This window comes from Ammospiza caudacuta, chromosome 3 (genome assembly GCF_027887145.1).
Source record: "Ammospiza caudacuta isolate bAmmCau1 chromosome 3, bAmmCau1.pri, whole genome shotgun sequence".
Classification (NCBI taxonomy): Eukaryota; Metazoa; Chordata; class Aves; order Passeriformes; family Passerellidae; genus Ammospiza; species Ammospiza caudacuta.
Window position 1 is genome coordinate 52,266,897 of NC_080595.1, and position 576,716 is coordinate 52,843,612.

At 38.7% G+C, this 576,716-nt stretch overlaps 3 protein-coding genes and 1 non-coding gene across 5 annotated transcripts; 1 reads left to right on the forward strand and 3 right to left on the reverse strand.

The window, feature by feature from the left end:
- Positions 1 to 112,272: 112,272 nt before the first annotated feature.
- UTRN (utrophin) lies at positions 112,273 to 454,253 on the reverse strand. The gene is made up of 76 exons (XM_058801643.1): positions 454,081 to 454,253; positions 453,037 to 453,194; positions 396,838 to 396,899; positions 381,609 to 381,701; positions 380,083 to 380,160; positions 378,266 to 378,358; positions 377,229 to 377,401; positions 373,785 to 373,900; positions 372,614 to 372,777; positions 371,810 to 372,010; positions 370,634 to 370,815; positions 369,780 to 369,930; positions 368,251 to 368,370; positions 367,451 to 367,552; positions 364,500 to 364,607; positions 364,153 to 364,332; positions 362,706 to 362,872; positions 360,297 to 360,420; positions 358,463 to 358,550; positions 356,422 to 356,657; positions 355,996 to 356,176; positions 353,213 to 353,358; positions 350,499 to 350,711; positions 345,866 to 345,979; positions 344,906 to 345,061; positions 343,856 to 344,026; positions 341,454 to 341,633; positions 339,736 to 339,870; positions 339,097 to 339,246; positions 337,531 to 337,692; positions 337,067 to 337,195; positions 336,472 to 336,645; positions 335,742 to 335,897; positions 334,237 to 334,407; positions 332,193 to 332,372; positions 330,460 to 330,588; positions 330,172 to 330,342; positions 329,490 to 329,639; positions 328,207 to 328,344; positions 327,170 to 327,322; positions 320,595 to 320,786; positions 318,618 to 318,790; positions 314,452 to 314,602; positions 312,963 to 313,138; positions 311,952 to 312,087; positions 310,796 to 310,945; positions 309,552 to 309,636; positions 307,803 to 308,008; positions 306,557 to 306,674; positions 303,188 to 303,393; positions 301,557 to 301,711; positions 296,043 to 296,232; positions 229,410 to 229,582; positions 223,901 to 224,057; positions 200,337 to 200,466; positions 190,127 to 190,395; positions 187,902 to 188,048; positions 186,450 to 186,528; positions 181,488 to 181,548; positions 171,221 to 171,282; positions 170,115 to 170,189; positions 164,034 to 164,235; positions 156,713 to 156,798; positions 149,860 to 150,017; positions 147,387 to 147,553; positions 144,879 to 144,990; positions 139,247 to 139,383; positions 137,586 to 137,624; positions 137,275 to 137,340; positions 133,808 to 133,873; positions 126,244 to 126,402; positions 125,628 to 125,871; positions 119,237 to 119,345; positions 117,720 to 117,806; positions 115,067 to 115,089; positions 112,273 to 114,405 (listed from the first exon to the last, which is right to left on the reverse strand). Exons 2-76 carry the CDS (start codon positions 453,113 to 453,115, stop codon positions 114,397 to 114,399), a joined length of 10,431 nt encoding a protein of 3,476 aa, XP_058657626.1. The 5' UTR covers positions 453,116 to 453,194; positions 454,081 to 454,253; the 3' UTR covers positions 112,273 to 114,396.
- Positions 454,254 to 477,983: 23,730 nt separating this feature from the next.
- TRNAL-UAA (transfer RNA leucine (anticodon UAA)) lies at positions 477,984 to 478,066 on the reverse strand. Its single transcript has one exon. It is a non-coding gene; the product is annotated as a tRNA-Leu (tRNA).
- Positions 478,067 to 481,841: 3,775 nt separating this feature from the next.
- Positions 481,842 to 494,611, reverse strand: STX11 (syntaxin 11). Of its 2 annotated transcripts, none has more exons than XM_058802354.1 (3): positions 494,524 to 494,611; positions 486,641 to 486,839; positions 481,842 to 484,790 (listed from the first exon to the last, which is right to left on the reverse strand). In XM_058802354.1, the coding sequence occupies exon 3, from the start codon at positions 484,783 to 484,785 to the stop codon at positions 483,919 to 483,921; it is 867 nt and encodes a 288-aa protein (XP_058658337.1). In that variant the 5' UTR covers positions 484,786 to 484,790; positions 486,641 to 486,839; positions 494,524 to 494,611; the 3' UTR covers positions 481,842 to 483,918. The 2 variants fall into 2 exon arrangements, with proteins under 2 accessions (XP_058658337.1, XP_058658336.1); XM_058802353.1 differs by lacking the exon at positions 494,524 to 494,611 and adding an exon at positions 486,957 to 487,047.
- Positions 494,612 to 513,709: 19,098 nt separating this feature from the next.
- On the forward strand, positions 513,710 to 514,902 carry SF3B5 (splicing factor 3b subunit 5). Its single transcript, XM_058802416.1, has one exon. The coding sequence runs from the start codon at positions 513,788 to 513,790 to the stop codon at positions 514,046 to 514,048; it is 261 nt and encodes an 86-aa protein (XP_058658399.1). The 5' UTR covers positions 513,710 to 513,787; the 3' UTR covers positions 514,049 to 514,902.
- The last annotated feature ends 61,814 nt before the right edge of the window (positions 514,903 to 576,716 follow it).

Here is a 576,716-nt window from a genome sequence, read left to right on the forward strand (position 1 = left end):
CCGCAGACAACACAGTCCAGGAGCAGGAATGTGGAGGAGTGAGTGCAGTGTCTGAAAACAAACTGCTGCTTCTTCTCTCCCCCCTTCACTCTCTGGAACACTCTTAAAGTGCAAAACTTACTATCCAGCATAAACAGAACAGATGATTGGGGATACAAGCATCATATACCAACCCAGAACAATAAGCAGCCGTGAAAACAAGGTGAAGAGTTGCTTAATGCTGCTGCAGTGCTTGAAGTGGAAATGGTAATCCAAACTTTTTCCCTTTCAGCTGTATTGTTTGCACTTCCTGTTACAAACTGCCAATCATGAATGAGTTGGGGTTTTATTATTCCATGGAAATAATGAACAGTGGAAGCATTCCCTATCTTAAAATAACTCTTTTTATCATTCAAGATCATCAGCTCCAATAAGAATCAAATAATCTGTCTGATTGTCAAATTCTGCCACCTTCCATGCTGCCTCTCTTTATCAGAAGCTTTTCTTACCCCATAAAAACCTCTTTAAATCTAGCAAACAACAAATGTTAAATATTTTATGGGGTTTCCATAATAAAAAATATTCTTCATCTGCCTTAAAATTGTTTTTTAAGGGCTCATAATCAATCAGACTCAGGTAGCTGTGAGCTCAGAGACTGCCATCAATGGCAGAACACCTTATATATGTACTGGTTTCATAATAGACCTCTAAATAAATTTAAAAATGCAGTAAGTTGTTTAAATATTCACACCTGTCCCCTACAAACAAGATTCAATATATTTAATTTGAAGGGATAGTGAAATTTATAAACTCCACCCCAACGTCAAGCAACAGGCCATTACCATGTCCTCCTAAAGTAATGTTTGCAGCTCCATGCTATGATTCTGCAAAATGTATTAGCCAGATGTAAGTTAATTATTGGCTTGGAGAAAATTTATAATGTGCTATAAAGCTTTGCATGAATTGTTGCTTGGAGAAGTGAAAAATGAAAGAAAAAAGAAAGAGATAGAATAAGCAAAATGTTCAGCCTTGGGCATTGAATTTACATTTATGAGATTCTCTACGATTTACTGCTCCAGCTTGTTTTCCTAGAAATGCCTTGGGTTTGTTTCAGATAAAATACACTATAATGCTTACAACATTAATTTGTTTAAGGTCCCCCTTGCTCTGTGAGTATTCAAGTACAAAAGTGAGTGCCCCACAGCAAAACTCAAGTCATAGAGGCTTAGATACATCCCAAGGCAGCTAGAAAACCCATATGTGTACAATCCCTTATCCATCCTCATTCATCAAAATCTGCCCTAAGTCCCCATCATAACCAGAAATGCCTGGTTTTCTCACAGTATCTGGATTTCTAGTCAGGCTTTCAGCCCTGGACACTCTGCTGGAGAGGCCACGTGGTTCCCTGGGTGGTGGCTCAGGAGCAAAAAGTTCTGGGTAACATTGATCATTTATTCCTGGTTTTTGGGCACCTCTGATGTCAGTAATTGGGTGTTAATAAGACTGCTTATAAATCTGAAGTAAAGGTAATGAATCAGTAGCTGACTGAAACTGAGATCTCCTGCCTGCCAACACAACAGTCCTTCCCATCTTTCACCACTTCAGTATTCCCTGGCAATTAGGAGCTGCTGGTGAGTGTTGGCTCCTGTGGACCATATTAGTGTGATAAAAGGGAATAATTCCACTATTCCTGCGCTATTATTAGCTTCAGAGGTCCTGTCTGCTTGGCTCAGTGCCAACTCGTGACCCATAAGAGGCTGCAGCGAGGTGTATTTGGCCTTCTAGAGCAGAGAAGGTCAGAGTCCGGCTAGCTGAGGTTAAGGCCGACACCCAGCTGCAGAACCTGCCAGCGCCCCTCGGCGTCGTAAGGCCTCGGCCTGTGCTGGTTGCGGACTGGATCGCTGCTAAACGACGAGAAGGAAGGAGCTGGACATTCACTGGGGGCAAACTTGGTTTATTGGAAAGCCCACGGTGTACCAGCGAATGACCCAGAACAAAGGGTGCTTAGGGGTTATAAAGGGAAGGAGTGGACCCGGGAGGGGTTTACAGAAGACCAATAGGGGGAGAAGAGGGGATGAACTTAATACAAACGACATAGTGGAGAGCCCAATAGGTACCAGGTATGGGAGGGGCCCCGGGACCACAGCCAACCACAACCCCCAAAGAGGAGAAGCTTCTGGAATACTAGGTGGAGTGGGGGGTGATTGACTTGGCCCAGGGAGGAGAAAAAGCATACATATTAGGGAAAAAAGGGGAGGAAGAATTATATAATCTAACAGATTGACAATAGAACTGGCAGGTCTGTGGCGGGAAAACTGAGGACGGCAAACCATTTTACACAAAATGGGGGGGAGCAGATACATAAAATGGGGGAGGAATTAAATGAACTTAACGAACACACTACAACATCAGGCAGAAATTTTCAATGTAATTTCCTGTCATCCATATGCTCTCTCTTCAGAATGAGAAGAAATGGAACAGATTAAGCAGTGATATGTGTAGAAAAGATGAATAAATAAAATGAAAAAGGCATTGTCAGAAAAAGTTACATAGATGTTCTAAGTTGACAGGAAAGCACTGACTTAGAGAATTACTGCAAAGCATTCTATAAACAAATATCAAAGAAACAAGAATTGTTCACATTTTCATAATATTTTAAATTTTAAAGGCAGTGGAGATTTTTTTAAAGAGAGTAGAAACTCCAAATGGCAAATAGAAAAAAATTAATCAGCAAAGATAAGCAATAATTTCCATAACATTCCCATCAACTTCACTGAGTTACACTTTTGGTACAACTTGTTTTTGACCAGCTCTCATAAATATACATGAAAACTGGGTTTAGAACTTTAAAAAATATTTGTATAAACAGGAAAAAAAAGTATTTTATTCAAGTGAATGGAGAGGGACAAGCTAGTTTTAGAAACCAGCGCGTGAGCACAGAGAAATGAAATGGGAAGCACTTTGAAAAAGGATGACAGAGATTATTAGAAGTTGGATAACTCTCTTCTGAGACAGCTATTTCAAAAAGACCTTAAAGTGACAAAGCATTACTGATATTCCCAAAAGATTTTTTTCCTGTGACTAGTACTTATAAACAGTGAACTGATGTTGCTACAGTAAAATCATAAGGAGAACAATGTTGAAAGTGGTATCATGGGAACTATATACGTAAATCCTGTTGTTTGCTTATAGGATTTGTGAACAGAAGTCCCCATACACTGCATTACAGGTGGAGCTCTGAGAGGATTAAAACAGGCCAAATTTTTCTTTTTTCAAACCTTTTTATTTTTATTGCTTTTCTTCCTTGGCAGTATTCTGGAGGACACCATCTCCACAGCTAGAGGGAGCTGGATCGTAACAGGGTCCCTGTCAGCTGCAGTTTGTAGATTGCAGGAAATTAGAGAGTTTTTCTGGAGCTCTGTTGATTCAATAAAGAAAAAGAGAAGGATCCATGGCTATCAATTACCAAGTTAAAAAGGATAATCTAAAACAAGGTGAAACCAGCACGAGAAAAGGAATTTATTTGGAAATCCACCTGAGTCCTTGGTGGAGCAAAGCTGTCCGCCCTCCTCTGGAGCACAGTGACAGAAGGAGGAAGGAAGGGATGTGAAAAGCAGTCCTTCTAACAAATGCCCCAGCACCAAGTGGGTGCAGATGGGTAGGGATGGCTTCAGCCACACCTGATTGCAAAAATATGCCTGTTCACAGCCTTGCAAAAAAATACAAACCACTGGGTAGTTATTTAGCAAGACTTCAGTGACCTATCTGGTTTTAAAGAAAATATAACACATCCATTATTAGGCCTGAGTGCTTACAACATTTGAAAAATGTTTTATAAATCAAGAGTTGGGGGAGAAGGTAGAATTGGCCCATCTGCCAAAGGCCAGTGCAAAGTCAACATACCATTTACTCTCTCAAAATGAGTTTAAGAGACCCCTACAGTTCCATGCTGGCCTTTCCCAAAAAGATGACCTCAAGAGCATTCAAATGGAAAATAATCACCTTAAAAATAAATACTCTGACAGAGGAAAAGGAGAGGTTTCTTGATGGGGTGAAATATATAAAACTCCCAGCTCATATTACAGAAATAAATGTCTGCAGAGAGTTAGAAAGAGAGGCAGCATATTTTTGTGACACCACATCCAGGAAATTGAACCACATTAGCTTGAAAGAGATGCTATATTCTAAGCAGAAAGAGCCCTGTATATTTTAAAACATAAGGCAATCTAAACATCATAAACTCCTTTGAAATGTAATTTAATATTTCTTCAGTAATTCCAGGGGAAATAAAAGATTTATTTTAAATTCTCTTTCTAGATACCATCTAGCTGTTTCCATGATAGTTACTTAAAGGGGAAAGAGGAAGAAATAAGGCTGGAATGCTTCTGAGCAGTTTTTATTCTTGAATGCAGCCCAGCCTTTGGGCGATTTGCCCTTGCTCTTGTCCTCATGTATTTATTTCCATGAAAGAAAAACATCATTGCTCCATACCAGAAACATCTTTTATCAATTTAGCATCTCTATAAAGGACTGTTTCACAAGGCATCAGGTTGACAAAGGATCCCACACAGCAGAAACCAATCAAGGCTACGAAATGCAGCAGAAGCAGATAAGTTGTTTTAATTGCTTGGGGTTAAATGCTAATGCTCTATCTTCATTATTGTCTTTTCATGTATATATACATATATAAATATGTATACATATTTCAGGAAGCTTTTTATGTTAGACCTACAGCTTGAAAGGGGCGTTGAGTGTGTTTGGCAGATTCTTCATCTGCATAGTGTCATCTATTTAATTAGTCATATTTGAAGGATGATTTTTGGTTTTAGTCTGTTTTTATTGACTGTATTTTCAAATAATTATCATGGGCGCATCTCTAAAGTTTTTATAGAAATATAGAAATGCATCAAGCATATAAATTATAGATCTTTCACTTGATTCCAAACAGTAACACATTACCCACCAGGGTCTTGTCTTTTTTAGAACTTATGAGAAAGCTGATAGGAAACTAACTTTCCAGAAAGCTATCAAAGTACAGATGCACAAGTGAGCAGCACTGTGATGTGGTTCTACACAAGGATACACTTCTAGGCTCTGACACAGACTCACAACCCCTTGCTATGCCGTGGAGCCATCACAGCATTTAACTGCATAAAATAGCAGAAGAGGGAAAACAGTGAGAAAGAAACCAGAGTTTCAGAGCCAAGCTGTAGCTGCATTAATGTTTGCTAGCAATAGAAAATATGGAGAGCTGAAAACCTTTGAAGTAATTTCTAAATGGTGTCAAGACATTTAAAACTGGCCTGGAGACCTAATACTAGTCCAGTCAACAGCTTTCAAGATATCAAGATTCCACACTTACAAAATTATTGTGAACGAGTTACAAGAATAAACACTTGCAGGACAAAATTAAATATTTAAATTATACCTGTAAGATGACCTCCTTTTATCTCAAGTTTGCAACTTCTACATAGCTTAAATATTTGGGTGTCTGCATTCTCTTTTTTTCTCTATTTATTTTGCTAGTAATACAAAAGAAAGGAAAATAAAAGATGAAGATAAATTCTAGAATGCATGATAAATATAATGATAAATATCATAATATTAATTCCAATTTAGAAGCTACTGGTTTTGCTGTTATGAACAGCACTGACCTCGTACCTGACAAGACTATGCAGAGCCACAATACAAAAATTATAAAGCAGTCCATGAGCCTTGTTAGATATAATAGCTGAAACAAAATTGAAACCCACAAACATCTATTTGAAATTTATCCAAACATTTTTATCTTTGACATGATCACTGGCCATGTAATTAATAAAAGCTTTATTTTTTATTTTGGATATTGCTTAGTGCCTTCCTGATCAGAAAACCATAAGAACAGTCCTTTTCACACAGTATTTTCACACATTATTTTTTTTTTCAGTCTGGCAGCTAATAGAAATCTGAAAGTGGAAAATATAAAGAAGTCAGTATTATCTGTCTTCTTGATATATATATATATATATCACTTAAAGCTATGGTGGCACAGCTGCTTTTAGGCCACTCATAGCTTTAAAAGAAAAGGAGTGGCAAATGCCAAGAAGTGTTTGCCATGGCTGGTTGACAACACCAGGGCCCAGCGTTCCATGATTTGCTGCCAATATCCTAGGGAGGCAAAGCTCCTCTTTCCACTCCCTGACTCAGCAAGTGCATATTACTTTCAGAAATAGGAGAGACAAGAGTCCGTAGGTCTGATGGAGCAAATATATAAATAGAAGAAAAGTCACCTTGAAAAAGTCAGTGGAAGAGCTCATGTTCTTATAGCAAAACAAGCTGCTGACAATTTGTTTTAAAATACATCATGCTTAAAGTATGGTCTTGTGGATAATGCTTCACTACTTGAAATAAAAGTCAGTACAAGACAGTTTAAGGACAGCAGCCATTGTCAGCATGGGATGCAGGCAGTGTTACTGCACACAGAACTTAGAAGAAACAAGAGGCTTGTTTATGAGACCATTTTCTGAAAGACTTGCCATGTTGAACCATCACAGATGCAACTCCAGCTCTTGTGGCTAAACAGAGGTATCTCCCACTTGAAATTTTCAAAAACAGTGCAAAAGTGAAATATGATTTGGAGTTCAAATATTCTTATAAAAGAAAAAATCCAGACAGGAGGTCCACTCCCAAAACAATCCTTATCTTTTGTGATGAGGGGAAGGGTTCAGCAGATGAGTCGAAGGGGTACTCCCTTCCCTCAACAAACTGCCAAGCATAGGCAGCAGGTGATCCTCCATGACTTTTTATATCTACACTGTCAGAGAAGCACTCCTGAAGTCACTCTTACAAAACATCCCCTTTGTAGTCTTTCTTTTCTCCAAGGTGTTTAATCTGTTTACTTTGTCCCAAGCTGCAACATCATCTGCCATTACATTTGGGAAACTACTCCATGGTCTTATGGGTCTCATCTTCAGGCATCTAGCCATTCGTACTATGGCAGTAGTGCAAACATTCAATAGTAAATTGCCATCAGATTTGAGATTAGGAAAGACAACAGCTTATGGTTCTATCCATTTAATAATAATAGTGTTTACCTCAATAATCCCCTCACACAGCAACAGAAGATGGAGCCCTCAGAGAAAGATTGTCTTCATTAAGCTCTCTGTAAATGTTCCAGCAATATACAAAATTACAGATACAGTCTTTCTATTTAATTTCACCTTGGAAAACAATTTAAGCATGCACAGATGCATTTACAGGTGGCTAAATATCCCTGGGCACAGGATGAGAATGTAGAATCTGAGCACACCTCAAAACCACCTGGATTTGAGCCACTCAGTGGTAGAGCTGCTTTATTGTGAAATGAAACCCTCACTCACACAGTGATGACTTCTTCCAGGTGCAGCATGTCTGAGCATGTCTCACACTTTTGCAGGTGACATTGCAGCCCAGCACCCTGTGCTCAAAATAGACAACCTGATGTACTGTGCCTGCTCCAGTTCATTCCTCTCTCACTTTGGGATTGAAGCCATTCCCGGGAGACAGATGATCTGTGAAGTCTAACACATTTGTAAAGTGTGGACTTCTCTCAGCAGAGCTTAGACTTGAATCATTAGATGCTATCAGCTGTCTCCTAGGGCTGCTCCTGCATTTCAACAAGCAGAGCTTCAGCTGCAACCCCGAAGGTGCATGAGGTAAAATTCTGAGGAAGGCCTCTTTCAAAAAAGGGTGAAGTTTGACCTTGATGATAACTCTCATCCAGCTGGAACATTATCAGGTTGCAGTTTGGATGGCACAGGACCACTCTCTTCACTCATATTTTGTTCTCACCCAGCTGACAGTGACACTAATTCCAAGAGAATTGTTGTAAGATGTAACTATTAATACACTGTATATTGAAATACTGGTTTGCATCCAAGAGCAGCTTTTGACTCTCTTTGACAGGCACATCCTGGCATGTATTGCTATACTACAAGAGATACGGTCTGCAAATATTAATACATGCACATTTTCTTATCAATAAAAGCTAACACAAATTAAGCTAAATAAAAACACTGACTTCCCAGTGAGGCAGAGAGGTCATTATTAATTAGAGTATGCAAATTAATATTAGCCCTAAATTATGCAGAAATTTGCCCTTTAATATTTGAATGAATTAAAAATTAATTATACAAATGTACTACATAAAATAAGGTCATTCTTTCGAAAGAAGAAAAGAGGAAAACTTTCCTGTTTAAAAAAATCATACAAACCATTTGTTGTATACAAGGTAACTACTTTGCTTTCATTTGTTGCACAGACAAACTGAGAAGGTTTTCTTGCAGAAATATCAATTACCGTTTTATTTGGTGACATCTTATTTAGCAACACCTGGTATGCAGCATGCAGGAAGTAAGCATCTTATTTATAAAAAATCAGACTCCATGTCACAATACTGATGTAGGAGGTATAAAAGGGATCATCATTTGACATGCAGCATCCCCCATCCTTCCATTTATAGGAGACCTGAGACTGGCAAAAGGCAAGAGAATCATTCAGGGTAAGAGGGGAGATAATGATAGAGGTGAAGTTTGGATTTAAGAGCTACTGTTTAGTGATCTATTCCTATTTTTTTTCCCACACAATAAATAATGTAAATAACTAAATTCTGAAACTACTTCTTTTTTCCTTTTTTTTTTTTAATGGGTACATATGTTAAATCCTTGAACACTGGAGATTTAAAGTAATGAAGAAAGTTTTTCTAAGAGACATTCTTGCCGAAAGAGGTAGAATTTTATTTAAAAGTTCCTTCCTCTAGGAGACACTCTTCAAATTCTTTTTATTAACTCAACATTTTTGTCCTTATATGAGTAAGTAATGTATTAAAATAAACTCTTTATCTTCTTACAGTTCCTCATAGAGTTTCCTGCCTTTCCAGTTCAATATTTACAGATTTCTTAATTTGCATGAGAGTAGGCATTACCAGTGGAATGGCCTGGAGAAAGAGTTATGATGGAGAGGGCCTACTTGCCTACCTCCACACTTGCTAAAAATGTGGTCCTGACCTTGCTTCAAGGGCCAGTCTTAAATGTTAGAAACAGATTTGCTGAATTAATAGGATACTTTGACTTTGTTAATAATCTTCCTTAGGTAAGCTCCCCTAAAGGACAAGTCACTTGCCCTAAATCATGGCCTGGACCATATGTGCAGGGACCTTCTGCTGCATGTTCTTCTCAGAGTGAGCACTCTATATGAAGATTATATATTCAACCAATAGTTAAAAATGGCAGATTTATTTTTGTACCCAAGCTAAGGGTGCCAATATCTAATTATGTCTGATTTTGATGGAGAGGTACTCAATAAAATGTATTAAGAGATAACTTCTGAGAATGCCAAGTGCAGAACTATTCAAAGCCTGTGCTGATGTTGCAACACAGAATGATGTGATAGCAGAATGAGTCCAAGCCAAGTCTGTAGAGGGAGTACTGTGAGCAAACCACAGGAAACTGAAATCACACCATATTCATAGGATGTGCTAGCTGTTAAATAAAGGCATCGTACCCAACAGCTCCCATCTGGACATCTGAATCCTAGGCATAAAAGGTTCAAATTGCACATATTCACCTAGAATTGTCATCGAGTTTGTCTTCAATAAAAATAACCAATAGTTTGAAATAAGAAGACTTTAGTCTACAGCTGTCTTTAAGACTTCTTACGTTTGAAAAAATAGCTGTGTTCTTTTCTATTTTCTCTACCAGTCAGTTTGCTTTTCTCTTTCCTACTTCTTCCAACTCATGCCTTCTTTGGTTCACTTCCCTGAACATTTCCTTCATCAATGTTGCTCCTTCTTGTCTTCTTGCACTTAAAGGGATGATGTTGTAGAGACTTTATTGGTTATCCCTTTCCCCACAGCATTCCCTTTAGGCTGCTTTTGTTTTTCTTCCTCCTCTGTAAATAGGGCAGAAACAAACTAGAAGTATTCCTAGTAGCCATGTGTGGGTTTCTAGATACTTCTTTGCATTCCAGAGCTAAGATGTAGCTGGAAGCACTAACTAAAGAGCCATCTGACCCTGTAGGTTATCAAAACCTTAGACAATAAAATCTTAAAAACAAAACTAATGATGTGCCATGGATGTATGACAATAATTAAAAGCAGTATGAATAGGAAAAAAAAATCACTGTTCCTTGTTTCTTCTGAATTCTATACCAGTGTGACTCTAATTGAGACAGCCAAAACTGTTCTGTCCCTAGGTATTCCTCTATCTCACAGCTAATTTAAGGAGCTGGGTGAATGTGGGTTCCAGCTCCTCTTCCTGGTTTAGTTGCCAACGCTTTTTGTTGCAGCTTGTTGACTTTCTTGCCTGGTGTGTTTAAACCCAGGCAAAGCAGAGATGCTTCATGCACAGGAAGGGGAAACCACAGAAAATCTGGAGCAGCCCAGGTGCTACTGTGTCCTGCATTCCCTGAGAAGGGGAGGCAGTGTTTATCAGCTGTAATTGCTCAGAATGTGGGGGAAATGGTCTCAGCCCCCAGAGCTGGGGTTCCTTTTGTCCAGGTGCTGGATCTCAGTCCCCTACAAACACCTCACAGAGCTGCTCTGGTGCAGTAATGGTTCTGTTATCTTCTGCACTTTTGTGCAGATCTAGTTTCTTTTAATGTCTTACAAATTAGTTAATTCAAATGCAATTGCCACATCTCTCCAGAGTATTGAATTATCCTAATAAGAAAATATTCTTGTTTTTATAGTGCTTTATTCAGGATATAAACTAGAAATTCAAATCTTCCTCCTGACTTGATTTATTTATCAGTGAGGTCATTTTAGTCATTGCAAATTTTATACTGTAAGCTATAATAATATTTTAACCTCTTTTAAAGCTTCCCAATGAACTAGAATTCGTCTGTAAGGACAAAACTACAAAAGGAAGTGCAGATTACAGTGGTGGTTTCTAGTAACCATAAAAAGTTTCAGCTGGAATCAGTGTGAAATCAACTACAGGGCTGTAAAAAAAGAAGTACTTTGGTGCAAGAGCATATTGATTTCCCATAGTATTTAGTAATGTATATTGATATCAAATAATGAAATTCATGCTTGTAACAAGAGTCTACTTCCTAGATATATTCAGAAAGATGATTCTAAAGAGAGAAATAATGATAACTGAGTACTAAGGTGGAAAAATGTCATACTTCTATTTGATGTTTTTTAAAATTCCTTTAATGAATATTTTACTAATGTATTCAATTTGACAAAAATTCAAAACTAATTATGGCAAAGATATCAGAATGCAAAAACAAAGAACAAACAAACTAATCCTATAGATATATTCAGGACTAAGCACCAAAATAATTTCATTAACTTCCAGTTCTATGATTCTGGTTCTCTTATGGGAGATGTTAAGATTCATTTTCAGCAGATCTTTCTGAGATAAATACCCAAGAACATGAATTGGTTACAAACCATAACCTGTTGCTCCTTACTAACTGAACAAACCCATCTCCTTATGGTACAAAAACTTCTCCTTCACCCCAACTTAGCAATTCTCATTTCAATCTCTGAGGTTTTTTTGTCTGAATAACAGATTTTTTCATCAAACATCTCAAAATGCATATTTTGCCACAATACCTGCTGAGGTTACTTTTCTTTTCCAGGTCAAAGTAGTTCCTCATATTTTTATGACAAGAAATAAACCAAATGAAGTTTTAAAAGCTCTAAGGTCTGTAGAAAAAAATGTGCAGGTCCTTAGGACAAGCTTCCCTGGAAATCTGAAATTTGTGAGAGCTGACTTGTGGCATGCACTAATAATATGTGTGGAGACTTTGGCACACAGGAACACATGGATTGGTCTGAGTGTCATGGAGCAAAAGATCACAAGGCCACTTTTGTCAGAGAAAGGTGCTGACAAGAAGGCTGTATTCATTAGTCCTTCCCAGAGGCTTTGTAAAACGTGGGATGTCTCCTTGCTGAGCTTCATTCATGCATGAAACTGAAATCCTATTTCCAAATCTCCGTGTGCGATGGCAGTCCTAGTTACTTCTGCTATATTTTTGCTCCCTATAAACAGAGGACTTTATGCATATCAGGTCAAAGTAGAACTTTAAATATTCATCTCTGATTATTTTGTTCATTTCTGACATTCCAGCTGGCTATGGCAAACCTCATTGGTAGAGGCAGAAGAAAACAGCAAACAAAGCTATGTATAATATTTTCCTCTGAAAAATACAACCAACATTATATGTGGGAACAGTTATTTATGCTAGTCAAAAAGAGCAAAGGGACAATAGCCATTTTATTCTTGACTCTCACAGACACCCTAAATTCATTCACAAACAACACACACAAGATGAATGAGGCTCAGACATCAAAGCATGCAAATTAATGACAATTAATGCCCACATTATTTTCCAAATAGGTTGATAAACCTGTCTGTCTGCCAGGCATAAGTACTGAAGTTTGCTTGCTGTATATATGCTGCCATTGGGAGCTTGGGTATACAGAATTTGAGAAATAGAGAAAATAAATCACGAATTTATGACACAAACTCATAGTGCATACCCTACATAAACACGACTGCTGCAGTGTCACTGGAAGGCTGCTATTGCAGTTGATATTAAGCAGGATTCAGAATGTAAAGATATGAAATTCATCAATGCATGGCCATGAGAAACTACTGTAGAGTGAAGCCATTTGAATGCCTAGTAAGAAAAGAAGGTTGTAACAGTAAACACAATAAGACTTCTAATATTCTTTTCCATAAACTAACCTCCAGGCTTTTACCAGCAATAATGAATTAGACATCCAGATAAGGTCTCAGATAGATAAGGTATCAAATCAGAGTGGGGTAACAAGGCACAGGCTGTTTTAAACCTTCTTCCTTCATTAACAGTGAAGGTATTTGCATTTTCATGCTGTGTACCACAACTTCTGTTGCCTGAAAAATAACTGTGATTTCAATTTACAAAACAGTGACTTTAATTTACAAACTACCCTAATTTCACAGAGTTCTAGCTCTCCTTTGCTTATTATGTCTAAACCTTCAACTCTACTAATCTATTTGGAAAAGCCTTGCAATAAATGTTTGCTCCACGACTTCCTTCATTGTAGTCCTCAGGTACCACTTGACCAAAACCCAATTGGGAATGAGTGAAAAGAATAGGGGAAGGAAAATGACAGAAGACACTAATTGCTATATCAGTGCTAAGAAACATTAGCTCACTTGTATTCCCCACCCTCAACAGACAGTTTTGGAGACTGATAGCATAATTTTCCTAAAATAAGATTGAAGATATGGAAAATCAGCATTCTTTGAATCACAAAGGACACAACAGTATCCAGGATCTTGCCAGAAATTCTAATGCTGTGGTTTCACAAGAAAACTCTAAAGCTGCTCTGTAATGTGAGTCTAAGGAAACAAAAATATCTTCAATTATGGCTGAAACTGGGCTGTGACAGAAGTCATAGCTGTGACTACCAAGAAGTATTACAGGGAGGATGCTGCACTAAAGGGTGCCCACTGTCCACAAGCTCAAGGTGCAGAGTGGCATTTACCCACAGACAAGCTTACATGTAAAATGAGATCTGATTACTGTGTTTCTAAAGTCTGTCAGTCTGTATACTATAGGTGGGAAGTGTTTCACTCACTCCTTGTACAGGAGTGTTAGGAGTGTGCCAGACCTTGATTTGCAGGAATAATCCGAAGAATAAGTCAATACTGATATCACAGTTAGTCTTTGGCCTTGCACATGAAAAAGCCTCAACAGAAACAAATCCCAGAACAAAACAATGTGCTGATAGTTTTAAGGTGGGAGTGCCTAGGAATTATTATCCATGACCTGGAATTTCTTAGTTCTGCTTGTGGGCAGTCAATGTGTCAGAATAATCTCGATGAAGATGTTCTTGTATTCTCTTCACCTTACCTGTACACTTCATTGTTAGTCACACTTTCCTGTTCAGCCTTGCCTTAAGCAGAAAGGAATTTGTGTCTCTGTTTGAGTTTGTACCATCTCTAGCAGAGATATTGTATCAAACATCAGCTTTGGTTCACTGGCTGAATTTTTAGGAGGCAATTTCTTCTTCTCCTACAACTACAACTGCAGTTTCAGATTAGCCACAGCTCTAAACCTCCCCTCCAGTGAGTCTGGGAACAACCAGACAGGTCAGTTTGGAAAGAAACCTTAATCCATTCTTTGTTCAACGGGAAGGAAACCAAAGTCTGCATACCAAAGCTTTATTTCAGAAGACCAAACATCAGCAGTTTTACAGTGATCTTTAATTTCCCATTTGGTTCAAGGGAAAAAAAAAATACTATCCAAAACAATTATTGCCCAGAACAAAGCTCTCAAAGGGCTTTCCATCTCCGAAACAGACTTGCTAATGTTCCATTCTCAGTGGTCTGTCCTCCTTTTCTTTATGACTTTCCTGCACACTCATTTTCAATTAAATTAAACCTTCCTACTTATTTTTTTTTTTTACTGTCATTTTGTATGAGAAATACCAGGACAAATTTTTTAAGAGATTCTGAAAGCCTTTCTCTTCATCTGAGTCACCATTCTTCATGGGGCACCCTGAGCTGAATTCTCAGGAGCTGGCTGCAGGCATCCAGGCTCCCTCCCCTCCTTCCTGAGTTATAAACTGTGTTAATCCAGCTTTGCAGTACTTGTGGTGCTTCTGGTTACAGGTATCTCAGGCCTTTCCCAGTCCTTTAATTCTGTTTGCAGAAGACTGGCCTAGACCTTGCAGAGTACAGCAAAGTGTCAGGGAAATCTAACATATTTATAGCCAAGCTCCCATGTTGCTTATAGTGCCTCAGCAAATATTTCATTGTTTACTGCTTTAAGGCCCACTGGTACATTTAAAATGGGCAGCTGAAGCAATGAAGACTGATTTCCCACAGCTTCATCCCTTCCTTAAATTTGCTGGTACCCTCTAGCAGTGAAGGCACAATGGGATCCCACGGTCTGTATTTTTCTCTCGTTGCATGAAATTTGTAAAAAGGGGTTATTGTTAGACAGCTGCTGCACAAATTTGGGTACAACCGGCTAATGGGTTTATAAGTTTGGGGGTAGAGGTTTGGTATATAGATGGATAGCATGATACAGATTTCATCTCCTTAGAACAGAGATTAAAACAGTTCTCTGGTACTTCAGATTTCCATCCTAGGGCAACCAAAGAGTAAAGAAGCTAAGCTGTAACCCAGTATGCCATTCAGTGCCAGAGATGGAATACGGTAAAAGAAAATATCCCAGGCTGAAAAAAAAATAAATAGACAGGACCAGGCCACACTTGCTAAGAGACTATGTCAATGTTTAACACTGAGGATGAATCATAAGTTGTAAACTGCTTACTGTCAACAGATGAAGCTGGGAAATTGGGTGCTCAGTGGAGCACAGCAGGACCTCTGTAATCAGAGTGCATAATCTAAAACACATCGCTGCAAAGTGGGGAGGGGGAAGTGACTAACCCAAGGAGATGGACGTTGTTCATTTCAGCTGTCAGGATGAGTAAGTAAAGATAAAATAAGCTTTTAGATTCACAACAAGCTCTTTCAATTTCCTGACTAAAGGAAGCAGCATTTGTTACCTGGATCCTGCCTTTTCAGGGTCTTGCCTCACTTCCACTTGCATGAGCAGGCTAAAAAGGAATTTCAAAAGCTTCAGGCAATTTTGTATATCTTTTATAAGCATCGCCCATCAATATTTTTCAGAGAAAAGCTGAAGGGTCCTTACCTTGCTCCTTGATTAAACATTTACTGACTGCTAATTTGGTAATGCATAACTGCTATAAATGATTGCTTGCAATGCAGTGGAGAGATGGGTCTGAAATGTCTGCCTATTCCTGTAGCCTTCACATCCTGTATGCTCATACAGGATTATTAATCTTTGTCAGGAAGGTCAGGAAGCATCAAATAGTGATTAATGGTAAGTTGCAGGGGTTTCTGATAACTGAGCTCCAGGGATTGTGGTTGAAACCTGTTAGATGGCTATTAATACCTCCTTTGCCCTTCCTGTAATTCGCTGTGACTACAGATGACTGTTGAAGAATTGCTGGCTTTTCATCTTGCAAGGACACTCACCACCCATCTCTCTCCTCAACAGGGTCAACATTTGTAGACCTTTTGTATTGCCAGTTAGGCACTAATGAGAGAGCATCAATGGATCAGGGACACCTGCATCCATATTTCTTTCCCTGTCCACAGTTCACCATGGTAGGCACTGCCCTCTGAAACCAGCTCACAAATAGCAGGCAGGAGCATGTAAAAGTAAGATAAAATATTCTGTGTCAAAGGAGTACAAAAAGAACAAAGACTGTTACTTACTGAAATCTGGGCAGGAAGTTTTTCTGTGCTCAGATAATTTTAATCACATTGTTAGAGACTTCATCCAAGGCTGCCTACTTGGGAAAAAAAATAAAAAGCCAACAAAAACCATGCAAAAAATACCCCTAAAACCTCACCAAAACCCCCCTCTTTTAAACACTAAGCTTAGAGAATATGCATCCTGCTAAAATGTATAACACTATGTCAAAACAGAGTCAGGAAAAGTCTGGCAGGAAAACTTTCAGAACCCCAGTGTGGATGCTCATCTTGCTAGGATAGGAAGGAAACAAAAACATATTTTCTGTCTTTGAGAAATGTTCCCAGTGCTTCTGAACCCTTGCTCTTTACACTAGAGCACTGACTCTCTGCTGCTTCCAAACCACGGGTAGAGTTTCAGGGTAGGAATGCATGGCAAGGTCAATTAATCTCTCTCTCCTCTCTGGTCAGAATGTCCATGCTAGGAGGAGAGAATTTGTTCCACACACCCAACACAGGTTGTGTTGGATGTGTGGAACAAATTCTCCAAAATACAGTCGGGGAGAGATAGTGGCTAGACATAAGGAGATACCTAGCATGGATATTTGAAGATGCTTCAGTGTCTAATCTGTCCATTATGGTGTAATTTAAGTACAGAAGTGCCTTAAAATTCTTTCACTGCTATGTCATTATTCAGATACCTAAATATATTCTAAAATTTAGTTCTGACAGGCTACTTGAAAAAAAGACCTTTCAGCTATGTGTTTATATGATTGTTCCTCTAGTTAATTAGTCTCTATTCCCACAGTAAATTGAAATCATAAATTCATAGTGCAAGCAAAAGTGTGTGCTTGCATAATCCATAATGGTATCCAATTTTGAAATAGGAAATGCAGAGAAGCAAGTGTATGGAAATCTAAATATTTGAAAATTGCTATTTTTTTTTAGGATGCCTCTTCCTGTGTCCTCTAAACTGTGTCATGAATGCTGTCCTTGAAAACCACTGTATCTTCACATAAATAGTTCTTACAGAAGGATGCTGTAAGCAGTATCAAATTAGCTGCCATAGAATTTGGCCACTTAATGCTTCTGCTGTCAATGTCACACCCCATGCTGAGTCACTGTGAAGTGATTGAGCTGATATAAGCAAATGCATTGACTAAGTCATTCATTTACATCTTGCTGCCATGAGTCTAAGAAACTGCTAAGTGTATTAAATAATCAATCCACTCAGCAGCTGATGATGCAGAAGTAGAAATGAAGTACTACTAGGTTTTTATTATTGCTGTCAGAGAGGCTCTTTGGATGCTCTGAATGTGTGCAAAAGGATAACAATTCAACAAATATAGCTCACATTTAGAAAAGTCTGAATGACTTTTGAAAGAAAAGACATAATAATACTAAGAAACTGAAGAGATAATAACATATGGTTGTTTGTTAGGGGATACAGCATTCTATGAGTCCACTGTACAGATTTGAAAGGTGTGGACTACAGTATGTGTCTGGCTATTTAATGCTTAATGCATTAATGATACAGAATTTTCTGTAGGTTACAAATTATTCACTGACAGGGATATATGGACAGCATCACTCTGTATTATTTTTTACAGTCATGTCATTATGCAATATACATAATTCTAAAATGTCAAAAAAAAAAATCATTAGTTAGGGAGAAGGCTCGCCAGAGAGCTGCTACAGACCAAAGCAATAAAAATAATTTCATGTCCATGGAGCTTTGTTATATTCATATTTCAATTCTGTGACTCTTGTAAACTTCACCAGAGGTAAGAACATTGAGATCATAAATGCTAGTTACAGCCACCATCATTTAACTTTTATGTTAGTTTTACTTGTCTGGTGTAGGGCTTAGGTCAATGTCACATCCAGAATTATTCTCTGTGTTAATTCTGAACTGGACCTTATAAAAGCAAAGACAAAAATGTTTTGGGAATAACAATGCAATGTGTCTGATTTTCTGTCTACTCATATCCAGTGGGCCAAATTGTGAAGATTCATTATCGTGCCTCTGGTCCACTTACACACAGACATAGACAGTTATATAAAAAAATAAAGAATATACACCCAGTCTCCTCTGGACTGTGGGCCTTATTATCACACACTGACATCAAAACTTGACTTTACAGAGGTCACAGCAAAACTCCCAATGATGAAAAATGGCACAGGTTTCACTTCTAGAGCTTTACTCTGCTTTCTCCTCTTTCATGGTAAGAAGGAGTGCAATGAGAAGCCCACTCTGAAAAAGTTTTAAAGGTTGGGCTGATATTTTGCTTTGGAGTAGTATTTATGAACTGAACATTATCATAAACAGCCTGGTTAGAAGGAAAATTTATTGCTATACAGAGAGGTGATAAATAATACCAGAAAACAAAGCAAAAAAATTTCTCAAGTATTTAATATAATTGCTTTTATTTGTGAGAAAATGAGTCCATTCTCTTTAAAGTGTGTCATTTGGAAGTAGCAGCAACACTCCTGTTTCTAATGAAGTGTAGGTGGTGGAATGGAAACATCTGCAAAACAGCACTTCTACAGTAAATGTAAAGGGATTGCCAAAGACATGAATATTTGATCCTATGATCTAAACAAGAGAAATATCAAAACAAGAGTATTACTGAGACTTGCATAAAGGCTAAAAATAACTTGATACAGGAAATATAAAAAACATCTAGTTCAGAAGGAATTGAAAAATAAATCATACCACTTTAGGAAGGCCTATAAAAAAGAGAAGCAAACAATTAGAAATGTAAGAGGACATAAAAGAAAGCAAATGAGGTGAAAACATAGGTCATAATTTTAAAAATAGAAGGAAATCAGAACAAATGATTAATCAAATTAAACTGAGTGGCAAACACCATAATAAAAGCATACCAAGAGAAGGAGAAGGACTGTTTAGGGCACTACAGCATGAACAGCTCAGCAGGGATGGTCTAGAGAGGTGGTCTTTACTGTAGCTATGTTCCTGTACTAGATTTGTTTACAAAAATAGTTTCACAAAATGCTTTCATAGAGGACAAGGAAAAAAATCATTCTTCACACAGTATTAGCTTCTCCTGTGTTTGGATGCTATATATTGATGAAAGACATACAAAACATGTATCAGTATTTGTTATTTTTCAAGACAGACAGCTACTACATGGTATTCTCACTGCCATAGGGTATCCCATGGCATTCATCTCAAAGGGTAGAATGACCTGGCCTCACAAATGTGAAAGTTTAAAAAGCAGCGCATGTATTGCAAATGAGACAAGATAAAGGTCAACAGAGTAATTTCCTTAACAAAGTTACTTACTCTGGAAGAAAGTTCAAGATCTTTTTTTCAGCATTGCACTAATCAAGGAGAATTAGAACTTTCATGAAATCTCCTTTTCCCCTTGGTTAAAAACACCAACATAAATACAGCGAAATTTGTCCGATAAGAATTAAGATTTCCAAGCAACAACCATTCATCCCCATTACATTAAATCCCCAGCTGCCAGAAGGTGCTTTTTTGTACCATAGATAGCTCCCATTGCTCTCAAATTGCTTTACTGCACTGCTTTAGTCTGTTGATTCACTACAGATTTAAAGGTAATGAGTCTGGCACTGTCCAAAGCACCTCGTGATACTTCCTCATACTCAGCTAAACACAATTAGGCTGGAGAAATCCAGTGCCATTGAGTTCTCATGGTGATTAGTGGCAGCCTGAAAGAGTCAAGAATGAAAAGAGAGCCTCAAAGGGGGTCTTTGCTAAGCCAAATAGGTGGTTGCAAAGAATTAGCTCCTTATTGCAAGTCAAAATTCAACCATACTAAAAGCCTGCTTAAAGCACAGTTGCTGAGAAAGCTTCCCACAAGAATGCCACAAAGAATTGACCAAAACTCACCTGTCATAGGAAATAGATGATAAGGAATAGAGAAAGGGAGGAAAAACAAATGCTAAGGAGAACATAATAGATTGTGAATGCAAAGAAAAATTTTAGAATTATAGTTTAACATATAGTTATGTGACTATATAAATAAACTATAAATAGTTTCTAAATGTAGTTTATCATATATTTAAAATTTAAGTTTGCTTGAGTTGGCTTTACTATTGCCAATGGTACTGCTGCTCTCCTATTGCCTGTTATTGCCTGGGACCCTGATTTGTTGCCTCTGTTGATTTTGGCTGTCGGTTCCCAGAGTTTGATTGATTATTGTGAGCAGTGAGAGAATTCTCTGGTGAAAAACTGCCACATCCTAGAATTTATCAAAACAAATAATTGGTAGGAATGTGAATTTCCACTTTCTGTGTACAGTGTAGGAATCTAAAATGAATATGAAACCTAGCTTTATGGGCTGTTTCTTTAAACTGGGTCAAGGAAAGATTATGGTTACATCATTCAGTTTGCTGCACAGTTGAGCAGCTGAGGAACTTTCCCATTTATTTGATAATTTTATGGACTATGGAAATCTCAACATCAGGCCGTGCTTACTGTCAGAGCCTCCAGGACTTCAGAATGGAGATTATACTGCACTGATGTCACTTGTGGGCTGAATATAAACACTATAAGTGTAGACATAAGGGGGATAGTTACATAAAATTAATAGCAAAAAAATGTCTTTGTACTCCCTGAAGCAAGCAACAAAAGTGTCTTTGTGTGTGCAGTTCTACACAGATTGCTGTTGCCAGCCAATTGGGCTATGACCTAGAACTTAACCAACTATAAAATCAAAAATAAACTACAAAGAGAGCAACTCTTCACACTGATGGTAAGTGCTCAGAGGCTAGATCATAAAAAGAATAAAGTTTTCAGTTTAACGTAATAGAATTATCTCACTATCTCATCATTTCTGATTTTGTTAATACAGACAAAATGAAGGACTGTAAAAAAATTCAATCTGCTTTTATCTAAAGCCTTTATACCATGAACAATCCAAGAACAGCAGGGTTTGTGAATTCTGGAGCAAGACTGATAAAGATCTGTTTTAATGGTAAAATCACAGCTGCATTGCCTTCATGAGCACAGCAGGTTTACAAGGTGGATCTGAGTACATAGTTAGTTTTTATATGCCAGTGTGATGGGATATGAGAAGCTGTTGTAGGTCTGTCCTTTCCAATTACTGAGTTTATCTGCTTATGTTTGAGCTCAGACTTTTATTATAAGCACCATAAAAGGTGGGGCTCAGCCCTGGAAACTGCATAATTTCTCTGCTATTACACCTGATGATCAAGTACTGCCTAGCACATTCCCTGCATTTATGTCAGCTTTTTCTTCATTTTGCTGCTAATCTCTAGTTGAGAGCTTACACAGCCAGGGAGCAGTGTCATACTGCTCGTCCTTTGAAATTCATCTTTTGTTGTTCCTTACAGCCGTGCAAAATGGATCTCACGGAACTGTTCAGAGCAAGATGATATTTAAAGCTCCTTTTCTGCACAAGAGGAGATGACCCCACTGACAGCTAACTTCCAACAGAAGGTTCCTAATCCTGAATTGCTATCCCAGTGAGATATTAAAGGAAATATGGGGGCAATGGGTATCAGATGCATAACATTCTGAGGAATGTTAAACCCCTAGTAGAGCAAGGTTAAATCCAGAAAAGCCACTTACAACTCTGTGTCTTGCAGACAGAGTTACTCTTTGGGGCTACCTGTGACTGCCTGCTCATAAATTTGGAAATCACAGCCAAGAGATGCTAAGCACTTCCCTAATATTCACTCTCAGTGAGAGCTGGCATCAGGCTTTTTGGAGCCTATCCCTGGGTTAAAGTAAGAAGCCTTCCCTTTTTTTCTCCAACTCTACTGTGACTTGCACAACTACATAACAGTCCCAGGGACGCCCATCAAGCCCTGATTGCTCACCCCTAAAACCAACTCTGCAACCAGCCACTATTGCTTGTCTGGCTGTCTCTTTTAAGAACCTAGGGTAGAGAAAGGTGCTCTTGTTCATTGTGATAGAGCTTAAAGAAAAAAAATTCCAACAGCTTTTGTATTACCAAAATGTTTTGCTCTTTGCAGAAAGCCCTGAGCAGCATACCAACAAAAGCATGACCTTCCTGCACAAATAATGACATATGGAAAGGCAGCCGTTCTGCAGGGCAGTGGGAACTGTAGGTTATGAGTGATGAAAATCTTCAAGGGCACTTTGCTTGAAATGGTGCTGTGTTTTCTCTGCCCTAGTGCAGACACACCACTTATCACTCTAATTGAATCAGTGACTTATTCTTATAGACAAACACATGCATTGGCATTCCTGGAAGGCTGTGGAAGATGCAGGGATAAAGACAAGTAGGTCCTCACTGTCTGGAGCACTATGTCAGTGACATTTCATGTACGTGTGGTGCTAACACCCATGCTATGGTAGCACTCTGAGACAAAGTGACATTCTTATGTATCTAGATGTGTTACCTCCCACATGAAAGGACCTTTTTCTTCTTTATGGGACATAACTTCAGCATGTACAATAATGCTTTTCTCATTGGGCTCAGAGACCCATAGCAATTCCCAAAACCTGAACATCTGATCACCATTGTTCTGGTTTTCCTTTATAATTTTTATGGTTTTTACAGTTTTGCATAAATGGCCTGCATATCTCAATGTCTCAGTTCATTACAATGACCGAGGGACAATTCCCTTTTAGTTTAGGATACCTGAAACTCACCATGCAGAATGGCTCAAACTTCAGCAGGAAAAGAGCCTGGTGCCCACCCTCTGCCAGCACATCCAGCTAGGACAGCGCTTGGTCATTCAGCCCCTTCTGGGCTGAGAAAAACTCGACTCCTACTTCCCCCTCTAGAAGTATTAAGGTATTTTCAATGATGACTAGGTGCAGAACACCAGAATTCAATCTTCTTTTAGGTCCCTAAGTGCCAGGATGGGAAAAAGTTCAACCATACTTTCTCACTGGTAAGCAGCTCAGTTTGTCACCAGCTGTGTCTCTGCCAAGAGGCACCCAGTGCTCTGCAGCTGCATACAACATTCCTGTGTGGAAAGCTGAGTGCCTGACCTGTCTGCTCAAGATCAGCACACAGGGACACATTGTTAGGTAGCGCAGCATTTTGTGTCAGTGCCTAAACAGGAGACTGGCCATAGCCACTCTGCTCTTCCCCGCTAAAATGATAATTTATTGGTAACTCAGTATCTCACTTGGACTATATGTATTTTGGGGTTCTGAGTTTTGAAAATTTGAGGCCGACGGCACTCTGAATATTAAATGACTTAAATATGAGCTATGTATATAGAACACAGTGGTTTATTTCGGATCCTAATCAGTCTGGTGTGGGGGCTTATTTTTTGTAGATGGCCTGCAGTCATCTAAAATCCATCCAGACATGCTGCTCAGTGAATTCTGTTGGTAGAATACTGGCAGCAAATGAAACTCCGAGACATGGGTGAGGCCAACTCATACTAAAAATGTGAGAAATATTAGAGGACTTTTACTCATCCATTTTTCACTGGGGATGTGAGTGTTTGGCACAAAATATTATAAAATATTATATTTGGCCCTGTGATTGATGCTCATATCTCTGCTACTGAAGTCCAAATTATGGAATTACTTTTGTCATCTTGGAGCACCCTCTGAAGATAACCTGAAATGGAAAAACTCAGGAACTAGCTCTTCTCCAGAAGCAAAACAACTATAAGTAGTTGTGCAGAAACAGACTCACTTTAATCCCAGAAATAAAAAAGGAACAGAGCTGCTAGGAGAGAAAGAGACATGTTGTGAAACAAATATTCTCGTCTCCAGTCCAGCTGGGAGGAATTCCCGGTGCATTTTACCAACAGAATACTTATAGTGAAAATAAATAAAGCAATCTATGTATGTTTGAGATACAGATAAGATTAATTTTAAAAACCCAAGCAACAAATCACCAAACAACCCAATGCCCAGAAACTCATATCCCAATCCAATCAGTAAGAGTCAAAAAATCAGCTTCAGAAAATAACCCTTCTTGGATCATCGCGTGTGTGTGTGTGTGCGTGTGTACTTCAGGGTCAGATGTTAGTAGCAAAGGAAAGCAGATTATTCAGGCTGAGAAAGAAAACTCTAATAAAAAACACAACCATCAGTTCTGTGCTACTTATGACATCTCTGGGGTTTGCTTGGTTTTTAAATTTTATTTTATATTATCTGGACAAATATATTTAGAAAAAAAAATGTCTACAGTGAAAATCTGTTTAACTTCATAACCATAGATCCTTTAGAGTTTTCTTTTTTTTTTTTTACACAGAATAAAACCTGACGTGGAATGGAGGAGTGAAAGGATGTCTGTTTGTAAGAAAAATAAAGTAAATGAGTAAAATTACAAACAAGTGGAAAAAAAGATTTATTTCCACATGAATGAAAAGTCTCACTGGGCTAAGATGAAAAATATTCAATTTTAATTTATAAAAACTTCTCCATGCAAAGAATGATAAGTTGCAAGTGCTACTTCTTGTATAAGGCTTGGTGATTTTAAACCATTATTTTTTGGCAGTCACCCTAATCTGATTTTCCAATGCATTGTTTCCCTCTCAGCCCATTATCATTTATTACAGACACATATAAACCCAGCTATTTTTATAGCAGTGTTTTTATTAGTCCATTTCAATTATGTTGTTTGTTTTGCAGACTGTAATGACTTTAATCCTCATTTAAATACATAAAAATGCATTATCCAACAGCTAATTATTAGAATATGTGGGAAATTATGATTAATTACCCCCCATAAAAGCCATTTGTCTCATGCAGATATCTATTGTGTATCTACTAAGTATTTTAAAGATAGTGAAGAAAAAGCTTTATGAGAGAATAAGGATAATGCAAATGAGAATTCCTCATCATTGCAGCTTTGACACCATAATTAGTTCACTTTCCTCCCAAAAAGATGATGAGAGGGGCACGTGGGAAAAACATGTTATCTAAGTAACAATGACTAATAAAAAGGATAATGAAATAGTGACAGCTTTTTCTAATTCAGAGAGAAAAAAAGTCCTGCTGCTGCACTCCTAGCACCAGGACTCCAATATTTTTCACTTGCATGTAATCAGAATGTGACTAATGCAAAAAGAGTTTTCATTATAATTCTATAGCAAATTTTCATAAATTGCCACCAACTGCTTTCAGACTGGATTTGTACCACTATACCATAAAATTGCACTATAAAAAATTTCAGAACTATGTTTGAAATAATTAGATGTGGGAAAACTTGGAATTCTAACAGGAATATTTTCCTTTTCTTTCATCCCCAAAAGTCACATTTATTTTTCTAGCATCTAAAATACCACCAAAGAAATGAAAAGGAGATTGCCTTCACAGATTAGCAAAATCTTTTGTAAGTCAAACAAATATTTCAGTAGTAATTTCAGTGTGTTTTTATACCTGAAAACAAGGGAAGCCCTTAGGTTTGCCAATCCAGAGTGAGGAAATGGAAAAGCTACACTTGTTCACCCAGAAGTAGTTAAACACTTAAAAAGCACACCAAGACACGTGTCAGAGCCTTGTTCCCAGACATTTTTCTGTTTCATTTTGAAAAAATATTTCTAATGAGCAACAAGCAAGGTATGGCAAAGCAGTCAAAATATTTGGAATGCAAACTCTTATAATTGTGTTTATAAGTTAACTGGCAAGAAAATATTCTGGGCTTAGCTCTGTGTATAAACCCTACTATTCCTGCTTGAAATTTGAAATTGCTAACAAATATTTACCCCTGTAAAAACCTGAATTATAACATCTTTCCACAGTGGGGAAATTCCAGCAAGCCCTTCTATGAAAAAATAGCATGCTTACTTGTATCAAAGCTTGTACCATGGGGCCAACACATGTATCTCAGATTCACTCTAAATGCTTTTGTTTCTGTTGGATATCATCACATCTGTGGGAACTGATCTACTCCTGAACCTAGAGACTGTAGGGAGAGAATGAAAATAGCATCTCTCTACACTATGCTGTTGCTCTTAAGTAAAACCATGGATCACAGGTAAGATGGAGAGGGAATTGAAATCCTTCTACAGCAAAGCAAAAAATTATTTTAAGGCCTGAATTTTATCCTTTATTCCACCCCTCCCAAAATATACTTTTTCTGGGTAAATTTTCCTGGATGCTCTGTAGGTCTTGTCTGTCTAGACAGCCCAGATACTAACTAGCCACAAAAGGATCCTTTCTTCTCTACTCATCCCTGTGTATGTTCCTTTTTCACCCTCCTGGCCTCAGCTCTCTAGAAGGGCAAGAGGGGATGCTCCTGCCTCCACAGGCAGGTGCTTTCAGAAACTCCCTGCCAACTACAGCAGGACTGCTTTGCATTGAATTTGTTGTGTCCTTTGAGAGACACTTAAAATGAGATGGAAGATTCACCTGAAGACCTCCCAGGAGTTTCAGAATTGGTTTGGGGATACAGTCAATCACCCAAGTTTATAAAGCAGCTTGCTGATGGAGCAGGCTGAGTGCTTTGGAGACATGGCTGCAGGGCTTTGAGTTATTTCTCATGCCATTACCTACAAAGCAGCTACAGAGTTTTTATTCAATTCTCTCCAACAAGACTGAAACATCCTTCATTTTCAGGTGAGTTGTGGCAAAGTTGCAAATATTTGAGTAATACATAATGAGCTAAAGAAGAAAAGAATTATGGCAAATTAAGGACCAATATGAAAGACAAGGGAATTCTACTGCTTTACCCACCACATCATATTCTATTCTTCAGCAGATCATGAAGAGAAGTTTTATTTAAACTCATTTAGCTATATGTCACACCTGCATCACTTATTCTTTGGGGTTTATGTAATAGTCCTACAGTTATTTTTTTAATCTACAGTCAGACACTATGTAATTACATTACAGGGTTAAATGTGTCTGTCACTTAGAAGGTCAATAATTAACATTAACATTACTGTGGAAGAACACACCTGGAGACACAGAGAATGGAGCATCAAATTCAAAGGCTTTAGGTTGTAATTTGCACGTTTTTAACAATGTAAATCCATTAACAACACAAATCTTTACTTTGAAAGGGGGAAAGTTTTAAGATCACTATGATGATCTGCAAGCATTTAAGTGAACCCTAAACCAGAAGATTTCTAGGTACAGTTCATTTAGGACTCCCAATATTCTTAAAAATAGGTTGTACCTGCCAATGTACTGTCTAAGTTACCATTCTCAGTGCTATCTCAGAAACAGATGCCACAATTAGTCAGGCTGTAATCCTGACAAGAAAAAAAGCTTCAGATCCCTGAAAAGCGTTGGCGTTTTTCCTGCTGTTCTATGAGGGCGTGGGTTTTTCATCAAAGACCACTGTAGACCTCTTACACTACCAATTCAAGCTCTATCACAGATTTTATAGAGCTAGCACTTCTGTGCAAAGAGGTGAATATTGCATTAAAGGTGTTTACGCACAGCCGTTGTATGGTTGATTTTCTGGTCAGATTTAATTAACCTATGCTTGTCTCATCCACTTCTAAAAGAATGCTATCAATGCAAATGTCATTAGTGCTACTAGCACTAATATTCTTTCCAACTTAGAAATATAAATAATTATACAAATACACCTCTAAGTAAGCCCCTAAAACCAAAATATTAATATTGTCCCCATAAGTCTTTGTCCACAGTACACTTATATCTGGAAATTTATTAGTACTACTACTGTTCACTCAGCTGTATCCCTGTCAAGTAAATAGTAGTAGTATAGAAAATTTTCTGGTCAGTTTCAAAAAATAATTTCAAATAAGTAATATTCAAAAGCAAGCTGAGAGCAAACTAGCACACACGGATTGAACATGCTGGAATGACTTCCATCCCTCCTCCCTTCCATCCCTCTGTGTCTACTCCCAGTTTCTATTCTTACAGCCAGGAGAGCTGTGTGGGACAGAAGGTGATTCTGGAATCATTACAGCATTTTTCTCAGTATTACCAAGCCCTCCAAGCCTCATCCAAAGGCATTTTCATATGTCAGGGTGCAGACAGCATTGGTACAGAACCTGCATCTTGTATGGTGCAGCTTCCAGAAGGTCGGGTTGGACAGCTTGAAATTGTCACATTTTCAGATGTTCTTGTTTAATCCAGCTGTTTCCAGGAGATGACACCTGTGCTCATGCTAAATTTTAAAAAATGTTCAGTCCAGTAAATTAAGATATTCATGTAATGAACACTGAGAAGGGAGATAAGAATAAAGGAAGATCAACTGTTTCAAAGTCATCCTTGAGGCAGAGACATTAAAGAAAAAATATCAAGTATGCTTAACTTACCTGCTCAAGTGAGAGAGAGTCATGCACACTGTACTCTGATGAAAAAAAATCATGTCATGATTGCAGGTACCTGAAGTAAAGACACAAATTGTAGGAGGAATCTAAGGGTATCTAAGTATCTAAGTATCTTAAATGTGAGATAACTGCATGATTGAGTCAGGATATTGAATAAGTGATGATGATAATAATGATAAGTGCACAAACACACAAGAAGAAATCACAAGTGTATCCTGAGAGGAAGAAAGAGGCAGCAGTGCTCAACCTATGAAAAATTTCAATAATGCCAAAACAATTTGAGCTTTTTCCCAGCACATGCAAGGTTTACATTGCAAACTTATTTGGTTATATACTGGAGGACTGGGGAAAAAAGTGTTATTTGTAAAAATTCCTTGGTTGGCCTAACAGGCTAGAATAACACTACAACAAACAAACCAACCAACCACTTCCCCCTCCCAGACCCCAAGGCAACAGCTGTGGGCACCAGACATGAAAATAACAAGAGATAAAAGCTAACAATAGATCAGCTACAAGTTCAGACTGCCTAGAATAGAACTCCCTGGCTCAGAGTGCTTCATGCCAGAGCTTCAGAGAGAGGAGAAAAGCCATTCTGCAGCACTCTGCAGAGCAAACCTCCACCACAGCAGTGAGATTTGGCTCTTTCATGGACAGACAAAGCTAAACTGTAAGCAAATAAACCAGGCAATATTTCACACCCCTCGGGGGTCATAAACCCAAAATTAAGATATAAACACTGTCTGAAAAGGCTGGGATATAGAAGACAGATCTAGCAAAAGTGCAGGAGCTGAATGCAAAAGAGCAAGAAACAGAGCATAGAGAAACATGCAAAACAGTATGCTTTAGACTTTCCACAGTATGCTTTAGACTTTCCACAGCTTCATTTCAAGTGGTATTTCTTTCTCCCTACCCTTCTTGCATCAGGTTGGAGGAGCAGAAGGCCATCAAAGGGACAGGATTTTCATTTCCACCCCACTGTCATAGAGTTCTGTTTCTTAGGAGACAAAAACAATCTCCATGAGGGATTTTCCCATGCATGAAATGGGTTTGAAAACCAATAGTATCACAAGAGTAGCTGTTTAGAAGACTCTGTCCCCCTAATGAGATCTTCCTATGTTATCACACTTTTATTTCTTTGCAGCCTCAAGTAGTAAAATATAGGAAATGACATGTATATATAATCCCTATATATTTTTCTAGTATTATTCATACTGTTCAAGGTACTCTTACTCACTCCACACATCTTGGCAAAATATGCTGGAATATACAAATAGTCATCTTTTACTGCTTGGTTATGACCATTAGCCAAATGCATTAGGCAGGTTACCTGAAGTAATTTTCTTTCACTGCTGCATTATTAAAAGCAAAGAGTGTTATATTGAGTGATAAAATTAGTTTAGGAGCATAACTTCACCCAGATAAGAATTTTGCAAAGCTCTAAAGAGCCTAGACTCCTATATTTTTAGTGATACATTTAATTTATCACTCTTCATGCTTCATGAACAACCAGTATTGCCTTCAGAGTCCTTCTGAGAAACAACATCCCATGAGCAGTAAAACAGTAAAATGCATTGCATCTCCCCCTGGGCTCTGGTTGGGAAGCAGATTGCTTGCATCAGAATTATTTCAGAGATATTATACTTTCCACTCATGTACATGCAACGTTATTCACATGAACTACCTGAAAACAACTTTTCTTTGGTGACATTTTTCTCTGGTATCATGGGCAGAAGAATATAAATTTATGCAGGAATAAAATGAATGCAGCTCATTTACATCATTAAATTGGGGTTGGTGGATTACATTTTGTGTTCACTTGAAAAAGTATTACTAGACATATTACAAATTTTCCACACACTAATGGTGATAATCTTCAAAAGGTGTTTTTTTTTTTAATCAAGAAATATTTCTAAAGGAAGCTATTGGCATTTACATTGACAAAGCAATGTTTAAATTATTAATAGGGCGATATTTTAAAGAAAATTTTAAGGATGTTTTTAATAAGGGAATTATAGTTCTAAAGAAGACTAATCTTAGTTCTTTGAAAACTATTTAGATGTTAATTTAAAATGCTGGTTTGTCTGTTTTGGGACAAGATTAACATATTTGAAGTGTCGATTTACAATACTTTAGGCACAAATCAAAATAAAATATTGTCATACTGTATTCAACTAAACCCAAATCTTCATCAGGTAATTGCTGTTAAAAAAGTTGAAAAAGTTAGACAATCCTTTCTAAAAAGAGAAAGGCAATGTTCAAGAAGTTATGCAGGAAAAGATGACTGCTGTTAATTCTTAGACAGAATTTTCAGACAGAAACCTGTTTTGACGTGACATCTGGTGGAATAGTTTCTAATTAGAAGAAGTCCAAGTGAATGTCAGAGTCAACTTATTATTTCATCAGCCAATTAGGGGAACCAGTGATTTCACCAAGATTACAAAATCAATGAAGGGGGAGTGCAAACATTTTGATTTAAAGTGTTTCTAACATTAATTGAAGGGCACATTTGTCACTGGCTCTGTATTGTTAAGCAGCCCTTTGTGGCTCCCTTCTCTCTCTGTATCTGCAGAGTCCAGCCCCAGTTGGGCTTCTCTGAATGAACAGGCACCAGAGGCTCTCTGCTACTCACAGTCTTCCTGTCCTCCTTGGCATTAACTACATATGCTAAACTACAGGGTTTTTCTTGCCAGATGTTCACCTAGCACAACAAAAGAGAAATAGAGTGATATTTTTTCTGAGCTGAAAATTGAGAGAAAGAAAAATTAACAAGACCACCTTTTGCCTTGAATGTCCACAATAGTGAGCACGCCAAGAAGAAGACCACACAGAAAGAAGTCAGAAGCCATATCTTATTTAGGACCAAGACTGCTGTTTTGCAGCACTGCTACAAGGCTCAATGCAGCTTTATTTGCCCATGGTTAATTCTCTGTGCACAAGCAAATCCTCTGATGTGTTGAACTCTCAGTCCTCAGATACAAGTTCCCCATCTCCCTTCTCTATCATCTTCTGATTCCTTGAATACTAGCACTCCTTATTACAATAAATCAAGTTGCTGAAGCAGGAACTCAGATGGCAACAACACACCTTCTATTAGCTTTAGAGTCCAGCAACTTAAAATGCGCATCCCAGATGTCCCAGACAAGCATCTCTCTAACCTCTCACTGCCCTTAGCCCCCCTGCTCCTGTGACAGCATGCAGTGACACAATTCCTGTGGGTTAGGTCAGTGCTATATATAGAGGCTTCACCAGCATGCCAAGACTTGAGCTTATGTCCAGGCTCCTCAGAGGTGGGTCCAGCCATCATGTGACCTTTTCTCCCAATGTTCCAATAGCAGCTCCCAGCTCTCAGCAGAATGTTCATAGCTACCCACAGCTGGTACATGTGCAGCAGGGCTGAGACACAACCAGCCCCTGTGTTCATCTATTTTGATACACTGGAATGGTCATGATCCCTTGGGAGTGTTAATGCCTGAAAATATAACAGCATGCTGTGAATGTCAAGCCCATGTCCCACAAACTCCCTTATGCCAGTTCTGAGTCTTGTGACTCAAATCCACTCACAATTCAGAAGAGCATGTAATATCATGACTTTTAAATTATGTAGATAGTCAGTTTTAAAAATGCCTGTAATTTCTTTTGAATAAGGCCAGAAGTTTGGGCACTTATCTAGGACTTTACCAAATTTCTCCAAGGGTAGGCATACCTTCTGCTTTGACTCATTTGACTTGTTAATTTCCAGGATTTTCCAGATATTCATTTTCACTTACAATGTGAGCTTTATTCTCATCTAGTTTTGATATTATGAATTCAAAATAAACTCACAGAAGCAAAGTTTGAGTTAGGGACAAAGACCATAAAATAGAGAAATAGAAATTAAACTGGAAAAATAGATCACTAAAAAGTAAAAAATACAGCTGTGAAATTCTATCATACATTGTCAGTTAAAAACAATTTTTATTTAAACTACTTTTATTTCCCATTAATAGAAGTGTTTTCTTTGTCAACAGCCTAGTATTGGGGATAGCATCCAGACAGCAAAAGCATTTCTTCCTGTTGGAAAAGCAAGTGCAGCCCTAGAGAGCATCACGAGCCTGCAACAGCTAGAGAGTGCACATGGATAAATGAGCTTTGCCACGTCATTGTGACAAGCCTTAGTGGACACCTGCATTCACCACCCTTTCTGTGAGGATTTCAGAAGCCAGTGCAAAATCCAAGCTGTTATTGTGATGCTACAATTGGTACTGAATGGCACATGAGGGCCTGGTGGGATCCTCTGTACTACCCCAGGTCTGCTGTGCCATGCATGCAAAGTTTAGGTGATGTTGCCAGGCTAACATCATTAAGAGACCAGACAAAAAAAAGAAAACCAAACCAAAACCAAAAAAAACCCACAAAAATCAAACAAAACAAAACCAAAACCCAAACAAACAAACAAAAAACCCACCACAAACAGACCAAAAAAAAAAAAAACCAAAACCAAAAAACCCATCCATCTACTAGGAGCTGACTTGTGTACCTTTTGCATGTGCAAAGGATAAATGGACACCTGGAGCTGCTTCTCTCTTCACTGATGAGACCTCTTAAGTACACTATGACAGCTTGGACCTCTAAGTTACACTGAATTAGCATCCACATCATACAGGTGGGTAAATATTCTAATTTCTGTTTACATGTTGACTCCACATGAATGAGTCTAAGCAAAAATCTTATTAACCTGAGTGATAAAAATGATAACGTTTTCAATGTGAAGAACAAATATTTGTTGACAGAGGAGACGTTTTCTAATTTCACAAAATGTGTGTTCCCATCTCCCTGTTGCAAAACTTCCTATCCACTCAAGAAAACAGAAGGATACCATGACAAGGAGCAAGACCTCCACCTTTGGCTTATGAACAAATGGCAAATGCAGACACAGACATTTTTCCAGATGGATGCCAGAGGTAGAATTTTACTGATGCATTCCTCATGACTGCCCCAACATTGACTGAAGGCTCAGAGAGCAGGCACTCATTTAAAGTACAGACAGACTTTTAAAGTGGATTCTAAACTCTGCCCTTTCATAATCATTCAGTTTATTTTCTAAAATGTCTATAGAGCCCATGATAAGGGACTCAATTTAAACCTGGTGCCATTATTTTTTTGCTACTGCAGTACATATTAGAACCTCCATCATTGCCATTGGCAAGTTTTTATTGCTTTTTTTTCTTATTAAAAAGAAGATAGAACTGTGAATGATTTTAAGCAAATCCTTTTTATTGGTAAGACTTCTTACATGTCAAATAATAAAATGCTTAGGTACCCCCTACTGAAGAGAGGAAAACTGTAACAAAGTTAATTTTATTGGCTCACACTTGGCTGCATCATCACATAGACTGGATTTCAGTCTACACCCGAGGGACCCCTGGGGCTTCATGAACTTCTTTCACAAGAACCATATGGTTTCTGCACATCATTCCATAAATCTAATGGAAATATATTGACAGCTGTAAATTAAATCGCATTGCATTAGACAGTGTTGCAAAAGCAGTAGTTTAAAGCCTCAAATGATTGTAATCAATGATCCTAACACTGAACACTGAGTACAACCCAGTTTGCTCTCTGTGGGGATGATTGCTGCACAAGTCACTTTGTATTTTTCCAACAAAACAATCAATATTGACACAGTTTAATGAAAATTAAGGGAGTGGATGCATCTGTCATTTGCCTCTTTTCCACGAATGAATGCCTTGTGATTCTGGGCTGGGCTGGTATGGTCTTCTGCCTAAGATATAACACAATAAATTTTAAAATATGGTTGAATTCAAGGAAGAGCAAACCAGGTTATCATCACCAGAGTACTGAGCACTAATGAATAAAAATTGTGGTATACACAGAAAAGCCTTCACATCACTCTCCAGTATTCACCATCTTTTTAGTATTTTTACAGCTCTACTGGTACTTTTTTCATTTTGGTTTTGCTCAGAAAAAGCACAAAACAAATTTTAAATAAGAATTTGTTTTTTTGCATCGATGCTCAACTCTCAGTAAAGTAAGAAAGTAAAACATTTAAATATTTTTGCAGCTCTGTATATAATTTTCAGTGTATTTTCATAGCTTGCCACTGTCTTATTTCACTGAGCTTAAGGCCAGAAAGGGTCTTATGTCTAGTATTGCTTCTTATGGACCACTAAATTTCATCCATTTCTTTCTCCATTGAACCTGTCACTGTCTTTAAGTGTGTATTTTATGTATTTCAGAAAGGCAATTACTGTTGATTTTAAGACATAAAAGAGACAATCCAGCAGAGGTTTTTTTCTAATTCTTAAGTATCTTCACCATTAAGTTATGGTGAAGATGCTTAAGAATTTTCTCCTCCCTTAATTTCTGAACAGGAGCCAAGGAGCAGCTCTTAGCTATTATGTTTCTTTATAGACACTAAAGAACCTTTTGATACTCAGTGTCCACTTAATCAAATTACTTTGGCTTTATTGATAAGATAAGCAAATTCCCATGGTCCAGTCCTTTCTTTCTCCTGCCTTAGTCCTCCACACACCCTCCCCAGGACTGCAAAGCCAGCACAGGCAACCAGACCAACTACTCTGGTCACCTTCTGTCCCTCAGCTGCTTTCTCTTTTCTGCCTGCATGGTATTGATGCATCTGAGTGGTGAATTAGTCTAAAATACCCTGGTCCAAAAGAAAGAAAAGAATCAAGGGAGGAAACAATGCAGATCTGGAAAGGGCAGGCTTGCCCTTTTCAGGCAGCACTCTGGTTTATGCCAGCTTCATGTGCTTGTGCAGTGGTGAGATAAAGCACTCTGTTCAGCTCATCAGTCTTTTTTTTTTTTTTTCAAATTTCTCATCTCAGGTATTTCAAAATCACTCTTCAAGTACAGACTCAGGAGGTCAAGGTCACCTAAGAGTATCAATCCTGCTGATGGCACTTGCCAAAGCAAAACCACCTGCCAACTGGTATTCATTGTTCTCATACTCATTACTCTCCTCTTTTCATGGCCACAGTTCTCATTCACCTTTTCCACAGTACTGGACAAGGACTCAGGTGGAACAGCTTTCACATTATAATGTTTAAATAGTTTCCAAGGTTATTTGTCTTCCAAGATACAGTTCCCTCCAGCAACAGCATCCTAAATTACTTAGAAAACATGAGCACATCTCCTATAAAGTGAGATGTATGTTCATAATTCTCATATAGCATGATTTCATATGTGTGTCCATGTATAAAGATTAGCCCGACTTCCACAGATGTTGTGTAATGCAATTGACAAAGGGAATAGTTTCTTGCCTGGACATATATTTTTTGAAATATTTCATCTTCCTTTTAATAATTTTCATATGCAGAAATGGAAAATTAAATGTTAGGAAAATTAAATGCTTAATGTTAGAAAGCTAGATTTCTTTTGTGGAGAAATCATTGCACCACATGTGAATTTGAAAAATATTTCTTTGCCCTCACATTTTATTCCTTCTCTCCTTTTTGAAAGCTATTTCTCATGCATTTGAATGATGAATTTTCCCTACTGCACGTGGAAAGCAATCTGCAGGTAATATTTTCACATCAAATATCCATACCATCCTTGAAACTATACATACTGCATTTTTAGAAATGCAAAGTACAACTTTTCTGGACAGACTAGGAAAGAAAATGCCAAGAAGTTTCATGCCTATGGACCAGCACAGCACTGCCACAACAGCCAGGGTGGAGGTAAAGGGCAGTGTCTCCTGCCTTTTCAGCTATATCAGGCATTCAAACACACTGATGGAGCAACCAAAACGACTGCTTTGTGCTCCACTCCCACAGAGAATGAAAGGAAACAAAAAGAGCAATGTCATCACATAAGAAATAACAACTGTTCCTCTTTTAATGAATCTTGAAATACCATTAAATCAAGGTAATTATAGACCTCTAGAGTTTATGATTTGGCTTTTTAATGGGTTTGTGTTTCGTTTCTTCCCCACACTACCCTATAACAAGTGAAATTTCTTAATAATCTATCTTATTAATTATTATTCAGGTTTATAGGACTCCTAAGTAGACATCAGCTGATTAAAAGCTCTTCTGGTGGTCTTAATTGTTATACATGGAAAATTTTTAAAAAGCAAACTTTTGCCTAAAGGTTATGTAAGAAAACCTAGTATGAGTCACTGAAAGTAGCATTTTTATGGGAGTTTGCAGTGATTTTGCAAGTCTTACAATAAAGCTCAGAGAGGCAATCAAGTGTTATGCATGATTTACATGAAAAGTTGATGTCTGTTGGTGCTACCTGCAACCATATTTAAAAAAAAAAATAACACAAATGAACTCAGGATAGGAAAAGTTTCATTAAAAGACCAAGGTTGTCTGAGCAAAAGGAAAATGCTGCCGTGAAGCTGGTAAGAACAGAACTGTTCCTCCTATTGCACCTTGCTCAGCTGTCCCCAGCAAGAGAATTGGCTTTTCTTGGAAGTGGCATCAGAACCATCTTACCATTCCGTCCAACTAAGAACACCCCTTTTGTACACAGGAGTAGAAACTGCTTCTTCTTGATAAGAAAAATCTTTCCCTCTTCAGGCTACAAGGAAACTTTATCAGTACGGGATTTAAGACAAAAAGCAGATGAAAAGCACTGGTACAACTATGTGAGGATATCATACTGCTTCCTATTGAAGTAATAAAACAGGATTTGTAGAGAGAAAGTATCTTTTCTTTAGGCAAATTGAAAATAAGCAGGAAAAAAGACAGATAAGAATGAGACATTTCTTATCTAAAGAGTTTATTACACTCTAAAGAGTTTATTATCTAATGCCTCTGCAAATTTGCCTTGTTTCTTTTTTTCCTCCAAAATCCTCCAACATCCCATCCACATGGAAGCAAATTCCACAGAGCCTCAAAATCAATGATGAAATCTTGAAGTGATACACTAAAGTCTCTCATAGTAACTGCTGTCAACACCAAACTTTTTCAGGGATTAACAGTTTGAGGCTCATTGGTTTCAGAATAGAGGGGTGGATGAATGTTCTGTTGTGGTACAAAGACTTCCCAAAGCTTTACCATATTCTGTAAACATAGTTTCACATTGCTCCTTCTCATATAATGACAGGAGACAGAGAAAAAAGAAATCAGGTTCAGTTGTTTTCTTATGGATGATAGCGTTAATTTGAAATTAGGAAACAATTTTCATAAAAGAGAGTTATATACTAAATGGAGCAAATAATGACTAGCCCTAAGAGTGGAAATGTATCTATGCAGAGTAGGTAGGGCTTGCTGTCTCTGTTAACCACCACTACATGAAAGCAAACTCCTGCAATACTTTCAGTGTAGCCATGCAGTTTCAAAACAATGTGCATAAAAAAAGATTACTTTTATGTGAAGCAACCCTGCCGGTCTCCCAGAGTGCAGATACATCAGTAATGTGCCTTGCCTCCTGGCATGCTCAGCAGTTTGCAGCCTGGGATAGAAGTTACCGCATTCTCACACAACTCTGCTCATTTGGGACATGAAGCAAGACATGCAATTAACTTCCAGGAGAAGGATTTTCAACTGAAGATTAATTACTGGGAGTACTGCAGTCCACTCTTCCAATTGCTATTAGGCATTAGGAATGTTCTGAACATATAAGAATGTTAGACCAACAATGTCTTTTCAATGGAAGTTTTATACTTGAATGTCTTTGACTTGGATTATCTGGATAATTCTGCAAACATTTTACATATAATAGGTTTTATACACATAATCCCAGACTAGTGTGATATATACATGCATCTCAGGCTATAGGTTTCTTTTTAAGAAAATCATTGTATCAAAATATCCAATCAAATGTCATTTCAGCACCTCATGAATTATGCATTTCTCAGTTCCATAGGTAGATACACACAAAAATACTAGAATTAGGCCAGTCAAGGGAGAGATTGTCCCACTCTATAGTAGGAGTCCTAGTAAAATATCTGTAATTGTATTCGAATATCTGTATGTAGGCCTTGCCCTGATAAGCCCCAGTTTTTTTTGATGGGCTGCAGCTGTGATGTCCTTAATTGGGCTGCAGTTGTGGCTAATGAGGATAACAGTGATAAAAGGGGGTGGGTTTGGCCAGTCAGGGAGAGCCTGGAAGGAGCCCTGATTGAGAAGGAGTCTGTGCTGTGAAAAACTGCCCTCAAGAAATATCACCCAGAAGATATGGGACTCTAGAAATAGGATATCAACAAAATTAATACAACACCACTCTGCTGTGCAATGCTGTGAGTTCCACAATGTAAGAAAGATATAAAGCCATTAGAGAGTGTCCAAAGGAGGTCAGTGAAAATCAGGAAGGGGTGGAGGTGATGCCACATGAGGAGCTGTTGAGGTTATTTGGTCTGTTCAGTCTGGAGGAGACTGAGGTGAGGCCTCATCAAAGTCTGCAACTTCCTTGTGAGGGGAGGAGCTGGGGCAGGTACAGATTTCTTCCCTTTGGTAACCAGTGACAGGACCTGAGGGAATGGCCTGAAGTTGTGTCAGGGAGGCTGGATATCAGGAAAAGATTCTTCACCCAGAGGATGCTTGGGCAGTGGAACAGGCTCCCCAGGTCACAGCACCAGCCCAACAGAGCTCAAGGAGAGTTTGGAAAATGCTCCCAGACATTGGGGCTACCCTGTGCAGGTCCAGGAGTTGGACTTCGATGATCCTGATGGATCTGAACCTTCTAGCTCAAAATATTCTGTAATTCTATGATTCTAAAGTGTTTTTGACACAACACATCTCTCCTCATACAATTCTTTTTTTTTTCAAAGCCACCTTGAACTACTGGGAGATCAACAGCCCACCTGTAGAAAGAAGTTATGGTTGCATAGATGAAAATAAAATTGTGTCAATTAGAAAGCTCTGAAACGGAATATGAAAGTTATCAGTCATCTAAAATGTATCCAAAGTTTGTCAACTAGTCTGTAATTCTGTAATCACAATTTATAAGGTAAGAAAATAAACTTTGCATATTACAAAAGAGCGAAAGAGAATGAAAAGGTATTAACTGCAAAATAACAATGAATCAGCTGGAGGAAGTAATTATTCACCTTTCACAAAGATGACTTTACAGAGCTACTAGGTGTGTGGTACAAGTAAACACAGAATTGCTGAATTTTGTTTCAATGACTGCTTGTGCCCTCTGCTTTTGCTTTCTGCTGTTTTCAGTACAAGACGTCAAAATCCGTGGGAGCTGTCCCATTAGCACAGCCTATACACTATGAAGCAACAGGAAGCAAATTATTGCCATAAAATCAAATAAGAATGGAAAGCAACAGCTAAAAGCCAGCTAAAAGGGAGGCTCTGTGGGACACTGTGTTGCACTGAACATTACAATACATACTCTGAAAGCATTGGACTTTTTCAGCAGCACTTGTGATACCAAGTGCTCTTTTCAGGTGAATTATTTTATATGATAAGAAATGCTCTAATAACTTGTGTGCTTAAACAAGGTTAGAAGCATGACCTGCTGTGTGCATACACCTGGATAATGTCACTGACAGAGACAGATGTGGATAAAACTCTGCCAAAAGTTATCCTGAAGAAACTGGGACACACAGGAAATTTTTGATAAGGAGAATTATTTCAGAGAAAAAGAATATATATGCTATAATGCAAATAACACATGAATTTCTATCCTTCCACAGACTTGGATAGGGTTAGTAACCTGTACCCAAGCATTTCAGTCAGTTATTGGCATTACATGGTGCTAGCTGATGCCAGGGGACGGATGTTGTAACTGAAGAGTTTGAGTTTCTCAGTTACACAGGTAAAGCCCAAAATTCAGGGACTGAAATCAGAATTGAACTCCTCTGTCCCACACATATACACTATTGTAGTTCTAAGTACCAGTTCATGTATGACTTCCTTAACACTTTGTTCAGCAGTGTAACAATTCTGTATTTACTTGCTAACAACCTGTGATTTCAGAAGACTGTGCCTGCTGTTTTTCATGCTTGCAGTATTTCCATTGTTACTGTAATCATGTTTTTAGTTGCTATCAAAACTTTTGCTAGTGGAAATTATCTCTTCACTAAAGTATGTGCTTTATCCACTTGCCCTCCTTGCAAGTGCCAAATATACATAAATTGTTGGGCCAACATACATAAATTCAAATCTTAAAAAAAGAAAAACAAGGAGCTATCACAAACAAGTTTTCCTAAAAGCCAGGGACAGAAGCTGAAAGAAAGAAAAGTGCCACGCTTCTCACTTCTCTCTGCTCCCTTGCAAAGCTTTTCTCTAGAACCTAACCTAGCACAGAGCAGCTTGAGTTTGTGGCTTGATAAAAACTTGCTGTACCCATTTCAGCTGCAGGCACTGCAGCCCACCCAGCAGAACTCCACAGCTCCCTTTGGGCAGTAACATCCTGGCACATGGTCTTGGTACTAGGGCACAGAGGTTTGCAAATGGGAATGGATAAAAAGATGAATTCTAAGGCATTCAGCAGTAAACAGTGAATTGGTAGGTTAAGGAAGTTATGTAAATGGACTTTGGATGTAATTTCAGATTTTTATGCAGGATGAACCTAAAAGTGACACAGGTTTTTAAAAATTACAATTTCTTAAGTTGTTTTGAAAGTGGCCTTAATGGGGATTTCCCATGGTTACTTCTTCCCCTTCATGATACATTAAAAAAAAAATCCTAGCCAAACACAAACAAACAAAAACTCAGTCAATCTGAAGACCAGTCATTTTCCAGAAAAATAAAAATCTTTCAGTATAAAGGACCCCATTTGTAGACATTCCTTTCAACACCAGGCAGGGATCTGTCTGCAGATTGTGGAATACACATAAGGAAAAAGACATTGTGGAACATTCACAGTTTCACCAATTGTTCTTCATTAGTAGATTTTTCCCCCCTCTTCATATCAATCAAAAGCAGACTGGGATGTTTGAAGGGCCTGTCAGGACTCGTTTGGCTAGAGGTGGGCTGGAGTTTTCCAAAATCTAAAGATTAAATATTGAAATAACATCCCAGCTGTCTTCAATCTTGCAGGATGTTGATACAGATAAACAGTGTGACAAAGTGAGAAATGAGGTCAAGACAGACACAGTTCCTGCCAGCAGGATTGCAGTCTGCTTACAGTAGGATGCCTAAACAGAGGGAAGTTAGAAATAACATAATCAGTTGCTTATCACACCTAGGAACCAGTGTAAGTCTGATAGGACTACTGTCAGAATTCCTATGCTTGGGGAATTCAACAGCAGTTTTGTCCCTATGAATGATTACTGTAAAAAATTATTCGAACAGCTCTTCACTCTCACTTGGCTTTGATGTGATAAACCACAGTCTGAATATGAGCAGGGATTAGATTTCAAATAAAACCAAAATGAAGACAAAAAGCTGACACATTGGGAAGAGGCAGTTTCCAATAACCAAGACCTGGGCAAAAGAGACACCCTTTGCTGCTGCTGCATTCCCTCAGCTCCCTGCAAACGTCTGACAAGAAACAAATAGACACCTCTGGGTGGCCTCACCAGAAAACACAGTGTGGAATCAATATATCATGAGTTAGACACAACTGCTAGAATGAGAAAGTTTCCTGACAAGATCCATTTCTTTTCAGCAGACCCTGGGTCCCTGAGGTAGCCAGGAGCTATGGGGAGGCTGTGGCAGTCATGCTAAACCACATTTCTTTTCCTCTGTTATAGCCTGATTCCCTGGGTTGCTGGAGCATGTCCCACTGAGGGGTAGGAGCAAAACTTGCAATTGGATTCTGTATTTGGCAGGTTGCCAAGGCAGAGACCCATAGGGAACCTTGCTTTCTGAGAGATATTCAAATACTCTTGAATTTTCCTTTTTCTCCATCCCCTTATGGTATTTGAGAACATCAATGTTCTACAGGATTAGTACTGGTAATCTTACCTCAAGTCTTATCAGGTTTTTACAAGACCTACTGGGATTTTAAAGGTGTCACTTTTTGTTCCAAAGGTAACTTAATCTTTGACATATTTAGATGGTAAAAATAATTAATTATTTTTAATACCTATGGATAAATGGATAAATCCCATTTAGTCACAAGCAGACCTTTCTTTTTTTCTTTTTTCTTTTTTCTTTTTTAATTTTCACAAGCATTTAAAGTGATATGTGATTAACCAGTGACCAAAGTTATAATATACCATGGACCCTCTGCAAATAAATAGAAATTCTTTGCCTTAAGTTCTAAAAATGTCTGGATTTTTATTTGAATCAGATTGCAAGGAGACAGATAGGGTCCAGTGGGACCTATAATTTGTCAAATATATGCAATAAATGCTGTCTCTTACAGAAATAGCCTTTTAACACAAAAACATACATCACAGAAAAGCTCAGAGATGAAGCTTCCCAGCAAACGTCTTTGACCTTAGACCCTGATCTACAAAGGTACTGCTGCTGTGGACAAAAGCTAATGCCCAAGGGATGCCCCAGGAGTGGCCACTTCAGCAGGAGGATAAGAAAAGGCACTAGAGGAGGGCTGTACCCTTTAGAGAAGCTCTGCCATCAGCACGGTGACAATGACGTGCCCGCAGTCTGATATGACTCCTCACACTCACACAGGGGGCAATGCCAGCAGAGAAGAGCACACTCAGCTTCTTTCTGCCAGCCCACCACTATGGTGGGTCACTCTGCAGCCTCTGACAAGAGTTGTTTGGTAGCTTGTTTGCAAAATGAAGGAAAACTTCTGCTCATTTGTTCACCTGCCTTGTCTGCTGTTTCTGAAGGCAACACCCCTGAGCAGTCTCCAGGTAACACACAGAGGAGATGGCTTGTTCTCTTTATTGTTCTTCCCCTTTTTCTCTGACCACTGTCATCTTGCTACATTATTTCTAGTTTCTAGGGTTTGAGTTCTTCCTCACTGCTCCATTTCTTACCTTTCCCCAAATAAACTGGGTTCTATTTCATGCTCCCATTAAACCACTGGATATGCTTAGCATAGACATAGTCAGCCACAGACATAGCTGAATTTCTTCAAGGCAAGAAAGATTAATTCTAGCCTCAAGGACTTTGTATTTATAAGTGTAAACTTTAGTGAAAGCACTAATTCAAATAAGGCCTGATTATTTTATTTCCATGGTTTGGATAAATTTCTGATCTAAAGAAAAGACACCGAAGCACACACAGTATTCCTTTTTATCATCAACTATCATTGTGATCTAGCTCTTCTTTATGGAGTTGGGTTTTTTTGGAGTTTTGGCCTTTTGTCTTTGCTTGCTTTTTTACAGTGAGAAATCATGCCCATCAATTCACTAGTGTAGTCAAGACTAAATGGCACTGGAGAGCAAAATCACTGGCTTTTGTTGACAGTCTATTTAAAAAAGAAACCTCCTGTCAGGTAAGCTATATTCAGACAAGTGGGAGTGCTCCAGTTCTGTTGCTGCAATGTTGAGTACAACTATATTAACTATCCTGTATTTCCCTTGGTTGAATTATCTACAGGAATATTTACCACATTTCTCAGGCCCAGGAAGAGTTGGGATGCTGTGGACATTGTCATACCTCTTCTTTCTCTGGATTCACCACTTTAGATAGTAAATAAATGGAACTGCAAGCGACAGGGATTGCTGTTGGGGACCATCAGACAAGCATAAAACATGAACTGAGGTTCAGTAAGTAGTAATGACATGAACAAAAAAACCCAAAAAAAAAAAAAAAAAAAAAACCACAATAAACTGCCCCCCCCCCCCCCCCCCCCTAAATGTTAGAAGAATATTCAGCTTGCAAAACCAGAAGGAGGAAGTTTAGGAGTTAAGCTAGGCTATGCAGGACTCTTCATCCCTTGTGCATTTGCACTCTGATGTAGCTTTAATTAAATTACCATATTTTATTGTTTCCTGTCTCATTCAATGAGCAAGGAGTTAGTCTGTACATATCATTGCTATTCATAGTATAGCCTCTGGACTTATTCTCCATACATCAGTTAAGTCTAGACTGACTAGAGAAATTATTAATTTCAGTATGGACACCTTTTACAGTTTAAACAGGCTGTTTAAAATGCATCACAATCACAGATAAATATTATGTTTGTGAGAGTAGGCATCATATCTATTCTACAGGTAGGTAAAGGAGCCATAAAGAAATTGACACTAATTCTATTTAATATTAATCCATTCAAATTATTCTATCTACTTGTATCAGAAAATTTATTTCTAATTCTACATAGCTTGCAAATTTTTTTTAAATTAAAAACCACTTAGCAATGCATTTCTTGTACACATTTTTCCAGACTGAAAATTGTGAGAAAAAAACAGAACTGTTATCACATTGCATCATACTGACACCTGTGTATGTCATCAGCAAGGTAGGACACATCAGATCTCCTGCACAGACCTGTGTCTCTGCACCTGGCAGAGTATCTGACATGAACAGCAAGTTATCTTTCTCTGCTTGGGCCAGCATCAGGGGAGACTGGCAAACTTCATCATCAGGGCCTTCCACATGAAACTGTCTGAAGTGCTTTATAAATATGGATGAGTTTCTCTTGTGAAATTAGGCAGTGTGAGTCACCCCATTCCTTAGCCAAGTAACTGAAATGCAGAGACATGGATTTTAAACTCCCCAAATTATTGGAAGTGCCCTTTAAGTTTGCAAGCCCAGCCTTAATCTTCCAGAGCACTTAACTTTTTCTTTCTTTTTTTTTGTTTTTTCCATTCTTTCTTGGTATGAAATGTACTCACACTGAAGTCAGCTGTCAGCATGTTCACTTGATCTGCTCTCAGAAATGCCCCTTAGGGCACTTGAAAAATTGGGGGGTACCTCACCAGAAACCACTTATGCCATTGATGTCACACACAATGTTCATGGCCAAGGACATGAAAGAGACCAGTTCTGTGATGTGACATTTGGCATCTTTGGTCATGAAAAGTATCTTATTTTCTACAAAGATATGCCTCTGTCATAGACATTTGTTCCACCTCTACATCAACCACTGACAATAGGAATCTCCCCCGGATGCTCTATGAATAGTTTTAAATTTTTAGTCTGGGTGCACTTCTGCCCTTCAGAACATTAATTTCATTGGACACAAACTGGGGGAGGAGTGCCTCTGTATCAGCACCCACTGTCTACTTTGTACTGTCTTCCTTTGAAAAGATAAAAATGTGCCACAGCCAGAAATGTGCCACAGGATATTGCAGTCAGGTGCCCTGCCTGGACAAGAGGATCCCTCCCTCTCAGACCAGGCAGGGACAGCATTAGCCCTTTAGTTAGGAGGTTATGGAAGTTATGGAGGTAATGAGAAGCTACAGCCTCCAATCTCCTCACAAAGATTTTAGGGTACCTGATGTTAAGCTCCAGCAAGCTGCTGCATCTCATCCTTGTGAAACTAGAGCAGGGTTGCACAGAAGTGAGCAGAAGTGGCCAAGCCTGGGCCTACTGTGAAACAACAGGGCTGCTGGAAACAAGAGTAGAAACAACCATGAAGAGGAGACTGTGTTGGCTCATTCCTAAAGAATTTCCTCCAACAGCCAGTGTAGATTGGGTGAAGCTCCTGAAACCTTTCAGGGGAAGAGAGGTAAATGGCACATTTGCATAGCATAGAGACACAATTTGATTCTTCAATACACTGATAGGGGGGTTATTACATATATCTAGCATTACAGGAATTTTTATCTAATAATTTTAAACTTATTTCTTCATGTGGTTTCTGTTGCTGATTCTCACTTGGATATCATTAAATGGTGAAAGCTGACAGAAGTTGCTGTCACACATTAGCTGTCACACAGGGTCTCTAAAAGGGACCCCTTTGTAGCTTTGAAGATCATCAAAGAGGATGAATGCCATGAACATATAAGCATCATGTTACAACCTTCATGGCCAAGTCAGAGTCTTCTCAGGGATTTAATTCCAATAGGGCTGGTGAGAGCACTCTGGCTCCTGACATCTCCCAAAGGTCTCTCTGATGGCTTCTGGCTTCTGTTCCCAGATATAGTCTCCTTGCTAGCAGGAATAAGCTGTCCTGAAGGTCAATATTTCTTCTTTCAGTCAACCCCCCACCCTGAATGTCAGCATTTAGTCTAGAGATATCTTCATATAGAAATATCTCCCATTTTGCTTTTGACAAAGGCTTGAGTTCATTACAGGATGAATTACCAGTTTGGTGTGATCTTTTACTTTGAAAACATACTAATACCTTTCCTATGACTTTCAAGTTCTGACTTTGAAAGGATGCAAGATGATCTTCACAATATTTTAAAAAGAACAGTGACAAAGAAAGGTTGAAAGTCCTCTTTGAGAATTAATTATATATTTTAAATAAATCATATTAGAGATGAAAGACTTTCTTAATGCACATATTTGAGGTAAAATTCTCACTCCTTTTAAGCACCAATTGAGTAAAAGGACTTATTGGAAAATGGACAGAACAAAAGGAAAAGATAGAAAATTTAATATTAGTGATATTTTGAGATCTTTTAGGAAAAAATCATGTAATATACTTAACAAAGTTACAGAGAAATACTATCTTTCCATATATAAGCTTGAATAATACAATGAAACAAAATAATTAATTGAAATAAGTTGATAAAAATGAAACTAATTATTCTAACTAGATTCTAATCTAATCACACCTTCTAATAATAAACTCATGAAAAAATGAGTCGACTCAGCCTAATCAGAGAAAGTAAATGCATACTCAACTTATTCCCTTGATCAGTCAACATTCATCATAGCTCTTTATGCTCATCTCTGCACTCAACAGCAGCAATAAAAAATAAGAAAAAAAACAGCAGCAAAAATAAGCACCCATCTCACCCAGAACTGTTTTTTAATAGCCCAGTGCCTGAAGAAATTGGCTGAAGCACTACTAAAGGATTGCATTTTTATTTTTATTTGAAAAGAGACTGACAGGCTGATGTAGCCTCACACATTGATGGTTTGTCCTGGAATGTGATGGGTTATGTGCTGCAGAAGGTTAGACAGCCTGCATAAGCAGGGAAGCACTGGAATATGAACAGCACTGAAAGTTTAACCTTACTGAATATTTGCTGTTTTGCTGTCTCAAGAGACCTGCCTGAATTACATCTGGACAGTTTAATCTTTTTACTTTTTTTTTCAGTTTCACAGAACCCTGGTTAGACCATATCCTTATGGTAACCATTTAGGGCATTTTTTATTTATTAGCAACAGAGTTGGGACCCTCTTTGCTACTATTTTGCCCAGTTACAGTTCTTCGGCTGGGTTTTTATTGACTAAGACAGGACTTTCTGTATGTGTGAATACTGATTTGGGAACTTGTTGAAGTGAGGGGGAGAACGACCATCCTATAATGCATCGAACTCCAACTTTATTGATCGATCCGTCACTTTAAATAACAGTGTTAATTAACTTCATGCATATTCCAAAATACAGCTTTATGATAGGCTAACAGAGAAAACTCTAACCACTCCTTTTGTTTTACAATACCGTTGATTGTTTACATCAAACAAAATCAGTGTTCTCACTGTGATACGAACGGTTCTCAAAACTTCCATAACTGTTCCCAGGGTGCCATCTTTTCCCAGAGAGGATGTTACCTTTGTTATGGGAAGACTGCCTGAGAACTTTATTGCTTATACAAGGATGCCTGAGAGAGACTAATTGTTTATAGAAGTCAGGCTGGAAACTGCTTTGAAACTGCTTCACAGCTACCTGTTACTTTTCTCTCAGCTGCATGGCTTCGTGGCCTTTTTCTTTAAGCCATACTTGAACTAAACTCCCGACATTTCCCCCGTCTTTTTCTTTAAAAGAAAGGAGGTTAGTTTGCCACATTTGCTCTATCATCCTACTAACCATCTTTTGGATACAGCTACAGAAACAAGGTAATATAAGTAAAAGCAATAAGAGTACTCCTAATATCCCTATAGCATATGTTATAAGGTTTCTTAGCCAGGGTCCCAATCCGAAACTTTTAAGCCACCCATCAATACCTAATCCTTCTTCTTCCTTAAGCTTATTAAGTCCTAGCCGTAGCTCTTTTATCTTAGCATGAATAGATACAGAATGATCAGATAAATTCATGCAACACATTCCTTCAAACTCTTCACACCCATGGCCTTGAGCTAATAATAAGAAATCTATAGCAGCTCTATTTTGTAAATCAGTGTGGTTAACACTTTGTACATCTGAAGTTAACATATCTAATATCTGTGAAGTTTTATTTAGTTCACCCTTAGCCCAACACCCTATTTGTTTTGCTAGAGTCAATGCTTTGCTTGCAGCACCCCAGGGTAGGAAAGCTGAAACCATCACTTGTTTAAATTTACTCCAGAACCACGGATCTCCTATTTGACTACAGTCCAAGTCATGTAAGCTACGCTTTTGCCTGCTTACCTGATGACTTAATTGCATCAGCACAGATATATTAGGGTGAAATAGTGATAACTTGCCTAAATAACAAGGTCCACCCTGAGGTTGAGCAGGTATACCATTCCAGGCTCTATCTCCGCATATTAGAAATATTCCTGTAGGTAATTTCTTAGGTGTCATGATGCTAGAGCCTTTACAATGGTTGTAGAGTTGTTTAGACACTATGTTTGGCTTTAGAGCTGAATCCAGAGTAGCCCATGTTTGTTTATATGGATTCATCTTTTGAGGATTAGAATAATCAAAGCTAAACCATCCACTGTTGGAAGTGCTGGCCATGCTAGCATTTGCACTTCCAAAAAGCTCCAACTCCTCAGGTGGAGAATGCAAAGGAGTATTAAGTGATTGAATTAACAGACATTGTTGGTAGCCATCACTCTGACTGGCAGTATACCCTTTCTGTGCAGGCAATTTAATATTTACCATACTGTGCATACATAAGGCACGGTTATTAATAAAACTGCAGAATTCTTGAGGAGACCATACTGGCAATGCTGAGACAAAGCGACGACTGATTAATCTGTCTAGCAAGCGTTATTCATACATTATCTCTAGGTTGATTAAACTGTATTACCCTTAATTCTTCAGCTACTACTACACCTAGCAATATAACAAAAGTAAACCTCATTTTTCTGTTTTTACTTTGACCTTTTTTTTTTCTTATCAGTTTTTAACCTTTAACCCTTTTCAAAATACACTGTACCTCCCACCGATAATAAGCCAAGATTTTCTGCTCATGTGTCTCATAAAGATCTAAAGCTGAGGCAGTGTTTAGTCCTGATTCGTTCCGTAGAGCCCACTCCCAATTATGTTCCCAGTTATGTCTATGATTACAGGTATCACACCATAAACGAAAAAGTGACAACTGATCCACCCAAAAGGTCCTGTCACAACCCCCACAACACAGTGCCACCCAAGCAGCACAATTTGGGCTGTGACATTCAAGGCAGTTCTCTTTTGCCGGTCCTTTTATATGGAAAGATGATAATGATTCAATAATGTCAATCAGTTCCCCGGTCGTCCGGCAACAGTGTTTTATCCCAAAGGGTTAAAACCACCCTCAGCTGAGCTACAATGTCCGGCCTTATCAGGCATTGCACGGTAGGTGGTAATTGGACTAAGAAAAGAAAGCTGTTAGCTGTTTTCATTCATATGAACCTGGAGAGGAGGTGAATGGTAAGTCTGAAAACGATCCTTTCTGTCCTTGAGATTTTCACATCCACCTCTTCCCTGGGTTTCTCAAAAATGTTCAAAATCAGTTTTATAGTCTGTAATCCTTTAGTCATTTGGCTGAAATGGCATCAGCTGGGCGATTCTCAGTCCTTTGTTGATTTGGAGTGGTGAGAAAGTAGTATGCACTTGAAGCACTTAAAATACTTAACTTAGCAGACTTATTTTCAAATTAATAGAACTTAACTGGCTTCAAAATTCTATGGGCTAACTGTGCTACACTCTTTGCAACATAAGAATAGGCAATTCTAATAACTAAATAGTATTTTCAGCTAGCAAGGTTTCTCTGATGTTCACAACAACACTTTGAACACGAGTCATAAAACAAACACCTATTGTAAAAGCATAAATCTATCTAACATCACTTAAACTTAATAGCACTTATACTTAAAATACTTAAACTTAAAATATTTAAACTTAATAGAACTTAACATTACTTAAACTTATCTTTACTTAAACTTAATAGAATTTTAAATCAACAGAACTTACATGTAAAATCTCTTAATTCTAACAAAACTATAACAAAATCTAACTGATTTTAGACTTATTTGTAAATAATGTAAGATCAAACTTAACAGAATCTAACTTATCTTAAACCTAATATGATTTAACCTTAACAGACCTCGAAACTTAACAGCAAATAAACTTAACAAACTTAACCTTAATAGTATTTAGCATTTAATTTAACTTAAACTACTTAATAACAGATAAAACTTACTATAGACATAAAATATAGCATTTACTATAACTTACTTACAGGCCTGATTCTAAAATATTAAGCTAAAATAACTTTGTTCACGTGTTTGCTATAGCATTTCTATATCAAAAAGCACACTCACAACATCTCACTCATACAATCAGTCTAACATATCTTAACATTTTTAAACTTTTCAAAATATAATTCTAGAGTCTGATGTTCCACTGACTGAGCCATCCGGGCTTCTGATGTTAAAGTCTCTGCCAATACAGGTGATTTCAAGACAGCATACCAATGCCGAGCCAAACCGGCCGAAATTTGACCCATGCATACAGTACGCTGATTCCTGTTTCACAGTCTCTGCCAGGAAAAACAAAAGTTCCTTTAACTTTCCTTGTTTACCATCACTTGTTTCTTAATTTCAACAGGGATCTTTTCCTTTTGTTGACAAAAGTTACATCCATTAGGCTGTTAGGTCTTAAACTGAAGCTTTTGCCGGCTGTGGGGGGAGGGAGAAACGCTCCCGCTGCAAAAAGCGCTCCAGTCCCGCGGTGCGTGTGACGGAGCGGGCGAAAACTCCCCCCCCTGCGCTGGATTCTTTGTTTACTCGCCGGCAGGCTGACTCTGCTGCAGGCACCGCTGCACCCGTGGCTGCTCCCCCCGCGGCGGCTTCGCTCTCTCCCCGCGGCGGCTTCGTGTGGTGTCGGGTTGGAGACAGAAGAAGGTGCCGATGCTGCAGCGATGACTTCTCTTGGTGCCTGGTCGTCCGAGCGGCATTTTTGGGCCCATATTATTTGATTTGCAAATGCAGCTGACGCTTGGTGAGGTGCAAGAGCAGCTAATACCTGACTCTGAGAGGACTTTGCCTGTTCTTGCAAGCCTATTCCTGACGTTGATTTCTGTTTGATCGCATCTACCACAAAAGCCTGCTGTCCCGTAGATATGAGGGCCATCTTCTCTAATGCCTCTTCTATAGTCCAATTAGTACCTAGGGTGTTAAGTACTCTCCTATTAGTAGAATTACAATTTCGGAGAGCACACTCCCTGAGCAATACTCCCCTAAGATATTTTGGCACCTCAGCTCTTTCAATTTCTGCAGCAACCTTGTCAATAAAAGAGCTAAATGATTCCTCTCTGCCGTGCTTGATTCCTATATATATAGGTCTCTCTTCTGGTTCCTTTACCCTTTCCATCGCGAGTCTGACTAACCTTATTGCCTCCCGGCACTTCTCTTGACCTATTAAGGCTTGTGCCTCAGGACGAAAGAAAGGTCCCAGACCCATAAGCTCACTAACAGTGACGCCATGGAGAGGGTCACCCTGCTGCCTTTGTACTGCCACGCACTCGCTAACGAGCGCTTGCCAATGAGCATTAAACAGCAATTGTTGATGTTGGGTAAAGATTAATTTAACTATGCCACGACAATCATTAATAAGAAGAATACTGGTGTCAAAAATATAGTCGAGCATTTGCTTGGCTGGTTCACTTTTAAAGCCAAACTGGCTAACAGTAGCTCGCAACTGAGATAACATCTTCCAATCTAAAGCACTAATTGTCGCTTGCATACCTCCGCCAGCCTGGGGGGTGAAAATAACCGGACAAGCCAGTTCGCTCGCTAAGCTTATCAACTCCTGGTCTCCCTTCTCCATTGCATCTTTGGCAAGAGCTGCCCACGCATCCCGTCTTTCCCGTGCAATCATCACCGCTCGATCGTTTTCCAACCCAGGGCTCTGATTACTTTTCGGGAACGGGACACACGTTTGTGGCCCTGGCTGCTGCGATGCAAGCAATACGGGAGACTCAGAAGTGCTATGCGTAGCCTGCGGCGAAGCGGGCAATAAAGCACCCTGCGGAGCACCCTGCGGAGCTTGGCTCGTCAGGGGGGGCTGGCTCGTTAAAGGAGGCGGTAGAAACGGCGCGGAGGGTAGTAAAGCGCCCTGCGGAGCTGGGCTCGGAGCCCGGCATGTAGCCGGACTCACAGGCCGGCTCAGAACCTGGCTCAGAGCCTGGCTTGAAACCTGGCTCGGAACCTGGCCCGGAACCTGGCTCGCTGCCGAGGGAGGAGGCGAGGTCGGTAATGAAACCGTCCTCATTGCAGGGCCAGGAGGAGTCCCCGACTCTTTATCAAACTCCCTCTCTTGATCGTATTCTTTATTACGATCGTGAGCGGCAGTAGCCTGATAGGCAGCCCTCTTTTCCGCCTGAAACTGCAACAGTTCGTTGTTAATAACCCGCCATAATTTACCCATTTTCCTAGCAGTTTTATCATCGTCTAACGTAGCCTGCCATAATATATCACCAAATTTACGCCACTCCGACAACTCGTGAACCGTGTGGGGATTCACAAAGACTCCCCTTTCCAGACCATAAGCCAAAAGACCTTGCAATTCTTTCTGTAAGTCTATACCCTTAATTTGCCTTTTTTGCAAAAATGTAATAAAAAGTTCATATGCGGCTTGTCTTTCCATACCTCTTTTTAAGTGCGCACTTTCACCTAGCAGCGTATTCCAAGACTTCTATGCCGCACGTATCAGCTGGCCCATCTGATTATGGTCGCCAGGGCACGGCGCGTATCGGCGGTTTTCTTTTTTCCTCCGCTTTAATTTCGCGCTTATTGCCGCTCCCGCTGCTTCGGAGCCTGAACCATTCCTCACTTATCCTTTGGTGTTCGCAATCCCCGTGATGGCCGCGATCGTCGTGGTGTCCGCTATCACGTCCGGGTGTCACCAATTTGTTGAAGTGAGGGGGAGAACGACCATCCTATAATGCATCGAACTCCAACTTTATTGATCGATCCGTCACTTTAAATAACAGTGTTAATTAACTTCATGCATATTCCAAAATACAGCTTTATGATAGGCTAACAGAGAAAACTCTAACCACTCCTTTTGTTTTACAATACCGTTGATTGTTTACATCAAACAAAATCAGTGTTCTCACTGTGATACGAACGGTTCCCAAAACTTCCATAACTGTTCCCAGGGTGCCATCTTTTCCCAGAGAGGATGTTACCTTTGTTATGGGAAGACTGCCTGAGAACTTTATTGCTTATACAAGGATGCCTGAGAGAGACTAATTGTTTATAGAAGTCAGGCTGGAAACTGCTTTGAAACTGCTTCACAGCTACCTGTTACTTTTCTCTCAGCTGCATGGCTTCGTGGCCTTTTTCTTTAAGCCATACTTGAACTAAACTCCCGACAGGAACTCAGAAATTTTATCCCACTTACAAGCAAACGATATTCCCAAAAGTGCAACCTGACTGCGAAGTTTTCCATACCTTCAGAGAAAATATTTTTTTTGAAACTTTTATTTTCTTCACGTTTGTGCTTCTTGCAGGAAGACCTGCTGCTGTAGACCTTGAAGGCTCACTCAGCAGAGCAGACCTCGGGAAATCTGGCAGAGGTCTTTGGTTGTGTCTCCACCAGAGTTTCTCAAAGCTGTGATGTTTACAAAACATTTCTGTTTCAACAGACTGTAGGATTTCCCTGTAGCTCTGGAAAGCTTCCAGCTTCCTTTGATATGGATTCCATTTTGCTGGATGGAAACCCTTGGCTTGATCCCAAGAAGTTCATGCACTTACTAGTCTGAATTCAATTCAGGTCTTTAAACTAAAAATATTTCTTTCTCAAGTTTTATTGGACTGGGCCCCTCATCCTGTTATAATACGAGGCAGTGGAATTGATCCTTGTCAATTTTACAACAAGTGCACAAAAATCTGGGGAATGATATGCGCAAGCTACCTGGAAGCTTGTGTTACAATGATCAGGGTCATTTTCTTCTCTTCTCTCCCCTTCCCAGCATCATTACCATTAGGACTTGGTTTTGGCTGAGAGGCAAAGGAGTCTTTTAGACCATTTCCTTCCTTTCCTCAGGCCTTCTGCTGATTTTTTCTGCAACACTCTCCCTTAGAAATAAAAAATTTTTTTTTTCCTTTTAATTAGAACATACCGACAACGGTTAGCTTCAGTTCTTGCCAGGCATCAGTCTGATGATTTGTACTGGCAATTTATCATCTGAGTCACTTGCCAGCAGGGACAAGAGTCCCTGAAACTAACCTCTCCACATCAGGCTGAATTTCATTACATTATTTTTCCAGTAAAGACTTGCTTCTTAAGAGGAGAAGAAAAGGTTATAAATAGGTTAGACACATCTCAAGCCCTTGGGGGTCATTGTCACAAACTTAGTTATTTCTTTAATCCTGCCTAGCAAATAGCATTTATCATTCTTCACATTCTGCATATTTTAACTGAGTACCTGACTTCAAAATTATTTAATCACATTTTATCACCATGAGCATTAATATCACTCCTAATTAACTACAAAATAACTGAAATATTCTCACTCTAAAACCTTGGGAAGTCTTAGTGGAAAATTTTCTTTAGCACACAATATTTCTAAATTTTCTAGGTCTGAAAAACTGGCCTAGAAGACTCAGATGAAAAGATTTTTTCATAAAAATTTTATTCTTCCTTCTCAAACAGAAATAGCTACTTTCCTGATGCTCACTTGTTTGTGTCCTATGTTCTCAGCAGGTATAAAGAATTCTGCAGAAAGAAAATAACTAGAAAGGACAAAAAAATTGATACAGTTTTCCAAATGTCTTAGAGCCCTGGCTTGGTATTCAGTCAGACCGGGTGGATGACAATACAAGCACATTCTTGCTTGCAGAGGTAAGTAAACAAGAGGCAGCTCTCTCTTAATTTAGTAAGTTAGCTATTGAACAGAGGGGCCAAGATCTTCCACTCAGATGGAAATATCCCAGAGAACTGAAGCAGGGATATGGTACAGCTTTCTACAGAGACAACATAAAATAGGCAACCTGCACTTGTGCTTTTGCTTTCTTATGTCATATCAGGGAAGTATCAACAAAATAGGAATGACAAAATATATGATCAAAAGCCTGGACTGTTGTCCTCTGTACAGGTCTAGCCTGCATCCTCAAAGCCTTCATTTATGGAGTGAGTTGTCTCCTCACTATATTTTTCTCAAGAGGGATCGCTCATGTTTTTAAGGTGAGGTTACGCTATTTCCTTGGAAAATGTAATCTGAAGTCACTTTTATGGAATAAAAGCTGCCATGAAGACTTACTGTTTCCTACAACTCTTCTCATTCAAAGGAAACCCCCCCCCCCCCAAAATGTAAATTTTGAAACTAATGGAATTTTCATATTAGTCCTAACACAACTTAGAAACTCATATACAGCTTCTATCATGCATAGCATTATAATATTCTCAGAATTATCTGCAGAGAGTGAAATAGAAAATTACACACATTTTCACCTGTAGGCACTGTTGAAGATTAAATCCATTTAATTTCTTTATCATTAATTTCCTGTCGCTGTTGTGCACACAATTGCTCACAGCTGCTGAGGACCACAGCTCGATGCCAGCAGGGTCAGCTGGCCTGTGGCACATCCTCACGTCACACAGCCTTGGGTGTCTGCCATGCAGATACTGAAGTACCTGAGGCTCATGTTAAAATCACTTCTGTGATTTTTTTATTCACTGATAAAAGAGTATTTTTATCACTTAAATCCTCTTTGGCTGTGTAAATCATATGTGCTAAATTCTTCAATTTCTTAAAGCAACTGTCCCATTTAAGACAATGTCTGCTTTGGTATGATAAGCTTTTAAATTTGTATAACTACTCAGTGATTAATTATTACTATAGAATTAGGTAGTCTTTTATTGTGTTTGGTAAACATCAACAGCCTGATGTAAAATGAAACTGTAGCATCTGTGTGTTGCAACAGATAGCTCTGCAAAAAAGCAAATTTTTTTTCATATGCAACTGTGGGACACTGACATGACCAGCAAGTGTCCCATTATGCTACTGTCATGCAGTATATTTTTTCTGCATGTCTAAAGCAATCTGGAAGTACATTTACTTAGCTCTAGACTATGACTGTCTCCTTCATCACAGAGAAGTTCACAATGCTGTTGGTCCCCTGCTCTTGGCAACATCACATTATTGTACTGACATGATGTGAGAGATCAAACCTTTCCAAAACCTGCTTGCAGTGACACAGAGCTGAAGGTATCTGCAGGTAGTGTCCTGAAAAGAGCAGCTACAACAAAAATATCCACCATGGGAGCACTTAACTTCAGAAACTAGAGCTAGGTAAGGCTGAAAAAGCTGGTTAGAAGAACATTAAGAAGCAGTAGTCAAATTGGAAAAATGCTCCCAGGACATTTAGTTTTATGTTGTCTTTCACAATATATATCTTACAACTATTAAAAAAGACCACAATGGAAAGGATGCCATTCCCCTGTTCTTCAACATCAGTATGTTTAAATAGAGGAATCAGTGAGACTTAGGAAAGAAAAAGTAGCATCTGAACAGGGAAAGCTGAAAGTAAGTTACATGTTCCACAGTTTGACTGATGGATATGTTTTGAATCTGGAAAAAGGAAAACAAAATGCAATTGTCAGTGGTCTACCAAAATGATGATGGGGTGATAGATGACCAGTTTTTAGAAAAAGTAAGGTAAATTGACAGCAATGGAGAGAGGGAAAATGGCTTGCAGCTGTGCTAACATCTGGGGTTTTTTACCCAAAGTCTGAGGAAATGAAAATCTATGATTGCTAAACTAATTGCTGTGCATGGTGTATCGTTTCAGTTAACCTCGGAGCTGAAAGGATGGAATGTGCCACATTTGACAATTTTTAAAGAGGGGGCTCAGAAGGAATCCACGAATTACAGACCAGTAAATTTGAGGATGCAGATGGGCGAAATGACAGCAGGCAAAGCTGAGAAGGGCAGCAGTGGACACAGGCACACCCCCTGTAAAGAAGAAAGACTCTCATACAGTGAAGAGAGATGCCTGCCCATCTATGCCAGCTCTCTCTCTGTGCATGATTATGTTATTTTTTCATATCCCATTCTAGGTCTTAGTGTTGGTAAAATTCATCTGCTTCTGGTTCTCAATTGTAACTAATGTCATTCATATTTTGACAGTTTTGATGGGCTATTCATGTTTCCTCTATTCCCTCTAGGTGTAAATGACACAGATCCAATGATAAAATCATTTTCGCTCCAAGAGGAAATAAATACATTCTCTTGCACCCAAGAGACCACAGCTGCATGTTTTTCATTCTAATAATTAAAAGATTTTCTATGTTCTTCAGCCAAGGAAAAAAACTATTCTTTCTGAGCTTAAAGTGCTCCAACTAGCTAATTTAGGAACATTTGTCTTCTACAGCATTTTCAGTTGCCCTCAGAGAGCAGCTGGAAAATAATAGTTTAGATACATTAGAGAGATGTAGTACTTAGGGGAATACAATCACACATTTTCTTTAGGCAGAAAAAAAACCTGGAAGTAATTTAAAATTATTTTTTTAGTATGTATCAAATTCTTCTGAAAGTGAAATCCTGTCTTCAACTGAAAAAAAAACAAAAACAAAAAAGAAATTTGAGAAGATTTTTTTAAATTTAAAATTTCAGATTACCAGTCTTCTGACACAAGAATTTCACAGAAGGTTTTTTTTCTTCTAAAGAAAAGTGCTTTGTCTTGAAATTGTTGAGTATTTTAATTATGTTTGGAATTTTACTATGTTTTTCTTCCATCTATTTAGTGAAAATATTAACATCTTCATAAATAAAATTTACATGGAGATTTTCTGAGTCACTTCCCACTTGTTTTTCACATCTATTATTACTGTCATCTCAACAGTAAAATAAAAATAAAAAGCTTATTTTTTATAATGCTTACGTAAGTATGTTTTGCACTGCTGGCACTTAATTCTTTATTCAGTTGATGAATAGTAGAAGAGTATTGCTATCTCTGTGAATGTTGAAATGAAAAGATTTTGAAAAGCCAAACAGGTGGTGAGATACTGTAACTTCTTCACTTCGAGTTTGTCTAAATATCCCAAGACTTGTTTTATTCTCTGTACAATAAATTAGCATGATTTACTTATAACTTCAAGAAAACAGAATCTCACAACACAGCATTTCTATTCATAGTGTACAGGATGTATGTACCAAAACTGCTAGAGACAGTGAAATCAATGTGGGAAAGGAATAGAATGAAAAAAAATTAAAAAATATGTATATAATCTGCATGTATCCTACAGAACTCTTGCACTGCCAGTCTGAATTGTTTGGAATGGTAAGAGAGCTGCCTTTGTAATCCTGTTCTGTGCCTTAGTCCTGTGCCTTAGCTTGGTGATCTTGGCCGTTTGCACTGACACAGAAGTCTACTGTGAAGGAAAAAATGGGGACGCAGCTTCCCTGAGTTCATTTTTATTATGCCACAGATACTGAGGAGTGTCGCAGCCATCTTTTCATAAAAATCCTTTCTTTAGGATTTTCCCTTCTGGGAAGCTGAGGCCCAGAAAAAGAATGTAAACAATAATTGTCTGCTGCTGTGGAATGCAAGAGGTGCACCTGTGATTGGTCTCCTGTGGATGTTTGGATTTACTGACCACTCACGGCAGAGCTGCTCTCACTCTCTGCTGAGAGACAGACCTTTGTTATTAATTCTTTTCTATTCTTAGCTTAGCTAGCCTTCTGAGAACTTTCCTTCTATTCTTTTTTGTATAGTTATAATGTAGTACATATACAATAAAATAATAAATCAAGCCTTCTGATCATGAGGTCAGCATTCTCGTCTCTCTTCACCTGAAAACCATTGTGACCACCATCACAGAGTTTCTCAGTCTAACTGAAGAAACAGTGCTTATATTCCAAAATGAGAGAAATTGCAGGTTCTTTGTTTTGAAAATATCTTCCAGTCTAGCAAAAGAAGGGAAGCTTACCACAAATTACCGCATGGAATTAAATTCATCTGCTACAGAAGGAGAGAGCATTTAGCAACACCTTCTGAGGTTTGAGGAAATGACAAGCGGTATCATTTAATATGAAGTTGTAGCAGCAGGAAAAATTATATAGAATCAGTAATGTACCAAATTAAGTACATCAAATTAAATGTGACCTCTCATCACACAATCAACTCAGATTTCCTAATTAATGATGAGAATATTGAAGAAGTCTTAGGGTGCAGTTAGAAAATGACATTTTATGCATCAGTAAATGCAATCCTTCTGCAAGGACAGGAACAAATCAGTTCTGTGTACCAGACCCCAGCCAGAGAGCACCTCTGCTCCTGAAACCATGATGAGGCCAAAGGGCTGCAACCATGCAGCTAAGAGAGAGCAGAATGGTTTTCAAGCACTGAAACACTGTGAGATAGTGGAAAAATTAATAATCATAATAAACTGAAAGAAAGATTGATCTGGCTTGCAAAGCATAAGCATATATGGCAGTGTGTGTACTTCACTGAAACCAAGTAGAGGCATCAAGGATAAAGTCCAGTGATTTGTCTCAGTGGAAAAGATAAATGTTATATAAGCAACATAGACTGTAAAACTGAAGGAAGGATTGGCACATCTTTTGGAGACAAGCTAAATAGGCCTCTACTCAGGGGCTGAATGATCAATAAATGCCTTTCCTGTGTGATTCTACTTGCATCTTATTGAGCCTTCAAAAATTGTTTTTGCAAAATCTTTCTCAAAGACATCATGGGATGCAACCTCTTTTATAAGAAGAGTTTCTGTAAGGCAAATGCACCCGACAATACTTCCTATTAGTTCTCAAACAGCTTTCATTCTGAGTACTTCACCTCTATATGAACACAGTGTGCTCATTTGTAAATGATGAAGGAAATTCTTGTTTCAGAATGTTTCCTACCAATCTTTCCTAGGTAAAAATTATCAGAGAGGTTTCAAATCAATTAAAAAGCAGCCTCAATGTATTCTGTTTTAAAATGTCCCCAGGGACTTTTTCAGTCACAGCTTTTAACACTAGTTGCCCTGCTCTGTCCGCTTCTCTGTAATTCTCTCTTTTTAATAAACATCTTCGTTATCAAAATTGGCTTAGCCTGAAAAAATGCAAGTTTTCCTTGGGGACCAAGGAGGATTTTTCTGGAGAGTATAAAGCACATTGCCTAAACTGTTTCAGAGCTACAGATCATTAAAAATAAATTATTCATTTTGAATATTTTAGAAGCCATTGCTATAAAGATTAGAGGTAGCTATCTGGCTTGCTAGAACTTGGAAATCAGCACTAAAAAAGAGAACTAGAAATAACTGAAAGCAAATGAAGACTTGTTTATAGTTCATGAAGATTACTTGGACACACATAAGTTAACATGCCATTTGCATAACATGTTAGTAAGTATTTTGTATGGGGTATTTTTATTCATGTTTTGAGAGTTTTCCTTGGTTTGTTTTAAGAGAAAAAAAAAAGGGAAAAAGCACCAGGATTTAATTTTTGGCATATTTGAGCAAAAATCTATTTTTCCTGGTGAAGTCAATTAATGAGACAGAATGGGAGGAAAGCATTTTCACTTCAAAAGTGACCCTCCATCACTGTTTCATGGCACTCAGGGTCATAACTAACTCGTGAAAATAACAGAAATATTCACACCAGTCATAAACCTTCCCTTGGTCATTTCCTGCCCGTGCCTGCCCACTTGGGTAAGTTCCCAAAAAGCTAATGGCATCTCTCTCCGAATTATTTTGGAGAAATGAATTGACTCAGTGCTCCTTGGGATAGTTTTAATGAGCGAGCATCACCTACTGGAAAGAATTTGAGAAACGCACAAAAAAAAAGTCATCGCTGCCTCCTTCATCTTTGTCTCAATCATGGAATGGGCGAGAGCATGTCAGGAGTTTGCAGAGGCGCTGGTCCTGCAGACATCTCAGCCTCCCACAGCCTGACCCTACAGCTGGGACTGGGCAGGCAGCTGGGGGAAACACACCTTGCCTGCCCATGTATGCTGGAGCAGACACAAGAAGGAAAATGTTAGCTTGGTTCGCAACTGGACTGTTTTACAAGGATGCAAGTCTTGTCAGAAAAATACAAAGAGAGGTAGAGAGACAAATAAGGGATCAAAATTCTTCCCTACTTTCTTGCCTGCCCTTGGATGGAAATAAAATGCAAAAAGTCTACTTTGCTCCTTTGCACATTTGAAGATAATAACCAAGCTGCAAATGGTGAGCTGAATGGCAAAACTTCTGACCTTCTAGCCCTTTTTTCTACAGTCTTACATAAGCTCACTGCCTTTGAACAGTTTGTGGTGAGAAGGCTCCAGCCTTGGGCCTTTAAACACACTAATGATAGCACCCCAGAAATGAAAATACTTATTTCCCAGTTCAACTGAACTTCAGGGGCTCTATTACTATTACTTTTCTTCAAAGAATACACTGGCAATGTATAAATCAGAATTTTGCTGACTACTTTTCTTGTGCAAACCTTCTTTCTCATTGAGAAAACAAACACAAAAGATAGATTTGAAGGCCATTTTCTAGTTTTTGAGGCACAAAGTGATGCTTTGACTCATGGTCTATGTAGAATTAAAAGTCACAGACTCTAAATCACAGCAGTGGTCCTCAGGAGAGCCATGTAAGCTTGTGCTCTGATATGAACGAAGAACCAGAGTTCCTTACTTCAGAAAATGTAGCCAGCTAGACTGATAGGACAAGTTTCCTCACTACCCATGGAAGGAAGGATCATTTTCTGGTAATTGTGGGATGTAAGACCCTCAAAAACACCTGTTGACAGCTAGAAGACGGACACAGCTGCCCAGCTCTGCCTCATTCTCTCCCTACCTGCACTCATAACAAGACTTCAGATATTCAGCTTTGTGACACTACTGTTGGGCATCTCTATCATGGAAAAAAAAAGGCACTAATGCTCCCAGAGTTCTTATTAGCTTGGCTTTATCCATCAAAGGAACCCCTTTTAAGCTTATGCCAAATTTGCTGGTATAGCTTTTTTTTTTCTTTTCCTCTCCACCCAATGCTCTCCTCCTCTTAGACTAAACAATGAGTGAGCAATATGAAAAAGGTGGCCCTAGCACACTTTGTTTCCAATATGATATTGTTTCCCTATGTGAGTTTTCTTTTTCTAAATTGGAAAGTTTGACAATGCAAGAGACCATCATCTGGATGTATGTTTTTTCCCACAAAATTTGAGTTTGATAAGCTTACTTGAGGTCAAAAGGGCAAAGGAGAAATTCAGGTGCAGTTGTATAACAGCTGCATGTAGAAACCTGAATATATAAATTGGGAAATGCATAGTTGTAAAAAACGCAGTACAAAACCTGATAATGGGCAAAATATTTCTGCAAGTTTATGCCTTTCTAGCTGTAAGCATCCGTTTTACTTTATGGAAGAGAATCTTCAGTTTGCACTACAGCTCTAGTGATTAGTAGAAAATTGTTATTTCACATGCCACTTGTTATTAATGATTATAGTATTTGTTTAATGACTAGTCTATTTTTTCCCATGTTCCCATGACAGCAATTATCACATTGTTTTAGGTATTGTGATTAAGGATGGTAATTTTAAAGGGTGTCATTTACTACTGATTACTATATTGTGTCCCATGAATAGCTATACTTCATTATGGTGTGCACTATTGTGGCAAAAAAGAAGAAAAGAGAGCCTTGCCTTAGTCTTGGTGAAGGGGAAGGAAATGAAATGTTAACATGAAAGAAAGCTTCTGTGTAAACACACAATTGCTTGCTTGGAATACAGCACTCTCAGATGGTCACTGTGTAGCAAAGATAAAGACAAACAGAAGAGAGTGTGGAATTATGTGTCTTCATAAAAATTTTCCTTTAATCCTTGAAAATTATTCAAATCCTAACAGAATGCCAGTTGCTAAAGTCACCTACCTACAGAAGTGACTAGGGTAATATATGTTTATTTAGATAAAACAATACAGGCAATACTGCTTGATGACAGTGAACTGTTACTGCCTTGTGTGAGGCATCTGAGTTACTCTTATATGTGAAATTTTTTCTATTTCCTATCATAAAGTACATAACATCCTAGGCTAACAAGAACTACATTGCTTTATACCCGGTTATACTATATAGGCTATGTTACAGATGGCTACATTGTGTACTCCATTGTCCTAAAACATGAATTACAAAAGTTGAGAGGTTTCTGAAACAGCTGTTTCCCTCATACAACACAGTCTCCTTAGCAAAAAGATTTCTGCCAGTCACGCATGCAGAATCAACAGTCTCCTTAGCAAAAAGATTTCTGCCAGTCATGCATGCAGAATTTTTTGTCATTGTATTTACCCCAGCAGTGAATAAGAAAGAAGGAGCAAACTTGCAACCTTGTCACCTTTCTCTCTTCCAGCTGTATATTGGAACAGTAAAAAAAACCTCAAAATATTATGGATATCCTACAGCCTTGGGGAACAGCATAGTGACCCTTTTTGTTCAAGTAGTGGAACAATCACAACAGTAATGACAAACTTCCTTTGTTATTATTACTGGAGCACTTTCTTTGTTGACAGACTGGAGCTGTCTGCCATAAAAATGTCACCTGATCTAGCAAGGCACCCATTATCTCAGGACATTTTGCACATATAACTTTCAGCAAATTGCTTCAGCACTGGAGCAAAATGAAAAAAATAACTTGGATCTTAGTGCTTTCCAAAAAAATTTCAAAATCATTCTTTTCACCAAGCCAAATCCTTCAAGCTGATGAGCTGTTGGCTAAAAATGTCTAAGATGAAAGATCAAATTACAGTGAAGATCACAGACTAAGTTGCTAGATCTTTTGGAACATTAAGAGGTAGGGAAGAAATACAATGAAGAGTAAAATAGGGCCAAAAATTTTATGTTTTGCTCTTCCTTTTCAGACTCGTACAGCTCTTTGACATGCAGTTGTGTATGTGGCTGCCTGCTACCTCCACGTTATGAAATATTGTGTCTCCCCAAAAGGCCCTTCAGCAGGCAAAACTCCTAACTTCCATGTAGAGACAGCAAGAGGTCATGTCACTTGAGGGCCTTTGAAAATAAAACTACCACAAACATCTGACTTGCTCAGTATTAGAATTAAACAAACATCGTGTGGATGGGAACATAGGAACCACCTATTTTTTGCTATTTCAATTTCAAGACAGACATAAAATCAGATGGATTCCCATAATCACCAGAACATAACATCAGGGCAACCTGGCAATGAGAAGAGAATCAGACTTGCTCCTTTCTTAAACATTTTCCCCTTCAAGTTTCCCACCATGCATTTCAGGCATTTATCACTGAAGAGAAATTACGGAGAAGGACAAAGTCTCAGAGAAGAAAGGCAGAAAAATATAAGAGATTAAGTAGCTTGAAAAGCATGGCTGAAGGAAAAGGGTGAATCATAAGCCCAAAATTCCATACTTGCTCTGCGAGGTACTGCCAAACACTTTGACATACAGGCAGCTACTACTGCCAAACTATTCTATAGAAATTCCTTTTCCTAATGCAATTGTGGGATGGGATATTTATCCACATCTCAATAAAGTCTGTAGAGTACAGTTATGGTGTGTATACAGGATATATATGGAGGTTATATTTTTGGTACTAGAACATTCTAACAAGAGGTCTTGATCAGGCCAGCAATATAACTTTTAAAAGTTGACCAAATTAGACAACTACTGCCAAGCTATGTGCTTTAGTTTAGGATTTTATTTGCTTGATATTTTTCATGGAAAACTGAGATTACTGAATCAGGGCTTTTGCGCTTTTCTCTTCTTTTGCAGAAAAACATCTGGTTCCTAATGACTAAAGCTTAGCAAATGGAAATGGCTGGGCACTTTAGATGGCATTTTTTCAAGAATAGGACACTAAAATTCATCTTCATGTTCAAGCTCCCCTTACAATTCACAGAGATGTAGGGCTTAGCTCAGATGCCTAAATGTGGACCTCTAGTACTCTTTGAGTTACATTGTGATATCCAAAACTCCAGAGTTGCACATATGAATAGAGTTAATGGAGTTTAGCAAGAAATTCATGTTTCTCTAAAGCTCAGAACTAAATCTGAGGCTAGCTGCTTGAACAAAGACACACAAAGTGCCATTTCAGAAGACCCAGGTCACCCCTCCCAGCCTTCATTAAGCTTTGCAGAGGGACTCTGGTCTTCCCTGGTTCATACATCATATCTATGTGACTGTCTTGGAAACTCTAGGATAACTCAAAAAGTTCACAGCACCTCTGTCAGGGCAACTATCTTGAGTGCAAGATCTCCATTGACTACAGCAGGAGCATAGATAAGTCCCTTGCATGTAGACCCCCAAATAATAGAGAACTTTTTTAGGCATCATAGTCACAAACAGATTCCCATCCTTTGAAGATGTGAGTAGAAAACTCCTTAACTCACATAAGTCCAAGGCTCCTCAAGCATAATGCTGGTGGTGTGGTCACACTTGTCCGAATTTGGTTTCCTCTTTTTCCTCTTGCCTTGTTATCTGGAACACAAAATAGTTGGTAAGCAGTGGTGGTGTTCTCAGCACTATTTTTCAGTTAAGCTCAAAAGTGGTTTTGGGCTTTTTTTGCTGACTTACCCAAACTGTATATATAAAGAAATAACAATATTATTCACCTGGTGTCTCTCTCTGTCTCAGCCTTTGCATGATTTCTGGAATAGCTTAACTGATGTATGTCTTGGTTTCTTTTGTTTTGTTTTTGGGGTGATTTTTTTGTTTTGGTTCATTTTTTTTGTTGGTATTTTTGCTAATGAATAAAAAATTGTGAGAATCCTAGGGTTTACTCTTCTGCAGTAACCAAATCTGTCCTTAGAAGACCTATCAGCATCCAGAAAACAGCCATTTGTGTCCAAGCAACAGCCTCAACCATTCTGCTCTTTGCCCTCTTCCTCTAAATGACTGGAAATGTTCAAACAATGACAAATAGGAAGCTTGTAAATCCCTGAAAAAGGTTGGCACTGTCGAGGATGAAGCTCACAGAGTGAAGGTCACAGAACATATGACACTAAAAGTACCTCAGGCAATAATTCTGGCTCCCACAGAGCTAACATCAACCATGGCATTAACGAGACAGCTGCAAAAAAACCTCTTATATCCAGCAACCAACGATAACACAAATACCTAAGGACAGGTGGTGAGAGCCTATTTTCTATGATGGCTGTTTGCAGAGGCTTTAGTACCCCACACACCCTTACCCAGTGCCTGTTACTGCTGCTCTCTTCAGTGAAGATCTACCTGACCTGCAAGTTTCAGTAAAAGTTCATGTCTCTTACACTATTCAGATGAAATATCAAGTTTCCTTTGTGGATTTTTCACCCTTCCTGGTTATTTTTTTTTTCTTGAATAATAGGGAAACAAGATTTTAAAATGATTCTTTACAAATGACTCTTCTAATCTTACAGTCATCAAGCCCATCCATCTCAATCCAATTCGAATTTTAATTTAGGATGGTTTGGAACTGTTAAGCAGCTGCTCACTTTTATTTGATGTTGCACTAAACATTCCAGGAGCACACAGACTAGGGTTTAGCAGATGGAGCACTGTTAGGCACACGATGGTACAAGAGCATGTCTGGTACCTCGGATAATCACAGGATAGCCGTGCTCTAAGCCAGTTGGTCAGCTGGCCTCCTACCCACTGCAGGAGAACACAACGTTGCTAGCAAGTGTTCAGCTTCTTCCTACAAACCCTTTTTTCCCTCTTCATCATTTTCATTCTTTGTATTTCTCCTGTTTCTCTCAGGATGAAATTACTTTCATGCCAGCTTCATTTCAAAAATCTTGAGTTCTCCTCCTTCCATATCACATATTCAGGGAAAGGAAAAAATATCTAGTAGCAGAGTTATCATTTGAGCAAACTTCTTCTTGCACAAACTAAAAATGGGGAAGTAAAGTAGAGGGCTTAACTTTGGAAATCCATCAATGGAACTGAACCCATTAAGAAACAGGGTTAGAACTAGCACAATTCATGCCATGCATCTAAACATTTTTCTGTATTTCCATACATGAAGAGTGGCAAGTCCCAAGGAATTTAATGGTGTGTACTATAAATGGCTTCCATTAGTTGTTTTTCCCTTCAGGTTGTGCTAAATGCCTTTACTAACAAAAGATTAGAGTTATAGCATTTTTTACAGTTCAGATAAGGGCTGTAGCTAATTAACATGTCGTCTTAGTAATATTTTTCATTTGTTTGTTTATTTTATTTCGAGGTTTCAGTCAAATTATGGAAAAGAAAAAGCATCATATATAATGTTTGTAAAACTGTTAAAATAAACATTTGATGAATGACTTACCCATACTACCCAATGGATGCCTAGAAATAAAATCATGTGCAGAATGAAAAATGCTACATGAGCTATTTGCTAACTGAAAAAAAAGGAATTCTGCCAGCCCCAGATGTTAGAAGATAATAACATTTAATTTGGCATTGATGAGACATACTTCATTTAAAATACTCCTATTTATAGAAATGGGGTGACTTATCATAGAATCATAGAGTATCTATTTTCAAATACAGAGCACATTAATATTCTTGTCTCTATCACTGTGCTATTTTTTAGAATTTAAATAATTTGGTATAATCTGACCATCAAGACTATTCTTGCAATTCACCAGTGTGTCATTCTCCTTTTTGGGCTTCTAAAAAAAATCAAATACTTGCAGGTACTTTTTCTCAGGAGAGACTTATTTTCTAATTTAAAAAATAAATCTCCCCAACATTACCTTCTCTATCTTTCTGTAGCCACTACAAGACTTAAAAAGAATTTGTTCATAAAGCCTAATATTTAACCAGAGGATAGCTTTTTCCCAACAAATTCCTTCCTTTCCTGAACAGCATAGTACTTTAAAGTCTTTGGTTTAATTACATAGATCCTCAAGCTGGTTTTCCATCATACAGTGTATCCTAACCATTAGATAAGAATTGCACGAAAAAAAAATCTTTCAAAAGAAATAGAAGCAAAGGAAAAGAAGAAGCTGTTTCTCAAAAAGTAATTTGTCAATTGATACAAGAAAGGAATCATAATATAAAAATGTTTGTAATAACCTGAAAACCTACTGAAAAATATCTGTTCTTTCTCCTCCAGAATATCCCAAGTAAAAGCAAATTTTCATTTGGGCTAATGATGCCAAATCAACTCTGAATTCTGTGCTTGCAGCAATGCTCTTCTGACATATAAAACAGATGAGGCTTGTAGGGAGAAGTGATGGGAAGGATCTCTTATGGAAACTGAGAGAATAACTTGGGAAGTTGGACAAGGTTTTTATCACTCAGAAAGCACATGAAGAGGAAAGGAGATTTTACCTACCTTGACAGAGGCTGCCTTTGCCTTCCATAATGTGTCATTTTCCTGATATTCTCTTGGTGATTTTCCACTCAGCTTGAGCACTACAGACAATTAAATCCAGAAACTGTTAGACTTCAAAAAAAGTTTTTCAGATTCTTAATTTTTACTAGTTGGAGCTGGTTCAAGGAAGTACATCACTATAGCAGTATGAAAAAATTTCTGAGTTAATTAATGTACCTTTAATTAATACACAGGGACACAAAGGGAAAGAGGAAAGCTATAAATACTGAAATGTCACATCATGTTATCTTTAAGTGACTAAACAAGACATGTGAAGGAATAAACGTCTTTTTAAGTCATGTTACTGAGTTGTCTCCTGGGGTCTGTCACAAAAGGGCGCTGCTTACTTCAAGAAATCCTGTGGCTAAGAAATCAAACTGAATTCTGGATTCCAGCATACAGAAATATTTGTACCACAAGTAGATCAAAAAATGTCAACGGGCAAAACCACCAACAGCAGAATAAATTAGAACAAACAACAAAAACTAGGTGGTAATTCACTTTACAATCACTTTCTCTCTAGCAGAGAACTGCTTCAGGAGTTACTTCCTGTATCAAATCATAAATCACTTTTGATTTATACTGCCTGCTCAGCCTTTTCAATTCCTGGCTTCTTTCCATTCTCTAAAGGATCCAGGAACATCCAAAGCTTTTCAGAAAATACCAAAGGCCATCCTATGTGCAGTTGTTGTAAGAGCAGTTTGGTGAAATTTTCATATATGTTTAATATTCTTATATATCCCTCGCCCTTTTGTTAGCATTGTTGCAAGTACAGGAAGTAAGGGATTGTGCACAATGTAGCTCTTTGTTTTGCTTTCCTTCGAATCATTTTTGACCCATCGCCTGAAGAATTACAGCACCGTAATGTAACACGTCCCTGTCTAAGAAGATCTGGTTCAGTCACGCAGAAAACCCTCACCTCCACTGACTTGGCCTACTGGTGCATCACCAGTTCAACTTTTACTGCTTACAACCAGAATCAGGAGGTCTCATAAGCAAAACACTGCCCTTGCATGAGGCTTATCCTTTAGCTTTATGCTTGATCCTGTAGTGTGAACAATCACCCAAGTCACAGCCCCACCTTGCACAACGCAGTCAACATATGACACCCATTGTATTTTCCAGCCATCATTCCACTCACATTGGTCTGGAGGTATTGAATGAATTAAAAAAGACTTCAGCTTTATTAAGGGAAAATCTTAATAGTCACTTATTCACTTAATAGCTGAGATTATGCAATCAATGTCTTGAACCCATACAACTGTTTAAAATTTAGTAGGCAAGAGGTTTATCTAAAATTGGGAGTCAGATCCAATTTAAAAACAGCACAATACTTCTCTTTGAAACAGAAAACTCTTCAGCTTGAGCATTGAATGTAGCCTAGGAGTTATCAAGGAATAATGAATTTTTACTTACATCCAATTTCCCTAAGAAGATACTAATAACACAAAGTCGGTAAAATCTCTACCCACAGAATTTTGGGAAGTTGCTTGCTGCTGTGCATAAGCAGTGTAAGAAGTGGCCCTCCTGAACTGGTAAATTTACAAGTGTGGATGTTTTTGCAAAAATGAAAGACAGTGGAGAATGAGAGCCTTGTATATCTCCAAGGCCATGAGATACCACAGCTTCATAATTCTTGTTCTGATATGCAATTGTAACAAAGCAACTTTTCTCATCACATCTCAGCAAGCACAGAAAAGGAATCTCCTCAGAAACTTTTCTTTCAGACTGTTCTTTCAGAAATATCTCTCAACTGGGGACATATTTCTTGAGTTTTTTCTTCATTAGGCTGCTCTTACCTGCATTTTCAGTTGGCATTTTCAGCTGACTGTGTAGAATGAATATGTTACTTTTAAGAAAGATGTTTTCATCTTTACTTCATGAACAAATTATTCTCAATAAAATGTCTTTACAGTTTTGCCATTAGATAGTTCCATTCAGTTTCTGCAAGATCATTCAAGCTCCACGGCTTTAGTTTAAAAAGGCTGACATAAAAATGAATATCAAGATTTTTAAATAACTTTTCCATTAAGGACTCTAGATTTTCCTCTTTTCAAGAAATGACCTTAGCTGGGAAGCATCCCACTGCAGAAACTGCCCCATCACATCTGGAGTAGGCAGCAACCACTTAAGAGTGATGCCTTACAAAACTTCTTCATCTTAGGCAAAATCTAATCTACTGCTTCTCAAAGCCCATGAGAGAAATCCAACTACGCAGGCTGGATTTTTGACCAGCTCTACTTGGGTATTCCTCTTCTTCCCACTAGGAAGCTTGAAAGCAGAGAGAAGAGCAAACACGAGGGATGGCCAAGGACTTCAGTCAATAGTAACAATGAAAGAGCATGAATCATGCCTGTTTAGCAGGTTCATATAAATTTTTTGCTGTTGGCTTGGAACTCTTCTCCATTAAATAATTTACTTATAAGGAAAAAAAGGGTGGAGAAATATAGTTGACTTATGAGGCATTAGTAAGAGTTCATTCGTAGGCAATGGGTGATGATGCTCAACAGTGCCATCCTAAAAATAAATCTATAGGGAAGTAGCCTTCATTACAATTTGAAGACACATTTGTAAATAAATGTTAGTCTTTGAATTCCCTCAAATTCTTCTTGAGTTATTGAGTCTAGTGCCAGTTCCTATCTTTCCTTTCTAATGCCCGCAGAAGTAAATAAAGTTCAGTTTAAAGAATGTAGGATCTGAAGAAAGTTATAATTAGAAGATGTGTGAAGCAGTTTTAAAATGACCTTTCCATGTCAGGCACTACTAATAGAAACTGCTAGCAGTAATTTAAAGCAATGGTGAAGAATGTGCTGTAACTGGTGGACAGAGTCAGCTCCAGTTTTTCACTATCCCTTCTGCAGTCCCACCAGCAGATGCAGAGGCAGCTGTGTCCCTGAGGAAAGTGAAATTCACTGTCTGGGCCATTCACTGCTGCCCCAATGGAAGATGTTGGAGCCAATCATAACATGAAGCAATCCCAGGGTGCCTCCAACTGACCAAAGGTTGGATCAAGAATCTGGGAGCAAGAATACGACTTACAGCACTTTGTTCTCGGTTGCACTGCATGATGAGAAAATTTACCTCAGATTCACTCATGGGTTTGGTGTTAACATAATCAGGTAATCAAAGTTCTATCAATTGAAAGGAGGAAATGACATTTACATTCAGGAACTCTGTTTTATCTACCTCTGCACACAAATAACTGCAAGTTAAAAATATGAGAAAAATACCAAAAGAAATATCATTTTTCAGCAAAAACATGTTCCTTATTGCTGAGTGACTGATTGATTTTTTTTTTCCCCCGCAGCATAATACAATTATTGGAAATTACAAAGCAATAACAAAGACTCTCTCAGCATAAAACGGTTAGAGGATAAGAAATCAAAGTCAGGAAAAGAATAACTCCTTGAGGCATAGATCATCTGTTTTGTTGTAGAATGTTCTAACTACATTAACTTCATTGTAAACCTGAAACTTCTTATTGCAAATAAGGCCGGATGTGAGTTTCCCAGAACTTAGGTGAATTCAGAGCATTGGCAAAGAAATTTAAAGAATAAAAAAGGATTTGAGAAGAGAGAAATTCCACAATTCTACTAAGAAATTATCTTCCAGTTTCTATTATCTATTTTCCATGGTCATTTTTCACAGTAGAGCACAAATACTGTCGTGATAGGCAGCACCTGAATCCCTGGGCAGACATCCTTGGGTGGTTTCTGCTGTGATCCTCTCTTCTACCAAGCAGCTACTGTTTAATTCAGTACTGCCCTGCATTTCAATGGCCATTTATGTCTGCCTGGAAAGTACTGAAAAAACCATGAGGGAATGAATGCAGGATTATCATTTGGCAATGATTTGCCTACATTTGTGTCTAATGTAGCTCATGGAGGAGAGAGAAGAAAGGGACTGTGGCAGTGCTCTGTTAGTTTTTGGATGCTGCTACTGCTGCAACCCTGGACTTTACAGAAATGAAGATGACCATGCAAACCACATTGAACACTGAACATAAGTCAAGAACCATAAAATACAAGGAATTAAATTATCTGTTAGGAAATATTGAGATGTTAAATTAGTCAGATTGGAATACAGTTTCTGTGTTTGAAATACCTGTCTGTTGATGTTCAGGCTTACTGCCTTTGGCAAGAGCACTAACAAAAAATACAAGTATACTTAGCTGCAAAATGAATGTTCCTGTAGGTTTGGGGTTTTGTTTTTACCCAGTAAACTGTTATATTTGCCTTCAGTCATTAACAATCCAGACATAACAAACTGCTGTTTGTAAAGTGCCTGAAAAAGCTCACCATTATCAGCATGCATGATATTAGCAATCCTTTTGATGCCATTTCTCATTTTGTCTTCAATTTTACTGAGTAAAAAAAGCCACATCAATAAGGCAGCCATGAAGAAGGAAGGGGTGAGGCAGTGAAAAAGCAAAGGAGCGAGTGAACAAAAAAAGGCAGATACTGGGGAAGTAGATCTCAGCTTTTTGAATTGCAACAGTTTATTTGCACTTGCTTTCACACACAGATGCAAAATTTATGTTGCAGAAGGAATGAGCAAAAACACCATAAAGAAAAGACAACATTGGATTGTAATCCATTAAAAAGTTGTTCTTGGCTGAGTTTCAAACAGACCTTTTGCAAAGATATTAAGCTTAGTAGCTCCTAAGAGCTTAAAAAAAAAAAATCACCCTAATCAATGAGATGTTGTTCAGACATTTCAGCCAAAGCTGAAAAATTTAATTGCCTAAACTTCTTCACTTTAGGTAATCTCAAAGAGCACTCAGCCATTCTTAATGCCATTTTTAAGCAAAAGTGTGATCAGTGCAGCATGCTTTGGGCACAGGTCTGTTTGCACACCTTGCCCATCACTCCCTGTGAAAAACACACGGGTGTCCCTTGCCCTCATGATGCCTTTTTGTCTGGCAGCTCTGCATGTCTCCAGCTTTAATTCGTTCTTCAGAACTTAGGACTTTGAATCACTAGAGTAATTCAAGGTATTGTCAAGGAGCTGTTTCAATCCATTGATAAAAAACAAGTGAGATAGCAGTTTCGAAGCTCTCACACTCCTGTGAGAGCTCTGCCTTCCTACTGGAGCCTGCTCTGGTTGGAGCTGCCAACCCTGCACTGCTGCAGATCAGAGGTGCACGTTATCAGAGTATTTTACATTCAATACTTAATCTACTTAGCCTATACTTTTAACTCCCTTAATGCATCACACAAAGTCCTCCTGTGAGAATATTAGAAGCTTTCATTTCCACCAGCTCTTCTTTACTGATTCTTTGGGTTAAAGGCAACTAAAGAAACTAACAACAGGCTCTGTATGAGAGTATACAAACTCACAGGCATTGCTTTAATTAAATAAAAGGCAGAATAGCAGCTTATCTTTTCTACACAACACAATCAGTGTTTTAACTGTGCAAGCAGGAGTTCACATTAGCATATGCTCCAGTAAGTGGCCCTGTTACCAATTCAACTAAAACAATAGTAGCAGCCAAAGTTAACACAGGTTTTCACCTTTCAGTAATGTTTTCAATACCTCAGGATTTACTCTGGACAAGCTTATTCCCCAAGCAGTGGAGCATACTGTTCTTTTTATAAAATTCAGACCACATTCTGCAGTCATTTCAAAAGATAATTTTCATTTACTTCTCTTATGTTTTACAAATATATATGTGTAAATTGTATATTCCTAACAACTTATAGACCCTGACACTGCTCAGACCAGCCTGGTTTGTTTTGTAGACTGCACTGACAATTAGGAAGTTTTTGCAGGCTACACTGAGAATCTGGAAAATTATACAGAGGGTTTCAAAAAATGTAAATGCCAAAGCATGTTTCATAGCTATCCAGGAGGTTCTGCCAGTTGTGGTTGTGCATCATTAGTTTTGTATTGGATGTTCCTTTGATGCTGTTTTTCAGGCATACATATTCAAGGAGTTACATATCTGAAAGGCTCTGCTGGGCAAAATGCTTTCTCATAACCATTGATCCAAAACAGCCCCAGAGACAAACCTGTCTTTGCTCTCTTTTAGACTCCTGACCTGACTCCAGAAACACCCTCAAAGAGATTCACTCCTTACAGACCTGGATAAGATTGTCCAAATCTCCAGAAGAAACTGATTGCATAAGGGTTGAAATTAATGCTCTGTTAAGGGCTCAAGCCTTGAATAGAATCCTGAGTTTCTTTTCAGGATTTTAAGTAGCAATTTATCAGCACAAGTTTGCTTTAATCTTCTAATCATTCAAGAAAGCATTTCCTGTCATTCCTATGTATCATTATTGGCTTTTGTTTCCTGACAGCTTATTTTTACAGCTTCCCGTCTCAGATTGTCTTCCACAGAGAAGAAGGTTCTAAACAAGCTCCTGGGATCTGCATTCATGGCACTGAAGCGACAGCAATACGTTCTCTGAAATTGATAGTTGCCAGTTGCAAGCCTCTCTCAAGCTCATCCTCTAACAGAAAAATGAAGTTATCAGAAAATATAATCTTTGAACTCATCAGTCATTGTGTTAAGAGTTCTCTTTTATTGCACTCATAATGTTATCAGTTTTATTCAAAACAAACATTTACATGTATTCATGCACAGAAGTGAATGTGTTTCTGAAAGAAGTATAAAGGAGGCTGGAAGTTTTTGCACTTTCTTCTTTTTATACTTAACATAGGATGGAATGTTTACCAAATAAATACTCTATAAATAATTCAAAATTAGAATTAGTGTCAAGAGATACAGAGTTGAATAACGCATAAAAAGGGGATTTATTTCCAGATTACTCTGACACTGACCCTCAGTGGAGTTGCTAAAAATCAGAATACTGCAATCTTTGGAAAAGTTGGAATAGGATAGTCTGTATTTTAACAGATTGTGTCTTTCTACTTGGTTAACCCAAATTAATCTGCCCTTCATTAGCAGATTCTAATTTAGCATAAATGCTTAATATGGGAAACCTAAAAAACTCTCACTTTTTTGGTTTTGGGTTTAGATCACAGTTAGAAATACTTACGTGTAAGAGAACTGAGACATGATAAAGCTGAAAAGCAAACTGTATATGGGAGATGAGACACTGACTTCTCCCAAGACTCAACCCATTTGTTTGTAAAAGTGAAAGGGAGGATGTGTTGCATTTTCCCATTTTGGAGATAGTATTTGTAGGTAATGACATTCCAGTGAGCTGAACCACAGAAAATGTAGATGCTAACATGTTTGTAGCACACTACTGTGAGTGACATATGCAGAGGCAATCTTCATGCCCTACTCACCTTCTTTTTGATAGGATCAGGCCCCTCACTGCTCTCAAAACTCCTCTTTTTCACTTGAAAATAACTAGCAAAGTTGCAAAAGGAAGAAGAAAAAAATCTATAGACCTCTAAAATAGAACAGGCCAGGGAACCATCAGAGCCCCTCTGCTGGCTGTTTAATATTTCTCTCATAGAGGAGATAAGGTTTGGAGCTTATCAACCCAGGGATAACTTTAAAGACTTTCCCTTCTTTGATCTTAACAAGAACCCATTTATGCTTCTGTGCATCAGCAGTACATTTCCTGGAAGGTCCATAGCTACTGTCCTTGGAGGAGTGACTGATGTTTAAAATCCAAAGTTCATCTTCATTGCTAAGTGTCACTGCAGCAAATACCCTGAACTTATGGAAACACTGCTTGGATACATCAATTGGTTGCTGGAGGTATGTTATAATACTGATTTGTAATTCAGAACAGAAATGTTTCCAGCACTGTGTGGTAACAACAGCATCAGTAGACCTCAAAACAGTAGGGAGTTTTTCTCATCAGCTGCACAAGTTTGAATCATTACCTTGTAGAGCAGGTCTGAAGTTTGAACTGAGAAGTTATCTGAAGATACACTGCAAAAGGTATGCTCAGCCACCAGCATGCTCGGGTTTTTTTAATCTATTTATCTTTATATGGCGTAAAACAATGAATAAAGTGAACATCCAAAGAATAGAAAAAGAAAAAAATACCAGGCAAAAAACCTGTAGTGGGTGGGAGGGGGGAGAAAACCCCAAAATAACCAAAATCAAACACATCCCAGATTTAGCAGTTTCTCAGAAGAATTTTTAAGGGAAATGGGTATGTGCCTGAGAAGGCATAGAACTGTCCTCTCATAAATATATCTACAATGATGATCTCTCTTTCAGAGGAGCAAAAAGGAATTTTTGCTAAAAACAACTGTGCCATGTAGGTTATCATGATTTCTTGACTTCAATGCAGTGATTTGCAACAGTGACAAATTGATTCCAGACAGGAGACACGCATGGTTATTGTGCCCTAAGGTTGTTACAAGAACTCAAGTTAATTATAAAAGAATTTGAGCTTAACTGATAGTAAAGCATTCCAAATGTCATGTGAAATACTTGTGGATAAATTTGTTCATCTGATAACTGGGTCCTACCAGCGTAACTAAGGGCAAATTCTCCAGCACTATCTCCAAAAGAGCACTACCTTTGAATTAACTTAGAGCATTAATTATTGCTATTCATTTCTTCTTAAATAAGTATGTTACTTCTTGTTATAAGCTGACTATACTTTCTCAGTTTTGAACCTAATAAAAATAACATATAAATGAAACCTGCTCTAATCATGATCTACCAGATAGCTGACAGACATGAAATTAAGAGAGCAGGGCAATGATTTCACAGTTTCCAACAGATCCCACTATTGGTTAAGTATGTTGTGAACTTTAATGAGTATTGAATTTCTCCCAGTTTTCTAGAGTGCATTTTGCGATGTTGTCCTTTCACTGTGGAAGTTAGACTAAAAACCAAAAAGCCAAGGGGCTAGGAAACACTTCAAACTAGTTTAGCAAACCAAGTTTTGGAAATGTCTTGCACTGTTCCCTTGGCAATTATCCTTTCCAGATGAGCTAATACGTAACATGTCTTGGTCTGACATGTTTTTAGTTGATTTTTCATCAGAAGAGCTCTACTGAGAGAACTTATTCAATATTACTACAAGTGAGATAAGACTTAGTGGACCTTAGTCAACCACCAAGAGCAGCAAGATGTCTGCAATTGGATTGCAGCTAAATCATTTTCATAATGGATTTTATTAATTGAATAATTTTCATGCCTAAGCAGGATTTAACTAGGGTCATATCATCCAATATCATCCATTATTAACTAGGGTCAGCTATCATCCAATTTAGCAATCACCAACCAATTTTGAAGTGCAGTATTTCACAGAATCATGCAACCATGGATTGGTTTGCATTGGAAGGGATATTCCCATCTAGTTCCAACCCCTTGTGATGGGCAGGGACACCTTCCACTAACCAAGTTGTTCAAAGGCCCATGCAACCTGGGCTGGAACACACCTGGGGATGTGGCACCCATGAGTGCTCTGATCCAGAGCCTCACAATAAAAAATTTCTTCCTAATATCTAATCTAAACCAGCACTCTTTCTGTTTAAAGCCATTGCCCCTTTTCCTATCTCTGCATGCCTTTGTGTTTCCTGTATTTTAAGTGACAGACTTTAGATGAAAGAATTCATCTAAAAGAATGAAGAATTCATTCTTTTAGAATTCATCTAAAAGAAAAGCGGCTTATTAATTTTGTTTGAATGACAAAGATAATCTCCCAGTCTCTTTTTTTCCACCCCAGACAAAGGTTATAGTTACAATATTTATATATATTGACATTGAGTACCTACCCATATGTTTTGTGTTCTCTGGAAAGTAATCATTCATATAAAACTTTTATATATTTGCTCAGCATAAACAAAAATCTCCCACTGTAGCTGAGACGTACATTTTCATTCTCAGCAGAAGTATCACAGGCTTTACTAGCTTATACTGTGAGCACTAGACTCTCCAAAATAATGGGTCATTAGGTAACTTTTCTGTTGTTCTGTTGGTGGGATTGGTTGGAAGTCTTTGAAATATATTATGCTTTCTCTAGCAACTATTTATCTTTTCAGAGCTGCCAGACTCCGGCTTTCATCAGATAAACACATATCCCAAAATATTTCACAATTAAGGTAAATACATATCCCAAAATATTTTACAGTTAAGGTAGTTTCTAATTAATTTTTTTACCTGAAGATCTGGAAAAACAACTTATCAGACATTCTTTGACTTGTTTTTATTGTAGTATCACACAAAACTGCCTTTGTGTAGAAGGCAAAGCCTTCCTAAAGGCCTCTGAGAATCTTCTGACATGGTCCAGCAGAGGAGTAATCAGAGGGCTGAAAGTGATTAAAGAGATAAGCCTAGGTAAAGAGAAAGAAAGGTTCTTGAGAGTCATTTTTGCTTGTCTGAAAGGGAAAAGACCTAACAAACACAAATTAGCGCTAAGTGACACAGTAGTAAGAAAACCTGGCCACACTGTGAGGAGTGCAATTAAATGTCTGAGTATGCTCCAAGATTATACCTTGCCAATTATCATTCAAGCTGATAATACACAGAACTCCTGCTCACCAGAGGTCCCATTCACCTCAATATCTTATTTTCCTTATCTCTAGGCCAAGAAGGACAAAGATTTCCAAAAACATACATGCTAACAAGGTCACAGAACAATCAGTGACAAGGGGGATAATCATTAACTTGCAAAATTGGATTTGAAGAAGAAAGGAGCTGAAATTACTGTAGAAAGGCAAATCCTTCTGTATCACCTCTTCTGTTTCATTCATTGAAAACCAGAAATTAAGTTTTTCAATTTCTTTAGTACAATCAGATTTTAAAAATTCTTGCAGTAATCACCCAGGTTATGAGGACAAGACAATTCTGTACCTGTCTGAGAAAGTAAAAGATCAGAAAGTCTACAAGTAAACATTATCCTACAATGATTTGCTGCTTAACCTGGATATCCAGTAAAATAAACTAATCTAAAATTTGTGTATTTTATAATGCAAAAAGTCGGGAAAAAATACTGCAGATAAAGTGAATAAAACAGATTGTTTAGTCCTTCATAATTCAGTATATTAATCTGACAAGAAAACATTCCTATTGCTTTAAGAACTAAGGCATACTTATTCTGAAGATGTATAAAGCATTTCCATAATGATTTTGTGTGTATGTATTTATATCCAACTATATCTTTTAAACTACTTGGGGTGTTTCAATAATTCTTAGAGGAAGAAAAAAAAAGTCAAAAAAGAAAAGTCCTTGAGTTGAATGTAACCAGAAATACACAATAGTGGACCAGACTGTAGGTATCTACATTAAATACCCCTTCTCGACCAGACAAGTCAGGTTGAGAAGGGGTATTTAATGTAGATATCAGGAAAGAGGTCTCTGCTGCAAGCATATATTGAACTGTTTTTTTTTAAAGGATGTCCTTCTGAAAGAAAAGACCTGATTGGGTGTTAGCCTTGTTAATGAGCATGTGGTTAGAAAGCCACACAGAAAACAACCAAGAATCATTTGGCCCTTTCCACAGTCAGAAAGTCAGTTCAAGCAGAATGAGCAGTAACTTGAATGTATTTTCCCCAATCACAGTAGCATAGAAAAAATATAGTTCTGACAGTCAAATACTTTGTGTTTTCAAATGCATTTCCTCTTGTTTGTTTGGAGGTGTGCACATGTGTAAAATACAAAAGCAGTTGCCAAGAGAATCATGCTATGACTTGTTCTGCTGAGCTGCAGAACGATCCTAAGGTCAGCCACCAGGGCGAGCAGAGCTGAGCTTCTCATGGGTGGATTGGTAAGAAACCACTGTCAGTCTCACAGGTAAAACTGCCTTCTCAGTGACTTTAAGGAACAGCAATTCAATTGCCTGAGGACATTAGTATGGAGGACATAATAAATATGAAGGTGTAAGAACAGTGATTTCCTCCTTTAGCTTTAGAATTCAGGTTTAAGCCAGCTGAAGTCCAACTCCAAGTTCTACCCAAGGCTAAGATGAATGGCAAGCAAGTGCTAAGAACGAACCAGCACCATGCGATATGGATGCCTCAAGAGGTCTTTGCACAGTCATATTGACCACAGTGTCCAATACAAAAGACAACGCTCAATTTTTTTGACAGCTTCAGATCCAGGTTATTAATAGTGAGACCCAACTGATAAGAACATTCATAGGAAAGGTTAAAGACAAAGCTTAGGGAAAAGGAAGATTTCCATGAAAGGAGTAGCAGAACACTAACAATCACTCATGGATAAAACAGACAAAACTATATTCAACAGCCAAATGACCATAATCAAGTTCAAAATCAAAGATTCACCTGCATCTATTATTTAATATTTTCAAACGTGCAGTAGAGAAAGCATATGATGCAGATGACAAAGATAAATGTTGATGACATGGCTATTTCATTTATGTTTTAGTACAGAGTCATGAAGAGTTTACTTCAGAGAAAAAGTTAGACAAGAAGAGTTTTTCCATTTCTAAGAATGGAAACACAAGGTAGCTGCTGTAATTTTAAATGCTGAGCTTGCTTAGAATTCTCTATGCCTCTCCAATTTCTAATATTAAATAGAATATTTATAATATTAAATAAAAATCTTCTGCCTTCTAAATCAATTGTTATAAGGCTTATTTTTCCATCACACACAAAGAATATAAATCATATAAATTTCCATTGAAATTTTTTATTAAGTCATTACAGATATAAAAAGATAATAACCCCAGTTCTATGGCCTTCTCATTCACAGATTTGTATTGTTCCCACAATTCTTACTGCATTAGGGAACAATATAAGATCTTTCCTGTAATTAAATTATCCAGTGGATAATTTAACATTCCTAGATCTCTGCACATTTTCTTATTGGATACTTTTTCATTTATTAAATAAAATAACATTATAGTAGGAACTAATAGACTTATGACCCACAATTATATTAAATATTTGGCAGATATACTTTTTATAATTTTTTGCATATTTATATGTCTTATATTTTAAAAAAATGCTAAGGAATATAGCTCATTTTTGGTAGGTATTCTGAAGACATTCTTTGAAGTAAAAAGATACATTGAATATTCATTTGGTAGTACACAGGCCTTTTAAAAATGTTATATTAAAATCTTGACAAAGTTAGTAAAATATCTTAAAATAAATCTTTTTCTTACTTGGAATTTAACTTCCAGACAGGTCATCTTAATAGATCAAAAATATAAATTAATATTTATAATCACTTGCTTTGGCCTATAAAATTCATACAGCTTTGCAACACAAATCTTTCTGAAACAAAGAGGTTCAAATATGAAATTGTAGGTTTAAAAATGAAGTAATTATAATTAGTTTTAAACTCCTATCACCTAGATGTGCCTTTTTTCCTCAGAAATAAAGGAAGCTATGCTTCAGAAAGAGTTGCAAGAGAATGCCCTGTGCAAAAAGCTGTTGAGTTGGTAACACCCATGTTTCAACAACAGCGCCCTCTCCAACCTGCCAGGTAACCTGACACAGATTTTCAGAGCATTTATGAAACCTGATAAAGTAGGAAAAAGTATCAAAGCCTCAAGAGGGTTTCATTTTCATATTTTCCAGGACACTGTAATAAGGCCAGAGTATACTTTATATGCTGCATAAAGGAACTTCTACTGCACTGTTTTGTCTCTACAAGGTTTAGGGTTGATCTCCATGTTTAACTTTCTTCTCCCGTCTTTCCTCCATTAACACAGGAGAGTGAGTTTTCATTTACAAACAGAACTATTTTATAGAGAGACAGTCATACAATATTAGACTCTCATATCTCTAGCACTGATAACTGTGGCAGATCCCAACATTTCTAGCACATAAATGTAAATACAGGAATAAACTTTGGAGTTATTAATAACAAATCTCTGTGAAAGTTTGTGTTTGTTTCAAAGATTGGGAGTAATATCATAACTCAAAGGAAGCTGGCATCTCAACAAAACATAATCCAACACCTGAGCAATACATAATTCTGGAAAAAGAAGCATTTGACAATGTAATGAAATTGATACAACCAGAACAAACAAGGTTGTCCTCATAGCACTTCCATAGGGAAATAGAAATCCTAAAAGACTTTTAACCAATGTTTCTACAACACTTCTCCTTTCTCGGCTTTTGCAAATCTTAGATAATAGAGAAATTTCAAAAGCATCCTGAGCAGTAGGAGGTTCTTTATCCTTAGCCACAATTGTGACTTCTGCAGGCAATTTTAAGCTGGGCAATTTGAGAAATATATGAAAAATTACATAGAATGGAAAGGTCAAGAAATAATTTGCCACCCGGCAAAACACAAGAGTGAAGAGGAAAGGAAGTTGATCTAATTAACTAGATAAACCATTCAGGAGGGAACATCATAGACAAGCATCTCCTCTAAGTTTACACAACAACAGAAAAATAAGGTGAAGAAGAAGGAAGGAGAAGGAGCAGCAAATGGAAAATACATAATATATACAAGAGATAATTCATTTGGGATTTCAAATACTGTTAGAGAGGCTTGATCCTGCATAGTACTGTGTGAGAGGGCATCAAGATGCATGACTTTAATTATTTTTCCTGTTTTATTCCTATCCATGGATTGTGTCTGTTCTGCTTGTCAGGGTCCTGAGGATGCTGCCAGCCCCCACAGGTCTGGCCCAGCTTCCCTGGGGGCCCCGCAAGCTCTGCCCCGCGCCCAGCAGGAAGGGGATGGTGGCCTGTGCTGGGGTCACCTCAGCTGGCCTGCCCTACTCCAGCAGCTGGCCCTCGCCACGCCCTGGTACCTGCCTGCCCTCAGACCTGGGCCTCAGACAGGGACACAAGTCAGGCCCAGTGCAGCCGAGCAGTGCTGCAGCCCAGCTCTGCTCCCATCAGTGGAGTTCTACCTTTGGGCGCCAAAGATCTAGGGTTTAATATTCCATATATACCCGAGAGAAGGTGATGTTCACAGAGCTGGGTGCACCATCCCTGCACCCCAAAACCAGCTGCCACTTCCACACTGCTTTTGGGAGCTCCTTATGAGTTCATACAAGCAGGACACTTCAATTTTGGTACATATTTCTGTTGCAGACTAGTCATAGCTTTCCTAGAAAGGTGAAAACAAGTCTAGAGAAATAGAATATCACTGTCAACATATGCACACTGGATCAAACATATGCAGGATCAGAAATGTGTCTCTGACTGAATGGCTTCCCACCCAGAGGGCTGCAAAGCATGCAATGTATCAATAAGTTTCCTGACACCTTAAAATTGAAACACCTAGACTTCCCTCCTAGTTTTTTTTTTTTTTTTTTTTCCTTTTTTCTTTTTATTTCCTCAAGTTATGATATGATAATTAGGATTTTTTGGCCTCAAAGCCCATGACTAAATCTCTTTCATTTTAATGACATTATTGGAGCTCTTCAATCATAGGGTTAAGCCTCTCCTCTAGCCCAAGGCATCTCATAATTACCTTCACAGAATGGCAATCAGAACATTCATAAAACATCAAACATTCAAATGTTGCAGTATTGAAATGTTGCAGGACTCAAATCTCTACAAAAATATCTCAATACAATATATATTCCTAAGTGAGGTCTCTCCTGGGACCTACAAGCTAACACTGCACTCCCTGAGAATCAGCACAACCCAGGGCAGCTCTGATTTGTCCCAAGATGTTAAAGAGATCACGTAATTCCATCACAGTTACAGGGAGGACTGTGCAAATGAAGGCTTTTCAAATGAATGTGATATTGAGGCCATTATGTTCTGACTATTAAGGCAATGTTGGAATTTTTTTAAAGCTGGCATATAAATGAAACAGGCACATTTTGCTGTGCTTTCATTAAACCAGAAAAAGCACAAGAGCAAAACCAAATAGTTTTTATGTTTCACTTTGAGATGCAGGACTCTTTAGAATATAGGATTTAGACCCCTAGAATCCCATCTTTTTTAAATTCTGAAGTCTATTGCTACTGAAAGATTTGTCAAAACAGATTTGGACAGAAGATTTTTTGCAACAAGAAACTGTGTCTTCCTGAAACTTACTTTATAAAAAATCCTGACTAGCTCTACACGACCTACATATGCACAGAGTAGCAAATATGCCTAAAATATAACAGTGAGGTCCTGCCCTTAGGTATGCAGGTATCTGTGGAAAAATGATAAAAAAACTCCATATCACTCAGGGGCAGCATGTCTTTGAAATTACGTGTACAAGTTTTAGGATCAAGAGAAAAGCATCCTAGTCTCTCCTTACTCTTCTGGATGATGATGAGACAATCACTTCCCACATTTAAAATAAGGACAATAATTGCACCTCTTTGCAAACAGCTGCAAGATCTATTACTACAACACACAATATTTGACATAGGTATTAAGTATTAATTAATATTTGACTTAAGTAAGAGCACTTTACTCCAGATACACATCTCCAGAAACCGCAGTTCACACTGGGAATACTTAGAAATACTTTAAAAAGTTGTCAGCACAGGTTGTGGGACAATGGGCAGCTCTGAAGACCTTAGGCCTCCCAGGGGTTTTATAAGAGACACAGAAGGGGGGGTCAGTTTGCTCTTACCTGACACTCAGAGTGAGGTGGAATTTGCAGCATCTTACACATAGACATGGACTGCGTTTGTAGGTTACATTTTGCTGTGTCTGGTGGGCGGAACCGGGTTGGAGTCTCCCTTAATAAAATCTGTGACACTATCACTGTCAGAGATGACACAGACAGATCAGAAGGCTAATTCCCTTTATTAAGAAACTCATTCCTTTTTATGCTCTAGTTTGCTACAGGTGGACCTAATGAGTCCTTTAATGAAAACACCATCACCATTGGCTAATTAAGAAACCACCCTTTGGTAAACTGTTTCCATAACACATTCCACACGTCCACAAACACCAGGTGCAGCCATTTAAGATAAGAAGTGGTTGTAATTCTTTTCTCTGAGCTTCTCACAGCCTTTCCCAGAATGATGCCTGGGAAAGTTGTCTGTTCTCTCTGTGACCAGAGAGCTGCCACCACATCCCACCTCTTAAAGGTGATCAGCACAACACAGGGATAGGGTGAGTACAGCCCAGAAAACAGCACCGGGAGTCGGGATTGACTTGGAAGTTGCTGCTTCTGACATGGTTCCTGGAAGGCTGTTGTCATCTTATTGCAGGGGTTGCTACTGTTGTCTCCTTATCCTCTGCTGGGTGTCTGTGAGACAGCAGCCAGCTGGGGGAGAAGGCCCTGATGGAGTGTCCAGCACCTTGGCAGGGGAGAACACGTTACCTGGAGAAGAGCAGCTCTCTCCAGAGACTCCCAGCAAACGTAGCTGGGCTCCAGCTTGTGGCTGTGCAAAGACAGCTCTTGGCCACTGCTCCTCTGCAAAGCAGCTAGAAAAGAACCATGGTCTCTGTAGGGCCCATAATTGTCCATTTCTGACAGTGCATTAAGGCAGACAGCTGTGTAGTGTTTTGGACTCTCTCTCTAAGTTTGGGTGCCATGTTCCCTAAGTACTTCAAGGCTGCTTGCTGTAGTAGACAGCTTACAAGCTCTTGGTGCAGTCTACACGTCCTTTATTCCCTCTGTCTATACTGAGTTTAGCACAGGTACCTGTCTCAAGACATTTGCTAAAACTGGATTTCTGAGTCATGCCACATAGCTGCCCTTGTGTTGCTGATCCTTCTTGGACTTTGTTCAGATAAAACAGAGGGAAAACATGATGTTATAGTCCATGGAGAGGGCATTGGCCTCATCAGAGCCAGTAACTCTCTGTACACACATCTCATCTCTTACAGCATCCTGCTGAACACAGCACCAACCTAAGCCAAGCAGGACCCACTTTCTGAGGCAGAGTGACAGCTGGGACATTGTGTGGGACACAGGAGACCTACTTGGACACCTTTGAAGGACGGGGAAGATCAGGGCACTGTCAGACCTGGCAGAAGTTGAATCTATAATGTGTTCATGTTCTGGACCCCGGCATGCCTTACGTGCTGCTGCTCACTGAGATTTCTGTGATGAAGAAGCACCTCCTCATCACAAGGCTAGAACCCAGACACGGATCAGTGTGTCAGCAGCACAGCATGGGATGATCCAACAAGCCCACCAGCACACAGCTGCTCAGCCATGGGGGTCTCTACCAGCACGAGGGCTGCTGTGAGAGGGGACAGCACCTACAGCTGCCTCTCTGGCAGAACCTGCAGAGAGGAGACTGTGCTGAGATTCCAATGGAAGAGAAGAGAAGAGAAGAGAAGAGAAGAGAAGAGAAGAGAAGAGAAGAGAAGAGAAGAGAAGAGAAGAGAAGAGAAGAGAAGAGAAGAGAAGAGAAGAGAAGAGAAGAGAAGAGAAGAGAAGAGAAGAGAAGAGAAGAGGTCTTAGTGATCTTTGAAGCCTAATTTTGGAAAGATCTTCATGGCTTCTCTGAGCTCATCTCAACTATTAGGAAGCTTATTTCAAGAAAAGAGCCCTGGGGGCTGTAAAGCAGATGTTCACATTTCCTGTTGTTTTTAAAAAATAAACTTTTGTCATTTAATGCCACTGATTGGATCAGATGGAGGATTTATTACCCCCACTTTGAATATAGTTCTAATGTCAAAGGACTCTTGGTTTCCATGAAAAACAGTCAGGTGGTAGACTGAGAATTAAGTGCTGGGAATTGGAGTAGAAAAAGAATATTTAAAATCATCCGGGTTTTCACAGATAAACAAACCCCATTTATTGCAAAAGAATTCTTTCTAACAGTAGCAAAGGAATTTTCATTCATAAACAAGTTCACAGGATCACTCTTTCAACATCTGCATAGGTCAGTCTAGTGCTTGCTTTGAATTCCTTGGGGCAGTTTTAATTTTCAATGCAGAATCATTACCACACCAGCCATGCAGTGGAGGACTGAATCCTGTATATTGAGCAGAATCAGCTAAACTGGAGGAGGAGTTTTTCCATTGATTTTTAGAATCTGAGGGTAAGCTGTGCAATGAAATGACTTTTACTTTATTTTTCTCTTGCAATGTGGCTGCTCCCTTGGCTTCAGTAATTAAATTGCTGGAGAAACTCTAATTGCAAATTTAAAATTAACTAGATGAAAATTGTGGCAGCATAAAAGTGAGTAGCTCATAATTTCAGTTATACCTGTTTGGTAATAAATATTAATGAGTTTTCAGCTTGGAAGAGACAAAAGCCTGTAGAACTGTGTTTTTTTCACTTACTAGGAAATGCTGGTTCTGCAGCACCACAGAGTTTTGTAAAACCAAAACATCATGCAGATTCATGGCTTCTATGGTGGGAGAGTATTTTATATAGATTCTATTTTTTTTATGTGAGGATAGTTTTACATATTTGGGCACTAATTTTTTGAGAGAAAAAGCCTTAAACCATTCCTATTACAGACAATGGAAAGACCCCAATCTGGCTCCTGTAGACCCAGCAGAGTGCAAGCACTGGCAGAGACCTGACCTTAAGAGAAATGGCAAAGTCCCACCTGATGAAATGAAGATCACTCCTGAGCCATCCAGGAATGCTTCTGTTGGAGGAGTGTTGGTTCACCAAGGCAACTGACTGTATACTCTCTCTTTTGACATTTAATATAATTTTTTTTCCAGTTCCAATCCCAGGAAAGCCATTAAGAGGCAATTCCTGGGCACCATAAGAAATATAAATTGCTGGGTAGCTTTATGTCCCTCACCATTAGCAAGGCTCACTCTGGTTTTGCATGAGCTAAGACAGATTGGAAAAACACCTTTAGAGGGAAGAAATCATGCCCGTGAAAAACATGTCCCAGTGGCACCAGGACTAGCTTGTGCAAGCTTTCCCACCTGTAGATTAAAGCAGGTAGTCTGTCCTCATTTCTTCTCTCCATTTGCTATTCTTATTTGTGAACAATGTGGCTTCTGGGCTCTGTGAAATACCAAAGTGAAATCAGGTTCATCTCAGTCAAAGTGACACAGGAATCTTGTCACACAAACAAACAACAGTAGCCTGGGGTATCACACATATTTGTCACCAAAAAAAAAAAAAAAAAACAACAAACAAAAAACCAAAACCCTGAAATGGAAAGCAGAATTAACTTTTTTTTTTTAATGAAGACTGTTGTTTCACCCATTCACCCACAAAAAAAATAGTACCCTGAAAATGCTAGCAATTGTTAACAAAATATTTTCCAATAATTTAGTGTAAAAATTATGACTCTCATAACCCATGGAATTAATCTTGCAGAAATTAAACATTTCTACTTTTTGATTCAAAATAGTTTTAATTTTTTTTGAGATAATATCCCCAAAGCTTGTCCGTGATGATTTTTGCTTGGTAAAATTAGATGAACAGACTTATGATCAAAATTGCTTATGCATCTTTATTCAATTTGGATCTGGAATGCTACAGAAAAATAATCTTTTAACAATTTAGTTATTTTTTAAATTATGCCCTTTAATACAGAATCATATAAAATTTTTCTTTTTTAATAGTTCCACAAATTTCACTTAAGAATTGTTTTAGTAAGGAAATCCATTCTCATTTTATCTGAGTTGTTATAGGTGGAGATTTCTAAAGGTAAGTAGGTCATTTTGAATTAAGAGGGTCTCTGGGAACAGTTCATGTATCAGTAGGGCCCAGTAGGGAAGGTGGCATCACAGGTGTGCACCTCTTACTTGTGTTTGCAATCACACTAGCTGCCTTTCATCCCCCGTGTACCATTATGATGTTCCATTAAGGAACCTCTCTGCAACACAGCCGGGCAGAATCCTTACTGGGCCAAGGCTACTTGTGAGAAAGGTGCACACCTGTGTTTATGCATTGTACAATAAATAATGAGTTCAGTTTTCACGGAATCTTGCAGCTCAGTTATGGTGATCAGGCCTTCATGAACTGATAAGTATGCTCAACAGAGCTGCATGGTGACCTTTGTATAATAGCCAATAAAATGCAATCATACACTGCTTTTTACATGTGGCTGGTGGAGTGTGACTAGCAGTGGCAATCCCTGAGTGGGTCACCATGCTTCTTCCCACTTCCCTGTTTTCCTCATCTCACTCCCACACTACCTACTGTTCTTATGGCAAGAACTCGCCATGCAGTCCTTTCAGACTCCTGAGGTTCTTCCTCTGTTTTTAAATTACTCTGAATGGCAGCTTCTCCCTCCCAACCCTGTGGACTGGGCTGGCTACAGATGCCCTGCAGGCACTAAAAGTATTTTGTTACCCGCAGCAGTAACAGCCAGGAGGCAGAGGACAGCAAGAAAACTCAGTGCTGACCTGCTGAAAACCTCAGCCAGAACATGTCCCTCACTGCACAGGTCAGGGTGGAGCAACAAGGGTGCTTGTCCTGCATGAGGGCATGAAAAATAAATGGCTATAAACAATAAATGCTAGGAAACAATAAATAGCCAGGGACCACTGGAGGCAAAGTGAGCAGGGCTGCATGGAGGGGGCCAATTTACACCTTTCATTCAGTGTCTTTGTCATAGTTACTGAAACTTTTTCATTGTATTTTTCACTTATACATCAGCTTAAGGGATGCAGGTATAATTATCTGTGGGCAGTTTGACATGTGCCTTGCCAGCTTACATAGGAACTCTGTGAAGGAAAAGGAAGAGAGAACAAATTTTTCTCATGGTTATTAGCCACTGCACCCATCTACTCTCTTACCTCATTTCTATGCCAGTTTTCTCCCTAAAGATACAATTAATTGATTCATCTCTAATAAATCCACAAGGTGACCTGTAGCTATAGGACAACTAATTTACCTGAGAATGAAGGCTATCTGAAAAATAAGGTTCCTAATCAGAAACTGGGGACAAGATGAAAACTGAAAAAGAAAAATTAACATACTTGGGGCAACAGGAGCTTACAGTTAAAGTTCTATGTGCTATAAATAGCCACTTGTTTGGAAAGTTTCTTTTAAATTTGACTAACAAAGCCCAACTGTGTTGAAAGTATGTTGACCTATTTGCTGCAGCTTTGGTTCACATAGTAAGTCCCATGATGAGTTTCAGTCTTCAGGCTAAGCACTTTCTCATTTATTGTCTCTTGTTCTACCACCTGGACTTCCACATTCACAAGTACGTGACATGCAAATAATTAATGACAGTTTAAGTATTCAGAAGCCACTTGCTGCACCTACTATCCTGTACAAGGTCATAAAAAATGTCTGAAAATAATTAATTGTGTATTTTGGTAATAAAGAAAGTAAGAATTGCACTTTGGGATCCGAAGTCTCAGGTTTTTTATCCTGAGTTTTGAGCCTGGGAAGGTGTCTTCCTAGCAAATGGAAGCTGCAATACTCAATCTGAAGATTTAAGGGCTATATTGAAAAAAAAAAATCTCACTATAGGTGGCATTATGGTTACAGACCTAACTGCAGTTCTTCTGTCACAAGGTCTGAGCTGCAAGCACTGCCATGGAAGACAGCACAGTAACTGCATGGAAAAAGGCTCCTCTCCCCTGCTACAGGGGAAAAGGAGCGCTATTTTAAAGGTAGCAAAAAAACTTGTGAATGATTTTAAGGCAAGTACAGCTCCAGTCTCCCAGGAAAAGCACCATGTGTTTTGTCAGTGACTTGCTGGAGCAGGGTGAACAACCAGGAGTCCAGCAGAGCAGAGGCTCAGTGTCCTGCATCCTGCACTATGAAGTGTCCTGTATCTTGCACAAGGAATTGTCAGCTCTCACCAGGAGGGGTGCAGGGGGTGCTTTCAGGTGAGTGTCAGGATGGGCTTTATTCCTTCCTGCACTGCCTGGGGCCATTACAAGTATCAGTCACTGAAGTTACCATCTCACCTGCCTTTAGGGAGCCACCAGCCCTCCTTGCAGCCTGACATAGCCACTAGTACGACAAAAAGCATGAGGTGCTTGGCCACAAGCAAAGAGGGAATGTTGGCTTCTAGGGCGAAGGAGATCAGATCTCTGGTGCCAGGCTCACAGCGGTACTCATCCATGAGCCAGGCAGCCCAGCAAGGCTTCAGCCACGTGTGTCTCCACTACATCTGCTCTGCTGGGCTGCTTGGGCACCCATTATGCCCCCCACACCAGCTGCCATGTGCTCCTTCCCTGCATCCATGTGCTCCTTCCCTGGATGCCATGTGCTCCTTCCCTGCATCCATGTGCTCCTTCCCTGGATGCCATGTACTCCTTCCCTTCATCCATGTGCTCCTTCCCTTCATCCATGTGCTCCTTCCCTGCATCCATGTGCTCCTTCCCTGGATGCCATGCACTCCTTCCCTGGATGCCATGTACTCCTTCCCTTCATCCATGTGCTCCTTCCCTGCACCCATGTACTCCTTCCCAGGATGCCTACCCATGTCCCCAGGAGCCAATCCACCCAGGACACATTCGTGAGTTCTGCTGCAAAACCCACACACTCCAAAGGCTGCTGTGGCGTGACACGCAGCACAGAAATGCCTAAATGGCTTTGAGCATCTGGCATTTAGGTGATAGTGCAAGTGAGAATGTGACTTAATTTGGAAGAAAAATCAGAGGGATCAAGTAGAAAATTATTGACGTACAAAGACTTATTACTGCTAGTTATGAAACATTCATGAAAAAAGACTTAAACATCAATGTGTCAAGCTTTTCTGCTAATCTAGGACACACCATTAGGATTTGCTGTAAACAGCTGTCAGCTTTTCCATCAACCATTTTCCTTTGCAATTATTGGTAGCACATCCATGATCAAATATTAACACCCCAGACACCAGGACAAAATTAAAGGTCAGTTATAACTGGATAGGAATTTTCCTACAGTCTTCCAAAAAAGGAAACCAAGAGGCAGTATGTGCCCAGAATCAACAGGGGGGCTCGTTAAAATAGTTGAGATTCCCTAAAACCCCATGTTAATGATTTCTTAATTAACAGTCAGCAGCTTCATATTGCTATCATATTACGCTCACCAGAGGCCCCATTAGAAAAAAGCAAAATCCAAAATTATTCAATATGTTGAGGAGTGAACTAGAAAAGACAGAAAGAGGAGTCTAAAAAAGTCTCCATCTGTCCTGCAGAAAAGCTTCCTTCAGCAAAGAAACAGGAGAAAAAAAAAAAACAAACTTCTTCCTTCCATAACCTTTGGTGGCAAACATTGGTTTTGTCTAGGATAAATTAACAGTAAATCATTACAGGTAATTTAGATCAACTGCTAACAGCATCAGTTCAAATGACTTTTTAAACTCACCTGAAATTTCTCCACTTGTACTCTGAATCTGAATTCCCCAGCATGTCTGCATGTTTAATTTGAAGTCAGGTATTATGCAGAATTTTTATGTCTGCACTTGGATATTTTGGCAGTTTTCTCAGTATGTGAGTCACTGTCTACTTGCTGCTTAATCTCCTCAGGGAAACAAAAGTCAGCTGGGAGATTGAGCAGCACTTTTGTTTTGGGATAATCCAATGAATTAACAGGACAGGGCCATCTCAGAGGGGCTGCCACTCAGTTTAACATTAGGAAGCACGACCTAACCCAATTCCATGTATTACAGCAGTTTCCATTTCAGGACCTCAGAAAACAGAGAATCTGCTGCTGTAATTTATTTCAGTGATCAGTCACATCTGGTAAAAACAGCAGGGCATCCTAGGCTCAACACAGGCCACAGAGAGCCACTCCAAGAAACGTGTGTCACACTGTGCATCCTTTGTGATATCCATTTGTGAATGCATTTTCATATGGTCCATTATTTTTACTACACTAAAAATAATGAAATCCTTAAAATTCCAAGAGTTATAGAACATTCTGAGAGAAAAATAAAACACTTGCTTAACAGATGGAATGGATAGAACAAACTGGATAGCTACAAAATAATTTAACTGCAAACTTTAAATCTATGGCTAGTGTTGCCAGTGTTTAGAAGGATCTCCAAAGTAAGGAAAGAAATGAAATCAGGTCTAGAGTTTGAGGGATTTTTAAGGCAGTGTGAAAATTTTGCACCAACTTTCTGGAACAAACAACTCTTTACTGAACATATTCTATACAACTCATAAGAGTATCAATAAAAGACTTTTTTGTAAGCCTAGCAATTAATGATGTGAACTGGATAAAATGCACTCCCAACTCCTTCATGTTAATAGTTGTGTGCTTGCAGTTATATATGGATATGAAAATTCAGGTCAATTTGAAAAACATCAAAATGAATCTCTGGTGAGACTTTGCATGTGGCAGAGTCACTAACAGTAGCCAGGTCAGCATGTGGTGATCCAAATCATTGTTTTTTATATAATTACAGTAAATACAGCTATCAGCTGTTGTAATGTTACTGGATTCAGGAATACTTTTTTTATTGTACTTATTAAAGACCTGTTACACAAACAGAAAATCACACTTCACATAATAGAGAAAAAAACTTATTATTTTTTGATGGCTGTTAAGAGACAAAAAAATAATCCCTGAATTATATATATTGTTTATATATATATATATATACTTATAAAGTAGGCTTACAGGTGAACACTGTGGGGAATGAACTGCAGAAGAAAGTGTTTCAGAAGTTAAAGTTTATAAATTGAGTTGGTGATCAGAATTAATTCATAAGTCAAGGAAAGAACTACAACTTCAAGTAATTCTGACCAATTCAAAACTGTAGCCTTCTGGAAATTCTCCAGTAACAGAGCAATGGGAGAAGATTCCTGCTTGAAAAGATCATGCAGTGACATGTGATTATGAATAATTCTCTGTAAATACTTGCACTGCCTCTTTAGATTAAAGCAAATTTAATTTTCCCCCCTCATCACAGTATCCTTGTTGTAAAGATTCAAAGACACTTGATTGCCTCAGACCTGCATTCCCACACGTTGTTCCTTCCCGTCGTTGCAGTGGCTTGGGTCTCTTGTAGGGCTGCTCTGCATTATTAATGCCTGCGGTGTTCCAGCTGCCCTGTGTGCTGGCAGTGCACTGAGATGGGTGTGGGAAGAGCCTGGCTGTGCTGCCAAACAGGACTGGCAGAACGGAACATTGCCCTGTCTCACTGGAGGCTGGCACTCCTCGCTGCTGGCATCAGAGATGGTTGTTTCTCTTGAAAGGCTGCCTGCATTAACACCCTGAGTACACACGAGGCACTTCCCTCCCCCCTTGCACCACATGTGCCATTGGAAAGCAAAAGGATTTTACGACTTTATGTAGAAAATGTCCTAGAGTAGAAGTGCACTCTTTGCTCACAGACAAGTGCCTGTAAGTCACGGGGTACTGAGTGTACTGGACAAGTGCCCCTGCGTTTCTCAGCATCCTGGACATGCAAAAACTGAGAAGCAGCACTGGGGTTTTCTAAGCACACTCAGCAGCAGAACTGGCCCTGAAGGCCTCCTCCAGCGGCCTTTTTGATAGAGATCCAGAACTCCATCCCCCTCCTCTTTCCTTACACAAAGAGAGCTGGCTGACTAAGGAGCCACTTCTCTGCATGTTGCAATAAGCAGTTCCACACTGTGGTAATAAATTGTTGGGGTTGTTTTCCCCCTCTAGATTCCTCTAGTTGTATTTTTTCACCTTCCATAACTGGCTTTCTGAAGTTGGGTAGATGGATTACACCTTGAGACACAGGCATAAGCTGTGCAAGGCTGTCAAAGTCCTGTCAGAAGAAAACCAACAAGTGGGCAGGCCTTTGTTTATCCTTCTTTCAGAAGAAAAGAAAGGAAAGTAAAAGCGGGGTTTTGGTGTGAGGTTTGTAGCACCTTTTTCTGGTAAAAAAAAAAAAAATTATTAGCTAGTCTCTGGGAACACAATCAAATCTTAAGATTCCCTCTCCAGGCTTTGATGGCTGTTTTGTTTGTAGTAAGCAAAGCCCAGCAGAGCACTGCTGCTGACACCAAGACATGCAGGGACACCTTTTGTGGTACTTTCACAGTCAAGCAGGTTTCAGACCAGCTGTACAGGTGAGGTAGTTTTGACACACAGCTGTAACTTGATTTCAAGGAGCTAACTCGCTGCACTGATGTTTAGTGTTTAATCACCACCCTCTGCTCAGTGCCGCTGCAAGAGCCAGAGCATCCAAACCTGCATCAATGGCTGATCACCTTTGAGAAAGGAACCTCCCTCGTTTACTCTCTGCCTGGGAAGAGGTACTACAGCTTAAATCTCACTGTTCCCTACATCCCATTTACAAAGGTGGGGGGGGGCAGATTTTCAACTAGGACTCGTTTTATTAAACTGGTGAAGCCAGGACAAGACTGAGTTTGGACATCTTCCACAGTGCCATGGCAGCAACCATGTTCCCATATGGAGCAGAAGCTGGGAGCTCTTTCCTGGACGCCTCTGACAAATGTAATGTCAAGTAAACAGAAACCAAAAACAACTGTTAGAATTTTCATAACCAATGTATCTACTGGCTGAAAGAAATCATACTGTGGTTGGAAGTGCAACTGCCTCTAAGTCACAGAAATATTCAGCAATGTAAGGTATTTTAATAAGAATTAATACAAAATTGCACCAGTCTATATGAATGTTAATGACAGAAGAAATTACAGGAGAACAAGAAAAATAAGTCAAGCTTCAAAATTCAGTAAACCTAGCATCTTTGCTCTAAATGTTCAATTTCCCTGATTTCATTGCCTTGCAACATTATCTCACAGCTTGCAATAATTTGGCAATCAATTAAAATATGAAGTGAAGCTATCATGGAAAATGTTTTGGAGTTGAACTGAGAGGCTAAAGCAATTCTAATTTGAGGAGATATTTTCTAAATACATACCAGTAATTGGAACAAAATTGCCTGAAATTAATCTTATGTTGGATATTCTTCACAAATTTGACTTGCTTTAAAAACAATTACCTTTTTTTTTTTTACTTTTAATGATAATTATACAACTCTTCTGTAGCTATCATTTCAGTCAAAATAATCTCTACATGAACATTGTTTAAAGAAGAAACATATTAACCTGTAAATCTAATTTGCAGTCTTTGCTTTAGGGAACCAGGAAGGTAGAGCCTTATCATATGCAAGTGGTAATTTGCATTAACCTTGTGGGTCATCAGACTCTTTAACACCTCAGTTCACCAGACATGCCAACAAGAGTGGCTTGAACAGCCTACCAATTTTTATAGCTCATGTTCTGTTAATTCACCTCCCTCCCTGTGGTTGTTGCCCTTACATTCAGCAGTGACTTCTGCAAATTTACTTAAATGAAGTAATTGACAATCAATACAACCTTCAGCTTTATCTGGTATTAAAGGTATTTTCTCACAACTCCTTCTGTATAGGCAGTGTCACTAGTTGGGCCAGCCAAAGAGTGACTTCATTTATTGTATACATTCTGTCCTTCCATCAGTAAGAAAATACATGGAAGAGGGAAGTGACTGACATGCACAGCAGCTCTCTAACAATCCTGTCAGCATCAGCAGAGCTGTCACTGCTGATTTATAAGTATTGGTACAGTTTCACAGCACAGGGTTCCTAGGAAATGGCAAAATGCTGTCCAAAGCAGAGATGAAAACTCTCAACTATCCAACCACATCATCCTGAATCTAAAAACCAGGGGTAATGAGAGTCCTTGCTCTGTAGTTATTGCATACAAATAGTGGTTCCAAAAGTGATTCCTGTGAGTTCTTTGAATGCAGAGGCAGTGAAACCCTTATCCTATTTACAAAAGCTTATTGGCAGGGATCATCAGCATCTCGAGGGAGCAGAGTATGTGTAACCCATCAGCAGGGAGCCAAATGAACACAGTTTCTCCAAAAAGGATATGGCTTAACTCTGATGCTCACTGAGCAAGCAGGACTTCTATCATAAACATTGCAAATATTTACCAGTCCTATGACTTCTATTACTAAGTAGAGCTAGCACTAACCAGACAGTGAAAACAAGAGCTTTGCTGTTTATTCACTTGTATCTGTGAAGATGATACATGTGTATGATGAAACCATATGAAAATCCTGGGACATCTAGCTAATGTTTGGGTTTTACCAGAAAGTATCACATCTGGCTTCCTGGTGAAGGCACTGTGAACAATGCAACAGGAGCACCTGAGGACTCCAGGTGTTGTGCAGCTCTTGCTTTTCCTGGTACTTTAATTTGGCTTTGTAACATTTTCTGACACCTGCTAGCTGGACAAAACTATGCTGAAGAGGGTGCATGAGATTTGCAGACTTCAAAATAATTTTTAAAAATCATATGGGGTTCTTGTCTGTACTTATAATGGTACCTCTCTAAAAATTAAAAATGCAATGCATTTTTTATTGAAACACAGATGACTTCTACTGGCAGTGTGACAAATTGTCACTCTCTGGCAGTTTTGCACTGCTGAGACAAGGGAATACAAGAGGGGACTTTCTTCCCGCTTTCCTCCCTGAGTTTGCAGAGAAGTAGTACATCTGTCTGTGCAGAGCAAGCACTGTGAAAGCAAGGAGCAGCAGTGCTGGAGTCACCTAATCAGAATGAGACTGGCAAGCTGCTCTGCTGAAGGCAGGCACTGCTGCCATGGGTAATACTGGCACTGCAGATCTGGCTGCAGCAGGTCTCTGTCTGAGATCCTCCCTTGCACAGCCCCTGCTGCACTTTGGCTGCTTGGGGTTTGACTCCTGAGATGTCAGCACCTGCCAGGCTAAGGTTTTGGAACCCTGGATCTCCACTTTCCACAGACCAACCCTGCTGTGCCCTGCTGGGTATGGGCCTGGGCACACAGACCCTGTGGCACGAGTGTCACCGCATGTCCCCAGAGCCGTGCTGAGTGCTGAGGCACCAAGCACTGCCTTGCTTTCAGCAAGGAAGAGTAAACTCCTTTCAAGCACACAGCTGTCTCCTTGCTGTCTGCTATTGTGTAGAGCACTGGTCCACATTCATCATCCAGGAATTTCTCATTCTAACCACAAAGCCTACATGTAATTTTTTTACCAACCTGATTGCAAAATGTGATATTTCTAGACTAGAGCATTTTAGGCATCAGCAGGCTCCCAGTTTTAGGCATCTAGGACAAAACACAGGTAAGAACGCATTGTTCATACACAATAAATAACCAAGAGAAGAAGGTAACCAATGTTGGCCAAATACAACCTGACAACTCAGCCATTCTTCCTCTTTGTTCTCTTTTAAGTAATCAAAAAATTTCTTCTACCCACATTTCAGCACATATCTAATACAATATCTAGCATAATACCTATTATACCTATGTGAGAAATCCTTGAATAATGGGTTTTATAAATTAAGAGGCTGACCTAACCTTATCTGCATCTGTTCTGCAAGAGCATCTCATTAGTGCAGAATAATAATTCAGCCCGAAATTTTAAACTGGGGAGGTCTTTTAAGCTACAGAGAAAATAATTCACATAAAATGAGAAGTCTTTACTTATACAGTGTAGCATGCAGTGATATTCCTTTCTAAACGCTATTGCTTTTGAAAAAAACACATGCAAAGTGCATTGGCATCTATGAATCCATTAACAGCATGGAACAGCTGGTTAAAACTAGTAGGAGGATCTACTGCTCTGGAAAAGACTGAATTTTTTTCCCAAGCTCTGGTACATACTTCCAGCTCTGGAGTGACCAGAATAGTGTGCTTCGAGTTCTCAGACCAGTGGGGTCTGCTGGCCTCATCTGGTTCCTTGCATGTACTTCTGGCTCCTGGGTTCCTGCACAGCATGGAACAGACACAGCAAATAAACTCATCCCAGGGCTTCTAAAAATATTAAACCAGCACTTTATTCAGGCCTTGGAATAGCTCATCAGATCAGTCTTTCCCTGTTCAGAACACTTCTGTAACATTTCTGACACATCTGAGGCTTTGCTGGTCTCTACCCAAGGAGGAGCGAAGAAACACTAAAAAGCCCATCCGTCCTCATGGATGTGAGAATATTATAATGCAAATATTTTTCTGCAATGTATGTCAGATGTAGTTTACCTGATGATAGGGGTGTCGTGTTTTCTTGGAGCATTTTTCAGATTAACTTTGTAATTTTTATTCATCTCTTCACCAATAGAAATGTACAATTTACATTTACGGACTTCAAGTGAAAAATGAAATGATATCTTTATGTAACACACGTGTCATTTGTACCTCCCAGCTAACAAGTTTTACTTGATTAGGCTATATTCAATGAATCTAGATCAGTGGAATTTAAATTAAAATTATAATCCATGAAGGTCTTTATCTTCAGTGCTGTCTTTTAAACTCATCCTCAGGAACATGTTTAAGCAACCCTTAGGAGCACGTTTAAGCAACCCTCAGGAGAATAACAATCAAAGATAAAATAAAACATAACCAAATCCATCACCAAGCTTCTCAAAATTAGGGCTCAGCTTTGAGCAGCTGAAGCCATGTTACAGTGGGCATTGCTGGTTGGGAGCCCTTGGCACACAGGAGACTGCAGGGCCAGCAGGGTGGGAAAATCATCTGACATTTGCTGAGAAAGGCAGAAGGTTTGCTGTCCCTGAGGTGTGCTCTAATAGGAGTTTTGAACCAAGATGTGCTTTCCCAGACATGAAAACTAGGATGTTTGTACACCTCTCCTCTGCCTCAGTCACTGCAGGGATTCAGCTTTACTCTGCAGCTCAGCCAGCAGCTCTCCCTCAGAAAACAACAAAGTTGTGCCAGGAGCACACAGGTATCATGGTTTAGGAATTGTATTCTCCAATTCAGTACCCCCACTAGCCCCACTGCTTGTTGGAAGCATAAAAGGTCATGGGTTGAGCTAGGACAATGTTCTGGGAACACCAATGAGAAATGAACAATATTAATAAGAGAAGGAAGACCCTTCTCCCTGGATGGTACAGTGAGTCCCCTTCCCCTGCCATAGCAATTGGTGAGATCATACCAAAAAAACTCTGGGTCCTGGCCACACCCCCACAGCCAGGTCCTCTCCTGGCTACTGCAAAAAAATTTAACCCTTTGTTACAAAAAAAGAAATTGTTAGAGAGGAGCAAAGACAGGAGCAATACTGCAAGCAGAGAAGAGCTGCTGAGGTTCAAACAAGCCCTGGGTGAGGGCAGCTGAGCTGAGCCCAGCGGGGATGGCTCAGCTATTGCCCAGCTGTGCTTGCTGGAGCAGCAATTCGGCTTCACTTTTGCTCTTTCTTTGCTCTGGTTCCTACATGAGCATCCCCTCTGGGGGGTGGGGTTGATGATGGCTGTAAGATGGGTCTCTGCCCTACTGAGGGATGGGGAGGATGATGGCCATGGAGTCTGAAGGACTTTGGGGGAAAACAGAGGGAACAGCCCAGTCTGGAATGCCTTGGGAGGGATTACAAGAGAAGAGAGAGGTTGTGTCCCTGTAGCAGTGATTCTTCCCTTCACCTTAGAGAGACAGAAGGTAAGTACTGCCTGCTGCAATAGCCCTTATTTAAAACATTCAAGTTAAAGCTGAAAATAATCTTCTCAGGCTGCAGTAAATTTGTGTTGTTTGTCACTATGGCTGCTGGTACTTTGTAGTTTTAGATGCCAGCACTAATGATTTGCAAAGTTCAATAATGTACCAGAGGGCTCTGTTTTTGGTAGCTGCCTGATCTCTCACAGGATGAAATTACAAAAGTAGATGATAAACTGTTGGGGGATCCAGAGATTTTCTGCTGCTGCAGGGCAAAAACTGATTCCTTTCAGGCTTTATTAGCAATAGAGATAGACTAAATAGGCTGTACTCAGATCAAATCATGTTAGATTTATAGCTAGGAGTTGGGATTTGATAACAAATCAAGTGTTTTAGGAATATTGTATTTTTCTCAAAAACATCCAAGAAGACCCAAATCAAAAACCCTCTGGCTTGAAATAAAGAGGTGGTAAGAACTACTCTGAGTCTGACGCTCTTGAAACCAAAGCCACTCTGGGAGCACTCATAGCTGTGAACTTTTAATGGCGAAAGCCAAGAGACTGCCTCTAATTTACAGTACTGTAGCAATCAGGTCTGAACCCTCTTAAAACTCCCATGGCAGTCAAAGAGCGCTGAGTTTTGGCTCCTTTCCATTGTGAATGTGGATATTTGCAGCGCAGGTGCTTCAGTGACAGTTCTCAGTTTGCACTAGAGAGGCTGGGGAGTAGCCTTTTCAGTGGACCCTTTGTGGTTTTATTATCTTTATTTAAAAGAGCTGCAGCTCACAACTGGCAAATCTGGAAATGCCTGAGGCTTAACCTGATACTAATTTTTCCCAATAGCACAGCAGGAGTGCAACTTAAAGAACCTTTTCTTACATTTTTTTGCTGAGTGATCTTCTGGGGTTTGGCTTGTTTTTACAACCAGGGAGAAGAGTAGGAGGAACTCAGAGGTTGCTTGTGACTTAAAATGGAATAATTTAATTTACAACATCTTTGGAAAGCAACAGCTCTGTGTGCATGGTGCTGTTATTTCCCGCTAGCCCTTTCAATAGAATTCATTGTGAGCTGCATCTTGGTTGTAAGCTGGAGGCAGGGTGCTCAGACAGGGCCCAGCTGAGCCTTTGCAAAGGAAGATTTTCTGCTGAAGAGTTGTGGGGCCCAGGTGAAAAGGAGACCCTCAAACTACTCAGTTTTGTCCAGCTGAGCTGGGCATTGCACAAGGCTGCTGATGTCCTCAGGCTTTGGTCTGGTACTGCCTTGAGATGCCTCCCTCCCTCCCTCCTAGGAAAGAGTGTCCCTATGGCAGGGACCTGGCTTCCTGGAAGAGGAGAAACTGCTTGACTGAACAGTAATCTTAGTTTCATTCTGCAGTAGCACAGTGTCTGTCCATCAATTTGATACTGAAACACAAAACTGGCAATGTAGAGGTTGGAGTAGGAATTGAGGCTTTTATTCAGATTTTATACTTTCATTATCTTGCTTATAGAGACTTTCTCAAAAACTGAAAGCATTTTAGCTTGGTTTTTTTGTTTGTTTGTTCTTGTGGTTTTTTGGTTTTTGGGGGTTTTTTGGTTTTTTTTTTTTTTTTTTGTACTGCCATCCTCTTATGTATTCCTGAATTATTTCCAGAGGAGTAACTGGGTACAGGAGCTCTGGCTGCACTTGGAATGGCTGAGGGAGAAGTGGCTGGAAGAGTGTGCCTCACTGTCACTAGTGGTGAAATATGAGTATGTGACACAGTGAGCCACCAGCTGGGTGGCTGTGCAGTACAGAGGGAAAAATAAATCTGAATAAAGCTCTCCATGCCAAATACAAATGGCTATATGAAAATTATACCAGCAATTTTGTAACTTTGGCACTCTTGGATACTGCTTCCATCCCAACATACACTGATGTCCAGTATCTGCTCTAGTGAAAAGGAAGGCAAAGACTTTCCATGAGTAAAGAGCAAGAAAGATAAGGGCTGAAAAGCTGTTGTTTCCTGCTCTATGAAGTCAGGAAGGTAAGGCGAAGGAGATTTATTAGAAAGCTGGTGCAGTAATTTAAATAGCTGGAGAAAGGACTGCCTGCCTCTTTCTAGAAGCGCTTCATTGACCAATGTGATTTTTTTCATACTTCACTATTTTTGAACTGTGTACAAAGGCTTATTTGTAGCACAAAGCCTTCCAATAGTCTAACTACAAAAGCTTTTAATCTTAAGACACTTTCACAGACTCATGGAGTGGTTGAGGTTGGACTTCTGGAGGTCATCTTATCCAACACCCCCTGTCCACACAAGCAGTGCCACCGAGAACTTGTGCAGCTTTTAATATCTCCAGGGATGGAGACATCACAACCTTTTTGGGCAGCCTCTGACAGCACTTGGAGACTCTCATAATAAGAAGATTTTTCCTGATGTTCTGAGAGAATTGCCTGTGTTTGAGCTTGTGCCCATTGATCTTGGTGTTGCCACTGAGCATCAGTGAAAACAACCTGGCTCTGTGCTTTTGGACCCTCTCATCAGATATTTATATACATTGGTGCCCTTCTTCTCAAGGTTGAATAATTCCAGCCTCTCTCAGGGTTTCCTTGTAGGAGAGATGCTCCAGTCCTTTAATTGGTGCTTTAATCTTGGTGTTCCTTGGTAGTGCACAGTTAGAAAAGGCACCATGGATGGCAACATAAACATCCGAGTCAGTTTATGTGAGACACACGAGCTAGGGAACAGTTAACTTATAAAAGAGAGCTTTAAATCAATGCAGACAAGAAGAGATTGTTTAGTGGATAGTAGTAGACTCTTGACTGAAGTGGCATTAATTTTTTTCTATGAATGTCTGAACTCTTCATACTTTGCATTTGATGAATTTTTGGTTTAGATTTTGTTTTTTGAACAAAGTGACTTTTCTCAGAAGTTGTTTCTGTTAGAAAAGAATGCCTGATGGTTGTTGATGTTTAGAGTGATGACTGTTTTGTCATACAAATGTAATCTGTATTAATATATTTTAATGGCACAAGGTACCACATGAAAACGGGCTGTAGGAAAATAGCTAGTAGAAAATTTTGCTAAATTTAGCAAAGTCTTAAATCGTCATCATTCATTTCTTTAAGTTGCTTGGTTAAGCCCTTACCCAGTTGCTCTCTTTATAATTAAGTGCTTACCCTTGAAATATTCTGTAAATGCTGTGACATAGATTGCTAACCCTGGACAGCAGGGTCCATTGTCATTGTGATAAGAATAAAAATCTCTCAGAAAGACAGAGGTCATAATTACTGTCAAACATCCTTCTGTAGTTGCAGCCTAAGAAAAAAAAAGTGGAAATATAAAGTTTCTGAGATTAATTTCTTAAGAAAATCTTTTCAGTGTCACCAACTTTGGAGAGAACACCAGGAGTATGAATGCACTACCAATGAGAGGGGGATCATTAACAGGTAGAAACACTTACAGAGCTTTTGCAAAAGATAGGGCAAGGTGTCTAAAAAGTTGAGGGCTAAAGCACTCCACAAGCATTCTTTAGATTTTTCTTGGTTCAACCTTTTTCTTTTCCTGACATGAACATGTCTATACTGTGATATGAATCTTAAATTCTGCCTTCTGGCAAAGGTAGAGTGTTTGAGAACTGCAGTTTTAGAGTCTGGGCCCTACATTGCTGATTATTTAATCTTGTAAGTATAGTTCTTTGTGTGGGCTTTTTGTATGTTTGGGGTGTTTTTTTATAAATATTATTTCCATACAAAGGGTTTTAATTGAGAAATTCAATACCTAAGAAATTAATTTATCATTAGGAAGTGTCCTTATAGAAAAACTGCAGCCACAGATGGCAAGTTCTTAGTGCCTAAGCAGCCAGGACCCACACCTAGACTGCAGGTCTGCTTTTAGAATCCTTGCAGAAAGAGCATCTCTGAGAAGTCTGTCTCTCTAATGTCATATCAGTGCCATTGAGTTACCTTAAATTCAACTTGATTTTGTTTTTTCTTGGAGATCCTAGTTTTTTTCTTGTCTGCTGACAACAAGGCAAATTTCTGGCCTGGAATGTATTTAACTACTCACTGGCAATCTAGCTTCTTGAAATTTGGCTTTTGCTGACACCTTTGCAGATACATTCATTTTAAATCTGCTTAAGCCTCTTGCAAATGTCATAGGGAGACAGTGGGTTGCCAAATCTATTCCTTGGCTCTGTCTAAAGGTATGTGCAGTATAATATAGTGCTGGTGAAATACCAGAGGGAAGGAGGAGAGGTCATTCCAAGGCACACACTTGGACTGGCACAGAGTGAGTGTGCTCTGCCCTTTGTGCGCTGCAGGAGAGATGAAGTGAAAAGAGCTGCCCATCTACTCCCAAAACATTTTTTGGGCTTCTTGGGAGAGAAGGATAGCAGTAAGAAAATGTCTAGAAAACTCATTATTTCAGTGCATATTGAAATGCCTTGCTGTAATTCTAAAATGAGTAGTTTATCAGCTGTACTAACATGTTTATTCAATTTGCCTCCACCCTGCCAAATCAAGGTGTTTGGGGAACTGAAAGGGCAATTAATTCCATTATAGACCCTGTGCTTGTATGTATGGTTTGTGATAACACAGAAGTGTTTTTTACAAGTCCATGCTCACAGAGACATAAATACTGATTGCATTGACTTTTTTCTATTTGTATTGCAGTAACTCGGGGATAAATTTTTAATGCCAATTCAGTTCTTATATGGCACTCTAAATACTAAGCTGAAGGCTAAACATAAATGTTTGCAGTCTTCAATCAAGAAACCTCAGCGGTGATGTGGGAATAGGTAATTGGCCAAATTATTTACTGACTTTGATATGAACACTTATTCGGTGCTTGCTTCCCTGGAGCTAAAGCAGGAGATAATAGCCCCGGCCTTCAGTCTCTGCTCTTTCTCAAGCTCTAAGATAAGAGCACATTTTTAAGGTGATTATTACTTAATTACCACCATTATGCTGCTAATACCCCCCAGATAAACACAGCTTTCCTCTTGGAGTGCTGCTGAACCAGAATATTAAGTGGCCGCAGGTTGGGGATGGGGAGCCTAAATTGGGATATCCCCATTCTCGCCTTGCTCCTTGATGGGGAAGACAAGGCCTTGGAGTGCCTGATGGGGTGGGAGCCTTCAGGAGCCAGGAGCACCTCTCCTGAGAGGGGAGACTGCCCTGGATAGGGAGGGGTGGGCCCCAGGGAGATGCCAAGGCAGATGGTGTGGGAGCCAGCTGTGATTTCTTTTTCTTTGCATTTTATTTTATTTTTCATAAATGTTTATTAAATTTTCACTGGTATAATCCTGTCCTTTCATACACAGTTGCCTCCAGTGTGTGGATAAATAAAAGTATAATATACCATATCTATGTATTCATATAACTGAAGTAATGCCACGTTATCTTTGATGTTGCTAATTGAGGCACTTCTCATTGGAAGGGCAGTCCTTAGGACTGATTTTTTTACATCTGCTTCATTACAGTATTAATTCTAGGGGGATACAATATAAGAAAATAAAGGTAGTATAGGAAGTAATCTTACCCCCTAAAGAGTTGCAGCTGGGTTAATTATTAAGGCTTAGGAGCAGGCCCGATGTTAAGAGGCCACAGCTGTAGCCGATCAGCAGAGTGCTATAGAAGAGTGGATTGGCTGGCTGAGGGGAACTGGAGTCAGTGCCTGCTGTGAGGGCAAGGGAGGGTCAGTGCCTAGAGGAGCTGCCTATGGGAAATATCAAGGAGGTACAAAACTCTAGCAATATGGAACCTTTGCAATGTAATGATAATAGAACCTTTGTAATGAAATGACAACAACTAATATTTTTGATTTTTGCCTTATCATTTCTGCCAGTCTAGGACAAAAAGTAGATGGGTGTGGAATATCTTGGTTTTAATCACATCGTGTATTTTAACTCTTTGCTAGGTACATTTTGTTTGAGAGGAACATATTACCACTACTAGAAACTAGGAATAAAACCCCCTGTTTTTCTTAATCATCTATTTATGTCAGCTATCCAAGCAAAAACAGATTAAGAAAGAATACTCTCATTAACTAAACTGCCATATTTTATTCAATCTCTGTGGAAACAGATGTACTATAAACTTCTCTTTTCTTTGCAACTGGGTTAAAAGCTAATAAATAAATGCAGAGACTGCAAACAAGGCTGACAGGCCTAAGGTTCTGTATGCACAATGATGTTTTTTTCAAAGATCCTTGAAAGCTGTGATGGATTTTTTTTTTCTGGATTAGTTTATATTAACCTTAAAGAGCCATAAAATCAGCAGTGTCAAGAAGAGGTGACATTTGAGGGTATTTATAATCAGCCTTTAAGAAGTGTAACTTGGTTGTGTGTAATGACATTGTCCCATTCATCAAGTTGTTATTTTAAGTCAAACTTTCCAAGAAGCTTTCAGTGGGAGCCTTGCTTTGGGCAGAGAAATGGAACGTGTGCTGGTTTTGTCTACTCAGGAGTAATTTCTAAGGTACAGGAGATGTCCTAAGTAACAAAGTGTGCAGCAACATTGACAAGCTTATATAATTTGTAATTAAAACACTAGGTGTGGTTTGTTTTTTGGCTTTTTCATGCTCCAAGGTTGACTGTCTCTGGGCATGTGAAGGAAAGAAGTCAATCAAACCCACATATGAGTCAATGCCTGGGAAAACAAGGCATTCTTCCACAAGAAGAGCAGCTAAATGAAAGTGGCATGTTAGGAAATATTTATCCCCTAATCTCATTTTTCTAAATAGTGTTACAAGTGCTGTGATTTGCAGGAGAAGAGACCCAAAATGTCTGCAGTAACAAGAATGTGAATAGTTATCAGAAGAATTTGCCAAATGCTACCAAGCTCTGAGTTAAGTGGGTTAACCTGGAAGTCTGCAACCTCATCTATCACCTATTGCCTTTTCCATGGATGGTTGTGTTGTCCTAAGGCAGAGTACTCTGGCAGCAAAGGGAGGGTGTCCTAACAAAACTAATCAAAGGGAATGGCTATTCCCCTTTATTTGGGGACACTGGGGTGCTGGGTCCAGCTTTGGACACACAGTTCAGCCCCTTGCCATCAAATGCATAGCACAGTCTGCACTTTGAGAAATCAGATGAGTTTGAAAGTCAGAATAATCCTCTTCTGCTAAAGCTATCACTAATTTTCTTGTCACAGCAAGCAAGCAGACATTTTAGGGAGGAAGAAATTACTAGTCTAGGCAGCAGACTGACAAACACTGTGGTATCTCTTTGTTTGTGTATAAAGCCTGGCTTGTACTTCATAATAAACTCAACTGTTATTCTGATAGTTTACTGTCATTTCACTGGTTTTACTTTTGAGCCTACAAGCATCATCTTTGCAGCAACTGGGATTTAGGGGATGAAATAACATTGTTATTCTGTTTCAGCCACTTGGGTTTTCTATTTGTTCACGTCTGTATTTTTATAGAAAATTGATAAGTGCTGTAATTATAGTCTGTTGAAAGCAAGTAGGTCAGAGCTACACTTTCCATTCCAGAGGGGCTGCTGGCACTGGAGAGACAGAATACAGCTGGATGTTTTCACTTGTCTGGGTATACTGCTGCCATTCATTAGACTTCTCACAACTGCTCACCAAAATACTTTCAGAGGTACTAAACAAAATCAACCAAAGCATCTGTGTTTAAAAGGTCCTCTACTCATGTATTCCAGTTCTCTGGCAAAAGATTTTTTTTGGGACATAATGCAAGAATTATGCTAATTGTTGAGGGAAAATTTCTTAGAGTGTACTGGTGGCAATTTCTTCATGTAAATGACTGAGAATCTGGTGAGAGGAGGGATCTTGCTGGATCTCCTGTTCACACAGGAAGAATGGGTAAGGGATGTGAAGGTTAAGGGTCCCTGTATCTACAGGACCATGAGATGACAGTGCTCAGGATTCCAAAGGGATTAAGGCAATAAAACAGGATTGCATCCTGGGCCTCAGGAGAGAAGGCTTCAGCCTGTTTGGGGACCAAGAAGAACACAGATATACTGCCCAGTTCTGCAGGGATAGGGTGAGGAAAGCCAAGGCCTGATAGGGGATACAAAAGGCATGAAGAATGACTTAGAGTACAGCAGCAGAAAACAGCAGGTTGGGGAAAACGTGAGCCCACTGGTGAAGAGGATCTGGTGACAAAGGGCACAGGAATGTCTGAGGTACTGAATCCCATTTTTATCTCAGCCTTTAGTAGTAAGCCTGGCCAGAAGTCTGGAGCAAGGGAGACATCCTGCTAGGTGGAGAAGAATCAGGTTAGGGAACACTTAAGCAAACTGGATGCACTGAACAAACTGCCCATGGGATGTGTTGGGGCATACCCAGGAGTGCTGTGAGAAGTGGCTGATATCATTGCAAGACAGCTTTTAATTACCTTTGGAAGGTCATGGGAAACAGAGGAAGATCCTGAGGACTGGAAGAAGGTAAATGTCACTTCACTCTTCAAGAATGAGGATCTAGGCAACCCTTAACATTCTTTACTCCCGTTTGCATATAAATCAGTGATGTGGATTGTCAGTGGCAGTTACTATTGTATCTTCTGTCTGTTCTCTTATTTATTAATGTGTACAACTTCATTTGTTGGCTAGGTGAGTGATCTCTCCTGTCCTTATCTCGACTCATGTGCTTTTCTTATATTTTCTCTCCCATGTCCAGCTGAGGAAGGGAGCGATAGAGAGGCTTTGGTGGGCACCAGGTATGCAGTCAGGGTCAACCCCCCTCAGTCAGAAAAACACTGAAAATGTCTGGTTATCTGGCTACATAAAGAAAGTGACTAACAAGAGCATGAATAGTTAATCTGTAAATAGAGATTCAGAGATGACAAGAGAGAGGACAGATAGCAAAGCATAAATGCTCAAGTGATGTGTGAGGTTTTTTCATTTTCTTCTTCTCTCCAATATACTCAAGACTAGCACAGCTAGTAGTTCTGTGCAGCTCTCCTGGATTCTCACTTTTAATAAGCAGGTTTCAATTTAAATGATACCTTTGTGTTGTCTGCACTGGTGCTGCAGTGCTGAGAGGCTTGGGAAAATCAGCTGAGCCAGCCCACTCCTGGTGTCTGAGGTGTTTAGAAAAGCAGCTGATGAAAACACCACCTACCCCTTCTGAAAGTGGCTGCTCCACTCACACACAGTTGTTCTTTCTTATGTAAAATTTAAAGTTGTAAGGACTGAAATTTTTGCTGGCACTTCATGAAAGTGGCACTAAAGACAGATGATACATTCCCAAAGCTATGTGAACCAAGAATGATTTCACCTTTCCAGCCTCAAGAACACTGTTTGAGGAACACAACAGCTGATGACTACAGTTGTTTGGTTTTTTTTTTTAATACCTCACTGTTATTAATTTACACCTTGCCAGGATTTGTAAGGCTGATTTTATTGCTGTTGTTGTGGGAACAGAATTCTCAGCCATATGGCATGACATCTTCATTTCTGCATGACAGGAGACAGGATCCATTTTACAGTTTTGCAGTGGTGCAAAAAAAAAAAAAAAAACCTTCATCAAGGATTTTCTTAGGGAAACTCCATATTAAAGTAGAGAACAAAAAATATATATCTAATGAACAATTTCTTTCCCAAGGGGTAATTTGTACTGGAAATGCTTAAAACACTATTCTGGTTCTCTGCATAAATCGAAAACTTGCCTATTACAATAATACATTTTTAATTTGGCTGAATTTAGGTTTGTTTGGCTTTTAAATTTTGTCATTTGGTGGGCTTTTGGGGTTGTTTCTTGGTTGGTTGTGTGGTTGGTTTTTCTCCAACTGTAGAAATAACAGAAGAGAGGACAGAACCCCTGACCTAGGACAAGGAAGCGCCACAAATTGTCATGTGCATACTGATGGTCTGTGTCCAGTATTTCTGACCTAGCAGGGCTGGCATCTCATCAACTGTCTTGGCTTTGAACATGTGAAGAGCCCTTTCTCTTGGTATAAAAAGAAATAATACCACCCATACTAAGATGATTGTTTCCCTGTGAAAGTTCCCCTGAAGATGAAGCCCCAATAGCAGAAGGATTTCTACCCTCTAATTAGATGCATCAATCTTGCATCTTCTCTGAGAAAATGAACTGACATGTTAATAATACAGCTTAAGGGTGTTTTCTAATGAGAATTTAAACTAATATGCTATCATCCAATGCCATCCCTTCTGGGCTGTGCAGGATGATGTCCCTCCTGATGTTTTGCATAGATGTGTATTTTAGACTCAGACATAATCCTTCTCATGAAAGCTATCAGGTTGGCTTTATTGGGCCTGACAAAACAGCAGCACAAGAGGCTGGTTAGTGCTTAAAGGTAAAGGTTGGGTGGAGAAGGGAGGGAGTGCTCGCCCTTGCATTGTGCATGGAGGGACCAGAGGTGGCCACAGTGTCCCCAGCACTCCTGAGAGCAGCCCTGTGGCTGGCGAGAAGTGGGTGCCATTCTGCTCCCCATGTCAAGGGCCAGGACCTTTGTGGCACAGCACTGAAGGATGACTTTTTAAGCTGAGTACCTTCCTTACAGATGGCAGCGTCACAGAACTCTGGTGCCTGCTGCCTTGGCAATCGAGGTACACAGGGTGCAACTTGTGGACAGGAGCACTTGCAGAAATTATTCCCTAAGTCAGCCCCTGATACTGAACCATACCTCTCTCTTCTGCTGCCTCCTACTCTACAAAAATATAACTAAAATGTTTTTGTTTTATTTTTAATGACAGGTTGTCTGGTTTGATACGTGCTTTAATCTAGTAGTCTCTTCATTTTAAGACACATTTACTGTTCTAAATACAGGACTTAATTTGACTTCATATATTATTTTTTCTGTAGTTAAAATCCTTGCTAACTCCTGAATCACTTAAATAATGGCATTTCCCTACAACTTACTTGTTAATCATCCTTTCACAAACTGAGGGAAAAGGTCATCACTTTGACACTTATGTTTGGCATTTGTTAGAGTTTAAAAATAAAACCCAAACAAAACCCAACAACTAAAGCAGTGCCAACTGTTATGATAAGGAAACAAAGTTGTTAGGACTTTGCACTTTTTTTCTCCTTTAACTGTAGCAATTCTAACACAGTCATTAAAATAACTTGCATTCATGCAAATACCTGAAAGTCAGAAAGTATATTTTCTACTTTGTGCTGCAGCTACCTAATGCTGTATGTTGACGAAAGGCACCAAAAACCTGAAGACTAATTCACAGTTCTCCTATTTGACAGAGCTTCATGCATTATTGCTGTTCTGTAATACATATACAGAACATTTAAAATAAAAAAAAGGCAGTCTGCTTCTCAGCTAACAGATTTACTACCTGTCATGAAACTGAGAAGGATTCTAGACTAAAATCATTCAAGATGGAAAACTAGAGAAAATATGCAAGATTTATGAAGAAAAAAAATATTGCTTAATCTCGTTTATATAAACTCAAACCACACAGAGACATAACTAGGACATAGAAATTGACTACCACAGCTTGCTCATGTAATCTTCAGAATGAAATTTTTAGCATTTAGCAATGAGATGTGCCATCCCTGAAGCCCAAAAATTTGGAAGAACTCCATACTTTTTCTCATGTTACTGCAATATATATTCCTTTTATTTATTATAGTCTCAGAGGAAGAATGTTACAATGTAGTGTTTGAAGCAGCATTTACTTGGCAGCAGAGGACAAAGGATGCATACAAACACAGGCAGAAAAACAACTTTATACATAACCTCATATTCAGAACAAAAATAAAGTCCACCAAATTCACTACTGATTTCTTTTTATACTTATGTTGGGAGTATTTTAAAAGATTCTTCACCTAGAGAATTATGTAGCTTGATAAAAGCCAAGTACTTTGCAGAGAACAGAATGTAAAGCTATTTCCAATACTACTTATGAAGATAGGTCTGAGGTAGAAAGGTGGTCATGGTTTTCCTCTTCTGTAAAATGTGGGGTTTTTTCTTCTCAGAATAACTACATTACATTTTAATAGGAGCCAGCATCTTCTCTTCTCACCTTGATAGCTTTGCTCCACTTGCTCAAGACTAATACTTAGCATCTTAAAAGCTCTGTAGAAATGCCAAATCTACATCACCTTTGAGAGGTAAGGACTATCATCCCCATTTTACAGATGGGAAAACAGAGGCAGAGTGGTTAAATAACTTGCCAAAGCGTTCAGAAAGAACTGGCACTGGTGCCAACAGCAGAAGGTGGTCAACACTGTGCCTGAATCACTCCTTGAGCAGCAGCAGTTCAGGAGTAAATACTGTGGGTGCAGGACAGTCTGGCTGGCAAAACTTCACAAAGCCACTAGAAGTTCCTGACCTGCGCTTTTAATGTCCCCTAGCATTTTTTTAGTAGCAGAAGAGAATTTTACACCTCTTTCAATACCATTTTAAGATAAGGGTTTTTTTCCTTCAGTAATAATTAAGAACAACACAGCTTTGTTTCTCTTGACTGTACATGAAAGGTATTGCATGCAGTTTTACCAATTCAAGGTATGTCCTAGAATTAAAGCAAGTGTCCATGCAGCATTGTAAACTCTGTGAAGGCATTAAAATCTCTGATGATAATCTTTAAACTGGAGATCAGAGGATCAGTAACATACTTTCCCACAATTATCCTTATCAAAAGTAATAAAATAAATAAATTATCTTAAAGATAAGGATGATCTGCAAGATTACAATGCCAAATGATAATATCTACGTGCACTGCAGTTCTGGAAAAAGTTCTGTTGCTAATAGTATTGGAAAGGGCTTTCTAATTGTCTCTTCACTTCCAAGAGGCAGATAAAAGAAAGGGATCTCACAGAAATGAGCTTCACTTCATAGACTGTAAATTCCAAAACTTGAAGCAAGTTTGGCCCAGCAGGGAACAGCAAAGCTTTGTCTCTGAACAAAGTTGGGAAGGATTACACTAACTTAGTTCTTACTAAAACCAACTTAAGCTATTATCTAAGTCCTCTTTTTAGCTATCTCCTGATTCAAAGTAAAGCAAAGCTTAAAAAAATAATCCTCCAAATGGAGTGTTGTCTGGAAATAACAAAAAGGAAGTTAAAAATACCACTTAGGTACATGAGGATGCTAATTATTACTTGAAATGAGAGTTTACCTTGTTTTATTGAATTAAAATATTGTATCTTGCGCCTAATGATAATTGTTGTTAACCAGTAACAATAATGCATATTATGGGAACTTCATATGCAATGCTGAAAACGATGCAAGGATATTCTGAAATCTGTGTGGTCATATGGTTACCATACAAATAATCAGTACAGGATATTACATGTGTGAGAATACAACTAAAGGTACTTTACAATGCAAAAGCAAAGAGCTGAAAGGAATGTATGAACATAACGTTTTGCTCCAAACTTCTTATGCAGTTCTCTTTACGATTATCAAAAAGAACGTATATAAAGCCCCTGCCCCTTTTCCCCTGGCTGTATATTTATACAAATCAGTGACAAATATTCCACTGCTCATTAATTTACAGTTGCATAGAAAGGGAAGAAGGAAAAAAAAAAGATACTATAAAAACAACATCCTTTTCTTTGGGTATTCAGTGTTGAACTGTTTCAAGTGGAACACGCGGTGGGAGCGCACGGCGTGTCTGGGGTCCCGTGCAGGTTTGTGATGAGCGGAACGCGCGGCCGGCAGAGGCAGGACAGGGCTGTGCTGTGTGCCACAAGCACTGCTGACATCCCAAGGAACACCTCACATGGCCTGTTGGGATGAGAAACACCATCAGTACCAGGAGTCAGCACACACAGAAACTTCTACCTGCTCTGGGCTCAGTCAGCCCAGGACTGTGATGTCACCTTACAAAAGCCCCCTATGTTAAAAATTTACATGTATTGGCCCGAGATCAAGCAAATAACTGAGGCAAATACTTAAAAGAAATCTAAACTGACAATACTGCAGTGTTTAAAGTCCTTGTTGAAGTGGTTGCCTATTCAGTGCAGACAGTTTAATGCATAAGGTGCTTTGTGGCTCCTGATCTTTGTGCACTGGTGCTCACAGCTCCTGAAAGCAGAGCTGTAGGCACCAGGACATATGGATATCTTTGCAAGAACCAGCTTTGATATTGCAAGCTGCTGCTAGCTTTAAACCAATTGGCTTAAATAAATGCAAGCTGGTTCCATCTGGATAGCAACACAGACCTGCAGAGCCATAACACCTGTGGCAGTGCCTGACCTAGTAGAAATTTTCTATTGCCTCTGATATTTTGGAATCTGGCCTTCCTATTGTATCAGTCTAGCTCCCAGACAGACCTCTAGAGAAGAATGTCGACAAAACCCACCCCAGCCCCTTTGCTTTAATGGAACTTTTCACTTGCTCTACTTTGTTTCCAATGCCTATGCAATTGTATAAATATGTCTCATACCTGTTGTCTGCCAGTGAAACTTGCTGCAAATAGAAAAAAAAAAGGTTAGAAATTTACATGATTTTGCATTTTGACAGTTTAAAAACAAAGTTGTTATCAGGAAAACACATACTACAGAAGAAAAAAAATACATATCTTTAAACATTTAACAAGAAATGTGTTGCAGCGGTTTAATTCTTCATAAACTTACTTTCAACAAATTCATAGCATTATAATGATATAGTTAAAACTAATTGCTTCATTTTCACCATCTGTAGCCATATCTAAACCCCTGAGTGATGTATTACAGTATCATCTTTTTAAAAGCTTCTGTTCTGGACATCACTTAAATGCACAGACAAGACTTCTGCACAGTGTTGTACACCTGCCTACTTCTGAGGACCAATGACATAAATAAGGAAGGAAAAAGTGGCATTATATCCATGATCAGTGGATCTGAAGGACAAAAAAAACCCACAAAAGAACAAAATCCACCATTGCAAGTATTGCTAGCCTTACTATAGGAATAATTGCTTCATAAAGGATATTTGAGATAAATAGGAAGATGGATTTCAAGATGAATTATAACCTGAAACCCAGAAAAACAAACAAGCAAGACTACTATCTCTGTTAAACAGTCAAAATGGGATAAAAATTATCTGCATAAGGCTCAGATGCTAGTAACTCCTTGATATGGCTGTGGCCATAGCAGAAGAGACAAGTAAAGATGAGGTTGTGAAGGAAGACTTTTACTTCCTGGTTTGGTTTTACTTTTTTTTAATAATTGGACATGAGATGTTGTACATGAAGGCTGTTTTGATAAAATTGAGCTTGGATATAATAAAGAGTCTAAGGACTTCCTTTATTCTTTAAGGTTAGGAATACTGTCTAGGTGATGCCTAGACAGTCCGTGGAATCTACGTCATTTAAAGTCTTACAGAACAGATTTGACAACTGTCCAGCCAGGAAAACAGATCCCTCTCAAACGGCCACAGGAAAAGATGGTGGACTTGGATAGTCTGTCATGGTCTTCCTTAGCAAAACTCAGAGTCTAATGCACTTTTTTGGGAAGGCCAGACTAATAATCCTCATTCCAGGCTTCTAAAACATTTAAGATGTGAATTTGATAGTTAAAAAAATTTACTTCAAACTAAAGGATGTTATAGAATGACTGAATGAGAGCAAGCATAAGTAGTACCTACTAATTGGGGCAAGGTGGTTTAAGCTGACAATGGGGAAAAAAAAATCACATGAAATTTGGAAATGTGCTTTCTTTTAATCTTAAATGCTCAGATAGACTTCACAATATGAAGGGGCCTGGTTTTCACTCGCAGTATTCTCCTGTCTCATTCAAGGTGTTTGCTCATGGAATCAAAATTTTTTTCTGTTTTCCAGTCCTGGAGAACAGCCATCATTACCAAGCTTGTCCTAACACAATGCAATTTGCTTTAAGTTCATTTGGGCTAAATGACCATGTAGCTGTATAGTCACCCAGCACGACAGTAACTTTCAAAACCAAGAACTAATGCTTGAGTTGCATTTTATACCGATTATTCTGATTTGTATACACACATCCTCAAGGTGTGCTGAGCAGCTCCACTAGTTGTTGACCTCAAATGAGATGCTCCTTAGAATCAAAACCCTAATTTGCAGAACAAGGGGCTCTGAATTGTTGAACTCATCAAAAATGATAACAGAAACGACCTTTTTTGCTGGAACCTCATTTGATTTTTCAAACCATGCAAGTTCCATCTTCTGTGATGCAGCAATGTGTGTTCAAGAGATAAAAGGGGTGTTTTAACAGGGTCCATAGAGTTTATGAAATAGCATAGAGTTGAGTCTTGGTGCTTCCAAAAGGACTGGGCATAAACAGCCACTCTCTGACTTCTGCCTTTTAAAACTGATCATTATTATTACATTTCATTTGAAGCTTCCAATAGTTTTGAAAATCTACCAAAGTTTTCACTACTGTTTCTCTAAGGCAAAAGAGCTGATGTTTTTCTCCATATATATGTATAAATGAATTTTACAAAACCCACCATAATACATGAGACAGATTCTCACTTTTTCAAGTGCAGTGACACAGTAAGGAGGATCAGGGGAAATGTATGTCAGCTGATAAAGGACATGCATAGGGACAAGCTGGTTTTCCTTTTGATCTCTCTTTAATAGACACTGAATAAAATATCAACTTCCAAAGCATTTAAGCAGGGAAAGGTGTTAAATGCTGCATTCACAGATTTCCTCTGGTCTATTTAATAACTAGCTCAGTAATTAGTCTAAGGACTGTTTTTTCAAGGTTTATTACAAAAACTGCATTCAGAAATTCTGAATCTGCATTCACTTAAGTTCTACAAAAGGTCTTCATCAGCAGCTAGTGAGATTCTTGATGTCTTTCCTCTTATTTGGGCATTGCTGAAAATTCCACATTGAGCTACAGGCTTTTCTTATAATGAATTGCTTCCACTTAAAACAAGAACATTTATCTACCTTCAAAAGTAGTGTATATTGAGGAATTTTAAGGGACAGAATTATACAGCTTGCATATATTTACACAAGAAATCTCCTCAGAGATATTTATTCTCCTAGTCAATACCACAAGAGTGATTTTTTTTTTTTCAAAAGACCACCTCAAATTCAATATGATTCTCAAGACATATTTTGTTAAACTTACAGCAGCAAGCTGGAAATGTGTTGTTGATTTGCTCCATAACATCTGTTAGATCTGTGTTGGTATCATGAGGTGGAACTAACAAGTCATCTGCAGATATGACAACAAAAAAATCATTTTTGTAACAAGAGGAGAAAAAAAAAGGACAATGACATTCTAAAAGACATTCTTAGCCAACATTCCAGTTAATTACTCCTTTATATTTCACAGGAAAACAGTACCTGAAACCTTTGTAATGTGCAGGAACTATCATTGATAATTGCCTGCCTTGGGAGAGGACATGAAAGTTACATTATTGATTTGCAGTCAAACTCATTTCTCTTTCATTAAAACTTAACCATTGCATCCAGGATTTAACTAGAAGTTGCCAGCAAGGAACAGTATATAAACATTTACAGTTAAATAAAATTACAAGATGAGGTAATTAAACTCAGTAGGTACTCTATTAAATTGCAGATGATTTGTCATGTAACTTTCAGAGTGAATACACCATTTTTTCTCTGAAAAAAATCCCAACATTTATCTTTTAGGTGGTCTTTAATCAATATGTACCAGCCATTTCAATAGTGCTAAAATCCCCCTTGCCATATCTTTGAAAAATGATGCTTAAAATTAGCCAAGAGAATGGTTAGGGAACATAACTGGCTGTGTTGTTGGCAGTTTCATTGGACAGCATCTTTCATACTGCGTGAAATCAGGCTCAAGTTCCATGTTTTTCCAGCTAAACTAAAAACATAGGTTAATGCTGAATGAAAAATGTTCAGTACACAAGAGAATATTTTTCCTGTTTTCTACAGAAATAAAATAATATTTAATCTATAACCCAAGGCTTAAAAACAGAAACAGGAAGAATTCGTACATAAGATAATTTGAGAGAAGTATTTTCTCTTTTCCCCTACTTTTGTCCATGCAATGGTCTGTAGTTATTTCTGCTAACTCATGGTGAAATTAGTGAGTTCTGATACTGGAGAATTTAAAATAATCTTCCAAGAGAGAAAGAAATCCCTTTATGTGCAGAGTCTGTACCCATAAATATTGAATTATTCATAAAGATGTGAACCTTTTGGGAATGGGAACATCAAAGTACCAGGATAAGCAGAGGTTACACAAGAATTTTTAAAGCAGACAGCAAGTGTAGATTGTGTGATTTGGACATTTGGTCCCGTATCTGACAGATTACTTGGGTCCATGTGTGTACTGTAGCACAAACAGCTCTTGGCCTCTTCAGTCTGGTCTGGTTCCCCTTTCAGTGAGGATGGATTTGCCCAGTAAATTCACTTGGTAAGAATAGCTGGAAACAAGGAGTCTATTGACAAAAGCCTGTAATTCAGAGTCTTGTGGATTCTTAGGATAGAGCAGCTCTTCACAAGTGTGAGGAAGCAACACCTCCAGCTGCACTGAGCAGCAGCATCGCAAAGATCCACTCCTTTTGATTTACAAATCTGTCCAGAAGGTGCCAACAAACCCCTCCAGCAGTCACCTATGGCCTCATGAGCACATTATCTGATGAGAGCACTCACCTGTCTGATGGAACTGCGAGCTTGTGTCCTGCTCCAGCGGGAAGCTGAGGGCAGAGTGCTGGGGCGACGCGCAGGGGGAGGCGCCATTGACCCGGGAGTCTGACTCGGGCTACATTAAAGACAAGAAAACCAAAATTTAGGTTACTTGTATCCTAATACATGATTTAATTGTAGGCTAGCATGCAGCCATTTTGTTCCTTTCCTTTTTTGTGTGCTCTTCCTTGTTTGTTCTCCAAACTATTCAAAGTTGGCTTAAGTCTATACAACTGATGAGTGGTAAAAAAACCACCAAACCAAGAACTTGTTAAAAGAAAATCTAGACTCAAGAACAGCTGTTACAAGACTCCAGTTGATGGTCTTGATAAAAACAACGTTCTGTTGCATCACAAAAACACAAGGTAACATACAACACACACAGTATGCCAAGGTTCCCAGTCCAGCTCTGCAGAAAGACTACACCATGGGATCATTTAGGTTGTATTTATCTGCATGGGTATATACACACACAAACAGGACATTCAGCCATGGCCCCATGAAAAGCTTTACAAGGATGACTGAGCATACTTAAAAACAACTGTTCAATTATGAACAGATTTGTAGAACACCAGAATCAAATGAACACTCAAGACAAACTCAAAACAACTTCATTAAATCCAAAAAGTGGTAGCCAGCCATCATTCCTGCTGACGCTGCTTCTCAACCTTGTAGAAGACACCAAATTTGCAGGAATTTGTACTACACAAACTCCTGAAAATTATGAGAAGTAGCTTATATACTTTGAAAAGAAGCTTTTCTGGCCTCTTCAATTCACTTGAAGAATCACAGAAATTAATATTACATTTAGTTGTAACCATGTGTGTGAGATTACATTTAAATATACATATATGAACAGAAAATAAGAAAAGGCCATAGCAGCTCAGGAATATTGGAAGAGACCTTATTCAGGCATTTTTCCCTTCTTTTCTTTCCTTTCTCATTTTAAAAATTCCTTTTGAGGAGGAAACTGGTAATACAGTATTTTAACTCCAGAAGTGATTGTTCTGAAAAAAACATAAGTGAAATAATATTTACATCTGAAGTAGATTTAACTAAAATTGTTGCTGCTATCTCTTATCTTTTTGATTGCAAATCATGAGATTACTTCTAAACAGCTTAAGAAGCAGGTTATTTAAGTACATCTGTCAAAAGCAGATACTGAAGTAATACAAAAGATCATTGCTTTTAAGATCTTTTTGAAACTGAGCAAGTACCTAGAGCAGCTATGAGACTTGATGCAGAGTTAGAATACAGAATGGCTGTTAATTTGTGCACAAGTTTGCTCCTTTGCACTTCACAGCCTTTACTGAAATACTCAATTTCTTGAGATAGCTTCCAACCGAACAAAAACAATCTTCACTAAAACTCCTCTAAATTTTATCTCTTTCAGCATGACAATACTAAAGGCCAGCTTGGACTTAAAGAATAAATCAAGACATTTGAGTCTGCATAGGAGACAAAGAAAAATTGAAATGTTTTCAAGCCAGAGAAGGATTTCACTGTCAAGACACTTCTGTGAACAGTGAATTACTATCAGGTAGTTAAGTAATTTGCTGCTCAGTACCAGGCTTCAATCCAGCTAAAGAGTCTAAGTACAATGAGTGTGGTGATTTTAAATCAGAGAAGCGTAGGATTGCTTAACCCAGGCAATTCTGTATTGCCAGGAACCACTGTCTGAAATGTTAGAGCAGTAGAAGCACATTCTCCACAGGTGAAGAGTCTCCTCCTACAGAACAACAGAACTAACTCCAGAAGCAGTCACTGCTTGCCCACCCCACAAAAAGGTGAACAGAGAGAATGTGAATCATCCAATGCAAACTTGCACCTGGAGTAAATCTCTGCCTCTGGCCCTGTTCAAGCAGCAACTATGAATAAATGGTGCACAGATCAATGAGGGTGAATGAGAAGATCTGTGCTGGACATACACAACTGCAGCACAGCAACACATAGGCTCAGTCAAGGAGAGTGAGGCACTGCAAAGACAACAGCTCATGTTGCTAGACAGAAACTAAATGTCTACAAACTCAGGTGATGAGTTAGTCAAGGTACCACTTAGTAGTTCTATTGTGATAGAAGAGCACTGCAGAGCACCGGGACTGTCAGAGGATAATCTGAGAGAAAACAAAATATACTTGGAATACCTTACATTGATGTTCCATATGTTGCTGTAGCAGTCAGAATGAAATATTGCAGCTGGATTTAAAAACAAGTCAAAACCCACAACACCATCATCTTCTAATCAGATGGCAACGCCTGATTACTTAATTTTCATTTAAATATACTGATAAATGATACACTGCATAGTTCAAGTGACTGCAATAAAAAGAAAAGCCTAAACAAACAAAACTCTTCTTCCAAATTAAGGACAATATTGTTATGCAGTTGAAGAGTGGAGTTTGGAGCAGAAAGTGAACGTTTGTCATGGTGGTACAATTGCCTCAATATAACAATCAGATACTGGAAAATATTAAATGCAAGCCAGTTGAGGATATGGCATGATTTAACAATTTTGTTGAAGAACATGAGAAAAATAACAGTAGAAAATCACATTGTATTTGAATCCATTTATGTAACACCTACAAAATATGAGCACTTCCATCCTAACCCACTTCAGGTATCAAGAAGTTCATGTATTCTTATTCAAAACAACTCAGCAGACAGCCCATAAGCCAGAAACCAAAAGCAACTAGCTTTAGATGCTATTATACACCTGCTGCTTCTTCTTGAAAGAAATAAAAGCAGGGATACTGAGCATGCCTCTATGGGAGTGAGGGAGAGGTTTCCAACTCCAGTCTCAGGGAGTTTTCCAACTTCTTTCCAGGAAAAACCAAGCAAAGATATGAAGGGACAAATAAGTCCTTCTCCAGAAAATGATGAAGTCTTAATTTTATTTTGGTATTACAGCAGTTTTTAAAGCATTTAAAAGAGATATTTATTTCAACCAGTTTTAATCTACAGTGCCTTATGCCTCCTGCATACACTATGCCTCCTGCTGGTGTCTTTCCCAAAGAAGAGCCTGAAGTGATCTGTGGTGTAATGGACAGCAAAGACATACCTGCTCTTTCCTTGACATCTGCTGCTTTTGGTAAAAAACCAAACTAAACCTCAGTGTCCCCAGTCTGAATCACAAGACACCTCAAAAATGCCAATTTTACTACCACATTCATCACAGATATTTCTTCTTGCTCCAGAATTTTTCTCCCGGCTATAAAAGAAACAAACTCTCCTATGCTCTTCTGATAAAGCTCTTCTGATTTCAGCTGGAAAGAGAGTTGCAGCCCCTATTTACTCTCTGTCTGATCATACAGCTGTTGACAGATGATTTTAGCTCCCACTCACTTCAATATCTAATCCAATATGAAACTTCTATTCAGTAGCTCAGAGAAAACAGAGAAAAAAATCAAGCAGACTTTAAATGCCCTTCATAATAGGACTCACTTTGACTTTGCAAATGCAGCATCTATAAAGGCTGAAAAAAGAAAAATGAGAATGGATTCTTTGTGTTTTCTCTGTCTGATTAACATGTTGGTATCAAAGCTGTCACATGCCAGTTCTGTTTCACCTTCCTCTTTGGCACCCTAATCAATCAGGCAGACAAAAACGACAACATTCTGTGACAGTTACCAATCCTTTGGGCTTGCTAAAATAAAAATAGTATGGTAACCTCAGAACTGTGACCTGAAGTAGACAAATGTGCAGTGAGGATGCATGCATATTTCTGCTGAAGGTGCTCTCTAAAGAATGTCCTAGAATGCTCTCATCTAGATTAGGCAGCTACTACATGAAAGTTTCTAAATTTCATTAACTCTCTACCCCCATATCTGTGTATAGACAGACTCACTCCAATCTTTTGGAGAAAAAAACAAGTCCCAGTATTTTATACTCAGTGATATAAAACACCAGTCAGGAAAAGAGGAATGAGGAGAGTTGCTGTTGATAGAATAGACAAACAGACGGCATGAAATGCCAGTCATGGCAAAGATATTGCTGTAAGACAGTTGTGTCCTTTAATACTAGTAATTATATTGTTGTTCTATATTTCGAGATTGAGACTTATGAGTATCTTTCTTGCAAATCATCCATCTCATTAATAAGAAAAGGTATTCCTTTCATCTCCTAAAAATAACTGGGATAGCCAGTAAAAGCAAAACAAGCAAATAAATATGAATGGGCTTCCAGTAAAGTTCTTCCCCAAGCAGTGAAAGAGATAAAGGCTGTCCTAAAAGGTAGTGGCCAAGCTGACAGAACAACAGACATGCTGAAGAGTGGTCTTTCTTTTTCAGAAAGGGGGCAGTAATAGAAATCAGTGTTGCTTCATAATTCTATCAATGTCAAAATAAATTTCAAAGAACATTACTAAAAATTTAAATTATTTATACTTTCTGAATTGCCATCAGGGGAGTAGCCTCAACATTTTGGAAATAGTTTGTGAAACATCTGGTAAATTAAGTAATGAAATATATAGAAAGGCACATTGAAAAGCCACAGACAGGTTATAAAAGAAATAATGCAGATCTTCTCATATACTTGACTCTGCATGAGCCACTTTATTAAATGACAGAGTAGAAACAAAGACCTTAGGAAATAATACTTGAAACAATCAGAAGTATGGCATGACTCCCACAGAGACAAGACAAGGCGGACAGAAAGCACAAAGAGCAACAGTTACAGTAAATGAGTTGTAAACACAGAAATACTGAATAACGTCACCTCTATTCTGCTTTACCCCATCTGAACCCAAAAGCTGCAGAATGCCTAGAAAATTCCAAAGGCAGAAATGATAAGAATTACTGTCCCTTCTTCCACCCATTTTATCACAACAAAAATGTATACCCTAAAGGTGTTACTGAGAATGGTGTAAAGACTCCAAAAAGATTACAAAATTGTGAGATCATCCTTAGCTACATTAGGGGAAAAAAAAGAAGTTTAAGGGGTGAACAAGTTTCTGCTCTAAGCACTAAGCTGCAAGGGAACATGGGTTTGGCAGAACTTCTTTGTTTTATTCAGCCATGTTTCTTTGCAGATTTTAAACCCTTCTCTGAATGACCAAGTATTGGCCACATATCCCAAGATCATTAGTTTATAAACTATTATTAACAATGCACCAGTTGCTATCTTCCCTATGGAATATTATAGCTACTCAAATACTGATTAAAATCCTAGAATAACAGCAGCAACAAAAAAATTTAGTCTGCTAGAGGGGTAGGGAAGTCACTGGAACAGATGCATCTAAATCCTATTGAGCCAAACCTGCCTAGAAAATTGACAAAGTCAGCCAGCAAAACAAACAGCAAATACCTTAATCCCTGTAATGAGAGTATGATCTACAGCGGGAACTTAGGCCATTTTAATACCTGGTTTATGTAGCCTGTTTCTTGGCTTAGTTAAATCCCCTACTACATCTGACTCATGGAAGGCAGGAAATACTTGCCTTACTGTACTCTGACCCAAACATAATGATTAATTAGAAGAAAACATTCATACAAATTTATCTTCATTACTCAAGCTTCCACACATGATGGTACAAACAACCATCTCTAACAACACCTATGTTGCTGCTCTTACTGTGGTATTATGGTATAAGTTGCTCCTGTTATTTCTACAAGCCAGGTGTGCACATGCTGGCTTCCAAAGCAATCAGTGTTCCTTCTGCCAACAAGGAAACCCTGTGATCTCCAGCTACCAGCACCTGCTAAAAGTCTCTTACCTTTTCACTTGCGTGAAAGACCACTTTACTGTAGCTTACTGGTCTAAATATGCCACTCAAGAGGAACTGGATTTTTAATGTAATTAATTGCTCCTTTGTATTTCAGACACATCTTTGGCCATCTGTCTCTGGCATGCTAAGAGAGATCTGAGTAACTAACTGTGATTAAACATAAACATATTATTTAAGGAAAGCGTCTGGTAAAATTTAAATCAAACATGGAATGTGGCTGGCATCATTACTTGGAGTGGGGTCTATATTTTCTTCCCATGCTTTTTAGTTAATGAAAAGCTATCGCTCTTGTTTGTGTTATTCTCAGTGCTCCCTAAGTTCCCATGATCACTCCAGCACTCAATCATTTTCTGCTCATTTTACATTAAGCATGTCAAAAACAAGAAATCAGCAAGAAAACAAGAATCAGCAATCAAAGATGACTGATTTGAAATTCTTAAATAAAACAAGCATCTTCTAGATCGATTTTTTAACAATACTCATAGTAGAGTGTAAGAAAAAACATCTCATTAGAAATGACTGATTGCAACAGACCAAGAGTACATGGTGAAAATATCTGCAGTAAAATGTCAATGCCTTTGCTCCACCAAGAAATCCCATTGTGCAGAAATCATATGGGGCAAAGTGTTCAAGTACCTGCTCGAGCAGCTGCCGTAGCCTGTGAAGCTGAGACTCCAATTGTTTATTGTGATCTTCCAATATTTGCATCCTTGCTTCCAGACGACCTTTATGCTGCCTCAGGAGTTTAGCTTCAGCAATGAGCTCAGCATCTTCAGAAGCATGTTGAGGTGACACAACAGAGTCAGGAGGTGACGCAAGAGGGTTTATTCCTCTCCGAAGATGCTGCTCCTTTAATTGCTCATATTCTATCTGCAGACTCCTGGGATATTGAAAAGTGGAGGAGAATGATGACTTGATCAAGTAAATGTAAATAAAGGACTTCTTAGATCAAACAATGTTAGCATCTCCAACTAACAATGCAAATAGCTCAAACAAAGACAATGTCTTGACTTGTGTTTTATGGGGGATTGAAAAAAAGTGAAGTAAAAGTGAAACTAATTTATTTCTTCACAGACACCTCCCTCTTCTAACAGAGCCAGCCTATGCATGATATCTGCCTTGATTGTGGATTGTTGGAGGTTTTTTTGCTGAAATCATAACTTCTAGGTCTTTCTCATCTTCAACATAGTACGTGCATAGCTCAGACAACAACAAAATGACAATTCAGACACCAGTAAGATGATTATGAGACCTTTGCTCTTCCTCAAGGTCGGCAATGATACGCTCCAACTCTCCCCGCTCTTCCTTCTCCACTGACTTGAGTATCTGAGCAGGACTCTGTGGCTGACTCACAGGTGACTCTCCTCCCAGCGTCTGACAATACTGCTGGATAAGGGCATGCTCATCCTCTCTGAAACAATAAAACAACACAGATAAAGACAGAGCAGTAAAACATTTATTATGTGAGCAAACATCTCTATCAAGCTGAGGGATTTTGTTTGTTTATGGAAAAAGACTAAGCAACAAGAAGAAATTAAGCCTGAAAAACATACTGAAAGGAAACCACAAAAACATACAATGCACAGGAAAAAAAAAATTAATCTGTAGTAAAGGATCAGTTTAGTTTAATCTATGCATAAAGAATAAATGCTGCAAGTGGTTTGAAAAGAAAGAATGAAAACAAGAATCAGCAATCAAAGATGACTGATTTGAAATGCCTTAAATAAAACAAGCATCTTCTAACAATATGTGACATTTTTGAAATTTTTAGGAGATAATTTTGGTTTGCTCAATTTACCTGATAAGATTAGAGAACAAAAAGTCCCATTAAAATTAGAGGAAAAAAGTTCCGTTTTTATCCCCCGATTTTGATATACACATACAAGACCTTGAAATTCTGCATTGGTAGTAGATGTCCTTCGTAGAGGTTCAGGGACAGAAATAAACTATAGCACTGTCCTCCTCCTGACTCACATGAAATTACCTTCTGGTAAGGAGATACAGAAGTCCTGACACTATTATGCTGTAATACCCAAGTGAATTTGGTTTTGTACAGATGTGCCTTACTTTCCAAGTTGCTAGCTTTTCTCCATAAATAAAGTCAGATGGATAGAAAGTGAAAGACACCACATCCTAAAACCAGTTTACTTGCTTGGTCCCTCAAGAAGGATGAATCAACAACAGAAAAACATATACTATTCATTTTTAAGAGAGAAGTTGCTGCAGCAGTAAAAATGATGAAAAAAACCCTCCTTGAATTATTTCCTTTAACTGACTACAAACCAGATACTGCACACATTATGATATCATGAAGTATTGGCACAAACTTTACCTTAAACATCTCCTACAGTTAAAGCATGGTCAGAGCAGAGTGGCACACACGTGGGCAGTATATACACACATATTCAGGTATTATTTAGAAAAGAGATTTTTTCACATTAAAAATGTTTTATGTGCTAACATTTTACCTCCTATTGTTGGAAACTAGCAGTTGCAAATTCTGCTATCCACTGGTTATGAAATGAAAAGCATCCTCAAAATCAGAATTTACTATATGCAAAGATCTTTTCCAAATAAAAGTGTAATGGAGATTTCCAGGAGGCTTTAAAAATTCCCTGACAGTCAATTTAACATCTTTCATCACAGAATTTCCAAATGTACTGTCTCATTTGAATGAATAGTAAAACCAGTTACTAAGAAAAGTATATCCTGGAAGAAACAGCAGTTATTTCTGTAGTTTATAAATAAATGCATGTAAAAGTGAAAATCATTAGGTGTCTTATGGGACATGCATATGGATTAGGGGGTACATCAGAAATAAGTTCGAACTCTCGGGACAAAAGGAGAAAATGTTCATGACAGGAACAGATGAGAGTTGCATAAATACTGTTTGTGAAATGAAAAATCTTACTTTATCCTGTTAAAGTACCACTAGCTCAGTATATCAATACCAATTTAAAAGCATCATCAGTATTAGAAACAAGACAAAAAGGCCAAAGATTTAATAAATCCTGATTCCTGGTGTGTCTCTCTTGGAAAAGTACTTCTATCATTTAGCAAAATGATTGGGTTCTCTGTAGTATTGTCTGTACTGAGACAAAATTTGTGCTGAAGACTAATCTCATGGTAGAACAGCACCAAATTATTTTTTCCCAAGGATAACTATTCACTATCTACCCAAAGCTATCATGTGGTTTCTACTTCCCAACCCATCATCAAGACTTGAAAATTTAGACTTGTGCAAAGAAATGTACATCAAGTAATACTGTGCCTGCTGAAAAAAAAATCCAAACAAGAAAATATATAGCCTGTGGCAGTTCTGTCCACTAGATGAAAAACCTAATTATTGAGTTTTGCTCTTAAAAATGAGTAGAAAGTTTAAAGAAAATAATGTACATTCACTTATTTCTTAGCTGCCTTGGCTGCTGTCAGTACAGACATGACAACGTGGATCTTCCCTGCAAATGAATAATTTTAATGAATTTTTTATTAAATACATATATATAGAGTTAAATGTAATTGGGGTTGCATGTACATTTAAGTCCTAAAAAAAAATAGCAACATCCAAGAGTGCTAGCTGAAAAAGAAACAGAAACAAACAGATCAGTGTTCCTTTCCCCCCATTATCTACAAAACAAAACAAACAAATAAAAAGCCTTTAACTGCTTTATCTTCTTCACTACTTGAGTGATCTCAGGGAAATTCATAATCACTATTGTTTTTCATCAATACTTCCATGTCTACTCGAAATTAAAAAAAGGCTAGTGCAGTTAATGGAGTTTGGATCAGGTTCCAATGTGATAATTAAAACCTCATTGTACTTCTATACCCTTTAGTCATCCTGACAAAAATATCCTACTCCTTTTAACAAATTTTTTGCCAAAGTGATGTAACCCCTCTGGGGGCTTCAAACAGCCCTGCAAAACGTGCAGAGTACCCTGGGACTGAAATGGCCACAGCAAGCCAAGAGCGACGGCAGCTCAATGTCACCCCTTGGGCAAGCACAGAAACAGAGTTAAAGCAGGCAGGTGAGAGAACACAGCTTTATCAGCTGGGCTTCAAAACCCTGCTTACATGTGAATTTCAGTGATGCTGTGTGACCACACATAGAGCCTTCTTTTGTGCAAGGGTGTTGATGATGTCAGGAGATGTTTACTTGATCTAGTTTAGTCTGGTTACTTTCATTAGGCATCAAAAAGTTGCTGTCTATGCTTTGAAATGGTGAAATAGTTTATAAACAAAATTTAGGACACCTAAACAGAATCTTTTTAAAAATAAGGCTCCATGAAGCTGGATTTATTATATTTACTCTAAGTTGTTAAACCTGAGAATCTGTCAAGATTTTGTATTAGGTGTAACCTCAGTTTTTAATGAAACATATAAAGGCTTTTAAAACAGAGTTTGCACAATGACTTTACAATACAATAAATGATTACATACTATATTGTGATCCAGTAGATGAGATCAACACAGCCAAATACAGCTAATTTTATATTTTGGTCTCAAAGTTATTCAGTCTAGAAAAAGCTTCATTTCCCTTCTCTCCCACTGGTTCAGAGCCTCAGAAAGCCTACTGGAGAGGCTGTGAATATTGATTGCTCCTTTTTTAGGCATCACACGTTGCAACTGACAGCATGCTTTCCTCACAGGCACTTGATAAAGGAAGGCTTCTGCAGCAAAACTGTATTTTCACCATGTTTTCTACCTTTGGTCTGTCTTGCAAAATTACTAGTTTGAAAAAACACAACCTTGAACCTGAACCAACAAACCTCATGACTTTAATTAGGATAAATTCATTAGTAGCACAGGAATCCCAGGACAGGGCTTCAAATGACCTGCAACATAAGGTCATTGTTCTATGCCAGGCAAATACTTTCATTTGGAGAATCTGGGACATGGTTCTGTTGAAGTGGTAGGAGATGGTGATCAGCAAGCAAAATAAAAGCATAATGTAAAATTTAATTGCTCATTTTTTCTGGTTGTTTTATTGAATACCCTGTGTGCTTTGAGGAACAGCTAGAAGTACACAAAGTCCTTTGACAGTAGATGCTGCAGTTTCTATTCTGCATTTCACCATAGTAAAAAGCAGCAAACAAGACATCCCAGAAGATCAGACTTGAAAGAAGTACATCTCAGAGGACAAGAACACCCCAACAAAGAAGCCCAGGGAAAACACCTTTGAAAGATCCTATTGTCTTTGTGGACATATATTTTCAAGAGGTCTATTCCAAAACATGCATTGTGCATAGAGGAAGCAAGAGGCAAATAAAGCTGCATACAACCTCTCTTTTATTTGACTATGTTGTAGGAAGAAAATATAGATTTTTTGACCATCACTTTTCATCAGTGCATTATTTTATCTGATTTAGAAAACTGCTAAATTTGATTTAAGACAGGAAGATGTGGCTATTTATGAACTTGCCTCACTGACAATTTTAACTTTTGCTGTAGCTCTCATACTAAGCACCATGTGTTCTAGTCCAAATAAAGTGTACATCGACCTACTGATGCTATGAGACATACTAGAATAAGGATACAAAAGGTACTCAAAAATACTTAATCTAATTTACTTGGTCTTCTCCTAATTTTAACATCTCATGAAATTAGTTTCTCCTTGTGACAAGATACCTTTTAACCCCTTACATCATGTCACAGTATTCAGTTATTATATACTGGGGCTCCAGTTTGACTTACACCACATTAAGTAGCAGTGCCAGGTAAAAGTATCAATGACCTTCACTTCTGAACCTGTTCCTACTTCTGAAACTGAGTGCAGGGTCCCCTAAAAAATAAAATTTCAGATATGTTCCAACTCTGCCTTAAGACAAGTGTGAAATAGCATCAAAAATGCTGTGGATGTGAAGATAACTGCTAGTAAAGGCACAAACCAGAAACAGCTACTAAGTCTGCATTTATTCTGAAAGTATTTATATTGTGCCCACTGCAATTCACTTCAGTATGGGCTGGTTAGGATAGTTCATACCTTACAGGAATAGGAGAGTTACACTCTTGTCCTATTTCTCTAACAATTTTTATTTTCATTCTAATACATTTTGATAATGATTTATCAAATTGTGAGGCATAGTTTTCTGTTAGGAACACTATTTATCATTCCTTATTGTAAAGACTTAATTTTCTCCTTATGCTCATCTTAATTTGTGGATAGATAAGTCTGCTTTAAAGATAGAGATGCTTTTGCATGAATTAAAGCCAAATAAAATTTATCACAACATTCTAGCCTAAACATTTAGAACTCTCTAATGTCAGGAGAAGATGAAATGAAGGGAAAACAATTCTGTTCATTGTATTTGTATCAGAAAATTCACGCATGAGAGCATTAGAATGCTTTTAAAGAAGCGGGACATACTACAGTAGAGACTGTGCCTTTTTTTTTTGCTATCTACAACTATTTTTCTGATTAAGGAAAAAGCATTTTTTAATGGACTTCACATATCTCTTGAAAAGGGGAGTGTTGGAAAGGCTTAGTCAGAGAGATAAAAGTCACAATGACATTCAAGAAAACAGGTTAGTTGGAACCCAAGAATTATCTTTGATGAGTGCTTTCTTAATCAAATGGCATATTGCAAAATGTTCCTGACAATAAACTCATTACATTTACCTAAGAGCAGAAGTTCTCTTATTCAAATGTAGATGACTTCTTACACATAATCTCTGAAGCATGAAGAATGTTAAAAGTATTGTGAACTTGATAAGACCAAAAAAGTAACTTTCAAAATCAAGTGCAACACTGCCTCTGTTCTATATTCACATTAAACTGAAGGACTCTTCAGGACCGATAAAAATAAGATCATGAAGCAGAAATCCAATTATGAGAAGCAAAGAATTTGATTTCTAAATCAGTAATTGTTTCCTGAATGTTTGAAATAATACTGTAAAAAAAAAAAAAAAGCAGCTTGGTTGAGAGCTCTACAACTGAACTGAAAAAACACATATTCACATTTTAAATTGCTCCTTTGAATTCTATCCATATAAGAACGGTTACACCATCCCCATTTCTATGTTAAGAGGCATTAAAAAATATAAGTTCAAACTATAATCCTAAACTCCCAATGTTTCAGCAATGTCTGATCCAAACTGGGATACAAACTTCATAGCTCTGTAGTTCCCTGGAAAAACCTCTCCATCAAGAAGGGCTGTCAAGCACTGGAACAGGTAGCCCAGGGCAGTGGTTTGAGTCACCATCACTGGAGGCATTTAAGGGAGTTAGATGTGGCACTTGGGAACATGCTTTAGTGGTGGACTTGGACAGTTGCATTAGTGGTCTTAAAGGTTTTTTCCAACCTAAATGATTCTATGAATATAGTTTAAACTTTAAACCACAGGTCTGCAGAATTTTGAGTACTTCAGTACTTTATGAGAGCATGCATTGTAATCTGCAAGTAAAACAGAAGGTGCCATACATCGTTACTTTCTTGCCTATATTTTGTGTAACAGTCCCCTGACTGAGACCCAAATTCAGAGGTCCCTCTCACTTGTTGGTACACAAGCTTTCCATCTTGATTTTTTTCCTAAGGAAAAGGAATGCAGGGAAATTGCTTTAAAATCAACAGCTGATTTACCAGTAAAAATCAAGCACACACCCTGCTTTTCACCATTGGGATGGATGGTGGTTTTGTCTTTGTATATGAGTAGGCTCATTAATCTCAAAATACACAACTCAAGTGTATGAGCATTTAGCTGCCTTCAAGTTTGCAGCTTTCCTGCCAAATGACAGTATGTTTGCTCTTCTTTTTTTTGTGGAAGGGAAATTAAAAGGGAATATTTTGGCTGCATTTCTCTCACTGGTGAGTGTGCCAATGACAGAAACACATTAAAACAGTTTGCATGAAAAAGTTTTATTTGGTATGTAAATAGAGTTAATTAATCAGGAAAGAGGCAACATTTAAAGGGGGTCACATGTGCTTCTTTCAAGCAAAGTAAATTGTTAATAGTGTACTACCTACACATAGATAATTTCATTATTAAATTTTAAAACAGTAAATGAAAGTATTACTGAGACCTACAGTATTTTTAAACTAAAGCTGAACAAGAACAATTTCAGTTTTCCTCTTTAAAAAGCCTGACGGTATTTGTTAATAACTTAGAAGAGGCAGAGTCCTACAATGCTGATTTAATCAGCTGAACTGATGATAAAATGAGGTTAAAAAATTTGTTTCTACATTAAAAAAGAATTATTTAATCCATCAGCAATTCAAGGGGTTCTATGTTTTCCAAGCATAGAACCAATGCATTTTAATTGGTTTTTACAATAAAGATAACACATAATTAAAAAAAAAAAAGAGAAAATTGGTAAAATTAATGTAGGACTATCTTTATTACACAGGACAATTCCAGGTACAAACAGATGGATGAGCAGCCAGAAAATTGAAATATAAACAAGAACCAGCAACACTGCTCTCGCTTAGAAGAATCTTCAAAGTAGAGATGATTTTTTATTTTAATAAGAAAGTTGTCTAGGGTCTAGCAAAAGCCTAGAAAAAGATTATTTTATTTTATACTATGATAAAAGCAGAAAAGTAGAAGGCACAGAGCTGTGGGCTTTTAGGAGTCACATGAAATATGCCCACTTTTGAAGCAGAATGGCTGACAAACACAGAGTTCCCACACACCATCAAGTGAACATCACCAATTTCTACAATTGGTGCTTGGAATAATTAAACTTATAGAGGCATCCTTGGGCTCATACATATTAGTTGCTCTCACTGGCACTAAATCCTGTATTAGAACTGCTGAAGATTTTAGCATGAACCTATAACCAAAGCTCCTGAGAGGCACAGTGAGTCTGAGGTACTTACACGCTTCCTGTGGTGGAGCTGCTGTCCATGAGGAAGGAGCCATTGGTCCTTTCCATCTGCGCAAGCCTGAAAAGGAGAGATCACGACTTTCAGACAACATGCTACACAATTTAAACAGTGGCAGTGGGAAAATCAATTCTACTTAGAAACAGCTCAGATATGGCAATCTTTGTATACATGATTAGGAATAAACTCCCTAGATTTTGTGATGAAAACCTATAATCCAGAGGACTTTTATGAGAAACTTGTGCTATCATTAATTAATTCTACTTGCCAAACAGCAACAAAAAAGTGTATTTTCTCCCTCTATCATAATTATCATTAGCATCACCACAACTCGCATGGCAAAATTAGTTAAAGAGATGTTTTCACAGATGGTTTTCTTTTTGAATTTTCTAAAGCTGGACTAACAAAAGAGGATGAATCCTTTTTAAATATAGAACATGCAACATCTGAAATTATACTCGGCAAATAATACCACACTGTGGACAGACAAGTCCTGTGAAACACCACAAAAAGCAGTATAATTGCAGGGAATCATTGCCTACACTTCCTCATTTTAGAAGCAATGAATCTAAAAAGACCAGATTATTAGACTGTATGTACAAGGTCACATAGTTCTTTAAAATCAAAGCAGAAACTTTCTATCTGTTCAGGTATCCAGGAAAGATGTACCTTATGTACACAAGAGATGTACATAAAAATTTAGAACACTTAATGCTCTACACATATATTCAACTGTACCAAACAAGGCTATTTCCTTTACTATAAAGATATCTTAATTTCACCTATATTTTTGCAAGTGCATTGTGCATTACTATAGACATCTTCAAACTTCCTTTTGAAAGGAGTGTGCAAGGCTCTAAAGAACAGGGAACTCTGGTGATGACTTTTAGAATGGAGAAAATTTGCCCTTCTCTACATTTGTTACTATTCCTGAGGTCAAAGACGAGACATAAATGAAGGCACACACTGAATGTCAACTTGATTGTCTATTCCACCTTGGCTGGATTGGGACATTGTGCTCCCACATCTCCCCTGAAGGGAAGAGAATCTCTGAAGTGACTCAGGACAAATCAGATCATCTCTGCTCTAGGACATCTCAAGCAAATCTAGTTCACAGTGAGCAACATGCTTACAAGTCACCTTTATAAAGCTGATAAGCTCAGCATCTTTAAATCTTTTGATGAAACATAATTCTAGAAATTAATCTTCACAGTCCCTTTGTCACATAGGGAAGTAGTACAATCCCCATTACTTTCAAGAGAGAAGGGCCTGCCCTGGATCCCTTAGTGAGTAACAAATATTTCAACTCACAAATGCAGATTACACCGATATTGTCACATTTAGGATTCCCATCAGTAATGAGGATTTGCTTGGGATACTATATGGAACCAGCAGATGGCCCGAATCAGGGAGCACAGAGAGACAGGGAAGGGACCCTAGAGTAGCAAAAAGCCTTTAAGGTATGATAGAAACTGAAAGCTGAGGAAGGAAATTAGAAGCAACTCAGAGGTGACACAGTACAAGAACAGGGAGATGATACCTTGTTCCAGGCAGGGGATTTTGTGAACAGGAAAGTGGGAGTTGAATGTTCTCCAACCAGTGACAGTGAAGGCTTTAAGCCATAATATACTGTTTCTGCTGGGCACTGTCTTATTAGGGAAGCCCTGATAATATTTCTTTAAAGATGCTTAGCTCAAAAGACTAGGACAATAAAAAAGATTTACTATTTTATATGTAACATATACATAACAGATTCAACTAGAAAGGACACAATACAAATTATATGAAAGACACAGAATTGTATCTTCTTTTCCTAGATTTTATTACTAGAAGAAAAATAATCCTGAGTAGTTTTAGACAGATTCCCTATGAGGCAATTAGTAGTAAATTGTCCATTTTGCTAAGCAATGTTGGCACATAACAGGAGCAGATTTAGGTTTGTATCCTGAATGATAACTCAGAACTGCACAGTCCATCTTCAGCTAATCTCATCCTAAGCAGAACTGGTAAGAGGTGAGGGGGAGGAGAGGGAAAGCAGTTATTGCACCTAGTATCTCCACTGATCTTTATTGACAGTCCAGATTTTGAGCTTCATCTGGGCACAAAAAGCCACAGCATTGTGGCACCACAGGCTGAAAAGAGGACACAGGTAGACAGAAAATTCTTCCATCTCTCTAGAGAAATTTGTCTGGTTCAGAGGCTGTAATTGATTACAATATGGCCTAAGTTATAGATTCAAAGAAATGTTGGGTGATTAATATGAATGACATGTTTCAAATAACCGAAAGCTCTGTAATAACTTTGTATGTCATTGTGCTATACTACTAATGAAGCATGAAAATATTTGCTGTTGTGGGACAAAAAAAAAATAGGCTGACTGTGGGTAGCCCTTCAGCTTTGCTTCCTGCTCTATTTTCTCTTGCTGCATATTCTAGGCATTTAAAAAAATCTGGTCTGAAGAATTTTAAGTTGCCCATAAATTAGAATGCTATTAATTTAAATATGCACTCAGAATTTTTATTCAAAGAAATGAAAAAGTTAAAATTGCTTTTCAGTTGTGGAGATCAGATACAAGAACAAAACCACCCAAAGAAAAACCTAGTCAGTTCCCATAGTAGTTATCTTTGAGAGGGTGTCTCTGGTTAATATTTCACCATCATCACGCCCTTAAGTCCAGATGAGAGGAAATGGCCTCGAGTAGCGCCAGGGGAGTATTAGGTTAGATATTACAAAAATTTTCTTCTGTGAAAAGCTGGTCTGGTATTGGAATAGGCTGCCCAAGGAAGAGATGGAACCACCTTCCCTGGAAGTGTTCAAAAGGCACATGGGAGAGGCACTTGGGGACATGGTTTAGTGGTGAACACAGTCATGCTGAGTTAATGGCTGGGCTTGATGATTTTAGAGGTCTGTTCCTGCCTTAATGATTCTGTGATCACCTGCTCTGAATGTACAGAAGTGAGTTAACAAAACACACACATTGAGATGGACTTGGCATAACAGACATTTTATCATAGCAGGACTAGGGTGACCCCACAAAAGCCACAACATAAAACATCTGCAATTACAACCTATTCTGCTAAAAGCCAACAGTAATGCAGAGTGTCAGCCTATCAGAGAAGGAAACAAAACCCTGGCTCTAATATCCTCCTGGGAAAACCTATATATAGAACATGTTCTGTTTATTTCAAAGGTTAAAAATTAAGAAAGAAACCAATAATGACACATTTTAGAAATAACACAATTTTGCAGCAGCTTCCATTCTGTATGAGAGATGATAGATTTAGCACATATATTTTACTTTTAATATGTTCATAATAGAACCTAATGATTTAAGAAGTAAATATTGTAAGCACAGAGAAAGATATCTTAAAAAAACAATATCTAACCAGTAGTGTGCATTAAAAACTGCAGGAATCAACCACAAAATGCAGCAGACTTGTGAGAAACCATGTCTCTCTTACCTAGTAGCATACTGTTCTATCCTGGAGTGTGTGTCATCATGAAACAGCTGTGGAGACTGGGAAGGACTAGTTTAAAAATAATAATAAAAAAATAGTGGTGTTTAAAGCAATTAATGATATAAACAACATTATTTTTAAATCAAGTTAGACTGATGACAAATAAATACATGCACTATATTCCCAAGGGCTTTATTGCTTTGGGTGAGCTGTGCCCTACAGTCCCATTTAGGGACATCAGATTTGCTGCAACTGAGCTAAAAGAAATCAACTGGCAAATGAGGCTTTCCACATAAAGGCTTCTGCATACTCACTCATATTGCTCTGGCCACATACTGATGAGAGTGATAGGACTGTAAGGAAGACACAAAAAAAAAAAGAAGAAAAAAGAGAGAGAAGAAGAATTAAACTGTGAAACAAAAACTTAAGTACTATTTAAGCAAGAGAAAGCTGGAGAAACACAGAATACTTTAAACAGCAACCCACCCTGAACAAGTAGCAATTGATGTAGAAAAGTGACAGCAACAAATGCTGCCACTTGTCATGGAGAGGCAGAAGACTGACCTACATACTTAATTTTGTTACATAAAAATCAATTTAAAGAAAAATCCAAATCATGTTATTGATTGAACTGCAGTTCATAAACCATAATCAATTCATTTAAACTCTGCTCAAGTACTGGAACTTTCATTTCAAAGCAAACAATATAATGTATTAAAAAAAAGTGGGGTGCAAAACCCCACCAATAAACCTCCCCCATAAGTCACAGTTATCAATGCTTCTTTTCCTTAGGAATGAAAATAATGAGGTCAATACATATTGTATTACATTCTCACACTTGAATAACTATAAGAGTTTTTATTTTCTTGAATTTTTTTTTTATTGGCAGGAATGTATTACTGAGTTTTGCCACCTGCTGGGCAGAGAACCAATACCAAGAGTTTTCTCAGCATGATGGTGACAATTTATCTGTATATTTCCCACATGACTGGACCAACAGAATTTTATTCTGACCTGTGATTATAGTTTTATCATTTCAATTTCTGGCAGCATTGGCAAACTTCCACCACATTAAAGCAGCTTTGCTTTCCTGTGTTGGTGGTAGCTGAAGACTGCCTTGGTGGGTAACATTTGAATGTTCATTGCTTCCTTAGAAGCCAGGCTATCAATCAGACAATTTTCAGATTACTTCCTCCTGTCTCTTAAACTGCTAATGAGAAGGTTTTGTTTACTTATTGCAAATGAAAGGCACAGCCCTACAGTCATGAAAGCCCTCAGTCTGTGGGCACCAGCACTGAGCTGCTGGCGTGGACACAGAGTGTCTTTGCTGAAGCCTCGCATGGGCTGTTGCTATCTTGTGTTCAGACAGTGCAGCAGTGCCACAGACTCCAGGATGTGAGGGACAGTCAAGCCATGAAACTAATTCTAGCACCCTGTCAACACATCTTAATTTTTGCTCTTGTAAGAGCGTCTTTTGCTGCCAACTGCCAACTGAGTAAATAAAGTGGAGCACTTCTGTCAGCACCATAAATAATACCATGGAGACACTAAGAGTGCTCTCTCTGATTCGGCCACCAATATTTCTGAAGCCTGTAGGACCCTAATTAACTCAGAAATCTCTAATTCCAGGAATTTTGACATATTCAAATAAGCAGTACAGTTCCAAAAACCCAGTCTCCTCAAAAGTATTCTCTGTAAAACAGCTATTCAGCCCCTGCCAAAATTACCTGCTTTGTCCATTACCATGGACATGGTAATATCCATGGCTTTATAGTACAATGCTGATAAAAATCTAAGCATAAAATATGTTACTTTAAAAATAATAGAGAAGATCTGCAAATAATGTGAAACAGCACAGAATAATATAGCACAAGGCTCTGAAATTGTTGTTGGCTATCTTTTGAGTTTCAGCTTTTTGGTTCTGATGGAACAGGCCAGTGACCCCAGGAGCCACTGCTCTATAAACCAAGCTTACGTCTCCAGGTTGTCACCCTCCAACACTGTTTGCACCGGTAAGTAGCCAAGCCGGGGATGCTTTGCAAAATACTTCTTGGACCGGAATTTATTCTTCAGCACCTTCGTGAAGTCCCGTACATCTTCTCCAGATGTTGTCTTAAAAAAAAAAAAATCAACATTGCTATATAGTGCTGATTTAATGTCAACATTATGGATTAATACTGCTGGTTCTGTCCTGAAAAAGATTACAAGGAAGAACTTTAAAACTTCAGTTATGTTAAAATTGCCTTTTTAGTGTCCTGAGATATGGTACAACAATAATGTTAAGGCACCAAAAATTCTCATCTACTGGAAAATAATAGCTAGGCTTCAAATTCCCAGCAATAAATGCATCTACCAATTACTTTATAAATTAGAAAAAAATTGACACAGGTTCAAGTCTTAAGCTAAACATTTATATGCAGTCTTAAAAAACACAAAAAATTAATTTTTGAGAAAAAAAATTATAAGGGAAAAAATCAATTGGTAAGATATAGCCCTTACTGCTTCCCATTCTAGAGCTGCAATGGAAAACTTTACCACAAGATGGGAATGGTATGTGCTAACCTATTTTCTGTTAGATTTTCATAAGCACTTTCTCCAATTTTCTCTTGCAACTGCAGTAAAGAAAACACGGCCATTCACCTCCAGAATTACCTGAATTTTTGCAACAGCTTTTACAGACTTTCAGTCCAGACTCTGTAACAAAGTACAAATTGCATTCCTGTACCCTCTGCTTTGGGAGAAGCCTGTTAGCATCAAAGGATGCCAAAGCTGATGGACAACCATGTGAAAAATAGACAGGAAGACTTCAGTTTTGTCATCTTTTTCCTGAAGTACTACCAAGTGGCCTAGAGGCAGGTCAGGCAAACTATTCTCTGCTGTCAAAACCTAAAAATATTTCCGTATTCATCTATATATTTTAATGTGTGTACAATATACGCAGTTACAAACTCTGTAATGCATTTCAGATGAGCAATAAAAAGAGTAAAACAAACTAGTGTTGATAGGAGCTTCTCATATGTGGCTTTAAAATGTAGACAACAGAGTAAATTTGTGACCAAGGGCTGTTTGAACCCCTGAATTTTAATAAAAAAGCAAATCCAGGGAGGGTTCACAAAATCATTCTCCAAACACTGCACCATCCAAAGAAGGAACATGAGGCCATGCAAAGGGCTGCTCACTCTCATGCAACAGCAACTCCAACAGATGGAACTCTGCCCCAAGGCCAAGGAATGAAAATTTTAATACCCACACATTGTAGAAATAAATGTCTACTGAGCTGCCAAAATTTTTCCTCTGGTGTATTCTTTATTTGGTGTGACAACCTGATTCTCAGAAAGAGGACTTATATGACTGTGTACTGACTGAGCATTGCAAATACTAACCAGTGAAACTTGAGCAGATTTGAAAGATTTATTTTAACTTACATATAATTAAGGTGCAATTCTGAAAAATGGCTTTTTTTTTTTTCCTTTTGGGACATAACCACAAAATACTATCCAATCCAAAATCATGCCAAGGGAGATGTACTATAACACTTTCCTTTAAAAAAAGAATAGCCAGGAACTGTTGTGTAGAATTTATCTTCTAAATTAAAACTAGCAGGTACCTTGTACACTTGCTTACATCATGACATCTTGGCTATTTCCACACAAATCAATAGTACAAATAGCACCATTGCTTCAGACCTACTTCAAAAGCAAAGAAAAAATACTTTCCTTCACTGAAAATTCATTCCAAAGACCATGCCTTCAAACGGAATTTAAAACCTCAGTTCTTAGAGCAAGACAAAGTTTAGGAAGAAATATTTTATATCCATGGCTGCCATACCAAACTAAAAAAACATCGTAACAATTGACAAAAATCAGTTGGTGTCTGCTTTCAGTATATTGGAATAGAACAAGTATTCATTGCTAAAAGAGTAATACCAAGATTGCAATAAACTAATTGTAGAGATCTAAATGACATAACATATAATATAAAAATTGCAATAAATATGTGAAAACGAATAAATAATATAGAATACCTATAACACATATATATTTATTTATTTCTCAGTAATGTCTTTTTCAAATGGAAGCCCACATTCTTATTCCTTTCACTGCATTTAGCTATGTAAAAGGACTAGTCCACACCTAAGTCATCATTCTCTTAATTACATTTATTATAGCTAACACAAAACCAATTAACTGTTTTAATACACACAGAGAAACTGATTCCCAGAAGAGATGTGAACCTCCCTAAAGTATGCTGTCATTAAGCACAACCACATTAATATAACACAAGTGCCACTACTGAGAGGATTTCCAATTCAAAAAAATCTAAAAATAAACTGTGTGGGTAGTTATATAGGACTACTCTCAAATTAGATGCTAGGAAAATCTAACAATATTTTTACACACCCATGTAAAATTTTACATTAAGAATCTTATCTCCCCATCTTTTCTGACAAAGATTATGTAAAGGTGAAAAATAAATGAGAATAATTTTGCATTTCTACTACACCTATCTCTAAATCCTGGATGAAAGAAGAAACATAACTGAACTTATTAAAATGATTTTTTTTTCCCCCAGCATCAAGAAAACTAAATTGCAAGCTAGGACAAATGCAAAATGGCATTACAGATTAGAATGCAGTAACTACATATAACCATGAGGAGTAAATGGTCCTAATCTGAAATTATGAAGCAATTCTTACCTAAAGCAAATATCACAAAAGTCATTACAATGGAGAACATATTCCTTAACCCATCCTCCAAATTATTTTAAATTTGATAAGAACTTACTGTGCTTCTGAGAAATCCCTTTATACCCTACACTGAACCATTCACCTGAAGACAATTAAATGGTCTTCCATCCATCTGTGACTAAGCTCCAGTTCTAAATGTCAGCTTAAGTAATGGAAGCATTTTTTTTACCTATTTATTGTTAGTATTCTTGATAAAAATGTATTAATATGCATTAGCAGTAAGAAAGTGAAGCTAGATTTTATTAATGTAGTTTGGTGAGTACATGCATTTGTACTCTGCTTTTCAACACTGGCAAAGAAAGCACCATTTTAACATCAACAGCCTTTGAATTTAGTTGAAAAGGCAGAGCAGATGCACCCTTCCTGTTCAAGCTATTGTACTGTAATATAATGGATTCTAAGGAACAATTCGGTGGACTTTGGTGCTTTTATTTTATTTCACAGACCCAGGTCCATGCTATTTTTTAAGCATTATTCCATTTAAACATATAAGCTATTCTACTAACTGCAAAAAATTTTGCAATTCTTGACTACTGTATTGCATTAAATGAGTTCAATATGTAGAGAGGTTTAGCAACAAATTAATATACCAACCACAGAGCATTATTACAAATAGCAAGAATAAATAATACAGGATTCTTTTAATGAAATCACTTCTTTATTCCGGACCTAGACTGGATAAGGCTAGTTAAAATAATTTGCATATGGGTACTGATTATGGAAGTCTAACAGGCAACTAGATCTGTTCATATAATGAGCCATTTCTTTTTACAGAAATGGAGGTAGCAGAGTACACTTAGATCAGGACCCAAATAAAACTCCAGCTCTCTCTCACATTCCACTTCCAAATTAACTGGGGTTGCTCTGGACCTCTAATTTTATGCATCACCTGAATTCTATGCCATTTCTTTTCTTCTGCTCTGCTTAAAACTTCCTCAAGTTCCTTCCTTTTCCCTTTTTTAGACTGGTCTGCCTTCCTTCACTCTGATCAAGAATGTCATTTTACTCTCCTTATTATCCCATAAAGGAGTCACCTCATCCCTTCTGTATTTCATGGAAAGAAGGTGCTTTTGCCTTACGCTACCTTATTTTACACCTAATATTGCTTTAAAACCACTTTTTTTTCTGCATCAGTAACAGAAATTTTCATTATAACGTAAGCCATCCCTATTTCCAGGGACAGAGAGGATTCCAGCCATTTCCAGAATATATTTTCAGTTTGTCAGCCTTCACTTGTAAAAGAGATAGCTCATGGTTACACAATGTGAACTTGTTTAACAAGACCTGAAAATTCATCTTAGATATCAAATCTGCAACTTCAGACAAAACCTGGAATTCATGAGAAAGATACCATAATGTTCTAGGGAAAGTACAACATCCCACACCAGATGTAATCTGTATTTGACTAACTCAACAGGAAGGATATCTTATCCTGCAGACCAGCAGCATAATCTGTTTCAACACTCCTTACACCTCAATTTCTGAACTTCCTGCACATTATAGACAGTAAAAAAGAGTACTTCTGTTCCACTAAAGATGAGGTTTATAAGCAGAAAAAAAGTGAATTTTTAATGATATTTAATCATAGACCTCCAAATCCTGAGGTTAGAATAAGTCATGTAATAAAATATAATAAACATTAAAACTAGCTGAAAGAAAACCAACAAATCTACTTAAAAAATGTTCTTCAGAGTATTCCCTGACATGCAGATTTATCAATAAAATATTAACACTTGGTCATAGAATTAATGAAAATATATTAACATTACTAATTTTTATTTTCTGACCACAATAAAGTAAAACCACTACTTTGTAGAATTTGAATTCCATTACAGAAGACATGCCAGACAAAAAAAGAGAGGGAAAACACAGGTAGTAAGTCCAACAACTACATCAAAAGAGACAAATAACTCAATGAATTTTTGCTACTAGAAGAACACAGAATTTCGTAACACTATTGAAAATTGCCACTCTTGAATCAGCTCTAGTTACTTTCTGGTCTGAATTTTTCTAATCATGCAGACCTTTCACCACTGTTGTGTAGAGCACATACAAATTATCCTATTAATTTATTTCTAAGGTAAAATTCTTGACTGCAAACAGCTATCTGATAAAAAAGGCATGAGTGGTATTTGTGTGTAGCAACCCAGCCACTCCTTCAGTAAAGAAAGACTCCTAGGAATCTCCTTAAGAATTGTGTTTGAAACATCATTAGGAAAATAAAGTGTTATAAAATTAATTTTTGTCAGGTACTGCTGGTAAACATCTCACACCATTTCTGGTTAGAAACTATTAATTCTGGCTTTTGGGGTTTTTTTCAGCTACACATCAACTTTGATATATCCCAGTAAATAGCAATTACACAACAGAATGAAACACAATCTATTTCTAGCCACATTTTCACAAAGCAAGGAAATGCTGGACCCGAAAACAAAGTCTCCTAAAAATATTAATGTGCATTACTAGAATATTAAATACTCTTTGCCATTAGTACAGCAATAATAAAGCAACTCCTTTTTTTCTGCCATGTTTTTACCCTTATCGTGTGTATATATATGCTAGTATACAAGAACAGCAGTTACATTTAATATTCAAGCTTTGTTTTACCAATCAGTAGTGAAGTTTAAGTTCTCTCAGAAGTGGTTACTGCTGCCCATTTTTACAGAATCCAAACATCCCTACATAAAATCACCAAAACCTGAAATGTTCCTGATACCTTCCAAAGAGAAAGTTAGGAAGACAAATTGTATTAAACACATGTAAAAGAAATCCTGGCTAGGTAACAAAGATTGTGGAAAAATATTTAGACCTCAAATCTGGTTTGTTATCCATTAGAAACACTGAGCAAACTGGTACTCACAGGTATGCAATACTCCACCATTGGATAATGCAATTTATGCCCCTTGGCTGTGCGGCCAGAAAAGAAGCAGCTCTGACAGACATCATAGTTGAAATGCTTTAAGCTCCGGTACCTGTGGGGACATTAAACAAAGTGATTAGAGGTTTACTTCTAATTAAGCCTCACAAAGCAAATTACTCTCTGAAATGGGTCACCTGCTTTTCAGCAGCAGCAACACAAGGACACAGCGAGTTTGTTGGGATTAGCTGAGAGAGAACTTTGGAGTGTGTGAGTGCGCACAACCAGAACGTGGCACGGGCAGCGCTCATCACGGCTGCAGGCCCAGGGACAGCAGTGCCACCACAGCAGCTGCAGGGGACAGAGCAAACCTGCAGCCCTCTTGGTCCACAGAACCTTCCTACACTACACACTTCACTGAGTATTTACAAGTTCCTGTCTCCATATCAATATAGAGAGCCATCTGAAATGCATTACAGAGTCTGTAACTGCATATATCAATCACCTGCTGCCCAAACAGCTTTGATACAGAAAATCATACCGGCATCAGCTTCACTGATAGACTGGAAAGAATTTATAATTTTAAAGTTTTTACTGACTTTAAACTACATTGCTTTAGTTTTGCTTTTCCTCTATTTACTATTCATGTGTTATCTCAAAAAAACCTTCTATAAACCAGACTGGTTTATTTCAGTTTTTATACTCAATAGTTAAAGGTTGGTAAATTATTTTAGTGCTCAGAAACTCAACACACATTTCAGAAAATTAAATTCTCAAGAATTCATGAATTGTAAGAATAATTTAAAATTCAGTTAAAAATATACCATGATTTGTTTACTTTTAGTTGATTTTTAAGAGAGTGTATGTATAAATAGGCTAACAAACTTCTACAGTATCCCTTGTACTAAATGTAATCACCAGGAACATGATTTATTTATTTATTTAGACTAAATGAACCGTTCAATTCCAGATTGCACCCACTGTTTCTATGCTATGGTTGTTCTGACTGGATGAGGTTATATCACTTGTATGAAACTAAAATGAGCTAACTGAACCAAATTGAATAGCTACTGAATAGTTAAAGTTTAAATTAAATTGCTTCCTGAGAGCAGTTTTCAGTACCCCACATTTTTCCCCTGTTGAGTTTTATGTTTTGTTTTGCAAGAGAATATGTGTCTATAAATGTAAAAGTTCACTTTAAAAGATGCTGATCCAACTTGTTTATAATCTTTTCTCAGAGCCAGTGCATTAAATGGCTACATTTACCTTCTGCTAAGATGCTAGATGCTTTTGTTGTTGCAGATCTCTAGCTTCATTGTAGAAATTATTTAGAATGACCCATTCTAAATGAGTCTTTGTTTTCCTTTCCATCTCTCTGCCCTCCTACACATAGTGCAACTTAGACAACTATAACACAGCTGTGCCAGAGCTTTGTCACCTTATGCTTCCTCAAACAATAACAAAGACTGGAACATTTAGAAAATGTCATCTCCTTTTAAGACTGGCAAGAAAGTTTGATCAGATTATTACTTTTGCAAATAATCACATACCTATATTTATAATAAAAAAAGAAAAAGAGGGTTGCTAGCTCAATCTCATTAGAGTGACTAAAGCATTCCTAAAACTAGGCAAGATGAATCTGACCTCAAGATTCATATTATTATCCTCTAAAAGGATGAACAAAAATTCCTCATCTGCCTAGATACTTAAAGAAAAATCTTAGAAGTGTTTACATGATTGACTGCTTTATATTTTTCCTAGATAATACATTAGACTCCATGACCACAGTAGAGGAAAAAGCCAGTTATGCTCACCTCTGGCCTCTAATGCAGATTTTGGAGATGAGGTTTGCATCACTTTATACACTGGAGCAATCAATTTACAAATGCATCTTAGTCATAGCATTACTTATTAAGGGTACCAACTACAGCTTAGGAGAATAACATGGAGAGTATTCCCCATGTAACATTTTCTTTTAGAATTCACGCCTTTCTTTGAAAAGAGAAAAGTTAGGTTATGTTCAGGGACATAGGGACTTTACAAGTCTCATCACAGCAACATATCAGTGTTTGTTTTAAGCAAGGAAAGATTGATGTTGAAGGCTGTTTTATACTGCCTGGCACAAGTGAGTTTCCCAAGCCTTATGCAGGAGAGCAGACAGACGGTCCATGTTTTTTCTTACTGATCACCTCCTTTTGATCTTGTGCTTACAGAACACATGGGGTGCATTTATACTTCATTTGCTGTCTCTTGAATCCACCAATCCAAAACCATCTGAGGACAGCCCATGTGCCTCTGTCAGGCACAGGAACACTGGGTGTCCAACAGTGGCACTGCATGAACCAGAACTGCACTGGCTCAGGCCACACTGTGGCCTCACCATGGGTGACAGATCCCATCTTAAAGAAGGAAAACAGTGGAAAAACAGACAGGAGAAAACTTCACTTGTTGGAAGGCTTAAAAAGGTGGATATTTTCAGAGAAATATTGTACCCAACACCTTTCCTCTTACCTAAATCCAACAATTGGACACTCCTTACAGATGTTGCACTTGGCCTGATGTTTTGCTGTTTCTGCAGCTGCCACACGGTGCAGAACTGGTAACCACACCATTGACTGTGGTTCTAAACGCATCCAATCTATGAACTGCTTTACAGTTATTTCTGGCTTATTATGGTTCTGTGGAGAGAAAAAACCCACATCCAAATTAAAAAAGACAACAACAAAACAGCAGACTAGATTTTCTTTAGAAAAATCTATGGAAAAAAGACCCCAACAACCTGCATGAATTCTTTCCATGACAGTTTAATCCAAAACTATTTACAGGATACAAGAAATAACCTCAATGAAAATTAAAATAAAGAAAATAAGTTAAGTCATTAAGACTTTAGAAGACTAAACAGCTGTGATAGAGTGGACAGATGGTAAGAAAGATGGAGGACATAGTACAGAAGTAACAGACTGTAAAGTAAAGCTGTCTTTCAACTGAACTGACTCGAAAAGTAAGTGAGCACACTCTGCAATTCAGACATATTGAAGACATGGTTAACTTCTGAGTTAACATTGATGACAAAATACTAAAAGTCAGTAGTGTTTGCATGTGTGGACTGATTGCCCCAAGACTCACCAATTTTTTATTGTGTTCTAAGCCCATGGTGTTCTTTCTAGCTAGCACATTAAATATAACATGCACACACAATAAACAAACAGGCAAAGAACAAGAGAGAAATCTGCCATTTATAGCCAGTCACTGCAAGAATCTATTCGAGCTGATGTATTAACATGATTGTTTTAAGAAGCAAGCGAACACACTTCCACATTTTCTTTAAGAGGAGCCTAGCTACAAAGGTATTGTATTCATCAACTTTGTCAGCAATAACAACAGAGCTCAATATTTCTGAGCTCAATAGAAGCAATAAAATAAAGCTTAAAATGAAAGTTATTCTTAAATGGTAACACATGATGGAAAGCTTCTTAACCTATTCATGGTCCAAGTTCATTTTTGGCAACAAGAGGGAGAAGCATGGAAACAAAGAGTGTTTCTTCCTCACCAACAAAATCCTTCCTTTCACTGGGCTGAGATAACTGACATGCAGTTGCACATTTTCTCTATGCTGTCCTAACCAGGGATTAAACTTGAACTACTCCTGTGAGTTGAGGGATTGCAACCTCATTATCAGTATAATTGTAATAATACATTAAGTATTGAAACAATCTCTTGCTAGTACCCCCCACCCATAGCTGAATAGCACGGGAGATGGGGTAGATATTTGAGGGACATAAAGGGTCCCTTTGTGAATAATAAATGAAAAATTTATTTCAATATGACTCAAACCACTCAAAGGCAGTGATAGATAATTCAAGCACCATCCCTTATTGTCTGAAGCAGCAATGTTAAGACATCAGGGGAAGCTTTACATGGTTAATTGGTGAAATCAACTTCTGTAAGTATGTATCAAATTATTCATGACCTGGACAAACACTCTACCCATCCTAATCACCTGAATCCAGAAATGAATCAAATAGTTTGGGAAAAAAGTCAGCACAATTGCATTTTTTAAAGAACTGGACAAAAATGTAGAAATCTCTATGAAAGAATAACAAAAGAAAATCCTCTGAAAGTTCACTAAAATCTTTAATGTTCAATTCAATAAAATGAGAAATATCCAAGTCAGTAATTTTATATAAGCTGTGGTGTATTTTTAATCCATATAAAATTTCTGACAATGCTCAAATCAGCTGCTTTCATAAAAATAATGCACTGAAACACAATGGCTATCACTACTTAACATTTGGAGCCTTAGGCATCCTTGAAAAAGTCTGAGTTAGTTGTGGTCCATTACAACATTCTGTTTTTAATTCTCATCTTCTTTAAACAGACAGACACTCCTTGCAGCCTCATTAACCCCCTGCATGTAGCGTGGAGCTTCACAGCAGGCTGCAAGAGCTTTATTCCATGTTCTGCATGCAATATAAAAAAGACTATGCTTGAAGTTTCATGCAACTGCAAGGCCTTTTGTCAGTAACATAATGCTAAATAATTTCCTCATGCACAAGGTCAAAAGTTACTATCAACATCATTTTCTTGTTCTGTTGAGATCATGCCTTATTCCAGCTGGAAAAAGCATGTTGTTCTCACAGCATCGGGTTCCTTTGAACAATGCAAAGCAGGATAATTGGCCAGTACAAAATTTTTTAACAGCTTTTAGAGCCGCAAACACTGTCAAAATCATGAAGATTTATATATTCTTTTGGCTAAACAAAATCTGTTTGATCCTCTCCTAAACCATAAGCCATCTTTCCCAGCTGCATTTTCACATGAATTTCCCATACTTAGTTGCAGGAGCATATTAATTTCTGTTCAAAACCCAGTGGATGTTTTTATATTCCTTGCTTCTTTTTACATCAGCATGTATAAGTGAATCTGTAAACAAAAGAGAGAGTTTGGTTTTATTTTGTTCTTCATATGAAGGTCTTTATCTTACCTGTTGGAAGCAGCTGCGCACACTGGGTTCAATGTTGCTGCCACCAAAGGCTGCCACTTCCCCAAGCTGTCGCGGGATCTGGATAGCATCGTGAAGCAGAAGGCCCAGCTGCCTCTGGTCACACATTTCTGTAGGGCCTGCCACCTCCTTGAAGAGGTCTGCAACATCAACAAAAGATACCAATCTTATTCTATTTCCATGTACACCTCCTTTTATTCAGTAATGCTGCAGCTCAAGCTTTTAATTTCCGTATTATTGCTGTGGTTACAAACAGCCACTGTCCCAGAACCTTCATCTAATCTTGATTCGTAACCATACAAAATGAGAAAAATAAGGTCAAAAAATGAAGATATATGGCTTCTTATGGCACATAGTGGACAGGAAGGTGATTTGAGGAAGCACAGTTTCACCAGCAAAAATTCCTGCCTGACATACGTAATGACCTTCCATGATAGAGTGACTACATTATTGCACAGGGGCATGACTATAGATGTCACATCTCTGGACTTCTGTACGGCTTTTGACACAGTCCCCCACAACATCCTTTTCTCTAAATTCAAGAGGGATGGATTCCATGGGTGGACTATTAGATGGATAAGGAATTGGTTGGATGTGGCCAACAACAGGGTAGTGGCCAACAGCCCAGAGTCCTGACGGACAACAATGACGAGTGATGTTCCTAAAGGGCCCACACTGGGACCAGTGTTATTTAGTATCTTCATTAATAAAACAGATGAAGAGATCGAGTGCACCCTCAGCATCTGCAAGTGACTCTAAGCCAAGTGGTGTGGCTGACACACCTGGAGGATGGGACACCATCCACACCTGGACAACCTGGGCACATCATGGGGTTCAACAAGGCCAAGTTCAAGGTGCTGCACCTGGGTCAGGGCAATGGCCAGTATCAGTTCAGGCTGGGGCATGAAGGGACTGAAGGCAGCCCTGTGGCAAAGGACTTGGGAGTGCTGGCAGACGAAAAGGTGGACAGCCCAGAATAACAACTGTATCCAGGGCAGCATCAGAAGCAGTATGGCCAGCAGATTGAGGGGGGTGATTCTGCCCACTCTGCTCTTATGAGACTGCACCTGGAGTACCGAGTCCAGCTCTGGGGTCCCCAACACAGGAAGGACTGTTAGAGCAGATCCAGAAAAAGGCTAAAAACTCATCATAGGAGAGATGTTCTATCACTCTGAAGAAAGATTGAGAGAGTTGGGGTTGTTAAACCTGAAGACCCCAGGGAGACCTTATTGTGGCTTTTTGGTACTCAAAGGGGCCTTACAGGAAAGCTAGGAGCACAGCTTTTAGCAGGGCATGTTGTAATAGGACAAGTAGTAATGGTTTTAAAACTAAAAGAAGGTAGATTTAGACTAGTTATTAAGGATAATCTTTTTTTACAATGAGGGTAGCAGAACACTAGAACAAGTTGCCCAGAGAGGTGGTAGATGTTCTATCCCTGGATTCAAAGCCAGACTGGACACGGCTCTGAGCAACCTGATCAAGCTGAAGATGACCCTGCTCATTGCAAGGCGGTTGGTCTAGATAACCTCTTAAAGCCCCTTCCAAATCAAACTATTTTATGTTTCCATGAAGAATGAAATAATATTTCAGATATCCACTTCTTGTGCTACAAAAATATGTCATGCTTCAGTTGGTTAGGGACAGAAGCACAATCACTCTGAACTGAGACTAGAAGTTACCACAAGTCACATCTGGCCATGTGAAATAGCTTAAAGCAAGAACAGCAGCCAGAAAGACCTGAGATAAGCAATAATCACATTTTCTTCCTGGATAACCATGTCTGCTTCCATGTACTTTTCCTTCACTGACTCCATTTTCCTAAGGCAGGTGTCAAGCCCTGCAGTATAAATAGGTGAACCAGGATGACTGCAACAATGGAAAAAATTGATGCTGAAAGGGATCAAGAAAATTTTTCCAGATACAGGCACTGGGAAGGAACATAGTGCTTGTACCTAAACTCACAGTAAAACACTGAGTTAATAGGTCTGTCAGCAGTACAGTTATTATTTCTCATGTGCTTTCTAAGCACGTTTCTTTGATTGGACAATTTTAATTGTTAAAATGCTCAGCTAAAAACATTAATGTTTCTGCCAACAATTTTGATTTATGAACTCTGTAGCTGTGTACATTAGCACTCAGTCAGGAGATTAATCTTTTCTGAAAACATCTTAAATGCTGACTTTATCTAATAAATATTTTTTCATTCTGTGATTTGAACAAATTACAGAAGTGGTGGAATCAAATTATTATATTCATTCCAGCTGGTTTTTACAATCCCCTTTTGCATTCAATGGCTGGCTTGGATTAAAGCCCCAAGTAATCTTAAAAGAAAAAGAATCCATCTATATAATGCCCTTCCTTTTTTATGTTTCCCATCAGAACAACCACCAATAAATTTGAAATAAATGACATTTGAAAATTCAGTCTGGCTGCACTTCTGATCAAGAAAAAGACAACCTTTGTTCAGAAACACTCATGAGTAACTCTTATTACATGGTGTAAATTGTTTTGCCCTTCATTTGGAGCAACTGGCAAGCTTTGTCAGTGTGCTTCAGACAGCCCAGGCACAGTTTTTTTCTTCTCAAAGGAGGTGGAAGCAGAAGAAAGGACCTGACCAAAAAAAAAAAAATCCAAATAACTGAACTAATTTTTAGATTTTATTGTATTTTTCTCACCCTTTCTTGCCTAGTCAAACACCAGCTATAGCATCTTGTTCACTCAGTGTTGAGAAAAAAACAACCAACACAGACAGAATTAGGGGACAGAATTAGTACTGTACAGCTGCAGGTTCCTCTTGGCAAGCCCAGATCCTGGCTATCTTCAGGTGAAGATGGCAAAGCTTTTCAATTTCTAAGAGTCAGTTTAAAAAAATTGATAGTATATTAAAAAAAAAAGAAAAAATTGTTTTATTCTTTCTGTTTGCATCAGTCTGCAGTGGAAACAGGCCATTAAAGAAGAACAATTCATTAGCTGCTGGAGCTGGGAGGCAGTAATTTCCTAAGCCCTAAAACTTCACTTGACTGTGGAGCTGGTAAATAGAGGAAAACGATGCGACAGGAGAGGGAAAAGTGATTAGCTAGGAGGAAACCTGCAAATACCTTTGAAGAGCTCTAACTTCTCCAAATCATTTGTTTCTTAACACTGCCAGCTGCACCACAACCAAAGGCTGTCCAGGTGCAAGGAGTTCATGGATGGCACTCTCTTTTCCCAAACGCCTCAATGCCATCAATGTGGCACACAGGAGGAGAAGCTCCAAAACTGAAGGCATGGAAAGTGAGAATCCTCTTGTTATCTGACCTACCTACTCCAAATAACCCATGAGCCATTCCCTGGCAAAGGAGGCATGGCAAGAACATCTCTCAACTAGGAGATGGAGGAGAGCTTGCTTTAGCTCTGACAGGGAGCACCCCGGCACCCAACTCCCCACCAGTGGGAGACTCCACACATCACACATCTTAAAAGCCACAACCTCTTTTAAATGAAATTTGTTAACATGTACATACACACTAAAGGAGTTTCAACATAAAATACATTGGTATAAAGGTTAAACTGTATAAGGGATTCTACCAAAGTACAAGAAGAATGACTAAGGAAGCAGAGAAAAGATTATGCAGATCTGAGTTGTATGAAAAAAACATAAACCAGGAAAAGAGAAATCAGTTAAATAAATTTAGCCTCACACTAGTATTTTGAGGATTGCAACCAGTGGGACTCTGTAACTTAGCTAGACAACCTGAAAACAAGTACTTAATGGTTGATAAAGAAAGGGATACTTGAAAATATTGAAAAGTTTATTGAATCAAAAGGATAATCAGATAGTAGAAAGATGTTCACAAGTCACATTTTATGTGGCCTTGTCACAAACAGAATGCACGTTCTAATTTCTTCTTTTTTTTAAGTTAGTTCCAAATTATTTGAAAATTTACAACATAAACATAACAGTAAAAAAACCCCATCACATTCCAAGGATGTTGTACATCACTTGAAAACTGAACTGCTTAGAAGATGGGATTTACTAAGTAGCCCTTCTTTTTCATCTCAAATCCTAAGATTTTACACATTACTCAAAAGCTACACACTGTAAAAAACTCCATATGGGTTTTTTTTCTGTTTCTGCTGCCAGTTTGGGCTGTGGGTGTTAGAAACAAGTGTAAAGTACATACAAATGCATTCTTCTGCAGCTCACAAGTGACACTCCTTGTCAGAAGAGAAAGCAGAGAATAGCATGGTTATGGCCAGACCAGGACATTAGCCTCAACAACAAAAAAGAAGCCTGAGACTCCTCACCCCAAAGCATAGATGTAAGAGCCCGCAACTACTGAATTACTTTTGCAGGTCCATTTCTATTCTCAGGACCACTCAGGCATGTGCTTGAACTTAACCATGTCTTAAATGTTTTCAAGAATAGGCATTCTTTAATTGAGGCTTCAGTGTTTCCTCTAAAGCAATTGAGGCTTTTAATTAAATACCCATTCTCATGTCAACACAGAAGTCTAGAATCTTAAAAAAAAGCTTAATTAAATTTAAAAAAAATCACAAAAATTTCTCTGTCAAAACATTTTTTAAAAATGTGTCAAGTGAAAAGATCCTCCCTATACTGGAAATGAACATCCAGTCTCTAGGAAGGCGGAGCACTTGAGCAGCAAACATTCTGGTCAAGAGTTTTACAAAAGAATTAAGGGTTCAGCCAAAAGTTTTTAAAACAAGAAAACTTGCTTATTTTACCACCAACTACTCTAAGAAGAGTTTGCCTCTCCAAGGCTAGTGCATTTTTGGCACAGTCTGTGCTCTGGTGAGGGCTCTAACCACAACCATCTGATGGCTGTCACTCTCAGAGCAGCCTGTGATTGCCAACGCCTCAGAAACTCTTAGAACAGCCAAAAGGAGAAGCAAATGCCAGGAGTTGGTCTAAGAAAGGGAAAAATAAAAAGGCAGGTAATTAGCATTAAGCATCTATCTTTGGAGGTCCTGTTTTTTTTTTCCAAGTGATTGACTTTCTTGAAAACACTCAGGAATTCCATTACAATTTTTGCTTAAAGACTGAAAACTCAGTAGATGTGACAAAATTTCTCTCAACAATAGATGATTAGTAGGGTATGAATAAAATCAAGAGAACCAAAAGAGCTCATATCAAAGATGAGTCTGTGACAGCTCGTGCCAGAGGACCCCAAAACACTGACTTCAAAAGCCACTGCAAACCAAGAACAGTACCTGACACACTTCCTTTGTTAGCAAAATTTCTTTTGGATTGAAGGGCTCTTCTGTGACAATTTTAAGGTTCATAAGGACAACAGAGCTAACAAAGATATCAAAGCCTGGCACATTGATCAGAGCTGAAGTTACAACAAAAAGGATGCATTATCTAACTATTAATTCTGTACTTCAAGAATGCAAGCAACTACTTTAATTTCAGATATATTTCAGGTTGAATTACAATCACTAGGTACAAAAGTCTTCTGAAACTTATTTTTTAGGACTTCTCACAGCATCCTTCAGAGTAAAAGTCCATCTTGTTCATATAAATTATGTAAAATCTGTAGCCACCACCAGCTGCCATTTTAATTTTACTACTAAACACAAAGCAACAACATAAATATGAAGCTGACCAGGTAATTTCCTCATTCTGCTTCAGTACCTGTATTTGGCAACTGTATAATAATGTATTACCAATAGCAATTTAATAGGAGTATTCTCAGGTTTTAGAGTTCCTTTAAAGCCATCTTTTCCTAGGGTTATCAGTTTATCACCCACAGCCTAACTCCTACACTTTATGAAAGCTTTTTATTTCACACAGAACAACGGATTGCCTCCTGAACTGTCATCATGGAACAAAGCAATGTCCATCAAGCCCTTTTTTAGTTATGGAATACTTCACACACATGTCAAATGACAGAAGGAAACTAAACACCCCAAAGTCTCAGTATGTCATTCAGATGTCAAAATATCTCCCAATGCATAAAGCACCTCTACTTTTGTTCAATGTTAATAACTAAGTTTACAAGACTGCTTACAAATGCTCTTAAGGAAAGCAGAAATGTTTTTGCAGAGCTCCAAAGGTACATGGAGCAAATTCAGTCTCCATAATTTTTTTCATGGGTTTCCAAAATGAGTCAAGGAACTACTGTAAAGAACAGCAAATTTGGGATTTATATAAATGTCCATCATCTAGAATGCTGCAATATAGTGCTCCATCTTCTTTTCTGTATTTGTCAGGGCTTTTTTTTCCACAAAGTTACTAAATTCTCTTCTGGTCCTGCATTTTCTTTTTGTGAAATATTTTTATATTACTCGGTATTTCTCAAGCTTATGAGATTACTAAAATAAACATATTTTAAACTTCAATTGCGCAATTCTGGCAGAAAGCACATACACTAGAAAACCATTTTTAGAGTTCAGATAGTCTTTCTTGTAGACCACTAAATACAATTGCAGGACTTTGATGTATTTCCTTGCTTTATCAGCCATATCAATCTGATGCAATCAGCACTAACTTGCTTTTTTCCCCTAAACAAAACATATATACATACAAGAGATAAAAGAATCAAATATAATACTTCTCATCTTCCACAAAGCTATATTCTCCTTTTCTTTTGGGGACTGCAGTACTGTGACTTCAGATGATTTAGAATGGACAGCAATACTTTCCAGCCAAGATATAAATCCTACTTTAGCCATTGTCACTGGTGATAATAGAAAGAATTCTCTTTTACTTACTCAAAAGAAAAGTGGCTTGCATTAAGCATGAGAAATGTTTTACTACAAATTTTGCTAGGGTTTTTGTCATTGTACATGAATTAATTATATAGAGTATTTTGTAAAAGAAATTTTTCCTTACATCTGTACTTCTCTTCCAGAAGGCCCTTAGAAAGAGACATCAAGCCAATTTTCAGGGACTGCACTCGAATTTTTCCAGTTCGGCCACTGAAATTATAAAGACAAGACAATTTAATACAGTTTCATTTTATTTCATTCCAACTCTAGTCTATTATATAATACAAAGACACTGGAGAGCTACATTTCAAATATACTTCAGATCTCAAAAAAACCATTAACACTAAAAATCACATTAAGAATTCTTCCCTCATAAAAGCTCAGCTTGCCTTCCAAGTGGTTTTATGTGTCAAAACAGCCTGTTTTAATACAAAAGAACAGACATCTAGCTCTACAAAGTTCTGAAAGTAATTTATTAATGTGATACACACAGAAAAAAAATACATGAGCACACAGCAGGAAGGCCTATTACTCAGTGTGAAACACAATGACTGTAAGATGAAACCAAGTTTTGACATCACAGTAATTAAATCTCTTTTTCTTTTTTTTTTTTTGTTTTGTTTTGGTGTATGTTTTAACATACACAATTTTGGGACATAAAGAGGCAATCACATGCACTAATTCAATGATTTGGAGCTGTCATTCTTTTTAAGCAATGTCACTTCAGGCTCATCTTGTCCAGCCTACAAAAAAGTATGTCCAAACCTAAAAAGCAACTTGAGAACAGAGAAGTAGGTACCAAAGCAAGTAATGTTAAGCCTGCAGGGCAAATGCTGTTCAGAAAGATACTAAAACAACAAACCCAGCTTACATGGAAAAGGACAATTTTGAAGTTCAGAAGATCAATGCAGAAACACATTCTTAAGAATTCTTTCTTTTTTCAAACATTAAAAAAACATGCAATTTGTCTTTAAATGAGACGTGGCAAAAAACCCCAAACAACTGTAGAATAATTAAACTCTGTATTTTACACACATAAGGTTAGCTGGGTCTTTCACCAACAAGTAAGATAACACTAAATTAATTATCACCTCAAACCTTACTTTGGTCCTTTCTGCCACACAGAAGTTATTTATACTTTAATTACTTTTGAAGTGATTATTACATATCTCTTTCTATCCTATCCATTCAGCATATGGTGTGCTGTCTGATTTACTCCACAAATGTTGTGCTGAATATAAAATTATTAATTTACTCCCAGGTTGTTGATAAATTAGCTAAGCAACTTAAAAATATTAATGCATTTTTCTTTACAACATCATCTAATCTAGTAACACGAGACAGCAGTATCTTCATTCCATAAGACAGAACAGAGGTATACAGAAATTATTGCCAAATTAATCAAAAACATCTATTACTTTTACTGCCTATTTGGAAAATCGGGACCCAATTTTCCAGAACGCTATAAAAGTGCCACCTTTTTATATATTCAAGCTTAGCTTCAAACTACCTCTTTCAATCACAGACACTACATCATTCTGGCATACCTTGCCATCTAAATGGCTCATTTTTACACCCTGATAAAGTTATTTCCCTATTCCTCCCTGTGTATGGCTGTTTGTGCTTTAAATTTATATTCATCAGAAAAAAAAAGTGAACATTCATTTGGGTTTGATTTAACTCGGTACTGACCACAGTCTTTGTTTGTTAAAGACAGAAAGTAATACTTTGCAGCTAAAAGGTCAGGGCACAAAGGCTTTAAGCTTCTCCTGATTTCAGATTTCTGCAGGGTCTTTGAAAAACTTCCTTCACACAAGAAGTATTTTCTCAAAAAATTACATAAATAATTACAAAGCCTGCAATATTATGTTTTAGAAAGAGTAACAAATTCACCCCTAGTCTCTTTCTTGGAAACAGATATAACACTCTAATGTCATATATACAGAAAAAAAACCCAACACACCAAAGCCAAATGCCACACACACTCCCTCTGTCCCCCTAAACCCACAGACATTGTAGTACTGACATTTCCAAGCCAATGGCTTAAGTTTTCCCATCTTAATGAGTCACAAAACCACTGAGATCAGGAGGGGCCTCCAGAGACCAATGCCCCTGCTCAGCCAGGTAGAGCAGGTTCCCCTGGAATCCCACTTCAATATCCTCAAGGATGGAGACTGAAGAGCTTCTCTGAGTAACCTGTGGCATTGTTGGATCACTCTTACATTAAAAACATCTTCTTTTCATATATTTAAGCAAAATTTCCTGTGTTCAAAGTTGTGCCTGCTGCCTCTTGTCCTGTCACTGCACACCACTGAGAAAAGCCTGGCTCCATCTTCTCTTCTGCTCCTATTGGGTATTTATGCACATTGATAAGATCCCCCTGAAACTTCTCTTCCCTCAGCCTCTGACACATCAGTTACTCCAAGTCCTTAATTGTACTTCACTGGACTCATGCCAATTTGTCCACTTATTTTTTTTCCTGAGGGAGCCCAGAACTGGACCCAGGACTCCAGATGTGATTCACCAATGCTGAGCAGAAGTGCAGGACCACCATGCAAGATGCTTCTGAATGGCAGCATAACCATCTAATTGTCCTATATGTACAAAACCTAAGAATCAAGGCTTTATAGTGGGAAGATTCAAGAAACTTTTTAATTTCTGAATTCATAAAAATTTATGCCACATGTGTCATAAATGCCACAAACGTCAGCACACTATTCAGACTCATTATAGCAATACAAGCACACTTGTCATTACAAAATCAATTGATAAGGCCACTTTGGGCAGCTCAGATAATTTTTTTTCTTTGATCCTGATGAAGGGGAGCCTGAATCTAATTCCTTTCTCTAAATAACTTTCTAACACTGGGTTAGGATCCAAAACTTCTTGACAAGCAAACACAGTCTATACCATAGTCAAAACAGAGGCCTGTGAAACCTGTAAATTATAAATGTACTAACGAGGATATAATTAACACTAAATTGTTGAATGTAAGTGTAAAAAACTACTGTTTGCCAGCAGTGGTATGCAAATATTCTGCAGCATTGTGATGACACAGACACAGTATATATAAGCACTTTATCTAAGCATGCAACTGCCAAAGGGACAACCAGTGATGGGCACAGCTGCATACAGGAGTTGGCCAGATTAGAAAAAGTTGTCAGAGAGGCAACACAAATATAAGAGATTGCAATCAGGAATACACAATAAAGAATCTTCGAGAACAGAATTATAACATGAAGTCCAGAGAAACCTTATGTCCCTGGGGGAGGAGGGACAGTAGCATAAAACTATCAGGTGCTGGCCAGGAAAACTAGAGAATGAAGATGAGCCCAGAGCCATTCAGCCTTCTCTTGTAAAAGAGCTCTCAGGCCTAGACAACACTGGTCTTCAGATGGTGAAGACTAGTATGATTACAGCTGTTAAAGAGATGAGGGACCCTACTGAGGAGATGGTGTTTCATAGTGTGTAGGCATGTGGGTAGTCTGAGTATCATCGTGGCATGCCAGCTAGGCCTAGGAAGTGCTGAGGGAACAAGGTTAGGTTTATGCCTACGAACATTACACCAAAGTGTGCTTTAGCTCCTGTTGAGTGGAAAGCATACCCAGTGAATAGAAGGAATCAGTGGGTAAAGCCTGCTAGGATTGCAAATACTGCTCCTAGTGACAGTACATAGTGGAAGTGTAGGGTGTACCACTAGGTGTTGTGTAGGGCAATGTCTAGTGAGGAGTTTGCTAGGACAATCCCTGTTAGTCCTCCGATGGTACATAGGAAGATGAATCCTAGGGCTCGTAGTATTGGGGGGGTCTCATTTGACTGTGCCTCCATGGAGTGTGGCAACTCAGCTGAACACTTTGGCGCCGGTTGGAATGGCAATGGCTGGCACTGCAGCTGAGGACTACCAGGGACTGCAGCTACCAGTTATCTGCATAGCCCAGCAACACGAGGCAGCCTGGTAGATCAGTGAAGGTCAGCAGAGACATCTCCCTTTGATCACCCACAGACAAGTCAGACAAAGGAGCTCATTTTCCTGCCTTACTGAGGGCCAGAACCTCCCCAGAGCGTTCTTACTGCTATCACAGCCTGCTAAGCTGCTCCCACTGAGTGCTCTATTAATCCAAACAGCCATCATAAACACAGGGGATGCAAGTGGAGTGCATGCAGAAAACTTCCATCAGCTACTGTCAAAACCGTACATAAGGGGAATACATGAAGTTAAGGCTGACTGAGCAGGTATCTCATCCTCATTCCTCAGAAGTTCAGATTTGACTGAAATGGACACGCTGGTAAGGCCTGGGATATTAATTCAGGCTGGTCTTAGAATCTGCCAGGTGTATGAGTGCAACAAAAACAAAGTTGTGATTCTTCAGGGGAAGATTGTGCTGCAGAGAATGAGCATGAAAGACAGCTTTGATCATATGGAAAATACCGGCATAGATACCACAGATACCCTTCTCAGACTAATGTACCAAAGAAATTCAATTTAAAAGAAGGCATTACCAAAAGTATCCTAGCATTAAAAAAAAACCTAAGAAAATTTAAAAGTTGAAATACAAGAAGTCAGATAAAGATTGCAAAATATTTAAACAGTGCACATAAAAGCTTCTTTATTCTATTTGAAATTTTATTCTAATTGAAATGAGTCATGGCCCTGAATCAGTACATATAGAAGCAACTCATTTCAAGGGGTGTTAAGCTACTCCATTATTATTGAAAGCTATCAGTCTTTTTTCTATAAATGATGTTTGGAGATTTCAACAAATGTGACAGTATATAGTTGAAAAGAAAAACCACCAGCTATTGTTTTTGGATGCTTTAAACACAGGTTTAGCCAAAGTATTTTATAGATCAAAACTTCCTTCACAGTTCTCATTCTAAGTATCAAGATAGTTATCTCTAATTTCACCAAAAAAAAAAAAATCTTTGGACTAGCCAAAAAAAAGAACTCTAAGTTTGGAAAATGTTTATAAGGGCAGATGTTGATGTCTGGAACAACCTTTGAGTCCTTGATGTAGTAAAAGTCATGGAGTAATTTTAGTGTTTCTCTCCTCTGCTCAGAATGAATCACTTCTAATGTGTCAGAAAAAACAGAACATAACAGACCTTTTCTAAAAATAAATAGGTTCTTTTTAAGGGCCAAAGACATCTGCAGGTTAAGTCTGGAGAACTATTCAGTTTGCCATTAATCTGTGAATCTGTAATTAAATCTCAGGTTAGCAGCATGAGACTAACAGATGCTTTTTGTTGGCAGTTTAACAACTTGACACATTTTATATGCATAACACCAATGCACTATATACAATGGAAATGCCAAGACACAAATTAGCTCTTTTGCAAAGGCCAGTTTAGAAAACAAAACAAAATATTCCAGCTTAGAATTGCTGCCTGGTCTTCTAGCTTTTCTTTTTCTTCCTAGAGTGAATTTGAAAGGGGAACATGGAAACACACTGTAAAATGTAATTTTCTCTCAGTAAACCTTCCTCCTGGATTTTTCAAAGTTTAAATAAAGTCTCAATGGGCTTGAATAAGCATCTACATTAAGTTTTCAACATAATAGTCAAGGGGAAATGTGAGAAACTGGAAACATTACTGAAAGAAAGATTTGCTGCTTACCAAGTGCATTTTAAATATGAACAGATTAAACAATTTCACTTCTACCTGAAGTTAAGATTCAAAGGTAAGGATCTAAAGAAAATGTAGTAATTTGTGTTCAGTCCAAAAGAAAACAAAACCCAGCCAGTAACTACAAAAAATTTTCTGACATCACTACGTCTATTATTCTAAATTGTCAATAACATTTCAGTCAAGCAACTCACTTGATCTACTGCTCTATTTGCAAGCAATGTATTTGTTTATTCACAATACAGAACTCTCCAAAATAAAAATAAAGGCAGAAAGAAATCCCAGTTGATATTTGATGGACCCTCTAATTTTTCAGCAGTAATGGGGAGAAGTCCAACTAACAGAAATATCAGAATATTTAACAGCAATGTTTGAATGTCGGTAGCCAGCAGATAAATGGCAAATGGTTCTGTGTACTCTGTTCCCTCCTTCCCTCTCCCCTAAAACCAAAATAAAGTAAAATATACATGAAGTACAGGAGAACTGGTATGTAATCCTCTGAGAGGAAAAAAGCAAAAAGCTATGAACTGTTAGAATTTGGCACTGAGTGAACATATTGAAGATTATGTATACATCTACAAGTAAAAACTCCCATTTGCAAAGTCAGGTATAAAAATTTTTATCGCTATTCAAGAAATACTTTTGCTCTTTTCAGCTGCAAATGGGGAGAAAGAAAGTAAGTTTTGTAACCACCCTCATGGAGCTTAGCAATTCTGATCTGTAATTTTGCTTATAGCTCTGAACTATTTTCAATCAGACACACTCAAGCAACCACAACCTGTACTACACTACTGAGTCTTTAGTCAGCTCCAAAAGAGTCCTGAAAGGCCTTTGCTGAAGCAATGTAAGGAGACACATTTTGGGGCATGGAGGAGCTGATGGAAACCAAGTCTTCCCCCCTTTACTACACAAGGGAGATAAGGATAATGAATGCCACTAAGAAAAATAGGCAACAAACTCATGACTCAAAAGCACAACTAAATAAAAGTAGATTGCTTGCAAGTCATGCAGGCTGATATAGGGCAGGGCAGAGAGGACAGAGTTCAATTTCCAGCAAAGGAAAGAACTGACAAAGGGCTCAGAAAGAACTGGCCAAAACCACAAAGGGCTGCTGGAGTGGATGTTTTCATGGTTTTTGATACTTTGTTCTCTCTCTGGAAACAGCAAATGTGTATTTTAATAAACCCACAAGTTCTTCCTGTAAGCATCCCAAAATATTCTTTAGGCAAACTCAATGTCCTTGGGAAATACAGCCTGGCTGCCAGGACAAGGGCAGGAGGACCACGTAACACCAGCCCTCAGAACTGATCCATGGCAGGAACTGTACATGCTGGAATGGAGCCACAATTAGGACACTGCTGACCCTCCAGAATCAGAGAGGCTTTAGTGCTGAGATCACAACAACCTCCATTTCACAGAGCACTCAGGGAAGGGAGCTCAGCCAGGATTATGAGAGCAAATAACTAAGTGTAAAATATATGAAAAAACTGTCCCCACCAATGGCAGAAATAGAATCTGGTCTGAATGGCCATCAATCTGGTAGACTTGGAATATTCACAGTAGGAACACAGCTAGCTCTCTACTCACATACATTTTTTTTTTTTAATCCTTTCAATGTTTCTTTGGTAGTAGTACAAAAGCAGTGTAATCTTAGTTCAGTGCTGAACAGGACGGCATAAGAAACACCTTACTGTATGCAACTGTACTTTCATTATGGAGCCAAAAACATCAGAATATAACTTTTTAATAAAGAAATTTTTAAGGCTTTATAATTGATCATTCCTGGGGGTACACAATGTGACAAAAAAAGCAATTTTTCTTACCTATCATACACGTTGAGTAGCCAGTTAAGACACATGTCTACACAGAGAGGAACATTCACCATATCTTTGTGCTTCTCTTCCAGTCCACTGTAGATGGTAGTGAGACAGCTGATCACATCTTGGACACCAATCAGTTGATCATTTTGACTTAACTTGTGCTGTTTGAAAACTTCACTTGTTGTGTTCAGGTCCAACAGGTCCACTAATAATAGATTAAAAAAATAATAGGATTAAAAAAAAAAAGGAATGTGTGAATACACATTGACAATAATTGCTTATGTGCAAATTGTAGCAAACACTGCAAACAACTAGCCCAGTGGCTTTCATTTAGTAACTTTATAGTGACAAACCATTCTCTGTGACAAGTCAGCAGCATTTGGGCACTATTTGCTTTAAAAAAAACTAGACTACAAACATAATGGCACTGCACAGCCCAGAACAACATTAAAATAGCTGCTAAAGTAGTCTGTGTGATTAGAGGATCCTACCTTTGGATGCACACACAGAGAATTCATGAGGTTTTATGGGATTCTTCATATTTACCATAAAGCAGAATCCTATAAAAAGACTATCCCTTTTGATCAAATGTAAAGCAAAGCAAATTTTTAAGCAAGAATTCTTTCTTAAAGCCCTGACTAACTGAATAGCAGTTGCTAAATTAGGGCTTAAAAGAAAACAGGGAGATTATTTATTGTAATTTTCCAGAACACTAAATGCTATGCTTTCTTGAAAAATATTTTTATCTCCTTTATTACAGAATTCTTCCTATAACCAGTTGGTGATGCAATGGATATTTTACAGGGGGAAAAGGGTTTTGTTCTCAAAACCATTTAAAAGTGATTGTGAAAATCTGAGGTTTGCATGGTGAAAAGAAAAGGCCATCAATGAGCTCTTCTACCTCCTTTTGCAAAAGAAAGTGGAAAAGATGAAACATAAATGGTATAATCCTCAGTGACTTTTTTCTTTACGCAAGCAAGGACTTTAACTTAAAAATATAATTGCAATGTATTAGTATGCTTGCTACAATATACATAACATGCAGCTGGAGTATATTAAAAGCTCATACTGAGCTGTTTGTGAAGAGTCAGTAACACATTTGCATTATAAATGTCATCTCTCAAATGAAAAAAAATCCATTTGACAATCTCTGGCATCTTGTGAACTGCTCTTCACCAATCATCACAATGAATCATAGAATCAGAAAATTTTTTTTGTTGGAAGAGACCTTAAAGATTTTCTTTTCTTGTTCTAACCTAGAAACTTGCCATGGCAGGAACACCTCCCACTAGACCAGGTTGCTCAAAGCCCCATCTAGCCCAGCTTTGAACACTACCAGGGATGGAGCATCCACAACTTCTCTGGGCAACCTGTGCCAGTGTCCCACCATCCTCACAGTAAATAACTTCTTCCTAATACCTAATCTAAATGTCTCCTCCTCTACTTTAGAACTGTTTCTCCTTATCCTATCACAGTCTGTCCTTTTAAAAAAGTTACTCTCCCTATTTTTTTTTAAGCCTCCCTTAGGTACTGAAAGGCTGCTCTAAGGTCTCCCTGGAGCCTTCTCTTCTCCAGGATGAACAACCTCAGCTCTCTGAGCCTTTCCTCATAGGAGAGATGCTCCATCCCCCAACCACCCTCATTGCTTGCCTCTTGACCTGCTCCAACAGGTCTACATCTTTCCTGTGCTGAGCACCCCAGATCTGGATGCATTATGTTGTGAGGTGGGGTCTCACAAGAGCAGAGGGGAAGAATAACAGTATTAAATAAGGAGCCCAGATTTGCATCCTGTGCAAATTGGATAATTCTATCTGGGCTGGAAAGCAAGTCCAACAGAAAAAGAAGCAAGAGCAAAAAAACATTAACCACTATGAGCAACTCTGTCAAGAGCTCAGGGATCATCTACCAAAAGAAGGGTGCATTTCCAACCCCTTGTCCCCTATCTACCCTTCCTCACATCTTTGCAAAGTGAGAAACAGTACCTCACAACCCTTGCCTTTCCTCCCCTGCACTAAAATCAGTATATTCCATTCTCACCTCACAGCATCAGATTTGCAGGGGCTTACATTTGTTTGTTTTTAATTTTCTTTCTTGTTTGTTTAGGGATATTTTAAGCCCTTCTCTTGGGCTTGCAAACAAATGCCAGCCATGTATTTATCAAAGAGGCAGACTGGTAATTGCAGCAAAACACCTTGCCCCTAGTTTGACCTGAGGTAGCCGAAGTGTTTGGCAATACACTCACTGCAGCATAATCTTCTACAGTAGTTATAAAGGATGTGATACACTGCAAAAGGCTCACAGGCATATCTAAAGCCAACATGAACCCAAAACCAGTTCACAGTGTAATCCTGACTACTTTTTGAGATGTGGAGGGAAGCCAAGTGAGGGTAACCTGCTGTCCCCATGACATACATGCTGAATTTAGGAGATGGCCACTTATCACACTTCCCCTTCACGACTTCAAAAACCCTAATGACAAAGAAAATCCTGTAAAAATTAACGCAATCAGTTTGCTGGTTTTGTTTTGGTATTAGCTTTTATTTTATGTTTGAGTTGAAGGGGTTTTTTGTTTGTTTGTCTGGGTTTTTTCTATTTTCTGCTTATTTTGCAACCTGTTTCTCTAAGGTACTTAATAGCTGACTAAAATCAGGTAATTAGCTGCATAAAACAGACTGACAGCACACAAACCTGCCCTTTTTAAAGCTTGTGAAAATTCAGAAAGCTTTGGAAGCCAAGAAGTTATAGCCTTTTTCTTAGGCTTAACATTAGCATCCTTGCACTGAAAAGAAGAAATTCAACAGACATTAAGCCTGCTAACTTCACATCTTGATCTGCTGTCATTAAGATCTCACTCACATTTCTGCCTGAGCATTTCAGAAGGACCTGGGAGAGGTACTTCCAGTATTTTTGTATTAAAAACATAGCAAGTCTGATGCTATACAAATGCAAATTAAGCTAAACTTACACTTTTGGATGGCACTATCCACGCAGAACAATCAGAGTAAATTACTTCCATTCCTGCTTACTTCAGCACTTACCTGGCTGAATAAAATTTGGGATAAGCAGTTACACTGTCATGCTATTTCTGGCAAGATGCCTACACAGATTTCAGTGCATTTCTTCAGTACCATTCTGCATCTGCTTAAACATGCTGAATGACCAATCCTGCTTTTAACCAACCCATGGGCACAAGGCCCATTTTTTCCCCTTCTCTTTTTCCCAAAGAAAGAGAGAAATCATATCATTCAGCACTGTTAAAGCAGGTGAGAGTGACTGACTCATGAGCAAGTAACTATACACAGCTGCTAATGGCAAATTTGAGGCTACTGTAACTCCATGGAAAATAGCAGGGCACTACTGCGGAGTTTTTTATTAAAAAGACCTTACAAATGATAGCAGTTGCAGCAAAGAGACTGCACTCTTCCCTCAAAGAGCAATGTGCTCACAGCTCTCTTAGTCCCTGATGTCTAAATGTTCCATTTTTCCCCTTGTGTGGTTGATAGTCCTATTAACATTCTTAAATTTTGAATCAACTACAGGAACTCAGCTACAGAATTCTGAATATACATGGTGATTTTGTTCCCTTTTTGCCTTTCAGTACTGTATTTCAGTATGTGGGGCATTATAATTTCTTGAAAATGAGCTAAAGAATGCTGCACAAGAATAAAATATCATCAGGACGTGGTGCTACACCGTTGCCCAATACATCTGCAACACACCATACTCTCTCTGGCCCTATTCTTCTGCTACAGCGGGAAAGCACTCTCCCTACATTTGCCCCACATAATCTGAGCCAGAAAGGCTAAGAATTTGTTATTTCAAACTTGCAGCCTTTCTTACGTTCCTGCAAAATACATACACATGTATATGAAAAGGTACATCTGTGCAGGAATCTACCTGCCAAAAAACAAAACAAGAAGAAACCCGACACTATTTTCTATTTTAAAAGGAGAATGAGGAAAATGGGAGTAACCTCCCTAGAGCCGAGATTTTTTGACATTTACCAAGGAGAGACAGGGCATCAGCAAAGTTTTCTAAAGTTTTCTCAAATGAACATTCTAAAGTGCAATTGGTCCTGAATCTGCTTGTGAAGCACTTACACTGCAAAGTCAAAATCTATCAGGTGCAAGTGGAACTGTGCATCCAGCTCCAGCTGCGCTCTTGAGAGTTCCCACCAAAAACACCTTTGACATTATACACACACCATGCCTGTGACATCAATTTGTCACATTTTACAGTGATCTCCATTTTTGGTGATTTGTTTTGATGTTTCTTTGCCTTAGCACATAAGCTTTTCTGAAGCATTCTGCATCCAAACATTTTTAAAATACATCTGCAATTAATGTTATAGGAAATAGAGTGGAAGACTAAAGTGACTCAGACCTGAAAATGAATGGCAGTAGCACAGAAGATTACTCTTTCCCCACCTAAAAATAAAACCAATTCTTTATTAAGTACACGTGTATAACAAAGATTTTTTGGCTGTTGTCTCTTCCCACGAAGCACAGAGATGGAGTAAACAAACAACTTCACAGATAATAAGGCAGACTGGACCTGTAGAGATGAAAGTTTTACTCCTAGCTCTTTCAAAGTGGAGTACTGTCTTTACTTCTTATTATTTCCTTCTGTCCTCCCTTCCAACTCCCTCCCTTGAAACTGGAGACAAGAGGAAGGTACTTCTGAAATCTGTGAATGAGGAGAGCTACCAAGAGCAGAAAGTATGTCCCTCTTCAAAGTTTATTAGAAATAATGAAAGTGAAGCTTGATCTATACAGGTCACTAGAAAAGCTGTATTTCTGTCAGAGAGAGACAACATGAAAAGCATCTGTCATATGCAGTCTGTTTTTTCCCCACTCTTCCCTGAGGAGCAGCTCACACAAGGAGAATTTTACTCTGCTTTCTGATCTCTTGCTTTGCTTTTTGTTTTTAGATACATGTTGATGAATACTTTATACCCTGCACACTGACAAGCAAAAAGCTCATAATGTTCTTTGGTCTTGCTGGGAGATGAAGCTGTAGTCCTTGGTGGGACCACATCTTATGAAGAACTGGTGATAGGTACTGATAAGAGCCTGTGCTGTGCACAGACACAGTCCAGCTTTCTGGAGCAGCTAGCTACCATCACAGTTTCATTCAGTATGATGGATATCTGAAGGCCAGCTAAGATCAGACTGCTGTCTTCTAGATTGGAAAGAAAGGTAATCACGTGGAGGGTGGGAAGGGAACCCTCTTTGTGTAACTACTTTCCGGCTTGCACCCCCCTAGGAGGACTTTGCACTTCTTGTGTTCCTGCTCTGCCTGCAGCACTGTGCACCCTCCAGGGCTGAAAAGTCCTTCCATGCCAAGGACTTCTAATTTGTAAAGAGGAAATGTTGGTAATATCACACATCTCTCTACTATCTGTTGCCAAGATGTTTCAAAAGGTGCAAAATCTGCAACCTTTATCACATTCACATACCACATCTTCTTCCAAAATTGTCTAGTTTCCTTTTGCTTTTTTCTACTTCACCTTGGGTTTTTTTTTTTTCTATTAGGTGTTTGTTCTTATGTATGTAATTTTCTATAGTTTTTAAAATTCAGTTTGCTTTACACAGGACACTCAGCAAGAGCACAGATCCCCAGTGTGGTAATTTCTGTGTGACTTGGAGAAGTCTCAAGTCCAGAGGCCAGGACAAGATCTCCTGATCTATCACTTCTGAGGCTGCTAAACGTTGAGTGTACATGGTAATTATGCAACATGCTGCTGAATTAAATCATAGATGTGATATAATAGGAAATTATTTTTAAATACTTAGCAACATAAATAAATTTATAAGTAAACAAATTTACCTGTATAACAAAATTTGAGATGAAAGTGATGCTTAGTGAGTTTACCATTTCAACTTAGCTGCTGCACCTCTTTTTTTATTAATTTATTTTATTTATTTGTGATAACGACACCTACTATTGGCAATTCTTGCCATTTTGTTGGTTGACATTGGGTCAAGGATAACTCTGGTCCATGCTTAATGATGTTAGACTGAAGCTGACCCTCCCTTCCACAAGTACTGGAGAGAAACCATTTTCCCCCAAGGCCCCACTCACAGCACAGTGCTTTCTGCAGTCTGCGGATTTTGATGGCCGTGCGGTAGGCGGAGAAGCGCACGTTGTTCAAATCAGCTGAAACAGCAGAACAGAAACGTGAGCGGCCCTAAAAGTACAGCCCATAGCTTTCCTTTACATATAAATATTCATATTTTGGAAGAAGTTTGATATCCCTCCTCTTCTCTGCAATGAATTAACAGGATATATCAGAACAAATTATAAAACCAGACAAGTTGGGACCTCAGTCCAATTCACCTTCAGGGAAAGCCTCCTGGCTCTGACAGTCCAGGACCTTAAAGAGAGCGGCCCTCCAGAAATGCCAACACTATCTTGGCACATGCAAAATAAATAAATAAATAAACAAACAAATACACATACATACATATATATACAGGAGAGTTTCACATACATATTATGCACTGGTACATAGTTCCCAGAAAATTGCTCAAATACAGCAAGTTTCTCAAATAATTTACAACTCCATCAGATAATATACAGGAAACAGAGGGCAGCAAATGTCAGTAACAGAAAAAATGGCTGAAGCTCTGATTTACGTGCCATGACTTTGCAAAGTGTGCCTTAAAAGGGACAGTCTCATAGCTGTAAGCTCTGTTTTAGAAAGCAATCGGTACAGTAACATTTTTTCCCTCACTTAACAGTATTTTTTACCCTTCCTCTCCTTAGAATGGGAGATTTCACGGTAAATGTTGATGCTGTCAGGGCATGTTGAACTAGTTGTACTATAATACAATTTAGCTTTTACTGAAAAGGTAGCTGCTCTATTTTATTACCAAAATTAGTTCTTTGCAGACCAGAGCCCTGGTTTAAACATGCAGAGAGCCTGTATCATTGGACAATTCCTTGTGAAGTTAAAAGAAAAAACCCAAGGTACTGCATTAAAGCATACAGTCAGAGTACACGGTTCAGAATTAATATTGCCAAAATGCAATCAATGACCAAGGCAGTAGGTTTTGGGCAAAGTGTGCCTCATCACAAAGTGGGAAATGCTGTTATACTCAGGTCACAAGAACTCAAACATGGTCAGTATCCAAGTGCAGCTTTTATTCATGGAATAAAAATCACAATGTTTAAATGAATGCACTCACCTAAGGACTGGAAGAGATCAGTCATTTTAGGATGATCCCAACAAGTCGTCTGTGTCTCATGACTACAAAGGAACAAAGTAATTAAAATTTCAGGAAACACACATATGCACTTACAAAGAATAAAATCTTAACGATATTCTGATTTTCGGCATTTAAGTGGCAAGAAATCCCTCAGCTCTAATTAAAATGCATGATCTGTACCACCCAGCTCCTTGATTTTATAATCACAAAGCTATTCAGCCAACAGCCCACCATATTTAACAATATTTACTTTTGATTCTAACTGTGATGGTAAGAGCTGGACTCTGACCCTACAGCTAAGAGGTACACTAATAAGGTAAAAGTACAAAATCTCCTGTGCTGTAAAATTACAAATACAGTTGTAAAAACAATTTAGAAATAAAAATATTGAGAATTTATTTGAATCTTCATTGAATATCTGAGCATAGGTATCTGAACACAGACAATGATGTTAAACTTTACCAGTAACATTTATTTAACATGTAACACGATCATTTAGGTTGGAAAGGACCTTGAAGATCACGGAGTCCAATGGGAAACCTGATCACCATTCACACAATCAATAACTATCTTGATTTAAGGGAGATGCTTTACACTGCTGTTCACAGAACAGAGATTCAATAGGCAGCATCCCTTAACCTACTGATTAGTGTTGCTGTTTCAATTTATCAGGGTTTCAAGTAGGCAGCCATATGGGCCAAAACAAGTATTATGTCAGGTCCACTGAAATCTCCAATTCCCTTTTACATGCCACACTTTACTTGTATTTATCAATATTAACTGCTGGAATGATTGCACATTCTTGTCTCACAAAGTATTTACATTTGAACTAGATTTGCAAGGTAAGTAATCAGAGAAGTCATGTTAAAAAGATCATAGGATTCCCTTCAAAAATTAATGAAAACAAAATTATGCTATGCTAGCAAATTTAACAGTAATGCTCAGAGAACACCAAGTATTTCACCTTTGTTTCTATTTAAAAATTGTTAATATACCCTTTCTTTTTCCTGCACAGAGGGATACTTGGTTGTAAATTATGACTTTAAAAAGGCCACTTTGGTATTAAACGTAGTGAATTGTATCATCGTTTGCTACATATAAATAGCTGTACCTCAGTGAATGCACAATAATTTATCATCAACATTTATTTTTTAATCAAGAAGCCAACCAAGAATGAACCCTTTCATGCTAGGTGGTACAAAAAAATTGTATAGGAAGTCCTTACTCCAAAGAACTGCACAGCCAGGACACATACCATAAGGGAAGGCAAGCTCCTAACAAAGTGCTGAGGACGCTTTTGTGTATGCATTACCCTCAAACATACACCAGTGGAAAGTGCTTGAAATGGATCTCTGTACATGGGACATGATCCTCATTTTACAGTCCTTTCCAGCTTTGAGTCCAGCCTAGGTATTCACAGACAGCTTCTCCCCATCAGGCTTCACACTCTGCCGTGGATCTCATTTGTCTATCTGGCACCATCACAACTTGGGGAGGGGTTTTTCATGGAAGTTCATAGGCAAAGTATGTATTTCCTATTAACACAATAAGTAAAAATCTTCTTTTTCCTCTTCGTGATTACTCCCTAGTTACTGACTGAACATGACTACATTTAAAAAAGAGAGATTCAAACAATAATCAAGACTTCTTTCAGACTTTGACTCAAAAATACTACAGCAAACTCCACTCAATTCAAAAGAAAATACTTAAATACATCTTTACATCTCAATACATCTTCCTGAATAGAAGCTTTTATTTTATTTCATGCTAATATCTTTATCACATGAATTCCTATCATGTTTCAAATTTCCAATAAGGTGGTCAAGGCTCTGGTAATGCTAAACTCTAAAGCTAATGCATGCCAGTAAATCAGTGGGTTTGCACTTTTTAGAAAGACAGTTCTAAAACAGTACCATGCTTATCTTTGTCCAGAAAAGTAATTTCAAAAACAAGTTGATTGACAATCCTTTTCCTGTAAAAGGTACACCAATAAAACCAATCATGAAGTTAGCAACAAGAAATAATATATTTGGATTTTATGCTTTACCATGGTAAAGGCTGGTGACTGTCCAGCATTCTCACCCTGGTGTCAAAAGACTACAGTATAGCAGAAAAAAGAACATATACAGCTTCAGAAAATACCGAAGTAAACAGGAACAGGAAATACAATTTCATACTGCTCAACTTATTTAATAATTTCAAAACTACTCTGGAAGCTGCCAAATGTCTGCATTATCATGTTAACAGGATGCCATAAATATGTTGCCCATTTAGAATTGTTGACTAAATCCACTGCAACTGCCCATAGAAATGAATACAACATGTGATCAGCTTAATAAAGCTTGTTTTAAAGACTCAATTTTAACTCAAACTCCCTAAGAAGCCACTTCTAAAAGTCAAGCCCCAGAACAAAACAAAAAATTCCAAAAAACTGGTGATTTTACTGTCAACATTCTAAGTGAAAAGGATTTCTTAGGATATTCTGAGAAAAATAAAGCCTTAACTAAAACAACTTCAATATTTTATGTTAAAAGTAAAGGTAGGTGGCAGTACTGCGACAGAAGCTGTAAATACATGTATACTCAGAAATACATTTCCCTCTATTTTAAATGCTGAAATATCAATGCAAACACTGCATGTAAACTACATGCAATTTAGATGAGACAAATCCTGTTTACTGCCTTAGAAACTATGATGGCAAAACCAGCCATGATCATAGGGACTTTGCTGAATTGCAGCCATCATTTCCCAGTTCCCTGTTTTCTGGCATTAAACATATGGTTTCATGAACAAATATATTTCTGACTAGTGGGATGCTGTGAAAATACTCCTGAGAGCTGCAGCAGAAATGCAAAGTTTATTTAGCTAAGTCCAGAGACCTTTTCTCTTTTTCCTTTCTTTTTTTCTTTTTAAATTATTAAAAATATAGAAGAAAAAATACTTATGTGCTTGGATAAATCCTTGCCTTTTTTTTTATTCTCCCTCTGGAAATATACTTCATTACGCATTTGCAATACTTAATTAGGATGTGGGTACAGTTAATTGCAATTTAGATTCTGGCTTGTAAGTAATTTATAAACCCATATGCAATGAATAAGAGCTGATTTTACAAATCAAACCTTATCCTTTAAATCAAGTTTCCAAGAATTAAGAGCAAACAACAGTTTCATTATTGAAATCGTATACTTTAAATATAGACTTTCAGTACAGTTTTATCTGAAAGACTAAAATCACTTTAATAGTGAAAACATGCCATAAAAAATATGCTTTTTTTTCCTATTTTGTGTTTACTTAACATGAAGCAGAAAAAGTGAACGAGATATCAAAAACTTCTGTATCCTGCACTGTAATAGTGTTTCTCCATTTGATGCAGTAAATACCTGAACAGCTAATTTTTTTCTTTACAGAAAAACAGAGAACATGAAATTTATGCCTAATAAAATAATGACCATAAAATATTTTTCTATTATATTTGCAAAAGAAATTTGTGCCAGACTGCATAAAGACCAATGGACTTTTAAAACTTATCACTCAGTTTCTTTCTGTGCCACACGGAATTTGTGAGAAAGTAAGCCAAGTGAACATCATCTGGTGCAACTGAAAAAAGGCAAGAGAGAATTCTTTCCAATTCCTTAAAGTCAGTACTACCTGACAGCTGCTAAATGACTACAGAGGGTGACTGTGCCAGCCCAATCCCAAAACACCCAGCAGGAAACCCGTGGTAACAGCCGAGCAATTCTGTTCAAGGATCCCGCAGAGAAGAGCAATGGGCTCCAAGTGAATGAATCACCAGCTCAACAGTCTGTTCAGGTCAAGGGAGGCAGCAGCTTCACTGTCACAGGCACTGCTGCCACCATCACCAAATACATTCCATGGGTAGGTTTCTTTTAGGCACAAAGCCAGACTTCTCTGGACAGAGCCATGGAAAAAAAACATGATTGTAAATTTAACAAGAGGGATAAAAAACTCATCTCACTGAACTTCCAAAAATATTCAAACCAAGCATTTAACCAAGAACAGAGAAACCTGCAGAGTCTTCTCTCTCTGTTACAACTACTATGGTACTTCTGTCCTGGGTCACAGTGATGACTGTGCAAGGAACACCTTCTCTTGTAAGCACCCTGCTAATGTCAAGAACTACTCGTGGAGTGAGGTGATATTAACTTTGATTGAAGGTGATCAACAGTTAGGTCCATTATTCACCTCACTTCTAGATGGCACCAAAAAAAAAAGAATTTTTCAAGGTGTACAGGAGCCCAAGGTACAAGATTTCATTCTGTTCAGTGGGTGGCATAAGGAGGGAGTTTGCCTGTTACAGAAGTGAGGTGCCCTACAGAGCTTAACACAACGGGCACGAACATATTACATCTTTCCTCATGGTTTAGTCAGGGAAGAATTGGAAGCATTTCACCGACAAGAGATTTTTTTTTTGTTGCTCCTATCAAAAGTATGAGTTATTCAGAGCAAGAGTCTTCTAAATCTCTTCTTATGCAAACTTACCAACTCAATATGAGTCACACAGCAAAACATGCATCCATGAATATATTACCTGACAAACCAGTGTAATTTAAAAAGTATAAATGCATTTGTGTAAATTTCACTAACAAAAAATCATGATAACCATAAAATACTCCAAACTACAAACCACCCACATATTAATGAAGTGCTCTAAAGCTTACATGACAAACATTTGCCCTTACAATTTATTTCTTATCCATTATGTTTGCTGGAAGCTTTCTAATTATAAGTGGAAAAGATAATCCATTTTAAACCACTTCCTGATTGTAAATAAAAAGCTGAGAAACAGTTACCATGTAGTTTAATTTATGCTCTAGAAAGAAAAGAACATTCCTATTGAAATGAATGGATTAAGTTCAACATCTCCAGGTGTTTCAAGATGCTCATGGAAGTGTGGAAAAAAAAATTGTTCTTTTTGTACAAGAAAGAAAACTAGAAACAGGTTGTGGGTATTTTTTATCATTTCTTATCATAGACAAGGCCTCTGTTGGTAATCACTGGCAAACACCACAAGAAACAGCACTCTGGCATGATGTTAAGTACCTTTCTGTTCCTGTAGTTATTTGCACAAAACATTACCCAAAATCAGGATCTTTACTGATCACTAATGAATCAACAGCACTCAGAACTCTGACTTTGCTACCCCTGCCAAATTTCAAATGGCATAACATTCCCAATTTATGTCAAGGTGTTTTGGCTAGATACTGCATATTTTCATGTCTTTCTTCTTTTTTGAAAGCCCATTAGAAAATACTGTTTTGTGGTGAAAAGAGTAGGCATAATGCATCACAAGGGTATTGCACCTTGGAGGTTGGTAGAACCATTTATATGCAGATATTTTGAAATCACTCCAGAGAAATGTGCTACTGCATTTCTTTAATTGAAAATGAAGATGAGCACAGGAACTGGTAATTGAAGAAATTCTCAGACCTTCAAACTTGTATTACCTGTTTCTGTAAATTAGATTTTTTTTCCCTTCTAAGGGAAATACCTAATACTTATAAGAATGAGATTATGGATATAATTATAATAAAAAAAAGAATTTTTTTTCTCGGCTCCTTTACTTCTCCCCCTCTTCCTCATACAGGCATAAACCAAACATCAGCAAAGACTTTCTGAAGACTCTTAAAAAATGGAGAAGCAGAAAACATTTTACTCCTGTCCCCATAAAGCTGAACAAAATATAGGAGGTGATAAAATAGGATTTCTAAGACGCTGGTGATGCCAGCCACTTTGCAGGATTACAGAAACAGCAAGGCAACTATGGCGCTTGATATCGATCAATTTAATGGTTGCAACAAGAAATTGCTCTCCCTATATAATGCCCTGCATGAGATTAAACTCACTGCAACCTCTTCTGTATTGCCCTTTTGTTTCTTCTGCACAGCACAAATATTTGATAATTTATGGCATTGAAAGGTACATGGCCAAAGAACACTTAAATTGTAGTTAAAAACAGTGAGAAATGCTAGGGTAATTATGCTTTCTGCATATTTATCATGTTTCCCCTCAGGGATGTTTAAGGATCATAGTGTTTAATTTATTATTCTATTTATTTTTAGAATATTTTTTATTGAAATGCTATGTAATATAGGTTTTGTTTTTTTAAATTTACTGTTACAAAGGTCAAGGATGTCTTATTTATATGATCCAAATAATTATAAATTAACAACAACAGAAATTTTTCCCTATTAAATCTCAAATCTTTACCAACTAACCTATGAAAAATGTATTCAATGGCAAGTTTGCCAAATCTTTTGCCCAAACCTCTCACTTTTATTACATAAAGTGCACTGGTAACACTGTGCCTTCTGTGTTGCATTCCCTTCCATATGCTTATTAGTTCAATTGAAAAAGTATGAAAGACTATGCTTTTTTTGCAGCAGCAGTATCAAGATTTTACAGATTAAGGTTTTCATTGAATTTTACTGTGTCTACAGACTACAGAAATACAAAATATTCTCTAATTGGTTTTAAGAAAAAAACCAAATAGGAGGCAAAATGATTACATTAAAATCAGATCAACAGAAGCAGCAACATTTCACCAATCTGGCTTAGATAGTAAAACAATACAAGAGAAAAGTGACAGGGTAGATCACGTGTGTAAGTTCAGTTCAAATATCCACCACAGCCCAGGAAACACACACCTTGAAAAGCCTGGGCCAAATGAATTACAAATCCTCCTTCCAGCTAAGCAAAATAGTTGATTCTTTCCAAAACACCCCAAACTGCCTCTGTCTGAACTTATAGGGCAGAGGAGGTTGTACACTGTTTTTTTGACTGCTCCTATGACTCCTTACCTGATTAAATACAACCCCAGAAAGGGCAGAAGTGCCAACCATTAGCAAATGGGGTGGGGAGAAGAAACTAGACTCCAAAGTCACCACACCAAAGACCTTCCACTGAGCCACTTCTCTCTACCCATGTAAATGCAAGCTACCTCTGGTGTCAGGAACCAAACAAAGTGTTTCTTACCTGAAAATACAACATCTTGTATTATTTTGACACCCTCCTTACAGATTAATTGCTACCTAAAGTACTTTCTCCTGCCTTCTCAGGTGCAGTTCTCTAATATTTTTAAACTACATCCTGTGTGCAATAAAACTGCAGACTGCAGTTGGTTCTTGTTTCTTCTTTTTCCCAAATACTCAACACAGGTACAACTACATCATCATCTGCAACTATGTGACTTTCTGAATATTTAACATTTCTCATTCAAGGACACAGACAAAAAGCTATCAAAATGAAGTAGAGATATAAATTCATGGTTTTCTAAAAAAAGTGTTCGTATTCAGAATTTCAGTAACCCGATTTCAATGAACATTTATTTCCCTTTCAAAATTAATTTTTAAAACTTCTCATTTTTCAGCCACCAATCACTGGATCATACTTTTATTATCCTGTTCTGCTATACCATAAAATGAACAACTGGCATCTTAAATCCTCCCTCTGAACATAGAATTCTTCTTGTAAATACAGTCAGCTGCTCTCAAATGATAAAGTTTTTGAGACTTATTGCAGCTGTTTCTTCTATTCATGCTGTGGTTTACATCAAAGGCAACTCATTGAAAGGTGTTAGTATAATTTAAAAAAAAAAAAGAAAATTAAATCAGTTTCTCCCTTTTTCCTAGCTTTTCTTTCTATATGAAAAAATCATTAAATCTTATTGACTGTTCTCTTGAATTGTCTTACTCCATGTAATCATTCCAAACTAGTAAGTTTTTCCTGTCAGTATTGTTTTTCTCTCTTCTTTAAACTGTGTCTGAAATTAAGCAACAGACAAAGATTTAAAAGGGTATTTAAACCCAAGAGTACTCTCCAGCCTCATCATAACAAAACAAATGAAGTTCAGAATCAGTCGTTTTCTCCTTTATCTTCCCCAATTCTCTGATTTATCTAGATGCTGCTGAAAACAATGATGTTTAGATCAGTAAGAACTAAAAAATCTAGGAAACAGCCAAGGCAGTCTGCTTTCCAGGCTATGAAGCTAAAGAAATCCTCAAGGTTTTTTTTAAAAAGCAAATCCTACTAGTTACATGTACCAAGAATCCTTTTCAAGAATCAAGACATTGCTTTAGCAGCACATATGATGTCGAAAGTATGGAAGGATTACTAGAAAAGTCTCATTTGAGATGCAACAGTAAATTCTGTTGACTCCATTAAAGCCATCCTGAAAATAAAACAGTGGTCTCTACCTCTATAAAGACCTCAACCCTCAAAGAACTTGCCCTACACTTCTGCATCCCTACCAAACTTCCTGTGAAAGACCATTAACAACAATTTCTAAGAGATGCTGGGTTTTGTTTGTGAGTCCCAGCTGGTTTCATTCCGCAATCAAGCTCTAGGGCCAGCAGCTCACTACTATGGGAGCAAGGCCTGTGTTCCCAGGGAATACTTTGCCACCAACTGGTGTGCTTGAAGGATTGTACCTGGTGCACGTATTGGAAAGGTTTTCTTCAGAACCAATAATGAAAAAAAAAAAAAGGATTTCTCAAAAACTGAACTTTTGCTGAGGAAGGGTAAGAGAGAGCCTCAGAAACTCAGAAGAATGTATTAGGTAGGAATAAAAAAAGATATACATATGAAATATTCAAGTTTAAAATCTTTGCTTTGCTCAGCACAGATCAGAAGGTATATCTTAGTTTGTTCCATCTGTTTCTATCTCTGATCCCCAACTCTGAATGAACTGGTGAGCTCCACAGAACCCTCTGAGGCCAAATCATGCCCCCAACTCCAGCTACTGACTCTGATAAGGTAGAACAGGAACATAAATCTTTCAATGTCCATTAAAGACATACCCACAAGAAAAAACAAGAGGTTTAGGGTAGTTTTCCTCTTGCTTTCTGCAGTTTGCCACTTCAGCATTTTCCTTAAATTACTGCTGCAGGTGTGATCACTTTAGCAGCACTTCTGCCTGAGTCTGAGCAGAGAATGTGCCTCCACATCCAACTTCTGTCCTCTTCTTCCATTGGGAGGGAGCCAGGAACCTCTAGTGTGTCAGTTTTTGCTGCCTCTCGCAAAATTCTGAGCAGAAGCACAAATGCTTTTATAGAGAATTCAAGGATGTTCATAGTAGGTTTTTGCTTTTTTCTGGTTACTCACCCAGATCCTTTAAAGAAATTAATCTTCAGATGACAGTTTAAAAACAACTGTCACATCTCAAGAATGCTAACAGGTTTGATTGACAGATTTATTGCCACCTGCTTTTCAAAGCTCTCAAGTACTTGTAAATTGCTTGAGGCACAAAATGTGGCTCTCAGAGTTATGAGCAATATGCAATAGTAAAATATCCTCATGTTCTTTTAAAATGAACTGTCTTCAGGTCCATTTCACTGTCATCCTACAGACTTAGAAACCCTACTCTTTTCCCAAACTCTAACTGATAATATTTTAAAAACAGATTTCCTCCAGCCTAAAATGCACTGGGTCTCACTTATACACCGCACCTTCTTAAAATTTCATTTACCTTTCAAACAAAGACCTATCCTCCTCTCAAAGCTGCAATATTTGACCTTAAAAGTACAGGCAAACAAAATAAACACTGGTAGAGTAAAAAAATCAAAGTTAGGGATTGCTCTTTGTAGAGCACATCAAGATCTCCATGCCTTTCTATGCTTAGGTATTCCTTATTATTTTCAAAATAAATATCTCAACCATTCCTCTTGGTAATCGAGGCATTTGAAAAATTTTTAAATATTTATATCTGAGTAAAATTTACCTTAATATCAATTACTATAAAAACTATCTAAAGAAGATGACAAAAGAACAGTCAAGGCATGACTATTTACAAAGCGATTTTCACAAAATTATGGATGGGCTCAATAGATATCAGTCACCACTGTCCTGCTCTAGGTTATGAACTTTGTGATTTTAAATACATTATTAATTCTGTTTTTTTCCCCCTCTACAGTTTATACTCTGAATGAGCCACACACACAAGAACAAGTCCAGTTTGAACACTGACAGTGTATTACACTGGAGTTGCCTCTGCTGTTTCTTATATGAGTGAGGATCTTAATTAGGGTTTGTCAGCAACTTGTTTTTATGTATTTCTAAATTATGCAGCACACAAAGCAATAAACATTACTTTACAATATAGGCAGCATAACACTACATAGAGAAAATCTCAATAGCATTTCTAGCAACCAATTAATACCTATGTTTTTCTGCTAGGTTATGGTGATAGGACTCTGTTATACTTAGGAAAATAGAATCAAGGCAAACTTACTTGATATAATAGGGCACTTTGTTATGTGAAACAGATCTCTGCCATGGAAACTGCACTGAGGCTGAGGAAATAAAGAAAAGGTTGTTATTAGAATGCACCTGTCATACTAAAAAAATATAAATATCTTTTATTTATTTTACAAGTAATATGGTTATAATAAATTAAATGGAAACAATTAATATTTCCCAGAATACTTTCAGTAATTAGAAAAGCAGCAAAAGAAAATGATGGCAATCTATCATGATGATTACAGGCATCTATTTGATGCCACGCTGGAAATAAAACAAATGTGATGATTCTACTTCAAAGAAGGATTATATATTCTGAGAAAGCAAATTACCCATTTAGGGAAACTGCAGACACTTGTTTTCCTACCTCTGTAGGATTATTATCAGTTTATACTTTTAAAATAAATAATTCCACTGGTATAAATGGTGCTCTGCAACAGAACATGAAGAAGAAATAGCAACCTTGTTTTTATTAGTTACAACTCCTAGTTCCCATTTGCAACTCAAATTAATATTGATTAACATTGTATGGCCAAAAAAACCCACAAAACTTGTCTTAGCACTCCTTGACAAAGAACTGCAATCTTTGTAGAATGTATGCAAATCAGGTATCAGCCACAATATCAGGAAGGTTTCTGCACACTGAGTTGAAAAAGGCATGAAGTCATACGTGACACTGCAACTCTGCTGACCTAAAGATCCCAAGAGATAAAAGGTAAAAAGTGTTCAGGCCAACAGGACTGTTGGTGCTCAACTTATAAATAGCTATTTACTGAAGAGTCATAGGTACACTTTTCAGAAATTACCAGACTAGTGCCTGGGTAATTAGGGTTCCAGCATGAAAAAAACTCCTTGCACAAGATTCCCTGCGGAAGCAGAGATTGAAAGAACAGGCAGGAACAAGCGGTGACCACAATGGCATGAATTTACACTGCACACACACAGCAGCCACAGAGCGCCTGCTCTCGGGTCCTGACAGCCCCAGCTTGGAGCTCGGGTAAAATGAGACACAGCTTTGATCCACACTGCATCTCAAGTAATTAAACTCTCAATTAATGTAATTTTCTGCAAGCTTGGCCCACTTTAGGATTCATCCCCCTCTAAAGACCCCTCTAAACTGCAGTGAAGCCTTACAAGCTGTAAAAGTCCCACAGGCTGTTGCAGCTACACAGAGATAGGTCTTGCCCTGCTACCAGAGGGCTGGTGCCCAAGCGTTTAATGGCTGCCACCTCTTCCTAAACCACACAAAATACCATGGTTTGTAATTTAAGAAATATTCATGTACTGAAAGGCAGATTAACTGGGAATAATATATGGGAAATTACAGGACTAAAGTAAACCACTTTCTTTACTGGAAAAAACAAAAAATCCATCTTTATTTGAAGAAGGCAACATTTGCAGTGAAGACATAGGTAAATAAAAAACATAGTAGAGGGTAAATGCTCAAACAGATGTAGCTTGCTAAAAAAATAATCCTTAGGCCTTCATAAATCTGAGGAAAAAAAAGTAAAATCAACCTCATAGGTGAAAGTGGCCATCAGCTTTAAAGTTTCATTCTCTAGTGTTGCAATTTGGCACCTATGGTGGGGCTCCTGTTCTAGTACATTAATTATGTCAGCTAAGTAAGAATTTGCTTAACTACAATTTATTTGCTATGACAGATATAGATATTCTGCCCTGACATAAATACAAACTAAACAGTGTAATCAATTAAATTACTAATTATTATGGAACAAGTCATATTCTATTTATCTGGGAACAAACTTTGTAAAACATTGCCAGCTCTCTGCTATAAGAAAGTCTGGAAAATGAGATCACTATTCTCTCTTAAAAATCACTTATGAAAACTGAGCATAGTAGTTCTCAACTTGGCATTCACTAGCAGGCCTGCAGATATTAGTAGGGCTGAGAGATGCTTTGAGCAGGCCACTGGAGACATAAGCTATTTGTTAGGGAACATGTGGAGCCAGTGCTCTGTGGATGTTCATGGATTTGTCTTAGAAAGCATACAAGAAACCTAACAGAGAGTAGTGGATCGTCAGCCTTGGAAAATAAAATAATTACAGAAAAATCAAGTTACTATTTCTAAAGGCAGGAGGCAGCAAAAAGCAATCTTTTTGAAAGGAATAATGGATTATAAGGATTCTTCACCTTTATTTGTGTTAGGGATGTGTAAAATTTACTGATCAGTAACTAACTTGAAAAGTGCTTACCTTCCATCTCAAAAGCACTGAAAAACAAATCAACCAAATTCTGCCTCCCAATGATGGGAGGGGACAAATAGCTCAGCAAAAAGAGAGATTGTAGATTGCAGTGGCCTACTAATACAGCTTTACCTCAGACTCCAAACACAGAACATTTTATGAATGGCTAATATACTGTTTGGTAGTCTTGAAAAAACACTTTGAAGCCCTTTCATAGAGATGGTCTGCATGAATCCATGCAATTGGTGTTCCAAGAAGTCAAACAGTAGTATCAAATGCTGCACTGGGTTGATTTAGTACAGAAACATTTCTAGTCACTGCAGAGATTAAATCACTGGACTAACAGGGCTGGAACCAAGGTGCTGGATAATCTCATCTAGGCTTCCTTTCCCATAGAAGGCTGGCCTACATGATCTTTTGAGGTTAGTCCCTTTGAAACAGGGCTACTCCATCATTCTAGGAACCTGATGAACAGGCAGAAATAGGTGGCTTGCTAGTAAAAATTCCTGGCTCAATGATAACTGGGATCTAGTCAGTTGAAAATGGTGTGATGGCAAGTTATGGTTCCTTCTTAGTATTTGGAGGAAGAGTAACAGGTAAGTGAGGTAAACTGAAAATAGCTGCTGTCAGATAAGCACAGATAAAAACCTGCCCTCTAATTCAGAAGTGCAACTTTGGAAATAAAGATTTGCAGAAGACATACATATATAAGCAATCTCAGACTTAGGAGTTTGAGATTGTTCTATTCAGACTACTACTCTGTTTGTTCCTCACAGCTAGAAGTCACTTATTGCTGCTAAAAAGGTTTGAAATTTTTGATTTAGAATACACAGTCTTTCAACCTGTCAGGATAAAGCCTTCAACTTTCCAGATTTAAATTTTTTTTCTATTATTATTTTACTTCTGAATTTACTCTCCTTTACTCACATTTACCAGACACTACATAAAGTTGTAGATGTAAGTTCTTTAACTCTGTCTTACTAAATCTCTAGAAAATGTTTGGTTGTTGGTTTTTTTTGTGGTTGGTGGTTTTTTTTAAGATGCATTAGTTGTAGTTGGTGTGGGGAAAGAGGTTGTTTTTAACAAATGGTTTAAATGAATAACTACATATTATTGGTTTTTCCAAAACTGTGTTACTTAGCTGTAATTCTTTGTGGTATCTACCAACATGGAAACCATCCTGGAAACTTCCCCTTTTTTACTTTGGTATGTAACAACCTGAATGTCCCCTTAAGCCTGAAGAATATTCCCTGAACACGGCTGAGAAATGCTGATAAGGCACTGCATAGTCTCTGTGGACATAATTCTATGAATGTTTTAACCAGCAACAAAGCCAGTTCACCACTAAGACTTGTGAACAAGGTGTTTTATTGTGGCATGTTGTAAGCCAATTCAAGGAAAGGATCCAGGCCAAGAAAAACAAAACCAGCAAACCTTTCCTGGCAAGTTTTACACGTGGACTCTTCCACCGAGTCTCCCTCAACTAGAATAAGAGAGGATTCTGAGAAACAACCTCTACATTGCTTCCTAATCTGTTTTATTTACACAAACTAGACTGACTAGTCTTACAAACAGTTCATCTGGCATTCTTCAGCAGTGCCAAAGGTAGCACTCAATCTGTAATCTTTTTAACAAGGTACTACATAGATGTACTGATCAGATTACAAGTTTGAGACTACAAGAGCTACAAAACCACTGTGGCAACAGTATGCAATATTTCTAATGGGGCCTTAAAAAAGAAATAAATCCTATACTTTTAAAGTTGTTTGTTTGTTCTGTCAATTTAAAAAAAGTATGAAATGGCTCTAGGAATTTCTGGTTTGCATAACAGCTGTAAGATTTTATATACAGTCTGTTTGGTTTACTAAAAAACCAACTGTCAATTCAAAATAAGAACATGGTTGTAAAATAAGTCAAGAAAAAAAAAAATCAAGATTTATTTAGTGATTTAAATTATATTAGCTATACAGTGACATACACTACTTCAAAATCTCTGGGAAATATCTGCTCATTTTTATGTTGACTTTCAACTCCTGCAATATTGTTATCTTTTTTTATAGAAGCTCTCAGTTAAAAACTGGAGAGGTGATTGGGTTAAAATTCTGTCTCATTAGCTCTGATGATGGCAGGTAGGCTGGAATATCAGGAAACCAACATGGACCTCGATATCACAACCTATCTATGCATAACAATTATATCAACTCAGCTTTTGCCCTCTTAGTAGATGTGAGATTATAGGCTTACGCCTCTGAAGTGTTTATTAAAAAGATGCAAGGATAGGTCCTGAGGAAGGAATGCATGTTTGCTTTTCCCAGCCCTTTACTTGAAATTCCAGGAATGTATGACACAGAGCCTTTAAAGAAAAAGAAAAACACAGGGAGCTCTTCCTTTGTGCCATCCCAGCAAGTGTGGAAGCAAAAGAAAACAGAAGAAAGAGTTGGCAAAGAATGAAAAGATGTGGTCACAAATGCACAAAGATTCTGGAACAGCCACTGGTCAGACACTGCAGCAGAGAACAAAGCATAAAGCAATGAGGGCACACTCATCTCAGAAAGACAGAGTGGGAAGCACACTAGTCCAAATGTCAATGAAGTGATGAAGACGAAACATCCCTACAAAAACAAGCAGATAGATAATATCGTGGAAGAGAAACCTCCTCAAGCCATAGGGAGTAAAGATGGAGTAAAGATCAGTCAGTCTTTGAGAAAGCCATCATATCTTACATGCATCTATTAATTCGAGGAACTTACTGGAAAGAAAATGCTGTGATGCAGGTCCAAAATCTCGGTGTGCCTCCTGTAACTGTTTAAGGCGATCCTCTACAGACACCTACACATAAACATATGCACTCAAAATCTACATTGCAACAAGAAGGTCATGATAAGAAAATCACTTGTTTACATTTCTTCTAGTGAAATCAATTTGTTTGTGTGTCACAGCAATTATTTGACATCCACCAATTTAAGGCAACATATTTTTCTTTCATCTGCTTAATGAGAATCATTTTTCCATCTTTCAGCGTTCTGGTGTGAGAGCTGTAGATCAATAACAACAGTAGTTTCATGGTGACTACAGCCAGCTGCTGAAATTTCTGACCTCCTCCCAACCCTTCTGTTGTCCAAATTCCCATAGTCAGCAGGTCTCAGTTTAATTGCATTGATCTCATGCTGCCTTTCCAGCACAGAACCATTTTGGAAGACAGTGTTTCACCAGCTGACATGATGCCCCTCAGTCTAATTGAAAGTGCAGTAGCAGTACTTTGGTTGCTTGGTTAAATAAATTTGAGAGGACACACACAATATTCCCCCACCAAAAAAAACCCAAAAAATAAAACACCCCAAAAGAGACAAAATAAGAACAGAAACACCACTACCAAATTATATTAGGAAAGGAAAGGTCTGATATGACACAATAGCAGCTTTTACTCTCAGGAGTGACTCGTTCAAAACTACTGGCCAACAAACTGGTGCCCAGGTTTTGAAAATTCATTCCCACCACCCTCACTAGAGATATGATAAGTATTTCCTACAAAAAAGAACAAAAAAAAGGAGAAACCTCAAAAATTCATAAATGAACTTTAGCTGATGTAATAAACTTCACTAAATCATTCACTGTGAAACTAAGGATGAGTTTCAGCTGTAATCAGGCACAGGGATTTACCTTTCTCAGACCATTTAAGCACAATAATCATAACTAAGCAATATGAATCTCTGAGCATATCCTCTTCTGCCTTTTATGCTAAATTGCTATAGCATATATCTTGTTATAGCTCTACTAATACTTAAATCACTTTAAGTGAAATTTCCTACAGAAACTGAACATTCAAAGACACAATAAAACAGCTTTCACACAAGCTGGAAACACAACAGAAATTTTTACACTAGTTTTTGGTGACACAGATTTATGCAGTAAAATCTACTGCTACAAGACACAAAAAAAAAACACGCAGCAAGAGTTCCCACTATTTCCCAGAATTTAATGAAGTTTCCTGTTCAAATAAACTACTGGAATAGATTGAAAGGAAAAGCCTTTTGCCAAGCTACAGCAGGAAAGGCAGCTCCTTTTGTTGCACTGTACTAACAGAATAACACCTTAGTGACAGAAGTAATGAACAAATGGTAATAAGTGAATCTTTTAAGAAAATAGGGGAGAGTGAGAAACATCTCTCCCCACACACCTACTGTACATGATCAGAAGAATACCTGTAAAAGTTTCCACCGCATATTAAGATCATCCAGTTGACGAGACATCTTTAAAGATGGATAAAGGTCAAGTGGAGACAGCTGGCTGGACAAATCATTCACTGTTTTAACTTTTAAGTTGATAGGAGCAATTTCTTCTCTAAAAGCCTAGAAGGGTAAGAAACACTTATGTTCAGTTGACATCTGAGCAGCACAAAAGTGTAAACTCCATGAGGCTCTCACTCATGTGGCAGTTTATGTTAAACTGCACACAAGTCAATTCTCAGCAAAGAAATTTCACTCACTTCAATATTCTTGCTGTATCACTCATATCCACCTTTAAGGAAAAACAGTATGAAACTTAATGAAATGCCCACAAGCAAATTGCACCCCTAAAAGAATTTAATTTACTGTTTTTTTGTGGTGCTGTATGGCTTTAGAGCTTTTCTTTGCAAAAGGAAACACACAATGCTATATTAAGAGCTTTAGCAGCATAGAGCCTGCCAACTGTTCTTAAGACAAAACATTGCTCAGTAGTTATAGTTTTCAAGTATTAAGCAGCTGACAAAAATTCAATTTAAAAACTATTATTGAACTAGCAAAGCATGAAGGAATGTATCTTCTAAGGAAAAGGAGTACAATGTTTTACCTGATTAGAACCAGAGAGTAAAGCTATTACAATGACTAAAAAGAAGTAAAAGGTTTATTCAATCAAATCGAACTAAATACAGTATTAAGACAAAATTGATGCAAGTTTAGTTACAGTTTAAAAAATGCTTCAAATACCTTGCTTGCTGTGAGCAGTTAAATGTTCAATCCTGTAAACAGCTTGATTAAACATCATTAAACAAGCCCAAAACAACTGTAAAGGAAGTATTTTCTTAGGACAATTTAATTATTTATCTCTGTTCAAGAATCACTCTCATTACTCCAAGGAACAGAAAGAACATACTTTTAAGAAAGAAACACTAGGTTTCTGGACGGCCAGTAGGCCCCTATTGCTTCAGCAAATGTTACAGTTTTTCCACAGCAATGAAAATCTGAAAGACTTTGCTTTCATCTATTTTACAGAAAAAGTCATTAAGATATGACAAATCACTTAGCATGAGAACAAGGAGCTATTTAGCATTAGCATCTTATTTCTTGCTTTAGCATCTACATTAAAATAGAAGAAGGAAGAGCTCCATTACTCTTTTCAAATCAACAGCAGTCTGGATATTAACTCACCTTTGACTGCCTTTGTTTTAAAGATTTCAGTTCCATTAACCTTGAAAGTAACAACATAATTTGGAGAATGAGGATGCTTACATTGCCATATGTGAAATAATGTAGCCCTGTGAATTCACAGACACTGTATACATAGAGAGAATATCTACAGAAACCCAGTTGCAGCCCATTTTATTCTTCTAGTACCAGCATCCTATGCTGAAGACATGGATGGTCAGGTACACAACCCCAGGGTCTTCTAATGCTTTGCTATACTCATTCTTAAACTTAAAAACTGAAAATTTGTGTTTGTGAAACAGAAGCTTAGCAGTAAATGCCAAATTTGCCTGAAACAGCAATCTTCTCTACCTACATGTGTATACCCACATGTTCTCCTGGAATCCATGATATTCACTGCACTGTACTGTTTCCAGTCAGCTTTTCTGAATAATGCTATCAGAAGATATTTCTTCTTGGGGAGCTTTGCATTACCAGGTCCCTACCCAAGCCATGAAGTTAGGCAGGGGATAACAACTAACCATCAAAAGCAGCCATGCCTTGGGATGCTGAGCCCTGCATGGAACCCAGGGTGCAAGAACTGGTTTGCCCATAACAACATTATAGGTATGTAGTATGTGTTCTTCAGTTTGAAATAATCCTGGTGAGAAGCCAGGCTAAAGTAAAAGCAAATGCAAATTTGCTCATACAAACAAAAATAGACAATAGGCATGTTTAGTTCGTGAAAGTCAAGGAACATAAATTTAAACTATTTATTTATTTCTGTATGATTAAGAAAGCTCTAAATGTTTTTCTAAAAAGAGAGTTACACTTGATGGCCAAACAGATCTGTGTATGTAATCCCAGCCAACACTGGGAATGTGGCCCAGCTCTGGACTTTATTTGAGACTTCAGATACCATCTTTAAAGACTTTATACTGCACATGAGAATTTCAGCATACAGTGTATAAATATCTAATATTACTAGAGGGACTAGAATGGAGAGATCTGACACACAAACAAACTAAATATTGCCCCCTTACCATCGTTTTCTCAATGTGATCTGGTAACGAATCTATGAGCAAGTCTCCTACAGGTTTCCAGCCATTCCTCACATTTTCAGCCTCCTTCAAATCAGCATCAAGGTCATCCATGGCACACTGAAGGTCTTTCAGTTTTTCTAATGCTTTGTCTACTTGCTTCTGCCAGATACTGGCACTGGCATTTAGGTTCTCCCATTTCTCTTTTAACTCCGATGACTGTTTGCGCATGGCTTTGGCAATCTTCAAGGCTTTCTCCTCAGGGGTCAATTCTGCAAAGGGGAATAAGAGTTATACTGTTAATTTCTTATTTTTGTCCAGTTAAACCGATAGTGCTCCTGAAATACACACTCAAGACAGTCAGTAAGTCCAGTGTCGACTGATAATTTATTTCAGCACGTAAAAGGTAGAAGAAAGTCCACCTTGCTGTAACTGAAATAAACCTCAATCACTCCTACTGACAATACAATTCTTGATCAGAAGACAGGAAAGAAACTATTCCTGACTTCCATATATTATGATACCCACAAAGTAAAAGCAGCTTACTGCTGATTTGTTACTTTTGGAGGGACAGGGAAAGGAAACAGAAGATAGTTCTTCCTTCCTGGGAACTTCATTAGGTAGTCTTTGCATCATTTCACATAGAAAGAGCAAGGACAGTGCTTTGCTCCTGGATCTCTTACCACCACCTTTCACTGTGGCACCAGGATGTCTCTTCATATTCAGCAGCAAAACACAAGGTACACTAAGTACCGTGGGGGGCATGGTTCTGCAGCGCTACATCAGTTTTTCTGTGTAAATACTCAAATCCAAAAAGGCTGGTTTAAATAGTTTTTCCAAACCTACAAATATTCTATGAAGCTGTTGACTGAAAAAGAATCAAGCTTATGGTGTACTATTTCTCACAAATTTCAGGCTTGTGTCTAGAACTCACAACCCAGAAACCCCGGAAAGCCTTCAGTTTGAGACTGAGCAAGACCCAGACAGCTTGAAAGCTAAAAAGAAAATCCTACAACAACCCCAGCAGGTCCTGCTGTCTGCTGCCTGGGGGTCCTTGCTGAAAAACACTCATGGGAAGCTTGCCACATCAGGGAAGAGTTGCTTCAGCAACAACAAACAAACATGGCCAGTCTCAGAGGATGCCCCTTCTACATAAAAGCAAGCAGAGGAAACTATAATGCAAAAAACTGAGAACAAAAGAAGTAGCAGAGACGTGACATGCACTGAAACTAAGCCAATTGGCCTTCTATTCAGTCCTATATAAAAGCTCTGGAAAAGGTTTATCACAGTACTCTTGTGATTAAAATTCAAGTGTTGCCTATGAATAAATTATACACAATCATGCAGAGATGAAAGTACCATTTCTGTCAGAAGTCAGATGAGACATACCATCTTTCATTTACTGATAGACTGTCCTTAAAATCATTATAACTGACTGAGTTTGGAGTTGCTACTGTGGTTGGAGGAAGGTGAGGGAGCAACAGACAGAAATTGTGTGGGAGGGATGTTTTTGCTTTACCAAGGTCAGATGAATGTCAAAGTAAATGCACAGTTATGGTAGCAAAAGTTACCCCACTGTGCCTCTTATATGCAACTGTTGTCCCGTAGCACCAATACAGAAAAGCATATTCTAAGTAATTAACACAAAATAAATCATTGAAATACACTCCAATTAGTTGCTGAGAAGTCTCTTTTTTCCAGATAAAAAAGTAACAGGGAGTTATTTGGATCACAACCAGAATTTCTGCCCACCAGTTCCACATATTTATTCTGTTTATTCTCTTAAAGTTTTTTTTCAAATCTTGTTAGCCCATATAGGTATTGATATATGCTAGACTATGATGAGTAGAAGAGTATTCTGGTCATCACTAGAAGAGATTCAAGACAATCCAGATGCCATCTGGGGGAAAAAAATCCCACCAACAAAATGAAGAAAAATCAACCCCCAATGCAACCACAGTTTGTATTACAACTGTTGATACAGGGAGGAGAGAGTTGCCCAAAAGCACAAGGACCTTGCTGGGAAGTGGTTATGTAGGAGAAACAACAAACAAGGAATGGTAACCAGAGCACAGTGAAAGGCAAGAGTAATCAACAAGAGCCAACAGCACCAAGGGAAGGGAGACACATACCCAGCCTGTGGTTTATGGTGCAGGTTTTGACCTCATAAGAGAGAGACACTTGAAGAAAGAGTGCAGCTGAGTGTTACAATAAATATTTTGAACTTACCAAGCGTCTTAAGTTAATATTTCAGTGACTTGTTGGGTCTCATAAGCTATTACATGAAAGCACTGCCTATGTGCACTCTGCCTGTAAAAGCAGAGATTGCACCCAGGCTTAGGGACACTGCAGTGGCAATAAGAGATTGCAGAGGAGAAACCTGGAATGAAATGACCGTGAAAAAATCCCACAATGCTTAACTAGATGCAAAGAGATATCAACTACATATGTAGCTCTGGGATACAGAGACATGGCAGTAACCTACAATTTGCAATACTGACACACCAGAACAAAGATGAAGACCAAAGCTGTGCTGTGATAAATTGCACCTTGTCTCTAAATTTACAGTATTTCACAGTAGAATAAACTGCATTATAGCACAACATAGTTTTGGAATGATCTTTACCCCAAGTTCTGCAAAGAAAATACTTCTTTATTTCTTTTGAAAAGAAATAAAGCTCATGCTCTAAGTAAAACCCATTTTAAGGAAAATAAATTCTTTTACACAGAAAAGAACAGCTACAAAATGCCTATGTAAAGATATCAAAGAAGTTGTTAGCATAAGTACTTTTGGAATAATTCACCTTTGAGAATAATAATATTGATGAATGAATGGGAATTCACTACAGTCCAATGACAAAGGGACTGTGAACAATCTAGAAGTCAAATTGCACCTAAGGACCAGCATTTAATATCACAGGTTCTCTCCCAGGCTGAGGTTTCCTATCATACAGCTGTAGGTTGTGGGCAACCAAACCTCAGCAGTGAAAGCTGCAAGACTTATAAATGAGGAAGAATTAAGGGAACAGCCAGAGGTAGAACATCTTACATAAGGTAAGGCAATACTAAGCTTCATTGAGAGGGGAGAGAAAATTGCAGACCAATTGGATAAAGCCTCCTCTGTTGGTACCTTGAACATGTGAATACAGGGGACACTATACCCAGAAACTGAACTAAGGCAACGTTCCATATGTGCGAAGCTGCAGTCTACCACTTTGATCCAACATCATGCAGTCACATCGTTCTTTATCTGTTGTCAGAGCCAAAGCCTACCAATACTGCATGAAAGAGTGAATGCTGCAAGACCCATGCAGGTCTAAGCTAGGTTAGTAGTCAGCTAAAAAGATCAGTCACTTGACCAGGAACACGTGGAAAGCTTTATACTAAGAGCTGAAAATCTTGCAAAACTCTTTGGGTCTCCTTAAAGGCATAGACACAGGAGATCCAATGAGTGCTTCTTGCTCTAACAGAGGCAGTAAGAAGAAAAGTGCCTGCAGCACCTGGGGATAGGTTCAGGGGTGGTTATGTTGGTCCTCAGTTAACAAGTGGATTAGATAATCCTGAAAGTCTCTTCCAAGCTTGATGATTCCATGATTAGAAGCGGGGAATGATAGCTTGACTTTATTTGTCTGGCCAGCTAAAACAAGTCAGCTTTACTCACAAAAGAGCTAGTCCCTTATTTGGGAATGGGAAAAGATTCCAGGATGATTGAGGTGATACAAGTATCTCATCAGAACTGAAACCCAAAACATGTTTGAAGACCATTTGTAAAATCAATGTTATAGTGCAAGGATATCTACTACATATTGTATTTGAAAAACTAATTCATTGCAAGATTGCTTTATTTTACAAAAGCTTTGGAAGTGCTTGTAAACCTTGCACTAAAAAGACATTTACTAGAGAAACAGAGCAAAATATGTGCTTTTATGAGCTATAAACCATTCAGCATATATTCATTTAACAGAAATACATCTTGTATAACTATGTTTTCCATCACAAAAGCCCAAGTTATTAATGAGCAACATATTACTTTCTTTTAAGCAGAGATCACATTCTTCAAGATACTGGTTGCATAGCATAAAATTGTAAATCTCAAAGAAAGTGTCTTAACAGTAAGATTTTTCTTCTATTAGTTTGGAATTCATTTAACTAGCCTGTCATTATACAAACCAGCAGACAGGATTCCTTTTTGCTGTGAAAAAATTTTACACAGTAAAATTTTCTCTTTTTTTCCTACTTAGTATAAAGTCTTCTCAGTCACCAGTTTGATCAGTGTCTTCCCACCCTCTTTTTTTTTAATGGTACTTATTACATTATCCTCACTTCAGCAGCTGCTCAGAGAGTAAGAACAGCCTATATTCACTGGACCATCTGTTTACAGGAGAGGACGGGTATTAACTGATCTTGCAGTCAGGGAAAAGAACTCCTCTTCTGTAGTGAAAAAAATCTTGATTTTAATATACATTCTTTTGTCACAAACAAAGCGCTGAAAGCTCCAACAGCTTTTCTATTTCTCTAGCACAGCCTGAAGGAAAACTTTCAGGCCCAAATTTTCAGCATGTAGGTTTCTTGCATGCTTATATGGATAATAGTAGTGAAGAAAATTCTTCTTGCTTAAGAATTTATTTTAGACCTCAAACTATTTGGCTGTAGCAGTTTTCCTTCTAATCAACCGATTAATCCTTATTATGTAGCCTTTAACTAGTGATCTCTTTCCATCTTGCTGAAATTACAGTAACTTCCTTTCACTTCTGCTAAATTCTTAACCAAATATACTGGAACTGGAGATGATTTCATATTGCTTCCTTCTCACATGACATCAAACATTGTCTCTTCCTTGGTTCAATCAATCTTTGCAGCAAAAACAATGTATGACATAGCACTGTGCTCATTATGAAAACTTTCAGAGAATTTGAATAGGCACAAAGGCCCATGATCAAACTCCTAAAAAGAGGACCCAAAAGCAGTGCTATCATTGCATCATGAAGTCTTTAGCAGTGCTGATGAAAAAGCATTGTCTGAGTTTCTTACAACCTTGACAGAAAACTTAGTCCTGATGTGATGGGAACAGGAAGTTTAAGAACAAGCAGTAGTTGGTTAAATGTAAACACATTTCCACCCAGAGAACAACCCGTAATTCAGATAAAACTAGGACACAACAGAGCGTACAAGTCAGGAATGAATATGACTATGTTTATATTCCAAGGCCCTCATGAATAAAAAAATCCCAAACAATCAACCAATAATAAAATTAACCATTTTGAACTCCAGCCAGCCTGTTTCCATTAAAATCCTCTAAGTTTGCACTCCACACCACTCAGCAAGTGGAAACAATTTCCTTGAACTTTACTAATATGGCTCCGAGCAGACAACCATGTAGACCCCACAGGACAAATTTCAAAGCTTTACCAAAGCAGACTAGACTTGTAAGGGTGACTAAAAGAGCTAATTTTGAAAATGAGAGAGAGAATTAGTCTGTGATTCTCTCATGGATAAATGCACATTTCTCTTATCATAGGAAGAAACTGTTACAAGACAAGTGTGAATGAGCTCCAACTAAAACAAAAGCAGCAAAAAATAGTGTAATTAGTTTCTGGATATGATTCTACTGACTTCCAGTGGGCTACATCCTCTTCATTCTCCTAAGAACTTCTAATTCACAGTCAAGACTTCATACTCAGTCCAGTTGAACAGCAGAGGGAAAAAAAAATCCCAGTAGTGTATAGCTACTAGTGTAGCTACTAGTATAGCTAGTATAGCTACTAGCTAGTGATAGCTAGAGAACAAACCCAAATTATTTGCAATAGAAATGCTGCCTGCTATATACCTGTTATATATTAGAAAAGAATAAATTTTTCTATCTGCCTATTTTCAGTGAGATCTCCCTTGCAAAAGGAAGAATTACGGCAGAGAAATTTACCTAAACGTGAGTGATGGTAAGCAAAACAGTTCAGCTTTTGTTTATGCCTGAAGCAGGTAAAGATATTGTCCCCCTACAAGTTTATTTAAAGTATCTACATACAATCCACTGATGCTTATTAACATATTTCTTTTATAACACAGATGTGATTTATGGGGCTTTCTATTCAATTAATGGGAGATAACAGATGGTAAATACTTATTTTTAAATGTTGTTTATCACAACCACCTTTGCTATCAAATAGCAGCTTTCAAAGTTAAGAATCTAATTGTCTTAAAAAATTAAGTTACTGAAGTAGTTGGACAACACTGCAGACTCCCGGAACCATTCACTATTACAATGACAATCAGCGTAGTGGCCTGTGATGATCTCCTAGGATGTTTCACTGCTTCAGTGGAAATGTAAGGACAGAATTTCAGCAAAGCTTTATCATCACTTCATAGAACTCTGGGGACATAAAATATGAAATCTGTTTTCCTTTGTCTTTCCAATGGCCTGTAACCTTACAGTATATGGAATTAAAAAGCTAGCTGTAAATATGCCACAGAGAAATATAATTAACTTTTTTAGATCAAAGTTTTCTCCTATACTATGGACAAGTGAAAAAAATGCTAAAAACATAAGCACTTTCAGTTTCTTTAGCCTGTCCATCCATGAAATTCAGCAGCTAGCCTGCTGGCTTATTAATCAGCTCCATTCAGATGCTGAGGCAGCTCAAATACAGGAAGACTGTGAAGCTGGCTTTTTTGTGATGGGGCCTCTACAGAAACATGGCAAAACAAAAGCAGAAGAAAAGACATATGGGTGATGCAATTGACTAAGAAAGTAGTTTCCTGGAAGATAGAGAACTCTGACTGAATTTGCCAGTTACTCTCTGGTAAGTAGAAGGCCAGCACAAGAAGCATAAGGTGAAGATGGGGAAAGAAGAAACCAAGGCTTACTCATAACCTGAAACTACATTCTTGTCATATGTTTGAAATTAACAAGACCATTACAGGAAATAATGGGTGATCATAAGGTATGCTGTAACAAATGTTCTCTTTGGATGGAACAATAAATGTGTGTGTGTATACATATATATGCACAAGTCCTTCAAAGAGGTCTCAGTCAGACAAGTTCAAAACTGATTCCGATCAGTTTTCTCCTAAATCTGTCTTATTCGTTGCCCTTGCAACAATGCCCTCCCTAGCACGAAAAGACCTGTGGTGAAAGAGAAAACTATCAAAAATACTGATTTTAAAAAAATAGATTCAGAGGTTGAAGAAAATAGAAAACAATGTCACAACTTTTATCATCTCCAGATTAGCTAATCATTCCCTCAAAACGACCCCTTCCCTCATACAAGGTAAGAAATAACCTCAAGAAACTGTGATTTCCAATTAATGCGAGTTTGAGTTAGTAAAATAATTTCGCTACTTCTATTATAGAACCAGCCAAAGTAATTTTCAAATCAAGTCTGTGCAGTGTTGACTGTCAGTATTTTTAGAAAACAGACTGTCAGTTTAGAATCCATAACCACACTCCATGTTTATCAACATGAAGTGGACTTAATTGAAGTTAACAAGTTAACTTTAATCAACTACATAGAACACCAGTGACCAAGAGGCTGACAGAAAATTAAAAAAAAATAACATCTTAAAAGCAAACTAAAGCCCACATCCTTCACTGATAATGGTTAATCTGAAGAAAAATTGCGTGCCTCTGGCTGTCTTCTAGTTCAGAGATTAAGTTTTCTGGAGACTCGTGGCATCAGTTGTCAGAAAAAATTTACTAGACTCACTCCTAGGTGAAAATTAACAGCTTATTACATATCTATGAGCTCAGACAGAATGATTTAAAGACAGCTTTTGGCCTGAAGGTCTATTAATCTACAGACAGTGCAGGCCTGTTCTGCACAGGGTGCGAGTGCCCACTGCCGGCAGCATGAGCTTCATTGGGGTCTCTGGGAGAAGAGGCTGGAGCTGCCCAGTGCCAGGGACAGCAGACCCTAGTCAACTCACCATGGGGCACACCTGAGGCCCTCAGCCACACTGGTGGCACCTCAGGGAAAGTGTATTTCAGAAAGAAAAAACACCAGAGAGGAGGAGGGAACCAACAGGAGAAACAGCAGAGGGAACACCAAAGTCAGAGAAGGAGGAGTGACCCCGTGGTAAGACAGATTTTCCCCACGGAGGAAAGGGGTGAGAGGGAAGAAGCAGGAGAAAGAAACTACTAGGCTAACCATGAAGTCACTGCCTTCCCACCCTCTCGTGCCACTTGTTGCCTTTCTGGGCGTGACCAGCATCACAAGGCAGGGTAGGGACAGGAATGAGGGAGTCAAGCTGAGTCTGTGAAAGGTGGGAATAAAGCTGTGGTTTTAATCTTTGTGAGCCTTTTTCACCACTACAAATCAACTTGGTATTTAATTATTTATTTTAAATGGCAATAAATAGTTTGTTTTCCCCAAGCTAAACCTGTTTGGTCCACAGCAGTAGTTTGTACAGGATCTGCATCTGTGACCCATCTGATCCTCATCCTGACTCATGAGCTTTTTCTCTCATGCTCTTCCCATCTCCTGCCTCCTTTCCACTGCAGTGGAAGACATAAGTAGATGGGTGGGAGTTTGGCTGATAGTCAAGACTAACCCATCACATGCTCAAAAAAGAAAGTCCATGGAAGTACTGAGTGTGAAGAAGAAAGAAGAAAAGAAGTTCAGTGCACATGCGTGAGGCTCCTCAGTCTGAACATATGACTGGTTGTTAAATACGATGGCTTGACCAGAGACATGCACACATCACCTGCAGACCATGGATGTCATTGCAACACAGTTTACCATGGTCATCAAATTCCCTGTTATACAGCACTCACTACCATTGGTATAACACAAAATAATAATAATTTTCATCATAAAAGACTGGATAACAAGAATTTATGATGCATCTTATAATCTGAAGTTTGCATTTGCAGTTTGCATCCTGTCAATCAACACTGACTAGATCATTGATATCAAACCCTCTTAGAAAATTACCATTTTGCATTGGCAAGGTTTTATGTGCTAGCATCTTTGCACTGAGAGGTTCTATGATTTTGAGAAGAGAATCTGCAATTTCAAACTTCTGTATGAAAGAACGAACAGATATACAGAGAGCATCCTTACTTTTCAACTGCAAGGTTGCTTGTGACTTAGACCAACTAAAACATTAGAGATGCCATAAAGCAAATGTGTTTGAGAGGAAAGAGAAACAGAATGTCTTCAGGAGTCAGGAGCTCAAAACAGAAGTCAAGCAAGGGCACCAACAGCACTAATCAAGGAGATAAATGGTTCATTGGCTTTAATCACCAGCTATTCAAGACTTTGTGATAAAGTTGAACTAGGGAATATGAAACCACGTAAAAATTTGTACAGAAATAACGCAAGTATGGATGCAGGAGATTAGCTGTTTCCACTGAACAAACTGAAGAAGCTTGCAATGGAGATGTATAAGATGATGTATGGAAATAAAAAACTAACTCCTGATAAAAGCAGATATACTGTAATTTTGTAAATTATACAGAACAGTAAATTGTTCACACCTTACAGCAACTGACAGTTCTGCAAAAGCAGATTATTACCTTTCCTGAGAACAGCTCTTGTGTGACTAAAAGTAAGACTTCATAATGCTGCAGCTTATATCAGACATATAACTGTAGAACTTACAGAGATAATTTCCTATTTTGTGGTTGTGGGGGAGTGGAGAAAACTTTTTGCAGGTGTCTGATATTTAGAGTAATATCTCAACAAATACTATGCAAAAACAGTTTCTAACATAGCTGTAGTTCCATTCCTTAGCAAGGATTTACCCAATATTCAAATCCTAAGGATTCTGTAATGACTTCCTCCCTAAAGTGGATTTATTTTACTTCTAATGAGATACACCACTAAACATGCTTATTTCTATTTGTGGAGTAAAACTTTGCAATACACATACGGATGTTTGAATGGGAATCCTTGAAGTACTATTCTGACTACATTTAAGGTGCATATGTTATTATGTTAAGAAAAAATAACAGAACTATCATTAGTGTTTTGAACCAAAAATTGGACAAAGCTGAAGAGATGTTTCTACTTCTTCCATGAAAATGTTACAAATTTCCATTAAAATCTTACAAAGCAAAGAAGTAACCCTTGAGTCTAAAACAGAAATAAAAGCCATCCAGATGCCATTCAGAAGATTCTGAGGTCTTAGCAAGTAACTGGGATATAAAATATTTACTAGAGACATGCAAGTCTTTTCTCTTTTTTTTGACCCTCCCCAGCAGTGAGTATTTTCTGACCTGTTTTTGAATGCAAGCTCCTCCTTGGTTCCTCAGGCCCCTCAATGGGTTGGTCAGCAAGGAAAACTCGTGCCTGGTCCACAGCGTTGAGAATGGTTTGCTCTTTTTCCTTCAGTTCACGTCTCAGTGCCTTTTGGGAAGGGAAAGAAGAATTCACTTGTTACTTGACGTTGTGAACAAATCATTTTCTCTGTTTTCATCTCTCCACACCTGCCTAGTGAGTAATAGCCAACGTTAATCAGACTGCAAGATAAAAATGCAAATTTTACAAAATAGAAGGAGCAAGAAATTGAGGCTGGAAGGGTAATATTTAGGAAGTTGACTTGAAGAAAGAAATACAAGAAAGGTGGTGATGGTAAGTTTAAAAAAAGCCTAACAAACAAATTACTACATTAAAATTCCATTAGAAAGTAAATTGAATGGGTTTATTGCGTTCAACAGGATTGCTAAAATATAGTCGATTTCTACAACAGACTGTTTACTTTTTTGATAGCTGGAATAACAGCAAATTGCATCTACTAAGACTTCAGGAAATTATAAATGCTAAGGTGAATTGCAAAAATTAACTTTCCTTAGAAAATGAAACATCTTGTTTCTGCCCACTATTTACTAATATTTTTAGAATTTAGAAAACATGTATCAAATTTTATTGTGTAACACATTCTGAAAAAGCAATTTTTTAAACTAATGAAAAAATATTTTGATCTTAATTACGCAAAAATCCTTTGAAACTTATATACAGAAAGAAAAAAAAAATCAATTTTTATGTAAGATTTTTTCATGGTGGTAGAAATAATATCAGGATATTATGCTCTCCAGCACCTATGACATTATTAAAGGTTTAAGTGTAACCAACCTTTAAAAAAATAAGAAGTTTATAAGTAGTCAGCTGTTATGTTTCTTATGAAGCATTTTCATCCAGCATAAAGCATAAATCTGTCCCACCTAGAAGGAAACTACTTTTCTTGTTTTATTTGTATTATTTTCTACACACACAAAGGAAGATACTTTAAATATTATTAAAATGCTGTTTATTTTTACAGTATATTTTAGTTCTTATTTAAAAGTCAAGGCTTATTTTGCTGCCACAATTAGCTAAGGCCCCATTCCAGTTAGCCAGTGCTGACAAAATTCTATAATAAAATGAGTCTTCTACCACAGAAAAGTTTGAAAAACAGATATTATAAAAGCATCACAAATGCTGTCTTATCTTTTCATTACTTAGTCTCTTGATGCCACAATCACAAAAAACACCCTCATCTCAACTTTAGCTTAGCAGGAGGCAAGATTTCACTTTTCCTCCCTCCTTCCCCACTTCATTCCTTTATCTTCCTCACCTTTCCAAATCCTTCCATTCTATTGCTTCAAATAAAATAAAAAAATAACAAACATGTAAATAAATAAATAACCCCAAGAAAAACTAAGCACTGAAAGCACAGTAACCTCGATTACATTTAGGAACCTGCATTATACTGTCCAGTAAGCATTAACTCTTGTATTTATACAAACACTCCTCAGAACAGTGTTCTCTGTATACTTCTGTATAGCAACAATATTCTTTGTAGGATTCAGTACATACTAGATGTAGTAAGTGATAAAAATTGCCATTTAAAGAACAAATCTTCTTTATTTAAAAAAAATAAATACAGAAATGGAAGTATTGTAAAATTAACATTCCTGAAGAATCTCTTCAGTTCTTCACAGTATGTATCAATATTTTAGTTTCACATTACACACACTAGAATAAGACACTTTGAATCATCCACAGGTTACAAATCATTAAGGCATTCTCTACGTAGGAATCTGTTTCAAGAAAGAAAGAAGGCAGTTTGTATGGTTAGAAAAATTCCCCATTTAAAAAAGACTTTTGGTTAGTAGAAACTGTGTGGATGCATCAGTAAAATATAACACATTTTAATTTCAAAAACTTGGCGGAAACAGAGGGCTGATTACTACACTTTGAAGTAGGGAATATTTCTAGATTTACTTTTCTCCCCTCCAAATAACTTCCAAAATATTTCCAAAGCATACAAGAAAAAGAAGGCTATGTCATATTTTGAGTATGCTAAGAAATTCCAGCAGTTAGAAACAATCTAGAGATGGATCTCTTTTACTCAGCCTCTCCTGTTTACCCTCACATAGTGTCTTTCATCAATTTCTCCTGACCCTCAATAAAACTTCAATCAAGTTTGACCTACGAGACCTTGGATTTAATTCACCAATATCCCTGCCATTGAAGTAGTTCAAATTGAAGTTGACAACAAAAGATTTTAAGAGTTTGGCCCATACAGATCATCAACTATAAGTCATTCATAGCAATCCTTATCAATATTTTTATAGAGAACTCTCTTGGCATAAAATAAACCATACACTGAAATAATACTACTAAAATCAGTAGAGTACCTTGAGCACAACCCAGATTTCTTAGGTTTTTTTCTTAGGTTTTGGTTTTTTCTTGTACCACAGGTGCAAAAGTAATGCATTCAGACTTGCATAACTGTTTCTTAGCAATACTCAATATATTTCTCTCTCTCTCTCTGCCAGTAAACAAGAAAAGCAATGAGACTACACAATGCAAGGATGACCAAGCATACCAATAATACTATCTCTGGTCCCAGCAAACCTCTCTGCAACAGAACAAAAAAAGCAACCCACTTATAAATCTGATCTTGAGCTGAAATTTCATCTGTCTTGAAAAGACAAAATAAAGATTTCAATCAAAAAATCATATCTAGAGGAACACTACAGAGTGAAAGTAAGTCATAAAAAGCCCAGCAAGGAACATAAAACCCACAATACTGAATTTGCTGATTTTAAATGTTTTTATATAATAAGAAGTACAATCACATATTTTAGTGGTTTATTTAGCTTTTCAAGAGATGGCTACTCAGAATGGATGTGCCTCCTTCAGTAGACAAGGATATTACTTCTTTCTCCTTTTGTCAAAAGAACTACAACAGCTAAAGCATTTGTAAGCTTTGAGTATACACAGGTTTTAGTAGAGGGTGAATTCTGCTCCTGTTGCTGACTATGCATTTCAGGGAGAAAATTAGGAGAAAACTGATACTAGAGTTCTGATATAGATTCAGTAGGTGAAGGTATAGAACAAAAACCTTGAGAAGCATCTCCAAACTTGTCAGTGAAAATTGCCTACTAATAAGCTAAAAACATGGATGCAAGTATTTTTTGAGTCCCGTTGAGCATGCAGATGTGAACACAAAATGAAAAAGTGAACACTGAGCACAGAGATAATGCCTTTATTTTGCCCCCACTATGCTTTTTTATGTTTACAAAAGCAAAATAATATTTTAAATTATACTGGTCATACAAAAAGGGGCTGTACACAACTTCGTCAGTAATTCACACCACAATATTTCATACAACAATTATAAATTGCAAAATTACTGTATACTTTGGGTAATGGTTTAAAATGAAAGCTTCACTTCCCTCAGTAATCTGACAGGTGACAGAAATCCAATGTCTAAGGTTTATACAGTTCTGTTGCATTTGCAAATCCGTTGTTACTTCCTACATAAACCAGGACGTGCAAGAGTCCTGGAAAAACCAACACTAATTTTAGACATTCTTGATTCTTATAACAGAGAGGAAAAAATCCCTGAAAACCTAAAATCTGGTGTGCTGATGCAGTGTCAACACAAAGTGTTTTCATAGCTGACCCTAAACAATATTAGCCAAAAATACCTTAAAAAAACCTGCTTTGAAAAAAGTCTTCCTCTAGTAGATGAACATGTGCTTACAAAACTACACTCTTGAAATATCTTATGCAGCATTAAACAAAGCAATGACTACAATCAGCACTGCAGCATTCATTTTGTAGCTACGAGGTCTCTTAGCCCACTGCGGTGGAGTAACCCAGGACCCAACTAACACAATCCTCCTCTCAGGAAAGAGAAGGGTATCCATGATTTTCAACCATGAGCCAGGGATTTACTTTCCACGTTGATTTGTTCCTCTTTCAGTGACTGCAAAACATATATTACTCCCTTTATAACACTGGAAATGCAGACAGATAGACCATTTCCTCTGTCACACCAAGAAAATCAAACCTATTTGCCCTCTCTTCATTAAAGATACATCTGATTTCTAATACAAAACCCAACTCTTCTTGTAAGACAAGATTTCTAAAGAAAGTTGCCTAAACCAGGGCATTACAAATTTTCTGTTGGGAATGCTTTGCAGCTGGGTCTTTCCCTCTCTTGGAAAATTTAAAATCTATAAAACTTTTGCTATTGTGATTTTGACACTGTTTAGTGTATCCTGAAAGCACCTATTTCCTTCAGCTGCACCTTAAAATTGCTTTTGAGCATAGTAAGTGGACTTCCAAAATTACTCACTGTTAATTTGCAGTGTCTTTTTCTCTTTTGAATTGTACAGACTTGTACAGAATAATTCAAGGAGCAGATCTGCTTAATAGTTCCAACAGATGAAGGCAAAGCTAATTTCAAAGAAAACACATGGGATGTTTCTTAAAAACAGAACATATTTAAATCAGGTCTCATTATGCACTCTTTCAAGGAAGTAAAGATGCATGTTATTGTAACTCATATCAGTTCAGCACACTGTAGCCTTATGTGCCAATCAGCAGCTCCTGTAGCATTTAATTACTTATTCATCTTCATTCTGCACCCGGTGCTTGAAAACTCCTGTTACTTTTATACACTAAATTGAAATGGGAAAACATAATCTGTGGCATTTAACAGGATGGGGAGAATAAGCAGGATGATTGAGCAAACTCAGAGCGAGATGAGGAATTGTTTATAAAGATCATACAGAGATAAAGGTTGTGACTGAGTCTCTGCCAGCTGTCTCCATCACTAAAGAATGAAGGAAAGAAAATAAGCATAGCACGTTTAAAAGCTGTTCTTTCCTGTCAGATACTATTTAATGGAACATGTACACACAAAATTTCAAAAGTATTTTAGTCTCTGTACACATCTCTCTGTAAAAGTCAATTTTATGTGTCTACCCCATCTGATAAGGAAAACAGTCAAATAAAGAGCAATATTTGAGACTGTGCAGCCCACCATGCATTTGCCTTTTACTACTTCATACAAAATCTATGTGGCAAGAGAAATAATGAAGGAGAAAAATGGTGCCTAATACACAACCATTAATACCTAGAGATACAAAGACACATGTAGCACATGAGACATTAAAGATCAGACAGTATCCTACATGTTCTGATAAATGAGTGACAGTGACCAACACCAGAATATGGGAAGAAAAGGAAATATGAGAGTGGGGTGAAAAAAAGGAAAAAAAAAAAAAAGGAGGAAGCTGTTTGCCTTCATAATAAATATATATTGAGCATTTTAGATTTATTTTTTAATAGAGGAATGTAGATATCTCAAAAAGGACTGAAGAGAAGTGCCAAAGGCTGCATTTTTCTAAATTGTCTCTCAGTATACCATTTGCCACTTTCTTTTGCTGTAGTGTCAATAGAGTGTGCAAATAGGGTGTCAGCTACCAGGGTTCAATGTGAGTGTAGACCTAGAAGTCACATCGACAGCAAATTCCTCCTTTTTGCCTGCATGCACAAGCAAACTAAACTGACAGGAATTTAAAAGCATAGAAGTGGGCAAAAGAGAATTAGACTATGCATGCTGGTGATCTCTTACCAGAGGCAAATAAATGTTAGCTTACTTAAGACTTTCCCTTTGATTTATCAAAATAAATGCTTCAGGCCAGAAATATGGGTACTTTTTCACTGAGACTGTCTTGTCTCTTGATAATTTCCCTTCTCTCTCTGGAGAAGTGCATGTGATCATGACTACCCACTGAAAACACCACCTACCTCTGAATATGCACTAATAAACACCCATGACATAAAATAATAAATCTAAACATCTCTCAACATAAATCTAAAACATCTCTCAAACACAGTACTTTGCAATAGTGCAGCCAAAGAGACAGAGGAAATAAAGCATGCTGTGTCACTACTGCTCAGGCTCAGAGAGAAGAAACACAAAGCTGTTGCTGACATTGTAAAAACGGATAACCAGTAAACTGATAATCTCAAACTGCATCTGCACATTCCTGTGAGACACTTCAATACAAGGAAGGATAACTGACTTTCTTCTGAACTTGTTACAGTTCAAAACCAGTAAGGCTATTGCCTCCATTTTCATCCAACAGCATTTTAAAATCACGAAAAGATGTTTTTGAAGCCTGTTTGGAAAAGCCACACTTAAAATAACTTCTTGAGGACTTTGAAAGGCCTCCTTTGTGCACTAGAAAAGAATCCAGTACTACAGCACAAAGGCAGAAGTAAGCTTCATTGTCACATAGATTGCATCAAAAAAGACATTAAAAAGCTATTCTTAAATTAAAGAACAGAGAGCTACGCTTTTTCTTAAAATTTAATTTTTCACAGTTTTCCAAGAAAGAACTTTTTTCTGAAGCAAGAACTGCAAGTCCTACATTCCCTAGAGATGCTACAGGATCTAAATCCAACTAGATAGGAAGACCCCTGCTTAATTGAGCAAAGGTTGCAAAATAGGAGGCATAATGATGTTCATTAATATGTCTTCCAGCACCAATAATCTTATGTAACTTGATTTCTTATTTCCTAGTCCACTGAAATGAGACTTTATTTGTGTTTCTAGGTCAATGATAACCAAGACTTGGTTTCCCAGAGAAGTTTGGAAGCTCAACAGAGCATAGTCTTTAGGGACTGGAAAACATGGAATGCCTAAAGACTTTTCTATTTTTCCTTATAATTTATTTATTTTTGTTGGGGGTGGGGTATAGTTTAAATATGATTAAGAATTACATTGGGAAAAAAAGCCCACACCGTGCATCCTTGAGCAAATGCCAAAGACATTATCATCAAAAAGCTTTTTAAAAATATATAATTTTTTCCTAACACAAGTGAAGAGACAGGCTTCAGGGTGCTAATGTGAATTCTCTACTGAATCCACTACTGAAATCCCCAGAAATATAACTACTCTGCCAGTGGAACCCTTCTGTGATGGGTTTGCTGCTCAGTGCATACCCACTGAACTTGCTTTGTTGGCTCTTTTTCTCTTCTTCAATAAGCAATGTTTTATATTCAATCCTTGCTTTGTATTTCACTGTACCATGAATACTACCAAATTATCATCTAAACAGCAGAACAAAATCTGATAGAATATGCCTATTTTGCTCATCCAGCAAGTTTCTAATATAAGTGAGCATATTTTGATTTAAATCCTTTGTAATATGACAGCTAAAAAAGGGTATGAGACTCATTAAATTTGATGGCTTGCATAAACTACACAAAAGCAGGCTTGGTTTACAATGCTATCCATAGTAAAAAATGTTTTTAATGAAGCTTTTAGAAAAAAATCTGTTTAACATAGCTAATCAGAATTTAATACAAGAATCCACACAGATTGTACTCCAGAGACAGCAAAAATGCCTGAATCAGATTGGAGACTGAAAGAGGAAGAGAGAGTGAAGCTGTTGCAACTTTCTACTCCTCATGTGGTGGAGAAAAAGTATCTACTTTTACACAACAGCAGTCATCACCCTGCTAGCAGTGGAACCAATTTTCAAATAGCAAACTCCAGTAAAAACACATTCATGTTTACATCGAAAGGACTATAGTGTGCTTTTGGTGAAGGAAAACTAATCCCACCAAACCCTACTATGGAAGCATGACAGCTATCAGATGTCCACAACCTTGGAAGACTTGACCTCTTTTTATTCCCATATTTATTTTATAGCAAACCAGTGGTGTCATCAGAGGCATTTTCATACATCTCTGATCGACAGAAGGCAAGAAGAGAACTAACCCTCTCTAGTTGCACCATTTTTCTTTTGCCTGTGTCCCCAGACTCTGCTTCTGTCAGAAACAGAACAACTACTTTTATGTAACTTAGGGACAATCCAGAACCTTTAATCTAAAGTATACAAGAACCGGTGTCCAGACATGGGGGACTGACTGAAAAAAATCAGCAAAGATAAAATAATATTTTAAACTGTCTGCCAAAAAACCCTTGAAAAACCCCACAGGAAAAGATCACTGTACAATGCCAAGTAAAGCATTGCACTGAGTCTATTTCAAAGACATTTAAAAACATTATATCCTCTAAAAAGCAACCTTAAAGACAAGACAATATACCATCAAAAAAAAGGATCCATTTCAGATGAAACTGTTTTGTAAAACTGTCTGCAGAACAGAAGTCACATTTCTTCCACACTCTTCAAAATTTTACCTCCTTTGAAGAAGCAAAGGAAATTTGTGTCCTCAATGCTAACTCTAATTAGCTTCAAACTGTGTAACTCTGCACTGCACAGTGTATAACTGGGTAGCTTTGGATAACAGTTAATACTCAGTTGCATAAAACCCAACAAATGAGTTTGTGGTGGAAACACTGTCAGCATCAAACTCCATCTTTCCTTTATGGGTTTAAACCAGTATAACTTCTGCTTTTTATGTCAGAAAATACTCACAGAAAAAGAGGGAGGGATAAAGAACACACGCACAAAAAAAAGCATTATTCTGTTTATGCATCCAAAACATGTACCGCCTCCAGCCTGACACAAGACACACAAAACATCTGCTGCACATTAAATGGTTTATTACTTAATTGAGCAAGACCTCTCAAATATCCTGTTAGCACTGCCTATTTTCCTGTACCCTTAGCAGTAAGCATCTATCTCTTCAACATAAGACAGACACATTCCTCTTTCTTTGTTTGCTTTCTTGCAACAAGCTGGCTTGGGTTTGCTCAGGCTGTGTGATTGCTGAGCACTGATGAAATACCATTAATTTCTTGCTTCAAACTGAACTGATGCCACCATTAACAAGTTGGATGCTGCATTGTTGTTGAGAATAGTTAAACTCAGGCCACCTTTTGCTTATTTTGTATTATTAAGATTCCTCTTCACTTCTTCAAAAAAACACCAATGGGACAAGTCAAATATGCTTGGCATTATAAGCTACCTCACAGTTAAATGGTACCTACTGTATTAATGCAGAGGTCTTGAGAAAGACTTCTAGTAATTACAGTTCAAACTCAATGTACTTAAGAGAAACTTTGTGATATGCAGCACTATGAATATTCATTCAGTATATAAAGATAGGATGCACTTTGTGAGCAAGCCCACATCTCCTGAGAGGTTTCCTCTACATCAGTATCCCTGACAATGAATCATGATCACCAAGAAAAATATGTATTATACAGCATCACCTATAAATTATAAATAATCAGATCACTGCAAAAAGTCTCAAGGGAGCCTCTCTTGTATGAAAACTGTGTAAGGGGAGGAATATTTCCTTTAGGGAAGAGAAAGCACAGGCAACAGTGCCCAGCTGAATATTGAAGCAGAAAAAAATGCTAGGGACCAGTTGCAATTTGAGGCTGACTCTTGTGCTCCTGTTCTGCATGCATGCATACAACATGGGAGAGGACTGCTACTGGGAATCCTTTCAGAAGCAGAAACCCTGTCAGTGTTAATTACTCCTCTTTCTTAGAAACAGTCACTTTGGTTTCTCTTTGGAAGGAAATGGTCCAGACAGACACCGAATAATCACCAAACAGTCAAACTGTCTTCCTCACCACAGTCTACTTCAATCTCCCTCATAGCTTTTTGCTCTCAACTCTTCCACTATGGCTTCCCACTTTCAAAACTATCTAAAACAACAGCAACTTTGTAAAGCTGTTACCACACAGTTTGTTACTGTGACATGTCAGAACATGCTGGATCTCTGCTTTGGGTCACTTCTCCAAAATTTCCTGTCTCTGGATTGTGTGCTAATGTATCCAACATCAGCTCAGTACAGAAAGATTACTGTAAAACCATTACTGAAAAAAATAAGTAGTGTTTGAAAGAGGAAATACTCTACTTCAGACAATTTTCCAGGCATTTATGAGAGAGTCATGAGGAAGGAATTCCCTAAGGGCAACATGACTTTCCCTTCTGCTTAAGTCACCTCCTTCAGCTCATTCTAGCTGCCATCAGAAATTAGAGGAACATGAAAACACAGAACCTGGCACCTATGCCATATTTGTAAGAGCCAATGGCATTTAAGAAAAAAAAAAAAGGTAAAAAAGGCAAGTCAAGTTTAATATTTTATATATTCCATGGCACAGCAGCAAGGCAGCAGCTATCACAACATAGCAATGGTGGGGTGGGATTTTTTTTTTGGTGGGAGGGGTGAGTTTGTTTCAAGTAGCAGAGAATTTTCCCTCATCATGAGCCACACAGAACATAAATTAATAAATAAAAACATAAATAGATTTCTGCTGGGAGTTTAAGCTCCTTGTCAAACATGGGGGCACCCAAACTTGTCCCAACATGCCACAGTGTGTGTTGCTTTATTAGTTCTATTTATGCCTCTGCAAACTGAACTTGCCCAACACAACAGCCTTGATCAGTCTTTGCATAGATGATCTAACAACATCTCAAAAGCAACAGGAAATCCAGATAGACCTGAAAATTCAACTACTTGGTAAGCAAAAAAAACCAAAACAAAAGGCTGCCTTCGGACAATTTCACCAATAAGAAATTAGAATTAAAATACTGCTGTGCATTCACTGTATGTATATTACTACAAAACACTGAGCAAGCACATTTGAAAATTGTCAGTGTTTTCAAAAAATGTTCCATCACCCAGTTACAGGGTTGTGTCCTCCTCCTTTCCAACGGAGTTTGCTATTTGATTTTAACATTACGCCTAGAGGTTTTACTCAGTAGAAAAAGACTGAAATTAAAATAATCCAGGCAAAGTTCTGCAAAATATCCATGGACAGTAAGGACAAAACTTTGCCTTATTTTTACCCATGGTAAGTTCTTTTCATATCTGTTCACATAAACCATATTCCTTGATTAAAATTAATTCTATAAGAATGACTGTTCACCTGGAAAAAAAGAAAAAAGGCCTACTGAAACTTATTGCAAAAGTTGTCATAAGCCATTTTTTTTGGATGACTACAAAGCGGCATTCTGCTGATGTGAAAAAAGTCATTTAATATAACTGACAGTGATTAGGAGTCAATTAGAGAAAGATACCAGGACTTAAAAGAATACTTCTGTGAAGCAGGGCTATTTAACTCAGCTCCACAAATACTTACCAATATAGGGTGGACACATCAGAGAGATCAGAAGACAGACTTATTACTCATATTCTCTCACTTCATTTCCTTTCTCTGCTTTGTTTCTCCATATGACAAGCTTTTTTATTTGTAGCTCTCCAGGCAAAGAATTGTAATATTTTATATATAGTAGAACCAGCATGTATTAAACAGGATTTCTTTTTCTTTAGAAACAGAATTTGAAACCAGAAACAATTTCTCATTAAATACAAAACAAAACAGCCATATAATCCAATTGTTATTTTTAGTCCTCAATACTTAGAAACAAGCTCTGTGCCATGGCAAAGTTACCTAGTAAAGATACGGAGAAAAGTAAAAGCAATAAGTAAAATGCTGAAGGTATCAACAATAACACAGAGAACACAGGGAATGTCTCAAAACCAAAAAGTAGAATTGGTTTTAGCGAATGAATGCCAAAGAATACTTCAACACATCTGCAACAATTTCCCAGAAATTTAAATTCTCAATTTAAAGCCATTTAAATAAAGGTAATGCAAATGCAGCAAGACATCTATATACTGCCCTCTTTCCCCAGAAACCTCAGTGAAAAGAGTACACCATATAGATTTTTTAGAAAGTAAAGGAATTTCACTTATTTCTTGTATTTAGTTGATTTATATTGTATTTAGCAATAGGGTGCATTAGCTTTAGTGCTTTTAACTCTGAAGTCATTGCTTTCTTAGAAATCTCTTCACATTTTTCTGCAAGTATAAACAAAATGCAGTAAGTATGCTTACTTGCAGTATGTTGAGATTTTTTAGGCCACGCATATAATCTTGATACCCAAGCTGTTTTTCCAGAACAGCATTAATAATGTGATTCACATCTGACCTGTGTCTGTTTAGTTTTCTCTCTAGCAATAAAAGTACCTTTGTTTTTACAATACCAATGGGATTTTGTTTGTTTGTTTCATATACTGTGCTGTGCTTACCACTAGCCACTCCTTCATAGATCTAGCATTAAGATAATAACTTCTTCCTTCTCTTCCAGTGCTGCTGCACCAGCACCATGCAAAGCATAAGTAGGAAGACACAGTTGAAAAAAGGGTTTGAGAAACTGCAGCCAAGCACCCATGCTCACTGGACTAAGAAACTTGTAGCAGCCAGAAATGTCAGAAGGCATTATCTGCATGATCATACAGAAGAATACAAGATCATCATAAAATCATCTCAAATGAGGTTGACCTATTGAAAAGGAGTAATTTCAACCAAGCGTGACTGCTTTGTAGCAGTCTGTGTTTCAGTCTAAGCCTGGGGAATTGTTTCAGTATCAAAGACTGAGGCTCCTGAAAGCCTCCCTGCCCAGGGATGTGAGGAGAGGCGCTGACCACAGCGCTGATGTCAGCATCAAGTATTGCTCAGTACCTCTCTGCAACAACACTTGAGATTGAAAAATCACACGCACAGGATAAAATTAGCAGATACCACTGAAATTCACCTAAAAATCACACCCTCCCCCTCCCTTGCATTTATTTGATGATAAAAATATTTTTGCAATTAGTCTTCCCTCTCCTTTCAGGGCATCAAAATGTTACATTGTCAGCATTTTGTTCTGTTGGAGGGTTTCTCCCCTGGCTTGAACCTTATCCCTTCAAGGTAGTGAATGCTTACACAAAATCCTAGCATCTCTCTTCTGAGGCACATCCATCACTCAAAAAGAAGATGGAACCAAAAAAGAGAGAGTGTACAAACAGCTGTTATTTTAAAAATAGAAAGAAACACGAAAGACTTCATATCAGATTGATTCCAAGGTAAATAAATACAGACTGCATAAAACCTAGAACAAGGTGAAAAGAAATTTTAAATGACATGCAGTAATATATAACAGAAAAATTATTTGTATTTGTTCCAGTAATTTCTTTAAAACTCTCATTTACTATTCTCTCTTCTATTACTGCAAATATTAAATTCTTGCTGACCTGTTATACTGACTTAATGAAAAATATACTAATAAAAGTAATGACTGGATTCAATCATTCAAGCCTCTGTTGGTACTGAAAATTTTAATTTAGACCCAAGTAAATCACACAGTTATAAAATATGGATTTTTTAATGACTGTTTATAAAATGATCAGCATAGCCCTTTCATTAATCACAATATTTTACTTTATATTTTAAAAATTGTTCAAGCATGGAAGTTGCAAACCAGCTGTTTCAAGGGAGAGGAAGTCTGCAGGTTTTTTAAAGATCTATTATGTTGCCAATATTAGGACTTTTAGACTAAAAATTCCTTAGTAACATAGACAGAATGCATAAAATTCAGTCTGACTTCAAACAAAAGGGAAAAAAAATGTATCAGAACATTTTAATGATTAATGGCTTTGGTTTACTCTCAAGCTTCTAAACATTGCTTGCAAACACATAATTGCTGACAACAATACTATAAAACTGACTGTGAAGTATCATTGGCATATTGTGTTATACCATCAAACATTGGCATAGAGATTTTTTTCCTCTAGATTTACACATTCATTTAACAAGAAAGGTCTAAAAGATTAAAATCTTATCATAAAATACATGAATTACCATTAGCAGCAAGTATTAAGTTCTTTCAGAACATCTTTGAAATGTTTTCTCTCACTACAGGCTATGCCTGTTCATTTAAGGAACAGCCCCCAGTGGCCAGAAATTCAGAAGAATTATTCAGCTTCCCACACCTCCTCAAAATCTGTCCTACAGAGAAACAGGATATAGGTGATGCCTTGTGAAGGCAGACCTGGAACAGAGGCTAAACTGAGTTAAAGGATAAAGTAGGTATTTATTAGAAGGCCTCAACGGATACACCTTGGGCAGTACAAGAGCCCAGCCAGTGCTACACCCAAGATGAACCCAAAATGGTCACAAAATGGATGACCAGTCATGAGGGTTCTCACTTTTATACGTTCTGGGCCATTAGCATATTGGAGTTAATTGTCCAGTTATAGCTTTAGCTGATGAAGTCTCATCCTTCCTGTTTTTCTCTCTTCAGTCCACATTGTTTATGCTCTTGAGCATGAAATTTGGATCAGTTGTCCTTGGTCCCAGCAAGAGAAGAAATTGTCTAGCTACTCTGTGAAGAGAGCTTACCATCCCTTAATATGAAGCTCAGAACTATACACTAAAGCAGTACAGAATCTGAAAAATATAAAAGCTAAAACCTGAGGCATCACAGGAATAACCAACAGCAGCCACCTAACAGCACAGTCATGTATCAGTAATAGCATAGCATCTCAGACTATCAAAAACTAGAGTTAATGCTGATCTTCATTCACTGCAGAATCAGAAAAGACTGTTCATGTCACAGAAGTTGCTGCATTTGTATTGTGTATTTAGCAGAGCAGGCTACCAAGTTGGACATCTAGTTAATATATAGTGCTTGAAACCACTTTAGGACACAGTAGCTTCACTACTAGCACTGACATAATGTTCCATTGTCATTAAGCAACAAGATAGAAAGGACCCCTGAGAAAACTTAGGTTTTGTACAGGATGCTTTTAAAGTGTCCTCACACATTATAGGGGAATAAATTACAAGATGACCAAATAAACACGTAAAATAACTCATTAGTAGTAAAAGTGTGAGGACAACACACCATTCCTTCCAGAAAGAGGTGCCTAAAGAGCCACCCCAAAGCCAAGACATAAACCAAAAGGAATGCGACCCACACAATCAACAGCCACTTTGTCAAGAAAATATTTTCTATCTTAATTACACCATGCTTATAAAATTCTGTAATCTACTGACTAAAACAAAGTAATCCCAGTAACTCTAAGAAATGACTGCAGACACTGCAGACCTACCAGGCACAGCACTACATGGAGGAATTGTACCTTAATACTGAAGCTCAGGGTACCCCAAGTCTTCTGATGTGGAGAACTACTGACGATACTTTAAATGGCGTGAGGAAAGGAATCATGTTACCAGCCTCACAAGATGAGATTCCAAAAAGGCGCCATTCAGGTTCCAAATCTGATTAAAAGAAAAAACCTCCATCTTTCTCCCAAAACAACTAACTCTGGATGAGTCTGTAAGTAGTAAGGACCTCTAGCAGCTCAAGGTGTGGGAGTGGGAACTCTAGACCCAATATAACACCTTTCTGAAGCACAGCACTGAATTCACTTTGAAGGAAACACATGCTAGCAAAAATATAACCTCCAGCAGCTTCCCTAAAAAGAAAGATTCAAATCTTTAAGCATCATTTTCGGTTTAGCACCCTTTGGCATCCACGCTGAAAGACTAAAACTTCAGAGAAGAAAACCGCTTCTAGTAACACTCCTAGGTATTTCCCAGCCCCACAGACTAACCACCCTGGAGGAGAGAAATTCACTGAAACCCAGGTCAGAAGATACAGATGTGTGGTAACTGTCTAGGAACAACTATTAGCTATGGTTAAGAGTTCTTGGAAAGAAAACAAACCAGAACAAAATACCTCCTGTGACATTACCTTGCCTATTAAACCAATAACTACCCTTGCATTCTAAAAGTGCAACAAAACCGAAATAGGAAAACTAACAGAAAAGTGTAAGAAAAAGCAGAAGCCCATCCCCTCCCCTATTTTGAAACGTAGCTTCAGTCTCTAGAATCTGCATGAAAACAGGAGTTGGCGGCTGCCATGGAAACACAATTTTTCCAATTTATTGCTGATCTTCCTAGGGTGAATTACTGACAGTAATAACAAGGGATTGAGGATCCTTGAGTTCAGGAGTTAACTGGAATAAATATTCTTCTTCCCTAAAGGGTCTCCAGCAGCAAGAAGCAGGATCTAGATTAAGATGCCCTTAACAGAAAATAAAGTTTCTTCACCAGCCCCTGTCTGCAAATGCAGTAAGTTTCAGGAGGATTTAAAAGTGGTAACTGCCTCTCTCTTACTGTATATTTAAGAAGTGCATCATAAACTAATGTATCTGTTCAGTTTCTCCAAAACAGTGATGCATAGGGGACTCTGCCCACGAAGAACACAAGAAGAAAGAAAATAAATCTCTCTAGTGCTTGCACAGATTTCACATGGAAAAGTGAAAGTTATATAAAAAGGTTCTTAAGATTTGCATTAATCTCTACAAGCTCCACTCCACCCCTTGAACAACAAGTGAACAGCCTTGGTAAATAGAGTTTCTTCTTAGTTTATCAAAACAGACCCCAGAGAAATCAAGGAAAGCTGAGCTGGCTTTATTGACTATACAGAAAGAACCTCAAATTGGTGTCAAAATGAGAAAGGTATGAGCAGGACAAACAGTTTTCATCTCTAATACAGGCTATGAAAGCATCTGAAAAAATGGCAGTGGATCCTGTATTATTGTGGCCCTCTAGCAGCACTCTCCAGTTGAAAAAACAGATTCAGTGTGACTGTGCCAGTGTTTTTTCCTGGCTCTCTGCCTTTGGAAAAACAGACCTCAGCAAAAAACAATATTTGCATTCAGAGAAATGTCCTGTCTCATTTCCTTATACCATCCCATCTCTGGGATCCAGTGAGGCAGCTCATCTGGTGACATATCATCCCTGGGTTTCAGGAGGCACCCAGCATTTTTACATGCAATTGAAATACTAACTGATCTTAGGAAAAAAACATACACAAATTTAAATCCATGAGCCTTTTTCTGAGCAGTTACAGCTTAGGAGAAAAGGTCTTTGGAGTTTCATTGCCAGGTCCCAGAAATAATTTGTTTAATATGCCACTTATCAAAAAACAGCCAACAAAATACTGAGCATCCTCAGAAATGACAAAAAAATGCCACAGTTGTATTACAGTGTCAAATATTGCATTGGTGCAACTTCATCCTAAGTATCACATGCAATAGCAGTCACTTTAGCTCCTGAGGAATATAGCAGAGTCAGAAGAACACAGCAAGATGAACAACACATGTAGCTAAGAGAATAGAGTGCCTGTCTTATGGGTGGAGATTAAAAATCAGTCACCAATGTGCCTGTGCTCCATCACCTTTCCTGGCTGTGCTCATGGCTCACCCCTGAAGGTCAGGCCACAGCCAGCCACAAGACACAGGAGAGAAACAGATGTCTGCTACATTCCAGTGCATCAAGATGTTACAAGACGTCATTAGTTGTAGATGGGCTACTCCTAACAGTGATGGAGCTAGAGTGGTCTTTTGTGAGGTGAAATAAATAGATACCACAGAAACAGGCAGTCTTTTAAGGACAAAGAGAAAGGCTGATTGCTGTGTTGTTTCTGCAATGTAAGCCTAATTTATGACACAAGCATTATCCTCCACAGCAATGTCAGAATGACCTCTTAGGTATTTGAGGATATCTACAAATCTTCCTTTATTCAGTGGTTTGAAAAAGACCCAGTGAGGTCCTAAAAAATTATGTGGGAGTCTTTGATTAAAACAAATGAGACAATGATTCCTCAGGAAAGAGCAGCACGAGCTATGTACATCAAAATGATATTATGAAAAAGGCAACACCACAGAAATGTTTCACTTATTGTACTGGAAAAGTGTCCATGAATTGTTTCTTTCCACAGTAAGATAACCTGCTTTACTCTGCATTAGTGACAGAATAATTTGTTCTTTTATTATGCAGGTTATTTATTATTTTAAGTACTGATCTGTTGCAACTTTCCTGACTTATCGCAAGACAACCACACTTCTGGGAACAAGATGAAATACAGCCAGGAGAAACTATTTTTTGTCAAAGTTAAAAATACACTGCACTGGCATCCTAATTTAACACTTCATTCTTTGTCCCATGCTTTTGCTTGCACATCTTTCTTCTGGAGAAAAAGCCCAGGAAAGCAGTGACACACACCTGAATCAGTCATGTAATGCACAAATCAGTTTAAAAAAATCCTTAGTGAGCAATGGATATAAGTCTGTCCACTTGAGCATCCTCATTTAACTTCAAACATTAACTACAGTCTTCCTCTCCTGTAACAAAATATTCCCACCCACAATTTCCCCTTTTTCCTCCTAAACACACCCACAAAGAAAAGTCTCAGTTAAAGATTAATGAGTTGTACTGTCCTTGTACTGTACATACTTCCAGCGTAGTACAATTGATTTTTTTCACCAATAATCAACATTCAGGACTCTCAAATATGCCAAATTTCAAGAGTTCTTAAAAAACTCTTAAGTTTTTAAAGAGTTTACTTAAGGAGTTCTCATACCCCTCGGTAATGCTGATAGACTATTGGGAAGGCTATTCTTCTTCTTGCTAGAGCATGCAGTTTTTGAAAGCACATCCTGACTTTAAAGAGCTGCTTCAGAGCAGCGTGGTACATCTTGCTCAAGCTCCTGCTTCTATCACATCCTTCTCCATCACACCAAGTTGCAGCTCTTCCTCTAAGCAAGCGGCTGTATTGCTTTTCCACTTCCAACCATGGACCACTTAATTCTCCTTTCATAGCTCACACTGTAGTCAAAATTAACGTTTTAGCAACCACTCATTAACTGACCAACCAATTTAGCTGACCACCTCTAAGCAGCAGAGATTTTGTGTACTTGGTGTCTTATGTGATAAAATGAGTAACAATTAATAAAGCTTTTTCTATACTTAAGAGTATATTAAGAGTATAGCCTAAAGCAGCACCAATACTTTAATGCTTCTGTTTTCATTCTTAGATTTAGTAATTCCCAACATGGAAACAGATTTTAATACAGAAAATATACCAGAAAAACAAATCTAGAATAACTAAGTAGGAAGTAATTTAAGAAGAAGCCTGTTGCCCAAAGTCAGGGGCAAACTGAAAAAGCGAAGAAAAGCTCAAGGCTAGAAATAGATTTTTTCCTCACAGAGTTTTCCCACTGTTTAAGAGAATAACAGAATTACAGGCACCCTGAAGGGATAACAACACATAGAAAGTAGTTTCCAGTTGGCTATGCTAACACCTTTGATTAAGTGAAAACAGCTGAGTAAAACAAACTGAAATACTACAACTTTCATTGTTTGATTACTTTAACAAAACAAGTCTGAAACATGAAATACAGAGACAGCAACCCAAAAAGTTTGAAGAGTATCTAAAATATTAATGACCTATCCTTGGATATAAAATTATCAATCAAACATTCACAGGTCCTTTGCCAATTCATTCTGAGCTCAAATGAAGCTAAGTGAAGCATCTCTTTGATCCAAGATGCATGCATTATTTAGCATTAGCTAGACATTTGTTCATTTATGCAGACACATGCCAACAGGATTTATGTAAGAGGGTACCCATTTCTGCTCAATTTGAAACATCTTGGTTCTCTCTCTGGAATCTAAACCACACTGATTTATGGCTTTTAGGGACTCTTTGTATTTTAGCAAAAGCATACTTTCAAAAAGCTACAGTCAGAAACTCTATCAGTAGAAAAATGAGATACATAAAGGTCCCAGTGCATCTCCAAAGAACAAGGTGTCAGTATCTGTGCTGCCTCCTCTTGTACACACGTGTGACCCTAGGTACTTGCACAAGCACAAAAACAGCAATTCCACTAATTTTTCATGGTAATGCTGCAGATTTTTTTTTCTGGCATACTATAATATGCAAGTAGGAGTGGATTTTTGAGGGATAGAGTCTGGGAAGAACAGGCTTGGGATGGTGATTCTGGTTTTTCAGTTTTGATGAGCTGGTGTGGGGTTTTGTTCTTGGTCTATGCAGCTGACCAAAATTTGCATCACACACATTAAAACCCTAAATACATATTTACATGGAAGACTGGTAAAGAACAGAATGAAAGGGAAACATGAACTGCTGCTAAGAACTAGCAACAGTGAGAAAATAAAATTTGGGGGGGAAAAAAAGGCAGTAAACTCTGAAAGGCTAAGTGCCTTTGGTTTCTTTTCCCTATAAACTGTTCCCTGTGTCCCACACTTCTGGAGTGTGAATATAGACTCAGCTGTAAGTACATTCCATATGAACAACTTTTCAGCGCAAGTACTTTTAAACTTCTCACCATCCCAAATCTTCCAGTATTCTCAGGATTTCTTGTTCCACAACCCCTCTTCTAAAGACAAAGAATTTTTGCGAATAATCAAAATAGGAAATTCATGCACCATTGTTTAAATTTCCTTTTGCCCTGCCCCTGCAACACACAGAGCAACACTCAACACCCAGACTAGATGTGCTTATTGATAGACTCAGCATTTAGTATGTGATAAACTTCCAGCTGATGGAAGTTTGGCTGAACAACATACAAAAACAGTCAAAAAATTATAAATATTTGCCACATCCTGAAAGATTTCTGTTAAGCTGGGAAATATAGGCTAAATCAACCTATTAACAGTATTCTGTGCAATGTTTGCTTTTAAAACACAGGAGAATGAGAGATATCTAAAACAAAAACAAGTTTAAAAATCAAACAGCAAGCCATTTCTTTCCTCCGGTCCAAACAGACCTCAGTAGCACCCAAACAATGTGAGCCAACCCAAACTGTCACAGAATACTGTACTTATCTATCTAGCACTGCTGAAGCCAAGCACTGAGGGAGGGAGATACTAACAGAGGTCTATAGAATTAGTGCCATTAAGTTGAAGCAAAGAATTCATTCCCTGTACCTGAAGGGAAAAAAGTAGGTTAATAAAAACAACAATTATTGAGTAACTAGAGGCAAAAAGTAATGCTAACACAACAGAACTCAGAAAAATAAAGCAAAGGAGATGGGACTATCATGAGGGCACATCTTACAGAGCTGAGCCACTATTTTACCACTTAGATTTGGAAGTGCCAGCAAGGACAAGATCAGGCAAGCAAGTTGAAAAACGGAGAAAATGGGTCACAGAGTAGTGGAGACAAAGTGAGGTATTGAACTGCTCAATTTGCATCAAGACAACTTCAAATCTACATTTAGGTATGAAACTAAAGGAAAGAGGAGAGCAGAGGCACACAAACAGACCTGGGAGAACCTTTTCAAGGTTAGCTGATGTGCTGCTGCAGAAACTCAACAAGGGATCATAAAAAACCCCTTTGATCAAAGGTAAATCTTAAAAATGAAATGTTCAGGAGGTTTAATGCTTGAAGAAGCATGGGCAAAGAAACATTTTAAAAAGTACCAGGACAGCTGGTGATGAGAAGTGGAATCAAGGGAGTATCCTTCAGAGCTAGGGAAATCAAATCATATCTCTGCAATATTCATCTGACACAGTTACACCTTAAACATTGAAAACTCCCAGCTTAACAGGAAATTCCAAATGAACACCTTAACAGCAAAGCAAATGACACCAGCCAGCAATACCCACACTACAAGGCACAGAGCAACTGACAACATGGAATTATAGAAAGTTTACAAAAAATCCACTGAAAGGGCAGTTGTGGCATAATCTTTTGAAAAGAAAAAATTATTACAGGAATAAAACTTGTGCTCCTCAGCCAAGTGCCCTCCTGGACACTTTATCCAGCATCCTAACTACATCAATCAATCAATCAATCAATCAATCACTTAACTTTGCTGAGGAAGCAGAAGGACTTCTAGAGACTTTGGGGTTTTATTTTGTCAGCTTTTGGTTGGTTTTTTTTTTCACCCCTTCATTTTTCACTTTCTTTCTGAAAAAAACAACTTTTCAACTTGATCAAGTTTATTATTAGTAAACTGCAGCTTCAGCAAGGAATGAACAGCTCCTGCTAAGAAACAGCAGTGAAGCATTGCCATGAGAATCAAACCAATAGACAGCTGTGGTTCAGCTCCCCTCCTCTGGCAGTAGCTAATAAGCAACACTTTAACAGAATGTGAAATGCTGTCTACTAATAATTGGTCTTTGGTATACACAGTATCATTACAAGATATATGGGAATTTCTTGATTCCCCAAACAAAATAACTGTTTGGAAATAGTCATCCAAATATCATCTAAGAAATACCTGCAAGTGTATACAGTGCTTTTGCTGGCATATGTATATAAAAAATAAAGTGATACTCAGGATGGCTTTAACTTCGTGCTGTTGCAGACCATTAATGCAGCTCATATTAAATACTTGACTCAGGCAACTATATCCAATACTCACTGTGACATTGCAAGAAAATTGCCTTTTTGAAAAATGAAAGAATAATCTCCAAAAGCTCCCGGATAAACTCACGAGAGTCTTAACCTTGACACCTAACAAAATATCAGTTACTCTTTAAGCATAAGGGCAAGGATTAAACAGGCCAGGGTGCTCTCTCCTTCATACTGCTGCAGTTCACTAGTGGTCCAAATCAGCCATCCAGCACCATTACTACTAAACTTTTCCACTTCAGAATAAAGCCCCAGTTTTATAAATCAATTTGCGTTCTTCAGATGAGAGGCACTTACTAGTACTATTTGCTACTATCGTGCACACACTGTTATCTACACAAGACACAAACAAGCCTTTAGAAAACAACCTGTAGAGGTCTACCACCTTCTACTGACCTCCTTCAAAATAATTTTGGCTCTGTTTCAGCCTTTTATTGCTCTTTGGCACTAGCAATACACCATTTGATCATTATAAAAAGAATCACAGCAGATGCACCTACAAACAGAGCCTGATGCTTTAAGTGGATTAGGAAGAGATGAACTCTCAAGAAACAAAGTTCCTGAGTTTATGCTAATAAATTTACTTTAAAAGACTAAATTAAGAAGAAACGTATGCAGATTTCCTTAAGCACTTCTATTTTGTAGTGAAGATGCAAAAGTGCTGCTCATACTGTACTTCCCCACAGTATTCCAAGTATTTCTGTATTAGTAAGTTTTTCCAAACTTAAATTTTGCCCTCACCAAACACCGCAGCAGAAAAGACACCAGTGTAGCTGGCAGAGGGGAACATACTTATCATGCAATTAGCTATATAATGCTGCATTGTTCTCTTTCTCTCTTTACACTGTACAGAACAACAAATGAGATGGAACCAGCTTCACTAGATTGAATTTTTCCAATGGCAAAACCATCTTCACTTGATTACAGATCAGAGTTGGGAAGACAGACTCCACATATGAATGAAGAAATGCAGATGCAAGTGACTATTTTACAGTCGAGAACTATTGAGGAATTAATAGTCTGTCACATACAAACCAGAAGAGGACAAGCAAAACCAGAAAACCATGCTATAGTTACAACAGCACAATACATACAAAAATTTTAGCTCTCTGAAATATTTTTGAGTCATCTTTGCAGTGTAAATGTGCATGGGTAGGGGGCTGCTATCACTGTTGAGTTTAATAACACATAGAAGGGCACTGTTCATAGTTTTACTGAATTTACATTCATCTTTGCTTTCATGACTCTTGGTCACTTCTTACGTTTGCATGCCTTAACTTTTAGAGTAAAATAACAGCTTCACCTATCAGAATTCCTAAAATATCAAGGAACAGTAAAGAAAAAGTGTTTAGACTGAACATATGCCTCAAAAATGGTTTAGATGAAATTTTATAGTGTATCTTAGTTGTGCCTTAATAGGCAAGGCAGTAAGCAAAATGGGTGGAGAGCTAGAACTTTTTTATAGAAATAAGTCACTAGGAAGCATTCATCATTTCCCCCATACAAAAATTTGCTTCATTCCATAATTCACAGTAGCATATCCATAAAACTTAAGCAACTTACTTTGCAGTGGTCATACTGCTGCTGTAAGGTTGGAACATCCCCTCCAACAGGCATTTGTTTTTTCAGTTCTTCATCTTTTGCATTCAGCCATTTGATTAACTCTTCCAGGGATGTCAGCAATCTGTTCCATTTCTCTGCACTGGCCTCCAAGTGAGCCCTGTGATACAGCATAACAGCATCTTTAAAGCCCTGAATGGCAAAACCAGCTTGGGAAAACAAACAAAGTTACTCCATCACTAAGATGAGAAAGTTTCAAGTGCTTAATTACAAAGCAACTTTGTGTTAAAAAAAAAAAAAAAAAACAAACCTTATTTCAGAACACTTTGCACACCAAATCAAAATAAGCAAAGGAGAAACAGGGGAACACAGACAAATATGTCCCTGGTGCTGTAACTTATCAAAAACCTTGAACATTGCAAGTCTAAGCAACATAAAAAATTCCTGTGTTTTGTAGTGACTCCCCCACTGTTGTGCAACACACACAAACATTGTTTTGTGAGCTAAAGCACTGCAAACTTGAACTCTTTCACACCAGGACCTTGCCTCTCCAGAAGCAAAATCCAGTGTGTTCTACCAGTAGTTATCAATAGCAAATTGCCTGTGCTGCTGAACATATCAGTCAGTGACACACGGTTGCTTAATAAATCATCTCTCATCAATGTTGTTAGACTACTAATACAGTGAATCTTTTCCTCACTTTTATTGACAAATAAATCAAACTCCACAATATCTTTTTCTTTAATAATAATTTTCAGAAATACCTTGAGATTCAGTGTCTTCTCCCTGCAGTGCCAAAAATATGCATAGAAATCTTCAAAAGGGACTGCCTACCCCTCTTTTACTGCAGTCATTCTTTGTTATGCTATCATTCAAGATCAGCATGTGTCTAATTTATATCAGCAAAAAAAAAGTTTCTTTCTTCACACAGAGGGGGGAGTAGAGCTGAATGATTCTCAGTGTAGTCTGACACCAGTTCTGCAAGTTTCTCCCTGCTTCTGAATGATGAATGAAGTAAACTCTATTCCCTTTCCTATTTTGCACACTGTTGGCTATCTTTTTTTTTTCTGATTCTCTGAGAATCACACCTAGAAACTTTCACCTAGCTTGTATTATCATTCAAGTGACATTAGAGTGAATGTTTGGGGCTGATACAACAGCATTTGGATTGAAGGGATGATGTGCTACAAGGTTAAATCCAACACAAGCTTAAGTTTGGCCACACTGAGATCTCCCAGCAATACTAGCATAGATGAATCAAGGAAGAAGTCAAGTAAGAGTATATAAGGAGGGAAATACAAAGAAAAAAAATCCATATTTCTGAAAAGGATACACCAAGTACCTTTAGGAAGAGGAACCTAATCTCTTCACTCCTGTGAAGGAAAGTAACTACTTGGGAAAAAATATGAAACTAAAGTAGTTGCTGGAAGTGACATTTTATTGCCTATAATTTTGTGTGTTATAGTTTCTATTGTCCCTTATTGGTCTCACTTATACCTTTATCACAACACTGAATAGCAACAAGCTTCTAGGAGGTCAGGCCTAAATGCAGAGTCAGCATCCCACCATGCACTGAAGCACAAGCAAGTTGTGCTGGCCTTGGTGTGCAGGCCAGCAGCTTCTGAGCGGAATGTATTGTCTCCACTCTCCTGATATTTTTTCAGGTACTCAGAACTGGCCCTTCTTTCTTGAAATGAAAAGAGTTATACTTCTTACTTATCAGGCAGAGGAGACATATTGCCCTCTCATCTAAGCCAAGGCAGCCCACATTTGAACTTAACAGTGTTGCTATTAGCTTCTGTTTGCTAAAAAAGTATATCTGTATCTTTGAGAATTTCCAGTAGCAACTACAATTAAAATGTTTAGATTTATAGCTTTCTGTACATTTGATAGTGAAATCTCTATTCATGATGACATATTACTGTTTCTAGCATATATAAGCAGCTCTCACCCCTCAAAACTGGCACTCTCTGAGGCTTCAAGATTCTGCTCTAATTATTTAGTGGAATTCTTGTGTGCAAAATAAATTGGAGCTTTGTAAGGAGGGAAAAAACTCCTGTAACTAGATAAAGGACAATTTAAGGGTGATTCACCACTTTGTAACATACAATGCAATGACATTCATAGTAAAACAACTAATCTGATATAAATGAGAATGATATTGCATATATTACAGGATAAAACACATTGTAATTTACCACTAAGTACTTGTGTGCATGCCAAATTAATGTCAATACCAAAAATAACACTAGCAAGCACATGGTTTCAAAGTCCAGTGCAAGTTAATCCTGCAGAGGTAGGGCAGTACGGGGTGGAGAGGAAATGGACTACACCAGCAGGGACTTCAAAATTTTTCACCAAGTACAAAGTGACTTAACCTCCCAAAGAAAGATATTAAAAAGGGAAAAAATAAACAGGGAAAAACTCATCACATCAGCCTGGATTTTTCCAGAATACTATCCTTTTAATCTTATCAAAAGCAATACTGAAAGTGAAAGTAAGATGCAGCAGCTGAAAAGCAGACACAAGCATTCAATTCTCCTGGAGAACAAAGAAACACATTCAGTAAATCCCATTCAAAGCAAATGCTGCACAAGAGCAAGAGAATCAAGATATGCTTTAAAATGCAATTCAGTGTAAAGTTTTAGTATCATATTTATATTTGTCATACAGACATTATCAGGAAGAGAAGATAAACTATGCAGAAGTTCTGAAATGTTTCTTGGGCTTTACTGTTCTCTCTCTCGGGATTACTGGCCTTTGCTTTGGAGTTGGTACCTTACTGATAAAGAACCTGCAGACAAAGCTTCAGGTGTTTGTGTTCATGTGACAAGTGAATTGGCAAACTCAGGGATTTACTAGGTCAAGTGATGGCTTAAGAATCTGCTTTGATCAAAATCGAGGTCAGTTATAGATGATTGTGTCTGGGCATGAGTTGGAGCACAAATATTCACCAGCAGCAACCACTGGGTATGCAAAAGCACTCCTAAGGGAATCCTGGATGAACCTGAAGAACACAGATGCTCCCATCCAACTGACCAGACTGAGAGGAACCCTTCCCTCCCCCTCCCGCCCATGCTGAATAAAATCATCCAGAAAACAGCAACTCTGACACAACTCCCCTTCTGTTGACCCTGAGAGGCTCTCTTCACAGCTGGAGACCTCCTCAGCTTTTGATTCTGCTATGGAGGTAGCACTTTTCCTGCTGAGTGGCAAGGGAACACACGGAATTAAAAAAGATTGGTGGGTGGTCTAAATATAGAGAAACTCCTTTTCCGTTTGTCCCATGCTTTTACCTCTACCCTCCCCCAAACACTAACATCCTCACACCTCCTGCCCTAGGAGAAACGAATCTCCCCTAAACATTTGGCTTTAAAAAGCAGACCCCCCACAAGCCTGCAGCTTTGTTTTCTTCCTGGGAGTAAGATAAAGACAGAAAAAGAAAGAAGCTAAGTCTATACAATTTCAAGGAGAGAGGTGCAGCATCATAGAAACTCCAAGTACAGGTTTAAGCAGCTTCTGTGGATTTAAAAATATGTCAGAAAAGCACGGCTTTTCCAGTTTGGAACTCCCTTTAGTTACAGTAGCAAAGAAGTAAACTCAGCACAGTGACTAGCAACACCGGCTCTAAGGACTGAAGTGATGAGAAAAACTCATGCAATCTCTCTTCAGGAGAGCAGTATTTTCAGCAATTAAAAATCAGAATAATTGGAATGTATGCATACCTGAAAATATTCTAAAGAGCTTAGAGAAACTTTAATTTAGAAGCACTATGCCAAGCTAAAACCCTTTATGAAACAATCAGCTTTTTAATTTTCAGTCCTAGCATCTAGAAGTTACATGTTGTTCTCACTAAGTCATCCATATAATTTTGCTTTCCAATTCATCCTTGTAAAAAGATACACCAAGAAAGCAAAAACTGAAGGCAAACAGACTTCTATGCTTTGTTACTCCCCTACGAAGGCTTTCAGGACTCTTGCACAAGTTAGAAAAGTGAACTGCAATCAAAGAGCAGAGCAAATACATTAACTCAGAAATACTATGCTCTTTTCAGTAGTGACTGAGATTTGAAAGGATAATATCCTTTTCTTAGATTTGCACCAGTATTCTCTGTCTTGCCTATCTTACACTTTGATCTCCAGTGACATGTGGCTCCGCAGCACAGCAGGTACCAGGAGAGCAACATTAATGCTGTCCAATGGATACACAAGCCACGACTATGAAGAACAGAAAAGATGGGTCTGAATTCAGAAAATGTATTCTCAATTTCTGAGCACAATCAATCTTTCTGTACTACAGCCTTGGAACTCATAGCTGTACAGGATAAGTGGTTTGAAGGCCCTTTCTCATGGCCATCCATTTCTCCCAAATTATGACCAAGCCCAGGAATGGTCAAGCAACCCAATGGTTCTTGCTAGGACTCCACAATTTATAAGCTATGATTTTAAGACCATGCTTTTGTCTTTCTCTCACACCAACTTGTGAATAGAGCTTTTAACATCTCAAGTCCAACAGCTCTTGCATTAAACTGTGCATGTGGTGGAGCCAGTCTCTGCAAGGCCCCACACCAAACTGCTTGGTTCTTTGGGTTCGAGTCCTCCAAGGGCTTTCAAGGAGCTGATTTAACAGTTTCATTTAACTGTTCACCATCTGAAGGTTGGTGATGGGATAAAATTTACATGAAAAGTAAGTATGAAATATTCCCCTCTATTTCAGTCATTCAAACTCTTGTGCCTGAATTTCAAGGTTGGCTCATTTTCCTGGCCTTTGGAATATCCATATGAATGTTTAACATTGTTTTAAAGGAGCACTTTTCTCAAACCAACAAGCAAGTTGTTGCAATTAAAAGCTCTAGAAATTATCCTCTGTGTAATTAATTTTCATGTAGAATTTAATTCAATAATGAACATGGCAGTATCTATTTCAAAAGTGGCATCACTGAGATTTAACTATTATCACACTTAAGCTTGGCACAGATAGGGTCAAAACACTGTAAAATGCATTCCTTGATTAATATAAGTACTTTAAAAATGTTTAAATTGAATAGCAGCAACTGAATTATTAATTTGAATTAATAATTTAAAACCAATTAAATGGATCAAGATACTTAAGATGCAAGTTTAGTAACTTAGTAATCTCAAAACAAAAATTTTGGAAAAACAAAACGATCAACAAACCTCTGATTTCTCCTCAAAGTCATGGCAGATTTGCAGAATTATTTCACTGACACTGCCATTGATTTGCAATAGAAAGACTCAATGACCTTTCTGGAAATTTTGGTACAAAGTCAGCAAGCTACAACTGTGAAGCTCTGAAGAGAAAAAAAGTAGTTAAGCCTACCTGGTGAAAAAGTTCACCAAGTTTTAATATTTCCACTCAATATTTCCACTTTCATGAAGGGATCCTTCATGAAAGAGAGTACATGGATCATTTCAATGCTGTGGTCATATTTGTCAACCTCTAAGAAGAAAGGACCTGTCCCCCACTACACCTTGATGTTTTCATTACTTACCTGATGTTAGCTGACTTTGCCTTCAGGTCGTTCCAGCGCTGGTTCATGTCATCAAGCCGGTGCTGGAGCAGAGCAGCTTCCTCAGAGTTCCCCAAGGCTTTCACCATTTTCTGTCTGTTTCCATCAATGCTTTTAAAGATGTCATTGTGGGCATCAATCTCAGCTTGGATGTCCTGAAATACCAGCAAGAAAAGTTCAAACATAGTTCTGTAAGTAGAGGAGGGGAGAGCTGACTCTCATGAGTGCTCCTAAACAGTAGGACAGAGCACGTATTCCAGCTTCCTTGGGTGTCTCTGATAAAAGATGCACAGGAGAAAACCTGCAGTCCTATTAACGTCACTACAAAAGGTCTAGCTTTCTTAAGTGTGATAAAAGGAGTCTGAAAGTCATCCAAGGCTGTGAAAAAGGAAGTAGATTTATAAACACCAAGTTCTGTGATGTTGTGTTTTGTAGCACTGAAGGTAACTAACTGTCTCCTGTTCACCCACGCATTTCACACAGTGTGGCATTTGCAAATGCACTAAAACTCATTTCCTCTCCAGAAATTACACCGATTCAGCCTTAGCTATGTCATCTCTTTCTTCTTTGAAACAAAACATTCCAGAAACTTTAAATAGTCTAGTGAAATGCAGCCTTTACCTAGTATTTTAGGTCACACAGCATTTAACTAAAATCTTAACTTTAAACCCTAAACTGCAGCTAAATGGTTACAGCAACCAAAAGTCCACTTTTACAATTAAACTACTTTGCATAATGGCCTGAATATATGGAGAGTTAGACATAAAATGGTAGGATATATTATAATCTGATTTTCATAGTAAATACTGAAAAGAAAAAGAAAAGCTTGTGATTTCCATTCTGTTGATTCATTTCTCCTCCCCTTAGAAATTAAACACATTTTATTCTCTCATCTACCATCTGCCTCAAGAAACACATTACAGATATTGTCTTCATCTAATTGAGCACAGTATTATTTTTAAAACACATAAAAAGAGCAAACAAAACTTCCTGCACCACTGCCAATGGTTTCTAGCATCCATACATCACATCTATGTATACTCCAATAAAGCAATGTAAATGTGTTGAAAGCCAGGAGGTGTACTGGCTGTCTCAATAGGATTAATCAACGAAGATTATGACAGGAACTTGATGCAGATGTAAATAAACTTCTTTTGCAAAGGAGGAAATCAAATATCTGAAATTCGTTAAAGGTTTTTATTCTTCCAATCAACTCCTCAGTAATCACCATCTGTTCCCAGACGCAGAAAAGGAAGGGGCTTTTTTACCTCCCCATCCTAAAGATGTATTCCTGCTGGCACATATACAAATGGAAGTGGAAAAGTAGCCATGAATTTGAGATAGAATGAAAGCTTTCTAGAGTTAGGAAAGAAAACAAAAAAGTCAGGATACAGGTGAAGAAGAGGAGGGAGGAGAGATGGGGCAGTGGGAAAGGAGGTGAGAGAGAGAGGGAAGCACTGGTGAAGCTCTGTATGGCCAGAAAAGCTACTGTGTGACTTTGGACAACCACTTTTATTTGCACTAAGATTCCCTTCTTTAAAGCAGGTAAAAAAACACTTTTTCTGTCTTTGAAACAACCTGATAAAAATCACCATTCTAAACACAGAAACAAAAATGACATTTAAAAGGAAAAAACAAAATGGAATTGTCAGATGATCAGCCAACCCGAATAAAATGGCAGTCACTAGCTGAATTAGGTGCTAATCTAAAAATATTTGCAGCTCCTGTCCTTACAACTCCAGCATGCATGCAGGTGCAGTGAAACCCAGCTCAATCCCACAGAGCAGGAGGTACAGCCACTGCACAGAATTACAATTCCAAGTACAATGAATTTGTGCTACAAAAGCCAGGTCATGCAAAACATTTCTCTTGGCCTCTTCAAAGTCACAAATGACAACTTCATCAAAAACAAACTGATCTCTAATCTTCCTTCTACAATCACAATATTAACTGTAAATCCATTCATTATAGAACCTTCATAAAGCATTCTATGGTTTTACTTGAGACGACAATTCTGCATGCCTGCTCAAAAATGTTTCATTCACAATGGGTTTGATTCTTACATTTTCCAGTCATCAAGTTACATTGATTAAGGCACAATAAATCTGCCATTCACATTCTTGAGTCCCATCTGTAATAACCATGTTGAGACAAATCAGTTCAAAGAATAAAGTTTCATAATTAACTTCTCTCTCATTTCTGCTTTCCATTTTCCAGGTGAAAAAAATCCAACCAACCACTGCCAGCTGATAGATAACCCAATGGGATTGATAAAGTTATTGAATGTGAGTTTGTCACAGCCCTCAAAGAAAAGATGGAGAGAAAATCAAATAACATACCCCACATCAGTGTGCACATGGAAGACGTACAGCAGGAAAGTGGGATGTGAAAAATTACTAACAGCAAGAAATGGGCACAATAAGTTAGTTTTCTCCAATAATGATATAAAACATCTGGATTTTTATTCAGGCACTGTCTTCTGGATGATGGGCTCCCACCTCATCCTAAGACTACTGTAATTGCTAGCAATTGGCAATATGCTCCTTTATTCACAGTGTTATCCAAGTCTTTCAGGTCTTATTTGTAAATATGTGGTTGCCCTACCTTCAAATTTCTTTCTTCAAAGTGGAAAGGACTCTCATTCTGTAAACCCCCCCATTTATGTTCCTCCTAATCTATTATTTCTCTTTCTCCTGCCTTTTTCTTGGTCTTTGATTCTCTATTGTCCTCTACATGGCAAAAAATGGGATGGAAAAAGTTGAATATGCCTGCTTGGGTCCCAGTGAGGATTAACTCTTTCTAGAGTTAATCCACTTTCAATTCTGCAATATTTTAGAAGAAACTCTAAGTATTCCCCTATTATCACGTGGACGTTCCCATATTCAGAGTCACAGGGGCAATACACTAGGGAATGCAGGAGAAGAGGAAAAAATTCTGTTGCTTTTGCCGCATAAAGAGGGAGATAGAACTGTGGAACTCCATCACTGCTCTCAGCCCAGTGCTTAAGGGATATGGACCAGAGTGGTCTCCCAGTGCATGTGAAACAAATCAAAGGGCAGAGAAGAGAAAAACAAAACAAAAACACAATAGAAAAAACCTTCAAAATCCTAAAGAAATACACTACAAGCAGAAAATGTCTTCTTGCTTTATCAACTTTTTTTAAGGCACTACTATAAAGATGCCATATTTTGCTAATTTTGCAAATATTTATGTGCACTTGGCTGCTAAACTGAATTGATAATTTATTGTAGAGGTCAACATATTTGTTCACATGCAAGTGCTTGCAGGATTAATGCCCTAAATTAAAAGAAAGCTTTTTGAGGAAAAAATAAACCTATGTATAAATCAAGGTGAAAGCTCCAAAGTTTGAAAGGTAGAAAGGAGAAGAAATAACTAGCTTGGCATTTAGATCATACTTAACACTAGCCAGACTATTAAAACATTGACACTTCCCTAAATTCCTTTTAAGTATTAAGATCAAACTGCTGCCTTTTCCCACTTTGATGTGGTGATTTCAAAATTTTATTTCCATTCTGAATCTTCTCTGCCTTCTTTGCTTCTCTCCCTCTTTACCTTTCTTCCTGCAGAATTCGTTATATGTTTGGATTTGATTTTAAACCTTGTCTCCATAATAAAAACCTTCTTGCTTTAACTCCCACTGAATAAAATCTAAATGATCATGCAATGACAACTGAAGAGCATGTGTCTTTAAAGAATGTATAAATATGTGCCACTCAGTAAGGCTGCAGATGGAAGTACTGAAAAGGACCCAAAAACAAGTTGCTACTAGAACAGCCCAATGGCAGACTGGAGTGACACACCCAGGGTAAATGAAGTATATGAGAAAGATTGGAACAGAACCCAATTTAGGAACCCAACTCAATCAGCTGTTAAACATTTGTCTTTTCTTTCCCCCTTATAAATTGCAAAGATATGTTAAAAGCAGTTACAGCATTAGGCATAATTGTCCTTTGGAAACTATCAATACTTTAAAAAAGGCAAGAAAGCTCCAAGCCAAACTCAGACATGATGCATCTTTTTTCTAAATTATGAGTCCAGAGGGTCTCTAATTCACTCTGCAACGCTCTAAACTATTCACTTCTAGATTACGCTCTAAACTATTCACTAACTAGATTCACTTCTACTCACATTTTTTCAGGTTTTGTCTGTATTGACAATATACCAGTAAGGATGGTAAGTCAAAGTATTTCCCTTTTTACAGGGCTCAAATACTTTTGTAGAAGATAGAAACACAACTAATGAAGATAAAAAAAAAACTAATGGAAGAAAACTCTATGACCAAATTAAAGTAGAAGAAACTATGCATTCTGAAACATACAAAGTGTTACTGTATTGATTTCTCACTATTAAAAATTCTGGGGTAATAATACAAGGATCTAAAACAGGGAAGCTATTTTATTTTGTAAGGGAAATATGTTCCCATAGTATTAAAGATTCTTTTATCAAGACCCTAATCAAATTTTTCTTACATATAGGGCACAAAACTCAACTTAGTCTCTCCAGAAAAAAGTCAACAGCATTCTGTACCAAATCATAGCTTCACATAGGGTTTAAAGGCAGGACTCATCAATCTTTTACTACATACAGCAAAATTCTGGATTACACTCCAATTATTTTTATGTTTATTAGGAAACAGAATTCCACTGTATTTTTGTAAACATCTGACCACATATCAGGAATGGCAAGTTATGCCATGCAAACGACAAATGGCTTGCAAGAAATGGACATACAGGTACAATGCCGATGCTGTGCAACAAGCCTGGCAGCATCTTGTGTTGGCACACAGAGTGCTACAACCTTTTAATACCCAGATACATCTCTTGTATGTGGCTTTTGAACCACATGCTTATCTCAAAAGGAATTAGTGGGCTTGAAGTTGATTCTTCATAAATGAAAATCAGCTTGAAAAATTGAATTTTCCTTAGCAAAAGTTACTCCCAGGCTATTTTGCCAGAACAGTTTTGTACCTCCTGCACCCAATGCAGATGATGCCTGTGAGTGAAACAGGTGTACAGAAAGTCTCATGAAAATGATTGTCCATTGCCTTCACTGACAGCACTCAAGTCAGCAAAGACATGGTTACAGAAATGCTGCACTTGCATCTTTCAAAGGTCATGAATAAATGTGATGATGGCTCATCAAAGTACCTGCAGAAAAATCTTCAAGCTGGAATAGGTGGAAGAAAAATGTCAGTGCCAACCAAAGGACATAACTGCACACCACAGACGTAACGCCACACCACAGCCAGAACTTCGCTCTTTGAGGTCTCACTGCAGGTAGCAAAGGAATTGACCTTTTGTTGTTTTGTTTTTTTTTAATAGCACATTGTTTAGTTTATCTTGAACCAAGTACATTTTACCTGCTTCTGCCAACTGCCTCTGGCAAAACTGCTGTGGTAGATATTCCTTTTAGCCTCTGCTTTACTTGGAGCTTTTCACTTTCTGATGACTCTTAAGGAAGGGCAGGATAGAGGTGTATCAAAGTAGCCAGTGTGAAAGGGAAACTGGACTTCTATTGGTCTCAGCCTTAAAATGCTGGGAGTAGTTGGGAAAAAGGGATGCTCATGTAAAAAGAAGGCTATAAAAATCTCATCTCATCCAGGAAGTCTCTCCTCTGATGTCAGAGAACAGTCATGCCTTTAGAAAGGCTCATCCCATCTGCTCTTCCAGAGGCCTGCCTGCAGTGGCCTCTGAAAAGGTGTTAGTTTGCTGCTGTTAAGCAATCCATTTACAATGAACTCACATTCAGAAGTAGGTGTACACATTGAAAACTTTTAGGTGGAATTGCCATTAGCTTAATTCCACTATTGCCAGAAGTGCATAAAGATGAACATCAAACCTCTCTCAAGTGTCATACACAGACCATACTGAATATCACTGCCGCCACTGCAACTTAAGTGTAAGATCAAAGCAATATGCTGTAGATATGACAAAAATGTATTTACCACTTAAACTCTCAGATATTTCATGAAGAAAAACCAGGACCTTTTTGGGGGAAAACCCATTTTGGGATACTTTTCACTTCTAATTTTCAAAGGTTTTTATTACCAAGAGCCTTGTACCAACACATAAAGTTTCTAAAAAGTTGATTTGACGCGCACTTAAGCCTCTTGGATAAGAGGTGACATATGGTGTAGTTAAAAATTCATTGTATCACAAGAATGATGATACACTTACAGGAAGGCTGAGAACACCATACTGCCTTCAACAACCTCTGTGGCTCCATTGCATGGCATAGACTCAACATCTGAGGGGCACCATAAATGTGTTAATACTAATTCCAGCAGTCACATATTTATGACTGAACAAAGCCAAAACTGCCCAGCCTACTGCAGTGTAATGTGACTCTGTTTTTGCATAGGAAGGGAGTGCCGTGCAAGCTTCTGCAAATGCCATCTGGCTTCTGCATTACGACCACAGTAACAGCACTCATCATTCTCTCTGTAGAACATACATTAATGAATCCAGAGAGCTGAAAGTAGCTTACGAGCCAGGATTGCTGTCATGGCACTGTTTCTCCTGGCAACGAACACCTCAGGAAGGACAGGATGGGTGTGTGGGGAATCATAAGAGGGACAGATGAAGCAGGGGAGGAAGGGAGCTTGTTAAAAAAAAAAAAAAAAGGAAAAGAAAACTTGCTAAATAAGCACAGACTAAAAGTCTATGGTCAAAGTCTACCAAATAAAATGTTAACCTTCTCCAGCACCAAAGTAGCCTTTTATGTTGCATTACAAATTTCAGCACAGTAGACAACAAAACTTCACAGCAAGCTTCAAGCTAAAAAATACAGCAGAGCTGTGAGACCTCTAAGTTTTGGTGAGGATTGCTATGATCGATTTCTTTAAGATAAACACTGGAATATTCAAAGTCACAGGGGAGGGCTTGGAGTTTGCAAGTACCAGGGCTTGTATGATTCATAAAATATTAGAAACACTGGTTAAAAATTTCTTTCTTAATGAAGTCATGAAGCATCTCAGGGTCTGGCACATGTCCTTATCTTTACAGGCTACCACAGCAGCAGCCACAAGAGAAGAGTGAAGGCCAGATGACAGACTGGGAGCAAGAGAGGAGCCAGTGACCCATCCAGTGAAGAAGTCAGATTCCAAATCCTTTTACTGTTACTCTTAGCTACTTTTGAAAGAGTCATGCTGGGATCCTATATAGTGACTGTCTCAAGCATACTTCTCCCTGATAAACATAACTGGTAACTACTGAGGAGAACACTGGTTTACACTTTAAAAGAAGAACATCCTGAAGTTTAAAAAAACACAGAATAAGGCTTTGCAACCTGCTCTCCTACTGTGAGATCACATTTTTAAGGCGTTTTATTTTGATTCATAAATAAACTACATTGTATTTTGTTACATACTGTGGTCTTGCAGGATACAGGAAGTTCATAGGGTGAAAAAAAGAAGACAAAGCAAATCTTAACAGTGTTACAACATGCAAGTGAGGTTTCCCTAGAACTGCTGACAAACAGATGAAAACAATCTGTTCTATAACATTCTCAAGTCTCTTGCTCATCAGCACAATCACTTCAAAGCCAAACCTCCTACCTCTAAGCATTACTGCTACCAAACAACCTGGAAAGAGAAAGAGTAACTAGTTGGAATAAAAGAAGATGAAACAATGGGAAAGTTGCACATTCCTTGCATATAATTCTACCTTGAAATGCCATCATGAGATCTTCTAATTCAACTAAAGTAACATTCAACTACATTAAACACCAAACTCCAGAGCCCTTGCTTTATGCCAACAGTGGAACAAGGTCACTGGCAGCTATAATGTCCCCTTATACCCTTGACTTAGCAAAGCCCAAGCTGCTCTTCATTTCCTTTGGAACTTAAAATTAAATAACTAAGTCAATTAAAATGCCCACACTCAGAGGACATGCTCTAAAAGTAATCTTGTAGGACCTGAAATGAGGAAGATAAGCAACATTAGATTTCCATAAACAGAGTGCACATGAGGACATAAACAGCAACACAGAAAAGCTAAGTTAAACATCAACCTGCCTTTTTTATTTACTGTGTAATTTCCAAAGGCATACACAGCCTTTTCAAAGGCATGTGTGCAAGTGCCTATCATACCTTTTCAAATTTTGTCAGCAACTCACGTAAGCTGAAGTTCAGGCCAATCATCATTAAGCGTCTCCTGAAGCCTACATTTTCCTGGTATGTCTGCCAAGCCAAGTCTATAGCCTTCAAAAAGTTTCTCTCCTTTCCACCTATACAGTCTCAAAATACTCCAGGCACTCCAGTGTGTGTCCCTCTCCTGGGCTGTGCTCCTCTGGGAACAATTCACACAGCGCCATCGTCACAGTCTCCATGTCCCTGCTCCTTCCCATAGGCTGGACACCCAGGGGTGAGCCGCTGACAGTGGGTGCTGCTCCTTGCAGGGCTGACCTGACCTCATGGCACTGTGGGGATCTCCTTGGCTCCACACCTCACCAGGACTGCCTCCAGCTCTCCTCAGCAATGGCCTGCAGGAACCAAGTGCTTCTGGCAGGCCTCAAGCTCTTGGTCTCAGTGACCCTGAGTCAGAGAAGCTATAACCTGCTGGTGTACGACAGGTGGAGAGGAGGAACACATCCTTCCATGTTGCTCCATTCAAGGGAAAAAAAATCCCCAGAGAAATTTCTGTCTACAGAAAGCACCAAAAAACAGCTTCTCAGACAAGTTAAAATGGAATGAGACACGCTTCATCGCAGGGAACATGATGGTGTGACCAGGCAGGAGGCCATCTCTCTTCTGATTTCCTCAGAGCCAACTCCATGGGCTGGTGCTGCTATGGCAGTAATCAGGCACCTTCAGCCCTCTTCGCTTTGCCCAGGAGATGCTGCGCCACAGAAAAGCCAAGGCCCATTAGAAGTTGTCTAAAAAGTAACTTCCTTTGTGCAAGCAAAAAAAAAGTTCAGCAAAGGATCCTGCTGCAACCTCCAAAGCTGGGGATCTCCTCCTTTGGTGCCGCCTGCTCTGACAGCCGTGTGGTAATCTATCCCCGGCATTTGTTTATTATTGTAATCAGCATCCTCCCTTCCAGCAGCCCTGGTGCTGCTCCGAAGCCAAGCACACTCCCCCTTCCGGGAGGCCTCCTGCTGGAAAACCACCACCACCCCTGAGGCTGCAGAAACCCCAGACCAAAAGCCCTCACTTTTCCTTCCCGTGGAACAGAGAGGTGGCTGTTCAGTCACGGAGCAAGCTTTGGAGCTGTAAAAGCAACCAGTGCTGCACAAAGCCACCACGGGCTGGGGCTGCTCAGGAGGGCACGCTCAGCCAGCCAGATTGTTTTCCACATGAGCCTTTGCTCGCCCGCGGGAAACCTGACACCCCATGGGTGGCTGTGAGGAAATCAGTCCATTTCCAAGCATTCCCACTGGAAACCCGTGTGCATGTGAAGGCCTATTTAAGCTGCTATTAATGCCTTCCGCACAACACACATTACTCAACCACCAAAACCAGATTGGGTAATAGCTGCCAGCAAGTCAGTAAATGTATAATTAAAACCAAACCAGCAACCCATCACTTGCAAAACCCGTTACAGCTAAGTCTCCTATGAACACATTGGGTATCACATGTTGCTTTTACTTTTATTTTATTTCACCCAACCATCATATGAAGTACCAATGAATTCACCAGTAGAAAAACTGTCTCTAAAGTTATTCTGAGCTGGTGGATAATACTGGTATATCTGGTATGGGTCGAGATTTTAAAAATAATCTGAAGGGGGGAAAAAAATATTGGCATTAGCAGGATTTTTACTTGATTTATTTGTACTTTGCCTCCTGTCTGTATCTTTTATGTAGGCATATTACACAAACTGCAGAAGTGCTTGCAAAATAAACTCAGGAAAGTTTTCCAAAGGTGACAGAACTAAACTAGCTTTATAGCCCATATAACAGATCAGCTTAAACAGTCAGAATTTATTTCACTGCTTCTGCAAGCAAAAAGCCTATTTATCATGTTCACATACTATTCACTTCCAAATTAACTACTTACAGAAAGAAAAATTACACATTAGAGTGAAAAAGTAAAACCATTATGCAAGAGATACAACTAGAATCACTATTTGAGAATTTCATTTCTTCTCCTCTAGACAAAGTTTGGATCTTATTTCCCTGCACACTAAGGCTTTCAGCTGCTCTTGGAGAAAAAAACCCTTGCAAACCAGAAACAAACAGACTTTAGATCCACCTCAGAGATGTTAGTGCATATAAATAAAGATGGGTCTCAGGCTGGATTATAATGAAGCTTCATAACTCCAGGACTGAATCCAAATACACAACATTAATTTTAGGTTTGGTATCAGGCTTCATGCGTAGATAAGTTGTTTTCCAATTTTAATTCGTCATTTAAAAAATCATATATTCTAGATCTTTCAGCACTATTAGATACAAATTAAATACCCTCTAAGGTGAATAGGTACCATTTTGCATAATTTCATAAAAGATTATCAAATATTTATGTATATACACGATGTTGGACCAAGGCTTCCAGCAAAGCAACTTTGAAAATTATACTGAATAATGACTTTTTCAGTTGCTTTCTCACATGAAAGCACACTGCAGTATTTGAGAAATTCTGAGTATGTAGAAGTCAAAGTAACTGAAATGAGCTCTACATTGACATGTACTTAATATAGCCTCTGCACAGCCAGCAGTTCTGTAGTTATAACAATGTTAGACCATAAGCTTCAAAAGCACAACATACATTTTAAGACAGCTTTACGTTACTTTTTGCTACTAAAGTTTAAATTTTCTTGATCAGCTTCATCATAATTTTCTTAAAAAACAGCTCTGCATACACTATTGGGAACAAAAATGCATTTGTATACTGGAAACTACAGTCGTTACACAGATTTGAACCCTAGAGGCCAAGGAAATTCACATTCTGAGAGTTTAAGCTCTCATGGAGGCACATTAGCTACAGCAGAAAACAAGCAAACTACCAATTGTAACCAAGCATCCTTTCAAAGCACTCTTGTAGATATCAACAGCCACAACTGGGAATTTAAGACACTGGAAATAACCTACAGCTGCAGAAGATTAGGTGCAGTGAAGCTTTTTGTTGCTTTTGGTATTAAAGTAGTTTGGTGCATTTTCTCAAGTGTCTTAAATAAGAACATAAAACTGGATAAAAATAAAACAACCAGCAAACAGCCTTTTATAGCCATTGGTAATGCTACGAATGGCAGCCTGCAAAATGCAAGGGCCATTGAAAGAAAAGCACTTCTATCAATGGTAGGAAAAGGATGCTCAGCACAGCAGCCTGTGACACAGCCATGATCATATCTGCTGGAAACTGGTTTTAGGTGTGGGTTCTGCAGTGCACACCCCACAAATCCAGGCTTAAGAGTGTCATCATTTATCAAGGCACAATGCAGAGATTATAAAACTAATAGCAGACTTCTGCATAAAAAACCTTATTACTGCAAAGAATAAACTAAAAGCCCTCTACTTTTATGAAGGATAAATCCAGAGGCAACTGAATGCTAAGATACTGCAAATTAACCAGCAAAATCAATGAAATCAAAACCAGATAACGAGAAAAAAAATTACTCCATTTCTACTTGAAATAAAAATACCAGATCAACTTGGAGATGATCTTATACACACCTCTAAAGTTCAATATCAGAAAAGATAAAAGTCTCTTAGACTGTACTGTGTGAAACAACATTAAATATGTATGCAATAAAGAATTTGCTTCACACTTGAGATGATGTGCAAAATACGCAAGAAAACTGTCATGCTAAACACAACTTGATTTTTGAAGGCAAACTAAAGAAAGGGGAAAGTTTTTTTCCTTTTCATAGAAGAAAAATGGAAAAATAAAGAGCAGTAAGAACCTTAAGTGTAAATAAATGAGGCTGTTTATACTAGGAGCATACGTGCATCTTATGTGACTCACAACAGCAAGTAATGACAACAGAAGGATAAGAAGAATAGTGTTGCCTTGTGTGACTCAGATGCAAAGGGCACAGAGGTCAATAGGTTGTTACAGAAAGTCAATGCATCCTGTTTTCACTCAAGGCATGCAGCTGCAGGCAGGAACACAAAAAATCCACCAGTTCAAAAGCACCTTGCTATATTCACCTGCCTTGAAAAATATCTGATGTCAATCTGATCAGACCAGGAGGGGGAGATGCCCTCTCCCTTCCTACAGCAGGTCAGCATTTACAATGCAGAGTTAACACACTGCTCCAGTAAGGTCAGTTCTACACTGAGGCTTAGTATCAATTGAACCCAACAAAAAGGTTCAATTAAGCAGAGGCTCACTGATAACCTCTGTCAAAAATCAACTCACTCAAGCCAACACAATACCCCAAGGACTAGCAATTCATCAGGACAAATGGACAGATCAAATTCCTACAATAAAGGGCTACAAGAGGCAGGATAAGACAAAAGTAACACAAATATGATTGCCAGCATTGTTAGGTAGCTGTTATAGGGGTGATTGAAAAGCACATCATGAATTACATGAAAGTTCCTAGAGCTTGGAGCAAGGCACTGTAACCATTGGATTTGTCTTTTTTTTCCTCTATAAATAAAGGTATTGGTTTGCCATCGAAGATATCTTTACAAGGGTCAACCAGTCACATTCAGTGATTTACCCTGCGCAGTATCTGCCACATTCAATGACAGAGTCCTGCATTAGGTGAGCAGAGATAGATTGTGGCCTTCCTGAAACAAATGAGAAGACTTTAAATCTCAAAGATAAAATTTGGTAGAAATTCAGATATAGCCTCGATGACATACAGTGCTATACTGCTATGAAAGTTTTGTGGAGGACAGGGTGGTTTGGTGGTGGGCTTTTATGCTCTCTTAACTTGTTTGAACAACACATGGCTTTCAAGCTTTATGAAGCAACTATGATTTTACAACACTTTAGATTTAAATATAAACTGCTGTATACGCTCCTAGTATGCATGCTCCTCGTATAAACACCCTCATTTGAACCTCCCAGAAGAACCCTGTCCTAAACCCAGGATATTTCAAATATACTCAAAAAAAGAAGTATCTCATACTTGGAGTATACCAAAAAGAAATTAGATCTCAAAGGGAAGTATAGCGGAAAAGCATCAGCATGACATCTATTTCATGCATAGAGCATTACAAACTTTATTGAATAAGAGACCAAGATTTAAATTCAATTTATGGGACTGACCAGAAATGAAGATTTCAATGACACTAAATAACAGAATGAAGGAGGCAGCAGACAGTGTGGATGAAATCTGGTTTTTATGCCAAGCAGAAATTTCATCATCGGGCGTCACTTTCCAGTTAGTACTAGTGACTAAATAAAATTTTCCTATTTATCAGCTGTCTATAAAGACTTTACTAGGGAAGTCTCCTTCTAAAACTGTAAGTTGCCTTTCCTTGTTTCTCTTCTTCAGGTATAAGATACTGGTGCTTGCTTGCAATAATCACACTGGAAGTCAGAAAGCATCAGGGCACCTTGTGGTCTGTCTTAAATAGCCTTTTTAATGCTGTTCCCTTTGCACAAAAACGAAATAAATACATTATCTCAGAGGTACTTATTCACATTTTTATTTAAAAGGGTAGAACTAAAAAGAGGGTGACTGCCTAGAGGTGATATAGCATGACAGACTGCCAAAGAAGTACATCCAAAAAAAGATCCTAAACCCTGCATTAACCCACACCCAAAGTAAATAACCAGTTTCTCAAGTTTTAGAAATGAGAATTCCTGTATTTTGGCCCAACCTAAAAAATGTTTGCCTTAAAAATTCTCTTGACTGCAATGAAAACAGTTTTATATCTTTCTGATAGCTCTGCACAATAAAAGTCTCATCAAATCCATGCATATTCTACATCTTTAAAAGAATTTTCTACAGGAAGGCCTTATTTATATACTTATTACTTAGTATAGGGTACCCATCTCTCAAGATACTAAAACTGATCAATAAAAAGATGATTAATTTAGTAGTTTTTAGACAAGTACTCAATCCAAGTAGTGGAAATATCACAAAAATGTATTTTCATTTGAGCTTATAATAAATAATTGATAGAGCACCTTAAATTCTAGAGCACTTAGTATCTGTGGATTAAAATCTCATTCAAATAACATTGAAGTTTTGCAGTTTCCTTTTACTTCACTTCTTAACAATAGCATTAGACTCAAGTGTCTAACATGGATTCAGAGTCATTTCAGTTATCCTGTGTAATTTATCATTTTGCCACACTGCAAGGTTAAGCACCTTCTGACTCAGTCTGCCCATATTTTATGCCCTAACTTGTCTAATATTCTCAGTTAACTAAGTGGCATTATCTTGCAGAAGGAAAAGTATTACCTGGATCTAGTTGATTTGGGGGCTTTATGGTCTTTTTGACAGCCACTGGGAATGGGAATCTCCTTATCCAATGAAAACTCTATTCACAGCAATAAAAATATGCTTCAGCTGTAAGCTTTTCAATAATCAACTTTTCTGTATTTGAATATTAGCCAGGCATTTTAGGAGTTAAAAGTAATGTAATTGGTATGATTTCAAGGAACTTCTTGTCTACGAAGCATCCTTAAAACACTTACCAAGAAATGTGCCTCTAGATCAACTTTAACATTGCACAAAAGAAGAACAGTGAGAAAGTTAAAACTCTTGGGAGTTTAGCAAGTGGCCATCTACTAAGAGGTAGTCTTACTACAGTCAAACTACAGAAGGTCTATTTCCTAATCAAGCAAAAAATACCAAAGCATACCATTGCAATTTACCAAAAAGGTGAAGGTTTTGTTTGTTTTCAAAGTTCACTAAAAACGATCAATGACCCTGGGCTACAGGGACATTCCACTAACACTTACTTTAAATCTTTTCATGCTGCTAAAATTGCATCAAAGCAGCAACCACAATGCTTCACCACCAAACCGAGCTTTTGCTGTGAGTGGAGAAAGAAGAGTATCTGATGGGGGGCTTACTTTAAAGGCCTTATGACTGATACCACAGAACAACCTTGTCTTCATCTAAATTAATTTTCAAACCACAGAATTAAACCTTAAAAACTGGTTTTAAGATCAGAGTCTAGAGTGTTGTAGTGCAGAAAGAGTATTCATTCTTCTCATTAACTGCACAATGATCCTCCAACTCTGCAGTTAGATAAATTAAATTAATAAATTATATTCTGGTATCTCTACTGAACATATAAGAGAACAGAGTTTTTAATTACTTTTTTTTACTGAACAAGTCAGTATTTATTAAACCAGAAAGTGTCACAGGTAATATAAAAAGCACTAAAAGTCTAAGTTCCAGTCAAAGTCAACAAATAATGCTGTTAAGAGATTAAATGATTCTATTTTGTAGCCAACACAAGTGGGAAGAGTCATACTCACATTCATTGTCTAGAACTCAAGCATATGCAAGTACATATGAGAGATCTGTGTGCAGGAGAGCCAGTTCTGCTATTCATATATTTTTATGTGCACGTGCAATCAGAAACTAATTACTATTACTTTAATCAGTGAGGTAAAATCAAAAAACTGTAGTGCAACCCTGCAGTAACTTTATTCTTAAAGTAGAAATTGCAGAGATTCTTTCAAAGCACCTTTGTTTCTGACCAAAAAAAAGGTTCCAAGGCAGTTAAAAAGCACCACAAAGAGGGGACAAGCATCCTCTGAATGCGTTTAGAGTTGAAGAACAGTAAATAAAAGATTGACTTATCAGAAGGCATCAAGGGAGCCAATCATTGTATGTTTTCTAGCCAAATTATATTAATTTAACTAACATTAAATTAATTAACATTAAAGCTTCCAACAACCATTATCTAAGGACTACCAAGGGAATACCATGTGCTCTTAAGTAATAGGATCGCTGAGAGCAGTTTTTCTCGTAATGCTGATCTTTCTGGCATCTCCCACAGCAAGAAGTGCTCTCCACTGCAGTGCCTGAATAATTGGCCTACAGTTTTTGCTTCACACAGATTGTTTTGGTCTCTTACCTCCTTCATTTTTTTTACCCTAAATTCAGTCTGTGAAATTATTCCTAGCATTTACCAGAGTAAGAAATTAATGTGAAGCCTCAGTAAGAAGTAAACACTTAGATGTACCTCCCAAAACCACACCATGCAGCTCCTATCTTGTTTCTTTTAAGGTAGTTATAAGTGATTGCTAGGAACAAATTCATGTTTGCTTAGTGAAGTGTCAAACTAGCAAAAAATAATAATAATAACAAAAAAAAAAAAAAATCCTTTCTTGTGTGCTTATGTACTGCCACCCTTAGCATTAGGTAAATTAAGCTCAAAAAACAGGGGGAACAGACACTGCAGACAGGAGGTTGTCCCCACACTCATGCTGAGAGACTCACAACTTGCTCCCTGTGGTACTGCTGTAAGCATGCTTTTCTTTCAAAATACCCCATCTGATTTGAGTTACTAAGCACTAAACTGAATTTCCGCACAGATTTTTAATCTTTATGCATTCTGTGTCATTTTGCTAACAGAAAGCTCTCACAGAGATCTTATCACTGGCCTATTGACAAAAGTAAAGAGCATTTACAATTGAAATTATGATAATATAATATTTATTCTTGAAATAAAATGTAAGCAGCATTATCCATAACTGCAGCTTTTGCTCTGGTTTGAACAAGAAGCTTATGTAAATACAACGTGCCTAAGGCTTCTCTAGCCTCACTTTATTACAGGCTACTATACAGGAAACAAATAGGTTTTCCAGATTTATTCAGACAGAACTTTCATTGTCTAATGTTAGTCAGGAGCTCCATTTCCATTGAATTATTGAATGCTTTTATTCTCATTTAACTCTCATTTAAAGTCAAGGACTCCATCTACTTTTGAGAAGCACCCAAGTTTGTGTTGGAGGAAGCAAGTCTAAGATCTGCACACAAAAGCCTAAAATGAAGGTTAGAGTCAGCTTCACAAGGACACAAGAGCACGGGAACACCTTACAGCATGTGCAACTCAACGATTCTTGGCTTTTCATTAGGTAGCGACTTCTTGAAAGGAGGCTTTGGGTTTTCTTGCTATTTTTGTGTCACAAAAAATGACTAGCACTGAAAAAGTCTGGTCAGCATAAAGGAAAGTTTGAGGAAATTAATTTTAAAATATTCACTGTTTTACCTTCATTCATACTGAGTTTTTTAAAAAAAAAAGTAACACTGGAAACTTAGAGAAAGAGTAGCAAATCCTGAGAATTCAGATAAAAACTGTTTAGCTCTAGGCATGAAAGACAAAAAGTACACCGGGCAGTCATACTGCTGAAGAAATAGAAGAGTTCATTTTATGTGTACTAGTACTTCATCCTTGTTGAGTCCACGTAGGATCAAATTCTGTTGGTGTTTGTGCACACCTAAAGTCCCAACAAGGGCAGAAGTAGGAGATGAAATGCACACAATAAAACATAAAAGAAGAATTCCTAATAAGTTGTGAGGGTGGGAAAACCCAAGGCATACTCACTCTGTGTTGAATACATAATCAATAAAATGGCCTTTCTACAAAGGAGCAGGAGAGAAGAGCAGGAGTACGTGCCCTAGCAAGGCATGGCAGGTGAGCACACCCATTTCAAACACACTGATTCAAACAGCTATGAAGGGCAGAGGCACTGGCCCCTTGCATTCCCCCACCTGTGCAACACAGCTGGATGAAGGCTAGGAAGTGACCAGCCCAGAGCAATATGTATTCCCAGAACAGGTCCCTTCTGCTGCTACATTTTCCATTCAAGAAGCTTGTGCCTAGTCAGCCATTTAGTGATAATGTGAAAAAGGTTCAACATGGCAAAAGGTAACCCACTGTAAAATATACAAAATTAAGAAACACAGAAAGAAAAATATATATCTAAAAATAAGTAAAATAAAATAAAATTTTAAAGCACACCTGAAGCCTATTCAGCTAAAAAGTACTGTGTCTTTGGTATATTTAGTAAAATCAAACTACAAAAACTTCAGGGTAGAAGCACAAGCAAATGTGCAAGCTGCCTCTCTCTAAAACCCTTCTTCATCACGTGTTGCTTGTGTTGCAAAAACACTGTTAAATATGAGTGGTTCAGCATATTGAGCTATATTACCATTCTAGAGCTACTTTAAGAACAGCAGCAAAAAATCCCCCAAACTGACTGTATACTACTGCAAGGTGAAACCTATGGCCTTTCACTCTTAGCCGTTGTTTTCTTGAAGAGCAAACAAGGGCTATCCTAAGATACCAGTCTGAAATGGGTTCTTCAGGTCACTGGCACGTCCCATTGGTGCCATCATCACAGACCAACTCTGAAACTACCCTGAGACTTATCAATAACTCCCAAGGAATAAAAAATATCCACATTTGTGCATACACAGCTTCCTCTTCCCTCTGTGCTTCTCATTCATACATTGTAGTAGGGCATGCAAGGAGTAAACAGATTTGTAAAAGAGCAGATTTTTTAAAAGACAACATTGGATCATGTGTCAATGATGCCAAGTACTTGCATCAACCCTTGAGACTGTGGAACCTTAAAGGTAATATGCTTCTCAGCAAAGCCTAGTATTTATACAACTAAAGCTAAAGCAAACATGAGCGAAAGCTTGCCTGCAAGGAAATGAAGCCCATCAAAGAATAGTATTCTATAGCTCCAAAAAGTCACTGTAAATAACATATGCTTCTTTTTATTGTGTCAGACACTTCCAAAACCAAAGAATCCTCAACTGTTATTACTGCAACTTAACACCTGCTAAAGGAATCTCTCACCTGTAACAACCTTGTGCATTTTCCTCCAGCACTTGATAAAAGCCATTTTCTAAACTCACATCTCCCTTCAGAAGTAAGCCTTGTGGTGTCTTTGGCCACCCCATATTAGGGAACACATGAATTTGAAACTGAATGAAGTAGTTCTGAGCTCATATTGGGATTCTACTGAAATTACAACAACACGGGGTAGTTCAAACCCTGCTACATAGAAGAAGTAGTTAGCACTGTGGTCAGCTATTTTTAAATATAACTTGAAGTAGTACCTAGGCCACATTGTCAGACATGATCACAAATACTCTTTCATTCTATGCTACATTCTATGCTTTCATTCAGCTACATTATATGCTGACAGTTGGTGAACTGCAGATTTTGTGTACATTAATAAAATTACATATACAACAGCTTCCTCAATAACACCAGATCACTTCTGCCTATAAACACAGCCCTTTTGCCTATAATGTTTAAAATGTACATCAGAGTTTAACAGAGTAGCAGAAAAGATCAGTGATAGAAATACAAAAAACAGGCATTTCTCAGAACAGGGACTCAAAAGGGACAACGAATTTAAAACTCTTAACACTTGTGCAGAGATGGAGCTATCCTACAGAGGACCTGGAAATAATAGAAGGCATTCCCAAGCAGTGAATTTTTAAAGTTAGTTTTCTCTCTATGACTGTTTACTGCCTGTCTAGAACAGCAGAGAGGAGAGCAGCATTAGCAATTTGGCCTAAGGTCTTCAGGGAAAGAGTCTCTGCCCTACTTTAACAATAGAAGTTGCTGAGGCAAATTAGGTCTCTGACAGGGATAAAATGAAGTTCCACTGTAAGCACAAAAGAGCTCCCATTGATTTTGGCCTTTTTCAGCTGATGTAAATAATCAAGTAACCATAAATTTGGCAAGGAATAACTGCTGCTTTGTCCATTACAGAGTGTACTCAAAAAGGCATTTAAAATCACCTTGAGCAGAGGGGAAAAGGAGAAAGGAAAGCTGAGCTTGGACAGTTCTTCTCCTTCATTAAGCTTTATTCTACAGTGTCACCTGCAACAACACAATCATCTTTCAGTGAAAGTGTAGAAAGTGGTCTAAACAGTAGGTTTGAAATTCCATGCTCTGACAGGGTCAATGGGCTCTTAATTCTGCCAAAAAAGGAATTTATGAAGTTTCATTTAACCTGCAGACTAACTCACTTGAAACAAAGGTGAACTGTGAGCAGTGGACCCAGTGATGCATGGCTCCCAATAAATTTTCCTCCAACTTCCACTTGGCTTCCCTTAGTCTTAATAGAATATCAGCTCATGTGCTTGCAGCCTCAACACAAGATTTCTTTCACTGATTTTCTTTCACCTCTTGACCAATATGCACAGGACTTTTTCCAGCAGTCATTCCCACTTCAGTCAGTACTCCAGTTACATTACAGTGTCCCAACAGGACTTTCCTTTATTGAGACACAGTAGTTACATGCTAAGGCAGCAACACCTTTCCCTAAGTGATATGCCACAGGCATCCCCAAAGACCAAAAGGACTCACTAGTCAAATTGAGCTGACATCCATGTCTGGGTGGTACAGAAAGCAAATACCTCTTCTCTGGACAGAGACTCTCACTACTATCACCACACAGAAATAACTTTGGCCTCAGAAGCTGCTATAAAATTCTTCCAGCTTCGGAAAAGTTGACAGAGCAGCCTTGCACAAAGGGTGGGTGTTACCTTTCTATTTCATGCAAACAAGAATCAGGAAGGCATACCCCAAATAAAGGGAGTATAATATTACCTTTGTTATTTCAGGCTCTTACAGTCTTGCAATCACCTTTTCAATAAAATTTGGTACCTCAAGTTTTTTTTACAATGATACACTAGTACTGAAATTTGCTTAAAACAGTTGCTGCAAAAAAAATTGGAAATTGACAGTTGCATTTCCTATGAGTCTAAGCATGAGGACTATTGGTAAACCTGCATGGGTCATTGCATCATAAATGGGATAGATTTACTAAATAAAAATCATTTCCTCCCAACCACCTTATTTCTTTTTTATAAGTAATGTTTTTGGTTACCTCAATGTAAGTTTAAAGCATTTTCTTTCCTCTTTCGGTATATCATTTTGCTAGTGAAGAAAATGGCAAGACATGTATTCACACCTAAAATCAGTTTGGATTTATTTTTAATTACTATAACAGTATTAGTGAAACTTGTGAAGGGAAAGAAGGAGAACAAGAAAAAAAAAAGGACCATCATTATTTCACAAAGAACATTAAGCACATTTAGGAATGATAGGTGACTTAGAGAATTCTATGTCCATTTTAGCTGTTGACTCAATATCTCTCAAAAGAAAAAAAAAGTGGAGAAAAACTGCGCTGATCTCAGAAGAGGTCAGGTAATAATAATAATAATAATAAAAAAAGCATTTTAAGTTGTCAGGAAAAGAAACACAGTGTTTATACCAGCCTTTATGTTAGAAAGCAATAATGCCTGAAAAACATGTACTATGGCATCTGTGGATAGAAGAATTACTATTAATTCCTACTTTCATTAAGTCAGGAGATTAGGGAATAAGATGCTCATGAAGACTCAGGTACCCAATTTAGGTTTATTAGCAATGTTTTCAGTGTGTCTGAAGAGGATGCTGTTATGCCAGAACACCTACTAAAGAAAGCAAAATTAGTCCAGAAGATTTTTGTAATATCAAGAACAAAGGAAGAGACCAGCAAAACCTAAGAAAATCCCAATGTAATTAAATTTTATATTTCAAAAATGACATTCTGAAATAAAAAAGAAACAAAAATTTAGTGCCCTGACTCCTAGGAAACAGAATATTTAAAGAGTTTTTAGCTATTTCCTCTTGCATTTAATTTACATTGCAATACTTTAGCAAGTACTGCATGACATTGCATTGTCTGTTAATTTGTTAAGAGTCGATACCCACTGAAGGTGCATGACCCTTTTCACTGTTGCTGTCCTTTTTTTCCATGACAGAAATGATAGTTATGCTGATATGCAGCTGTTCTGGAACAATCAAAATAAAGCATCCAAACATCACACCCATGCTGCATAAACCTCAGTCAGTGTTCCTCACATTACCATCTGTTGATGTTCTGAATGCCTAGATAAGCACCTGGCCTTGTTTAAAACACCACTAAGATTTTTTTTTTCAATTTTTATTTTAATGGTTCTCAAAATACCCACTTCCAAAACGTCCCATAGGAACACCAGCAACACCAAAAGAAAATTCTTCAAAAAAAGCACAAAATGTGTGCAAAATTGGTACTGCTTTCTAAATGAAAGCTCATGCAAACCAAGGTATGAACATGTTTGGAAACACCAAAAGATTACCCAGAAGCACCAAAAATTCAAAAACACCATTCTTCATCTTTAACAGATTTACCTAAAATACAGCACGGCAGCTTTACTACAAATGCTGTAGGAAAATGCTGCTAAAACAAAGAATAAAATTCTCATTTGCCACTGCATTGCAGGAGCTGAGATGCTGCAAATTAATGACTAGAAGAAATCTACACTGAATCCCCCAAAAATTCAGATTTTTGGTTTTATTGTACCAAAGATGAGTTCAGAACACAAGGACTGGAAATACAGATCAGATCCACCATCAGATAATAAAGCACCAAAACTCAGCTAGCAGACCTTCACAGCCTATAAACAAAATCAATGATAGCTTCTGTCTCCATAACCACACCACCTCTGCTGGGCATGGTCTGCAGGCTAACTTGACTGACTTTCAGTATTTCAAGTTGAAAAACTAATTCTTGTGGACAAGTATATCAATCTAGCAAATTTCTGCAGTGAATTGAAGGCAGAAACCAATGACAATATTATTTGACATGTGATCAGCACAAGTTTTGAGGATTCATTTATATGCAATACACTTGAATAAGCAAATTATCAAGTAATTATTGCTATTTTGAAATAAGAAACACACTTTCAGTCTATTTTAACAACATAGAGATTCTGAAGAGGATTAAAGGGATAGCTCTTACAAAGTCCTTTATATATTTCAAATGCGACATCTCAGAGGCTTATTTGAGGTTAAATTACCATCTTGTTTATGAAAAATCCTTTCACTCACTCCTGAGGCTTTCTCAGTACTGTTTTCAATATTCATCTCTGCTTAAAGGTATCTTAGTTTAGCTGAAGTTAATTCTGCTGATAATTAACAGCCTAACCAGATTAATCTTAGCTTAACTATTTTTAAAGTATTTTAAATTATTATACATTTTTCAATGATACTTACTTCAAAATTACAAGTGAAAACAGTGCAGTTTTCCATACAGATAATGAAAAAAATATATAATATCAATTTGCTACAGGAGCTAAGAATTGAACTTTTAATTTTTAAAACTGCTGTGTCCCTAAGAAATATTTATGCTCATTTGGAAAATTAAATAATCGAACACATGATGCAGAAACTGTGATCAGCTGCACCATAACTGTCTTCTACTATTCTAAAGAGAAATAGGATATCCTTTAAGGAACACCAGCAATCAAAGAAAAGTGCCGTGTACTGATATGGAGCAGCATTAGTGGATGATACAAGTACTCACTGAAACGTACACTTGGCATTATAAGAATTTCTCTCTGAACATCTCCAGATTATTTGCATCTAAAAATACAAATAATTATTACTACATCTGGGGACATTTTAGTATAGTAACAATAGATTTTTATTGGTCTTACTGAAATGCAATTACACTTACAGGAAAGAAGAATTTTGTGTGCATTTTGTGCACACAATTCTTCATTGCTTAAGTTGCTTGATATTTTACGTCATAAATCTCAAATATAGAGGACACTCCTAATCTAAAAAGGTTACCCAATTGTGACATCCAAAACTTTAAAACTGTGTGGAGTTAATCTTGTCAAACAGGTCTGGGGTTTTTTGTAACCTACATCATCTTGGTACCATTTTCATCATTTTGTACTTAGAATTTCTACTGACTTGAGTTATGGTCTTATACCAGTACAGCAGCAGGGACCTCCAGAACTGCTGTTGAACTCACACTTCATATGAGTAAGGTTTGTTTTTTAATTTTTTTTTTCATATATTTAAATTGGGAAAGGAGTCTTCCCTTCTCTGCAGCCTCTTTTTTTAAACAACTGCTTTTCTATTCTTGGCAAATGTACCACTTCCATCTGGAAGTGCTAAGGTTTCATAATAAATGAAAGGAAGAAATGAAAGAATACAAATTGTGCCTTCCAAATTACTTGCAGCAGGTTTCACAATGTTCTCTCTCCCCATAGCACCTGTTAATGAGAGTTTTTTCAGTAATTCACAGACTTAATAAATCACATAGGGGTACCTGCAGCTATAGGGTTCAAGCCAGTAACATGGTGAATACTAGAAGATCACAACTTTTTAATAGAAGCTCCCTATTTGATCTTATTGATAAAAAAAATCTAATTGAAAATCCATATAAAGTAAACATTATGGATGCTAAAACCAACCCAAATTAAAGTATATTATTTTTATTCATCTTCTTTTTCCTTCCAGTGTCACCACACTTGTCTCAGATATCCTTATCCATGCATTTGGATTAAATAAATCTGTTTTGGATCAAATTTTAACTACATCTTATAATACAGTTTAAATTTTCTCTTTCTGAGATATGCAAAAGTTTCCTTTTAATACTGTAATTCCCAAAACATACCCAATCCAATTCTGTTCACTTAATATTATAGAAATGTCCGAGGAAGCCACTAATTCCCATCATTTCCAGCAGAGAAGGAAGGACAAAGACTGACTCATACTATCAGAAAGCACAAATGATGGGTGAATCCCAAGAGATGGAAAAAATGCTCTTTTTACAGTGATCACTTAGAGCAGCCTCCTGTAAACATTCCCCTCTGAGAAAACAGAAGCTGCCAGACACACTGGAAGAAGGAAGTTCTAACTGGAAATCTCTGTAGAAATTCTCTAGAGTGAAAAATTACTGGAATAGTATAAGAAACATAAAACCTAATTAAAAAAAGATTCTTTCAAATACAGTAAACTCAATTATAATTAAGTAAATGTATTAGTTTATCAAAATTATTTGGAATAAATTTTTTTAAGCCATGCCAGATGTCATATTTGACTTGCTTTCCAAATATTTATTTCCCAACTTGAAGTATTAACTGAACACGTGCATTCAAAGCTCTAAAACAACACAAAAATGTCTTTTAGGGAGAAGAAATTTATAGTTATTTTAAGGAAAAAGTTATATTTGAGATTTACTCCAGTATACAAGCACCATTTTTATTGCAAATGTACTTACCAGAGATGGTTTCGATTTTACAGGAGTTTTTAAGATACTGTAGGATTTCCTGCAGTCTTGCATTTATTAGTCCTACTTTTTGGAAGTGAATATTGGAAAATACTCATCTCTAAAACATATTACAATTGAAAATATAAGAAAATATTATACAAACTGGAGGATGTTTTATAATCTCTCTGAGCAATGGGCAAATTTTCCCTCTTTTTAGCATAGTGAGGATACTGTAGGCCAAGCAGCACATCAAATCTGAGCTTAATTTGAGGATGAAGCAAGTGAGAGAAAGTTCAGGAAGTGCCTTTCTGACAAAAGAACGGATATTGACAGAAGGCCATAGAGATAACTGAATGGCATGTACAAATTAGTGCACTTAAGCTCTGATTTAGTGATGAAATGAGAAGCATCTGTCTCCTTTAGCAGCTACTGCTGAAGCTTTTTCAAAGTCTCAATAGCCCCATATAATTGTTATGTGCAATGTCCACTGGGCAGAGTTTTCTTGGCTGTCCTTTTCCTTGCTTAGCCACAGTGATGAATGACCCTGTGAGACAGACCCTGCAGAATTTGGGAAACTTTACAAACTCCAACTGGAATACAAATGCCTCTTTAAGAACTAATGATGTACAGCGTGATTGGACTGGAAGTGGGAAGAGTGCACTGAACACACCCACGGTGATCCCTTGCAATGCCATCTGGCAAGCACAGGCCAAGAGAACTGAAAAGCTTCAGCACTCAAGAGTTGATGGGAGCAAGACAATGGAGATGAAGTGAGATCAATTAATAAGAAGATGCAGCTGAGTTTATGCCAAGGGCCTGGGATCACTAAAAGAAAAACTATTTCTGGAGGATCTTGTTCCACTTATATTCAGAAAAAGCAGTGCAATCTGACATTTAAGGAGCAGCCACAATGGGAGAGGAAAATTACCAGATGGCAGGAGCCCAAGGCCTCAGCCAACAGCTCCAGTTGGAAATTAAGGAAAGAAATCCTGCAGTGCTGAAACAAGGAGAAGGAATTACTCATGCAACAAAGTAACCAATTTTTCAAAGGAGTTTAGAGAGGCAGGTTACTCCTCCAATCACAATATAACAAAGATATTTGGCTACTTTTTTGATTGCTGCAGATTGGAGACATGCAACAGCCTTAGACATAGGAATCTTTCTCACTGCTACATGCAACAAGAAAAGTACTGGCATGAAAGCTGGGCTAGATGGGCACTGACATCTCAGGGACCTGTGTGTCACAGGTAGAGAGGAAACCATCCTTTTCACACATCAACAAGCTCTTTCCTGAAGTACCAGTAGTGCACCCTAACAAGTAAATGACAAAGAAGCAAAACCAAAGTAACACAAAAGATGCAAAAAACTATGGAGCAGTAGCAACAGTTAGCATGCATCTTTATGGATTAAAGACAAATGGCAAAGAAGGAAAAAAAGAGAGAAAAGGCAAGAAGTGGTGGACAAAGTGGTTTTTTTTATTCTTTTCTGCTGGGTTAAAATTAAAAAAAAAATCAAGCCTTTACAAAATGTTGCACTGCAAAGCATTATAAACCAAATAATTCTGCTGCAGGAGGTTATAAAAATGAATTATAGAAATGATTGAAGACACAAAGAAAAAATATATTCCTGCTCCAGTATGGTTTTTTTACTGCAATTATTGCTGAAAAATTTTGTTATATAGCCTGGCAAGAAGCAGTGGATTTACCTATGCCTACTGTCAAATCAACTGATCATGTATCAGCATTTTTAGGAAATGGATGAATTTACAATAAGATCTACAAAGGTGATTCACTGCAGCAAGACAAGCTCATCTATTAAGTAATTTCTATACTCTGCACACATTAGATGCATGCTGGAATAAGCACTTTCAACAAAACTCAAAACAGCACACAGCACCATCAAAGAAACAGCTGTGGGTATTGTCTCAGGAGGAACAATATTAATTAGAGCAGCTTAAAAAAAATAGCCTCCCTCTTCATTTTGAACATCACTAAATATGCCCAGAGCTGAACTCTGTTTTAGCCACTTCCTTGCCACCAACACTTGGGTACTTCCACACCAAGGGCACTGCCAGCCTGGGAACACAACCACCCCACTGGAGACAACTTTTCCTTCCCTTCTCTGCCCTCAGTAAAGGATGGAAGAGAGGAGAAAAGCTAATATTTGCAAGGAGTTGAACAACTCCATTGAGTGGTTTCCACTGTGAAAAAGTTGCCAACAATCAAGGCATAAATGAACTGTTAGGAGTCAATATTTTGCACTCTTACAGATGATTGAGGAAATGCCATTTGGAGTTACAAGCAGTTTTTCAATCAAGAGAGAAAGACATTATTGCTAATGTGAGATGTAGAGGGGAGGAACGAGCATCTGCAAAGGCAGCCCAGACATCATACCAGGGACTGAGCAAAGTCAAGGGCCAGAGCAAATGACAACAGTTGCAAAACAAAGTTTACATTGCAGATGAGAAGGTAAAAAAAAGAGTATTTTGAATGCTCCTAATGCATTTTAAATAAATCTGCAAGAAGTGAATAGAAACAATTGTTCCTTGTCACTGAGGAAATGCCATGCATGAGCTTATGAATAATATTAAAAAGAAAATACCTGGTTTAGAACATAAAAATACAGTCTTCACCACCAGTGATACATTAAAAAATTCTCTGTTTTAGAAGATTATTCCACTAAATAAGTATTGTTTGAAATGCAATCATAGCTTCTGAAGCTAATAAGCTACTTACAGTGTGCCATCCCCAAAACTCACCTTAGAGATATGAGCATGTAGCTAAATCAACAGAATATTTAAACTGTTCATGTTTTTGTCCATTTATGTAATACACACTCTATGTATTTAAATATAAAGTTTCCTATTTTTGCTGCTTCTCCTACAACTTTTTATGAAAAAAAAATTCTCTTATTTTAGATCATTACATATATACCAGTGAGGGGTTGACATTAGTGTATTATTACAACCACACATTTTGATTATAAAATCCTCTTAATCCATGGAATTTCCAAACTGCCAATAGGAGGCCTGCAAATTTGAAACACTGTCCTTAGTGCACCTTGTGTCTGATGCTTCCTCATCAGTGTGGTGCCATCAATGTCAGACAAGTGCTTCGTGCTGTTTTGAGTCTGTGGCATTTTGTATGCTTCAAACGTGTTACTTTAACACACCCCCACAAGCAGGGCAGAGACTGAAAAATGCATTTATTACATCAGAGATGTGTCATAACCTCAAACAGAAACTAGTTTCAATAATTACAATATTTAAATCTTCTCTTTCCTTCTTAAAATTTAAAAAGAATTTATGTCTATCATGAGAAGGAAAGAATGCCTTACATGCATCTGAACAGATTAACACAATTTTTTTCTGAGCTATTAAAAACAACTGTCTAATAAGCACTGCCTGATTATTTTCTCCAGAAAAACAATTTCTCTATAGTGAATTATCAAAAAAGGAAGCTGCTGAAACTTCAGCATAGTTATATATTTGCTCTTATTTTTGTTCAAGTTTTCTCTGTGAGCAGGCAGTATCTTCTAATAGTTGGATGCCACATAAGGAAAAGGTTCTTTTCCCTCATGGGATGGTCCCAAATCTTATTCCATTACTATAGAGATTTGTTCCACTCTTCTGCAGTGAAATTTGCATCTGTATTATATATTACACAACAGCAACAAGAAAAAATCTATAGACCATACATTTTTTAAAGTGTGATGGGTTATTGGTTCACCCACAAGCAGCAGAGGTGTAAATTAGTGTTTTTGCTGCACATCTTTTGTCTCCTTCAGAAGGACCAAAAATTCACACTGCAGCGACTGCTGCCACTGCCTTGTGCAGCAGCACTGATGGTCCCACCATACAATTGCTGCTCGGCTGGACAGAAGAACTCTACAGTGGACACTGGACTTCAAAATAACTTTCTTTGACAGATCCAAGCATCAAGCAAGTCAGCCAGCTTTGCCATCTATAGCAGGGCTTGTGCTAATGGCAGCACTCCCAAGGGAGGAGGGCAAACTGCAGCTTTCAGAGCATTTCCTGGGCTCAGCTTTCTCTGTGCCACAAGCAACCACAGCGCTGTGACAGGAGGGGGACTGGGCCCAAAAAACCAGCCCAGCCCTTTGAGAGACAAGATTCTCTCCTGTTGTACAAACAGATTCAGCCCTGACAAAATGTGGCCATTACATTAACATTTGAGTACTTCATATTGTTGTTTGATGCATTTCACATACTCTTACTGCAGGAGAAACCTCAGTTTTTCTAAGGTTAGTGCAACAGAGTTTTGTGGTTTCATAATTGGTTTCACATCAGTACAGAACCTAGACTTAAAAAACATCTTATGACGTACTTCCACCTTAGAGGAGGTTGTCTAAAGTGACATTTCAATCATATTAAATCATTTCTTTAGTCTAAAAATACATTTTCTGAATATTTTCAAATTAATACAAATTTTATTGGTTTGCAATGTCTTTTATGTTTATAGTTCAACAATTTCACACTCTTTTTCAGAAGAACATTTCTTCCAACACTGCTCCTAAGAAACCTGGTAGTAATGAAAGGATGTGATTCTGCAATAAATAACTAAGTAAACATAAGAATGAGCCTAATGTGGAGTCCATGCTCACATTAAAAATCAGAATTTGATCTTCAACAGATGAAGTAAGAGCACACCTTCCACCTGAAACACCCATTAGAACTTCAACATCACATGCATTTCTTTGGTTAGAGTCTTGGATTTCAACCTCTTGAGGCAGACTGATCACCTTTATTTATTAGATTCAATTTTTGTTTGGGTTTTTTGTTCGATAGCTTGAAGGACAAACAAAAAAACCCCAAGGCCCCACAACAGCTTGCCCTCACTAATATCCCTAATATTTTTATGTCAATTTGTTCCTGTTTACAACATTCCACACAAACAGGAGTTTTAAGGCCATTTGGCCTTTCATTCACTGAGTAACCCTTCTCTATATTATTACTAGTATGATTATTTTTCTTAAACACAGAACATGAAAATTATCCATATAACAAAATCATACCAGTATTTTGATCTTTTCACAGCTGTATTTAGGTCTATGTGGTGAAAAGCTACCACTACCATCTAAAAAAAAAAAAAAATATTATCTGATGAAACCATGCTCTGTTTTCCATACTTTCACAGAATGGCTGTAAATTTGTTTGGGCTAGAACAAGAGGATTTGCACTGAAAACCTGAACCAGTCACCATTTATTTCATGAATGGAAACACAATCTTTTCAAAGGCAACTCAAAACAATTAAGTTCTCTTCCTAAAGACCGAATATGAATTATCCTCTCACGGAGCTTGTTCCTTTCCATTAACTACATAGGAGAGACAAGGCATTCTATACATCAGAACGAGATTCTAGCACAATTTTCTGATGGGAGCGATAGGAACAAACAACCAAGAAAACTGTGAAAGAAAAGCGATACTATTTCACCAAGAACATATTTGATCAAGAACAAAGAAATCCTCTACTATACAGGATATGTCAGTATACTTATTTCCTTAGTAGCTCAAATGTCAACAAAATAGGAACAAAACTCAATAAAATATTACTTAGTTTCAGAGGTTTCAGCGAGTTTCAGAATTTGGCCAAGTTTTGTGATGCAGACTGACTTCAGTCTACAGTTGAGGAAACATTAAAACTGTTGCTGTGTTTCATCAGAAAGGCAAAACAAAACTGACTTTGTTTTCATTTACATGCAAACACTTGCCAGGGGAAAATTTCTGTTTAGATTATCTACTTAATTTGCATTATTCTTTTCCTAAGCTGTATCTTAGCCACATACTAAACTGCTGTCATTTAGAAAAATGAGGAGTTTGAAAATCTACATTCTCTGTTCAGTAAATTGTAATGGGATGATTATCAGAAAAAAATTTGTTCATTAAAAGTGAGTCCTGGGTCTGAACCACAAAGAAAACAACAGCTACAAAATTCCCATGCAGGTAATCAATGCTTTGCCTTTATCAAAGAAGTCAGTAGATATCCAAATGAAAACATGGAAGATAGGGAATCCTTGTAAGGCCAAATCACGCATAAGAGAGCACTGGATCTCAGGCAGTTTCAGAACTGAGTCTTAAATACCCTTTCCACCAGCCACAATTTCAGTTTTGATTTCCAGGAATTCTGTGGAAGAGGTTATTCTATCAGGCTGCAAATGTCAAGTACTGCTAAAGACTCAAAACCCACGAGTCAAACATATAAGCCTAATAGTTGTCTGTTTCAAGGGCTTTTAGGATATACTTTGTTCCCTTCACAACTTTTTTAACACTTTCTAAATACAAAAAAGAAGAGAGATTACCACCTCTAATAACAAGCTCTCAGAGGAAAAGTAAAAATGTTTGGAAATTTGCAATGGTGCTGGCAGTACTGAGCTCAGCTGTAACCCAATTAGGAAGGGATTAACTGAAAATATCTGTATATGCATGCATCCACACTTCCTCCCTCCCTTCTGTGCTGAGTAGTCCTCTGAGATGTACAGACACCAGGCTGACTTCCACCTAGCAATTGAGGGCTTAAAAAATTCTTTGCTTGATATGGTGCAGAGGGGACAGAAAGAGATAGAAATAAACAACATTTAAGCTAAAGCAAACAACTGAGTGAGTTTGAACAATTTTTGTTAGCTTTTCTGTTTAACTTTAGAGTATAAGTCAGTGTGTAAGGAACGAATGGAGCAGCTCTAGCAAGTGAACAATTAATTTATCTGTGTGAGCCTGTGCCAGCATTTTATACACCTAACCTGCAAATGCATGTCTAGATCCTTGCAAATCGGTTTTCTCCTCTTCTTGTCACAAACTGTTTCTCAGGGGTTGGCTCACTGATGTCAATCAAAATACCTTTTATCTGCAGAGGACAAAAATCACTCCCCAGCCTAAAGCACAGCAAAAAAAAAATCCCGAACATTAAAAGACTTCAACTTGACCAATTACTATTCCAAGACAGAATGTAGTTTTGAACCAAAACCACAGCCTGCATTTCAGAGGATCAAAACAGGACAACTGACAAGAATGCTATTCTATCAAATAAAAGTACTCAATACAAACAATGTGAAACCCAAAAAGGTCTTCAGCTTCTTTGCAAAGAAGGAATCTACATTTTACTTCTGCTTCTAAAGGCAGAACAGGTAAATGGATTCCCTTCTCGTTTAAGACAAAAAACAGGATTCACAGTCATGAATGTAACCTGAAAGCAGCAAGAGGTCAGACTAAAGAGTACAACACTGTACAATAGCAGGAATCCCTCCTTTGATACACTCTCCTTGTCTTCAAGTATCAGTAAGCCAGGGGACATAATGAATCAGACACAATCTAAACATAATGCTTAATACCCCTGATGAACTTCTTTTTTTTTGCCATGATTTTGTCCAAACACTCCAAGTTCATTTTTATATCTGGCCACTACACCATCTCTCAGAAGTCCTCCATTTTAATTATCTGTCATATGACAAGGTATTTCCTTTTATTTAATAACTTACTGCCTCATTAAATACCTCCTCATTCTCATGTTAGGAGACATAAGGAACAAATTATTCCCTCTTCATCTTCTCCCTGCTCTTCAAAGAGTTTATAGACTTCAATGAGATGAGTACGGGCCCATGGCTTTCCATACCAAGAATCATAATTTACTTACTTTCATCCCATTCTAAGCTTTCCAGGGCATCCACTTACTCTCCTTACTTTTCTCACTATCTTTTGTAGTTGAACCATACTACACTATACTGAATGCCTGAGGATAAGGCAAATCCAAAAATCATAGTATTCAGTAACACCATTTACCAAGGACATGCAGTAGCATAAATAATGCTTTCATTCTGTTCTCTCTTCTTTTATTAGAAACTATTAATTACTTTCAATTCCTGAAACTGCCTTTGCTTGTTTTTGTTTAGAATATTCTGTGTCTAAAACAACACTAAACTCAAACCCAGAATTACCCTGAAGAGGCTTTTTGAAGTGTAGCCAATTAAGAACCAATTACTGTTCATATGTAATTAGGGCTGTTTTTTCTGGCACAGTCTCTCATATGCCATTTTAATCACCTTAGAAAGCACTGCCACTCTTCACAGTACATTTTAGTTTTGCTGTCTTTAATAAATATGTGCTGGCAGTACACTTCAGCAAACCATTATTCATCCTTTTTCCACAAATCATTCACTAATATATTGAACTGTAAAAGTTCATCAAGAAATCTAACCTAAAAGAAGACTCCTTCTTACACCATGACAGGACAAAGGGATTTGGTTTTTTAGCCACAAAAACATCAACCACAGTAGCTTCCTCTCCCTTTAATATAGACATATAGGGATCCATCAATAGGTTTCGGTAATATAAATATACTGTGTCGACTGACTGACTCTGTGATGGCATTTTACTCTAAATTTAAAGAATTCTGAAATATTTTTGTGGTGTAGCATCTTCTCAAAAGCTGGTAGCTGTTTCTCAATATGTAACAGTTATTTAATAGCTACCAATTCTATCATTTTTACCTGTACTGTTGGTACCAAATACAGATTTGCTGGTCTGTGATTTCCAGGACTGGAGCTTTTTTTTGTTCTTTGTTTGGATGGTTTTTTGTTGGTTTTTTTTTTAAAGCAACCATAACATTTGCCACCTTTTCACAAATGTATATGCAGACCAGTGAAGGACAAATGTTGTGCACCAGAAACATCAGTTCAGCAATGCCCTACAAGGTTTGCATGAAAACACCTCAGCATAGTAGTTTGGTTATTACTCATTTTAATGCACAGCACCAACTTACTAGAACTGCTTCTACTGGAGATCTGTTTGGGAGAGACCCTCAGGCTTGCTCAGAATGGAAGACATAACCCAATTACACACACCTCATTCTATACACATACAATTTACTTGCTCCAAAATAAAATTCAAATACTCAAATAGACTGGGGCTTTTTGGTTTTGTGGTTTTTTTTAGTCAGAGGTCTAACTTTTGTCTAACTTATGGAATAATTATTTTTAAAATTATTTCCCAAATCCGTTATCAGAGCAAAAATGCACAAATCCATTTTCCTTCAAACTTCTTTACCCCAGGGTCTCAGTCTATACCTGGGTCTTGTACATACCCTGAGGACTTAATAACAACCTATATAGCAATAATAAAAATAAGTACTGTACAATAAAAATTATTAGTGAGATACTATCTCTCCTTGAGACAGCATATTTTCATCTCATATAGATTTTGGAATAAAGCCCTCAGCTCTAGAAGCCTGACATAGAACAACTAATTCCAGATTTACATTCAGTTATGTTCTCTGAGGAGTTCTATAACAATATTTTAATGTAACAGAGGTGGCCATAAAGCCAGCACAGTCTTTCATGTTACCTGCATTAGCTATAAACTCTTTGCTTTTGCTTGTCATTTCAGCAAAATTTCAACATTCAAGCCAGGATTATGCATTATTGTAGTCAGGGTTTTTGTTTTTCATTTTGTCCTAATAAAGAAACTAGAAAAAAAGTAATGTTTAAAATAACTATTGCAGCTTACTTCAGAAGCAGTATGCTTCTCTATCACCTAATTAAAATATAAATGAACATGAAAATACATCAAAATTTGACTATTTCTCTGACGATTTAAATTAATAATAGATGTGCATATGAATTAATGACTAAGTAAAAGCCAGCATGTCCACAGACAGGAGAAAATAAAGCTTTAGGAGCCCAAATGCCCCAGATTTATGCCCAATCTGCACATGTTTCAAACCTGGTCACAGGCTTTCCATGTGGAGTTGAGAATGCCAAAACAAACGTAACTGGCAAAGAAGGGAACAAGAAGAAGATAAACTGAACCACACTGTGGAAAAATCTCCAACAGAAAACCAGAAAGAGCAGGTGGGGAAAATGGAAATTGGATAAGGACCCTGGAGAGAACCTGGGACTTTAATCTAGTTAACCGTAACTGTTTACCAGAGGGTAAAGAGAAACAGAGAAAGGTATGACTGGCAGAAAAGCAGACTGAGTTAGGAAGGCACAGCAGTAACACCTGGACATGATGAGGAAGGTGACAGGATGGGAACAAGCCACCATGGAGAGAAGACAGGAGGAGCAAGAGAATAGGTCTGTGAGGGTACAGTTGGAAGGTTCAACATTTGCAGAAGCAACTGAACAAGAAACGCTGCACAAAGCCTGCAGCAAAAGACCAGTATGGGAACCTATCCTTCAGTCACCTTCCCGTCAGCAACAGAAAGGAAGGTTATTCAAAAACAACTGGACTAGATATCTAAAATAACAGGATTCCTTGTCTATACCTAGTTTCACCTCTGTCACAAAAATCCGGCAGGATGTTTACCAAAATCACCTTGTACAAAGTCCCACAGTTGCCAAAAGAAGCAAAACCCCTTTCCTTGTGCTCAGAGGCTGGACTGCAGACCCCAAGCACCAGTCTGAAGGCTCTGCCAAGAGCCTGCAGTCTCAGATAAAGTCAGTGAAAGGTGTTCCATGAGCAACAAAAGGTTTAAAAAGTGCATTCATTACAACACAGATAAGCAAGAAAAAGCATCTTCAAGGATCCAGAAGCTGCTGTATGGCTTATCTACTTTGTTTCTAATTGCAAAACTGAGTAAAGGGTACACTGCTCAGCTTAGCAGACAACTTCACTATATTTGAAACACCTGAGTACCAAAGGGCCACAAATAATGTTTTACAGCATTTCAAAAAATGTGTCTAACAAAAAATACTGCTCACAAAAGATTTCAAACAGCATGATCTAAAAAAGAATTGAGTCCCATATAAAACTACAAGGAAGAGGGGAAAAAAAAATCTGAGCAGGTATTTCATCAGTAAGTATTGGCTTTTTCCCACTAAACAAAGCAAGAGGAGAGTGGAAAGATAGCAAAAACATGTAATTAAGGACTGAATCATAATGCATATATACAAGGGTGGCAAATTAAAATTATATGGTATACCTTAACCAGCATGTCCTAACTTTATTATTTAACAAGACAGTATTAATAATGCTTTCCTAATATGTTGTGTTCACTAAAAATTCATGATCAGAAAGAAAAATATTGACTCAGTCTTCCGGCCTCTACAATCCTCCAGCTTACCTTTCAAATGCAAAGCCACAAGAAGTGAAGCTGATGCTCAGACTTCACCTGCGAAGCTTATCCTGCTTCATTAACACAAACCTTGAACAAAGGGGCACACAACAGGGAGAGGTGGCAAGTCAGGGAGCACCAGTATTTCTACAGAGAATACACAGACATGTTCTCAGCTGAGTTCCCCCAAGTGATCAAGAAGCACACTTCATATTCAAATCTGAGGAACAGTGCTGTACCACTGTAGTACTAGAAAAGTGGCATCCTATTGTATGACAATGACATCACCAAATGGTGTTTATCATGTTCAGCTTCTTAGACAAGGAGGATGGTGACTCTGTCCCCTACCACTCTGATTACATACCTAGGTCTATCCACCCACCTCCTACTTTGCACTTTGGATTAATCAATGCATGGAAAATATTTTTAATCTCTTTGCACAGCACCTGCTTCAGTAAGACTGAAGGAGGATCCTGGAAAACTGTCCTGATTAAGAGCACTGTAATAGCAGTGCTTCCCCTTTTCAACTATAATATTGCTCTTGCACATGAATGTAGCAGAGAGGCTGTGATACAGGCCACATCTGTATCAGGAAGCACAGAAATGCAACAAGAACAGACCTGGGGTATGCATACACTTGCTATGTGTCCTCTGTCAGCGCTCAGGGCTTCAGGCTAATTCTTAAATGACCCTACAGACTGTATGCCTACCAGTGCCTTTGGATCATGCTTTGGTGTGCCTTGGGACTTATCTTCTAATGCAGTTTTGTTGTCATCTTATTGCAAAAGCTCCATACCTTCTTGGTGATTTCTCATGGGCACCTCTTCACCGCACAACCAGCTAACCCACCCTTTTGTAGCACTTGTCTTCTAATTGGACACAGCTGTGGCCTGTTTCTAATCTTTGGTGATTAGTACAGCTGCAACTCCTCAGGTGTGAGACTACCTTCTGCACTATCCTTATTTTCTTACATTCTATCCCTCCATACAGTTCCATCCATAACAGTTTCTGTATTCTAAGTTCTGCACTTGATGATATAACCCAAATAGGAGGGACAAGCCTTTTACAAGAAATTTCCTTCAAGAAACCATTTCTGACTTGAATAGAGAGGCACATCACTGGCACTGAACAGCAGCTACCAGCTTCAGCACTGTCTTGCTCCAACCTCCTACAGTTTTCAAGATCATTCCTTTCTTTAGCAGGAGGATCATTCACTTCCTTCTAAAGCTTCCCTTTAGAAACCTTTCAGATTCTGCTGCTCTGCTGATAAAGCAGGTAAAATGTGAAGTCCTTTGCACAGTATATGAAACTCATTAAACTTCTGTTGCCAAATTTAAATGTTTACCAATCAGAAGAAAAAACCCCACATGCAGCTGAACACTCATTCTATGCATATGCAGCACTTGTATACAACTGACTCATTTCCATGTGGAATTTGCAGTACATGTAAAATTAGCCATTTGAATGTCAGTCATTTTTGTATGGGGGAAAATGTGTTAATAATAAATAAAACTGCATAAATAATAGCTCTTGCTATCTTTATATCTACCTATATTCCAAATTTCTTCATGGATGCTAACATGCAATCCTCCTTTCTTTTTCTTTCCCCAACTGAATAGATGGCACTTGGCTATCAAAAGGGGAAATAAAACTGGAGACAATGGTGAAAGAGTTCTGGGTTTACTTGCAGAAACTGACAGGAGCTAAAACAACAAAAAAACCTCACCCTATTTCAGTGGAACAAAAATGGAGACATTAACTCTGTGGGTATATTTTAAAGGCAAAGATTTTACTTCTACAGCAATTATACCCTTCTAAATTTTAAGAAGATGGTTACTCCCAGAGCGGATCTGAATTCAATATTTAGCTGACCAGGACTGGAAGTAATTACTTCTAGACACTTTGAGGGAGATAAATAAAATGCTTTCATTCATAGCACAGCACAGTTCCTTTGTACATGCAGCATTTGGAATTATTTGGGTAACAGATAATAGCCTATAATTTACTCTTCACATAAAATGAGTGAAAAATAGCTATAGCACATGAGGCTGCAAGATGTAGAATACTTGCAATAGGATGAAGAAAGCAGGGTACCACTAACTTGAATCTCTTTTCTCAAGCACAAATGGCTTGAGAACTATATTCCATAACACATAGTATTTGCCAAGACTTGTGTTGTTACCTTTAATAAGTGCTATAGTTCAAGCAGTTACTACTTTTGAATTTCTGAGTTACCAGAGGTTGTGGCTAAAGGCTATTTCAGTAACACTGCACAGGCAAACTACCTTATTTCCATCCAGCAGCTCCATAAACAACAATCTCATTATCCTCTCAGTTACCTGTGACTACACCATGAATTGTTTTAAATCAATATTGTTTCATGCCTCTAGGATATTTATGAAGTGAATATATTTCTCACGAGCTGCTAGGAAAAAATTCCTACATTACCTTTCTTTCCTATCAGCTACAGAACCTCTTCCTTTCTGACCATCATATTTAAATTCAATCTACTCAATATATCTGGCACAAAACAGTTTCTTCCAGTGCTCCAAGTAGCATGACCACTGATTGTCTCAATTTTCTTTTCAAAGCACTTTCACATACTGTTTGGAGACTCCCTTCAATCCCCAGTTTATGCCTTACACCTGCTTCCTACATGGATACGTGGGAAGGATTCCCCTTCCAGCACGCTAAGCTCTCCTACTTAAAACTGCTTGCTTCCTACTGCTAGCATCACCTATTTTGGTTCTCTTGCTAAGAGCATAATTAAAGAAGTCTGCCAACAAGTGTAGAAACAGACACTGCTTGTTTAGAACAGATTCTCTCTGGTCATGTTTCACAGCATTTATCACTTGCTTTGTTTAAGACCGCAAATTCTTCAGGTTTTAATTTCTGTTTCTGTAAAGTGTCATTCTTATAATGCACTATAAGTGCTAAATAATTATTAAACCCATTAATCTACTGCCAACAGAAAAATGCAGCTGGATTAAAGTTGATTAATTTGTTCTAAACCTCGGTCTGATTTGGTGGGAAATAATATCTAGGAAGGCTGCTGTCTTTCTAGGTTGGTTTGTTTTGTTTTCTCCTTATCCCACAGACTAGCTCCCATAGTAGTACTTTGTTTTTTCTTGTAAAGAATCAACAAGAACTCAATTTTATGATAAATTAGCTTTTTCAGCAGATTAGGCACGACATCTTCATCAATACTGATCTGTGTCGCTTTCCAAAGACATATGGTGTAATAAGCCAAAATACACAAGGATCTTTTGGTACAGCTGCCCAGCACTTACACATCCCCATGTGCATATTATTCACAAGTGTCTGCATCTAAAATGTCATTAACATTCTTGAGCAGAGATATATTTTTGCAAGTGCCTGTTTCAAAAGCATCATTACAATACTAATGAAATAACACAACCCCAAGCTTCTAAGCTGATTTTAAATCAGGTCATGCTCAGGTTCAAAAAGCTGACAAAGTCTCAGCCAACACTGGTGTCAGCATGGAAGGCACCAAAGCACACTAAGTGCCTCTGCTGAATCTCAGGAAAAAGTAAATCAGCAGTCGAACCCACAAGCAGACATCGCTGCTGACAGCTTATTACACCTCTTACATCCAACTTCAAGGCAGTCTCCAGTCCTCTCCAGCTTTCCTTTAAACTCTTATCACTTTTTGTAAATAATTCTTCCAAGCTATTAAGTGACAAGCTATCAAAGACTAATTAAGCAGAGAAGGATTTTAATAATCAGCTGGACAGCTTGAGTACTAAATTTTGTAGTTCTCAAGTGTGCTTGAGACACCTTGATGCTGTTCATCTTTTTTCCAACACAAACGCTAGGTTGACAATCTTGTCTTACAGAGACATGCACAGAACTGCACATACAGGTCTGTATTCAAATTTTGTATTTACTTGGACTCGATACCAAGGTCTGAAAGAAGAGATTTGTCAGTAAAATAAGCTCATTGCCTCTGCAAAAATATTTAACAGTGATAAAATAATTACACTGTTTATAGTCATTCAAGAGCTCACCATAATCAGATCTCCCAATCTCTTGAATCTCAGCGCAGATGACCTCCTGACTAAGGTCATAGCACAGACTGGCTGGGGTGGCACAAAATGTGCCTCCCTCCACCCCAGGAACACCAAAATGTTGCAAGAATCCATAGCACACACTCACTGCCGGGCAGCACACTGCTCACTGGAGACTGCTTGAGCCCTCCTGCCTCCTGGGCAGCAGCACACATCAGGACATACATCTGCCTGAGGCTGTGGCACAGCAAAGTCTGGTGTTATATCAGTGAGAGAGATTGTATCAAAGCACTGGGCTAAAGCAGGTGAGAGTGGGTGCCTTGCATGCAAAGTCAATTTCTCCCACACCTAAGAAAAATATATGCTCACACACACATCTGCTCAAAAGCTGTTTTGCCTTTAGGTGAACATAGTAATTTAAAACAGCCATTTTATTTTTGTGAGCCAGTTCAAATGTTCTTGAAGTGTGTCATGATTTCTTTCATATATCTGCTGCCCAGAGAGATCAAGACTCTTTGGACAACAGCCTATGCATGTCTGTTGCACTTAAACTTACTGCAGAAACTCTAATATTGTGGTTTGTCAGTGACCTTTTTATCAGCTGATCTGTAATGACATTGCAAGATACTCAGCCACCCTGTACTAAAAGAGAAAACTGTGAGAAAGAGGATGTCTGCAATCACTTCACAATCCAGATCACTGGGATGCTGTGAAAAACACACAGGATTCTTATGCCAGTCTCACCCTCCAAAGCAAGCTGAAGTAGCAGCAGAGTAAGAATGAAGAAACACAATGGACAAAAGGACTCGGTAAATTAGGGTGCTAACACTAGGTAGGAAGAAGAACACTTAATTCAGGAGTAAGCTTTCTGAATGCAATAATAAAAAAGGTTTAAAAAAATGCCACCCAAATGCTAATAACTCTTTACTTCCAGCCACTCTTGGGAGTGGTAACTTCACAGTTAAAATAGTTGCGATCCAAATCCAGAATCTATGGTTGAAATTTAAATATTGGGCAGTAGGAAATAGGAAAAACAGATTTGGCAAGTCTTCCCTTTAAAAAATGTAATACCAACACATTGAAAGTGAACACCGTTTTGAAGACATCGCTGCTAGTGAAAATTTCTAGGAACAGGGAATAGACTAAAGCTTTATGGAGACTTTAAACAAAAACAAACTCATTGGCTGAGAGGGCAACTTTTTTTTTTTTTCTTTTTAAAACACTGACATGTAATAGGCAAAGTATAAACTCAAAAAGATGACAAGTTATTCTTACTTCCTTGGAAGAGAACAGGATATGTGAACTGATGTTACCTGCCTGGCAACACAGATCTACTTTGCCTTGCAGATGGAAGCACTTAATCTAGTGCTGAACATTTTGGTCATCATCATAAGACATACTCTGTCATTTAGACACAGCTCTTGCCTTTAATGACTCTCTCTATGCTCTCCTATCTTAGAATAGACAGCACTCAATTTTGCATGGTCCTTTCAACTTCCAACAACACTATGCAAAAAAGGGTCAAAGATCAAACTTGCTTAACCGACAGCAGGTTACAAACTTTCCACCCAAAGTGAGCACAAGCATCAAGACCTGACATTTCTGTCAGCTAAGACACAGTGATGACCTACAGTTTAACTTGGGTCACAGCCACAAAAATATTTCCTGAACAACAGCTCTGTGTTAAAAACACAAGTAACACTTATATGTTGCTGAACCTAAGAAATAGACAAAGAAATCAATTCTTACTATTTAGTTAGTGATTAAACTTATGATAAAACCAGGGAGCGATAAAGTTTCCTTTGGAAGGTGGCAGAATCTCACCAATCTTCATTAAACTATATGAGATGGAGGGCATTTCCTCTATTATCTTCCAAGAAATAAAATTGTGATTCAAATGATTATTGTACTTATTTATTAATTTTCAACGGGGGGCCAGGGAAGAAAAAAAATCTATTATTTTTATTTCAAAAGGTATAATTCACTTATTAAAGACTTCTAGGCAGAAACTGGCATCTTGCATTAAGCCGCCTGCACACTTTTTCTAAAGGCCATGTATTTTCTAAACAAATACATATGTCAACTATAAAGTATGTTTTTAAAATCTTACATCTTCATTTATTTTAGAGAAGCCACTGATCACTACTCAGAGATGGACTGGGCATTGATCCACAACTGGTGAACAATTGTGCTGTGCATCACTTGTGCTTCATTTTTACTTGTGGTCTTTTTTTACCATTACTAGTATTTTTATAATTAGTAATAATAGTAGTAGTGTTGTCATCTTATTGCAAAGCTCCCATACCTTCTCGGTGATTTCTCATGGGCACCTCTTCACAGCACTGACTCCTTCTTCTTTATTGTACAGCCAACAAACTCCAGCTCTCTTCACAACACAACCAACAAAGCCCAAGTCCCTCTTTGCCCAGCTAACCCACTCTTTTGTAGCACACATCTCCTTACTGGACACAGCTGTGGCCTGTTAAAGGCAGGCCTGTTCCTAATCTCTGGTGATTAGTACAGCTGCAACTCCTCAGGTGTGAGACCACCTTCTGCACTACCTTTATTTTCTTACATACTATCCCTCCACATAGTAGTGGTATACTTTATTATCATTACCATTGTTATATTTTACTTTTTTTCAGTCATTAAAGTCTTCTTAACTCAAATGTTTGGGTTTTTTCCCTGATTCTCCTCCCCTTCCCACCAGAGTGGGAGCGAGCAAGTGGCAGCATGATGCTTAGTTGCCAGCTGAGATGTTAAACGACAACTGCAATCGTGAAGTGGAATTAACACAACCTTGGGTCTACAGCCATACATTAAAAATTATTTGCTATTAGAATATAAAGAACAAGCAGAGAGAAGACTAAAAATTCCCTCTTTTCAATGTATTACACATTCTGAGACAAAGTTAAACTATAGGACAAAATCATTGCACATTAATGCCCATGACAAGCAAGGGAATACTTGCTTCAGGGGCCCTTTCACTGTTCTGGTCCTCACATGATGTAAAAACATCCTGAATCAAGCTGACTTCCAGGCATTAAGCTGGTCACCATTTGTAAGTGTCAATCTCGTTTTCTGCTTACTTGCTTCTACCCACACCCAGCCTTCCTTGGCAATACACTTTCACATCTGATCTTGCTCATTTCAATCTCCCACCCACAGATTTTCCTGCATTCAAAGGTCCTGAAGAAGCAAGCAGACCATGAGATAAAAGGCAACATTAATCAAGATAAACTGGTGTTTATATAATTTTTCTTTTGTCTTATTGTTTATTAAATATTGAAGAGACTGTTCCTCACAAACCTTCTAAATGTAGGAAAAAATGAGAGTACTTAAATACCAAAGCCAGAGTTCAGTGAGTCTCCAGAATTGTTTAATCATTGTATAAAGTTATACCTTGAACAATACAGAATAGAGGGCCTGTAGGAAAGAGTCAGGCATTAGATCACCTTTCTTTGGTTCCTTACTCTTTTATCTAAACTAGGTTTTCTACATGCTGCATGCTTACATATTTATTTAAAGAACATTAAATTGGGCTAAACTTTAATTAAGGACATTCATGGAAAATTTAGGAAAAACAACATCTATCAAAAGTTCTTCACTTCAGCATCTCCTTTCACCCAAGATAAGCATCACTATTAATATTTTATGACTGGGAATGAATTACCAGAAGATCCAGGACTTGAAGTGGCTGATCATCAACTCCATATGGGCTGGCAAGTTACCCACTATGGAATGACTGCAATCCAACTCCTGCTTTTTAGCAGATGACCTATCACACATCAAACCATACAACAGACCAAGGATGAGCTTTAAAAAGGAGAAATATGCTTACATAAGCCAGGAATCATAAAAAAGTATGGAAAATTGAGAATCTGAAAGTGGATGTATCAGCAATTCATATCCTTTAACACCATATGTCAGTATTTTTGTCACACATTGACAGGAATTGCACAGCTATAGTTCTAAATGATAAAAAAGTATTTTTTTACTTAAAATGTGAGAAGTTTCCACTATTTACATATTATGAATACCTTTGGGAGTGGTTTTGCTTTTCAGATTTTTTTTTTTAGGATGAACAACTTAATCCACAGCAGTATCACAGCTCTGTGAATTTAATCACCATCTTTCACAGCGCAGTAGGGAGGAAAACCCTAACCTGCACAGCCATCACAGACATTTGGCAACCCACAGGCCATTCCATCTTCATAAAAAGCTTTTCTTTATTACATTTAAAATTTATAGAAGTGGAAAAATGGAGACAAACAGTTAGTTTATATTAATGATGTTAAGTGACTTGCTTATTTTTTTGAAAAAGCTTTTCACTTAGAGATTACCTCCATCCTAAAATATGAAACACTTAAGTAATTTATTATTCTTTATTGAAGCTGCAAAAATAGAAGTCCCTATTCCCAAGTAAGTCAAATAAAAAAGGTAAATTTCATTTATCTGATGCTAAAAAGTGACCTCCAGTGACACCTCACACAGAAGTAATCTACATTTTTTTAGATGGCAAACACCCCATGCATTCATCATAGAGCTACTTTAAGATAGATAAGTTTAAGCCTTGTTTTTATTATTTTTATTTTCAATAAATTCTGACATAATTACCAACTATAAATAGTGTTATTTCAAAACAGAAAAACAGTAATTAATAATTAATTCTTAGTATATAAACTGAGGAGCCTAAAGTGAGAGGAGAGCTAAATAGTTCTTTAGCTGTCCATAGTGGAATCTTACTGCTGCATGCAGAGCTTTTTAATTGTGCATTCACAGATCACAACTGTAAAACAATGTCAAGAGACACCAAAAATTCAGCAAGGCCAATTAATAAGATAGGCAGAAAGTGATGACCATGCTAAGCTGGAGAAAGTTGGCATTTGTTTTAAGTCTGCAAAATGTCATCTCCTGTTGAGAATACAGAAAACACAAATGAGCATTCTATAAATGGATACATGAATATGTGGGAGGAAAAGCACAGAAAAAAACCCACAACACCACTGCCTTAAACCTGCTCAGACACTAAGTATCCACACACATCAATCCACTTTCAGAATGAAAAATAAAAAAGAGACCAGAGAGGCATGAGCCAGGAATTCCAACTGAAGGGCTCTGACAGTTTTCCTATTGGTACCACCTCATGGTTTAAGCCTAAGACTTTAGTGAAGCATGATCAACTTCCTCTGATTAATTACTTGTGTTATCCTGACAGCCAGGAGCTTGGAGCCAAGAATATCAACAAGCAGAGCACTGAGCAAGCACAGACTGTGCAGCAGTGGAAGGAGTGCAGAGGATGAAGGCAGTCTATAGCCCAAGCTCAAAGTGAAACACAGACAATTGGGAGGCTAAAGAGAGACCCTCAATACAAGTCAGCATGAGAGGCAGCAGTAACAAGCAGCAAACGTCTTGTAGAGAAAAAGCTTTTCTGAGGCATTTTAGTCCTTTATACAACAGATACATGTTGGAAAAAAAACCAAAGACTACCCTCCTCTGAGATGCACCAAAAATTATCTTCCAGCTTGTGAAGCAGGAAACTTATGACAGCAGAACACAACCAACAGGAAGGTATGAAAACAGCAAAGCATTTTCAAGTTAGCATGATCGGGTTAAAAGTACAGTCAGATTAATTACTTAAATCTTTTGGATCTTCTTGCTGTTCATTGTTTATAAATATATTATCCATTCCTTTACCCTTATTTTCACTGCTGGACCTCTAAACAAAGATTTCATACAATTAACAAGTTCCAAACCAAAGATACATTGCCAATCCCAGAAAAAGCAAGTATTCTCTGTGCACATACAAGTATTCTTCTTATCAAAAAGCTCATTAAACTAGCCTTCAATATTCCTCATTATTATTCAGTTTCCTTATTGAAAGGTCATTTGCACCTTAGTTTTTCATATAATAATTTCTTAAATAGCTGTACATGTCTAATCTGTATTGTGTATTCCAGAAAAACACAGTTTGTGAGCCACCATGGAGCTTTTTGGAATTTCTCTATTCAGACCTAAAAGATGATACAGTGCCTTCAAACAGTCACCATCTGCTTAAAAAAATTGCTACTTACTACTAAGTCTTTCACAGTCTTTAAAGGTAAAAATGCACAATTTCATAATCCTTTTTAATTCCATCCACTTAAATTATCCATGCTTAAAGTGAAGAAAAGAGATTTTGTTATGATTTTAGTCTTCTTTATGCCTGTTTCCCACACACCATTCACTGTCAAAACATGTTCCACGATATACTCAGTTTCCAATTAGCAAAAAAAGGTTCCAAAAATGCCATCTTTTCCATTGTGAATGTAACTGAGGCAAAATCCCTGTCTTCTTCTCAGTGCCAACTGGACATGTTATCATTTCAGCAAGATCTACACAGACACCCTTATGTAACCAACCCTCCTTGGCAGAGTGACAGGTAGGTCTCATTACTGCTAGATATCATTAATTTCCACACTTGACTTCAAGTATGAAGACACTGACAAATCCTTGACCGAAGATATAGGTGGTGTTTGTCCAAAATAGGTCCCTGCTTCCTAGTATCATAAAATCAGTTATTTTTTAACTAGATATTCAGAAACTGGCAAAGGTATCTGATATACACACTAGTTCAAGCATTCATGTAATAACACACATCCTGAAGTTTAAGGTTGGGATCAGACTGCATAGTTATGCAGTTTGCATAGTTATTTTCAGACTCGCTTCTATACCATCCTGCCAAAGTTTGCTTCACTGCCTGCAGACCCAACTTCTTAATACATAGACAAGCTGCTATTTTTATCAACAACAAAAACAAAATTACTGTATTATTTTAAAATTAAACATCCTACTGAGGAAATAGTTAATTTCCTTTATAGAGAGACAAATTCAATAAATGATACCTTAATTCCTGCATATATCTATGACGTTACTTTTTGAAAACAGCAGGTTTTTATTCAATCCAGTAACATGACCACAAAGGGAAGCTATTAAGTAATTATGCTGAGAAGGAAGGAATGTTCAATACTTTCCTCTGCTCCCAATCTCACTAATGAGGAATACTGTGTTTCAGATAATTATTTAACCACCCAGATGAAGTAGCAAAAAGCTGAGCTTCAACAGGAGAAAAGGCCAAAAGTAGTAAGTGTGGCTTTCTCAAATTATGTATAACTTATTAAATCTGACAAATAATACTTAGATAATAGGCCATTAGTGTCCAAGAGCTGTTAGCAGTTATCTCCAAGCACCAACAGAAGATGGCAGAAAAATGCAGATACAACTCTTCTCTTTAAATGAGGGATGAAAGAAAGAGCTAAGAATTTTCTGCCCATAAGCTTTACTTCAATTTCTGTGAAGAGAAAATAGTATGCACTTCATATAGAAGATGAAAATTAGCACCAGTCAACATGATTTGTCAAAATGAATCATTTCAGGCTAACTAAATATCCTTAAGTGACAGGATAGCAAACCTTGGGAATACAGGAATGGTAGTAACTGTCATTCACCTTTACTTCACTAGTTCCCAGAAACAGTTAAATAAGCTGCAAATTAGCCAATGAGTAAATGAGAAAGGAGAAAGCGCAATGGTCTTTCACTATATATTGAAATATGTGCAAACTACGGTGGGAATACATTCTTGAACTGTAAATTCCGATTTCTGGTGAGTTGAAGGACCTTATACTTCTTTCAATTATAAGGAATAAAATTTAATTTGCACATCAGAATAAAATACTAAAAAAAAAAAAAGCTTTAATATCTTGAAAAAGGTGACTTGATTTGTCGTAAAAGGAACTGTAAAAAACTTTTTTAAACAGACCAGACAAATATTTTTAAGTAACACAGAAAGAGATGACCTCAACATTGAACTAAAACTAGGTGACAAGCACACCTCTGTGCTTTTATCTACACTGTTTCTCACCACTCAGATTATTTCTTTATGTACTAGAAACATGAAGATAACGTCACCTCAAATGCCTACTAGATCTTTCTGCACTGAATTCATATGTACATCTCTGAATTCCCCAAATACAAGGCAAGTGTCTTCAAGTACAAGGGAAGCATCTTCCAGAATCATTCATTTATCTGAAACAAAGTTTGTCCACCTCCAATGCTATCTATAGTATCACACAACCCTTGGATACATAGCTCATCTTTCCACATGCAAGCCAAAAAATATGGGGCTTCTACCTCAACAAAAAATATTTTTGACACATTAAAATGTCAAAAGGAAATGCTGGGGCAGAACCACAAGTACCCAACTTTTACCTCTCTCTAAACTCCAGTAGCAAATTTGGCGTGTATTTGCCTATCATCAGGAACATATGTTCTTAGGAAGACTGCTTGCTAAATTCTATTTGCCATTTCAAAGGCCCTTTTGGGTGTAGTCATATCACATACCTCCACAGCACTATGTGTCTCATTTTAAATCAAATCCATTTTATCACTCAGGCTGAATTACATAGCTCACCTCATTCACACATCTATGACAGCCAAGACTGAGTAAGGGAGCAGCTTTCCATGCACAGCTTCACTGTGATCACAGGCACGGTGCAATTTTATACTTTCTAGACAGTCTAACCCTTAAAGAACTTACAAAACAATGGTGCCACAGGAAAACCCTTTGCAGTATTCTCTTTGTCAAATCTCAAAGTTATTATTAGTGAAACCAGATGGCAGTAGCAAATATAACAAGTGGACAATATATAGAATAACACTACTTTGAAGCCATGGCCCTTCTTCATTAGAAAAATCAGAAATACGTTTCTCCAAAACTCACAGCAACAAAATGTTTAATTCTACTTTGTTTACAATTACATCTCCACCTACATTACATCAGCTGAAAAAGTGCTCATGGAGAAGAGGAAAGAGGGCTTCCTCCTCCCTCAAAAGGTAAACACCAAGTATTTATGGTGCCTCCTGCAGAGGAATCAGTAGGTGGCCCTTCAATGCACTGAATTTTAAGTGACAGGTGACCACTTTGCAGAACTTCACAAAAAAGTTGGGAAGAGGAAGTAATCATTTTCCTCAGGAGCATGTATGAAAATTAATGCCAAATGATAATGCAAAGGAAGTTGCCAAAAGCAGCTACAGTAACAGGAGATATCAGCATGGTGTCAGAATTCCCATGGCTGTGATCAAATTATAAAGAATAAAATCAGCCACAAGATCTCAAAAGGAACAGCACCTTATTTACTTCCCTTTGTTCTTCCACTGAGAAAAATTAAAATGTACTCTCTTTTACTAAAAGAAAGCCACAGGCAGTGATAGCCTGTGTATCTGCATAGATTTACAGCACAAGAGCAAACAAAAAGAAAGTGTAGCTTCTTTTATCTCTTAGCACTTTGTGCAAGCCCTGACAGTCCTGCTGCTTGAAGCAGTCAAATCACAGAAATAAAGCAAAGCCTTAGAAGGGGCTGTATCAGAGGCAAGGAGCATTCTTTTTCTGTTGGTGAAATCTTTAGGGGTCTGGGGAAGGGGGGAAAGGTTAAAAAAAAAAAAAATCAACAGAAGTGTCAGCACTTGCCTAGGGATCATGGCTCATTTGCCTCCTGCACTGAGAGATTCTGCAGGGCTCTTATTTCATGTCACCCAGTCTCTCACTCTTCTGTAGCAACAGGAATCTATTCTACTTTCACCTTAGAGCATCTACTAAAATGTTGCATCAGAAGAACAAACCAGACAGTGCTGCAACAACTGGGGAGATGAGTGTTTGCTGTAGCTCAGTGCCTAGTTGTGCTATTTTATGTCTTTTTAACAGGTTCATTAATTCTGGCCACCCTGCCTGTACAAGTTTCAGGCTCCCTTACAAACTGAAGCCACAATACCACAAAGTGCAGCCATGACTGACTGCCAGCTCTCCCTTTCAGTGTGTTGACTCTGACTTCAAAAACCATCCCAGTAAATCACCATTAGGTGAAACAAGACCACGAAATTCATACCATTATTACAAACTGTAAGCCAGCTGTTTCTCTTCCTAAGGTGTCTTTAATCTCATTTTATTTTTCCCTAAGTCACTACACAAATGCCACTGCCAAAGACTTATCTCTTGAAAGATGCTGGGACAATACCAAAACAGTCATAAAATCTAAACATATTTTATAATCAAATTAAACAATGCTAAACAAGACAAATTATTATACTTAGCTTTATGCCCTGGGCTTTCTAAGATGATCTAAATCACAGCTCCCTTTCAACATGTCCTATGCAATTGGACTAAAGCCTAGAAAATATATAGTGGGGAGCTTTCCTACACCTTCTCATTTCTTTTCTAAAATTTATTGCATGCTGTTCTAGATCTGCTATTCAAAAAGTATCGAAACAACTACCAGGTAAGTCCATTTCCCTTGATTTCCTACTAGAAAAAGATAGGTATATTCTATGTATATATGGTTTCTTTGTCCTTGATTCAAAAATGGTACAGGTTGTTTACACACAGATTAACATAACTTCTAGCAGCACTCACCTGGCACAAGAAACTTACAGTGGACATGCTGACAGCCAAGTTAATATATGCAAAAGTAACACTATTAGATGGCTTAATTTCTTCTCCCTTACAGCTGTTAATTTTTTTGCTCAGACTAAATGTCTCTTTTTTTCTAAAATCATGTTCATTACATTTCAACGCCACCAACATGATCCTCCAGGGAATATATATCCTCTCAATAATGTACTAGACCTCGGTAATATTAAAGCCTCTATTTGCTCACTAACAAAATCTTCATTATCTCCTCAAATTTTGAATTGGAACACTGAGTTTTAAATATTAGCATACTTTTAACCCAGTGAATCATACAGTCTTGGGCCAAAGCATACCCTTGGCTTATTCCTAAATTCAACATCCAGCAAGACCTGGACAAACTTGAGATGTGGGACCACAAGAACATTAAAAAGATAAAGGATTCCAAGTGCAAGGTGCTGCACCTGGGTCAGGGCAATCCCAGACATGACTACAGAGTGGGAGAAGAGCTGACTGACTTCAGCCCTGTGGAGCTTGGAGGACCCAGTGGATGAAAAGCTGGAGAGGACCTAGCAATGTGAGCTTGCAGGCCTGAAGGCCAATAACATCCTGGGCTGCATCAAAAGAAGTGTGGCCAGTGGGTCCAGGGAGGATTCTCCCTTTCTTCTCTGCCCTCATGAAACTCCACCTCGAGTTCCGAATCCAGGTCTGGAGCCCTCAGCACACAAATCTGTTAGAGCAGGTCGAGAGGAAGAGGAACACAAAGGTAATCAGGGAGCTGGAACACTTCTCCTTTGAAGACAGACTAAGAAACTGAGGTTGTTCAGCCTGGAAAATACTCCAGAGACAGCTCATTGCAGACTTCCGGAAATTAAAGGAGGATAACAAAAAAAGAGGGAAAGTGACATTTCACATGGGCAGATAGCGATAGAACACGGGGAATGGTTATAAAGTGAAAGAGAAGACAGTAAGCTTAGTTAAGAAAAAAAATTACATTATGAGGATGGTGAGGCACTGGAACAGGCTGCCCAGAGAAGATGTAGATGCCCTATCGCTGAAAATAGTCGAGGCTGGATGGTGAGCAGCCTGGTCTAGTGGAAGATGTCCCTGACCATGGCAAGAGGGGGTGGAACTAGATGATCTTTAAGGTCCTTCCAATCCAGGCCATTCTGTGATTCTATGATGCCTACAACACATTGGCTATCTTTCCTTTGGTTTTCATATTTTCTCTGCCTTACTTGTTACTCCATACAACTGTTCTTTCATGTTTCTTCTTGTATGAAGATTATCTGTTAACCTAAAACCAATCGTTCATTATAAATGCATGGAAAAAATTGGTTGCTCTTCAGCCACACAGGATCATTGCAGTGAGACACCCTTCTGATCACTGCTACCATCAGCATGTGTACCAACAACTACTTGTGTTCCCAAATGCACATCACCTTCTATGCCACAGGAACAGGTGAGTAGCCTTAGACAACCTCAACTGGTTGTCATTTTACCCAAGCCCGTAAGAGAAGCTACTCTCCTCTTGCACTTACTAGCAATGTCAAAATTAAACCATGTGGTAAGTTCCAGCAATGCTATTCCCCTCTGACACTTTTCCTACCTTGAATTGACTTTAATCCATAGTGGGAAACTTATCTGGTACTGTCAGTCTGTGAGGATGCTTTAGCCAACAAAAAGCACTCCTGAAGTGCAGAAAGCTAGGCTATACTTTGGACTGCTGTGGAGTGATAGCTTAAACAAGAGGTTTTCCCAATGGATAAACCTGCTTTAGTCCTTAGAACCCGTTCACAACTTCAAAAATTTCCCCACAATCACAAAATCCACGAGCTAGTTTGGGGTTGTTTTGCACTGTTTTCCAGTTAAAACAATAGTTGACATCATAATTAAAAGGCAACCCATACTTTCAGTGCTTTTTGAAAGAACATCCCTCTCCTCCATCTCCCATTTCAGTCGCAACCAAACACTTGCAAAATGTGTATTCAGGTTCTGCTGGCAGAGTGACAGTTTCTCCTTATGGAAGAGGTCATTACCATACTTCTGCCACTGAAAAAAAAGGAGGAAATACACTTGTTTTCAACTAAAACAAAACTGGTCTCCTCATCCTATGGAGTCTGAGAAGCAATGATAAATTTCAAGACTTCATGTAAAAGTAAGACAAACTCAGACATCCAGTAAAAAGGAAGTTTAGACAAAATTAGTAGTAATCAAAATACTAGCCCAGTGCAAAAATTCTAGAATCCACTTGTTTTCTAAATATAAATAATTTTAATTAATCCTGTGTAAGTGCCTTATCACATCAGCTCACTTAAGAGACAATGCTCATGGAAGGTCATGTCCAGACCCAAATTCTTCAACTGAACCTTCTTAATTATCTCTCTTATTTTCATTTTAAAGTACCCTTAATATAGAGGGAACAACGTTATAAGGGATGAAAGTCCCCAACATCTGGGCTAAATTATCTGCTTACAGATAAAAGCTGAATCGTTTAAGACTGTATTCTTCTTACTGAGAACTGTGGAAAGAAATTCAGAGTTAATTTATCATTACACTGCTGAGCTGTATGAAGTGAAAGATAATGGCCTACAAACTGATATATAGCTATTTCACTGAAATAGCCGGGGGACTGCTTTTAACTCCTGATGCAAACACATAGCAAAGAAGTGAAACATCATTGGCAGGCTTCCCTCTTTCCTTTCTGAAAGTATTTCCCCCTCTCCCAAAAGAGAAAATTGCCCTGCTTACTAATAAAGAAAAAAGAGGGAAAGGAGATTTTTGTGTAATCTGTGACTTTTATTATGCTTCCATCCTTCTCAGAGGTGCCCAAGAATCCCAAATATTGAGTAACTTTCATTTAACCTCTGAAATTTAAAGTTTAATTTCAGTAACAGAAAGAGGAGAAAGACATTTGTTTCAAATTGCTTGCTGTCTTGGAACTTGCAGCATAAGAATACTCCTCTTTGTAGCAAAAAATAAGAGAGAATAATAACCAAGAGACTTCCAATATTTGATATGGAACATCCAAAATTGAATGTGAAGGGTGAGTGATTATTTCAGGGCTAATAATGCATCCCTTCTTAAAAGAAAAAAAAATTAGGAAAGCAAAAAATCATAGTTCACGAACTGAGTCCAAAAACGGCAGGTGACAGAAAGGAGTGACCTCAGATGACTGTTCTAGGACCATATCCCAAAACCCAGCACAATTAGCACTAATTGATCAGCAGTCTCAGCAAAAATGCCAAGATTTGAGCAAGCACTGAAAACCAAGTCTCCACCTCTCCCTAGAAAGGATGCTTTCTTCAGGTCAGAAATCTGGAACACCAGCGCAGCAAAACCAGCACTTGCACTATTAGCACAACACTGTACTCATAAATACAGGGCTCATCAGCAAATAAGGAGCATCTACAGATTCATAGAATCATTGAGGTTGGAAGAGACCTCTAAGATCTTCAATTCAAATCATTCACCCAGCACAGCCATGTCCAGCACTAACCCATGTCCCTGTACAACCCATCTACACATTTTTTTCAACACTTCCAGGAATTTTAATTCCACCACTTCTCTGGGCAGCTTATTCCAATGCCTGACCACCCCTTCATGAAGAACTTTTCCCCAATGTCCAATTTCACCCTCCCCTGGTACAACTTGAGTTGAGCAGCATTTCACTTGCAGCTTTCACTACCATATTTACCATGTACCATAAACCACAAGTAAATAGAATTACTCTGCGACTATGAAAAACTGCTCTCTTAGTGCAACACAGGATATCAATTATCAAAAACTCCACTGACAACTTCCACCCACATTCAATTACCCAACTATGCAGGGCTGAGCAAGTCACTTTTGCTTTGAAGTAAAATCCTTTGCACCAAAGTATATCAAAAGTGCCCAGCATGAAAACATCACAGAGCAGCCAGAATCCAATGCAGGTCTGCAAGCAGTGGATATGAAATAGAAAACTCTCAGGGCAACCTTGGAACATGATGTCTCTTACAGTTTGTCTTGATTAAAAACAGAGGGGAAGGCAAAAAGGAGGCCAGAACTCTTCCAGAGTCCCTGATGACTAACAGTGACAGGACATCTTCAAACAGCATTATTTTCCCAGCTACCTAGTGAGAGCAGCTTTTCTTAAAAATAAGCTCAAATGATCTGTCTGAAGAAGACAAGAAAAAACTGTCAGTTCTCTAGACACAAACTGGTGAAGCACTATGCGGTTCTAGGCAGCTACTGCTTTACAACTTCATCAATTTGGGATGTGTAATTAAGCCCTAAGGGAAAGAGGGGGGGAAAATTGCTTCCTGAAAAATAGCAGTAATCAAAAAGCACTGTGGCAAAATAATATGGCAAGAGGGTCTCATATCAAATATTGAACCAGCTCCTGTAAACATGTGAAGTTCATGGAAGTCAAGTTTCCCATTAATGCTACATTCATGCTTTAATAGAACTACCTTATATTTTAGATTTATATTTGCTGCAATAGCAAAATATTTTCAGGTTAAAAATCAGAGTTGCCTTTAAATAAATATAAGAAGATTCTAGAAGGCTGTCCTGAAATACTTCTCTCATCTCCTCTCTCCTTTCCTCCCTTACACATTACTACAAAATGCTATTTAAAAAGGCACTATGTCCTAGAACCTATTTAACTTTTGTTAAGCTGCATTTTGTTTCCAAATAGGAATGACTGGTGCAGCACTTAAGAACACTGAAATTCTGAAGCTTTATGTCCTCTCCCATTTTGTTCTTCCTTCTTATTTCACCTTAAAGAAACCATTCTATTTCTAGAGAAGCTCCCTGATACATAAAGGACTAGAGAGCACAAGGGTTTACAATAATGTACCCATTTATTATACAGTTTTATTTGGCACTGATCCTAATTAGACAAATGGCAAAACAAAGTGGTTTCATTTAGGTCAGCCCCGTCACTCAAGATGTGCAAAACCTTTCTGTCTTCTACTTTAGTTCTGAAAACATCATTTGAAAATGTAGAAGCAGGGGGAAGGTTAGATGACAAAGTTTTATGCTATATTAAAATGCCTTCTAATCATAGGCACATAATTCAGATATGCACCAAGTGCCTGACTATACTGCATTACCACTATTGAGGTTAGACTACAGCAAAAGGATTTGCAAATGAGTACATGCTGTGGCTGTTCAGCAGACTCATAGCAGGCCCCAATTTAGATCAAAATTCAGCAGAGAAGTAAGAATTTTTTCACATGGAGTAAAATCATGAAGCTCCTTTTCATAGGAAGTGAGCAGCCCACAGCTGAAAACTGCTGCTCTATCGTTTTGACTATTTTAGTCTTCACTTATAAGCTAATAGGGCACTAGCACAGAGAACCACAGAAAATCACAAGTTGGAAGACCTCTGGAGGTCAAACCTCCTGCCAATTCCAAGAGCTAATTTCAAAGCTGGGTCTGCTGCTAAGGGCCTTATCCACTGCAAGTGTTAATACCACCAGAGATGGAAATATAACAGTCTGGTTTTTCGGGCAGCCCACTCCAGTGTGCAGTTACATCTCCTAGTGCAGAACTGTTGTCCTTACACCCAATTCCCTTGCTGCAGCATATTCCCACTGCCTCTTTTCCTTCCACAGGGCCCCTAATAGAAGAGCCTGGCTCCATCTTTTATAGTAACAACTCACCAGGTATGCAGTGACAGCAGCTGGAAATTCCTGGAGCCTTCTCTCTTCCAAATTAAATGAAGTCAGCTCCCCTGCTGCTCTACTCATGTCTTGTGCTCCAAGCACTGTATTCTCCCCCCCCAGTCTCTCACTATCTGTCAAACCAGGGGCCTGAAACCAACTGTGGTATTCCAGACATGACCTCATGAGTGCTAAGTAGAAAAACATAAACACTTCTTCCTGTCTGGCTATAATCCTTCTCACACTTGTACCAATGCATTGAATCACTCCTTCTCAGGTGCAAAAACTGGCTTTGGGTTTTTTGGGAGCTTTTTAAAAAACTCATGGGGTTCCTGTCAGCCCATCCCTCCCTCTTGAGGCCCCAAGGAATGGGAACAGAACTGTTCCTCCACAGTCTAGTATCATTCACAAACCTGCTGAGTGTACTCTGTCCCACTCTGGATTCCTAACAGTACCAGTCTGTTTCATAAACTGTACCAGTCTCTGTTCCATCCCCTGGGGAACACAAATGCTCCAGATATTTTCTTCCCACCTTTTGGGTCATCTGTCTTGTCCATATCTCTGATTTGGCTGTGAAAGATTGCATTCAAAGTCTTTCTAAAAATCACAATCAGGGAACAGCACTGCCTTCCCTACATCCAAAGACACAGCAACAACATTCTCACAGAAAGCAAACAGCTTGGGCACCCTTCTCAAAATTCAGGATGGCTCTTCACAGTCACCATCTTGTCTTTTGTGCTTGGAACTGCCTGAAGTAAAGCACTGCAATGGGAAATGTTTTCTTTAAGTACTGAGGACACAAGTCCTTGGGGAAAGACAATAAGCTCCTAAGTCTCACTATCAAAAGGTCTTCCCTGTAACTTTACCTACAAGTTTCCCTTTGAAATCCTGCTCATTCTTCTACACTCCAACTCCAATCACAACCAGAATCCACATCTTTCTTCATGAACCAACTTCCACTATCCCAGAATGTCTATGGAAGTTCAGAAGATCTCATATCTCTCTGACCTATCAAAACATAAAAATATCCCTCCAATATCCCACTGTTTTGTTTTTTATACCAGACCCCTCTGAAAGTCCAAAGGAAATCAATCAGTAAATAACATGCTAACAGTTAACAGCATCTTGCCTACACACCAAAGCCCCTAATAGTGCTTGTCCATCACTGACAGAGTATACACAAAGGTGCAATTTGATGCCAATGGAGAACTGAATTCCATTATAGTTATTACATTTCCAACTGGAATTTAATTTCTTGCCCATATTTCTTGTTTTCACATCTTTTGACTCACTGGATAGTCATTTCCAACCTTCACTTACCTCATTTTTTAAAAGTTATTAAAAATTTTCTCCCTTCAGCCTTCCATTATTTCTCTAGCTGCTGTGATCATTCTATAATAAAGGCCAGAAGCAAACCAATTGTCACCTCCCAAGACTTCAAGATGCCTATCATTTCAAGTATTCTCCACCAGTCTTCAGCTTTACAACTTTTAATCAAAATCCACAAAGAAATTATGTCCATCTCATTCATTTTAAATGATCAGTGACTGACACTCATTCCTAGTCTATTCACGTTCCTTGCAAGTAAGGTTTATATTCTGTCTCTAAAAACCATCAAGGTACCTTGTTGCCCTTGATTAGCTGTATGCCAGCCCTATTCTGCTTATCAAGAACCCACGTCATGTTTTGTCCCAGCCCCGTACACACTCTACAGGGCTGTAACCACTTCTACAATCACTCCCACTGCAAACAAGCTGTGGGTGTTCTGAGGTGGAGTGGTTTCCAGTTACACTGCTCAGTTGTTTTCTAAAATGGTAAATCCTAAACTCCTGAGAGGCTGATCATTAGATATTATTTAATACATTTCCTTTTTCAAAATAGCCATTTTGTTTTTATCAGTTCACTCCTAGCCTTATTGTATTAGGGTAGATAATAGTCATTATTATCCAAGGCTCTCTTTAATTCTCACCTCCTCCCTTCAAGAAGGCTTTTTTGTAGATCTAAATCTAATTAGAATGTCCTTTATACAACTAGAACCATATCAAGCAGCCTGGAGTTAACTTGCTTATCTAAAAAAAGAAACCGTCTGCATAATTTAGCAATGCTTTTGACGACACTGCTTCATTTTCCAATCAACAACCTGCTTAATACAGTAGCCTACTTCAGAACATGTTTCCAAAATTAACTTTAGGTCTCACTTCTGCTGTCCAATGAATGTACTACATTGCTGCTCCTCCTCACCCACATTTGGTTATCTGTATTTTATACCTGAATATGTCAAGTGTAAATGATTTATTTTCTAAATCAACTTGAAGTCATGTAAACATTTAAAACCTTACATCTTTGTTGACTTCATTGGAATCAGGATTAGCCTACACATTTCTCAACACAGCCTCCCAGGCTTTTTTTTTTTATTTTTGCCCTGCCTCCATGAACTTCATTTTTTTTTTTTTTTAATTTCATAGGAACAGAGGCTGTGCTGCTACTCTCAAAATTCAACATGATGTAAATGTATTTTGGAATGCATCACCAGTATCACAGCAAAAAAAGGTTTTGGCTGACCCCAGCATTCACTGTGCTTGTAACTTCCTGCAGTTTTACAAATTTAACACTGGCCATTAAAAAAAACAGCATAAAATGAGAGAACTGCACTTTAAGTTATGTATTCTTAAGAAAATACTTCAGGAAACATGTTTCTGATGCACTTCATAGCTGAGGAACTCAGGAACTCACCTGAGTTGCCACATGAAGACTCATGATGGATCAGGTTTCAGAATTGAGTATTTTACATGAAGGCAGTTGAATTTTATTTTTTTAAAGCAGGTTCTTCTCAATAATTTATCAAAAAAGTGAGAGACAAAAAATGAGGAAAAAACCCTCTCAGCAACTAGGTTTGTTCCTCAGCCTGTTTTCCAGGGGATGAATGCTCCAGTTCCTGAATGCTAAAGGTGTGTTTTAAAAATACACAGTCAAATTACACAAGCAGGATACGTATTTCAAGGTAATCATTTAGCTGTCTGCCAGAGATGCACTATTCTTTACCTTCCATCAGGGAAGTTAAAGTTTCACAATTCTCTATTTTTGTAAGTAATGTTGTAGCTCTGGTCTCTCAGAAAAGATGTATCAATTTGTACCTCAAAATGGTTTTTTTTCTGTTATTAATTCATTCTAGCCTGAGCTAGTTGGATATTACTTATAAAAGTCTTTCTTTAAGGAACAATCATATTAGCAAGAACATAGAGCAGACGACAGCTGTACAAGTTTTCTAATTGTTCATTATCAGCATCAAAGTCTTACACAAGAGTTTTGAAACAAAGCTGCTAGCAACAATAAAGCAAAACTTATTACATACTGACTACAAAATGGCAAGTGCAGACATTTTGCCCTCTTATGCCACTAATTTCAAGGTAAAAGAATCAAAAAGCAACAAGTGAAAAGGTCTATCTGGAAAAATTCACCTTGGTAAGAAAAAATTTGTGAAAGAAAAAGCAGCAACAAAAGAAATATCCTAGACTTTGGAATTTGTGGTTTTCAGCCATGCTCTAGTATGTCAACAAAGTGTTTATTTTTGTTTTTGCTATAAAGAAATTTGAAAAATGTGGACTATGAATGCTGATTGCTACTATTATATGAGGCTGTTAAAAGGAACAATCATGACTTTTCCCAGGACAGTTAAATGATAAAGCCTTACAACTTCTTTAATAACCAGTGCAGTTAAAGAAAAAAACCTCTAAACTTCAAGAATTTGTCTTAAATACTTTATTGGCCCTCTGTTGTGATTCAGAGGACACTTCACATGAAACATTTAGATGTAGTTCATGAAGCACCTACCTATACAATGCAATAATTCACACACTACAGTAAATAGTTTCTCTTCTGCAGATCTGAACTATACCAGTGTATCCAGAGAGCGCACGAGACACGTACAAACATCTGACATTCCAAAGACAGGAGTATACAGGGCATTACAAGAAATCCTTCCTGACTTGCTGTCATGGTTGCTCTTAGTAATTTCTATACATTTTCTCATCTAAGCATTAACATTTCCATCACCAGACTTCCATCTATCATTGCCTTACATTGACACCTGCTGGAAGTGACTGGGATCGTAAACCATTTCTTTTTTCTGCCTCAATTAGTGCCTGATTTAACTCTACAAGAAGACGAACAATTCTACCTCCAGTAAACTAAACACAGACGTCTGAAAAACTAAGCCACATGACTTTTTAAAAGCAAAAAAAAACATACACTGTGTAATTTTAAGCAATGTGTAATTCCCAAGGCTATTACTGCATGGGTTCTCAATCAGAAAATGTATTTTCATAACAGCCTTTTAGAAGATTTTTTCACTATCCCTTGGGTAGATTTAAACTCAACAAATTAAGTATACATCCATTAACTAGGCTCTCAGGATAATTAGCAAATAATTATAACTCCAGGAGTCACTAAATAGTGGCTTGCCAAACATTTTACAAACAAGTTTATACAAATAATGTAACTAAACAGGCAATTATAACCTATATCTTTACATTATTAAAAAAAAAACTGCCTTATTCACAAAAGCAAACAGGCTGTTTATTGACAACTGACAGATAAGAACAACTGAGGAACATTTGTTAAAGCAGCTTGTATGTACACAAACTGTCTCTCATTCTTTATAATGAAGGTGCATCTATTAGTAGAGCTTGGTAAACTGAAGCATGCTGAAACAGCCATCTGAAGAAAATGTTCTGCCCCATATGCCAGAACTTCATCTACAAGCTTCACTGAACAACATTCTGCATGATACTTTTTCCTTACTTTTAAACCCTACTCTAAGGATGGGATCTCTCTCACTTGATGTCATTTTTAAATTCCTCACAACAGAAAGCACATCTCAGATTGAAGCAGGTAGGGTGAGTTAAGGTACCTTTGCTCTATCATCAGAACAAGACTTTGAGTCTCGCACACCTTGTATGCAAAACACAGACGTATTTTCATCAAAAAACACAGACACTTTTAAAGTATCATAAGCAGCAAGAAGAGAAAAACAATTTCAAAGGCAGCCAAATAGAATTTATGTAATGTCAGTATCTTTATAGCTGAAGACTTATCAAATTTTATAATTTTGCAAAGTTTCAAGACAGAATCCTTATATTAGAAGTTCAATAATATTAGCACAGTATGACCACCTCACACAGGCATCAACACTGCAGCACTATTAACTCACGGACTTTACAGATCAGTTAGAAGTTTATTAATTTTATTTACTTATTTTGATCTGGTGAGTGACCAAAACTACTCTTAAAAGTGAATTTTACTAGGTATCCTAGACCATCACCACGGTATTAAGGTTCAGAACTACTGAGCCCATGAAAAAAAAAAGAAACACCATCTTTGGAAACAGAAATAATCAGCAACCAAAACAGGTACCATCAAAACCAGCAATAAGTGGTAGCCTATGTCAACATGCTTTTCCTCAAACTTTTCTTGATTTTCCTAACTGAAAGAGCTCAGTCGGTGAAGGCAGAAATAAATGGCTGAGTATTAAGTCTGCCAAACTCATTCCTAATTAAAAGCTTCATAAAGCTTAAAAGAAAAATAACACTGGGCATGGAAAAACACAGTTATTCTACATAATGGGTACACAGGAGTTAAAGAATCACATATACCAAGAAGCAACTAACTCCCTAGGAAAAGAACTGGTTGTATTTTACAAAAAAAAAAAAAAAATCTCAGTGAACATAACAGTTTTCCTCCCAGACACCTAAATGGTGGGCAGGAGAGCACTTTTCTAAAAAAATGTATCACTCTGACAAGCACAGGGTTGTTGTTTTGTTTTGGGTTGTTTTTTTTCTTATTGCATTTTTTAACAAAACACACATGGAAAGCATTACAGGCTTAAAAACACTAGATAGCCAAGATGATTTTGACACTCATCCCATGCTCACTTTCTTTTCTTTTTATCTCAGAAAGACAACAGAGTTAGCAACACACACACTCGACATTTAGGGCTTACATTTCCTACCTTACAAAGCTTCTGGTAACGGGGAGAAGAAACCGCCATCCTCTGTAAACGATGCAACAACACCACAACTTTCTGAAGAGAGGTTCTCACCACAGCCATCATTTTAAGTTTGCCACACTTCTGAAGATACCTCAGAATTTGCATTATAAATGAAGAGCAACTATCATTTCCCCCCGGTCACTGGACAATGATTTGCCAGCTTTCTGAGCATGCTCTCTTCCAGGACTGCTTTTGCAAGCTACAGGCTTTATACGTTTCAAAGGCAAAGAAGATTGATACAGCATAAGTTTTTCTCCCAAAATAACCCCACAAAACAAATGCAGAAAGATAACAGCCTTCACAGATTCCTCTAATCAGTACTGCTCAGCTCTGCTTCTGCAGAGGGCAAATGAAGTTGAGCAGCCGATCGTATGCCTCCGTTCAGGAGTGCACTAAATAGCCAGAAAAAGGTTATTAATTTAAGCCTGAAGCTGCAGGAACAAAAAAGGAATTCCTTCAGGAAGACGGCTCCAGTGTATCACAACAGTTGTTCCTCCCTAGTAGCTGCTTTCTATCAGCAGACAGAGTGTTTGCTTCCTCACTCTGGGAAAGGATGCTCTCGTTCTCAGACTGAACACAGCTCTGGCAGAGCTGTAGAGTGAGTGAATAACAGATTGTGTTATAAATCTTGAGAGAGGAGCACAGGGATACCTGCCCTAATTATATCAGCCATACGTTAAAGGCTAATAAATCACACAGGCGTTTCTCAAAACTAGATTACCCGGCACAAAAGGGAAAATTGCAGGGGGTAAACCTCTTTCTATAAAAACTCTTTTAAAGCAAAATTAGTCAAAGGGATCTAAAGGATCCCACTTGCACCAGAAAGTAGCAATGTTTTTCACAAGTCATTTCCAATTAAATATTTTCCAGAATGACTTTAGACAAGAAAAAGATAGGGTTTTGACAGAGTAAAAGCATACAGTTGCATCATCAACCCCTTCTCTAAGTCATCCTTGAATCCAAAGAGCTAACATAATTTTGATGTATTTCCCATGACAAAGCAGAATTATTTAAGCCATCTAAGGATGATGATAAGATGTTCAAGAGCATGGAAGTGGTTTCCTATCAGCAAGGCACTCCCAGTGCAATAGAGCCAACATACCCCTAGGTGTGGCAAAACTGCAGCATAGCCAAAGCCAGCTACTCGTTGCTTCCAAAGGTGCTTTGATGAATCTACTTAAACCTCTATCAGAGGGGCTGCTGCAGCAAAGGTTCAGGGAAGCCTGAACACAGTAGGTGAAGTACCAATCATATGATTTAAAGTGCATATTTCTACATGAAAAGGTCCCTACACGTTTCAAGCACATCAATCAGCACAATATGCAGGCAACAGCTATCCTGACAAGTTTGTATGATCCAAAATAATGCTTAGATGTCAGTGCATTATACACTGCTTTGCTTCTTCTAAGGCACTTTCCTAGGAAGGACATGAATGCAAGGTTCAGGTTCTTCATATAGGACATTTAAAAACTCTTCCCATATAATTCTGTGTAAACCGTTTCATCTTTACTTTTAGGACTAAATCAATGTTTCTACCACTCTTCCACATAAACCCCATTTCCCTGTACTCTGCTTTCTTGATGCGTCCGCAACAATAACAACATCAGTGTGAACAGATAAACAGATACACTGATTCCATGCTATATATAGAAATCTTGCCATCTGTATTCACCTTGCCAGACACACTGTATTTTCTCATCTTCATGACTTCTTTGAACTGTCCTCTGCATGCCACTGCTCCTGGCTTACATATCTTCCACCAGAAGACTGCTTCTTTAACTTTCCAGATTGAGCCTACCATGATTAGCTGACATGCTCTTACCAAATATCTTTTAAGGAAACCTGTGAAGCAGCAGAACTCTGAAACCATGGAAGCATTTAGAAATGACTGTGCAAAAGCTCACACCTCTTCTGTGCAAGAGAGACCCCACAGTCCACACCTTCTTTATTTCCTTCTACTCTTTATGTTCCCAGATCTTTCAATTTACGAGTTTGAATCAAACAGTGAGACAAAACAGCCAGCCACTACTTATGGTAACTTCTTTTAAAATACAACAAATTTTAATTATTTTGAACACCTTGACACGTATAGGCCCAGGATTTCATATACCTTGCATTACTTCTTACTATTTCCTAGCTTATTTTCTGCATCTTTCTTCAAATTAGTTTTTAATCTCTTCCAAGTCACTGCTAAATATTTTCCAAAACAGACTGTAGTGTTTTGGCACTAACCTGAATGGAAAAACTTCTAGAATGTTTAGATACTGAGAGAATTAATTGAACTGACTGATGATATAATTTAGATGTCTCCTTTTTAAAAAGACATTGCAACCACACTCAAAGTCTTCATTATTTGCATAGCACTGTTGCTGGCTTCAGGTATCACAATGAAAGACCAAACAAGGCTTCAGGGCTCAGATCATTGATTCCACTGTAGAGTGATTTGAGCTGCAGCCAAATAAGTTAGGCCAAAAATGTAATGGAGGATTGTCCTCCCATGCAAGCACAGATGCCAGCTTAACAGATGATCCTATTTTGAAAATGCATGACATGTAACAGCAGCAACAACAACAAATTCATCACCTTTTGTATAGGTTCAGCTCATTTCACCTAGAATTTATCACACCTTGAACTCACAGTAAAGTTTTACTTAATACACAGGCCTTGGGAGCAGGGGCATCTTCACACAGAACAGAGAAGGTTATAATCCCTTCATTCTTCTTGAAACCATTTAACCACTAACCTTAAAACCAACACTTCTTTACATATTCAACAAGGCACCAAGAGAACAACACTGTCATTTTACACCACATAACAGGGGAAGAAAAGGAAATTATCTTTGTCTTATCAGATAGTAAGCTTAAGAACTTGCAAGGCAGTGGGCTTGATCTTTTGAGGTGCAGCAAGATGTTGGAACTACATTTTGTTTTCAGAAGTGCAACAAATACTTGAAAACATAAACAGTGATTTTGGAGTCATTATATGAATGTCTTCATCTACATTTAAAGACTCTAAGATGGTAGGGGATAAAGTTCATTCTGGAAGTCATTATGCTATGACAGTCTTTGACATGCTCCACTTCCTATGGTAGCCAAAAAGGCTTACCATGTTATGTGAGGTCATGGGTGAGTTAAGTGATGATACTTCATGTGCACAGTCTCAAAGATATGGACAATATCAGGTACCAGATGGTGAACCAGGGGAGGTCATGATCCAGCACCTCCACCTGCCTTTTCAGCAGTGACAAGCCAGGACAGCGTGCAAAGTCAGGAGTTGGTCATAGACCTTCTTCTCTCACAGCAGTCTTGCACAACAGCTCTCCCCTCATGCAGCACAACTCAGGCAATTTTAATCAGATTGCAGCACAACAAAGAATGGCAAACAACCTTCTACACACAGTGCTTCACAGCAACACAGAGCCAACAAACAAACTGTGAAATAACAGCTGTATCTTGGTGTGATAGACTACACAGAATGCAAGGTAATGCAGAAATAAGTCTATGTTCACTGCCTGTGCCCTGTTTTAGCTCTTCCACCTCCACTACATTAGAGTAGTTGGAAATGGCACCAATATAAAGCATAACATTAAGCTCTAGGTGTCACCACTACAGACTAGGCTCAGCATTTCACAAAAAGCCACATCTCTACAGATGAGTTGCCTGACTGACTAAAATAATTTGGTGAGTGACATGCCATCTTCAACAGATACAAGCTTCCACAAAACATTGTGCTCCTACTATGATTAGCAAGTATAACTTGCTATCAGATATTTTTAAGTGTCTTGCTTCATTTCAATTCAGCATAGATATGTTCAGATTAAGAGCAATACTAAAAGCAACATCTTTTTTTCATTATAAGCTGCTCAAACCCACTTAGATCACAGGTGACATTAATCCAAACACAGAGTGCAAGATTTAATAAGTGGTGTCAGTTAAACTCCTCAGCCATTTCCAAGGTTTCCAGTCTGGGGCCTGAACATGAAAGAAGGCCAGCTGGGGAGCTGCTGGGCAATAGGAGAGGGAGAAGAGGTAACCCCAGCACAACAACTTCTTGGATTGCTAAAAAAGCAGGAGGAAGGTGGCAGACAGAAATAGGAGAGAGTGCAGCCCAGAAGGGCTTTACTTGGAGGGAAGTAGATTAAATTGTTTGGTTGAACAATTACACAACATGACTTGGTTTAATGAAGCGTACACTTCCTGAATGCATTCACCCTCCAAGGACATTTAAGAGCCCTCAGTGCCAAAGACATACACAAAAATATGTGCTTCAAACCTTAAGAAGACAAATCCGCTTCTTTCATACACCCGACTTCTAAAACACTGTGTCTTAGGAAACACCTTTCAATAGGCTGCAGCTTTCTCCAAGCAAGTAGACAGCTTTTCTTTATAACATTTGCCATTGAGACAAAACCTGAATAACAGCAATATTATTTAGTTTCTCACCTGCATTTGCTTTCTGAGTTCCCTTATGTAGACACTGTCCTGAGCAGTGTTCTCACGCTCTGATGCATCTGCCAGAACATTTACTGTTGTCTCTGCCTCTTGAATCCACTTGAGGAAGCCCTCCAGATCCTTGTGTGAGGCCTGTATTGTCTTCATCTCTGTCTCCAAGAAATTCTGCCTATCAACAGCTCTGAAAACAAGACAAGTGTCAGAATATTCCCCCATAAGATACAACGTTATATACATCATAATGAAACTACTAAAAGGGAATCTGAAATGCATCTCTAGTAAGAACAGAGATACAGCTTGTTTTATCATAATTTATATCACTGTTTTTAGTGTATCTATAGCTATCCACAGATGTCCTGAACTGGTTATACATTTGACAGAATGTATTCTTTTTTTAAAGGCATGCAGTAAAAACTCAGTTATTAATTAAAAATCTAGGTTTTCCTTTTAGAGTGTTACCATCATCAACTTATGCTAGTCCAAAGGGTAGAAGTGTCATTGCCATGTGTGAAAAATGGGCTTTACCCCATCAACAAAAAACATATGGAGCAGAAGCACTGAGTGCTTGGGGTATTTTCACAGTGAGCAGAAACACTGCCATAAATTCTTAAGAGTTAAAATACTAAGGGATGAAAAATCAGATACCTGGTTCTTTCTGCTAGAAGACGTTTGACACAATCACTCAAACAAACAGAATAATACACTGCCATCAAAAATATGCTCAACGAACTTAAAAAAAGACCAGCAGAATATGATCCAAATAATTTTCAATCATCCAAAAGATTTCTAACTGATACAAACACTAAAGTTTGTATCTGTAAGAAGATTTTTTTCATGTAATAACAATATAATCCGAACATTTTATCAGCAACTTCAAATAATTTCCTAGGAAAAAAAATCACCTTATAGTTCTGCATAACAGTGCTGTCTTCTAGTGATTGACATGAAACTCAGATGAGAAACTGTTATAGTCAGCAATTTTAAAAGCTCTGATTAGCAACATCATTAAATTTAGACAAACTAAATTTCACCCACTTGAGGCTGTTATTGTGCCGCATTCCTTCTCCCAAAATCAGGATAAAAGAAACAAGCTATCCCACACCAGAACACTGTAGAGAAACCTCTAACAGAGCTAACAGCTAGAATGCTTCTGCTGAGTAAGTAGTTAAATTTTATTTTCACATCAAGCACTAGCTGTACTGTAATATTTTAGAAGTAAAGTGATACTTAATTTCAAGACAGACAAGGCCAAAACACTCAGTATTTGGTATTTCCATGTTTCTGCAGACAGGCCCAAACTTGTGTCTTCCGCATCCTCCCATCTACTTCAGCTTTCTTTCTCCTTTTCATGCTGTGATGCTCAGCAGTATGAAGGAATAACTATGTTTGGAATTGTGAATTTCAAAACTAGTAAAAATATTCCTTTTAGAAAAGAAGCAGTGGGTGTTCAGTACCATTCAGGATGACATTTCAAAGCAAGTAGCCTGGTTTACTAGCACATCACATGAGACAGCTACAAGTAAAAGCTGTCCTCTTTCAAGGACTGGGAGGAAATTTCATGCAACCCAAATTCTGCCAGGCTCACATTCCTAAGTTTTAGCATAACCAAATGAACTTTTTAGAGACAATTTGCACAAGGATAGTGTTGCAACCCCTATTTTAGAAGCTTTGGTCTTACACCACTTGCTAATTGCTTTAGCTAAAAATAAGACTCTAAGAATGGTTTCTGACTTTGTGCTTGCCCAAGTTTTAGTGAGTAGCAAATAACTAGGATATCAAGAAACTTGCATTCTTGCTTCTAACTTGCAGCTGGAATGCTTCACCTAGTCTAGAGAAAAAAAATATGCAGTATGCTAGGGAAAACAAGTAGTTTGATAATAAGCACCAGCTAAAAAATTAGAGCACTCCAAGGAACTGTGAGAAAAATGTAAAGTAAAAGCAGTTATGAGCTCTAACTTCAAAATCCTCGCCCTCTGCAGAGATTTTCTTTCCTAGCAGGGGGTTAAGGCCAAAGGTGGAAGAACAGGAGTGACAGCAGGAAGAACAGACTGGTAATAAAGGTGACCTTCAAAGGAAAAGAACAGCACCAAAGGATGAAACACCAAGTGACCCAGATCTCTAAGTCTAAGTACTGATGTATTAGAAATTGAGACAACCTGAACTTTGAAGTTAACAACATTCATTGAAGAATATTGTCTTCATCCTAAAGTTTTAATTTCTCCAGCCTTCTGCTTGGTTGAGCTTTAAGGAAAGAATGAAATCCTATTACTGATCCACTGCTGCCATACTAAATTAAAGCTGAAAAACAATCCTGCCGCTATATACATACAAATTTACAACTAATTTCCTAAGATTACATGGGTGTTCTTAAAGAGGACATGTATAGCAAGCAGTAGCGAGCAACGCTTTAAAAGAGCAGATGGAAATATTTTCCTCCCCTGCTAGTAAAGACCTCCAACATAAAATACAAAATAGAAAATTTTTTTACCGGAGAATTCTGTACTGCAGCTTAAAAACTACCCCATGCTATAAAAACATAACTCAGATTTTCAAATAATTCTGACACAATCAGAGCAGCCTCAAAAGACAGAGGATCTCTATATCTTCCAGGCTGCAAGAACTAAATGTGAGGAGAAGCTGGAGAATTATTTTTTCAAATGTAGCTAACCTATACGGTGATAGTGGAGAAAGTCTACACAGATTCTACTGGCAAACACACACCCAAGAAAAAATTGTTACTGTATTATTTAAGTTTTCATGGCTGTTTCAGGTTTCTGTCCCACCCAATTATTTTTCCAGATTTATACTAAAAATCTGCGATGCAGATACATGGGCGTGATCAAAAGAAATTCAGAAACCAACATCTGATACAGTACAGAAAGCAACTATAATCCATTACCAAGGCAGCACAATCACCTAGAATGACTATGGTTTCACTCTAAAGTATAAAAGTAGAACATAAATAGCCACTGGGCAAAGTATCCAATTTACACAATGTCAAGCTGAGGATCTTCAATCTCTTAATGCCATCAGTTTAAAATAAGCTTCTTCACTTTACATGCCATGGCTATAGTCTTCCATGGTAGCGTTCTTATGGTAACCAGAACCACAATCCTTCCAGGAGATGCTACGAAGGACCCTTTCCACAGGGGTCCTTCAAGTGTGAGTGGGGGGAACAAACTGGTATTTTAAAGCATTATGCTATAAATACAGATTTATTCTTATAGAAGCCATAGGGCTACATGTCCACTCTATGTATAAGCCCTAAATGTCCCAACATCTGTCACAAAAAATAAGGCTCATCAGTGGTATTTCTATTTATTGCATTTAAAGCAAGTATAAAAACCTCCATCCTGTTGAAAAGGTGCTTTCACTGCACAGTCTCCCCTTTTAATTCTACTGTGCTGCTCAGATGGTGTTACACTGTGCAGCTCCACACTGGCTGCCCACTGGCTCTCAGAGTTGTCCTTTCCATTCTGCCACTAGTTAATAAACAAAGCAGATATTCACCTTCCTTAGGCTGCAGACTTCAAAGAGTAGCCCCAGTGATAATTAAGGAGCTTCAGTTATACACAACAAAATGTAGTAGCTTACTATTTTAGACTTTAAGCAGATTAAAAACTAATTAGAGGCTTCCAGGCAGGAGCCCTTCTTTCTGGTCACCTTCTCTGAATAGTGGGCAGTTTTATGCCAGCTCTAGCCATAGCACTGCAAAGTCTGAATGTGAATGAGACTAATACAGAATTTTAGTCTACTGTCAATGCTAATCCAACAAGGAGCTGTTTTCCCTCATCCTCTAATTAACTAGGAAACAAGCTGCCACATCCAAAGCACAAAATGACAGAAGAACAATTCTCCTCCAAGGATGACATTCTACTCTGCTTCCTTCATTACCTGCTGACTGAGAATGGTCCTGCTGAGGAGGACTTGGGTGTGCTGTTGGGTAGGAGGCTGGACATGATCCAGTAATGTGTGCTTGCAGCCCAGAAAGCCAATTGTGTTCTGGGCTGCATCCAGGGCAGTGTGGGCAGCAGGGCAAGGGAGGGGATTCTGCACCTCTACCACACTCTGGTGAGATCCCACCTGGAGTGCTGCATCCAGCTCTGGGACCCCAGCATAAGAAGGATGTGGACATGTTGAAGCAGATCCAGAGGAAAAACTAAAACATTCTGAGGGCTGGAGCACCTCTCCTATGAGGAAAGGGTGAGAGAGTTGGAGCCTGGAGAAGCAAAGGTTCCCAGGGGACCTTACAGCAGCCTTGCAGAGCCTGAAGGGGGCCTACACGAAACATGGAGAGGGACTTTTTGCAAAGGTATATAAGGACAGGACAAGAATGGCTCTAAACTGAAAGAGGGCATATTTACATTAGCTATTAGGAAAAAATTCTTCACTGTGAGGGTGGTGAAGCACTGGAACAGGAGAAGCTGTGAATGCCCCATCCCTGGCAGTGTCCAAAGTCAGACTAAATGGGGCTTTGAGCAATCTGATCTAGTGGATTGTGGTCTGCTCATGGCAGGGCGGTTGGAACTGGATGATCTTTAAGGCCCCTTCCAGTTCAAACCATTCTCTAATTTCACAAGTTCTATAATGCTATCCTCCTCTCACTCCTCAAGAGATAACATCTCCTTAAGCTTTACAAAGTAGGCTTTTCATTCCTTTAACTGATGTCCCATTCCAAAAGCAGCTGCTTCTTTCACATGCACATGTATACATACAGACTTCAGTTGTCATCTTCCCCACTCCCACATAAAGAGGATCAATTTTTCCTTCTCTCCATCTAACCACAACGCATATAGACTTTTAGATTTCAGAGTCAGACACTATTCTAAATCTTGATTGTCTATCAATACCAAATACTCAAAAGAATTTCTGCAGAAATTAGATTATCCTGCAGGAAAAAAAAAAATATGCATAGGAAAATATCACATTTTCATTGAGACATATCTGCAGATACATCTTAAATAGAGGATTAATAAAAAGAAGTTTCAATTAAGTCTCAATTCCTACAGCACAAGTATTTTCTAAATGGGAGTACTGGAAGGATTGCATTTGACAGCCCCATTCTGGGGAAGTTTCCATTAGATGAAAGGCCATAAGGAATTAATGCATGGGAAGATGAAGCTGAACACTTACAGCCTTACAAAAAGGAAGGACAATAACAAACTACAAATACATAAATCATACCAGTAATAAAGAATAAAAGAGGAACTTTGAAAGACACTTAGAGAATAATAGCCACAGGAAAACCTGAAACCAAACATGAGAAGTCCCTTCTTTTTCTGCTTAAAAATATACCGCATAAATGGGAAGTCATACAGAAGCTTTCCATTGTGAACTGTGGGAATTTCAATCATCAAAAGAACTTGACTGCAATTGACTAATTATCCCCAGCAGCACTAAAAGCTGCACTTAAGCACACAGAGAAGAGACTACAATACACATGTATACAGAGAATGCAAGTTTAAGGCACAAGCTGCTACATATAAAGTGAAACCTTGTAGTTACCTTTGGTTGAGATTAACCCAGCAAGTGTTCATTTGGTCAGTGGTTTCCTTCACCTTCCTTGAGTCGTCATCACGATACTCTCGAAGTAGTTTATTAGAAAGATCATTGAATGCTGCTACTGTGATGTCACCTCTATGCAAATCCTGTACCAACAGCTAAAAAGCAGTGCCAAATGAGACAGATTAAAATGAGACTATTTCTCATATTATGCATTTTATCACACATTATAAACCTCTCATTTTTTCCTCTTTTCTAAAAAGCAAAATGTGCACATTTTTCATCTAGGGGTAAAACCTTACAGAGAAAATCTACGGATATTAAATGTCCTGATAATGAACTAATCAAAGCATAAATAGGTGAGAAAAAGCTGTATTTGCCAGAACTGCCAAAGGTTAGAGAAATCCTCTTTTATAGTCTACTGGCAACAGAAATAAAAATACTTCTGTATTTTGAGTAGCATGAATAAGTTTGAATTATTATAATAGCAATATAAGCAGCATTTAAAAGCACCACAAATGAAATGTACAATATGAGAATTTGATTTCATTCCTTGGGGTTTTTTGTTTTGGTTTTTTGTTTGTTTAAAATTAAGGAAATACATTAGAAAGGTTTCTTTATTGTGGCAAGATATTTACAATGTGCCTTGACTTTAGAGAATCTAAACTCATTATTTCAAAATGAAAAAGAGTATTTGCATATATATATATATATCCAGTTGCACATTATGGCCTCTGTTTGGGCATGGACCTGCTTTCACTTAAGAAAACAAATTAGACCTAATAGTCCATTTCTATTTCCCTGCTTATGCAGAGATAGACATAAGTCAGATAGTTGTGCAAAGCACACAACTTTACTGTCTACTTAAACAGCTATGGATTGGTAAGCAATTCTCACAATCATACTTCCTGCCTCTTCCATTACTCAGCTGCATCTCTACATTGCCCCTTCATGAATATATACGTGCATATATATATGCACATGTTTTTTTAAACTCTAGTATATCCCTGTTCTAAATACTGCACTGGCAAGAGCCTCTCCTCACTGCTTTGTGTCTTTAGTTCTCATACTGTGCCACCTACAGCTCGCCCTTTTTCTGACAGCCACCAGGACAAAGGACACTAGACTTACAGATTTATCACAGCATGCTTGATATGATATAAAAAGCATCAAAGATTGCATTAAATAAAAAAAAAATAAAAATAAAAAAAGCATAGGATATGCCTGGCATCCACCAGATGTGAAATTCAGGACAATTTTAAATACCTTAGTCCATTCCTTGACTTACTAAGCTGCTGTTAAATATTTCTATGAAGTCAATTCTGCAGCAGTATCATTAAATTTTAATTGGTCTGGGGTTCAAGCTTTTTGCATAATATCATTTCTTTGATGCTAAATTATACTAATTTCAACTAAGCTTTAAAAGGCACACATGCCACCTGTTTACTTCCCAAAATGGGATTTTTGGGTAGTGTGATATATTGAAAAACACAGACAATTAAAATATCATGCCCAAAAAGAACCAGAAAATAGTACAACAACTAAATTGCGCATCCACTCATCAATTGAATGTAGTAGCATTACATAGACTCAGGAATCTAGTACGGCAAAAAAGGAAGCATAAGTGGTCTTACTTTGCTCTCTGCAACGTATTTGGCCAGCATCTCTTTTGGGGCCTGCAGGAGCCCTCGCAGGCGGATCTCGCACTGCTCCATGAGGTGCTCCATCTCCTGCCTCTGCTCGTGCCACTGCAGGCTGTGTGCCAGCATGTGCTTCAGCTGCTGCTGCCGCACCTCCACGCTGTGCTGGGTGCTGTCCCACTGGTTCTTCAGCTTCTCCACTGCAGAGGACAACACGGAACGTGAAAAATATGAGGCAAGTGAAAAAGTAGCCATAGCTACCTCCTAATCTTCAGGGCAAAAGGCAATAATAGAACACATTCTCAAATACAATAGTCTCAATATTCAGTATTTTAGTTCGCCGTCTAGTTGACATATTCACAGAAGCAAATGAAAAATCAGGTGTTCGGCTTCCTCTTGTTTGAGTAAGACATCATACAAGTAACAACTATTTTTTCTGGTATATTTCAAAGTCATTATTCACTTTTAAAGTCCACACATATAGGAAACTTTACAGCAGAGATATGCCAGCAGCAGGGCTCCAAGGAGCACAATTTTAGGGTGATTTTAAGATATTAGAAGCAATAAGTCATCTTTTTGCATCTATAACTTAAACTGGTAGAAACAAATAAATAAATACTGTTTGGACAGTTTGTATAAAGCAAACTGAGCATTCCTGACCACTGTCTCATGGCACCTACACTGCAATTTTGGCCAATGTAGAAACATTCCACAAGGTAAACAAACTACTTTGGCAATTTAACTCCAGCACAGGTTTCTATAGAATTTAGTAGATAACCTAGCAGAAGAGAGAAGTTATTGGTTACACCCCACTCCCTTCAAGTGGAAGGAATTCCATTCCTCTCTCAATAAATAGTTTCATTAGATGATGGATAAACACACTTAACCTTTAATAAACAAGGAGTAAAAAACACAAGAGCCTAGAACAAAAATAGTGCATCACAAAAAGCAGTGAATATGTCTTTGGAGAGAAATGCATGGCATCATACATTTTCCTGGATACAAGACCATTAAAGCAAGTATATTACTTGAAAGTCTATAGAGCTGGAAACCCGTTTCTCTACTACCTGTTGTGATAGTTACAGGGAACAAATTATATCACTAAAGAGTGTGATAAAAAAAGAATGTTGTAAAAAAGTTAATGGGAAAAAGTAAAACCAAAAAAGACTAAGCTGGATTTCCTGAGCATCTCACTACTCTCATGAGAAACAGGTACACAGTACGTAAGACTAAACAAATGTATTTATTTTAACAGTAAGTACACAGTTTTATTAAAAAATTAACAATCTTGATGCTCAAGTCACTTCAATTTTCCATGAAGCAAAACGCTAAAGGTTGCACTAAAATTGAAACCATTTAAGTGATTTACATTTTTCTAACCTTTTGCAATTAAACAAAGCCATTGTGCTTCATCTGCTTGAAAAAATCTCTTAACTTTAATACATTCAACAATATTCTGTTTAGTTCCACAAAGCTCTCAAAGACTGGGGCAGCAAAGCCCACCTGTCAGAGTAAATATCACTACACCGAACTGGTAGACAAACCTAGTAATTTCTGCAATATAGATTCATCCCTTTCAACCCACAGGCAGCTTGTGGATTAATTTTCAAGCACAGATATTTGATGTTCACATAGTAGTATTGGTATTATAGAAGAAATATTATTTATATACTTTTTCTTATTAATGGACAGATTAACCTTACTCTCTACACTGCTGACATATCTATCCTTTTCTCTACCTCCTGCAAACAGGACAGAAAAATAGTGACATTCCTGGTAGCCTCAGAACTTGGTGGGTTTAAGAGGTAAGTTCCTAGAAAAAGTTGTTCTGAAAAATATACTTGAAAAAGTATGGGCACCAGCCTGATATCACAGACAGAAAAACTAGAAGGAATTTCTGATGAGACTTTTTTCAATTCTAAGTGCCAATAAAGTTTCAATTCTAAGTGTCCCAAAAATTGGGAGCGAAGTTCCAGAGAAGGAAGCTTTGCTGTTTCTCTGCTCCTATCAATTTGAGTAATTATGCTTCATCTGATGACACACAGCAGACTTCCAGAAGGTTGTAGGACATTGATACATTCTGATATATATTCAGTGTCTATACATACTCAGTGTTTAAACAAAGAGGTGCATAAGCAGGCCAGAGTTTCACTTTTCTTCAAAGAGCCAGCTTTTCTTAACATAAGTCAGTGGTAACAAAACCTTCAATTTTCATGTTTCATGATAGACAGAAAATCTTCACACACATCCAAAGTATCTACTGGAAGCTTAATCCATGGCACCACATAAAACTTCTTTTTTCCCACTCTGGATGTGCATGACTATAGGGGAACTCAAACTTCAACACATAGTCCTTTACTTCTTGTTCAGCTTTTCTGAAGAATCCTGAACATTTTGTGACTGACCCCATGTCCCCTTGTTGACTGACTCCCGTGGTTATTATCCTAACTGCCCTGAGTTTCCACCTCCCCCTGAGTTCTGAGTGACAGCAAAACCAAGTTGCTTTTGAATCTTACTGCCCCCACCAGTCTATAGTCTGTGAACCTCAGACAGCAGATGTCATCTCCTCAGACCCCCAGAAAAACCACCCATCTTTGGGCTTCCCGTCTGACCACATCATCTCCATCAAGTCTTATGGACACCAAAGAAATTAATGCAGATCGAGTGAAGGAAAACTACATTACAGAGGAGAATATAAAAAAATATATCTTTCCATTTTTACATCTAACTATGGTATTCCCTGCTGCATGAAATTTCTCATCTTAGCAATGAGCAAAGCTTAAGACTTAAAAAAACAGACTGTCCATAAGTTTCACATTATGACAACTGTACATTTCTTAAGTACAAGTAAAATAAATTTTCAAAGGGAGTGGAGACCTTTAAATTGGAAATTAAATTTTCAAGTATGTGTCAGTTAATTAAAATCTCTACTCTCAGTGAACGATTTTTAAAGTACACACAAAGTCATTGTCCTAAAGTCAATACATTCATGTTTTTAACTGTCCAGTGCCTCAGAGCTCAACAAAAAAAGAAACATGATTAGCTCCTTTTCTCAATAAATAAAATCCTCAACCCTGGGTCTGTGGCTGTGAAGAAACCCAAATTCTTCACAAAATATTTAAAAATCCCAGCAAAACTATTGACCTTCATACTTGAAAAATCAGCCAGTCAAAAAACAAGAGGCAATTCTTGTTCCAGGAATTTTCATTACACTGTTTAAGTGAAAGTCACTTAATTGCCAAGGTTTCTTTTTCAAGGAAGGCAACTTCAGCTATACCCAATCAATAATTTTGGAAAAAGACATGAAGATTTTTTACTGCCATAAAAACAATGTATTTGCAAACATAGGATGGATTAACTTACTTTTTTCTGTGATCTCTGTCCTGATGTCTGAACTGGAAGTTTTATTTTTCAAATTCTGAGCCAATGTAAAAACAGAATCAAGCTGAGGGTGGCGATGGTCCATATCTGCATTGGTTATCTGTTTTTAAGTCCAAAAAGTAGAAAATAGTTAAATTCATCTGTATTATTTAGGTAAAAAACACACACGTTTCCACAACTATATAGCTGGTCCCATCATTATTGTGACCCTTGAACTGTCACAGTATAATAGCACTGCACTAAAAGGCTAAAATATTGTAAATTGCAGTTACTGAAAATCCAGAGGTGAAGGTTAACCTATCAAACCACACTGTTACCACAGTTGTTGCACAATGTTTTCCAATATCTATTCTTCATAGACTTATTTTCATATAAGTTTCCATAACTTATTTTTTTCCTAACCAAGATTCATTTATATGTATCAGAAGCAGCAGTGGGTGCAGGGGAAAGTGAAGAACAAAAACTGGAAGGAATAATCAGACTATATATTGTTGCTCTATAAAACATTGTTCTCTTCATATACCAGAATATTACAAGTTAAAAGAAAGTGTTTCAAAAGCTACATCATGTTATTCTTCCAAATTCCAGACTATGTGTGAGATACTCACAGAAACAGTTTAGCACTTGTTTAGCCTACAGCTTTAACTCTACACTTAGTTAATCGACATTAAGTCAAATAAAATGAACTTTAACAGCAGCATACATCTCACTTATACTGCTCTTAGTCACGGTTCAACATGGCATGAGCTATCAACAGAAATAAACATTTACATCATAAGCATTTATGTTACAACTTTTAATCCTCTTAGCATGTCTCTGGAAATCAGTTTAGTGTAACTACAGCAAACAAAACTCATTAGAAACCAGTAAAGAGTGAATCAAAGATCACCCACTAAGCAGACATGAAGCTGCTCTAAAGTCTTCCGTGTAAATCAACTATTACAAACCCCAAAAGATGCCAGGAGGTATTCTCCAATTTCTTCATTTTAAACAAAAAAGTAACTGTGAGCCAAGCTCACATAGGGACACAAGAATAAACAGAAAACGGCTCTGAAGGAGAAAGGAGTATAATAAGAGCATTTCAAGTGTAACTTTCGTGTTATGCATTTAGCTGCAGTCAGGGGTTTTTTCCCCTTAAAAACATGTTATTGCTTTTAGCTTCTTTAGTGAATGTAAGAACTATTAAAATGTGAAACAATTTTCTACTAGCCTTCACAAAAGCACATACTTTCATTCGTGTAATAGTCCGATTGATCTCTTCAGTATTTCCCACAGTGACTATGTTTGACTTGAGCATCTGGTCAATCAGCACCAACCAGTCAGCCAGCTCAGTTCTAGTTTTGTCCAGATCAGCAGGTGCAGAAAGTTCCAAAGCCTGCTGAGTCTGAACAGGAATTTCCAATGAAGAAGATGCTAGCACCACCTCTTGGATATCTGAAACAGAGTGTGGGGGTTCTGTTAAAGCAAAAGTAGTCATGGCCACACGAGCAGTTCTTAGAATTACAAGGGGCTTTTTGTAATTTCTATAAATATGTAACAGCATCTACAGAGAAAGCACAGCAAAAATTGTATTTTAACAACCAGAAACTAAGTAATGAGACTTATGAACCTTTAAGGCAGCTATTTTCTTACTGCATGCCAAAAAGACTCACCCAAATGATTCCACCTAAATTCAAAAAAAACAAGATGAAAACTTGCAAAGACAAAATTACATTAAACCTAATGGAAAGAAGCTAAACACTCATTGACATTTATTAAGCATAAAGCCCAATATTTTTGTTTAAGATAAACATCTAAAGCTGTCTTCCTCAGTTTTGTACTATGTAGCAAAAAGGTCTTCTCCACTCTTGGCTCAGAATTCACTTAAGCACAAGTGAAGCTTCTGGAACAGATGCTTCATGGACTTGGCATTACACAACTGTCTGAAGAAGGGACAGATGCCCACTAGTTCAGTCACATCTTCCTCTCTTTTTAACCTGACACAAGAAAGAAGTGAGAAACGAGCTGAATGAATAGTAAGATTCACTCCAGAAGTTGTGTTCTTGTTCCAAGAAACACTAACATCAAACTGCAGCATGAATATTTCACACTTCCCTCAAACAACGAAACACAGGAGTTTTAACAAACACATTGTATGAAAGGATAACAAGCTGAATTCAAGGTTTTGAAAGGATTAAACAGAAGTTGGTTTGCCTCAAATTTTGTTTACTGATTCTGAAATTTAAAAAAAACAATTTGAGTTAATTTACTGAGGTTTGAGTTGCAAATTTTTTCAGGCAAGGGCTGTCGTCTTTGCCTAAATTTCCAAAAGGGAGACCTGGGCATTTTATTTACAATCTGTATTTGCTGAACTGACTCCAACAACTTGAAAATATGACCAGTGTCAGCATCTGATAAAAGAACACATATTTAGACAGCTTTCCCTAAAACATTCAGAAAGGTAAGTACCTAGCAGATAAGGGAGACCCATCTGGCCCTCTAACCGAGCCAAAAGAAGCAGAATGGTCTTTATTTAGAAGACAGCAAAAAATCCACATGCAAGAGTTACTTTACAAATAATTAGCTGTATGGAAAGCTTCTAGTGCATCTTAATTAGTAAAAAGCATGAACACAAATCCACAGGAAACAAAACACAGAAAACACAGACACAGCTATGTCACAAATACAGCTATTTTGTTTTTACTCTCTACCTAGTCCTGATGAGGAGGCCTAAGCTTTATAAAAATTTCTCAATTTCAAAACTCTTAGAGAAACTCCAAAAGACTCCCCCAGTCCTGAAGAGTAGAGCGACTTCTTCACTACCCAAATATTCCCTCTCCTCCACGGCAATGAGAAGGCAGCCGCAAGTTCAACACAATGCTTCAACATTTCTTATTTATTTAAGTTCTTAGAGTTTATTTTCTTTTTTAATTACTTTTGACTGCAAACAGGATTACACTCAAGACAATTAAGCAGAACAGAAGGATCAATCACTCACCAGGAGGCTTTGTCTTTGTAACAAAACGGGACTGCCCAACAAATGCCTCCAACTCTCTCACTTTGTCAGGCATTTCTCTGAACACCTACAGCCCAGCAGAGAGAAATAAAAACAGTAACACAACCTATATTAATGGCAATTATTAAAAGACAAAATACTCTACACCATGCCTCAGATATATTTTAATTAATTTTTGGAAGGTATTCTTTAAAAAACAATAAAAACTAAAGTGTTTTTTCCATACATCCTAGTGTAACACCTAAATATTGAAAAGAAATAAATTGCTGTGGACAGGCTGTTTACACAGTTAAACCATGTTTACATGGTTTTTACATTCTAGGCACCAAAACTATAACTAATTATTTGAAAATACTTTGAAGAAAAGACAATGCAAAGCATGATTTGTTGTCAGTCACACAAAGTAAAGAAACAGAGAACTGACAAAAAAAAAAGTGTTACAACTCCACTGTAGTGAAAACAAATGTGCCTATATGCTTTCTAAGTTTTTTAAAGTCAGTGATGAAAACATAGTGCTCAAAGCAGTGGGGGAGTCCCTATTTTCATGGCTGAGTTGGTAAAAACACATCTTTTTCTTTCCCTGAACTATCAAAAGCCCATTTCCTCAATAAATTCTTACATCTGTCACCCATAAAATAATTAAAATAATTTAATTTTTTCATTTGGATCTCCAGGCTTTGCTTGAAAAAAATCTTGCTTTACTACAACCAGCCTTGCCAATGAGATTGAGCACATTAGTTTCTAATTTACAGTAATGTTTAAGAAGAATCACAGATACACTTGGTAAGATTTTCTAAGCTCTACCACAGCTTTATTTCTTTTCCTCTTAACTGCTACAAGCATTCAACTTTCCTATATAGTAAAGATTTACTCTAACTCTGAATTTCAAGTTAATACTTACTGTTTGACTCAAATAAACAAAATATTTTTGATTCAGCTGATACTTGTGATCCATCTTTCAAAAAAAAAAGAAAAGAGAGCCAATACAAGAAAAAAGGAAACAGAAAAACCTAAGCTAACCAAATTAACTCAATCTGATGGAAAAATGTCCATCAGTATTTTCATGTGTAAGTGGTTTGGGGTTTATTTCCTCATCAAGCCTGTATGGTTCCCTAATCATTTTATGTACATGCCACATGTCACAGATACATGAAAAGGAAAACAATCATTCCAAGTACACCATTCTGTTTTCAACCTCAAGTACCCAATGCTAAAGAAATGCATACCTTATTCCACCTCGCTTTGAGGGACCGCAGGCAATCAGAAAGCTTGGTTTTTTCCTGAAGATCAATATTTTTATCCAACAGTACTTCAGATTCAGTTCTGTTCAGCCATTCCAGTTTGTCACCCAGAACTTCCATCTCGTCACTTAAGACCTAAAATGGACAGAAGAGTTATAGACTGAAATAAAATGCATACATGCTTAATTAAAGGAGGAGGTAAGCTTTCTTTTAATTCCAATGTTAGACCTTTCCCTGAACATACACAGAGAAGCTCCAATTTTGGTTTCTGTGCTTGATCTAGAAATTACTGAAATATTTATTAACTTTCACTTCCAGCATTTATATTAAGGTAGATGACAAGAAAAATTACACTTTGATGACAAGCAGGAAATATTCAACTGACATGAGGGAATTTATTTAGGCAAACACAATTGCAACTACTTTACATAATTTATAAACACTTATTCAGGCCTTCCATCTTAGATTTGGTCTAAAAGAGGTTGGTTGGGGGTTCGTTGGGGTTTTTGGTTGCCTTTTTTTAAATTAATGATTTTTAAGAAACAAGCAAGCAGGTTAGTTGCACTGACTGCTCCTCTCATTCTTTTAGGATTTCAGAAACTTTTTCTTTCACACATTCTATAAACCAAAGATGTTTTGTTGTCAAAGCGAGACACAAAACAGGAAAAACACATACATATGCACACAACTTACTTAAAATGGCCAAAATCCTTACAGTTTAAAAAACAAATTAGATAAAATCTTACACACATAAGAGATTATTACAACTGCCCAGTAAATGGGACAATGTTGTTACTTACCCTTTAGGGTTATCAGCTTTTTTTCTATAGATTTTAGCAATTTAAAAGTTGACAAATACACATCAACTCCAGTGAAATTCTACTCACTAAATTCTATCAGCAATATATCTATTTCTCACTGTCTCTCACACAGACACCATCTTCTGGCTACATACCAGTTACCAACTCAACCCAACTTCATTTCGAGCTACAGCTTGCCTATGTAAGAAATCTCACAAAATTGTCTCACACAACCATAATATGTCTTTCGCTGTTCACAATATAAAAACTACCCTCCTCAAAAGCCATGCTTTACACAAGACATACAGATGTATACATATTTACACACTAATCAGTCTTGCCTGTAATTCTTGCAAGTTTTCTTCATGGTTGAATGTAAATCTTGTGTCCAGAGCATTTTCTACATTTTCCAACCAACAACGCAGCTCATCAAGCTTCTTCCTGTACTCTATCAGCTGCTGGTTCTCTCCTTTTAGCCTTAAAAAGCAAAACCAGAAGTCCAGCAAATCAGTCCTAAATTACTTCTGATGTCATGGTCAACTTTTTTCAGTGCTTGAAGAATTTTAAAGAATTCATTTTATCATCAAAAGACTACCACCCTCATTAAAATGCAAGATATTTACAAATAAATACTATTGCCTTAAAACCAGACAAATTTTAGTTCCAAAGTCATAAAACAGACTTTTAAAGACTACAGAAAACATTAAATGTAAGTGATAGTAATGACAACACCTTCAGGCCTAATCATTATAAGGTCACTGAATTTTTCCCCTGGAGGTTTTAGGGACATATATAATACTTCCACTAAATCACATAAAACTTTAATGAAATTTCTCAAACTAAATAACTAAGCAAGATCCTATTTTATTCCTAAACATATCAGGAGCTGTTAAAAACATGTAATTACATTAAGTTCTTACTTTACAATATAGTGGAAATCTAAGAACTGTACAAATTGGTTCAATTAGCGTATCTCTGTCAGTAATAAAACAAAACTTAGTGTAAGGTACTTACAAGTTCAGCTTCAGTCAGAGAAAGTAGCTGAGAAATTATTCTTTAAAAAGCCTGGCTTTATAAGGATATTATTTTTAAAACAAAGGGAAACTGTAAAAAAAGTTTTGTGGTTGTCATTTTGTGAGTTGTTCTAAACAAAGACTTACTAAGCAGTCAACTTCAGGTGGATTTATGAGAAATTTGTTCTAGACGACAGTTCAAAGCAGAGCTCCAAACATTAGGAAAGTTCAGATTAATAACAGCGTGCAATAGAATGCACTCTCTCTCCCAGCGTCTGCTCAATGAAATTCTACTTATTGCATCTGTTCAGACATCCAAATTTTTGATTAACTTATTACCTTTGTTGTCTATCCATGACCTCTGTTGTGATTGCTTTCCAACGTCTATTCAATCCTGCCAGTTTCTCCTGTAGGAAGCTCCCGTCTGTAGCAGACAGCTTCTGTATGATCCCCTCCCCAGTTCTGTTCAATGCTGAAATACTGGTCTGATGGCTGGTGACTCCCTCTTCAAGTTCCTGTCAGAAACATAAAAGCCACACAGAATTTTATTACTGACCTGAAGTGACTTTGATCTGGCTCCTGATATGCAGGATGAACCCTGGGTGCATATTATTTTACTAAAAGAGGCACTTAAAACCATCTTACTTCAAAATGGATGCTGTTGACAAAGTTATTAATGTTCTTTTATTGAATGTAATTCAATTTTCTAGGTGTCATAAGAAGATAGTGACACAAATTAGGCTATGAATATTACAAAGAATCACAAGAATTCATTCAGGTCACCAGTTCTGAAATCAACACTCATCCTTTTCTCTTTATGTACAGCGCTTCCTAGTAGTTCTAACCGATCGTTTGACTTTTAACTAGGTCTTTTCATGATCTGTATCCCAAATATTTCTTTACCTTCAGAGTATTTTAACTAAGATATTTATGGCAGCGCTGCCATGGTCCCAGACACCATGGAAAATCTATGAAGATAAAGAAAGTCAGAAGATATTGGGATTAAATCTTCAAACATCCCTAATGACTACAAAAGTCCTACACTGTTAGCAAAAATTTATTTGCAACTAGATTAGGAATAAGATGATTCAAAAAAGAGAAGTACAACGCATCAGAAGAAAACTTCAAGCAGCAACAAGGATAAAACAGAAGCTGTGTCTTAGACAGAACATAGTTTTCTTTCAGAACACACATTGACACTTGGATACCTAATACTCTCAAAAGAAAAATCTGATCCTTAAAGTTATGCTCTCTTCTCCTTATTTAAAAGGAAGTAAAATAAAAAAATATCAGGGAACTAAATTCCAGAACCAAAATCTGAAAAAAAAAAAAAATCACACCTAAGACCCCTGTAATTGGAATCTTCTTTTTCTAGATTGTTTACACACGGCAGTATCTCCAAAATACATTCATTTAAATAAACAATTTGCTAAGTTATAAATGACCTTTTTGGGGTCCATTTTTTTTTCAATTATGAGTCAAAAGTAAGTGAAATATTACACTGGATCTTTTATCTGATTAAAATATTTTTGAAGCCTTAACAAAACTTATAAACTGAAAAATCATGCCAACATTTGAATTATCAAATTATCTCAAACCAATCCATACTAAGAGTGATCATATAACCCCATACTATAAGCAGGAGTTGAGTTCTTCCCCAAGAATAAATTTTAAACTGCAGCCAAAATAGAAATGTTAAGAGTTACTGCTCTTTGAAGTGTAATAGCACAGCCTCTGCAAATCCATATGTCTATCTATAAAACTACAAATTTAGACTAAACTCTAGACTGTTTCCAGCTTGCTCATTTTCTGCTCCAGTCCCACGTACCTGCTGATGCAGCCCAGCTGCCTGCAGCTCCAGGCTGCCATCGGGCCCGCGCGCGTCGGCCAATAACGCTTCAGCCTCCGCGATCCAGTGGGAGAGATCGTTGAGATCGCAGTGGAACTGCCTCCACGCCTCAATGGCTCTGTCAAAGCAACTGTGGGAAAACACAGGAGTGAAAAATCAGCCAAAATTTCAGCTAGAAGGCGAGGAATCCCACCCCAGTGAGCAGAAATTTGCCTTGCAGAACAGAAAGACTAACACACAGCCTGGCTAACCAAGTCCTAGTACTGAAGGCTTCTTGGCACAGTAGCAGCTGGAGAAAGCCAACAGCACAGACTGTCATTAACTTCCAGCTGAAGGAAGAAAGGGCAGTCCTCAGCAAACTTGTTCTATCACTTAAAAAATAAAGATTGATTAGCTACATCAAGTTGGTCTGCAGAACCCTTCCCTCCTTTATAGTGAAACAGTTCAGCTATCAAACAGTGTAAAATATGAAATATGATTAATTGCTCAGATTTTTTTTCTCCTTCATGAGGAGGAAATGGGGTGCTGGTGCCCAGGATTTATTAAGTGAAGGTGATTTTGATTATATATTTGATTATATAGTATTATCAGTGAGCACACATAAGTAGGTCTTATAGCATTTAATCACACAATAATTTAACAGATACTTCATTGTCATCATCTTTGCAGCCTCAAATTAATGTGTTGCCTAATTTGAAGGGCAACATGTTCTTGCATGGAACAGAATAACCATAGTCAGAAATTTGTTTCTGATAAAATGAGAGTTCGGTTATGTTAACGAGCTACCAAAGTAAGAGCATGAGAAAAACATGTCAGAAAGGAATGGAGTGGCTTGTTTTCTATTTGTTGATTATTAACTATTCCCAACTAACAAAAATGGTCATCTTTAAAGACCTAAGAGGCCAAGACTACTGTTAATCAGAGAACCCTCTGTTTTGACTGAGGAACTATGTCATTTGCAGCCTATTACTGCAAACAATTGCAAATAATTGCAACCGTAAAGACACCAGGGTTATTGCACATATATGGATACAATCTGAAATTACCAGCATAATAAAGATCTCTAAAACCAAACTTTAAAGGGCTACCATTGCAACTTTTTTTTTTTAACTGAGATTAATTTCATCAAAATTAAATCTCATTTTACATAAGATCCATATTTTTGACATATACAGGGCTTATTTGTTGTTATTATTATTAGCCAATTAAAAAGTCTTGGAAGACGTCTTAAAAATTTAAGATTTAAAGAAGTCTTAAAAATCTTCACTTTAATGTTTCTAACCTTATCTCCTAGTTCTACCATTTCAGTTTCAGCACATACCTTGATTTAACACCCTAGACCAACCTGTACACTGACCACAAATTTCAGTGTCCCTTTATTTCTCACATATGTTTCAGTCCAAGCATATTGTTTCATAACAGTACTCATCCCACACTTAATAAGATACATTCTAAGCACTTAAAATAGATTAAAAGAAGGTTTTATAGGCTTCCTTAAAAATTACAGTTTTTCAGGGAGTTTTGGCCACATGACTTTCTCAGAATACAAAATTTAAAACTTCAGAGAACACTGAGGTACAAAGTTTTAACTTGCACCATTTCTGTTGTGGGACTACAGCTCCATCAGTATTTTGAGCAATGAGCAAAGTTCCACCTCAGTTTTGAGTCACATGCATGTGCTGCTATTCCCCTACAGACTGCCTCATCTGAAAGCTAAAAGTATCAAATTCCTGTGACTATTGCACCAAAACTTGGCCATCATTCGCCTCCTCTGCAGGAATCCACTGTTTCCAAGTCATCAACACTTAGCACTGGGAGAAAATCCACAGCAAAATGAGCACACCTATCAAACCAGTGCAGTTACAAACATTAAGTCTATATATACATACAAAATCCACACTTTTTACTCTACACACGTCCAAATGCAAATGCAGTCAGCTGGATTTAGTTGACTACTTAGAAGCTTTGATAAGTAAAGTTGAATTAAACTTGTGCTTGGCTTCATCAGAGCATTTACCAAAGGTTTAACTACTTAGCTGGCATTCAATCACAAAATCTTTACTACCTCTGAAAACTAAATCAATCTTTTGCCAGAGGCTTCAGATGCTGCTTCTTCTAATTTTGTCAAAATTTCCACCCACTCCAGACATAGAAAAAAGCCAAAGATGATTAAGGAGATAGTTATCCAGCTTACACTTAGTGTAACACTGGTAAAAGCAAGCTTAAACTATGAATTCTTCTTTGTAACAGAAAGGGTTTAAAAATACTAATGCCATTTTAATATTGCAATTAATAACATCTTCAGTGATCAAAAAGCATGCTTCTATTAAAATTACAGCATTTTATATATGCAAGAAGCTACATATCATTTATCTAAATTAGTAGTCCAGTAGTCCCTTTTTGTATGAAAATGAAGCCCAATATTATTCTCATTAATATGAAGAGCTTTACAAACTTTATGACGGTCAAGCTTAATTTGTATCAGCAAAGTGACTGAAGAGGCAATCTGTTGCATTTTGCCACTTATTCATAAACACTGAACTTACTCTTTGATTCACTTACCTTTCTCAATAAGAAGACTAGGTTTCTGGTTAGCCCTGGCTACTTAATCAAAGTAAATTTGAGTAGCAAATTCAACTGTACTCACAAAATGTTAACATTAGTTAACTTACAAAATGTTAACATTAGTTAAAGCTTTCCAAGTAAGCTTCAAGTGGAAAAAAAGACATAACTAAAGCTTAGTGCATACAGTATCTATGAGGACAATACTATAGCTACAGGCATATAAATATGGACAGGCACCAGATTCGGGAGCAGTTGTTTCCAAATTCAGCAGGTGACCACAAGCACCCAGCAAGAGCACAAAGCTCTACATATCTGGCATCACTGCTTTCTGATTGAAGAACCCACAGTGAAACAACATTGCCTGCTGAGTTATTAGAAATCTTGATCCTTCACTCATCCAGGAGCCCAGAATTTCTGGAAGTCTCTATTTGGATGATACTACAAACTGATTTTTATATCCCCACACAAACTGATTTTTATATCCTCTGAGAAAGAGTTGGAAACACCTGCTTATGTAATACACACTCTTCCTAAAAACACGTCTTAAAAATACACTGCCACATGTGTTTGATATCAGATTTCTGGTGCTACAAAGCAAGCAAACATAGTTTGGCATACCTTATGCCCTACAAAACTTCTGCATCATCCATTACCTTACATCATCATTAAAAAGGAAATGCTGTAAAAGCAAAGGAATTTCAGTTTAAGCCTTTGCATTTAATTTTAAATGTTACTATATAATTTTCAGTCATTAAGGGGTTTTTTTGCATAGCAGCAATCTTTGTGTACACTGCTGCTTGCAGCATGAGCACCTTCAGTTTAGTGGTAACTTCCCGAACATGTGCTTTGACACTTTTACAAATTCCAATTTGAAATATTCCTCTAATACACTTTCCCAAGAATTACTAAGTGGTATTGAGTTTGTTTTTAAAGATTTAAAACTGATTCAGATAATGTAAAAAGTTTATTGTCTCTTCTATAAGGGTTAGGGAGAAATCAAACTTTTTGCCCAAGTGAAATTACACCTATTTGTGGCAAGGAAATTAGAAATACATATCTCTTAAGCACTTATTTTAGTATTCTTTTGTTTTCCTAACAACAAAATTTTCTAATCAGGTCATCTCTCATCTTCAAATACTTACAACAAATATTATTGACAACTGTCATAGGTGCTGTATTTTAAAAACCCTATTCTTTCAAATTGCATCCTTCCTTCAAAAAACAAAAAAAAAAAAAAAAATCAGCCTTGAATTCTTTATAAAAAGATGTCCTACTCAACATTATTCTACTAGAACTTTGCTTTGTGATGCCTTTACAAAACCAAAATTTTACATTCCATAAACAAAACATTGTATCTCACAGACTAGAAACAATGAGCCTCATGAAAGCAGCCAAACTTCAATTTCCATGTTAACAGTTTCAACATTCAATAATTCTGGAAATTATTTTGTAATACCAACAAATAAAAGCTGACAACTCCCAAACTCATCTTCATCATTAAGGTACATTTGAAAAACACTTATATAAACACGTACATAAAGTATTTACATGGCCACAGAGACCAATCATGCTTGACTTACCACTTACGATCATTGTACATTCTATTAATTCTGTCCCATTCTGCATTCAGCTGTGTTAGTGCATCTCCTATTTGTATTGCCTCAGGTCCAGATGCTTCCAATATAACATCAGGCTGCTTTTCATGTATTACTGCAATTTGATCCCCTAGTTTATCCAAAATATCTTTTATGTTCTGCGAGTACAGTAATGGCACAAGTCATTAGTAAAGTTAACACCAGCAGGAAATAAAAGAAAAATAGCAAAAGATAATATTTTCAAAATTGTTTCCCAAAAATCAGCATCTACAGTAAGACCATGACCACAGTAACATTTACAGTTTAAATCAGTTTTAGCAAATGAACTAAATAGCTCATCATACCATTTAAACATGTATCCTTTTCAGGTATTTATGAAAAGGATGTAATAATTCATACATATCTAATTTGTTCCTAAGGTAAAGGGCACACCATACTTCTCAAAATTACACTAGCTTCACTATTAAACAAATCTACCCATGTCACTATACATACTCTTTCCTCATGTAAAAAAATGGACCACAAAATGCAACTTCATCATGCTTCACGTAAACTCCCATATGCACAGAATTGCAAAAGCATAAGGCTGCACAAAGGTTTTACCTTTAAATGACAAAGTTAAAGTAATCCATTTCAAATACCACTGAACTATTATGTGAAAATTCCTTTAAACCAGATATTGTTGTAAGACTGCCTTGGTATTCAGAAGACAAATAGTCCATGCAGACAGTGGAATTTACTTATCTTTTTGAATTTAAAAGAGTAATGCTTCTAAAAATTTTATGCTCTGCTATTTGCTTTTTCTGAAAGCTATATCAAAACTTCAAATCAGATGAGACACCTGCACCAAAAATACCAAAAGTATTTTCAACCTGTCTTAACATAACCACTCCTAACTGCACTCAAGGCAGCACAGAAGCAGAGTAAGCAGGGTTAAGAGAATTTCATCAACAAAACAAAGGCTTCCCCCTTTGTCAAAGGCTGGCACCATTCCCATATTTGGTTTTATAAAAAACATAAAAAAACCAAAACATGAAAAATGGAAGCATGTGCACAGCAGAAAGGAAAGCATGTCAGAAAAGTGGACCGGAATTCTGCAAAGCTTTTAAGGACCTACATAGCAGCTGCTGAAACAGCCAATCTAGCTCTTAGTGAGAGGCAGAGCCCAACTACACCTCAGATATGACACATGGACCCTGCTATGATTTCCAGTCCAGAGAGGTACACCTACCCTGCACCATGCCATGTGTAATTACCAACTCCAATGGATGTTTTCTGAGGGACTCTATTTCACACTCTTTTGTATGGTAAGAATTAACCAGGGCTCATACTTCTCCACACTCAGCTCATATTTGACAGGAGGATTCAGTATTTTCAAGCATGATTTCTTCATCTCCTTTTGAAAAAGTCGAGGTCCTCAACTATTTCCTCACTATAAATCACACAAGCTAATCCACTGGCTGACAATAAGATGGAGGAGCTTAAAACTGAAACAATATTGCTGTTTTGCTCATCACAACAGGTACCATCATCTTGTGGCTTCATACACAACTTCATAAAAAGACAAAAATCACCCTTTCTCCTATTCCTATTTGAGCAATTGCTTTCACATGACCTAAGAACAGCAGCTGTATTATGGCTATCAAGCAGGAATGCAAGGAGATTGGCTTCAGCATTTCTTTAAGTATTATGTAGACTATGATGGCAAACAAGCATCTACAACAAATTAAACCTTGCTCCCTCAACCTCCTACCCAGTTTTCATGCTGCTACACTTTGTATCCAGATTATGCATAGAAAAAAAAAATAGCCAAAAGAGCTATCATTTTTTAGTTTCCAGTGTATATTGATCTTGTATACACCAAGCAAAACCACAAATGTAGTAATAGAGTTGTTAGGGTGGTGGCCTTTCTTCTGCTGTTTCCCTTCTCCACTCTGAATATAATGCTTAGGCATGCAGTACCTTCAGTGCATCTTCCTGAGCTGAAAAATCTTCATAGATGCCAGTATTCAGCTCTGGTGCATTGAGCAGCAATTCAACATCAGCCATGGCCAGCAAAACTTTGTTGATTTCAACCAAGTACTCAGCTGAGAAAGGCAAGGTCCTAACTCCTGTAGCAAATTGGCCTTTCAAGCTCTGCTGGACAGGGATTGCCTGAAAACATGAAAATTCATTTTATAATTCAAGCAACAATCAATTTTATTAAAAAATCCTAAATCAATAAACTATATTCAGAATAATTCCTTTTCTACATTCGAAAAGAAAATAAAGGCCTTTCTAGCAAGATTACATTCATTCAGAAAGCTGCAAGTCCTGCACAAGACAGTTTGTTTATTTAAAAAGTTAGGAAAAAGTTGATATCATGCTTCAAAATGACTCTATTATTCTTGATTAAAACTCCAAGCAATGGGAAGGGTACCACTGTTTCTCTTAACTTGATCCTTACAATTTCCAGAAATAACACTTCTTGATTGAGCCGTTATCTAGTGTTACAATCCACTCTGCTTCCTTCTTTGCCAAGATACCAATTTACTGAAACACTTATTTTTCCCATCCATATTCTTTTCAATAGGCATCCCCACCCACATTTTCTAACCATTTTTTTAAAAATAAATTAGTGCTCCACCAGTAGTCCAATATTTTGCAGCAATAAAAGGCAGTAACTCCTCCAGAGCTTGCCAATTGTTTTCTGCTCTGGCTGCAAGACTAGGCTATCTAGCCAAGTACCATGTTAGCAGATAAGAGTAAGAACAGTAATTTAATGCAGCTTTTTCTTGGCTCACTAATAGAGGGCTGGATCTGAAACATTGGGAAGATTGCTACAGGAAACTATCCCTCTGCCACGCCTGGCAAAAATTAGCAGAGGCAGGTAAAGCACACTGAAAGAAAACATTTTAGCAGAAAATGTTTCTTGTCAAACGGAATTCTGTTACCATCTCTGAAAATAGCCTAGTTCTTTCAAATTATCAAATAAAATAAAGCCCACTTCCAAATACTGAAGAACTCAAGCAACTTTAAATCACCATGTTGCACTTGGTGAGTGAATCAAGCAAGACAGAGGCACGGGACTGTGGGATTTACTAACAGCTAAGAACACTCTAAAGAGTGAAGAATAAATGTATGCTCAAAGCAATTTCAGCCAGTGAATTTTACTTTGCAATTTGTCTGGGCTGGGTGTACACATGAAAATCTCTAGCAGAGCTGACAACCAATAAAATATTAAAACCAAGTGGCTTGCAAACACGTGTCTATATCTTCCTCCTTCACATGCTTCTGACAATTTCAAATATGTCACTCAAATTAACAGGAACCTAACATAACCAGCATATGTAGTGCAAATGAAGCAAGGACTGCAGCAGAAAAGATATGTTCACATATTCACAATTCAGGACTTTACATGCACTAAATGTTCCTAAGGATTTTCTTTGGTTTGTGTTGCTTTGGGTTTTTTTGGAGGTTTTTTGTTTGTTTTTGTTTTTTGTTTTTGTTTTTTGTTTTTGTTTTTTGTTAATTGGATTTTTGTTTTGTTTTATAAAATAGACAGTCATCCTGTTCTGAAACTGGGGACACAGCTTTGCTTCCACAAAACCTTTACCACCTCATATGATTTGCTCTCAGTGATTCATTGCACACCAAAGAAACAGGATGCAAGGGCATAGTCTACTAAAGTGTACTAAAAACAAGAATTACAGAAAAGCATCACAAACTACTCAGTACTGCTTTTGATTCAGTACAGCAAGCAAGCATCACAGTTAAAAACAAGGCTTACTCCATATGTTTTAGCTACAAAGCCAGCTTCTTGGTCCCTGATGCTCCCCAAATGCATTTTCTTGAGGCTCTGCATATATTTTATCAGCTTCCATCAATGAAATTCAGAGCAGAAGCCCAAGGCTTAGACAGAGGCATGATTCCCTGTGGAAGGAGAGGGCCCCAGTTCCTAAGAAATCAGACAGTCTGTGCAACTCAAAGTATGTTTTCCCTAGCAACATGAACTATGTCAAGGTAAGAAAAAATTCCAGGATGCCTTCTACAGCACAGCCATCTGCAATATCTTCACAAGGTGTTTTCTCTAGCTCCCAAATCATTCCAGAAGTCCCATTCTCACACAGGCAGCAAGACTTCAGAATCAAGACTTCATCCACATGAATAGGTCACTGGGCTTTACTATGTTTCCACTCCCCACACACGGCTTTGTCTCATTATCCACACCCCACACACTGCTGTGTCTCTCATTAGAAAAAACTTGCACAAGATTTAAAACAGCACATGTTGGCATGCAGCAAACTTGTTCTGTACTTGTGCATTGACATGTTCTGAAACTTTCTGCTTTCCCAGTAACACCATCCTGGGCCAGATTGCTCTTCCTGGCTAAGCAGTGAATTCCTCCTGATGCTGCTCCCTCAGAGTACAGCTCCTTGCTAATCTCCTCCAGCTGCCTCCCATCACTGAGATGATGCTTCCTCCTCTCACAACCCTAATTCTTAAAGGTGAACATAAGTGCTATAAACACATTAGTGCTTCAGTACAGCCGAGTTTTTAATTGTTCAGCTGTTCTCTACCTTGCACTGCAGACTGGAAGCTTCTAAAATGCAGCATAATATGCTAAAAAATAGAAGTGTAACTCTCTCACAGTTACCTGATAAATACCTAAATATTACAGAAGTTGGTTTTGGTTGCTTGGCTCTTTTATTTTATTTTTTTAATTAAGGGAAAAAAACCCCTCATGTAAGCAACCTTTTCACAGAATCAAAATGGTTTAGTTTGGAAAGGGACCTTAAAGATCATCTCATTCCAACCCCCCTGCCTTGGGCAGGGACAACTTCCACTACATCAGGCTGCACAAAGCCTCATCAAACCCATACTAGAACATTTCCAGGGATACAGAATCCATTGCTTCTCTGGACAACCTGTTCCAGTGCCTCACCACTCTCACAATGAAGAATTCCTTCCTAATGTCCAATCTAAACTGACCCTCTTACAGATTAAATCCGTTGCCTCTTGTTTTATTCCTCCACGCCTTTGTAAAAAGTCCCTTCCAGCTTTCCTGTAGGTACTGGGAGGCTGCTATAACAATCTCCCTAGAGTGCTCTCTTTTCCAGGGTAAAAGACCTCTGTCTGTCTTAACAGGAGCAGTGCTTCAGTCCTCCCACAATTTTTCTTCAGCATACACAAATAAAAAGTAAATCTAAGGTTATTTAAGATGAAATCTGACTGGATGACTTAATAGTCCTTTTCTACTTTAATTTCAGTGTTGATAGAGCATGGTTAATAAATTTGCTCTCTCTTTAAATACTAGCAAAAACAAAGGATTAGAGGAATAAATAGAAACTTGGTTATTACTGAACATTCTATAAATAAGGCGAGTCAATAAGAATGGCTAAAAATGCTTTTTATTTGGAGTTCAAATAAAAAATGTTATTTCCTCCTATACTCAGCATACAGTTTAACCTGCAATTCAGAATTCAGTTTCAGATTTTTTTTTCCATATCCTCTTTTACTCTAAATACATTTTGAAACAAAATCTACTAATGATTCTACTCAGTAAGATTTTTCTGACTTGCTTCCAAGTGGATTTTGGAAGCCCTAGACATTGACATAAAATTAAATCATGTACCTCCTTGGATGTTTAACTATATAAGCCAGTTTTTAAATCTCAAGATATCTCAGAGCCAGTTTTCTAAAAAAAGGTTTCCCAAAACTCATGTCCATTTAATTAATGCATTCAGCAAACAATTGTTCATATTTTAGTAATCCAGAACCTTTCCTATAAAAAGCATACTAGAAAAACAAATACATTTCCTTTATTGCAGAAATACTTCAAGAGTCTTCAAGACAATGCTTCGGTTTATAGGAAAAAATGCACTGTGCCTTCAACTGCATATTCACTGCAGTTGCAAAATCACCTATATTCACCATCTGCAAAATTACCATTTTCACTTCAAAACAACTTCCTAAAATCTGGAAAAATCTCTCAGGAATTTAGGCAACGAATTACCTCTGCAATTTCAGGTTTAATTCTTTCCTTTCCCTCATTTTGAACAAAGGCAGAATAGTCCAATTTAAATAAATACTAAAACACTGTTAGAAAAGAAGGACCTCTAGGAGATGCAAACTGCCAGTGCATGCTTTTCTTGCTAATGGATCTGTGGCAAAACAAGGCTTACTCAAAAGTACCTACAATGCAGAAGGGTTACCAATATTTCAAAGATATTTTAACTCCATAATCCCTAGGAGCATAAATTATGAGGAATATTTATGATCCAGCTACTTCCAGCAAATCAATATATAGATATGACCTTCAAGCACCATAAATAAGTCCTCTCCTCCACACTTGCTTACAAAAGCATAAATAATGTATTTCATAAAAGCCCAATTGAAGTCTACTCCCCAGCTCGGCAGCTGAAATCTTCCTTTCCCTCCCTGTTTTGCTCACATCAAACAGCAGTTTGTCCTTCTCTCACTACAGCTTCCTCACATCAAGGTGAGTGCTTAAGCCACCTGCACTCCAGCAGGTCAAGAATTCATTTAGTGCTTCTCAGTCCTAGGCTGAGATGAGCAACAAGCACTGCAATTTTCAAGTCTGGTGGCTCCAAGAAAATTCTGGAGCAAGACTGATTATCTAAAATGATGATATTTGGGAAGACTATTTCTCCTTTTAGCAAGGTTATGGTCTCACACCATTTTCAGTGTTCAAGATTGATTAGTAGAGCCAGTGAAAGAACAAGCCATAAAAGTAAAATAAGGCTACCTAAGACAAGCTGCCTTAGCACTCAAATATCAGAAATCCACAGGCACAGGCACATGAAGCAAAAACAGCAGTTTGAATGTCCACGTTTCACATCAGTAATGAAAACTTCTGTGGTCCTTTTGTGACAGTCTAGCTGACCTGAGCAAGGATAATGTTTCTCCATCAACACTCTATTTTAATTGCTATGGTAATCCATATTGACACAACATTCTGCATTCAGCAACCAGATTGACTTATCTAGGAATGGATCTAGCAGTAGCAGGGATTAGCTGCAGTATACCCCTTTAAGAAAAGGGCTTTACAGGAATCAAAGTATCCTCCTTAGAGAAGATCAGTCAAGCTGCAGTGAGACCAACAGTGACAAGGAGGACCCATCTGAGGCATGACTGGACTGCCCCCATTAGCAAAGAGCCATGCAGGTGCACCATTTTTCCATTTCTGTCCAGTAATTGATTCATTCAATGCATCTGATGGTCAAACAGAAAAATGAATAATGTTACTTTACTTTAAATGCACATGAATCCCCATTCCCTTAAAAAAAAATTCCAGGGCATCAGGCAGGTCCCCAGGCTTATGTCACCAGAAGAGACTGCTGAAGACCCAACAGAGCAGTCAGATGTCAGACTGTTCCACAGACTCTGGACCCTCTTTGCTGCCCAGCTCTTCATGACAGCCTTACAATGTGAAACAGTCTTTCTAAAAAGCATCAGATCTAAAAGTTCATACTGAATGGACTGTGTGACAGAGGACAGCAGACCATCTATCACCTGCAGCTGAAGCTACACAGCACTAGCTGTGAACAAAAAGCACGATATTATGATTTTGTGGTACAAGTCTTACAGGGAGTCAGAACGTTATCAAGTGGTTCTAGGTCAAAAATTTACAAAGAAGTCAAAAAGATTTATAGATGCTAATCACAAACCCTTATATGCAGAAATTGGTAGACGACCTAGCCCTCAAGTTTGTTCAAGACATTACTTACTGCTTCACAAAGTTCTTCACTGTTATTGCCTAAAATATTAACCTAATTACCACAAAAACATGTGTTTTTAAGGATGGAGAGGAGAAATAAAAGAGATTTAAAAAACACCAAAAAAAAAATAACCACAAAGCCACAACAGAAGCAAACAAAAACTATCTGTATCCTCAAAAATTAAGACATACAACTTTCTGGGCAGTCAGTTTTATCAGACCATGACATCATATCAGTTGCAAAATTGTCAAGATAAACACACACATTATGAGAAATACCTCAGCCTTTGTCTGTTTTATTAAGAATTCATTGTGTAGAGTAATATCCATTACATGAGGGCAGTGTTCCCTCTCTAAGCACTTGAGGCAGGAAAAGACAGCAGAGTAGGTACAATACCCTGACCACAGGATGCAGAGGCACTGGATTTAAGCCTCAAACAAGGCTTTTATCATACCTGCACCAAAGTGATATTAAATCTGGCTGTTTGAGTTAAGAGTTTTTAAAAAGGGTTAAGTGTAATCCTCATGGATCAAGACTGGCAAGACAAACTTTCCTGTATCAGGCCCACTGCCCAGATCACAGTCTAAGATTTAGGTTTGAAGGATGAGATCTTCTGGACCTATGATGGCTATGTACAAATCCCCAACTAGTATATGTTGACAATCTACTAACAAAAAATGAATGCTGTCATTTTCAAACACTTCTTTCCACAGAGGTGTCCAAAGAAGATCACTAGACTAGATTAAACTCTAGTGTATGAATCTCCAAAGTTCATACACACCATTAACTGTTCTAAGAAACAGAAGCCCCGATTACCTGTAGTTTTTGTTCATCCTCCACACCTTGCAGCCCTGACAGACGGTCCTCAGCCTCATTCAGCCACTTCATTAGACTATCATGTTCCTTCTTATACTGGGAAAACACTGGAGAGAGCTCCACCGCCTGCCTCCTTTGAAATGACCTGCACTCCTACAATCCAGTGTATTGGAAAATATGGCGTAAAAAGAAGGAAGTAGTCAACAGAATAGGTCTTATTTATTTGAAAAACAAAAATACTTGAGGGACTTATTTGAAGGAGCAAATTCCAAAATATGCAATACTACTAATTTATTTTTGTAATAGCTATATTTTCTTTATCTGCATAGACATGTAATCAAAGACTGCCTGATGGTCTTGCCCTGCACCTTTGAACTACACCTCAGTTTCTCAACTCTAGCATGATTCAAACAGGTGAGCTAATGGTCTTGCCCTGCACCTTTGAACTACACCTCAGCTCCTCAACTCTAGCAGATTCAAACAGGTGAGCTAAAAGGAGCATCTTTGTTCTAGACAAAGCAATTTTTAACACAGCATGTGTATGCAAGCACCACAACATGCTGCAGTCACTGCTAATACCCTCTTATAGGAAGGAAGAGGAATGTGGAAGCAGGCTCAATCACACAAAGGGCTCATGCTGAGGGGTTGGTATGTTTGTGTACATGTGTATCCATAGTCACTCTTCACATCTAGTGGTGGGGATAAACCTCTGTTCAAGGGCCAGCAAAGACAGGTGAAGCAAATGCCCAACTTGATGCACCCACCTATTTGGGTCAATACATAGGGTGCCCCTCTGTGAAGCTGTGAAAGGGACTTTAAAAATCAAAACCATTCCCCCAAAACCTAAAAATGGGAAAATTCATATTTTGGAATTGCAAAGATTCAGAGAGTCAAATTGTGTGCACATACATTTAACTCTTCCCCAGAGAATCACATACACTGAAAAAGTCATAAGTTATAAATATGGATTACAGGTTGCAAGTGGGATACCGAAGGGAAAATTGATAAATGAGCTGTAGTAGCTACCATAACTGTACCTGCAAACTGTTGTACTTTTTCTGCAGAAGCAACAACTGTAGGCGGATCTTCTCTCTCCTATGGTCCTCCATAGGCTGCTGGAGCAACTGCCCTCCTCTCTGTAAAACTTCTTCAATCTGAGCTCTTTCTTGATCCAGCTAAAATTACACAAATCTCTATTATCTAGAGAAATTAATTTTAGAAACATTAGCTGCTCAGATAGTAACAGCAATTGTACCAAACTTTTGTCTTATAATCCAAATGGGAGCCAAACAAATTCAAGCAGATATTCTCCTCAACAACTACCAAATCATAAAATTCAACTTCCCATAAACTTTATAAAGAGATGTACTGAAAGAAATTTAATGAGCCAGCAGTATGCATTCACATCAATCAGGTATTATGATTTCAGCACCATTTCTATTCTAGATATTCCTTGACAATAATAAGCAAGCTCAGAGCAGAACAGTACAAAATTAAAAATTCAATAAATACAAAAATTAAAAATTCAATAAATATAAAAACAGTATAAAAGGAAGGCTACATTCTATAACCATAGGCCCTTCTATAGAAATAGTTTAAAATTTGTGTTCTGTAATGTACATGGCATTTTCCACAGACTTATATCCAGCTTTTCAGCTCAGTTTATAGTATTGGAGCTGCTTAAAAGGAAGGCAGATAGAGTGGACTGACAGGAATTTACCCGATTTTGCAGGCAACGAGGCCATAGTGGACAAGATGCTAACAAAACCACGGCAATTTTATATGGGTGAATAGCAGAGTCTAGATAAGAATCTAGAAGATAAATTTTGTTCAAAGCTTTTATTTGGACTTTCCAAGATAGAGCCACATTACAAGACTCTTACTTGCACCTTACCTCAAGCATCCTCTGAGCTGGCCTATGCACTGTGATTCATTTTATCATACCAGTTTAAATTTGAACCTCATTCAAACATCATTCAAATGCAGGAGGGATTTCTCACAAAGAGCTACTTTGAGTAGCAGATAGAAGGTAGATAAACAAAAATCACAGTTCACTACTTGTATTCTACAAAATTGTGATGAAAATACCAACTCAAGTATGATTAGTTACACTCAGCCCAGCAGCCAAGATGCAATAGCTATGGGAAAAGTATTGGAAAATTGTGCAGGGTATCCAACAACCTAATAGTTCCCTTCCTTTTCTATCCTTAACTTAAAGACATTTCATCAGAATTCTCCCTCAAAGCCTGGAGCAATTCAACAGAGGGACAAAACAGAAAGTTATTTATTTAATTATTCATTTGTTTCATTGCTCACAAACCTTTTCATCTTCCCCACTCAACTCCAGATGCTTTTCCACAACTTTTAACATATTCTGTATGTCACTCTCAAATTTGTCCAGGTCTAGAAAAGCCACTCTAGCTTCACGGGGCTCTGACATGACAGGAAGTCGTTCTTGTCCAACAAGCATCTGCAAAGCAAAATAAAACCTTGGTCAAGCTGAACATTTAGTCTGAGCTGTCCCATACAATTCCCCATGAACACATATATCAGTCCGCAGGACCATTAGATATCAGTATAAATCAAAAATTTAGGAGTTATATGATCTGAGAGATAGCTTGAACACACTTGGTAGTTATCACCAAGTTTCTACATTGAAACTTCAATTTGAGTATTTTATTCTCAAAATAAATGAATCGTCTCCAGTCACATTAGCTTATGCTGTTGTTTTGTAGCTCACAAATATGCAGTGCAATATATAAAATTTTCTGAACAGTTGTTCAGAAACTGTTGAAACACAAGTCATCACCTGCTACTCAGATTAAAAAAAAGCAGCTGGTCTAAAAACCAGTCTATTTTTCACATATAAATACCCACACTTAAAAGAGAACTCAAAAGCAGGAGAGCGCTGCTCTAATAAACAATGACCTATCCGCTGCAGCCAGTTGCCATCTTCTTGGCACAGATTCCCCAATCAAGTTCTGGGGCTCATTCATCCTCACCTTGGCACTTTTGATGTGCTGAGAGACCTTCTCAAAATTACGGTTGAGCTCTGCCAGTTTGGGCTCAACAAGCTCCCGGCAGGACACACCCCGACCGTTCATTAAGATGACAGCCTGGTCACGGACATTATCCACTCGGAGGCTGACGTCATCTAGTTCAGACGTCAAACGCTAGAAAGTGAAAGAATGAAAATGGTCATCTCCTAGGCAAGGACAGAGACATCTGAAAATAAACAAATCTGACATCATTCAAATCCATGAGTTGACAGATGACACAACATTTCCTACCTTCACAGTTTCCTCCTTTTGGCTGGCTGACTTCTTCTCAATTTCATCCAGTAAGGCTTCAGCCTGATACAACCAAGTACTTATGTGGGCAACATTTTCGTCAAAAATTTCCAGCTGGCCCTGGTGATTCTGGAAAAAGATTAAAAAAATGTATGAATATGAGAAACTTCTAAAAATCCGACAAAAAAATCCGAACAACAACAACAAAAAAACGCAGAAACTCAAAAAACCATCAAATAAATCAACACTGCCAAAATCTTATGAGTAGAAAGGAGATTGATAAAATAGTGTTTTGGACATATTTGGAATGAAACACTGAAAATTAAATCATACCTTTCATCTTCACTAGTATTTACAAAAATTCAATTTTCATTCTAGACCCTTTGATAATATAATTTCTAATTCACAGAAAGATAAATAGAAGTAGCTGAGGTAGTTTGTACAATTAAAGATAGACAATGTATAACAACAACCAAAAACTCCACAACTTTTTCCATCAGCGCTAGCAGGTGCAACAGTATCCACTGTGTGTGGTTATTCAGGTTTTTTAATTGGAAGGGATTATGCCAAACTTACAAATTAATCAAGTGTTGATATTTCACTGATTGCATAAAAATATTCCTTCCTCTTAAGAAAAGTAACAAAATTGTAGACATGTTAATTAGGTCTGCGTTCACATGCAGTCAGAAATTGTCACATTAGGCGCCTCAGACAGATGTAACATTATTTTGTGTATCAGATTCAGAGAAGTAACAACCTGTTTAAGTCTTTCACCAAAACAAAAAGGTAGACAAGATTTGCTTTTTCAGAATAACAAAACAAAGGGAGGAGAGAAAAGAGAGAAGGCCTATGGTTGTGCTTTGTAAGGTTAAATTGTTCTTTTGCTACATGGAGCTATAAATTTCTTGATGTTGAAATAGAGAGCACAGACAATACTTGTCACCAGATGTAAAAATAATCTAGAAGTATTTAGTTATGGATCATCCTTACAGCATTTACACATAAAGGTAAACTACCTGACTATTCCTAACATGGAATTGGATTACAAAATTACCACTATCACCTGCAACAGGAACTGGACAGCAGGCACAGGGCTCACCATCCATTCATACACTAAAGTTTCCACAACTCCCACCTTCTGAAGTCACTGATACGGGATGATTGGCATAACTAGCTAAACAACACCAAAATATCTTATTTATATAAAAGCCTCAGTCTGATACTAGTTCAGTTGTAGACTGTTTCATGTCCATTTAGCTTAATTAGCAGCTTTAGGTGTATAATATGCTTGGCCTTTTATTTGATCAGTCAAATAGATGTTGTTGCCATACTTGAACACTTGCAGTTATGGTCTGTCCAAAAGAGCAATAGACTGACAGAGCCACAAGTGCCTTGCTGAACACCATTACAAAGTTATCTATTGTCCATTAAATAGCCATCATTCAGGTCTCAAGGAAATTTATCAACACAAACCACTGTCCATGTTGAAGCTGGCACAGAGGCTGAATATTCAGGCTGAATAAAGAGCAGGACATGCAGCAGCTCAGTTTCCAACTTCCTCATGACTTACCTCTCCGTCTACAGCATAAAGAGATATCCGTTCCACATTCTTTAAATGCATAAGGCATCATGGAAGCTTCACTTTACAGTAAAGTGAGACAATTGACAACTCCAACTGCTGCAAAGAGGTGCAAAGAGAGCTACCCTGAATATTTTTCATGCATGCAACTTACCAACAAGGTGTCACACCAGTCCTCAGTCCACGTTCGAACTCTGCTCCAGCCAGCATTAAGGACACACAGCTTCTCCTCCAGGACAGCCTCACTCCCTTCCACCAGAGACTGGAGTGCAGTGCAACTTTCTGTGATGCTCTTCAGATCAGCCTTCCTCCTCTCTAGCTCTCTCAGCACATTCTGAAACAAGTTCATCCATTAAAACTGCACTGGTCCCAAACACAAAGGAGGCAGATTTTTACCTCCACAGGAAACAAATATATTGTAGGTGATCTTCATTTGTGGAAAGAATTACATCAACTGTAATTGTCTTCTGTTTTCTCTGTAGGTAGCGATCTCATTTTTTAAGAGAGAGTGAGAGCACAATGCATGTAAGTGTCCTGAACAACTTAGGGACTCTTTTGTCTGTTATCTTAGATCATGTTCACTGTTTCTTTTCATTATGTAAGTAAAGCAAATGCATCACACTACATTGCAAGTCCATTTTTAAAAGGCTTTTTTCTGCATTGTAAAGCACAAAACACAAATTTCAAGAGACACTCTGGATCCTCTGTATCTTTTCCTATTAAAGTACTTTTACAGTTGGCAATAATGAGAAGCATGGTAGGCCGATGCTAAATATTTTTTTGGGAACCATCACAACTCATTACTGCAGATGTTCAATTCAGTGGCTACATTTTACAGAATCCCTATTGTTATATTATCTATATAGATATATGTAAATATATGTATTTTTAGTTCTACCCTTTTTCCCAAGTCATCTCTGCTTTTAAATATTTTTTAATCTAAAAACCCCACCTTTTTTTGAAAGTATGCATACTGACATGCAAATAAGCAATATGTCATCTCTTAAATATCAGGACACAGTTTCCATGTGGAAAACAGACCTTTTGCCATATAAGATCACCAATTATTATCGATGGTATCTGCCTGCTTAGAAAGTTCTTTGATGCCAGTGTACAGTGTGGTGAAGAATGCACTTAATCACAGCTAGTGTCTGGAGCTCCTTGAACATACTATCTATTAAGTAACTTATTACTTTATCATAACTTATTATCTTAGAATCAAATACTCAAGTTACTACATTTTAAAATTGCCTCTAGAAAACTTGAAAACAGAAAGGACAACTTTGTATGTAACATATAGGACTTGTCCTCCTGCTGGTGCAGCATAAGAGTCTTTATTTGCATGGGTTATAAATGTTAGGGACACTTCCAATAAGGATTCACAAGTTTGTTTGGAGAGAAATCTTGGGGATACTGCCACAGCAAAATCCTAGCACTAACAATTGCTAGTCCTGATTGAAATGACTGAGAACAGGTTACATTAGACAAGTTTGCAATTTGGTGAGTTTTCAAGTTTTAAGACTGCAGATAGACCCACTCCAGAAGTAAAAGGTGACAGAAAACAAAAACTGGAAAGGTCAGTACTGCTGAATTGTATCAACTGACACTTGCTGCTAACTCCTAGTAATATCCAAATTTCTACAGTGGGAGAAAATACAATTACTCTGAAGAAAGTAACATATTTGCCTGTTTCAATTAAAAGCTAACTTGTAGGTGAAAGAAAATAAGGAATTACAGTGGTTTCTTATTTTGCAAAGTCAAAATTTTGAAGACAAAGCTGTTTCAATGAAAAGTTACAAACTCAATTTTTCATTGAATGCACTTTTCATTCAATGCAATTTCAGTTGGTTCTACTAGCAAAATATTTGATCCAGTCCACAATTATATTTGCTGATAATTTTAAGAATATTATAATTTTGAAATGTGTAAGAGATACAGTAACTCCTAAATACCCATTAGTACCAAATATGTAGAAGTATCTTAAATATTTCACTGGCATTTAAGGTTGATACAAAATGCCTGAGATGAAACAGATCAGACTCAGTAGGGTACTCTACATGAACTACTGATTCTACTAAAATTTCAGGATGTGGGAGATTTAAGAACAAGTTACAGGTATTTCAATTCACAGCCACTTTTACATAGTATTGCCATAATGTCAGAAATTTTTTCTACCATTATTTAGTAAGCATGCTTACTTTGGCCCAGGCAATTTCTGAATCTAGGTCAGAAAGCAAGCTCTCTGAGGTGGACTTCTGCACGAGGTCAGCTTCAGTGGTAGCCAGCCACTCTGACAGAGAGGCAGACTCCTTCCTCATTTTGCGTGCCAGCTGAGTTGCTCTTTCCAGGTCTTGTTTTCCTTCTGTCACCTACAAAAAAAAAAAAAAATAGAAAAGAAAATTAGATTTTAAAAGATAGCAAACGCAAAAGTGCTAGCCAGCTAAAATATCCACCTAAATATATAAAATCCTTGCATCTTAAAAACTGTCTTGCTTTAAGGAAGGACCCTAAAAGGAAAGATCATAAGCATCTGTATCTTACTATATGACAGGGAATATATAAAAATAATTTTAAATTGAGATACACCTAAAGGAGATAAAGAAACCTGCATACCAATTTATTTATAGCTAGCAATCACCAAACTGATGTTTATCACTTTATTTTGGTCCTTTAGCTGAAAATCAAAGGAATGTAGAGTCTAGTCACTCACATAGGTAAAATTAAATTCCTCCAAGTAATTTGTAAGGGCTGCCAGCAGAAAATTGTAAAGAAAAATTTCACTGAAAATCTAGTCTACCCTTAAAAACATATCAGTAAAATAAATATGAAATTTGATGTTTGTCACAGTAAAATAATTTGTATTTCACACCAGTTACACAACTAGTCTGGTGAGATTTTAACACAGACTTGAGAAGAATTCCAAGCATCATAGTCAGAATCAATTGACATTTCACAATATTGTGCTCTGTTCTCTGCTCAGAAATAAAAATCATAACATTATACTGCAAGTAACTCTGCCTTTCTACCTTTTCTTAATTTCTTATCTACATGCCTTCTAGAATCCACAGCTTCCTGGATATTCTCAAATTCACAACTGCAAAATTTCCTAGAACCCATTCTGAGATATTACAAGACAGATCATTTACCCCCATCTTAATTCATGGAGCACTGAACAAACACAAATCCACTTGGGATTCCACCTTAATTTAGGTAGAGTCCTACCTGCCCAGTAAGGGTTTAACCATTTTTAAACACTTCTCTTGGATAAGTAAATATTCAACTAATAAGAAAATTATGCAATATTTAATGCAGTTCATGGGAAATACAGGTTTGCCTGCATTTTCTGTTTCACACTGACAGCAACCATTTAGATGGACTACAATTCAAAGCCATCATGACACCCAAAAAACCTGAGGTTGACTTACATTTCTCACGTGATAATCTGACCATAAATTATCTTAAAGGACTTTAATGAATGGTAGGTCAGATTTTCCAGGGCAAGCAAAACTCTGTGAACCTTTCTTTCTTCAAGGCTACCTCTCCTCCAGGGAGGTATGTGCAATGTTTAATCTCTCAAATGATTGCTCCTGGATGCAGCAACTAACCTACATATTATCAGCTTTAGAATCAAACTTGAAAAACCATCTAACAGCAGAGAAATGACATGCAGACAAATATTCATACATTTATTTATTTTTCTTACCTGTGCTCCCAAGTCATTGTAAAGAAATTTCAGTGCTGTCAGTTGTTCATCCATCCCTTTAGGATTATCAGTCTGCTGCTTCTGTACAATTTGCCTTCCTGTCTTGATGACAGTTTCAACTTCCAATTTCACCTCACTGAGGGTCTTATAGAGTTTCTAAAAGCACAAACATGTATATTGGTGATCAATTTGTAGTGCAGGTTTTCTGACTCTGATTCCTTTGAGGACCTTAACTTCAAATCGCATTTAAATTCTGATTTCTGAATTAATAGCAATATCTGACAAGAAGATTCCAAACTCCTGATGATATTTTATTCTGATAAATATCCTGATAACATATTCTAGTTTTTATTTTCAAAAATTAATAAGATCAATAATTTAACAATGTTTACTCCAAGGCTAATATTGTGATCTGTACTTCATCTTAGTATTTTGTTTTGATCAAATACTAATGACTGTGATGCTTCTCCAGAACATAAGGATGAACCAGGGAAGGGAGTTCATAAAAACTCAGCTGTTCCACCATATCTATGATCAACAGCCCACTGCTTTTATGTCCTACAAGAATATGAGGTTTCTAGTTATCAAGTGCTCTCTTAGCACTTTTCAATGAGCTGCAATAGTTCCATGATGACTTTAAGCAAAATTTCCTCAGAAGAGAGTTTAAGCAACAAGAACTAGAAGAAAAAGAAGCACCCCCTAGGATGAGTCATGAACACTGGATACGTACCATGCACTTCTCCAAGTGAGCTTGGATTACATCTGGGTCAGTATCCTTCACATCCAAGACATGAAGTTCTGCTTTTACACCATCCAACACCCGCTTGCAATCTAACATGCGCTGCTCAAAATTGGCTGGTTTCTGGAAAAGCTGATACTTTGTACATACTTCACGGAGCTTTCTCTGTTTTAATGAATATTACATTGAAAGATGGTTTTAAATTAGTACCTGCACTTCAAAAAGCAACCTTTAAAGCATCTCACACCACAGATTATAACCCATCATGCCACCACAAATCCATATTTACGGAATTTTGCCTTGGCAAATAAAGGTGCCACCTATTCCTATTCTCTACCTGAGGTGCAAGAGAGATCTCTTTCTGTATCATACACTAAAAATATCCATTCTACTCATATACCGAGACTTGCTGACTTTCTGCACTTATCCCATGACACTTGTGAAATTTAAGCTGCCTTGTTCAATTCATCTAGGGCTGTTCGTATCCTTATGAAAGCACATACTATTTTCTTCTGAGGTTCATCTGACTGCACCAAACAATTTCCAGGCTGACATGGCAGGGTGTAAGGGTGACTCACGTCTTTACCTGCAAAGCATCCAGCTGAGTTCCACCACGGGGAGACCTGCATTCAGGAGAAGCAGGAGGGAAAGAGCGAGCACTTTTCTTCAGCTCCTCTAAGGTGGATTCATGAGCTGCAATCTCAGCTTGAATTTTCTGCCATATCACAGAACCAGGAAAGAAACACATTACAAAATTGCTTGCAGAGAGAGGAAGGGGAACTTTCTTACCACCCACCAGAAGTAAATCTACTCTGTAAAACTTAAACATCCCCAGGTTTATTTTAAGTATTCTGCCTTTGGTGAAAGATTGCTAGCAAAATTGAAAACTGCTGTTATTCAATACAACCTTAAAAAAAATAAAACCTTCCAGATTACAGAAGATAACACCTAATGCATCAACACAGGACTGAAATTTATTACTAAGTCTAGACTGAGCACAATCATCAAATATTTCCAAAAGTTTTGTAGTGAAGGGCTATACAGAAATACCTGGGCCTCCTGGGGCACCTGAAAGGCATCTATCCTGTCAGTCAGGTAAGATGTCAGCTGTCTATCCAAATCTCCTAAACTTTCCTGCAAGACCTGCAGCATGTGGTCGGTTTCTCGCATGGTCTGAAGCTGTTGTTCCAGGGCAATCTGTCGGCTCACCGCCTGAGCAGGACAGAAAGATGAGACAAAATGCAGCAGTAATTCAACACAAATCACAGAAGACTTCCTCAAAACAAGGAGGAGAGACCAGAAAAGATCCTACACCTGAAGGACTGGCTAAAAAGCATCCTAGAAAGCAGCAATTTTTGAAGTTTGCTGTGGCTTCTGAACCAGCAACTGACAAGCAGTGGAACAGAAGGAGAGTTCTGCTGCTAGATACATATGAGAAGCAAAAGCACACCTCTCCTACTACCTCGGTAAGAAAGCATTCTGTTAAAACCACACCAGTTTCAAAAACTAGCTGTTCAATGGGAAACAGGAACTTTGCAATAGACCACAGATCACTGTTGTTTGATATTCACACTGTTAATATTCACATTTCCTTTCAAAACAATAAACTCATTTGGTTATACTGTCAAAACAGAAGTCCACAGTTTTTTCCCTTTATTGCTTCTTCCTTTAACAGCATCTGAAATGTCACTACCAGCACAGAAACACAAATTCCCCACTACCAGCACATGCATGCACAGACCCGTGCATGTGCACACACACAGATGTGGAGAGCTGTCAAAAGCCCAGTGTGCCAGCGCTGCAGCTGCCAAAGCAAACAGGTTTTTATATGCCAAACCTGTTGTAACAGGAAAAACAGCAGTCAATGCTAACTTAAATGCCAGCACATAGCCCCCAGCTGAGGGCACTGCATTCATGTTGCTCATTGTAATGAGGATGAACTGAAATTCCCTCTATGATTATATTTTTTCATCAGTGACAGAAAACTCCCATCCTACAATTTGGCAGGGGCCTGTATTACCAGGATACAGAACACAAATTACAAACCTGTGCTACCTGAAATACAGCTAGTCTTCCTCTACTTATTAAATCTATAAAAGACTAGGACTGAAGTAGGGAGAAGAGGAAGAGGACAACCTAATGGATGAGTAATGAAAAGAATGTTTTCCTCCTGTTCCTTGTTTCAGCATGACTTCTTCCTAGCTATTTCTAAGAGCGGAAATGTCACTTACACTCCTTTTTTACACTCCTTTTCACACTCTCTTTTACAGTTAGCGAGAAAATCACCAGTATTGATGGCAGTAGCAAGGCGATATTAAGTTGTTAATATTGACCTGTTCCTTGATTTTGGAATTGCCTTTTTGTCAAAATTATCTAAAAAATACCAGGGCATCCCTGCAGTGCAAGCTTGCAAAACAAACTTCACTCATGTAACAAAAAATAGAAAGGCATCTTGCTCTTTGGATATTTTTACAAATTAAAAGCAGCTGACAACAATGATGCTATTTATTCTTTTCCTGTATTGCAGTCTGGTATCTTTGAATTCAGCTAAAAAGAATCATTTCAGACTTGAGCTGAAAAATCCAGCCTACTTCAACCTTCACCCCAAGTTCTTACCAAGTGACTCAACTCCTCATAGCGGGCATTGAAAGCTTCCAGTTTTTCACTGATGATGTCATCAAGAATCCCTCCATCAATCAACGTCTGCCCAAGTTCCCGAATCTGGGTTCGGTTATCAGCTGGGTGACGCAGGACTGATTCCAGGGACTAATTAGAAAGAGTTTTAAAGGTCAAGACACTGAATATTACTGCATTTTCAGAGCTGGAAATCTGGTTGTATACACAAGTTTAACACTTCAACTGTCTTGAGAGTGCTCTATCAGCATAAATCAGTAATGGCTTAATTCATAATGGCACAAAGGTGATTTTACTTTTGATTATCAAACTTCACAGCATTTTTTGTCTACTTTCATAATTTCAGACCACCAAAGTCCTGGAAGGAATTAACCAATTTACACAGGCCAGGAGAGAGGATACAATTTTATCACAGTACTAAGTATGGCACTACCACATACAGTAAAAGTCCACTTTTGGTGGAGAATCTTACAAATCTCCATTTTCAATTCAGATTAATATGTTAATTTAATGTGAAGAATCAGAATATCCAGCACTTTTCAGTATGCTACTGAAGTGCAGAATTTTTTTTTAAACAGAGCTATCTGTAAAATTACTCATCTGATAGAATCATTCTAATACCTCAAGAGCATCATTGACAGCATCCAATTTATCAGGCAGATTTCCTGTCATTTGCACTCTTTCTTCCAGATTGTTTAGCCAAGCTGTTTCTAAATCAAGATACTGGAGCAGCTCAATCCAACAGGACCACACTTCCTAGAAGCAACAGAAAATAAAAGAATTAGCCTAGAATTCCAGGCATACCTCATATACCCTATGAACAACTTAAAGACATGTGTCTGAGAAATCACCTAAAAGAGACAATTAGAAAACATTGAGAAACATGTCACAGTACAGTATGTTCTAGACAGAAAACACGCAGCTTTATCAGGAAGATACAGAGAAAGGAGTATAGCAGTCACTAACTAAATTTGTGTTAAAACTATCACTGACAAAGTTTTATGTAACTATGCAAGAATGTAACAAAATGCATCCAATCCTCTTTGAAAGACAGGACACTCACACTCTACCCCAGACCATAATCTCTTGTCCTAATTATTACTGGATTTCAACCTTTAATTTTTGGTAAATTCCTTTTTGACTTTTTGGAAGACACGTGGATCAGTAACAGGTCACTGAGACAAGTTTACTTATTTGCAGAAGCACCAAATACAATTATAAAAACAAATCTAGATGGTGTCCTCATGGATTCCAAATACATCATTTCAAAGGAAAGTAATCTTGGAAAGGAGTAAAATGCATTTATGCTGAAGCTACCGTACTCAAACATTATCAATGTCCTTCTCCACTCCCTTCTTGTGCCACCTGCCTTCATTTTACAGAATCACAGAATCACTTAAGTTGGAAAAGATCTGAGAGATCATCCAATTCCAATCTGTGACTAAACACCACCTTGTCAACAAGACCATGGCATTAAATGCCACATCCATTCTTGCCTTAAACACCTTCAGGGACAGTGACTCCACCACCTCTCTGGGCAGCCCATTCCAATGTTTAATCATTCTTTCTGTGAAGAATGAATCTTCCCAATGCCCAACACAAACCTCATCGGGAACACCTTGAAGCCATTTCTTCTCATTCTGTCACTGGCCTCAGAGAAGAGGCCAAACCTCTTCTTCTGGCTACACTCTCCTTTCAAGTAGTTGTAGAGAGCAATAAGGTCACCCCTCAGCCTCCTTTTCTCCACACTAAACACCCCCAGCTCCCTCAGGAGTTCCTCATAGCATTTGTACTCCAGACCTTCTAACCTGCTTTGCTGCCCTTCTCAGCACCCCAATGTCCCCCTTTTAGCGAGAGGCCCAGAACTGGACAATGCACTCAAGGTGTGCCCCACCAGCACCAAGTACATACAAAGGGACAATCACTTCCCCAGTCCTTCTGGCCACACTACTTCTAACACAGGCCAAAATGCCATTCTGAGCCACCAGGGCACACTGCTGGCTCACATTCCCTGGGTGTGTATCAGCATCCTTGGGCCCTCTTTTCATTGGACATCTTCCAGCCATTCTTTCCCCAGGCTGTAGCACTACATGGGGTTGTTGCGACCCAAGTGCAGCACCTGGCACTTGGTCTTGTTGAACCTCATACCTTTGGCTTCAGCCCACCAAATCAGCCTGTCCAGATTCCTCTGCAGAGCCTTCCCACCCTCCAGCAGATCAGTACTCCCACCCAGCTTGGCGTCATCCACAAATTTACTAAGGGTAGACTTGATAACCTCATCCAGAACATCAATAGAGGAATTGAACAGATATTTCTAAGCAGAGAGCTATCATTCTTGCCTCCAAAGTGTGGCATTTCCCCCGGATCCGGTTGCACAGTAGCTGGTAGTTCTCCAGCACAACATTCAACTCAGTTGCCAGGTCCTGACCACTGGACGGCACTTTGGTGGCCAACATCTTGATGTTATCCTTGAGAATCTTCACCCTCACCTCCTTCTGCAACACATCCTCCTTCGCTCTCTGTCAAAAATCATGTTACACTATCAACCTTCAATTGCCTCACACTCAGCTACTCACCACTCAAATCACAGATAAGCAGTTTCACATTGGAGGTCTTGCTGCCAATGTATTTCTTGGGCCTGGACATAACAAAATACAGCACTAACTTGCATGGAATTCAGGTCATGTTAGCAAGTGGTGAAAGATCCTGTTTCATTAAGTATACAGATATATTTACCATTCATGGTTTGTTCATTAAAAAAACCCATTACTCAAGGCAAAAAAAAAAAAAAAAATCAAGTTCATTGCTATTTCTATCATGCAAATACAAAAAACAAATTTACCAGAAAAATAAAATAGACGTTTGCTAAAAAACAAGTATATCAGGAAGAAAAAGGTAGGGTGAATTTACAGAAATTATGTGTCTCAGAGCTCAGTAACTTATCTCCCAAACTTATCCAGGAAAGATGATGTAATTACCCAGGACATGTGCAATTACAAAGCTGGGACCTCCCTCACAGCTGTTGGATAAGGAACAGACAAAAAGGACAGCTAGAAAAATTCCTTCAATCTAACTACGCTCAGAGGAGCCTGGCAACACATTTACAGGGTAAGTACAGTACAACTCCCAGCACACAGGTCAGGAGAAACTGCATTGTCACTTGTCAAATTTTGCCTTAGCCAGAACTGAGGAAGAAGGACAGCTAGAAGACAGATCAGGCAGACCAGTCTGAGTCTCCCCGCTGAGACAAATAAAAGGCTCCGGAAACTGAGACTGCTCCATATCCTTCTTTTCAGGTTTCAAGAACAATTTTATGAAATTGAAATACCTCTGATAAGTAAGACATTGCACTATATAGTAGAATTTAGCACAATTTTTGTATATATATTTCAAGATGTCTTCTAGATGTAAGGCAATAAAAAAGTCAGTTAATAGAATGGCAAAGAATATAAAATTTTGGAAATATATTTTATGGTAGGATTTTCAAAAACCACACAGCCTTATCTTAAACTTATTCCTCCTTAAACCTATTCCACCTGTCAGCAGGAGTTCCACTCTCTGTTCAAATGAGAGCATATGCAAAAATGAGTCAAATCCAGAGAGTGCTTTTTCCCAGTCCTACAAGTAGTCCCAGGATAATATTGTTACTGCAAATGAAAGGGAATTTTAAGTGTTACAATAAGCTTACAGGCTCACTGACATAACTGGCATAATATACACAATATAATCTGGATTTGACAAAGGTAAATGTGCTAAAAGTCTCACAGATTTGCCAGTGAAAAGAAAGCTCTTTCTTTCCTTGGCTTGTGTTCAGCCAGCTGTCAGACTATGTGACCTCAAGTGGCTTCAAAGGACATGAAGATATTAAAACTCTTGTTAAGGACTGCTTCAAAACCCTTTCAAAAGGGACAATTCAAAACTTCAAATGGCTTCATTAAAGCACTTGTAAGGGAGAATTTTTTTTTTAATTGTCCATCAAGTAACAGTATAGTGGATACTTACAAAGTGTACACAAATAAAACCATTTATGAAGCTATGACTGAACTCTTAGATTAAAATGCAGGGAATTATTTACTCTGTACATGTATCCAAGAAAATTATCTGTTCAACTGACAATATTATAATGAGACAAAAATATCTCCTTCCTCTCCATTTACTTGGTCACCAGACTCAAAAATAACAGAGGCAGGGACCAGTATCACTCACTGATCCTTGTGGATCTCTTCCAACTAATGATATAAAAAAAAAATCACTGTTTGCAACAGATGATGAACACATTACAAAACACCTGTTTTAAAGTGATTTTCTAAATGTGGAGTTAGAATATTTAGGGGACAAGAAACTGAGAACCAAGTGATGGAAGCAGAATAATGTTTTCACAACCACTAATTTAGTCAGAAATACAATATGACACTATACCTTTCTCAAGATTTGTCTCCTGCAAAGTTTTCCCATACTCCTAATGTTGAATATGCTATACATAAAAAAGCCTGACTCAACAGCTGAGCAAGCTGTTATTTATTATGAACTCCCTATCCCTCATGGCCAAAAAGAACATCTGCTTTTATAGTTTATGCTTTAAAAATCAAAAATTCCACTCAGCCAAGATGAAAAATACTACTAATCTTGTCATGACCTGAGCTCCTTTCCACAAATATAATTCCATAAAAGGTCAACCCCCAAAGCTTTAAGGTTCTGTTTCTCTTTAATCAGGCCTCTACAATGAGCTGGCATTGCTGACCTTCATTTCCTCTACTGCATTCTCTAGCTCTTCAGGGGACTTGTATTCAAAATCTTTCTCCAAATATTCTTCTTCAGCTTGGGTCATCCATTCTTGCATCTCTGCCAAATCCTTCTTCAGATTTACAGCTTTTTCCTGACTTTCAGACAGGCGATTTTTCTGACTAATGATCTAGAATCCAAGGTAGAGAAAGAAATAGCAGTTTTGTTACTTAAATGTCCTTGTACACGTGAAAAAACACAAGTCTTTGTTAAAATATTTTAGTACCAAAACGCTTTCAGGCCTTTTTAATTAAAGGAGAACTTTTACATGCACACAAACTTACAAACCCTTTTTAGCAGATCAACAAAATCTAAAAGTGAGGGAAGGAGAAATATGACCTTTTTTTCCTCCTTCATTGAACATAAACTGGTAACAATCCCTGGAAAAAGTCAGACAGAATAAAATCCTCTTCTGATTACAAGTACAGTATAGTTAGAGATATCATTATACTGAGCAATAAAAAACTCTTCAGGGCTCACTTCTTTCCACAACCCAGATACTCTGGATTCTATATCAACAGCAAGGCTCTCTAACACAGATTTTCATCAGCAATTGCAACAAAATAAATGTTTCTACTGACAGCAGAAAGCTTCCACCCAAAAGAAACAACCAAATACACCAAATTTGAGTGGTAGTCTATTTATAGCTTTTTGTTTTTCAAAGCTGCTTGGAAACCAATAAAAATTATACAGGGACAGCATAATATTCCAGTCTTCAGAAACAAGAAAAAAAAGGTCAGATCTTCCTCCCACACTCTCCAGAAAGAGCAGCATAAAGCCAAGTCAACAAATTAATTTCTAATTACAAACAATTATAGAATTTATTTTGCTCCTTCCAGTCAGGTACCAAGAAACGTGTGCATTCAAGTTGGGCTTCAGCCACTTTGACAGTGAAACAAGTAAAACATTCCCACTGTTTCATTGCTTCACCTCCTCTCAATCCTCACAATGCCACACAACCTCGCAGCTGCAGCAACAACCAAGCACCAGGAACACGTGGAGAACTCACCTGTTTGCTCAGCTTCTCCCACTGAGTCTGGCAGTCTACTAGCCTAGACTTTGTCCAAGCATTTATGCTCGCAATAGGCTGAGCTCTTAAAGTAGCCTCTACTTCTTTCATCTCTTTCAGTGATGGTTCAATTGTCTCCATTTCATTGATAAACATCTAAATACACATCAGAGAAAAGGGATGTTGTTCTTCAGCAAGATTTTACATTAATTTATAACCTTATTGATAATTTTGCAACTTTTAATTATTCCAGAGAAAGTTTTTGGAGCAGAACAATGCTGTGATCAGATCAATACCAGACTGCTTAAAGTAATCCTTCAGTGATTCAAAATATCAGAACTACGCAACTGAAGAACAAAGTACAGCTTGCCATACACAGCGTAAACTTTTTCATATGCCAACCATCAACATCAAAACAACACAAGTTTGAAGATTACATGCACTAAATATTCTATTTCTGGTGTACCTCAATTTATATTCTTCTCCTGGAAAAAAGCATTTGAAGGTACACTGTAATTACTCACTACAAGACAAAATTCTACCTAAGTGTGACCATTATGTGACAGTGACTAGCCAGGAATCTTCCTTGCAAAATTATAAACTCTAGGACTTTGATCAGTTATTTGCTTCTTACTTTTAAGCTACACTTGGAAATTTAATGCAGAAGGCACTTTTCACCCACAGATTCAATTCCCTAATCACAAAAAATTGGGAAAAATATATGAGCCTTTTATAGAGGAAAAACTTGTAGATAGGTATTTATGACTACAGTGAAGACCTTAAAAAAGCACAAAATATTATAGCTGCAAAAAAAGGAAACCAACTCAAACATGCCCTGAAGAAATATAAAACATTTTTTCTTGTGGGCTTAATGTGCTATGAACAGTACTTATTACAAGAAAAATAAAAAAGAGATGCTACTTGTTATTTCAAAAGACTCCTTGTAAGAGTGAAACTCACTGTACACTGGTCAAGTTGCCTTTGAAGACCTTCAGTATCCCCTTGAACAGCCTTTTCTGTCATCAAGAAGTCTTTCACTCCATCCATCCACTTCTGAACAACTTTAGAGTCAGTCTAAATCAAATATAGTAAAGAACATTGATTTATTGCTGTGATGAAGAATGTATGGCTGTTGCACTTCAACTTCTAGCAGCTTCCAAAGGGTGTTCTACAAGCTGCTGGCATAGTCTTAGTTTGGAATCAGACCAACTTTTGTTTAGTTTTTGGGTTTGTTTTATTGGGCTTTTTTGGGGGAAGAAGAACATGCTAAATTTCTCTGTTCTCAAATTTATATGAATAGTAAATTCATAATTGTGATATTCTTCCACCCACCAGAGCATGGTTTAAGTGACACAAAACTGTTCCAGGCAATTCATCACACCAAAGCACGGGATCAGGTAAGGAGGAGAGCATGGTTTCAAGAATTATGTGGTTACTCTTCACATGAAGGACCTGGCTGAAGGCTGGAAATATGCCTAAAAACTATGATAAAAAAAATGCATGACTGTTTCCACACTTGTTTGAAAACTGCACTCCAAAGGAAAAGAGACGGCCCTATAAAAATTCATATGTGGAAAAGAGGAGTGGACAGTGCTAAACATACTTTTCAGGTAGAAACCATGCTGAGAAAGCCATTTGCATAAGCAAGACACATATAAAAGGAAAAAAATACAGAGGAACAGACTAATCACTAAAATTAAAAAAAAAAGCCTAGCTGTTTGAGGCCAATAGTACAATACTGTACTCACTAGAGCAACTCTTGAGGAAAAAAAATAAACACACCCAATTTCAGAATTACGTGATCTAACAATTGGCAGTTCCTTATACCCTGCAATGAGGTAGGAAGGGAGGAAGGGAAGAAAGGAGACAGAGGCATTGCCATCTCCTTCCCATGCAGTCATGGATGTTCCAAATCATCCTTACAAACAAAACCAACACAAAGAGGGCTCTTATTTCCCCTGGTTCAACCAACTTATGAGGCTGACATTTTTTATTAATATAGCTGGACTTTTACTCAATATTTTTGGATTATTTGGTTGGAGTTTTTGATAGATATCATCTATCCTGACACAATCATCATCATAGAACAGCTCATCAGCTTCACCTTCTAACTCTGCATGTCACAGAGGAGGAAAGCATACACTTCATTTTCTTAAAAACCTTACACTAACAGTGTTTTCAAGATCAATATATTACACACTGTTTCTCAAAAAATAGAAGTCCATGTTTATTTTTAGATCACTGCTACCATTAGAGGTCAAAGTCATGGCATTTTCTTCATTCCTTCTCCATTTTGATGGAATTTCCTGCAGATGATTAGCCTGAAAATAATTTTCTAAATTATTTTCAAGGCCCTATGATGCTTAACAGTGAACCATAGCTTAATGTAAAAAAATATGTATTTATAAAGGCTGCCTTTTGACAAGGCACTATAGCACACAACTAATTTAGCATTTTTTACATATTTACATATTTATTTACATAAATAGCTGAAGATAATTAAGTGGGATTACTCAAACTTAGACACACATTTAAATAACTTGCTGAATCACAAACCAAGCCTACAAAGTTTAATTAAGTAAATGTTCCTACATTGCACAGGTAAATAATTATCAGTGGTCAGTCAAATAACCAGTGTAGGCTGTTGATGTACAAGAGTTCACAATTTTTAGACATGAACGTCCTCGTGTACAAGGACACGTGTACAAGGACATTTAAGTAACAAAACTGCTATTTCTTTCTCTACCTCGTCCTCTATCCTCGTCATAGAATGGTCTGGGTTGGAATAGACCTTAAAGATCCTTCAGTTCCAACCCACCAGCCATGGGTAGGGTCATCTTCCACTAGATGCCATCCAAATGGGCCTTGAACACTTCCATGAATGAAGCATCCACAGCTTCTCTGGACAACAAGTTCCAGTGTCTCACTGCCCTCACAATAAAGAATTTCTTCGTAAAATCTAATCTAAACATACCCTCTTTCAGTTAAGAGCCCATTATCCCTTGTCCTGTCCCCACAAGCCCATGTAAAAAGTTCTCCTTCATCTCTCAAAGGTTCCCTTCAGGTACTGGAATGCTGCTATAAGGTCTTCCTTATAGATCTTCACTTCTTCAGAATCACTTTTTGACATTTATTCCAGGCAGGAACAAAGATCAAATGTGCTGAATCTTAACTTGTTCACTCCTAGAAAAACCACATGATGTACAGCCATGCAGCAGATTTAAAAGATCTGAGAGTGATATATAATCAAAGACACAGCAAGCCATATATTACTAGAGGTATGATAACAGAATACAAGATAAAGAAAATTTCTTCCAGGAAAAACAAGATGCAAAACTGATAAAATGAGCCTTGTCTACTCCTCCCATCACATGAGTATTACAGTCTACTGGTAAATCATTACTCCTAGTTCATGTCACTAATGCATGCACTGTCAGCTTGGGGGAGCCTCTATCACAACACAAATAACAGAAGAACCAGGTAAGCACAGGACTCACAGGCAGATCTGCCACTGACATGCTCATCAGGCTAACAAAGGTATCTTAGTCATTGCTCACCTGTCTGCTCCCTTTTAAAATGAAAATATTTACTCTGTTTCTTTTCAAAAACCCAAATGTGAGGAGTGTTGTCTTGGGAAATGTCAGTTTTTAAAGGTGATTTAGGGGGAAAAAAAAAGAAACATTAAAAATAAACTAATACTTGCATGTAGTTGAACATAAACCACGTGTTGTCCAAGCACTGACATTAACTTTTTCTTTTTCTCCCCATGTAAACTTTTTTCCCCTTTAATAGCCAGGGGCTTCAACTCCTTTTTAGCCAAGAAGATCCTGCCTAGCCATTCTCCAAACTAATCTTGTGTTTGGCATCTGCACCAGGACCATACACTAAGGCTGCCATACGAATCTTTCCTGCAGTACAAGTTATATCCTGGTGTGCCCAATGTTGTCCACAGCATTTTTATTCAACTTGTTCCAGACTATCATTTTTAATTTATATAGTATTAGACTACAAAAATCTCCATATAGATAAGTACCAAAGGAAAAAATCAGGGAATATGACACAACAGTCCATCCACTGACAGCTTTACAAAACATTTAGAAAACCCAGAAATTGCATACTCAAAAATACAGTTCATAAGACAACACAATGTAAACCCCATATTTCAACAGATAGCACCAGTAGGTATTTCTTTCATTTTCAGTTACTTCATAATTACAATAATGGTTTAATATTAATAAAGCAACCATATAATAATTGGTTCCATTGTTTCTTCTGCTAGAATTTCTTTTTTGGCCTCTGTACTTCCTTTTAAGGTAAAGGAAAGTTTTCTAGCATCTTGCTCAGGACATAATTCTGTTCTCAGAACAGTGGGATTTTCTGTCTTGCAGAATTTCATAGGTGTTGGAATCCATAAAGTTAGAGAGTTTTTAGGAAATGGTTAAAAAAAAGTATGTAGGCCTTAGACTAGAGTTCTGTTAGCATTGCAGAAACAGCAGAAAAGTTTCCCATGCAAGCAGAAAAGTTTCCCAAGCAGTAGATGTGACAAATAACAATAGGCCTCTGTAGAATCAGCTTTAGGATGGCAACAAAGTTATTTAATGTATATCTTTAGAAGGTTAGCATGAATAGAACTCTGTTCTTTGTCTTCTATGAACTAGTCTTTGTTTTAACTATCATTACGTGTGTTTTATAAGATTGGATAGAATGCTTGTCAATATGTGTTTTTCTGTGTATGATCGGCTGAAATCTAGACTGAGATGATTTTATGTCTTTCTGTATTATCCCACCCTCGGCAGACATTTTGTGTAGACCAATGAGCTGTTAACATCATGTCTTGACTGTTTTGAGACTGATGTGCTGGAAATAAAAGTAAAAATCTCTTCACTGGTCTGGTTCCAACGTTGTCCATATCTGGACGTTTTGCCGCAGCATAGTGAGTTCCTTTTTTAAGACGTGGGTTCCTGACACAATTAGACTTATATCTACCCTTCCCCAGCAATAATAGGCATGTGTATATATTTATAAAATAGGTAGAAGGGCTGAGTAGCCTTAATTTTTTAACTGTCCTTCCTGTCACTTCAGAGGCCATGGTTGGAACTGGAAAAGTCACTATACCCAAGCATTTTCCTTATTCACTTTTCTAACTTCCTTGTAGTAATTCTTCATGACTGTTCACCAAAACCTTACTTGAAGGAGCAAGTTTTCTGTAGCAGTCATGGAATTACACTTTAAGACTAGTGGGCATCTGACACCAATCCCATTGAAGATCATCAGCCCCTACTGGGATTAACAGCACAGCTGGCATGCCCTTGACCTTAGCAAAACCTTTGCTTATAAGAAGAGAGGGACACTAATTTTAAGTGAAAAGTATTTCTGTTAGAAGACAAAATAATATCCTGGGCACATTAGAATTCCACTTCTATGCTGCTACAAATACAATATATATGCTTTCAGCCTCTGCCAGACTAGTGGATCATCAAAATTCCACTTCTCAATCAGTTTCATCTGGACTCCTGCAGGAACACAGAGAAAGAAAGGTCTATAAAGCAAGTGAGTTATTCAAGCCAAAACCAAAAAAATCCTTTCATTTTACCTCAAACATTCTCAACTTGGGCATAATTTCCTCCAGTAGTTTAATATCTTTGGAAATCTTGGCCTTTAACTTGTCCCAGCGTCCCTGCACATCCTTGAACTCTTTCACGTAGGTGTCTTTTATATCCGAAGATGCATGCTTCTCCAAAGCCTTTGTATCTTCAGCAAGTTTATCTACCCTGGGCTTCTGGGCTTCCAGTGTCTCACAAACAGTCTATAACAAAAGGAAAAAAAGCCGCCTTCCAGTATTAGCCATAAAACAGGTACACACTTACATATAAATCCAAGTACATTAAAAGTTTCATCATGCAGATGGTCAAGAGTGATACTTGTGCAGACTCAGTGAAGAGTGATACTCCAGTTCCAGCAGTTACTGCAGCAGAGATGTCCAAACAACCTTTTAAACAGCAAAACCTTCAGCTGCTGTACTGGGGCAACAGCAGAGACTACAGAAGGGGCAGCAAAGCTTGGCCACAAAGCTCAACACACGCAGGCATCTATGCCTTCTGTGTACCGTGCCATACTGGCACTCGAGTCAACAAGGCAATGGCTGTGCCACACTGCACTCTCAGAGCAAACTGCAATGCAGACAGACCAGGGCCTCAGTATGGTCATATCCCCACAAGTTTGCTTTTTAAAAGCACATGCAAACCAGCTGAGAGTATTCTTCCAAGCTTTGTAAAGTGAAATATAATTTCTTAGTTGCAAATAAAAGCTCTGATACTCAAGTTTTGAAAACTACTTTCCCAGATGGGATACAGGGAAAGATAGATTCTGAGTACATTCACTATGACATTGCTGATATAAAGAGTTGCTTGATTTGAAAGGGCTAATTTACTAATATGGAAAATAACAGCTGAAGGTATAAGCCAAAACATAAAAAATGCTGCCACTTCATTGAACTCATCACTTTGATTACTGTGCTTCAAATTTGCTTAAGAGAATTTCACAATGAACACATGAAATTATTATTACTTTAATGGATTTAATTTTCTAGTATATACATTAAATAGGTACAAGTAGGATGTGTGCATACATATTTTGCTGTATTTTTACTGAGGAAGACTTTTTTTAAAATGTTCACGTTTTCAAATCTACTTTACATTTATCGTGGTTTCTTTTCCTGTAAAATGTAGCAATTCCTCTAAGACAGGTAGAGAAGTAGCAATGAGACTGGGAAGAGGAATGTATGTTTCAGAAAACAAGAGCATTCTGTGCAGGAGACCACAGATGAAGCATCCATCAGTGCCTGCTACAGTGCAGATAGAGCTGAACTAACCCCAGGTCCACAAGCAGCTCCTCATATACAGTTTGTTCTCCTCTCCTGTCACATGCTAATGTTAAAGCACCTACACTAGCATAGTATGTCCTTTCAGGGTAATTAGTCTCTGAAGAAAACTGGGCAGAGGCAGGAAAAGACAAGCTTCCAAAGGCTAAATGCCATTGCAGTTCATCTAGCATATGGACCAGAAAATCTCCATCTCATTTAAACAATACAGAAGCAACACTAAAGAGAAAACCAAAGAATCAAAGCTTGTTTTAATCTCCTAGTTCAAAAAAAATACAAAGCACTAACAACTCTGTTTACTGGACTTCCAAAAATCATCGCTCTGCTAAATAGAGAAGGATATAACAACCTCTCTGCACCCAGCAACCAGAGATCCAGAGCTCCTCCAGCTCCTGCAGCCTTATTAGGCCACCACATGAGGAAAAACACATGCTTCTGAATGTGGAAGGTGGTAGAGCAGGCAGGGAGGAATTTGATTTTTTTACAAACAAACAAACATAAGGGGGGAAAATACTGGAGATGCAGAATTCTCTCCCTGGAGAGAGATACATCCCTGCCTCAGTATCTGGTATTTGCAAAGCTGCTGTCATCTATAAATTTTTGTCTACTTTATAAGCACAGCTTCCATTTGATAGGCAGTCTGGAGGTCAGAGAAGTACAGTTACTCTCTTCCAAACACCTGAGCAGGATGAGTTTGTTAACCAGCTGACCCTCAGACACTTTAAAGCCAGCAGACCCCTCACACCTGGGTGAATATATTTACCCAGTGCTTGGAGGGGAGGGTAGAAAGCCTGCAAACCACAGTCCGTTCAGAAGGGCAGAGGCAGGGTCAGAGGAGGTCACCCTGCCCCAGGACAAAATCAGTCCAGGCACAGGCATGACTGTGGTGTGGCTCAGGCAGGTGCAGCTCCCAGCTCCTTTTCCTTACAACTGCACTCAGCAACAGAGGAGCAGACCTTGGATCAGAGGTCACCAACCTGATCCAACCCAGCCTCTAGAAGGGAGATGCTCTTGGAGCCCTAACAATTGTTTTACAACTCCTGAGCACAGGAGGTACATGCACATTCTTTCCTTTCTGCCTATCATTTGTTCTGCAACTCCTGAGCACAGGAAGTACATGCACACCAGAGAGTGCCCTCTGAGGTCCTTTTCCCCTGGCTGAGCAGCCCCAGCTCTCAGCCCCATCTCCTGTCACAGGCAGCATGAGAAGCTGTGAAGTCTTGCAGGCTCAGAGATAGCCAGCCCTCGCCTGGACACGTCCCTCAGCAGCCTGGTAACTCAGCAAGCCACCTACAAAAGTGCGTTCCATACCCACATCCCTGACACCCCTCTGAGCAGTGTTAGCTACCCCACTGAAAGCAAGGCAGGAGAAGAGAAGGTGACAGGAGTGGGGTAACCTCCTTCCTCAGTGCAAAGGGCAGAGTCACCTTGGCCTGCTGCAGGGCGCTCTCCACCTTGCTGGGCTCACTGAGGCCGCTGGCAATGCAGAGCTGCTTGCCCTCCAGCTCGCTCAGCACGTCCCTCAGCTGCTGCAGGGACTCCACGTACTCCTGGCTCGGCTGCCTTTCTGTCTCTGGGACCACGCAAAAGAGAAAGGGAACAAAATATAAAGTAAGGAAATCCACTTGAACCCAAATCATAGGAGATGTGAACAACTTTCCAAGAGCTAAAAAACTCTTCAACAGATAGCATTGTTTTTCCTCTAAAAATATTAAATATATAACATGCAAGTACATAGAATATAATAATAAGTATGCAATTACAACCTTCCAAAAATTTTACAAACTCAATCCCATTTTCATAAATTCTTTTTATACACTTAAGCACCTAGATTTGTTTGGGTAGGTGGGGTGGTAGAATCAGTAGTATTTAAATTATATATTATCATACCAAGAATAACCCATAGTATTTAAAATATATAAACCACTCAAATTTAGTATTTTGCATTTTTAAGCTTTAGACATATCTACTATTTATCTACAAATACACACACACTGATATCTGCTATATATAGAAAACAGAGTATAGCAAATATAATAGCCATACATTACATATTAAATTAAAAATACACACTATGTATAGGAATTATATAAGACACAATATATAGGAATTATATAAGCTAGTATTTACAAATATGCATGTGTGTGTGTGTATATAAATAACATACTAGTGTGGGCTTGTGTTTTGCTTACATTTTTACCTTTTTTAAATATATTTACCCACACAAATATATAAAAATAGAAGCTTTCAGCCTATTGCCAGAACAGAGACACCATCTAGGAAGCGTTAAAAGGGAATTAAAGTTTGGATGGAGTATCTGCTTGCCTTCTTCAACCATACCTCAAAATTTGTTCAATCCAGCCCCACGTGGAATCCCAGGCAGGAGGCAGCACCTCACTGGCATTTCAGAATGAAAACAGCCAATTGGAATAACTGCAGCAAACAGGATTTTGCCTATAAATCCTGTACTGTGTTATGCACATTCTCTGGCCCTGGATTCCTAAGCAATTTTGTTACTGCCCCACGTGAAAATTAATATAAGCCTTGTTCTGATTCAGCAGGTAGCTTTTCAACAGCTTACTGTCAGAACTGTCCTACCTTTTATAAAATGAGTCATCATTTTTGAGAGAATCAGAGTTATCCAGCTCTCTTTTCTCAGAAGGCCAGCTCAATTTAAAGAGGGGAGGGGAAAAATTAATAAGAAGCATAAAGGTACACTGCTACTAAGTGACAGAAAATCCTGAAGGAGAAGAAAATAGTTAAAGTAGTTTCTCAGTGACAAAAATATTGAGTCAATTCCCATCTAAAAAATTCCCATAGAGTTGGGACTGAGTAGGTCTCCATGGGGGAATTTCCAGAGGCTCAAAGAAGAGCCATAAGAGGAGCTGACCCTCTGTCAATCAAGGCCTGCCGAGTTCACAAATGCTTAAGTCACACCACCAGTCACATAGCTCTGGAAGTTTTTACTTTGCAGCAATTCAACTACGCTGTAAATAAACAGCTAAAACCCTGAACTGACATTTCCCTCTGTTCGTCAGCAATATACCTTCTCAGCAGGTTGTCTCATTCAAAAGACACACAAACACAAATTTAATGTGTTAGAATATATGCGGTGTTTCTACCAAGCAATAACTGGTTCAAGTAGATCAATAACACCTCAAGTGATGCGTGACACAAAAAAAAAGAATTTTTGTCACATGATATATAGTTACCAAAATACAAAATACCAATAAAATTACTCACCAGTACATGAAGTCAAAACAGCTATAAAATAATAACTAGTCACAGTAAGAATGAAAACATCCCCTTGTAATTTGAACATAGCTGACAGATACTTCATTCATACAGTTTTCTGCATGGATATAATCCAAGCATGCAGACCTGGTGCCAGACATTATATAAATGTCCTAACAACTTAGTAATTGAGCCTATTTTTACTACATACAGAATAGAGTTTTAATGCTCTTCCATTTGGAGCGGTTAATAAAACACTTCCTCAAATTACTCTGAAACAAAAACTAAGGAAAAAAAATGCTTACAAGTCTGTGCTGTTGCTATTCAGATGTAAAGTATTACCAGAACTACATATTCCATGCACTACATTTAAAATTCTTTAAAAACCAGCATGACTGGTTTGAATGCTCATAATGAAATCTATAACGCAACAACAACCCAAGTAGAAACTGCCTGAAAAGCAAGCCAGATTCCAAATCACTTCAAAGATGAAATTTTAAAAAGGAATTATGTGTGACTAATGTGCTCAAAGCTATGAAAAAGAGTAAATTTCACATGCGCACTTTCATTTTACAAGGTTCTCCTAATAGTCTACTTTTCCTTTCTAGAATTTCATTACAGAACATTTATTTCTGTAAGTGCCAGGGAGAGACAGATTTCTGAGCTATATTATCCACCTTAAATATGTCTTGCTAAGTAGTTAAATGAGGTTTCAGGAATGTTTCATCCTTGCATAATCGTTTTAAACACCATGGAATGATAGACTCTTGAATTGTGCACAGAGGAGGCCACATCCTTCCAGGTGAATAAATTAATTTTGTCAGTTTGGCACAAAGCCTAGCATAAACACTAGAAAAACTCTACCAGAATTCAATGAGTTTTCCGTCAGCTCAAAAGAAACAAACAAAAAAAAAATCAAAACACAAGTAAGCAGGAGGCTTTATGCTAATATATGTATTTATGTTTATTTATTTACCTTTTTTCAGCTGTTGGTGACGTTCCTCTAGTTTCTGATGAGTCAATTTGAAGTGATCAAGAAAACCATTCAAGTTCTCCTGAATAAAATTTGGAGGCATGGGCTGAGAGGTGAGTGTCTTGCAGGTGGCTTTCAGATGTTCCAGCTGTGGACTCAGGCTTACAAGATGACTTAACTCCTTCTGTAAAAGAAAAACCAAAACCAAAATTCACACTTACCCTGTAAACACAAAAATTTTAGTACACTGCAGCACAGCTCATCCACATTACTAGGGTGACAACACTAAAGTATTTCTGTGACAGATTCCAAAATCTTCCAGTCAAATCAGGTGCCCTGCCTAGCCTTAGAAACCAGGCCAAGCTCCACTGGGGCATCCTGTGCTTCTGACAGCTTCCATTCAAAATCAGCAAGTTTGGCCAAACTTACCTGACATAAGTCTTTCAGGACTGCTGAGGACTGGGATGCTGAAGAAGAAGCTTTTTTAAGCCAGTTATCCTTCTCAGTTAAAGTCTTCTCAAGCTTATTCATTTCCTTTAAATAAGCATTTATATCTTCTTGGTACTTTATCTTTCTAGCCACTTCTTCTAGATTTTGAACCACATCTTTCCACCCCGACAAAATTTTCTCCATAGCAGATTTTATATCCACTGTAGGAAGTCCTTCTACAAAGATTATACAAATTACTGTTATATTAACTGCAACACATTTTCATTAACAGGCATTTAACCTTTCCTTTCTTCAAACACAAGTGCACTTTCACTTTAATATACAAAACATTTTGATCCCAAGTTCAATATCTATAAATCTATACTTATTGGTAGCACCATTTCAGCTTTATATTGCTAGTAAAATGTAGAGTGAAATACTCTAATTTTGAGGAAAGACAGAGAGACATTTTTTTGCTGAACCACTCTAGCACAAGTAGAGTCCAAAGCTCTGGTCAGGGCAGCCAGGCAGCTTTCACAAGAGCACTTGATAACCCTGCTCCACGGATGTCCCTGTGCTCACACGTTGGCCACAGGCTTGGCACACCAACAACACAGCAGCCACAGCCATAGGGGAAGAGTATGCACACAAAGAGCAGTCACTGCCCTTTGGGCACAGCCTGTACCTGCCCCAGGACAGAAAAGGATGTTGGCACAAATGTGCCAAATGTGCCAGTGCTGTGCATTATTCCACACAGGTGCAGCTGGGCCTAGGTCTGGAAAAAGGCTGTGAGCGTGAGCTGGACAGAACATACTATCAGACCCTAACAAAACCAGGGGCTCTAGATTGGTTATTTTCTAGAGATCCCAACCTTTAAGATGACAATCAACTAGAAAGCAAATTGTTGACCTTACTCTTCACTGATACAAAGCAGCTTTTCAACAATGCATTTCTTGTTATGGTTAACACATGCTGGTTTCATACCATGACCCATTATATCACAGCTAAATGGGTTTGCAGAAGAAAGAGGAAGGGAGGATTACATTCTGCTCAGGTTTGAAAACAAACAACATCTAAAAATTTTTATAAACCAAACACCAAGTCAAATCAGTGGCTTTCAGCCACCAACTTCAGGGCAATGGCACCCACTGTAAAAAGCTTCAGCTGCAGTAAGCAAGGAGGGAGGACTGGACATTCTTAGTAAATTGGGGCATACGAGCAAAGCATTGGACTGCAAAAAAAATCTGATTGCTGAGAAATCCATTGGAATTCAGCATTTTCCAAAAGGGATGCTGGTCATTATGCAGGACAGTGACACCATCCTCTCTCCTGTCTGAATGCTACCAGTCATGACAACTTCACCAGATGTCAAGTGCACAGCATATCTAAAAGATTGCTTCTAGATGACATGAACATAGATGACATAAACATCTCATATAGAGATCTCATTCCACTGATGGAATTTTTTCAATATGAAACAAGATTTTCAGCAAGGCTTAAAGATTAAAATTCCATGGATATCAATTATAAGATCCCATGGATAAGGGTTTTATTTAGCAATCAATCATTTTCCCAATCATATAGACTTCTCTCTTGCCTTTGAGCCATAGACTGTGACTGCATCATTAAAAACACAGACATTTTTTACAAAAACAGATAAAAATATGGAAACAGATAGACACATACATATCAAGTTTAAATTTGGCTTCAAAATTTTCACTTCTCTATAGCAGTTGTTTTAAAACTTTTACTTAAAATCAAACCACTTCCTGGAAAGCATCTAACTAGCATTGTTACTGAAAGAGAAAATTTCTTAAAATAAACCTTAAAAGACTGCAAATGAACAAATGCACATTAATGAATAATAATAATATTTTTCTAAAAGCTTTAATTAAAAAAAACGCATAACTTACTAGTAACAGAACAATGACCATGAAGGAAAGAAAATGGAGGGAGAAGAAAAGAGATCGGTATTTCAGTATTATTTCCCAGCAACTCAACTGATTAAATCACAAAATAGAAAAAACTCCAAGTTGCTTACCCTTTTCCATTTGATCCAAAAGAATGTGTCCACTTCGTTTCAGTTCATCTAACATCTGGCTTTTTTCAGGTCTTTCCTTTTCAATCACCTTTAAAGTGAATACCAAAAGAATGTAGTGGCGGCAAGGATTATTTTCCTTGACTTCCCACTTTCACCCAGTAATATCTATTTTCCCACTACTACCCAAAACACATCATTATCTTGGGTACATCACCTTCTGAGCTGCATGTTAGTTCTGCTTGTGCAGCAAACAAATGCAAAAGGAGTCACCTCTCACAAGTAGCAGGCATGTGAGAGATTAGTACTACAGCACCAGGAATAAAATATTGATTAATGGCTTGATGATCTCACAGTATGAAATAAGATATTGGGACAATAGTTAAAACAAGACATTTGTGATCAAACATTCAGCTGTAATTCTCAATGTGAACCAGCAGAGAAAAGACTTTCTTCTTAATGGCCCCTTCATTTCTACAGTTTCTACTGTGATTTCCAGTAGAAGGCACCAACAGACCTGTTCCCTAGAAGTCCAAACAGCAAGAACTATAGCACACCAGTAATCCACTTTCATAAGCTCTAGTACTTTACTCTCACAAAGATTTGGAGAGGGACATTCTCCATGACTACCAAGATTTTTAAAGGAAAAAGCTCCTCCCACAAGCTATACATATTGGTGATTATTCCTTTGTGAGTCAATCGGTAGAATACATCCACAGAGAAAAGATGAGCTCCTTGGCCACAAAACCACAGCTTCAATATCTTCTGTGATTACAACACAGTATCTCCAAAGCAAAATCTTTTTGAACCTCATGTCAAAGGTCATTACTCTGGTTTAGGCTTCCTACAGTATATTCAGAAGCATGCACTTATTTGCACAGCTGGGAAGAACAAACTCTGTCCTATCCACTTACAGTCCAGTCATTTAAAAACAGTGCTGTTCATGGGAACCTGGTGTTCATTTCAGGACCTCTTTTTTAAAGAGCTATAAACATTCTTAAAGATCTATAAATAAAATATTGTGATAGTTGTTTTGGTTTTTATTTCCAACAGTACTCCCATTCCAAACATTCCTACTGGCACCATTTTCCACAAGAGGACTATAGAGGAGCCTCTTTATAGAGATTTTTAAGTATTGTTTTTGATTTCGAAAGCAGATTCAGGTCCTGTTAAAGCTCCAGTAAGTCTTCATTAACAAAGAATGCTCAAGAACCAGAAAAAGGCAAGAATAATTCCTGACAAGGAACAGAAAATAAAATGGTTATTTCATAGCTCCCAAAAGACACTATAAAATTATCTAGTCTGTCTTGCAGGTCAGCAATACTGTACACAAGCTGTAACAATCAGGTTTTCTCCAAAATTAATAGAGCAAACAACACGTCCAAGCATTATAACAACAAACCACTTTGGACCCTGGGTGGAACAGCGTTTGAGGAGTGTCACAGCATGATTCAAGGGGTCTCTGAGCCCCCCACGGGCCTATCTCTACCAAAATTATGTAAGTGGCATCAGTCAAGGCCATTTCCAACTGTGAAACATTAAACCAAAATATGCTACTTAGTGTAAAAGATAATAATCCTGAAGACAGACACTTTTCAGACCTCCAAGGGAGACATCAGTAATTTATTTTTTAAATTTCCTGTGGATTATGCAACACCACAGGCAAAAAAATGTGTCCAGCTGGTCAGAGATTTCCATCTATGCTCAGTTCTGAACCTATGTAACTGAGAGACTTAATCCCCTCAAAGCATGCGGATCAGCTCACACCTCCAGCTGACAGCCAGCTTAGATACAGAGTAGAGTATTCACTGAAACATGTTCTATCTCCCCATTTTACCTTCAATTTTTCTTTCATGCTTGAAGTCTCTCTCATCTTCTTATATTCTTTGATGTCTGCGGCCTGAATGGCAGATTTTGATTTTGAAATCCAGTTCAAGAACTCAGTACTTTCAGCATCAAACCTAGTTTAAAAGGTCAGACAGTGGTTTGTTTTTTGGTTTCACTCTGTCTTAAAAATCAAAAGTCTTACAGTTCAGCACATTATTCAATCCCAAACCAGCAAGGCTTTACACAAAATTCATGCTCCTCATATTACTACTCACAGGAAGTAGAGACAGACTTTTAAAAGCCTACTATAATAAAAATTATACCCATAATATCAGCTTTCAGGAACAAATTGAGAATCATGGTGCAATTTATTTTACACATAGCTTCACACAAATTATAACCATATCTTTTAATATGCTACAAAACAGATCTCTCAATGGCAAGTATTTTGAAAGTAATAACTAGACCTCAGGAATAAAATAAGTAAGAATTTCAGTTCTAAGTTTCAAAAGTCTGCAACACTATTTTGTCTGAAGGAAAAGCTAACAGTGGCAGTGACAGCTGACAAAGATTTTTGCACACTTAGCAGACAAAAAATTAACTTATATCTTACTGGTTTTGTCTACAGTGCACACATCTATACTAACAACTTTCTTACCCCTATGGCTTCTAAGCTACAACCTGACACCACCAAAAAAAAGACCAAATCAACTCTCCAATTAATCAGTACTGTACAGAACTTGAGAGATGGACAGATACACTGTACAGACTACAAGTCAGGTTGAATTACAATTACATTACTTAACAAATCCTAACATGGAATAACAGCACCCCAACAAATGCAATTGTCAAAGTTTCCATGGGAAAACTGGTAAAATTCCACTAACTGGTCATTTGTTGGTTTCAAAAGAAGCAAATGGAAACACACAAAAACATCAGAAACTTTATGACCTATATTTACTACCCCTGGCTTTAATACAGTTTCAACTCTAGGAAAACAGACAGATAAATCATTTTTGCTTTCAAAACCTATAATAGATTCTACAATTCAGGAGACACAGAATGGCTGCTGACTACTTTACTGCCCTGGCACATCCAGATGCACACACCGCCCCTAGCAGAGCTCAAAAGGTCTGACCAGAGTCTTCAAGAGGGTTTGGGCAGGTTCCTTACCCCTCCAAACCTCCATTCCTCCTCCAGAAAAAAATTAATTAAAGACTCTTCTTCATTGCACAAACACACAGTTACTCCCTAGTCTTGATGCAGCCTCTACTGTATCTCTAAATGATCTGACAAAGATTTACACCAGTGATCCTTCAAGGAAACATTCATTTCCTCAGCCAAGCACAAAAAGCAAAATTTTGAGGACATAGCATTTAATTTCCTAATTTATATTTAAACAATTCCTTTAGTTTTAAGTATGCTATTTAATAACAAGAATTCAACACAAGTTATGAAACACTGTTTGGCTTAAGAGGAGGGAAGGTTCCAGGAAAACTTGATAGCAGCCTTCCAGTACCTAAAGGGGAGGCTACAAGAAAAATGGAGAGGGACTCAATGGGAAGGGTATTGATAAGACAAGGAGTAACTTCTAAAGTGAAAGACATTATATTTAGATCACGTATCAGAAAAAAATTATTCAGTATGAGCGTGGTAGGATACTGGAACAGGCTGCCCAGAGAAGCTGTGGATGCTCCATCCCTGGAAGCCTACCCGACCAGACTAGATAAGGCTCCAAACAGCCTACATTAGTGGAAGGTGTCCCTGTCCTTCCAGGGAGGTTGAAATGACATAATCTTTGAGGCCCCTTCCAGCCCAAATGATTCCATGAGTCTATATATGCAAATGAGGACCAGCCACTCCAGAAATACTTGTCAAAGAAGACATCAGCATAATATTATTCTTATAACTAAATACAAGAGATGGAAAATGTTTCTGGGCATCTTTTTTTGTGCAGTTTCTCCCATTTTTCCCATATGTTTTAGGAAAATTAGAAATAAATAATAAATCAATCAAAATGCTTGACACGTTCACACCACCTCTTGAGCAAAGATGAGAAGGTGTTTTGCATAAAGTAAATATAAATCTGTCTTTTCAGCAAAGGAGCTGAGGTACAAAGGACTGAAGACTTGCTTTTATGAGAAACAAAACATCCCTGTTTTCTTTTGAAATTAATGGAAGCTACAGGTTTTCTGCTGCTCCAAAAACAAGGCTGTATATAACATTCCATTCCCATTCAAAAAATCACAGAATTGTGAGGGTTGGAAGGGATGACTGGAGATAATCTAGTCAAGCCCCCAAGCCCAACCTCACAACTGCAATTTAAGTATTGCTCACTTGCATAAAAGAAGGATCAAAAGTCAAGACAGTCTCTGTAGTATCCAATGAGCAAGGGAAAATTGCAGTGACATGTACTTACTTTTTCTTTGCTTCACTGTCCCCTGGAATTTGCCTTTTCTTTGGGAGTGGTGGTGGGGGCAATTCCTGTCTGGACTGTTTAACCACTGTCTGTTCCTTCAATGGTGTTTCCGCAGCAGTCTTCTGTGAAACCTGTGACATTCCTATGCTTCCTACAGCTTGAGTTACCTATACAAAATAATTTAGGGTAAGGATTATGTGTCATTTTACACAAGCTGAGTTGTTTTTTCTTATTTCCTTTTATTCAGTCACAAAAGCCTGTTCATTCACTCCCACAAATGACCACATTGAGCTGTCATGAAGCACTTTTATCATATTTACGCTCCAGAGAAAAAGATCATTATTCTCATTTTACAGATGGGAACCAAGCATCAAAATTCTCAGCTCAACTAGAATTGTGCCAGTCCAAGTGAACTAAAATTAACAAAAGGAGCATTATATGTATTTTCTTTCACCATTTCTTCACAGAAAGAACAAAGGTACTTGGAGTTTATTACTAGCAATTCTACATTTTGTACTCTTACTCTATAAAACAAAGCCTAGATCTCATGAAGAGCTGATACACAGTGAATTTGACCTAAAAGCTCACTCAAGTCAATAGAAACCTCCCATGCTCTTTATCAGGTTATAAGGTAAGTCCCTGGAGACTCAACCTGTAAGTTCCAGGTATGTGCTTGGTATTTAAGGAGAGTGAAAGGACAGAGACAGGAATTGGCATTCTCTAGTGCTTTGACTAAAACACAAGAACAAATTAAAGCCACATGGCTGCAATGAGCCCCTACCCAGACTGCACAACTCATTCACTATACATTAAATGGATCATGAATTGGTGCCATGGTTTTTACCATAACAACATATTACTATCACCAGAAAAAGCACATATGAGTTATAAAGCTGTCAAATAAAACCCTCACAGAATCCAGTAGGAGTTCTGTCTAAATAAAAACATTACCAAGCACTCAAAACACTAAAATAAACATTGAACGATCTAGCTTGGCTATCATCATTACATGTCAAACAAACAACTACTCTATTTTCAACAGATGAGAAATCATACGCACAGAGCATAAATACTTGTATGACTCCCATTTATTTTTCTATTCTGGGGTTTAGGTTTTGCCTTTGTTTTCTTTTAGTATCAGATTTAAATCCAGTCCCAGCACTCTTACAATGTTTAAAGGCATTTACATAGACTGATAATACATGGCAAGCCTGCTTTACTCATCAGAAAAATGAAGCTTAATCTGTGTGAGAAAGGAGTAATAGTACTGGTCAGTACTAGTATTGGGCTTTTGGAGACCAAAAATGCAGGCACCTTTGTCAGTCCCATGTGAAAAAGCATTCACCTACCTCTCTAGCCTGATGCCTGGACAATTTTGGTGACACAGTGAAGTTTGCATGCATGCAGTCATACAAAAAGCTAAAAAGTAATAAAGCCTTGTAAATACCTGGTTAGAGTAATCCTCTAGCTTCTGAACCAAACTGTCCCACCTCTGAGTTAGCTCTTCTTGATCCTGATCAATTTTACTGGATGCTTTGCCATTCCCAAGGATTTGAGCCACATCCTGACCTAGTTCATTCAGCTGGTCTAGTGTTTGTCGTTTCATACCCAAGTCCTCTTTTAAAATCTGTAGTTAAAAGAAAAGATTAAAATAGAACATCAAGAATTCTACTTCCCCTAAGCTTTAATTCCATGGCTAAAAGGCAAAGGGGTTTGAAAGGGTGGTGACAGGGTGAAAGATGTACTACCTGAGCTATGAGATTTGTTGGGATAGAGCAAGATATCAATACTCACAGCTAGTTTTCGAACATTCACACTCAGGTCTGTTTGATCTTTAAAGTTGCTCGTCTGGACCTTACTCAAAGCCTCTTCTTTCTCTGTTAGCCAAGCTTTCAATAAGCACTGCAGATCATAAGAAAAACAACAGAAGAAAATACCAAGATTGTCAAACAGCTATGGACAATTTCTTCTTCAAAATCTTTGCATTCAAAGCACAGTTCTGCAGTCTTTATACGCTGGAATGTCAATTAACTTTAACAAAAATAATACAGAAAAGAGTACAAAACTATCAGATTAGGGAAACAATACTTCCAGCAAAACAATTTCAACAAAATCATTTCTCAATATATCAGAGCCCATCTCCCTGCAAGTTATTTATATAGGAAACAGATATCCACCATAAAGCTAACATAGGATTTATAAGTCATAATAGAATATATCAAAATGGCATGCATGTGCTCTTTTGTTTTCTACCCTTCTTCCTCTGTGACTCACATGCTGTTACAAGCATTTTCTCACAGAAGTGACACCACTGGTAATTCACATTTCTTTTAGTCCAGACAGTTGATCAAAGACTCAGATACCAATCAGTGACCTCCCTGTTTATGGTACCTGCTTTCAATTGCAAAACAACTTCAGCAAATCCTATTTCATTGACTACTGGAAGCTAGAGTAGTCTGCTCTAAATAGTTCTAACTCAGGGACCTTTCATTTTTTCCTTTTTTTTCCTACAAGACTTGTCCTGGGTCTCACTTTTCTTCAGTCACACTGCACTCCTGTAGTAACACGAGCAATAACTGGCATCGAGTACCAGGAAGGATTTTATGTACTCTATATTATGTTCCCACATAATGCTGCTACTGGACAGCAATCTCCACGGAGTAGAACACCCATCTCTCTATAAACTTCAGCTGCCCAGGCATTGGTGCAATGCTGTTCCTCTCTGTTTAAAAATAAATCACAAAGCAAGACAGACCTTTTTGTTCTTTAAACAACACGTTTTACAATAGCCACCAGGTTCCCCATCCTAGCTATATATTTTTGGCATTGTCCCAGAACTTACTATAGAAACTTTGGGCCACAGGGCTAAGGCAGTTTACATTTCCAACATAAACCAATATGCAAAATCTACAGACAGAAAATATGATGGTGGTTGAAATGCCATAAGGCTGTGAGAAAAAAAAATTATAACATCACACAGTCTCTGGAAAAATCATGCTGGCATCCCAGCCAACATATTTTATGCATAAGAGGAGCTCAAAAACCCTTCATGCGTTCAGCTAATTTCTGCTAAATCAGCAGTCAAAGATAACTCTCCCTAGAAAACTGAAACATAATTACCACAGTGCTAAGAAGTCTCTGGCACTGATTGAGGAATTTGTTTCCTGAGCGGTAAGGATTGTGTTGACTTGAAAATGTGGTGTACAAGAGCTTTCTAGGCAGCCACAAAAAGGTTGATGCATCACTGTTGCTCATCTCTCTGTGTGGTTGGACAAAATAGAAAATGCTTGTAACAAAGCATTTTAGTTACTTTTGTGTTATAAAAGTGTTTGTATTCAATTTTAAGTAGTTTCAGACTGTAATTTTTCTAAGTCACTTGATCATTATTGTGGGTTTGTAATTCAAACCCACTAGTAATAAATGAATTATTCAGGTAAATAATGAGTACAAAAAGGTTCATCTAAACCAGCTAAAACAAACTTCTATTTCTTCTTTATTTGTTATCTGACATTCTACACTAAGCACACTGATTGCTTCACACAAATTGAAATAAGCAGAGCTCAAATGTTCAACTCCAACAGAACATGTCACTTCTAACAGTTTTGTAATAGTCAAAGAGTGTTTCCCAAACAAATGTAAGGGTGGAAAAGGATGTTGACATGATGACAGAGTCATCAAAACTAAGAGCACTTGAAGTCCGTAACTCAAACATATACAGCAAGGATTTTGGGGGAATCCTTTCTCAATTCCGAGTTACCATGCCCAAGAGTTCCCAGAAAACATTAGCATACAATTTTCTGGATACACATACACAGATAACAAAACATTAGTTTAAAGAAACATATATAAACAGATACTCAGCATGGGATAAACCAGAATCTTAACCTTGGGTCCATATTAAAAACAAGGTCACATGAGCTACAAATTCAGTGTATCAATATACTAGAAACAGATATGGGAGAGGTAAGGGAGAAACACACAAGGAGCCCCAAAGAATGCAGACAAAACATCCTTGTCAAAGAAACCAGGCTGCAGCTGATACCAGTAGTTATACCAGCACTGCTCGGCTTCTTTCAAATGTCTAAACAATCTGAGTACTGCCTTATTTAAACAATAGCTTACAGTGATACATATCATGTTCAAGAAAAACACAATTTCAGTAAAACCTTCAAAGAAAAAACCAAAATATTTTCAGCTGAGAAATGAAACAAGCTCTAGTTCTAGACATACAAACAACACATGTAGCTGTGTTACCATATTTTTTATACTATGAGTTACTTGCGTTTGAGCAGTATTTTTATTGTAAAATACATTATATCAAAGCAAGAAAACACTTTAGTATTGTGTATATGTGTTCATGCTGGAACTACATATACATTAATTAGGAAGATTTCTGTAATTACAAAACTACCCGATAGGAAAATGACCATGAATTTTCTAAGTATCACTGACATTCACACTACGTCACCATTTTACAAGGTATCTTGGAAATTACTTTACAAGAAGCTATAAACTTCTATTCTTAACCTATGGAAAAATACTTGTCTTGCACTTCAGAGCTACTCCTGTCCTCAAAGAACACAGGGAACCCAAACAATAACAAATTCTAGGCTTTCAAGGTTTATTTTCCATTAAAAAAAAAAAAAAATCAATCCTTGTCAGAGCTTTGATTCTTTGGGCTTTTTCAGTTTTTTCTCTTCCACACAAATCAACCAGTCACTCTGAAAAGCTGAACAGCTACTCACCTGTTCTTCCAGCAGCTCCTGCCATAAAAGCTGAATTTCTTGCAGCTTGACCCGCCGATCCTCAGTCCAACGACAAACTGCTGTCCACCGCTCACCAAGCCTCTACAAAAGCACAAAACACTCAGAAATTACTAAAAACCTCACAAAGAAACTCCAAAAACAGATATTCAAAAGTGTGATTTCTGCTTCACAGTAACTTCTTTCTACATTATATCTACTTCCCTGTCCATTATTGATATTGCTGTATTGCACAGAGCTGGAGAGTAACACTTTCAAAAACATTTACATATGGCCTAAACTCTGATTTTGCTCAAGTCTTTGAGCATAAAAAGGAATGAACCAAGTAGCACTAATTTTGTTTGAAAAAACTCTGTCTCACATACAGACACTTCATATTATATCCCCTAGATAAATTGTGTTCATGTTTTCCAAGAATTTCTGCTATGAGATTTTAACTTTCTTAGGAAAACAACTTACATGAAATAAGAGTTGTACTATGAATCTTCCCATTTAATGAAACTGCTGAAAGGATATACTACCAAATTACCCAAGTCATTGGGAAAGCAGACAGCTTGACTAATCAGTAATAGAGCTTGAAAGTCACCAATACGCTTTTGCAGGTTTTGGCTTGAGCTGATTTAATAATTCTTTAAGTTATTATTCCTTTCCTGAAGGAAATGTTATTTTAAATTACTTTTTATGAGAAATTGTCTTTAAACAAAAATGTTGATTAACAATTACATGCAAATTTTTCAAGTGCCTAATAATAGAGTTTTAAAAAGAGGGCTCTAAGATTTTACCTGCAATTGTTCCTCCAGAATAGCTGTTGCACTTTCCCCACTGCTTTCATCAACAATGACCACCATGTGTGTTAGGGAATTGACCTTCACCTGTTCTGCCTCTAGGTCACTCTGCAGGCCCTACAAGAACAAATCAGAGGTTACCAACTTTGAATGCATTTGCTCATTTGCTATTTTGGCCACAGTGATTATCACAGCTGCTGTGGCAAAAGAACTTTGGTATTTCAGATTCAACAGCTAAGCATAGATTTTACCACTGGCAATCACTGCGCAGTCTAAAAACTGTAAGCAAAAGGCTGCTAGAAATGAACTCAAACCCATTCTGTTAAAATACTGTAAAAGATGGAGTGCTTTCAGTTGGATGCCCATACTTGACTAGGAGAATCACATGACAATTGCACTGACTTTCCAAATGTTTGATATTATACATAGCAGATCTTACGTGTTTCTACACAGGGCTGCTATTGTTAATAAGGAAGCAACATAGGGCATGCCAAACAGAAATCAATAAAACCACTAATTTTTCAAGAGTTGACACTATAATTTCAAAAGTATCAACAGTGCAATAACTGACCATGATGCTCCTAATAGTTGAAAACTGCAGAAAACAGGCAGCTCAGATCAGTTTAAAGCAATCTGTAGATTTAAATATTCATACAACTTCTAAAAGAACAGATTCAATGGCTAAAGCCTACTACAAAATATCTCTGCAAGATCAACACACCTTTACAGTACTGTAAATGTCACTTATTATACCTAAGCTACTCTATGAAATACATGCCTCAAACTCTCCAGACTTTGAAAACAAAGGACAGGAAATGACACAGACTAAAAATACTCCAGTGTTCTTGTTCTGTGAGGTATGTCCCATGCTGGGGAGAAGGTCAAACCTCAGCACTGAGCATGAAAACTAAAGCTGCCCACAACAAAGGTGGACATCAAAAGGACATCTCTCTCCTTCACAAAAACATTTGCAGGGTAGAAAGGCTGGATTTGCACTCAAAAACTCAATTGAGAGAAAAAACACTTCCAAAATACTGCACACATAAGAAAGCAGTGTCTAAGCACTCCCTTAGGATGTGATCCCTGCAAAAGCAGGGACTGGAATTGGTGACTTGGAAGGCCCTGATGATTTTGACTCCCACATTAAAATAATGTGCAAGACTCAAGCAGGCTTTAGTAATGCCTGCCAGTAATTAAGGGCAAGTCTGCCCACAGTACCTTTCGTACTGTTCCTCACATCAACAGTTTACCAGGAGAGGCCCTATTCTCTCCACAAAGCAAGGGTAACAATTTTGCCTAAAAAAATTCCTGCATGAAGCAAATATAATAGCTCCTACCAGACAGCAGTGCTCAGGTGTTAAGTTAAAGCTTCTAATTCCTTTCTACATTATCACCATCATTTTCCAAGCACCAAATACAGCCATTTATGACTCTTGACAATCAAGTTTCTCAGTCAAGGAATCCACCAACGTACACATCTTCCAAATACTTCTCCTATACATATTACATAACAGCAAAAGGTTTACCTTATGTTCTTCCAGCTGTTTTTGAAGTGACTCCAAATCTTCCGCTAGGAGCTGAGATTCCATTTTCTGAATGCGCTCCTCGGTGACCGTCAGCCAGTCAGACAGCTGCTGCAGCTGCTGCTTCTGGAGCTCCATCAGCATGTCGTGCAGGCTGCAGGGGGAAGCAGAGTTACTTCAGACACAGCTTTCCCCAGGAAAGCAACTAAATTCTAGCTCATATAGGAAAGAAGCCAGGCCATACATAAAGCTGCTACCTATGACCAAATAAAATTTCCACCATTTAGCTAAGGAACACAGATAAGTATTCTTGTTTCTTAATAAAAAAATGTTCATTAATTATGCAATTTATATCAGAGATTGTTTTGTCCAGTGGGGATTTTCTGCTAATTAAGCCACTGTTGAAAGTCACAACAAAATACAGTTTCTCCATTGATGTGCAGCTCTTACCTTGATAACCCATACGTAGGGAAAAATTCTTCTAAAAGCTTTTTAATTATGTAAATACCCATAGATATCCACATCCACTATATGCTTTATTGACAAACTTAAATTTGTTTTTCATATTGTTTCAGTAGTTCATGCAACCACTGCATTTAAATACCATATATTTAGTCTGGCACATCTACATAACAATTCATGGAATACTTTACATAATGACCAAAGGAAAAACCCAGTTAGTTAATACACATTTCTTTTGTTTCATTTCAAAGTATGAAGGAGGATTTTGTGCACAAACTGAAATGTTAATTCTAAAAAAAATCTTACAAAGGGATGCAAACCAAGTTCTCCAAAACACAGCAAGCACCAGAGGTCAGTCCTGGACCCCTAGAAGAAGCTGTGTGCCATGAACTCACCGGGACTGCCTGTCCATGCTCTCCACCCTGAGTTCCTCCCAGCGGGAGTTCAGCAGCAGCATTTGCTCCTGGATCTCAAACTCTTCTTCAGGTGATAGATTTCCCTGGGCCACCAGTTGGTTTCCAGCCTGTAGAACATTGCCCACACTGCTCTGGTGTGCAGTCAGTTCCATCATAAAACCCTGGAAATGGTACAAGCAAACATCCCTGTGAGGTCCTATAAGAGTTTATGACTTGGTAAATATCCTAAAAAACTATAATGTTTGAATCAGTGCTCTAGAAGGAGCTGACACTATCAAATGCATGACCATGGCAGACCTGTTCGTTTCCTTGACACAAGATTTTCCATGCACTACAAAAATTCTGGATCCAGTAAAATAGAGGAAAAAAAACTGACCACCTCAATGAAAGCTCTCTTGGGGAGAAGAGAGCCTTCAAGCAAAAACACCAAAAATATGAAACAGGAATTTACCTATGGCCAACAGAACATAAAACAACATCTGAAAGGTATTGTAGGAAAGCAATTACAACCCTATGAGTTAGCAACATATATTTACTGTAAATCCAGAACACCTCTTCCTTTGCTTCATGACTTTAAACCTGTAGCACAAGGAAAAAAAATCCTCCTATTGATCAGCATTCAAACTCTATATTCAATTTTATACAGTAAGCTGGCATGGGAGAAAACTAAAATGTCTAACATGTCAATAACCTTCTAGCAACATCATGATGTTTTTTCAGATTTAGAACAAAGTCAAACCAAAATTTGTAAAAAAGAATAATTTGGAAGCATCAACACACATTTCTGAAACAAACTATCCTAACCATCCCAGGAGGACCATTGAATAAATTGACATAATTGTCAATTTCAGCATTCCCCTTATTTAACAGCAAGTGGCATAAGGCTGACCAGGTTTTTTTTTTAATTGGCAGCAGGGAAGTACAACTCAATCTGAGATCAGGCTGCCTTTTTATTATGCACACCTGTAAACCAGTCACCAAAGGCTGATTTTAAAAAATTACATTAGGGTTTCAAAGCATGCTTCAATCATGATTCTTCTAAAAAGAAGAATTTCACCTTGAATAAAGGTTAGGAAATGGAAGCTCTGCAGCTTATTTACACACACAAAAAAAAGAAGCCAAACCACAACAGAAGAATTTATAAGAGGAGCTTACTTCATGGGTGGAAAATTGTTCTTTGACTTCCTCAACATCACCAGATATTTCCTCCTGCTCCCGAAACGCATCCTCGGCTGACAGCAACCATGTAAGAACTTCTTCCAGAGCCACTTGGTAGCTATCCAAGTCCATATCCACCTCTGTCACTGTGCTGGGAGTCTCTGCTCTAGAACTGTCCTGGTCTTCAAGTGCCACAGTCTAGGCAGCCAAGAGGAAAGATGTCTTAGAAGTGCACAGAACATGCCCTCCCAAATGGTATTAAAAACAGAACAACTAAGATCTCTTCCAAGCTTTCATAAAATGTTAAAAAATTTTGGATAAATTTTAATGAGAAATGCCAAAGTCACTATATTAAAATGCAAGTTCATTAGTAAAGAACTTGAATAGAACATACAACTTTAATCTTGCTCTGTCAACAGTGAATCTCAAAACCAACCAAAACCTCATCACTACCACGAACCACCACAAGTTCCATGGAAAATTGAGTTAAAGACTGTGGACCACCCTCTTCAGCTGATCAAGACATATGAAACAGAGAAGCAAAAAAAAAACAAAAACAAAAGGTAGCACAACACAAATGGAACTTTATATCTCAATACACAAGATTTTGTACGTGTTTCAGAAAAGAAAAAGGAAAGCAGAAAGACTGAAGTTAATGACAAACAAGCTGCTATGATTTTTTGTATTTTCCCAGTTGTGTTGCCCAGGAGAGAAGGCATAATCCAGAGAAACTGACAAACATGAAGATCAGCTAAAATTACAACTCCAAAAAAGAAAGGCTGGCTTTGACAACAAACACACCTGCTGCACACTGAATTCTCCATCCTCACACTCCTGCTTGTATCTCCTTGGAAGGGTTTCCACCTCCCGAATGTCTTCCATTGTAACTTGCTTAGGAAGGACCTCAAACAAAGAAGTTAAATACATAATAATGGACTTTTTGTCTGGAAGCTGTACAGCAACATCTGCATCAAAAAGATAAAACACGGGGAAAAATAAATGAGGACAATTTTTTTAATCATTACATAGAACACAGGTAACAATTCACATATTGTCCTGTCAAACAGCCTTTCATAAACTTTTAACTTAGAGACCAGTCTGGACACACATTGCAAGTACCGTGAAGAAGGAAAAAAAAAAGAAAAAAGAATTTTTCTACATTTGGAAGTGAATTCACATTAAAAGTCTTGATCTTTTTGAAGTAAGAACCTAGACATGAAGTTGCTAAGCAATAAAATCCATTTGGGGAAAATTGTTCTGAAGCATCTCCCAGGTAGAAATGTATAAAGGACAGTATCCTACATAAACATTTCCACTTAGGCTCTATCCCCCTTTTCCATTGCCAGTCAGGTAATTTTCTCATTTTCCACACTGGAAAGAGTTTTTCTGAGCCAGGTTCACTTCTCTTGGGTTATGAACAGTACCCATTCAGTGAATTTTTTTGTTTTTCATAAGAAGGTGGTGCTCATCTCTCAGAATGAACCTTTGGAGGCTCACTTCAAAGCAGAGCAACAGGTCAGTCTTTTTAACAGGAGCCATAAAGGTTACCTGGTAAGCACTCCTAGGCAGCTACTGCTACTCAGTGTGTGTGTTAAGAACAATAAATTCTGAACTCTTAAACTGCCCCATTCTACAGAATGCACTACTGCACCTGAAAAGCACACACCCTTGCAGCACAGCCCCTTACCTAAAAGGAAACAAAGTCAGCATACCAACTTCACCTTCCTTACACAGTCCCTGGATGCAAAGTCAACCCAAACCTTAATATTCAAAACATCAAAGCCTACATATGTACATCTGTACCCTTACCCTAACAAATGGCATTTGCTTAAATCCAAATTTTAAAGTTTGAAATTAAATAGCACTGCACAAAGTTGATAGAATTGTTGTTCATACTTAGTATCAATAGAAGAAATTTCTTTTAAGAGAGCTCAAAAAAAGTTTCTTGTCAAGTAAAATAACTGTATCCCACCTTCAGGATCCAACAGTTTCTCTATTCCTAAGTGGTTCTTGGCTATGTTGAAAGCATTTTCTAGTCTCTCAACCGGAGACATCTTTGTAACTTTATCCCAGCTGAACAGCTCAGGTCTAAAAGAAAAAGCAAAACAAGAATGAAAGCAAATAAGAAAATTCCATACCATGCAGAATATCAAGGTAGGCATATGATAGTAGCTACCCAAACAATATATTCATACATATATATACCAAATACCAACTTCAGTGCATATACACAAATGCAAAACAAAAAGCTCGATTCTCACTTATTAGTAACAATCTGATGATCACAAATTAATTGACTGCATGCTCACAGCAACATCCACCTACCATTCCATGTCCTAAACAAAGTCATGGACTGAAATGGGAGATAAAATACCACTAGCAAGAACACAAGCTTTGTTTAAAATTTATCCCAGAATAGTTTTCCTCAACTGTTTCTTTTACAGCATTACTATTACTACACATTTTCTGCATCAAGCACTGCTGGGTAATCAAGAGTCACTCTGTTCCTGGAAAACCTCATTCCAAACTTGTGATGTGGCTCAGTGACCACCCCAGGCCATCACAGCCAGAAACAGCAATCTCCACCCCACTTGCTCACTCTTCCCCATGGTCTTTTTCCCCCAATAACAAACAACAGCCTACAAGAAAACATCCCATCACAAGTGCTCATGAGGCCCAGTGCAAACCAGGCCAAGGAGCTGGCCAATTTGCAGTGCCAGCAGCCTTCATCTAAGATCAGTGTTAGCCCAAGGGCATCTCCAGTCCAGCTGTGCACCCAAAACATGCTGGTGGGTCTCAAGGGGAAAGAGCAGAGCACACAGCAGGAAGCAGAGGGAGCAAACAGGGCCCATTCCTAGCAGTGCCTACACCTGTGGGGCATGACCAGCCAGGTGCTGCAGCAGCACAGCTGCAGAGCCATTTAAACACCTTCCATTCTCCTGCAAGAGTGGCTTCTCATCAACTCCTATCGATTCTGTACTTTATAGAACTGGGAGAGGAAGAGATGGGCTTGCCTTTAATTCTTTTAATATTTGATTCAGTTGTAAATTGACTTAGAGTATGCTTTACCATCAGTAAAGTCATTACATTTGTGAAACAGGATGTCCCTAAGCCAACAGAGCCTAAAAAGCAAAAAGAAGAAAGCAGGGTGAGCAGGAACAAAGATATGCATGGAAGCTCATGGAATACTATACATCCATGCAAAAGCAGCAAGGAGAACCACAGACTCATGTAAATCTTTAGTAGATAGTGACTTTGAAAACAAAATAATAGATCACAACTAGGTACTTACCTAAGAGTAAGAAAAGCAAACCAAAAAGCAGAATTCAATTCAAAGAGGAGCTAAGCTAATATTAGTAAATTGAAGAGAGCAGTACAGTAAAATGCTAATAAAATTATATGAGGTAATAGGTTACTTACATGCTGTAAGTGTTACAAAGTTATTAGATATTGTAGCCAAGCGGTAGTACAACTAACAATTGCTGATAGATACATAATGAGAAAAGGTATTAAATCTCCTAATGGAATCCAAGATTCTCCTCTTTCAAGTGTCATATTAAAATAAAATATAAAAGCAGTATTGAAAAATAGCCCTTAAGTAGGGAAGCACTACTGTCTGGGTAAGTTAAATAGCTTTGTTGTCCTATCATTTCTGCAACCTGCCCCAATCTCCCTGTTCCTTGCAAGTGCTTTTAAATTCTCTCCTTCAAAGCTGAAAAGAGAAACCCAGCTAAAGATTTCTTTAAAGTATGGGGAAAATGGTGCTTCTCTGACTAAAGGACTTGTGCCCAGGGACAACAAAGCTGAATTCTGACATGCCAGCAGCTGTCAGGCTCCAAGGAATATGGAATAAAAGGCTCAGACCCAGATTTTAGGAAATCACAAGAAAGCACAGTTACTGAGTCAAAAGCTTTCAGCTGAGGCTTTTGCTGCTTAACAAGTGCTCTGAAAAGGGCAGAGACTTCAGATCCTACAAAGCCTAAGCACATAGTTAAAACAAAAGGACAACAAACAGCCTAAAACTAATTTTTCTGCTTCTCTCAGGTCACCTAGGTTTCATTTGTGTCTAAAGCTGGCACACTCTCCATCATAAAGCTTCACACATTTAGCAGCAGAGCAAGGCCACTACAGGCAGTTGTGCTGATAGGAAAGCTTCACCACAACTGCTCACACAATCCAGGGGAAGGGCTTTGCAATACTCGTGATAAATTCCAGTGAGAGGTTTGGCAGTATTGCTCTGTCCCTGCACAGCAGTCCTGCCAAACTTGCACAAGCCCTCAGGATGGTGCTGGCCCTCCTTACACAGCCATGCAGGCTGAACACAAGCCAGCCCTGGTCCACAACACACAGAGACGTGTCAGGGCAGACCTGTCCTGAAGCCAGCGAGCCTGTGACAGAGCCTGCTGCAGCTACCACAGGCCAAATGGGCGCTTTAGAGCAGGCTCAAAGTGGGTGTATGTTCTGGAAACACTTGGCATCTGCTGGGTGTAAATCTGAGTGTTTGTAAAGCATTTGCTGTGTAAAATACCTGGTGACCAGGAGGTCTGGTTACATTGTAGAAACTATTATGCCATTTCCACATTAAAATGGTTATTTATGGGTAAGAACAGTCAGACCTTGCAAAGCAATGAGCTGACTTCATTTAAGAGACACAGGATTAGAATCGATGGCGCAGATGATCTCAAAGAGATTTTTAAAAAGGAAGTAAAAAAAAGAATGCAACTTTAACAGAATGTGTAATGATGATTTATTTAACTTCTGAAGATTCTTGCAAAAATCAGAACAAACACAAAAGATCTGTGCAAAGAAACTTTAACTCTATTCCTTATAAAGTATAATGAACCAACTAAAGGATATTCTACAGATACCCAAAGAGTTTGATATTCTGCCCCACAGTTCTCGTGAAAGAACTGCATACATCATCTTTCAAGCACATTCTATTAAAAAACACCAGAAGAGCTACAGAGCCTCTCATTTCTTCATTTTGAAGCTTCTGTATCTTCTTATTGAAATTATATGCCAATCTCCAAGGGAAGAAATATTTCTTTTCACAAAGGAGAGCAGGTAGGAGAGAAATTCAGGCAAAGAAGATGGTCAACTCCTCCTTCCCCCACAGAGACCCTTTCAATATATTCACTGTAAAATGCACACCAAGGGGTATGTAAACCCACTCCAATTAGCAAATGTTTGTGCATGTGCAGGAACTCAATGTTACACTTCTGCCTTGGCTACAGCCTTTGCAATATGCTGGCAATGTCCCACCACTGCTATTGTTACCACAAAAAAAGACAAACAAACAAGAATCCTGGAAAACGAATCACTGAAATAGGCCAGAAGCTGTCAAATGTTCAAGCACAAAGACACAGAAAAAAGCTGTTTACTTCACTAAGTCAAAGACAAGCTGTTTGCCACTTACTTATGTCTGTGAATCACAGCATTAAAGGCAAGTCCATCAGCCCAGCTCGTGGTGAAGTTCAAAACATTGACCTGACTGTAAGGTCTGGTGGACTGGCGAACCCAGCTCAGCAGTATCTTCTCACTGTTGGTCTGCTGCAAATCTGACATGATGTTCTTCATTACATCCTTCACCTGCAAGACAGCAACAACTACACCTTACAGACATATGCCCCACTTTTTCTCCTTGCAAAACCAAACTACTGCACGAATCATCGAAGGGGCTTCCCCATGAAAAGCTATGAATCAAACTCCAATTCCTCACATGAAATTTGGGACTAGCAGTCTTCAGGCCATCTTTGCCCTCTACTGCTTACAAAAGCCAGTGATGCTTTGTGTAATAATGGCACATTACTCGTACATTATGATCCTCTCACTCTCCTTGGTGCTGTCTGTTCTAAGCATAGGGAATAACACTCCTCACTGCCTTGTGCTGTGGCTCCACCAGTAAACCAACTCCAAAAATACAGCTTGTATAGGTTTTCTGCAAGAAGAGGATATCTGCTCATCCTGCAAAAATAGTTTGTTGTTTGGGTGCTAGTTATACACATCTACCAAAGTCCCTACAAGTTAATTCAATGATCTTCCCAGATACTTAGATAAACCAGGAACAATTCAACCTATAAGACTAACCAACTTACAAAGCAGCTGTAAGATGCAAGACAAACACAGCTACCTAAGCAGTAAAACACTACCTGCCTCAAGCCCTTGAGGGAGGAATAGAAATACAATGCTTCAGCCCGAAAAGCCTCTCTGCAATTCACACCAGCAGGAACTAAACTGAGCAGCTGAGCACAACTGGGCACATACGAGAATACAGATCACGGGAGGCAGCCAATAGACTTCAGGCAGAAACCAAATACTGGCCTGCCTTTATTTACCAGCCCAAAATAGAAGCAGTATTTTCTGCCACCAAAAGCCTGGGAAGGTTTGAGAAACTCACAGCAGAACAATGTACATGATTCCTGGAAAGGAAGAGATCTCACAGTAGCCTCTCACCTGCCAGTGCAAGATAATGCTCCACAGCAGCCCCAGCGTCAGCTTGTGATTCCCATCAACGATGTCAGTTCCTCCAATATTCACCAACTCCACCTGGAGAGGTTGAATCAACTCTCTATTAAACACTTATCACAGCTCCAAGAAACAACCCCACCCCACATCCTTGGCTGTCCAGCCAAGTATTACCAAGTGCTCTGAAATAAAAAGTAGTTGAAGAGAAAAGCAGAGTTGACAGAAAATTGTTCATCTGAACTTGTCATGACAACTGCTTAAATAAACTTAATATTAACTGCTTAAACTGCATGACAAAAGATGGCACCAAAGATGATTTTCCACAGGAAGAGTTTTATTCTCTCCTCTAAACATACAGGTGCATACTAGCAGTCAAAACTGAAAAACAGAAATTCAAGTATAAAGAACCTGAAAGGAAAATAAAAGTTAAATAAATGTGGTCCTCAGTTATATTTATATTTTAATTTGATTTACAAATCAAAAAAGTTGACTTCCCTTACTTCGAACCATTCTGCTTAAAGGACGAGGTTCACAGGATTACTTGATCACCTACACCCTAGGTTTGTCCAATCCTTGCAATATATATTTAAACACTTTTATAAATTATTTCACAAGTTATGAATATTGCATAGCCCACAAACTCTCAAACAACAGAATGCAACTGCTTCTCAGTGGATGCCTTTTCCCTCCATCGTAACACACAACACACTTTTTAATGAAGCAAAGCAGTAGGCATAAATCAACTACATGACCCTAACAACCTTCAGCTAACTAAGACCATCTGTTTACTTCCAGAAAGCCAGATGCTGTCAGCTTCAGGAAGAAATAATTCATTATTGCAATTCAGTATTGTTTCATTTATTGTCATAATAAAATAAATCAATTTCAAGCTGAAAAACTCATTATTTAGCCTTTAAAAAGTTAATCAATATTTACAGTACCTCAAAGAACAAAAAGAACCCACTGCCAGCTTTGTCTGCTTCCAAGAAATATGACACTAGTCCACCAACACAGAGGGGAAGCTGCAGTATAATACAGCATGTTGTATCACTCTTCAATAAGCAGTTTATATAAATATGCCCATGCTTTCTTGTATTTCACGTATTTTATTTCCACAATGATCTTATTACATTATTTTAGTGACCTGACATTCACAAATAGAAATTCCAAGTATAGGCAGCATACTTACCAGGAATTGTTCGTCAAAAAAGGAAGAAAAACTAAAACCACTTTACTATAGCACTACTGTCTTCTAGGCATTAAAAACAAATATTAAGCTAAATAATTATTACTTTTATTTTTCTTAAAGTACAATTTGATTTTGTTTGCTCTTCTGACCAGTCCCCAAAGCTGCAAATTAGAAAGACTGTATGTTTGACACAGATGACAGAAATCAATGAAAAGACCCTCCTGGAAATAGAGAGCAGGATAGAGCCACAAAACCTGCCATCCCCTTACAGATTCCTGCACAAGTTATGCAGCATTATTTGAAATTATTTTTTTGTCCTGCTGTTTGCTTGAAGCAAAGTTTCAAGGCACATTTTTCTTAGGAGCTGCACACATCTCAACAAAGCACAGTTTTGTGATTAGTCGTTTAATAACATTATTAAGTTTGCATTTTAAGATCTCACAAAATTGCTGCACAGTGAAATTCTACATCGTAAAAGAAACTATGAACAGTTTACCCATTTCAATAAGGTCTCATTTTAGATACAAAAAAAACTTTACTCTCTGCATTCTGAACTCATTTACATACAAAAATAAACTAAATAATCTCTCAAAAAGCTGTGGAAAAACATGCTCACATTGTTCTGATGCAAGACTTGCAGTACTCGGTTGACGTTATTTAAGGCATGTACTCGGGTGGAACCTCGTTCTTTAGGCTGAAAATAAAAAGTTACAATCTGTTCAACATCAGAATTAATGGACATATCAAACAAGATTAGAGAAAAGCATCTCCAGATTTTCACTTCTTTCTTTTAGTAGTAGTAAGAAAGCCCAAACAAGATCATGCACAACAATTTCAGAATGAAAACTGGTCAGAACAATATTCCTTAACCAAAGGCACAGGACAGGCCTTGGATTCAAAATGTGTTTCAGCTCATCTTCCGTAAGTCCAAAATTTTTATTCCCAGCATCTACAGAATTATAAACCAGCAATGCAAAGGCAAAGGAAGAGTTCCTGGGGAAAATCTGAGTCTTTTGAACATTTGCCAGAGTACTTGAAATTTTCTGGCTCCCAAGAGAGAACAAGCAGCAATTTGTTTTTCTGGCACCAAAAGCCTGCTAAATCTTTGCATACTGGGAAGAAGTTATGCTTCCTGACTTTCCCTTCCTTTTAATATCAGGGGGAATAAAAAAAAAAAAGAAAAACAAAAAAACCTCCACAACGAAAAAGAAATCTCACCAAAAAAAAACAAACCTTCAACTTGACAATTCCTGCCACTCCATTTTCTTTTAATCGCCATAATTTAATTCTTGTGGCAGAAAGTGATCTTACTGCAAGAGCATGGAGCTGAACTTGGACCACAGTAATCAACTTAGAAACAAAAAACTCATGTTGTTTTCATCATACTTCAAATCACACCACAAATTATTAAAAGTAGTAGTAAAACACATATGCTTAAAAAATAAAGTAAGCTTGCAATGTGAAATTTTGTATGACTGAAGGTTCCTCATAAGGGCCATAAACAAATTTGAGACTTGGTATAGTGAAATCAAGAATTTAATCCCAAGTTTCACAGGTTTCACCACATTTTATGCATCTTTCTGAAGAGCCATTAATGTTAGCAGGGGAGAGTTTTCAGCCACATGCACTTTCCCATACACATTTTGAGCAGTTTTCAGTCTTTTCCTGTCTCTAGACAACACAATTTTTCAATGGAGATGCAGATTTTTACCTACTAGCGGTTGTCTTTTTACTTTCTTTTTGTTCTTTAAGGGATCTTTCACAGGCTTACTAGAAGCCCACAGGGATCCAGCTGAACACAGGTCAACCTGATCATCCAAAAACAGACCTTTAAAAGATCTCTCCTAAAAACATACACTATGTTCAGTATGTGAACAACACCACTGATTTTACATGCTTTGCTAGACAGTATGTAAACCCTCAAGAGAGGGTCAGGGAGGTCAGCCTGATGCTGTATCTCATGCGTGGAGTTCATGGGAATTTCACTGGAACTGTAGAGAACAAGTACACATTATAAGCAAATTAAGGTTTTAAATAAATTAAAATTTTTAGAAAAATAACATGCCTCAGTTTGTGTTGTGTTTATTCATTGGTCTGGGGTTTTTTTAATAAATGGATATATGACTCAGATGTTTCTCTTACCAGAGGTTTCCCCGTCAGACCCTCCAAAAGGTCCAAAAGCTTCCTTCCATCTTTGAGATCTGTGAACATGTCTTTCACTGGGGCCTTCCCACTCTGCAGAAGAAAAAAAAAGGAGTAATAAAAACAATGTTTAAGCAGAATGTCCCTAAAAAATATATGCTTTTTCCTTTGTATCTTTTTAGCAATTCTTAATTGGCACTAAAAGTAGTGAATGAAAGCTAGGGGACTGCTACAATGATCAAGAAGGAATCCTTCTTCCGTTTTTAAGTGTTATTTTCTTTCCTCCCTATCACTGTGGTTCTGCGCATTAGCAGCGTTATAAGGAACCAAATCAGTGCATCCTGGCTTAGATTAGGGTGGATGCACGAACATGCAAAGATGGCAAAGAAAGAAAACTTGGCAAGTTTGAGGAATCATTTGAGAAGGAATGCTTGGTTTGGCTGCATCTAAAGGAAGAAGAAACAGAGGCATATCAGAAAGCTATTGGAACAACTTCTGTCAGATTTAAAATAAAGGACAAAAAATTACTTGGAATTGAGCCCTGTGTAAGGTGTCACTGTTCTACAAAGACCAGTAGATTAAAAGGTATGATATTTATTGAAACAAATTAATCATTTTCTCTACCATGGAAAAGAATCATAATGTGAAACCCAGAGGTATTCTAAATTATAAATTTCTAATTTTTACTTTCTTTGGGAGTGGAGGGACTCTGTACAAAAATCGTGGCAGATGAGAGTAGAATCATGTTAACCTTTTCCATGCTTCCTTTTTATATTATCTCTTCTTAGACCATAAGAAATTAACTGTGGGACAGTTCTACAGGGCAGGGGGAGAAGACACAGCCAGCCAGCAACTAAGTGCATTTCCTTTGTAATATTCACCTGCTGGCTGCCAAGAAATCAATTAAACTACTGCTTTCAGTGTCCCTTCCAAGTGCCAATTTGAGGAGAAGGAAAATATTTTCTAAGTACCACAAAAAGCTCCAATATTGTTTTTTTCCTGTCACCTTGACTTTTTAACATTGCTCTTCAGAAAGAAGGCTGTCAAAGACCCACCTTACATGACATAAATTAGCTGGCATAGATCTCTCCTGTCTTCACTTCTCTCCTCCTGCCCTACAGCTGCTGGTAATTGCCAAATACTGGGTAACAAATCAGAAAAAAAGAGAACTGAACAGCTCAATGAACCCTTTTTGTAAATGTCTGATTTTCCCCAAAATTCATATGGGTTTTTCTTAGGTGCCCCATTTTGTTAGATTTGATACTGCAAAAACTACCAACACAAAAAAAAGTCAGAGTTGAACAGCCACAAAGAAATACTTTAGTTTCCTGTACAAAAATATAACTGAATGTAACAATTTCAACCAGCTAAACAGTGGTAAGTATGATCTTTCTCTCAGAGCACATACTTTTCACAGATGATTCAGATGCTTCACAGCTGCATAGCAACTTAACTAAATTTTTAAAGCATGCTGGAGCCTACAACAGGACAACTGGCTGCTGAGATGAGGAGAGACCAGTGCTTGCTGTCTACCTGGACTTCAGCAAATCTTTGGACACTGGCTCATATCATATCCACATAGGCAAACTCAGGTGTGCAAACTGGACAGGTGAAAGGTGATTGAGAACTGGCTGAATAGCAAATCCCAGAGGGTCCCAATAATTGGCACAGGGTCTGTTTGGAGGCCTGTCACTTGTGATGTCCCCTAAGGTTCAATAGTGGGCCCAGTATTGTTTAACTTCTCCATCAATGACTTGGATGAAGGGACAGATGCCTCCTTAGCATAGTTCATAGATGACACAAAGCTGGAGGAGTGGCCAATACCCCACAGGGCTGTGCAGTCACTCAGAGGGACCTCAACAGGTCAGAGAGATGGGTAGAGGGGAACTGTGTGGAATTCAACAAAGGCAAGTGCAGGGTCCTGAACCTAGGGAGGAATAATCTCATGCACTGGTACAGGCTTGGGCTGATCTGCTGGGAAGCAGCTCTGTGGAGAAGGACCTGTGAGTCCTGGTGGACAACAAGCTGTCCACAAGCCAGCAGTGTGCCCAGGAAGCTAAGGAGGCCAATGGTATCCTGGGGACATTGGGAAGAACACTGCCAGGAGGTCAAGGGAGGTGTCTCTCTACTCATCCCTAGCAAGGCCACATCTCATTAGGTGTGTGTGAGACTCACAAGTGTTGTGTCCAGCTCTGGGCTCGTCAGTACCAGTGATAAGGAACTCCTGGAGTAGCTCCAGCAAAGGGCAACAAAGTGGTTCAAGGGACTGGAGCATCTCCTTATAGTATAGGTGGCCTTTGAGTCCTAGTAAAATATCTGTATTGTACATGAATATCTGTATATAGGCCTTGCCCCGGTAAGTCCCGGTTGTTCTTGATGGGCTGCAGCTGCAAGGTCCTTCAGTGGGCTGCAGCTATGGCTAGTGAAGATAACTGGGATAAAAGGGGCTGGGTGGGCCAGTCAGGGAGATCCTTGAAGGAGTCCTGACTAAGAAAGAACAGCATGCAGAAGAAGGAGTCCGTGCTGTGAAGATCTGCAGCCGTAAGGAGGTATGGGACTTTAGAAATATGATAACAACAGTATAGGACTGTAGAAACATAATAACAACATCTCTTCACATGGAAAGTCTCAGGGAGCTGGGCTGTTCAGCCTCGAGAAGAGACAACTGAGACATGATCAGTGTCTGTAGGTACCTGAAGGGAATGTCCCAAGAAGATGGAGCCAAGCTCTTCCCAGCCGAGCAATAGGACAAGAGGTAACAGGCAGAAACTGACAGAAATTTCACCTGAACATAAGATACCTTCCTTGTGCAGGTGATTGCAAACAGAACAGATTACCCAGACAGGTTGTGGAATTTCCCTCACTGGAGATGTTCAAAAAAACATCTGGATGCAATCCTGAGTAACATGCTCTAGGGCTCTCTGCTTGAGCATGGTGTAATACAGGAGGAGATCAGCCACAGAGCAATCAACCAGTAAAATTTAGTTTACATTTGGTGTGCATCACCACACTGAAGACAGTAAAAACAGGTTGCTAAGGGCACAAGGAAATTGTTCCTATGACCAGAAAAGCAAGCAGTAGGAGCTAACAGAGGTCTCTGGATGTAGTACTAATCAAAAACTCATTGTCAAGCAAAAAAGTAAAAAAAACCTAAACATCTTAGTCATTGAAGTGTGGGCCTCTCCAGAGCAGGGTAGAGGGGAATAATCACTTCCACTGACCTGCTAGCCACACCTTTTTATGAAGCCCAGGGTATGGTTGGATTTCTGAGCTGAAGAACACCATTGCTGCCTCATGTTTAGTTTTTCATCCACCAGTTCCCCCAAGTCCTTCTCCACAGGGCTGCTACTAATCTATTAATCTCCCAGTCTGTACAGATACTGGGAAGGCCAGGATGCAGGTGCAGGCCAGGACCACATACTTGGACTCACCATACTTCACAGGATTCATATGGGCCCCACTTCTCTAGGCTGAAGTCTTTCTGGGTCACCTCCATTCCCACTTGCACATCAACTGCACTTGCTGAGAGTGGTGTCATCTGCAAACTTCCTGAGGGCATACTCAAACTCACTGCATGTCATTGGTGATATTGAACCCTTCAGATCACATTATGGACACCTGAGGGACAGCACTTATTTCCGATCTCCATTTGGACATTGAGCAATTGACTGCAAATCTTTGGATGCAGCTGCCTAGGCAATTCCTCATTTATTTAACAGTCCATTCATCAAACCCCTATCTCTCCAATTTAGTGACAAATGACGTTGTGGGAGACACTATCAAAAGCCCTACAGAAGGAAAGCCTTTATAATTATACAATTAATTATAGTTATATATCATTAGAACAGCACACACATATATAATACCAAAACTGAGAATGCTATAGCCATATATCCTCAATCAATTTGTTGCTTTAGGTCCTGAAGTTAAAAAGGATTTGGAACTACTGGAAAAGCAGAACGACATCTCATCTAATACAGTGCAACAAGAGTATTGAGAGGATACAGCCTTCCTTCTTTGCTTCCATGCCCTCACTTCACATGCATGAAAATAAGCTGAATGACTTCCTGCTTTCAGTCCTTCATTTCAACAGGTCATGGTATGTTCCAGCCCTACACAATGCTCCCTGCTGTGATGGTGGAAATAATTTATTCTGCTTTCTCAGGAGAATGACTTTTTCATTTTGATGACTATCAGAGCACCATGTTTTGCTGTCAGTTCAAAGAGTCAACAGAAGAGTATTAAATTATTTCTGCATACTAAGCTACTCATTCCTGGTTTGTTCAAGTACCCACTATCCTCAAAAGAGACAATGCAATACACAAAGCCTCTGTATTTAGTGAAGTCTAGTAAATGCTCTCCGAGGGAAAGATGTTAGCTCACTCCATGTATTCTCCCACATGCAAGTTGACTCAAGTTTGCTAAGAAAGGGTTGCAACACCCACCCCACCAAGCCTATCACCACCTCCACAGAAGCGTACCCACCAGGAAAGCTGGAACCCTGCTTCTTCAGCTTCCCACACCCACCTGAATCCCATGCATACACCAGGTGGCAGCTGCCACCCAGGCAGCCTCAGCTGTCCAATCAGGGCACAAAGCCAGCCCTAACAGTCAGCTGATGTCCCAGTGGAGCAGAGATTGCACAGGCACTGCATCCTGTTCTGCTCACACTGCCTCCTCCCAGTCATGCATTTTTCTCATACCTGAATGCACATTTCCATGCAGGATCTGCTATGTGAGTCATATAGTCTGCAGTCAGAAACATCACTGCTCTGTTCCCCAGTGCAGCTGGAAACTGGACTGCTTTCTTGGGATGCAGTTTGAGAGCAACCCAATGTGCTTCAGGAAGTCTTCTATTTTCTTTATGCAAACAGAACAGCTACAGATCCCAGCTTCTGATGGCCACATGACTCAAAGTTTATTAAGCATAGAAGGGTGCAGGAAAATAATTTCTTTAAATGGCAGCCCTTAGTGATAGTCCCATACCTTTATTTCTCAAGAGACGACAAGGAAAAATTCTGGGGCAAAGCTGACCAAGCAGCCATGCATGCCCTCTTGTGCCAGGTACGAGCCAGCCCTGAGCCAGGCCAGGCTGCTGCCATCACACTCTTTGTGATAAAACCCACACAGAGCCCCATCACCTCACAAGCAATACCCACCACCGAGCCTACTGGGGCAGGCTGCTGTGGCAGTGCAAGGGCAATCTAGCAGCTGCACTACACGGCCCCTAAGGCTGGACCTGTACTTCTACTCCAGGGGCCATCACTGGAACCCTGGCTCTGACCCAGCAGTCTGACCACCATCAGGGCACCTGCTCCATGCAGACTGCACTGGGGTGAAGCAGGCAGCCCTGAGACCAGCTAGGGCAGGCTGGTGTGCTGCTGCAAAGAGCCTGGGCTCTGGGGGAGGACAGAATGTAAGCCACAGGGCTCTGCAGCTTGGTTCCTTAACCATACCTACCCACATCCATACTGCTCACTCCTAACACCCAGAAAATAATCTGGCCTTCTGAAAAATGAAGTCTGTAGCTACAGATACACACATAAATAAATACACAATCTGCAGCATGCAAAAAGCACATGCATTTCTGTCTCTGAAGATTCTTGTCTGGCATACAGTACACTAAGGCAATCTAAATTTCTCTTTTTCAGAACTAACATTTTAGTCACTTTCTAAATACTTAAAGACTACACAAGTACAAAGTAGTTCAGCCCTTACCAGCATCCTGTAAGGAGAAGCAGTCCATCACTGAGCATAATGGATGGAGAAATTTAAGTATTTGTCTTTTAAGAAAGAGTGACAGTGACAAACCATACCGAGCCCTTCACACGGGCAAATGGCTAGTCAAGGTTGTGTTGGTAAGTACTTAAAGAGCAGCTTACATTGTGCTAAGCACTGTACAAATACCAGGCAGCTAATGGGTCCTTTCTCAAAGACAAAATAGAGTCCAGTTTACACTATAACGACAGCATAAAGGACAGGCAGGGACACACTTTGTACCAGAAGATCTGTGCCGGTTCGGGGTGTAAAGCATTCACATCCCACTCACTGAACACTTTTATCAGTTAACAGAAGGTAGTTTTTCTCAGCTTTGCTTATGTTTGCCACAAGAGCAGAAAAAACAAACCAAAAAAATCCTGGCAGAAATCTCTTTCCCTCAGCCTGTTCAGGAAGGCTTTGCCAGCAGCGCTGTACACACAGTTACTGTAACAGACTCAAGGACTTGATAAAACAGACAAAAGAACATAATTAACAGACTCAGAAAGAGGCAGTGTTGGTTTACCAGCGCTTTAAATTAGCACTGATAGCAGGAAAGGAGTTGATTCACCAACAGGCTGTGTAAGGGAAAGAGGAAGAAGAAAAAAGAAAAGGGAAAGGGAGGCAGAGCAAGAGAAAGGAAAGTAAAAAAAAAAATAAAAGCTAGAGACTGTACATAAGCTAAGGGCTAGGCTTGCTTGTGTTCTCATGAACTTTGCATGGTGACATTTGTTATGCACCAGTAGGCACATACACAAGGATCAGAACCAGATCCAATCCATCACATTACATCTATTCCAACAAACATTTTCATGCCAGCCTTTGTGTGAACACAAGTAAGGGAGACGAGACAAAGAACTTTTGCTAGTTATCCACAGCAGAAACAACTTTTTCTGTTGATTTACCTCATGAGGAAGCAGCAGTTTATTAATGATCTCTGAGCTGGAGAACAGATGCTACCAAATGTACACAAGACCAGGCATCTCAGACATCAGTTTTACACTTTCCAGCAAGACACTGGCACTATTTGGGAAGGAGATACCACACAGCGTTCTCCTCACACCAGCTGCCCTCATATGCCCCTTTGGCCATCTTTCAAGTCCCTCTACCTGGATCAGGTTTAAGAGGGTGACTCACACTTCCTTGTGTGCATCTAGAATTACTCACAACGAAGGGTTACCGAGGCCAGCCAACATGACTGTGCAGAAATCATTCCTCCTCTTTGCCAGAAAGCATTCCCAGGAAGTGGAAGAAGGTATAAACAAAATCCAGATCAGATGTTTTGAAGTCATCCAATGCTGCTGAGAGTCGAAAGCCCAGCCATCAACACTTACAGTTTGTTCTACTAAAGCCACCACAGCTACAAGGCAGTGATCATTGTTGAGTATGTTCTATAGTAGAACATTATTAATTTTCCCTTTATTACCAATGAGGAACTGTATCAAACTGAGCCTAGTTAGAGAAAAAACTGGAGTTGCAAATTCTCAGTAGGACAAAACCTCCTTTTTTCAAACACCAGCTATTTATCATTTTATGATGACTACTTAAGTTCTTTATTCTTCAACATGAAATTATATGGAAAGGCAATCATTAAACAAGGTTAAATGTTTACCTAGTTGTTTAACTAGAAACATGAAATTCTCATTTCAATTATCTGTAGCAGACAATTTACCTGTGCTTTAAATCAATAATTATTGAAGCTACATTATTAAACCTGACTTTTTCAATTAATGAACGCCAAAGACATTGGAGAATAAGAGATAAGCCGCCTCTATTTCACATCCTCCTCAGTGATACTGATTCAGACCTTGTAGCCACAACATTAAAACCAGGATGAAAGGTCCTCTCAGTTTCACAGTTAATGCACACTGGCTGTCACCAGGAAAGTAACACATTTCATAAAATCATACAAATGACCTTCATCACTAAGGGAATGCAGCAGACAAGTTCCAGCTGCTCAGAGCAGGGCTGGGAAAAGCCCTGGTTGCCATTTACATTATCTGCCACTTCAGGAACACAAGAAAGCAGTACACTGATTTTCCATCAGATTCTTTTATCTTCAAATGTCACTTTTATGAAGTTAAGAGTTGTTTTAATTCATTCTTTTTAATCAGTATATGACAATTTTTAACATCTTATATGCTCAATACATAGATCAAAGCAGTAGTAGAACTATAAAGACCCATTCCTTTGAGAAGGGGCAAGTATTGGAGAGGTTGGGCTCTTAAATGATAGCATGAACCATTCATAATGTTCAAGTACATTCCCAGGGAACTGATGGTAACCAGTTTAAACTCAGGAGCAAGAACTACACTTTATCATGACCCAGACCAAGAAAGAAGCATGTCAAGTGCTGCTACATTATAAGGCCAGCACATGGGAACTCAATGTGGGAAACAAATCAGAAAGCAAAAAGGTCATTGCATAAAGTAAACAACTATGTCAACAAATAATCTCACCAGTTTCTAATTTAAGACCATAGACAATGTTTACAGAAGTATTTTTATGAAAATGTGGTACTTTTTTCCATTCTCCTTCCACTAACATGCAGGAGTTACAGGACATCATACACAAATACTAGCTGCACTGTGACAGATATATTTTCACTGGGTATACTCTACTCCATGCTGAATATTGCCAAGGAGTTGTGGCATCTCAACACAACACTAGTACCAAAACTATGATTTCAAATACCAAGTAAAGCAAATAAATAAAAAGTTATAATCATAAGAAGACACCTTATAGAGCAAATTATTTTTAACTACTGGTGCTCAAAAATAAAATAGTTACAAGCAACTAAACAGCTATTTAAAACCCCAGACTAACAGGGGCTGGTGGGCAAAACTAATACTCATCACTGAGATATGCTGGAAATTTTGATTCTACTAGATGACAGACATGAGTTTAAGAAGCAGCAAAGCTGAACAGCTAAAGATAGTTCAATTCACCTAACTCCTAAAACACTCGACTGACAACATGACCGAAGGAGGGAAGATCTATCAGTGCAAATAGCACAGCAAGGCATCAGTAAATCTGTAGGTCTTTCTCTCTCCAGTGTATTTATTAATGCATTTACATAAGCCTATGTTACAATAACATGTTTAATGTAACAGTACTAACCTCAGCTTGCAATTAAGCCTCATTGCACAACAGTACCAGCAGGGGCAGCTGGGACCCTGCTTACCACTGTCAGTTATTTCTCTTGTAAGACTAAAAGGTTATCCTTTTAGTTATAGTTTTTCAAGCAACATAACTTCAACTGGACCCTTTAAAAAATTTTAAAAATCCTGCTAACCAGGTTGACTAGTCTCATTAGCAGCTAACAGGTAAAGGAACAGATCTGCTTTGGTGCCTCAACCAGGTTCAGCTCTAGTACTTCAGAAGGTCCCACAAACCCTTCAACAACTGGGATGAAAACCAAGCCTAAGGATCAGACCCAAACCCAGAGCATTAACCAAGTCACCAATACTTACAGCCCATATTACTATACCAAGTTTTCAACTTCAGCAAGGGAGACACTGCTCACCCCTTGTTCTTAGAGCAAAAACCAGCAGAAATTGAAAGGAAGGCAGAAAACTGACAATTTTTTTGCTGTGACTATATCTGGGAGATATCAACTGCTACATATTATTGCTTTTATGCTAGAAAGCAGTCATCCTTACCATAACTCACAACCTACTATAGAAGAAAAATTTACTTTTGTGCTTCTTGGCTAAAAGATATGCTAAGCCTAGAAAGGTTTGTTTTGTCTTCCCATAAAAAGAGACTAAAATAGACCTTTTTAAGGCCAGCTCGTGCAAACGCTAATTCCTTTCCATCCAGATTACTCTTCTTTTCTAACAAGGCTATTGCTTTTTAAGCTGTGGCTGGTTTTGAGTGAAGTTACATTTTACGGTTTAATTCAGCATAGAAAAATATCAGAAGCAATCAAACTGTAGAATATTTCACCAGTCATCAAGTATCTCCTTGCTTGCACAACAAAAACTGCACTGCAAAAAGGACTAGACACCATGTTAGGTGATGTCACCTTGGACAGACAAAATTGTCTAATCAATCTTTTTGATCTCTTTTCTTGCATGACTAATACACTGAACTCCGTAATTCTCCTTCCCCCCCCCAAAAAAAAACCAACTTCTGAAATGTCTTTGACCTCAGGTATCTTGGGTCATGTGAAATTAATTATCATGAATAGGTATAATTTTGCCTTTAAAAAGATTTATCACAGTTGCTAAGGGTCAGCAATGGAGCTGCAAAATATCTTCACAAGTGTAGGGCCTGACATTTACTATTATGACAAAACAGAGGAAAGAAAATTAAGAAGCAGAAATGGAGGAAAACATCTATTCAGCACACCACACAAAAAGCTAAAACAAGACTTTGCAGTTACCATATGAATTAATGCCTGGTATAATGAGGAATTAACTGTTTCAATTTTAAGATGCGTATAAAGCCACAACACCCCAAAGCACTCCAAGAACAACTCATCAGTTCTCCTACTGGCCTGCCTACTCTCATTTTCCCTTGGTGTGCTTCCAGGGGAAGGGACACATCAGAGCCCAGGAGAGGAAATGCACAGGAGCCCCACACTGAGCACTTGCCTTCTCAAAGGCTAACTTGGAGCTCAGCCCTGCACTCTGATCTCAAGCCGCACCTCCTCTAACCCTAAAGTCAAATGTATTTTTGGAAGATCACAGAGTAGGAAAAAGAGCTTAAGATGCTGTACAAGTGTGGGATGTCTGGCTTTATTCACATTGCCAGATCCCGGCCTGGCTCCAAGCCCTGTCAATGCTGGCCAATGCAGATGTCAAGGCACTAGCACAGGACCTGGAGGAGCAGAATCACAAATACATGCAGCAAGAACACTGCAAATGCACAAGACATAAAAAAAAGAAATTGAGTTTGTATTGGAAAGCAATAGGAACACATGATGGAAAGGAAAGGGAGGCCCAGCCTTCAGGCATGCAAGGGCTTTGAACGCGGTTCCTGCCACCTTGGAACAATGCCCCAGCTGACTCCATTCAACAGCCTGCCATATCCAAGACTTATAACTGAGGGGCAGAGAAATCCAGTGTCATTTTCACTGAATACCACAAATCTCTGGGCTTTTACGCTCCTTTTGCAGAGCACAACCGTCCTACCAATAAAGCTTTTTTTTCCCATCCCTGTGGGAAAATTTCCCAAACACAGTGAAGAAGCAAGGTTTTGGTAAAAAGACACTACTTCAGTTTGCCAATGCTGGATCTGTAAGCTTCCTCTAGTGAGTGAGTGACAGCACTGAGTTCCGACAGGCTGCGACAGACATGGGTCTAAATTAAGTTAGGGAATCATGTTTCTTGTGCTGACTCTGTGTTCCACCTGCCAAGCTCAGGAAGAGCAGAGGAGGAGAGGAACCAATCTGAAAGCAAACTTGGAAAAGTACCACCTTGGAAAATGAGCAAACTAAAGCCAACAAAGACAGAATCCTGCAAGAAGGTGAAGGGAGGGCAAGGTTAGTGCCCCTGAGACAAAGGGAAATGCAAAAATAGGACTGACCACACAAGCATCAAATCCTGTAAAGGCAGGAGAGGGGAAATGAAGGGCAGATAGAGCAGATATGGAACTTTAAAAAGAAAAACTGGGTCTTGATGGGAAAAAAAAGTATAGTGACAAAGGCAAAAGTGGATATGAAATAGGCAGGGCAGCCAAACTCCAGATTTGCAAGGATTTGCCAGGCAGGCAAGGCTTCTGACATGAGAAGGTGTAATAGTAAGTGAGGGGGGGAAAAACAAATATACCAACCAAAAACAGGGTCAGAGACTAGGAGTAAAGGAAGAAAATAGGGCAGAAAGAACTGTACTTGCAGGGTTCTAAAGTGGAACACAAGACTCCTGAATTTCTTAACATACCTATCAAGTTTCTAGAAACCTTCTGGAGTTGCAAGTGTGAGTATCCAACTACTTTGCTCTGTAATTATAAGCTGAAGCACAAGATATCTGCAAGATGCAGTTAAAAATCCCAGGCCTGCTGATAAAACATCTAAGTAGCTAAAGACTGAAGCTATTCAGATATTTGGACAAACTAGAGTTGATTACAAAATCTTTGTTCATTTTCTCTTTAACTGTGAAACAAGTAACAGAGGGATACTGGAGTACTACATTATCCTGCAGACTTGAACTCAAGCTCCACTGTTAGCCAGAAGTTCCCCTGTAACTCATCAGAATCATTTAAAACACAATTTTACATGCAATTATGAATGGTGTGCCAGATTAAGAAACTTCCTTAGATCACTAAAGCCAGTCCTTGCTGACACAGGCATAATCATCTTCAAGTCCCTTTTCTATGCTGATTGAGCTCCATCTGAAAACCAACTAAATATTTTGGATGGTCTGATTGAGTTTGCAGAAGATATGAACCCTCCAAATTCTGTTATAAGGATCAAGAGTTCTGTTTTATATCAAGAAACATTAAAGAAATGTTAAATCCTCTATGACAATTTAGCTTAAGTCTCAGATCAGGCACTCAAAGTTGGTAGCCATTTCTGATGTTTACCTTTATTTGCAGTGGCTAAAAACCACTATGACAAGATAGCACTTCTGCATTGTATGCAGAAAATAGATGTTCTGAAAATAACCTACTGGAAAGTTTTAATGAAGATTAATATAGAAAGGGATAAAAGGATAGGAAACAATCCTATATTGTATAAAGAACATATATCAGCTATCCATACAACTAGATGCTTTAATTGGTAAGGCTACACTCAGGAAAACAGCTAAATCAGACTCTTGAAATTAGACTGGACAGAACAATAGAAAAAATACAGTAAGTAAAAACATCACATGGCTTTATAACCACATGCTGAAATGCTCTGCCTCAGTATTTATTTAAACATAAACTTCCCCATTGGTTAAAGCTTGGTATCAGACTATTTCTCTAACAATTTTTATTCCCTCTAATCTTAACAAAATATCCTTACTACACAGCCATCATAGGCTTGTGAGCTGTAGTGTGTACATCTCTCCTAAGGTATGTCTAAGAGAGCAGTGAGTCTTGGCTGAGTATATTTATTGACCTTAAAACAATCCACTTTAAATGTTTATGCCTTGATTTTCAAACAACACACACAAATAAAAGGCACTGTTCTAGCACAGTTTAAACCAAGAGCACAAAACCAGGTTACTGTACTGGAACTACACCAAGAACTCTTATCTCACCCATCAGGGTACTGAAGCAAGCACCTCACAGCACACTTGAGATACTTGAAGTGTTTTACTCACCTACCTGTTCTCTGATGAGAGGGGAAAGACACTGCTCTCTCTCTAGATCCTTTGTAAAACCTTATTGAATTGACCTAAATCAAACTCAGCATTATGCAATTTCACAATTTTTGTATGCTAAGCTACAAAAGCTCAACCAATTACTTTTTATTTGCTTAAATGAAGGGCAAGTACAATGTAATTAACGTGGATGGACAAGTAAAATTTTTGAATGAAATTTGCAATTCCATACAAAATACCTAAGTTACCATTTTGTTTTCTGCAATATAAGTCTGATTACATTTAACTAACCTCTAAAATCCCTCTAACCTACTAAGCAGCTAAATCAATCTAGTTGACAGAAAAGGAATTTTAAAACAATCCAAATGACTTAGTACATAAAAAAAAACTTTGACACAACAGGACTGAAATCAGCCTCTTTCTATTTTTAAGGTACAGTTGAAAGTAGACTTCCTTACATGAAGTGATTTCTATTTAACACCATCATTTTCCTTGCAATTTGAACATGCCAGTCTTAATAAATCTGTGTCTTGTCATGCCAAAATAGCCATGCTTAAGTTCGAATTGGACATGCAGCAGTTGGGAGCATGTCCTCTTATAGGAGTCTCTTTAATCATTAGCAAGGCTTTCATAGCTTCAGGTGTTTAATGGGCCATGAAGTTACAGAGTCACAAAGCTACAGTTACTTAAAACCATATGAGTATCTGACCATACCCTGCACCTGGGAAATCCAGGAGCTTAGCAAGATCTGTCTGGTTACACAGCATAGAAGGAAAGATGCTGTACAAGATACATCCATGTGACTAGAAGCAGAATTACTGAAAATAATTCTACCTTCTTCAATACAATGCCTGCAGCACTCACAGATGAGTCACCTGGCACAGTCTCAGTATGACTGTCATTCATTCTCAGTATCACTGTCATTTCCATGTCCATGCCATCTCTATGCCAGCTACATGACTACAGGCAGTCCTTTCTTTCTCACCACATTTTCCTTCCTTACATGATCCTGCTCTGCCTACTGCTCCTTCTGCAGAACCACCACTCCTCTGAGCAGCAGTCCAAAGCTGAGCTTAGAGCAACCAGTTACCCACACACATTCCTCCTCTAAAGAGCAAACTAGCCAAGAATGCATTGGATGAAGAGTGCAGGATATCAGCTTTCAACCAAAACAAACCCAAGCCAAAATGATTCAACGAAGGCCACAAGCCTTGCATTGCTCAGTGTCCTGTTGCACAGGAAGGAAAGGAAGGTAAAAATTCCTTACATTACTGATCAAGAACTTCAGAAGGGCAGCACTCCAGAAGCAGTCACTCATTACTAAGGCACTGTTGCAGATTTAAAAAAAAGAAAAAAAAAAAAAAAACACCAAAACACACACCCCCTTCCATAATATTTATATCTGCTTTCAGGATTTCACACACATGCCACTTTTCAAAAAAAGCCTGCAAAAGAGTAGTTGCCCCATCTGCAGCACCACGCTAGGCAGAAAAAAACATGAGTTTTCCCTGATAATATTCCAGGTTCTTTCACACATTCAAACTATGAAGCAGGAAAACTTTCCACAGACACTTATATTCCTGGGCAAAGTGTCATTTTTCCCTATCAGCAGAACAGTGTAAAAAGCAGGCTTTAAATAGCATTCCAGAGCAAACGTCACTTCCTTTATCATCCCAAACCATGAAAAATCCTCAATAAGTTTCCAGTCAGTAAAGAGAATTAAAATGAGAACTGTACAGCATGAGAGCTGAGGAAAATTCAAAATGAGCAAGTAATTATATAAAATTTCAGTCAAGGCTCAAGTAGCAACACCAGGTGGCTTCAACTAGAGGTTTGCAGAGTGAGTAAAGCTGACTCAGCAACAGAGTCCACACAGTGATGAAGGTTCAAAAATCTGCTGCAATGCACTCTGAAAATTGCACATAAACTAAACCAAAACTAAACAAAACCAAACAGTCATGCTCATGCAAATAACTATTTGATATATTAACAAATAGAATATTCCATTTTTTCTTAAAATATAGTATCCAATAAACATTTGATACTGATGTGCAGGAGGAAATGGAGGGAACAAACACTAGACTGTTTTATCTGCTTTTACTACACACTGACATTTTACTAGGAGTATTCAACAAGAGTAAAAGTAATGTACATTTAACCAAAATTATTCTAAACAGTGAACCAAACAAAATTAAGTAGTACATCCAAACCAACATTACCTTGGAAAAGCGAGCATTTATCCATTTTGTAAAGGTTTTTTTCTGTACATCATTGTGTTCATCTGGAGAAAGAAAATAAGAAAACAATGAGTAAAGTTGCATTCTTCTTAATCCTAGATTGTTCAATACAGGTCACATTAAACACTGTCCTGAGACTTGGGAGAACTTTTTGCCTTATCTGTCAATAAAGCTGAACAACATCCACAACACTTGAGTACTTGCAGAGCACACAAATGCTTTGCCTTTGCTAGTAACCACAGCAGCTCCTTTGCATTAGAATCAGCCTCACAGCACCTCCCAAGCGGGTTCCTGATGCATAAAATTCACAAGCCTCCCATCTGGTGATAAACAACCTACGAAACCATGGGCTTTTAATTAACAGACTTTGTCAACACCTTTTTGCCTGAATGCATTACTCCAAAAGGTGCTGAGGGCCTTACTCAAGCTTCTGATGCAGATAATAGCCTCTGTGGTAGCAAAGCTGCTGGGACAACCCTTGAAGCACTGGCAGCCTTACCCACCCTCAGCCTACTTTTGCACCTGGGTTCAGAAGTGTGTTAGTGATCAGTCACAGACAAGTTCAGCTAAGCTGTGGGAAGGGCTCAGCAGCCCTTCCCTTCAAATGCCCTGCTGGTGTGACACCAAAGTACCACCACCCAGGGGTCTGAGAGACAGCCATAAGGAGCCAGCAGGAAAAGGAAGAAGGGCAGGCAAGTGCCTGTAGGTCAGAGCAGAGGGAGGAGCAGTGGCCTCCAGCTGGGCAGAGAGAAGGCAGCTTCCCAGGATGCCTAAGGAAGCCATTTAGGAGTCACCTGCAATTTTACAGAGCCCATCCCACTAAACCAAGGTGAGTCACTTACAGCACAGGACAGACACTCCTGCCTGTTTCACAGGACACATCTTGGGTAAATTGCACTGAGCACTGCTAAAGGTGAGCCTGCGCTTCATCACCTGTACTTAAATGACAGTGAAATAACTGCTGACAACCAGACTAGGCTAGGGAGGTTCACCCAGTATGGATTTACAGGTCTGCTTGCCACAGACAAGAAAATACACACATGCAGCTTGTCAAAGGCTTCAACCTCCAAAGCCCTGCACAAACCACAGCCAGGGCAGTCAGTCCCTTACACCAGGAAAACCGTTGGACAGCTGCAGCCTGGATCAGGAGTCTCCAAGAGCCTTTCAAGACTCCACCAGCTTCTTGGCAGACCAACCTTGAGATACCCTTCAGGCAACCACAACACACTGCTGTCTGGAACGTTCTCCAGCAGAACCTCTTGGTGGCAGCTGGCATCAATTTCTCCAGAATCCATTCCACAAAGCAGCAAACCACGATGGTTTTCAGACTACTGTCCCTGCACTTGGAATGAAGCCATAGAAAAAGCCTGATTGCAACTCAAATTTTCTGCTTCACGTAATCATGAAAATTTATGCAGTCTGAAGCAATATTAGATTATGATTAAAAAGCACCACTTACAAGATCATATACTCACAGCAGCAATTGAGACTGTTGTACAATTTCATCTATAAAATCCAGATATTAAAGAAATAAATTTAAAAACGACAGAATACAACCAGAAGATTTATATAGATAACCTCAACATTTCTAATTTCTGGCCTAACACAGAAGCTGACACTATCCATGTATTCACATCTAAGATATCTAGCCAAAAAGCTGTTACACACAGAGAGAAACCAAAAACCATGTGTGTTTTACCTAACAGTAAAGAATAGTGGCTACAGCTCAGTCCAAATACAAGAAGTCACATCAATAAGAAATGAAGTGTCATGACAGTTGAAAAACTTAAAACTGTATGAAACTGTTCATATCCATCAAAATTAAAACCTTAGTTCTGGGCTTCTTTTAGGCTACAGCTGAAAAACCTGTTTAGGACACAAAGGTGCATATCAGCCAGGAGCCATTGTTTCACCCTTCCATGCCTCTCCTCTTTGGCAGCTAAAGCTGACCCAACAGACCCTACTCTTGATTCACACCTCCAGCTCAACCAAACATCAAAGACAGCACAATAACTGAAAAGATTTTTCTGAGCAAGCATCAAGATAGCTACCACCACCACACCATACTCAGAATATTGAAACTCAAGGTGTTGTTTCAGGGGAGTATAATTACCTAAGACACTTTGTTAACCCTGTCTTTTCCCCTAAGTGGCATACAGCTCCTTTCCATCAAAGACAGAACCAAGTAACTTCCTGCTAGATCCTAAGTATCCATCTCACAGGAGCCTGGCAGACAAGATGAAAATCAAAAAAAAATTTAAAAATAATATATTTAATCCTTTTTTCCCCTACATGTCTGTTTTCTTTTTTTCCTTTTAAGACACAGGAATGGACTAGATTGGTCCAACCGCCATTGTTGGAGCAATGTTTTCCATTAGCTTTAACTGCAAATACTGTTTGTATTGAACATAGTGAGATTTAAACATATTTTTCTTTCTAAATATCATTCCTTAACCAGTCTGCCCCTTTTGTGCCAACACCCCCAATTACACCCCTATGTACCATGATGGTTTCCCAAGGCTCCATCTGCCTTTTTCCTTCCTTAAGCATCTGTGAGAATGAAGAGTAACACCACAGTTCAAGGTATCACATTGTTTTAACAGTATTGCCCCTTAGCATGATAAAGACAAAGAACAGAGGGGCCAAAAACAGTTGTATGACTGTGTTAAAGGAGAGCAACAGTTTTGAAAAGGGTCCTGCATTTATAAATCCTGTGCAGTAGGAGCCCTACAAACCCCACTCTTGGAGGGTTCAGCCCCTTCCCAAGCACACACATGGCAGGAGGTGACAGCTCTGCTCAGCATTCCCTAGCTCCAGCCTGCCAGGACTACCTCAGCAGCCTTGGTCCTACAGCCACTCCCACCACCACAGTCCAGTCTGCGGCAGTGCTCCTGCTAGGTGTGCTGTAGCAGCACACATGGCACTTACTAAAAATCCAGCCCCTTTTCCCCCTTTTCAAAACAGAGGGTTTTCTAGGAAGGGGAAGGAAAAACACCCACCAAAACTTGTGGGAGGACAGAATGTAAGAAAATAAAGATAGTGCAGAAGGTAGTCTCACCCCTGAGGAGTTGCAGCTGTACTAATCACCAGATATTAGGAACAGGCCTGCCCTTAACAGGCCACAGCTGTGTCAAATAAGGAGATGTGTGCTACAAATGAGTGGGTTAGCTGGGTGAGGAGAGAGTTGGAGTTGTTGGCTGTACTGTGAAAAAGGAGTCGCCAGTGCTGTGAGGAGCTGCCCAAGAGAAATCACCAAGAAGGTATGGGAGCTTTGCAATAAGATGACAACAAAAACCCACATCTTTGATAATTATGAACTACTTAGTCTTGATAAAAGATTTGGTGAATGAAAGAATATGAATGCATGTACCCCTAGTATCCCCTAAGGAGCAGTGCATCCTTATTCCTTTCTATTTCTTAAGCAAGGAATAAGAACCCCCACAAATCCCATCTTCCTAAAACATCCTGGTCAGTTATAAAATCCACAGACAACCTTTGCCAGTCAGACTCTACGCTTATGCTTGCTTTATAAAAGCCTCTGTAACTAGGATCTTTGGAAGTGGCTGTTACAGCTACAGTTTTGTCAAGCTTTCTCCTATAAACTCCTGAAAAAAAAAAAAAAAGAAAGAAATTGAAATGCTGGTGCTTGGATAGCAACATTGACAAGTTATTTTATCCTTCAAAGTAATTTTCTATAGATTCCTACAAATTTGTAAGGCTAACCCCGGGAGGCTGACATTATGATTTGGATAACAAATTAGCCACATTCAGTAAAAAAACAATATCACCATTCAGCAAAGCACACAGTAATCCAGCCAGTCAACTTCTCACACAAGACATTAAAAATGTCAGCAAGTTACAGCCCAGCAAGAAACAAATTCACCAAGTTGCTAAAACATTTGTTTCCTTTCACACTGCTGCAGCCTGACAATATAAGCCAAGGACTGACTCAGGGCCAAATTCTGCTTCATTACCTACTGACTGTTTCCTCTCTCTGCCTGCCCTCCAGCCACTTAATGGACTAGTAATGGACAATGTCAGAACAGTTTGTTCCTTTAAGAGGAAATAAAAACAAACCTAAACACACACACACAGAATTAAACTCTTGTGATGACAAAAGAGAGAAAAGCTTCCTATCCCAGATGCCTGCCCCTGTTACACAGGATGATGTATGTCCACCCAACTGGAGTGCACTCGGAACAGCCGGTTCCTGTGGGATCAGGTGCCCAGGCTGTGTCCTGGCACTCAGTCGCCCCCAGCAGCCGCTTCTGTAGCCTCACACACCTCCTCCACCCACAACATTGTGCTTTCACTTTGTTTGGGGCACCTTGAAAACACAGCTCAACTCCAATCTATTACCTTGTGAATATCATGTTGGAGAGCAGAAAGGAAAGCAAAAATTATCTAAAAATAGAGGTAAAAACAAAAGCATCACTGGATTGTGGTTTGTCCTCTACTCAACCTCTGTTTCATGCTGAAAGAGCTTTCTTATTTCCCCAAAACACATTACATGCTTGCATGACAGAACTGCATTATTTAGCTTTTCAAAGACAGAAGTTATCACACCCAAAACAGCTGGCAGAACAGCACTAAAATGAAAACGCCCCGGAGAAGCATAGACTTGATTGGCAAATAAAGTACAGAAATTGCCCAACCACTCCGGCACACATTACTAAGGGTCATCTCACATTTGAAGACTTAAATTTGCCTTCACCACCTCGTTATTTAGGTTTTCAGCAAAGGAATTTAGAATTTGCCTGTGCGTTTCAATTAAGACACTTGGAATGTAACGAAGTTAGAAACATCCCTTTGCCTAAGCCTTTAGGCAATCGGGAGTATCTATCGTAGATACCGCCCCTCCCAAGACTTGCACACCTATGAAACCCTGACAACAGTAACAAAAAGAGGGATAAGGTTTGTATTCCTGGACAGAAAAAGCCTTTTGAAAACAACTATCTTTTTGTCAAATTCAGACGAATTAATATAGCAAAAGACACAAAATAAGCATGTAAAATTTGACCACAGAAACCAGCACAGTTTTTATCCCTGTTAGCAAGAAGCAAAAAGCCAGGAAGCACCAGTTTGTGACCACCAAGCTCACAGATAGACCCCTGAGCTCATTGTGAGTACTGGCTCCTGACTTTATCAGCACAGAATAATCTTTATCAGCAGATTTTGGGTTGGGCCTTTTTTAAGGATTGGGGGGAAAGGGGGAAGGTAAAATGTTTCCTTTTTTTAAAGGAAAGAAAAGCAAAAGTTGAGATTGTACTGCACATTCTCTCTTCTCTTGCAACACCAGGGTAGAAAAAAATAGCTCCAGCAACACATAATTTGCTTGTAAACTTTCACCTTTGTGCTGCAATTTTAATTTCTGCAATCAGTGGTATGCACAAAGCTTTCCTTCGTTCCTTTTCCTTCTCTCTCCAAACTTCAGCAGCTGGGCAAAACTAGAGTAATATTAATAGTGTATCTAACATTAAAAAAAAAAAATAAAGTAACAACTATAGAATATAAGCATTAGCATAAAAAAAAATTATGCAAAAAGAAAAGTCATGTACCTCTCACTACCTGCTGTTTCCCAACAGCAGACACCACTAAAAACACGACACCATAGACAAGTAATGAGGACCACCCTCTGGTCCTCACCAAAGTGTACTGTAATTGTAAGCTAAATTGTGTTTACTTCACAACAAAAAATCCCCCAGCAACTGATAACCTAGAGAAAGGCATCCTCACAGCTGAAGGAACATTAAAATAGCTGTTTCCATACCTCCCAACAAAAGCAACCTAACACGCCACGCTGTGGTCTCAGCACATTGGAATGATGATTAAAAGGGAGGTATAGATAACCAAGCTCTCAGGAGACAGAAATAATGCTAAGTACAGAGCCTGACAGCCCACGCTGCTCAGCCAGTGACCCTGCTGCTTTCATGGGATGACAGTGCAAACCCAAGCGCTGTGAGCAGTGTCCCGAGGCTGCTCCACAACTGCAGGCAGTACTCAGGGCTGCTCCAGAGGGTCACCAGAGCCAGAAACCCCATATGTCACTCCAACAGCTTGCAATGGGTCCCCAACAGCAGGTCAAACCAAGCAGCTTCAGCTCCCACTGCAAGACAGCCCTGGGAAGCTTTCACATATAATACAAGTACATTTGAGCACATATTTCACAAACTGCCCAGCACATGGAAAGAAAAAAGAAAGGCAGGTAATTCCTGCCAAAGAAGACGTTTCTAAGCAACAAACAGGAAAGCACTTAAAGAAAAAAGGACAAGGTAAATTTATGAATACAAATAAAATCACAAGCTAGATTTACTACAGCTGGTTTTGTTTTGAGCACAGATTAGGTCTTTAAATTTCTAAGTGGTTACAAAGAAAATGGAATCCACAAGTTGGTGTTAGCCATCTGCTCTTTTTTCTCTGCCCAAATTAGAACTGTTATTAGGCTCACTTACACTTGTGGAGGTGATTCACAGGATATAAGGTCAGAGGGATCGCTGTGCTCAACCAGCTTAATCTTCTGCATAACAGAAGAGCCATCCCCACAAAAAAGCCCCTCTGCATACCAGAAAGGAAGCAGAGACAACAGATATCAGAGACCCTGCACAGGCACAAGTAAACAAGATTGCTCAGACAGAGAAGGAAGCCAAGCCATAAACTGTATATATTCAAGTAGCTCTCTTCTAGTTATGGCAGAGTTTCAAATCAGGCAGACATCACAAACAACCTTGTTTGAACATCTTCAGGAAACAATGCTCACAGTACAAAAGAAAATGCTATTTTGTTCTCTGTCACAGGCAGGTAAAGACAGTAGCCTGAAAAGTTATTCACAACACTAAATTTTTCTGCCCACTCGTATTCCAGTGTCTCTTCTATCCCAACTCTTTCAGTCAGAAGTTTTCCTATTTTTCTTTTCCAACAACCCAAAGGCTGCAATCCTAAACTTTCCTCACTCCCAGTCTTTTTGCTCCAAATAGTAAAGCCCTTCCTGATCCACCCCTCAAAGTTGCCTCCCTTTTACCCAAATTCCTAGATTCTATCATCATTTCTCTCTAAAACTCTCTAGGCCAACAGCTAATCACAAATAGAAGCCAATTCCTGAGATTTAAATAGTAATACCTGGCTCCCACATATAACTACATGCTCTAATTTCCTAAACTGAAGACTAAGAATGCTTGGCCTCTCACATATCAGTAGATGCCCCATTAGTGCCAGCTGCTGCCCACATCTTCTCTGGCCTCTCACTGCATCTTCCACCCCATCCCAGCACACAGGCACAGGCTACAGGTAGCTGGGTATGCCCCAGGTTGTCCTTCACATGCACATGCTGACTGGCATATTTGACTGGTATGTCCACACAACCTCTAGCTGGATTAAACTGGATTAAACTTCCACTAGTTACAACAAGTTGAACTAGTTGCGCAGGGAAAAAAAAAGACAGGAAGACAAGTCTAATAAGAGTATCCCACTTTCCTTCTGAAAATCAATTTAACCAACAGATTTCAAAAAATTGTATCCTGTTAACATTTTCAAATTTACACAAGGGCTATTCAGATGTTTCTGAAAGGAAATTAATCAAGCATCTCTAGATACCAACCATGTAGGACCCATTTCAGTGACACCAGTGTGCAGACTACAGACAGTTATTTAAAAATAAATGGAATTTATAACCCCATGGAGTTTAAATCATTCAGTCCAGTGTAGAAGACAATCATAACATAACACCTTGAGCAGTTGAGTTATGTAAAGGCAAGGTGTTAACTTTCTCAGTTTGACTGCTTCAAACCTCTGACAGTATTTAGAAATCCAGCCTTAAGACAAAGAAATAGCATATGTGTCCTGAGGAAAAAAAAATAACACTTGTTTTCGCAGTTGTATTTCATCTATGGAAGGCAATAAAAAAAATAAACTTTCCAATTATAATTAACTCAGAAATTAAGAAAAAAGGTACAGAAGCATCCTTACAAAGCCCTAACACACTATCACTTGGAACAAGATTTCTACACCAAAAACAATGAGCATGTATAGTTTACACACCCAGGGCAATTTTCTTATAATCACTGTAATATCAATGTAAGTTTTCTGGCAATTTCATGTGGATGTCTCGTGGATTAAACAAGCTTTCACCTCTATGAATCCCACTGCTCTTTGCATTGTTCCTGGAAAGCTTAGTAAAATTTTGAGTGAAGTGTTTTTGTAGGAAGTACAGTATGGTAGAGGCCAGGAGGCATCTTTGGAGATCATTTGTCTAATCCAACTCCCCAGTGAAAGCAGGTTGCCCCAGGCCATGTCCAGTCAGATTTTTAACATCTGCAGTGACAGAGACTTTGCAACCTCTCTGAAAACCCAAGACAGGGTTTCAACAAAAATGGAGTTTCCTGGGTTTCAGTTTGCACCCCTTCCCTCTTGTCCTTTCAACAGAGTCAGAGGAGCATAACAACCTTCTTTGCACAATCCTTTCAGATATTTATAAATTTCAGTAGCATCCCTTGGATTCTGATCCTTTTCTTCTGGCGGAATAGAAACCTTCTCTCTGTCTTTCTCCACAGGAGAAATGCTCTAGTCCCTTCATCATCATCATCGTGGCCCTCACTCCAGTATATTCTCCTCTCTCCTGTCCTGGGGAGCCCAGAACTGGACCAAGTACTCCAGGTGTGGGATCAGCAGCACTGGGTAAATGAGAGCACATCCAAGTACATGCAGCAGGTTCATGTCTAAAGGAATTACAGAGAAAGGAAGCAAGTTCCTTTTTCACAAACTTGCCAGCAGCATGCCCAGGTAGCCAAGAAGGTAATGGCACCCTGGCCTGTCAGAAAGTGTGGCCAGCAGGTCCAGGGCAGTGATCATCTCCCAGTACTTGGCACTGATGACACCACACCTCAAATCCTGTATCCAATTTTTGGCCCAACACTACCAGAAAAACATTGAGATGCAGGACTGAGTCCAGAGAATGGCAACAGTGAAGTGTTTAGAGCTCAAGTCTTATTAAGGAGCAGCTGAGGGAGCTGGAGGTGTTTAGCCTGGAGAAAAGGAGGGTCAGGGGAGATTTATCACTCTCTATTACTGCCTGAAAGAAGGGTGTAGGCAGGTAGGGTTCAGTCTCTTCTCCCAGGTAACAAGTGACAGGGCAAGAAGCAATGGCCTCCAGTTGCACCAGGGGAGGTTTAGGTTAGACATTAGGAAAAACTTCACTGGAAGGGTGGTCAAGCATTAGAACATGCTGCCCAGGGAGGTGCTGGAATCACCATCCCTAGAAGCATACAAAGGGCACGTGAGCATAGCACTTAGCAATATGGTTTAGTAAAAAGCTAAATAATTTAAACTACATAACAAAGCTTCTACACACTTCTGTCCAGCTTATAACAATTGACTAGCACATTTCTATTCTTCACAACTAAGACTCATACCAAGTGATGCTACCCTTACAAATTCCTGGGCAGGCAACAGTTGGAAGATAGAACTGGGGGAAACTGCTGAATACCAATCTTGACAACTAAGTTAAGCTCAGTCTTCACAGAAATCAAATAGACAAAGGAAGTTTAAAAAACCAGAAATTGTTTATTTTGTTTCTAGACAGGCCAAGCTTCTTTGGCTATTCCATTATTTTGTCAAGGATCATTCACTGATGCCTATAAATTATTTACCTTAGCCTATTAACCTTTGTTATTACCAAGATGAAACCTGAAACAGAAGATTTAAAGGAAGCCCCTAAAAGTCACAGTGTAGTAGTGCTTTAAAGATGAAGGAGAAGCAGGCAAAAACAAACAGGACAACTACAGAATTTAAATCCAAAAAATTTGTTAGTGCAAGCTAAACCAAATACTCTCATTTCTATCCCTAAAATAATCCAGAAAGTTCACTACATAAATGGCGACCATGAGTTCAACTGCTTCTAGCTTCACATGACCAACACAAAGAATGCTAAATGCCTAATAGTGCCATCCAGCCTTAGTGAGGAAGATTAGGTGAAGGGCAAGTCCAGTTCTTGAGATAATTTATTTCCTTTCCCAGTTACATTTCTTTGCTGGCCAAGGAATATTGCACCACTAGGGAAGGTTTTACACCTTTGTGCAGAACCAAAATGCTAAGCAAGCCTTTGAGAATTTTGCTCATGACAAAATTACAGTTCTTCCTCTAGAGGTAAGAAGAAAGAGTCATAAAGGTGTCTTAGCCACTTGGTGTTTTTAGTGAGACATCTTAATGGAGAAAAAATAAAAGAGAAATTGGAGTAAAGTAATATAAATGGTCCCTTCTTATGGCTTCTGGCAAACATAAAAGATTTTCTTTTGTCATTTGATCAGAACAGCAGTAAGTTGAGGCACAGCTAATCCTATATCCTAATTAAACTCTCATTTCCTTCCCTGGCTTAGTCATTAATTAGTCCCCAAAGCTAACCCCCTCCTGATTAAGTGCTCTGAAAGTACATAAATTCTGCTTGGCAATTGCAGGACAAATATCTGGAACACATTAAACCAGGTATTTATGCAATCCAGCAAGCACTGACGACCAGTGTGAGACCACAGAGTATTTCCAACTGCAATATAGAAAGACCCTTAAGGATATACCACTCTCAATAGTGTGAGAAAAATTGGAGAAGATAGTCTGCTCTCATAAGACTCCACCTGGAGTACTGCTTCCAGCTCTGGGGCCCCCAGCACAGGGAGGACAAGGACCTGCTGGAGAAGATCCAGAGGAGGCCTCAAAGATGATCTGAGGGCAGGAACATCTCTCCCATTAAGCCAGGCTGAGAGTGCCAGGGCTGTTCAGTGGGAGAAGAGCAGCCTTCCAGCACTTAAAGGGGAGCTACAAGAAAAATGGGGAGGGAGACTATCAGGAAGTACATTGATAGGGCAAGGAGTAAATGTTTGAAAGGGAAAGAATATATGTAGATTGCATATAAGGAAGCAATTCTTTGCTATAAGGGTGGTGAGGCACTGGAACATGTTGCCCAGAGCAGCTGTGGATGTCCCATCCCTGAAAATGCTCCAAGCCAGATTAGACAGGGCTTTGAGCAACCTCATCTAGTGGAAGATGTCCCTGCCCATGACAGGGAGTTTGGAACTAGAAGGTCTTTAAGACCCCTTCCAACCCAAACTGTTGTACAATTCAATAAAAATACAGCAAGAGCAGTCAAAAGGAGACCAAGCAAAGCTCAAATCCTACCAAGCCTTTGGTAGGACCTGAGCCATAGGCTTTCAGCTGCCCCTTGTTTAGGCAAAGGATTAGATGTACACATCCCATTCCCCATGTTTTTATTATTTAAGACAAGCTTTGAAGAGAACTGTGGTAGAGCCTGTGCAAATGTAGAGTTCGATTTCTGTCACTCTAACATCTCAAGTGGTTTTGTGTACAATTTGAAATTGACACATCACCTTTACCTTTGTAAAAACTGGCTAAACAACAAAAAAAATCACCTAATGAAACCAGATAATTACATGTCATATTAGTACTGCTGCCTCTGTCAACTATTCCAGTAGATCAGCCACACTCACAGGTATAATCCTGTCCTGGGTGCTTTTTCAGAGAGGGTTCTTTTGCATGCCTTCCCAGTGCTAAAGTCAGGCAAAAAGCAGGCTCAGGATTCATTTATTTTTGCCCTCTGCCAAAGGTCAATGTCCCTGAAGCAGACAGGTGGTGTCTATGCGTCAGCAAGGACAGAGCTTGCAGCCTCAATGTTGCTAGCCTGAGGACCAAAATGATGATAACCACCAGTGAAACAAGAAAAATGAGGGCACTAGTATAAACTGGCTAAAAAAGGCAAGACAAGTTTATGGAATTAAGAGTCCACAAAAAGATGGACATAATTTATGGCTGAAGAGATCCCTGAACTGCAAACCAGAATGTGAAAACAAGGTATTTTAGAGGACTTACCATTAAAGATGTGCTTATAGAAGAAGTATTAGCTCACGGTATCTACCTGTGGACACCCTTACATACAATGATGAGGAAATGATGACAACTGCATGGGAGATCAACTCTGCCAGCAAGAAAGGTAAGCTATACAGCAAACCAAAATACCAAGTACAGCCTCTGCAGCAGACAAAAGCATTTGATGCAATGCAAAATAATCTTTTCCTCAATTCAGTGGTTTATCTTGAAACAACTCAGGACACTTTTAATCAATAAAAATACTTATAACTTTCCAGTGTCATAGTAGATTAAGATCAGTCCTTAACCCACATCCTAGAAAAAGCCAGGATAAGATCACCATTGCTGGGTCACATAAGGCAAGGAGGAAATTCTTCTAAGGCTTTGATACCCTCACCCCATCCCAGAAGAAAAGCTATTTTCAAGTAGTGTCAAATAATTTTTCTAGCTACAAACACTTATACTGAACAAGTAATCTCCCAAAATGCATGCTATAATCATAGCAAGAACAAAAGCTGTGCTTAAAACTGGGGTTCAGTACAACATCCCAGTCTGAAGTTACCCCTCAGCACCTTCTCTGCACATGCCCAGCTCTCCAAAGAGCCAGGCACACATTAGCTCTGTCAGACCTACCCATGCAAACACTCCCAAGTACCAGACAGCTCTGGTGAAGCAAAGCCCAACTGCTCCAACACATTTGAGCAACTTGTGAAGGGTCTATATTGATTTGCTATTGCTCAGAGTAAAGGGTCAAATGAAGGAGAGAAAAGAGATGGGGTAAGGAACAGATGTATTCCTCGAAGTATGCAAAGAGACTAGCTCTCTATGAAAGAAAAGAAAAACTCATGTGGTTCCCCAAAGGGATTCAGAGAAGCCAGTTTTCTACTTTTTGCACTTCCGAGTGAGAAAGCTACTACAACAAATTGGCTCCATGCACATTTACAAGAATTTCAAAGTCTCAATAAAATGATGCATTTAATTTACCACAAACTGTAAAGCTCAGTGTCAAAAAAAACCTCAGCAATATACTCCACACTCTTCAAGTTATGCAGATAAATGTAACACCTCAATGAAGGTAATAAAAGACAGATTCTTATTTCTGAAACCAAAACACAACCTTTCACAGAAAGAACAGGTGGTATGGACAGGGTCAAATAAACAGAACAAAATCACAAGGTCACCTCCTAAAGATGCTGTTGTCGTCATATGACTTGCCTTTGAATTTTGAGCTTTGCGTACTATAAACTTGATATGGGGAAAAAGTGGGGAACGCATCTAGAGAGTACTTTTAACTCAATTTTTAAAATTCATTTCTACAAATTAAAAAGCAAAAAAGTTTACCTTCAATACTCTGCATTACTAACTATTGCAAATAACTTCAGTATTTCTCACAGTTTCACCTTCATCACACAAGGTAAAACCAAAAGTAATGTGATTGATGAAATTTGCTACAACTTTTAAGTTGTCCCACTTTAACATACCATCTTAAACCACTGTAATATAAATACAGTTGAAAACCTTTAATAGCTTTAATACTAAAGTTATTACAAGATTTTTCTACAATTGTTTGTTCCTTGGACAAGAGTCCTAAAAACTAAATCACAAAACCACTTATTATTTTTAAGAAACACCCCAAACACCATTTTCATCCCTGACACAATGACATAAGAAGCTTAATTCGCTTAATACAGATTAGATCTTCATACCTGAAGATCTCTAAGTTCACTGTGTCAACTACCACTTCCAATTTTCCACAGGACTGCTACACCAAGGCAACTCTTAAATTTACAGTATTTTCTTGTCTAGAACAATAGCAAAGCAGCAGCACAAAAAAAGAAATAAAATTTTTTAAGCTGCAAAGAAGCAAGGAAGTGGGAAACAGTAGTAAGGATGTACAGAAGGGCACATGAACTCATGCACACTGCTGCCTGAAGATCGTGGAACAAGCTGCAATACAGATTTCATATTTCAGGCTGTCCACCACTGACACACAAGCAGAAGAATGATCCCTCACAAAAGCCAAGTGCTCATGAAGCCTACCACAAAAGGAGAAAGGAAAGAATTCCTGCAGCTGTACAGACCAAATGCATGCTAAATGTCAATCCCCTACCTACCTGCTACTTGCCCAAACAGCACAAGAGACATCATCACTGTCCAGCAGGCTTAGAAATGAAAATTCACATTGATGAGTAACTCAAGTGGCCAGAAAATGCAGTCTTCTTTTTTTCATAGAATGATTCCACTAAATACTGCCTGTGATCCCCCTCAAAGTTACAAAGTCCAGCTAAGAGCTCTGGGAGTGCTTAAAAGGCAATACAGACATGTTTTGTCCTGCAGCATCTTTTCAGTCCAACCATGAACTGGCATGACTGGCTTCACAAAATGCCATTTACAGACTTCAGTTTATTCAGAAACAGAAGGCTCAAATTTTGTAAATGACAAGTGAAAACTGAGTGAAAGGGGAAAAGTACAAAGGAAGAGTCAGAGTGGACTTCTAAAGAGGCTAGGGAAAAAGAAGATTTTTGCTCTCAAAAGAATTAGCATAATTAAGAGATGACTTAGCAACCTTTCATGCATATTTCAATTTTGGTGCATTTAATTATAACCTTCTACATGAGGGAGAGACTTGTCTGCAGTCCTGCAGAGATAAGTATATATTATTAACAACAACTTGCTAAAAACTGAGCAAATAAAAGCTCAGAAACTTTAGTCTTGTCACATTGTTCCACTCTTTCTATTCATGTGACCACACTTCACTGTTATTCCTCAAGTCTTTACATGGATGCAAAAAGGAAAAGCAATTAATACTGACTACCAACCTTCTAATCCCTCAAAAGCAGAATGAAATTTGGGCTCAGTAAACGAGCATTAGAAGATGACACACAACTCCAGCTGCTCAGTTGTAATACTGCACCTCTTAGACATGAACATTATAGAAAAAAAAACATGGAAATCGTCAAGAAAAACTTGAATTTCTACCTTTTGTTCTCTAATTTTAGCATATTAGAAGAGGCCATGACAGTATATGAGGATACTCATTCTTGGGAGAAAAGGAAGAATTAGAAAAGCCTAATAGCGCCCAAGGATGAAACATGCATGTTTGTATTTATTTTATCAACTATGACACAAGTTCTTAATCTGGATCATGTCAGTCTCCAAACGACAGGACAGCAGAAAAGAATTTGAGGAGGAGGAAGATGTAGACAGAAAGCAGGTATCAGTTAAGACAAAACCTGAAGAGTTAGGACACAAATGCAGAAGTGTTATAAGGAAATCGATAAAAATAAAACAAGCCTGAGAAATGGAAGATATCAAATAACTTCAAAGAGGTATTTAAGCATAACAAAAGGAGAAGAGCTGAAGGTTACACAAGAAACCACCACAGCAGCACCAAAATCACAGCTGTGCAAAGTTAAAAAACACACACCATGTCACTTACCTATATCAGGGAGATTTCCCCAAAAAATCAGTTTCTTTGACAACATAAGACACTGGTTTAGAACTTTAACTTTCTTAACTACACTCTTGGTTTGTTTCTTTCAAAGGTGCAGTAATTCACTTATACTGGCATGAGAACACAACAGGCGAAAGAATATGCAAAGACAGAAACAAGAAAAAAGCTTATTTGATTTATCAGACATGAGAAAGCACTCTTCCACTGCAAAGCAGTCAACAATAAAACAAGAGAATCAGAATTTATCTATTTGTCTCAAAAGTCTTCAAGAGCTAGTGCTAAGCCAGTAGAGCATTTCCCCAAGACCTGTTACTGTTTGAACCATTTTACAGGAACTTCTACCAACTCTAGCATCAATTTTGCTCTGCTCCCCCAGATTACATTATGAAAAATAACATGGCTAGTGATTTATTTATAGTGTCACATCCAATTTTGAATTGAACAAGGAGTAATGGCCCTGGCAGGACTGCATGCTAAAGTACAGAACTCATGAAGAACATTTATTTTTCCTAATTCCTTCAGCCACTGATAATTTGTATACCTAGATCTGTTTGGATTTGTTAGGGCTGTTTTTTGTGGGGTGTTACATTTAATGGCTAGAGTAAATTCTTTTGGCTAGTCTCCCATCTTACAGAAAAGAGCACATTCACACTGTCAAAACAGTAGCTAATTATTTACCTGATATTACTCTGCTGTGTATAATGTTCAAGGATATTGAGCAGGAGAAGGCTGATAGAATATACATGTTGTCACTGAGTTCTGACTCACCCTCTATCCCTCTGGAGGGTGACAGCTACCAAGCATGCAGAGGGGACTGGAGACAGGGCAGATGCAGGAATGAGGAACACCATGCCAGGACTTCAGCAAAAGTGGCTAGCAAACATGGCCTGCTCCTGCTGATGCTGGCTGTGAGGCAGCCTCACTGCTCCTGCAGGCTCCTTCAGCTGATGCCATCACAAGCAGCAGAACACTGCACGTGCTTAGCAGCTGGCCAGGACCATTTCAAGATGCTGCAAGCACTCAAAGCAGGTCCGTATGCCTCAAACATGGGCTTCATTTGTCTAGGTTTGAGAGTCACACACAATAAAGAAAGGCACAAGGACACACTGTCATCCAAACCCTGCTCCCACAAGCATTAATATACTTGCTAAACCAAACTTAGAATTATTTTCAGATATATTTAAGTTTGTTTCAAACCAAGAGTCCATTTCCACCATTTGTAAATTTTTGGACCATAGGATTTTAAAGCTCAAACTCTTGCTGAGAGTTGACTGCACGTGTCTAAGAAATTCCATCTTTTCTCTCAAAAAACATTGCAGTCGAAGATGTAATTTAAATAAGCCAGCTTCTTCATTCCCTTTGGGGGAGGGTGGCAAGGATTTGGGAATTAAAGAGTGAAATTGAGTCTGAGAAGAATGGAGACAGGGAGGTAGAAAGTGTTTTCATTTTTCCTTCTTGTTTCACCCCATCCTCTACTAATTGTCAGTAAGATAAAAAAAAATTCCCCTCAATCAAGTCTATTTTGTCCACAATTCAAACTGGCAAGTGATATCCCTACCCCTACTTCAACCCATGAGCCTTCAATGTTATTTTTCTCCCTCGGTCCAATTGAGAGGAGAGCGAGGGCGTAGTTGGGTGGGCATTTGGCAGCTACCAAAGTCAACCCACCACAGGGCTGAACAGTAAACTTGTTATGCAGAGAAAGACAATATTAACTGCAAGAAGGCACAACTAGAGCAATTTATAAAGAAAAATCTTTCCCTTTAGCTCAGAGAAGAATATCTAATAGGATAGCAAGCTAGTTTACCTGGCCATAAAGTAATTCCAGCTCAACTCCTGAGGACAAACTCTTAAGAGTTATTTTTATTACTTTAACAAAAACAATAGAAGACACACAAAAACCCCAAACAAGCCACCAAATACATTGAAAAAAAACAAAAAAGAGAAGCAAGGTGAATGCTCTATAAAGTCTTTTATAGTACTGCTCACTATAAAGCAAATCATTGGATTCTAATAATGAGTTAAATAGCACTGTTTTCTGATATTAATCCATTGTAAAACAAAATATCTTGGAAAGTTAACATCTTGCATTATCAGCAATACCTTGGTTTCTCTTTCAGATGCAAACCTAAAAAAACATTTAGTTAAAATAAGCTTCCCCCCCCTTAGTGACAGGCCGATAAATTACTTAAACCAAAAAAGCACTACCAATAGAAGGCTGACACTGTGTCAGTGGGAATAACTGACAGTTTGATTATTTTCAAGAATATACCACAACTATATTAGAGACAGGAATGAAACTGCATCAAAATAAACTAAAAACACAAGAAGCATACTGTGGTTGGTTTAATTCTGTCTAGGTATTAGGACCTGCAAGTCTTTCTGCTAACAATTTTTTTATAATCAGTTCTGTTCACAGATCAAAACCTGAAAGGATAAAATACTTGCTTCCATTTAACTGTATAGAACATTTCCTGCTTGCTTAATACAGCAAAGTACACCATCATTTGATAATCAAGTTCACCAACTACCTTTTCTCTCACTTTTATTAATGAGAAATGAGCTTGAGCATTGTGGGAGACTCTACCTGCATTCAAGACTACTAAGCAAAAGGTTGAGGCATGTTCCCACAGGAAAGTTCTCTCTGTAACCCACACTTGGAACTTTTTCTCAAGCTACTGCAGTTACTGCTTGCAGATAAGATAAGGAATGCTTGCATGAGATTTTATGGCAACAGATATGGAAATGATGGTAAGACATCAGGTGACAGAGTTTTATGGCTTTCTTGTACACAAGGCTAAGAATCCCAGCATATTATCCTTCAATCTCAACTTGTCATCAGTAAGCTAAAGCCTACAACTTATTCACTGAAAGGAAAACCACAACAAGAATTAGTAGCAAATTGTTTGGTAAAAAAAATACAATGCAAAACCTACATTATAGAAAATCAGAAAAACAAACTGGATGCTATTTAGTAATACAGATTAGCTTTCAAATATTCAATTCCAAGTTCACAATTATTTACAGCAACTAAACAGATTGCAATTATTTGCTTTATTCATTAGAAGTGAAGAAATGGCAACTAACCTTTTAGAAAGGGGTGTGCCTGAAAAATTTGGCAAAAGACTCTGCATAAGGACTTTAGGAGGAAAAAAAAGTAGCTTTAGAGGGGATCTATTATGCTGCTTTCAGAACATAACAGCTTTACTATCTCTTTGCTACCTTAAAAGCAGCAGTGGAAATGTTTTCCTTGTATATAAGGCAACTCTGGTCACACAAGGCAAGTAAATATTGATTTTACTATAGCTGAGCTGGGAGCAGAAGTTAATTTCAACAGTCTGCACAGAATGTTTTACGAATTGCTTTAAAAATATTTTGCATTACAAGGTATTAAACCAGCTAAGAACCTTTTAAAATAATCTGAAGCTTAAAATGATTGAGCTGTACAATTTTATCAGGGTAGAAAGTACAGCTGAGAGAAAGAGAAACAGTATTAAAGGCTGCACATCAGCAGCTCATAAAGCCAAGCAGGATGCTTTCTCTCAATCCAGGCCAGGCAGTCCTGAAGCCGTGATGTTGGGGAACAGCTCGGGGCAACCTCACAAAAGCACTGGGCCAGAACCAGTCACCAGCACCAGAGGGAATGGGCAGGGATAGGACCTATGCACTCCAAGTTGGCATATCATATCATATCACAGGCCTTAATTTGGAGTTAATCAGACCCAGGACAGTTAACCCTGAGCAACACTATCTCAATAAAGAGGAGCTGTGCCATAACTACAGTACAAAATCCACAGTGCAGCGAAATTCAGCAAGACAGATACAAGCACTCTGCTTCCATCTGCACAAAGGATCCGGAATGCTATGTTGACTGTCAATTATTAGCGAGGGCTGCCAGTGCACACTTGTGTGACAGCTTTGACTCGGGCAGACACAAGGACAAAGCTGCTGACTGCCACCCTGCCCCGCACGGAACAGCACATTGCCCGATTTCTGCAGAGAACCCTCGAACCATTTGCTGCTTTTCTGAACGCTTCGAAAGAAATCCATCTCCGCACGTAACAAGTGTCAGAGTGAAGGCATCTCCTTGCCCTGCAGCAAAAGCCCAGGTTTCACCCGCTGGAAGGCTGAGCCAGGGAATTACCGCAATTCGCTCTCTCAGCTGCTCGCCCAGCGAAGATCAGGGCGCTCCACCCAGACGCCACACAAATGAGGTCACATAGCTGACCACACTGCTGCCAATTCCTGCCCTATTCATCGGGGACGAGGGCAGGAAGCAGATGGAGCCTTCAAGTTAAGGGTCGCAACATTTCGGTGTGAACATTGAAGCCAGCCAGCGGCAGACAATTCACGGCCCGGGGAGCGCGGCCTGCCCGCCCGGCAGAGCTGAGTCACGGGCACCGCTCTGTCCCACACCGAGCACACGGACCGGGGCTGCGGTCCCCAGAGAAACACTCCCCCCCTACAGCTTAAAAAGGGACTCCACGACAGGACAACAGAAAATATTTCCCACTTTTTCAGTACCTATGTGCATTTAAGAGTTTAATATACATGAGAAGTGTTTTTTAAAGTCTTTCAGATCTTGAAAATAAGTTCACTTGAAGACCCAAAAGGCAACGTGATGTAATTACTATGTAAACCTGTTTCTATTTACAACCATGCTGTATTTCAGAACACGTACTTCACCTGCTGCCAAAAAGGAAATATACCATTTTCAAGTGTTTAAAAGCTAGAGTTGTTTGAAATCAAACAGATTTGAGGACCAACACAGCTGTACTAAACAACTAACAAGATCAGAGCCTACAGTAATATGAACAACACCATAAATATTAGTTTGACTATAGTAACAGCTTGTGTGTGGTCTCAATTTCAAGCTGCTATCAGTGCATATGTCTTGAGGGAACACAGACAAATACCTTCCTACCTGAAAGAAAGCTTATTGTTTATAGGCTAGTGCTTCTGAGATTTCCAGAGCCACAAATGGACAGAAGCTAAATGCAGAGTTTCAGAAGAGATGCTCTCAAACTATCTATTTGCTTGCAATATACCTCAGTCATGTCATTGCCATGGCCTTTTACAGCTATTGAAAAGTAACACTCATTTCAGTCACTAGTGGCTGCACAATTAATTCACACAACAAAGTGCAAATTGATCTCGCTTCTGTTTATAACTGTATGAATATAATGACAAAACAATATCTAGTCACATAATGCTAAGATGCTAACACAGATTATTCAATTACTGCAGAGTGCTTTACTCCACGAGTTGACATCTTACAGAAAAAGTTCCACAAGGCAAATCCTTTTGGAGAGTGTCATAGAACCAGCATCTTTTTGTGCCTCTGCAACACAGTTTAAGTAGCGTCCCCTCCAATTCCAGCGTGAATTCCATCTGGGCAAGGAGGGAATTGAGGTGAAAAAATATTTTATTAAATAATCACATCAAATAGTGCCACAACAGTAGAATAGGTATATGTAAACACAAAATAGCCCAATCATTTTCCTGCAATAGTCTCAGAAATTTTACTAGATCAACAAATTATCTCCCATGGCATGAAACAGCAATGAAGAAAGCCCTTTTGTTTGAACAGACACAAAAAGTACAAGATCCCTTCTTTTTTCTCCACTGAGATAAAGAGTAAGCTTTGGTTCCATTTAGGCACCAGTAGCCTACCAGCACCACTGCACTCCCAGTGTCTGTCACCAACTTGAGAGTTTAAGAGGTTATTAAGAGATTAGACTGTTATAAAGAAGGTCACCCCATCAGATGAGGTGAATTATTTAGAATTTGGTTTTAGACCATAAATCAATCTCTGACAAAACTTAGTTGTGCTGTTTAGGCTTCAGAGAACAGAAGTTAGTCTTATCCACTTTGGTTTCACCCAAACTGATTCATTTACAATTAGTTACTTTATCAGGTGTGAGCTTCAACCTCCCTTCCTCCAGTCCCTGCCAACTCTCACAGCAAGCACACAACCAAAAAAGCCAAAGCCACACCTCTGCTGACTGAAAAGCGTCCCTGTTATTTATATTCTAGATTTCTGTGAAAAGCAAAGGACATGAAGAAACAATTACATACGCACCCCTTCCAGCTTCTCCACCCATTTTTCCCTGAGTATTTCCAGTACTGCACCATTAAAAATCCTGTCCTCTCAGAGAATAGCCTCTCCACCATAGCGCACATACACACCCCCAATTTACCTTCAGGTTTTTTTTCCTCATTTTCTCTTCCATGCCTCTTACCTTCTAGCTTTTTTCAGATTTTTCCCCTCCTATGTGCATTTCCAACACACAAAGAAGCGTGCAAAGCCACAATTCTCTCACAGTCTCCAAATACAGAGTTTTAAAAAGTGAGATGACAATGAATGTGAGACTATGACTCTCTTAAAAAGCAAATGTGCACCGCTACACTTCATGAACAAGATTATAATTAAACAAATTTCCTGAAAAAATCCTGTTCCTTGATTAAGAAAAATTACAACTACAATTTATCCATCATGATCTATGTTCTTTTAAAAATTGAGGGTTCAACTCAGATTTAAACAGGCTTTAAGAAACAATCAGTAAACACGGTGCTCAATCATATAAAGCACCTGAGCAGCATGTAGCTGCTACTCACCTAGGAAGTTTATACCTTAGCCTAGACACCTGGAGCCAGATAAATCATCTGTAGACATACAAACATCACCAAATATTAAGTGTGTGCACTTACATGTTAAAAAGACCTGAAGGATTGAGATACAAAACCTCAGAGAGACTGACCCTCCTATTATCCCACAGATGAACATTTCAGAGGTTTCACAACTGAAGTGTTCATCAGTTAACGACATGGCTGGTTATAACTCCTGTTCCAAGTTTATGCTCCTCTAAAAATATGACAAAAAAAGAAGAAAGGAAAAAAACCCCAAGAAATATTCCAAAAAACCCTACACCAATACATGCAGAGCCAGAACAAACAACTTCCATGAACAACAGCCGAGGTTAAAACCAAGCAGATTGATTTTCTCCTACTGCTAACCTTCCAAGAATGATCAACTGCATATGTCTCACATTTGAGGGCTGAATACGTGCAGATTTTGAAGAACACTAGATCTCTCCAACCTATAATTTACTGAGCTCTCCAGAGTCAGTCAAAAGCAACTCCGCTCACATTACTGAGTTTTCTTAACATTTTTGTCAGTTTCTTAAGGAAGCTTGGACTGAGCCACAAAGGAAAAGTTTCTGCTCTCAGCTAAACTGGCATATATCCAAATCCAACTCATTGTTCTAGAAGCAAACATACATGAAATCAGAGTCCCAGCCCATCATTTTATTCTAAATTTAGCCATTACATTGATACATCTTCAGAGGATTTTAGTTTTCCTTTCTAAAAACCCATCTTCAGCCTCCAACTTTGTAACAAAAAAACCACATCAAAAGTCAAGTGGATCAAATTCTTTATTGATCACCACATTCTGCTTTCTCAAAGCTCTGACACCAATTCACAAAAATAAACTGTTTCCATCTGTCAATTACTGTATCTACATAGCATATTCACAAGTAACAGGAATAATCAAATTGTCTTTTTCTTGTCAATCTGTGTTATTTGGCCCCAGTCAAAAAACAGATGAGGCAACCCATGAAACTTCCGTCAGAGTAGGTATGAAAGATGGCAAAAGGAAGAGAAAATCATAATATCCCAAATTTCTTCTTTTCCAAAGCATCCCTCCACAAAACATTCTTTCCAAATTACAGGAAATACAGCTCTCTTGAGATACCACCAAAATGAGAAAAATTTGTGGGGTGTCAAGGAGAAGCTGTAAGTTTATACATTCAAAAGTACTAAAAGGCACACTAGGCAGAACTGTAAAGAATCAAAATAAGTAAATGCTCAAGTCACCAAAATGTAATGCATAGTTTAAGAAAATTAGGGACATGAAGACTTTCAATCAGACAGAACACTAAAATTTCTGCCATGAACAAGTTACTGTTCTAGGTGAAAGGGAAGCCCATGACACAAGCATTACCAAGAGGATCTTATGTCAGCAGGTGTGACACAGCCAGAGCTCACACAACACTTGCAACAGAGCAGCGCCACAGAAAACAGCCTTTCCCCACTCTGTTTCCTGCCATGCCTTCCACGGCCTGCTCTGTTAGTGCAAACGAACTTCTGCAAAGTAAAGAAAAGCAGCCCTCATCAGGTGTAGAAGATAAAAACAGACCCACATGCCAGGATCCTTTAATCTACCACAGCCCTCAGAGCACAGGGAAGCACTCACCCAGCGGAGTGTAACAGGTCTGCTGGTCAGTATCCCGAGGAGCAGCAACCTTGTACTTTTTCCACACAACTTTTTTGGCTGTTTGAATGCTCATGATCAAGCTCAGTTTTTGAATAACAGGAAAGTGAAGATGGAGAGGAAGTACACGCTAGTACCCACGCAAGAACTGCATGCTGGGACTCAAGGGGGAGGGAAGCGCTGGTTTTCCTCTGAGGGTTTGACACATTCAGCCACACAGGGACGGACAGGAACCAGTCAGGAAACCAATTTTTAAAAAGGCTGCACGTTAGCAAGTAACAGACTTCAAGCTAATTGAGATTTCTTTTCTCTATAAAATCAGAGAAATATGCTGTTTTGCTACTCCTTATGAAAACAGCAGGACACTCCAGCTTTCAGAGAACTGGCAAGTTAAATTCTACAAACTGAAAATAGGAAAGCTGATGGCAATTTTCCTTTTCTGTTAAAATCAAAACTTCTGGTCAAACATCATACTAATTTAAAAATCCTAAGTATTTTTAGTATTCATTTGGTAAAAAGTTTGCACTATCACTATAACACTTTTTCACACATTCAACAGAAGATAAAACCAGAACAACTCTTCAAAGTAAGCATCCACATCTTTTAATGGCCTTTCAAAAAAGCACAAGAAATTTTAAACATAAGATTATAGCACATCAAGGAAGTTGTACAAATAGACCTCCAAGTCAAAAATTACAAACTCTGATTAGGCATGCCCTTACCACTGTGCAGTAATTCCAAACAAGACAGAGCAAGGAACAGTAAAACAGAATATTGGTAATGGAGGGCTATGATAAGATCAGAGTTATTTTCAAGTGGGCTTTTAAACTGTGCTAACCACCAGTACAAAAAGCAAATCAAATCCCTCTGTCACCAAATTTATAACCAAATGAAGAGGACTCCAAATACTGTAGTTATGCAAGACGTTCCATAAGCCACACTTTTGGATACTGAACTGTACAGAATTCCAATAGTCACGACAAAGTAATGCAAGAGGAGATTAGCTAGAGCACCTAAGTACAAGCACTATGACCACAGAGGAGCATTCTAAACCACAAAATTGGTTTCAAAAGCAGAAAGACAGAGGCTGTTTGATTTGTCTGCCTGTCTCACTGTATCATGCTATAAGACGAATGTTCTGGATACAGCTCTCCTCTCTTCATTAATATCCAGTCACAACAGTTTACTGTATCACACCCCAGACACTATTCGTATCACACCCCAGACACTATTCTGAGAAGGGAAGGAGAGAGAAATCAAGATCAGATTTTTCTTTAAGTTTTTGTGGGTCAGAAGTTGGTCTTATTTAAATTTGTGGGTTGGATGTTTTTTTCCCCAAATCCAAGAATTCCTCAAAGTTGAAGGCTGAAAGGCTTCACATAAAAGGAGTTTTGTTTCCATTAATAAAGACAGCCATACATTCAGGGGGCTAAATCAGACATTTGTATCCAAACCTTTTTGTGAACCATGCAAACCGGACCAAAGTGGAAAGGTAATAAAAGTTTTAAAGCTAGGATTTCTATTTTAGAAACAAACAAGGATGTATTTTGTAATACATATAAATACAAACCTTACTGTGCCAAGCACAAAACAAAAAGACACTGCCAACTCCACCAAACAAATGATGAGAATTAGCAGACAGACCTGCACATATGCCAGAAGCACCACATGTTCCTTTTTTCAAGTTTTGATGAGACTGGTCTGAATACCCTAAGAATGTTCTCCTTGTGTATCCAGTACCTCACCTCAGTCCCTGCCGCTCCAAGGCCCACACACTCAGCAAGACTGAGGAATAAGCACAAGTTTCACGAGTCAGCTAGTTTGTGACAACAGTTCTGGGTTCACCACTTCTCAAATGAGGAAGTGATTGCAGTCAGTGAGAGCAGTTACAGAAACACCACTCTGACTCCATCAGTCCCCTGAACTTCATTCAATGTGAAGGTTTTAGCGAAGCTGAGTAAATCATTCATGCACCAGAGCTTCCAGAGAAGCTCAGCTCTCAAGCTCTGCCTGACATCAGCAGCTGCCCCATGAACATCAGAGAAACCACTTTTATCTAACGTCAGGTTTTACCTCAAAAATCCAACATTTCAACAAGAATATACACTGAGAATATGTATTAACTTAAGGGGGGGGGGGGGAGGGGGGAGGTTGTTACACTATGTCTAACTTAAAAAAAACAAAAATTTCTTGCCTAAATGGAAATGGAATTACTAGCATGAAATAGTTTCATATCTGAACCCATCTGCAAAGAAGTTAGCTTTAGGATGGCAGGAATATTTTAAAGCTAAATTTTAAAAGTGAAACCATGGCCTCTTAGAATATCTGAAGTATTGGGTGTGAAATCCATACATTACTGCAAGAGCAGATAAACAGAAGAGAAATGGAAATTTCTGGTCAAAGTAATCTTTGAAGGTGGCAAAGGAAGACTTTTTAAAAAAGTTTTTAACCTAACTCCAGATCTCAATGTACTAGCATACTCTCTACCCATAAACCACTTCATTCATTAGGAGCAAGATGGTCTTATTTATACTACTACTGAATTCAACAGGCCATTTATTTAGTAGCTCTCTGACTGGAGTACGTGATCTCTTCTATTCTTTCTGGTGTTGACAGCAGTAATCAAATTTTGTACATGCCACTGGCCCTATTATAGTTCCACAGCAGCTGGCTGGCTGCCTAGGCTTCTTATCATGTATGATAAAAAAGACCAGCCAAACAGACCAGCTGAAACTACTGTGGGAAGACACAAGTAGAGGGAAGCCTAACTAGAAGCGTAGTAAGTAGAAATCATAGCTTTTTATGCTTGCCCATGTATTACAAAGCATGAAGAACAAGGCTACACTCAATACATGACAAGCTTGCTCTAACAGTTTTCAGAAGGACTGGAGGTTGGATGACAATTCAGCCCTTGTTGAAGAGTAGGTCTGAATGCCACACTTCATCTGTGAAACATTACTCATCTAGAGCTTAGTCCAGACAGCAGGGAATGGGAAAGCAAAAAAGCACCTGGGCGGGGGGGGGAAGGAAAAGTAGAGGGGAAAAAACTCTGATAACTCTACCCATTCATTTGAAGGTGAGCTCATAAATACTTAATATCACTTTTCTATCACAGCCCCAGCATATACACTGTCAGCACAGTGTTCAGAGTAAAATTAAAGTTCAGAGAGGCAAACAACAATGGGAGCAGAGGACAACATCCTTTCATTATAAAACTCCCCTGTATGCGAGACAATCTATAATGAGATTGGTTTCCATTTCTTCTTTGCCTTCTGGGAGCCATCCAGAAGCTTTGAATGCCTTGATTCTGAGAAGAGGAAACTGGCTTCTTTTTCATAATCTGCCTCCTTCCAGCTGTGTTCCAAGTAGGCCTTGGGTAGTCCTGCTCTGAACTTCCACTCTTCCATTCAAGTCCATAAAGAAAGGCTTGGGTTTATAGCTGAGGGAAAAAACAAATCTAAGGGACTTCTTATGGGAGCAGAACAAGGAGATACAAAATTCCTCCTTTACCCTTTTTCTCCAAGGTGAGAGCCAAGCAAGACAAGAGCTTTCCTAGAGGGGAAGCTCAGCCTTCCTCAAGGTTCCTGTGTTACCTGTCTAGTCCTACCCTTTATAATATGCTATAATAAGCATTTAGTTAAGAGCTTCTCATGCTGTGGGATTAACACCCCCTAATTTTGTTCAGGATGTTTTATTTCACAACAACAACCTGACAACTTTTTTTTGCTGACCTGCCACACATGATCTGAATTAGCAAGCCACACAACACTTGTTCCAGCAAGCAAACAAGAGCTTCTAAGGAGATGCTAAGAAGGATGGTAGAGGGGAAAGAGTAACTTGAACAGAAAGTCATGTTGCAAATGCCTGTTGCATTTTGATGCAAACCAATTATTAGAAACCCACAACACCAGCAAATTCACATGGAGAACACTGGGTTTTTAGAATTTCTATTGAAACCTTGTTTCACAAAGCCAGGTTCATGTAAGCATAAAGCTTTCTACTGAAAAGAACATTATCAATAAAGTAAATGCCCTCACTACTGTTGAAGATGAACAGAGTGTGTGGCAGCTAGTGGAGCACTGCAGCACAGATAACACACAGAGATATCATATCCTCTTGGTGCTCTCACAGGCAGCTCCAACACAAACCTTTCCAGCACACAGTGCTTCGGGCACTTGACACATGGGTCTCGTAAAACTGCATGTCTGTGGCTGCCACAAATAACTGACTCATCCTGCAAAAGAAATAATAGTAGCAACTGTACATAAATTGTAATGCCTTTCAAGAATCACCATAATTTTAGTCTTTTTTGATGTTCCTCTTACAGCTTCCCTTTTCCTTTTGTAAAAGGGAATATTTTGAATGTAAATACTGAGAAAATTTGTGGAACACATTAATCTTTGGAAAGTGTTGTTTACATTATGATCACACCTGTAAAACCGAGCCACATCCAAAAAGCACCTGCTTTTTACAAAACATCCTGGGCTACCTGTTTACAGTAACCCACAGGGGTGACAGGAGGTCCACAGGAAAAGAGTAGGAGACTTCTGCATTTTGCTTCTCATTTAAAATGCTCATCACACCTTCCAAAACAAGGCTCCTGCCCATTCACAGGCACCTGTATAAAACAAATCCCAAAGAATCCATGCCAGATGCACTGCTCAACACTTGTGTGCTCATATGCTGGGGCGTAATGTGCATTTCAGCTGAAGCCCGGGCACTGAGCCCTGAGTGACAGCATGCAAGCCCAAGCACAGGAGAGGAGCCATCACTTGATCTGCCCAGCTCCTCCAACAAGCAATCCTGGTGGTTCAGTGTTTCCAAAACCACTTGCCCTGCTGCACTGGGACAGACTGTGTCCAAGTTAGCAGCCAAGCAGCTGTAAGAGCTGCTGGTAAGCAACTCCACCCAGGACAGGCAACTGCCCTCAGCACACCCCACAGCAGTAGGACTGCTGCAGAAAAAGGAATGGCTTCCAAAAAACATGTCATTCCTTTCTCCTTCATATGCCAGGACACAATCCAAAGCTTTGGAAGCAATGGTTTAGGCAAGCATACGAATAATTTACTTGTACTTTCCTCTCACTCATTTTGTAAACATCTGTTTGTACCTCCAAGAAAATAAACATCTCAAAGCTTCCTTGTAAATCCCACAGTGCTTCTTCCTCAAAGTATCTTCTGATAGATTCTTCAAACTCTTCCAGCTTTCCCCATCTAGACTCCACAGGGCTGTGCATTGATGTCTGCCTCAAGCTGGGCAGAGGGGAAGCAAAACATACCATGAAGTCTGGAGAGGAGCTGTGGATCAAGCAAATCTCTCCACTTGCCCAAATCTTCAGGCCTTCACTCCACCCAGCTACAACCACAACCTTCATCCTAAAAGCTAAAACTCTTATCTCCTACCATGGTGGGGAGAAGGAGGGGACATAACACAGTTAAATATAATCACAGGCCCGTTTCAAGAGCGTTTCACCCTGGCCATTGACCGCATTCACAGTCAGCAGGGTTGCACCAACACCACAACTCCAAAGATCTGAAAGTTTGGTTTTCCATTTTTTAATGCCCGGTCACAATGCATGGGTGATCAGACAGCACCCTCTAAGACATGAATTCTTTAGCTGTACCATTTATAACAAGCTATGTATTTCCAAACTGACGCGGAGTGTCACAAGCATACACATAACCAGTCTTGTTAAAATTAGCGATCGATTTCTTCCACCCAGACAGTCTACTTCCCTTCCTGCTTGCAACAACGTATTCTATTCATGCTTTCCCACAACAAAAAAACACAGAGGACAAAGAGGGACAGCATTGTGCAGAGCTGCCCTGCTTTCTGCAGGAACCATTAACAAAATTCTTTGGACTTCCCAGTCTTTATGCTGGGGATGGAAAGTTTTGCTCACCTGGAAAAGAGGGATCTGCACAAAGTCTGCATTAGGAGCCCCAAGTTTCCCTATTCCTTCCTTGAACAAGAAGACTCAAGAGAGCTCCCTAAGTTAAACAGGCTGTCTCTTCCTAGTTCAGAGAGCTAAAACTCAGTAAGGAACTATTAGAGGCATGCTAAAACTAAGTCTGTTCCCTATGGACCTTGGTCAGGTCCAACACAAACATGTGCAGTTAAACTCCCTGCTCCTCAGAGGACAAATCTGTCTCCTGCCAAGGACCCAAGGCAAACATCCTTTCTGAAATAGCATTTCTGTTATCAGAGTCAAAAAAGGAAAGGAAAAAAACCCCGAAAAATCAACCCAAAACACATCTACTCAGCTCAGTGCAGGAAGGCTGCACTGGGTGTTCAGGACTTAGCACAGTGACACAGCACCCAGCTTGGGTGCAGGCACCCAGCCCAGTCCTAGAGCAGCCAGCTTGATGAGGGCAGACATCACACCATTCCTTCTGCATGATGCCACAGCAACAATGCAAAATTTTCTAAACTACAGAAAACCTTCTTAGAATTACCTACACTGCTGCCCCTGTATAAGCCTTTACTTTCATGAAAGCCTCCTTTACCAAAAGGAGGGAAAAACCAAAACAAAACATACTCCTGTCCAATCCTCTTTAAACCCTTCGGTTAATTTAATACAGATTTAATATAGCTCTTCTTAATTCGTCTCAATAGTTAAATTTACACTCACTGCTAAAAGCTTCCACAGCATGCACAACCTTTTGCCACTTATATCTTTTTAACAGCTACAAATTGCAAATCATTGTGTGATTAAGGTTATCAAGACCTGAACAAGGTCAGAGAGTATATTTCAACAGATAATCCAACATTCAGACATTTTGCTAGGTATAACATTCTACAAAGACTGTATTAAAAAAAAAATCATTGCATGAACTGTCAGGTACTAAAAGTGCATCATTAAAACTATTGTTAAAATTAATGGCCTTCTTTCTCTCCTCCCTCCCCACTTAGCACAAAAGAAAAAGAACGAAATAAAACCATGTGTTTTGTTAAATATTGAACCTACTGGAACCTGCAAAATAGCAGATTAATAAACTAATCTGAGGCTGAGGTCAGTTTACAGAGGAACCATCACACAGCAGCTATGGCAACACAGAACCACCACACTGCACTGCCAACTAGCAAAGAGAAATATAAGAACAAAGAGCAAAGCAAGAAAACAGCATCAGCCTGCTTTCTTAGGGCCACAGAAGTGAGAATTAAGGCTCTCAGAGGGAGTCAAGCAGTTTAGCACAGCACTTCTGTGTATTAGGGGACTTGGGAAGGAGCATGGAAAAGAGACAAAGCATATGGCACAACTGAACTGCTACCTAAAGAAATAACAGACCCACACAACTAAACACCAAAAAGCCTCAAGTCTCTCTGACAGTAATGCTACACACACATTCAAAAACAGAGATCCAACAGCAGTGAAAATGATAGTGCATGTTATTTGGGACAGAATGTGCACCTATCTATCTCAAACCACCTGCCCAGGTTCCCAAGCAGAGACTGGGAAGCAGCCCAGTCTGAAAAGGCTAAGCAATAGCTGGGTTAGAACTCAACTCCATACTAGCTAAGGAAAGCTCACACAAGCCACAATCAGCAGAGATGTGGTGAAAAGAGGACTAGGCAGTGAGGTAAGCAGCTGAGGAGCAGCAACTGATTCAATTTTGCAAGCCAGCAAAAGTTTGCATGTTTACACCCTTGCTTGTTTTCAAGAAACTTTCAGCAAGCTTTCTGTGTGGATACTTTGCAGGCTTTTGCTAGGTCAAATGGAAAACACTGGGCTCAGTTATTTGAGCTCAAGTGTGCGGAGGAGTAATTACCAAAGCTCCACTGGACAGAAGGATTGCATTCTTTTATTCTTCAAATGCCACCACCCACTAAGATAGGATAATAAAACTCTCAGAAACCTTGTAAGCAAATCCAGCAAACACTGTGCAGAAGTTAGCCTGCAATCAAATGGTACCCATCTCAAAAATTCCATCTGTGCCTCTCAAAGTACTGTGGCACAATGACCAACTCTGCTACTTGCTGCCACCACCACCATGGCATGATGCCACCATCATCATATTGGCATCACCATAACCAAGTGTTAGCTGGATTTAAAGCCTAAACCATGTGAAGGTTGAGATAGAGGCCACATGTACAGTATATTCTAAAAAGTCTTTCTGTGCAATATTGACTGGCAAATCATACTCATTCCTAAGCCAGGAATGAAGCCCCAAAACACAACTGCTCTTTCACAATTACTGTGATGCAATAGATGCAACACAGCATTCCCACATAAATATTTAATGTCAACAATACACATGTTCACTAGCTGATTTTAAAACTATTTCAAATTTTAAAAGGGTTAACACCAGATGCACACACTATGGTAATGATATTATCGGTCACCTTACTGAAGCACCACACCTTGAACTTAATGTGTGAGCAGACACAGTCTCATCCATGGTTTGAACTGCAGCTTTTCAGCTAGCCATTTCACACCCCCATTTTGTACTACTGCTTATGAAGCCCTCTGACATTGCCAGCAACAACTTGACAATCAGCTCAACAAAATTTCAAATTACTTTAACAAAAACATTTTAAGACTGAATCCTTTAATAATTACCTTTATTTCCTACTGAATTTAAGTGTTTAAATAAACAGTGTTTCCATGTATTTCAAAAATATGTACATCATGGCTATACTTACAATAAGAATGTGAGTATGCAACATTAGCACCTTTGAAGAGACATTTTTACACCAAAGTGGACAGATTGAGATTCTGAGACACCATGCACCATCCTGCATGTTTAAGACCCTTACTTCATTTAGCAGATGAGCTTTTATAACCCCCCAGTCTCCACAGCACAGGAAACCAAGTGCTCCAAATAGCACACATTTACCAGTTTGTTCCTTATGTTGTCTTGTCTTTCCTACTACCTATTTGCTTTTGTTGCTGCGACCAAAAACAGAACATGTTTATTTATTTTTTTATTACTTAGGTTTATTTATTTATTATAGGGTTATTTTCTTACTAGTTTAACTTTTCCTGCATGAGCAGCAACAAGTTGCTACTGAAAAGCAAGCCATGTTTCTCTCTGCAGGCCTGCAAACGCATCTAGGCAAAAACCACTTCAACTTCACAAAGTTATCATTGAAACAAGTTGCATTAAACTTGTTCACAGGTCTCCTTAAAAAAATCATTATAGGTTGGTAAAACTCCAATATAAATAAAGGAGATGGACAACAAAACACAAACAAGTTGTAATTCACTCAAATATGAGTGTGCAAGTGTCTGTGACTCTGCCTTCAACTTGCCCTAGATTTGAGCACTTCTCTATAATATCTATATTCAACCAAACATTATAATACCTTCATTACTAATCATTTAATATTTAACTGTAGTATTCTCACAATTAACACTGTCACAAACTTTTCTAGTTATGTGCAGTTCCGTCCCTTTAACTGGACTGGTTTAAGACAGCTGCATGAACAAAGCATTATAAAACTTCACTGCTGCCTGATTTTGGTTTTTTGTTTTACTTTGTAGCATAACCACAGCATTGATACTGTTTGTTTTCTTGTTAGGTGACTGTTTGTTTAATTTTAAATCACAGCATTCTGACACATTCTCCTCCATATAACAAAGTTCACCACAAGTATTTCAGGTCAGCCACAGAAAAAAGATAAACCCCTATTACACATCTTCATAAATACCATTTGAAAGAGGGGATTCACTGAATAAAGATCTTTACTGCTTACACTGGGAGATAAGCAAGGCAGTTTAGGATATGAGTGGCAAGGTTCAGAAACAGAACTTCATAGAGGTGCAATTAAAATGTTTGTGAAGCTAATTAAAAACAACCTGCTACAACCTACTTTCTGGGAACTTTGCTACTAAATACTTGTGAGACTCTGGGTCACTGAAAAGTAGCTCTAGTGTAAATGGAGCTATACGACCCCAAAGAGTCAATAAGCTGCTTTATTCAGGGGTTTTCAGAAATTTACCTTTACACTCAAGTAATTTCCCCAGCCCTGCAGTTTTCCATCATCTATCTTTCTCCTTATGTGCCTCCAAATACTCCTTTACTCTTCTTGTAAATGATCAAAACCTCGCTACTGTTAAGAAAAAAAGATGATCAGCCCTCAAAGTAAATCACAGGACAGTTCATTCAGTCTTCTTACTCCCATGTGACCATCAGGTACTGTTATATGAACAATTTTGTACCTACCATTCCATCATAATTATTTTTATCTTCCTTCCCTTGTTCTAGCCCGATCTACACAGATGATCATCAGTCTTATTACCCTCTGTCAGGAGAGTCAAAATCAATGAGGCAGGCCAATTCATTGCATTCCATCCAGTACAATCCCAGTGAAGTCCATATAAATCCCTACCAATACTGCATAGAAAACATGCATGTCTCCTGTTTTGTCTCTTGCACCCAAGATCAGGCAGCTGGAATGAAAGAGCAGCAAAGAACAGGGACATCTTCCTGGTCAGGATAAGATGTGACCACTGAAATTCTCCCACCAGCACACAAAAGCAAGAACAAGTAGACACAGGGAGAGAGGGGAGAAATATTTCCATGAAAAATCTAACTTGCATCAGATGTATGGTCTGATGGCATTTAGGCCCAGCTCAGCCAGAGAGTTGCTTCCTCCATCTGACAAACATGAGTGGAGAAGCTCCCAGGTCCTACCCCTTGTTGCCTTGTCCAGGAATTAGGAGGAATTGCTCCAACACATTTCAACCTCTGTATTTCAGTAACTGGCAAAGAAGTAGGACAGTACAAGGATACACATCCAATTGCAGTCAGGAAGAACTTTGTAACTACCATGGGAAGAGCTGGAGCTCCTCTCAGTTCCTACCATAACCATTCATTCAACTCCCCACACACTGTACAGCCCATTCTGGCCAAGAACACCAACAGGACTCCTATGACTTAGCTGGTTTGCCATTTATTTCACTGCTTCCGAAAACCAGTTTCACCATCAACCTATTTCCCAACTAAAACCAGGAAGTCTGTTGGGAAGCCATGCCAGGGCAGCAGTGATGACAGGAGGGAATTCCTCATGCTTCATTTCTTAGCCATGGCATCTGGCCACAACCAATTCTACAGCCCACCTGTCCCTCAAAACCCACGAATGGATTACAAATACAGTGAGCAGATCAAAGTCTTCTTTTGACAGGTTGTCCCTTCCCCTAAACCCCACCTCCTACAACAAAACAGAAGAGCCATGAGATTTGTTATGATTTGAAAGCATACAAAGCATGTTCAGGTTCTGTGGCTGCTGGGGAGCAAGAAGGTTCAAACAGCAGCAGCAATCCCAAAACAGTGCAGAGCCTGGGAAGCAGAAATAGAGATGGTGAGCAATTCCAACCCAGCCCACTGGTAACAGAAATTATACAGGGCTCCTGAAGACATCAAAAATTTCACAGCTTTAGCCAGGCTTGTCTCTGAAGATAAAATGGTCAAATTTTATAATTAAGTTTTATAGCTAATACCACTATGAAATGCAAATTTCCTTCATTATCTGTAAAAAAATGTAATGTATATTACATTCCACTCTAAAGACTGCAGTATCAGCATAGGAAAAGAAGAAAAAGCCACCACAAATCAGGATAATGTTAGAAAGGCTTTGTAAACATTGCAAGTGTAAAACAGCACTCTCATCTACCAGAACTTCACAGAAATGTAGCAGAAGTGTTTCAGCACTATCAACCTGAATGTAAGTTCCCAAAATTATTTTGGAATAAGGAATAAGCCACATACCTTTTAACATAACCCAGGTTCAAAGATAGGCATTGCCAAGATCCACTTACTCAATCTTTTAGAGGCATCACTGTAGCCCCCCCAAGTACCTTCCAATTAAGCACTGCAGAGAATTTAGCCCTCTATAATCAGTCCCTTCTCCTTTTCTGGCACAGTAACTGTGCAAAAATTAGTAAATGACACCTGCTGTGGCAAGGACAGATCACTACACATATAGAATCTGCTAAATTGGAAGGGACATATCAGGATCACTGAGTCCAACTCCTGGCCTGCCCCAGCACACCCCAAGAACCACACCATATGACATATGCCCCTTGTGTCTGCATACAAAATTCAATATGAAAGTGGAAGCTAGGCAGAGTAGGACCATGTGTCTTATGTATGTTTGCATTAACAAGTTATTGCCAGACCTTTGACTGTGACTTATGAACAATTCATGCAGGAAATAGAAAAAAAAAAAATCAAACCATTATCTCTAAAAAGCTAATAAGTCTAAAAAAGCTGGGCACACGGTGGTCAAATCCCAACACAGTATAAAACCACAAGGAAACTATTTAACTATTTACATGACACTTAAAGGCTGAGTTAAGTTTTCACTTCCACAAGGCCAAGGTCACAGGAACAAGCCCAGTGCAGTCACCAGCACAGAACCACAGGAGCCTCCCCAGCTGGGTGGGGACCTCTTGCTGACAGTGAAACTAAAATTTTCCAGCAAGTTCACAAAACCACCACTATCCTTCTTCATTTAGTGGAGCTACTCAAGCGCCACTTTCACAGTCACATACACAAGTAAGTACACAGACAAGGAAGGAGCCAAGCACACAGAAAGACACGAAAATATAGCTCCAAGCTTCTAAATTCAGGCACTGACCAGCAGGAGAGCCTTAGTGTATCTTGGACCAAGTGGAAAAAAAAAACCAACTACCAGCTTTTCTCCAGCAGAGTCATAAGGAAGTAGTGAGTCCACATTCATTTTCAGAGCCCAAATGCCAATATCCAGACACTACATATATAAGAGAAGTTGATAGATGTCAGAAAATGAAGACAGCTATGAGAAACCTTGGGAGTCAACTTTACCAAATATGCAGAGCAGCTGAGCTCAACATTCATAAACAGTCATGAGAAGTGTTTGAGATTTCTTCTCATTTGAGATATCAGAGCTGATCAGGAAAGGGAGTGGGCTGGGGATGGAAGGGAAACAAAAAAGAAATAGCAATGAATTTTATCACACATAGGCTGGATTCCCTCAGTTTTTTGCCTGAGATGCACATTTTCTGTATCCACTACATGAAGTCTTGGATCTCATGAAGCAGCAAGCATGTCCCTGTGTCTGCCACTTCTGTTTTGATGTCTCTGCCCCTTAAAAACTTTTTGTCAGTTGAGTCAAAAGATTTATCTTTATCTCAGTTATGGCATTTAAAAAAAAATGAATATGCAAGAATACATATTGTCCACATGGCATTCGCTCATCCTAGAGAAAACATTCCAGTCACAACCTAGAGAACTACCATTCAAAAAAATCCAAAGACTTTGGGACAACATACATCAATTCTTATAACAAATTCAGATAGTTTTAAAAAAATTACAAATCATCGTGTTTCTAAGAACTGTTATCAGTCAAGGTTTTCAAGAATTATCTTCTATATCCCCAATGCCCAAGAGCTCCCCACACAGTCTGGATGTGACAAGGAAACAAACCCATCCCTTAAGAGTGGCCCAGTCCTGTCAGTGATGCACTCCCACACGTGCACACACACACACTTGTTGCAAACTGGCTCCAAACCACCCTTGTTCACTGGGGAAAGCTCAGGGGTGTTCATCATGGGTTGCAAGAATTCCCACCCCTGCATGTGATGGAAGAAATACAGATACATGCTTTAATATGAACTAAGGAATTGCCATACTCCAAGCAACTAACTGGAAACACCTCATTAAAGACAGGCTTTTAACAATCTTGGATCCACATATTGCTGTATAATTATTCTCAACTTGAAAGGACTGCATCATTTCCCAGGAATATCACAATCTCTAAATGCAAGTCCTAGAAGGGAAAAGTAGATGGAAGTCTATGCATACATTGGTGTGCACAGGCATATACAGCTAAATAGTCCTCCTTCTCTCTTATCTAAGAGTATACACAACAAAGATGACAAAAAGCCACCCCCATCTCTTCCATCACTTAAAAACCACTGCCTCACCTTGTGGCTGTGCTTTGGTATATCAGGAGGAAACAGGCAAGCCAGTAAGTGCATAATTGCATTTCTATTTTCTTTACCATTCACTTTATGAGGGGGAGGGGGAGGAACAGGAGCAGTTGAAAATCTGTCCTTCCCTGAGGGCTGAAACTCATGAAACGTGTTTTTTTCAAGAGAGAGTGGGGTTTTTTCCCCTTGGAACTCTATAATTTCCATTCCCTAACCCTTACAATAACCTCAGTGGCTACATCTAATCACCTTGCTAATCCCCAGATAACGTATTTAGTATTCAGTCTTTTATTTGAGCCATTACTGCCACTCAGGAGAAATCTTGTTGCCTTTCTCTCAACATCAGTCACAAGTGACACTTACCTAACTAGTTATAACAAAAAGCAAGGTACAGGAACATACTAATCTTTGAAAGCTCTACCTTCTTTCAACTTTGAAGGCATTACTCCACATCTGCAGTGAGAAAACAGAAAGGAAAAGGAAGTCAGGGTAAGCTTTTTTGTTTGTTTTCTTTTACGATTTGTTTGTCTTCTTAAAGAAGAATAGGCTATAGTGCTAAAGATCAAGGCTGACCTTCCTGGATGTTTTTGATATTTCCCCTAAAAAATGCACAGATCTGAATCACGGATACCCCAAATGTTACGTTCATCTGACAAGCCCAAGATCTGTGACAATCAATAGTGCTGAAGCATGACAAAGACGAGACTCATTTTACAGTTTTTCCTTCTGATTAAGAAGGAAAAACTGTAAAATTAATGGGAAAAAAAAATCCCACTGTTCTGCAGTATAAACAGGTCTCATCCACAGATAACTTAATAATTGATAGCTACTATTATAACATGGTGACCCAAAACTGTAGTATTAAGAGGTCTTTACCACTTGAAATTTCATATCCATCCTTAGGAACACCCTGCCCTAAGAGGAGAAAAGATCTCTTTGATAAGGTGGCTCTGATGTTAGCTGAATACAAGTTGAAAAACAAGAAAAACGTTAAGCCTTTGAAATTCACAGCCATTCACTGAACCAACCTAAGACACAGCACTCAACCTGGTAACAGCAGAGATGAACTATTACAGGCAGTTGCCACTACAGACAAATTTCACCCAAGTGAAACAAAGATTTCTAAAGGGTTCCACTGGTTCAAGAAACACCACCAAGACACCAGTACTGGGAACCAAGTTCAGGAAAACTAAACGCCTGGGAAGTTTTAGCTGTTTCTTTACTCTTGCCATCTCTCAACAGAAATAGCAAGAAGGAAATTACTAGGGAAAATGAAGGACAAAGTAGCAGAGGGACAGATGAATAGCACACCTAAGCATAAAAAAAACCAAAACCACACAAAACCTAGCCATGCTGAAATACAGTACTTAGATTAGATTTAGCTACAAGAGAAATCAAGGGTAATCTTAAATAGTAGAGGGGATCTAAATTCATTAGCAAGAATTTAAAAACACACTACAAGGACACAGTGTGTATCAGACAGTTCCATCAACCAATATCTACTAGACATAACTGCTACCTAAATACTGTGTGTGTTATGTGCAGAAACTGCCTTTTTCTCAGCCACTGTGCTTTTATACTAAGCTGAAAGAGGTGTCTACAGTATTTCAGCATTTCCACCTACTCCCTACTTCTATGCATCAATACTGATTCTGTTGCTAGAAGCCATCTCTTGGGGTTAAATTTTAACAGACCATGTTATATTTGCATAAGTCTAGTTAATGAAGAAGTGACTGGCAGAGAGTATAATATCCTGACCTTCTGTCATGAATTTTAATTGCCTGCAGATGGTTAAGTTTAGCCTTATCTTCCCACATGATCACATCCCCATGAACACTTTCTCCCTCACCTTATGTAGTGCACTGACACCTCACAGAGCCCACCGCTGTGCCCATGAGCTACCTGCAACACATCCTGTGGTGGGCGGAGCAGTGGGTCAGGTGTGACCCCTGCATGGAGGAGCTGAGGTGAATGCTAAACTGAAATTACTCTGCCCAAACCCAGTTGAAGAATTCTCCCTGGTAATGCCACAGCTGCTATAAATAGAGCAATTTCTAAACCAGCCTGGTTATTCTGATGTTTAAGGTCTCCACCGCTCTTCTAAATTTATCAAATTCCTACAAATTCCTCATCCCCCACACAAGGTCGCCTTCCTTGTTCTTCAGGTTGCTACCAAAGAACAAGGCCATTTTAAAAGAAAAAAACAGCTTGGAAAAATGGAGGAAAGGAAGCAAGCACTCTTCCATCTCTCCATGAAATTAAGAATTTCCCTTCAACTGAACAATGAGAACATTTCCTTCTACAGCACATCAATGCTAATAACAACTGAGAACGACCAGCAGATTTATCAAACCCGAGGTCAACTTGCAATTTATGAAAAATCTGTAATAAGTTGTCCATAATTCAATTACACAAATTTTAGTAAAATTTAGATACCCATTAGAGGAGGTACAAAGCTTTTCCCCTGCATAAGCAATTTTTAAAATAAAGGTTCCATTGAATAAATGACAATCCAAAACAAGATGCCTTTGCAAAAATCACATATTGCCAGATACAACTCTTGGCACCCTTACTCAGCACATTTTAGAAGTGCCATTTGGGGTTTTTTCAATATGTGCTTTTGCAAAGAAACCACTAACTTTGCATGCAGCAACTTGCAAGATCCTCCAAGAATTTCTGCCAAACTTCTTCTACACTACAGTGTTAATTCACCATATAAATATTCAAAGATGTTCTTGAACACCTGCCAGAAGGGAACACACTCCTCTGTAGCTACATAGCCACTTCCATGCTTACTTAGCTCACTACAGTAATGCCCTGGGGTGGAAATGAAAGGCCAGGCAACAAAGTTCTACAAAGACAGGTTAAAAAAAATCCCAAGAAAAAAACAAGCCATCTTGGTCACTCCAGTACACTTTCATCCTTTGATATTTAGCTGCCTAGAGCAAAGCAGGAACCCCATAAGTTTATTTGTACATAATGCATAAAGTTTCCTTTGCCTACTGCTTCCACATTTTTACCCCAACAGTCCAAGACAGGCCTGAAAAATTCATGGCAGGATGAGTTTCTATATCAATAATTGCAAGGGGACAGAGAGAAAGCTGACCACGCTTTACTTCATGTATTCCTCAAATACTGGCAAAACCACTGAAAAAATTATCATGCCACATCTCAGCTAAGAAGGGAAGCTAAACAAGCCTAAGGATATCCAACCCCATCCTCCACAGCTGATGACCAAATGCAAAGGTAAAATGAGTTTGGGAATTTTCTATTTGTTTTACACTAAATAGAAACAGCCTGTGAGGCAGAAGTAGATATGAAGGGGAAAAAGCAAGGAAGATTAGATTCTGTTTTGGTCACATTTTCCATCTATTTCAAGAGGCTAGTTTTGTCATTTAAGAGATGCAAGAAGTCAAGGCTGAGGTGACATTTTGGACCCTTATCTAACGTAGTTTTACATTAAATATTTTTTCCTTAAGGATGGAATTTCAAAAGTAGTCTCTTTTGCACATATATTTTTACTTGAACAGGAATTTAAAACAATCTTCAAAATTAAATATGTGGTTATTCATATTTAATTTAGTTTTTTATTCTACAAAAGGAAATTTGAAATAGAACTTTACAAATCATTTAGAGCTGAGAGAACATATTTAACTAGTTCTATTTATTATAAAAGGAAATTACAATTACTGAATCAGCTCTTGGTAAGGTTCTAGCAAAGAATTCCTCTCACCAAAGAAATACACTGCCCTTCATTACTGAGATATAATTAGACCAGTTTGCAAAAAGTGTAGGGCACTATATTTGCACTTGACTGTTAGAGCAACAGGTTACCTATTCACACTACAGAGATTTAAATAAACAACAGGTTATTATTTATAACAAGCTGGATGATTCTGGAAGACATGATCTAACTGACTCACCCACTCCTCAGCTGTACTCTCACCATTCCAAGCCCTGCAGGATTGGAGGAGGGTGGGGGAAATGTGTAAAGACTGTTAAGGAAGGAATTCTTTATGTAGTAAAACTTTTATGTGGTTCCCCTTGATTAAGATACTTCAAGGATGCCTTAGTTAAAAAAAATAGTAATTTAACCAGAAATTCTCTTTTGTTCCTGTTTTTTTTTGCATTACTTCAATACTTAGGTCTAAAAGTAATTGTCTGCAAAAGAGGATTTATAACCCTTTTAACTATACACACCGTACACAGAAGGTGCAAGCTCTAGATCACACACCAATTTTCACTGCAATTAGATTTTACAATTTCTCAGTCTTTCCAAAAAGACTTTTGTGACACCTTGCAGATTCCAAACTATATCTGAGTTCAATTTATTCATCCAAAAAGGAGAGGGATAAAAAGAAAAGGAAAAAACACAGCCTCTATTAAGTATAGCACAATACAGATACAAAGCAGTTTAAAATAAACTCACACAACTGACACACATTACTTTTCCCCTACTTACACCACACTGCATCCCAGACAACAGATCCAGATCAAAATCCAACTCACAGCCACAGATTCTCACCAAGATCAAACATAATTAATTTAATTGCTTTTTAAAGACTTCCAGTAACACCAGTTATCTTAATTACCATTCATCTACTCTGTCAGATGATAACCTTTTGGCTCTGCTAAATTTGGGAGTGCCAAGAACATAGCATTTCCTTTTTTCTAGTGTATTGTAGATGAGAGTTGAGTGTCCAACTTTTACATTTTTACATTTTTTTTTGGCAGCACAAGAGGTTTTTAATCGGATAGCAAGTTAAGGTCCTTTCTGAGTGCTGGAAGAATATGAAAGGAACCTTACTACCAATGAGAATACCAGGCACAGAATATCTTAGGAGGAACAAAACCCCTTTTTCTACTTTCTGCCCTCCATACTAGGATAAAAACAATTGAGTGCATTTCAGTACGAAGGGAAAAAAATTGTCAGATTAGAGAGCATAAGGACCCAAATCCATAAGAAAACAGTTTTCCAACTGAAGGAAACAAGTTTAATTTCACAATTTCTCTTCTCCTTACCATACCCACACAAATTATGAAGAATACTTTCATAATCAGGTTGCACTTCTCTAGGCAACATAAAATTTGGTTTCAGATGATCACTATAGTACATTACCATCTTTCAGCATTGCAGTGTATCCCAGTTACTCATATTCTTTAACCCCTTCCTTCTTTCCCCAGGCAGCAAAATGGAGTTCAATTGAACATTACACTTTCAACAGTTCTTAGTACATGGGAACAAATTTAAGTTAAAGCCAGAAAATGCATGACCAAAATAAGAAGCTACAAAAAAAGGAGGTGAGAACTAACGTGGAATAAATAAATCAGCAAAACATTTATAAGCAGTCTTCATTTTTCTTAGCACTTTATTTGAACATTATATAGACACAGTCCATTTTTACCACCTGACTAGTGGTTTCTGCTCCATCCCAGCTTCCTCTGCCCAACAGTAGCATGGAAGCACTGTGAAAGAAAGGATACATCAGGACTTCCAGGGCAACAACCAGCAGCAAATTTAGAGATTTCATTTTCTTTCTGCCCAAATCACACTGGAACCAAACTCTCCACTGAATATATTACACAACATGAACTAATTTTTCCTAGCCAGCTCCAAAGATTTCCATTTCCTCTAAAGGCCATTCAACAGATCTGGGCAACTTCAGAGAGGACTCTACTGTCAATCACAGAATTAAACCTAAAACTAAACTGAATCAACTACACTAAGGACACTGAATCCTTTAAGGATGAAGACCAGCTCAAGACCTTTTCAACACTGCATTGCAAAGAGACAGCGTAAAATCAAATTTGACATGCCTACAACAGGTCAGAGCTTTCAGGACCCCTCACTGCTTTCACACTAGTTTTCTCCCTTCTGAAGGCACCTTGCCCTTTTAGTAAGCAAAGAAACCTCTACATCACATGTGATATTTTGCTGAAAACACATAAAATAAATTACCATTTAATTGTGTTCTTATACATAAAACCACAAGCGATAGGACCCACCAGGTACTACACAAAAATGTATCTGGCTCAGAAGGGGGCATTACATGCTAGAGCGATCCCTGACCTAACCCAGTAACCTCTATTTCAGGTGCAGCATCAAGTGAAGCAGTAAGAGCATTAAAGTACCTGTAAAATTCAAGAGCTCCTGCAATGTGAAAGTGCCCTGGAGCAGAAATACTACACTCAAATTCCTCTTCAGGGCAGAGCTGCACTTACTGACACAATGCACATAGCATGAGATTCCTGTGGGAATTTGGGAACACCAAGGATAGCAACCTCACCCAGGAAGTAATCAGGGCCCAGACCTCAAAGGGGCCAACCACAGCACGCTGCATTGTTCACTTCAGGATATGATTGAACACAACACAGAGATCATAAAGCCAGAAGACATTTAACCTACATAATTCCCCTCTAAGCACACTTGTTACCTCAATGCCAGAGCACCACCATCCCTGAGCTAGCACACTCTGCACTGTGCATACCCAGCATCACAGCACAGCACCCACTCTTGCGCCAGGCAAATAAAGGGAATAGCTCCCCAGACATATCCCCCACATTTCTTCCAGGCAAACATGGACTCTGTCTCCTGCCAAAGGGTCCATCAACATCTATGTAGTGACGTATTTCCCTTCTATATACAGCCCTAAGCTGTCCTCCTTTTTAAGCATCTCATCTATTTGGACTCTGACACAAACATAAGTATCATGATTATTATCTCATTTCAGGTAAACAACTACAGCAATGACATTGCTCTTTCTCCTGCAGTGGGTTTTTTTAAAAAGGAATGTATCAGAACTGTCCCTGTGTGCTGGCCAGCCCCCCTTGCAATACAATGGCTGTTTATCATTATAACACTACATCCTTGCAACCATCACCAGGGCTGGATGGTGGTCAGTACAGGCAATGGAGGCGTTTGTTGTGGCTGCCTTATTCTGGAGAAGAAAAAGGAGAGCAACTCTCCTTTTCTCCAGCACTCAATGTCCTTAAAATGTCTTTCTCCTGGAAGAGGGGTGGGAATCAAGACTCTACTGCAAGCTTGCTCTTCCACTTAGACCAGCATCTTTTAGCAGCGTATTTTCCAGAATTATCAGATCATTTATGTTGGAAGAGAACTCTAAGGTCATCCAACCATTAAACTAGCACTGCCAAGTCCACCACTAAATTCCTCTTTTTGGCCTACATCTTTGGACATGATCATTGAGCAGCACCTATCCAGGGCAGAAACACATGCAAACACAAACACCCTGGCCCAGAAAGTTTTGGGACTTCCCTAATTTATTACAAAATGCCCTCAATGCTCTCTGGCCCCTCACTCACTTCCTGGTACACCTTCTCTCTGTGCAATACATCAGGAATGGGCCCCATCTCATCCTACACTGCAGTCAGGTGCTCAGTGAAAAGGTCAGTAGTTTGAACCCTTCGAAAATTTGAACAGTGACAGAAACTTGTCAACAGTGACAAGCTGGCACAAGGGCTCTAATTATGAGGCAGTGGCAGGAAACAGGTACAACTCCAAATATACCCCCAGCCAGTTTTTGGAAAAGGTGACCCCTTTTGATGTGCATTTTTCACATGCCTCAGTGGCCAGGGACCAGGCCAGGAAGCAGGTGCTTGCACAGCAGGCAGATGCTGACAGCCATGCAGTCTGTCTGTGCCAGCACCCCAGCACACAGCTCCACCACAGACAGACCTCTGCAAACAATTCTGACTTCACTGGAGTTATCTTCTGTGAAGATGATCTAAAACAGCAGCTAAATCCTTGAGGATTCCTTTTTTCCCTGCAAATACCTGCCAAGACAGGAAGGTGAAGCCAAGGAGGCAACAGAGTCCAGCAACAAAAAAAAGAGTACGACATTTTCCACCTGTTTCACTAGATTTTCAGACTGTCTCTAATTGCCTTCTGTTCATAGCACAGAGGAGATGCTGCCTGAAAAACAGAAGCACAGGGGCCTCAGGTGTCAGCACACAGCCCCGCCACACATCAGGACATGGCCCAGGGCAGTGGGAACCAGCACTGCCACATTCATCCCTTTACCCTTCCCTCATACCAAGATGACAGCAAGGGGTGGGGGAGGTGCAAGGTATCTCCACCTCTTTTGCTCTTTCCCCATACACTCTACAACACATCCAATCAATCACTGCAGTCTTCCTTCAACTGGGAGAAAAACCATGAAGTTGTACAAGGTAAAGGGAGTAACAAAACATGCACACAAAAAAAAAAAAAAAACCAAAATAAAAACAACTTCTGGAAAGAACACAAATATGTTTTTCAGAAAGGCTTAGGGCCTTTTAGTTTATTTTGGATAATTATTTTTAACCGCATAACATGTTCAAAAAGTATTAGCCTTATACTTGGAATTGAACAGGACATCTATTTTTAAATATTATTCATTCAGCCACAAATCATCCCCAAAGACAAATAATAATAAATCAATGTCTCCAGCGAGCACAGAGTCACCCTGGCAGTAAACCAGCCCAGCTGACCATTCTATGTTGCATTTTATGTGCATATTTTACATGCACCCCTGGATTGTATGTGCCACAAAACCCTTCTAACACAGGCATCTCTTCCGACTCAAGATCCCATATTTTAAATCCAGTTAAATGCTCCAAAGCATCTTCTTCCAACCCCAGATTCTGCCAGCCAAACCAGCAATATACATTGAGGCAAGTTTATACGCTCAGACTGACAGCAGGCTAATATATTTTATCTTTATAAAATGAAGTCTCAATTTGAGAAGTAAAATATCCCAGTCTCACAGGTGATAGTAGACCACCACTAGGGCTAACAGGAGACAGATAAGCACAGAGTTTGCTTCAGTTCAGTACACACTTTTCCAGTTTGTTCCATCTATTTTCAGGACTGTAATTTATACAGTGTGACAGATGAAAAAGGCATGTTACCATCAACACACTGTCCCATTTGATGCCTCAGACATTCATGACCATGGGATTCCACCTTTACCACTGCACTCCTGGCATTAATTTCAATGTTGCTCAAAGAGGGAGAAACAAGCAAGGGTTAATCATCCTCCAAAACCAACCCATTTTGCAAGGCCAGGTATTGTTCTTTCATCCTATTGCACACACCCTTACCTAAGGGAAGGAAAAATGCTTGAGTGAACACACTTCCTTTTCTTTAGGTAAGGTACCCTACAACACACAAAGAGCTGTCACACCACAACCCTGCTGAGCACCTTGCTCAAAAATAACTGATCTCATAAACCAGAGAGTTTAGGAGTTTTTGATCAGACTTAGTCTGTTTGTTTTTCAAAGTCAGAAAAGGTTCAGCCTGTTTTCTTCAAGGAGATGAACACACCCAACACTGTTAGTCACTATGTAAGCAAAGTAACTACTATCTTTTACCAATGATGAAATATTTAACACTGTCTGCTGAGAAAGGGAAGTTACCATGTAGTGACAGAAAACTCACTCCAGCCGATTACAGGTAGAGAAGGTCTCAGTCAGGAAATTCTTAGCTTAAAGATTTGGAAGACAACCTTAACATTCGAGTATAGAAATTATTTCTACTCTTAAAATAAATATGAACAACAAAATACAGTTTACATGGAATCCATCAACTTCAAGTCTCCCAAGTTTTAGCAACCATTTACTTCATTATACCGTAAAGAAAAGCCTTTCTAAACAGCTACTTTTGATTTAAAAAAAAAATCTAAAATTTGGTTTCTCAGGTCCATGCCTCACTTCTCTCCAGAGAAGGATCTAAAACCAACCCCAAGAATTCAGTCCTGAGTCTTCATGCAGGTTCTCATGCTCCCTCCCGCTATGATGTGTAAGAAAGTTGAAAACAGTGTGTTAATCCTTCAGGCATAAAAGGGCCTTTGTTAAACTCTGCAGAGGTGTCAGTCAAGGAGAGGCTCTCTCTGCAGGAGGACTGAAGTAACAGACACCACTGTGGCTGATGCAGCAGTCACTCTATCCCTGCATCTCAACAGCTCTCTAAGCCTTGACTGATCTAGGCTGGAGTGTTTTGGATAAGAAAGTACAAGAAAAGCATATACATGGAAACAAGTTTTCCAAGTAGTGGTATGATGCACCTGGGCATTGGAAGCCTCTTGCAAGCACTGGACTATACTTGCAAAAACTTGACCTCCATATTTAACATGCTGCTCTTCACCAGGGAGGGGAAAGAAGAGAGCAACAGGGATCTGGAGCAGCCAGCAGTGAAGAACATCAGGGTAGGAGCCTGACATCTATGGACACTGTAAAACACTTCACTAAAATTATGAATAGCAGAGTTCTTTCAATCTCCTTTCTTCCAGTACTGATTCCCCTGTAACCAAGGAACTTCCAGTTAACACTCAGAGGGCAAATAATGAACTTGAACTGGGTTTCAATAGCCTTGAAAATAAAAATAATTCCAACACAGAATAGTATGATGTCTGACAATGGACAAAACTCCATTTGAACTCTTCCCTTCCCGTTCTCCTTTTCCATTTTGAACATAGTGATTGTGCACTTAAGTATAAAACCACTTCCACATTAATACAATCGTCAACATTTAATTTGCCCTGTCAAGATAACAATGTAATCTTCCAAAAGTATGTTTCAGAATTTTAATAAATCTTCAAATGTCTGGTGAAACCAGAATGGTGGTTGGCAGGGGTGGGTGTTTCTTTAAAAATGTCCTTTTTTTCCTGAATTAGCTCAATGCTCCCAATCTCAGTGTGCCAGTGAAACACAGCATCCTCATCAGCAAGTGCCTGGACACTGTGCAAGTGACACTGTCCGAGCACTCCTCTGCACAGATTACAAAGTGTGTAAATGTAGTTTTTGAGTACAAAGACCAGAGTAAATACTTTATTAACTCTCTGATTAAACTTAATAACCTCTAGTGTTAACTAAGGTAAGAAAATTATTTTTCTTAAAGCTCAATAAATCAAACCAAGTTCTAAATTGGGCACAACAGACAGGTCCAAGAGAAAAATTCCCAAGCATAGAGGAAAAGCACTCAGAGCAAAGCAATTACACATCACTGTTCCAGAGAGAACAAAACCATATTCAGAAGGACACCACTAGACTTTCTTGACAAAAGACTGTGGAAGCTGAAAGATACATTGTGTTAACACAATATGTTCCTGTGAATTTCCACAAGAAGTCTCATCCAAGAACAAGATGTACATGTAGAAACTAGGAAAATAAGGGTGATGAACTCTCTCTGGAAACAATTTATGCTGACCATAGCTGTTGTTCATTATAAAGCTGTAACAGAAGTAAAAGCCTGGAAAGAAGGAACAGAAAGGCTTTGGTCTGCTGGCATTTAACTATTACTTTATTTATTCTCTTTGGTTAATACAATCATATTTTATAAAATAACTATTAAAACAACACAGAAACCAAAAGGCTTCGCTCTATTCCCAGTGTCCTCCCATAAAATGCTCAAATAAATTCCCATTGTTCTTCATACACAGACTGCTGCTCTTTGCTCATCCAGGATAATGTGGTAAATTAAGAATAAAAATAGCTGGCAAAACATTTCAGAATTTAACCATCATACCACTTTTCTCTCATCAATAATTTGTAACATAACATTTTAGCAGCATATTCTATCTTTGGTCCTCTGCCATGATCTAAACTGGGGGGTTGTAGGAGGCAAAAAACCACATTTCAATGCTAGGAAATAAAAGCAGAGTACATGGGAACTAGCTGAAGTTATTTGTGGAATGAATTACATAGACCCATCAAAGCATGTTCTTTCATGGCTTAAATTGCATGTTTCTCCACAACTAAATGCATAAGCTGTTGACTGTCCTCATGTGTTTATCTAATTACACTACAAAATCTTTACATTTTTGGACGCTAGGTCCTCTTCGTTTATAACAAGGTGATGTTGAAGTCCAGAAAAGAACTTACTTATCAATTTATGGCTGAAAAGTACTGCTGTACATTCCCTATACTGGTCATCAAAATAACCTTAAGAATACATATCTAATCTCTGTCACATAGCCAGATCCTGTCCTCCCACCATGCATCCTGTGCTTTTGAGACAGAAGTTGGTCTTGTACTGAAACACACAATCACCATATCCCACCAGACAGAGACTCAACAGCTCTTCACCACTTCTTCCATATCCAGCAGAAGATCTGCTCACCTGAAAAGATGCTAGGCTGCTAGAGAATGCTTCCCCAGCACAGGAGGAACTACAATTAAGCTACTCTCAGTTAACAACTCTCAGTACTCTCAGTGTACTGTACTGAAGCAATTATTCCTCTCTGGCATCTCGACATGGTTGATGGTGCATCTGTCCCATGCACTCAACAGATGAATGAATACCTAAAAATGCATTTTATTAAAGAGTGAACATATTTCTAAAAGAAACCTTCACCAAGTCACTGCCACAGCTGTATATGTACCCACTGATAACCAGCCTCCTCTGCACGGCTGCAGCTCTCACCCAGAGCTGGTCAGGCCACCAGAGGGAAGATGCAGCCCAAACCACACCCAAACTCAACCCTGCCCTTGGCTGAAGGACCTGGAACTGCCCACACCCTCTGTTAGAGCTGACCATCTTCCAGTAGCCTCCCCACTGACAACCAGCTCCCAGCCCTGGCCCAGCCTTGCAAGCACCAGTGCCAATGTCAGTGTCCCTCAGCTGCTAGGATATGCACCTTGAGTCAGGGGCACTGACCCTGTACCAGCCCCTACCTGCTGGTCCCATAGATCAGTGACAACAAAACATAGCTCTAAGTGCTTGAATTTCAGTGAATTTCTCTTTTTGGCTTCACTCAGGGCTGAGCCCAACTGAGGGCCAATAATCAAACTTCCTCCTTTTATTCTGTCCAAGGCAGTATCAGGTGGATATCTTTTCAAAGAAAAAGCTCAGAGACATCATATCCTAATAAATAAATAAATGGCAGTTTGAGTCCTCCTTCTCAATGACCCACATTTCACTCACTTTGCAGCTGGGTACATTTACAAATCAGTAGTTCCTTGCCTCATTCTCAAAACTAAAGCTTGCAACAGAGCCCTGCCATTGCTTCTGTCACACCCACATGCTCCAATGGACTGTTCTATTTCCTTAGGCTGTCATTTCTGTTGCTACCTTTAAAACTCCCAGCTTTCTTCTGAGAATATACTGTCACTTTCTGAAATTACAGCTCAGCTGCATCCCCAGAACACACTGGGGGTGGGGAGAAAGACATAAAACAGGGCACTATAACTTATTCTATCATCAACACAATAAGGAGTCAGACATTGAAACTCCTCCCTCCCATCTCATAATGTTTAAACCCTGTTATTCATTCTTCAGACTGTTAGTAAGGCATCCAAATAAATGCAGTTCTCCACAACTTCATACTAGGAGTGCCTCAGTTTGCAAGATAAGTGGAATCAGCTGTGTTTTTCTAATCGTGCATTTTCCTTTGAAGGAGGGATACCATGCAACACTTGAAAAGCAGATCATGCAGGCTCTGAGCACACCAATCCACACTGCTACCTGGCAGCAGAGCAGATACACTGTCCTAAAACAACATCAGTTCAGCTCAAGCCCACGTGCTCTTCCCCTTCCATGCCTACACTGATGTACCTATTCCCTATTTGTATTCAAACCATTGTAATAACAGCACTTCCCTACTCTAACCTGCTCACAAGAATCAACCCCAACACACACCATGGACAAGTGATTCTGCTAGGAGAAACAGTCCAGGGGAAAATCAAAATTAGGACCAGTTATTCAGAGGTGTTAACATAGCCCAGCGAATTCTCTGCTAAGCTGCCCAATGCTGTGAGCACACGATAAATATTTTCATGCTCCTGTATGAGAATCTTCCTTCTTTCCCCAGACCTGAGGGGAGAAGGGGGGGGACCATCCTCCAAAGGGCACTGGGGAAGGTGTGGAAAGGAACCCCACATTGCCCCTAGTTTGCCTCTCACCTAGGCACCCCTCCTCCACGGGATCCCCATCAGTGAGGGGTTCCCACAGCAGCAGCCCCTCCCCACATCAGCTTTTAGACCTCTTTAGAAACACTTAACACACTACACACAGTGCCTCACGCAGCAGCTCTTGCTCAGGGTTGCATCCTCCTTTCCTGGCAGAGCACATGCAAATCAATGGGCTGCTTTTATGGTTTGGGTTTTGGGTTGGGTTTTTTCCCCTCCCTGAGGAGCCTCAATTTCTATTCCAAGGCAGAGTCGTGCTTCAAACACACGGAGCAGCATATGTTATTTCTTCACCTACCAATCAAGATGCTAGAAGAAACCAGCCTGGTACTTCTATATCTGTCATTTCATAAATGCTAGGCAATACCCCAGAACTGTCTTCACTGCAGCATCCGATCTGTCCCCACCAGACAGCCCAAGAAAAGGAAGCTGCACTGTTGACAGAAAGAAGCCAGGCCACAGTAACCCAAAGGCTTAAATCATTTCAGTGGCTAGAAACAAGGAGAGCAAGTTTGTCACTCATCTTTAACACCCTATCTGCACAAATGTCCCTGAAGAGTTCACACAGTGCAAATCTGGCTACACCAACTCTGCATCCACTTGGCAGAATCCTAAGAATCCACATGCAACTGTGACAACTCCTGACAGTTTCACACCAAAATGGAAGAGCCAGATATAGAGCCAAAATGGAAAAGGAGAAGCAGCACATTTGGCCCGTGGTTATCTGGCAGTGAGAGACACAACTAAAGGAACTGGTTCCAAGGGCAGCCTGTGGCATCACAGGGCAGCGAGACCCCAGGAGCTCCCCAGGAGCAAGGCGTCTGCCAGCCAAATAAACGTTGCTTCAGAGGGCAAGAGGACAGACAGACAACAGCAGCAGTTCTCAGAATAAGCCTTGCCCCAAAAGTCCAAAACTAAGTTACAATTTCTCAAAGCAGTCTTTCAGTCAAATATATTTGAGGAGAATTAAGTTCCCTTCAATTTAGAGAGAGCCCATATCTTAAAATGCACCAGAGGCACAATCTTCTAAAAATGTTTTTCCTGCTATGTCTTACTGTTTAATTATATATTACCATTCCAAGCTCCCATGACAGATTTTAAGTGAGTTTGTCTTTTTTCCATAATTAATCATAGCAAAGACTCATCTGTTTTTCAAGCCCGTGATGACAGCACTGTTTTCACCACTGTAAGGCAATCATCCCACAGCATTCCTTCCCGAAAGCAATGAGGAAAGCTCACCTATCTGCACAAGAGGCCTTTCAAAGATATAAATCAGCTCCACATACACTACTTCATACTACAGGTAAGTTAATACAAAGCAAAACTGCCATTATACAGACACACGGCATAGTACAGGGTAATAATGCTAAATAATACAAATTATAAATATATAAACCTAGCGTAACCATCCAGGAACAAGCATCCTACTCACTGAACACCACTCAGCCATCAGCATCCACCACTGGTACAGAAAGAAGGGAGGCAAACAGATCACTGGTGTTTCTGAGAAAAAAAGCACCTTCCTTTACAAACTCAATAACCAAAAGTTATTTTTTAGGCAGCTTTGGTCACCATCAAATACTATTCTAAGTGCAGAAGAGGTCTCTTCAAAGATAACCTGTAGTTACATGTAGATCAGTACTAACAGACTTAGAGAACAGCCATATCCAAAGCAGAAAACAATAAATACTAATTGGACAACAGGGAAAAGTCTCTTTTCTTTCATCCCAAGTCACAGAAGTGACATTAAGGGCATAGAAAATCTCTGCTCTGGAAAAAAATCAGTACTTATCACTTGTAACAGATTATAGCACATTCATATAAAGTTTCTTTGTTGACCACTGAAGGAAAAAGTGTTTCCAATATGATCAATAAGATACAGAGATGCCCATTTAAAGTGTTTTATCCTTCATCCTCTTAGTTTGAGAGCAAAGAACAAATGAGATACTTGCAAAATTACTTTTTCCCATCTGTGAAATCCTATGGCAACCCCCCCCCCTTTTTTTTCTTTTGTTTTGTAAAAGTGACAAATGGAAATCCTGTTAATTTATTTTGACTGGTCTATAGAGAAATCATGATTTTCTGCAGTTCTCCTAAATCCTTCATGTGGCACACTGGCAGCTTCCCAATTACAAGTCTAAGAAAAAATTACATAGCTTGTTCTAATAAAAACAAGCATAGATGGGCCCCACACAGCCCTGAGCAGGTGTAAAACTTTATGTGTCTTAATACAGTCTCATAAGAGTGATTTTAGATCAAAGCTCAATAACCAACACACTGCCTGCACTGACAGTGCCACCTTTAAGGCTTTCTAGCTGCTTCACAGCTTCACAGGTTTAGAAAGCAAGATAACTGAAGCAGCAATGACTACAAAAAAGACAATACATTCAGTTGACAGCTGCTAAAGACTAAAGTTTACATTTGTATCAAAACATTTAGAAACATTTTTACTAGTACCACTCTTTGTTAAGGTCTGACCCAGAAAGATTCTGGCATTTCAAATTATAATTTCCTTCCAAGTTGTTACAAGACAAACAACAAAAAAGACTCAGCCATAGATCTTAAACATCACTTCTAGAACGTGAATGGTTTTAAATAACCACAATATCCTGACAGCTTGGTGATCTGTTCAGAAGAGATGAAGACAAACATTGAAATAGACAAACAGAATTGCCCAGGAGAACACAGAGAAAGTGATCTTTACACAGGACATTATACATCTATCTTCTTTTATTTACAAGAACAGAGTAAACTGTTTTCAGTGTGCTTATTTAAAAATGCATAGGAAGAATACACACTCACAAATATTATGACATATTTAATAACTTGATCACATATTAAATAATGTAGAGAGTTTTTCACCCACTGTGGTTTTTGTATTTTATTTATTCAGTGAAAATATTCAGTGCACATTTGCTCCCTAACCAAAGTGTTAAGAGACTTCCCACATCACTGGTGCTATGAACTTACAGAGCAACAAGAAACAGGGCAGCCTATTTTCTGTGACAGCAAATGATTGTCTTTTTCTGATCTCTTGAGTCTCAAAAGCCTTGCAGAGGCCTTAGCTACCCCAAATATTAGTAAGTTATAACACTTCTACTGTATTTCAAGTCATTTAGACTGAACAGCATTTCATGCTGGAGAAATCTTCCCAGAAAAAAAACCCTCAGTTTTCCTTTCTAAGCATCGAAATTAGCATTCTCTTTCCATAATATCTAATTCTTCTCCTCAGTCCTGACAATTTGCTGTCACCTGGGCTTCAGGAAACTTCAGTCCTTTCATTAGGAAAACCCTCATGCAAGTTACTTGTAGTCAATGGTTCAGATCTGAACTACAGTAGTACAGTAATTTGTTTGGAGAAATCACACATCCAGATCCTAACCAGCACAGTAATTAGCAAATAATTATTTAAGATCAGTCATCACTCACTATTTTTAAATTAATGCACAAGTCTTTTAGCCCTGTATTCAAATTAACAGCACTTTCTCATTCCACTGAAGAAATTCAACATGGTTGTAACAGGAAATTTACAATCAGCTGCCCCAACCAAAACAACAGAACTTACTGTACAATTTGTTCATTCATAAAAAACCTCCAATACATCCATGTTTCCTCACACACCTTATGAAACTGTAGTACTTACATACATGCAGTCTGCAAGTATATCCCCACACTCAAAGCCCATAAAGATACTGACTATATGCTTACAATCAAATGAAATTATGTCCAGAGTAACAGCAGAAAACAAAAAACTCTACAGAATCCAAAATTCAAAACCCACAAGCATCTGCTTCATAAACTGCTCTTCCAGAAGAGAAAGACTCAGAAAGTGAAGGTCTAAGAAACAAACAATTCAAACACCAATGGGATCCAGATCAAACCCACATCCTATGTAATCTGACATATCAAATCACAACCAACCGAAGACCTAAAGTTTTTAACATGTGGCAAACTAAAAAAAAAAAATCAAACCACTGCTAGGTTTGCTAGATATCACAGGAAAACCTTTGATAACAGGAGCATTTTGCATGTAAGAAATGCACAGCCTGAGACTGTGAGGCTGAGGAGTCCAGCATCCAGTCTCTGAATGGAGCACAAATTTCTACCAAGGTTTAAACAACTCTCAGCTGTCCCTCCAAAACCTCTGTTCTCCCCCTGCTAAAGTGACAGTACTTCACTGCTCATCCCAACATCCATCAGAGCCTCAGGAGACCCCAACACACTACAACCAAACAAAATCCACATTTTCCTAACAACCTTCAGATCTGTTACACGAATGTTTTGCTGGAGGAAATGCCTGAGTGAGTAGCCTTAGACAACTGTTTTACATTAAGGAGGAAGCACATTAATTTACTGCATGAGTACTACCGCGATGCACTTCCAGGAGGTACAATGTTGCAGCCACAGTTGCCATTTTCAGTGCCTGAGAATAAACATGAAAGCCACCAACACTAGGTTGCATAAGAGCACTTTAAGCACATGGCTATTTACAAAAGTAGAGGTAATTATGATGCCAGAGGTGTATCCCAAACAAACAGACTTGACTAATACTGGCAAAAAACCCAAAACAAAAACCCTGAGTTCTACAATTACTATTACTCAGGAACAGTAGGTGAGCTGCATGAACAGCCTCAGTCACTAGCTGTACAACCAATATATGCCCAAAAAAAACCGCTGGACAAAGGTGCTGTTTTAAAATGTCAGCTTATATCAGAAGCTATGGGTAGAGGAGAAAAGAGGAAAACACCGTTCCCCTCGACAGTTTACCTGATCTGGACTTGATGATGTCGCTGAACTCGCTGTGTCCCCCGCCAGGTCCTTCCTCCTGCTCGGAGACACGGGCCATGCTCGTGGGCTGCGGTGTGCCACGGGCGGCGCCTAAATCCGCTGGGAAAAGGCTCCCATGGAGGGCCACGGCTCAGCACCTACAGCACAGGAGCAGAAGGACAGGATGACTCCAGGGGCTATGCCAGGTGTGACTCCCGTGCGATGGGAGGGATCGAGGCTTGCTGGCCATGCCCACGCGAGTCGCGGGGCAGCGACCTGCCCCTCGCTGTGCCCCTGCAGCGGGACACCTTACGGTGGCATTTAGAAAGTGGGATGCCCCTGAAGGTGCAGCAGCACAGCTAAATCCTCAGCCGCCAAAGCCAGGCTTCACTCACCCTTGGGCTACAGGGCGTCCCGTCCCCAGAGGGGCAGGACACGGCCCTCGCCGCCACACCACCGCCACCACGGGTCACCCGGCTGGCACGGAGGGGACAGCCCCGCTCCAGGGGTGGCACAGCGAGGGAGCTCCGCTCCCGAGTGCCAGCGGCACAGGGTACGGGCAGGCGCGCTGCCCCGGCCGGCCCAGGGCGCGACAGCCACGTGTGGGAGAAGCCACGCAGCCCCTCTCCCGGGTGGGGGAAGCGGAGCTCCGCGGGGCAGGCCCTGGGCACGGCCGCCCCCGCCCGGCCGCCCCGGCAGAGCGGCCGCCGCCCCCGCTCCCCCGGCGGGGATTTTGACCCGGCAGCCGGCCGGGCGTGCCGGCACCTCCTCCCCGCGGGATGCGCGGCCGCAGCAGCGGCGCCGCCGCCCTCGAGCACCCCTACGGAGGAGCCGCTCCTCGCCCCGGCTCCCCGCGGCCGCTCCGTCCCGCCCGCAGGTGCGCCCGCCACGGGCGCTGACCCCCGCCCCGCGGCGTTACCGGAGCCGGGGAACAAACTTTCCCCGCCGAGCCCCTCCCGGTGCCGCCGCCTGCCCGCAGAGCTGCCCCGCTCCCAGAGCTGCCGGGGCAGCCGCCGACAGCAACTCTCCTGGGCCGCCACTCACCCTCGGGCGCGGCGGCGGGAGGGGCCGCTCTGCCCCGCGGCGCAGCCCGGCTCCTCCTCGCACTCCGTCCCCCGGCAGCGACTCCCGCGGAGCTGCGCTGGCGGACCCACAACTTTCTGCGCGAGGAGCCGCCGCCGCCGTCCGCCCTTCCCCTTCTCCTCCCCCTTGTTCCCCGCCCCTCGCGGCCCGGCCCTGCGGCGGCCCCTCCCTCGGCCCCGGCGCCCCCTTTGTTGGCCGGGCCAGCGCCGCGGGTGCGGGAGGGCCGCCCCGGCCGCGGCCCCTTCGCTGGGCGAGGGGCGGGGAGGGGCCGGGCCGGCGCCGAGGGGAGGGGAGGGGAGGGGAAGGGAAGGGTAGAGAGGGGCGGAGCGGGTCCCGGCTGCGCCCCCGCTCCTCCCAGGACCCCGCCCGAGGTGGCGGTGAAGAGTTGTCCCGCTCCCCTCCTCCTCTGGGGCCTTGCCGTCCGCACCTGTGCGCGCCCGCCGCTCCTCCTGCTCCTTGCCGTGCCCAGATAAGCGCAGTCGCGGAGCACTTGCGAGGTGAAGCGCCCCGCGGCGTCCCATGAACACCGAAGTCAGGAAGTGTGGCAAAATTTGAGAAGCACTGAGGAAATTTACAAACAGCCGGAAACAACTAGCCCGCGATCCGCCTGCTTTGGCCAGGTGTCTGTGCCTCCTCTTGCGGGGTCACTTGGCTGTTGTCACTTGGCAGTGACAACTCCCGGGCGGTTTTCGGCTGGGCAAGAAAGGAACAGTTATGGATCAATAAAAATGTGCTGATGCTGGGTGTCTGCAATCATTTTTGATGTATGAACAGACATAAATGCTAGTAAAATATTTAGCTGACACTAATTAATTTATTGCCACATTTGCAATCTGGGAATGAACTAACTCCTGTTTGCAGAGGCAAGTAATCCGTGCTCACCTGTACTGTGAGGCTGTGGAACACGTGGCTGTATTTTTCTCGATAAGCATTAGTCTGAAGTTTCAGAAGCAGTGTCAGAAACTGTAGCTGAGTAATTCCCCGGTGTTACCTACCAGGCCTCAGGCCATGCAGCCCAAAATGTTTTCAAGGTTAGATGCATTCCCAACACCGAGTACTTCACCACCTAAATAGAAAAGGCCAGCCATCTGCAGGAAAGGAGGTGCAGAATTTATGAGCCAGCAGAAAGGAGGAAGCACAGGCTTGGCAACATACTTATTCTGTATCTCCAGGTGAACAGAAATTGTTAGCAATGTGAAACAAGGAAGATTTGTCTTCACAAGTCTCTTCTTACCAGTACACAGCTCATGGGTTTACTAGGCACTACAGATGACAAGAGTAAACAATGACTATGTGCACGTTAGCCTAACCTAACTTTGATATTTACCCTTACTTTACTCTTTTCCCCCCAAGGAAAAAAGAGATACCTCAAAGAAACAAAACCTGGTACCTGTAATTTATTATTATTATCATAATTCTAACTGCATATAACATTTTTTTTCCTCAGCCTGTGCTTGGTGCAGTACATGTGGAATAGGGACTGAGTCTTTTGCTTCTGTATTGCAGGATGGAAGGCCTTGCAGATAGTGTGCTATATTTCTGCATTTCAAAGAAGCCTAAAAACAAAGATGCCTGGTTTGGATCATTCCCTAGCTTCCCTTGGTGATTCAGTGCAAATTAGTTAATTTATCCTTGATCTGCTTAATCCAAACCACTGCATGAAGTCATTAATGGTTCTTACTTATAAAAGGATAATAATAATGTGTCGAAAAATTTGGATAACTGGAATTGTGAATTGAAAATTGCAGCTCGTGGATGTCAAACACTGTAAAAACATGGACATCAATACCTATCAGTGTCTAACTGTAAGGCAGCAGTATGCTGGATTTATTGGAAAGGTATGGTTTGTGTTTATGCCTATTTATTTACATTACACTGAAAAAACAGTACTGCAAACATAATGTTTGTGGTTAGAGGAGCATCACTTGTTCCTTGCTGCTCTTGACTGGTTTCTCTGCCCCATTCCATGCATTCCCTCTGCCTGCTGGATTTTCAATGCCCAGTAACAAAAAACCACCCAAACACTGGAAACCCCCAATCCAGACCCAGCTGCTTTTCAAACACTTCAAGAAACATAAAAAAACCCCTGTGTAACCCAGTGCCCACTCAAGAGTCAGCACAGATGGAGATTGTCACTTCCCACTGCTGGGAATCTAGCAGCAGTGCAGGGATAGGGATCCCAAAGCACTGCACTGCCTTGCCTAATGCAGGGAAATGCTAAGGGGAAAAAAACCCCTTTCTTTTGTGGGATGCACTGAAGGCATTACTCCTTTCACAGAGGCTACCCAAGACCGCTATCAGGTAGCAGAAACTTTGATTGCTAAAAGCTGCAGTCAAACTGATAAGCAGAAGGGCAGAGCTGGTATATCCCATTTCAAATCCCTGTGTCTAAGTCCAAGGTCCCAATTTTTACAATCTTGCTCTGAAAGCACCTACAAATTACTTCTCAAAAAGAGACACATTTCAGTTTAACCAGAAGTATCATCATTATGTTCATTTCAACTGCAAAGTGAAAACAGAAGGGTAATGGAATAATGGGACTGCACGCTACCTCAAGGAAGCAGGTTAATTTCTTCCTGGTGTGTTTCAAACATGCCTCTCTCCAGAGCCATCCTCCACCTACTGTTGATCAAAGCCTGGGTTTTCTGAGCTAGTGGTTCAGACTATAGGCTTCTCATGGAATGGCTATAATTTATATATATACAATTATTTATACATAATATATAATTTTTATAGGGTCTTTAGGCTCATCTCCATCAGGGGAAAAAATTAAAATACCTTAACAGTCTATACATGTATATGCTTTAGGTCCTTCTAATTTTTTATTCCAGTGATTGGCAGAATTAGAAATTGGTGACTGGCCCAATTTTAAAGTCAAACAGCAAAGTCTCCACACAGTTGTGTATCTAAAACCTTCATTCACCTACAAATACCTACTGACAAATAATATCATGTGGATTGTGTGGCACAGCTTACTTTTCTGAATATGCAGAATAAAATAGGAAAATAAAGAACTCCATTAACCCCTTTAAAAAGATTAAGGGAATACAGAAAAGAAAGGGGGCTAATAAAATGTAAGGCCCCTGAACTTTGACCAAAATAAATAAATACTTTATTCCTTGGTGCATGAAGACAATGCTGTTGTGAGGCTCTGAACTCATCTTACCTTGTCTCCTTCTCTTTTCTTTGTTCTTAGTATTTCTGTTTTTAGAATATACTCATAATTGACAGGATTACAATATAACTAGGAATTTTGTGTATCTCATTACCTTGAGATTGACTCTGTAATAATGCATGTGCCCATTCATCAATGTTTTGTCATGATTTCAGAAAACCATTCCACATTCAGCAAGACAGGAGATACCAAATGGATTGCTTTGTAAGTCGAGGATCTTTATTTCCCCTTTCTGCATGGCCCATCATGTTGCCAGTCTCAGTTATCAGATCAGGCAAGCTGTTACTCAGCAGACTTTTTTTCCCTGCAGAACTTGCATCAGAATTCAAGTTAACAGCTTCTTGGTGCCTTGGTGCTGACTTTGGTGCACTAACCAGTTATTACAAGTACCTTAATATTAGAGATAATTTTCATTATCTCTAATCCAAGGAGAAAAATATATTAAAAACCCATTAAATAAACATTCTCTCTCTGTATGTTCCTCTAGTGAGAAAAATGACCAAGTTTTTCTAAAAGCTTTGGTCAGTTTTATCTTCAACTCTTTTGGCAGTATCTTTGAAAAACTTCAGAACATCAGGATAACATAGTTAGCTGATTTCTCATCCTTTCTTTTTCTGTAATTCTTTTTCTACTAATTCTGTAATTTTTCTGTAATTCTGTAAAATTTAAAATCTTTAGAGTTATCTTTGTTTCAAGCATCTCACACTAAAATATCCAAAGTCAACACAATTTTTAAAGGTGGGCCATCATTTTCTACCTCTGACTTTTTAGGATGGGATCTGATTTTAATGTTAAATTGTTTATTTATATTCCAAAGTCAGCTGCCTTTGTGTGCAAGCTCCTTGTGAGCTCTTCCAAGAATATAAATGTGGCTTAATAAGTTCAGCACTGTTTTGCTACACCAAGTTAACCATGCATCAGGAGCTACAGGTGCAGAGAAGGGCAGCAGGTGCAGCTAATAGGACTGAGGCAGAGGGCAGCAGGAATCCTGATAAAGACACCAGCCCAGGGTGCAAGACGGCCTTTGAGCAAAATGCCTGTCACATGTGCCACCACAGGTCCACCTGCTTTAACCTAAAGAGAAGGCAGTGTATTCCCCCTGTATACTTCCATTCCTACAAGTTGGAATCTGTATCTTCAGTAGATTCTTTCCACTCTATTTATATCTTATTATATTTGATATGCCTATCAATTAGATCAGATTCAAGGGAATATTGTGTGCAAAAAACATACTAGAAACTTGTACCTTAAGTTTCAGCAATTTTTTATAGCTTCATTACAAAACCCCAGAAAACGGCTCCATATTAATAGAAATGCTTACATCCCTTTAGCTGCAGTGACATTGAGTTACCACAATTTATCATCATTCTGAAGAATATAACCTCTCAAAGTACATTAAATAAGAGCGCATTAATGAACAATTATAATAATCAATTTATCCTCCCAGCATAAGTCTCTTAGCTGCAGCAGAGGATTGAAAAAAGGAAACCATCAACAACAGAGATGCCTGTAGAAGACAGGAACGTTTGACCAACACCGTGAGGCAATCCCCTGCAAGGGCAGGTGTGAGTTCTTGGTCAAAGTCAGTCCTAACACAAATGGATGTCTGTTCGTTTATTTCCTTTTTCTGTTTATTTCTCTCACTCATGGCTATTTTCAGTGCTGTTCCATTCCCATTTGAATAGCCTGTGCAATATATTGGCATAGGTTTGTGCAGTGGCTAGACACATAAATACTTAATGCTTATACAATTAGAGAATATGTACACTTTTTCATCATGTTTATCTAATTTTAGGGATTAGGCAAAGAAACAGAATTCTTGTGTTAACACAACATAGAAACTTGGGTAACTTGCTTCACTTCAGTAACACATTTTACTCTTTGTAGTAGGGAAAAAAATAGCATCTTCCATCACGAGCACATTATCTATTGAGTGAAGTAACATGATAATTGGACAAACACAACTTGGAAACACTTTAAAAATTAAAGATCTCACCAGTCTGCAAAAATAATCAGTGGAAAGGATGTTTCTTTGTAAGTATTTTTATTTTATGGGTAGGCAGTGGGAGAAGGCACAGTTTATTCTTACTAAAATAGTAGCTCCTTAGTACCCCATGAGTGCTCCCCACATGGAATGACTACACACCAAATCTGGGGAAATGAAACAAAACAAGTTTTCACAAATTATCATTATTTTTTTACATTTATTACCCTCACTTTAGATCAATTAGGCATGTCACTTGACCCCTTAAGATGTTCCCTAATTAGGTTTTACATTGAAAATTGCCTAAGTGCTAATAACATATCTCTCTGCTGGAAAACACAACTCATTGAGGTCTTTAGTGAGATAATGGCACCCCCTGGGACACCAAAGGCACCAGCAGAAACCTGTGCTGGGGATGTCCCATTTCCCCACCCACTAAACACTTTCCATCCAAGTAATCTCCCTCATACCTTAGACTTAACATCCTGTGGCTTTTGCCTCCCTGAATCTCATAAGGACACAGATGGTTACTGGGACTGAGACAGATGCCAGGCTTGAAATGCTTCAGCATTGATCCCTCCAGCTGCAAGACCGGAAGATGTGCAGCACTGCTCCCACTGCTCTGAGCAAATTCACGCACATTTGGCTTTCTGACCACAGATGATGTGGCCAGAAGGCTTGGCCACATTTTGCCATATTTGCCACTTTGAGCATACCCTGAGAGCCTCTAGAAAGCCTCTCTTAACTAACTCTATATGAGCTTGCGAGACTACCGCCATCCTCCAATTTCCATAACATGCAGGTGCTAATGTGCTGAAAGATTAAACGATTTTTAATTACTACCACTTTTTCCTTCCCTGAAATGACAAGGATTTTGGCTTTTATCTAAGATAAATAAAGTCACTGTGATAACACTAGATCTGAACAGGCCAGATTTAGATGTGTGTATAGAAATTAATTTAATTCTGAGCAAATGAATAGCCTTTTTAGTCAACAAGATAAATTATGCAAATTAAGTTTTATACCCACCAAAGGCTTAAGTTACAAGTTTGTTTTTTGGCACCTGGTGTTCTGTGGCTATGTCTGTAAAACAGGAGCTGCTCTGCAAGCTGTGGCATCTGACAAAGCCCACTTGTAGATCTCCACACTGCCTAGGTAAACCCTCTTTGGTCACCTTGCATTTTCATATTCACTTTACAAGTCAGCCTGAATGAAGTCACTTAGCCCATGATTCAGTCAAAGCTATTTCAGCTAATGGTTTAAATCACCCTGATGAAGTTTCCCAAGTCCCTCTTTGTCTGGACTGCAGTGGAACTGTCCCCAGTGAGGCACAGGACAGCGATCAGCTGCTTCACCGCCCTCCCTTCTCCACATACCACCATCTGGCTGGCCATGTGCTGGAACGTCTATTGTGAAATTTCCCCTACATGAGCAGGAAATCTGGGCTGCTCCATTAGGGCAGCCCTCTCTCTGCTTTGCACAGCCAGGGCCGAGGTTCCTGTCTGAACTTAGTGCTGTGGGCTTCCCAGAGGGAAAAGTACTCCCATTTTTAATATATTTTTTATTCAGGGGGGGGTTTGAAATGATAAGATCCCCAGGAGTGATGGGGAGCCACAACACCCAGCCCACAGGGCAGTGTTGATGGGGGTGAGCTTTGCACCTCAGACAGGCAGGAATGCCAGTGGTGCCCTTGCTAGTACTGCTGGCACACTGGGGCTGTGCCTGCTGCCTGGCTGCCACAGGAACTATGTGCCTAGTTCAAGGAAAAATCTTTGGCTCAAGGCACACAGTTCTTCAGGGAACAAGAAATTTGCCTGTACCTTAAATTATTTTGCAGCTACTTAAATAACTGCTGTGCTAGAAGCTCTGCAGGCAGTAATTATTCTTCCATTTTCTTTTATTAGGCAGCCCTGAACTGAGCCATGAAAATTGCTTTGAAATCACAGCAGACAAAGAGGAAACTTTTGGACGTAATTTATTTTGGGATGTCTCAAACCCAAGCTATCGTCCAAACCAAAAAAGAAGTCCAGCCCTGCCAAGTCCTTAATCATTGAAATGAAGAGACCACAAAACTGAATGAAAAGAGGATTGAAACAATTTTCCTACTCTGAAAAAGCCCCTTTTTTGGAGTTACTGTCAGAAGAAAATAAGGGAGCAACAAAACCTCTTAATACATCACTGATGTATCTAACTGGAGGTTACTTGCAGAGGCCAAACCTTTGAAATGGGAGCAATGCTGCAGTTTGTTCTTGCTGGGAGAGAGCTAGTATGTGGACTTTGCATTTCAGAAAATAAAGCCTTACTAGCACTTCAAGGGAAATTTCCAACCATGTGAGAGCAAGAGTCTTCTGAAGAGCATCCACCATACTCGGCCATCTGAACATAATTGTAACATAATATCCAAACTCTTACACTTCCAGCACTAATGGACTCCTCTTAAAAACATTTAGCAGGTACAGGATGACCTGTACCAGGTACAGGTATTATTTCTAGCACAGAAGTAACAAAGAGCTCACTGTCAGGATCAGGTGCCATTGAGCTTGACAGAAAATAAACACAGAGTAACAAAGTCTCTCAACCATACAGCTTATATCTGGAACCAGGAACAAAGGTGTACTTCAAAGCTCTGTGAATATGATCTGACAAATGGTGTAACTTCTGTTAAAAGGACCAATGTATATTTAAAATAAAAATGTATCTACGTTCTGGCAAATTCAGAGTTTAAAGCTAGTTTGAAATATGATGCCACAAACATGAAAAAAAAAGACAACAGCAAACAAAATTGTATGATGGGAAAGCTAGCTGGGAATGACACTTCATTTTAGCAAATCCTGTGATACATTTGTTATGAAATACAAAATCATCTGTACTATCCCTCAAGTGGCAATCACCATCTAGCAATATTGTGTCAGCATCAAGCTGCAAAAAGTCCTGATGGGGATGCAAAGAAGCAGAGTGCAGTACATGCAGTACAAAACTGGTTTTAGCAAGTTTATTTCATCTTGGGATGCAAATGTTCAGAGCACAGTTTTGCTCAAGTTACTAAATACAAGAGCACAGTTCCTGGCAAAAAACCCTGCAGGCTCACCCCTCATCCCCTCCCTTCGCTGCTGTTTGCTTAAAGCGTTTGTGTGTACTTAACTCCCCAAGACATGCTCCTTAGTGTCTCAGGGTGGGATTCAATGAGCACACAGACATCCCTTTTGAGCCTGGCACCCTGCAGTCCCAGGCACCCCTGTGTCCTGCACCTCAGAGCATTTCTGCCCTCTCCATGCATCCAGTCCAACCTCCCAACCTGCCCACAGCCAAGTGCGTGGTAGAGGCCAGGAGAAACACTTTTACTCCTATTTCATCTGTTACATTTACTAACTTACTCTTAAACAATCTTTGAAGCCTTTTTTTGTTTTTTTTTTTTTTTTAAGTGTATGCTCCCTGTCATGTGCATGGCACTAAAGCCCACTTAGCACTATTCAATAGCATTTATTTCCTCAGGAACCATGAAAGTTTACTTTTCCACAGAAAGAGCTTTGCTATTCTGAGCATGGAACGAGGTGCAGGACTGCTCCTGAAGGTCCCACTCCCAAAAGAAGAATAAAGCAAAACCCTGGATGCTTCCCAGTGTAGTGCTGAGCCCAAAGAGCTCAGAGAAGAGCCAAAAAGGATCTTTTCCAAGAAGGATCAGCAAAGCCTCAATTAGATGTTCTTAATACAACAGAAGGAACTCTTAAAATATTGTAAGAGTATTACAGCAGGCTCTGAGAGGGATGTACAAGATGCCTGCAGCCCACCACGCTGACCAATATGGAGCTGGATGTGCTGCAAGTGAGACTGCCTGGCCTCCAGGAGTGTTTTTGTGGCAAGACCTGCAGGGAGCAGGAACAGCTTTGAGATGTCCAGCTGGTACAGCAGAAAACCAGGTAAGTTCTGAGCACACAAACACCTCTCCACATCCTGGCATATTGCTGTTTCCCTGTGCTCTGCTACATAGCTCCATTTGTTATTTCTCACCAGGAAAAAGCTTTGGGCCATTTCAGTCCTATGTTTCAGCAATGCCCAGACCTGAGCTGCCAAAGAATGTGACTCCTCCATCCTACAGTTACACCAAGTCATGAATAATAATAACACCCAGGACATGGGTCTCTGTTACAGCTGCAGCTCAGGGAGCCTTTTTGTCCTCTTTTTTCTTTATACCTCCTTGAATCCTGACTACAGCAGGTCAAAAATACAAACCAAACATTTAAAAATCACAATTGTTAACTTAGATGCCATTAAAATATACTGCCCACCTCAAACAATGGGCGATTCATTTGTGAAAGCTGATGATTTATTTATAAAGATGCAAAGTGCAAAGCTGCACCAAGATCTCAGGGCAAGAGAGTGAACTAAGCAGTGTGTTATGAAGCCTTTCCCTGACACCTGCAGAAGCTAAAGCATTCAGGAGAGGGAGAAACATCCTGAGAGATGTTTCAACAGGGAGAACATCCTGAGCCTTAGAACAAAAGCAGGTAAGGGTTTCCTTGGAATCCTCCATTTCTGTCAGAAATAAATACTTGAATAGCAATTTTTAAAATGGTGACTGGCCTCACTTACATTATTATCAAATTCCACACATCTTCCAAAGGGCTTTCCTCTGTTTCCCTGCTCCACATCCTTTCTCCTCAAAAGTCAAAGCCTAGATTTTTTCAGAATAGTAACCAATAAACAAAGGAACACTAGCAACAGGAAAGAAATGTTACCAAATTTAAATATGAAAAATGAAGAAAAACGAAACCTTTTCAACAATGCCTAAGGAAGTCTACAAGTCCTAGGACTGGTCAGAAATTATGTGAATCCAAGGATTGATTTTCAATTTTAGGATACACTTTCAAATTCGGCCAAATCTGTAATTAAGCATTAATGTAATATTAATTTCTGTGTGTTCTCCCCTATACACATTCAGATTAACAATTCCAGCATGAAATTTACAACTAAACAATACAGCTTTATTTGTAGAGTATTTCCATGGGTCGTGAAGTAATTCAGATGCATATACATTCTCCTCACAGGGCACCCTATCCAAACAGGAAGCGTGGCCAGTTTGGTTGCTGAGCTATGACATTTTCATGAGCTTCACCTGCTGCAAAGAGAAAGGAACAAGCAGAGAAAGCAGTGCAGATCCCTGACTCACCATCCCCCATCCTGAGAGCAGCAGAAGCACCCCAGCATCCCTCACAGATAACAGGCACAGGGGGATGGCACCAGCCCATGCCTTGATCTTCCTAGGTTTGGCCCCAGCCCATCACTACAGTCTTTACCAGAGTTAAGCCTCTACTTTTTCTTCCTTAGCAGGAATTTTCCATCAATGGTTTCAGCTGGAAACTATCCACCTTCCTGCACCAGGAGAGGCAGAAAGGGAGAGCAAGCCCCAAACACTACAGAAGGTTTTACATTTGCCAGGTGCCCCAGTAAGTTTGCCAGTGTCCCCTGGCTGCAGGGATGGGGTCTCAGATGCACCAGCAGAGCCAGCCACTCCCATCAGAGAGCCAAACCAGCAGGAGGAGTTGTTCCTGTCAGCATCCATAGCTCTGCTGCCCAAGAATTTTCCAGCCCTTGCAGACTGGAACAAAGAGGCTTTTGACAGAGATCCAGATTACCTCTAGAGCCCCTGTCCCTTCTTTATTTACAGGAAGGCTCTTAGGTTTAGTCTGGGAAGGTCTGCAGATTTCCAGGGGCCTCTAGGGGAAGAATTCTGTCAAAGAATGTATCTTGCATTGCATGCTCAAAAGGGTCTGCTTTCTGATTCATTTAATCTTCCCTGGAAATTAACTTCACAGCCCCAGCTCCATTGACTGTGCAGGATTTATCTTCAGATTATATTTCCCTTTCACACCTTTATGATCTACTTTTTTGTTAAACAGCTCAATTACTTTGGATTTGTAGATCCCAAGACTTGCAGGGCCAAGCGGGTACCTAACTAGGAAGTTCTGTGATAAGGCTGAGCCAGAGGGCAGACTTCCCCTTCTGACTTCCATGTTTTTACCAGGTCTGCATCTCCAGCACTGCTGTTCAGCTGACACCAAAACAGAGGCTGCTTCAGCACTGAGGGGAGCAGTAGGAGAGTGATGCCAAGGCAGAGAAAGTAAGCACACATTGTCCCTTCTGGCCACCACTATTCATATCTACTTCAGCACAAACTGCACCACAGAAGTGTGATGAGAATGAGGGCCCAAAGCAGATGCGTATGTGGATCCAGGTAACACTGGTGGTGACCTCAAACTGCTCATCTGAGCATACTGTTTTCAGACACAGGAAAAGGCTTTAGTAACATACACATTGGTATTTAAACCTATTTAGCCACCCAAGAAGGTACTACATACAGTACTGATGAGATACATGTTAAGTTCCTGAGGCAGCAAAATTCCACCTGAAGCTTCAGATATCAACTCAGATCTGTCAAACTCCCAGATGGCCCAGGACTAGGCAAAGTTGCCTTGCAAACAGGGGGAAAGGCCATTGCCTCCATCCATCTGGTTGTTGCTGTGTATCAAGGGAGAGAAACAGCAATATTATCAGCTGATAACAAGCTCATATTTATCTTAGCTATCATGTACTGGTTTCCCTCAAATTACACAGAGAAGGCAGATATCTATTATTCCTGTCATCTGGCACAGGCCTTCTGCTTATGTACATCTAGGCAATGGGCCCAGCCACTAGAGGTAGTATTATCAGACCCTACTTTTATAGATTTTATGTAGAAAAATACCTGCAGTCAGACTCCCCAAGAGGTGGAGATATGAAATAAGTAAGATAGCACTGAATTCATGTCACCCATCTTCACCAACAACATCAGGCACATATGTAAGGACAGGACTGTATTCAAACTAAAACAATAATGGAGTATTGGAGGCATGGAGCATAGCAAGGTATTTTTAATTGGGATGGTCTCATGATAGAAAAGGAGCAAGATTTGAAATAGATTTTGTCGGGTCACCTGATACACATAGTAGACAAGTTTTCATGCACAAAATAATCAGGAAGCAGTTACTTTAACGACAGAAGAGCATCTGGCACAAAATGCTAGCAGCAGCAGTATGGAAATGAGGTAAAAAAGCATCATGGAAGAAGATTCTCATCAAATAAAAAAATCCTGCATTAGCAGGATGGGATAATTTGGGATACTTTGGAATTTTATGATCCATGCACATGCGTGATGAAACTGATACTTTTTTAAAACAGTCCTGCTATCATGCTAGGATGAATTCCTGGGTTGGTTTCTTGCAAAAAAAAAAAAATACCGTGCAGCCAGAAAGAACTGCAGCACTAAGATTCCATTTTAGCGAAATTGCCATTAACGTTTTTCACCTCATGTCAGCCAATATTTTCCTCCGCTTAGAAAAAGGTAGCCTTTCATACCCTGTATTTAATTCAATTTCACCAACAGAATTCTATACCAGCTACTCAGAGCCAATCAGTGATGTCCTTTCTTTTGTACAACAGACTGAAACACCTGTCTCTTTTATAATTACATGATTTTATTTTTGTTAGCAGTAAAATAAAGACAGTTAAATACTAACTTGGTTAAAAGAAATATCTTCACATATGAGGGACAGTAATAAATAGTTCCATTGCTTATCTCATTCGTGGATTAAAAGTCACCCTGATGCTGAGGTTAGTTTGGGTGGGACAGCATTACAAGTGTTTGAGCCATAGGAACAGCATTCTTCATACAATCACTGTGTTTTAGCTAACACAGTGGTTGGCCTCCCAGAGGAGTCTATCAAGTAGCATCACTGTATGTTAAAGTAACTTCAGCTTTAAAGCCCCCAAAGCTATAATCATTGATGGGACTACCTGAAGAAATGAAGTGCTCAGGAAACAGTTGTTCCAATGATAACATCTTCACAGCAGCAGTCATCAAATGTTCATATGAGTACTAAAAATAAGTGCACAAGGTTTTACAACAAGTAGAAAACAAAACCAAAGGTATGTTGATGAATGCAAACTACCACCATGCAAGGTTAAGTTACATTCTGACTATCGTTTCCATTGAGATACCTGGGTTTTCCAGTATTCCTCCCTACTTATCTTTAGAGACTGAGCATGCATGGAATGCAAAATGTTTTTATCTAGAAGCACCAAATCCCTTAAAATACCAGACCTTTGTCCTCTCTGACCTGAAACACCAGTACGAGAACTTAAGAACAGCTAAACTAGCAGTCACTAGCCATGGCACACATGCATTAAGCAAAGTAGAAATATACTGCATTTCTGAACGACTCAAAAAATAAAGCAAGGGTCAGACTTGGTTTGAGACTAGAATCATACAGAATCAACTTTTTCACAAAAGATGGCAAAATAAATTCCTATTTTAAAAAATGCTAGAAAGATGTGTTTATAGAACCTTTATCAGTTAGCAACCATGAGGTTAAACACAGTGCTGTCTCTATTTAAAATGTCACTTATGGATATTATTTAGTCTAACCCTTTAGATTTTTTTTGAGAAAATTTCTCAGCAATACAGTATTTGGCTAAGTTGTATAAGCAAAAACACCACGTGATCTTGACAGTTTTGTCACATACACTTAGGCACTGTCCGTGACTATTAGCCACATGAGGACTGGATACATGGAAGAGTCACATGCCACACCACCACCCCTCCTGCAAGCACTTCTTCTGTGATTCCCAGTGCCACCTGACTCAGATTGCAAGGAAGGTAAACCTCCTCCATCGCTCTCTCCTTGGCAAGGCATTTCAGGATCATGGCCAGGGCTGTGCTGAAGAAACTGAAGGCATGGGGCATCATTTGGGCAGGACCAAGTGAACCACTCTGTCTCCATCTGAGGGCAGAGAGAAGGAGTCTGGTAGCTGGCAATATTTAGGCTGCTGGTCATCTACCAGAAGCTACCAACACTCAGTGAGTGAGGTAATATTCAGCATGATAAAAGGAAGGCTACATGCCAGGAACAGACATTCCTCTGGGAAAACAGCAGATTTGAAAATGTGGGAAAGTCATATTTAAGTGCAAACTGATAGGGTTCTGAGTCTGGGTGAACAAGAAAACAACATCCTCAAGTCACAAGAGAAAACAGACAACCTCCCATAAATAGTTCCACTTTTAGGGCTGCTCTCTGGCTCTATGTAAGGCGGGACATGCCTGAAGCTCTGCATGATTCCCAGACTTTGTGTCAGCAGTTTTCATATACAGGCAGCCTTCAGACCCCCTGACACCCTAAATCACAGGTGATTACCATCTCACACTCTGCTCCTTCCTCTCATGAAGTAACCAAGAAACAAACAGCTCAGTGAGGCTGGAAGCTAGACACTGCTTTCTGCTCATGACCAGACTCCTCTCTGGTTTTGCCTGTCCATTCCCTCCAACCCTGTTTTTTGGGACTGTCCAAATTGACCATGAAACTGCTGGACTCTCAGAAGCTCCTTTAAATTCCTGTCTATTTGCTTCCTACACCTGAGGGCTTCCACCAGCCACGGCAAAAAAAAAAAAAAAAAAGAGATCATCAACATGACAAAAATGAAGCAAGCCATGCCATGAAAACAGTATTTAAATGGGTGAATTGTCCCACCAGCCTTGGTGAGCACAGGATCATACAAAGAAATGAAGAACAAATACAAAGCTTGCTAGGGTTTTAATTGTAACTCTCCCACCATCCTGCCTCAAAGATTCTTCCTTGACATGGTAGCTAAACCATGACATTTATCTCCTCATGCAAATCCCTGACACAATTACACTTCTGCAACCTAACAGATCAAGGGGAAAATTCAGTAATTGAATCATAGAGATCTACCTCCTAAAGCACTCAGTCACATCACCCAGAGGTCCAGACCTGTCCCCCCATGCTCAGTTCTGCTCTCTCCTTAGCACTGCCCTGCTCCTTATATAGCAATTGGCTGCACCTGTGAAGAAGATAGGTGTGGTGGCTTCCATGCTGTCCAAATGTCCATGTGCCCTCTGGAATTATCTACTCCTTTCCTGCTGTGAGATAGGATTAGGAGGAAGGCAAAGCAGGCTCAAAACTTTAAAAGCATGTAAAGAAAAGTTTATTAACAGTAACTAAAATAAAGAATAACAGAATCAGAATAAAACCTTTAGAACACTTCTCTTCCCCCTACAAATTGCTGACAGTAAGCCACTTGATTCTTTCCTAAAGCTGTCTCTGTACCTATAGACTAAAATGGGTGTTTACTACAAGTTATGCACAAGCCTTTGAAACTAAAGGTAAACGAAAGGGAAGAGAAGGATTCCCTCTCAGAAGTGGTGAACCAAGATTCATTTTCCCACTCAGAGCCTGACTTTCCCCACCCTTAAATAGCCTGCACCAATGCCCATTTAGCCCTGGGAGGGCACTGCCCCCACACGGTACCCACGGAATCAAACTCCCTGCTGCAGTTCGTAGGTGTACACAGCAGGGTACAAGAACAAGTGGAAAGTGCTGTGACGTCACTTAGACAGACCCAGTCCAAGAAGAAATCATCCAGTTCAACCTTGTTAATGCAAACTGTGCCTTTATTTTCCAAACAGCCATGAGTTAATTAATCACTTACATAAAGTTATGACACCAGGCTAGTTTTTGCAGCTCTAATATTCCCCAAAGAATAGTCTGTGGTTTAAATTACTTGATGGTTTAAATTACTTGATGGCATGGGAGAAGGGCTTTTCAAAGAATTTACAACCTACATCTCTTCTGCTAATTGCTCATGCATAAATTCATTTTATCCATATAGATTTATGTCCTTTTCCATCACGTAATATTAGGATGGCTCTTACAACTTTCCTGTAAGATAGGAAAAATGTTGTAGTCCTGCCCTTACAGTAGAAGCCTCACCGTACCCCATACTCTTTACTACCCTTAATGGAATTTTTGCCTGAATGGCTTGTATTTTCAATTTCATTTTGTGCTGGTTTAAAGATCAATAGAGGAACATGATGCCAAGGCACAGTAATTTAAAGTATATAACTATTGTGCAGATGCTACAACTTTAATTATACAAGCAGGCTTCCCTGCCTGTCCAAACAAAAAGTGATAAACAATCTGCTTACACAGTGGCAGCAACAAGATCAAGATCCATGAATTTATGTCCATAAACATTGGCTGCAGCAGCAGAACTAATTGGGTATATCCTCAGAAGTGCATCCCATATAGCTACCTTGCTGAGAGAAAGCTACCTTGTTAAGAATTAACTAAGTTATACTGTCTTAGGTGGATTTTTACATGGATAAAACCCAAGTCTTCAAGTAGTTTTCTCTGTCTCCTTTTTTCTTTTTCTGGCTGAACATACCTAATGCCCTAAAAATAAGATTTTAAAAACCAGCATTTTTTTATAGATCAGTTTTTACAATTGCCCAAGTAATGAGCTATGGATCAGAGGGGGGTCACTGTAAATACAGATGTGGTCTGGGATGATGATTCAAAAAGACAGCAGCTCAGGTACTAGTTAACAGATAAACAGCAGTTGGCAGCTTCTGGGGCAGTTCCAACATCTCCCTCCAGAGATACCATCTCTGAGGTTTAGCCTGCAAAGGATGTGGAAGTGCTTTAATTATGCCAGAATGTATTTACTGCCTGGGAAGCAGTCATGCCAAGTCTGTTAAAGACAAACAGTACATAAAAGGAAACAAAGTACAATGCAAACAACACATCCCTGTTGGACAGTTAAGACTACCTTGGTATAATATTTTTTGTTAAAAATATAAAACATTCTGAGATGGTTAACATTGCAGTCCAGGCCCATTCCTGGCTATGGAGGAAAGTTTGCTGGGAATTTCCAGATGAATAAGCGGCATGACCTTTAACTCTGGCTATAAAGGACCCCCAGGGGCTCCATTTGGGGGCTGTGGGTACCACCATGCTCTTGGAGATCTCCTGACAAATTCTCTGCAGAGCTCAGTCTAAAACAGGAGCACTCAAACTCTACCTAAACACCTCTTGGAGACAACTTGACAAGGAAAGCAACAGAAATAGGCACAGAAAAAGAATCTGTAACCACAACTTCTGGTTTTACAGCATTTTAATGACAGCTCCCAATCCCACCCCATTCTTATCTCATATACTCATGTACTTCATAACATGCTCAAGTTTGTCAATATTTCAGCTGGACACAGTCACACTACCTCCTTTGTCATACAGGTCCTCTTTCTTGTGTTGATGGCTGACCTCCCTCCCTGACAACAACTTCATACAGAGCAGAAACCTTATCTCATCCATGATGTCTCTCTGTACTGCCCATTGGAAGGGATTAACTACTTCCTTCTCTTAAAGAAATCTCATTATGCATTCATAACATACAATTGTTATTCTACTTGGTAATTCTTTTTTGTAGAAATATATTTTGTTCAGAGACATTGAGCATGCAGAGATATCACAAACACAGGATCCAGTTGCTTTCAGTATTCCTTCTTTACTGATGTGTCAAATAGCTTCTGGGGCAGGTCACCCAAATGAATGCAGCACAACAGGTTGGGCATGTCTCAGTCTGTTTTCAGTCACAGAACACTATAGGGTTTGTTAAGTGGCACAGATACAGCCTGCACTATCATAATGCCATCAAAATAGGGACTGGGGAGACAATGGCTATAAAGCTTGCTACATAAACATTAAACCTACATTTAGCCAAAAAAAAGTTATTCTCACAGCAAAGAATACTGCAAACAAATAAAAAAATCCAACATATTATGATAAAAGTTTGAAATCACAATAACTAAATACATAAATTATTTCTATTCTGGATCTAGCAACTAAAGGATTTGGCAAGCCTTAACTTAAATTGGATTTCTAAATTATATTGATGCTTCCTAGTCCTTATTCAGAGACAGCCTCTGGACCTCTGGATGTAGGACGAGGAGTCATTAGCCACAGTACTGGATGAAGGTGAGTGCTATCACTTGCATTACCTCCCCTCAATAGATGGATGTCCTTGATGTTCTACCAGAGCATTCTGAAGGAAAATTCAGATTAATTTACAGTAGTCTAACCTGCAGAGAACTCTTGTTTTTAAGATACTAAGAAAAAACATTTTTATTACTGTGAGGGTGTTCAAACACTGGCATGGGGAGTTCAGAGAGGCTGTGGTGTTTTTATCCTCAAAGATATGCAAAACCTGCCTCAAGTTGACCTTCCTCCGAGCTAGGAGGTGGACTAGATAACCCTCAGAGGGGCCTTCTGGCCTTTGCCATTCTGTGATGAATAAAAAGAATGTATCTATATTGCCTATGTCAGGGAGATCAAAACATGTAAAAAATTGTCTCCAATTCCTCATTTCTTCACAGAGAATTTCTTATGAGATAATATCAGAGATTAATTTTAGATCCAAGTACCATGAAATTAATTGGGCTTTTTGTTACATATTACTTGGCAATCAAAGACGTTGGGACACAAGAGGGAAGCAGTAGGAATGTGCAGTACAGCCAGGGCAGAGGAAAGGCAGGATCTATGCTTCTTTTAGCAGCAGCTAACTGCTAGACCAGCTGGATCTGTTCCTTGGTATGCACACAAAAAGCAAAAGGTGGGAGTGTGACAGAAAATAATTACAGATATGTAAAGACAAGTGAAACTAAAATACATATGCTCATCAATCATCAAACTTGGATTAGTTGCAAAACAGTGCTCATTAATGCAGTCCATACTTCCCAAAAGGGATTCCACTCTCACATGAAAAAAGTTTGCAACACATGATGAAATAGCAAGAGACAGGTGTCACAAATCTGTCAAGTCACACGGTCAGTGAGTGATCTCTTGCCAAGAATTGAATGAACCACTTCAGCAAGCAGCTAGAAAAGAGGCAGATGAGGTCTGAAGGAAAGATCTTGCAGCACTTCCAAGCCAGAAAGAAGGTCACAGTTGAGCAGATGGTGAAAGAGGAGCAATCCAGGAAAATTAAGGAATCTGGAAAGTGCATTCTTCTCTCAAAATATTTAAGGGAAGGAAGGCATTTTTTAATTGCATATTTAAGAGGACCATCTTCGGAAGAGTGTGCACATTTGCTATGGTCTTCAGACAAAAGCTCTTCCCTGGCAGCAGGAAAGAATCTATTCATTTAGGTAAGTTTAACACAGCCAAAAATATACCAGACAATGAATGCTAGCATGCTTTCAGCCCAGTGCTCTAAGATCCCAGAAATCCTAGCTTCAATATTCTGCATTATGCTGCCTTCATTTTGGGACACTCAGGGCCCCTCATTAAGTAGGTGCTCTGCCAAACCTTGCTGCTGTAGTGTAAATCATGACTTGTGTGCTCTGTCTTCCTTAAAGAGGCTGCTGCCACCACAGCAAAGCCAGCACAGGGAAAATGTTCCCAGACTGGAGGTGTTCTAGTGCAGAGGCCAGTCTTTTGACACTTCCAGCAACATACTTTGGTAAATAATGCTGTGCTGGTGTAAAGTGTTACCATGTGGATGTATTCCTCCTGATGAGAGAATCCGGCAAGCAGGAATGCATGCCCACAGCACTTTACCCCAGGGCAAAGCTATTGCCCTTCGCTCTGCCAGTGTGGTGGCTTTGAGCTGAAATGCCAGACACCAACCTGAGCAGCTGAGTGGGTTCCTGGTCACTTTTCATCATCACCCTCATGCTGGGGGTGATGATGCTCTAAGTGACCATGGCAAGACTTGCAGGGCTCATCTGTCAGTCTTAAGAGTGAAGCTACCTCCACCTGCACTGTAAATAAATTGAAGGGCTTTGCACACCAGTTAGTGAGATGTAGACCCTCGTTCCCTTCCATCAATTTCTACCACAGCACAACTCCCCAGAGCTTGCTGCTTGGACTAAACTAACCAAGCAGAAAATCTCTTCATTTTCCTTATCGAAAGACAGAAAAATAGTTAAGCAATAAAATGTTGCAAGGATCTGTTTGGGAGCGTGTGTTGTAATGCCCTGGAGAAGGAGGCAGGATTAGCCAACATTGCTAATGACACTTAGTGGCTGTGGCTATCAAGTTCAACAGAAATTATTCTAAGAACCTACAGGTAAGATCCGAGGCAGTCTGCAGATGAAGAGCCCAGCGGCTATTGAAAATGAACCTGTATAAACACATGTATAAACAGAGACACAACTGTCTGCATTGAATAGTGGTAAATTTGAACAAGTGCCCTAAGAATGACAGGAATCCAGAAAAGAGTCTACCCCTCTTATTTATCACAAAGGTCACAAAATCAGAACAGTTCAAAAATTAACAAGTACTTTACATGCAGTTACTCCTGCTAATGTAAGACACTAGTCCTACTTTACAGACTTTAAATGAATTCTGCAAAATGAGTAAGAGGGTTTATTGATCATCCTACATACAAGATCGTGCAATAGATCAAGAACACCTCTTTTTACACCTTTTATTTCAACATGATATTGTGGTCATTGAGAGAAGAATGTTTTAACTAAAGTAAAAAATTACATGCTTCCATCACATCCTAAAATGCAAAAACAAAAAAGTAAGTTGCTGAAAGATTTTTAAAAAGATTAAACTATTTTGAAATACCACCTAATTATGTCACCAATAGGTTGCCTTCTTATTGAATTTGAGCCCCTTTTGTTTTGAAGTGAGACAGAAATTTGGGTTATGCTATTTTCCTGTAAGACTCCCACCTTGTTCAGCACACATGAAGTGCTTGCTGGCTAAGGATTTGTTCAATGCTTTGTAAAGTCTTCACAGCTCAAACTACCTCTGTAGCTTGTTTCTTTCATGTTATTTTTTTAATTCACTGATAGTCCACTCATGGGCTTGTCTAACATGACCAGATTACATAAGTGTCCATCTGAATTCTTTGCAAACAAGAATAAATTTACTTCACAGCAGCCCATTTGGCAAACAGTGTATTTTTATTACTTCCACTTTATACAATGGGAAATTGAGGTATGGAAAGATTCATATCAAGTATCTCCAATAAATTTGACTACTCAGAGTCATAAATTTTCTTTTTTTTCAGAGACTGCTTAAAATATAGGTGCTACATTGATTTTACCTGGTTTTGCAAAAGCTCTGTATTCCTGCAAATCAGATTGAGGTTCTCAAGACAGAGACCTCAAAATAGGGAACATGAAAATGCATGATTGCTTTTGAAAAATCTATTTTAAATGACTGGCTTCTCATCAGACAGGAAATATGCAGAGGCATGAAAAACACCCCTGGTTCATCAGGGTGGCATTCAACTGTCTGCATATGAATCTCCTTTTCTATTCCAGTTTCTAGCACTAGTCATTATGCTTTTTCCACTTTCTTCAATAAACAAGGCAAGGTTCCTTCAGATAATGACACCTTTAGAAAAACAACTCATCCACAGAAAGGAGTCCAATGGAAAGCAATATAGTTTAAACTAAAGGCCAGAATATAAAAAGTGAATGTAAGAATGTCAAATTGCAAGGGCAACTACCAGAAATTCATGAGGGTTTAACAAGGAAGCAAAGAAAGGAATCTGCTCAATAAAATAAAAATCTTAAAATAATGCTCAGCTCCAGGGCTGAAATACAATACCCTGTCACTTCACCTAAAATAGAAACCAATAAACCCAGCCCAGAAGCTTATACTTTCCTTTATGGAGAAGTGTGGGAAGGGATTAGGATATACTAGTTGCAAGTAGATTCTGTGGGTATTTCTTGAGACCCAGAACAGTTAAAAAAAAATCTTCTGTTCCATTCCAGATCAGCACAAGCTCTAACAAGCTGTTTCAAGAAGCAGGGAACACAGGCTCACCAGAGGACTAAGGGAAGTTCTCTGCAAAACAAGTCTTTTCAGGAAAGAGAAAGGCTGCACCTGAAACAAGAACATTTCTAACCAAGAAGTTCAGTTTTCTCTATTGCTTTATCATTAAAAGTGTCTTTTTTTTTTCTGTTAAGCAATTACTCTTCTTGAAAAAAATGTGATTATTTTTACTTTCTTCTTTCTCAGTGCAGAATAGCCACTACTAATTCATCCTTGGCTGGAGCCAGGTCTTCATCAAAATCATCCTTGGCTGGAGCAAAGTTTTCATCAAAATCATCACTGCATCCACAAAAGCTACACGAGCACTTATTATATGTTCAAAAATGCTTGTAAATAAGCACATAAGCAGGATTACACAATTTGTATGCAAAGATGGAGTTTCCAAGGGCAGCATTTTACCATGACAACATTACAGGTCAAATGTGCCTTCAAACAGGCACACATTTTCACTAATTTGTACCTTAATGAAGAATAGAAATGAGTGTTTACTTCAGAAAACATATGAACCTGGCAGTACCACTTCTTAATGAACAGCTCTAGAAACTGTGGTATGTTTTGCATTTACAATTTTATTGTGGTAACACTCAAAAAAAACAACATATGTATTTGCCTTTCCTAGAAATTCCCCACACACCAGGCTTCCCTCTGTAACTGCTGAACTGTCATATTTCTGTGTTTTCACCATGCTCACGTGTGATGCCAGATCATCTAATGTGAGCATTTAATAAAATATCCTGCCATATTTCACCTTCTATTTAATATTACATTGAAGGCCCACCATAAGTCATTATCCATTTCTTGAGTGTTTATCCTTCAATCAGTCTGTATCATGACATGATATATCTGGACTGAAAGTTTAGAATAATTTTTCAGATCAAATTATTTGGAACAGGGTGGCTGGGAACAACCACATTTATCAGAGCAAGAATTTGACCAACATGCTCTGACAAACACTACTATTTAAAAATGTGTTGGACTTATACTTCCCACACCTTCAAACATATTAAACATAATCATACTACTCTGTCAAAAAACCCACAAAACCCAAATAACAGAACCATGTCCCAGCAGATTAAACACCTCAACACGAACAGCAACTGCTCTATGTGTCCTGCCAAATGAAACAAAAGCATGAGGTCAGTTTGAAAGTCCTGCATGCTCCTTCTGCTTAACTTCTGCTTTAAGCCCTGGCACAGTTTAGGGTACAGCCAGCATGAGGGACCATTCTCCCAGAAGTTGTGATCACCTTCTCACCACCCTCTAGGGCTGGCCAGGGCCACCTCAGCAGGATATTCCATACCCCAGCGCATGTGGAGCTACGCTGAATTTCACGCTGTAACAAGCACTCTGGCAGGCTGACGTGCAGCCTCTGAAGGATTTGGAACTGGGAAAAAAAGGAAAACAAACCCACACCAAAAATAACTTAAACAACAAACAACGAAGTCGTGATCTGGGGGGTGACAACACTGGAGGTGCCTGTTGCCCCTGCCCAAGGCTCCAGCGCCAAGACTGTGGCTGAGTGTGTGTATATGTGTGTATATGTATATGTATATGTATATATGTATGTATATAGAGATGTGTATGTATACATCTATTTATATGCATATAGACAGACACAAATATACACATTTATATATGTATAAATGTGTGCATGTTTTTATGTGCTTATGTATGCGTGTATCCATATATATATATATATATATATACACAGAAACTCTTTTTTAAAAACTACATTTAATTTCACAATTTAATTTCAGACTCCGAAGCTGAAGTAACGGGGGCTGCCGGAGCCTCCCTCGGGCCCGCAGCGCTTCCCCCGGCTCGCAGCGCCCCCGCCGGCCGCCCAGCGCCAGGACACCCGCGCGGGCCGCCGAGCGCCGGGAGCCGCCATCCGCCCGCCGCCGCGCCGCTCCCCGCCCCTCGGCCGCGTCCCGGCGGTCACGGCTCGCTGCGGCCGCGCCTCTCCCGGAGCACCGGGCCCTGCCCCGCGTCGGGACGGCGCTCCCGATAAAAAAACGTCAATTACCAGGAGTGGGGTTCGAACCCACGCGGACATGCGTCCATTGGATCTTAAGTCCAACGCCTTAACCACTCGGCCATCCTGGTGCAGATACCGGGACGCCTCGCAGCCGCTCCTACATTCATGGCCGCACTGCCAACCGCCCCCCCAGGCCTCCCGCGACCCTCGGGGGTGCCCCCTCACACCCCCCGCCGCCGCCGCTCCCTCCCGCCCGCCTGTATTCCCAGCGCGGCGGGCGCCGAGCGCACGGGGCGAGGCGAGCGGGCGGCCTCTCCCGGCGGCGGGAGGCGGGCGGGCAAGGCCCGGCGGCGGGAGCGCTGCCACGGACCGTGATCAAGACCGAGCCGGACCGAGCCGGGCCGAGCCGGGCCCGCTGCCTCCTCCTTCCCGCCGCCCGGCGCCGGGCCCTAGCGGAAGGGGGAGGCGGGGGAGGTGCGCGGCGCTGGCACGGGCCCGCCCCTGGGGCAGAGCAGGGCGGGCGGCGCTGGGCCGGGGCCGGCGGGCAGTGGCGGGGCTGCGGGCGGTGCGCGACTGGGCACTGCGGGTCTGGGCAGAGCGGGCTCAGCCCCCTCAGAGCGGGCTCATCCCCCTCAGAGCGGGCTCATCCCCCTCAGAGCGGGCAGGGCCGCGGTGCCGGCGGGCTCGTCGGGCATGAGAGGCAGTGGAGAGGTTGTGCCGATAAGGCACCGACACTTTATTATTTCCGTCCAAGTGTTTCCTGGAATGTATCTTCTCTCGCTCGTAGAAGGAGAACCAAAACCAACGAAGCTCAAAGCTATCAATTATGCTTAATTAGGAGGAACATTATCGCAGGGGAAAGATTTTTTTGCTGGTCGTCACTACATACCGTGTCTACGGAAGCACCTATCGCAATACTCCCGGTTACTGCCTGCGCTGGGACCTCCCCCTCCTTCCCTGCAGCAGAGGGAAATGGGAAAGTGTCGCTTCGCTGACTTTACCCCTGGCACTGGCTCCTACTCTCGCTGCTATTTTCCAGCGGAGGATACGGACATCCTGCATGGCACCAAACTTTGGCACCTTTGAGGTGTGAGGAACATATTCCACACAGCCCAGGCTGAGGACACGGGCCTGGGCCAGGAGGCAGGCGGAGGCCGGCTGCTTCCCCGCAAGGAGAACAGGAGCGCACCTCCTGCCCGGGTGTTGGACACCCTGGATGTCCCTGACCCCTGCAAGGGCTCTGGGGCCCGAGTTTGCAGGTGCAGGTGGTGCCTGAGCTCCTCAGCTCTTAGTGCTCAGAGACTCTCGGGACACTAGGCGTGCTTGTGAGGGAAAATACTTCCCACGTACCATACGTGTTATTCACACCCGAGAGCTCATGAATAAAAGAACAGCTCTTCCAATGGAACTTGCCATGCCGTATCATTGCCTTGAAATGAGTGGCATGCCGTAGTTCTCTGTTCAGTAGGGTTGTGCCTTTCAGCAAAATATTGAGTCGAGAAACACTGTCAGGTTTTTTACTTTTCTGTTCAGATCTAACACCACTTCTAAGAAACACAGTAAAATGTTGCTTTTTCTTGTGCAGACTTGGTGCCCTGACAATGTGTGCACAGTAGGGCACGGTGACGCTGTCTTCTGCTGGCTCTTCCTTGCTTTGGCTCAACCATAATGAAGACACTACATAATATGCTAAAAACGTGGAAGAAGACGGATCTGCTGTTGCCTTCTTACATATTAGAGAAACAAACAGCATGGCTCCCTGTGAAAATCCCATTGCATTGGAAATTTATTAACCAGAATTGCCACATACAGTATCTATTAAATTACACTGTTTCCTGCCTTCATTATATCTGTGATACCTTCCTAGAGATAGAACCACAACCCCAAGTAGCTCTTTCCTTTTTCAAATCAATTTAAATAGCTACCATAGTTCAAAAATCTAGACAACCATGTTTTGTTTGCAAGAAATTATAAAAATTGGGTTGTGCATTCAAAACATCTTTAATGCAGGTTAGATTAAAAAAGTAGCAGTTTAGCATAGCTACTCAGTTCAGCTTCCAGAAAAAAAAAAAAATCTGGATCTTAAGCACTATCTCTTCAGTTCAAGAAGTTTCTCCCAAGACATGTGGCAGAGATATCTGCTCATGTGTGTGTCCACAGTCTGGTCCTTCATTTTGAGGAAGCAATTGTCCCTCTGCCATTTCTGTAAAATGAAACCCATGATTAAAAAAAAAAAAAAAGTCCCTCAAGATGAAATGGAAACCCATATGCATATCCATTACATATTAAAATTATATTTTGTAATAGGGGATTTTTTTTGTCTCTTTTATATCTATGCTGTGCTGTCTTACATATTTTAGAAGTAGCAAAGTGTCCCTGGTTGCCAGTTCCTCTTTGTCCTCCTCAGAAAGGACTGGTTGGTTGTCGCCATGATATTTTCTGAAAAATCCCTTTGCCAGGATTTTTCTCCTGAGAAGCCTCAGAGGAAAAGAAAAACAATAATTATTTGCTGCTGTAGAATGCAACAGGTGTGTCTTTGATTGGTCTCATGTCCTTGTTTCTAATTAATGGCCAATCATAGCCCAGCTGTCTCAGACTCTCTGGTCAGTCAGAAGATTTTATTATAATTCCATTCCTTCTCTATTCCTTGCTAGTCTTCTGATTAAATCCTTTCTTCTGTTCTTTATTAAGTCTTAATATATCATTTTCTTATAATATATATCATAAAATAAAAAATCAGTCTTCTGAAACATGGAGTCAAGATTCTTGTCTCTTCCCTTGTCGTGGGACCCCTGCGAACACCACCACAGTGGCTGATTGGTGGTATGGGTTGTGAAGCTTCAGCTTCAGTAGTCCTAAAAGCTAAAACATCCCCTGTCAGATTTAACTTCCTCACCCCTCAAACCCAGTTTAAGTGTTTACCATATGAGGGAAGAGGGGAAAAAAACCCTACCAACCTATAGAATGTGCTACACACATCTACACGGGAGTTGTGCTGACTTTCAGAAGGAGGAGGCAGCTTTCCCCAGATGTCCATTCTGCAGCTTCTGTTATTAGTATGCTAACATATTATCAAGCAACTTTTATCATCTTCTTCCACTCATCCTGTGTGGCATGAGTCCTTGCAGCTATAGCGTGACCAGTTTTTTTTCAAAAGTCTGTTCAACTGTGATTAGGCAAGTTCATGGGCTGGCTAAATTTGAGTTCTTACATAAATGAAGGGTAGAAAAAACCCCAAAGTATTAAGCAATGGACATGTTTGCAAGGAAGAGAATGACAGAATGATTGCTTCTGTTACTGAAAGTCGTTTTTAAGTGTCTCTCAACTCACAGTGCATCTTAAAAATAGCTTAAGTTTTAAAAGGTATCAGGTTGGTTTTTGACTAATTCTCATTTTTTTCCCTACAGCAACGGCCTAAGTCAGGAGAGAAGGTCTACCATTACCTTTTCTTTCTGCTCTCTTTCCTTGTGCCTCAAATCAAACTAAAGGTTTGAATACTAGTTTTGCATATCTACTAGTGAAATCATTGAGGTCTCTCAAAACTGCCAGAATAAATTTGATTTTTTTAAACTAGAGAATCATCTTAGAATGCATGAAACTCATTTTCCTTAGGATTTTTAGGGAAAAAACAATAGTCTGTCAATTTGCAACACATTTCATTTACCAATGCAACAAATATTGGGACTCCTTTTTTTTCTAGGCCTTGTTTAATCTCCTTTTACTGACTCATAATTTAGCAACTTTTAAACTGAACTTTGACAATGCAAAACATTATTGCAGATTCAATGCGCAACACTCTGCACTTTCAATTTTTCTTATTAAATCTTTTATTCCAATTGTAGATGCAAAAAAAGAACCAGCACAAAAAAAATGTACATAATTTTTATTAAAAACATTGGCAAGTGGTAGGAATGTGCATGTGAAAGGAAATACAGTATTTAATTCTTCATTGACTTATCCCCACATGCTGACTCTTGGAGGAATGCACAGTTCCACTGACTTAATGGCAGAACCTACAGAGTAAACAACTTTGTCTTCTTGAGTGGCACCAAAGCCCCTGGCTGTGGTCCCAGCTTATCACCCTCCTTTCTCCCACTTCAAGTTTGAACACCTCACTGGAGACGTCCTCAGACAAGCATAACACTGATATATCACCAGTACACCACTGAATATAAAAATATCTTATGGTTAGGAGATCTGTGTTCCTCACTCTTCCATGTTATTAGAGACAGGTGCTACAGCAAAAGGGACAATCACATTCTGAGAAAAGTTATCCCTTTAGTTTCTATTTGTGTGCAAAAGTCTGTCTGGGTAAAATTGTTTCCCAGTCAGACACAAAAGCTTGGAAGCTGGATTTATTTTGCTGTTTTGTTATATTAATACAAATAATAATAAATGTTTGGGGTTTTTTTTTCACACATAAAATCAGGGTGCAAAAGGTAAGAAGGGAGACGTTTCACTGCAACTGGTGCAGGAAGGTGTACATGTATGCACATCTGAGGAATACTCCCAAATACAAAATATTTGAAATGTTTAAATATATTTATTAAAATTGGTACAAATAGGACCATTAGTTAAAAAAAAAATCTGAAAAAATGTCCTGCATTATTTCAAAGGATAGCAATAGATCACAGTGTATCAGGAAGTCACCTAGAAATATATTTGAAAAATCTCCAGAAGCAGGAGCTGTGATCAATCACCACACTCTATGAATATGTTCCACTGACAATGCTCAGTGCTTACCAGGACTGCACATTTTTTATTTCCTTGCAATACTCCAAACCTTCTGATTTGCCCTTGTGTAAGGGCAGACTCTCACAAAAGGAGAATTTCCTTTAAAGCTTAAAAAGAGCACTGAAATGGCATGAAACTGTTTTCTTTTTTCTTCAAGTGTACTGAAGAAATACTTCTGTTTGCTTTCCCTGGTGGAGATTTCCCAACAATTGGGGAAAAGTCAAAATTTTTTGTACACAAGTGAAAATGCATATTAAAAAAATTTAATCCTTCATCTTATTTAAAATAGATATAGAAAAATCCATATTTGGTCAATGCTTATAAAAAATAAAAGTGTACTGACAGGCCAGTCATTCCACTAAAATGGCTTCTATGTACGTGCCTGTACAGGAGACACTAAAATGTTTCCTCAACCCCACAGCTGTTGTCGTCTTATACAGGTTTCTGCAGAAGGCCACCTCATGTTTCTCCCCTGGATGAAGTGTTAATTGGCAGAAAAATCCCAATTAGAAAAATGCCAATGTCATCAGAACATGAAAGCGTGGCAGGTTTGAAACTGAGAGGTGAGAGCAGTTCAAGTTAAAAGTGAGATACCTGTGTTGCAGTGCTTTTAGCTGCCTTGAGATAGCTGGATACTCAATGGAAAAAAGCAGTCACTTGCACACAAATAGAGCAAAATGTGCATATTAACATTTAAGGTGCAGCCACTTCTGTTAAGATCCCAGACAGCTGAAAATCAAGTTGAAAGAGAAACTAGTTCTGTGCCCTGCTCCAGGCTCAGTATTTTGTCAAATTTGTATCAAGCAGGCTCCAAACTAGTTAAAACTGAAACCTCCTGATTCTGTGGTGTACTGTGCTGCCCCAGGCAATAAGGCTTCACTGCCTGCAGCCTCACTTCAACAAATAAGAATAAAGTTAATTCTTAAAAGTATTCATCTTCCCTGGGATAAGTTATTAATTCTTCTTTCTTGCCTATATGAAACAAGTATCACTGTAGAGATATTGCATCTCTAGATACAGTAACAGGACCTTTCAATAAAAATTACATTAAAAATAGTTTTATCAACATTTCTAAGAGTTCATAAATACAAACAGCCTTCAGCACATTTAGTAAACAGGCAATGAATAAAACCAACTGCAAAATATCCCCCCTATTTCTAGGGCTTGTCATTACAGAAAAGTCTCTGGAAAGAACACCTAATTTTGAAGACATTCAAGTCAGTCTGTGATAGCTCCAGTGGGACCATCACCTTCTGCAACATGATATGCAACAGCAGAGGATTGTTCTGAGGGGATGTTTTCTCCTGTATTCCAAAGCTCTTTTCACTTGGTCTTTAGCATCTCCTACATAGTCCTCAACATTTTGCATATTGATCTCAATAACATCAAAGGTGTCTGCCTGTTCCTCCACCAGCAGGGCCACCTGCAGAAAGAGCTCGTGAACTTCCTTAATGCGACCTTCCAGCTTCACCAGCTCCTTGTGCCGCGTCTCTATCTCATTCAAGGCCGCGCGAGCTCCCTTGACATCCGACAAGAGATTCTCGGAGAAGACATCCCATTTGCCTTGCTCAATCATCTCCTCAATCTGGTGCCCAGAAACGTCCTTGCCCATGATCTCCAGCTGCCGCTGAATTCGGATCTTGCAGTTCTCCCGCTGGTTCATCTCCGCTGCGTTGTAATCAAACATAGCGTCCTGAAATGTGTGCATGAGGTCAACGTAGTGGTTCTTCGCCACCCTGGCAATGACAGACATAGCTCCATATTTGGTTATTGCATCTTCACAGAAATCTCTCATTACCTGCAGTTTCCTGTGGATGCTCTCTCCACGGCTCTTAATGTCTCTGGCAATACAATTAGTGTCTCGTTTGATGCTGCTAAGGCGGCGCATGGAGGTGAGGAAGCGGGTGTTTTGCTTTCTGAGACGGCTGACATCCGCTTTTAGGTGGTCGTTTTCTGCCCGGATGCTCTGTATGTCCTTATGAAGGATTTCCAAGGCATAATCCGTCTCATAAAGGAGAATATCCTGGGGTGAATTCTCATCATCATCACTATCAGAAAATTGTTGGTTGTGTAACCTGGCAAATTCACGCAGCTCACTTAAACGGTCTTTCATCCTGCCTGTAAAACAGGAACAGGAGGAATGAGTTTGAAGTAACTAAAACATTGGTTAAAAGAATTGAAAATTTGTAACTAATAGCTACATCATGGTGATAACTAAATCATAGATAACAAACGTAACTCATCAAAGATAACCCAAAATACTAGATTTTAAATTTGTTCACAGTATTTTATACAGTGATGGATATCACATCCAAAACTCTGCTAGAGCACTGTTCTAGAAGGTACAAGTTTCGAAACAAAACTGCAGGAAAGAAGACAATAAATCCTTAAGACAAATCAAAAAGAATAGTAGGACAGTCCCAAACTCCCCACAAAATGCCAGTCTTTTACTTGGAGAGGAAAACCAGACTCCTGATAGTAAGCCTTCAGCTATCAGCATCTGTAGACATGTTAATAACTGAACACCTTCCACTACTGCTCACTAGAGAAATCTCCTCTAGCTCCTGATCCCTCATTACATCAACTACCCTAAATGTCACAGGGCTTCCCCCATTCTAAGTTTGCTTTTCCTGGGAGAATACTAAGAAGCATCTCAGGAAGAGAAATGACATTTACTGATACAGTTGGGAAAGAAAAGTTTCCAAAAATGGTGTAGAAAGTATCAAGACGATGGGGGGGGAAGAAGAGCTAAAAAAAGAAAAAGAAAAAAAGGCAATTTTAGTGTCTCCAGATGCTATCATTGACCATAGAGTATCAGACATCAACAATTAGGGGTGTGGAGCATCTCTCTTATGAGGAGAGACTGCAGGAGCTGGGCCTATTTAGTCTAGAAAAGAGAAGACCGAGAGTGGATCTGATCAACACATAAATATGTCAAAGGCAGGTGCCAAGGGGATGGTGCCAGACTCTTTTCAGTGGTACCCAGCAACACAACAAAGAAAAATGTCGATAAACTGAAACACAAGAAGTTTCATCTCAACACGAGGAAGAACTTCTTTACATTGAGGGTGGCAGAGGCTGCCCAGGGAGGTCATGGACTCACCCTCTCTGGAGGCATTCAAAATCCACTGGACACATTTCTGTGTCACTCGATTTACATGAGCCTGTCTTGGCAGGGATTTGGACTAAATGATCTCCAAAGTCCCTTCCAACCCTAACAATTTTCCAATTCTGTGAACTTTGTGCTTACCATTCCTTAAACTTAATAAAAATTAAAATATCATCAGCCTTCTACAGAGAGCATAGTAACAACTGTCTTGACAATTACTTCACTTCGTGTTTTCTTTGTCAAGCAAACACTGAGTAAAACTCCTGTGTAATAAATTCATATTTTGTAAGAGCAGGTCTACTCTTCCTTCCCCAGGAAGAAATGGAGAAGCAAATACATAGTAATTCACAACATGAAAATGCTGTAGTAAATTCATGTGTACACTAATTCTGCAGCATCTCTAAAAATATTGCTTTTTTCTTTAATACAACAGTAAAGGTTAAAAAGTCAAACATTTTAAGAAGAGTAAGGACCTGTCAAGTGCTGCCTTGGATTGCACCACAGTGCTGCCTGGATACAAGAAGATCATGCAATTAAACACTGCCCTGTGCGCTATCACTTCCACCAAGGCTTTGCCTAGAGCCTGCATGTGCTGAATAAAAGTTGTACAACATAAAATTTAATATTCATCATTCGGTTCACACTATCTCATAGACTATGTAATTACTGTTCATTTCCTCGGGGATTTCCCCTGCAAAATCTGTGGAAAGTTCCATAAACTCCTACCAGTTGTTTGGGGAAAGGCAGATCTAACAGCCCCACAGTCAGGTTTCAGCCCAGAGTCATTAAGGGCAATAGTGATAGACTCTTGATAATTTACAATGCCCACTTGAGACACTTCAAGCACAATTCTTTGTACCTGGAATCTTCAAAAGTCAGCCCCTTCTGACTTCAATCACTGCTGCAAGCCTCGAGCACTTTGCTGAGTCAGATCGCAGAGGAACAAGCTGGACATCAGTGAACGAGCACATGGATCAAGGCCACTTGTGCAGAGCTCCTCTCCAGTGACATGGACAGCATCACACACAATCTCTGTGATCCAGCAGATCCAGTAGAGTCTAGTTGTAAGCAGAACAGAGGGACCAAGTTGCAGTTGCACTTGCAATCTTCACCCTGGGTTTTCCCAGCTCCCCAGTACTTAGTTCTAAAAGCCTACATTATTTGTATCTACATACCGAAACGTATGTTTAAGGTGGTCAACATTAGCATCTTTTAGCTCTGCATTGAGGACCTGTATCTGTCCGGGATATGTCTCCACAGCCAAAGTGTTCACACTTTTGTCCTAACAAACGGATGCCATCTATTTAAGTGTTGCCATCACTTAACTGCGTAATGCAAGGCATTTTCCCTTCATGGAAATGTACAGCAATAGCACAAGATGCAACAGACCTACGTGGAAACAAGAGAAGAGCCAGCCAGATATGAGATACGGGGGAAGGAAAAAAAATAAGAAAACCCCAAACATTTAGAAGCCATGGAAAAGGTGCCCAGAAAAGTTTTGGAATCAGCATCCTTGAAGATATTTAAAACTCTACTTGACATGGTCCTCAGCAACCTAAAATGCCTGTGTGTGTTTTGAGCAGGCCTGGATTAGACAATGTTCAAAGGTCCTGTCTAAATTTTTCTGGTAATTAGCCTTAGATAAAAAGTTTGCTAAGCTGACCATTGAACATTAAATATATTCAACGACTTGCACAAGTCTACATAAGAGACATCTAACACATTAGAATATCAAGACAGCAACTACTCTGGAGTAACAACTGCAAGTGCAAGTGCAACTGCCTTAATTCTAAGACTGCGAAGTTTAATAGATTAGCTGTCAGTTTTATTTTATTTTAAAATGCAACATATATTCAAATTGGAACATGTACTTCCATTTATATTTTTGGGCTAGATAAATCTGTCCTTGTAAATATGAGGTTCCGTCTTCAAGTCCATCGTGATGTGTACACCCAAACAAACCCACAGGAAATACAGGCCAGGTGATGACTGCAGAGGTTACAACTTTGAAGGCAAATACCCAGCAAGTACAGTCAGCTGAGGGCATGTTCAGTGCTCCTCTTTTCATGTTACTGTGCTACTTACTGGTATTAATCACCACCGTGACAAGCTTTCCCATGATGCATGAGAAACATACAAATTGTCCTGTTGCAATAAGACTGCAGCCCCAGACAACTGTGTATGACATGGGATTTCAGACAAAAAGAAAATCCACTCTAAAAATCAAAAACTATGCATGTGTATACACCCCCTTTCTGTTAGCCCCATACACATACAAAAGGGAGCCCTACAAACATTGCCTAACATTGCCATGCAAATGTTCTGAAGCCTGTTAACTATGCAGAAATAATCTAAGGATAAAAAGTTATTTCTGTAGAAACAAATGAATTACACACTTAGGTTTATCTTAGCTTTAACATTTGTATATCCACACTCTATCCCCATATGGGCTGTTCACATAGGACTTGGGCTCAATGATCCTTGTGTGTTCCTTCCAGCTCAGATATTCTATGGTTCTGTGATCAGAGCCTGGGGACAAATGGTGAAATGATGAAGCAGTTTCAGCACTGCATCCATATTTCATGGCCAGCTGCTGGGAAGGAAGGCAGTGTACATTTTTTTCTTCTTGCAGCATTTATAAATGGCAGCTGCTACTTAATACCATCTTGTGGCTTACCAAAAGTCTAGTCAGTAATCTTTTCAGCCTTGACTAGGGCCTTACAAGATTAAGCTTTTCCTTCAGTTGTTTGAGGAACAACAGATATTTCAAAACAAGTCAGTTAAAAATAATTTCTGTCAGTAGTTCTTCTCGCCCTTGGAAGGTAAAAGGAACCCACGTGGCTCATCCTGGCTCTGAATGACATGTGATTTTATTGCATGACACACAATAGACGTGACCCAAAAAACAAGTGGTGAGCAATTAGGAAATACCTGCTCTTAGGCAAAATTACTTCATAGCTAAGTATGTGTCAGCACATTTCAGTGACTTCCCATATGGATTGTAGAGCATGTAGTATTGATGGAAATCTACTCAGATGGACTTGCTGAATTGAACACACTTCATTCCAAGGCAAATAGAGTGCTGCTGTTGCACTAGAATACAAGTCATGCGTAGGTTAAAATAGTGTTAAATTTAGCTGAAGCCTTTTGTTGAAGAGTTGGAATCTCTGATTTAATAATTTTCTAGTAGCTATCTGTTTTGTAAACAATTGTCTTAGACCAGAACAACTATTTTTGCTTGGTATCTGTTGCCTAATTTGACAGTATTAATTAACTTGGGAAAAACACTTTTTTTTTAACAGTAGGTTAAAACAGTAGGTTACTCATCTTTCCAGAAGAGTAACTGGCTTATAGCAGAGTACTAGTCATCTTTTTAGTCCAAATTCCCTGTCTTCCCAACCATGCCCATCACAGGTGGCACAGCAGGCTTGAATTTTTCAAATTATTCATCTTTTTTTCTCTCTTCTCCTTTGTAAGAGCCTGAAACAAAAAAGTTATAATCTAATGATTAGGACAGTTTACCTTCCGAAGCTGTTCTAAGATCACATATGTGTACTAACCCTAAGATTAACAACTATGACAGAGAGGAGCAGTTCAAAATCTTTTTGTGGCCTCACTGCAAGGAAGTTATCCTCTCTGGAATTTTTTGGATTTCACAATGTTTAAAAATAGACAAAATGTATTCAGGAATTAAAATCCATCAGTTAATACTGAATGCCAGTTATAAAGCTACAGAAATCCATCAAGAAGTTGCAAGTATATCTGAAGACTACACTACCCAGCTCATAGGCTCATCAAAGCCTGCGTACAGCAGAAGACCACCCTTAAACTTTCCATCACCCTAGAGAAAAATATCTGCAGTTACAAATGTCTCTGGATATTATTTTTTCCCCAAAAATCCCTGTCCTGTGCCAGGACAAGTTATTTATTACAAGCTGATATATTCAGAGAAGTAGGGATGACTCCATTCTTTGCAGGCTACTTCTGCATCTGGCAGAAACTCCAAGTCTCCACTAGCTCCTTTCCTACCATAAAGTCTAGGAAAAACCTAGGGGGGAAAATTATTCTGATTGTTGCCTCCAATTAAAAGAAATTAGGCAATAATTTTTGGAGGTTCTTCTTTCACTATCTCAGTTTCTTTACCAGTATTCAATCTCTTCAACAGAAAAGAACTCTCAGTTTTTGTATGACAACATATTATAAATGGAAGGATCTAGGGTGCATCTCGTACTTCTCAGGTGCATATTGAATACAGTAACCATCCTGGTGTTTTCTGTGGACTGGTTATCAGCTTTTCCAGACATTAGTATCAAAACTAGGAGACACTGCTGGTGTGCATTAAATGCACTATAATATGCCATTTTTCACATATTTATGATAAGACTGAGAAAAAAATCTGATGTTTTAACTTGTTATTACTCAGTAGCCATGAAAGTAAACATTCTTGCATTGAAAAAGTCAGCTTGTTTTACATGGGTTGACTGCTAGGTTGTCTAAATTTCCACTGGAGAACTATGGATCACCACTGACAAACTTTCAATACTGGATAGATAAAATGGATTCTTGGTATCTCCTCTTGACATTTTCCTCACAAGTCACATAAATGAGCAATTTTAACTAGATTTGGTGTTGTTTGGGTGGGGAGCAGAGGTAACAGGGCTATAGACAAAAAAAGTTTCTCCATCTTCACGGGTTTGCAGTACCAAGGTCTTCAGGTAAAACTGGCCTAGACAGAGACAAGGTGAGTGTGAACTGTACCTCCACGGGCTTGGCAAATGGTTAAGACAGATCCATAGCACTTAATATAAGCAGTGAGACAGCCATCTGTGCATTTCTTGGCAATTACTACAGCTCGTCATCATTACAGGTCACGGTGCAGGGCAATCAGCCAGCACAGTCACAGGCAGTGCTGGCACCACAGCACCATGAGAATATACATTAGCTAATTAATCACCTCGGCTTCCCTGGAACACATTGGCTCAGCGAAATAGCTGCGCACATGCCACATGTATATAACTACTATTGTTACCACACTGTGGTATTTACAAGTGATTAAGACATTATGTTGGCATGCAAATAGAAATATGAGGTTGCATGTGATCATCAGTCAGAAGAAACAAGTTTTACTGACGTTTTTAAATTAGCACGACTGCATTATTATTTGAAAAACACATATATTTAAGGCTTGTGATAAAGTGTTATAATCTGAGACCAAGTACTCTTGACTTTAAAAAAATTCCTTTAAGGTTAAATACAGGGTGTTTCCTTGGTATTTGGCCATGTGGGCCGGTACACATGAGGCTCAGTTTGGGATTCTATTGCAAAATCTACACAACTGTATCTGCATCAAACTAGTTCCAGCCAGGAAATAACCCCTATAGCCAGCCACACATTCGTACCCACAGCCCCAAGCCATGTCAGGCGTTATGGTAGTTACACTACTTAGCAGCTCGTGGGTGTTTACAGGCCCATTCAAAGCACCAGTGAAGTTGAGACAAGATATAGATGTAATTAGGAACACACCTGATTGTGCATATCAAAAGCTCAAACAAGCTTAATTCTTGCTTTCAAAAATAAGTGAGTTGTCAATACCACAAAAACAGCACAGGGAAAAGGCATAGCAGGAAAAGCTGGACTATGAAGTAATTCCTTCACTTCTGTGAATAAGAGTTTGTTGAGAATAATCCGGGCAATTAAGGGGTTAATTGCCATAACAGATTAGGCAAAAGCTGCACACATAATAAGCCTTTGAAAGTCAAGATATGTGACATTCTCTCTCTGATAAAACTACTTGTAGTTTTATCTAGATATGTGTCAAGCACTGTGTGAGAGCTCTTGCTGATAGTGTAGAGTGTCTTGATAGCTCATCTAGCCTATCAAAGCAGAGATAAAAACCAAATTGTTCCGCTCCCCTCATGTAGAGCACCCCCACTACCCAACAGGGGGTTCCCAGGAGCCAGCCCTAGGCCAAACCCTGGGAATGGTGTTCCTCACCAGAGCTGGTTCATGGCCACATCTTGGGGAATAACCCAAAATGCAAGCATAACCAAAAATGGCTTCACTGCAAAAAGTGGTAACCCCAGATTTGGCACTGAGATGGGTTTACTGGATCAAGCTAACATTGCCTCAGTAACTTCTGCACCATGCTTTGTCATCCTTGAACTACAGGAATGACCAGAGTCAAAGAAAATGGATGGGCCAGATAAAAGATAATGGAAAGTGTATCTGGTCCAGCATATTTGACACAGCAGTTGCCTTCTCACCATCACAACTGGTTTTGAACATATCAGCATTAGGATGGGTATCTGCCACACTCAGAGATTATCCATATTTTCCATTAGTGACTTGGAGAGTGAAACCAAACACGAGCTTGTACAGTCTCCAGGTGACACTGAAGTGGAAGGGAGTAGAAGCAAGGATTTGGTGAGGGCAGGGAAGGAGAATTTATGAGAATTTAAGGTGATCTTGATAGTAAGAGAAGAATTAACAAAAAGAAAACAAAATTCAATATAGTCAAGCCTAGCACATTTAGATAAAATCATTCACACAAATATAAAGTAGAAAACACCTAGTTTGGCAGTAGGAAGGCAGTGGTGAGATTATAGCTGACTGCAAGCCACAAAACAAGCTCACAATATAGGGTCATTGTAAAAAACCCAAAACCTAATGTCTTAAATGAGAGATGGCTTGGGAAGGACTGGTTTTATTCTGCTTGGCATAGATAAGGCCTCAGTTGGAAAAGTGCATCCTGAAACAGTTATCACATTAGGAAAGTCAAAGGAAGCATATTTGGTATATAATTGTCTCCAAACATTTTAGAAAATACACTCCTGGAGAAAGAAGAGCAGAAGGAATTATCTTCATTTAATTCAGAAGACCAGGGAGGGAGAGACAGTACTCCAAGATATAAAAGGAGTTTTCTATGGAAAGGGAGATGGTCAGTTTGATCCCTGTGTTGACACTGGAAACACACAAAGTAATCAATTTCTTTCACAAGGCCTACTTTGAACTGGCTGTGCCTTACTGAAAATTAGACCACTTCTCTGTGGAAGCACTGTGGGACCTTCTTCCTTGACAGAAAGAGAGACGATACAGAAAGCCCTCTCAGGCCTGATTGAGGTGCACAGCTCCAGTGCACCAAATGGATAAAGAAATGTCTTACAGTCCCACAGTGGCCCTGCATTCCCAGGATTTGTTCCATGCCCTCATCCCCAGTGTCACTGTGGGTCCAGCACAAAGTGTTTGTCCACAGAGAGCTGCCCATGCTGGGGAGAAATTTAGGTGACTCTTTTCATGCAGCAGATTATCTTCTTTCTTGATTATTTATGCACCAGTGGCAACTACAATTTCTCCTTCTGAAGCAGGTCTTGGTTACTGTTAGTGTTAGTATACTGTTAGTATAGTGAAAGATGTCACGCATGGAGCCTAATCCCACAGCACCCCAATTCTCCAGCACTGACAGAGCATGCAGCTGCATTCCATAGCATCATATTTATCTACCAGTGCCCAGAAGGTACTACATTTTACTCATTTTAATGTCTCAAGAGATCTTCTGTACCATGCTTACTTTCGTCATGGAGATGTCTTTCAACAACAGAGTGTATCTTGCAGTTTTAGCCTCAGCCAAACCACCAGATATCATATGACTGAACATGCAATTTCAGTTTCAGAGCTGTGGGCATACAAGGCAGTCAGAGAAAAAAGGTCATCAGAGGAGTTGGACACCCAAACCATCCTTTCCTAATGATGACATTTATCCTGTTCATCTGCTAGACCTCTGGTCTATTTTGAATTAAAAAAAATATTATGGTCATCTTGTAATCTCATCACTATTTAAATAGCGAGTATCAGCAATGATAAGAAAGCATCATCATTCAAATTGTATTCTTATCCTAGAAAGTCATAGTTTGCCATTTTGATACCTGACAGCTTAAAAGACATTCACTAAAATACCCTCTAAGGAACAGGAACAAGAAGTGCAAGCGTCCGTTTTTGGCCAGTGCTGTTATTCTAGTCATTTCCTTTCTCAGTATCAGAGTGACATGTAGCTATCTCAGACATTCACAAGGGCCAGTTCTTCTTGGTAGGAAGGAAATGAGTATCAATTTAATTGGAAGCAATCAAAGAACGCTAACTTTTGCACCCACTTCTAGATCTGCCATGATGACACTCAAGAACAAAGGAAAAGCTATCATATTTTGCATTTAAACCAATTTTCTGTAAAATCGGCTGTGGAGCTATTCATAACCATGTATGAGCACTATGAATAAAATGTTAATACTCGTTAAGCCAGACAAACAAGGCAGTGGGAATGCAGACATATATTTGAAAGTGCCTCTGTTTTTCTCTCATTCTGTGAAAACCCAGCCATCCCTTTTGTATTCTATGAGGACCAGGGCTAGACATCTTCGGACCCAAAAGCCCAGTCAGCATATCCCAATATCTCTCCTGCCTCCGGGTTTCACACTTCGCCACTCGACTCAAAAGGGGCAGTTTCCTCTACTCGTAGGCAAGACCGAGGTGCCGAGCGCCCCGACAGCCCGGGAAGGGGCGGCTAATCCGGGCTCCCAGCACTGCCCTCGGCGTCCGGGAACTCCAGCGGATGCTCAGGGCAGCTCGGGAATACGGCTATGCCCCCGTCCCGGGAGCCAGCACCGGCTGTGCCCGGGGTGAAGAAACCAAACCCTGCGTGGCCCCGAGGAAAGCGCTGTCTCGTCCTCCCCCGTCCCGGCAGGTACTCACCCTCGGGCCGGGCAGTCCGGCCGCTCCTGTGCCGCTCCGCCCGCGCCGCTCCCCGAGGTGCCGCTGCCGCTCCCGGAGGTGCCGGTTCCGAAAGCGCCGGTGTCGGAGGTGTCGGTGCCGCCGCAGAGCCCGCACCGTCGAGGCGAGCGCTCATCCCCGCGGAGCGGAGCGCCCCGCCCCTCCGGCCGGCTCGCCCGCCTATTGGCTGCGAAGGCCTGATTTGCATGGCGGCGCCCCGCCCCCTCCGTGCCCGTGGGAAGATGCGCGGTTCGCGTCGGTGCCCGGCGCGGGGAAAGTCCGTCCCGTGGGTGCCGGGAAACGGGGGCGCGGTGAGCTGGCCCGTCGCTTCGCCATCGTCCCCGCGGACCTGCCCTGACCTTTCTCGTCCTCGCCTCCCCGCCGGCAAGCGGGGGCTTTCCGACTCTGTGATTCTGTAATTCAAATTGCCGCTGCTTAGTGTGAGGAAGATGCGCTCTTCGCGTCATGCTTCAAAGTTTGGGTCAAATTAAGTCCTTTTTTGCGTTGTGACTTCCTGAGGGAAAAAAACCAACAGCTTCCCCATCATTCTAACTGAATAAAACCTAACAAAACTCTGGTGTCACAATGTTTGGTACATGGTAATTATACACATTAACTAGCCACACAAGTAGTTATAGAGATTGTTCAGCTCTTTCTGAGATGGGAAGTTTTTGTTTTTCTTGAAAATCTTGGACATGTACTTTTTTCTCCTTTTCATCATAAAGCTTGAATGTAATTTGAATCTGAAAATTTTAAAATATAGAAGTTATTTTTTTTTGTTGGTGCTGAGAAGTAGCTAAAAGAGCAAGTGTGCTTTCCTGAGCAGTCATCAGTTATAAGGCTCCAAAATTTCTTACACTACACCAATCCCACCCTGTGTGACCGAGAACAAATTCTGTCATGATGGAGACAATTGCAGAGATGTAGGAAGCTTCCTCCCTCTTTATTTTCTCTGCTGTCTTTGTGTCAGGAAAAAAATATAAGTAAAAGGAAAATATTTGAGGTTTTATGGTTAAAGGTTAGTTAAAAATATACCTGACAGAAAGGCTCTTTTACCTTGAAAAATCCAGCACTACCCTGGGCACTTTGCTGGGATTTTTCTCTTAGACCTTGATGCTGGAGAAAAATTTAGGTGCATGGGTCTCACCAGTTCCCTAAAACTACCTGAAGGCACTGAATTGTGAGTAGGTTTTCTCTTCCAGGCTGCTGCTTTGTGAGACCAGCTGCAGCATCCTCACATGTGGGCAGGGAGTTTTCTCCTTGCCACTGCACCACAGAGAGCAAATGGGCCTTCAGTGTTGTTTGGTGTTGTTAATGCAAGCAGAGCTGGAAACAGAGCTGGGTGCTAATGTAATGTCATGGGTAATCAAAGGTACAGGCAGCTTTGTGTGGTGTGGAGCAACAATTACAAACTAACCTGCTGCTGTTGCAGCACAGGCAAAGCTATGGGTGCATTGATTGATGTGTCTGATGATCCTGTCAAGAGCAAAATGCTCATCTAGGAACATCTGGTATCTTCCCTGTAATTCAGGATATGGAGGATATGGAAAACCAAAGAGATGACTGTCAGGCCTCCCCTGCTTTGGGAGAGACTTCAGTAAAAATGTCAGTAGCTGAGTAGCAGGCAAGGAAGGAATATTGTTAAAATATTAGTCTTCTTAGAAACTAATGGAGAGTGAGAGAAATTTATTATTTCTACAGATTTTGCCACTAGATGAGATGAGGTAAAAAAAGGTGCAAAACTCTAATAAAAATTTTGCTAATTAAGCTACACAAATAGGTAGCTAAAAGAAATCACCATTGCCAAACAAGTGTCCTGAAGTTCTTGAGTGTATTATGTTCCTAGATCTTACAAAAGGTGTCCATTTGCATGGTGTTATAAGAAACAAAACCACATGAGTTACATGAAAAGATTGTTCCATCATCATATGTACCAAAGACACTTGTTTTGGGTATTATGCTCATTTCAATCTCTTCTGAAATAACATGAACAGTGTAGATTGATAATGGAAATGATTAGACAGAGGAAAATGATTTTCCAAAATAAGAGATAAAGAATTTTCAGTGTTGTAATCTTATTCTCCTATGAGTCCTGAGCAGCATTACATACCAAGCTACAAAAGTGACATCATAATTCTTTTTCACTTTCTGCTATCTCTTATTGTAAGATAAACACTTTGTAGTTTACCAGTGAAAGTAAATACTCAATTTACATGGATAAAGGAAGAACTCATTAGTATTGGGATCACAGATGCCAGTAAGTTTCTAAAGGAGTTTGGGCAATATAAATGTACCCTACATCTGCAGACAGCAAGCCTCTCTTTCAGTTCTTTTTTCTTTTTCCTGAAGAGCTGTTGCATTTTTTTTTTCCTTAAAGCTTTCTAATCCTGACCTAGTTCTTGAGTGATTGCTTTGAATGAGCCAGGTTTTGCTTCCAATTCTCTCATCTCTAGAAAGAGGACAGGTATAATTACTTTCAGTTCTCATAAATGTGTAGTGAAAAGTAATATATAAATGAATTGGACTCTCATGTATGTAAAATACCATGAGGATGTGTCTGATTTCAGTCTGATTTCACTGCATGAAAGAGACCCATCATCTTTCTGCTGTGTGTGATGCTTCTAAAGATATTTCCAGCCAGGAAATTGAGTTTCTTCCAAAGCCCAAGAAATTAGAAATTATGTGGACATGTAGATTTGTCTTTGCTACCGTTGACCGACATCTCAGGGCATCTGGGAACTCTGGATAATGCCAATTTTTTCACCAGGCAACTTACATACAGGTGACATACAGAGCCCTGTTTTCCTGGAGCTTATCCATCTCCAGAAAAGCAGTTTGTGCCCATAACATCTGTACTAGCTTCAGTATGAAGTTGTAGTAGTGCCAACACTTGTGAAACATTTAGCTAAAACCAGAGCAAATTGCTACCAGTTCAGTTGTGTATCCTGAAGCCAATTCTCAGACACATAAAATTCACATACACTTTACTGGATGTGCAGTACACATGAGCCTCTTCTAAGGTAAAATCAGATCTGATGTAAGCTAGCTCACATTGATTCAATCAAAGTAATGATTCATGGTCCTGGACAATTCACTTTTTTCTTTTTAACCTCATGGATCAGTAGAGTCATTCTGACAGTACATGATTTATCAATTGCCAAAATGAGTTGAAGGGAGACACCAAAAGATTGATGCTAGAAATTTCTTTAACTATATTCATTTACCAGAGAAACTGAGTCTTCAGCTGTGATACTTCCAGCTTGAGAAATGTCCAACATTCCTGCTCCGTCTTTTCACATTTCATTGTAACCTCTCACAAAAGCTACTAACGTTACAGAACAACTTCATCAATAAATCTTGCTGATGTAGAGAGATATTTCTTTGCTACATGAGGAGTAGAGTGCTGAGAAGAATTCAGAAGCCAAGTATCTCCACAGGTAGCTAAATCCACCTTAATTCTTTGTTGAAACCCATGGAGATACTTGGATTTACATAGGGATAACACAGTGCTCTAGGTACTGAGCCCTGCAGATGTTTTTCTTTTTGCTTTTCTTTTCTCTCCTTCATTAGGAAGGAAGAGGAGTGCTACAAAGGATGAAGTGCTGAAAGCTGTGCAGATGTAATTGCTGTGGAGTCAGAGGATGCCCTGTGCCAGGGCCTTCTCTCTTGCTTATTTAGGAAAGGATTTAACATTCTTCTCCAATTATGCCCCAAAGGCATGTGAAGCCAGCCCTGGGTGTTTTGCCCCTGAATTCCTTGTGAACCTCAACTTGGCACTCATGTATGGCTCTGAAAGTTCATTACCCAAACACAAGTTCTTAATCTAGTTAGGGCTGTATCAAATGCCAGATTGGATGCATGGGAAATAGCCCTGGGACTTCTGTTGACTTCAGAGATGATGGCAGGTGCCAGCATGTTTTATTAAGCTAGTAACAAATAAATGAACAAATTCAAAATGCTTTCACAGACGGATGTAAACACGCATGGTTAACTGGAGCCAATGGAACAGTACTGATTTCTGGGAACTGAAGGTTTGGTTGATTATCAGGTAAGCCACTGGATTTCTCTGCTGCTGTCACAGCTTTTGAATGCAAGAGCATAGCCCATAGGTCACATCAGTTGGCCTAATAAGAAGTTTTACCTAACCCTGTTCCTGTACTTCAGTAAAGGTGTGTATTCTAACTCCTGTTATCAGACAGGGGTGAGGTATTTTTTTTCTCCTGCACATTTGCATGCCCAAAAACTGAGATGAGTTAACTTCTGCAGTACAGGGAGCACTTTGCAACCTGTCAAAGCAGAGACAGGGACATCTTTATGCGATTCAAGAGGGATACAAGGGGAGGAAGGCACATAGCAGGCACTTAGATTTGGGTATAGTCCCACTAACAGCAGATTCTCGGGCAAGTTCATATTGACAAAAAATACATGCTCTATTTTTCCCTCATCACTACTCTCTGAGCAGAAAATGGCCAGGTTGTATATTAGATATGAAGGCAGAAGTACCTGGGCAGTAATAAAAAGGGTTGGGCTTTTTTCCCCCCAAGGTTAGAAGCCTGAGATGGCTTAGAAGGGTGAAGCAAACAGTAAATAGACCTTCACAAAGAGAGCTATTGCAAAATGAGGACATTTCTATAACTTTTTTAGACCATCCTTTTCATATTAGTCATTCATTGAAAAGGTGTTGCTTTCTAAAACTCACCAAGTTTTGATGAAATAAAACAATTCTATCCTAGAATTGTGTGAACATAAATTTTATACAGCCATGTAGATGGATCATGTTATTCGTGCTGCCAGTGCTTTTCAATAACAAACAATATAACAGCCAGAAAGTGGTGGGGAGCCTGCCCAAAGTGCACAGGGAATTCCTGTCCCTTGCAGACTGGCTTCTTCTGAAGGCATGCTGCACATGTGGAAACCTTTCAGGTGGCTATGTGGCTAGATCTAAATGTCTTGTGGTAGACCTTCCCAAGGGTAGCATGGTAGTGACATGCTACAGATCTGAGAAGAAAAAGAAAAGCTTTTTGTTTATTTGAAGGTGAGGGAAGAATTATTTGGGATAATTTAAGAATACACAGCCAGGGAGCAATTCATTTCACAGCCCAGTAATGACCAATTGCTACCTGGAATGCTCTGTGAATGGCAAGGCACATGGTATCTAAGCAAATTGTACGTGACAGAGTAACAGCATGACAGATTTCCTTGGAATGAAACAAGTCACTGCTGATGTTTGCATGATTTAGCCTAAAAAAAAAAAAAAAAGCCCTAAGAATTAATGGCACTTGTCAAAGTAGAAGGGTATTTGTCAAACACCTTGCAAAACTTATCTAAGAAAAGTGAAGGCTTATATTTTATCTTTGAAACCTGCCTGGTGGCTGTGGCAAGTATCCCAGGATTCTGAGAGGCAGCTGCTCCCGGCCACACTTCAAACCCCTTGAAGTGCAGCTGCTCCCCGCCACACTTCTTAACTTGCAGTTAATGCAATGACAGGAAGCTTTGGGGGCACTGAGAGCTGCACAGCAATGCCATGAGAGCCCATGGGTGCTTCCATTCACCCCAGCCAGGGAGAATCTTGGTATATGAGGAGGGAGTAAGGCAGAGGGGCAGCTGAGTACCTGCACTGCTTTTATACAGCTGCCAGCATTGGATGGATGCAGCTGCCTTGGTGGTTACTCACAGAAAGATCAAACCTGCCCAAACCTTCTGGGCACCTGGGTGAGTCCCGGGTACTTCCAGCTCTCCTCAACTGACCCCGTGCTCAGAGGCAGCAACAGATGAGAGAGAGACTCTGTGGCAGCCAAGGGGTACAGTCATCTTTCCATGAGCAGCAGCTATTACCTTCCAATCAATTTAATGTGCATCCATTAGGATGGAGCTGGGGCCCTGTCAAACATATCCTTTAACTTCTGGATCTCTGAAAACATGAGATGCTGACAATTGTAACAATTGTCAAATTCATAACTGAGTAAGCAAAGTGATGTGGAAGTCCCTCCCAATAGATGAACCAACATCAGAGCACACAAGTTTCCACATGCTCACTACCTGAAGATGACAGGAGATAGGCACATCAATTTATGATGAAAAGTGTTTCTATTTTGTGACATGGCAAGAAAATTTTCCAAGTGATGCTTGAAATCTTGCCATATTTTCAAGTTTAGTGACAGTTAAATTAATTTCATTTAAGATATTCCCTCTTTAGGGACTTTTTCTCTCCCTTGATTCCTCAATGGGGTCAGGTCACCCATTCAGTTGATGCCATGCAGTCCTTTTAACCCTGTAGGGAACATGGAAGAGGAGTGGGCACAAGATGCACTAGGATAGCAGATTCCCTAAATTTCCATCTCCACCCATCCTGAAATACATAGTTTTCTTAAGATTATTCTGTTACCCACATGGCACCATTCCTCTGTCTCCCTCTGACTGGGTTCTCCACATAGGATTTAGCCCCTTATGGTTCACAGATAAGAACTTAATTACTTTTGCAATTCAAAATCACAGCCAATCTGTGGGGCTACTCTGGTCAGTCAGAGTGTATGGATGTGAGCTTTGGAAACCTGAGTAATGTTCTCTCTGATGCCTTATGCTTTCCTTCCTCTTGGGAAAGAGCAAGCAGATAATGACCCTCCCTACTGCTGTAGAATTGCATGGCCTGAAAATACATTTAGGAAAAGTTCTGGCTCCCTTTCCTTGATTTTTGTAAGAAAGTTAGCAGATCTGGATTCCCAGTATAAGGAGGATGTAGATGAACTTGAGTGAGTCCAGCAAAGAGTCACCAAAATGATCATAGGTTTGGAGTCTGTGACTTGAAGGGAGAGGCTGAAGGAACTGTGTTTGTTTAGCCCAGAAAAGAAGAGATTTAGTGGATCTAACAGCAGCCTTAATGTACTGATTAAGAGATTACTGATACAACCCAGGTGTATGGCAGGAGTATGAGAAACAATGCTCATAAATTGGGATGAAGTTCCAATAGGAAGTAAAGGAAAAATCCACATTATGAGGCCAGTGAAGCACTGGAACAGAATATTGCCTGAAGAAGTTGGGGAATCTCTATTCTTGGAGATTTTTAAGATCCATCTGGCCAAAGCACAGAGATCAATGTTGACTCTGAGAGACTGGAGCAGGATTTTAGACAAAATTACTGCCTGATGTCTCTCCTAACCTGTGATTCCAATGTGGTCCAAAATCCACAGCTGTAGAGGTCAGATCTTGGCGCTGAGAGATCCCTCTAAATAGGAAGCCCTAAAACCCCACATCCTACACACCTCAGTGCAGGAACAGCCAGCCTGCCTGTGCAGTGCCTGTTAGTGCATGAACAGTGTCTCAGGCTCATTAGCTCCTCCAGCAAAGACAGCTCTTCATAGGCAATGTTCTCACAGCAACACACCTACATTTCTTGGCTACTGATCCACTTATTTTCCCAAGATTTGTTATTTCCAATGATATGTATCTGCAGTTACAGCATTTGCAGCTTGCTTTGAAAACAACTCAGTCTTTGTTCAGGTGTCTGGGCAGAGCAATCTCCCCACGCTGTCTGTCAGTGCAAGACATAAAACACACTCTCCTGGCCCCAGCTGGTGGCCTGACAGGGAGCACTGCAGAATTTTTATGGGATTAGTAGGTGCTGAGGTGTATCCAGGCTCTCTGAGACTTGGGCAAAGAACTGAAGCAGGCAGCGTCACAGTGTAACATGTGTTTGCACTATATTTCAAGTGATAAGAGGGATTGATTAGACACTGAAAAGCACACTCCAAATTCTCTTACACACACAGTAATATGCCCATCAGTCTTCAAACCTGTACTACATAGAAATTTTCAGAATCTTATTCCGGGAAGATGAAAGGAGATAGGTGTGCCAGTTGTTGAAGGACAACATCAGACTTGAAAGATGATTTTCCAAGTAACGTTAGAAACCCTGCCATCCGTGTGGCTTTGGTGACAATTAAATTGATGGACTAAGCTAGTTTTTATGTGACAACAATAATAATATTGCATTACATTTATAAAGTATGCTCTACTTGAGGCTCTCTAAACCAATTTGCAAGCAATTACTTTAAAATACTGCTATGTGTATTGCTCCCCATGTATTATAGATGGGAAAGAAATCACAGAAAGTGTCAAAATGCCTAGAGGTGTACAGCAAGTCTTGATCTAACTAGAAGTTGCATCCAAATCCCCTGAGTGCTAGTTCTCTCTTTTCATGAAAAGATTACATGTCTTTTCATGTCTCTGCTTTTTTCTTACAGATATTTTGTTTCTCTAAAGGCTTGTCTCTGTACAGCCATCTTTCTACTTAAATAATTCTCTCCCTTCAATAATTCTTTATGTGTGAATGTTATTCAGATAATGTGGAAAAAAATGTGGGATATTTAATGAGTCTATACCAGTTACAATTAATTGCCAAATTCTGCTTTCAGTGAAGTCAGTGGAAGTTTGAACATAGCATCAAATGAGACAGGCCCAGTATTATAAACTACAGGAAGCATAACATGGAGGATATGTTGTTTTGTTTCTGGTATAGAGGAGAATCAAACATTTCATGAGGATATGTAGTGATAGGAAAAGAGGAAATGGCTTTAATCTGAAAGAGCATAGGTTTAGATTAGATATTAAGAATAAATCCTTTGCTGTGAGGGTGGTGGGGCACTGGAAAAGGTTGCCCAGAGAAGTTGTAGAGTTCCCATCCCTGGAACTGTTGGATGGGTTGGACCCAGTTGGATGGGGCTTTGAGCAGCCTGGTGTAGTGAAAGCTGTCCTGCCCATGGCTGGTGGGTTAGAACTGAATGATCTTTAAGGTCCCTTCCAACCCAAACCATTCTATGAATCCATGATAGGGATTACATATTCAGGTGAGTGAATAGACCAAATGTGTCCTCTAGCCAATGCCCTGAAGACAAGTACCAGAAAGCAAAATGAAATGCATTATATAAATGTTCTGGCAGCTGCCTTTGGCAGTTAAAACTTTTTTTTTTTTTTAAATAAAATGCTTCCCAGATCCCAGAGACAAGCATGAACAAGCCCCCAGAACTCAGATATTTACACAATTGCAAATCACAACCAGACTTGTTAGTGTCTCATCTTCCTAATGAGCTGATCCAAGAATCCCAACTCTGATGCCCCATACCTTGGGGAAGTAGGGGTTCACACCCAGATACAGGCAGAGTAATTCAAACCCAATAGTAACACACATCTGTAAGAAATGTTTTGTGCTAGTGTACCTTTATAAGAGTACTTTTCTTAGGAAAAAACCTACCTACTACCAAAGGTCTGTCTAAACCCAAAGGCTATTTCTTTAACAAGCCATTAATACTGTTCAGGAGAAAACTAAAAAGAGGTTGAAGGTGACCTGTGTCTTCAGACAGCTCCCTCATAACCAACAGCTGCAGGATTTCTGAGATGAAGGTTGCATTCAAGCATTCAAACAGCTGAAAAGCTATCATCAGGGTCAATGCACAAGTTGTTTGTATGGAACATATTGGTCAAAGCAATTTAAAAGTGTATTCAGATTCATCCCCACCTCCCTCCAGCTCATCCTAGGCAAACAGAATTTCACTTTTATTTGGTAAAAAAGTGGAAATTTCCAGCTTTGCTACAAAAATGTTAGAGCTTGTTGTATTTAATAATATGACTGTGTCTGCATGCAAATCAAAATGCAGCTTTCAGAGGAGCTCCTTGGCACAGTGTGAGAAGGGTGAGAAATGTGTCAACGTGAGTGTGGGCTCAGTTCAGACTCTACTTGGGTTCGTAGGAGGAAACAGAAACCTAACTGACAATAAAATTTTCCAAAGGGCTCATTTACCTAAATCAAACCAATACAGTCATAAACAAGTCTCACCTAGAGGTGATGTGCTGTGCTCTGCTGAGCTGAGCTGAGTCAGTGAAAAACCTTCATGGAGAGCTGGAGCAGAGCTGGGTGATGGGCACAGTGCAGTCCCACCAAGGAGCTGCCCTGACACCAGGTCAGCGTGGGGCGCCTGGCCCAGGATTTCATTGCCTGTCTCAAAATCCTCATCTATTTGATTAGAACAGTATTTCCTTTTCTTAGTATGGTCATCAAGAGCTAGTGCTTGTAGGGTACTATACAGTTCTCAGAAGAAAGGCTACTGCGCTTTCTAATATGTTTTATAAAGGAAACAATGACATCCATAAAGCAGATGACTGCCCTGAATGTTTTGTTTTCTTTTCCCTCTAGATTTAAGGCTAGCTTTTTCTTAAATCAGGCAAACAAATCTCAATGCAGAGGTTTTTTCTAATTCCTCCTGAGCATAAAATATTCTTAGCTAAACCACCATTTTCTTCTTCCACAAACAGCAAGTCAAAATAAGGTACCTACACATAGAGGAAGATTTTGGCTTATGATTTCTTAGCCAACATTTTGGAATTCTATACACACATAAAAGATCGACCTTATTTCCTAAACCTAACTTACTATTGAAAATAGTCTTTCAAATGGAGTAATAATAGTCCCCTAAAAAGGTGAAAGTACAGGTGCTGTATTTGATTTAAGCTCCACTGGAAGATCTGTTAGGATCATAATGATGATGGTTTTTAGTAGTGAAGGAAAATACAAAGATTTTTTTGCCCCATGTGAAGGGAGAAGCATTTGGCCACATCCCACAGGTTATGGGAGAAGAATTGAACAGCAGAGTGTATTGGAAGGAAACATTCCATGGGTACCACTGAAATGATTCAAACTGTAATTAATGATCCCAGCAGTTTCAAAATACAGGTGCATGTGCCTTTGGGAATGAGAGGAGGATCAAATTACAAACTGAGTCACTTGACAAGCTTGTTTTACCCTTCCAGTTATACAAGCCAGTTTATGACTCAGCAGCTATACAAGTCTGGTCTCCAATGACAAGACAAATCTGTTCTGCAGCTGAGTCACTCAGAGCAGCTCTTTTCACACTGATAAATTCAGCAGTCAGACACGGTATGGAAAAGATTGTGGAGCCTTTTTTACCTGTATGAGATAGAAAAAACATATTTTATCGGAGAATAATTTGCAGCTCATCTTCACACAAGGAACTTATTGAATGGGGGAGAGAAAAGCTGTCATGGGATTACACTGACCAATGTTCATGGCCCTTTAACTAAAAGAGATTAGATTTTTTTTCCTGATAGTGTTTTCTGTTGTGTATTCATCCCTTACTAATAAAAATCACCTGACAACTTGCCATAATTGGAAATGTAGTTGATAATTAATCTTTAATCGTCTTTGACATTTTTTCAAGGTTTGCAAATAATTTCCTACATGTTTGAGTGTGACAAGGTGTTATGATAGCTACAAGCAGTCACAGATTCATGCACACATTGGTATGGGAATCTCTGCCCCAACCTGTTCCCTAAATGCTGACTTTTTGCTGGCACCAACAATAAGATTTCCTTACCCTTCAGGCTTGATGATTTTGAGGTGCCAAGTATGAACAACTGCTGCCAATGGTTTTAGCACTTGAAATACCTAACATAAGTCTAAGTCCTTGAATCTACTGGCAGAAGGCTGTATTTGGAGCTCAAGACTGCTCTTCTCTTTCTCTGCCTGTTAAAAATATATCCCATTAATCCTGTTCAAAACCAGGTGTCTTTATTCACCAGAGGTGAATATCACAAACACCCACGAGAGTTGATGTAACAATAGCACCATGAGGCTGTGAACAAGGCCCCACTGGGTGAGTACAAACACTCTAGGAGAATGCCTTAGCCAAGAGGAGCTTGTTGTTAAGTTACAAAAGGCTGAAAAAGATAGAGAAAAGGGAACAGACAGCTATGGTTTTCAAAAGCTTGTATTTCATACTGAAGGCTTTTCCACAAATGGGCTGCAGTACACAGCTGTACGTGGATACCAGATCATCTGTGCTTCACAGCAGCTATTCTGAGAGACGTGAGCTATTCGTCATTGACACGATCTACACACATCCTGTTGGGGCTCTAGATTACAACCCCAGTACCAGCAGTTTGCACAGTGCTTTTCTTAAAGCCTCTTTCACTGCAATCAAGTATGTGAACATTTCAGCTCTAATCTTCTAAAATTAGGTACCTTCAAACATAAAAATAAAGGCTTTCAAACATTTATGGAAAAGAGCAAATACAAAGTGAAATACAGAAGCTCAAAATGCAAAAAGAAAAAAAAAGAGAGCAAACAATACATGCTACTTAAAAACAACAGCAAAAGAAATCACTTCTTTGAAAGCTTATTTAAAAATGACCAGGTTCACATGACTTTTAGTCAAGTTGGTTTCAAGGTTTCTTAATCTGCATGGTTCTGAGGAGGTGGGAAGAAATATTACAGTCTAAAGCGATAACATCTTTTTGCTGTACTCCTTAAATGTTTGCTTTCCAAAATCAGCAACTCTCTTTCAAGCTCTCAAATCACATTCCAAAATGTATAAATGGGATGGTTATCATCACACATTACTTACATTGCCCAGTCCTGACTATAAATACCTTGCTTCCAGAGGCTTATTCCTTGCCAAGTCTCTATACTCTGAGTTTACTTTTTATTTTGAGGATCTAGTAATTTAAGCAATTTTCAGCTTGAGATGAATAAGACGTTCCCAACAATGAAACCAGCAATCAAAAAGATATTTATTATGAGTTACTAAGAGTTGTGATTTGAACATATTAATTTGTCTGCAGTACTTGGTGTTATGAAAAATTATGTTCTATTTGCCTTGAAAGTAATAAACAGCAATACTTAGATAAAGCTGAAGGTTAGATATGTTGCACCATTTTATTAGTGAGAGCTTTACTTTCACAGTAAATGCAAGAGGTTTATGTAATTTTTTTTATTTCAAATGAGGAAGTTCCCAACCCAGGTTGAGAAACAACTGGTTTATATAACAGCCTTCCAGTACCTAAAGGGGACTTACAAGAAGGCTGGAGAGGGACTTTTTAGCAGGGTATGTGGTGATAGGACAAAGGGAAAAGGCCTTTAACTGAAGAAGGCTGGGCTTAAACTTGATTCTATAATTCTGTGGTGAACTGGTGGTGACTGGTGTCCTATTTCCTAGAGGTGCATGAAAGGGAGGTTATTTTCTTCCCCCTGCAGTGATTCTAATATCCTAAATATTCATTGCTGCCCCTTCTCTCCTTTGCTGTTTGTCCCACAAGCAATCCACTGTCTGAAATCTCACAACATGAATTAGTACAACACACACCAAATAGGGAGGCTGGTGACTCACTAATATCAACATCTCCATGCTTCTCCTGATCTTATTTTTTACTTTTATGAATTGACTTGCTGTGCAGTAACAGATGAGCTGCCCTTGTGCACAAAACAGATGATGGATTTTTTGTCTAGATAAGGGTGATGACACCAATGTCCTCTGTGCTTACTGCAGAGATGGAGGTGAAATGATGAATACTTGTGCACTATGGAGAGAGAAAAGACTGGCTACAGATGGGCTTCTCTGTACAGAACACTTTTAAGCACTGTTCTGAAGAAATTAGTATTTTTAAAACATGAGAATTACATGGCAGATAAAAAAAGAAACAGCTGCATTAAGCATCTTCAAGTCAGACTTAAAAAAAAGGAAAGTCACTTCCTCTGTCCTTACTCTTTCTTGCACGCAGAAAACATACAGTGATATGATACACAGAGCTACTCAATGTCCAAATCAATTTCTTCTAATTTAAATTTGTGTACATTTCTAATATTCAAAATGTTGGCCTATTTAAACATGTGCCTTTCATCACTGCTACTTTTGTATACCTTATTGAAGACAATTAATAGCTGTATTAGCTGCGGCAGTTTATCTGGAGTGAATGAAGAAAAGACATGCAAAGAAAATGGGCAGAATACAGCTGCTTCTTGGAGAGTGCTGTAGTCTTCCCCAGTTTTGATGTGTTTACTCTTATTACTTCATTTGGTTTCCAAATGCATGCCAAGAACAAACCTTTCCCATTACAAAAACATATATGGACACAAGTAGTTTCAACTCACCTGGCAGACTATTACTGGCTCTATTTTTAGCCTGAAGAGGTAACTAATCACATTAGTGGACAGGCTTTTATTTTTAAAGTGATGGCTTTGGAATAGAGAACTTCCCTCTAAACAGCAAGTGAGAGCTGCCTCTGCCAGGCTTCCACTGTGCTCCATCTCCCTCCACACCACATTCCTCAGATCACCACAGTATTTCAGTGTCTCATCTGTAATCACTGTGCTACTGACCCCTACTGCCTCTCTGCTTTTAGGGTGCTCCTGCACCTTGCTAGGAAGTGCTCAGTGGCACCTAAACTAAGCTATTCAATTGTGCTGTGCCCCTGAGGCACACAGCTGTTTTTCAGGCCCACACAGAATGTCTAGAGCATCACAGTGATGTTCACAAGCAGCTGATGGCGTGTGAAGCTCCAAGGCCCATTCTCTGTGATCCCTAAGCTGCTCCTAGGCAAGACACTGTTAGTGCAGGTCACAGGTCTCAGTTTGGCAGTTCTTCAGGAGTGAATTTCTCCAGCTGCAGTCTGATTCAACATAATATGACTGATTACATTGATACAGAGCAGCATAAAGTGTGTGGCTTCAATTGTGGGATACTCAGTATTTCTTTCCTGATTTTTTACTCCACATTCTTCCAATCTATAGTTTTGGCAGAGAATCAGCCATGCAACTCCTAAAAGAGCATTCAGATTTTGGAGTATTTGCACACTATAAAAACAAATCAATAACAAAACATAGTTTCTAATAGTAGAAGAAAGTTTGAAACTTAACCATGCTTGCAAGGACTGGGTTTCCTCTGTCCCAGAAGCAGCCCAAAGGCTGTGGGTGGCTGCAGTGTGACGGCAAATTCTTACCCTGCAGCAAAATCATGATTCTGACTACAATGCAAAGAAAGAAATCAGAGGAGTTTATATAAAACAAGGTGGAAGAAGAGGCTTGTGTGTGAAAAACATTTTTTAAAGGACCTATGAGAAAAGCAACAAAATTGTCTTCCACCTCTTAACTTCTTACAGGGCCAAAATAAGGGCTTTCTTAGGCTGATAATATTCATAGGTATAACAACATTTGAGAAACTGCATTGCAGTTCATGTGATAGCATGGGAAAACTGAGGAAAAAACCCCCAAATAGGCAATTAGAAAAATGTAACTTTTCCAGTATTAAATTTCTAAGCGGCCATGTGATCTCTGCAAATAATGATCTAAGAACCCTGTTTTACCAGAATCAACATATTTTTAATGAAATAGATACTTCAAAAAAAAAAAAAAAAATCACATGCCACAATAGACAATAGGTTTTTATCATTATTTAAATTCCAGCATCATTCTTGCCAGGCTAATGCAATCTCAGGGTTTTTTTGGTCACTGTATTTGTAGGACAAATCAACATAATGAAGAACAGAGGGATTTCTGGGGAAAAAAAAAGGCATTCCTCCCCATTTTATCATCTTTCTGGGTGTGTGTTGGTTTTATCTATTTTGATTGTCACATCATCTTGTTTGCAGGGTATTTATGTCTTCACACTTCCAACCAGAAAATCAGTAGGGAATTCAAAAATTTGTTTGTATCTTGCACTGGGCAGCCACTGACACTGTCTTTCTTGGTCCAGCAGCCCCTCTACCCTTTTTCCTCTACATTTTGGAGGTGCATCCAACCATTCTGTTTTTAATGGAAGAAGAATTTTTGCAGGTCCAACCCTGACACCCAGTGGCCTCTGCAGTTCCAGCTCTTACAGCCTCCCAGCGTCTCCACCTTTTGAAACCTGGCTTGAAGAGATACAGTGTTACTCTGCAAACGGATAATTTCAGCACTAAAATCAACATGTTTCTGTGATTTCCATAAGTAAGCATCCATTATTGTAAATTCTGATAATGATATTTAGTGGTATTCAGTACAAAAACCTTGACATATCTGAAAATGTGACTTTTCAGGAATCCTAGTGTGGGATCTCAGCACCTCAGGACTGATGTGCAGAGTGACCGAGACCACCCTTGGGGGGCTTGGGAGTCCTGGAATGTTGCCAGAAGTGTCTGGTGGCTGGACTTTGATCCTACACAGGAGACGACACCTGTATGAGGATGGGAGGATTTCACTGGGTGAATGGTGAAGGGATAAGTTAATTAGAGTGTAAAACACAGGGTTTAGGATTTCTGTACAGGGGGGTCTAAAGAAGTAAGATGGAGGAATTGGGGCGTGTCCTGTTCTTCTTCTTCTTCTTGGCCTCCATCTTCTGTGGTGATGTTGGCACTTTGGGATTGGTTATTACTACAAGTGCACTGGTTAATAAGGGTAAAAGGCATTGGGGAAAAATGATAAATATTGTATACGTAACTTTGAGTATAAAGATAGGTGACCACCCAGGGGGCTCGCAGTGTGCTCATGGCTGGCTGCTGAGCAGACCTCTGTTGGGCTGAGAGAAAATCTTTTAGATAAACAATTAATAAACACCGAGACCGAGAAAAGATCTGAAGCCTCTTCTCGTCCTTTGAAGTGCGGGCTGTCCAAGGCCACCCCGGGCCTTTCCAGGCCACCTAAACAGCCGAGAAACCGACATCCTAGTCATACAAGCATATTATCACTGAGAAATAATTCTCTCTATATATATCTGTATCTCCTTTCTGCCACTCATTTAGTATTCCTCTAAACTTGTAATGAAAGTGCCCTAGTGCAGGCATTCATTTTGTAAAAAATAGACCTAACAAGAAAAAGAAGATTTTATTTTTGTATAGAACAAGAAATGAAGAGAAAGTGAATATAATTGAATATAATTCTTGAAAGTTAGCAGATAAAACTTTTTATTTTTAGAGTGAAATTGAAGCTAAGTAATTACTTGCAAATAATTCTCGCTTGTCAGCTGGAAATTTTACTACCTATTTTTTCTTCCTTGAATTGGTAAGCTTGTCTGGCAGTCTCAGAGGTTTTTGACCAAAGCCAATAAGTTTTGGTGTGTTTTCCCAGAGCTCTGGATGCCTGAATGCAGCATTTTAATCTGGCCTAGTAACAAACTTGCTGAAAATTTCACACTTCCCAGTGAGGTTTGGGGTTTTTTGGTAGGTTGGTTGGTTTTGGCTAGTTGGGTTTTTATTGTTGTTTCATTGTTTTGTTTGGCTGGGGGTTTGTTGTGGTTTGTTTTGGTTTTGTTGCTGTTTTTAGTTTTGTTGCTGTTGCTTTGTTGTTGTTATTGCTGTTGTTGTTGTTTTAAAATGAGAACTATTACACCTGTTTGATTTAATGCAGTTTTTACTCCTAGAAACTGCAACATCTGCAAGAGATGGATAAACTTCTGGGAATCTTTTCTGCTCCAAAGACTATTTTAATCAATTCATCTCCTGGTTTAGAGTTTCCAAGAGGATAACTAACTTCAAAACAGCTGTGAGGGCAGCCCTGTGTGTCACTGTGTTGGTGTGGAACATCTATTAAAAGCTAGCATTCTTCTTGCTATCCCACTCTTTAGAAAGATGACATTTAAAAAAGAAATGAAAGCTCTCTCTGATTGAGAATATGTCTTTTTTTTGCTCTTTCTGTATGCCAGCATACATAGAAACTCCTAAAGTATCATGTTTGTTTATTTTTCCTCTCCTGGTCTCTCTGAAAGCAACCACAGAATGCAGCTGCTGTATCCAGCTCTGTAATCTGCTTCCAGCTAAGTAAGCCTTGGTAGGAATGACTCAACAGACCCTCATAAAAATAACAAAAATAAAAAATTATAGTCCTCATTTAGCTCTTTGCACTGAAGGGTAAGGAGCACTTCAGAACATAACATTGTTTTTACATTGCTTTATATGGCCTTGCTTTTATATGATGCTCACTTTTAAACAAGGGGGATAGGATCAGCTGGGTTTTCACACAACATTTTTGTGGATTTCTTTTTGACTACAGGGCATTTACAAGGACAGGAAGAAATAGCTCAGTGTCCTATTGACAAATTTCTGGCAATGTGTCTTTCCTATTTTAAAACAAATAATTAAAAACACTACTAGCATATGAAAGCATGAATCATTTCATGCATTTTAAACAACATTATGTAAGCTCTTGAACAGAGCTGGAAAAAACTATTTTGGTGGATGATAAAATTTATTTCAAGCTTGACTTTGACCAAAAGAAGATAGACAACACAAGTTATATTTTCTGTGGGTTTTATAGCTGCTTGTGAGTTTAATATTCACATAAAATACTAGCTGCACTGTAAAAAATATTTTTCAACATTAGTATTTATTTTTGACTTAAATCCCCTGACCCTGCTCAGCCCATTTGGGGAAGATAAACTCAGAGCTCTTCAACTTACAAAGGAACAGGAATGGGACATACAGGACTTTCCTCAGCTGTATGTAGCAGAAGTAACCTCACCAAACTTCTTATTTGGGAGGACCTGCAAATGCTGTGCCCTCTTCAGCCCTTCTCTACATGGACTTGTGCGAGAGTGACCGCAGAAAGTGGTGCATTGCCCTCTCACCGAGCAAAGGGCTAATGAAAGGGGTGTGCTGTGCTGTTCTTGGCACCTCCTGGCTGGTTTTGTGGGTTTTTTGTGGTTTTTTTTTTCCGGAGCCAGGCTTCCCATGCCGCTTATTTGGGAAGCAGCAGCGAGTTGCGGTTTATACAGAGCCAGTGTCAGGAGCTGGGATAAGCTGTGCCCCGAAGCCTGAGCCCGGGACTTTGCCTTCCTGTTTCCTGACACGCCCTGGCAGGAGAGACTTTTTGATGTTGCTCCCCACGACCCACCTACGTGGGCATTTCTTAGCCAGATTTGACAGTGCAGTCCCTTGGATTCCAGGGGAATTGATAACTATCAAAGCCGTATCTTTGCTTTACAAATCGACGGGAGGCTCGAGGCTTTACACCGAGGCTCAGCTGAGCACCTGCCTCAGCCTGAGGCGCAGCCCCGCGCCCGTGCTCCGAGTACGAAATCGGAGCTGGAGCCGCTCCTCAGCCCTCACGTACGGGCTTTAAAATAACCCTGGGTTACACATGCCGGCCCGGCCTTGTAACTACCACCTGCCTTACTATGTGCTAGCCGACTGACGTGATCGGACCGAAAGTAAACTATTTTATTACGGTGTCAATATTTACTTATGCCAGGGCTTGCCCAGCTTTGGCGGGGCGGAGAGAAGACTACAACTCCCGGCAGGCCCTTCCCGGCGCGCTCCCGTCGGGCGCCGCGGCAGGAAAAGCGGCGGGAAGCGCTGCTGCGCCCGCCGGAAAAGCTCCCGGCGCCGAGAGCCGAACCCTCCGCCCAGGCCATCCCCGCCGCCCAGGCCCGTCCCCGCCGCCCAGGCCGGTCTCTGCCGCCCGCCCTACCGCGCTCCGCCCGCCCGCCTCGCCATGACGGACCGGTACACCATCCACAGCCAGCTAGAGCACCTGCAGTCCAAGTACATCGGCACGGGGCACGCCGACACCACCAAGTGGGAGTGGCTGGTGAACCAGCACCGCGACTCGTACTGCTCCTACATGGGCCACTTCGACCTGCTCAACTACTTCGCCATCGCCGAGAACGAGAGCAAGGCGCGCGTCCGCTTCAACCTGATGGAGAAGATGCTGCAGCCCTGCGGGCCGCCCGCAGACAAGCCCGACGAGTCCTGAGCTCCGTCCTGCTGTGCCGGCCCTCTCTCCCGTGTGGCTCCCAACAAGGACTGGCCGGGAGAAGCCTCGCAAAATGCCTGCTTCCGGACTTTGACTGTGCAGTCGTTCTCCTTTTTTCCACGTGGAATCTAATAAAGCTTCCTGGGCATTCCTAATGTTTGGTTTGGTAGTTTCCTAGTGAGAGCTTTTTGTTCCCAGAGTGCTGGCACTCGGTGTTGAGGGTTTCAGTGCAACCTTCCGAGGTGAAAGTCTCGGATGCTCCTAGACAGCATTGTCCCGACCGGACGGATTGATGCTTCCTTACAAAACTCAGTTTTGGGGGGGGAGAGGGGAACTTTGTTGGTACTCAAACGGTTTGATTTCTTGGTAGCCATAGTATGTGGGGTGGTTTGTGGTGTAGCATAAGTCAGTTCCTCTAGTACTTAAAAATTCCAAAATGGCTTTTCTCTAAACACTGTTTTCTTGCCTCGTATTCGTCTTTCCTGTACTTTTGAGTTTTTCAAACATCGATTCTTTCTGATACAAATTGGCTACTTTTTTTCCCCCCTTATGCTTACTACTAACGTAGCATTCAAGGTTTTTCTACCTTACATCAAACAAAGATACTAATATTGGGTTAGGCTTTTTTAATATGGAATAAGAATATAAGGGTTATTCACTACTACTTAGAAGTAAAATGCTTCGGGGTGACACAGATCAGATTGCATACTGAACAGTTGTTGATTCTGAATTATCACTTAAAATAGGCTTTCTATTCACTTACAGTAAAAATAAATTTTGAGTTTTGGGAAAGACCTCAGCAGGAAACTGTGAGATATTTTTCTTGAAGAAATAAAATGTTCTTATTTCTGTCATGTTTGTTTGTATTACCATTGGAGGGGAAAGTCCAGTATTTTGTGGTCCTATTGAAACACTCTCCAAGCTTATCAGTTATTTTGTGAAATTGGCAGTCTCACAAAGTCAGTACATCCATCTTCTGGAGAATTCAGAGATGGCATTTTTCAAACTTTGTTGCGCATAGTAAATGAGGGCATGGGTGAAGTGGTCAGAAAGACATTTTACCTGCAAGTTTTGTGGGGAACTACTTCAGTTTACAGTAAATAAGGGGAATATTTAGAAAACTGGTTCCTAATTTGCCTGCAAGCTGGTGCAGGTAGTTTGAAGAGCATCTGTTCCTCACGTAGTGGCTGAAAGTTTTCTGTAAGTTGAATTCAAGCACTTAGGCATAGGTGTGCAAGGCAGTCTTGCAATGACTGGGCAAAATTTGCAGCTAAATAAAGCAAGTTTCCCGTTCAGTTTGACAGCTCCTGTTAAAAGTCTGCTCTCTTACCAAATCTTAGAACCTTGCCTTCCATAAAGCATCTCCTCAGCTGGCAGCCAGCAGGGAGTTGGTGTGTGCAACAGGGGGTGACAAAGGACCTTGAGCCTTAGTGCTGGGCCTTGGCAGCTGGAAAAGGGGGCTGAGGATTACAGGTGCTTTTGTAATGGTTTGCAAGCTGAACATGCAATGTTTTGTGAAGTCTTGAATCTCCTACAATAAGGATGAAGAGAATCCATGCATTTTAATCACTCCTGCATAAATTACAACTAGAAGCTATTTCACAGGAGATTTCCCTTATGATAAACTAACAATTAGCTCTACCTGTGGATATTCTCAGTACATTTTAAAATGCAACAAATATGTGACACATAAGTAAAGATTAATGCTCTTCCAGGCCAACTCTTCAGTGTAAGGGCCAAACAGCCCTCAGGGACAAGTCAAGATTTATGTGGTGATTTATGCTGGTTCTTCTCGTTATACTTGCTTGGATCCCAGTTAGGCACATATCTCTGTTTTAGCATGCTTGAAAGATGTTTTTAGTGTCCGTACTAAGTAATTATTATGAAACATTATAAACATTGCCTTAAGAAATTGAGAAAATGAAAGGAAAGCTTTAATTCTTAAGAATTCTAGATGAACTTGAAGTGGATTGGGAGACACTGAAGAGTTTGTTTCTGGACTATGGTATTTTTCCTAAATCCTGGAGCATTTTAAAAACCAAAAAAGGCAGTGAATTCTTTTACATTTTATTATTGAAAAGGGTAAACCCTACAAAGAACAGACTTACCTCCTCTATTGGGATGCACCTGATTTTTATCTCTATCCTGATTGAAAGATGACAGATACTGCTTATAAATTGGCTTGATATTTACATTATGTTCTTTTTACATCCAAGCAATATGGCTTTTAATGAAAAAAAACAGGTGGATACTTTAAAAAGCTGATAAAGCTTTCCAATAGAAAAAAGTCATTAGCTTTTTTCAGTGAGGTAATTCTAAGGTTCCAAGTGTGTGTTACACCTTTTTTCACAATGGGTGAATAGAACAGCATGGGAATCCTATCACAATCCCATCACTATTGCTCAGAATACCTTGATCTTTATGTTTATTTTATGATTTATCAGAATGGTAGCAGTACAGTAGTTAACATTGGCACAGAGCAGCAATTGCACTAGTGAGCTGCTTTCTGCAAACTGTAAAACGTGGGCCAGTTTTTTCATTTTATTAATGTTCAGCATAAAACTCAGTTGCTTTTCTAAAATCATTTGTATATATATTAAACTTTCATAGGTGATAACATTTGTAGTCTGTTTTAGCATCAGGATTTTACTTCAGGACATGGGATAATTCCTTTTAAAAGATGAGCTATTTTGAGCAACACTGGCTTTTTCCCTCTTCACCACAAATCAATTCATGCAAAACCAACACAACCAGTTTCTAAATCCTCATTGGAGCTCCATTGGTTCTGTAATGTATCACTAACTCCATAGATTTTTTTGTAATAAAATGAAAAAAAAAGAACACAAACATCATCCTTCCCCTCCCCTCACAAGACCTATTTGGTTTCATGGCACAAAAAGAGGTTTTTTGGTTGTTAAAATTTAATCATGCAGTATTTAATTTTAGTACTGTTGTTATAGTACATCCACAAATGCATGCTCTGTGCACTTTCTACTGCCCTGGTGTTAGCTTAATTGCCCCAAAGAACTTAGTTACTTTTAAAATGGATTAAACTGTGGCACGTTGCTGCAAGTTAGACAATCTTGTTTGAAAATACTATTAATGTTCCTTTATTCCTTGTCTGTTTGCCTTTTTTCTTCTATATTCACCTCTCTATTGATTTCAATTATATATGATTTGGGAAAAAAAACTGGGAATGTAATACAGTTCAGTGTATTCTTTGTTGCCTTTTGAAACTGAGCCATCATTCTATGCTATCATGAAGAAATGTGTAAGGATGCTGACATACCTGAATGCTTCTGACTGCTCTAAATATAGAACTAGAATAACATTTTTTCCTGGGTTCAGAATTTCACCATTTTTCATTCTCATTTTCATACCAACTTGGTAATCACTTTTATTGGAAAAATTACAAAATATGTTGGACTTCCCCTTGTAAAATGTACCAGAATAGTCCCTGACACACATAGTTCACAAGTAGAATTTAGTTTGAAATTCCCATCAAATGGCTGGAATAATTCACCTCAGATACATCTACTTAGACTAGTGATTTTGGTGAAAAAGACTAAATAATTGGTACTCTGATCGTGGATGAATGAGTTCAAACTTCTTGTAAGTTGCAAAAAAATATCCATTTTGAGATAATACGTGTGAAATTAGAATTCTAAAGCATGTAAATTACAACAGCATTTACTCAGATTCTCAAGAGAGGCGTGGTTGTCCAATGGTTGTTTTTTGCTGCACAGCTGGCTTAGAAGCTCTCAGAGTCTGATGCCTCACAGGCAATGCTGATATTGGTGTTTGTGGGGCTGCAGTGTAAATGTCATTGCTGAAATGGATTTAAGATTAAACTTGCAAAGTTAAGGTTTGTAGACATCCTACTAAGTCCCATGGTTGCATTTAATGTTTCTCTTCTCCCATCAGGTTTATAGCTTGACCACATGTGGCACTGGCATAATTGAGTAGTGAGCTGCTGTGAACATGGGGAATAAACAACTGGATGTGAAAATGTTTTAAGTTGCCTTTGCCCAGAAACCTGTATTGAGCCAGAAGTCATTACAATCTGTGCAGAAACTGTGGGCTAATAAGCTGCAGGCTGCTGCATGATTTGCTGCATGCACAGCTGAGCACACATGTAAAGCCCGGAGAATCAGAATTAAACATGATCACAGTGCACAACTGAGCAGACATCAGCTGGCATAAACAAACAAGTTTTGTGTTTCCTCATGCTTGAGTAGCATGTAAGCAATCTTCTTTTCATACAGCATTAAAAGAAATTGAATCTGCTTTCTAGGTTTTTTAAAAGGGAAATCCTAATAGTTACTAGCCTGGCAATTTCCCCATCATGTATCATCAACTACACTCAATCCTCCGGTTTTTAGTATGCATCATAGACTGAAATATTATTTTTATTAGTCTGAGCTATAGAATTAATGGAGAAGCCAGGGATATTTAGAGGAGGTTGAATGTTTTTTTTTTTAATATAGTTTTCTAGAAACAAGCAGTGAGCTTCTAATGTCATGTTCAGGACAAAGATAAAATTAGTTAAATTTGAAGCATATTTCTTCACATACTACCTTTTCCAGTGATAGCATGGCCCCAGTGTTTAGGTATTCATCTTAACCTTACTGTTGTGATAAGATTTCCTAGAGGAACAAGAAACATTAGGAAACTGGTGACTTGAACAGTTATTGTCCTAATAACATTGGAATGAAAAGTCAAGGAAGAAAATAAAGCAGCGTCTTTCATCCTGTGCCAGTCCATCTTTGTGGGAGAAGAGAAGTTAAAGAGGGCTTATAAGAAAGATAGGGATGGACTAAAATCAGGGTCTGTTGTGATAGAGCAATGGTTTAAAACTGAAAGAAGGTAGATTCAGACCAGGTTTAAGGAAGAATTTTTTTTTCTATGAGAATGACAAAACATTGGAACAGGTTTCTCAGAGAGGCTGTAGATGCTCCGTCCCTGGAAGGGTTCAAGGGCAGGGTGGATGGGGCTCTGAGCAGCCTGGTGTGAGTGAAGATGTCCCTGCTCATTGCAGGAGGGTTTGACTAGATGACCTTTAAAGGTCACTTCTAACCCAAACCACTTTCTGACTCTATGATTCTAATGTCAGTGGGAAGAATCTCATCTATCAAAGTGTCCTAGTTGGTACCTTTCAAGCTGAGTGAAATAAAGAGTACTCTGTTTTGCTCTGGAAAGGATCAAAGCTGTTGCTAAGGTTGTGGAAGTGCTCTCGGTATCTCTCTCATGCCTTTCCAGTGCAGGGCATGTGACAATGTTACTTTTCAACTGCAAAACACACAGGCTTTCATGTCATTGTGCCGAAGGATACAGCTTTTTTTCAAATGTCCTTATGCTAGATCGCTGTCAAGGCAACATTGCGTCTAAAACATTGAGGCCTTTAGCTGTTACTACTCTGATTTCCATTTCATAGAACAACCATAGCGTGAAACTAATACAACTAATTAAAAAATACTGAGGATGAAAGAATATGTGGCACCTGCCCCTCCTTACCTCTTTTGTGGGAATGGTCTTCGCATTATAAGACTCAGAAATGCAGATTCACATCCAGTGCTTCATATTTTAAAAGCCAAGAGTGCCTTTGGCATTATCAGCCCACTTTTTGTGATGGTTTAAGAGATGGCAATAACTGGGACAGCTGAGGTCACTGCTTCACCTGCAACTGCTCCACAGTGCCTTTTTGGGGCAACTTTCTACTCATGGGACTGGACTGTGCAAGGTATCACTGGGACAGACTGCTCATCACTGCTCATCAAACAAGTCACAGGAAGCAAGTAGTCCTGTAGGATCTCAGCAGGATAAAGGATGACTGTCAGGGTGGAAGTGCAGGCCCACAGGCTGGCCCTATGAGGCATTGCTCCCCTGCAGGCTGGGATTTACCGACCTGCTGAGCAGGGCACTTGAACATTCCATCTGTCAGCCTGGCCTGGATCATATCCAGCTTTCACCATCTCATCTGCAGATTCTCATTGAATCACAGTGTTGAACCACTCAGGCCTATGGGTGACTTCTCTTCTCTGCTGATGAGGGTTGCTACCCTGCCAGGTGCTTTGCAAGCAAGGGAGGAGCCCCAACAGGGCCTGCAATCCAGTCAGAAGAAATGTGTATGTGAAGCCCAGTGGAAAAGAGGGTCCCCAGGAAAGCTGATGGAATGATGTCCAGGGACATCTCTTCCTAGCTGCATGAACTTCATACCAAAGTTTTGTGGCTGTGAGCTGCAGAACATGGGCCTCATCCTTCCAGGAGTATCACTCTGAGCTGCTGCTTGGCTCTCAGAATATGAAGCATGGTGCAGATGAGACAGTGAAAAGCCAAGCTTAAAACACTGAAAATGAATTGAAGCAACATTCCTAACACATGCATTGGTGAGACTGCCAGCACCGTCAGAAAGGTGGGCTGAAGTCAGCAATGTACAAGAAGTGTATTATCTGTTGGACATGATGTATGTTGTCTAGGAAATGAGGCAGCAGCACTGAGGGATCACAGTGCTTTATAATTCTTAGAGGAAGAGATTTTATCCTTCATGCTGCCCTTATAGCAGTTAGCTGTAAGCCTTTTTCTGAAAGCTTATCTACCTCCCCACACTTCTCCAAGGATGTTACCAGAAAAACTAATGCCATGAACCAGGAACAAAGCATTTTTCTTGGCAAAGCTGAGCAGGGAACTTCAGGCATTGTCTACAGAAAGAAAATAAAGGAAGATGTGAATGCAAAGTAAAATGCCTGTTCCTGGCTATCGCTCTGTGGGGATGGTTTTTTCCTGCAATAAAGATAACTTAAACTGAAGATAAGGGCTCAGGAACAAGTTACTTGTGGTAAACTAACAATGAGGACATACCTGCTGCGCTGTAGCTAGTGGCCATTGCACATCCTTTCTTTAGGGTCAAGTATGGGATCTTCTTCCTCTTTCATGGAGGAACTTTCCTTCCATCACTGAGGCACTATAAGGAAAAAACAAGGCAGAAAAAACTCCCTGAGACAGTTTCCCCAAAGCAGGTAAATAGCATGCTGAAAGTTCAAACCCTGAGTTCCCTGGCTGTAAATTCCATGCCTTTGGCACGAGCCATTAAGGGAATCAGTTGCAGTAACTCAGGATAAGTCTCTCCTGTGGAAGGGTAGAAGTGCCTTGACAGACTGGAGAGCAAAGGGCTGCACAGAATTTACCAGAGCTCTGTGACTCTGTCCCAAAACATAGGGGATGGCAGCCAAGAGAGCAGGGTGTATTCCAGTAGCACTGTGACCATCTGTGGGTCTCCCCCATCTGTGGGAACAGAAGCACTGTATAAAATCAAAAAGGTTAAATGAAAAGATCTTCTGCCAAGGGAAACCTCTTTAATCTTGTGAACAGCTTTCTTCTTTCTAATGTGTTAACTCCAACTCAAAATTGCATAATGATAAGAGATGGTTTTTGCCCCTTAGATGAAATGCATATGTTCCAGATAGAAGAGCTGTTTCAGATGCTTGAGGAGGATGAAATATGAGTCTGCTCAGTCAGCTGGAGAGAATTTACTCTGAAGTTTGAAAATGGCACAATCTGAAGCTTAGTTTTGGAAATACTCTAACACTTTGGAAATACTCTAACACTTTCAAGGCAGGACTAAACATATACATGAAAGAAAAGCATTCAGGGTTTCTGGGCTTCCCTCTTAGGATAGCAAAGATGACATCCAACTTTTACTTCAGCTGTCAAGATGGCTTTGCAGCCCAACATAGCTCAGCAGTGAGTAAACTCTAGGCTGGTTGTAGTATATATAAATCATCTCAGGGGATTCCTGGAACTGATCCTCATTAATTGTTTGTTTTACTTGTATCTTTAAAACGTAGGAATTTTATTCCTATATTTTAAAGGTACAAGCTCCCATCCTGGACATCTCCTCCTTTGCCTCAGAAAAAGATTTTGTTCCTAGTTTGGCCAGAAAATTTGTGCATTTAATTTCCATCCTCTCCTTCAGAATAAAGGCATGGCAAAGCCCTGGGACTGAAGACATTATTAATTTATGTCATACTTGCATTAAGACAGTCTTCAGTCATGTTGGGGGTTGTTAGAGTTGTGTTATTTTACTACAGTGAAGCAGCTAAGCTTTCTTTCAATTCTGAGGGACAGGAGGGCAGTGGGTTTGTTCTTGCCTTTAGTCTTGAGCACTGCCTGGCAATGGAAAGGAAGCAGCACCAGGGAAAGGCCAGGAGGGAGGCTCGGGCTGCTCATGCCTTCCCTGCTCAGGTCAGTAGCAAGGCCTCAGTGCCTCCGTCCTGGGCACACCTGTCCTGTCCCCACCCATCCCATTCCAAAATCCCCTGGGCCTGGACTGGGCTAGGCCAAGCCCACAGAAGCTTGGGCTGGGACAGGGAATTTGCTTTGCATTGCGTTGCATTCACATGTAGATATCTTTTACATCTGGTTGAGCCTGAGGCAAAGTTTGGCAAGGGGGAGTCCACTTTGAAGCTGTGACTCAACAGGAGGCTCTCCCTTATTCCCTTTAACCCTCACCCTGTCTTATCCTTACCCTTGCTCCTGTCTATGCATAGATAAATTTTGGGTTGAGTTCACTTTTGTGGTGATTTATTTCAGATTTCAGATTTCAGTTTGCTTTTTCTCTGTGTGCTCTTACCATCTAGTAATCTATAGAGCAAACCTTGCCAATGAACTCTATCATGCTTTCTGTTTTACCTGCTTTTACTGATGAGAACTTTTGGGGATTTTAATGTGATGCATCTGCCACCTTCTTAGTAACAGCCATACCTGATAGCTGTTACTAAGAGATAGTTTATAGAAAATGCCAACCTTCGATTGTGTGATACTTTAGGTGTGATATGGAAATTGCTCAGATAAAGAGACAGTTAAATATCACAATTCTGGAGTTAAGAATGTTCCATATAGAAAGCTACTGTAAGTCAAGGTTTGATATGCTGATCTGAAGAAGACTTTTTTTGCCCCATGTTACTTCTTATGAGGGCCTATGTCTTACAGTTCTTCTGATGTACTTCCTGTAGTGCATAATATGATCTGGTGATTAAGCTGTTCCTGAGCTTGATAATCACACTTCCATTACAGCTAAAGATGTGGCAATATGTATTCCAGTCCCAGTGTCACAAATCTTTTTTCTCTTTCCTGGCACTAAATTTTTTTTACAATATTTGGACTTTACTCATCATTGCAAAGGCAATGGAAGTCAGGAGCAGCTAAGGAATCCAGCCTGGGAACCTGTACAGATACAAAATAATAGGATGAGTTTTGTCTATATTTTGATGGCTGTGAAACTGACCAAAGAAAAGAAAGTATACTCCAAACACAACACATCCTGTCCAAAAGCAGAGACAAGTTTGCAGTTCCTCGTCTGCTAGAAAAAGATAAGTAAGATTTTTGAAAAATAAAGAACAGGAACTATGGATGCAGGGAATATTTCAATGGATTCAAAAGCTCATGCTCACTGTGTTCAATTCATTTTTCAGTTGCAGGGCCTTCCCTTTATCTTGCATTTGGTATGTATGGGAAGTAGAAAGGGACATGAACAAAGATGGCATATTGTAGTGTACATGTAGAAGTGTCAGATGTATTCTGAAAATCTTGCAGGAATTCTAGAATGATGAACAATAGATCATAGCCTAACTTTCAACAAAAGGTAAAATCTGTCACATGCAGGGACAGCCTCTAGGTGTCGCCTGAGTATGCAAAGTAGGAACAAAGTTTGGGATGGGATAACCTAAGAGCTTTCAAGACACAGTGCTGTTTTGGTGGAAGTTAATTGTTTAACTGATTAGTGGGTTATTTTCTCATGATAGCAAAATCAAAAATAACCAAGTTTCTGCTATTTGGTATTCTGACCAAACAATCTGGTTGTTTCACATGAGTTGAAGTTTGAGTAATTTATGGGGGTACAGAAAGAAGAATTTTAAATATATGATAATGATAAGAAAAAGAAGTGTCAAAAAATTAAAGTCAATCATCAATTTCATTAATAATTAGACAGCAGTTGTGCAAGATGTTTTGCATCCTGAGATTATTGCATTATTTTTAGTGCTTTGAAAACAAGTTATAAGGGCTAACTATGCCAGAAAGCTGGTGTGCCCCAAAAATGTCATTGAACTGAGAAGATTTCTGTGTTAGTTCAATCCTTGACTCGTTTCCTGCTCCTTAAATGAGTGTCTTCATTTCAGGGGGGCGTGTAAGCAGTCCTTCCTCAGAAAAGTTTGCATGCATTTAAGAATGTCCTTTATCCTCATTGACTTTGTTCATCCATGTCACCGTCTCAAAGTGTTTCCTGGAGTAGGTCTAAGGCCAATTATGACCATGGGTCTTCTTTTTTTTGTGTTTTATCACCTCCGTATGAGTATTGTTCTCACAAAACAAATTCTGTAATGCAGAAAACTTATTTCACAGTGTAATACAGTTTTTACTTATAGGCCAAATACTTATAGGCAAAAAATTCTCACATTAAAATTCAGCAAAACATTTAAAGAAACCTACTATTTTCCCCCCTCCCCGCTATTTGAACATATGTCCAGTTTAGGGTTTTAAAATGTTTTAAGGAAATCAGGTCTTAGTCATCTTATTTATGCAGATACTTGAAGCAAGGCTGGAACTGTGAAGTGGCAAAGTCCTAGGATCTGATATAAACAGGAAATATAAGACTCTTTTCATTTTAAATGAAGTTATTAGGAGAGTCACATGAACACTCCCTTGTATCTCAGATTTTATACCAGTATTTTCAACATACTAGAATATTTGTTTGTTTTGCAACATGAGGAAAAGAAGGTAAACTCATTTTATTTCACAGCCAGAAAACTAGGTTTCAGAAGCCATAGGTTCAAATTTTCTCTCCAGACAATGAGGTCATGAACCCTCTGAAGAAAAATTTTATTGTGTTTTCATTTAAGTTAGTGCTTCTTGAGCAGCATTTCCTGAAGTATAGCTAAATCTCCACTGATGTTTCCCTGTCTTCAGGAGTAGAATGTTAAGCCATTTTGAAAGGAGGTTATAATTTAGAAAACTCTTATGTTCACAGAAACCTTTGGGTACTTTGCCACAGGATGGCAGTGTAACAGCACATGATGTTAAGTCTAATTTTTCTGAGGAGTTCTCGAAACATTGGTGATAGAATTTGTCTGTAACTAAGTGCAGCAGCGTTGCTTTTAAACTTTTCAAAATGCCATTGTTCCCCTTGTATGGTTAATGCATCTTTGCATATATTTTAATTAAATTGTTTTCCTTTTGTGCTGTTTATTAGCTATACAATCAGCTTTAATAAAGGGTAATGAATCTCCTGAATATTCCTATTGTATCCTATGGTTAATAGTATTTTATTTGTAGACTACTTCCCACCATACTTTTTTTCAGAAAAGTAATTTATTCTTTAAAACGTACTTGTTTTGTTTCAGAATGTAGTTGTTGATGTGATTCATCTGGTATCTTTTTTTTTTTTGAGGATTGGGGTTTTTTACGAAATCAGTTTGGAGACTTTAGTTTGTAGTCCTTTGGTAGGTTCTCACAACTCTTCTTTTTCAGTCTTCAAGCCTATCTTTTTAAACATTATTGTTTAGCTCTCTGCAATATTTTATTGTTCAGTATTTTATTAATATTCAGTTCTTTCCATGCTTTCACTGCTTTGGATTCTTACTCTTACTTGAGTAAGAATCACTATTGTTAGTAAAAGAGTGGCCATTTTTAAACTTGGGGAATACTTTAATAGTTCTATTGCAAATATGATGTTGTGAATTCTTGCTGTTACCTGTTTCTAATCAATTTGTTATGGAGTCTTGCTAGATCTTCACTGAAGATATCTGAGAGGTAAATGAACCAATGTAAATTTATTTGCCTTCACAACAAATTTTCAAGCCATATTTATAGAAAACCTTATTGTTTTGTGCAATTTATTTTTTTATATCAAAACCATTAAAATTTTTCATCCTTTCTGTGATTAGCCAAGGGGTAACACAATCTTGAACTTGTACTGAAATCAAAGTCCTTTCTAGATGGACTCTGGTGATCCACTTTAATGTGTTGCACTTGGCCAATGCATAAGATGGAGCTGGTGTTTGTAGGGAGCACTTTGTGCTTGAGCATGTCTAAATAGCAGTCAAAGGAAAGATGGCTTGCAGTAACTTTTAAAATTTATTCAGTCTCCAAGAAAGATGGAATAAGTTTTGACCAGGACCAAATAACCTGAAAAATCTCATCCTAGTTTTGTACTTAAATTTTGCATTCAACCTAACATGCAGTTTATTTCTGCACTGATGGGTACTGAGTTATGTGTTAATTCTGCCTGTACTAGGGTGATGTGCTGGTACTGTGCTATAGTCAGTTTTAGTGTCTGCCAAGCAAAAATAAAAACTTCAGCTTTAATTTATCTTACTTAAATGTACTGCTCTGTCAAAGTTACATATGAATTTTATCAAGATGCTTTAGAAGTCAGTGTAAGTTGACATTTAGAGTAATTTCTGAGTAAGATGAACTCAAAATGAAAGTTAGTGAATTACTAATTAAACATGTAAATAGTTTGATGATTGAAAGCAAAAGGAACAGAACACTGTTTTTCATAAAATGTTTCTCTTTAACTACTGTGCACAGCAAGAACACAAATTACTTCTAAAGATGCTTGTAATTTTAAAAAATCCTGCAATTCAGATACGCAACATAGAAACATCTAAAATTCTGGTTTACTTGTTCTGTTAAGCAGGAGATGAGGAATTGACTGAAGATACTTTTCTACTATTCAGTTTTCAGTGTTAACTAACCTTCCAACCTTCTACTGCCATCCCTAGAGATCTTTAAGAATCCCATCTTGTCAGGGAGTTCTAATATATTTTTACCCTGTCACGGTTCATAATGAGTATCTGTTTTAGCTATTGTTTCTATGTACATTTTATCAATTGTACATTTTCTAACTCCTACTTACATGCTTGTCTTGATTCTTTTACCTTCTGAGTGCAGGCAAGACTTCATTTATAAAAAACATTATTGACAAAAAGTTTTTCTTTTCTCTGTGCCTCATTTCATTGTGCATTTATTAATTCAGGTATTTTGTTTCTGAAAGTAGAAATCTAGTAATTGTCCTTGATCCTTCTTCTTTTCCTTCTGTGTGATGCTTTTCTGTCAGGGTTCTCTGTCTACTGTCTGAACACAGACAGAGTTTGTACTTAACACACTATTGCCTCATTTTTTCTGCGTTTGTAACATTTTTTCTATCCTGATACAACTTCTTATAGCCTTTCTAGATCTTCTTGCTATTTAGTCAGGTAAGCTAAAGTCATCTACTCCTTCTTGTTGCTTAAGTTTTTCATTTCGGATTCATTTCAGAATTTAATACCCACATGTTTTGCTGCTGGCTTCTTGTCACTGCAAAAAGGCTTTTTAAAGTGAGGGCATAGCAACCTGACCACATCAGGGACAAAGATCTCAGATGCAGGTACATAAAGTGCTCAAATGAAAAACCTATTACATAATACCAATGTATTGGAAAATAGCAGGATCAAGGTTATATGATTTACTCCTGAAATACTTACTAGATACTTTCACTTATCTCTTTGGTATTTTGATGAGCAAGGTTTCTTCCTAGGTGTTTTTATGATTTTGCAAACTGTTACATGGCTAAGGTCATATTACAAGCAGTCTTTTCCTAAGATCATAGGTAGTCTGGTTCTACCTATAAAATACAGTAATTTTCTGTCATTCTCCATTTCAGCTCTTGATTCAATTATTCTACTTTTACATGGTCAGTCACTGGTCTCTTGATAATTTCTCTTACCTGGGCCTGCAGATCCTCAAAGAACTAAAGATTATTTTTGTATTACCCCAAGTCTCTCAGGCTTTCATATACAGCTTATTGAATCACCTTCTGTAAATGGTTTTGGTTTTCTGTTTCCCCACTGCAGCTCACTTCTCTGCATTATTAGATAAAGCTGGAGTACATTTAAATCTTCATTCTTATATACATGTATAAGTCCAGTTACTAGTGAATGGTTATGAAATTGCTTGTAGTTCTCACTATGCTTTTTACTGTACTTGAAATTATTATGTAATTTTGATGTTTCATTGCTTTCATCTTTTGTTTGCACTACCCAAACATTTATTTTTAAATAAGCTGGTAGAGCCTGCCTCATTGTATTAATTCTACTTACCACTTTTAGTAGTTGCAGCAATTAGTACTAATCAAATGAGCTGTGGAGAGAAAAGTCTATTTGATATGCTTGCCCCAGAATCATAGAACACAGGACTCTAAAGTAGTCTGCAGTCTCTTTGGCCTCTCTAAGGCAAGGCAAATCATGTGCATATCATCACAGACTGTTTTTAAAAATCTTCCAGAGTTGGAGTTTACACATCCTCTTCCTCCACTGTGTGCTGCTGCATTTTTACTTGTGGTCTGAAAAAGTTTGTAGAACAGCATGTGTTGGAAAAGACCTCAAAAGATAATCTGGTGCAACTTTTCATGTGAAAGGAAGCCTGCCTAGATGGGCTTATTTAGCACCCTGTCCAGTCACATCTTGAAAAACTCCAGTAGTGGGCCCTCTACCATGTCCCTGAGGAGGCTGTTCCAGTGATTGACTGCTTTCACAAATTCTGTTTTATGCAGAGATGAAACCTCTCCCAGTGCAACCTGTATTGGTTGCCCTTTGTCTTTTCCAAGTGGCTCCTTGTGAAGAGAGATCCTCTGGTCTCCTTGTAGACACCCTTTAAGTACTGTAATACTGTGATGAGGTCACTCTGAGCCCTATTTTCTCCAGGGAGAAAAGACCTACCTCCTTCAATCTTTGATCATCTTTGTGTCCCTTCTTTGGACCCTCCCTAGGCTGTCTGCATCTTTCTTTTTTGGGATCAGAATTGTCCTGAAGTTGTGGCTCCTGCCAAGTGCTGAGTAGAGTGGGACAATTGCATCAGCTAATAATGCCTTTTTTGCTGCCATGCATATACATATTACTCCTATTACCTGTAAATAGAGAAGATTATTGCCTTCATCTATGCATTAGTCAGGAGGAGTGTTCTTCAGAATTTAAACAGTAAAACGATTTTTCCCCTTGGTCTCTTCAGCCTGAAGAATCTCAGTGCTTTTGGTCTATCCTCAGAGATGATGTGTTAGAGATTTCAGCTGTGCCTGTTGCTTTTTGTTAGGCTCTGGAATTTGTCCAAATCTCTCCTAAAATGTACCTGAATTAAACACAGTACTGCAGGTAAGCCCTTAGAGTTGAAAAAGGTAGAATAGCTTTATCAATATCCTCCATGATTGTCCTGTGTGCTTTTTACCAATGGCATTGATACTGTTGACCAAGCTTGGAGTTTCAGATCCTTTTCAGCACAGCTGCCAGCTAAACATTCCCCAGCTTGTATGTATGCTTGTTGCTCTGCATCTACATCTTGCACATATCCTTACTGAATTGCACTCTCCTTTTTCAGATTTATTTCCTGTTTGTCAAGATCACTTTGAATTATAGCCCTCCTGCCCCAAGTGCTTGCAGTTCCTCACAGGCTGGTGTAACTGCCAGTTTAAAAAGCTTCCTCTTTACTTTACAACCCACTTCAAGAACTAATGCATCAAACAGTATCAGCCCCAGGGCAGACTGCTGCAGATGTCATATTGGTAGTGAAATAATGATACTTCTAAAGCTGCTTCTACATAGGTTTTCTACCAGTTTTGTACCTTCAATGTGCATATTTCCTTCAGAGTACGTAACATCTGCATGAGCAAACTATGTGGAAAAGTGTCAAAAACTCTATAAAAGATGGATATATGGCATCAGCTGCCTCTTCCTTATGCACAGTGTTATTCTCTCAAAGCATGTTACTCATTTCACAGAAAGAAACTATGATCTGATCCAATTTATTTTCAACACAACTGTGATGAGTGCTACTTCAGTCGTGCAGTGGTTTGATTATTCATTCCATGATTTGTTTTTCTTTTTTAATAGGAGTTGGCGCTAAACTGATGGTTAGGTAATTTCCAAACAACACTTTAATCTTTCCCCTATGCTTCTATATTTGTCCTTGCTCAGCCCTGAAGTTCCTTGAGATGGTTCAAAGGAGGATCACAAAAGCAGAACAGCAGAAGAGTTACAAGGTAGGACTAAATCTCCTTTTTAGAAGGAAAGTTGTGCTGAGGTACTTGTGCTGAGATGGTTACTAGGCTCATACTAATACTTGCAGAACTGGGAAGGAGTTTTGTCTCTAGGTAGACAAGAACTTTTGCTTCCTTCAGCAGTTACTCATATGGTTGCTGCTGCTATCATCCATCTTGGCTTTGCTAGCATCTGTCACTACTGAGAGCCAAACCCTGGTCTATGCTTGGGATACACAGCTTGGTTATCTGAGAATGGAAACATGTTTATGAACAGGTTTATATACAGGTACCTGGGTAAAATCTAATGTGGGATCAAATTAGATGATTAAATGCTACTTCAATAGCTTCCAGATATTAAATATGATGAAGTTTAAGAGTAATATATCTAAGAAAATTTATTCAGATTTTGTTTTTCATTTCCTGGCATTGCCAAGTATGCCCCTTTTGATTATTTACTCCAAGTTTATATTAATACACAGTTCTGAGTTTTGTGGGAGACATCCATATTTCACAGAATAAAAACAAACATTTCTTTGCAACCCCTGATATGAAGCCACATACTGGCAAATTATAGCTGTGGGTTGCTGATTTGGAAATTCTTTTCATGCACTTCAGCAACACAAGATCTATGTTAGAGGCAAATAATAATTTGGGTCAAATTCTGCTGGTTCAAGGAAATGAATAGACTTTCTTGCTTGCTTTACAGAATTAGTCTTTTACATGTTAGCTTCTTAAAAAGCATGGATTTTTACATAAAGCTGAATCACAGAGTCTTAAGTTAATTGTAATATTAAATGCTAATATTTCTTTTATGCAAAAAAAAAGTCTGAATGCTGAGATATTTTCAGGTGGCTGAATAGTATTCCAATTTTTACTAATTCATAGACAGTCTAAAAATGCTGGGAAAAGAACTCCAAAGGCATACTTTGCCTTCTTGTAACCACTGCACTGGAGTTCTACAAAGCCCTTTTTGTGGAGTAAGAGAATTGGCCTCATCTTTTAGAGACACCTTGAAAAGGAAAATTTTCAAGATTGGGTGCATAAAAATGGAAAAGTATATTGAATTTTGTATGTTTTAATGAATTAATAGCTGACTCAGAATAGCTAATGATTAGACACTCCAATTTCACCATCCTCTTTGCTCTTAAAAAAGGTCAAAAAAACTAAACTCAAAATATAACCATGTTTCTTATACAGAGGAGTACTAAATTGTCCCCTAGTATGCACTATTGTTCCTGTGAACCACACATGCTTCTGGAACTTCATAGTCTTTTAAGGAGTTTGCACCTGATAGGATTTGCTTGCTTCAGTCTTAAGTTTCTCTCTGCTGATAACTGATAAAAATAGTATTTTCAGATAAAAACAGACTTTTCAATAAATGCACTGTTTATTTTCTTTTTAGTAACTCAGAGATATAAAATTATATTAGAAATAAGGGGGAAAGATTGTTCACCGGAAAAATCTTGCTCTTTTAAGCTTTGCTTTAGTTATATCTTTACATATGTATCTCTTTTCACTTAAAAGACTTTAAAGAATTTCTGGTTTCTTATGTTTTTCTGCCCTGTTTTACTCAGCTTTGATATAGGGCAACTTGAATGACAGAAGCATGGATTTCTTGAGCCCTTGTGTCAGATTGGTTTTATTGGTAATACATTTAGTCAGACATTTCATCAGCTTTGTGCTCAATTATACAAACCTTGCGCTGGTCCAAGACCAGAGAGGGATAAGAGTTTAACCTGCTGTTATCTGCACTGCTGGCTATCACAATGATTTAATGAATTGCTGTGTTTCAGCTGCAACTGTGGTGCCTGTTCCAATGTCTTCCCAAGCTGCTTGGAAGAGCATCCTTAGCCCCAGGCCAGGCTTTTCCTGGTCATCTCTGTGGTGTTTACAGTGTCTTGGGACACAGGCCATGCTTGCTCCTTTGAGACCTGGATCGGTCTCAAAGCTGGAAAGGGATAAGTGAAAGAGTCCATCTGCCTAACGAGCTGGGTTTTCTTCTTAACCTGTGACTGATAGAATGATTTTCTTCATCTTTCTTTTTCATACTGGTATAGAAGATGAAAGCTTCTACATGATAGCTTAGAGAAAGTAGAGGTGAGACAGAGAAGAGTGGAATGAACTTGGGGGCAAGTTTGGTTTGGGTCCATATACTTGACAAGTACAGAATTACAAACTTGTTACAAAACCTAAAATTCTGTTTCTTGCTGAGGTCATATTTGGAATAAGACTAGCTGTGATTAAGATATTGCTGATAAAAGTGTACCTTACCTCCATCATTTTCTCATTCAAGATCATATGTACTTGTTAGAGCCAATAGAAATATTATGCAATTATACAACAGCTCAAGTAGCTTAAATAGCTCAAGTGTGTACGACTTAGAAAAAATTATGTAGTGAAATGAGCTTGTGTGTGCAAATTCTAAAAAATTACCTGTCATGCTCAATTTACATAGAACATAGAAAAGCCAGTATAACCATGTGTTTATTGGTTGATAACTGAAGTATTAAACCTCTCTAGAACAATCCAGCAATAGGCTGCTCTTTAGGGAACAAACTATACTTCATTTACAGAGAAGTTGAAATTTTTCTCTATTAAAATAACTACTAACATTAAAGATTACAGGAAAGATACAAGGGTGTATTTACACTCAGGTGGGTTTTCTTACTATTTCTTCCCTTTAGTAGCTCTTACTCAAGAAAGCTGTGCCTGGGAGTGCAGGAACTTGGAACTTTCAAGAACTTGGTCACAATTTCTATCATAGCAAAAATATTCCACTAGTTTCAGGTCTTGGTTCTGACAACTAAGCAGAGAAGAGGCAGTCTAAACAGAGCATCCAAAGAGCACTGTGTGTATTTTTGTCATTTTTCTTTTTGTTTTTCTCCAAATGTAGTAATGTATTCATCATAATATAATCTTTGTAATGTATTGAAATAAATTTATTCTTAATTTTCTCTCACATATTTTCTGGTCCCTGGTTTGATTGCATGGTGAGAAATAGTAGATTTCCCAAGGGTCAAGTCCATCAGCAAGTCCTGACTCCTCTTAGAGCATAATGCCATTATATAGGTTGAGAAGTCATAAAGAATCTGGTGGAAACATCTCAAGTGAACTAAAATGCCTTTGTTACTACTGGCAACTTGGGTGCCAGATTTGGAGAAAGAAGCTTCTTAATGAGTATGGGTAAATGTCTGTCTCTAGGGAGAGAAGGTTTTCTATTCTGGGATTGTCTTAGATTGCCCTGTTCATGACCTGCATAAGACTTACAAGTACATGAGCAGACATACATCTTCCAGAGAAAAGAAGCTGAGGAAAAGTAGATTTATTAAAAAAAAAAAAAATCTCTTGTAGTGTTGGATCACTTCTACTGTCCATAAATTCTCAAAATACTCAGACATGTTCTCTCACTTTTCCTTATAAAGGATGATATTGTGGAGACTGTAAAATATAAGCTTTCTTCAGGAAACAGAAAAGGAGTGATTTTTTTTTTTCTGAAAAGAAAAATCAGAGTATTCATGTAGGTGTCTCTGAGGCTAGGAAAGGTGTAGAAGTGAGCCACATGGGTGGTTTTTTTAACGATGGAAAGGTGTAGAAGTGACCCACATGGGTGGTTTTTTTTAACGATGTGAAAATTGTTTATGAGAACCTCAGGACCTCCCTAAGGAGTGAAAAGATCCAAGAATGGACTAACTGGAGGAAGAGTTATTTGCAGTTGATCCTGGTTTTGATGTTCACATGGCACTGGGGAGGTGAAGGGAGGTCTAACCTGAACCCTTATAACATCTCCTTATTAAAAATATCCTTCAGAGCAGTGAGAGGCCATTTTGGTGGTTGTAGTTCACTCTTTTCACACGAGGATCACACAAAGGCTTTTAATTCTGTCCTTTCAGCAGTTTTGCTGTAGCCTTGTCTTTCACATTTGGCACACAATATACACATGGGGATGTAAACTGAATTCACAAAAATCCACAAAGAACCAACAACTGACCAACCAACCAAAAACAGCAAACGAAAAAACCTGCACACAACCCAAACATACCAAAAAACCAACAAAAAACTCACTTCTCTTCCCAAAGAAAAAAAAACAAATCCAAAAGCTAGCTAATAGTTCTTTTGAAGAAAATAAATTTTATCTGACTTATATTCTGGATGGAAGCAAAAAAATCATAAAAGTAATGATCCTTTTCACGAGAAGTAGGAAATGGTCTAAGTTAAGAAAACAATATTGTTGCTCTTGTGTACCTAGAGCCTTGTATGAGCAGTAATTAAAAAAGACAATATATTTTTGTTTAGAAAAGCAATTTATTTCCAACTTTTATGTGTGGCAGTCCAGCAAAAAGAATTGTCACCTTACAATTTAAAACTTTGTTTCATATGCATCCAGCTTTTGTTTAAATGCCAACCCTCCTCCTCAAGTGCTGTATTATTATTTTGTGAACAAAAGCGTGTTGATAAGTTCCTGAATAAATTTTTGTCTTGTTTCCTTGTGATTATCGTATTCATTTCCACTTAATACTTTCAAAATGCACTAAATGGAAAAGTTGAAAAAAAATTTAAGTGACACTTTGTTCTTTTATAGTGTCTTATGACAGACATCTATACTGTAGCGTAGAGAGAAATTAGCTAGTATTCTATAAGGTGATTAAAGCTGTCCAATTTTCCTGTTTTTTTCTCTGGGTTTAGGTTTGGTTTTGAGTCCTTTCTTTTCTGGGGCAAACCAAGGAATACCTAGCACCTTGGGGAAAATGTTGCAGATTTAATGCAGAGATGAAATATTTTCTGCTTAAAAATAGTCATAACAACTTTTTTTCTGCAAATATTTAGTATGAAATAGGACTAGGTCTTCATTGATACTGAAGACTAATGAGCAGTGGTGAATCAATTAATTACTAACCTGCTTGCTGCAGTTATTTTTTAAATTTTCCATATCAGTTTTGTAACCTTGAACTTTTAAAAAAATGAGTTACAGGTGTAAATTCATCCATTATTTGATTTTGCAAAAGCTTTGTAAAACAGGTTTATGAAGCTTTCTTCTTATGTCTTTCCTAAAGTGCAGTAGTGATGTATTTGCTCCTATGGTCTTCATATTTGGACAACTTTGCAGTCCTACTGGGTGAAGTAAAAACTCCCAGGTATTTTATTAAAAGGAAATGGAAAACTGCTACAGAGGCTTAAACCTTGCACAGTGAAGCAAAGGAAACTCTTACAGCTCTTCTGCCCTACATCCTAAACATAGCACTGATTTCAGCTATCTACAGCCCGGTGACCACCAGATACCAAATAATCTACCACAAATCTTTCATTGCTGCTGCTTGCATCAGCACCAGGTCCCTTGCAATTCCCAGGATAAACATAGGTCTTCAATTCTTACTGTCTTTAATTCAAAACCTGACCCAATCAGACCTGAATCTTGGCCTCAGCTGCAGGCCCACAACCCAATGCTGTGCCAAATGAACTGTGAGCCAAAGCCCATTTGCCAGCTCCAGCCTCCTGCCCAGGCTTTAGCAGAAAGCCTGTCTTTTCAGTCTCTGCTTCACTGGGAACAATGCCTACAGCTACATCCTAAACCTGACTTTGAGAGGAGATTTCAAGTAGTGTTTGGGGTTCTTTATCCTCAAGGAACTGTCTACTAATTTTGGTGAGCAAAGTTAGACTAACTTTCCACATTTCCAGAATGCAATAGAACTCTCATTTTAAATAGTGCCAGTAAAGCAGAACCCATAGGTTAGCTGGAGTATATTTGTACTAACTGAACTCCAGTGTTGCCCATTTAAAGTAAATGGAAACAGCAGAGGATACATGTTATTAATACTCACCCCATATTTTATTTAGTTAACCAGTTGCTTCTCTGCAAAATTTCATTCTCAAATTTGACAAGCAGGTGCTAAATTTTAGCTATGTACACCCAGAACTAGATTTTATACCTTGAAGCTAGACAGCTCATGGTAAGAATAACTGGTACAGAAGAAAAATTGAAGGCCATCCTTTGATTATAATTAAGCAAAAAATAATCCTTTTTGCTTAATTATTATTAAGCAAATAATTTCAGAACTGCAAGATTAGTCATGTCTTTCTAGCTGTAGTGATCATACAATTGCACCTAGGAACTGAAAAATAAGCAGGTATAGTAGTACTTGAATTGTGTTTTTTAATTCTTAGTACTTCTTATTTTCAATGATTTTGGAGAGGAAATTGAAAGCATCAAGTATTTTGCTTCATATTTTTCTTCTGCAGATAAGCTGTTTTTCTCCATTCTCATGACCTCAGATATGAAGTATAACCTTAAAACTACTTACTAAGGTTGCTTTTTTTTTAAAAAAAGGGGGTTTTTTAGGGCATTCTAGGTACCGCTATGTGCATTTACAGTTTCACTAGGTGAAAGGAAAAGCTGGTCATTAGTTTTTTGTAATGTGCTTTAGTAACCACATACAGTACCAATATCAAATGATGCTTTATAGTACTGATGTTGATACTTTGACTTACTGAGAAACTTTACAGCCCACAGCCTAAGAAAACATGGCAGGTTTTACTGAAGTATCATGGTGCTGTGTTGTTCAATTAATGTTGCTTTTAACATAACTTTATCAGCACAACTATATCAATACACACATAAGTTGCTTCTTGACAAAATCATCCTAAAAGGCTCATGGTGCGATGTATTACAAGACGCCACTTTTCAAGTTTTACAGTGAATTCTTTTAGGTCCGTACAAATTACAAGGGGACTGTGTGCCATCTGAGGAAGGAGGATCAGCCAGAGCCAGTCCAGATCATGTAGCAGAGCCTGAGCTTAGATGGGGCTCCTGAGCCAATGGACAGGAGCTGTGTGAGAAGTCCCCAGGTGAGGCCAATCATGGCTATTAGGCCCTGTCAGAGCACTTAGGGTGGTGGTAAAGGCATCATCTCCTTCTCCCGAGCCAAAGCTGTGTGTTAGCACAAGTGTTTACAACAGTTCAGTTGTGTGCAGCATTGCCCCAAGAATCTCCTTAATCTCAACATGCAGCTCAGCTTCCATAGATATCTTTTACAAACTCAGAGTTTGAGAAACCTCAAAGGTTTTCACTTTATATGGTGGTGACAATGGAGATGTAGAATGGGCCTTCACAGAGCTTCTTCCTTCCTACATTCTGCTGTGCAATGAACCCAAAACAGGAGTGATTCCACGCACTGCATCCCAGTGTACATCTGAGCTCAGCATGTGCAAAGTGTCCAGACCTCTTGGGCTCACTCCCTGTGACTTTGGAAATATTTGTTTGTTGTTGAAAACAACAGCTGAAGTTTACTTTAGCCCTTTGTGTTCTAAAATATGTGTTCTTGTCCCTACTTACATCAAATAGTTATATTTTCTTTTGAAATGGCTTTTGTGCTAACAAGTGCAAGCAGGCAAACCTGTTCCATGAAAAATTTCAAGATTTGGAAATATTTCTCATTCCACATTGGGACAAAATGTCTAGATGGAACTCATTTGTGAAGAACTAAAACCCCACTAAAAATCCCAAATATTTTGCTTCCGAGAAAGTATGTCAGAATAGTATATTCAAAAGTGTTGGATGCTTAAACCCAAGTTTTTAAATCTTTAGTGGCAAGACATAGATAGCAGGTCCTCACTGTTTCTATTGTCTGGGACAATCCCCCGTTTTAAGAAAGTAAAATGTTTTTTCTTTGTACATAGAAGTTCCAGTTAAGTCTAAAATTAAATCTGAGAGGATGCTGCGGCAATGGTTTTATCTGTCATGGGCAATTCATAATTCGAGATGTGCCTCCTGATGGTATACAAAGAGTATCAGTTCAATCTCTTCACAGATTTTTAGTTCCATGTAAACTAGACAAGGGAATGCCTACCTGTAAAGTCAGAGGGCTGAAAGTATGGTGATGGTGAATCATTGCTCCTCATTTCTCTGGATCTTGTTAGAATTCTGCTATATACAATGAACCATATTGTCTTTGATATATGTACAAATTCTATCAATAGCAATGAGAGCTGCACATTCCCCAGTCAAACACTGTTTCTCTTTCACTGTCTTTTCATAACCTTTCATATGGCATAGTTTAGTTAATTTTAGGCCTTTCTTTATTATTAAATGTTCAGTTTATTATTCTACTTCATTTTAAACAAGACTCTTCTGGTATTTAAAGTAGTTTTTCCTCCTTATCATATATGAGAGTCTATTTGGCATTCTGGATTAGAAATATTTTTCTTACACTATTTTCTCCATCTCATAGTAGTTTGTTACAAGCTAAGAGTTTTGACATTTATTTTATTTTATGAGCAGAGCTTTGAAATGTTGCATTTTATTTTGTTTTGACCATTTGCCCGGAGAATTACGTGAGCACTGTAAAAAGATACAAGAAAAATATTTGGTCACATTTTTACCCTATCACTTGTGACGATATCTATCTTAGTCTAAACAGGGTGTCAGTATTTTAAGCCAAAGTCTACCCATCATTGTGCAGGCAACCTTTCCATTGCAATGGAAGAAGTATGCATATTGAAAGGAATTGAAAGGAATGCCATAACCTTATATATGTAGCTTTTATTTTATAACATAGTTTCTTTTTTGGATGGCTGAGATTATTTTAAAGTCCAAAGAAAGGAAAAGTAATATTTTCAGAAACTTACTGTCTTTAAGAAACTTTTTTTTCTGAGTAGTATGAGAATTATTAAAGATTAGCAATATCTGGATCCTTACACTCTCCACCAAAGGTGTCAGGAATTAAAGAGTGACACACCTGAGGTGCTAACAATACCATATAGGCTCTTTAAAACCAACTGCTGATGGAAAGTAGAAAATATGAATCTGTCATAAACATTAAGTGATGACTTCTACAGAAATCCTATTGGGTTTTGGATGTTACAAGGGCAGCTGCAGGCATGAGCTGAGACCTGCTCAGAGAGTGTTCAAGCAGTTTCATGGTCTCCTTAGCAGAGGCTCTTGGTGTAGGACCTTGGTGAGGTGCAGAAGAGTTCTTCACCAAAAGGGCTATCCAGCATTGGAGCAGGCTGCCCAGGGAAGTGGTTGGTTGATTCTCCATCCCCAGAGGTATTTAAGAGACCTGTAGGTGAGGTGCTTAGGGACAGGGTTAGTGGTGGAGTTGGCAGTGTTGGGTTAATAGTTGGACTCATTGATTTTAGCGGTCCTTTCCAAACCAAGAATTCTATGATTCTATGCCTGCAGTTCCGTGGATGTGATGTGGGTGTGAGGTGATGCCCTCTACAACTGATCAATGCTCTAGGGTTGGTTTGCCAGGCTTGCTTTGCAAGAAGAGACACAGCCAATGAGTCTGTGAACAGTTTCATCGTGGAGCGACTGTTGCCTGTGCTTGGATTCCAGCTGATTGAGGGCAGTGCAGAGGGGGGATTGAGTTCATGAGCACACTGCTGTCGGGATGTCTAGCCTCATGAGGAGGCACACCACACTGGAGCCAGGCTAGTTCTGTAACAGCAAGGTTCTTTCAGGAGCACAGTAACAAGGAGCTGCAAAGAGGGACTGGGCATTCAGAGTGGCAATGCATGGGATTGGGAATGTACCATGGAGCTGGGGTACTTTTTGGGCCCTTCCAGTGCTTGTAGCTTTGTGAGCTGCTTCGGACTTCACTTCTGGGTCTCCTGGGGTGTTTTTTTCTGTTGTTCTCAGTTCCAGACTCCATTGCTGGGAAATATTGATCCTGGTTAAAGATTCAAGTATCTATTCAGCTCGTGTTGGCAGTCCCAGGGCACAGCTCTCAGAAGCAGCAGTTTGCTCAGAAAGGTGCATGGAAGGGATACAGAAATCTGCAGAAGGCCATGTGGGACTCATCAGCAGCAGTGTTGCGCCACAGGGCACAGGTCCCACCACCAAATAGAGTAACTACCCCTGGTGATGCCTCAGAGTTTAGCTTTTATCTTTTTCAGATTCTGTACTGCTTTAGTGTGTAATTCTCAGCTTCATATTAGGGGATAGTAAGCTCTCTTCACAGAGTAGGGAGAGAAAACAATTCCTTCCCCAGCTGGGGACCAAGGACAGCCAATTCAAATTTCAGGCCCAAGTGCATAAAGAATGTAGACTGAAGAGAGAAAAACAGGAAGGATGGGACTTCATCAGCTAAAGCTATAACTGGACAATTAAGTCCAATATGCTAATGGCCCAGAACTTATAAAAGTGAGAACCCTCATGACTGGTCATCCATTTTGTGACCATTTTGGGTTCATCTTGGATGCAGCCCTGGCTGGGCTCTTGTACTGCCCAAGGTGTATCCGTTGAGGCCTTCTAATAAATACCTACTTTATCCTTTAACTCAGTTTAGCCTCTGTTCTAGGTCAACCTTCACAAGGCATCACTGGCACAGCAGAAGCCTCTATTTGTGTCACAGCTCCAGAGGGAGAAAGAAGATTTTCAGATCTCAGACAGCAGAGTACAGCTGCTGTGTTTCCCCAAGGCTGGAGCAGGAGAAGTGTCCTTGCCTGCCCAAGGTGTGTACTAAATGGGGACATATTTTGCCAAGACAGGGAGCTGTGGGAACAAGGGGACAAACTTCACAGCAGCATGGAGAATAAATGGCATCTTCATAGACGTCCTGCAGATGCAAAATTCCAAACCTGTAACTTCACAGAGGGATCGCAGTCAGAGACCACAGTCAGTTCTGGGAGTCAAGTGGAAAGCCCCAGCTTGGGAAAGACACGAGTCAAGTGACTCCTGGTGAGGCCAGCCTGCATTTGCAGGACTGGTTGAGTGTGCTGGTAGCAGGGAAGGTTAGAGACAGCCATCCCTGGGCAAGACACACAGCCTCCTGGGGAGCCATGCATTAGCACCAAGGGGAAGCCACGAGTGACAGTAGTGTAGGACTCACCTCTAGGGGTGCAGAAGGCTCAATATGTTTATCCAACTTGCTGTCTAAGAAGTCTCATGCTTGCTGGGAACTCAGACACAGCATGCTGCAAAGAAACTGCCAAGGCTTGCCTGACCTGAAATGTGCTATTTCTCTTGCTGCTTGAGTACATTGGCAGCATTAATACATCTGGAGCGGGAACTTTGAACATATCAGGAGTGATCAGACAGCTGTGGGAATGAGGGCCAAAGTTAGGTGATGTTATGTGAGCCCTGCCAGTGCAGAGGAAAGGCTTGGAGGGGCGGGTGGATTCCGCGGGTCAATGTCTGGTTGCACAGCTGATGTCATTGACAGGAATTTGGATTTTTTGAGCATAAGACCTACTTTGAACAGTAGGAACTACTAGACAGAGATGGTCAAAGCAAAAAAGGCCATGGGAATGTTGTCAGACAGCAGCTGCACATGAGCCAGCAGCATGCCCTGGCAGTAAAGAAAAACAACAGCTTCCTTTGCTATGCTAGCAGGATCAAGAGAAGTAACTAGCCTTCTTTGCTCAGTACTCATGAGATCTCTAGTCATGAAATGAAATTTGGAAGGCTATGCCCAGTTTCAGGCCCCTTCATTTTAGGAAAGACATGAATAAACTTGAGTAAGTTCAGCAGAAGGCAATGTAGGTGGTCAGGAGGCTAAAGCACTTGCTTTGCAGAGAGGTTGAAGGAGCTGGGCTTGTTCATTCTGGAAGAGAGAACACTTAGGGGAGAAAAAACAGCCTTGCCCTTGCTGTGATCAAATTGTTATGGAATAGCAGACAGATCCTTTCACACTGCTGCATGGTGAAGGACCAAAGACAGAAGGTATAAGCTGAAACAAGAGAGGTTCAGAATGGATGTAAGAAAAGAACATTTTTACCATGAGGACAATCAAACGCTGGAATAATTTGCCCAGTGAGGCTGTGTCTTCTCCATGGCCTGGATGGATAAAGCTGTGAGAAACCTTGTCTAACCTTATAGCTGATCCTGCATTGAGCAGAAGATTGGAGTAGAAATCTCCTGAGGTCCATTCCAGCCTGGGTTATCTTGTCATAATATGAATATGCTATGAGCCAATGGAAATTTAAAATAATGAACCAGTAAGCTCACTGATGAACACCAGAGTATTTATACGTTGTACCTTAGCTTTCCCTTAAAATCTGGTTGCAGAGTTCACAGAGAAAGAAGGTATTGGCTGTTCAGATTCAGCCTGCAGGCTTGGCTTTAACAGTAGGGAAGGGGAATTCACTCTGAATTGATGGATTATGCACAGTAATAGTTGAAAAGTGCGTGTGTCTTCCAATTTACCAAGCCTGTTAGGCTTCCATCAGGGATGAGAGAGGGATGGGTAGAAAGGCTAGCATTTTAAATATCCTGTTGTAGCTACATCAGTATTTCTCTGCTAGAAACTCTTCCTTCTGTGTACAGCAAACTAGTTTAAATGAATATTAAATTGAGAAATACAGATGGCCTGAAAAATAGTGGTGGAGAGCAGCATACTCTACATCATTCATGAATTTTATAAAGGTGCCAGAGAGACAATTGCGATAACTTACATGAATGTATTCATTAAATTAAGAATTTGGGTAAAAACACATATGTGTTTACACAGAAATATTAATGTGCCTTATTAATATTGTCATGACAAGTGGTGCATTCAAATAAACATAAGCAACTAATAGCACTTGTACAGTTTCTAAAGCTTGGTCAGTTGATTTGAAAACACTTTGCTAAGAATTAAAAATATTACACTTTGTTTAATTTGTAGGGAAATTGTGGCACACTAAAGTGATTTGTTGAAGGTGCCTTGGCACAAGATTTTTTGAACCTCAAACCCATGTTCTGTTAAACTCTAAGGAGAAAGCAGATTGAATCTTTGACCTGAAGTGGTCACCAAGCCAGTAGTTGGATATTGTAATACATAAAATTGTGTTTTCATTCAGTGATACTGGCGCTAGTTAAATATGGAAGTTGAGCAATAACTGCATTACGGCATTTGACACTGCCTTAAAATGAGTTATCCATTCATCTGATGAGTGTCATGCTGACCTGTTTACATATTTCTCACAAAACTATTCTCTCTGATTTGCAACAGCTTAAAACCATGAACTTTTGGACAAAATATCCCAAAGGATGCCAACTCTTTGACAGGCTGTTTAGCAAAATGGTATTTTCCTTCATATTCTTACTCTCTCATCTACAGTCATACTGTTCCTGTACATATGGCTAGACATTTCCCGTGGGAGAGTTTTTTGCTTGATATGGCATGTCCACAAGCCCTCCCCCCCTTTCAACTCTTTGGAATGAAGGAAGGGACACTCAGTCTTTTTCACTGTCCTCCACTGTTTTTTAATCTGGACGCTTAAATCTGTGACATTCATTGTTTTGGGTGAAAATTTTCTTAGTTCCCTTTAAAGTTATAAAATTCTCTTTGTAGTGTTATTCTCAGGAGTCTTTTCTGAACAATATCAAATATTCATTTTTATGGACAGTCCATGTACTGAAGTGGATTTTCACCTACCATCAGAGCAGCTTTCACTGGTGACAAGCAGTGGCTTTCTCAGGCCAAGAATGGCTTTCCCCTACATTGCTGTAGCTGTCATGGCACAGTAAAGCTCCACAGTGGCTTCCCCATCACATTATGTAACTGCACTAACTCTGCCTCACCCATTCTTACCCTGTCATTTACATAGAACAAGGAGTGTGAAAAACTAAATTATAAGACTCAAACAACATTATGTACACTGCAATTTAAATTTGTTTATTTCAAAAGTGGTTACTTGTCTATTAAAAAAAAAAGAAAATCAGAACATATACACCTTTCCCCTACAATAATTATTTCCCAATGCTGAAATGTCTGAAGAAATAAAATATAAGTATTACAGCCAAATTTTAATTTTCTTATGTTGTCAGCTAGAGAGGATTGTTGGACTAAATGACTGACTTAGCTTCTTATTTTCCAACGTTGCTACATCAAAGTAAGTGACTAATAGCCAGAATTGACAATAAGCAGATAGTCAAACCTCTGAACTAAACAGAATTAATTTAAGCTGGCAGCAGAGCACCAAAGAGCACACATCCTTCTGTGTATCTTATTCAACTAGTATACACTTAAACAAATTGGAAAAAATTATTGTAAAGCTATAAAGACACTAAAGGCTTGTTCTTTTGACATAGTTTTTCAGTTGTCACTACAGGCAGGGCATGTTCATTTCCTATTTAATTGTGGGTTCAGTTAGAAGCTTTGGTTTCAGATTTCCCCCTTGGTCACTTTGTTCAGTTCCTATGAAGACTAGCAGAAGGGTGTTCACATAGTAAATATTTTTCCAAAACCTCCTTTCCAAATTTCTCTGACTGTCTTAGTGGCATACTTTGGGGCCCTTCTGCTGTTTTTAAGGAGGCCTGAAAGGATGGAATTTGGGAACCACAAAAGCTCTCTGGGATGGCTGAATCAGAAGAGAGTTGAAAACTTGGAGAAGGCAAAACTCCTGAATTACTGTAGTGGCTAAGGCCAGAAGGACCCCCAGAGGAAGTAGCCCCCATGTGGATGAGGTGATGGTGCTCTTTGGTGCACAAATCCACTGAAGACCACTGCTTATCCCTTATTTGTTCTTTTTCCCATCCTCCTTTTGCTGGAGTTGGGCATTCAGGGAGTTCTGCTATCTTCAGCACAGTCTTCATACACCAAACCATGGCCAAATTACTCCTTATTGTTCCTTATTGTTCTTCCCTCCTATGCTGGGGCCGGCAGGACCAGAATTCCTTAAAGCCCAAAGACTGTGGCATAGCCCTGAAACCACAGACCTATTCCAGCTAAATATCTGGCTCATTCCTACTCACCAGATCCTCAGTGTGCCTCTTCCAGCTGGTGTGGCAGATTTCACCAGCTCTGTTAACACTTCACAATGCTTCTGGATGCTCCCAGTTCCAGAACAGAGGAGTGCTGATAAAGACAAAGATGAGGAGATATTTATAAAAGCTGTTGAATGAAATCAAAACTCCTTTGCTTCTCTCAACTATGTTTTAACAAGGATGACTAATAAAGACTCAATGAAAACTTTGTCTAGCATTTGCTGTTGTATTATACTTCTGAAAGAGTAAATCATAACAAGTCTGTACAGAATCTGCTATTTACTTCAAAATGCAGGTCAAGCTCCACAAACCAAGCTGCCATGTGACAAATTTCTCTTTGACACCATATGTTCCAGCTCTTCTTGAAAGAAGTGATGACTGTAGGTTAATACCTTGTCAGTCAGGAGTCAATATGATGCTTTGTGTCAACACACAGGAGAGGGGGAGAAAGGAGAAGTTCCTCAGGATGAGAATGGGCATTGTGTGCTTGGACAGAGAGGGAGGTCAGCTTATTCACTTCTTAGGGGCAATACTGCACATGCCTCCAGGAAATTATACTCACTACTAAATTAGCTATTCCTGCATTGTAGAATATTTTGGGAACTGTAGAGCAGCTTTAGCATCTCTTGTAATATTCACTTCCATTTTCTGCGCAGGCAGCAGCATTATTTCTGTCCGCATTCTGCTGTAGCGAACCATACGCTTCTGCAAAATTGCTCTAGACTATACATTCTAGGAAGTGCTTTTCCCTGGATTGTTCCTGGACTCATTGTTTAAAAATTGGATTATTGTTCTTTGCAAGTTTTTTGCTTTGGTGTGTCTTCCTGGATTCACTTGGTAGTCTCTAGAACAGCAGCTCCTCAGTCTAAATTATGGTATATTATTGGCACAACCTAGGGGAAAATACTTCTGCTTCACTCAAGAATTCAAGATTTCAAAATCTGACTTCATCTCATATCACGCAAAAGCCAAGTATTTTGAAATTTTCAGAAAGAAAAAGAGAAGTAAACATATGGGTTAAAATATTTTAACCGTAGTGTTTGTACTGGAAGTAATTTTAATGTCTTAAACTTGATCAAATTTGTAATTTTTAAACAGAAACCCCATGTTTTATATAAGGAACATGCTTGTGGAATATTTTGAGGCTCTTGGAGCTGCTCTCTTATAGGAAGTTTGCATAAAGCAAACGTGTTTGAAAACATTTTATTTTGTATTATGAAATATGTCTGTTAAGTTGTATTCTCTTTGTTCACTAGACCTCCTTTGAGCTATCAGAAAAATGGAAAGAATTGTAAGGATTTTTTTCTGGAAGCTTGAACAGAAAATGTGAAGCAGAACCTCAGCTGAAGCGAAAGCTTTATTGAAGTCTGCTCTCAGAATTCCAGTAGTCCCTGATCAGTGTTTTAAACTTTGTGCATCTGGAAGAGCAGGAAGGCATAATTTCTGCAGCATTCAGTTAGATAGTTCTGTATGTGTGAACATGTGCCATCTAATCATGAGCACAAAGCTTAAAAGTGTAACTTTGACTTCTGTATGGGCAGCCTATGTGGTGCAGGCAGAGCATCTAAGTTATATTGTGACCAATATTGCAAATGGTCAGAAGTTTAAGCTTAAATATTCAGGATTTACTTTTTAAAATTTCCAATGAGCCAATTAAAGCCACAGCTATAATATTATTTTACATCTGAAAGTAAAAAATTTCACTGCACAACACAGTAAGTATGCAGTGGCTCAAGGTGCCTCTACTAAAAGCCTAGAGGAAATGAAAACATATAAGCTATTTTGATTCCTAGAAATACAGACCCTTAAAAAATATATGTACAACTTTTGGTAGCCCTAAAAATATGCACTTTCTTAGTGCTACCTTTTCCTATTTTCTGAATTTAAAGCTGCTTTGCATCAAACCTAGAGTTCACCTCTCCTGGCTGCCTGCAGTAACTTCTTTGTAGGGTTGTGTGTGGTGTGTGTGCTTAAGAAAACAACATTAGGCTGTGCTATCTGATCTTAACATGCTGTACTGTTGTGGTGAATTTCTTAATGCACCAGGGTGTCCATCAGGCCCCAGATACAACCACAAAGCCAAGCCAGTGACGCAAATCAGCAGCTGATATAAACAAGTTGACACAAACCAGAAACTAAGCTAGCAGCAAACCTCCGGAGATGCTTCTTTCTTCCCTTCTCTTCTTTTTTTTTCCCTGCTGTTTTTTCTGAGGGTTTTTTTAGTGAAGCGAAACATTTCTCAGCAACTGAAATCCTTTTGCATTTGTCTCCAGCCTCACAACTAACCTAAATTTGGGTCTGTAATGTGCAAGTTTATGAGAAAGAATGTGATGCAGCCTGCTTGTAATTAGTTTATAGACAGACTGTGTGTCCTAGACTTAGCATGTTTGATGATTTTTGAAAGCATCCCAATGACATCTTTTCCAATTTGCATGCCACTTAGTAATTCATAGGAATACTCACAGAAGAGACCATAGTGCTTTATTTAAGTCCTATAAATTTTTATTCATCTTCTTACTGTAAGTTATTGAGTGCAAAATCCCATTCTTTGCAGTTAGAAATATCTCTCTCAGTTTCTTTCTTTCCAAACTGTATCCTTCTTTTAAGGTTATATTTAGCACTTTATTGTTACTATTTACATCTCACTTCTAAGCATCATCTCATCTGGATTTACACCAGGCATGCTTTGCCACTGCAGCTGTATTTACTGCAGCTATGTGTCAGTAGCATTATGCGTGAATACAGCTTTGAGTAGCAGAAGTGCTTTTGTTCACTGAGGTACCTTGTCCTGCTTTCCTCCTCCATCCAGACAAGCAGGGTCTGCCAGCCCAGGTACAGGTTTGTCTGTGTAACTGCATCTGCAGCCAGGCTCTGCAGCACTGCAAACCCCTCAGCTGGCAGACACAGCCAAGCTGGCAGGAGCACCAGGGGACCGTGGTCAGAACTATCCACCTCCTCTCTTTTCCCAGAATAATTACTGTTTATTCTGCTGGGTGGTTTTATAAAGTCATTTAGCTGTCTGATTCTGTATCAATAAATCATTATTAGATGTGATTATAATACTATTTTCCGCCATTTTGTGACTTGCACTAGGTAAATTCCCTCCTTCAGTTTTATTTTGCACATGTTTTTCTGAATGTGCAATACTCTGAATTTATTTTATTCGTCTTCGAGTTCTGGTTTCTCTTAAAGGGTATGGGACAAACAAAACAGAGGACGCAACCTAATTCTAAAGGCTGACAGTATTTAAAATCATGGAAGCATGAGATGTATCAGAATTCCCCAATTTATTTCTGACTTACACTCTGTTACATAACATCACTTTAATTGACTAGCCTTTGTTTGCAAACTAGAATAATTGTATTTACAAAGCTTAAAGACTGTACATATATTAAATAGGTAGCATTAATTACCAAAAAGTTCTTTTCACAAATGAAAATGATGTCTGTTAACATATAAATTGCAGTGGAAAATGATGCTTGTCTCCTGCTAGGGAAATGCATATATGAACTTGCTAATGTGTCTCATCATGATCTGTTCCTATTAAAGGGCTAATAAATAGGATGTAAAAGGACTGTTTCTCAGAGCTTCTGTATCATGTATCCAGGCCTGCTGGAAAATACAAGAAAAGTTGTCAGTCAGGCCTCCTGGAAGTGAATGTCTTCTTTTTCATAGTCCAGACAATACTTTAACAGGAAATTGCTTCCATGTGTGGCACACACATGTAAGGAAAAGCAGGACATTTTTTGTATCTATTAATAGAGAGATGTCATCTCCTGTATCTTACAATTTACTGAAGAGTTCCCAAGGTTAGTTAGGAAATGCTGGCTGTTGTTGCAATTATGACCTTTTGCAAAATTGCTTTTAATGCTTTCCCATAAAATTTAGGCTTCTGAGAGAAAGTGGGTTGATATACAAAAGATAAGGAAACAGCAGTTCATATGTCTTTTTTCTTATGACTTGTATCCATTAAATAAATTATAAATAATAGCGCCTGCAATTTTTTCTCTTCTGTCATTATTGTCCCTTGATCACAATGTAATACAGAAGATGATGATAAATAGGTATCTTTAGAGGCAAAAGTGAAGACTGATATTTTTTTTCCTTTCCCATCCAACTTTTTTGGGTTTATTACCTGTTTAAAAAAGATCCCCAACCAAAAAAAAAAAAAAAAAGACAAGAAGCTAAAACTTGAAGCCACTGTCATTAGCTCTGTTCAGCTTTGGGAAAGAGTTGCAGGGGCTCAAATTGAGGTCTACAGATTATGTATTTAAATTCCAAAATCTTTTCTACTTAAACACCCATTTCGCCTACTGCTCAGTTCATTGTGGGATTTGTAATACACAGTATAGTACCATCTATTTTATTTATTTAATAAAATAATAATATTATCCTCACTGTGTTGCATTTAGCTCTGAATTTTACATTTTATCTGTTCTAAGAAGCGCTCTTGCAATTTTGGGGGAACTGCTTCTTCTGAATCAAGAATGTTTTCATGTGTGTGGACTCAGCCGGATGCCGTCAGGCTCCTTTGCCAGAGACAGTGCAGGATCATTGAGCTTCAGTCCCTCAGATGCAGATGGGAGGACATTGAAACTGTGGCTGGGTATAAGCACAGTCAGACTAGAAACTACAGATACAAAGAGGAGTGACCAAGTCATGTCCTTAAAGAAAGGACTGAGAGGGAGTCTCCTCTTGAGCTGCAGTTGTTGCAGTTCAGTTCTGTGACCATGTTAATTCAATGGGACAATGAGGGCAGCAGAGCAGATCTCCTAGACAAGGCTCTCACCGAGCAGCCCCAGCACAGTCTGCATTAATGGCTGCTGGTAGCCCTGCAATCTGGGTGCTCAGCCCCATTCTGCGTGGTCCTCATCTCCCCCTCTTGCAGCTGAAGGAGAGAGCGGTCATGTTGCAGCGGTCTAACAGGGGTGACAGGATGGGTATGGAGCTGAGGGCAGTCACCCTGCCTCCTCTGTGCTCAGTTTTGCCTACGGTGATGAAAAAGCTTGAATTGTCCTGGCTTACAACAATGAGATAGCCACATCCTTCATGAAGTCAGTCTTCTCCAGAAGCTCTGCTGGGGACAGTGGTTTGAATGGAAATCCCCCAGAAAGGAAGACAAAGAAATGATGGCCTAATGCAGAGTTCTAAAAACTGAACTGCTGGCAGGCTCCAGTGGATGGGTGGAGGGGCAGCTAAAAACTTTTATCTAGGCCATCTTTTGACAGCTGCCCCCAGCACAGCATGTTTGCTCACTAGGGAGAACACCTCCAAGTGCAATACTCAGCCAGCAGAGGTGCAGCAGGATGCCAGCTACTCCCTGTGAGAGCTGCCGAGCCAAGAGGGCACCTGCAAGCAGCTGTGTGAGTAGGAGGATGGGCTGCAGAGGGTGCTGTGCTCGGGGCCACAATCGCAGAAACCTGTCACACCCTGTGTTGGCTTATCCAGGGAAGCTCTCAGGCAGGAAGCTTAGGAAAGGCAGAAAAACAGAGATAATATTTTTATTGTAATAGGGACTGTGGAGTCAGCCAGGAAAGAGGAAAGTATGCTGCATGGAAGGCAGATCCCATGATACGGGGGAGAAACTCTTGGCAGTATTAGGGGTGGGTTTGGACTGGATTTCTTGTCTCCCAAGAGTCCTATGATCTCACCTGAAAAAATGCCCAATATCAATCTAAAAGCCATCTAGAACAAGGAAGAACATGCACAAAATGGCTTGGCCTCCCATGTTCTTGCAGGATGAATCCTAACAGCAGAGTCCCCAGAGGCTGATGGAGGACATGTATCCTGTCAGCCCCTGCCTGGAAGCCTGGCCTGGGGGACATGAAGAAAATCTAAGTACAGGAAATATTCTAGAGCAGGCAGGGGGAAGCCAGACTGCAGTCCCACAGCCTGCAGGGATCAGGGGAATATTGACAGCATGCTGCCCTAATGTGACTGTGTCTAATACAGTCTGAGCAGTCTGCAGCTGAAAGGACCTTATCAGCACAGCCTGACAGGATTTGTTACAGGCTGGGATGCCGTCTTGCACCAGGGACATTATTCACATGACAAATGATGCTGTTCAAATGACAGTCTGTAATACTGTTATGAAAAGGTCTTTAGAGTCGTATTTTTGTGCAGGACCAGTATAAAGTGACAGAAAAAAGTTGCATTGTAAAATTCTGCATGCTTGTGGAGTGGAAACAATGTCAAATGTGAGCATGAGCAGGAGAAAAAATGAAGGAAATGGACCAGTAGGAGAGTACGGAATAGAGAAAGGTGCTGCATAGAAGCTTAGAGAAGGTGGAATATTTCCGAAGTCTAATTTGGAATCATCCAGATTCTATGTTTTTCTACATCTGGTCAAATCCATCTGAAGCAGTGGACCTTTAAAACTCAGAGGCAGAAGTGTTGAGAAGCCTTTTTGTAATCTATGCTAACTCATACTCATTAGTATTTCTGGGGAATACAAATTGTCATAGAACATGTTGTATTAATATGTTTTGTTCTGAAAACCAAGCTAAAAACAAAATGCAGTGAAATTAAAATCTTAAAATAATGATTGATAGAAATTTAGCATGGAAACTCATTAGATTTAAGACATTTTAAATAGAAGTGGTAAGATAGTTACATATTTGTATATCTTCTCTGAGAATATAAACCCCAGGGTATACTAATGGCATTTTAAAGTAGTGTATTTAAAATAAATTAAAAATAGTAACAGATTTGAAATTTACTGTGTAGGATTGGTTTCCACAAGGCAAAAATGTCTAGAATTAATAAGGATTCACAGTAACATACATACTAAGAATACAAAACACTTTCTAAATGAGATTTAGAAAGTTAAGAAAATCAAGTTTTGTACTTTTCTATAATCTTTTATTCTGAATCTGCAGCAGATCAGCTGAGTGCTACTGAAAGTAGAATAGTAATCACAGCTCCTACTCTGACCACCTCTTCTGATTTGGTAAGTAGTTCCTATGTTCTGTGTTCTTACTCCAAAACCTCTTTAGGACTGAAAATCTTTGTATCAAAGTATTTGAACATCTGTCATGATTACAAAGCTCTTAAGAATTTTAGGAGCTTCCTTTGAAGATGTATTGATCTGGTAGTGCTGTCCATCTTAGTGGTTCTTTCAGTAGGATGAGGATAGAAGTTTTGCCTGTACTTGCTGCTCCACTGAAGTTCTCCACAGACTGTGTTAGCTTCTTTTGTCAGTGACTAAGCCCAGCTCAGTCTTTTCTTCAAAGATACATAATTCTCTGAAGACCCAGTCTAGCTACTTTTTTGAGAGTTTTCATTTTCATGTTTTACAGTCATAGAAAACGGTTTTACTAAGCTATCCATACCAAGTCCAGTCTCTAGTATGGGTGCCATCAAGAAGCCATGGGAAGATGCAGTCCTGTAGGGGAATAGCAAAGTTATCTATAGGATTACATGGGTAGGAAACGCGTAGGGTTGTTTTGTTGGTTAGGCTTTTGTTGTTTTTGGTTTTTTTTAAATTATTTTTTAAAATTATTTTTTAATGTCAGTCTATAATTGTATTCAAAATATTCTTTTTTGTTTTAAATTATGGGTAAGAATAATCAGCTTACCAGAGCCACCCTGGAGTTTTAAAAGAGCTCAGGTATTAAAACAGTGAACTAAGAACTGTGTATAACATGCCACTGGGAGCAGTTACCCTATCTGAGGAGGTTAAGGAGAAAAATATGACAGCACACTTTAGAAGTCCTTGAGTGCTCTGGCAACTGACAGACTCTGTCTTCATTACCAGTATTACCAGTCAAATCTTTATAAATCATAATAATGAATAAAACTAACATTCAACACCAAAACCCTTTTGTAGAGGGAAGCCACTCCTGCCCATGTTTTAGCTTCTTAGAAAGAGTCAATAGCAGGTAAATGGTGGTGGTCTAATGAGCCAAGCATACTTGTATTTAAAAAATAAGTGTTCACTAAGTCCTTCACAATGGTTTGCGAAAAGACAAAACTTCTGCAAAATAGACCCTTTCAAGCATAATGGTCGAAATATGAGTAACTTTTCATGGTGTTTAGAGATTTCCATTGGAGTCTCACAAGAGTTTGTGCTGGAAAACTGTCCAGCTAGTCATAAGGAGACCCAAAAATGCGGAGGAACAAGGATATGAAGAAATTTTCCAATAATCAAAAATCGTTCAGGATGGCCAGAACTAGGGCTAGTTGTCAGAGGACTTTGTGATCCTTAGCAGTGGGTAAAAAGATTACTCATGAGTCTTAATATCTGTAATGTACGAGGGTGGGAGGAAACCTCAATTATGTTTGCAAAGCAATCAATTGTTAGTGAGCATAATTTGAAGAAAAGACATCTTGGACTCCTTGGGCAGGCCTCTGAAAACATCAGCTCACATATTAGTAGCCAAAGCCAAGAAAAGAATGAGGAAAGCAGCGGAGAATAAAATAAACAGAGTCATTACACCACTGAATAAATCCAGGATATGCTCACATCTTGAACATTACTTGCAGTCACAGTTACTGCATTTCAGAAAGTAGATATTAGGATGTTAAGTACAAAAGTAAGGGGTATGAAGCATGGTAAGGAGTACGGAACACAGGGAGTTAATAAGCTAGGAGAGATCCCTCTGGTGTTGAAAAAGACCAGAGGTGAGTTGAGAGGAAAAGGCATAATAAAATCATGGAGAAGGGGCGTAAGGAATCGTTATGCACTTTGTAACACAGGAACTCTGAAAGCAAAACAAAGGAAGCACTCTTTCACACAATGCATAGTTAAGTTGTTGGATTCATTGCCACAAGATTCTGAGGCCAAAAATATTATTGTTTTCAAAATGAAATTTAAAATTTATATTGCCAGTAAACATAATGACCCAAATACGCCTTCTGTCTCAGAAGGTCCCTTACTAGATTGCCAAAATCCTTTCTAGAGAAAGGATCACTCTGTTTGTCTTTTTTATACTCTAAGCAACTGCTCTTGGCTGTTGCCAGCATTACTTTTGGCATCCGCATAGCCACTCTGCTCATGAATTCTCTTGTTGTTAATTGAAGTTGAATACCTTTTGAGTTTTGAAATTTTTAATCAAGGATTTGAAAACTGGAGTTCACAGAGGCCAGGCTTTTGTATACTTAATGGTAAAATTTCAAGGATTCTGCTTATCAGAAAAGGTACGAAAAGGCATCTCTGAAAAATCTAGTCCCTCAAGCTATTGCAAAGACAGGAACCGTTCTTTTAAAATGTTTATTTTTATTTATTTATTAAAGCATATTTTCAGTATCTGTGTATAGACCTGGAAATGTTTCCATTCAATGTTAATAGTTAAGGCTTGTTTTAGCCATGTCAGAAAAATAGTATTTTTTCCCTAGGTATTTATGAATGTCTTCAAATGATAAAGCTCCTGAATTCTGCTGGGATTTTTTGTGTCCCACAATTTCAAAAAGTTTTCAGGCCGAGCTGGGTTTGTGCAATAATCCCCATTTGAGCTGGGGATCTGCAGAGAGCAGGAACTCTCATGAGACTGCTGGTATTTCCTGTTTCTCATCAGAGCAGAAATACAGTAGCAGAGGAAGAGCTCTTCTCCTAGCACTGTATTTGAGCTTCTGCCTGAATCTAGGAAGTGCCACAGTGCATAAAACTGAAAGAAAACAAACAAGAAAATTTAGTGTAACCTTTTCAAACCCCAGAAAACATTCTTATTTGGCTTTTGTTTGGACAGCAGTGGTTCAGCCCTCCCTACTCTTTTGTTCAGAATTAAAAACTAGTGTTGCTGAAGCTTATGTTTCTGAAGTTAACTATGTGCTTTTTGTACATATGTTGTCTATAAAGCTCTGACAGAAGTATTTTATGTTGTAAAGACAGAGGTATTGTACAGTGGCACTCAACAAACTAAACACAGTGTAAATCTTGTATGACTAAAAATATTTATCTAAAGATATCACCTAATAAGTTATGCATTAAATTAAAATAGGGTGTAATTGATTTTCATGATAGCTGTCTAGCCATGTTTTTATAAGATGTGCAGTTATGGATATAAATTGATATATGTGTAGATTTAAAACCCAGAGGGTCAAACATCAATTTCAGGCAGTTTGAGAGTAGACAAGTTTGAACAAGCACAGAAGGTTTCTGTTGACATAAAGGATTATAGTATCACAGAATGACTAAATTACATTTGAGTTCTTCCAGAACATATACATTTTAAATTACAATGATTTTTAAAATTCACATTAAAGTAATTCTAAAATTCTGGGGCTTTTTATAGTTGTTTCTTTTTATGGTATGTTTCTGTGTATAGATTATATTTTTATAATAAAATACAATAAAAGATAACTTTTTTCTAGAAAAAATAATGCTGAGGCGTAGGTTGGTTTGTCTTTTTATATTTCAAATGTATTCCAGCTGCATCAGGCTTCAGTTGTTATTTTCACCTTGCTGACCACGTGATTTAGCTGTGGTGAATGTGTGCGTAAGTGAGGTTTGTCTTGTGGGTTTCCTGCAGATACTGGGGAGCTACAGATTGTGCAAAGGTAGCAAGACAGTTTATTATTCCGGATGTAAAGAGATGTAGAAGGTTTCTGAATTTTTTTAAAAAAATATCCTTCTTTTGGTATATTAGAGGAAAACCTACTGCGAGAGCCCAAAATACAGCACCTAATTATCCTATCTGTGGTGTGTTGCTATGCTTTAAAGCCATTTCCTGTGAATAAATCAGTAACAGAAGCAAATTTCTACTGCTACTACTAAGCTGAGACATTTTAGAAACTCTACTCAAGATCTTTTCTTTAAAAATCCATAAATAATATATACTATATTATACTATAATAAATTCTACTCAAGATCTTTTCTTTAAAAAAACATAAATAATAAAAATTCAGAGTCTGACAATAATAATTGTCAGACTCTGAATTTTCTTTTTCACTAGTTTTACAAGATTGGAAAAAAATTTTCCTCTTGCAGTTAATACTGGAAAGACTTTTAAATTTGTGTGAAACATATTGTTCTTAATCAAAAATCAGATAGAAAAATTTTGCTATACTGTGCAGTGACTTTTGTTCGCCTCAATGATAAAATTTCTTTGGCTTGAAGAATGTAATTCAGTTCAGTAATTACAGGAAATTACTAGTGACTCTAGAGAAGATGAAGGTTCTTTGCCATCTGGAGGTGCCTTCCTATGCTTTATGCTGCTTCTCAGATGAATTCAGAATCTGCTCCGGCCAAAGTTAGATCCATCTGTTACTTTTTATCACTTTTCAGTCCATTTCTCTTGGTGAATTCAGAACACTGAGTTGGTGTCATGTCTCCCTCTGCGGTGTGTCTGGCAATGCAAAAACCAACTTTTTTGGTTTTGCATTGTCAGAAACAAAATTCAAAATCAAAATTCAAAACCTGCACCAGTTTAAGAATGTGATTGCCTAAAATCAAGAGGCAGGTGCCTGAAACTAGCAAAGTGGTTGGAATGCTGGAAAAAGAACTGCTGAGAATAGACAGCTTTTTATCTTTTTTAATGTCTCCCCTTTCTGGAGCCCGGACATAATCTGCTCTGGGATTTCAGAAGGATCTCCTGCTCCTCTGCAGGTCCCCTCTCTGAGTTGTGGTAGCAACTTTGCTACCACATTTGTAGAAACCCCAGTGCCCCAGGAGAGTTTCATGAATGCTTTGAGAATACCAGCCAGACTGGTTGCCTCACATATTTTTGCAGAAATAGATGTCTTCTGGATCCTGAAATTGATCTAGGCATCAAATTATCTAGTTCACTGTGACTCAGAAAACTCTCATCATCCTCAGAAAAATGCAGAGGATTCTAAGGGAAAGTAAGAAGAGTGGAGCGTGCCTGGGTTTGAGAATCAGAGTTAAATGCATAATCACCATCTAAATCCTAGGTCCATGCTAGGGACCTAAGTTATCTGTTGCATCTGACCCACAAAGCCATTTTTGCTTGCTGCTTTGCATTCTTTTTTCTTCAGTCTGTTCTGCTATATGTTTGTTTCTTCCATTTATGATGGATTACTGCAAGGATTTAAAAAGTCCTCAGATCTGCATGCATGTGCATGCATGTTAAGTCATTGTATGCTCCTGCAGAACTTCTTTACACTGGACTGTATAGATTTTACTTCATCAGTTCAAATTTATTAGAGAGAATACATGTGTTGGAGTTTAAACTGTTTTGTCAATGTATCATGAGTGTACTGCTGGACAGTATTTTCACTCCTAGTGATTTTAAGATGGCTTCATTTGTTGCAATACTACAGGAATGTGAGGCTTTTAGAGGGGGAATTCCCAGCAGTTTGGAGCCATATGAAATCATAACCAGATATTTAACCAAACTAATGTTTAAAACTCTGTTAGTTTTTTCATGTGACTCCAGGTGCTCAAAACCAGATAATATGTTTCTGCTTACCTGGCAATCCTTTGCAGATTTTTAGGTCTAAACTCAGCAGTGCTGCCTTTGGTGTCTTCTTTTAAGGGCACGATATAACCTCTTTTAGCAAAGTGTCTCAATGGTGGTGCAGAAGGAAGATGCAACAGGTAGGACATATGCAAGGACAATCTGTATTAATCACTATGTGATTCATGATTTCTTTTTACTAATCTCTTAGATTGCTGTTCCTTTATTCAAAGTTTGTCAATAAAAATGGTACTTGCAAATATCAGCCTTCGCAGAAAATTCTCTTTGCCCTCAGTTAAGCTTGATTCTTAATTACTCTCAAGACATCACTACATGACATTTTCAGAAGGAATAAAGATTTCATTTATGAATTAGAAAAATTTTTCTCATCCCCCCCCCCCCCCCACCATCCCTGCAACAACTAAAATTCTCCCCCAGTATTCTTAAACCAGTTCTAAGGGTTATGCAGACATGAGCCTTGGAAGAGACTTTTAGCCAGTGCAGGGTATGGCAGAAGGTTGTTTGTTTTCCCATGTCAGCAGAACACTGCTTATTCAGTGGAGTCCAAGAAAGGGTCTGCTTTGTAAATGGAAGTACAGCTCCCTGAGCTCTGTGCTCCCACCAGTCCCATGGTGAGCATTTGTAAATCAGTGATTTCCTGAAGTGGGAGAGAAATGAGACTCTTCTGTGAAAAAGTATGCCATAACCTATGGGAAAATTAAAACTTCCTAGTTTGTTTTATTCTCTCTGATCATATTTTCTGTTCCTGGCCAGAATTATGAGTGCAAATAGGTGAAAAAAAACAGAAACAAAAGATTCCAGGAGTAAAATACTGGATTGTCAAAGGAAGGAGAGCTGAGCTGAGATATGAGGTGAGATAGTGCTCCAAGTGGAGGTAGTGGTGTTTGCTCATTTATGTGTTTATGTAGAGAGGGGATAACAGAAAAAGACCAAAGAAGAGAGGGAAACAAGAATAACAAGAAGGTAAAAAGCACAAGGTAAGTGATATTTTTAGTATTCTTAAAGGCTTTTCTCACGGGTTATCAGTTTGCAGCAGAAGCAAAAGCTTGGTAATATCAGCAAGCTGTACCCACACCCAGCTCATCCACCTCTTGAGACTGGGATTGAATAGAAGGATTTCCTGGAATGAAATGTGGAGAAATGTTGACCAAAACATTAATAAATGAGTGCCATGTAGTTATCAAACATACATCAGTTGTCAAAATCATCATGCACCCTGTAAACTAATTAAAATGGTTAGTGTACATTTTCATTCTTTTTATGGTAAGAGAAGAAACAGTAATACAATGAAAGGAAGATGTGCCAGAGTAAGGTCTAGAGATCAAGCAAAATACTTGAATGCAGTCTGTTAGCCTCAGCTTATCTGCAGTAGTCCTAAAGATATTTCTAAATCAACAAGTCTGCTCCCAGTGGGATGAAAAAAAACAAGAGAGAGAGAAAGGGGGAGCGTCTAGCATGGAGGAGATATATGGAAGATCTGATTTTTGTTCCTCTCTCACCTGTCAGCTTTTGGTGGACAATAATGATGGAGAAGTGAAAAGGTTTTCCCACATTCCCTGCTCATGTTCTTATCACATCTACTTGGCGTCTTCTCTACCTTTCACGCTGGTGTCTACCACATCCACGCTGCTGATACAGTGGCCAGCAAGTGTGTGCTGTGCTGGCCCTGCTCGGCTGCAGGGGTGGGTGCAGCCCCTCAAGTAGCCTGGCTCCAGGCTGACCAGGGCTCTCTTTGCCTCCCACAACAGGCATCTTGTAGGAGAGACCCTGCAACTACGTGGTGTCCCTGTGAAATGCAGAGAGGCAGCGGGGCACAGCATGGCACGGATCCGTCCGCACCTAGAACTGGGAGCCAAGGTCCTCATGAAAGGGTGGCATAAACCTGATTTCCCTACTTTGGACGTGATCGCTGAAATAACACCGAGTTTTCTCAGCTGTTCATGCTAAAAAAATGTACAAGGCAGGCCTGTAAATGATCATGAACCCAGAGCTTTACTTGTGAGCAGCGTAGTTGTAGCCATATGGCCCAGCAGAACAAGGGTAAGTACGCAGAGTGAATTCTATCTACTAAATAATAATATTTCTCTCTGTACACACATTTCTAATTTTTTCTTTTCAGAGGATAATGCAATGAATTCTGTATTCTACATTGTAATATTGCTCTTTAGATATTTATTAAAAAAATTTTAAACTTCTAACTTTCCAGGAAAGAGTTACTTCATTATTAGAGTTACTAGCTGTTGCTGCACAGCTTGGCCTGTTTCCACAAAAATAGGAAAATAACTTTACCAGATGCTGAGGAGTCTTTTGCACAGTGGGAGCAAGTCTATCTGAAATACTGGAAGAACATGAAGAATGATGCCATCAAAAAGTGTTTCCTTAGGAAAACACTGAGACTCTTCCTCAGGGTTCAAAATGTAAATGCATATTTTTCCACTTCAGTGCTATGAAAGAAATGCTCTGTTCAAACAAGGTGATGGTAACATTTAAAGGTACAGATACCCAGTAGTTAAATATGAACTAAATTATTTTTGCTAGTCCTGACTATGGAAGGTCACACCTTCCTTCTCTGCTTTTTTCCCTTTACATCCTCAATTTTTCAGAGCAAAAGTATCTTCCTGTTACTTCTTTCTGGAAGAGGTCAAATGGCAACAACAGTACCACTCTTGGTACAGAAAAATTTTCAAAATATATACAAAGGAATATGGCATTCAGAGGATGAAATCTTCAGTTGTCAATCAGTTGTATTTTATAACCCCATTTAAATAAATGGATGATAATAGCTATGGAATATGACAAAATTTGGCACACTTTGTTCAATTAATAGTTTATTCTGGCTAGTAATTTTTGATAATAAATTTAAATTAAAAGTGGTACATTGGGCCTTTTAAATATTATCTCTGCAAAGGAGATTTTTGTTTTTAATCTCCTCCTATCATCATTTTGAAACAATTTTTGTTCACACATTTCCTTGCTCTCAGTCTGGATTTTAATGCTTATGTAAAAAAATCTTTCATGTTAGTCTGTAAGATGATGATTAAATTATCAAAAACTGATCTGCAGAACACCACAGAATTTTGTGACAGTCTGAATGGAACCATATAAGTGAATGTCAAAATTTTATTTTGTAGGATTGAAGGACTGCTAACAGAAGTAGTAATAATGAGCAAAGCACTGTAGGTTTCCTACAGTGGGATAACTGGGAAAAAGGAGGAACAGAAAGACAGTCATGCTGGATTCACATTGCATGGAGTCGTGACTTCTCTTGCTTACCTGAAGTGGTATCTGAACATGTCTTCCAAAGCTGCCAGTCTCTGGGCAGAGTGACATTGCTATTCTGAGGCTGTCCTAAGCACATGTGTGAGTGGTATGCCAGTATGTCAAGCCTGGCTTCTTGAGATAATTGGAGTCAGCTTGGAAAAAAAAGTCAGTGGAAAAGGAAGTTATTCTAAAGCACATATTAAGTGCCACTACTATTTAATACACACATAATTAGAAATACTATAAATAGACACGTTAGTCTTCTGGTTGCTTCAGCTGTAGCAGAAACATTTACAGTGAATGATTGTGTAAGTCCCTCCTTGCCCAGCCATATGATAAAGGAGAAGGTTGGACATGACCTATTCATTAGCATGCTGACATTTGTATCACGAGGTTGGAGTAATGTGAGATAGATGATACCTTGCGTAATGAACTCCTGAAAACCTTTTTAGAAAGGCTGGCTTATTTATTATGGAGAATCCGAGGCTGGGCCCACTGGGGAATTTGAGCAGGGATCCTGAATATGTTCCCCAATCCTCTTGCAGAAAGAACCTCAGGAAGAGTGTTGGAAGATGAGAGCAGGATATCTTTGGAAGATTAATTACTGAATGTGGAAAAGGAGTCTTGAAGAGTATCAGTTCTTCACCCCTCTGAAAAGTATTTCCCATGACCACCAAGATTATTCATAAGCTATAGTTCCTCTGTGTTCTGTCAACTGAAGTCTTGGAGCTTTAATTGTAGGCTGCATTCTTAGAAAATAGATTACTTTGATTGTTTGACAGATTCTTAGTAAAAACAGAATAAAAATTATAAACAACAAAATTTTGGAGATAGCATGAAACAGAACCCCCTTCTGTTTCACTGTAAAAGTTTTATGGGATTTTCATTTTTCTATCTTGTATTAACCAATTTTCCTTTCAATTTTTTAATCCATGGTTTATACTGTGCATAACAGAATGTATTTCTAATTACTTTAGCTGTCTGTAGTCATATACAGTCATAAATACATTAACATCTTCAAAGCTGTTTGTTAAAGAATATTTGTTAAATCAAGTTGTTAACAACATAGTCATTAAAATACACTACATTGTTTCCTTTCTTCTAATGATCAATAGTTAAATATAGCACAGTTACAACCTCAAACATCTGAATAATAAACTGAGATCTAAATTAGTAAACTAAATTATACAAAAACATGGAAACATCTGTCTCCCATTGTATAAAGCATATTTGCTTTGAAAAAAAGAGATATCAAATCCTAAAGTTGTAGTTTGGGATAGAGTGTATTATTTTTTGACAGTATGGATCAGTTAATAAAAACAACCTGCATATTTTTCTGAGTCATAATCTTTTTTGTTTTCAATTAAATCTGATTTTTAAAGTAAATTTAAATCTGAAAATACTGTCCTGTAATTATACTTAGGGCTTATTTGCCTTTGAATTACAGGATTTCCTGCAAGGAAGAAAACAGTATTATTGAAAAACATTTTTGGTTTTGAGCAACAAGTCCAAATGTTTCCAGCACCTATAGGTCTCAGGTTAAATAGTGCCACACCTGGAAAATGGTACAAAATGATTCAAGGGATGTATTAGTAGGGAAAGAAGGTCAAGAAAATTAACAGTGAACATGTACCAGTTCCATTTTCCCCCCCTTTCTCATTCCCTAACTGATTAAAAAGTTGGATCTTGAACTGTTCCTACATGTTTTCAAGTTATTTAAAATCCCACAGTTCTTGTCCTTGAAAATAATCTTTTTCTTGAGTTTGTCTGAAAATTTCATAAACTTCTGAGTATTGAATAGTCAAATTGATGTCTTAAGGCAAGATTAAACTCAAGTTTACAATAGGATTTATCTTATTCTCTTTATAAAAGGATTTATTTTAAACTTTAATTAACAAGGAGTAGGAATGAGTGTAGAGCAAAGTAATGTCTCTGCAGTAATAAGTCACACAAATTCTAGGACAAGGACTAGTCCTTGATCTTTTGCTCCAAAATATGGGTTTCTAGCCACTCAGGTAAATGTCACATCTTGGTAAAATGCTGGTTTCCAAAGGTCTCTCATGTATTCAGAAGGCTGAAGACAATCACGTGAAAAAATCCACCAGTTGTGTGCCACTAAAGTTATTTCCAAAAAGAAAACCACTTTAAATTGACAGAATTAGAATTTGAACTTCGAGGTGGAGGTGTCCTGAGGAGAAAAGCTCTGTTTAATTGTTACATATTTGCTTTACACATAATGAGCAAGTAATCGTTCAAGAAACGAAGCTTTGTGGAAAGTTTGAAAGGTTAATAACTGAGTTTCAGCATTTCAAAAGAAGTCAGGGAAAGAGAAAAGAACAGAATCTTAATCTCTGAAACAATAAACCTTTGTGTTACCCAGGAAGTCTCAGTGCCTTCTTGCTAACAGCTTTAACATCTATACCCATGCAAATGTAAAATGCATGGGTATGTAAAAGCTAGCTGAACTTAATCTCTTTTCTCAAAGTACTTGAATTTACACATTATAAAATAACTTTTTATGTGGAAAGAATTAAGAAGCACAGGGGGTTTTAGATGTCGGATTTCTCCTAAATGCTCATCAGAGTATCATTTAAGCAGCAAAACAGTATTTTAATGAGTAGTCTCTCTGGAAATGTGTAAATAAGTTTGGCCTTTCTTTTTTAGCTTGTAATTTTCGTAAATAGTTTTACAAATAAATGTTTTGATTGTATTTAGTAAGCTTAGCTTTTGTAAGTAATAGTCTTTGTTAGGAATAATACCATGTCTGAGCTTAGCGTGTTAATTTGTTAATACAGACCAAGTTTTGACCCCAAACTTTATTTGTAGGATGTCTAATAAAAGAGATCACATCTGTGATACACCATCCTATATAGAGACAATTGGGCTTTTTACATCAGGAGTGAAAAAACAAGTGCCTTTTAATTTAAACATTTTCATTAGCTGGAGTAGCATCTGAACACTATGAGAGCGTGAAGGAAGGAAGATCCTATTTGTATTAACTATAGGAGCCATATCTCACTCTTCCCTTTGATATATATGACATATATCAATGTCCATAACTATGATAAAAGTCAGTTTCACGTGAGCACCAGGTTGGTTGGTACTCAGAGATGAAATGGACTTTATTATCTACACCACAATGTGGTTTGTACCTGAGTCATCCTGGACTTTCTCTGCTTTTCAAGTAACCCAGCTGTATGTTGTAATCAATAATTTCATTCATAGATTTTATTGTTGTTTTTTAGTCTCTTCATCGGGAAGAAGTTGCCATCCATTATTTTAGGCATAGGCTTCTCCCTATCTTGCCATGATCCTCCCTTATATTGGAACAGGATTTATATTTCATCTGAAGATGAAGCAGAAATTTTATTGATGTGTGATGTATGATGTGTGATAGTTGGCTTGTAGAAAATGTATTTTGTTTTGCTAATGGCAGCTGCATACAAGGACAGCATATGACTTCATCCCCTCCACAGTATAAAACAATTTACCAAAGCTTAAAGATAGGTTCACTTAACAATTTTGCTTTCAGTTTGAAGGCAAAGTTTTCTTCCCCCGTTAGCATTAACTTCTAGCATTTTCGATACATCTGTATGGCAAATACTTCTGCCAAAAAAGTTTAAACAGCACAGATTCTCTTAACTTCAGAGAACATCTTTTCCCCTAGTAGAAGTTAGTAATTATGATAAATGGATGTACTTACATGTACTCTCATTTAACAGAAGGGCTTTCTAAATTCACTGTCTTCACATGAGCAATTTACTTATCACTGTCATCTTCAGGTTTATCTAACTGAGGTTTAATCTATTCAATTGTAGGAATAGCTGCAAAACTTATTTCTGAATTTGTAGTGTGGGATTCAGAGATTCTTTTGCTAATAAAGAGCATTTTGCCTTGCAAATTAAGGGCAAATAATCTTGGGGACATAGGCCTCAAATAGATAATTCTAAAGATGAATGTGACTTTGACTTTTGTCAGCAGTTGAATTTCATGCACACTGAGTATTAAGACTAGCAGTAAGACAATTTAATTCTGGGGGCTTGTCAGATTTAGGAGTGTACCTCTGCAGCACAGTGGAGCATAGCACAGAGATACTTCTACTTTCTTACCAATGCCCAGATTCTGAAACACAACTTACCACTACCAGATTGTTCCAGGACCTTAGCTCTGCCTGACTCTAGGTTATGTGGATGATTTATATCAGGTTTACACTGGCACTGAAAGGGCTCTATCACATGGTAGAGATACCCTTTTAATCCTTTTGCAATTGCTGTGTCACTGAGCAAACCTTATGTAATACACAGATTCTACTGTCTTGTCCCTTTTAACCTGGAAGGCATCTGACATGTCTCTGGAGGTTGCCTGGGACATTGACCAAAACTCCCTTGCACTGAACAATTGTACTTAAACACTGAACTGCACTGTGGTTACTGCCTGATAGGATGATAGCAAACACTACTTTAAATAATAGTTTAAATAAAAAAATTTGTGGTAAGAGTGCCTGGTCTTGCACAATAAACCTTATGCATTAACATTGATTATCAGTCCTCATAATGTCCTCCCCCCCTGATGCACTACAGCAATAGTTTTTAGGTTACACATTATTTCCTTTTAAAATATGGATTCTATTTATAGTCCATATGATTGTCATTTCTTCAGTTCATGCTATTGATATTTTTTATACTTTCAATAGGAAATAGGCATCATCAGAAGGAAACCCTGAAGGTTAGCAAAATAATTAATCTGGTAGTATCAGTAATGCTTCCTTTGTTTTATATCACGGTGTACTGACCACCAAATGCCCTCCCTGCCAGAGGTAAAATTGCTGAGTATTGTGTGATATCATCCCTGTGAGGCAGCAGGAAAAAAGGCAGGGTTAATAGAAACGTGCACGTGGCCAGTGGATGGTTACAAACCCTAACAGGTGCTGGGCTGTTAGCAGTGGAACAATCTGGCCAGGAGCTGATGTCCTCCTATTTTAAGGTCTCTCAGTGCTATGGGCTTTTCAGCCAAGTCCTCTTGGTATGGTGTTTCTCAGGGAAGTTGATTGAAAAGTTTTATAGGCTAACAAGGGCCTGAAGGGGATTATCATTTACAGGTGACTACAGGCAATGTGATTGATCTGACCACGTCTCAGTGTCTGAATTAATTAGAGATCTTTTCATCAACTGTTTGCTTTTTTGGTCTGTGAATGCTTTCTTTCTTATATTCTAGAAAGAAAAATATATATATTTGTATGAGACATAATCATGCTGATGTGACAATTTCCCCTTTGGAATTTGTTTTTCCTTGTATGCTAGCGTCTGCTTGTTTTTCTTAGAACTGGAAAGAAAATGTAGAAGCCTAAAACACAGTGAAGCATCTTGCCTTACCCACTGCCTCTCTGTGTCAGCTTGCTCTTCTGACCTGCAGATAATGTGAAGTTGTGGAAATACTTCAATCTATAGGATAATTACAGTGATTTAAATATTGCATATGATTGCAGAAGAAATAAAAAATATCAGTAGGTTCTTAGTGTACAGTAATTGATTTTCACAGTCATCCAGAGGTATAAGCACTGTTTTGATGTATGTTTTATTTCTGTATCTGTTTTTCCAACAAAACAATAGGTACTAGATCTGCCTGGATATTTTTTTTTTTGCTGCTTTTTGTGATATTTATTTGATAGTTCAGTTTGTAGCCAAAAAAGAGACAACCAACATCATTCATTGAAACAAAGTGATGAAAATATTTTCCTCTTTGGCATAAAAATTGATAATCCTTTCAACTTAGATGATTTATCCTTGGGGCATATTTTGTTCAGAATAGTTTTTTCCTGTAAATCTTTGGTATATACTTTGCCACACAGTCTAGAAAACTCTGTAGGGATTGATAATAACTGTTATTTTTTTTTCAAGTACTATACCAGAGTCTCTGTAGGGCACTGTCAGTATCGTATTAAATAGCTGTCACTGTTGAGACAGGAGGCCAACATCACATCATTCTTTCTTCCTTTCTTGCATGGGTAACTGACACAGGGGTACCAATTCTACATCACACCTCTGAAAAGTGACACCAGAATAATATGTACTTTTGAAGAGGATACTCACTGCTAGTTATGCAAAAACTGCTACAGCTGCTACTGTATTTGAGCTTTCTTCTGGGATAACGCAGGAGACTTTTTATTACTTTTTGGACTTGATGGTCTTGGATCCAACTTTAATGACTGTAATACTGTCTTTTCAAGGTGTCACATTTCTAGCTTTATACTGAGGAATAAATTATTAGAGCAAGCAAAATAAGAATAAAATAACGTAAATATGTGACTTGCTTTTAAAAAGCTACACATTTTTTGTAATGTGGATTTTTCAGACTCTCCATAGGAGATGTATGACATTAGGTTTTTGTGCCATGTTCTTTTCAGCATCTCCCTTAGCCTTTCTCACTTTTCTAACTCACTCATTAATCTTACTGGACAATTCAAACTGAAGCAGTTCAGTATGAGAGGGTGCAGTGAAAACTGTCTATCCACTCTACTGCAAATTACTAGGAGTGCTGAATGTCTTTAATACATTGATGCAGAAATTTTTGTTAAAACCTTTTATAAAATTGCATGTAATTAGTGAATTACTAGTTTGAGATGACTTTGTGCCTCTAGTATCAGTCACTCCTACAACTTCCATTTCATAAGCACTGACTTCAAAAAGTCTACAACTGTCAGTTAAGCAAGAGTCTAAAGGAAAAAAAAGTTTTTCTTCTTTAGCTTGCTGTCTTGCATAATCTTGATTTTGTGAGATGTGTTATCCATATTATGTCCATATCTTATTTTTGAGGACCACAAAGCCCTGGGGAAAGAGAGGCAAAACCAGGTTTTTATCACTGTCATGGGATGCTTAATCCATGTTTTCTTCACCTTTACAGGCCAATCCCCTCCTTTTCAAATTGCAGAAAGCTTTCTAACTCTTTAAATTTTTAACTCATCCTTCTAAAGCAGCTGTTTCACTCAAAACAAACACAGTTCTCAAGCTTGTGTTTGTGTTTTGAGGGGCTCATAGGGAATACTTGACCTTGAAGGGTGTGTGAAGGAGTGAAGGGCCAGGATTTCTAAATAACTTCTCTATATCACAGTCTTCAAAATGGGAAATTTCCATGTCTTAGGAGGCCCCTAGCTTTTCATGATTCCATACAGTTTGCAACCCCATTAATGTGACAGTTCTTTAAGCTATAAGTCTCCCTGTATTTAGTCTTCCATTAAGCCTACTTACCTGCATGCTTGCTGCTGAGATACCCTTCCCCCTTTTTGCTTAGGATATTTTTTACAGCATCTCATGATTGTTTCCCTGGAGCATTTATTATCTAGAAGCCAAAGCAGGTAAATTAATTTAAACAACAATACTGCTTGGTGCTGCTCCTCTGTATAGAGAGACTCCCACACAGAATATTGCCTGTTTCCAAATCGATTTCAGACCTATTTCTGGGCATTTCTTTTTGAGAGAATAAACAAATCTGCTTCTTTCAGCTCTATCACCATCTGAAGGGAAACCCTGTGTGTGCCAGCACTGTGAAGCAGTGTGTTGTAACACATTAGTGAGTGCCAGGAAGAGCTAGAGGTAGCACGAGAAACATGAAAGACTAACCTGCCCCTCTGGAGCAGAAGGCTCTGATGTTCTTTCCAAGGCCAGCTGGACACCATCTGATCATTTATAGGAGATGCACCCCATAACTGCATGGCCCTCTGAGACTCAGGGAATGTCTGGAGATTTTGAAGTGTTTTAGCAGTGGGCTCAGTTTCACTGAATCATGATTGTTCTGATCAGGCATCACGATTTTGGCCAACACCAAATATCCACTCCCAACATGCTGCTGATTACCAGTCATAGCTCAGTGGCTTAGTAGTTCAGTATTGCCAAGTCCATCTGAATGGCCATCCCTCCTCCCCTTTGTTTCATTACTATCTCTATTCAATATCCAAGACATGTGCATCACATTCTGGGGTCATGTCACACCATGCATCCCCACCTGGGTAGCTACAGTACAATTGTGATGGGCAACATTACATCAGAAATCATTGTAGGGTACTGTAAGGGGCCAAATCAGTCAATGCCATCAAAATATGTGGGAAAAGGCAAGCTCCTCTTTTTGGGAACTAGCTCAAATTCAGTACTTATCACTAGAAGTTATAAAGCCTAATGACAGGTCTGGTTGTGTCTGCCTTGGCACAACCAATGCCTGGGCAGTCATTAGCTTGCCTGCCAAAATAGGCTTTGACCTTTGCCTGTCTTCTTTTCTCTGAGTTATTACCACTGCCAGTAGAACAAGGTATACTTATAAGGCAGAATGTATACACAACAGTAATTTTTCAGAACCATTTGAAAATACTTTGACTAGCTGATGTTTCATAATAAACACTATTTAGTTATGATTGCATCTCTTTACAGGAATGGATCAATTCTGACTCCATTTTGATTAAGAAGAATTGAGTCAAATCCAGATGAAATTACCTCGCACCTGAATAACCAATTTATTTGTGTTCAATAGTGACTTGTTCTGTGGCAAGATAGCAAATAGAAAATAGTCTTTCTTGTCTCAGATTCTGTCAGCTGAAATTAGATAATATTTGTGGTTATTGAAATATTTAATTGTTTTTGCTATAATGTGGACTGTAGCAGTGTTTTGTACTTTGAGTAGTGTCCACAAGTGTGGACAGTGCTCTGAACTGAAATTGTAATTGAATTGTAGATTTGTTGAAAAGTCCATCCCCAGTTTGCTGACAGATTTGTAAAAAAAGTTGTAGGAAATTTTCACTCTCTGTGTAGCTAGATGTATCTCTGCATATATATGAGTTGTTCATCTACCTGTACATCTCAGTTTTAATTTGGGGGCATTTTATCATTCCTTGTGTTCTGACTACAGGCTTCTACATCAGAGGTAATCTTGTTTGCAATGCTCTGGGTGTTCAGTCTTTTTGCTTCTGGCTTCTTTATCTCATCTTTGTAATTCCAGCATTCTTGTGAGACCTGTGCAATACCTTTACTATTTTCTGATGACCTCAACAGGGACTATGTACATGTCAACTTATTTCAGTATATAATTGCTTAACATTTCTTCCCAGTTCTTTTTTAATTTGGGTTTGTACATAACGTGACTGATGCTTCTAGATGAGTTGAGAATCCTGTTAATCTGCCATATTTTCATGCTTAAAGACTGGCTTTGCCTAAAATGCAACTGAGCATACAAGTGATTTGTTTAAACTGTATTTGTGTGGTTTTGGTATTAAGATCAGAGTGCCTCAGAGTTTGTGAATAATCTCAGTAGTCACGAATCACTAATGATCTCTTTTTCCTTGAGCATAATGCTTAAACATTTAATATATGCAAACACCATTGCATACTTTTTTTTTTAATATCTGAAAGGTTCTGGGAGTTTAAAAAGTATTTTCCTTAATTAGTACCTGTAGGTCTGTACATACACTGAAATGCCTTTATCTTTTGCTTGCTGCTTTCTCTGAGGGGGTTGCAAGTTTCAAAACATAGATTACTTTGTTTTTGAAAGTTGAGATTCATTTCCTTGCCTCTTAATGGTGTGTTCATATACCAGAAATTGAAAGGTATACATGAAAATGCTTTTAGAGCATGTTGTCAGAAATAAGTAGCCACACTATTTGACTGTAATGTCACTAAATTAGCAGTCACAGATAATAACAGCATTAGTGCTCTTGTTCCACTGCAGATTTCTAGAATCCTCTTCTGTCTTCTGAAATGAGATGAGGAATGACTTTCTCATCCACTTCTATTTTCCATGATTTTGGAAAATATTATGTTCAACATATCTGTAATATTTGTCACTTGCAGGCAGGTAATAGGCATATCTCTCTTTAGTGTTTTTGCTTACACTGTTTGGGCTTTGCCTTGTTTCACAGGATGACAAGTAATCTAAATTGTTGCTCTAGACAGGAAACTTTATTTTTATGTGCTCATCTACTAAAATTATATTCATTTCCTCCTATTGCATTCATTGTATTCACTAACTACTAATCCTATTACATATGTGTTCCAAAATTCATTAACTGAGAAAATAGTATTGAAGGCAGATGATGTTCTGGGTCAGTCAATTTATTCAGTTTGAGATACAGGATACCCAAAGATTGAGTTCTTCAGAAACGTCCTGGCAAATTTTAGCTATTTTGCTGCCTTTATGTCAGGCTGAATTGTTCTCCTGGATAATTTATGGTTTGTTTGCATATCTATTACACTAATCATTTCTCTCAGATGTAATCTTAAATTTCTACATTTCCTTTCTTTTTTTGTGGACATATTGACTGTTGTAGTTTTTGCACAATTTTCATGTTCTTCATACTTGTGATTAATGTTGCTCCTACGGTCTTCTTAAATTTGATTTGCCATTACTATGCCTAGATATGCTATCGTGTTAGAATGTCCTCTTTTGGGGAGATTTCTGCCACAATACTGTAACTGGGATACAGATCATATGAGGTTTATTATGGTTTCAGGAAATTAAAGGGAAGGTGCTTTTTAGAACCTTATCCAGGTTGATTTTGTTTGCTTTTTAAATACTGTGGATGAAACCAGCATAAATATATACATATTTAAATATCAAATGCTTTATGTAAAACTGATAATCTGCATTTCTATGTCATGTCATACCACAGGAATTCAAAAGCATTATTGATAGAGATAATTATTGTTTGTTACCAAAATATTGATAAAAGCTATCAGAGTATTTCAGACATGTAGCTGCTGAGTTACCAAAAAGTTAGTGCAGCTTCCAATTCCAGCTAGCCTTTTAGTTGATAGTTTAAACAAACTTGTGTACCCATTATGTACATGGGTACATCATGAATTAAGCTTCTTTCAGGTGATTGAGATAGAATAACCAAGAGACAATGATGAGAAACATTTTGGTATCTAAAATCACAAAATATATATTCAGTAGTAATTTTGGTATTTCATTATTTGCATAGCGTATTGCAAGAGAAAAAAAATGCCACCATGAGCACAAAAACACGCCTCTAGATACTGAGAATTTATATATGGCAGCATTTAATACCAGTTATAAGGACTTTGTCTGTTTGGAATGTCAGCAGAGCTGATATGCACACATAGACTTTCTGTAGGAACAAACAATACTTATTTTGGGTCTGAGTTTAGCAGGCCTTACCCTGGATAACACCTACGGATATGCTGCCTTGAAGAGGAAAACATTTTAACAGGTGGTTTAGTGGTTTATTTATTTTAGAATAGTTCTGGGGAGAATCAGTCTTCAAAAGCCTTGCATGTTCTCACAGACAAGAAGTGGTTAAACTGGTTAGAGAAAACAAACAAAAAAAAGAACTACAAAATTCTTTCCCAGGCCCAAAAACCTTTTAACTTTTGCAGACAGCAAGGGGGTATTTTTACCTGTTTCCAATGCAAGAATGGAAGGGTTTACATCTATGTAGCTGGGCAACTCTATTAACAGCATTACTATGCAAAAGGCATTTGTTTGCTTTACTGATGTTGAGCTCCATTCTTTTGTATTTGTTTTTTTTTCTTTCCGAGGGTGATGGGGTTGAAGCAACAGGATGAGAGATCTCAAGCATGTTGCTAAATATTTTAGTCTGACAAAACTATATGGCTTCCTTTATCAAGACAGCTGTGTTTTTACATAAATAATCTTAATTTGGCCTGCTTAAGGATTATGCCTTGTACCCAAGGGCACAACCTTGAAAGGTCACCTTGACTTCCCCAAGGAGTTCACTTCAAGGCATTCAGGATGCCAGTCCAGAAAGCCTCACAGACTGAGGTATGTTCTTATTTCCTACTTGAAAGAATGGTACTGGAATGAAAAGGACGCCTTCCAAAATAGCAAAAAAAGTTATTCACCTCTCACAGAATCACTTTGAAACACAGACTGCTGAATGTGCTGCTTTGTTTTGACAGGCATACCTGGTATGGATCACAGGGAATAGTTAGACTTTCTTAAATTCTTAAATTAGGCTCCCATTAAATAGATTTTTATCTCTGTTAACTGGCTTCCCATTGATGTCATTAGTATTGTTCACAGAAGCAAGATAAGGCTAGGACAATGAGTAATTCACAGTAGTTATATATGCAACACCACAATTTGCAGCAATTAAAGAAATTGGTATTTTATTTTAATAACCATTTATTATAGATAATTTGGCCAATGCTCAGAAAAATTCATTCTAGAGAATGTCAAAGATGAGCTCAAAGATACTGCCCTGTTTACTAAAAAATCAATGGCATGAATATAATTATTTTATACTTTCCTACCAAACTGTATATTCATCACATAATACAAAAAGATTTTTGATATTTGTGAGAGGAATTGATCTATTGCTATTTATGGAAATATATTATTTTCTTTGTGCTTCTGTGCCAGGCAATACCTATAGATGACCCTTCATATAACAAAAATTTTGAAGATGTTTTCTTAGGTCTAAATGCTGAAAAATTAATTAAATATGGTCCTGTGTCCTGTAACTACAGACTTCCATATCCTGTGAGTTGGCTAGGTAAGGTGCTCACAAATCATATGCTTTAAGGGGTAGAATTCACAGCTGATCAGGAGATCAGTAATATTGAGGCTTTTATCTGATTTGGAACCTGGCTGAGGCTGAGGGTTTAACTTCCCAGTAAGGGTGCCAAAACATGTGAAAGTTGGACGTGTTTTCAATTTAGTGACCATATGCAGGATGGAGAGGCTCACAGTAACCCATTCAAGCTTTCTCATTTTCAAGTTGTGATTGAATATGGGTGCAGTGAATTAAACAAAGACAAGCCATGTCCCACTTTTGTTATGTCCAGTTGTTTGGCTTTGTTTTTGTATACTGCCCAAAATAGTATTTGGAGACACTAAAGCAGTAGTTTTGAAACCTTCTAGTCTGTTCTTTTCTCTTCTATGTGCATAGCAACTGTAAAAGACTACTCAAGTTTTTACATTCAAATGCATGCTTATTATTTCGAACAAATTGCTAGTACACTTGATGAAAGTCTTATTTTTCAGTGTTACTGTTTCATGTTTCCTTAAATATGTTGTTTGTGCAGCAATAAGCAGAAGGCAAGATGTTTTGCAACATAACTTGTAAAGTTTTCAGTATCTTATTCTTTTTTTTGTGCACAACCAAGCACAGAAAAAAATGCCCAGAAAGAACTTCATGAAGTCATGGTTAATATACCAGGCACAAAATGCTGAAATTAAGATGTCCACAACAACTAATATACTATTATGCAATATTTCCAAAATTTTATGCAAAGTCAGACATACCAGTTTAGACAGAGGGGGTCGTAGAAAGCTCCTAAGCACTAATTTGTTTAGTGCACTGTACCTTATGCCACCTGATGTACCTCTGCAAACCCCCTCCTTGGGGAAGGTTTTGTTTGCCTGAATCATGCAGGGCTTTTGTGTGACTGCTGTTCAGAGTTTTACAGTCTGCACTCAGGAACCCCTGGAAGGAAGCTTTGCTGATCTTAGCTGATGAGCATTTTCCAGAATCACATAAGTGATCACAAAACAGAAGATTATGCAATATAAACCTATGCCTAAAAGCAGATGTAATGTAGCATATCCACTATCATAGGCTTCATTATTTTTTTTCTTATAATTAAATATTCAAAGATACAGAGTAGGAGTTTCTTTCTGTAACACCTGAAGACTGCCTGAAATGAAACACGGGAGTTGGAATTCAATTGTCCTGGTGGATCCCGTCCAACTCAGAATATTCTATGATTTGCAGAGGCCCAGAGAAGGGCTCTCCAATGAGATGACACCTTATTGCAATAAGTGTTCATTTCTAAGGAAGAGGGAGTAATTTGTGTCTCAACTGAAGCTTGGGAATAAACCTAAATAATTTAGTAAACGCTATTAATATCTATATACTGGAATGTGCATAGCGAGCTATCCAACTTTTTCTTCTTCAAAATGGTGTCCTGAATTTGTTAGGAGTGTAATTATTTCTGCAATATCTGTCATGAAGTCTCACATCAATTTTCGAAAATTTGCAGCTAGATGGAATAGAAAAAGTGTTCTCTTGAGTATTCAAAGGTAGACCTGTATGCACAATATAACTTTTCAGTCTGCTACCACAGGGATTTTATTCTTAAAATCAAAATAATTATTTTATATGTAACTAGATGCTTGTCTACAAGAAAAGAAAAGATGAACCATTTGTTCTCAAACTTACAAGTATTTCTATTTGTCCTACAAGGAGAAATCACGTTTGCATAATCTCAGCTAAAGAACTGAAATTTTCAGAGTGATGTTCAGAGAATGATTGATTGACAGAATGAATTTTAAATGAAAACATTTATCTGCCTTAGTTATATCTGTCAGTAGTACTTTAGCTAGAGCTGCATTCAGTGGTTCAGCTCAATGTATTTCTTCAGCACTCTCTACCACAACACTGTCCACTACCTCCATTATGTCCTAAGTATTGTGTAAATTTCTATAATATGCTGAATGGTCCCTTTTAAAATCAGTATAAAATTCATCAATGTAGGGTAATAATGCAACATTTTGTTCCAAAAATATTGACTCTTTTATTTATTCTTCATGATGCCTTCTTCCTGATGAATAAACAATCAGGAGAGACAGTAACTACATCAAGGAAAAGTGAGGATTATTTTTTATGCACATATGCAGAATAAATTAATTTTTAAGTGTAAATTGAGTTAATTTGTAGCCTATTAATTTTTTTCTTTTTTTTACCAGGAAAGATACTGAACTGAGAATGAGGAGACAAAAGTTTATCATATCACTCAAGACTTTTTATTTTATGTATATATATATATATATGTCAAGTGTTTGTGTATATATATGTGTATATATATATATATATATATATATATATATATATACACATATATATATACGCACACTTGATTTTATGGTGTTTCTATAACAGACAAACAAGATGCAATTCCAGAATGCTTAATTTTGCTGTGAACTTATTTTTGTTGGTAACTTATTTTAAGTAATTAAATTGAAAACTTTTTTGACATAGTGTCACATGTCTTCACCAGAGAGAAGAAATAGAGATGCACTGTAACTGTTCAGCAGTCATGGAAAATTAAATCTTTATTATAGCAAATACTAAAAGACAGTAAAGTGACCTGAAATCTATTTTTCAATCTTCTAATGTTACATGTACTTCCATTAGAATATAATGAAATATAAATTTTTCATAATCAACCACTGGATTGTCTTGCCAATGGAAACAGAAGGGAATCTCACAAGAAAATTTTATATAGAGAAAATATAACCATACTCCAACAAATTTGCTCTATATTTTATGTCTTCCCTAGGAAGACTGGGCTATGAAACCATAGGCCATTTAAAGTCTTGTGTATTCTTTCCTTACCCGTATTAGTCCCTGCAAGACTTAACATTGATCTTCCTCGGCTCATCAATGACCAAATGATCTGTAAAACTTTTGCTTTTTATTAAGTATGGGTAGGCTGTAAATTTGGGCATCTGTCTTCGCATTTGAGACAGAACTAACCTAGAGCAATTTTCTGAAGCAATTTCACTGAAAAACTGAAGAGCTTCTTAATGTTCTGTTTCTGTAAATCACATCTGCCTCAAACATTCAAATGCTGGCAGTAAGTGACTGGTGAGGTTTCAATCTAGGTTCCATGGGAAACGTCTGCTTCTTTAGATGTGACTGAATCTTGCAGTACTAGAAATTAAGAACTTAGCTCAATGTAGAGTTTCTAAGAATTGGCTAGTATACCTTTTAATTTAGGTACTTGCAGCAGAGATACTTGAAGGGCTCTTAATGTTCTACTATCATATTAGATAGAGGTAAAAATATCCTAGATATAGCCCTTATCATTTGATAAGAAATTTGATGGAATATACTTGAATTTTTTTGTCTATGACTGCATCAAGAAAGTTCTTTCATCTCAGTTTGCCAGAATCTGATCCAGTCAGTATCACAGATTTTACACATGCAAACTCTAAACTCTACCTGCTGGTTTCCATCATTACCTAAGAGTTTTTCTAAGCAATATGCAGGAGACCTAATAATGGTTTGCAATCACATCTTAAACTTTTCTTCAAGTGAATTATTGCTAGGTATGAGACCACATTACAAAAAAACATTAAAGCTAAAGCAAGAAAAACATGGCAAAACTGAAATCATAGGACCTCTGAATTGTTATATTGCTGGGCAGTATAACAATTTTTTATCCATTCTTTCAAATAGTCACAGAGTTAGTGTCACATACTGTTAAGACATTTCTTTGGCAACTAGCTGTATTTATGTTGTGAAAAGAGAAA

What these genes read in the sequence shown, in the direction of transcription:
- SF3B5 (XM_058802416.1), top strand. Translation starts at nt 513,788, where the DNA reads ATGACGGACCGGTACACCATCCACAGCCAGCTAGAGCACCTGCAGTCC.
- UTRN (XM_058801643.1), bottom strand. Translation starts at nt 453,115, where the DNA reads ATGGCCCGTGTCTCCGAGCAGGAGGAAGGACCTGGCGGGGGACACAGC. An exon ending in TTTGGATCAAATGGAAAAGG is followed by an intron (nt 356,658 to 358,462) that starts GTAAGCAACTTG and finishes TAATCTTTGTAG; the next exon opens with AAGGACTTCCTACAGTGGAT. An exon ending in ACAATGACTTGGGAGCACAG is followed by an intron (nt 334,408 to 335,741) that starts GTAAGAAAAATA and finishes TTTTTTTTGTAG; the next exon opens with GTGACAGAAGGAAAACAAGA.
- STX11 (XM_058802354.1), bottom strand. Translation starts at nt 484,785, where the DNA reads ATGAAAGACCGTTTAAGTGAGCTGCGTGAATTTGCCAGGTTACACAAC.